The sequence below is a fragment of the Danio rerio genome, chromosome 6, assembly GCF_049306965.1.
Source record: "Danio rerio strain Tuebingen ecotype United States chromosome 6, GRCz12tu, whole genome shotgun sequence".
Taxonomy (NCBI): domain Eukaryota; kingdom Metazoa; phylum Chordata; class Actinopteri; order Cypriniformes; family Danionidae; genus Danio; species Danio rerio.
In genome coordinates this window covers 37385077-37961792 of record NC_133181.1, presented here as the reverse complement: position 1 = coordinate 37961792, position 576716 = coordinate 37385077, and the positions used below count along the sequence as shown (strand labels likewise).

Genomic DNA, 576716 nt, shown 5'->3' with positions numbered 1-576716 from the left:
AAAGATTATTCTGATTATTATAATCTTGTTGCAATTTATTGCACTTGATATTGTACGCATGTCATATGTATAAATATATGTTACAGTATGTGTGGAGCTCACATGTATTATAAAGCATAGTCTGTGAAACTTTACAATAACTGTCAACCCAGGCTCAACCGGTTACAATCCCCTATATACATTTCTGAAGAGTGGCAAATACATCCCAGGAGTTTTTGTTTTTTCAGGAATCTGCAAGGGGCACTGGTTGTGCTTTTTCAGATGTCAAATTTCTTTTGCGAGTGCCATTTGCACCTGCTTTTTTCACGTTAATTCACTAGAGGCCGCTGTCAACTGACTGACTGACTGACTGACTGACTGACTAAATTTGACCACGTTTTCAGATTTGACCACATTCTCACCCTTTTATTTACTTGTTTATTTTATTTTTGCCTTTTGTTTTAGTCTTAGCTGATTTCTGAAACCTTTCTACACCTGACACGAACTCCGTCTTCACAGTCGGTCTTTCTGCATATCAAGTACACCAATATATGTGTTGAGCGACTGGACAAATTAATAAAAGCTGAAAAGCCGTCCATACGAAGGTAAGCATTCAGCTGGTAAGCAAGAAAAGGAATGGCATCATGCCACCCCATAGTATTCGTTTTAAAGACATAATGCAGCTATACGTTCTTCTGGCTACTTCATACACAATCTCTAGAAATGTATATAGGGCTATGTTTTCAGAATGAGCCTATGTTGATAACAGTACATGCATAATGACAAATTAATATGTAAAGGTTACTTTTTTATGAATTAATGATGAGTTAATGCATGTACTAACTATAAACTAATTTTAACTACAACATGAGTCATATGACTTCATGTGTGAATAATGGCTTCCTTATTTGTTAAATAATGTGTTAATTAACACTTCAGATTTAGCTAAATCTGAATACTTGACTTGAAGGGGACTCAGTCTTAACTTAACGACCTGTGTTTAAAAGTGACAGTTGTGCACGTCTGTCTAGTGCATATTTAAGTGTTAAATAATGGAATAAACATGAACTAACAAATATATGCAACATAGGTTTATTCTGAAAACATAGCCATATACATTTCTGAAGATCGCGAATTGTGTAGCCAGAAGTATGTATTTAAAACATCTTTATGTTATGTATGTTATGTATGTTGGCGGACCTGGGACACAGAGAGTAGTTGACCATGACTATGGGATTCGAGTCTGGCAAAGGATAGTTCCAGCAAACGTGTAAGACAAAAACAGAAGCCAAAAAATAAAATAAACCAGTAAGTAACAGGATGAGAATGTGGTAAAATGTGGAAATGTGGGCTTTTCTCTTCCTGCATTGCTTTTTTAAAACTGTTGGTTGGGTTTAGGAAAGTGTATGAGCAGGTCAATCTGTGCTTTTGAAGACACTATGGGTTGGGTTTGGGGAAGGAGGACAGTGGGTCAGTCGATTGGTCAGTCAGTCAGTCAGTATATAGCGGTGTTATTTCGGAATGACCCTGGGTTGATTAATTATTGTTCCCCTTCGGTTGGGGAACTTCAGTGCCATGAATGGGAGGATTCGGATCAGAAGCCGCTTATCTGGAGAGTATTGAACGGGCCAATGAATGAAATTAATTGGCAGCGTAAGCTTGCGCAGGTGTGCGACATCTGCAATTATCTCAGCATATAAGCACACCTGAAGCCAGCAGACGCCATCCTTTTCGCTTCAGATCCTTTCTGAGTGAGTCGATGAGGGTTCTTCTTGCTGATCAGCACTTCAGAGCGAACGAGTGTGTCTCCCGTTCCAGAGTGGGTCTTCGCGGTGGCAGACGGTCGAGCTGGGTTACTCCCTTGCCTGCGGTTCTTTGGGTCCGGTCCTCCAGAGTGGTGCGTATAGTTGCAACTTTCCTAAAAGAGCAACACAGTCGTGCAGCACGTCCTTTTCAGGATGGCGCTCCGACTGTGCGTTTCTGGATGCGGGGGTTTCCTGTCTCCGGATGATGGACACGATCACTGCATTGCATGTTTGGGGGTCCAGCATGTTAATGCGGTGCTCGCGGGCGGTTCATGTCGTCATTGCGATGCCATGACCGTTGCACAGCTAAGATCGCGGCTAACTTTCGCAAGAGAGCGAGCCACCCCAGTTGCCTCCTGCTCTAAAAAAGCAGCGGGCGCTCGGGCAGATCTGAGGGTTTCAGCGGGAGCTAATCCGCCGCCCACGGGCTCGCGGACCTCTCGCTCCTCACGGCGCTCCATCCAAGCTTCGGGTGGTGAGAGTGATCCGTCTAACCAGATGGTAGCTCTCACACTCGCTGACACCGGAGATCAGATGTCCTCCGCGGCATCGGAGGGTGGGCTTTCACTGTCCGACGAAGATCCGGACCCGCTCGCCCCCTCCGGGCAGGTGAGCGCCGTCAAATCGGATCCTGAAGCGGACATGTTAGCCGTGCTTTCCCGGGCTGCTTCGGCCGTGGGGTTGGAGATGGTTTATCCCCCAGCTCCGCGGCCGGACCGACTAGATGGGTGCTACGTAGAGGACCAGAAGGCGAAGCCTTCGAAGCCTCTCGTCCCCTTCTTCCCGGAAGTGCACAGTAGGCTCACGCAGTCCTGGAGGGCACCTTTCTCTGCCCGTGCTGCGAGTGCCTCCGCCCTCACCGCCCTTGACGGCGGAGCTGCCAGGGGGTATGAGGCGATCCCGTCAGTGGAGCGCGCTATCGCGGTCAATCTTTGTCCGCGCGGCGCCTCTACGTGGCGGGGTTTGCCCCGCCTCCCGTCCAAAGCCTGTAGGTTGTCTGCCTCCCTCGGAGCCAGAGCTTATAAGGCTGCGGGCCAGGCTGCTTCTGCTTTGCACGCGATGGCCACCTACCAGCGCTACCAAGCGCAGGCGCTGGCCGAGCTGCACGAGGGCGGGTCCAACCCAAGCTTATTACATGAGCTGCGCACCGCGACCGACTATGCTCTTCGGACTACTAAGTCCGCCGCGTGTGCGCTGGGGAGGACGATGTCCACACTTGTGGTTCAGGAACGCCACCTCTGGCTAAACCTGGCCGATATGCGCGACGTTGACAAAGTTCGCTTTCTTGACTCGCCCATATCCCAGGCTGGCCTGTTCGGCGACACCGTCGGTGAATTCACCCAGGAATTCAAGGCGGTGAAAGAGCAGTCGGATGCGATGGGCAATGTCATCTATCGGCGTGGCCGTAAGCCCGCTCCGCCCGCCGAGCCATCCACCTCCGCTGTTCCTCGCCGAGGGCGCCCGCCAACGAGTGCTGCCCCGCCCCCGCCTGCGCATCCGGCCAAGCGGGCGCGGCGTTCACCTCGAAAGCAGGCAGCCCCTCCTGCCCAGGGCGCCGTTAAGTCCGGTAAACGGACCGCGAAGCGTCCCTGAGACAGGCCATCCGGAGAAGAGGAAACTTGCTCTTTCCCCGCTGGAGGGCGGGGCCCCGATAACAACGGTACTTTTCAGTGCCACCAAAACATCAGTAAAAGAGCACTTTTTCCCTTCCCCGGATGTGACTGCACGAGTTCTGCCAGTCCGGGACGCGCTGCCTTCCGGCTCGCAGACTCTACGTGCTTCGCCAGTGGCTCACGAGCGCTGGGGGGACGGTCTCCCTTTCCTCAGCCCTCCAGCCCCCTCTCCGGAGTCAGGGTGCGGAGCCAGAGCGAATCGCTCTCCTCCAGCTCTTCCGCGGGACCCTCGTGCTTCCAGGATCAGCACACCCACTCCGCGCTGCCCCACCGCTGGTACGTCAGCGATTGTAGTGATGACTCCATTAGCGAGGGCTCTGCCTGCCTGGTTAGCGCGGGCCAGCCCCTCGCGGTGGCTCATACGCACAATCAGACTCGGTTACGCGATTCAGTTCGCGAAACGGCCCCCCAAGTTTACGGGCGTGTATTTCTCCAGGGTCAACCCCCTGTCCGCCCCTGTCTTGCGAGAGGAGATTGCTGCCCTCCTGGCGAAGGGTGCAATCGAGCCGGTTCCTCCAGCCGAGATGGAGAGTGGGTTTTACAGCCCATACTTCATCGTACCCAAAAAGAGCGGTGGGTCACGGCCAATCCTAGATCTGCGCGTTTTGAACCGCTGTCTGCACAAGCTGCCGTTCAGAATGCTCACGCAGAGGCGCATTCTCCAATGCGTTCGTCCTCGGGATTGGTTTGCAGCCATAGACCTGAAGGACGCGTATTTCCATGTCTCCATTCTTCCACGCCACCGCCAATTTCTGCGGTTTGCGTTCGAGGGTCGAGCGTGGCAGTACAAGGTCCTCCCCTTCGGGCTCTCTCTGTCTCCGCGGGTCTTCACCAAACTCGCGGAGGGTGCCCTAGCGCCCCTTCGGCTCGCGGGCATTCGCATACTCAATTATCTCGACGACTGGCTGATTTTAGCCCACTCGCGGGAGCAATTGATTATGCACAGGGACAAGGTGCTTCGGCATCTCCGCCTACTGGGGCTTCAGGTCAACCGAGAAAAGAGCAAACTCGCCCCCGTGCAGAGGATTTCTTTTCTCGGGATGGAGCTGGACTCGATCACCATGGTAGCGCACCTCTCCGAGGAACGCGCTCGCCTGTTGCTGAACTGTCTGAGGGAGCTCGACAGCAAACTAGTGGTCCCACTGAAGTTCTTTCAGAGGCTCCTGGGGCATATGGCATCCGCAGCCGCCGTCACGCCGCTCGGGTTGCTCCATATGAGACCACTTCAGCACTGGCTTCACGATCGGGTCCCCAGACGCGCATGGCACGCGGGCACACACCGGGTCTCGGTTACTGCGCTGTGTCGCCGCGCCCTCAGCCCTTGGAACGACCCCTCGTTCCTACAGGCCGGTGTGCCTCTAGGACAGGCGTCCAGCCATGTTGTTGTTTCAACAGACGCTTCCAACACGGGTTGGGGGGCCGTGTGTCGCGGGCATGCGGCTGCGGGCCTCTGGAAGGGTGCCCAGCTGCATTGGCATATCAATCGCCTAGAGCTGTTGGCAGTGTTCCTCGCTCTCCACCGCTTTTTACCGGTGCTGGAGCGGCAACACGTGCTGGTCAGGACGGACAGTATGGCGGCGGCGGCGTATATCAACCGCATGGGGGGTATGCGCTCTCGCCGCATGTCTCAGCTCGCCCGCCGTCTGCTCCTCTGGAGTCACCCGCGGCTGAAATCGCTGCGCGCCATTCACGTCCCAGGCACGTTCAATCGTGCAGCCGATGCGCTCTCACGACAGCTGTTACGCCCTGGAGAATGGAGACTCCACCCCGAGTCTGTTCAGCTGATATGGGCGCGATGCGGGGAGGCCCAGATCGATCTGTTTGCTTCCCCCGAGAACGCTCACTGCCAGTTGTTTTTTTCCCTGACCGAGGGCTCTCTCGGCACGGATGCACTGGCCCACAGCTGGCCTCGGGGCATGCGCAAGTATGCGTTTCCCCCAGTGAGCCTGCTCGCGCAGTTTCTGTGCAAGGTCAGGGAGGACGAGGAACAGGTTCTGCTAGTTGCGCCCCTTTGGCCCAACCGGACCTGGATATCAGAGCTCTCACTCCTCGCGACGGCCCTCCCCTGGCGGATCCCTTTGAGAGAGGACCTACTCTCTCAGGGACAGGGCACCATCTGGCACCCTCGCCCCGATCTTTGGAACCTCCACGTGTGGTCCCTAGACGCGAGGAAGACTTAGGTAACCTACCGACTGCGGTGGTTAATACCATCACTCAGGCTAGAGCCCCCTCCACGAGGCGCGCCTACGCCCTGAAGTGGAGTCTATTCACTGAATGGTGCGTCTCTCGCAGAGAAGACCCCCGAAATTGCCAGATTAGTGTTGTGCTCTCTTTCCTTCAAGAGAAGTTGGACAGCAGGCTGTCGCCCTCCACTCTCAAGGTTTACGTGGCCGCCATCTCCGCTTATCATAGCGCGGTAGCTGGCGGCACCGTGGGAAAGCATAACCTGGTCATCCAGTTCCTTAGGGGTGCTAGGCGAATTAATCCATCTCGCCCCCCTCTCATGCCCTCTTGGGATCTCGCCCTCGTTCTCACGAGTCTGCGATCCGATCCCTTTGAGCCACTCGAATCAGTATCTCTAAGATTTCTGTCCCTGAAGACAGCTCTGCTGGTTGCGTTGGCCTCCATCAAGAGGGTCGGGGACCTGGAGGCATTTTCGGTCAGTGACTCGTGCCTGGAATTCGGGCCGGATTACTCTCACGTCATCCTGAGACCCCGCCCCGGTTATGTGCCCAAGGTTCCTACCACCCCCTTTAGAGATCAGGTAGTGAACCTGCAAGCGCTGCCCCCGGAGGAGGCAGACCCAGCCCTTTCTTTAATTTGTCCAGTTCGCGCTCTGCGCATTTATGTGGACCGTACTCAGAATTTTAGATCATCTGAGCAGCTCTTTGTCTGTTATGGCGGTCGGCAGCAGGGAAGTGCCGTATCAAAACAAAGATTATCCCACTGGATTGTGGATGCCATTTCACTCGCTTATTCGAGTCGAGGTCAGCCGTGTCCCCCGGGAGTTCGTGCACACTCCACTCGGAGCGTTGCATCCTCTTGGGCGCGTGCACGCGGCGCCTCTCTAACAGACATCTGTAGAGCTGCGGGCTGGGCGACACCCAACACATTTGCAAGGTTTTACAATCTGCGAGTGGAGCCGGTTTCCTCAAGGGTATTAGGTAACCCTTTGGTGATTGAGGAGACAACTCGGTAGGGTGTTGAAACACGCTTGCGGCGCCATTCTCCCTAACACGGAGGTACGTGCGCCTTTTTTATCTGTCAGTAAAGTTCCCCGTCAGGTGAGCCCTGCAGATTCCTCCGTGGCCCCCAGCACTGACTCAGCGGAGGAGTCACTTGCTGGCCCACTACGTTGTAGGTCTGCCCACTGGTCAGCCCGCGTTTTGGGTATAGGTGCCTGCTATGCGTGATCCCCACTAGGCGATCCCATATGCTTATTCCGCCACGGTTAAGTCCCCCCCCTGGGCGGACCCGTGTCTTCCCTCTCCGCTAACCACTCTTTTGCTATGCGTACTCCCCCTTTTTAGGGCTAGTCCATAGGTAAATTCTGCCATCTATCCCCCCCCTTGGGTAACGGATGGCCTCCGCAGCGTCCTCCCTATCGGGATTGCACGCTTCCCAACGTACTGTCGTATTTCCTAGAATTATCTAGATGCTCACGACTTCCCAAAAAATATATCTAAATCCGTAAAACTTCTGTTGAAGTAGGATAAATTAGGGCCAGGGACACGTTGGAGGACCGCGCCCCCCATGATGTGGGTGCGTCACGCTTGCTTGACTATCTCCTCATCGGGGGTGTTGGTAAGGTGCAGTCATTATGGCGCTTTCCATATTCTCCCATTCATGGCACTGAAGTTCCCCAACCGAAGGGGAACGTTCGAGGTTACAGAAGTAACCCTTCGTTCCCCGAGGAGGGGAACGGAAGTGCCATATTCCGTCGCCATAATGACTGTCCCTTAGCTGTTTGAAAGTCTCTTCAGCTTAAAAGGATGGCGTCTGCTGGCTTCAGGTGTGCTTATATGCTGAGATAATTGCAGATGTCGCACACCTGCGCAAGCTTACGCTGCCAATTAATTTCATTCATTGGCCCGTTCAATACTCTCCAGATAAGCGGCTTCTGATCCGAATCCTCCCATTCATGGCACTTCTGTTCCCCTCCTCGGGGAACGAAGGGTTACTTCTGTAACCTCGAACGTTAGTTCTTGATTAGTGCATGCCTCAAATCATTGGTTCAAAATAAAATATTGTTTAGTTTGAATTTTAGCACATTATTATTCATTAAGTATTGACATTGTAAAATGTTACAGCACAGTTTAAAACATTTTTACAAAATGTATTTTTATTAGCAAAATATTAACAAAGATAATAAGACATCTGTTGTTGCTGTCTAACATTGTAATGGTAATATTCCAGGAGAAGATAGTTTTTACAGAGATGGGTTGCGGCTGGAAGGGCATCCGCTGCGTAAAAACGTGCTGGATAAGTTGGCGGTTCATTCTGCTGTGGCAACCCCAGATTAATAAAGGGACTAAGCAGAAAAGAAAATGAATATACTCCTTTTATAACATCCTCCACCTTTATTTATGTCTAGGCAAAACTCAAATATCAACAAGTATGAAGCCTCACGTTGAGTAGTGCATGAATAGAGAAAGGACAGTTTTTAAGATTTTTTTTCTTTTCGCCATCACCACTCGTAAATGCTGTTTGAATGTACATGTACAAGGTTATAGAAACGTAAGTTGTTTGCCATGTATTGGTGTCCCATTGGCTGAAACAGTACTTATTCATTTTGCTGTGTATAATTACAATAAAAAGGGAATCGTATTTGTGTTTTTTATAGGAACTGTCTAGTGACAGTTATACATTTTTGTGTACAGTGTAAAATATTTTTGGTAGAAAGGTAGAAAGCTGGAGAGCAACGTATTTTGGTCAAAAAGCCACATGTGGCTCATGAGCCTTAGATTCCCTATCACTGATTAAGAGGTTTTTGCTTCTAAACTCTTCATATAAAGAGAGTCATTTTGTTTTGTTGTGACATACTAGGCATTTCATATGATGTTTTTATACAGTAAGTAGGGAAAACACACACTGTAAAAAAAAAAAATGTAATTTTATGCTATTTTTTTTCCAGCAGCTGGGGTGCCAAAGCAAAAGTAAAATAACTGTTGTTAAGTCACAGAAATCTACTGTAAAAAAACAGACAGCAAATGAAATAAATTACCGGAAATTTAAATTTAAGTAAATTTCTGTAATTTACTGTGTGTTATTTTACGATAAATATCTGTAATTTAATGGCTGTTATTTAACTTTTTTTAGGCGACCCACTTGCCGGAAATAAAACATAAAATAATGGATTTTTTTACAGTGCAATAAACTATGTTTTTAAAAGATTTGTTGTTTTATTTGCAGCATATTAAAACCAATAATAAGAGATCCACGTGTAGCTTTACACTGTCATGTTATTATTCAAAGTGAAAATATTGACGTATTTTACAGTGCGCACTAAAAAGTGATTATGTCATAGGGATGCCCACTTATGATGGGAATTTGCTATGGTATTCCATGATGATCTTATCTGACTGCACAAGTGCTTGACAAAACAAAGACTGCTAATTTTTTAGTCCATTGCACTCTGTCGCCAGATGTTAACAGTTTTTATCATGATTAAAAAAGGTCCCAGGTTCTGTCCTGATCATACGTGTCTAATGCACACAAAGTCTTCGCCTACCAACTGTTCATTGTTTATCTAATCTGTAAACTGCCTCCAGCTACATTTGCATTATTCAACACTGCAGACTTGTAATAATCTATTGCGCACTAAATATATCTTGATACAAAGAGTGGCATCACTTTAGCGTGATGCTTCTATTCTCACTCTTTGTTTATATTTTGTAAAAATAGATTGTATGGGGATGTTATGCAAGTCAAACACAGACCATATGGTAAACATATTAAATATGCTTCATAGCTTATTTTATTGATGGCTCATTAATTTTGTGCTCAACAATTTGCTATTTTTTATATTAAGATGACGGTAATGGGATTTTTAAGTCAGATGGTTGGGTCGAGAAGCAGAAGAGAGACATTTACAGAGTGTGTCTGTTCAAACACAATTATGTAATTTAATAAAACACAAAATGAGGATAAAATGGAAGCAAATGATTTATGCATATTTATAGAGATTCAACAAAACTTTACACTCTCAGAAAAAGCAGGTACATGTTGGTGCAAATTATGTTCTTGAGGAACAGTTTTGTACCTTTGTAAAAGTTGTATCTTATTTGGTACAGAAAAGACCTCTTATGGAACTGTCCTGTACCTTTTATCATAACTGAAATGAAGGTACACAATTGCTCTCATTTAAAAGGTACAAAAGTGTTGAACAACTTGAACAACTCCTTCTTTATCACAACATCTATGAAAATAAATATTAATGAAGAGGCTAAATGATTTTATGAATAATTAAAAGTTAAAAGTAAACAAAACAACTGGTAAAACAAAACTATAGATATTGTAAACTAAACATTTGAGGAATTTTAAATAAATGTTTGTAAGACATTTTGACTCTGCTATGGTACAAAGGGTCTTGTTACCTATATGGATCAGATTTGAACCAGTGATGAAGGTACACTATTGTATCTGCAGGTTTTAAAACCAAAGGCGCAATTTAGTTTCCCATGGTACAAATCATGTACTTAAAGGTACAAACTGCAATGATACAAGTGTGTTTCTTTTTCTTAAGCTATACATTTCTGTCCCATAAAAAGGTACTGCCCCAGTGACAAGGGTTTGTACTTTCTTTGGAAAACATTGTAGCATTTTTTTCTGAGAGTGTAGAATAAATCTTAGACAAATATAATAATAATAATTGTTATAATATAATAATTGTTGGTCATATTGAATTTTCACTACAATGCTCAAGCCACTTTTGGCTTGGATTGATTTTTGCTTTCCCCCACTCCTTTTTTCTATTGCTTTTTTATCTTTGCAAAGAATGTTCTAGCAAACCATGAAATCGGAAGTTTATTTATCTGTCTGCAGACAAGACAATACTGTGACAATATTTTTCATTATCATTCCTCGGAAATAATATTTTGCTATACTAAACTTCAGTGAAATTGTGGAATGTAAAAATACACACACAATCAAAAAGACATTCATCTGAAATCCATATTTCTACTGATTTAATATATTAAATTTAAGGAAATGACAAAGAAAAGCAGGTTTTGATACTGTTAAAAAAATAATTTGCTAATGTATTGTTAATGCATGTAACATTTTAAGAGACTACTAAGTTTTGCTATTATTACTTTACTTTGACATTTTAACAACACGTTCATATCTGTAAATGTATGTGATAAAGTTGGATCCATCCAGATTATGATTACGTCAGTAAATAGTCATACTTAGTATAGCCTACAGTATATGTTAGTAAATTGACTCTCCAAGATGAAGCTAAATATTTATTCATGTTAAAACTAAAGCCTAAAATCCAATAAAGCATGTCAACTTATCCGATACTAAACAGATGTCAGCTTTACTTACAATAAAAGTAGTTAAAAAGCCTATGTTTTCATCGTAATAACTGGTTCAGGTTTCTGTTGCTAGGCATAGATACAGATCTAAAGTGCCGTGGACTGATGTTTCAGTTCTCTGGCAAGTCCAAAATTTCCTCTCTTGTGTTGATTATCTCCAGAGCTCTCACAGCTCTCCCATTGTAATTGCAAGCCAAGACTTGATTGGTTCTCGTGTTTTTGGCTTCAGGCCAACAGACTTTCTCCATATATTAAGAGGCGAGCAGGACGACGGCTTCTAAAAGAGAGAAGAGACAACAACTAATGGTAGTGGACTAACTCAAGTGAACAACTCAGAAAATGTGTAAGGGATTAGCTGCCCTGCCCCAGACATGTCTGGAGAGGTAAGATCTGTACAACATTTTAGCATGAATTACTAGTTAGACTTCATCCCATGCTGTGTCAGCTAAGTCAATTACTTTTAAAAACTGACAGCCTCCACTGGGATTCAGCTCTCATGTTTTGCAATAACTGTGTATTCTGGAACAGCTGGGAATGCTCAAAACACACTCTGGTGAATTTTAAACATGTTATTTATTATTTGAGTTTCTTGGGTATCTTCTAGCTATGTTTTGAATTTATTGAACATTATTGTGTTTGTATGAGTGAGCGAGTATTGATCCTATTCATGATTTGATTTATTATTTTGGTTTAAAGTTGTGTTTTGGCTATTTTATTTCTAGCCATATTGTATTGGAGATCTGTAAGTTATTAACAATTGATAATTGTACATAGAGCAAAGTTTGATCAAATATCTTGGATTTTTCTTGCAATTTCTTAATTTTTTTTTAATTGTTTTGTTCTTATGATGTCTTAATTTTCTGAAACTAATTGAAAAACATTGATCAAAACATTGGATTTTATTTATCTTTTGTTTCCACTTACATTTTATGCAGCATCAACCCTATTCTCATTTTACCTCAACAAACACGAACATTCCCAAGTGTTAACTTTGCTTAATCTCTGTTCAAAACAAGATATAAGAATTCATGAGAGCATAAAATAAGTTTAGCAATGAGAGCATTTATTGTGAATATTGAGTCATATTCTGATTTGTGCTATTGGCTCATTCATTGTGTCAACAAATGTTTATCACTGTTCTTGGCTTTGGGCTTAAACCTGGCCCGTGGCCTGGATCACTCATGAAAAGTCTATTTGTACATCAGATAGACAGCTTTAAGATGGCAAACATGATGTGCTTTATAATGTTGCATTGTATAACTAAACCATAAAATCATAATTTTAATATGTGAAGCTGAGAAATGTGCACTGACGTCAGTATTTTTGTTCAGCAATAAATCTGCCTGTGGAAGCAAGATTCACAAAACCTTAACAAATCACCAAGACTGCCTGACGTCACTGCATTTGCAATCATCTAGGAGGAATATGTGTATTTGTCACAAAACCGTTTTATAAAAAGAAATTGCATCTGTTCTTGTAGTAAAATGGTGCACTGTAAAAAAAAAGAAAAAAAAACGATTAATTACTTTACCTAGAAAGTGAGTAAACGTGTTGACTTAAAAGCAATGAGTTGATTTTACTTTCAAAAGTCAGTAAACCCATTGACTTAACTTAATTATGCACATAGTTAATAATTTTAAGATGAGTTTATACTCTCTTTTTAGTTTACTCTCTTTTTAAGTACAGTTTGCTCTTATTTAAGTAAAAGCAACTAATTATTTTTTATAGTGTGTATTATATTTTGAAACAAGGTTAAACTAGGAACTACCAATTAACTTTGTTGTATTTTCAACATGCATGAAATTTATGATCAAAATAAAAAGTTTTATTTAATAACATGAACCTGAAATGAGAAAATCCAGTAATCAGCTAAATAATGTTACACTTTAACAAATGACTGCTTCAACCAATATTTGGGTGGAAAATCGACAACCCTAACAGCTGTATTATAATTAAACTTTCAATAATTAATACATATACTCCATTGAACATATTTGGGAGGAAAATCAACGAATCCAACAGCTGTAATAAACATTAAATTTACAATAAATAATACATTTAATCCATATAACATATAAGGGTGGAAAATCAACTAATCCAACAGCTGTATTAAATTTAAAATTTGCAATAATTATTGCATTTAATCTATCGAACATTTTTTGGGTGGAAAACCGACAAACCCAACAGCTGTATTATAATTAAAAAGTACAGTAATTAGTACATTTAATCCATTGAACATATATGGGTGGGAAATCAACAAACCCAACAGCTGTATTAAAATTTGCAATAATTAATACATTTTATCTATTGGTTGGATTTGTTTATATCTAACACAAATTTGTATTGCAAAAACCAAAAAAAAAACAAGGAAAGCATGATTTAAATGCATCAACAAAGACATATTACTCACTATGGTTAGCTAATGTTATCAAATAAAACCTTATTATGAAGAAAAAACCAACACAGTTCTGAATATGTTTGATCTGAACATCTAAAACATATGCTGTTTCATCATTTGTCTAACTGTTGTAATTACTGTTCTGATGACAGCTACAACTAAGTCAATAGCATTAAAAGCATACCAGCCATGCCGTACAATAAAGCTTCATCAAGTAGATTCACTGCAAGCTTTAATAAAGCAAAACATAATTTGTTAAGTTTTTTGTACATCTAGGAAACTTTCTTACAATTAATACAGAGTGCTAATGGACATCTGTATGTATTTGTGTTTGTGTTGTCTTCAGGGCTAAAGAGATCAAGACTAAATTGGGAACTCTGCTTCAGAAGCCAGAGAATTCCATCGACCTTATTATCCCCTACCAGGAAAAGCCTGAGAAGAAACCAGAGAAGCTTCAGAAGTGAGTTCCTCTTGGCTCCCTTCACTTTCCCTACGCCTCTCCTCATTTTTCCCTCTCCTTTCTTCCTCTTTTGTTTTGTTTTTTTTCTTCGTTACTGATGAGGACTTCAAATCTGCACGTGTTTCCTCACATGCATCACTTACTCATTTAAACCAAAAAGTCTGTGTACACTAAGGGCCTCTTCTGACTGAAGTCATCATTCAGGTTTTTTCTTTCTCTCAAAATAGAGCCGAACGGAACTTTCTGCTTTCACTTAACCGTGGAAATCATCTCAGGGTGATTGTTTGATGTTTTCAACCAATCATTCTGAGATGACTTCCACCTGTAAGAGCTCTATTTTGAAGTATATTTTAAGGGTTTCAAAATGTTTAACCACTACTGCACAAAGGTTTTTCCCATGCTGAAAAGTCTTGATTTCTATGAGCATCATATATATATATATATATATATATATATATATATATATATATATATATATATATATATATATATATATATATATATATATTATATATATATATATATATATATATATATATATATATATATATATATGTATGTATGTATGTATGTATGTATGTATGTATGTATGTATGTATAAATGTTAGAGATGTGATTTAATTATCTCAAGTTACATTTTAGAAAGCTTGCATTTACTGTACTGACTAAATTTTGAGGTTGTAACTTAGTAAAGAAACAATAAATTAGCTCCCTACTCTTTGTATTTTAAGGCCCATTGTGAATTGTCCATGAAGCATATATCAATTTAACAACCTATTCATCTATTCACATCCATAATTAGACAGATTATCAGATTCTCCAAAGGTTGAGGTGTGGAGGAAAAGGCTGAACAGTAGAGAACATGTAATGGCGTCAGAAAAACAAAACACGGTACATCCTGTAATGGAAAAGGGTCTGTTTGTAATGTAAATTGTGTCCAAATTGAGCGTAAAAACATTTGCAGACCACTTCAGCTCCCTTTTTGCTTACGTAACGCCTTATGCAAGTCTTGTTAATAGCACTGTTTTTGTCAGGCAGAAAAACACAACAAAAGATTAAAGATTCTAATCACAGGATAAGACATTGTGTATAGAAACTGTAACTGTAAGGGATTTGTAAGTTGTATAAGACAAAAGACTTTATTATTATTACTTTTATTATTATTATTATTACTATTATTATTATTATTATTATTATTATTATTATTATTATTGTTGTTGTTGTTGTTGTTGTTGTTGTTATTATTATTATTTATGAGCCACCAACTACTCTGGCAATTGTTTTACCCAGCAATAAAAGTACAAACCTTGGTGCTGGGAAATACCCATACACTAATCTAAAGTAGAAAAAAAGTCTTGTCTATATTTATATTTACATTCAAATAGTTTTGTCTAAAATGATATGTTGTGTATTCACCTTATTCTACATATACGAGTTGGCGCAGCCATTTGAATGTTTTTGGCTCGAGACTTCCAGTTTCATTCAATTCTAATTATTTATTTCTTAGCAACATATTTTAATTACTGTGTCAAAACTAGCAGACCTTTTTGCTAAAAGTTTTAATCAGATGTGTTATCATGATTGGATGTGTGTTGCATTTTACGGGTAGCTTTGCATAAACAAAGTATAAAAATAAGACCCATTGAATATTATTTAAGACGTGCAAGGCAATATTTTAGTGAATTTAAGACATTTTCAGGCCTAAAATTTAGTTTTTGGAATTTAAGACATTTTAAGATTTTTAAGGCCCCGTGGACACCCTGATAAAAGTCAAAGTGATAATAAACTCAATCGAAGTGAAATAAACTCGATAACACTATATAATGTAATGAAATTAACAATCCACAAAAATTGTAACAATTATGTCAAGGTTTTTGTGTTTCTAATGCAATAAAATTATTTAATAATGAGCATACATATAAACAAGAATTTAGTATAACTGCATTGTACTAAAACAATATTAGTATTTGTGTGTTGAGATTTAGGCATGCTGCCAATGCCATTGCACCTTACAGTACTTCAAATGTAAGCATGGTAAACACAATAAGATTTTTGTTCATATCAACAAATATACACAAACATGATATCTGTGTGTATCTGTGCACATGCACAGTTTGGTTTGGTCACACAGGTTCTTGAATTAACTTTGTGACATCCTGCTTAAAGCAATACTTTTTAGTCATCCAGTTTTTACTCATTCTCCACTAGTCCACTTGTTTTTTTTTTTTGTTTTTTTTTTTTTGAGTTTCGTTTTGTTTTCTTGAACACAAAGGAAGATATACTGAAGAGTGCTTGACAAAGTAGCCATTGCCATTTCCATAGTATTTTTGTTTCTACTATTGATTCCAATGGCTGTTTTTTTTTTTTTTTTTTCAAAAATTGTTATAAAGAGTTCAGATGCAAAAACCTCTGAAAGTGCCCTCTGAAGTTTCCGTCAAAAATTTATATTTTTCTCAATCTCCTTTGTTTATGTTGAGATATTTCAATTTAAAGACCAAAAAATCACTTATTCTTTGCTTATTACTTAATACTTATTCTTATTACTTATTCTCACTGAAATCACTGAACATACACACAGGAACCTGAGAAAAATACTCATTTTAGAGAACAATTTCAGACTTCAGAAATTTAGAAATTTTTGCATCTAAACTCTTCTTTTTTTTTTTTTTTTGCTCAAAAGAAGAAATAACTCAAAAGGTTTAAAACCACTTGAGTGTGATTAAATATTTAGCAAAATTTTAACTGTGGATGAGTTATCCCTTTGATTTCTTTATGCTTCAAATCTCTGTAAACACGACTCAATGGCACTGTGAAGTTCAGAAATCACATAAACAGCATGTTGGCCATACTTTATAGACAGTGGAAGTCAGATTTATTAGCCCCCCTTTGAATTTTTTTCTTTTTAAAATAATTTTTGATGTTTAACAGAGCAAGGAAATGTTCACAGCATGTCTGATCATATGTTTTCTTCTGGGAAAAGTCTTATTTGTTTTATTTTGCTAGAATAAAAGCAGTTTTAAATTTTTAATTTTAGTTTTGTCAATAGTCTACAGAACAAACTATTCATTCATTCATTTATTTTCTTTTTGGCTTAGTCCTCTTATTAATCTGGGGTCGCCACAGCGGAATAAACTGCCAACTATCTAGCGCGTTTTTACACAACGGATGCCCTTCCAGCCACAACCCATCTCTGGGAAACATCCACAAACACTCATTCACACTCATACAGTAAGGACAATTTAGCTTACACAATTCACCTGTACCACATGTCTTTGGACTGTGGGGGAAACCGGAGCACCCGGAGGAAACCCGCAGGCGAACGCAGGTAGAACATGCAAACTCCACACAGAAACACCAGCTGACCCAGCCGAGGCTTAAACCAGTAACCTTCTTGCTGTGAGGCGACAGCACTACCTACTGCGCCACTGCGTCGCCAGAACAAACTATTATGTTTAGAAATGTGTTGAAAAAAGATCTCCTCTCTATTAAACAGAAATTGAGGGAAAAAAATAAACAAGGGGGGCTAATAATTCTGACTTCAACTGCACTAAAGATAAAAATGTAACTAAATAAAAAAATCTGCCTGTTTTGTTCAGGGCCACACCTGAAGAAGCAGCCCAATGGCGCGAGTCCCTTGATAAGGTCCTCTCCAACAGCTGTAAGTACATGTTTACCTTCATAGCCATTTGGCTGCATCTTAACCAATCATTAGAAGGTTTGGTTTATCAAATGTCTCTGTAAAGCACATTTTAAAATCTTGTTTATGTCTTTCTGGATTTCTATGGAGCTGCACTGATGCACTTGATTCGGAATGCGTAAACAACTTGTGCTTGAAGGGGCACATTAACCTTTAATGACAACAACGTTCTAACAGTAGTTTATATAGTCTATAAAAAGAAGAATCCTTTCTGAGTTACAAACACACTTCTTCTGAATGAGGACATAGCACACTTTGAGTGTTTGTGCCTATATCTTGCTACAGAGGGGAAGAAAAGTAGCTCCATTAAAAAAAAAAAAACGTTTTGAAACAACTTAAAAGAGTTTTTGGAATTTGTGATAGCTTTTTTGTTGTTGTTGTTGTTGTTGTTGTTGTTGTTGTTGTTGTTGTTGTTTTTCTCTAAGTATAATTTAACTTTTGGTTTTTGGTTTCTATTTGATCTGAATGAAAAAAAAATATGTATTGTGGTCAAGAAAACATATACATTGACACAAAGTAAAAATATTGGTTAACAGAGGCACTATAAATAGTATATATTTTTTACTTTAGTACAAAGTAGACAACTATTTTTTTAACCTTAGATGAAAGTATAATCTTGAATAATAATCTAATAATAATCTAAAATATAAAAAAAAACCTCTAAAAAATTATTGTAACTTGTTAATTAATTTACAATTTATTAATTGTTGTATTTAATAAATTATCCCCAAATATTGACTTGGTTGAAAAATGTTTTTAATGTTTTTTATTATAATATTTATTCTGCCCAAGAACAAAAATTACAGTGACTCAAAGGTGAAATATTGTTTTTATAGACAATGAATTAAGTGAATTACTTTGGTCTGACTCAAAATCAAAATCCAAGCAAAGCTGTACATTGGACTAAACCATAATAAATATGGAGCAAAGCAGCACAATACGACTAAAATTACAGTCAGTTAGTTTTCATCTATTTGAGTACATTTTAGTTTTGTCTTCTTTTATCAGCAATATAGCACTTTTCATTCATTGGTTGAGCAGACAGAGGACACGTGTTCTTGTTAGTCACATGACTGATGCAGAAAAGAAGTTTCTGTTTGCTTCAAGCCATAGGCAACAAACATTTTGATATTTTCATTGACAAATAAACACTTTTGATTGATTCTCAGACATTGACCCTTGTGGACAGTTGGTTAAATCTTCAATGATTAAGGCTGACAAAATAATCTACACTTCAGAAGTTTGGAGGTCATCATCTAATTAGTTGAAGTCTACATTATTTCTAGGAAACAAATCTGTCGTGTTGATGAACAGTCTGTTTGGAAGCAAACACGACCTGATGTCAATCCCTCTTGTGGAAAAGCAAAGCTGTCATGTTTACAACTCTAACAATGAGCCCTTATCAGTATAAAATAAATACATTTTCACACTATAAACTATTTAAAATGTGTCCAAAACATTTGCTTAAGGCACAAATTGTAAACAACAATGTGAATTTGTTATTGGTGAGAATTGTGTTACCTGTTCATGTCTCTAAATATAATGCTGAAAAAAAAATGACTGTAAAAAAATACAGGTTCTCTAACATGAAAGAATTGTTTTTGCCAATTTAAATGGATTGAAGATAAATCAAGCTGTCCCCAAAAATCTTAAGAATTCTCTTGTTTCATCTTATTTTAAATAAGTATTTTCAACAAAGCATCAAATGTGATTTGTAGAGTAGAGTTGTCAGTATTATGCCGATTGCCAATGAAAACTGCAATAAGAGTCCAGAACTTCTGAAGTCAGTCAATAAGATGTAGTCATCTTTATTTTTCACCTTCTTGTTGTAAGTAAACATAGGTAGTGAATCTGTGAAAAAAAAGATAATAAGAATGATGAAACGTGTTACATAATGTTATGCATTTGATTCTGTATAGTGCCATTGTAAAGTACAATCTCTGTCAGCAATAAATTATCATTTAATTACGTCAGATCTTTACAAACACAAGCAAACCTGTGACTGAACAAAAAGCCAAAAAGACCATTTGTTCATAAAGAAGGATTGCATAAAGTAATGATGGTGTTCCAAACAGTTATTCATTCAATTATTTGTTTCAAAGCCTGTTTGTTATGCATAATTGTAACAATTTTCCTCAGGGGGGAGGGGGGGTCTCCAAATATATCTTGGATTAAAATTTAAGAGCATTTCTTTTGTCTGTTTGGTACAATCAATTTCATACAAACAATAAGAAGTCTTAAAATAAATCTGCATTGAATAGTGCATAATTACATTGATTAATTCACAGGGCTGAATCAGGTGGCACTTGAATGCCACTTGCTGTTATACAACAGGAGCTGGAGAGGGACTGCATTAAGGACTGTGCGCCTCAGGCGTGCAGGGCTGTAATGTTTGGATAAGGATTTTAAGAGCCGGTGGGACGTGGGCTTCCGGTGGCAGCCCGTCACCAACACATTAGTACACGAAGAACACACAAAGCTGTTCTCACTCCCTAATAGCTTTTCCACATTTTTATTTTATTCCGTAGATGGTCTGGCCACCTTCAAGAGCTTCCTCAGATCTGAGTTCAGTGAGGAGAACATAGAGTTCTGGGAGGCCTGTGAGGACTTCAAGAAGACCAAGAACCCTCTGAAAATGGCCACCAAAGCTAAAAAGATTTATGAGGACTTCATACAGACCGGTGGGCCCAAAGAGGTCTGTTTGTTTTGTTATTGATTTTTGTGTGTGTGTGCGTGTGTGTTCTAATCACACTCAGATTTCCATCAAAGATTTCCAGAAATCACATTGTTTCATAGGCAGACGGAAACAGAACTCTGCCAGACAGTTTACTCGTGTATTGTGAAAATATATTTCATATCAGTTGTTGAGATCACTGTATAAACACTGCGGCTCATGCTCTCACCCCCTAAAAGTCCCAAAGGAGCTACAAAAACTTGATGTGATGGAGTTTCGGCATTTTTTTAAAGGGAAATGAACTACAGTATGATTAAAAATATATTGACCTCCAAGACATCAAAAAAGGTTTTAAGGTTACATTACCATAGATTTGCATTCATACGGTTAAGTAGTCAACATTTCTAAACATTAAAAAAGCATATTCAGAATGTTAGAAAAACATTCATGAATATAATTTGCTTAAATGCTTACTAAATATTTTTGATAGCTGTAATTTTACATCTGAAATTTATCTTAAAATATATCTTACTGACCGTACATTTGACATGTCTGCATCTTGAGTTGGATATAACTTAATGAAAATGTTGTTTTTTACTATAATAGCAGTCAGGTCACTTTTCTATCATTTTTCTAACAGCCAGAAGGTTGTGGGTTATAACCTTGTTCCGATTTAAAACCCACACTGTCAGTTTTACTAAACAACTGGAAAAATTATTTAGTAAACAGTCACGTTATTGAAAAAGATTTGTGTCAGGATGTGCTTGGAAGTGCTTGTTATGTAATGGATCTGTATGCGAGTGTTTTAATAAACATTGTGCAAGAGCTATTTATTTCTTAGTGACCATAATGATTTCTAAAATCAATAAAATGCACTTAACGTTTTATACTTTGCTTGTCTCTTTCAAACCACTAGATTTTCCTCGTGGGCAGATAAACACTTTAATCATTTTAAATATGACAACTCTTTGATGAATCACTTTTTTAAATATTTCTGTACTAATTAAAAATATACACTACCGTTCAAAAGTTTTGGGTCAATAGGATTTTTTAAATATTTTAAAATAAGCTTATCATGCTCATTAAGACCGCATTGATATAATCAAAACCACAGTAGAAATCGTAAAATTGTGAAATATTATTGCACTATAAAATAACTGTTCAAAAGTGGTTTATAATTTAGTTTAATAATTTATTACAGAGATTTTAATTATGAAATTTTGGTGTCATTACTCCAGTCTTCAGAGTGATGATCCTTAATATTAATTATTACTATTATTTTACTTTTTTATTATTAACATTATTATTATTAATTGTAATAGTAATAAAAGCAATAATGACTGAAGTAATAATTTGTAGTTATTATTTAATTATTTATTACATATTATTTATTACACAATTACATATTATTTACAATGTTAATACATTTTTTACAATTTATTTACATTAAATAAATGCCGCCTTGAACAGAATAATTTTCTTTAAAAAATATGAAAAAATGACCTCATATATATATATATATATATATATATATATATATATATATATATATATATATATGCAATATATCTGCAATAGTTATATCACAGGGTCTGCAATGTCAAATCAGGATTATAGTTGAGCAGGTGTGAAAACACATGATTAATAAATGAGTAATTGCAACGTTTAACAAAGTCACACAAAATTTTCGTTTGCATGTGTTTTAAGGCCTTTCAAGCCAGTTTAAAGCATTCAAGACATAGGAAATTAAAATTTTGTAACTTCAAGAAAGATGTATTTATGTGCAGATTACACAGTGTTATTTTACATTCAATTATTTAATTTTTCTCCCTGAATACTGTTAAACTCCCAGAAAAAACACAAGGCTTTTATTTTATTTGTAACTTTGCTTTACTGTATTTATTGTTGCTTGTGATTTGGTTTATTATACTTTATGCAGATGCGCTCTTCTACAAAATCACCTTATCATCATCCAAAATAGTCCTAAAGTTCTTCATTGTTTCCATATAAAGCTATTCTTTTCAGAAGTTAAAGTTTTACTCTATATGATAAAATGTATCGCAGAAAAATTAAACATTGCAATGTAAGTTTTTTCCAATATTGTGCACCCCCAATATATATATATATATATATATACACACACATTGTGTGTGTGTGGGTGTGTGGGAATCCCACACAGGGAATCAATCCAATTGGCCATTTGCCTGTGCTTGCATTAGTTTTCTATTCTAGTCTTCACATTACAGCCCCCCTAGAGTTCTCACACACTGTCAAAATTGACATAACTCATTTACATTTGTCCAGTTTTCTGCACATTGTGCAAGACAGATTTTCACACATCTTATTATGATCACCAATTTCCTTCCTTTAGGTGAATATCGACCACTTCACCAAAGACGTGACTCTGAGAAACCTGGTGGATCTTTCTTCCTCCACCTTTGAGCTGGCACAGAGCCGCATCTACACCCTGATGGAAAAGGACTCGTTTGGCCGATTCCTGCGCTCTGACCAGTACCAGGAGCTGCTCAAGTAAACCCACTCGACCAGCAGCAGAAAGACTTCACACATTTAACTCATTAAAAAAAAAAAAGAAAAATACTTTGAGCATGCACTTTTTGATGTACAAGCTGATTAACAATACCGCATCTGTTTATTTGGCACAACTGAAAATGCAATGCAAGCTCACAGTAATTTGTAACTTTTTGATTTAGGGGCTAATTTGTATTCATTTGTACAATCTCATTCATACATTTTAGTATGATCTGTTCATTCCACCATGAGGGTTATGTTTAGAGCGAGGTTTTGGTTTGCCTTCCTTTAGAAATGTTACTTATTACTATGAATGAAATTGTATGAATTTAGCCACTTTTCTGACAATACATAAAATAGTTATGACTCCTCGTGAGATCGAAAAGAAAAACAAAACATAATGTTTCAGCATCTTCCCTCAGCTGAATGAAATGGCCCACTGCTGACAAGAACATCTTGCCACAAACTGTTAAATGAATGTAATTCCTGCCCAGTGCTCTGAATGTCAAGAACTTCAGTAAAAGAAGAAAAAGATTGGGGTTTAAGGGTTATAATACACACTGATGAAATGTAATCTGTCATTAGCAAGCAACTAATTTGTATGATTTAAAGTTTTTTGAGCGCCTCAAAATCTTGACATTCTCTATTAATTCTGTACATTGTCCTGAAAATTGGAGTCACACTCTTTTCTGACCCCTGTAGACTAAATAAAGACCAAAACTGGTCCCTACTTGTAATTTATGGCTTTTCAGATTAAGAGCAGAGGTGGTTTTGTGTAATTTTTCTTTAATGAGGACGCGCTGACCTAAGCGTCTAAGCATCATGTTTATCAAAAGGAAGAGGCTGGGAAATGGAAATGGGTGGGAATGAGTGTGGGCTGTTTTTTTTTTTTTTTTTTTTCTTGGAAACGTCTGTGTTAATATAAAAAATGCCCAAATGGTGTACCGAAAGACGATTTGGGGAAACAACCCACTTAGTATTGAAAGCGTCACTATAAGTCAATGCTTACAAAAAAGCGTGACATGTTAAGATGCGCTCCAGTCTCTGGGAACTTGTTGTTTGGGTTACCGCTATTGAAAGTCGCTAAGATGGGAATATCAAGTAGGAGGGAAACTATATAAAGCACTGGGCACATCGTTTTTTATTCTAAAGGCAATGTTTATTCCCATGCCACTTTAAATCCAAAACACATTTCGATTAAGTCATGGAAACCCAAAACATTTGAGCGAGCATTTATCACGATACATTATATACAGTATAAACACATTGTAAGACATATAAACTATTATTCTAAACAAGAGTGATTACTGCAAAATGTTATTACTTTAGATTAAGTGGCCTTAACTATTGGGTACTTGCATCAAAAAATAAATACAATGTACTTACCGTGTGCATAATGTATTGCAGAACACTTCTGGTGGGATATGGGTATAGGAACATGTTTGGTGGTATCGGTAGGTTTAAGGCTGGTTTGAGGTCATTAAAGCTAATAAAAAAGGTAATCACTGAAATTAATTACAGATGTAATTACATGCACATTTATAATCAATCATAAATACAATGTAAGAACATGTAATTTTACAGTAAGTACATTGTAACAACTAATTAATCTCAGTTTAAGTATACATATCAGTTAAGGCCACTTAACATAAAGTGGGACCATGCTATTGATGTTGTCATACAGTATATTATTTGCTCTTAGAATCATAAGTTGTTAGAAGTTTGCGAGTTATTGCAATATGAGCTGCATATGTAACCCACGAGTGTGATGTTCAGTGTCAATTTGCATGTTTTTAAACTTAAAGTGTGTTGCACAGACACTTATACTCTTGCATGTGTCTTTATCATATTGTGTTTAGCCATATCACTAAGTCTAATAACATTCATTCATACATGAGCAGTGAAAGGTGCTTCTGGAGGTCCTTACTGATGTCCCGCAAAACAAAATGTTAGTTCTCTGCAGGACAGGATTAGTTTAATGTGGTTATTAATTACTGGGAATCACCAACATGAATAAAATGAATTACTTTGATGGGAACCTTAAGAGCAGAAGTAGAAACTCTGTTGAGTAAAATTTGTTTATATAAAGTTAAATTAATTTAGAAAAAAATAATCATTCAAATATATTATAAAATAACATTTGTGAGATGCAAATATCATATAAAATGTATTCAGGGTGGGGATTTGGTAAAATTGTCAGTAAGGACTGACAGAGTACCTCACTTATATAAAAAATCTGCATCAAGTTATATATGCATGTATGTTTGCAGTTGATTATATAAAATCCATAACCACATTGAAGTTCTGAAGATTATTTATTTATGCTACTCAGATGTACATATAAGCCATTTTCAGCATTTGTTTTTAATTTATTCTTGCTTGTCTGATTGTTTCATATTCAATTTAAAAAATACCAAGATAAGAGTTTGTGTCTTTTCTGTTCTTTCGAAAAAAAAAGGAGAGTCTGAACAAAAGTCCTTCATACTCTTTAAAGTTATTTTTTTAATAATGTAATTTAGTTATTACATTCCATTTACATGACAGCATAAAAAGCGTGATGAGCTTATTATGTTATATTATATTATTCATTCATTCATTGTTCATTTTCTTTTCTACCTTGTCTTTTTGCAAATCTGGCATCGCCACAGCGGAATGAACCACCAACTTATCCAGCATATTTTTTTTTTCTCGAGAAAGTCTTATTTGTTTTATTTCGACTCAAATAAACGCACTTTTTAATTTTAAATTTTAAATGTTTTTTTTTTTTTTTTAAACATTTTAAGGTCATTTATCAATTATTAGCACCTTTAAGCTATGCATTATTTCATTAGTCTAACGAATACTGGTTATACAATAACTTGCTTAATTACCCTAACCTGTCTAGTTAACCTAATTAACCTAGTTAAGCCTTAAAATGTCACTTTCAGCTGAATAGAAATGTCTTGAAAAAATTACTAGTCAAATATTATTTAATGTCATCATGGCAAATAAAACAAATCAGTTAAAAGAAATGAGTTGTTAGAGCTGTTATGTTTAGAAATGTGTTGAAAAAATATCTCAGTTTAACAGAAATTGGGAAAAGAAATAAACAGAGGGCTAATAACTATATATTATATTATAGCATATATAATCATTATTACATTATATTATATTATATTATATTATATTATATTATATTATATTATATTATATTATATTATATTATATCTTGTATATGTGCTATACAGGATATCTTATAACATATAGAATTATACAGTGAGTTGATGAATAAAATATGCAGTAAACAATATCCATATAAATGTTTAGTCGATCATATAATCACATTATAATTGAAAAAAATGTATCAGTCTTTTACCCTCACCACCTATTAACAACTAAAATTGTTATCTGTTTATTGTCTGAACCAACCAAAAAATCCTCTCTAATACAGTATGTATACGAACAAAAACGAATTACTAATTGTCTTTACCATAAAAAGCTAAATTAAAACGCATAAATATTTAGGGAGCTTTTAAAAAAATTTTGTGTTCCTCCTCTATAATTTTCTGTATCATCCTTGAAGAAACCACTTTGGTAAGCATGAAATTTCAGTAACTTTTAAATCCCCAGACAATATTGTTAAAATGCCAAATCTGAATAAAAAAGCAACTACTTCCTGTGAGGCATGATCTCTCAAAGCTTTCATTTCACCACTCGATCACAGAGTGTTTTATTCACAAAACCATGATAAGACAAAGAGCATTGTTGAGAAGAGGATAAAGATACATGTAGAAACGACAGAGAGAGAGAGAGGGTGAAAAGAGAGTGAGGTGGAAAACTGAGACAAAGCAGATGTGTGATGAGAGGCAGCCAAAATAAACAATGTCATATGCAAACATGTTCGCATTCATTACCACTCTCATTCCTAGAAACAGTTGTATTTTTTTTTTTGACTAAGGGTTAAAGCCGACATGCATTGGCTGGAATGTAAATACCATTTCTGCGTCCCATCACAAGGCACCCTTTTCCTAAATGCCAAAGAAAAGAGCATCTCCATTTCACTTTGTCCAGACTATAGGTCAAGATCACCAAAACTGTTCTTTATTCAATTGTTTTTATTTGTACTGCTCTTTTCAAAGTACAACAGCAAGAAATATTTTCATTTAATTTAAACAGCGCACATCAATTTAAGCTGCCCTTAAAATACAATTACAAAGGTTATTTAATTAAATTTAAATTAAGGTAAAAAAGTACACTGGCCTGAAATAGTATTGAGACATTCTTGGACAGTTAAAAAATATTCACACTTAAATTGCTGGAATGTATGTTGGTATTATTAGTTACAAAATGTCAAACCAGCTGGCAACTGCAATGTGCAAACAAGTAATTAAGGAGCTTTTTTTGGAACTTACAATACTTTCTGCTACAGCTTGTCACAAACGTTTTGGATCAGTATTAAAGTATTTTGTTCAACAATTTAGCGTTTATTTAAAACAATTTAAAACATTACTATGATTTCATTTAAAAATATTCATGGTACAATATAATGTAATTAGGTGATAGCAAATCTATTTGACACTTCAATGTTACATAGTCCTTTTGAAATTTTCACATTAAGTAAATAAAATTAATGAAGCAGTTTTAATTATGACCAGTATTGAAAAAAAGTTGTTTCTGACTGTTCATTGATTTATTCTGTAAGGTTCAGCCAGTTAGTCCAATTATAGTATAGTGTCTACTGGTGGATAAAGGTTCACTGCATGTTCGGCCTTTCCATATTTTATATTTTTCTTGTTTATTTGGATTCCTATTACATCCTGAGTCTTTTGCCGGCCGAGTATATATTGTCTTAAGCACTAGCATGTCAGTCTTGGTCATTAAACAGAGGTGATTAACCACAACCACAAAAAGCAGAACTCTACTTACTAAGTTTAGAATATTTGTCTTGTGGTCCTCATAGATCTGGAATCTACTAAATTAAACAAAGCTATTTAATCATACCATAATCATTACTTAAACTATTAGTAACTTTGAGTAATCACCATATGATTTAAATAGTATTATAAGTTTAAAGGTGAAGGCCTACCCACTTTTAGATTGATTTCAACATTACTTTGTTGTTCTAAACAGAAAACCCATTATCGCCCTTTTACAATCTAAGTATACTTGATTTAATGCCAATGTGTTAGTCAGAGCTCTAAGAACATCGTATAGCGTGCTACGTTGCTTCGTCTAATGTTTTAGTCCATTTCTAACCTGTACAGTGGCTTGTGTTGTTATGGATTTAACGTAATCTACGAGAGATAATAACACAAACTCTGTTTGAACAATTCAAAACATAATAATTTATTAGTCAATGTAAATGTAAATGTGTATTATGCCAATTCATTCAGTCAATTCATAAACGATCAATACAAGAAATCAAATCATCAAAGATAAATCCAAGATTAAAAGATGAATACCTGACTTCAAAATATACATAACATGGAACATGAAGTTCCACGAAATGGGCTGATCTGGGTAACAGAATCGAACGTTTAGAAACGTTCCCTTAAGTAGTAAATCCAAGAATCTTTTCGGGGAAAGGGGTGTGTTAAATAACAAAAGGCATTTACATTCAGTGGAAGAGATTTTGCCTATAGGAAAGGCACAGCCTTCGCAGAGTTTCAAAAGATACCTGAGGTTATATATTTATTGTTTTGGTTATGTCTATTTCTGAGGTAATGAGATTATTGTACCAGTCGCACTGAGATATTTCAAATGTGTCAAACATGATAGATAAAGTCACTTGGGTTGATTTAGAACATTCAGACTTTGAAATGACAATTCTGTGTGAATAGAGTGAAAAGGGGCTGAGTAACCAAGGTGGGTTTTGGGAGATGTTTCAAATGTAAATGGAGGAAACGAGGGGAGCTGGTTTTCCGGCATTCCCACCTGGTGGGTTGTGAAGCCGATTGTCTCTGTGTTTTTAGCTCATGGTTGAATTGTCAAAGACATCAAAGTATCTGTGGTATCTCAAGTCTTACAATTTTTTTGTTCATTCATTTATTCATTCATTCATTTTAAAGGGCACCTATTTGCAGTGGTGCAAAGTAACTAATTACAAATACTCAAATTACTGTCATTGAGTAGGTTTTCTCAGGAATTGTAATTTACTATTGTAATTTATTTTGTTATTTTTTTTTTAAATGTGTACTTTTACTTTCCCTTGAGTACATTGTACTTGAGTACAATAAATAGTGCTGTATCTGTACTTTTCTCCACTACTTTCCATCAATCTGCCGTCACTACTTTATTTTTCCCGTCCATGGATATTAGAAAAGCCAGTCTTGTAATTCCTGTCCAATGAAATCACACATAGAAGGTAAATCACATCATAATGAACTACCTTAAGACATGACGATTCATATTGCAGCAAACTGTTTGGAAGCATTAAAAGTGTCCAAGATGAAGTCTAAAATCTTTACACACGCTGATCCAAAGTCTGTTTAGATGCATGTCACTGATAAGAAGATGACGGATGTTTACTGTATTTACTTAAACACCCAGCAGGCACAAGACATCAACATGACATCAGGGCTGCGTTTCCCGATAACGATTGATCTTAGCACTTAAGAGCGTTTTCTACGAGTCATTTTGCGAACGTTCGTTATTGTTTCACGTGCGTTTCCCAAAAATGCACTTAACACAATTGCACGTAGCCCAGCTTTAAGTGCAACTTAGGAGTCGCTATCCGTTTGTTAAGTGCTGAAATGTCACGCTATAGAATGGCTCGTTATTGTTGCACATGTTATAGCAATCCATATAATTCTTCTTCTACTTGTGTGAATGTATATTCAACTCGAATAACATAAAAAAAATATTTTTGAGCCAGTTTAAAAACATAAATTAACTGGAAATGTCGTACTGTAAAACCACTGTCTTGCTCCAATCTCGCATAAAACTAATTCTAACAGTCCTTGCCGAAAATGACATCAGCATCATTTTCGATATTTATATGAAACCTTAATTAAGTAGAATTATTTATCAATTTCTTTATCAAAAATTGCTTATCTCACATCAAAATAAATAAATAAGTAAATAAATAAATAAATAAATAAGCTCTTACATTTATTTTTGAAAAGTTTAGCCTAATTATCCCCACCTGATGTGCATTTGCTAATAGGACAAAAATATAAATAAGCACATACCTAGGGGTGGAGACACTAGCAAAATGGCTGAAACCAAAAAACAAAGAAAAGTCATTTTTCAAAAAGATGTGTCATCTTTAAATCACATTAAATATTTTCTGTTAAATACAACATATGTAGCCTACTACCCTCGAAATGTCCATATACAACAGTGTAATTTTTTTTTTCATTCTAACATTTATTATGTAATTTTTATTTTTTTCTTTATTCATTATTATTTGTATATTGAATTGTGTAATGTGTAGAAAATATAAATGAATAGAGATATACGTACAAATAAAATGAATAATGACTTTGAAGAGAAGTAAATTGTAGGTGCAATTTGCCGGTTGTCCAGCAGGTGCCCTCATAACTCTGTCTCCTTACGATGCACTTAAGGCTTTACGATTACTCCAGAGCACTCGTAGATCCACTAAGATTTTCAAGTGCTACTTAAGTTACGATGCTTTTGGGAAACAGACCGTAATATTAAGATCAGTCGTACGATCATTTCTACGAACTTCTTAGGCTTACGATGCTTTTGGGAAACGCAGCCCAGACTGATGTTGTATCCCAACGTCATGGGGACGTTGCATTTTGTTTGGAAATAAAAATCAGGTTGACATCAGATCCCAACGTCAGGCCAACATCAATGTCCAACGTCCAACCTAAAATCAATCAAATATCAACGTTTAATGAAAACCCAGGCTCATTCTGAAAAGCAGTCCCGTGGACATATCTGGAGACTGCAAAATATGTCCCGGGAGGTACATATTTTTGCAGTTTTTGTTTTTACGAATCTGCGTGAGGCCGCTGTGCGCGCTTTTTTGCATCTCAAACGTCTCTCGCGTGCCCCGTTTGCGCCTGTGCTGTACTCACGTAAACCCACCAGAGGCCGCTGTCAAACGACCTTCCGTCTGTCTGTCTGTCTGTCTGAATGATAGAATGACTGACTGTGCAATCGGCCAATTGGCTGACCCACCCTCTTCCTTCCCTAAACCCAACCAATGACGATTTACAAAAGCCGTACAAAAACAGTAAAGCCCTCGTCTCATTTTTACCTCGTTTTCGGATTTTGACCACATTCTCACCATGTTATGAACTTGTTGGCTTTATTATTTGGATATTGTTTTTGTTTTCTTACCTGATTTCTGGAACCACTCTTCCCCGGACGTAAACGACGAGCTAACTAGACCCATCAGAATATTTATTATACCTTTTTGAATCTGGAAAATTTGAGCTTTCATGACATTGTCAGAGCCGTTGAGATCACTGATGCGTAAAGCATATCTTGTTAAGTCTCACCTAAGATAAACAGCACAATGACAGACAAAAATGAAGCAGATCTGTCACTACAGTAAGATCTTTCCCAATGGTTATTTAATATAATTGTTGTGAAGTTAATTCAAGCCTTTCTGCAATGATGAGTCACACACAATGTTGTTATTAAGTTAACGTGCATGTGTATACACACTTGTGCATTTAGCTTTGCACTGTTTTTGCATGGCAAACGTGACAGGATAAACTTTAGTAGTAAATGTACAAAATAAACCTGATTTAATGTCCACAAACCAGGAATGAAGCATCTTCTTTCATAATTGTGCTGACATGCGGCTGTGGTGATGAGTTACGTTGCAATTTTACTGTCTTTATTACAAACACGGGCCGTTTTAAACTTTCTAAACGTTTTAAACTTGTAAAACTCATTCTTGTGGTGCTGCTGATCACAGAGAGCTGAACATGTCTTTTAATCCCATTTGCTTTTTGCACGTCCTGTCTTGTGTACATGATTATACATCTTACTATGGGGTTAATATGCCACTGACAATCAATTTGGTGGGCGGGGAAACCACACTCCTACGTCACGTTGTGGTGGGCCTCAAAATAGGAAAAATTTGGATCCCATTTTAACGTCAGAAAAATTAAAAAGCGAGACTTATTGCGTTCTTCTCATTTCAATATGACTGTGGACACCCTATACCCTCAAACAGTTCTGTCCAAAATGCTTCCAAAAGAAGATTTTTATCAAAGGTGCCCTTTCAGAATTCTTTAATTAATAGAAGGCTCCAAAAATGTGTTTGAAATATACTTTTTGATCAACTGTGTAAAATATTTTTATTACAAAATATAGTTATTACCATTAATTACTTAAAAACATTTTACATAACGCCTCAAACTACTTTCTGTGCCTACTACATATCAACTCTATTCACAAACAGCCTGACAGTTCAGGTGGCAGATTTTCTTTTTATGGAGCTGCTCATTAGACACAATCCCGCTGCTGTTGCTTCAGTGCTCAAACTATGTACGACAATCACGTTTCACACAAGGGCCAGGCAATATACAACCTTATTCAGGTGTTGCTGCCAGCTGTACGACAGCTATAACAAGGTCTGTGTGTGTCAGTGTGTGTGCGTGTGTGTTTGCAGGTGTTTGTCTGTGCGTGTGTGTATCGACTAGAATGCTAATCATGCCTTATGGCACAGTAATACTCTGTCTGTTATTTGCATATTGCGCACAAATGGAAATGAATATGGCCTAAATGCACAAAAACAAAAGCAGAAAGCAGATAGCAGATAATGGCTGAGCAATGCTCAGATGGAAGGCAAGATAATGCTCTGTAAATACTCACTTCATGGGGTCATTTGTGCTTTAAAACCAGACGGCTCTCATTAAAGGCCCAGCTGTGAATTTGCCTTGTTTTTAAAGGCTACCAACATTTACGAAAGAGAATGTCATGTCTTGGAAAGCTAAATGCTGGACTTGAAAGTTTGAATCTAAAGTGTCAAATGTACAGTGGCAGAGAGGGTTTATACGTATTGCAAGTTAAAGTTGGAATTAAACAGAAGTTTCATTGTCCTTTTTTCCATATTGTGGGAAAACACAACATATTCACAAAACAACATATTCATGTTCATATTCATATTCACAAACACAACATATTCAAGAAACAGTCTTGAACTGAGACAAAAAAGTAACGTAATGCATGATTTTGTCCTTGGGCAAATGATTAGATTGAAGGAGGAAGACCGGCGAAGTTTCGAATCTGCGACCCACTGTGCCACCATGCTGCCCCTACAATAATATAATATAATATAATATAATATAATATAATATAATATAATATAATATAATATAATATAATATAATATAATATAATATAAATTATCTATAGGAAAGTAGAAGATAATATTTTACTAGGAAATCCCACTAGAAAACCTGTAGTGTTGGCAGGTATAAAGGTGGAAAATGCCTGAACTGAAACATATTATTTTCCTTAAGTAGACTTATTTTGAAACACGTACAGTGGGCGCATTACCTGCAATCACGATAAAGAGTCATTTATTAAATGCTTTCAGCATTGTAGCTGACAGATACAGCTTAGCTGGCAATATACAGTATATTGTTCGTTCACTAAAAGCAAAGAAATGTTCAGTGCTGCAGTATATGCTGCATTTACACAGGAAAAATAAAGAAAAATAAACAAAAGCATTTAGGATTGCAAGGATAGCATCCAAATGTCATATAGATTGGAATTTGTTGCAGGTGTAAACAAAAATCTGCATGAGATGTTTGTCTGTCTGTCTGTCTGTCTGTCTGTCACACATAAAAACCATTAAATTCCAATCTCCTCAGTTAGGTAGCTAACATGCACAGGAATCATCACAGGGATTGACCTCTACTGTCAGGTCCCAGGTTGTGAATTTGTTGCTAAGTATTTTTCAGAGCTGTGTTTCCAACTGTCAATTCATAAGGACCATAGAAATGTTTGTTTTCTTGAGCTTTTTATAGTAAATAATAATAATAAAAAGATTGGAGCATTTGGATTCTCTGTGTTGCAGACTATATGTTTGTTCTTTTAATTATTTTAAACTTTTTTTATTGTGAATTGAGGTATGTGCCTGTTTTAAAACAACACTGTTGCCAGTTACTCACTGTAACCAAACCATTACATCAAGTAGCTTGCAACAGTGTTGCCAGTATTCTACTGTAAAAAGCCTGTTAAGAGCTAATAGTGTGGTTCATTCCACCATGGCGACCTCGGATTAATAAAGGGACTAAGCCGAAATGAAAACGAATGAATAATATGATTTAAATAGGGTGACATTGTGGCTCAGTGGTCAGCACTGTCACCTCACAGCAAGAAGGTTTCTGGTTTGAGTCTCACCTGGGTCAGTTGGCATTTATGTGTGGAGTTTGCATGTTCTCCCTGCATTTGTGTGGGTTTCCTCCGGGTGCTTCAGTTTCCCCCACAGTCCAAAGAAATACAGTACAGGTGAATTGGGTAGGCTAAATTGTCTTTAGTGTATGAGTGTGAATGAGTGTGTATGGATGTTTCCCAGAGATGGGTTGCAGCTGGAAGAGCATACGCTACGTAAAACATATGCTGAATAAGTTGGCGGTTCATTCCGCTGTGGCAACCCCAGATTAATAGAGGGACTAAGCCAAAAAAGAAAATGAATAATTGAAATAAATTTAAACAACCATTACACAACTCATTGAGATGCGTTTTAGGATTGCCTACCGTGATCCACTCAGAACTCAATGAATCACCACAGAGAGTGTGTGATAAAACCAAACTGAAGGTGTTTACTCAGATTTTGAGTTGAAATACGACTCACTTAATTCGCCCCGTAGTGTCATTTGTTACTTGGGATTCTTGTGATGCCGTATTGTTCTGCAGTTCAAGCAAGTTCACTTCAGCTCGGTGTGTATGTGTGTGCCATTTCAAAAGCTGCCCTCTCCAATAACAATGATCAAACCGGCACTGCAGCACCTGAAGCGCCAGAGCTGAGTATAATCACATCAAGCCCTGTGCTGAGCCGTAATGAGCAGCCTGCTGTCCTCCAGCAAGATCCTGCCACCAAAGAGAACACAGAACAGACAGAAACAGATAAAGCGGTCAAGAAAAACAGCCTGTTCTCTGCTCAACAGACACGTTTGCTGCTTACAAAACTGTGGCAGGCCATTTTAACATTTAATCTGTATACTGTACTAGTGCTCTATTTCCATGCTACTTTGTAGGTAACCTATATTTTTCATACCAGTGCTTATTTATTACCTACTAGTGCTTGTTCTTTAGACCAGGGGTTCCCAAACTTTTCAGCCTGCGACCCCCAAAATGACGATGCTAGTGACTCGTGACCCCCAATATTCTCTGAGGTGGTGGTTAGAATCACAGAAACCTTGTATGCAATGATGCACACACACACACCAATAGACCTAAGTCTATTTTTTTTATGTATGTCAGTGCTGTAAATGGGCTAGAAAGTTTAACCTGATGTTACAAAATAAATCTGCTGCATCTGACAGTATTGCTGTGTCTTTAGTATAATGTAATTACCCGAGAAGTCGCAATCCAATAGAACTAGTAACTATAAGCTACTATAGTAACTATATAGTTTATAGTAACTAAAACGACTATTTTTTCTCATCAGTAGGTTATTGATAAAATACAGTAAGTCTTAAGGTTTAATAAAAATTAATTGATTTTTGAAAATCACCAGGCGCCCTCGGGGGGTCCCAACCCCCATTTTGAGAACCTCTGCTTTAGACAGTAGTATTTATTATTTTATTTATTAAGTACTAGTGCCTATTAAGGTGCAATAGGTAATTGTCTTCAAAATCATTTTATGTTGTGCTGGTTGAAAATCTTTTCACAGTCCAATAGTAATGATTACAGTAAATGATCTATATGTGTTTATATGTATTTTTTTATTCTGGCATAAAACAAAAAAAATTTTCATCCAATTAAATAGTGTCGAACCGACATCTCCCATAATTCCGATAAGCAGCTTAGACTGTCTGTCAGCAAATGTAGATTCGGACTTCTGCACATCTGTTCACGCAGATCCGCCATTCACGCGTGCCCGTCTGCATAAGCGGTCGAGCGGTCACAAGACAGACTGGGAGAAATCAAATGCTGAATTGAAACTTAAATACCTAAATCAATATTGGAGTTACTTTAGCACGCTGGGAGAAGGACGACACCATGGCTGAAGTATTACGGTTAGACAGGTAATGTTCGGTTTTAAAACTATTTTAGTCAGGCTAAGCTTATGTTAGATTGTGTTCTGTTATGAATGACTTATATGCACAGACGTGTTGTTCAACCACTGAAATCAAGTGAAAGATTGATGTGATTATTTTCAGTTTCATAAGGCATCGATAAAGTAGATTTATATTTAGTTTAACAACAAAACATCAGTAAATAGCGCTATTCCGCTTAACCTGCTTTATTGAGCTGAAGTTGCTTTTATATTCACATTGGGCCATTTTTGAACAATGACAGCCTTCTTGTACTGTTTACCATGCTACTCTGAAGATTCGCTCTGAAATAGCATGTAAGTGTGGCTTAGTAATAAAGGTAATTCCTGCATGGCGCTGGCACAAACTAACTGGCGAATGACATGAACTAGTGGGTTGTCTATCTGCTGTTGTGATGTGGTGCGCACGCTCACGATTTCAGGGGGTGTGGCTTTGAATCACAGTCCCTCCCCGCCGTCCAAAGATAATATGCTAAGCGGTTAGAATTTTGGCAGATCACCTACTGCACTTTTAAGTATACTAGCATTTATTATCAAATAGACACATATTTACTTTTGTATATGATATCAGCACTGTTTCATTGGGGACAAGGATCTACTGGATTGCTTAAATTTTATATATTGACTACTATGACGAGTAAGTTTCATTATGTACTAGTATTTGTGTTTTCACTAAATAGTAGTTATACTCTTATTTTTATGGTCATCAGCTGAAGTGACTCACTAGAGTACACTGTAAAAAATGCTGCCTTTCACATAAGCACTTCATGTTGTTCCAACACAAATCGATTAAGTTAACTTAATTTTTTTTTTGATTTAAGTGGATTGAACATAAAAACAAGTTGTTCCAAAAAAATCAAGATGTGTGTTGATTCTGCATATTTTGAATAAGTAGTCTGAACAAGCAGCACACATACTTTTAAAGTGGACTATACCCTAGTACACATTAGAGCTATGTACACTCCACTAGCCATTCACCCAGACTGCACATCCCATCATGTTTCATGCAAATCAACCACCCACAGCTGATATCAATCAGAACTCTGATCATCACACACAGCTGTTAATCATTCACACTGTTTACTAGGTATGTCCAGTTTTTTTTTTTTTTTTGCCCTCGAGTTCGAATAAGAATCATTTGATTTTGAGTATCTACCAATACTGAAAACCGATTGGAAATTTCTATAATACATTTAAAAAAAGAATAGAAAAGACTGAAGTAACAGATCAAGGAAGTTTCTTATGTTTTATTTAATTTGCCTTATTTTAACATTCAAAAACTTGAACAATCAAGTAATAAATAACATAAATCCTCACTTTTGGACTTTAATGCGATAGTAAACATAAAAAAAATAAAATAAAAACTAATAGCACCTCAACTTCAAATACCAGACAACCCAAATATTACATATCTTATAGTTTGTTATAGCAATGTTGCCGTCATCAACTTCATAATAGCTCTAGACCGCAGACATACTTGCGGTTTACTTTTTGCCGGCATTTAACCAATAGCATCTCTGCAGCAAAATGATGTCATGCCACACGCGTTGCATGTGTAAAGTCAAAAAAGAAGTCCAACTCTGTGTCACCACATAACTTTAAATGTGTTAAAAAGTAATGAGAATCGGGCCCAATTTCCGAGGATGTGATCGGATCTGGACATCCAGGTTATGCTGATTATTTAAGCACTTTCACACACACTCTGCGGTCTTGTTTCATTATAATTGTAAAGGATTAGATCATTGTTTTATCTGGGTGGATTGCTAGTCCACTACAGAGCCCCAGCAAGAAGCGTGACAGGAGACAGATGACGACTCTTTAATGTTTTTTCTTTTCAGAATGTGGCACATTACATCCTCCAGTATTTTAGTTTTCAAATGAACAAAGGTGGTAATATGTATGGTTTAATCTGGAGTCAACAAATAAAATATCAGAATCTGTCTGTATACAGTGACACAAATATTCATCTCAGCATACATCTTAAATTAACATGAATATAAAATATAACATCACATTTTATAAGCTCCAATATGACCTAATAATATCAGTTGGCCATGCCACAGCAGCATTACTATAACATAATAAATGTAAAATGATAAAAGGAATATAAATCAACTTACACTCAATGTTTTTTTTTTTCTTTGTTTTGGGGATTTTTGATTGTTTGCTGCCTGCCCCTTAACCTTTTGAATATTTTACGGATTACTTTTGTGGATTATCCCTTTATATTTTTGTTTGCTGGTATTTTGACCCCAACCTGTTTAACTATTCTTCCAATGAATAACTGCATAACCTCAACTTTGATACCATGAATTCATCATTATTGTTGTTATACTATACTGTTTCCTATTAAATATTTTAAACAGTGTGAATATATTCTGCCTCTAATGACAAATATGTTTTTTTTGTGTGTGTGTTTTTTTTCTATATATATACATTTTTTTAATACAAACAAACATTGCATTTTCCCTTTGGACAAGTCATCAGAGGGGGAAAGCCTTGCCCATAAGTGACAATATGTCACCCTTATTAGCATAGAAAGTCACAATGCACTTTTCACCCCATACACTTTCATTCATATGCATGAGAATACAGCAGACCAGAAACGCAAGCTCGTACAACAAGTTTCGCATGTCGCTGGGTAGCAAAGTTTTGTTTTTCAAAGAGATAATCTTCTGTTTTGAATCTGTTGCTGTGGTTTCACTCTCACTCATTGCTAGAGCTAATTTGAATTAATGCGACAGTCACCAAAATAACACAATTTGGATCAAAGCCTAATGGCCAGTTTTCAAGGGTAATAAAACATTATTTGTGGGCTATTTTGAGCTAAAACTTCACATACACACTCTTGGAACATCAGTGACCTATTTTACATCTTGCAAAATAGGTACATAATAGGTTCCTTTTAAACATTAAATGTTAGTTATTAGACACTATAATGCTTTAATGAGGTACTTGTGCACATTTATTAGATATTACTTTATGAAAATTTTACTATTAAGTTTTTTTGTATTATTTTACTGATTTTTTTTTTTCATTTCAGTCATACGATGGGACAATCATAAAAGTGAACTATAAACTAATATGTATTAAATATATCTGACATATATACTATCTAATAATGAAAAGAAGAACCTGGTATTAAGTAAATGTTGACTGGTAAGGCAATTCATTATTTTTTATTTTAAACAATAACAATATATATTTCAATATCAGTTGTTAATGCTTCCACATTTAAAAGAGTATCCCAAGAATGATTGAAGCCACAAAAGTGAAAGAGTTCATTCAATAGTATAACCTATTTTCGGTGGCATCTCTAATATCAACACACTTCTAGATTCTCGTTGATGCATATTTCTGCTATAATTGTATTGCGATTTGAAATAATGTCAGTTCTATACTTACTAGTAATATTGTAAAAGGCACTAGTCATTCTTGGAATAATTATTAACTAGAAATTAATAAATTTATATTGTTTGAAAAATATTCACTATAGTGTAAAAAAATATTCTCCACTAAAATACTAAAGTACATTTTTTCTCATTGACAGATTCTTTTAGAAGCCTAGACTTCACCAAAAAATATATTAGTTCATATTATTTAATGCATTTTCTAACATGAGCAAACAATGTTGTTTCTTGTTAGTTCATGTTAACTCACAGTGCATTAACTTTAACTAACGTTAAAGGTAATATGTAGCCTAGACTGCAGCCAAAATTAATTAATTTACCATGTAACAGACAAACGCATCATATTGTAATGGTAACAGAGTTTATACATTTTTAAAGTAATGCATTACAGTTTTAGTTACTGTCAAAAACAACCCAGGCTCATTCTGAAAATGTACGTCTATATACATTTCTGGAGACCGTCAAATACATCCCGAGAGCTATGTTTTTCATATTCAGGTCAAAAGTAATGCCATTTGAGTACACATTTACTAGTAACTCGTTATAGACCAACACTGCTAGTAACAATAGAATAGCTATAATAAAAAGGAATAGACTAGTCACTAATTAAGAACTCATATATTTTAAAAAGTACTAGTATACGAATAAGTAGAACTAGTATCTACTTAATTGTTACTAGCATCTGATGAATGAGTAGTTGTATATAAAATAATAAGAACTAAAATGCATTGAATAAGCACTTGCAAACCCAACAATTAAAAGCACTAGTAGATGATGAATTAGCACTCATGATTAATGGAAAGATAAAAATAAAACATGCAAAGACAATAGTATGTTTAATAGATAAGATGTAAAAATGGCTTGCCATACTCTAACTGCAAGCGAAGGCTAAACATGTATTGTCAGACTAGGACTCACGCATTTACTTTGGGAATGAAAAACAGTTATGTAGATGCTGATTAGGATGTTTTTAACACGGTAGGGGCTGAATAACTGAGTGAAATGTTTCCCCCTTATTTATGAAACGACACTGTGATGATGATAACTGTGATGATAATAACAGAGCACATAATATCCTTCACTCAAAGTCATGAGCAGCATCTCAGTTTCATTTGCTCTTTTTTGTGTGTGTGCTGACGTTAATTGAACAGAAAGCATTGGCCCCTCAGGGTAAAAAGGCCCTTTTGAATCTGTTTTCTTTCCAAAACAGAGATGCAGTCATCATCACCACAGCCTTTTCCTAAACAACAGCTCGTTGCTATGAGCAGCAAACAAAGATGTATGTGGTGGTCATTATATACACTGACAAATTGACTTTAGTGGGTGATCTATAATAATTCTAATATATTCTCAAAACAGTAATTTGTACACATCATAGCAGTTTCTCATTCCTTCCAACAAATTGTAAATGCTTTTGGACATGCATCAATTGCTTTCATACAATTCTCTGCTGTTTTATAGCATTATCGTTTGCTTGTGTAATGTCAGTCAAAATTAACTAAACTTGTAAATGCTTACAGTTTTTCTTGTTTGCTTTGACCTGGTTAAAGAAACTAGGTTCCACTTCATTTTCATTTTCACTATCCCAGCAGAGCAAAAGACCGGTCTTGCAAATGTGTAAACGCTTTCTCATTGGGTTGACACATTTTCCCCACCATTTTTCAAAACAGTTAACACAGATGTCATTCAAGCAGTCCAAACTCCATTGTTTTAGTTATGGTAACCAAACAGAAACCATCTATTTCTAACCATTAGAAACTACCAACATCAATATGAATTCAATGAAGCACCGGTTTGACACTCCTTCACACAAATCTTCAATAAGCAATCAGTCTGCAAACCTTATAAAATGGTAGAAGGTCTGTGTTGCTCTGTGCCAGCATGGATGAAGGAGGTCTATGTCCTTTACTCCTAATAAATTTGACTGTATATTGGTTTACATGTGTTTTCTTTAATATTTACAGTATTTTATTACTTTTGTCTGTTTTTACAGTATTTCAGTTTTCAATTGTCATGAATTCAATATAAATGTAATCAAAACATTTCTTATTCTGGATTCAATTCTTTGCAAAACGGCAAATTTGACAGCACAAATAGAAAGACAACAAATGGCATTGGCAATAGGCTACAATGACAAGCAATGGTGGTGCACTGACTTCTGTATTTTGTATTTTTTTGTCCGTTGTGTAATGATTAATTGAAAGAGCTCATATACCTGTTTGCAAGTTGTGTAGTTTGAAGGTAAAACTAGCTTTTGTTGCATATTGTAAAGGTTTTGACACGATATGTGCCTTTTGCAAGCAAAATGTGTCATTTTGACCATGAGTGCTGCTGTTTAGGCCTGTGTGTTAACTGTTTTGAAAATGTGGAGTTTCAGTTGACAACTGCATCCAAGCAATCGAGAAAAACTGTAATAGTCATTCCATTCCAATTTTGTATTAAAAAGTACAGAGTAAACTGTCATAATGAAAACATGACAAAGCCATTTGACAATCTTGTTCATAAACAATAGTGTCAGGACTTTTCATCTTGATGACACTGACACTTTCATTGACATCCATACTTGCTTTTGAGGAATGAGCTATGCATTGTGAGCAAGTGACACGCTTTAGCAGGTTATCGTCAAGGTTTTGCAGTTTGTACTAATTGTTTTGAGAAATGCATTAACTGTTGTGCAAATGTAAATAGTGTTGTGAGAAATGCACCAAAGCAACTGAGAAAAACTGTAAATTCACTCACTTTGCTTTTGCTTTGTCCCTGATTCATCAGCCGTCGCTACATTCATTCATTTTTTTTTTGCCTTAGTCGGTTTATTAATCAGGGGTCACCACAGCAGAATCAATACCAACTTATCCAGCATATGTTTCACGTAGCGGATGCCCTTCCTGTCACAACCAAACACTGGGTAACAGTCGCCACATTATAATAAAGTTATTCAAAGTAAAATAAAATAATAGAGTAGAATAGAATAGAATAGAATAGAATAGAATAGAATAGAATAGAATGGAAGGTAGACTAGAAAATCTTACTAGAAAACCTGTAGTGTTGGCAGGTATGAAGGATGAAAATGCCTGAACTGAAACATATTATTTTCCTTAAGTAGACTTATTTTGAAACACGTACAGTGGGCGCATTACCTGCAATCACGATAAAGAGTCATTTATTAAATGCTTTCAGCATTGTAGCTGGCAGATACAGCTTAGCTGGCAATATACAGTGTATTGTTCGTTCACTAAAAGCAAAGAAATGTTCAGTGCTGCAGTATATGCTGCATTTACACAGGAAAAATAAAGCAAAATAAACAAAATCATTTCAGATAAATTGGGATATTTAGGATAAAACTGCATGAGATTGTTTGCTTGTTTGTTTGTTTACATTCTGAGCTTTACATGTAAATGTCATATAGATTAGAATTTGTTGCAGTTGTAAACAAAAATCTGAATGAGAGGTGTTTTTTTTTTGTTTGTTTGTTTGTTTGTTTGTTTTCATTCCAAGGTATACGTTTAAATGTCATATAGTCAAATTATCATATGTGTTGATTAAAACTTTTGTTTTTTTAATGCAGCTAAAGTGTTTGGAATAAATTGATTAATGATATATTATTTACTTCATGCTATACAACTGTGTAAGTATTTACATGTTTCACTAACAAAATCAAGTACTTGCATTCGATAACAAATTTAGTCATTAATCATTTATAAACTACTACTTCACTACTATAAATTGTCCCATTTTTTAAATAAACTTTTTTGATCATTTCTCTTTAGTCATGGTTTCAATCATCATAAACTTTGGGAAAAACTTTTCTTTTGTGCCCCCTGGCTCTATATGAAATGCACAGCAATACATCATAATAATCATTTCACTCATTACTCCATTTGTGTTTATGTTTTGCTTTGAGTGTATAATATGGCTTTGAAGTGTCACATCATTTGTTTACATCCCAAGATTTTCTCTGTTTCCTACTTCAAACGGGAAGCACAAAAGAGATCAGAACTAAATGTTCCCATCCTGAAGAACCCACTCCATCTCAGCCCACTTTGATTACTCAGAAAAAAAGGAAAAACCCTCTGCGTTGTTTTTAAAATATGAGATGAGACAGTAAATTCATCTTCTTCTTTTTTCTGCGTTTTTTATGCATCAGTTTTGAGATTTTAGGCTTTTAAGTGTTTTTAATGTATAGACAAAATACTAAGTGTTTTATTTTATCAGTCTGTGTCTGTAGATTTAATTTGTAATGCATATTTTTAACATTTTCTTAAAATTATTTTTTATCTCATGCACATAAATCTCCACTTTAGCAACTCTCACATAAAACCAAACTTTTCAGTTTTATTTATATCTATGAATTTGTAAGGATTTTTTTTTATGTTATTCAACACATAATTCTGAAAATAAAAATATGGCTGTTGCTGTATATTTCTAAATCATGGAGTGATAAAGTAATTCCTAAAATTACCCCTGTACATTTTTTTATCTAATGTGTTAACAATTAAATAAACAAATAAAACCTGGCTTCATCCAATGTTAAAATGTTTGCACTGTAAATGTACTGGAAGCAAATGTGTGCATTTTTACCGAAATAATGCCTCATTTGCATATTTAAGCATCATTTTAAAATTATTGTAAAACAACAACTTTTATATATGCCATTTTTATGTAAAACAGGCAACTGGTGTAGTTGCAAGCTAACTATTAGTTAAACAGTTTAACCCAAGTGACCATCATACACTGTATTGCTTATTCTTACACAGTCTAATTCATTAAATCCAAAAACAGAATCAAATGTTCTCTCACGTCAGCATCTAAACAACAGTCCTGATTGAAACCATGTGTTTGCGTGTGTCTTGGGTCACGTTGACTCCGCCAAGGTAATCTTTTCTTTTTCTGTTGAGAGTCTAAAAACCACATCTTTATCTTCTTTTGAGGAAGGTGAAATATTGAACCGTTTGTTTCTGGTTTAGCCACGAAAAGGTTGCGTGGTAAATGCGTCAATATCGATAGTTAATAAGTAATCTTACCCAAAGGGTCTTCCACATAGACATTGTGCTTTTGGGAATATGGGAACAACACCCCAGAGAGACCTTATAGTTTTCTGGAATATTTGAACTTCCTGTGCTCTTTCACTCAATGTCCTAAACATCTACAACTGCAATCCTCCTTTACGTCACAATCATATTACATGGAGGCTTATTATCGTGTTAGGACAGATGAGGGTTATTGACATGGAGCTTTCTTTCTTTCTTTTCTTTCTATTTTGTGAAATAAATGTTACTAATTACATACAGAAACAAACAAATGATATGTAGTTGTTTAAATGAATATTATGGTAATTGACAGAAAATAAAATTAAATAAAACTAATTTCAGTCAAAAATATAAAACGTGTGTTTTATAAAGTCCTCTAATTTTTTATTATTTGAAAGTTTAGATACATATACAAAAATACTAAATAATATATGATAGAGATAATATACTATGTATAGTATTAAAATTGATTTTAGAGCTTAAATTATATATTTAAAGGCCCAAAATAAGGCTTTAAAAAAATAAATATATATTTATTGAATACGGACTATTGACTGAACTTTCAGTTTGCTTTTATGTTTTTTTTTTTTTTTTAACATTGTCATAAATTATTTATTTTGTAACTATTTATGCATTTAGCTATATATATGTGTGTATTTGTTTATGTAGGTATTCAAAACAAACTATACTTTTAAGCTTAACATTTGAACAGTTGTTTTTCTTTCGTTAAATAAATAACAAAAAAAATAGCAAATGTAAACAAAGCAGTGTGTGGCTGTGGCATTTCTCTATGTTTTAAAGTAGCAATTAAACATTTTTTCTATACATAAATCCTACATTTTGAAGAACGTTTTAAAAAAATGACTGCATCATAGACAGACAGACAGACAGACAGACAGACAGACAGACAGAGAGACAGACAGAGAGACAGATAGATAGATAGATAGATAGATAGATAGATAGATAGATAGATAGATAGATAGATAGATAGATAGATGATAGATAGATAGATAGATAGATAGATAGATAGATAGATAGATAGATAGATAGATAGATAGATAGATAGATAGATAGATGATAGATAGATAGATAGATAGATAGATAGATAGATAGATAGATAGATAGATAGATAGATAGATAGATAGATAGATAGATAGATAGATAGATAGATAGATAGATAGATAGATAGATAGATAGATAGATAGATAGATTATCCCAGAGACCAGTTAAATAGTATGTGTGATTTTATTCACAAATATGACAAAAATAAATATGGAAATAGTAAACAAATATGTAAACAACTCACATGTTTGGCCATTTATTTGAACCGGAGCATCTGTAGTTTGATATGTTAAATCTGCCAACACACAGTTTCATTATACAGGTACAGCACGATTTGTGAATTACTGCTAGTGACAGGTTGTATACATTGCACATGCACATTTATCACATTCACTTGTCATTTGGTGGATTATGATGGATGGCCAACAGAAAAACAAAACGCAAGTTCACATTTTGAGTAGAAAGAATGTGTACTTCACCTTTAGAATAAAAGAGACAGTCAACCAAAAATGAAAATACTGTCATCATCTTCCACATAGTTTCTCTCTTCTATAGAACACAAAATAAGACATTTTGAAGAATGTTGAAAACTATAGTTGTCATTGACTTCTGACTTCCTAGCATTCCTCAAAAAAGTTGTTTTGCCTTCAACAGAAGAAAGAAACTCTTTATGAAGTTGTAAACTCACTTGAGGTTGAGAGAATGGTGAGTAAATTTTCATTTTTGGGTGATCGATCACCTTAGAAGAGCTTATACAAACACATATAAATATATATATGCATTACATAACGTTACAAGAGTAAAGAGGATACAGTTGATTATTGTTAATGATGTTCCTATTCTCATCATAGCATCGAACAAAGCTGTAACAGTCATTTAGTTGTAAACTACGTCAGGCGTTGTTTTCCCAAAACCAGTTCAATGCAGCTTGACTGGGTAGATGCGGGTTATGTTGCTGGTGAAAACATCGCTTCCACAAATCCCGTATAGAAGATGACGTCTTACTCAAGAGGCGATTTGATACACATTTTTTAATAGCTTTGGGGATTTGAAAGGGTTTAAAAAGCAAATGTTTTACGATCATGATGGCTGAAACATCAAATGAAGTCTAATTGGCTCTGGCACACAAATCCTCTTATGTAGTCTTAAGACGAGACACTGCAGCTATTGGGCTTTTTGGCTTTTCATGAAGTTTTTCTTCATTCTAATGTAAAAAAAAACACCAAAAATGGATGAGACAAAGGGATATTTCACCCCAAACAGAAAGATCTGTCATCATTTTCTAAGCCTGCACTTGTCACAAACCTGTTTAAGTTTCTTTTTGTGCTTTTGTAAGTTATGTTGAAAAATGTTGAAAACCTGTAACTATTGACTTTTGGTATTTATATATAAACAGTCACCAGTTTCTACCTTTTTTCAAAAAAACTGCAGAAAAAAAGAAACTCTTTAAGGTTTGCAACCTCTTAAAGGTGAATAAATTTAAAGCAGGAGTTCCATAAGCTTTTTGGTTTGTTTTTTGACACACTTTATAATTGCGTGTCTGTAGATTTCAATTACAAAATGCTTTTTAAAAGCCATCTTTACAACATTCTCTCACACTAAGCCATAAATTTCCATTTACTTCAATCTTTAAAGTTTTATGCAGGACTATGTTCTGAAGTTTTTTGGATTTGTATACCGTACATAAAATGACTCATCATATCCGTTTAATTCCACAAAAAATAATTTGATTTAATCAATTAATATATTTTTGGCAGCTTGCAATATTTTTGTAATTATAGAATGATAAAAAATGTAAGTAAAAACCTAATCTAAAGTCAAAGATCATCCAACTTTCCAAATTTTGTCCTCGCATCCAAAATACGTACTTCCTCGTTCAAACATAATTTAAAACAAAAAAAAGGTCAACTTTATCAACTGGATAAGTATAATGACAACTATTAATTGTAGCTAATTCAACTGCAGTGTTTCGCATTAAACGTCATTCATTTTACACAGCCCGATGAGTGGTGGTCACAATACGCCACAGTTCATAGTGTACTTTTGTTCATGTAGGAGCAGACGGCTCTGTTTAGGCATAACTAGGCAAACACTGACTGTAGTCAGAAATCTGTCGCTTTACTTTCTTCTCTAAACCACAGGGTTTGTTGTCCATCGCAGGTTGAGACAGTTCCAGGAACAATCTGGATCTCAGGAATCGCCGATACGAGTCTTTTTCCATAAGAGTGAAGATTTTACTCTGAGCTTCGTCAAAACATGAAACATCACACATTTCCAGGTTCTTTCTGGTCTGCTCCCTGGTGACTGAATCCAGATTGACCTGTGAATTTAATGGAGCTTTATGAGTATATTTGATGTATACTGTGTGTGTGATAGAGTTTTATGGTGGTCAAAAGCTCTCACCTCACGGGGGGAATCGGCCTCAATGTATCGCTCAAATATATTTCTGGCTTTCAGGTTCATCTTGTCTGCTGGCGTCTGCTTGAAATCCTCACAGGCTACCCAGAATTCAATGTTCTCTTGACTGTATTCGGACTGTAGGAAGGATGCGAAAGCCTTGCGACCGTCTGGAAGAAAAGGATTTCAGGTGAGACTCAATGTATACACAACTGATCAAAATAAATTACGAGCAATATTAAACAATTTGTTTAATATTTATGACTTCAAACATAACAGGATTTAATATAAAAATGACTAAATGTTATTTTAATATAGTATTTTACTGTCCTTTTAACTACTGCCATGCTTTTAGTACTTATATATTACTTATATTCTGTTTGTTTTGTTGTGTTTGAGAAATACAAATATAACATTTGTATATTTTAGTCTTTATGTTTGAGTATTCTTTTTATGTATAAATTAATAAATTATAATATAATATAATATAATATAATATAATATAATATAATATAATATAATATAATATAATATAATATAACATAATATAATAAAATATATTTTATCATAATATATTTTAATATAATATAATATAATATAATATAATATAATATAATATAATATAATATAATATAATATAATATAATATAATATAATATAATGTTTAAATATATTTTAACATTGAAATCTGAATCTAAACTCATTACTATTAAAAATTTAATAAATAGTAAAAAATAATATTAAATTACACTTAAATATTTATATATTTATTATTTAATAAGTATAATTTTGACTATCTGGAAAAAAAACAATTTCAGTGAGACTAAATATAAATATAAAAAACAAAAATTATATATTTTTAACATAATATAATATAAAATAAATCTAATAAAACTCAAATTTACAGTATGAAGCAGTATTTTAGAATGAATTGCCATTTTATTGAGTTATTTTGTGTCATTTTATTAAATATAATCTAATTCAATTCATTATAATATAACGTAAGATTGGCTTTTGTTTTATACACTGAAATCTCCCTCTAAACTGACTCCAGCTCTAGTGAGCGGACGCTGTGGGCTTTCAGGAATGAGAAGTTCAGCTCTTTGAGTCTAAAGAGACTCTCTAAAGACTGTCCCGCTGGTCGATGACCCCTGCAGGCCCCCAGAGCACAGTGTTAGGGCTCTTAGGGGGCCACCAGCGCAGTCTGAGGACACGTAGCACAGTCTCTGGAGCGTGAGAAGGACATAGTCATGTCCTGCCAGAGTCTCCTTCTACTGACACATTAATGATGTCAAGGACTCTTTGACTGAGAAGACAAGGCCCAATAAACAAGGGTCAATGTTGGAGACTCATGGCTTCTTTATTTATTTAATAGATGGTTCCTAGCTAATGTGTGCTGCCTTCATCAGCTGCTTTTATTGCAGAAGCATATGATTTTGAGGCTTACCGTCGTTTTTGATCAGGTTGGTAAATGATGTTTTCCATTTCTCAGTTTCGGCAGGAGTGATTCTGAAATGAGAGAGACGATTGGTGAAATGGTTTTGTAAATATATTACATTACATTTATAAAAGTATAAGCTGCTATCATTAAAATCTGCATTCATTTTAAATATAACATATTTATGTAGAAATATAATATTAATTTTTTTTTAAATATTTAAAATTATATAAAAGCATGAAAAATAATAAAATGATTTTATATTATGACACACTGATTTAATCGTGCATGCTTATTTAAAACCATTTGATAAAAACAAAATCATATTTGATAAAAATAAAATAAAATGAAATAAGCCATGGTAAATCACACTTCTATATTTATTAATAACAATTAAAAATAAAATACTGAATAAAGCACATAAAAATAAAATAAAATAAAATAAAATAAAATAAAATAAAATAAAATAAAATAAAATAAAATAAAATAAAATAAAATTATTCTGGACCAGTCTTACCTGTTGACCACAGTGTCCTTCACCTTCTCCTTGTCTTTCTCCTTCTCTTTTTCCTTCAGAGTCTTTTGCTCTTGGGGTGGATCTGGCTTTTGAAGCAGGAAGCCAATCTTATGTTTTATATCTTTGGCACTGTTGAAAAAAATTAAATATGAATTTAAATTAACTTATAGATTTAGACGCTCAATTTATGCAAGCATAACCTGGTTATGATTAACTTTTTATTTTAACTTAATTTTTCTCTTAAAATCTGCTTGGAATTTATCACAAACTTAAAAGCAACATCACTCAGAAAAAAACAATGAAATCTGATATCCAAAACAGCAAACTTTGCTCTTTCCCCAGAGTGTAAATCAAGTCTTAAACATTGAACTAATCATGAAAATATCTCCAAAGGTTTCCACTGAGGTATAGTTACCTTTTCAAGCATGTTGCAGGAAGAGCAGCAAGCCCTTTACACATGTTGCTGATGCGTAATAAAAATCCAAAGCAAGAGAAAAGAAGTCTGAGTGTCACAATGTAGATCCTCACAATCTCAATGCAGTCTCCTCCTTCCAGCTGACCTTTTATACAGCACCAGCCCACACAATACAGAAGAGAGCCAATCACAGCTCAGACTCGACAGAGGAGCCAGCCATTCACCGCAAAGGCTCAAACCCAGACAAGGCAAAACCAAGGTGATTTCCAAAAGTTGATTTAAGGAAAGAAGTTGAATGTTGAAAATTTTTTGTTGTTGTTGGTGCACCTAAATTGATTTACAGAGTGTAATAAACATGGTAGAATTATGTGTTGTACTTTCCCCTCAACGTTTTATTAACAATTAAATAAATAAATAAATAAGCAATAAAAAATGTAATAAATATTAAAATCTATAAAATATTAAAAATAACTAAAACAACACAAGATAAATAAATAAATTAATTAATAACCAATACAAAATTTGAATAAACAATAAAATGGTACAAGATAGATAAATAAATACAAATAAGGAATAAATAAATAAACAAACAAGCAAACAAACAAACAAACAAATAAATGAATGAATGAATGAATGAATGAATGAATGAATGAATGAATGAATGAATGAATGAATGAATGAATGAATGAATAAATAAATAAATAAATAAATAAATAAATAAATAAATAAATAAATAAATAAATAAATACAAAATTTGACTAATTTTAGAATAATATATGAGGGTGGCCTGCTTCCATAAACCAAAGCACTTAGAGATTTAAAGTGATTTAGATATGTGTAGCCATAAATATGCTAAGCATAATATGTAGAATGTATTATCATTATGTTATATTTAGCCAATTCATAAAAAAATAAATCATTATAAATTAAGTTTAAATATAGAGATAGAAAGATAAACAAAACAATTAATATACCACTAATTATAATATTAATATTATTACTACTAATACTACTACTACTTCTAATAAAATTATACATCAAAATAAGCTATGAAATAATGTATATTATATAGATATAAATGTAGTACAGCCTCAAATACTTCAGGTATGTTTTATTTTTCACAAAGTAATGAAAAATTAAAGCAGTAATTAAATTCTGGTATTTAAATACCAGAATTTAATAATTTAGTAATTAAATGGAGGTATTTTTGTTTTATATCAAAACCCAAATAACACAGAAAAACTCATAATAAAGGTTTCATTTTCCCCACATCTAATAGAGAAAATAATGTAGGAATAATTTAAAAACAGTAATTAAATGGGGGGAAAATAAAGAAAGAAAGATTGTGAGGGATAAAAAAAGTATCGAAATAGAAAAAAAATAGAGCTTAGTAAAGAGTCTATGTGTGATTTAATAAAAAAGGGTCAAACAAAAAAAGGGGCAAAACAGTGTATTTATAAATTTACTAAACCACATATGCCATAGCTAAGGTTTAATTTTTTTTTTTTTTACTATACTAATAAAAGATCACTTCTTATTACACATACCCTCAGTTACTTTCCATTGTATTTCAGTTCAACTTGCATTTTCATTTCCATCAGAAATGTCATAATATTGTCATTATTCACCAGAGCAGCCTGAACAAACAATCACAGCCCGTAATTTCCTTAGCATCTGTCTCTGTCTCCGACTGACCTTCATCGCACACACAAAGACCTTCAGGTCACAGAAACAACATACTTTAAGCTGTCAAATATGTGTGCTTTCATTTGTTTGTACCCGCAGCGCCCTGCAGAAACAAATCTGTGTGCAAGAAATAAATAATTCACATTAGTATCAGTACAAATGAGAAAAAAGCTTTGCTCGAGGCAACTGATCGTTTCATTCCATCCGTCTCATAAATCTCAATAAAGACATACTTCCTTTATATCAAAGCCCTATTAATATTTGTACCGATCAGCTAAGTCATGACACAAATCTCCTCAGTGGAAAAAAATATTAAAATAAATGAATTTACTACAGTCTGAAGGGAAAAGGCAAAAGGCCAATTTTGTAATGATCTGGAGACAGGAACAGAGTCATAATGCCCGGCTGTAATGTAATAGCTGTCATTATCCTGATTTACATATCAGATCATGTCAGCTCTATATTTAACGGAGTATAAGATCGTAAATTACGCTCTCAGAAAAGGAAATCCGCTTCATGCTGAATTTATGTGAGCCCCGAAGTCCTAACAGCAATCGTTTATTTAAAGAAAGACTTGCTAGCTGGAATCTACTTGTATTACAAACATTACTCAAGCATGATGAGTGTAAGCATTGTGTGTTATTAAACATACACTACCTGACAAAAGTCTTGTCATTGATCTTAGTTGTAAAGGCAGCAAATAATAACTTGACTTGTAGTCGATCATATGGAAAAGTGGCAGAAGGTGGATTTTTCCGATGAATCATCTGTTGAACTGCATCATCACAAATACTGCAGAAGACCTATTGGAATCCACATGGACCCAAGATTCTCACAGAAACTTGGTGAAGGAAAAATCATGGTTTGGGGTTGCACTCAGTTTGAGAGTGTGCGAAATATGTGCAGAGTAGATGTCAACATCGACAGCCTGACGTATCAAGACATTTGTGCTACCCATTACATTACAAACCACAGGACAGGGCAAATTCTTCAGCAGGATAGCGCTCCTTCTCATACTTCAGCCTCCACATCAAAGTTTCTGAAAGCAAAAAAAGTCAAGGTGCTCCAGGATTGGCCATGTCTGGGGTAAGGATGAAGGAAGAGGCATTAAAGATTAATCCAAAGAATCTTGATGAACTCTGGGAGTCCTGCAAGATCGCTTTCTTTGTCATTCCAGATGACTTTATTTTTAAGTTATTTGAGTCATTGCAGAGATGTAAAGATGCTGTTGCCCAAGCTCATGGGAGTCAAACAGTATTAATTCTTTTTCCACTGGACCATGATTTTATATTCTATACTCTACATAATATATAAATAATTTAAAAAATCCAGGCATGACCATATTTTATTTTGGTAAAATAAACATAATCTAGAGGCCTTTGCCTTTCATTTAAACACCTACTGATACTAAATGGTCAGCTAAGTCACGTTATTATTTGTTGTTCCTAAAACTTCCTAAAAACAAAGGCGACAAGGCTTTGGTCACGTAGTGTATACGTGACTGGGTCTACAAAAAATCACTCATAACCACTCATTTTTTTGGATATTGAGATTTATGCGAAAGTTGAATAAATAAGCTTTCCATCAATTTATGGTTTGTTGGGACAGGACAATATTTAAGAAATTCATTGATGTAAGGTTTCATTTGGCTTCATTGGTTTCATTTTTTAAATCTAAATACTGAGAAATTGCATTTAAAGATGTCTAAATTAAAGTATGTTCTCAGCAATGCACATTACTTGTCAGAAATTTGGTTCATACATATTTATGGCAATAGATTTTCAAAATTACTTGATGGAACATAACCTTTACTTAGTATTTGACAGATTTTTGGCTTAAAAGAGTCATTTTGACCAATACACTGTTTATTTTTTTATTTTTTGCCAAAAATATACCCGAGCAACACAAGCCTCGTTTTGTTGTCCAGCGTCACTTATCAAATAATGTGGAGAGGTCAAAATGAGCTGGATTGCATCAGCTAGTAATTAAGTGACAGTTGTTTTACTGAGTGTACATGTTTGTACAGTACACACAGTCTGATTTTGCTTGTGGTCATGTAAACTAGTTTACCTGTTTTATTATCCCTATTTCAGCTGGAATGTATAGACCTTAAAGGCATTGACCATTCAAAAATGACCTCAAAGTATGACGAGCTAAAGGTCACAGGTGTTATTTTTCAGTTTTTTTACTCCCAAAGTGCAAGTAGGCCTTAACTTGTATTTCATGAATCACTAAGTAATGGGACTCCAGCTAAAATCTTCTTTAATGTTTTACTGAAGAAAATGTATCTACATCTTGGATGTCCTAAGGGTGAGTAAAGTAACTTTAAACCCGCATTTAACGAAGTGACAGAAACGTGCAGTTTCACAGTAAATAAAGTGTACTATAAATAAAGCACTGCTTACACAGAAGCAGTGGTGTCAAATAAAAAACGACAATTCCTCACATTACTGTAAGCAGTTTTTTTTTTTTTTTTTTGAGGAATTGTACTTTTCTAAGAAGTTAAAAAGATGTGTACTTTTACTTGAATACATTTTTAGTGCTGTATCAGAACTTTTACTGCCTTATTTTTTTTCTTCAATCTTTAGCCATTATTTTATGAGTTTATTAATTTTAATTGTATAGTGCATGAATGGGAAAACATTTCACTTGGAACCTGGAAAAACACTTTTTAAAAAAACTGTATAAAATAGGGTAAAGTAGAAGGGCAGATCTTTTTACTCATACTTTGTGTACTCATACTTTGAGTAGAATTTAAAATAGACATACAGTTTATTTTTATTCAGATAGATATTCAATAAAAATACAGTAACACTTTACAATAAGATTGTATTATTTAATGTAAGTTAATGCATTTACTAAGACAAACAAACATTGAACAGTGCACCTGTTGGAGTATTTGTTCATGTTAGTTAACATTAATTATTAAAAATACAGTTTCTTGTTAATTCCTGTTAACTTATGATGTCAACAAGCATGATTTTGGATGTTAATAAATGTTGAACTATGATTAATTAATGTTGTTCAAGTATAGCTCATTATTAGTTTATGTTTGAAATAACATTAACTAACATTAACTAAACCTTACCGTAATTGTGACCAAATACACAGACACTCTTACTCTACTTACAGTATGCTACATTTTTGGCAAGTAATGCTTTTACTTTTACTTTAGTATAATTTTTCACTCTTTCCACCACATTATTTTCAGTTCAAACAATATTCTGTTAGTTCAGGTCAACAAATTAGCATAATCAATCATGTTTTTTGTTTGTGTCTGTAGAAACAATCTATTTCTTCAGATTTCTAGATTCTAGATCGCAGATCATTACTCTTTACAACATACTGTTATAATTATCTGACATTTTTCGATTTCACTGATTTGCAAGATGGTAAGACGCTCTAAAGCAACTGAAACCATCTAACAGCAGGTTGTCCAGATGAACAATGAAGACCCTTTCAGCCATATAGCAATAGAAGTCATTCCAAATACGTGGTCACTAGAATATTGCATCATTACCCTGTCATTAACCCATTCAAGGATCCCTAAAAGGCTGTTCATCCATGAAAGACACATGTATGAGATGACGTAGAGAACCTCAACGGTCAATTGGTTCAACAGTGCAGCTGGAATTGATCACCAATTCAGCTCTGTACAAGGAAAGGGTCTCTGCATAAGGTATCTCAAACTGAAAGCCTCATCGAGCAACTAAACCTAGAATGCAAATAACAGGGGCTTGGGATGGTTTGACCGCATCTAAACAACATTCGATTCGATAAAAAGATGTTCAGGAGGGTCTGCCCTTAATAAGTGTAAAATAGTTAGTACTGTATCTTAATAAAAAAATAATTAATAATTATAAATAAGAGCTGCTTTAAATGTAAATTTGACCACCCCTATAATGGTTCATACCACTGTTTATGCATGATAGCACCAAGCAGGCTATGTGGGAAAATAAGAAGCGACCTGAAGTTGTTAGATCTAACCCAATGGTAGATACTGTAAGATTCTGTAAGACACTTTTTTACTTTTTTATAAGAAATATTTGTTAAGTATATTTGTATTTGCATATAAACTGAAGTAAAATTAGACTCATAATGTGTATTTTAATAGAACATGAAAGTAACAGTAAAGCACAATCTTTGAGTTTATCCATTTTTTGGTTAAAAGGGATGCAAAAGTGTTACTGGTTGGCAACATTTGCTGTTTCGTATTCAAATTAGGTAGAATAATCTTATTGTCTGTTCATTCATTGATTTTCTTTTGGCTTAGTCCCTTATTTATCCAACTCAGGTTCATTCTGAAAACGTAGCCCTATATACATTTCTGGAGAGCACCAAATAGGTCCCAGGAGAACGTTTTTTGAAGGTTTTATTTTCGCAAATCTGCCAGAGGCTGCTGTGAACACTTTTTAAGATCTCAAACTTCTCTTGCAAGTGTTATTTAATGCTTTATCTTTTCACAAAAACCTACCAGAGGACGCTTTTGACTGACTGACTAAATGACTGATTGACCAATTGATCTATACCCCCACTCAACACCGTCCCTAAACCCAACCGATAGTGTTTTAAAAAGCACTGATTTACAACACCCACCCACTTCCATAAACCCAGCCCACAGTGTTTTGAAAAGCAATCCAGACAAAGAAAAGCCCCTTGATTTTTACCACATTTTGAGATTTTACCAAATTCTCACCCTGTTATTTACTTGTTTATTTAATTTTTTGCTTTTGTTTTTGTCTTAGCTGATGTCTAGAACTTTTCTTCGCCTGACTCAAACCCCGCTGTCCCGGTCAACTCCTCTCTGTGTCTCAAGTCTGCCGACATATGTGGTAGGCCAATGGGCAAACTGGTAACAGCAGGAAAGCCTTTCATACAAAGGTAAGCTGGTAAGCACGAAAAAGAATGGCATCAAACCACAACATAGCATTTGTTTTAAAGACAAAATGCAGCCATACGTACTTCTGGCTGCATAATTCGCCATCTCCGGAAATGGATGACAGGCTAAGTTTTCAGAATGAGCCCATGACGCATTTATCAGGGGTCACCAAAGCGGATATGTTTTACGCAGTGGATGTCCTTCCAGCTGCAACCCAATACTGGGAATTGGTCAAAATCATCTCATTATTATCCTTTAAAATACTAAAAACTGAAATAGGCTTGATTAATGAATTAGATGTATTTGATTGTCGATGTATAATTCCAACACAATCTCACAGAAACTCTGAACTTTTGATTTAGTGGTAATTTGTATGAATCTCGTATAATTTACCACGCCTCCTTTTTAAAATTGTACATTTTTGTATGACTGAACTTGTACAAATTCGTATGAATTAGTCACTAAACTGACAAAATGTAATTTAGCTATGTTTCACACACTGACTTAATCTCTCAAGGAATTCAAAGAACTAAACAGACTTAGAATAACAGACTATTTTTGCTGGTCTAAAGTTAACTTAATTTGATTCCCAATTTGAAACATTATATTCATCAACAGTAAATCATATACAATAAATTATCAACCACAACTCATGATAGGGTATCTAAGTCAGTAATTGTGAGTTTTTATTTTTGTCACCGGACTGTTGTTTTCGATTGTAATGATTAGATTTCATGCATCTGTAGCTGCACGAGGGAGTCTGTAAGGTTCCCGCTGACACTATGAAAAACTCATGCTTTATTTAACATCATAACTCGCATAACAAATTGAATATTCTGAGCCAGACACACCACTGATTACGCCACAATGTGGGTAATAACCTGATTAACTAATAAAGTCTTGTTTATATTAGTTTGTAAGTAAACCAGGGCAGCGGGTGATTTTAATTAGCTGATTTCTTAGAATTACAGGCGAACTGGAGTTCATGTAAGTTTCATTTTATCATACCCCTTAAATACAACAGTATATTTCATCATACTCCTCACATACATTATATTTCATCATACTTCTCACATACAAAAGAACACTACAAGACCCTGAAGCCAAAACCACAGTTCTTTTTCATGCAGCTGGCAATTTTTGAAATGGGTTTCTTGGCTTTCCACAGCATGATTTTTGACAATTTTGATGTATTTCAGATTGTGTCTGTAGATTTCAAACTTTTGTTTTTCTCCTGCACTCAGCCGGAAATCTCCATTTAAACAATACTTGCATGCACTACATACAGAAAATATTACAGTTATTTTCATATATTTGTTTTTACAAAGGAATTTGTTCAAACATAATTTGACTGATTGTATTTTATACTATATATTACTCTACACAAATTTTTAAAAATATTCTTCTTCTTCTTCTTGTTTATTATTACACTGTAAAACCCAAAAAGTTCTCAAACCGTTTGAGGAAACTAACTGCAACTCAGCATTTAATTTCTAAAACTAATCCTAATGAGTACTGTGAACTTAATCCATTTGAGTAAACGAAGCAATTTGAGCACAGTAAAACCAACTGAGTACTGTAGAACTCAGCATTTTAAGGCAACTCAAACTGTTTGAGGAAACCGATTGCAACATTTAGCCAATTGAGCTAAACACTAATCCATATGTGTACTGTGAACTTACTCCATTTAAGTTGAAGTAATAAGTTATTCTTTTTAATTTATTACCTTCTATACTGAGTTCAAAACTCTTTTCAAATGAGTAGAATTAACTTTCAGTAAATGTTGAGTCAACTACACTCATTTCATTTGATAAAATTGACTGTTGGGTTTTACAGTCTATTATTATTATTATTATTATTATTATTATTATTACTGTTTATTATTAGTAGTAGTACTATTTGCATTATTATTTGCATTTAGTGTTGTGGTAACACATTAAAAGTAACGTGAGTTACGTAATGATATTACTTTTCTGTAACAAGTAAAGCCTCATTCACATTTCGAGCGTCTGGCAGTGACAAAGCGTCAAGTGACCGTTCACTTCAAAGAAAGAGTAAGCAACTTCCGGTGTCCTCCATCTACACGAGTGACAGCACCTGTTGGCAACCATGTGGTCGTGTTGAACGATGTGATAAAGTTGAGAATCCCTTATGAGTAAGTCATGATGAATATTGACTGTCACTCAAGAAAGTCGCTCTTCATTTGCATAAAGTTGAAGGATTGTTTGTTTGGTCGCCAATGGTCATTGTCGCTCGCGTAGACGGAGGTTGCTCACTCTCCATAGAAATGAATGGCTGCTTGTCACTTTGCCGCTGTTAGTCATTCGTAGTGTGAATGAGGCTTTAAGCATCATGAGTAAAGTAACGCATTACTTTTAAAAACGAAGTAATAATATTTGAGCTTAAAAAAAAATTAGTTTTTGTTTAACTAATAAGCTCATAAAAAATAAATAGCTGAATTAAAATGACATAACAATGTGAACATAGTCACATTGAATCCCACACTCAATGAGAGAATGCAGGAACAGACAGAAACCAAGATGGCAAGACCTTACATTTCTGTGATGAAAGTATTCTCATTCTTCTAAACGGTTCAGAGGAAGGGAAAAGGGGCTTGTCTCAATGGACAGTGATTTTACTTCACTAATAGTACAAAAAGTAAAAAAGTAGCAAACACTTTACACTTTTATTGATCTGTCTATATGGCATGTATAGCTTGAGGGTTGGGACGTTCTCAGAAGATAACATTATCCTACATTTTTATTATTTTTTAATGTTTTTTTAAGGTAACTGAACTGTAGGCTATTTAACCTATTGTTCAATGCGGAAGTGCACTCGTTTTTTCTTTTTTTTTTATTGTTTGCTTTAGTTTTAACTTACGATTCAACTACCTATGGGAAAAGTGACTAGGAATAATAAACTGCAGTAAACAGTCAAAGTTCCTGCTCTACAAACATGTCTTTGCATGATTATACAGACAAAACAATCATATAATAAGAAAGTATCAGTTCACAATATCAAGCAGTAGAACAAGCTGTTTTAACATTTGAAATTTAATGGAAATGAATGAGACCCAAAGTCCTGAGCCAAAAAGATTCAAATGGCTGTGCCCGCTTGTATACCTGAAGAATAAGGTGCACAATACAATGCATTGTTAAATGCAGAGTTTCTTTATTTTAAAATCCTACAAGTTCTGAAACAGATCAGAACTCAACCAGGTAAAAAAAAAAAAAAAAAAACAACAACTCAAAAGTAACCTAAAGCATTAATTATCATAAAAAGTAGCACAACTACTTTTGGGGGGAGTAATTCAATAATGTAATGCATTATTTTCAAAATTAACTTTCCCCAACACTGATTGTATGTTTTTTTTTTTTTGTTTGTTTGTTTTGTTTTTTTGTTGTAATATTATTGTTTGCATTATTTTCTGAATTATGAAGTTATAAAAAATCCCTATGCCCTCCATAAAAAAATTTTGATTCAAAAAGTAATAGTAATAATAATAAACTTTTGAAGTTCACTTTGTCCATTCTTGATTTTTTTTTTTTTTTTGCTAGAAATATCAGCAAATTATCTCTAATAAATTCAATAATAACTCGTTTGTGCAATGATCAATTCTTCATACAATCAATAAACAGGTGATAACTATTACTTCATCTTTACCCTATTCACCTGGGCTGCCCTAAAATAAATAAATTATTTTTTTTTAAATTTAATCAATAAATACATACAATACATAAATAAATCTCCCCACTTTAAGCTGCTGTTGTGTTGACACAAACACACAAAATACTGAAGTCAGATCCCTGGAGATAAATAAGTACAAACCCATGACAACAGAGTCAGAAAATTGCTAAGTAATTCTATCAGTTCTGGTTCATTTAACTCCACCATATGAAGTGTGTATAAATGATAGCAAATAGTTTAATCCAGGCACAGGGAAAATGAGATAAGTAAGCTAATATGAGGTCATGTTAAGAGTAAAAGTCATCTCCTCGTGGTATTAGCTCACCCTTTTCTTCTTATCATGAGTTATCCCTGCTCTCAGCTGTGGACCTGTGACTTAAAGCATGCGGGCCTTTCTGCTCCATTAGCTTTTAACTAGATATTGGAAAGCTCGGAGGGTTTTTTGCTGATTACACATTCAAAGCAGATTACTGAAGATAAATGATTACTTGGTTGCAAGATTAATATGTAAACAGAAACAGATACTGTTTTCATGGACTATCAACATAACTTCTATAGTTGTGTATAAGGGTGAATTCTGGTAAAGTGGACCATTTTTGTACATTTTGTCATTTTTACCTTCTTTTCTTTCCTGTTCTTTTCTTTTCTTTCTTTTTATGCATTATTCATCTTGAGATCTTGCACTCCAGACAAATTTTAATCTTCAAATGTTTCAAATTTAGCACTAGTAGAAGCACTAGTAGGGGAACATTGAATAATAATACACAATGTGAAAAATAAAAAATAAATGATTAACTATATTTATATATCCATAACACATATTGTTGTATTGTTTTTACCAACAATAAAACTAAAAATACTGTAGGAAAAAAAAGAGGAAAGAGAATAAAATAGAATGCACTATAGGTGAATCGGGTAAGCTAAAATGTCTGTAGTGTATGTGTATAAACGGGAGTGTATGTTTGTTTCCCAGTGATGAGTTGCAGCTGGAAGGGCATCCACTGCATAAAACATATGGTGGTTGGCGGTTCATTCTGCTGTGGTGACCCCAGATTAATAAAGACACTAAGTTGAAAAGAAAATGCATGACTGAATGAATGTTTTTCTTTTAATTATAAACAATTTAATTATGAATATGGTTAATAATGTTAATAAACTACATAACAACAACAATTTGAATATTATTATGATTATGATTATGATTATTATTATTATTATTATCATTATTATCATTATTATTATTATTATTATTGTTATTTTTATTTCACACACACAATAAAACTCATTTTAAATATTGAATATACATTTTAAATGTAACACCAATAGCAATAAAAATATGATTATTGTAGTTATTATTATTATTATTATTATTATTATTATAACAATATTAATAATGTTATTTTTAAGTAATGAAACAGATTGAACCTCAGAATGAAAAAAAAAATCCTCAATGCCCCAAAATTTTTGAATTAAAAAAGTAATTATATTAAATAATAATTTCATATTAAATATACATTTTAAATATAATAGTAACAATACAATTATTACTATTATGATTATGATTATGATTATTATTATTATTATTATTATTATTATTGTTATTATTATTATTATTATTATAACAATAATAGTAATGCTATTGTTACTGTTATTGTTGTTGTAATTATTGCTATGATTATTTTACACATTATGCATTAATTATGCACCTGACCATCTGCCTAAATCTGCTAAAATACAAAATGAATTGGTGTGCTTTTAATTGCCATGTTGGAAAATAGTAAATGTGTCCTTCTCCTGACTGTCTCTTTAGCATACATGTGCAGATGTTTAGAAGCTGGACCTGTGCCTAGTACAGAATGTGCAAGAGCAAAACTACAAAATAGGGCAATTTTTGAAAATTGGTGACTGATGGTAACATTCACGCCTCAGAATGAAAGTACAGGCTGATTACATGCAAACAGCCCTTTTCCTTTTTGAGATGTTGTTTCCCATTGATTTTGTGTGTGTGTGTGTGTGTGTGTGTGTGTGTGTGTGTGTGTGTGTGTGTGTGTGTGTGTGTGTGTGTGTGTGTTTTCCTGCAGTTAATTTGTCCAGGTTTTGCCAGGTTTTACTACATCTATGATCGTTTCCTCATTTTCTATCCCATGTTCAGTACAAGTTGAGCTCTATCAATGGCCTTTGTGGTATTTCACAATAATGATTACACAAAAACACAAACAAACAAACAAACAACAGACACATTGTTTGTGATATTAAGTCTAAGATGTAATCATAATCCAGATGAATCGGTGGATAAAATCAAGTCAGTGATGTTTTTTTTTTTAATGTAAACTTAAGGCAGAAATGTAACGCTTATAATGGCATAATTATGATCCATTTCTGTGATTTCGACACAACAAAAAAATGCAAAATTCGTAAATAGAAAAGTTTGGCAACGTTTTTTTTTTTTACTCTAAAAACTATTCAATACATTGTTGCGTGGCTATCGCTTTTAAAACAATGATTTTTTTTTTTATCTTTATATAGTGAGATAATTCATTTCTTTTGTAACTGCCCCCTTATAATTTATGCCCTATTTACAGCTATAATTAAGATGAGATTTTGTCAATGCATGCATAAGTAGTGGACAATAAATACAGGTGTGCATGATCTGAAATGCTTTAAGCTTGTCCACTTTGAACAATTTCTAGAGGTAGTCAAAAGAATATTTTTCTGATAATGATGACTTCGAATGATTTTTGTTTATGAAAATCATTTTTCCAGTCCAGGCTAGTGTCTATAAAGTGTCTACAACTGTTACAGTATTATCAAGTTTAATACAAGCTAAGCTCAACCAAAAGTCTTCATGGTATGCAGTAATGCTGATTAAAACCTGAATAAATAAGTGTCACATTCTCTGTCTTTTTATTTGAAAAGTTGTAACCAAAACCAACGTGAATGAATCAATAAAATCAAGTGAATGTTGGATGTTAATGTTATTGTGAAATTAAAAACATTTATGCAGAGCAAATATATTTATTTGCATGCTAAGATGTTTAAATATTCCTATATTGATATTGGTGAAAGATTGTATGTAAATCTATTGTTTAATTAAAATGTTGGTAATTTATATTTATTTCACAACACATGTAAATAATAAATGTGCTGCAAAAAAAAATAATTGCAAAAAATTAATAGAAAAAACACTTTGATACTTATAGAAAACATATTTATTGATGAAGCTGATGACCTCTGCTTCCCAACATTTTTCTAAATATCTTCCCCTCTGTTTAACAAAAGAAAGAAACTCAAATAGCTATGGAACAAGTGGAGGATAAGTAAATGATGACAGAATTTAAATTTTTGGGTGAACTATTCCTGTAATACCAGCTGAAAACTGAGCCTAACATTATAAAAAAGGACAATCCATAATAATTAAGGTAAAAAAAAATTAACATCCACCCATTTTACATTTTTCGAGATATGCACATCAGCATCTGCGTCAGCACCGACATCAGCCGCTGAACCATACATGTGCGCTTGACACAGAAGTATAACTCAGTCTTCAGCGTCGTCCAAACAACCATGAAACACCATCACAATAACAGACATAAAATTAAAGAAATGGAATAAACATTATTTATCAACATTAGATGAAACAAAAATCTAATGTAACTGATGAGAGAAAAAAAATTGTAATGTCAACAAAACAAGCATAAAATGTTAAGTGGCTAGATTCTGAGAAAGTCGATTTACAGTTATTTACTTATCCAGCACATTTTTACGCATTGGGTGCCCTTCCAGCCGCAACACATCACTGGGAAACATCCATTCACACTCATTCACACACATACACTACAGACAATTTAGCTTACCCAATTCACCTGTAGCGCATGTCTTTGGACTGTAGGGGAAACCGGAGCACGCGGAGGAATGCGACGCGTTCACAGGGAAAACATGCAAACTCCACACAGAAATGCCAATTGACCCAGCCGAGGCTCAAACCAGCAACCTTCTTGCTGTGAGACAACAGCACTACCTACTGCGCCACCACGTATATATATATATATATATGTATATATATATATATATATATATATATATACATATATATATATATATATATATATATATATATATATATATATATATATATATATATATATACTTAAATGGTTTGTTGCAATCTGTTTCCTCAAATGGTTTGAGATATCTTAACTTAACCTAGTAACATTTAAGTTGAAAAAATCTATAATTGAATTATATATATATATATATATATATATATATATATATATATATATATATATATATATATATATATATATATTTTTTTTTTTTTTTTTTTTTTTTTTTTTTTAAACTAAGAAATCCTAATCAGGTTACAGATTTTTACTGTAGCCTTTACAGTTTTTTACCATTGAAATCACAACTGTTTTTTACAGTGTGGATATTAGGAATTGCTAATTAAGATAATCAACACAATGCCGCAAGTGCTAGCAACTCATACAGAACCCATATGATCCACTTACAATAAGTAGGAAACCACTGAGGCCTTATTGTGTGTGCTGTTTACACTCGATTTGAATTGCGGTAGGTTCAGGTCACATCAAGCGGTTTGGCTGGAATTCAACCTGTGGCTCATTTCACACGAAGGAACTAGACTGCTTCAAGCTCAATATGTTACACGTCACCTCACAAACCTTTTTGGAGTTCATACTTCAGTTGATGCATGCCGGGCGTATTGATCAAAGAACCAAGCTCCAGATGAGAAACAATCTTGCGAGGTGAGATCACCACTCTTGGCTCCACGGCGTTTAATGTCGCTCTATATCTCACTCTATCAAATCAAGGATAGAAAAACAGAATGGGTCACCGCAGTGTAATGTCACCTCAAATCAGTTCCAGCTGCCTCGTTTACACAGGAAATAAGAGTCATGGTGGCCTCGGCTTGTCTGGGTCATTCCTCACTATAAAACATTCATAAATTGAGGAAACAGGGTTGTGGTTCATCGGGGTAAATGGGTGCAACCACAATGTATGTTTTTGCTCGTATAGTAACTATTACAGATTTCCAGGGACATTTTCTTTTGCATTTACAAGAGCCATTTTCATAGCTAACTTATTAAAGGGTCATAAACCCTAAAACACATCTTTTGAGATGTTGACAGTTATGTATATGTCCCACGTTGCTAAAAAAACTATTAGGACAGATAAATTTCACAAAAAAAAGTGAAATTTGGTTGTTTGTGTTTTATTTCAAGCAAATTTATTCTTCCGGTTTGAAAAATCTGAAGCTGCGTCACGGCCATTCAACTGTCTGTACTGGCCGGTACAACATGATGTCTGCGTTTTCATCATTAATTCATGAGAAAGACTTGGTTCGAACCAATAAGCATGTTCTATTGTGAAAGTTGTACAGTAACATCATTAATATGCATGATATAGCTTCAAAGACTCCTTTTAGACGCCACGTTGTATAGCCAACGATAATTAAATCAAGAGCAGAAAGAATGGTATACTTGAGTCGTCAGGGTTGCATTTATAAATGTGCTGCAACAACAGTTTTGTTTCCATTTCCCTGCAATATTATTAACTGAAAGATCCGCTGTAAATGCTGCAAACATGTGAACACCATAATCCAACTATTATTGTCATGTAGGACTTTTGCTGCATTTGTGACAAGTCTACACACACGGCTGTTAGACTCTGTTCTTTGCACCTACCGAGTCTCTGCATCTACGGAGAAATGCGGAGGGTTTTTTCTCCCATTCAGCATGGGTTATCAAATACCATTAAAACTATACTCTTCCAGCATTACCTCGCATCCAGTATCTTGTTTGTCATGGGAAGCATGCATGAAATATTCCTGAATAAAAGTGAAAGTGCCAAACTGCAGTTAAAGTCAACAAATTAAAAATGAAACACCCAAAAATTACATGAAACTTCGAAGGAAATGTGGATGGCGTGGTGATGCCAAGGACGTTAATTGAATTATGTGCCATAACATGTAAAACTGTATCATGAAAGAAACATTCACAATGCAACTTATGTAAAAACTTATATTATTGTCTTATTCAGATTAAGGCAAATCATTTGATTAATGATGCCCATGTAAATGTAGTCACTGTCTATCTCCCCTGCCTCTGTGTTTGTGTTGCCGCTTTGAAAATCTGGCACGTGCACGTACTGAAACTCCCCTTTTCGTGGAAACCCTTCCCTCTTTCGCCAATTAACACTCCCACCTAAAAAAAAAAAAACTGGACTCACCACTTTCCTGACTACAGGTGTGAAAACACCCTGATGACACAGGGTGGTTTCGTGGCCATTTAAAGACACAGTATGTATTTTTTTGCCACTAGAGGGCACATATTCACAACAAACAAAAGCATATGATGATAACTTTGTGAATCGTGGGAGTCGTAGTCTTCCCTACATTCTATGGGGTTTCAGCAGAAATAATGTTTATGGAAGGATGGATCATATGACACAGAGTAAATGTTATTGCATACTAAATCTGAATTTTTTGTTTGTAATTTTTACATGTTTAAAATAAATTCAACCTCATGTTTTGTGAATTGTATTGTGTGAATCATATAATCACACTACCCCCGAAACCGGGTTAGATTTTTTCTGTTTTTCGCAAACGAAAAAAGTCCTTTGAGAGGTGTTTTGACAGTTTAGAGCCACCATACACACGAAAGATAAAATACAAATTGCTGTCACTTGAGGCGGAGATGACTTCATGATAAACACAGTGTATATTATAAGAATTTGGCGAACATTTGACAAAATGTTTGCTAGATTGTGTGACTGGCGCACATCTCCCCTGCTGCTGTTTGGGGTGTGTGTTTGTGTGTGTGTCCATTTATTTGATATACTGCCCATAGGCATTATAAACGTCTCATTATCCGCTTCGATCCATCGCTCCAATATGTCAACTCAGCCGCCATCTATTATAATGTCTGTAGACTGCTAGTCTTTGTTTTAGGTTTGTTTGCATGTGAATGTGTGAAGTATCACAAGCAATGTATCAAAACTCCACTTATTTGCTGAAATAAATTTTGCATTTGGGAATAATCCAGCGCAGCTCTTTGAAAATGAGCTGAACTCTCCTTCTAGTATTAGATGAACACAATATGCATATTTCTCTCTTTTTTCTTCTTTGGGGATGAGAGGAGAACGTTCGAGGTTACAGAAGTAACCCTTCGTTCCCCGAGGAGGGGAACGGAAGTGCCATGAATGGGAGGATTCGGATCAGAAGCCGCTTATCTGGAGAGTATTGAACGGGCCAATGAATGAAATTAATTGGCAGCGTAAGCTTGCGCAGGTGTGCGACATCTGCAATCATCTCAGCATATAAGCACACCTGAAGCCAGCAGACGCCATCCTTTTAAGCTGAAGAGACTTTCAAACAGCTAAGGGACAGTCATTATGGCGACGGAATATGGCACTTCCGTTCCCCTCCTCGGGGAACGAAGGGTTACTTCTGTAACCTCGAACGTTCCCCTTCGGTTGGGGAACTTCAGTGCCATGAATGGGAGAATATGGAAAGCGCCATAATGACTGCACCTTACCAACACCCCCGATGAGGAGATAGTCAAGCAAGCGTGACGCACCCACATCATGGGGGGCGCGGTCCTCCAACGTGTCCCTGGCCCTAATTTATCCTACTTCAACAGAAGTTTTACGGATTTAGATATATTTTTTTGGGAAGTCGTGAGCATCTAGATAATTCTAGGAAATACGACAGTACGTTGGGAAGCGTGCAATCCCGATAGGGAGGACGCTGCGGAGGCCATCCGTTACCCTAGGGGGGGATAGATGGCAGAATTTACCTATGGACTAGCCCTAAAAAGGGGGAGTACGCATAGCAAAGAGTGGTTAGCGGAGAGGGAAGACACGGGTCCGCCCAGGGGGGGGACTTAACCGTGGCGGAATAAGCATATGGGATCGCCTAGTGGGGATCACGCATAGCAGGCACCTATACCCAAAACGCGGGCTGACCAGCGGGCAGACCTACAACGTAGTGGGCCAGCAAGTGACTCCTCCGCTGAGTCAGTGCTGGGGGCCACGGAGGAATCTGCAGGGCTCACCTGACGGGGAACTTTACTGACAGATAAAAAAGGCGCACGTACCTCCGTGTTAGGGAGAATGGCGCAGCAAGCGTGTTTCAACACCCTACCGAGTTGTCTCCTCAATCACCAAAGGGTTACCTAATACCCTTGAGGAAACCGGCTCCACTCGCAGATTGTAAAACCTTGCAAATGTGTTGGGTGTCGCCCAGCCCGCAGCTCTACAGATGTCTGTTAGAGAGGCGCCGCGTGCACGCGCCCAAGAGGATACAACGCTCCGAGTGGAGTGTGCACGTACTCCCGGGGGACACGGCTGACCTCGACTCGAATAAGCGAGTGAAATGGCATCCACAATCCAGTGGGATAATCTTTGTTTCGATACGGCACTTCCCTGCTGCCGACCGCCATAACAGACAAAGAGCTGCTCAGATGATCTAAAATTCTAAGTACGGTCCACATAATGCGCAGAGCGCGAACTGGACAAAAGTAAAGAAAGGGCTGGGTCTGCCTCCTCCGGGGGCAGCGCTTGCAGGTTCACTACCTGATCTCTAAAGGGGGTGGTAGGAACCTTGGGCACATAACCGGGGCGGGGTCTCAGGATAACGTGAGAGTAATCCGGCCCGAATTCCAGGCACGAGTCACTGACCGAAAATGCCTCCAGGTCCCCGACCCTCTTGATGGAGGCCAACGCAACCAGCAGAGCTGTCTTCAGGGACAGAAATCTTAGAGATACTGATTCGAGTGGCTCAAAGGGATCGGAGACTCGTGAGAACGAGGGCGAGATCCCAAGAGGGCATGAGAGGGGGGCGAGATGGATTAATTCGCCTAGCACCCCTAAGGAACTGGATGACCAGGTTATGCTTTCCCACGGTGCCGCCAGCTACCGCGCTATGATAAGCGGAGATGGCGGCCACGTAACCTTGAGAGTGGAGGGCGACAGCCTGCTGTCCAACTTCTCTTGAAGGAAAGAGAGCACAACACTAATCTGGCAATTTCGGGGGTCTTCTCTGCGAGAGACGCACTATTCAGTGAATAGACTCCACTTCAGGGCGTAGGCGCGCCTCGTGGAGGGGGCTCTAGCCTGAGTGATGGTATTAACCACCGCAGTCGGTAGGTTACCTAAGTCTTCCTCTGGTCTAGGGACCACACGTGGAGGTTCCAAAGATCGGGGCGAGGGTGCCAGATGGTGCCCTGTCCCTGAGAGAGTAGGTCCTCTCTCAAAGGGATCCGCCAGGGGAGGGCCGTCGCGAGGAGTGAGAGCTCTGATATCCAGGTCCGGTTGGGCCAAAGGGGCGCAACTAGCAGAACCTGTTCCTCGTCCTCCCTGACCTTGCACAGAAACTGCGCGAGCAGGCTCACTGGGGGAAACGCATACTTGCGCATGCCCCGAGGCCAGCTGTGGGCCAGTGCATCCGTGCCGAGAGAGCCCTCGGTCAGGGAAAAAAACAACTGGCAGTGAGCGTTCTCGGGGGAAGCAAACAGATCGATCTGGGCCTCCCCGAATCGCGCCCATATCAGCTGAACAGACTCGGGGTGGAGTCTCCATTCTCCAGGGCGTAACAGCTGTCGTGAGAGCGCATCGGCTGCACGATTGAGCGTGCCTGGGACGTGAATGGCGCGCAGCGATTTCAGCCGCGGGTGACTCCAGAGGAGCAGACGGCGGGCGAGCTGAGACATGCGGCGAGAGCGCATACCCCCCATGCGGTTGATATACGCCGCCGCCGTACTGTCCGTCCTGACCAGCACGTGTTGCCGCTCCAGCACCGGTAAAAAGCGGTGGAGAGCGAGGAACACTGCCAACAGCTCTAGGCGATTGATATGCCAATGCAGCTGGGCACCCTTCCAGAGGCCCGCAGCCGCATGCCCGCGACACACGGCCCCCCAACCCGTGTTGGAAGCGTCTGTTGAAACAACAACATGGCTGGACGCCTGTCCTAGAGGCACACCGGCCTGTAGGAACGAGGGGTCGTTCCAAGGGCTGAGGGCGCGGCGACACAGCGCAGTAACCGAGACCCGGTGTGTGCCCGCGTGCCATGCGCGTCTGGGGACCCGATCGTGAAGCCAGTGCTGAAGTGGTCTCATATGGAGCAACCAGAGCGGCGTGACGGCGGCTGCGGATGCCATATGCCCCAGGAGCCTCTGAAAGAACTTCAGTGGGACCACTAGTTTGCTGTCGAGCTCCCTCAGACAGTTCAGCAACAGGCGAGCGCGTTCCTCGGAGAGGTGCGCTACCATGGTGATCGAGTCCAGCTCCATCCAGAGAAAAGAAATCCTCTGCACGGGGGCGAGTTTGCTCTTTTCTCGGTTGACCTGAAGCCCCAGTAGGCGGAGATGCCGAAGCACCTCGTCCCTGTGCATAATCAATTGCTCCCGCGAGTGGGCTAAAATCAGCCAGTCGTCGAGATAACTGAGTATGCGAATGCCCGCGAGCCGAAGGGGCGCTAGGGCACCCTCCGCGAGTTTGGTGAAGACCCGCGGAGACAGAGAGAGCCCGAAGGGGAGGACCTTGTACTGCCACGCTCGACCCTCGAACGCAAACCGCAGAAATTGGCGGTGGCGTGGAAGAATGGAGACATGGAAATACGCGTCCTTCAGGTCTATGGCTGCAAACCAATCCCGAGGACGAACGCATTGGAGAATGCGCCTCTGCGTGAGCATTCTGAACGGCAGCTTGTGCAGACAGCGGTTCAAAACGCGCAGATCTAGGATTGGCCGTGACCCACCGCTCTTTTTGGGTACGATGAAGTATGGGCTGTAAAACCCACTCTCCATCTCGGCTGGAGGAACCGGCTCGATTGCACCCTTCGCCAGGTGGGCAGCAATCTCCTCTCGCAAGACAGGGGCGGACAGGGGGTTGACCCTGGAGAAATACACGCCCGTAAACTTGGGGGGCCGTTTCGCGAACTGAATCGCGTAACCGAGTCTGATTGTGCGTATGAGCCACCGCGAGGGGCTGGCCCGCGCTAACCAGTCAGGCAGAGCCCTCGCTAATGGAGTCATCGCTACAATCGCTGACGTACCAGCGGTGGGGCAGCGCGGAGTGGGTGTGCTGATCCGGGAAGCACGAGGGTCCCGCGGAAAAGCTGGAGGAGAGCGATTCGCTCTGGCTCCGCACCCTGACTCCGGAGAGGGGGCTGGAGGGCTGAGGGAAGGGAGACCGTCCCCCCAGCGCTCGTGAGCCACTGGCGAAGCACGTAGAGTCTGCGAGCCGGAAGGCAGCGCGTCCCGGACTGGCAGAACTCGTGCAGTCACATCCGGGGAAGGGAAAAAGTGCTCTTTTACTGATGTTTTGGTGGAACTGAAAAGTACCGTTATTATCGGGGCCCCGCCCTCCAGCGGGGAAAGAGCAAGTTTCCTCTTCTCCAGATGGCCTGTCTCAGGGACGCTTCGCGGTCCGTTTACCGGACTTAACGGCGCCCTGGGCAGGAGGGGCTGCCTGCTTTCGAGGTGAACGCCGCGCCCGCTTGGCCGGAGGCGCAGGCGGGGGCGGGGCAGCACTCGTTGGCGGGCGCCCTCGGCGAGGAACAGCGGAGGTGGATGGCTCGGCGGGCGGAGCGGGCTTACGGCCACGCCGATAGATGACATTGCCCATCGCATCCGACTGCTCTTTCACCGCCTTGAATTCCTGGGTGAATTCACCGACGGTGTCGCCGAACAGGCCAGCCTGGGATATGGGCGAGTCAAGAAAGCGAACTTTGTCAACGTCGCGCATATCGGCCAGGTTTAGCCAGAGGTGGCGTTCCTGAACCACAAGTGTGGACATCGTCCTCCCCAGCGCACACGCGGCGGACTTAGTAGTCCGAAGAGCATAGTCGGTCGCGGTGCGCAGCTCATGTAATAAGCTTGGGTTGGACCCGCCCTCGTGCAGCTCGGCCAGCGCCTGCGCTTGGTAGCGCTGGTAGGTGGCCATCGCGTGCAAAGCAGAAGCAGCCTGGCCCGCAGCCTTATAAGCTCTGGCTCCGAGGGAGGCAGACAACCTACAGGCTTTGGACGGGAGGCGGGGCAAACCCCGCCACGTAGAGGCGCCGCGCGGACAAAGATTGACCGCGATAGCGCGCTCCACTGACGGGATCGCCTCATACCCCCTGGCAGCTCCGCCGTCAAGGGCGGTGAGGGCGGAGGCACTCGCAGCACGGGCAGAGAAAGGTGCCCTCCAGGACTGCGTGAGCCTACTGTGCACTTCCGGGAAGAAGGGGACGAGAGGCTTCGAAGGCTTCGCCTTCTGGTCCTCTACGTAGCACCCATCTAGTCGGTCCGGCCGCGGAGCTGGGGGATAAACCATCTCCAACCCCACGGCCGAAGCAGCCCGGGAAAGCACGGCTAACATGTCCGCTTCAGGATCCGATTTGACAGCGCTCACCTGCCCGGAGGGGGCGAGCGGGTCCGGATCTTCGTCGGACAGTGAAAGCCCACCCTCCGATGCCGCGGAGGACATCTGATCTCCGGTGTCAGCGAGTGTGAGAGCTACCATCTGGTTAGACGGATCACTCTCACCACCCGAAGCTTGGATGGAGCGCCGTGAGGAGCGAGAGGTCCGCGAGCCCGTGGGCGGCGGATTAGCTCCCGCTGAAACCCTCAGATCTGCCCGAGCGCCCGCTGCTTTTTTAGAACAGGAGGCAACTGGGGTGGCTCGCTCTCTTGCGAAAGTTAGCCGCGATCTTAGCTGTGCAACGGTCATGGCATCGCAATGACGACATGAACCGCCCGCGAGCACCGCATTAACATGCTGGACCCCCAAACATGCAATGCAGTGATCGTGTCCATCATCCGGAGACAGGAAACCCCCGCATCCAGAAACGCACAGTCGGAGCGCCATCCTGAAAAGGACGTGCTGCACGACTGTGTTGCTCTTTTAGGAAAGTTGCAACTATACGCACCGCTCTGGAGGACCGGACCCAAAGAACCGCAGGCAAGGGAGTAACCCAGCTCGACCGTCTGCCACCGCGAAGACCCACTCTGGACCGGGAGACACACTCGTTCGCTCTGAAGTGCTGATCAGCAAGAGGAACCCTCATCGACTCACTCAGAAAGGATCTGAAGCGAAAAGGATGGCGTCTGCTGGCTTCAGGTGTGCTTATATGCTGAGATGATTGCAGATGTCGCACACCTGCGCAAGCTTACGCTGCCAATTAATTTCATTCATTGGCCCGTTCAATACTCTCCAGATAAGCGGCTTCTGATCCGAATCCTCCCATTCATGGCACTGAAGTTCCCCAACCGAAGGGGAACAAAGTATCACCGCTTGAATTGACTCTAAAATGTTCTGTTTTTATTATGGAATGGATTATTTATTACACATCGGATTCAGTGTGCAAGGTTTGTGTACTTGACTATTGTATTGAACTTTATGAATTCGAAAAAAAAAAATGCTTATGAAAATTCAGTGTGCAAAGACCATAGATCTGAACACTAAGTGAAGTAAAAAAAAAAGACAGCTGGAACAGTTACTGATGAGAGATGGTGACATGAAATCCATTGAGCTTTTAATATGCCAAAGTCGCCTGCTTAAAGATCTTCCACTCATGATCCATGGATAAATCTGCCCTGTTTATTAATACTATAATACATATATATATGGTCTATTAGTATATGTTAATTAATGTATTTACTAACAATACCTAAGTATGAATAGACTTGTAGAAGATTTATAAATCATAGTTCATGATATAATACATTATTAAAATCCAAAGTTGACCAAATTTTATTTTACTTAAATATTTTTAACTAATATTAACAGAGATTAATAAATACTCTAACAAATGTTTTACTAATTGTTTCTTCGTGTTAGTAAATACATTAACTAACATTAACTATTGGACCATTATTTTAGTGTAGTCAAAAAACACAGCATATTAAACCATCTTTGATTTTCTATATTTCCATGTATTCTACAAATCTGGAAATAAAGGGTGCGTGTGTGTGACATCTTTAGCATGGTGACACAGGACATAATTCATGTCCCTAGTTCCAATTTCTCTGTATTTGAAAATGTTTTTAACATTTGGAAAATGTAAGAAGCTAAAATGATAAGAAAACTGATCTTGTGTTTTTTATATTCCAATAAAAAAATCTTACATAATGCGCTTTTAGCTCTATATAGTATGTGTTGTGGGTGCTGCTGGCTAAAATAGAAATGAGAGATGATGTTGATACTCCGAAATTCAGTTCAATGTAATCCACAAAACATATTGTATGAGAGCTTAGAACAAACAACGAACTCCTAATATTACTGTTATGAAGAAGCAACACAGGATGACCGGCCACTGAACAGAACCCAATGGGGAACTTACACTGATAATGATTAACTAAATACAGACCGGTAATATTGATATAATGAACTAATGATGGCGGGAAACAGAACAAAGGGAAAGTAGGACAAACTAAAAGCAACGAAAAACAAGAACAAAGTCCATAACTGTGACAATGTGTGTCAGACAATTCAATAACCAATAACTTCAGAATAGTAACAGCCCTTACAAAAATTTACCATGGTTTACCATAAATAAATTAAACAAATAAGCAAAAATTAACTACACAGTGGCTCAGTGGTTAGCACTGTTTCACAGCTAGAAGGTCGTTTGTTTGAGTCCTGGCTGGCATTACTGTGTAGAGTTTGCATGTTCTCCCTGTGTTTGTGTGGTTTTCCTCCAGGTGCTCTGGTTTGCACTATGTGAATTGGATGAACTAAATTGGCTGTAGTCTATAGTCTGTATAGATATTTCCTAGTAATGGGTTGCAGCTGGTAGATCATCTGCTGTGTAAAACATATGCCATATAAGTTGGCAGTTCATTCCGCTGTGGCGACCTCTGATGAATAAACGGACTAAGCCAAAGGAAATAATAATAATAATAATAACAATAATTCCTTACATTTATATAGCGCTTTTCTGGGCACTCAAAGCGCTTTACACAATGGGAGGGAATCTCCTCATCCACCACCAGTGTGCAGCATCCACCTGGATGACGCGACGGCAGCCATTTTGTGCCAGACTGCACACCACACACCAGCTAATTGGTGGAGAGGAGAGAGAGTGATGAAGCCAATTATGATATGGGGATGGTTAGGAGGCCATGATAGACAGAGATTTGGCCAGGATGCCGGGGTTAAACCCCTACTCTTTTTCGAAGGACATCCTGGGATTTTAAACGACCACAGAGAGTCAGGACCTCGGTTTAACGTCTCATCCGAAAGACGGCATGAAACAAAAATTTAATTCAATTCAATTCAATTCAGCTTTATTTGTATAGCGCTTTTACAATGTAGATTGTGTCAAAGCAGCTTCACATAAATGGTCATAGTAACTGGAACAGTGTGGTTCAGGTTTTAGTGTTTAAGTTCAGTTCAGTTCAGTTTAGCTCTGTTCAGTGTGATTTAATCATTACTGAGAGTTCAAACACTGAAGAGCAAATTCATCGATACGTAGCTCTACCAATCCTGAACCATGCGAGGCAGTGGCGACAGCGGAGAGGGAAAAAAAACTTCACCTGATGGGAGTGAAGAAAAAAAACCTTGAGAGAACCAGACTCAGTTGGGCACGACCATTTTAATTTCTCCGCTGGCCAAAATTTACACTTTTACACTTTTATTACACTTTTATTTTACTTTTATGTAACTCCTTATGTACTGTATAGCTTGATAGTTCAATATTTACACAAACCGTGTTTCCACCCTCAACTAATTCATAGCCTTCTTTGTTATGCTAGAGTTAGTCCATCAGCACATTTCTGCTTGAATGAGAGAGCGGTTCTATTTGAGGTCTTATCAGCCTCAGATAAACTGAGGGAGAGAGAGAAAAACACTCTAGCAACGTCTGACTGAACATGTTCAATAAAATACTGCAGTGAGCAGACAACATAATAACAGTCTTTCATTTGTCAGAGATTTCATTGACAAGAGTAGAAATGTGTTTGTCGGAAGTGGATAAGTACTGTATGTTCTGCTTTCTCTGATTTTCCTCTATTTACGCTGTGTCACTTTTTTTTGGTTGCTCTGTACTAGGTTAGACAGTTTTGTTCCAAAAGCACTTTTAGAATAATACTGAATCCGGTGTTTCTTATCAGATTTGAATGGTATATTCAGCAAAGATATCATTATGTTTTTATACTGTGAGCTCAGGTGTGTGTAATGAGAAAACAGCAATGGCTCATTGCTTTTATGAAAGGAAAAAAACTACAGTCCAACATGTTTGAAGCATTTTATTATGTCATTAGCAGGAATAGTAAAAGAAAAACAAAAGCCGTCATCATTTTTGAAACACATTTGACAGACTGTCTCTAGTTAAACTCTTTTTAAAGAACAATTAAATATCTTGGCCACTTTTTAGCAATAATAAAAATAAATGAGGACTGAATCTGTCAAGCTCCAGAATAACAGATGTTAAGTGCCATAAAAATGTCTCGTAATAATTGTGCAAGTCTTCTGAAGTCATAGCTATAATTATATTATAGAGAATTAGCAATCTCCCATTCATTAACAAAGTGTTAACACTTTTGATGATCCCCTTTAGCCATTTAGCTGCCCGTGAGTAGCTTTTCAAATACATGTTAATTAGCACTCACAATATTATTAGTATACTGTATGCAAATGCTTCATTTGAAACGACTATGGAGCTGTTTTCATCAGGAACCAACATGAATATTCAGTGATGTGATTCACAGTCAGCTGAGATGTTTATTATTTAATTAACATGCACTCAAATGCATCTCATGTGAGCACTTGGGTTTAAATTCCATCAATACACTTCAATTCTGTTTCACCACACTCTACATCATTTCCACAGGAGTATTCGGTGTGACGCACCAGCAAGCCTACTAAATGAACCAACCCATGTCACGTGACTTATGGGTGAGCAGGAAAGCAAACTACTGAGTGTTTTACTACTTCACAGTGAATCATTTGGGAAATGCCTTTATCTAAAGCAACATACAAATGAGACTAATGGAAATGGTCATTATTAGAAAGCAAGATGTTTTGTTTATATATACACAAAGCGTGCAGTATAAATGTGTAGACCTCCTTTGAAAATGAATATAAATTTCAAAAAAACTTCAACTAGACTTCAATTAGAATTTTTATGGTTATCTTGATTTTATTCTCTTTTTTTAACTCTTTATTTTTATTTTCATTGAAAAAACTTTCATACAGTACCGCCTAAATACTTACAAGAAAGAGATAGACCATACTTCAAAGTTCTCTTGGAAGTACTCACAGACAATTTAGCTTACTACAAAATGGAGCTCAAAACCCTACCTCCCACTCACCATTCTAACACTGATCAAAATATTTATGGAAGGTTTATGAAAAATTAAATAAAAGGCATACATGAATAACATTTACAATCATGATAAGGAACTAGCTCAGACAAACATTGAAACCAAAATAGATATTATAAAATCGTTATTAGATAATTATAAAACAAATAATTAAATAAATGTAATTAATTAATTAACATACAATTGTCTTGTAAAAATCTATCAATTCCATCTATCAGCAAAAATAACATGAATGGTTTCCAAACCTTGTTAAAAATGGACAATTTTTGTCATTTAGTGTGGATCTCAGTTCTTCTAAGTGTAACATACATCCAAGTTCTCTAGCCCACATTTCAATACTAGGGTCAAGTTGCAGATTTGTTGAATAGATGTTTTCTTTTATTAAAAATTATTTCTCCATAACAAATTCATTGCGGGGTAAAAAATTTTTACACTGCAATTTTGTTAGATTAGTTCTATCTGTGGCTTTGCTGCTGCTAATCTAACATATATGAGCATTATCACAGGAGTAGCAGTGCGATATGGCTGTATATCAGCACTGGTGAGAAACGTGCGAGAGCATGCAACAATTGACCAAGGACGTGTCTAAAGTCGGTACTGAAGCGAATGTCATAGCAGCGTCAGCCAATGAAATTAGTCCGCAATCATCTACTGCCATAGGGCTACTGCCTGAGGTGTGGTATTTGCATTAAGCTATCTAATTGGCTGACGCTTACATTGGCGTTTAAAAGTTGAGAAATCCCCAACTTCTGCAGCTTGCAACGTCACTAAAGCAGCGCTGACAGACCCATAATTCAGTTCGGCAATGTATGACGTCACCCATTCAAAGTGAACTGGAAGCATTGACACTGATGCCCTGTGTGAATGGGACGTTAGTGTCAAACCAGTGACAATATACTGCCTTATCGCACTTCTTCATATTGCGTTTATTTATATTACATATTCATATTAAATAATTATATTATTACATATTCATATTGCGTTCATATAACAATTCAAAGGCATAAATGTGTATATAAAAAAGAAAATCAAACATGAAGAGTCTAAAACTTCTTTTGTATGAAGAACTACTTTCTTCCGCCATTCATTCACATCTGCAGCTGACGTCAGAACAGCAGAGACCGTTGCCAGTTCACAAACATCACTTTAGAGCAAGTATTTGAATAATTCTCTAATGTATTGTCTAAAGTGATGACAAAACATGTAATTTGGCTCACATTTTAAGATTATAAGGCTGAACAACATGAAATGCCATCAATCTAGAGACCCAGTATTTCTCTGTTGTAACGAGGATATCACAATAATTAAAAAAAAAGCCAAAGCAACACAATCACTACCAGATTACTGTTGTGTTTGTGATAAGGAAAAACGCTATATACACGCAGTTATTTCCTCTGTCTTTCTGTTTACTGAACTAGTCTGGAGTAGTCTGGAACTAGTCTAGTAACGAAAACAGAATACTCATAAGAAACAAACAGTAGGCAAACCAAAAAGTCTCAGGGTTAGACAAAAACAAATAGGGTTAAACAAATAGTGGACAACACAAAATACATACAATTCTGATATATGAGTCCCATCTCACACTCAATACACTTAAATTAATATAGTATAAATACAGCACTGCAATATAAAAAAAGAGATCGACTTAGAATGTCACTCACCAATTTTATATAGTTTTAATCAGCTGTAGGTTGGAAATACACCAATCTTTTCTTCTCTAATGCTGCGTTCACACCAGACACGGAATGCGCAAACAAATCGCGATATTCGCGCGTAAATAGCTGCGTAAACATTTGAGTTTACTCGCTTCATTCGCGTGTCAAACCCCGCTTCCTTCACGCGTCAAATTCACTTCAGAACAGACGCGGATTCGCGTGATGGGCAGGGCTTCTGTCTGCCCCGTGACTCTAGCTTCATAGTTGAAAAAACAGCGTCGATACGTTTAGGGCCGTGTCTGAGTCCACTACATCCTTTCAGAGGTGAATTATTATTCACTCTCTGTCGCCATCTTGTGGATGGACAACGTCAACCATCTTTGCTCTTCTCAGTATGACAGGCTGATGGATGTCGATGCGCTGTATCTCAAAAATTATAAATATTTAAAATAGCCACTATCCTGATAAATAAACTGCATAAATGCAATCTAAACATTCTCACACCTACACTCTCACCGAAAAAAATCCTCAAAAGTACATTATGTTTTCCAACAGCTGAAATATTTGTCAAACTGTAGCAAGTTTATTGATTTGCTGTCACTCAATGTGGGCAGAATAATACAGTGAAGAGGCTCTATGAGTGCTGTTATTGTCGAATATTGCACGTCTATTAGCCTATCAGGTCTAAGAATCAGACAGAATTGATGTACAATATATATATATGTATGTAAGTATATGTATATATAATAATATATATTATATAAATATATAGTAATGAGTAAATGACCTCCTTTATTCTTTGTTATGTGTCTGTTACATTAGCTTGTGTCTTCCTGAAAATTACATGGGTTGTAAGCTTGTTTTTGTGTGTGTATACATAAGGTAGCCTATATATAAACTCATGGACTGTTGACAGCTTGTGGTGGATTTGTGTGCTTTCTAAAACTTGCTTAACTGGATAATAAAGCACATTATTCAAAATTTCTTTGATTCCACAAACACTTCTTCTATTCCAAGTACAGGAAAGTTTGTAATAAAATGACCATTTATTTCTCAACGCACTGCTACTTTAAGACTGACACATCTTTAGCATACAACTGATAAAAAGAAACATCCCATCCGAGTCTAAAGTTCAATGGCTGGTTATCTGTTGTATTTCAAAGAGCGATGCCGTAACTCTAGACAGATGACAAACGTATAATAAAACAGGTGCCACTATATGCTGCCCCTCTATCTCACCAAGGACCATCACATTTATGAGCAGCATTTACAACCCTGCTGAATGGAAAATGGATTGCAGTATGAAGGGTGACAGAAAGGTGACCTCTACTTTCATTGTTTTTGACACATTGATTTGATACTGAGTTAAATTCTGTTACTGTAAGTTCCTGCTGTGAAGGGATTGTGTGTGTGACACATTTAAATAATGGCAAACAAACAAACCCCTTTGTCCCCGACTGTCTAAGAGAGTATGAAAGTGTTTGACCCGATGCGAAAGAGAGCATGTGTGAGGAATTAATGTGGCTGTGTCTGTTAGCGCTAACATAAATAAACGCGGTGCTACGTGCCAGGCAGCACTAAGAGAGGTGGATATTTGGCCAGATGGTGTTTTGAGACCCATTGCTTCTTTCATCACAGACCTGGATTGTTTATGTGTGTGTGTTTCTGTGTGTGTGCTTGAAACCATGCGTTACTGGTGTAATGAAAGAGTGAAAGGACTTTTCTCTTACATCAGAATATCTTCAATGCTCTTACTTCAGTACACAATACATTTCAATTCAGCTGAATCCAGCACAGTGCTGAGAACGAATGAGGTTATGACAGATCCAGTCTTCATCATGGATTGTTGCTGATTAGGTCCATTGACTGAGTGGACTTTAACCTGGGTGTTATGAAATCAAGATGCGAAGCTTCTCAGTACCAAATTACCTCATCAAGATTTTGCGCTGAATAAATCGACATCTGATTTAACAGTATAGAACTACTAGAATGGCCATTACAGTCATTCTGTTCATATTTGTCAAATCATATTTAAATTTGAAGCGTCAACTGTAATTTTAGAACACTGAAATAGTGAAAGCATGTTTTTTTTAAGTCTAAATGCCAACAAATATGTATATAATATTTATAAAATAAAAAAAATGAAAATATTTGGAGATAATATTATACATCAGGAAACAAATTAAAATTCATTTCAAATATGTATTAGTTCACATAAGAACCACAGAATCAGAGTGCAGCTTAGGTATACATTTGAAGTAACAATAGTCTGTTATTATCTTTGATATAATAGCTATAAAAACGTCACCAATATGCATTTTTAGATTTGTGTATGAAAGAAATTGCATAAACTTAAATAATAAAAAGTCGTGGTGCATAGTATTATTTGTTTATTAATTTTCTTTTGGCTTAGTCCCTTTATTCATCAGGGGTCGCCGAAACAGAATGAACCAACAACCTATTCAGCATTTGTATTGGGCAATGGATGCCCTTCCAGCCGCAACCCAGTACTGGGAAACATCCATACACACTCACACACATACACTACAGCCAACTCACCTATAGCGCATGTCTTTGAACTCTGGGGGAAACCGTAGCACCCAGATGAAACCCATGTCAATACGGGGTGAGCATGCAAACTCCACACAGAAATGCCAACTGACCCAGTCGGGACTCGATCCAGTGACCTGCTTGCTGTGAGGTGACAGTGCTCACCACTGAGCCACAGTGTCGCCCCATAGTAGTATGGTATGGTATGGTATATTTGTAAATAAAATATGTTATTGAATACCATGTAGTGTGCATGTAATAATATAATATGTCACAATTTTTGTTTGTATATTTTAGATTTTTATGTTTGTATTCATAAAGTTTAAAAATACTCACCACACACACAAATATATTATGTAAATATTAACTTTTGTTTCAAATGTAAATTGTTTTTCAACAACAAGATGGATCTGTCCATTTCTAGGTTACAGAGGTGTGGGTTCTTCTATTGGTTTGCAGTGATCAGATGTGCTGTGTGCTGTGATTTAGTGCATCATCTTTCAGGCTCCTGACAGTCGCTTTCCTTCTGTTTCATTGTATTGCAGTCTTTTCAGGGAATGGCTTGTCTGTGCTATTAGCCTGAGTGAATTGAAATTGCAGCAAATGCATCAGATAGTGAATGATATTGGGACCAGAATGACCTCTTTTCTACTTTGTTATATGTGTCTGTTATTATAGCTGGTGTCTTCCTGAAAATTCTATGCGAGATACAAATAATAAGCTTGAGTGTGTGTTTGTGCTTGTGTGTGTGTGTGTGTGCACGTGTGTGTGTATGTGTGCGTGTGTGTGTATGTGTGTGTGAGTGTGTGTGTGTGTGTGTGTGTGTGTGTGTGTGTTTGTGTGTGTGTGTGTTTTCACGAATCTAAACATGCATGTGCTTATTTACATAATGCATAGAATATACAGAGTAATTTTTTGACTATACATTTGTATAATGCCAAGTTCAAAGCTGCTCCAAATTGAGAAGGCCCATATTTTAGATTTGTTTTTTAATACAAACAATTTTTACTTGTATAAAATGCTTTTTCACATTTACTGTAAGTGTTTTTTTCTTTGCTGCCTATATTAATTACAATAAATATTGTAATTATATATATAGTTAAAGTCAGAATTATTAGCCCCCTTTGAATTTCTTTGCTTTTTTTAAATATTTCCCAAATGACGTTCAACAGAGCAAGGACATTTTCACAGTATGTCTGATAATATTTTTTTCTTCTGGAGAAAGTCTTATTTGTTTTATTTCGGCTAGAATAAAAGCAGTTTCAACTGTACTTACTTCAACTGTATATATATATATAAAACCCAAAATCAGAAATAGTTGGGACAGTATGGAAAATGCAAGTAAAAAGAAAGTAGTGATTTTTAAATTGGCAACGCAAGGGAGCAGTAGGTAGTGCTGTCGCCTCACAGCAAGCAGGTTGCTGGGTCACAGGTTCAAGCCTCTGCTGGGTCAGTTGGCATTTCTGTGTGGAGTTTGCATGTTCTCCCTGCATTCGCGTGGGTTTCCTTCGGGTGCTCCAGTTTCCCCCACAGTCCAAAGACATGCAGTACAGGTGAATTGGGTAGGCTAAATTGTCCGTAGTGTGTGTGTGTGTGTGTGTGTGTGTGTGTGTGTGTGTGTGTATGTGTGTGTGTGTGTGTTTCCCAGAGACGGGTTGCGGCTGGAAGGGCATCCGCTGCGTAAAAATGTGCTGGATAAGTTGGCGGTTCATTCCGCTGTGGCGACCCCGGATTAATAAAGGGACTAAAGGCTGATTTATACTTCTGCGTCAAACGCCGGCGTATGCTACAGCGCTGATGCATAGCCCTTCGCCGTGGCCGTCGGCGTCACTAACGTGCACCTCTCAAAAAATGTAACTACCATAGACTGTAAAATATATGGACGTAGTATCCGTGACGTCACCCATAGGTTTCTGAAGAGCGCAAAAGAAGCCACAAGTAGGCGCGGCCAACCGTCGCCATTTTGGTCACGCGTCATCACACCCACGGCGGGATACCAAACAAGGGCAAAGAGGCGGAGAGTGAGCGGAGCTACAGACACCTGCTCGTTTGTATTCTGACCACTTGTGCTTGGTTGTACACTATATCAATAAAGTGTTTAGACTTTTAAAAACACGGCTGTAATACATTGAGCCACTAAACATTGTTCTTATGACGTTTTTCAACAGGAGGAAAACGCGAATTACTTCCAAACACTTCAGATATAGTCTGTGTTAGTAAATGTAAGACTATTGATGAAATCCAGCATAACACTGTATGACAACGCTTCAGATGACTGTTCTAGAGCCTACAGCTAATCAATCTGACAGATTCTGGAGTGCATTACAGCTCTAAATATAAATATAAACGATAAATGATCTTAAATAAAACAAATACATGTACAGAGATGGTATATAAGTATATAACTTTACTCACATGGGAAACGGAGGCCACGTGAATGGTTTGTGAGCACAATTAAGTGCCCTCAGCATGCCATGCCATCTAATAATTGTGGGAAACAAGTCCAAAAGGCAGTTGACTGTGTAAAGCCACATAAAACAACACAGAAATACGATAAATATGCCGAGTTCAGTGGCTAATCTGCAGGATTCAGCTGAGGTGACGTGACGGCGACCAGCGAGACCTAGCTGTCAATCAAGTGGCCACGCCCTTAATTATGCAAACTTAATATAACTTAATATAAAAGAAACGGATGAGTTATAAAAAAAATTCACCCCCTAACAGTTGTCATGAAGGGTGATATTACCTGTATTAACCAAAATCATTTTTTGTACCAGGCTGTAAACACCTTTTTTTCTGCTGTAAAGTTGGCCATTCTAACAGTGGGCTCAATTGAAATTTGCTCTGTTTTGGAGCCAGGAGCGGCCAGGACTAGCGGAATTTCGCATGAATTGCAGTTTTAGTTACTTCCGTATTGGTACAGGGAGAGCGGGAGGTTGCCGCTTGGTAACTACACGTCGCAACGACGCGTAGCGCAAGCTCTGTGATTGGTCGGCTTGGTAGCGATGAAGAGTCTGGGCGGGACCGAGCACCGCGTGAATGGCGCGAGCGATTGTTTACAAGTGTGGAGTCCCGAGAAGGAGCTCTGGATGGAAAGTTTTGTTTTGTGTTTACCTCATAGTTAAAGTTGTTGCACGTCCGCCGGTTCCTGCCTCAAAATGAACGAGTTTGAGTCACTTGTACAACCAGGAAGTGTTCAGGAAAAGCAAAACAGAAGCGAAGAAACTCGACACAGAGGAACATTTACACCTCACTGCCAACTAGCGTTCCGGAAGTGTTAATGCAGACCAACAGAGACAGCGCGCAGAAGTATAAATGCACAGCTGCGCACGTTGCCTGCGCCGTGAGTTACGCCGGTCACTTGAAGCAGAAGTATAAACCAGGCTTAAGCCGACAAGAAAATGAATGAATGAATGGATTTCTAGATTTACTTTGACCTGTATTTCAATACAGACACTATGCAAATGCAAAACTACTAAATATTTCATGTTTTGTCTGGTCAACTTAATTTCATTAGTAAATATGCATTATTTCCTGCCATTCAGACATGCAACACACAAGTTTGGACAGGAGCAATTTGACTGCATCCAAGAAAGGTCTAGTCCTTTTGCCTACAAATACGTGAGAAAATTATTGGAATGTTTAAAAATAATGTTTCTTAAAGAAAGAGAGGAAGACTTTTTGATGTTTCACCTTCATCAGTACATAGCATAATTAAAAGATTCAAGGAATCTAGAGACATTTTAGTGCGCAAAGAACAAGGCCACAGGCCTAAGATGAACAAGCATGATCCCACAGGCAGCACTGCATCAAGAATCCTCATTCATATAAGTGATATCCCCACATGGGCTCAGAACTACTTTGGCAAATTTTTGTCATAAGTACCACAGAACATCCACAAAGGCCTCTTAAAATTGTACTGTGTCAAAAGGAATGTTAACAGGGTCCAGAAGCACTGTTAATACATAGCGATTTTGGAGCACAATATGCTGCCTTCTTTTTCAGGGACGCCTATGCATTTTTCAATGCAAAACTACATTCTGCACACATTACCAAGTCTAGGTTTCAGAAGAAGAGGATACAGGTACTTGACTGGCCTGTCTTCAATACATAATGTGTGGTGCATTTTGAAGCGCAAATTACAAACTGGCAAATGCTTTACTGTTCCATTTTTTTATGTCACAAAAATCAAAATTGGAATATGTGTTTATTTTTGAAAATTTGTAAAAAAAAGATGCTCTTTCATTGTTTGCGGTGAAATACAAGTCAAAGTAACATTTGACTTTAACAAAGCAAAAAATTTAAAGAGCTTTATCCAATATTCTGATTTTTATGCTATAAATCTCTGCAGATTAGTGTATGTATACTTAATAAAACAATGATTGAATAAAATAAATTAAATAGTTTTTATATTTGAACATCACATTTTACAATCTTTTTATATATTCAAAACATGCAATTTTTAATCTATCAACTGAGAAAATATAATAATAGTGGTTAATTTTTCTGCTGTTATCTTATTGGTCATTTTACTCTCCAACCATGCAAAAAAAAAAAACAATTTGATCCAGTTATATAAGAGAAGTGCTGCAGCTACTGTACGTGTCTCATGTTGCATATAGAAGAAAAGTATTTGGCAGTGGTTTACTGACCCGCAGCCGGGGTCTGTAGGGGATCTGCTGTCCTAAAGTTTTGGCTGTGGGAGAGAGACTAGAAAACTCTGGACACAAGGAGGAGTGTTGGAACATGTTCACTTACATCGTGAAACCCAAGGATGACGTCACTGCCACTATCATGTTGGAAATGTCAAAAACACATCCGTTGCCTCGGGTCATCAGCCTGGGTATTTTAGGCTATCAAGGTTGTACAGCAAAGATGTTACATGTGTTGCGTAAAAAAAGTGAGAGTCTGACTGCTGTCAAGATATATATATATTTACCTGAAATATTTACCTGAAAGCCTTAATTCAAAGACTTAAGAGTAAAAAAGTAATAATAATAGTAATAAATATTATAAAAAGTCAACCAAATATTATTTGAATGAAAAAAAAAATGTAAAGATGAATGAATATTGGCACAAAACAAACGAAAGAAAGAATGAAAGAAAGAAAGAAAGAAAGAAAGAACAAAAACTGTATTTAAAATGATGAAAAAACAGCAACCAAGCAAACGAATATACAAACAAAGAAAAAAAATATAAAATTCTAATTAAAATTCTTTGAAAAAATTAACAAACGTAATTGAAAGAATGGATAAGAAAAGAAATAAAATAAATGATTGTATGTTAACTAAGTCTTTTTTTTTAAACAACCAAATCATTAAATGAACAAATGTATAAATAAATTAGCTTATTCAATTCAATTCCACATGTCTTTGGACTTGTGGGGCAAACCGGAGCACCTGGAGGAAACCAACACGAACAGGGGGAGAACATGCAAATTTTACACTGAAATGTCACCTGACCCAGCCAGGCCTCAAACCAGCAACCATCTTGCTGTGAGGTGATCGTGCTACCCATTGCACCACCATGACACCTAAGTAACTGTTTGAATAAATAATATATAGTTTTGTTTAGGTTAGAAATTATATGTTGCGTTTATATTTGGAATCAATCAATAAATAACATTCTAAAACAAAAATTAGGTTTTTGTTTATATGTAAAAATAAATAATATTAATAATAATAATAATAAATGCACACAAAGGCTTACACACACACACAAACACACACACATACACACACACACACACACAAACATGCACACCACAATCTGATAAATTAGGTAAATGGGGAGAACTTGGATTAAAATGACTACCAAGACTCTTTTGTTGTTTTGGCACCACTGGTTTTCATGTAAATAAAGGAGGTTTACAGTTTAATATTACGTTTCTTTATAACAATAGAAGCATCAAAATGTTGTTTTATTCATTTTCTTTTTGGCTTAATACCTTTTTTCATCTGGGGTCACCGCTGCATAATGAACCCCCAACTTATCAGCATGTTATACGCAGCGGATGTCCTTTCAGCTGGAACCCATCACTGGCAAACATCCATACACATTCATTCACACATACACAACTGACAATTCAGCTTACCCAATTCACCTGTACCGCATGTCTTTGGACTGGGGGAAACCGGAGCACACCCACGCGATCACGGGGAGAACATGCAAACTCCACACAGAAATGCTAACTGACCCAGCCGATGCTCGAACCATCAACCTTGCTGTGAGGCAAACGTGCTACTCACTGCACCACCGTGATGCCAAAATATTAATATCTTGAGGAGACTGTGATTGGATCACTTTTGTAATCATAAACAATTGTTTGCAATAATGTACACTTCATGCATTTAAATTTGCAACCTCTGCTGAATTTTCGGTCTTTCAATTCAATAATTGCACTTATTTGTTTTATTCAACAAGTTTAGTTTGTACTCTAAGAACTTTGTTTTGCCACCTACATGCTCCATTCACTTATCTGGTTATAGTACTGTATTACATTTTTCATATGTAGTTTAGCAGAGCCTTCTAGAACGATCAAAATATGAATGCATTTCAACAGAAATGCAATAGTGACACTCAGTGGTCAAAAAAGGCAAATAAAGACCTTCTGTGTTCACAACCCAAATCCTTTAGTAAATCTTGAAGACGTTTGTCATTGCCTTCAAAAAGCATCTGATAAAGCATGTTATTTCCTTCAATGCTTCTCTGCTCCAATAATTCTAAGCCATCAGCTATAGTGGTTAAAAAAAAGCAATGACATTTTACATCAAGGACGACGTGTCAAAATTTTATGTCTGAATATGGTTTACGGGCAAAATTAGCCTTGATGTGTTCAAACGTAGATTAATGTATGTTTTTGTGGTTTTTGACAGCCTTGTTATAGAATAATAGTAAGAAACCTTGTTCAACCACCTTGACTTTTGTCACTTCACGCACGCATAATGATGGAGTGTGGAAACTTTAATAACTCGACCTTAATCTATTATCAGCGATGAGTTGCATCACATATTTTGACGTAACCTTGCAGACTGATTTAATTACTCACAATCTACACAAATTATAATGCCAACAGAAAACAGTTTTACTTTGATCCTTTAATCCAACATTACTGCCAGATGGTACAGAAAGGCAGACAGACAGATTTACTTTTATTCTTTTAGATCTTTTTAAAATATAAATTTTCAGTGTCTGAAGTGTAGACTAGTTGTATTAACAGGGCTGAACTTAGGGGGCCTAAGCAATTTCAGGTATGGGACCCTAGCAATTTTGAAAAATAAGCTGCATGCAAATAAGTAGGGGATTTAAAGTGTTTCTCAACCACGTTCCTTGTGGATCACCAACACTGCATGTTTTGGATGTCTCCTTTGTCTGTCACACCTTACAGATCTTTCAGTCTCTGCTAAACTGCTAAACAACTGCATGTTCTAGAAAGCCCAGTAAGAGCTTGATTAGCTAGCTCAGGTGTGTCTGATTAGTGTTGAAGGATTGTTCCATTATTTATGGGGGCCCCTTGTCGTGAAAAAAGATAATAACATTTAAATCTTAACAGTCATATACAGATTTTACAATACAAAAATTTATAAAAGAGCTATGATTAATATAGGCTTCTTGGTATTAGTTAGGGGCCCCCAATTCCCCAGGGCCCTAAGCGACTGCTTGCTTTTCTTATTGGTTAAGTACTCCTCTGAAAATCAATAACATTTCAATTAAATAAATGTGAGATTTAGCCTAAGATGTGAGAAGAAGCCTCTCTTAGTTGACGTGTTATATAAAAAGTAAAAATAATAGTTTTACAAATTAGAATTTAAATGTTATACAAAATATGCATTTTAAACATGTTTTTATTAGAATTTAAATATTAAAAACATTAATAATCATTAATAAACGATACCATATAGACCTGCTGTATATCATATTTGTACAAATGACAGAAAAACGCCATTACCCAATAGCTATTTAGAAGTGCAGAGATGAGATCTATGGTTAGAAAAGTGAAGCTACAGTAAATGGATAATCTTTATATGTTAAAATAATTATAATTATACCTATCACCAAATATTCAAAATAGCTGTGGGTTTGTTAAGTTCATACTTTAAATCTGTTTTTTTTATTATTATTATTATTATTATTATTATAGTGTGATAATTAGACAATTGTTTTTGAAAAGTTTGAAAACAACATTTTTGAATGATACTTATTTTCTTGTTTAAATTGATAGTTTGAAAAATGAAAATTTTGTCATCACCGTGTACTCATGCTTCTCTATTTCTAAACCTGTTTGTTATTTCTTCAAAATATCTTGTTTTGTTTTCAACAGAAACAAGTTATTCATAAAAGTTAAGAACCACTTGAGTGTGAGTAATATTAAAGTCTTGCAGGTATAATTTATTTCAATATCAGCAGGGTTTTTAAGACTATCTTTTATTCTGAATTCAGTGATGAATGCAGCTCTCTTTTAGTGTTTGTTCAAAACCAGTAATTGTTCTACACATAACAATGTTACATTATCCTTGAAAAAAAACAACCTTCTGGAAAGACAACTGGCATAGACAAATAAGTATATCCTCAAGTATGTTCATTTCATGTGCTGTTTCTGTGCCCTATATTTCTGGGGAATATTGTTATTTCAGCTTAAACAGTTTATCAGTCTGTTGATGTAGAAATTCATGCTCAGATTTTAAGGATTTAAACAACCAATTTATTTCACTGCTGGCCCCCTGTTCTCCTCTGGACACCCACTGAGTGGACACACAGTCTTAAATATGCAACATCTAAACTGTTAATTTAATTACTTTAGGTGTACAATATTGTTTACTTGTTAAAAACTATACATAAAATACTGAAGTATATTCATCAAAACACAGTTTACAACTCATTGTGTTTAATAATAACATATAAAATAGTTAATAACATAAATAATCTAAACTGCTAAATAAAAGGCTGGGAAATAAAAGGATAGCAGAATAAGCCTAATTTAACAAGAAAACATTTTTACGCACACTATTTTTACATGTTATCAGAAAAGTGGCAAATTTGTAAAGCCCAACCCTACCTTACCTTTCACTGTGGATAAGCAAATTGTACTACAATGTATAGTTTCATGTAGTACATGCTTTTATGACTTCAAGGCTGGATTAATGTAATGCTCTGTTTGCTGGCTGCCCAGCATCCTCTATTAACAAACTTCAGCTAGTATAAAATGCAGCTGCCAGAGTTCTTAACAGGTCTAAAAAATATGATCATATAATACAAATTTAAAATATTGCTTCTTATCTATAAAGCTTTAAATAATCTAGCTCCTGTTTATCTAACCAACCTTCTGTCTCCACTGCGCTCTTTAAGATCTCAAAACTCAAGGCTTCTGGTAGTACCTAGAATAGCAAAGTCGAGTAAAGGAGGTCGAGCCTTCTCTTTTATGGCTCCCAAACTCTGGAATAGCCTTTCTGATAATGTTCGAGGCTCAGACACACTCTTCCAATTGAAAACTAGATTAAAGATGCTTTTTTAGTAAAGCATACACTCAGTGCATCACTTAGTGGTATGATACGTGAATGTACTCCACACAAGTTTCTACATCTTATTTATATACATTATAAACAGCAGCTAGGCTAATTATTCTCTTTATGCTCTATTTCCACCTGGGGATACTGCAGCTCTGCACAAGACGTTTGGCCAGTGGAGATATGGTCCTGCACAACTAAGCCTGGTTTCTCTCAAGGTTTTTTTTAATTCTTCACTTTCGCCAACTGGTGAAGTCTGTTCCTCGCTGCTGTGGCCACTAGCTTGCATAGTTCAGGATCTGTAAAGCTGCACATCAATGGATTTGCTCTCCAGTGTTTGGACTCTCAGTAGTGATTAATAAACCACACTGAACTGAACTAAACTGAACTGTACTTAAACTCTGAAATCGGAACTACACTGTTTCAATTTGATTCACTATGATTTTTTATGTAAAGCTGCTTTGACACATTCTACATTGTAAAAGCGCGATACAAATTAAGGTGAATTTAATTGAATTTAATACAAATTAATACAAATTAGTCACTATGTCAACAAGTTCCGAACTGCTGTGAGATTGGGTTTCGATAATTCAACACTAAAAACTGATGTATATATATATATAAATGAGCAATGTCACACAAGTAGCAGTGTGATATGACTGTGTATAGCACTGGTGGGAGGCATGCGTTGACACGAGGCCACAAGTCGAGTGCCTTAGTGTCCCACCAGTGACAATAAACACCCATATTGCACTGCTACAAGTGTGATATTGTGTATTTACAACAGTTCAACGGCAATAATCATGTATATAAAAAAGAAAATCAAACACGGACAGTCTAAAAATTCTTTTGTATGAGGAACTACTTTCTTCTGCCATTCATTCACATATGCAGCTGATTTCAAAACAGCAGAAACAGTTGCCAGTTCAGAAACGAGCTACTATTTGAATAATTCTCTAGCGTATTGTCTAAAGTGATGAAAAAACAGGTCATTTTGCTCACATTTTAGGATTATAAGACTGAACGGCACGAAATACCATCAGTCTAGAGACATTCCCCAGTATATTTCTGTAGCAATCAGGATATTGCATTAATTAATCTCAAAAAAGTCAAAGCAAAACAAACACTATTAGGTAAGCTTATTAGGTAGTCTCTGTGGCCATCTTGCGGCGGAATGTCAACCGTCTTTGCTCGGCTCAGTGACAGACTGCTGGATTTGCTGTATCTCTGAAATTATAAATATTTAAAAATAGGCACTATCCTTATAAATAAACTGCACAATTGCAATCTAAACAACTACTATCTCCTCTTAGACAGCCTCAAAAGTACATTATGTCGTCCAACAGCAGCAACCTTTGTCAAACTGTAGTGAGTTTATTGATCTGCTGTTCCAAAAGTGGGTGAGATTCGAGAACCAGGCATATAGTGTGTGTATATATATATATATATATATATATATATTTATATATATATATATATATATATATATATATATATATATATATATATATATATATACATATATATGTATATATATATATATATATATATATATATATATATATATATATATATATATATATATATATATATATATATATATTTTTTTTTTTTTTTTTTTTTTTTTTTTTTTTTTTAATATTATGTTTTGTTGATATGCCAACTAAAGTTGTTTTGTTATGCTAACATGTGGAATAACTTAAATCATGTTTCTTACAACTATAACAACACATTAGTTTGTACCCCTATATTTCTCTGTCTTAGTTAAGAGATTGATGATTTATGAGTTTCAAAAAAGATATTTTGAATGTTTGAATACCGGTAAATATCCATAAGAAAAACAGCTGCAATAGAAGTCAATGGTTACTGGTTTTCAGCATTCTTCCAAAAATTTTCTTTTGTGTTCAACAAAATAAAGCATCTCACATAGGTTTGTGACTAATAAAGAGCGAGTAAATGATGCGATAATTTTGGATGAACTATCCTTTTAAACACATTTTTGCTTTAGGTTTGCCTTCAGCAAAAGTCACCCTGCTGTGTTTCTGCCTCAAGCTTCCCTCAGTCAGTGCTCTGAATCATCCTCAAAAGGTTCAGGAGTCACTAAAAGTCCAGGCTCAAGCAAAACCTCCAAAATCGTTCATATCTGATATCACTTTGACTGAAGTTTGCCAAAGCGTTCTGCAGAAGGAGATATATCTTAGCACCTTTCCAACACTTCAAAAGAAAAAGACAGCAAAGACTGCATCAGCTTAAATAAAGCACAAAAAGCAATAAAAAGAGATTATTCTTTTTATCTGCTTAAAAAACAAAACTGTATAAAAAGTTATCCTTTGTCTCCCCCATAATCTACACAATTCTTCTTTCACCCCTTCTATTGACTGCACAATATCAGCCTAATTTTGACTCATTTCATTTGACACTTAAGGGGCAAAAAGGGGTCTTTTGTCTCATATAATCAGGACTGGGATGCTACACAATGTTCAAACAAAAAATAGCGTGCCACATCTGTTATGCTGACCAGGTTTCAAATATAGCAAAAACAACAGAGAGTAGATAGTATTTGGTGCTTCTATGTGTAATAATGCTATAAAGGAAAGCTATGCATGTTTTTGATTCATGGGCATTTTTCATTAATTTAGATGTTCAGATTGCATTATGGTAGCTTGATCTCTGCTACATCAACTTTTTGATGCAACCCAGGCTCATTCTGATTAGTACTACTATATACATTTCTGGAGAGAGCGAAATACGTCCCAGCAGCAACATTTTTTGCAGTTTTTGTTTTCGTAAATCCACCGAGGTCACTGTGTACGCTTTTTCAGATCTCAAATTTCTCTCACGAGTGCCAATCATATACCTGCTGTTCTTGTGTTAATTCACCAGAGCACACTGTCGACTGACTGACTTACTAACTAACCAATCGACCGATACCCCCACCCTACCCCTTCCCTAAACCCAACCAATATTGTTTTAAAAAGCACTGAAATTGATTAACTTTATTTTTGTCCAGTCTGCTTTCTAGAACCGTTCTTCACTGGACTCGAACCTCATTGTCGTAGTCAACTTCGCTTTGCGTCTGCTGATGTACATGTCGAACCACTGGACAAACTAGTAACAGTCGGAAAGCTGTGAGTTAAGCGGTCATCTGGTAAGCAAGAAAAGGAAAGACGTCATACCATGTCGTATAGTGTTCCTTTAAAGATTAAATGCAGCCTTATACTGTATGTATTTCTGGCTACATAATTTGTGACCTCCATCAGTGTTTATAGGGTGATGGTTTCAAAATGAGCCTATGTTGAAAATTTTACTGAGAGATTTTTTTAGGTTTAGTAGTCTAGAGAAAGATTGTTTGTTTGCTTTTGTTTAAAATAAGTAATTTCATCTGTAGTCTAATCCTGCTAATCAATTTAGCTTTTAATAGATGTCAAATTGATGTCTTGGCTTAAACAACATTTAGGTTGTGACATCTAACAGCCATCTTACAAAAAAAGTGGCCATCAAGCAGACAGATTAGATAGACTTCAAATGTGTAGTTATTTATTTATATTCGATAGTCTTTTTTTTTTTTTTGGATTATTGATAGATTGTTTATTAGATTTACTGACAGTAACTCTGTACAATAAGGTTGCATTAAGATAGTTAATATGTTTAATAACATGAACAAACAATGAACAATACATTTAGTACCTTATTTATTCATCTTTGTTAACTGTATATTGTGTGAACAATGTTAGTTAACGTATGCTCACAGTGCATTAATGTAAACAACCAAGTATGGTTTTAATTAATCATAACTAGGATGAACTCCGATTAATAAATGCTGTACAAGTATTGTTTATTATTATTTTATGTAAGTAAATAAATTAACTAACAACAAATTGAACATTATTGAAGAGTTTGACCAATAAGATATCTATCAAACACACACACACACACACACACACACAATGTTTACTACACTGTGAAAAATGCTGGGTTCAAGAACATTTTTTTTTTTTGGGACAGCATGAATAAATTTTAGGACACATTTAAGTAGATTGAAGCTGACACAATAAGGTTGCCCCCCAAAAACTTGAGAATTTAGGGAAGTTTAGGGTTTAGGGAAGGAAGAGGGTCAGTTAACTTTCGGACATCGTCAGTTAACTTTCGGACATCGCCAGTTAACTTTCGGACATCGTCAGACATTCAGTATGTCAGTTAGTCAAATGACAGCGGTGGATTTATGCAACAGAACAGCAGGCGTGAATGACAATCACAAGGGAAATCTGAGATCTGAAAAAGCAAACACAGTGGCCTCTGGTAAATTTTGTAAAAACTGCCAAAAAATGTAGCTCCTGGGACGTATTTAGTGCTCCCCAGAAATGTATATGGCGGTACTTTTTCAGAATGAAAAAAACACTGTTTAGTCTGGCATTGCATAAATTACTTACCCAATTATTACACCCACTTCTCACACACATCAATATTTCACACAAAATCTCCTTGTTTGTCCTCTGGAGAGCCATAAACATTTTTAAACCCAAGAAGTAACACCTGTGCTCACTAATTAGCACATCCTACATCAAATCAGCCCATTAAGGCTTGTTTTACATCCCAAAACAGCCAAGGAGAGGGTGAAAGACGAAGCAATGCACGCTTTTCTAATGCATGCTGTTTACTCTAGCAGTCTTATTTGCAAGCCACTTAGAACCTTTTTATACACGACTGTACCTTACAATACAAATATTTGTATTTCCACTGGGAGATATTGAAAAAGATGTTGTGGCAGAATACTATGTCCCAGTGCTTCTCCAATTGTTAGGCTCCTTTTGTAAATCAACAGAGCTGCAGATAATGCTGTTCAATCAGTAAATGCATGAGTGTTCTGTCTCCTCCAATCAAACATTTCAATAAATGAAAAACGTCTAACCTTTAATAATATAAGGATGTTTATAGTTTGAGCGAACTGAAGGTTACATTTTTGAATCACAAATAAGAAAAACGCTCATTAGAAGTGTTTGTGGATTGTGTGATGTGCATAACATTCTTTTAACATGGTAATAAATGTAGGAAATATCCAGCAGGATGTGTTTGGTATCAAAATAATAAATAAATAAATATTTGGCCTAAAGCACTACAAAAAGTTCCTTAAAGCTTTCTTGTCTCAGATTTAGAGAGTGGGAAACATCTGGAAACTTCCGGCAACATGCAATGCTTATATTGGCTGAGATTTCAGGAAAGCAAGTCATGAAGAGTTGAGCAATTATATTACAATACTTCCCAAATAACAGTTATCAGATTAAAAGTAAATTAAAGAACATAACAAGTAATCTTTATAATAACAATGATTACGCCTACCTATGCTATGCATAATATTGATATGTTGTTTCCATATGCTACGTTTAAATGTTTAAATGTCATTTTATTTTATTTGTGTTCGTTCTATTGCGATTGCTTTTCTATCCTCTCTCGCAATTTTTTAATTGGTGTATCTGTATGACTTTCATGCGTTTCTCTGTTAGTTGTCCATTCTTGGTGTGTGAATATTTCTAGACCTTCCTTAATGTCCTGGTTTGTCTTGTGAAAGCTTGTGGAGTAGTTTATTATGTTTTTTTTAAACAAAATGATGTGACATTGATCTATCAAACATGAAACTAATGCTTAGAATATTAAAAGAGATGTAACTTTGATGTATTACAAAAAGAAAACAGATTAATTCAAATACTAAACGTATAATATATTCTGATCTATACTGTCAGGTTGGACCCCTTTTGCCTTCAGAACTGCCTTAATCATTTGTGGCATAGATTCAACAAGGTACTGAAACGATTCCGCTGAGATTTTGATCCATATTGTTGACATAAAAGCATCACACAGTTGCTGCAGATTTGTCGGCTGCACATCCATGCAAATCTCCTGTTTTCACCACATACCAAAGGTGCTCTATTTGCGTACAGGCCATTTTAGTACAGTGAACTCCTTGTCATGTTTAAAAAACCAGTCTGAGATGATCCACACTTTATTACATGGCGTGTTATCCTGCTAGAAGTAGCTATCAGAAGATGGCTACACTGTGATCATAAAGGGATAGACATGGTCAGCTCAATTTGTACTAATGGGCTCAAAGTGTGCCAAGAAAATATCCCCCACACCATTACACCACCAGCAGCAGCCTGAACTATTGATACAAGGCAGGATGGATCCATGCATTCATATTGCTGATGCCAAATTCTGACCCTACCATCCGAATGTTGCAGCAGAAATCAAGACTTATTAGACCAGACAACATTTTCCAATCTTCTATTGTTCAACTTTGGTAAGCCTGTGCAAATTATGCCTGTTTCCAGTTCTTAGGTGACAGAAGTGGCAGCCGGTGTGTCTACTGCTGTAGCCCATCTGCCTCAAGGTTGGATGTGTTGTGTGTTCAAAGATGCTCTTCTGCATACATCCAGGGCCGGCGCTTCCATAGAGGCGACCTAGGGCGGCAGAATAGAGAGGGCGGCGTCCCTAAAACTACCCTTGCCACCCGCGCCCTCATCCGCGTCTAGGGTGGCAGAATCGAGAGAGCGGAGTCCCCGAAACTATCCTCGCCACCCACGCCCACAATTATAACTGCGTCTAGGGTGGCAGAATATAGAGAGCGGCGTCCCCGAAACTACCCTCGCCACCCGCGCTTCAGTTATATCCGCGTCTAGCGAGGCAGAATAGAGAGGGTGGTGTCCCCTAAACTACCCTCGCCACCCGCGCCTCAGTTATAGCCGCGTCTAGGGCAGCAGAATAGACCCGCCACCCCCCTGCCCCCACCCCCCGGTTTCACTTTAGGTTTGAGGGCGGCGTGACCGTCCTTTGCCTAGAGCGGCAGTTCAGCTTGCTCCGGCCCTGCATACATCGGTTGTAACAAGCGGTTATTTGAGTTACAGTTGCCTTTCTATATATAGCCATTGTTCTTTTAATTTGATTTACAAAAAAAAAAAATAATTACATACATATATTTAGTGTATTTGTATTTAAAAAAAAAAATTTAAACAACAAAAAAATCCAATTAGTATCATGATTATTTTACCATAAAAAACTGTGAAAAACACTCAAATAAGAACAGATGAAAGCAGAATGAAACAGTTGGCCAATCTGAATAAAGAGCAGACTTTATCTATCATCAGCTTTCAGACTTTTCAAGGTCACTGGATTGGCTTCATAAAATGGATTACTATTGGATCCGAGTTGGAACATTACCATTATATACAGTTTCTTTTGCCATGTCTCCCCATCTGTTAGCAGTTGTTCAGTGTTTAGAGCTGACAATGCCAGAGGGGCACATAATGCATGGTTACCATCTGAAGGGCAACTCCTGTTACAATCCACTTATGAGTTTGAGAACCACAAGAGACTCCAGTACTTCCACTTTGCTTTAATAGCTAAATTTACACTGCATCAGTAGTATGTTAGTAAGAGCATATTCAAAGTTCTTTTCAAAACTTTGGGGTTAATTTGTCTTGTAGAGGACGCTTCTGTAATAGTTAGTGTTTGGAGATTTATAGTCTAATCAATTTATATTTATATTACTATAATATTTGCTGGCAGTATTATTCCATTTTTATGCTTTAAAATTATATCTTGCAAAATAATAATAATAATAACAACAACATTGAAACCATTCATCCAATCATTTTTCTTCGGCTTATTCCCTTTATTTATTACAGGTCACCACAGCGAAATGAACCGCCAACTTATCCAGCATATGTTTTCATTTTTTTTTTTTTTTTGCAGCAGATGCCCTTCCAGCTGCAACCTAATTCTGGGAAACATTCATTCACACTCATCCACATACGTGACCTATTTAGTTTATTTAATTCACCTATAGCGCATGTCTTTGGACTGTGGGGGAAACCGGAGCACCCGGAGAAAACCCACGTGAGCACAGGGAGAACATGTAAATTCCACACAGAAATGCTTACTGTCACATCCGAGACTTGAACCAGCGACCTTCTTGCTGTGAGGTGACAGTGCTAACCACTGAGCTACAGTGTCGCCCTAATAATTCATAATGCAATTCATAATGTATAATTGTAATTTTATGTATAGGTCTACAGAAATGTCCAGTAGTAGTGGTTCTTGTGTAAATATATGAAGATTTCAGATGCAAAAACCACAAAAAGTGCCATCTAAAATTTTCTTCTAAAATGACAATTTTTCTGAGACTCCTTTTATTTATGTTCACTTATTTCACATTAAAGGCAATGAAAATAACATATTAATCAATATAAAAGGGAAACTCAATTTATCCATAGGAGCTTGGGAAAAATGCTAATTTTAGGAGATAAGACAATATATAATGACAAGAAAACAGAAAGGCCATGTTATGGGTAAAACACAAAAATGGCTTAACTTGTAATGTATTCTGATTATGAAATAGCATAGTGTTTCACATATAAAACTTATTAGTTTCAATAAGCTTACTGGCATCCCTTTGTATAAAGAAATACATAAAAATATAGCAAAAGAATTTCAAAGAATTACAGGTGCAAGAATTGGGCTGTCCATGTATTTACAAACTTGACTTGTTTACACTTGACCACTTGTTTGTAGTCATGTTGCATTTCCAGTTAAACACTTAAGTGTTTAAGTAGGCGTCAAGAGTGTTTATAGAAGTTTTTAACACATAATGGGAGACAGTAGAGTGTTATAAAAGTGCTCACATGGCTTTATTTTGATTTTCAATACTTTTAAAATATTTTAAAATAAACTGTTGAAATGTTTACAATTTAATGATTGCAGTGCTTCTAACCAACATGGAAAGCATCCATATATTGATAAAAGTCAGTTGTAACTAATTTACACAATACATATTTTCATCTTTGGAGAAAAAAAAAACAGCATTTTTCGTTCATTAATTAATTAATTAATTAATTAATTCATTCATTCATTCATTCATTTTCTTTTCAGCTTAGTCTCTTTATCAATCTGGGGTCACCACAGTGGAAGGAACCGGCAACTTATTCACCATATGTTTTACACAGAGGATGCCCTTCCGGCTGCAACCTATCACTGGGAAACATCCATACACACTCATTCACACACAAACACTATGGCCAATCTAGCTTATTCACCCGTCTTTTGACTGGTGGGGGAAATCGGAGTACCCGAAGGAAATCCACATGAACATGGGGAGAACATGCAAACTCCATACAGAAATGCCAACTGACCCAGCCAAGGCTCGAACCTTCTTGCTGTGAGGTGATCTGGCTACCCATTGCACCATCATGATGCCCGTAGCATATTTTGTTTTGATACCAAGTTATTTGTAATTTCAGATTTAGCATAGTGGAAAGTTTTGCCTGACATGATCTTCTCAAGGAAAAGTTTAATTAATATGTATTAATATGTATTGTAATCTATAGTGTTAAAATATGTAACCTAGCAATACGTGAAAGAACACTCTGTTACATTTTTAAACTAAAGAGCCTTTTGTTCAATGTAAATGTTCAATGGGCTTTATGCACAGATAGAGTGTTTCAGCCAATGATGAACTTCCGGTAAAAAGCTTGAAAGCTTTATGTGACTATTATCAATTTCATAAGGTTTCTTTTACAGCATAAATGCTGTAATGTAATTCAAATATAATCAGTTAAATAGACTTAAGCATCCATTTTGGTTGTTAACCGTTAAAAGATATGAAAGGCTGTTTAAACGCAGGTGTTGTCATTAGCAGCAGGCTAGCACAGAAAACCCATTGAAAATACAGGAGTAAAATAAATTTTCATATTTTAAAGACATGCTGTAGAAAAATAGGAAAAATTTAATGCAGTGTTTCTTGTTAGGTCTGATACCCACTTTATCCACTTAAGATCACAGTGTTTTAAAGACATCAGACCTTAAACGCAGCGATTTTGTATAGGATGACAATTAACCAGAAGCCCTGAGGCTGGCTTTCTGAAATTAAAAGTCTGTGTGCATATTCCCCATTGGATGAGAAAGATTCTTTATGGAACCATAAGCACCAATACAGGACCTTTATTTTAAAGAGCAAAATGTATTTAGTTATTTTAAAATATAATTAATTAATTAATTTATATGGTATCAAAGCACTCAAACAAAATGTATATATTTGAATAATGGTTAGCCTGTATGAACAGATTAAAATGAAAAGTTTTAGTTTGACCATAATATAGCCTAACATAAACTGAAAATATTTAAGTTGAGGAAACAATAAAAGTTTGAAACAAGCCATAATTAAACTGAAAATGAATTGTTTTTTCTTTCATTTATATTTTATTATAAAGACCTCAAAACATACAAAATACTGTAAACACAGAACACAAAAGGAAATTAAACATAAATTGAAATAGCAATGATCAGAGTAACAATGATTTATATAGTATGTAGCATTCATAGTCATAATGTTGATATTACATTATAATAATAATTATAGCAACAAATTAATAGTGATGATAAAGGTAATATTATGTGATGAAAATATTGATGCCAATAATAATACAGGCAATAATAATAATAATAATAATAATAATAACAATAATAATAATAATAATAATAATAATAATAGTAATAATAATAATAATAATAATAATAATAATAATAATAATAATAATAATAATAATAATATTAATTTAACAGTACTGAGTTGCAGCTGGAAGGGCGTCCGCTGTGTAAAACATAAGCAGGATAATTTGGCGGTTCATTCCACTTTAGCAACCCCTCATGAATAAAGAGACTAAGCCAAATAAAAAATGAATAATAATAATAATAATAATAATAATAATAATAATAATAATAATAATAATAATAATAATAATAATTATATGACACCTAGCCATCAACAATCAGTGAACATTTTTTTCCTTCTCCCTTCTTCCCTTTCGCGATGTTTATTAATTCCCTTCAGAGAAAGCTTAATTTATGCAACTTTTAAATTACCTTTAAGAAGCAACATGTGGTAAAAAGTATAAAATGAACTGCCAACTTGCCTCAGCTTGTATCCACATAGAACCGCTCTCTGCCACTAGGTGTCATTCTCCGCTCTTCCTGCACGCCACTGTTGGGTGTTGAACGTTCGCGAGGTGTCTTTCTCCTCCTCCAAACCTGTGATGAAGCCGTGTTCCAATGAAAGCAGGTGGAATTCCCCCTTTCAGCCAATGGCGCTCTGCCCTCGCAACAATCCTTTCGAAAAAGGATGTGTGGGCTAGGTTATGGCGCTGGCGTGAAGTTGTTGGAAACGGACAAGCCCAGGAAGCAGGATTCTGGCACTGCCACACCAGCTAAAGCTTAGGGCTGCCCTCTTGAATGGGAAAGAGTGGGCAGATCGTTCACATTTGATCAAACGCAACACCTAGTGGAATTCACTTCGGCGACGTCGGGTTGAAAATAGTGATTTCTACAAAAGTTGCTCTGTCAAAAGCAAGCACGCCTGGGAAACCAAGAGTTACCTCGGGCTAAAACAAGACATGGACCGCAAGAGTTAGACTGAGTTCTGGCTCCCCCCGAGCTGTTTGTGTTTTTTAACCGAGGAGAAAGACCTAAAACAGACACCATGCCTGCAAAAACAAAGTACAATTTAGTCGATGATGGACACGATTTACGGATTCCTTTACATAACGAGGAAGCCTTCCAGCATGGCATTAATTTTGAAGCAAAGGTAACGTGAATTTATTTTTCACCACTGTTTATTTACATTCTGCTGCATGCGCTGTTTTAGTACCAGGACACATTTAAAGTTGTTTTGCTATTGTTTCTTACTTGTTTACAATCCGTACTGTCTGTTTGAAACACCTTAAGCTTCACTAAGCCAAAGTTGTCGACAGGAGATTAATGCATACCGTTTGCTTTGATTTCCAGTATATTGGTAGTCTGGATGTGGCTCGACCGAATAGCCGTGTGGAGATTGTTGCGGCCATGAGGCGAATAAGGGTGAGTTGTAATGTCACCGGTTTACTTTAACGCTTTCCCAAAGGAGACAAAGATGATAAACGTCAGTATTTGTATGTATAGAAGTGGCTTTTTTTGGTTCTAAAGCGTTGTGACTCATGCCTGTGTTCCGCACGGGTGGTCTTCATGCCTCGAGCAACAATCAAAATACAAAAGCAGAACAGATCAATGAGCAAATTGCTTACAAAATAAAAAGGTGGGATACTGATAGCCCTGTCAGAGGTGCTTTGATACACATACAGCAGTTCTGTAAGTTACTTCGCCTTTAGCTACCGCAGTGTTTGTGGATTTTCATGTGTGTAAACAGAGAAGAGCCCTTTGAAGTGGGGGTCTTCTGCGTAAAGCACTTAAAGGGCCAGTTTTGGCGCCCACCAACCATGCCTGGTGAAAATGCTCTGGTTTTCTATGTGGCTAAACCCCATCATAGGCTGTTTTTGCTGTCATTTTGTTGTGTCATTGCGTTTAAACACAACTGTTGAAAGTCGTTATTAATCTTGTAGTAACAATATAATAACTGGTTCATCTAGCTGTGTTCTAAATTACAGGATCCCTATGGTTTTTACAGTTTTCCACATTGAGCAGGGGGTATTTGTAAAGCCAAATGCTTCAATTTAAACACATTTTTATTATTAATCTGTATATATTTTTGATTGTCCGGCAACTGCATCAGAAGCTAAAAGATTGTGTTCCATGCATCAAATTTAGTAAATAAACTGTCTGTTTTAAAATTTTGGATAACTTTTGTGAAAGTAAAATATCAAATTATTGGAAAAGTAATGTTTCACTGTAATTCAGTGTACATTTACATACAAACTTACACATTATATGCATTTTAAAGCTGTTTATTCTTTAAAGCTTATAATCCCCTGTTGATGTTTGAGGTTGCAATGTTTTTTATACATATTTTTGGGTCCCACTCTATATTGAGGGTCCTTAACTACTATGCACTTACATTGGAAAATAAGTACAATATATTTGTTGTGTTCATATGGTATTTCAGAACACTTCTCGTGCTCTTGAAGTTAGGGACAGGTTTGGCGGTACGGGTATAAGTTAAAGGTTGAGTTTAGGTCAACATGGTTAACAGAAATTAATTACAAGTGTAATTACATGCAGGCACTTATTCAATAATAAGTACAATGTAAAAACATGTATTTACACAATAAGTAATTGTAACAAATTATTATCAAGTACATAATAATGTGACCCCTTTTTCTGTCCATTTTTACTTAATGGTATAATGTGGTCTGAAGTATAATAAACCATATTTTTAAAAAATGGGATAAGCATAGCATGGAATTACTAACCTGCTATTCCCTTTCGTTGGTAGTTTTACAATTCTCTGAGTTTGAAGTTCAGGTTACCCTGTTGTTGTTAGCTGTATTAATGGTAGGTTCTCAACATTTAGTGCCTTATTACTGGAAGGGAGTTTTTTATTTTTTACCTGTTGTAGATATCTACTTCCTTTTTTCTAAAATGTTTTGCAATTTAGGTTTATGACATTTACAGTACAACTTAATTAAGGGAAGTGTGTTGTAAGATGTTAAAAGGCTTTTTTCCCCTCAACATCCTGTTTTCCAGCCTGGCAGCAGACACCAGGTGCAAACGATCCTATTAACCTTTTCAATTTACTGGACCCCTGCAATTATCTCCTGGCTTAACGGGCAACCATGTATCTAGCCATGCAGAGAAATACAGCCTGTTAAAACTTTTTACAGAAATGTTACAAAAAACTAACCATCGTGTAGTGGTTCAAACAGTGGAAGCATTGTTTGAGCTTGGACCTGACTGCCCTACAAAGACAAATTACAGTAACTATGACAACGCAGAAACTGAGACTTTATTTTTTGATTGACTTCATATCAGTTTTCACACTTTTTAAAACAATATGAATGTCACCACTTAAAAGTTAAGACATCAAGCTTTTTTGCTTGTTAAAAATGACCAAATTAGCAGATGTTTGTAGCTACTACACTGAATTGTGCTCTGCAGAATATTGTGAGTTATGACTTTCTGAACCATGTATTTAAACCTTATGTACTGTTGGGGATGTTTTTATCCCCGCTGGGTTGATTTTTGATTATTAATTTGGCCATAACTTTTTTTTGCTGTGTTTCAGCTAGCAGAATGACACATATTTCAAGAAAAGGCTTTGAATTAAAAACAAAATGACCACCCTTTTGTTTTGTTGGGGATGCAAACATAAACTAAATTAAACTGCTGTAATTAATTTTTTTTTGCATAAATCTGTTTATCTACCTCACAAACCCCACAAAATTGCGTATTTTCAATTTAAAAAGTAATTGTTGACTAGATTTATAAAAAATCTTTTATCGAAGTCTTGGACATGTGAAACAACATTGCCCTTGTTGCATTGTTTTTGATTAATTTTCATTTTGTTCTTCCTAATTTACTGCTGGTGGCTTTTTTGCCCCATTGACTTCCATTATAACCACATTTTTTTTTATTACAAAACCATGACACCATATAATCATGCATTTTTGATTGTTGGTGGTTTTGTTGAAAGGGTTACATTTTGTAATGTTTACTGTTGGTCATCATCAGCATTAACCTTTTAGATAGGCCTGTGCAATAAAAGGTTAGTTTCTGAATACTCTTTATATGGAGTATAAAGTGTGTCTGTGAGTGTGTGAGAGTGACCTTTATGCACTGACCTTGATGTGTCTGAGAAAATCAAAATCAGGACTGAGGATGATTAACAGATTTATCCCAAAAAAAAAGCATGAATTTGAAGGAAAAATTTTGACAAAATGCTGAAATGTATTTTTGCGGGCAGTTTGTCAAGCGGCTTCTCTGTATTGTTACTGTCAATTGTTTATTTGCCTGCTGTTCATTGCTATTGTGCACATTTTTTTTACAACATCATGACACACAATAATACGCTCCAACATAAAACATTTCCGTTAGTCCAAATAATCACTCAACAGCTTCAGAATGCTGATTTGTCATTTCCAAAATGATGATTTTGATGTGAAAGCTCAATGCAAAGAGTGCAGTGCATGATGATTCAAAATATAATTCTAATTTCAGTGCTTTTTTTGTTCGCTTTGTAAGATTGTACGATGTGGTGTCTATAAATGAAAGCAGAACCTTTTCAATGGCTGTCTGAAGTCATTTCTTTTTAATCTGCCTTTGATCTTAATTGCCATCACCCAGATAAAGGAATGTGGGATGAAGAGATCCGGTGATTTGTGACTACATTGGGTTTAACTTGAATCAGATAATGTAGAAGTGGAAATATTGAGGTGGGATCAGGTGTTTCGGATGCTTTGGTCAATGGTTATGTAAAAAAAAAACAAAAAAAAACACAGGCTCTCTAGTTGGCAGGAAGGGGTGATTAAGAGTCCATAGGGGAATTAAAAGCTTGAAGTCTACAATCACTGGCAATTTTCACCACACCCAGATCCCATTTAATGAGCTAGAGCCTGAAATGTTTGTAGCCTATTGCCATGTTTTATTTGGTACAAAGAATAGGGTTGGGTGATTATTCAAAGGTGACTTTCATGCGCATTTTGTCCAGTTAAGTCAGTTCTGTTAAATCTCATACGCACTATGGCTGCATGATTAATTGAACATAAGATTGCAGTTCAGCAAAAGTTGTAATTGTTGTGCATTTTTGGGCTCTGTGATCACCAGTAAATCTGCTCCAAAAGCCCCCAAAAATTTAGGCAACTATTTGCAATAGCCTTTTAAGTATTTCAAACACATTTTATTTTAGTTTGTCCTTACTTAATAGACTTTGAATGTTCTCAACTTGCACTTTTAAGGAACATCAACTCAATTTTATTAGTTTTAAACTTGTAGTTTTAAGTTTTTCAAACCTGTTTTTTTAAGTAAAAATGTACTTATTTTTTGTAATTGTCCACAAAGTATTTTAAGTAACTAATATTCAGTGAAATTTGTGCTTTTAAGTAATGCTAACATAATTTCATTATTTTTCTACCTATATATTTTTTTCCAACTAGTATCAAAGAATAAATACAAAAACAGTCAAATGCATTTATTCAATTGAAAAACTTTTTTTTTACAGTATTACAGAATTAATTTAACAGTACATTTCTTATTGCGAGTACTTTTATAGATTTTTAACCTGACAATCACACAACTAAAAATCATCTTACTGAATGATGTATTGCAATCATCCGACTGAAGTTATGAGGTGAGTTATTAAATGTGGTATTTATTAAATGTTTTAAAACTTATTGTGGTATTCACATGTTTTACATGTAGCAACAACACAGAACCATAAATCATTAAAAGGCAACACAAACAGTTAAAAAAAATCACAGAATGATTATCTTTAATTACAGCAACACGCCAAACACTTTCAGCTGATTTTTTTTGGAGTAGCTTTTAAGAAACTGGCTTTGTTTAGTGAACACTGCTTCATCTGAAAGAGATTTAAAATTGATTAGAGACAGCTTTTACTGACAAAATATGCATTTTTTTTTTTCAATTCATTGTGTAGTCCTACTACACACAAAGCTGAAGTTGGATATTGAAACAGTGATACATGTGTGCCCTATAACATCTTGGGGTATTATAAAAATGTTTATTATGATGTCCCACATTCTACAAAAACAAAACAAAAGTAAAGTCATCCAGAAGTTTATCAAGAAGAATTCTTGAATATAAGATGCAGCTTATTAATTTGTTTACCAGTGTAGATAAATGATACCATTCAAAAAGATACTTTCCTATTAATGTGTACAATTTTGTCACTAGTACTTTCATACAAAACATTATATAAACAGGGTTCTTATAATTAGTCAATTAATAAATGAAGAAATCAATAAATTATTAATTGTTTACTTAAATAATGTATCAAAAATCACACTACGTGGATAGTCAGATATCTTCTGCAGTAGTGATTGGTTCGAAATGTTTTGGGAAAAAGTATTTATGGACAAAGCTCAATTTTCACAGCTAAAGTTTGTGCATTACTTTGAACTTTTGAACAAATAGAAAAGGAACAGCAATGTCATTTTTTAATTGGCACATGTTATATCTAGTTTTCTGGTCTTGCTTTCAAGCACAAAAAATATGCAAATTGTTCATCCTAAGATTTTCAACATATTAGAAAAGTGGACTCTTTAAAAATAAAGTACTTTGATATTATTATTTTTATTGGACGCCTTACCACATGGGATTAATTGCAAATTAAGTGTAGATGCAGCTAAGGAAACCCTACAGTTGTTGTCAAACTTGCTTGAATCTGTCTGATTAATGAGAAATGGTAAATTAAATGTAATTCAATGTACAAGCAACACATTTTATGAAGTGAATCTATTAGAAAACTAGTAAAGTAACTGCCATTTTGAAAAATTTACACTACCAAGTTGTACAATTAGCCATTTAAGACTTATCAGCTCATATTTATTGCAAGTTATCATGAAACTGTTGCTAAAGCAATGTAAATAAATAATCAGACCCATCCCAGCTTACATGAATGCATCCCAGCCCTTTCCACTGAGTGAAACGATACAGTTTGGTATGCTTTTATAGTGACTTCCACTGTCAAAAGGTATCAGTAAGCGAACCATACCATAACATTTTTTGGGTACCCTTTCGAAAGGATACCTAGCACAGCAAAACGGTAGCAAAAGGTGGAGCAAGACACGCAGCTGAACACTATTGGTTTACAGAGATACGTCACTAGCTTTTGCACAAGCCAGCTGAATGAAAATAAAGGAAACTCCCTTTTTAAATACACAGCCGAGACATTACACCATAATAATATATACATATAATAACAAGCCATCGTATACCCAAGCTTAAACAAACCTTGTCGTCGTATTGATGTACAGCCTCGATGTAAATTTCCTCGACTGAGATAGACATCGACTGAAACTTTCTTTTGTACACCACGCCATTGGTACCCTTTTAGCAGTGAAAACACTAGCCTGATCAAGGTGACATGTACCGACCCGTACCATACCATACTGTAGCACTCAGTGGGAACGGGCCTTAAGTAGAATCCTGCACACCCGTGTGAGTATTGCAAGACCAACACAACGAGTAAAGATTTGATGGATGAATATGGGCGTGGGTGATGAGGTCCTCATGTATGTGATCGTGTGATCAGGACTCCCGCAAAATGAAAATATCTTAAAATGAATAAAAAAACAAGTACTCTGTTATCTACCGCACAAAAGCAACAAGAATGACTAAAAGAAAATAAAAATAATTTACAGGCACAAAGTTGGAATAAAATTTTCATGTGGTTTATGTGTGGAATATAAAGGCTGTTCTTCTAAAGGCTGCTGATTTCTAATTTCTAAAAAGACTCATCATTTGTGTGTCCCTGTTTATTATTCCACTTAATCCAACTCAAATAAAACAGAATTGTTTATTTTTCGCTTCTTTATTTATATTTAAAAGGTAAAGTGAAACAACAGAGTATTAGGAAGAAGCAGTGAAAATAAAATTACTTAGCTTATATGTTTACCTGTGGGCTTTTTGGGCGGGAGTGGGAGAAAATCATATATATTTTTGCACGAGCGGGACAGAATCTTGTGGGAGAGGGCCTGAAAAATTCCTCCTATGCGTTCAGATGTCCTGCCAGTAGTGGACACTTGTGTAGCAATGTAATTATTGATGTGTATCCGAGTGAATGAGATGGAGGAAAGTTAGCGATTGAAGGGCATAATAAATTGGACTGGAATGCAGCATTAGTTTCATGGTATACTTCTGGTTTCTATACTTTCTATTTTCCCCTTACATTATCTTTTTAGTTTGCTGTTTCTTATTTGTTGTATTATTATTATACTTGAGTTTAAAGATAAATGGCTTAATCTACTTAAGCCACAAGCCTGTCCTGACATTTTAAGCCTTTTCATTGTGAAGTATGGAAATTCATTAGAGCAGCAGTATTGGTTTGTTTAATGCTGAAGTGCCTTCATTGATGACTAGATCATATAGGCCTACTTGAATGTTAACTTTACAAGCAGACACTTTGTATGAAAGAAACTGATTGTGGCGTATCTTTGTGGAGATGGTTATCATTGAGAGCAGTTGTTGTTGTTGTTGTCAGATTTGTAAATTTACAGTCTTCCAGTAAAAGCTTTTAGAATTGCTTGTGTAGCTTGTGTGCACACTTAGCTAATATATCTCAAATTTATTGCATTATATATTGTTAACTTTAAGATGGTCCGACATCAATCTTTGGCAAAATGATGACTTGCACTTTAAAATGGCACCTTAATTAACTGGCTTATTAAGTGATGTTGTGAGTAAATTCATTCATATTGAAATCCATCCTCTGAAACTGTGAAAATGAAAATGTTGACCTAATTTACAGTAGTAAATTTTATTCTTTAAGCTTTTCTTCAGGTAAAGTTAAGATTAGAGGAACTAACTGTGATTCAGTGTCTGGTGGATACCAGACCCAGCTGGAAGTTGTCTGCAAAATAAATAACCTTCTAGTCTACAGGACTGTACCTACTTTTCTTCCTCATTGTGAATCATATTATTACTTCCTTTGTTTCAGTATGCATGTGTGCTGAATATATACAGTGTTTTTACACCGAATCAGCTTGAAGGTTAATTATATTTTCATTTTAATGAATTGAGGAAAATTATTCATCGCAAATTCTATCATTCATCAAAGTCAAACCATCACAGAAAATCTAGTTATTTCCAAAAACAGGTACATTTTAATGGTTTCTAGTGTGTTTAGGACACATCTAATAAGTATTTAATGGTAATCATGCCCACAATAAAAGGAAACAAATTTGTTGCAGAGACTCAACAGAGTTTATATTAAGACAGTTCCTATTGTGACCATTAAATTGCTAATTATGTGATGCTTTCGTTTGTTTATTTATTTAAGTAGTGAACTTCTTAAATCCCAAATTCATTATTTTTGCCAAAATGTATCATTTTGTGTATTTAGCAGAATAAAAAGTTAGCCATGTTGGTTTGGAAGAATTAGCGGCTGAGTAAATGGGGGCTTTAACACTGGAGAAACATTTTCATAGATCCTAGAGCTACTAACATAAGTATCTTTTTTTGTGTGCATTTGCACTGCTAAAACCAGGCACAATAGGAACTACATCAGTGCAAGTGCGTTTCTCAGGTGAATGTTTGGCATGCTGGACATTTCACTAATACAGTAAAGCCCTTAAACTATTGGTGGGATGGTTTAAAAATAGTTAGTTCAGTTTACATCAGTTCTCTGATCATGGTGGTTTGATAAAGATTACATTGCTAAAAAAGCAATATTGTAACTCTTAAATGCGATTTAGAATTACCTTGTATAAGCATACAATACATAGACTTATAATCTACCATTTATTTACCATGTAATAAAAAACTAAAAGAACAAGGCAGTTTGATCTTAGTAAGAGATGCATTATTTTGATAAATGATATAACCTATATGAAATTGTAACACAGCAAGGGGAAATGTTGTAATTTAGGCATCTGCCATTTAAAAAAAAAAAAAAATCTGAATGTGTGCTTTTATTTTGGGGTGTACTCACACTAGACTATTCGAACCATGCCTGGGCGCATTTGAACCCCATTTCCCTGTTCTGAGTCAGAGTGCTCAGTTAATTTCAGCGGCTCTAGCTCAGTTGGAAGAGGTGGAAGAGGTAGCAGTTGGTATAGCCGGCTCATTCTAAAGACGTCCACTATATACATTTCTGGAATTCGTGTGAAGTATGTGTGGCTGCATTTCATCTTTAAAACAAACACTATGGGGCCATATGAGGCCTTTCTCGCTTACCAGCTGACCGCTTACCTCAATGTGGAAGACTTTTCCACTGTTACCAGTTTGTCCAGTAGCTCAACATGTATGTTGGTGGACTTAAGATGCAGAGCGGAGTTGACTGCGACAATGGGGTCTGGTAAAGAATGGTTCTAGAAAGCAGTTAAGACAAAAACAAAAGATAAAAAAATTTAAAATAAACAAGTAAAATAACAGGGTGAGAATGTGGTAAAATCTGAAAACGTGGTACAAATCAGGCAGCCATAAGGGCTTTTTTTTCTGGATTGCCTTTCAAAATACTGTGCTTGGGTTTAGGGAAGTGGGTGGACGGATCAATCTGTGCTTTTTAAAACACTATTTGTTGGGTTTAGGAAAGGGGTAGTGTGGGGGGATCGGTCAGTAGGTCAGTCACTCAATCAGTCAGTTGACAGAATCCTCTGGTGGATTTACGCAAGAACAGCAGGAGCTAATTTTACTAAAGAGAAAATTTGAGATCTGAAAAAGTAAACACAGCGACTTTGGCGGATTTGCGAAAACAAAAGTTGCAAAAAAACATACCTCCTGGCACATATTTTGCTCTCTCCAGAAATGTATATAGGGGTACATTATCAGAATGAGCCTGGGTTGTCCAGAGCACGGTTCAGTTTGGCTTGGGCACTTTACACCAGTAGTCCTAGTGCAAAGTGCGCCTGAAGACACAACTTAAGATTTAAGATTTAGGGGATCCCCTTTTCATATGGATTTATTAATCATTCTTACTTTTCAATGAAAGTGAACTAGTTTAATAAAGATGCAAACCCCTCAGCAAAGGATCTGACTGTGTCACTGCATCCCAAACAACTTAAAATAATACAAAGGAAAAAATGCAGTTTTAGTGCGTGTCAAAGAGGAGAGGCGAGGTGACAATCACTCCTGGACATGCTTTAAAGCAACCGTGCCTGCCTAGTGCGAGTACACCCTTAGAGTAGACTCTGATTAGCTGTCTGTTAAATATAAGTATTTGCTGCAACATATAGGCTTAATGCATGTACCATACATTCAGAAATGTTGCAACACGAGAACATGCAACAACTCCGCATTCATGAGCTTAGCGAGAAATGCACACGAGTATTGAGTTTCTGCTGCATTTTGCACTGGAAACTTTAAACTGATAAAACCTGAAGCATGTGATTAGACAGTATTGTGAGCTGTGAGTTAGCTGCTGTAAACTCTAGGTATATCTTTGGGTTATCCACCCATTTTAGTCAGATACATACACTCCAAACTTTCACTTCCCTCACAGATGTATTAAAAAATTGCATGTGAACCACAGTACACACACATGCCAAACCATGACAAGAGAATGGAATGGTTTATTTTTTTATTTTTTATTTTATTTTTTTTTACAAAAAAAAAACTGGGACAAACTGTCCCATTCTTAGAAAGAACTTTACAATTTTTGCATATCTCTTTTAAAAACTAGTAATATGCAGTTAATAGGCTCAGTATGTTAATTGCAGCATTAAATGAGATAAAAAGTGGATGGAAATGAGGTGCTTCTTTTACTGGTTAAGCTCTTCTGGTTTTACAAGATAAGAGTTAGGAAGAGGGCTGACGGCAACATTTTGGACATTGTCAATGGAAAGATGTTTTTTCTGTTTTTCTTTAGTTATCTGAGATGAAAGCTGAAAGGTCATGAATAGTATTCCAATGACCCTCATTGATTTTTCTTTTCTGTTCCTCTCCATTAAACACCTTTGTAAGGAAAAGTTGGAGTTCAGTTTTTAAATGTGCCTCTGGTTAATGTTTAACTTTTTTTGTTTGAGTTTCTAGTGACTTCTTTCTGTATAATGTTCGCTATTTGAGACTTATTGGAAGAGGAGAAAACTGTTGAGATGATTCTTTGGAATGGAGGTTTCGTGGTTAAAAATCGGAAATTATATTTTAATTAAATATCGCAAGGTCAAAAAGTCAGTAACATCATGCATTTAAAAAATGTCAAACATTTCATGTTGACTCAGAATATTAATTTATTTCTTTAGCCATTTATTTGTGTTTTTCTTTTAATTAAAGAGAATAATGGATGTTTGAAATAGACATTTTATTTCATGCTGACTTAAATCATTCATTTATTTACTTTTTTAGCTGACTCAAGTTATTTATTTTTCTTTAGCCACATATTTGCTTATTTTTCTATTAGTTAAAAAGAAAATTATCTATTTCAAACATTTCAATTTAACTTATTTATGATTTTTTTGTCTTTTAAAAATATTTCTCAAATGATGTTTAACAGAGCAGTATTTTCACAGTAAGTCTGATAATATTTTTTTCTTCTGGAGATAGTCTTATTTTTTATTTTGGCTAGAATAAAAGCAGTTTTAATTTTTAAACACCATTTTAAGGTCAGAATTATTAGCCCCTTTAAGCTATATTTTTTTCGATAGTTTACAGAACAAACCATTGTTATACAATAGCTTGCCTAATTAACCTAACTAACTTATCATGTCACTTTAAGCTGTATAGAAGTGTCTTAAAATATCTTGTAAAATATTATTTACTGTCTTTGCAGATACAAGATAAAATAAATCCGTTATTGGGAATGACTTATTAAAACTAACATTTACTAATGTGTTGGAAAAATTGCTCCATTAAACAGAAATTGGGGAAAAAATTAAATGGAGGGGCTAATAATTCAGGGAGCTAATAATTCTGACTTCAACTGCATGTGCCTATTTTTTCTTTCAGTTAAAGACAAGAAAATAGATGTCCATTTAATGCTCACTTAAATTAGATATTTATTTAATTTGCCACATATTTGCCTATTTATTTCTTTCAGTTAAAGACAAAAATGAATGTCTAATGTTCACTTTTGTGTTGTTGAGTTGTTCTGGATGACATTTGACTCTGTCCTACAAGATCCAACATAAAAAAAAATAAAAAAAACGTATTGGCCAGGATCCATTCTGTTGACATGCCTCATTTTGTCTTCAAGTGCCTCTTTGGATTTCGAAAAGCTCTCTATGCCCTCAAGAACTGAACATCCTCTGTGTAACATTGACTAGCATCCGAACAACAAAGCCATGGGATACTCGAGCCCGTCCCCTTCTTAACCATAGTAACGGAGAACAGTAAATTGACTCATAACTCTCTTCCTTTCTCCTTGGAGTGTCTTTGCCTTGCGATCTGTAAGACAGCTTGCTTTTTTCACCATCAACCACACAACCTGATTTCATCTTGAAAACATGTTTGTTTTTCATTTATGTTTTTAACTACGCCTCCTTTTTAGAAACCTCTCTTTGTAACAAATGAATATTCTGGCCTAATTTGATCCTCCTTTTTAATTAACGTCTTCAGTGGCCCAGAGGTATAACTCATTCCTTGTGATTTTCTTTTTTTTTTTTCTCTGAGGGTAAAAAAGTCATTAAGAATCTCTGAGATAAATCCAGCAACCAGATCCTGTTGCATATTGAATTTTTTTTTTCTTCCAAGGACACCGTGATTAATTATGTCCTTGATGTTAAGAATTCGCTTGATAAATTAAAAAGGTTCAAGAAAACACCTCCACTTGATGCAGTTTATTTAGGTTTAATGGCCCCAGTGTAAAGCCCGCTGTAATCCATCAGTAAACTCCACATTTATTGATCTGTGGCTTTTTTCCTTTCTCTCTCTTTTTTTTTTTTTTTACACCAGGCTCATTTTTGCAAAAAAATTGTCTTCAACATAAAATATGCACAGTGACTATTCTTCTTTTGGAGTGGTTCAGTCGCTGTGAATGTCTTTAGACTGTGATTTAGAGCTGCGATACAACGGTCTCTTTTCTCTTTATAGCTCTCTTTCTAGTGTTGTGTTTAACCCACTTCAAACCCTGAGGTGATTGACTGCCTTGCTGTGTTTATAGCTCGGGTATGGTCTTTGATTTCTGATAAAAGATGCATCACCTCCTCGTAATGTTAAAGCTAGCATTTTAAGCTGAAGAGGAAATAAATCAGAAGCTGCATTTCCATAATTGTGTGATTTCAGTGTGAAATGAACATGTTGCTGGCCAATTTAGTGTTTATTATACTCATTTTGAATACTTTCAACATCGTAACAGCTTTGTTAATTTGAAATAAATTAGAATATCTCATTTTAATGTGATTTATTGATTTATTTAGTAACATTTATTTGAAATTAGTTTAGTCTTTATTTAGTATCATTGTAGAAAATAATGCATTGTATATTATTATCACTGTAAAAATGCATTGTTACCTTTAATAGTTTGAATTGTTTATACATATATATATATATATATATATATATATATATATATATATATATATATATATATATATATATATATATATATATATATATATATTTATATATATATATAGACAGACATCCGGCTACTTTGACGCTCTCGCCGCTTTCGGTGTGAACTTACAGTTAGTATGTAGCCACAGATTCGGGTGACATTTCAGCTGATCCAGGCATCTCTATCTTGCGTGTGCTTGGTTGTGAGATGTAGTTTGCGGACTGAGACAAACTTGTCAGTGATTCTTCCTATTTTAAAGGCATGCAGCGGAAAACCCCCCTGTCGCTGATCCATCTTGCACTGTAAACACAGCAGCAACGAATCGCTAGCCCAGCTAGTCATGCAGTATAAAACATCTGTAACGCAACTACTTTGAAGAGTCTGAACTCGGCATTAGTCTATTTTTACAGGTGTAAACCGGGCAAGAGATCTTTTTTTCTTGTGCTTAATTTCAGTTGCCTATCCATTCATTATGTTAATTTGTTGTCCACTTCTAATTTTCTATAGTTATCTGTGAATGCTACTGGAGTCTGTTTGCTGCTGTTAAATTTGGTTTTCTGCTGTCTAGAATTTTAAATATTCCATATCTCGTGTTTGTGTCCAAATCATTCTGCCAAGCAGTCTTGCCTTGTGAATTGAGCAAATGGACAACTGTGGCATGACGCACTCATGCCAGCAAACGGTCAGTGGGCCAGTGGTTACAAATCAATGCTCACAGTGACGTGTATTTTTCAGCCCCTTAAAGCTAAAATAGAAAGCTAGAAAATAGCAGCTTTCAAAGACCTTGGCTTTACATGCCTGTTTTGACCTCTTTTGTAGTGGAAAAAACTTGCATTTAATCAGGTCGCACAATTAAAAGGCAAATTAATTGACTTGCTTTATTTGATAGATGTTAATTCATTAAACATCATCAGGAATTTGCCAAATATGTGTGGATTTTTGCCAAGTCTTCAATTGTATCATTACACTTTCTTCTCCATTAAGTGCTGAAATGCTGCCATTAAATGTGAGGAAACCCGTCTTTATGCTGCCACAGTAATGAGCCAGTCGTGAATATGTGAACATAATCATAACTGCCTTCTGTCTACAGTCTGGCATGTCAAATGTCAAATTTATTCTGTCTCTGGGGATGTAAAGTGTTTGCATGTTTTTAAATGCATCTCTTGGAGCATTTTTGCATTTACATTGCTCTGTTTTAAAGGTGACATCAGATTCCCATTTTACACAAGTTGATTTGTTTCTTTAGGTTCTTAATAAAAAGAGTAAACTTAGCAATTTTGTCAATGGTAGTGTAAATAAACATCTCTTTTACCCTGTCAAAATACCTCCGTCTAGATTGAGCCATTTTGCTTTATATCTCTTTAAATGCTAATTAATTGCTGCTCCTTCCCCTCTCTTTCAGGTTGCAGGATCATGGCTGTGTTTTAACCTAATGATCTGTTCTTGAGGTGCAGCTATAACTGTCTGTATGACTGACTTGGAGTATTTAAATCTGTTTTCACATTATGATGACAAAATGTATCTATCACATATACTGTATCATTGCTTGACATTGTAGCAAGCCATTATCAATGTAAAATGTATTCAAACGAACACCTATATAAAAGTGACACTGGTGCATTTTACCCATGCATTCACATGGGGCTTCAGCATCAATGCTTGATGGAGGGAGTGTCTGAATTGGGGCTGACATGAAAATCATAGCAGTGTCAGCCAACGAAGTAAGTCCGCAATCTGCTACTGTCTAAGCTGGGGTATTTGCATAAAGCAATCTGATTGGCTGATGCTTCCATTGGCGCTTGAAAAGATGAGAAATTCTCAACTTCTGTAGCAAGCAACGGCACTAAAGCAGTGCCAACCGACCCACAATTCAGTTCAGCTGCAGAAACGATTGATGTCACCCTTTTAAAGTGAATAGGGCATAACAAATTCTCAGCTGTAGTTTCTGAGCCGATTAGTGCACTAACAACAGCATACTTCGCATATGAAGGATGGTGATCTGATTCTAAACTGAAGCTGAAGCTGCCGTCCGCTGACTGTAACCAAACAAAACAAGCACAAATTATATACAAAATGACTTATTTCTTTCAGAAAAATATGAGGTACAGTTTTGAGTTGTTACGATACTGAAATAACCACGATACTGGACTGTAACCACAGAAACCGGGAAACTGGAGCGTTTCAAAGTCACATCGATCAGCTGGTTTGTCTATAAGCTGACACACAAGCTTTCTGCTGATAAATCGCAGCTTTTAAATGCTCCAGTGTGCCTGTATGTTTTTGATAACGTCTAAGGAAGCAACGTGCTCGCTCATTCCACATGCTTTTAGAATGCTTTTCGATAGGTGAACGTCCCCAAATAGGTTATTCTTTACTATTATTAGCATCCTGCATCTTGGCTCTCGATTATTCTCCTAACATACTTCTTCATATCTGATTTGCAGACAGTATCATGACCTCATCAGCATCAAAAATCGCTTTACCTTCAGGCAGAGTGGCACAATAAGTACCTACTAGCTAGACTTTTCCCTCTGTTTATTGCATTTCTCACTATCTGTCATGGCGACCTGACATTTTGCATTCATGTTCTCCTTGTGCTTGGTTTTATATGAGATTCTGAAGCTTTTAAATGCATAATGGTTTAACTGAGGCAATTGATTTGATGGTTTTTCATCATCTGAATAACGATCTCCAATATGGTTAATGCTGGGTAGTTGTGAAGTTATGCAGTGCTGGGAATTATACACAGTTTATGCTGGGGTACAGTTATGGAGTGAAGCTGTAGGTTTGTTTTGCTTGATTCCACCTTGAAAGGGCTGGCCAACATCTGATATTTTACTAAATCATCCTCTTTTTTTCAAAGAAACCCGCATTGAGATGTTTTTATATTGAGAACAAATATTACAAATATCTTAAATGTATTTCGTTTATAAGGTTTAAATGTGTATTTTATCAATTTATTTATGTTTGTATATATTTTGATCTGTGTGTGATCTTTCATTTATTTTATTATGTTATTTTTATTTTATTTTTCTAAATAATGCTATGTGAGCAATTCCAAGCAAATGTTCTGTAAAAATACAGAAACATATCTCTGTCAATTTTTACAAACAATTATATTTGATTTACCAAAGTTTTTACCAAAGAGTGGCAGTTACACATCAGTCATATACTATCCATAATGAATCTTTTCCCTCATAAATGCAAAAAATCTGTAATTTTTGTTCTAAAGAGAACCAACTCTTATCCTTTTGATTCTCAATGAATTTTTTGGTTTTTGCAGTTTAATTCAGGTTTTTGCAGCTTAATTCAAGAAGAGAATTCAGTTTAAATAATTCTCTTTTTAGGTTCATTTAGTTTTTAATTTCTACAAAGTATGTTGTACACAGTAAACTCACAGACTTTTTAGGTCATATGTTTATTTTCCTAATTTAAAATACAAAAAAAACCTGCAGACTGTTATTTTTGCTGTTCCCATAACTGGTTAGTTGTTTTGGTAAATATAAACAGATGTTTTATTCATTTATTTATTTTCTTTTCAGCTTATTCCTTTGCCTAACCTGGTGTCTCCACAGCAGAATGAACTGCTATCTTTCCAGAATATGTTTTACACTGCAGATGATCTTCCAGCTGCAACCCATCACTGGGAAACATCCATACACACTTATTCACACACATACACTACGGACAATTTAGCCTACCCAATTCACCTGTACCAGATGTATTTGGACTCGTGGGGGAAACCGGAGCACCCGGAGGAAATCCACGTGAACACGGGAAGAACATGCAAACTTTACACAAAAACGCTAGCTGACCCAGCCCGGGCTCACACCAGCGACCTACTTGCTGTGAGGCAAATGTGCCACAGATGTTTCAATATAATGTTAACATACGTTCTATGTGAATTTTTTTTTTTAAGTTTTTACTGCAAATGTCACATCCATAATGCTGGAATTGCTCACATTTCTTGTTTTTTTTGTTGTTTTTGTTTAATTCATATACTCTAAATTAGAATGTTTATGTTGTCTCACTCATGAGCATGAAAGAAGGCAGGCAGCTCCTAATTTTTTATTCACTAGAGTATATGCTGCTGAATTGTAAAATGAGCAGAAATAAATTATAAATTTTTTTCATGATTTATGTATTAGTGAATATGATTTATAAATGGTATTTTAGTTGTTGGAATGATATGTGAAATTATTTTGCAGAGTTATTGGATAAGTCCAGTCCCACTAACATTAAGAACTGGGTTCATTTAGTTTTATTTGTGAGTTTTATTTATTTATTTATTTATTTATTTATTTATTTATTTTTGGAGCGGCTTGGGAATCCCCAATACATTGAATTCAAATAATTCTCTTCTTAGATTGTTAAAAAATGGCTTGTCTGATTACCTTAACTTGCTCAGTTAACCTAACTAATCTAGTTAAAGTGCACTTTAAGCTGAATACTAGTATCTTGAAAAATATCTAGTAAAATATTATTTACTGTCATCATAGCAAAGATAAAAGAAATCAGTTATTAGAAAAGAGTTATTAAAATTATGTAATAAACAATTATAACAATTATGTAATAAAATAAATTAATTAAAAAATATTAAAGAATTACAATTGAACATGTGGGCTAACTATTACTTTAATTGTATATACACAAAATATATTAATAATTTCTAGAAGAGAACGTTTTATATTTTCTGAAAAAGGTTGAACTTTCCCTTTTAAAAAGTCACATTAATGCAACACATCACTTTGATAACGCAGTAATGATAAACTTTGAATTCCATTGAAGCCAGAACAGTAGGATGAACACCCTTTGTGTTTCAGCAGGTAATGACATAGGCAGATGCTCAGTGATTTATCACATACTAGTGGCATGAAAGAGTAACCACCCTCCATTCCTGCTGCCCAGCCCCCGAACCATATGCTCACACAGCATTGGTGGACTGCTGGAGTACATGAGCCATGGCAGGAAAGCTTGACGGGAGAAAGGAAGTTAAAGAACAATGCGACTGCCTGCCCTGAGATGAGGGATGGTGTGTACATGCACATATAACAGTGGCCTGGGATGGTTATCAGCGGTTTGGCCCAAACAGCAGGTCTGTCAGGAAGGAAGGAAGGGGATCCATGGTTGGTCCACGCTTTGCTTGTATGGATACAACAATAATAGCAACATTTACGGTATCGAAAGACCGCACCTGTGTTAATACCAGGCATTAGGAAGTTTGAATGGTATACCTGACATTATTTTGTTGAATGTTACCATGCATATATTGAGCAATATCCCTTATTCGTCGCTATTTACACCCGGTGTAAAGATGCATTTTGGTAAATCATACTTGGCTTTTAAATCTGCATCTTTTGCCCACTTTTCACAATTTTCAGATGAGGGACTGTCAATGTACTTGTGAATGTAGGCCATTTCTGATCTTTTGATGTAATAAAAACAAAAAAGCAAAAATACTGTAAATGGTAAATCAGTGAATATAATTAGATGAGTAAAGTATAAAAGGATGAAATAGTCAAATAATAGTTCCTAATACAGCATTTATTTTACCATCATGCGTTATTGTCTACATTTAAACAGATATCGTAGAATATTTAGAATACCATTTGACAAATATCTTCGAATAGGGCTGCCTAATGATTAATGTAATGGAAAAAATGGACATTGCTGTTTTTATCAGGGTTGATTATTAAACACTCCCTTGCCTGAACTTTCTACGTGTGAGACAGAAAAAATGAAAGCACATCAGTAGAAAGGAAAAATCAGATGCTCAATACATAATCTTGAAAATAATGACATATTACAAAATTAACAAACGTATGACAGAGTTTTGTGATGCAACAATTACAGTGAAACAATAATTAAATCCTTATTTTCCACAGAGCGAAACAAATCATCCACCCGTATAGTTAAGTAGTGGAGGGGCACAAACAAAAATATCATTCATATATTTTTCTTGGAAAAAATATATTTTTAAAACTAATTTCGTTTGCTATAATTTTTTATCTTAATTTTAATCTTTTGTTGGTCAGTTATCTATAAACAAGAATAATGAATAATATTTGAGGTAAAGTGCTTTAAAAAAAGTCCACTATATGCACCAAAATACAAATTGCCGTGAGATTGTGTTGGCTTGCAATAAACTAATCATCTAGCCTAAATTAAAGTGAAAGATTCACAGTTTCAGAGAAGCCTATATTAAACTGTTTTTACTGATAATGACAAATTTGAATAAGCAGAAAATGCTTTTGCAATGTACTCGTAATACTGAATGCATTAACAGATTTCCTCAGAAGAACAAACTCTGTTGTAAGGATAAAAGAACTCAGAAACTCGGTGTGAGAATGGTGGTTTGGGCCAGTCTGTCAGATAAAATTGACACCTATCAAGGAAATTGTGCAGAAATCGTGACAAATTGATGTGGTCTGACTGGTGCTTAATATCAGCAACTTTCATTTCTGATCTAAAAGCCACAAAATATACCAAACACTGTGAGTTCAGAAACCGTTTACACCTGCTTGTAGTGTTGTTCACAAGTGAATGGATCAGCAAAAACACATCATAATACGCAGGGCCTCATATAACCTCTCTTTTTCTCTTTTACCTGTGCTGTATCCATAACCTGCATTCCAGGAATATCTAAAGGCTGCATCTTTTTTTCTCTAGTTTTGTGCTGAGGCTCTACCAAGAACAGTGCTCACTGAAGTTGAAACAATTTGCCCTCTCAGAGTAATTGGTTGAAATGAGGGATTACTGCCCTGCCAGAACTTATAGCATGTCATCTGGAAAGGTAGACAGGCTCGCTGACCCCTTAGGGCATGTGTCTGCATTTAAGCATCTCAGTGGGCAGGGAAATTAAAGGCACCTCTGCCAGTTCAGGAAATAACACGACCTATACATTTTAATGATGGGAAGCTCCCCAACTCTGTGAAACTCTCAGGCACAGTGGTTAGCCAGTAATTGGTTTCATTTGCATAGCTTTAAATATAAATCAGAAAAAAATATGTAACCATGAAAGTGATATAATCATTTGGTTTAATCGTATAATTCCAATTTATTTTCATTTCCTTTAGTGAAACCTAAAAAGGGGGTTTTAGGCAGTCTTAGGAAGCTGCTCATCTTTGTAGGATGAAAGTAGCATTAATAAATATAATTCATTAAAAGATTCAGCATTTCAGTTTGGGATTTGTAAGATTACATTTCAAAGTCTGTTTTGCTCACAAGGCTGCATTTATTTGATTAGAGTAATATAATAAAATAATGATAAAATAAAAACGTGGAATTGATGAATAAATAGTATATGATAATAAATAAAAATAAATATAAATGATAAATGCTAATTTTTGAGGAAAAAAACTTATTAGGTAAAAGAAGCGAGAATAAGAAAGTTGGTGAGATGGAATTGGTGTTATTTAATTGTAATTATTATTTATTTCATGGGCACCTATGATTAAAATCAACTTTTGTAAGCTGTTTGGACCAGCCTGATCTCACGAGAAAATGTAAGTATTTTACGTTTTGTCAGTTTAGTGGCTAATTCGTACAAATTTGTACGAATTCAATCGTATGAAATTGTATGATTAAAAAAAAAAAAAAAAGAGGCGTGGCAACCAACCCCACCCCTAACCCCAACCGTCGTTGGGTCTTGAGCAAATCGTACTAAATTGTACTAATTAAATCGGACAAATTCATACAAATTAGCCAGTAAATCAAAAAGTTACAAATTTCCGTGAGATTGCGTTGGTTTGGACAGAATTGTGGGTGGGTATAGTGTGTTCACTGTCATATTGGACTGATATAAACCCAACAAATCTCTTTTAAATTTTCCTGACATTAAAATAGAATCCAAATCCAAGTGATTTTGAGGCTTACAGCAATTTGACATAGGACTGCAGTTTTCCCCGCCCACCAAATTGATTGACAAACACTATATTTCTATAATAACATGTATACACACGTCCACAGCAGTTTTTTTTTTTTTTGCAAATAAACTGGGATTAAAATAGTTGTTAAAACTCTCTGTAATTTTTATACATTTACATTTACATTTACATTTTATACATGCATCATTTTAAACTTTTTTTTTTTTTAAACAGAGCATGTTTGTAATAAAGACAGTAAAATCGCTCTGTAATTCTTAGCTGATATGATCACCACGGCCAAATGCTGTCAGTAAATGCTAATATTTGTGTGTGACTCATCATTTCAGAAAGGCTTGAATAAACTCCACCACAAATATATGAAATAAACTTATTTGCTATTTTTGACTAATGAGCTGTATTTCAGCTTCTTCCAAATCTGTGTCTGTCACTGTGCTGTTATCTTACGTAATGCATGATGAGAAGCAGAAACGCAAGTGGGATTTGTGGGAGGGAAGAAGGGCTCATTTGCAATGTATTCAGACACCAAAATGGACAGATTCTGGAGGCTAATAAATAATCTGTAAAATATGTGTCCTTTAATTTATAAAATTTTAATTTATCTTTTGTCAATTTTGATTAGTTATATTAAGTTTATCATTGCTTATTGCTTAAAAACTTCTTTAGGAAAATTTTACTGACCTCAATATGTACTGTATGTGCATTTTGTGTTAGCTTCCCGACTTAACTAAACCCAGTGAAGTAGTTTTATGACAGCATTGCAAACACAGCTTAAAAAGTAGTCTGTTCCCAACACAAAAAGGTATTGTCTTCATAAGACTTGACTTATGACTTTGGGAATAAAGATTACTTGGATGCTTTTATAGCAGCTTGGCAGTGAAATTCCATCTTTTGTTAAAAAAATATAAGCTTGGACATTCTGCCAGTTACCTCAGTTTCTTTTTGAAAGAAGAACAAATATATTTGAAATGAGGATGATTTCTCTTTTGCAAACTAATCCTTAAGTTATTTAACTGATCTACAATTAAGTAATGTTTTATTGACAAACAATAAATACATTAATTGCTGTATAGAGTACATGAATCTTTGTTAATGTTAATGAAAATACATTGTTCATTGTTATTGTTCACAGTGTTAACAAGCACAACTTTGCATTTTAATAATGCATTAATAAATGTTGACGTATGATTAATAAATGTTGTACAAGTATTGTTTATTCTTAGTTCATGTTAGTAAATTAACTGATGTAAATAAGAGTGACTAATAATTTAATCTGAATGGGGCTCATACCTGCCATTGCTGAGATTTTTGTGCTTCCAGCATGACTCCTTTATATTCCCAACATAAGCGTGCAGAGAAGGTCGTTTTTGCTGGCAGTGTAAGTAAACAAGCACGAGCTGCATAGGTTTTTTTTTTTTTTTTTTTGTTATGGCCATGGCAGATGCAGACCTGCACACAGATTTTGATGTCGCTCAAACAATAATTGATTATATGCACCACTGAAACTCTCTAAGCCACAATAACTTTCAGTGTTTTGTCCTGCTGAAAACACAGTTATTGCAATGACAAGGCATGCCTCTACAGTAAAACCTCAGTTGCAATTTTCACTGAAAATTACTGTTTAACTGTGAGAAAAAAAAAGATTTAGTTGCACTGGTGAGACTGACATAATAATTATGTAAACAGGTTTAAAAAGAAGAATGTAAAATAAACTGCAATTACCAAATGCACATGCAACTATTTTATGTTGTAGTGTCATATAGGCATAGTCCGGTTTAAGATTCTGACGTTATGATTACCTTGGATAAAATATCCCAGCAGTTTCACAGAACAGCGGTATTGTGATCACTGCTGTAAAAATGTTTCTGTCTTTAATTGTCTGGGTAAAAAAAACCTATTTTTCCCCACATTAAACACAATAGATCTTATTTTAATAAACATTTGACATATTTTAGAACAGTACACCTGTCAGACTTATTAAATTACTCGTTACATTAAACTTTACTATTTTAGATATACTTTTCTTTGGATAGCCACTTCACTGTTCAACTCTATAGCTTGGATGCTGGTTTATAAGCAATTTGTTTTTCAGGTATTTGCTGAATCATGGGCTGATCAGTAGGTTTTGATATGAAGATACTGTGGCTCTTTTAAACAGCCTTTAAAAATACATAAAAAATACTTTTTGTGGGTTTTAAAACCTTTACTTTTCCAAACCGTGGTGTACCTTGAAAACGACTATTATCACATGCCTAGTGTTATATAGTTTATAACTAGACATTTGTTTTTTGATCAAAAGAGAATAATAACAGAGAAAAGGCTTTACTACACCACTAGGCCCACACGAAATCTGCGCGCACAGACTTATGCAGATTTTCTGCTGATTTTTAGGCTATCATTGATTCTGTTTATTTACTTGTGTAAATACATATTTATTCAGTTTTTAAGTTTTAGTAATATTATTGACTAATATGAAAATGTTAATATAATTTATTCACAGTACAGTTTGTAAAACAATATTTTCTGTGTTTTAGTAGCTATATTGGAGACTTGCTTTGTTTACCAAATAAAGTAGATCTAAATGGATTTGCAATGTATAAACGTTAAATAGAAGTTAAAAAGGTATTACTTTTTAGGTCATATATTAAGGTTTTAGTTATGATACGCCCAATATCATTCTGCATAAATTCGCTGATTTTTTAAACAAAATTCTGTGCAGAAATAGCAAAAAGATGTCCGCAGATTCCATCTGGCCCTAGTAATTACTTTATATAGCTTATTTTACATTGTTCGGAGATATAAAACCAAGATGTTTCGGTTCAATACCGCCTTCAGTGCATGACACAATCTTCTCACTCCACCCTCTTATTCCACACTCAATCACATTACGTCATTAGTTAGACGAGTTAGGCTGCAGTAAATGCCTAGCAATCAGACTAAAGCTGCGGTCATGCTAGAGTTTGAGAAAAATTCTGTTGTACGGCGCTGCGAAAGGGGTGGGATTAAACAAGATGATTAGACATTTAAAAAGGTGAGCGATTGCTCCATATTTAAAATTTCTGTACAGAGAGGTTATGTTTTGATTCTCGATTGGTCACACACAGTCAAGTGATGCAATTTTGCAGATCAGAGTTCATTATTAAAACAAAAACTGTAACACTCATTTAAAGGGATAGTTCAACAAAAATAGAAAAAGATTTACTCACTTTCAAGTGGTTCCAAAGTTTAGTGACCTTGCCGTAAGGTGATCGTGCTACCCACTGTGCCACCACGTCGCCTCCATTTTTAACATTTTTCAAAATATCTTTCATTGTGTTAAACAGAAAAGAGAAAGTCAAACATGTATGTGACAAGTGAAGAGAGAGTAAACCATTACAACGTTTTCTTTTTTAGGTGAACGATCCTTTTGGTAGGTACACTATAATTTTTGGGGTTGAAACTAGTCTGTAACATTTGACACTGCTCCATTAAAAATAGTATTAATAGTCCTAAACATCTTAGGAATCGTACCTTATAAGCCTATTGTTTAACATTGATCCTAAGTTAATTGAGGAGAAAGGCAGTGTGACCTGTGGCTTTCAACATCGCCATGATTTATACCTCTATATTATACCACTGACGTGTGCTTTGTGCACTTAAAATTATTTACCCTTTCTTCATGCTTGATTTGAAATGATGATAAAATCACTGAAGCACATCTTAAGCCACACTGATGTTGATTATAAACTGTTATGCTTGTTTCAAATTAAAATGGCTGGAAGGTCTTTGACTAGATTTCAAGGTGTGCAGTTAATTTTGATAAAATGGAAATGATTTTTGGGTTGGAGTACAGACATTTTTTGAGTTGTTAAATAATTTTTCTTCCTCTTGTGGTGGACTAAGTATTGCTTAGGAAACTCTGCTTTCTGGCTTGCAAGTAAGCTGGACAACTAAGCTTGTAAGGATCTGAAAAAAAAGAAGCAGAGATCTGACTATGAAATCCCTGAAATCTCCTTGCTGTGATTTCAGCTACTGCTTCCGCTGTCTTTGAACTTGCCTTCAGTTGAGATTTAGCTGCATAGTTATTTTATTACAATCTTATTACATTCATTTTGTCTCTCAGAACTACACTGCATATCTTTTACCCAATTAAATAACTTTTATATGAGTTTTGTACTTCTGCACTTTTGATAAGGCTATAGATGTAATTAAACCCAGCCATTGTTTTGCTTGTCAATCTCTCTCTCCCTTTGTTCTTTGTAATGGTGCAGTGTATTTGAAAGGAGTTTGAAAAAAGAAACCTGCTTTTAAACTTGGGCTGCTTTTACTGCATTTAATCATATACATTGGTCACATTTTATTTTGATGGTCTACATGCCAACTAATTTTCATTAATTATAAGTAGACTGTTAGGTTGCGGTTAGGGTTAAGTGTAAGTTGACACTTGCAAAGTTTCTTCTAGCCAGTTAAAAGTCTGTTGGAGGAGCAGTATCAACAGATATTAAGCAGTCTACTAATACACAAATGGACCATCAAAATAAAGTGTTACCATCCACTACACATCCTCTAACATGAAATATTTTTTCTAACCACTTTTATGAGGATTTTAGCATACAGATAGCAAATATGCTATTGCCAATGATGTGTTTCAGCCTTGGATAATTTATTGAGGATGCAAACTAAGGCTGCAGAATATATTGTTTCAACATTGATCTCACAATATGTGAAAAACATCCAGGATCTGCAAAGTTAAATAGGGATTATTGTTGACCAGGAGATACAGTTCAGAACATGATATTTGTGGAGTCACTGAAGATTTTTACCATAAATAACGGAACAAAAGTTTAGAGTTTGCATGTGTTTTGAGGCCTGTGACCGTATAAGCATATTGAGAGAGTTTAAAGCAATCAGACAGTAAGGAATTGTACCATTTCTAAGTTTGTAAACATGATTTTATTTAATTATTTGTACAAAGACTATGCAGTGCTATTTTACATTGAATTCACTTTCTGTACCTGAATTCTTACCAAATTAAGCTATTTAAGCCACCTGGTAAAATTGTATGCATATCACAATATATATTGCAGAAAAATAAAACATCGCAATGTTAGATTTTTACAATATTGTGCAGCCCTAACTCATACTTTGCTTGAATTATAACTAATTCTAGCTAAATTACTGTGATTACCGGCCAATCACATTCATTCATTCGTTTTCTTTTCGGCTTAGTCCTTTTATTAATCTGGGGTCGCCACAGCGGAATTAACTGCCAGCTTTTCCATATGTTTTACGCAGCGGATGCCCTTCCAGCTGCAACCCATCACTGGGAAATACCCGTACACTCTCATTCACACACATACACTATATGGACAATTTTAGCTTACCCAATCCACCTACCACGTCTTTGGACTTGTGGGAGTAACTGGAGCACCCGAAGGAAACCCAGTTTGAGATGATTTGAGCAAGTAACATCAGGTGTAATTCTGCTGTAAACAGCCATCACAAATATAGATTTTGTTGATTTAACGTGTATTTTGTGAAATGTGCTGCGCATGTTTGTAGTGAGGCAATGTACATGTAAACGACTAAATATATGTGTTCAAGAACGTGCTCAACAGTGCTCCCAATTTTTTTTTACATTTCAGTACCAATTGGTACCGAACTTGAAACTTTTGGCATTTCTACACTGCTAACTCTTAACAGAGTTAAAATCAACTCTAAATGAGTAAAAATATTGTCCCAATATTTCCAGAGTTAAAATAACACGAGTATTACTAGTAATAAGAGTATTACTTGTACAACACTAAAAATGAGTTATATATATATATATATATATATATATATATATATATATATATATATATATATATATATATATATATATATATATATATATATGTGTGTGTGTGTGTGTGTGTGTGTGTGTGTGTGTGTGTGTGTATATATATATATATATATATATATATATATATATATATATATACACTGTATCAAGTTAAAAACAAACTCTGGTCTACACTACTGCAAGTTGTTAATTTATTGAGAGTGTAAAGAGTGAAAAGTCAACACTTTAACAGAGAAAATTGAACTGAATTTTTTACCTCTATACCTAGTAAACATTACGATACTCCTGGTAGTTAAAATAACTTATTTAAGACAATTCAAAAGTCAAAAGTGTCCATCTCTCTCTCTCTCTCTCTCTCTCTCTCTCTACTCTATCTTTCTAAAAACAGCATTACTCTGCAAATCAGTGGCTCAAGTCTCTATTCCAAACCCTTAACAATTTGGAATTCACAGTGGAGGGTACTGTAGATCGGTAGTTATTCCTTACATAAATCATTGGTTTGCCAGCAGTTTGCAGTACATCTATTGTCCATTAATAAAACCTCCTCTAAAGATTTCTCTGTGCCATGATATTGTTTGTCTGCAGGGTTCAGAAGGTATTGAAATCTAGATGATTATAATAGGAAATGGGGAGTAACCATGGAAACCTCACAAAAAAAAGTCTGTATAATAACAGTAGGAGTTATGGAGAACTGTGCGCGAAAGCCCGAGCCTCTTTTGATTTACTCTCAAGGCTGAGGCACATCATGCCTCTCGAGTCGAGCGTTTATTCAGTAAATCTGTATGGTTTCCTTTGAAAGGGCCTTTATTCAGCCGTACATGAAATACTCTGACATTCCAGTGTCACGGCGGAGTCTCTTGATCTTGAGTTGCGTTTTGCATTATTAGGTTTCCAATTAAAGCTCTTTACGTGTTGCACGGTTTAGTATCCATTTCTTGGAAACTTAACATGTTGATTTTTGCTTATTTGATATGGAGGCTTCACTTATTATTTTTTTTTAATAATCAACTGTTTCATAGGGAACTGAGCTAAATGCTAAGCCTTACAGAAAATGTGCTTGTATTTAACATTGAGATAGCCGTGGCTCTTAACACTGGCTCTGTGTCAAGAGAGCTGCTTCATCCGTTTGCAGCAGGGTAAATTCTGCCTGCCGACTTCTTTGATACATTTCATACTCGCAACGTCTGGGCTTTGAAAAGCGCTTCAATTACATGGCTTCCATTCAAAGGCTTGCATATCTTCATGCTTCGTCTGTTGTGCGGTGTCAGGGCTGTGTGGAGGGGAGAGGGAGGATTGAGGGAGAGCTGGATGACTGTGGAACATCTCTGTCATCCGGTGGCATCTCAGAGGAGTTTATGGCTTCTGGGAGTTTGCCAGTAAACGATTGTCATTTTAAAATCAATACAGCAATGTCTGTTTAAGTATGGAAGGCCATTTTCAACTACAGGATAAAAATTCTGATGTTGTCCTCTCAAAATTCAGAGGAGAGGAGTGTGAATTGTTCTCAATTTTGAGTTATTTATTTATGTCAGAATTCTGAGATTATTATTAAGTCTGAATTGCAAGAGAGACTGCAAGAATTTTACCTATAATTTTAGTAGGGCTGTATGATATGAGCAAAAGAAACCCATCACGGTTTTCTTTAACAATACTGGGATTTTGATTAGGTATGCACAATGTATCGGCGGCCATATCGTTATAGGCCAATAAATGCTATTTTTAATGTTATCATTATCGTTCTGATATCAAAATTAGGCCGATATTTTAGCCAATATTACAGAATTGCCTGCCTCGCAAATGCGTCTGTTCAGACTCATTTAGACTTGTGCAGTGCAGCTTTCCTTACGTTGTTTATTCCTTCAAAGTCCATACTTTCTTTGTGTGGTATTGCTGTGCGTTAATAACTCAGTAAGTAGTAACCATGTTCCTTATTATTGTAGATATGTTTGATAGAGTGTCCTTGTGTATTTTGGTTTAAATCACCTCAGGAAAAATAGTATATGTGTAAAAATAACAGCAGCGATGCACACATGCTGAACAACTCGTTGGGTTGTTTGTAATCTAATATAATTATTTGTTCCTATCATCGCATTGTTAGCCATGTGTTGTTGATGTAAGATGGTTTTCAGTTTGATGAGCATATTTAAAATGATTATAACAATGGCTAATACCACGAACACACAGAGAGCCGACAGAGCCTTCACAGCACCCTAAACAGCAGCAGGGAAGTATGCCAGTCACTGAATCTAGCACAGAGTTTCTTTCCCGTCCACTAAATTCTGTCTTTATATTATGCTCTGTGTTTGTGATACAGTCATCAGTGCTCTATGCTCAGATCAAAATCTGACTTCAAGGACAAATATGACTCTGCTTCGCATGCACGTGCGTCACACAGCACCTGCAGTTAACTCACATCGGTTTATCATAAACCTTTCATCTTTCCTGCAATTGACAGCAAAAACAAACATAGAAGCGTTGTGTGATTGACAAGCAGCACCATCATTTGTTCAAAAGAATCTACAATGCCAAATGGGATAAATGTATGCAGTATTTTTTGAAGTAAAACATACCACCTGTATTTAGCTTGTAAGGTGGCTCTGTACTTTCAAAACACCTCTCAAAACATTTTTTCGGACATTTCATATTTGTAGATATGTACATTACTGTAACACATTTTATTCTACATTTGATCAGTTTAAGTTCTTTTATCTTTTCATTTTCCATACTGCGGGAAAATCATGCTGTAAGGTAATTTAGAAATCACGCCTGACCAAATGGCGATTTTGATACGATTTCAATGAATCGTATTGACAATTGTTTCTCATATTTTGGTATTTATATGTCAGAATGTGGAGAATCATATCTCAAAATCTTAACAATTCAAAGATTTTATCTGACTTCTTTTTCACACATTTTAACATTAAAAAAAAGCAAAATGGAAACTTGCACCTTACGAATTGTGATATATAATTTAGCTGAAGTGTGAAATTTCATTGTGTCTGAAAAAAAAAACCACAAGAGTAATGTGCAAGTCAAAATATAAAACTGAATCTATCTAATACATGAAAGCAAAAAAATGGAGTTATATTCATTCATTCATTCATTTTCTTTTTGGCTTATTCCCTTTATTAATTTGGGGTTGTCACAGCAGAATGAACCACCAACTTATCCAGCATATGTAACCCATCACTGGGAAATATCCATACCCATTCTCGCACATACACTACGGACAGTTTAATCTTCACCTGTACCACTTGTCTTTGGACTTGTGGGGAAAACCGGAGCACCCGGTTGCCAACTGACCCAGCCAGGGCTTGAACCAGGGACCTTCTTGCTGTGAGGCGAACGTACCCACTGCCCAAAATAAGCTGTAGTAGTTTTTTTGTTTTCTTAAAGTGAGATGTACACACAGATTATACTATTGTCTCTATTCAATGTATAATAAACGTTATGGCATTTTCTAACTAATTTAATTTAATTATTATTTTATGATATAATTTATACCTTAAGTTCGTAAGTTAACCTTAATTTTATGCGCGTGTACCTGTGTGTGTACCACACCACCATCAGTGTGCAGCATTCACTTGGATGATGCGATGGCATCCACAGGACAACGGCGCTAATGCGCTTACCACACACCAGCTATAGGTGAAGTGGAGAGACAGTGATGGAGCCAATTCAGTGGATGGGGATGATTGGGAGCCCATGATTGGTATGGGGGTACATTTGGCCAGGACACCAGGGTTACACCCCTACTCTTTACGAGAAGTGCCATGGGATTTTTTTAATGACCTCAGAGAGTCTGGACCTCGGTCTCATCTGAAAGACAGCGCCCACTGACATTATAGTGTCCCCTTCACTTTTACTGGGGCATTAGGACTCACACTGACCACAGATTGAGTGCCCCCTTCTGGCCTCACTAACACCACTTCTAACAGCAACCCAGTTTCCCCATGTGGTCACCCATTCAGACACTGACCAGGCTCAGCCCTGCATGAAAGAAATATTAAACAAAATGTTCAAAAATAGCAAAAATTAAGAGAAACAAAAATATATACAATTTAGTTAAAATGTTGTTTGCATGAATTTAATTGTTTCATCTTTACATTTCTAAAGATGTTCTGTGACTACAATATTATTTTAATAAATATGTTTGTTTGATAAATCTGTATTGTTCAAATGCACCAATATATATTACCCATAATCACTGAGAAATGGATGAAAATATTCATTTTTAAAATGGAGTGTACTCGTATGCTGAACATATTTATTTATATATGTATGGTTAGTTATTTAAGTTAATAAAATGTGTGTATATCCATAAGCTAAGAAAGTGTGATACCTTAAACAAATTATAGAATATGTTGGGTCTCAATTTTGTAAGACTTTTGTAGAGGTATATTTAATATTCACTTTTATTATCAATTGAAAGTCCTCTTAACACAGCTTTCATAGAACAAAAGTCCTAAAGTCTAAGTCATCTCAAGAGAATTAATTGGAAAAAAGGATATGAGAGAATCTTAAAAACACTTTTTTTTTTTACTATTTGAGTAAGTCTTAGCATTATTTATGTTTCAACTATTTTTTATTTCCTTTTCTTTTTATTATAAACAGTAGTTTAAGTTAATATTTGCTTATTATTATTATTATTATTATTATTAATATTATTAGTATTATTTACTTTGATATTTATTTACCTTTTTTCCTGTACATTTTATTATTACTTACACTACAGTATTTGTATTGGCAACAAAGTAATATTTTCCTGATATTTTATACTGATAATTTATAAGATGGCAGTTTTTGATGTTTCTTTTTCTAGATGTGTCTATATATAAAGTAATCATTTTTGTATTGTATTGCTTTTTTTCCCCCTCCTATTCTTTTTTTTTTTTTTTTTTTTTTTTGCATTTATATGAACAGCTGTAACTGACTGAAGATTGAGTGATGGAAAGCTGGACTCCTCCTCAATTAAAAAACAATTATCTTGGCGAGGATTCTGATGAGGTTTTCTCTCCGCTATTATTGGCCTGCTATTACACAACCAAGCCTTTTAATTGAGTTAAATGTGAAAATGAAGTGCACCAAGATAGAGAGATTAAACTGTTGGGGATAAATATTCTTTAACATTTTTTTACACACTAGCTGGGCACCATTCTTCTTTTTTTTTAATTGTTCAGATGTTTTTTTTTTTTTTTGAGACTATAATTTATAAATGGAGCATACACTGACTGTAGTAATCACATCGTGTCACCCAGTTGCACCCACCAAAGTTATAAAGTTATGCTGCACATTTCTATATGCAAAGGATATTTGAATGATTCTGTAGATTGCTGTGTGTATATGTGGCCAAACCACGTGATAATAGCACCTGAATGATTAATCCTGTTTATATTTCTTAGAAGTAAAACCATTTATTAGACAGATGTCTGTTGCTGACTCTTTACTAAATTTTTTAACAAGGCTCTTTATCAAAATTCCCTCTCCATCTGTTCTGTTAGACGCTATTTAAAGTCTGCTCACATACATAGCCAGTAATGATTGAGCTCAAATAATGAAATCAAAGTCACTTTAAAATATTTTCAACAACAAAAAAAAAAAAAACTAGACTGTTATATCAGTGTCTGGGGAATTGTCCCCAGACATTGATATATCAGTCTAGTTTTTTTATTTTTATTTTTATTTATTTATTTATTTATTTTTTTTTTCAAAGAAAAGTCCCTTCTGATATTTTAGACTTTTTAGATATTTTTAATTTGGTTGTTAATGTTAGTAATAATGGAGAATATAACAAGTAATGTATTAAAAAACTGGATTTGAAAATATAATGGAATTTTTTTGTTCAATCTACAATGGACTTAAAAAGGTTGCAAAAAACAATCAAAGGAAATCAAAGGGTGTGTCAACACATGTGCAAAAAACTAGGCACAGGTAAGAACTGTCACAATGACTACATTTACATGGACATCAATAATTAAATTTTAATGCGATTAAGACAATACTCTGATTAAAAGTCGATTTTGTAAAAAGTGATTTTTGATTAATTTTATCAGATTATGGTCATAATCGAAGAAAAATCAAATTAAGACATGTGGAGTATGCCGATTTTAGTCGCATTTTTAAATTGCATAACAGACACCTTAATATAACTATTAACGTCATGTTGGGCTTTTCAATGCAGAGGGGGGGTTTCCCCATACAGCATGTGGTATCAAATTCCTTTTAAAACAACACTCTTCCAGCAGTTCATACTCACAGCCAATATCTTGTTTGTCTTGGGGGCATGCATAAAATATCCCTGAATGAAAAGTGGCAAACTGCAGTTAAACTGGAAAAACTAAAAATGAAACATGATGCAATGACATTAATTGAATTATATGCTTTGACATGCAAAACGGGATCATAAAAGGAACATTAAAAAACAACTCATGTAAACACCTTAATCATATTATTCTCCTATTTAGATCAAGTCAAATAAGTTGATTACTGATGTCCGTGTAAACCTAGTCATTGAGATGGTTCACTACACATTGGTACATCATCAAGGACGTCACGAGGACGTCCTCATTGTGCATCATCAAATCTGTAATTTAAAACAGCAGAACTAAAAAGTAATTAATTTAGGTACTTATTTCATCTTCATTTACAAGTAGCAGGGTATTTACAGCTACTGTATATTTCTGTCCAGTCAAATCCTGTCCCTTTGTGCCCCTTGCGGCATTTTCTCAAACTGCTGTTACACATAAACACATTTTAGTAATCCCTCTGTCCCATGTCAGCATCAAACGCAGCGGTAGTGGTCATTTTAAAGTGTCACTCACTGTAAGTAGTTAAAAGTACATTGCAGCTAAGTAATTTGATTGTCTCATATACAAGCAACATTTTATTCCATTAAACAATTATAAAATGATTCCTAGATATTTCCTAACCTATCTAGCAATGTTCATGTTAAAAGTAAGTAAATAACTGATTGTTTTTTGAAAGTCGTCTCTCGTTTGTCATTACATTTGATGATTTGGATCACATGATTCATATTTCATGCTTACAAACATCTATTAAGGGCACATAATGCATATCGATGTGACTTATTTTTTATGGTCCATTGTTGAACTTTTCAGGGCACGAATGTGTCAGTGCATTGGAAAAATATATGAGTGCCCTGACTACTAAACAAGTTTGTACACAAACTACTGCATTTCATTGTCTAACAACTTGTTACTGTTTGATCAGTTGGATTTTAGTGGCCAAACCAAAGGCTTTTATCCTGCCTTTATTGTGTTTCCTTCGAGAAGCTTTCGCCAAATCTGTTTTTAAGACTGATAAGCTTGTGAGTGACTTGAGTAATAAAAGCGTCAGTTTCTCTGAACCCAGAGGGATAGAGAATGCTGCGGTCATCATTTTCTTTTCCACAGCAGATCCCTGTGGTTTTGGTGGTTTTGAGTGTTGGATTTGATTTCACAGCAGAAATGTGGAGCTGTATGAACTTTATGAATTGCAGTAAGCAGATTGCCAATAGCCATACAGACCCCAAGTTAATAATGGCAGTGTGTGTGAAGACACTCACATACTTTGTGCTGGAGCACAGTTTCATTTATCAGACCCCTTAGTTTTTCGCTATTCCGCTATGGCTGAATCCAATACAAAATCAAGAAAAAGTCGCACATTTTTGCAATCCTGCCAAATTAAAACTTAATTAAACGCAAAATAATTGCAAATAAATGTAAATTATCTCATAAAACATCAAATTCCAAACCATGTAATCAAATTAGATTTTGTTTCAATTTGCAATCAAATGTTTTACATGACTTATAGACGTTGCATACGCAGCACCTGTGATGTATTTGAGTTTCTCAAAGTGACCAAAATAAAGAATCTTTATTTTTCTCTAAAACATTTTCCACTTACGGATAAAGGAGGCCACTGTGCTCATTGGAACTTTCAGAGCAGTCTTGTGCCTGGAGACAATCCTGTCTATGAGGTCTACTGGCAACTCCTTTGTCTTAATGCTTGGTTTATGCTTTGACATGCACTGTCAACCCTCGGACCTTATATAGACAGGTGTATGCCTTTTCAAATCATGTCCAATCAACTGAGTTTACCACAGGTGAACTCCAATTAAGCTGTTGAAACATCTCAAGAATGATCTGTGGAAACAGAATGTACCTGAGCTCAATTTAGAGCTTCATGGCAAAGTCTGTGAATACTTAAGTACATGTGATTTTTCAGGTTTGTTCATTTTTTAAATAAATTTGCAACAATTCAAAAAAACGAAAAAATCTTTTTTCACATTGTCATTATGGGCTATTTTGTGTAGAATTTTGAAAAAATAAATGAATTTAATCCATTCTGGAAAAAGGCTGTAACATAAAAAAAATGTGGAAAAATGAAAAAGTGAAGCGCTATGAATACTTTCCGGATGCACTGTACACTATGGCCAATTTAGCTTATTCAATTCACCTATAGTGCATGTCTTTGGACTGTGGGGGAAACCAGAGCAGCCAGATGAATTGCATGCGACCATAGGCTGGAACCAGCGACCTTCTTACTGGGGAGCAATCATGCTAACCACTGTTCCACCGTGACGTCACATTTGTTATATCACAATAATAATAATAATAATAATAATAATAATAATAATAATAATAATAATAATAATAATAATAAATATTATTATTATTATTATTATTATATTTTTTGTTGTTTTAAAATAATAATTATAATGAAGTAATAATAATTATGTTGCTGTTGTTACTTGTTTAGATATGGTAATACTACTACTTAATAATATAATAATAATAATAATAATAATAATAATAATAATAATAATAATAATAATACTTGCTATTTGTTTTGATGTGATTGAGCAATATTGTAGCATTAAAACAGGAAGACCATAACGTTTAGAAATCTCACAGCATGTCACTAGATAATGGCATATGCAATATAAAGCTGAAAGTGGCCACTTTACAGAAGTGGTCTCATCTGCTTTATTACATTGCAATTTTCAGATGCATAACAAAAGAACCTTATGTGTTCTGTCTCACAAATAACCCTTCATCTCCCTTACAGTGGAAATTGAAGGCACTATATATTCATAGCAGCTCCAATTGAGAACTCGTTGAGCTGAGAGAACATCAGGACAGATTACGACGGTCGTTCGGTTTACAGTGTATGGATGGCAGATGTGAGCGCAAGGTCAGGGCGAAAAATTTAAGATTTTATAACTTTTAGGGGGTGGGGTATTTACGAGATTATGACTGAAGGAAGATGTGTGTTTGTCCTGGTCAAAATCTGCTGTTCATTACAGAGAAGATCCCTCTGGCTCACAAGCAGCTTTTAATTGGCTTTGCAATGAAGGGCTGTTATGCTGATCCCAGGTCCATTAAAACAATGAAGGGTTGGGCTTTGTTTCTAAAGGAATTTTCATCCACATGAGTCTCTCATATAACACCAGAAAACTATGAATATGTCTGGCTAGTTCTGAGTATGACAAGCAGACAAAAGTTGCACACTTTGCTGTGTTACAAAAGTTGTCACATTGCTTTTGAATCTATAAAATATTTTTTTATTATATATATATATATATATATATATATATATATATATAAATATATATATATATATATATATATATATATAGGGGTGTCAAAATTATGTTTCTTCGGTGCACCGCCATGCAGACGTGGACAATTCGGTTTCAGTTCAGTAATAGATCATAACTGGTTATTATTTACTGACATCATTTGTCTCATATGCTCTATATTGTGGTTGCATACTATGGTGAGGGGGGCGAGCACGTGTAATTAAAATACTCCAACTACTTAAAAACAGAAAACAGAAACTGCACAATTCACTGCGTGTGAGTTTGCTGGACAGTCTTTCACTGATACTGAAGGTACAGCAAAGCCACTGCTGTGGAGAAAAAGTAAACTCAATTTCTGTATCTTTTACTTTCTCACACACTGTGGACTGTACTAGCTTAAGGTAATTAATCTCCTCTTGGCTGTTAAAGCAATACTTCTGGATCTAGACGAACACGTGTATGCTGAGCGAGTTTTCTCCGCGTCTGTCATGGATCAGCTGTGATCGCTGCTGCCGTTTATCAGCGTCACTCATTGGTAAACAGTGCCAGAAAGTTACAGCCAATCGCAGCCGTTTTGTTCAGCGTGTGACCAATTATAGGGGTGTAAGAACTCGCTAGACAGTGCTCACAAAGTGAGCAGGATAATATTTACATTTGTTTATTTGCTATAAATGATTATGTTGTTCTGTGTTCTGTGTAGTTAAGTTTTTAAAGGTGCAGTTCATGTATCTGACTGCTTGTTTTAATGGACAAAATTGTATTGCAAATAATATATAAATATATTTATACATTTTAAGACAAGAATTCCTGTGCTGTGAAGTACAATATAAAACTGTTCATGGAAAGCATCGTCATTGCACCGCAATGCACAGAGATGAATTGAACCAGAGTGATGGCATGATAATGGTGACCGAACCAAACTGTGAAACCAGTGTAGGTTCACACCTCTTATAAATAATTGGTTCAATTGGTTTCCATGTAAATCGAGATATCCGAGAAATCTGTTCAGTTTGTTTTATTTATTTATTTATCTGTTTGTTTGTTTATTTGTTTATTTAATGTATTCATTTTTTGTTTATTTGTTTTTATTTGTTTATTTCTCTATTTGTTTTTATTTATGATTTAATTTATTGTTTGTTTATTTATTTGTTTGTTTTTTTGTTCGTTATTTTTTAATTTTTTTGTTCATTTGTTTTTAAAAATTAATTAATTTATTGTTTGTTTATTTATTGACGTTCATGTTTAATTTGTAACTGTTTAACTTCATATCTGTTTAAGCCTGTTTAAGCTTATTTAAGGTGTAGTCAATATTTGATGTGCTTTATGTTTTCACCAATGTTTTATTTAAATAATTTAGATTAATCTAAATAATAGGCTTGAATCAAACTTGTTCATCATTAAAAGTTTGTTTTCCTTCATAATTGTTGAATAAAAACTTGGATGGACAAAATTCTTTGTTTAATTAAAAACCCTCTAATTTATGTTTTAAAAATGAATGAAAGTCATGAGTAATTGATAACAGAAGTAAATGTTTGGGTTGAACCAACATTTCAATTAAAATATGTCTGTTTTTATTTGAGTTTTTATCTAAATTTAAAATAAAACCCCTAACAAAGGAATTGGTTGTATTAAAGTGATCTGGGCACTACAACTGTACAAACTACTTACATTATTAAATTCTTAACATATTAAATGATTTGTCCATTTTGTTTACAAGGATTATATATCTATCTGTATTTTTTAAAAATAAATTGACAAAAACTCATGTTATGCATTCTTGCCGGCTTTGTTTTCCACTGTTTAGTGTTTATTGGCCTTGCTTCTTTGTTTCAAGATGCATCATTAAAATCTTCTTCATATTCAGAGTTATGAAGTTGTGGGGAACTTGACTCAGTCATACCTCATTGTACAGTCATTTCAGTTTACTGTGGTCTTTTATATCTATCTATCTATTTTTTTTTTTTTTTTTAGCAGAAATAGTGATTCATAGAACTGCAGCTAAATATCATGTCTGCATACCTGTCAGAGACTGTTGCACTAATTTTCCTTGGAAATGAAATACTGCTGAGCTTCTTCCTCTTATTCTGCTTTTAACTACATATATTAAATGTTTTTTCCGTTCTATGGATCCCTTGAGAGACTTGCCCTTTGTTTTCAGTAATGACAGCAAACAATGTTAGTGATTTATATGTTATAATTAAAAGACTGAGAGGTTAAGTGTTATAATTCACTTCTCGTTTACAGCATGCCACCCTTTGATTTATTTTCTATAAAGCAAAAGTGTCCTTGAATCACTGCATTCAGTTTAGTTGGTTTGCACATGATGCTTCTATGTGGTAATTGATTTGTTTAGGTACGGATAGAACACTCATGGAGCCAGAATATTTGTGTGCATGACAAAGTAAAACACTGGCAGTTAATGTTTACTTTCAGCCCATTTTATTATAAGATGTGTTTACATTCAATAATAACATTCCCATCTCACAGATACACACTGATCTTTGTTTTTCTCAGTTTTCCACCATTTACCACAATTATGCTAAAAATAAATGCTAACACAAGCATCATTCAGAGGTATAGAAAACAATGATTTGATGACGTTGTTTAACATTTTTCTAGAATTTTTGACATTTGAAATATGCCTCAAGATACATAAAATAAATTATACTGACCAAGCCATCTACTCAGTTATTCAATGACTAGTTGACCATGCTGACCCATTTCTAGTTTCAAATATATTATTCATACATATTTGCACTACAGGGCTGAATGCTTGTTTCTGATCAAAGGACTTTATTTAGACAAATGTCATAACATCTGAATAATGGCTTAAGTTGAAGCAACTATAGCATAAATGGAATAATTGACTCCAGTCAAAAAAACAAACACCTCAGACCTCAGGCTACATTGCGTGCACTTCATGAGTTACTACGTCAGTTTTATTTATTTATTTTATTTTATTTTATTTATTTTTTTTGCTAAAACATTTGCCATTCTGCTCTTAGGGTTATTTTTTTCTGATATAAAACGAACTACTAGTGATATTGAAGCTTTTGGCCAACAAGTCTACTATCTATACACTGTCTATATTTCATCAGAAATAAAATGCCATTGATATTTTTAGCCTTTGTTTTCTAGTCACAGTGAAGTGTTCACACTACTGAGTTGCAAATACTGAAACCAACAAGGTATTAAGAGTTAATTATGTGTCTTCATTTTGGTCATCCAAAACTCTTTTGGCTGGAAACTGGAAAAAAAAAAGAAGAAAGAAGCAAGCAAGCAGGCAGTGGGCAGGTATTGCTCCCAGCACCCAGGGAGCAATTAGGGGTTAGGTGCCTTGCTCCGGGGCTCCTCGGCTAGGTATTGAAGAAGGAGAGAGAGTGGTTCATTCACTTTTCCCACCTTTAGTTCCTGCCGGATTTATGTCCAATTCATTAATCTTAGATGGATGGATGGATGGATAGATAGATAGAAAGATAGGGCTGAATAATATATCATCTGAGCATCGATATTGCTATGTGTGTCAGTTGTAGTCACATCACAGGATTAGATTATTTAATAAAGATTGAAAGGTACATATTTTTAATATGCTATTTGAATATTTTTGGCTCGAGACTTCCGGTCTCATTCACTTCCATTTCTTTTTAAACATTAAAAACAGCTTGTTTTGCTGTTTGATGTTGCAAACTGATATTTTCTTATTATATTATTCTTCTTGGTCTGTATAGTAATGCAAACATTTGTTTGTTGGGCAAGTAGTTTGACTTTTTGCTGCCATTTATTATTCCAAATCATTTCTCTCCCATAGGCAACTGAATCGGAAGTTCTAAAACAATCGCGAAAACAGGCACACTTCCGCATTTTAGAATAAGGTCAATTCAAAAACAGTAGAAAACTACTGCGAAGTACTTGAAAAACTGCTGCTTCTGCTGAGATTGTGTGCATTTTTCAATTGACACTTTACTATCCCATTAGGCTCTGGGAAATGATTAATGAATGAAAGTGACACAATTATGTCATGTAATAATAACAGCATGCTGACACGGCAGACTGTAGTCCATGTTAATATTCATGTTAATCTTAATTATACCGTGTAGTACCAACACAGACACATCTATTGTGCTGTATGTTTAAGCATCTCACTGCAGCAACATTGGCTTGACCAGTGGCAGACGATGTGTGGTGGTATTGAGGAAAACCATTTGAATATTATTTGCATCATTTCGTTTGCATTTCTCCTTTTCAGCCTCATGTTGAAGTTCAGCATTGTCAATTCCGGAAGGCTTGCACGAGTAGGATTTTAATGCATAAAACCCCGCTGGATTTTTGCATGTTATTTCAGTAAACCTAATAGCAAGGCCAAATTGATTTCTTTGATTACATTTGGCACTTAGCTCTAAGGCAGCATTTTCAATCGTAGTTGTTTTGGATTACCTCTCAAATAACATTTGCTTAGCGTGATGAAATGGCCAAGATGAAACGAGAGGGAGGCAGTTCTTCACCCAGCACTGGTTTGAAAAATGGTCTTAGGTTTGTAGGTCAGCTTGCCTTCGCTTCTGTAATGAAACAAGGTTTTACCTGTAAGTTACAGCTGTGATGTGAAGCCGTGTGTGTGTGTGTGTGTGTGTGTGTGTGTGTGTGTGTGTGTGTGTGTGTGTGTGTGTGTGTGTCAGCATCATCTTTGCACATCTCTGACGGTGTTGAGAGAGAGGGAAAAGTATGAATGTAAAGAAGCTGTGTTCCCTAGTGGGTTTTCATACCACGAGGCTCTTCACAGTCAGTCTAATTATAATGTTCAGTGTTATTGTGCCCTTCCCCCACTTTTCAGGGGAAAAACAATTCACTGTTTTCTTGTTTTCAATTCAGATTTTTTTTTTCTTTTTATGTTGGGATCGGAGTAACTGTAAAATAGTAATATAACTGTAATAGGTAGTGTAGCGAATTAGCTCAAAGTGAATTGAAGATTAATTTAAATGGGGCTTCAAAAGAATTGACTCGTTAAATCCGAAGAAACAAATTGTTCAGCAATCGTTCAAATGGACAGTTGACTATGACTATTGCTATCAAAAAAACATTTATGTTTAAGCAGGGTAACAAGATCGAAGTTTAAGACTTTAGATTCATAAATAAGCACAGGCATATAATTGTAATGGGTAGTTTTTATTTTTTGTAAGAGAAAAGAAACAGAGCAACAAGAATAACACTTCTGAAGACAGCGAGAGCCTTAATTGCGGTGAGCTGACAAGTGCTGACAGTTGTTACGACACTTTAAAATGAGTACAAAGACATGTTTAGCAATCATGACTTGCTTGAAACAGTGCAAACACAACAAGCTTTATTCATGACATGTGATCTTAAAGTCTGCATGTACCAGAAGCTGCGACCGTTTTTTTTTTTTTTTTTTTTTTTTTTGTATTGTGATGCAGTTACTAGAGAAAAGGAATATTAATAGATAAAAAGTGGGCGTGGCTTGTGTTTTATTTTATGAGCTGATTGGATGTAATGAAGTAGGCATTTGATTCAGAAAGATTGAGAAAAGGGTTTCGGGAGACTTATTTCCACCTAACAGACACCTCCTCCTCACCATTTCTGTTTGTTGTCATAGTGCTGTCAAAACTGACAGTTGGAGAGGCGTGGTTAAGCATGTTGGCTACGCCCAATACCTCAGACAGATGTAATCTGAGAATTTAAAGGAAAACAAACAGGAAGTGCAGTTTTCAGATTTATATTTTAGATTACATGTACATATTGACATGCACAGATGAATTCACCATGAAACTTGTAATGTGAGCCAACAAAATCAATATGGTTAGTTTGGATTTTGTGTGTACTTTAAGCCCAGCTCACACTTTAATTTCAGACATGATTTTGTTGTCGACAAATTTAGCAAATTCTGAAATATTCCTGAAATCCTAAGCTAAAATCTCTGGACCTCGATCATTGGTTTAATATATTCTCTAACAGCCACTTAATGACAGTTGTGATCAAATTTTCCTGCCAATAAAGTTCTGGCAGTTTCAGAAGATTTCAGACACTTTCCTGCAGTGTGACAATCTGGTTCTTGTCAATCCAAGAACCAATACAGTAGGTGCGCCGAATCAGATGACGCAATCCACTTCAAGACACCACTGAGAAATGTCAAAACCCTGTGCACAGTGAAAAAAAAATGCACAGTGCGAGTTGGGCTTTAGAAGGTATGAAGTTAACTTGTCAAGTTAAAATGTATTATTTAAAGTGAAATGTAGTGTGTACTCTATTGTTTTAAATGACCTTGCTATGACAAGGCATACATTAGTTAAGGAGTTAGTTGTTTCAGAAAAGATAAATATATGAACTTTATTGCTTTACTTTGAAAATATGTACATTATATTTGTTCTAAATTTGCACGGTGGTGTAGTGGGTATTTCTGTCGCCTCACAGCAAGAAGGTCATTGGTTCAAGCTCCGGATAAGTCAGTTGACATTTCTGTGTGGAATTTGCAAGTTCTCCCCTTGTTCGTGTGGGTTTTCTCCGGCTTCTCCAGTTTCCCCCTTAAGTCTAAAACTTTCGCTATAGGTGAATTAAAGTGTCCATCCATAGTGTATGTGTGTATGTCTGGCCCTCCAGGTTGGAGGTTGAGCGCTGGCTTCACGACCCGCCTCGTAGAAATTAGATGTTATGAAGCACCAACGTGGTGTGGCTAAATATCTACTTTGATATAAACAGCCCTGGGAGTATGTAAGTATACTTGTTCTATATTTACTTAGATTTTTATGTTTATGTTTATACTTTAAACTTTAAACTATATTGTTCAAATTAACAGTGGTCTTTTTTTAATAAAAAGCAGCTCTTTAATGTCATCCAGCAGTCACACTACAGTTTATTTTAATCAAAGCAAGCCTGCCACGTGTGAACACACCCATATAGACTGCTGGATTCTTTTGATTTGGGCCACCTACCAATTATTCTTAATTTCCTAGCAACCACCCAGATCCACTCCGTTACCACGACACGTCATTAATGCCATCAAGGGGTAGCAGCAAATTTTTTGTGCCTTAAAAGAAGAAGATTGAGTAACTTTTATTCTGAACAACTTCAGTGCATCACTTTCTGCTTTTCATTTTGCTTAGACATCATTGTCTTTTGATTTCAGTGGTAATAAAATCACTTCCTTTATGACTATTTTTTAAAGCCATGATACTTGGTTTACCCTACACAGATGGAATAAACTAATTTGGATTCCTATTTCTCACTGGAGGTTGATGTCAGACTAAAGGTTGGTTATTCTGGAATAATATTTCATGATGATTTGCCAGTCATTTTATCAGAGCTCAATCCATTCATCAATTTATTTCCACCAATTTGACTGTCCTTCTGGACGTCCTGTGGGTATCTTTATTGGTTGCCATGGGAACACCATCCTTGATAGTATCTTCCGTAGCCATGGACACTAAACAAATCTAAATGTTGTTTCCGAGTGTGTCCGTTTCTTTTGGATGTCTGGAGAAAAGGCCTGTTGCCAAAATCTGTTTTTCCTCAGACGAGTCAGTGGATGTCGTATATCATCTGGATATTGATTTTAGATTAGATTTATGACAGATCTTCAGTTTTTTCCCTCTCTGTTGCCTGCATAAACTTTCGAACCAAATGCGCTTTTCTCCTGTATGATTTGTCTGTTCCGAGACCTTTTTCTGCTCTCTTGAGTCTGGACTTTTTGATAAGCCGCAGACATACTCATCCAGATCCAGCATGTCTGATGATTAATGTTGACACGTTGTCTGTCCCATTGTGTTGCTGGAGGACTGTAGATACGAACTGCCCTGTGACTCACTGGAATCTCTCTAGAATGCAAAACTATATCAAAAGAGGTGTGGTGAAAGCCATGAGACGGAACTCTGTGACTTCTGTTCGCCTGGAAAGTACAGAGTGCATTGATTTTTGCTCTTTGCTTCCAGGAACTGTCAGATTGCCCTGCTGAAAATGCTGAAATTCAGCCTACTCTCTCAATAAGTCTTTATCTCACATAATAGCTTTCTTAAGACATATATTACATTTCTGATGTTATTAAAATGATTTTATAAAAGGTCTGAATGTAAAAGATATTTCATAGTATAATTCTCAACCTTGTATAATGTAATGTATGATATGAACAGACTTTTTTCAGTTTATCTATATAATGTTTAATCTTTTTTTTAACTTATGATTGATTAAAAGACAGTAAGAATATTTTACTGAACTTGCTTGCTTCGTTACGACAGACAACACAGAAACTGGAAGGATTCATTAGGCCAGTTCAAACTCTAGCAAAATAGGTTATAAATCTTTTAACATAAAAGTTGAATCTTGTATCAGGGCTGGCTTATATTGCAAAAAACTTATCATGATATCATGTTTAATATCATTCGATATTGATAATCATTTAAAACATGAAATTTTACGAATACATTTAAGATTATTAATTTTTTTATTTAACTTAATTTACCAACATTACTGAGGCAAATAGTTTTAATAGTCACAAACAAATATATTTAAACAAAACATCTGATATAATAACATAAACAAAACTGTTAAAGAGACTCTTTAACAAGATAATATAATGTTACAAAGTGTGTGCAATGGTAAAGTGTATATGCTGAACAATCCAAGTTAACTTTAAGGTGCGAATAATAATGATACAGTAAACCTCAAACTGTGAACCACACAAATTATGGTAATCAAATCTGAGCTTATAAGTTAAGGAACCAACATTGTTATTCAGTTACATTCTGCAACATTACGAATTGTGAAGTTGAATGACTACATTACCTCTATGCACAAGAAAAGAAACCAAAAAGCCACTCTGGCGACATCATTCATTCATTCATTCATTTTCTTGTCGACATCCTTACATCTTTTTTTATTTACAATCTCCTCATTGCTGCTAGTCACGGCATTCATTTTCGCATGTGTTGTTACTCTTACCTGAAGTGACAAGCGCGTGTGCATCGATTCCTTGACCATAAAATTTGCTCTCGCTCTCCCCTGTCGTCTCTCGTAACTAGGTGACCATTTTCTCAGAGGATGACAAGCGGACAAATCATTACTGCAGCTCCGATACAAGTTTATGTAGAAAAGGAAAAATCACTGCAGTGTTTGGTTGTGCTGTGTTTGTCTGAGGTAGTTGATCTGCTGTTACTACTGAAATGTGTATATACTATACAAAGTGTGAAGCAGATTGGTTCGTTCTACTTATATGAATCGATGTGCGCTCTGGACATTTGTGCGGTTCACATGCGCGCTGCTTGTACAACAAGTGCACGTCGCTCCCATATGCACATCGTGCAGGTCATGCGACTTTATAGGAACATACAAATTTACACCCTAAGCTTATTGGCATTGCTTCCAAGGTGTGCGCTCAACAGCCACATTTTAATAAAATTATATCGCTTCTTACTGAAACTTCATACCAAATCTTTTTTTTAATTGATACTGACAATAGTGTTCGGTCAATAAATATTGATACTGATTTTATCACTGAGCCCTATCTTGTTTAATGAATCATATGATTGTCCATGAATGTTGTGATAAACAGTAATAATGCCATTTTAAGACCAATTGTGCCACTGATAAATGATAAATACACTTTCAAAAGGTGGAAATGTTTTTGTTTTTTTTCATAAGTTAGATCTAGATTAGATAGATTAGGTTAGATCTAGATTAACACTGAATGAAAAACATTCACTATAGACAACAAATGCAATCACAAACGTAAAACAAAATGCTACATTTTAGAGAGCATTTTTCAAAAGCTGATGTCTAATGGGGTGTTCATGCCTGACACGACTTGTGCAAATAAATCACGCTATTCACGTGTAAATAGACGCATGAACATTTTGAGTTTACTCAGTGACTCTAGTTTCGTTGCTAAATGGCCAACATTTTTATTGAGAGTGTAGGTGTGCTTTATTTACTACGGAAAGGCTGAAAAACAGCAAAGATTCAGGCACCATGCCTGAGTCCACTACATCCTTTTAGAGGTGCACCCAGCTCTGTGACTTCCTAGACTTCTCGAAAAACTGTACTTGGATGATGGAGGCTTTCAGCGGTGCTTCGGACTGAGCTGAGCCCAGTTTCATGAGCAGTTGTCCAGTGTCGGCAGCAGGGTTTCCCCTTGGTACACCAACAACAGATGCTACAGTACATTGTAATCACATTATAAGTAAGCTTGTGATTGTTTAATGCAGTGCTATTTGCATCAGTACATTGACTTAACTTGTAATTACTCATTCTTGACCCTTCACCCACATCTTGTTTGAACACACCATAAGTCTTAAAATTCATTCATTCATTTTCTTTTCAGCTTAGTCCCTTTATTAATCTGGGGTCGCCACAGCGGAATGAACTGCCAACTTATCCAGCACATGTTTTACGCAGCGGATGCCCTTCCAGCTGCAACATCCATACACACTAATACACTACGGACAATTTAGCCTACCCAATTCACCTGTACCGCATGTCTTTGGACTGTGGGGGAAATCAGAGAACCCGGAGGAAACCCACGCAAACACAGGGAGAACATCCAAACTCCACACAAATGCACCAACTGACCCAGCCGAGGCTCAAACAAGCGACCTTCTTGCTGTGAGGTTACAGCACTACCTACTGTGTCACTGCATCCCTACAGTCTTAAAACTGGTGAATATGACTACTGAAATATTCCACTGGAAAAACTTCCACACACATTTATATGTAAATGGTAAATGAGAAGTAATCATCTGATGGAATCATTTTTTCCATGTTATTTTAAAGGTGACCTATTATGCAAAACATTTAAACAGTTGTGGCAACAGTCTGTGTGTATAACCACCCTCTAATGTTAAAAAGTAAATCATTAGTTTTTTTTTTTTTTTTTTTTATGAAAAAGTAATTGATCACAATTAGGGCGGCACGGTGGCACAGTGGGTAACGCTGTCACCTCACAGCAAGAAGGTTGCTGGATCGAGCCTCGGCTGGGTCAATTGGCATTTCTGTGTGGAGTTTGTTCTCCCCGTGTTCGTGTGGGTTTCCTCCGGGTGCTTTGGTTTCCCTCACCAGTCCATAAAACATGCACTATAGGTGAATTGGGTTAGCTAAATTGTCTGTTGTGTATGTGTGTTAATGAGAGTATATGGGTGTTTCCCAGTGATGTGTTGCACCTGGATGGGCATCCACTGCGTAAAACATATGCTGGTTCATTCCGCTGTGCCGACCCCTAATTAATAAAGGGACTAAGCCGAAAATAAAATAAATGAATGATCACACTTGATTCAAAATTCTTTTAAAAATACTTTGATTGACATTCTTCCTATGTATGTCATTAAAGTGGGACTAATGACTGTCTGCCCACTAGTGACAATCTCTCCCTCATTAGCATATGACTTTAGTCTTGTTTTTGAATCTGCCACTATGCTGACACATTTGACGCATTTGAAGCTGTTTTGAAAAGAAACACAATCTCATTTGATTTTAACGTAGCAGTCATCAAACGGCACAATTAGGAGCAACGTCCAAATTCAAAGGCTTATGAAACATTATTTGGGGGTTATTTTCAGCTGAAATGTCACATACACATTCTAGGGACATCCGAGACTTATCTTGTAAAAAGGGGCAAAATAGGTCACCTTTAATGGGAAAATTGTTTGATGTGAAAAGTTCTGAATATAAAAGCAAGTTTCAATATGGAGTAACTGCCATCTTGTGCTGTAAAGTTAAAGATAATCTGTTTTTATTATTAGTATGTTAACACAATGACCACACACAGCAAAAATGACTGAGGTTATGTCTCTGAGTGAGAATAGTAAGTGCCAGCCTATTGAGAGCACACACTATCAAATCATTATGTACTTAAATGGAGTTATAAACTTTTATTTCTCACCTCTGAGGATTTATCCATCGGCTGAGCAACTGCCATTAAGAAAGTCAATGAAGAACTTTCTCAATTTTTTGTTCTGTGCACAACGCAAACAGCCAGCTAATCGATTATGAAATCCATTATCGATTTGGCTCATGATCACATTTCATTGATTAAGCCTTATGCAGCCTTATTGTCATTCTCATCCCAATGCTTGATCAGACTTTCAAGTTTCCAGTGCATGTAATCCGGTCTGGAAACAAGAAAATTAAAGTGCTGCCCATGGTGGAAGATGTCATTATGATGGATCACTCAACCTCTCAAGGCGGTTTGATACTCATCTCTTAATCTCACATGTTATGATGTTATGAATGTCTTAGGTTTAGCAGTATACCAGAAGCCCATCATTGCTCCAGCCTGTGTACGTACATGTAACTGTCACCAGTCAGCCTGCATTTTTGATTTGTAGATTTCTGGCATACAGCAATGAAACCCGCTGAATCTCACTGATCCCAGGAGGGTTACTGAAATCCTAATCTGGCTTCAACAGCGTGTGAATGTCACTTTGTTGAAGGATGCCATTTTTCAAAGGCGAGCAACATAGGGTATTGCAAACGCCGGTGAAATGAGCAAAACGAGCCTGACATTTTTAAAGGTGTGTTGTAGATCAAATGAATGGCTTCTGCTCTGTTAGTTGGGCATTATTTTCACCACCACGCTGTTGAGGAATTATGTCCTTGCGGGCTATGAAGTTTATAATGGGTAATTATGGTCTTCTAATTTTTATACTGCAGTAGAGTCAACAAGACTTTATTAAGGAATTGGTTGATCGAATATGTCATATTAATCTAATTTATTTTCCATTGGACTGTAACATTATATGTTAATTAAGTTTCTCTATTTTCCATAGGTTCCATAGTGGGACCATGATCTCTGCTGTCGACTTTTGATGTCAAAAATTCAACTCTACAGTTTAACAAAGTGACTTTTAATTGACATTTTTTGTAGTTTGATATAATATAGTGTATAAGAAATAAAATATAGGAAGATGTACTGGTGGTTTATTACAAAGTTTTGTACCATAATATACAACACCAATCCAGGCAATATGTCACTTTAAACTGTTAAAATGTTATTAAAAGTCACTTTTTACACATTTTCAATGTTAAATGTTGTTGGAAGAACGATAAGGGTCCCATAATGCAATTAAAAAAGCATAGACAATTTGGGGGAAAATAACAACATAAATCACAAAATACGAAAAACTGCAAATTTACAGACATTTTTTTTACAGTGTGCAACAGCAATAATCTGTGTTCAGTGCAGGAATCACAGCCATAGTTTAGCCCATTATGTATGCAATAGATTGTTTTCCCAGTTTGCCGTGTAAAACATTCAGGTTTGGCTCAGGATATATCTGAAAGCATAGGTAGTTTTCTGGCTGGTTGTTTGAACTCTGCTTTGACCTTGCAGTTTTAGCTCAGAGAGGAATTCAAGATAAGCTCAATGCTCCTCTTTGTTTGTCTTTTGAGTATGCAGAGCTCAACTTCGTTCGGATTTCAAGCTTAGCCAGGCCTGCAATTCACATCTTGATTCCTGAGCAAATCAAATGTTGCTGTTCTCATATATCTTTGATTATTATTTAATATGCAAAATACTTTTTATGATAACATTGCAGATTTAAACCCTCCAGTCCTGTTTCTTTTTAAGAAGAGTTGAATTACTTTTGTGAAAAGGTTTTATCTTTGGGTTTAATCTTTAATTCATTGGTCTCTTACAGGCAGCAGTGTCTGTATCTTTTTTGACCCCAGTGTGTCAATACTAGATGAAATTCCACTCAGCACCTGCTGAGAGACTAGAAATGGGGACCAGGTGGATGAAAGAACTCAATTAAAAAGAGGCAAACAGGAAGGCATTACTGCAGAGAATGGTTGGAAATGGAAAATTGTGGTAAACGTGTGCTGTCACCTGGTTACTATGTGCTTGAAAAAATTTGTTTTTAGTTTTTTTTTTTTTCAAATGTTTTTATGGATTTAGAGAGTTGAATACACTTATGGAATTTTTATTGACGTCATATAAAAAAGTCATAGTATAAGCAAACAATGAAGGTTTCTAAGGTTATTGACCTTCCCTCCTTCTTTATTGAGTTTCTAATAAAAGCATTGCATCAATTTAACATCCCTGGAACTTTTTTATTCTGCAAAACATTCTTCATGGTAGAGAAGATCATTAAAAGCTTCTATATTAGAACTGTTTACTGAACTGTTTTTAATTATCATTATTAAGAGTGAGGGAAAGAAAACCACTTAAATCAAACCTGCCCTCAGCATCTACTTGTTTATTTATAATGTTTTCCCTTTTTCTTGTATCGTGTTTTTATAATAAAATTTTAATATTTATTATGATTACACACTATTTTGAATTAATTTAATGTATGAATTATCTTGTCACTGATAGTTGTATTTATTGTACATTTTAAATTATTTTATTTAATCAGCACTCTGGATGTCACAGTGATTAAGACTGTGACAATATGATTTACAGTATTGGAGCTCTTAGGCAGGTATTAGCATAAATGCTGGCAGAGAACTTTGATTTATTTCATACTACTGGTTGCAGTGATTCTTCTATTTTCCAATCTTATTTGCATCCTTAAAAAACATCACTTATGGTTCTCTTTTCAACATATTATGGTTTGGGACGTACTAACTTTGTTTTTGAATACTGTTTAAGGATATATATTTTGTGAATTGGGAAGCAGCTATAGTCAAACTCTCAAATGCACAGTCAACAATATACTCACCATTTACTCACCGGTCACTTGTTGTAAACCTGTTTAAGTTCTTTTGTTTGTTAAAGAAAAAAGAAGATATTTTGAAGAAAGCTGTAAACCTGTAACCATTGACTCTTGTGGTAGAAAAAAAACAATGAAAGTCAAAGGTTACAGGATTTTAGCTTTCTTATAATTTGTGCAACAGAAAAGAAACAAACACAATCAGGTTTAGAACAAGTGAAGGGTGAGGAATGATGACAGAAATTTCAGTTTTAGGTGAACTATCCCTTTAAGTGCTATTTTAAATGTTTTTCAAGGGTCATTAGCCTCTTAACTGGATAAAAATTCCAGATTTTGGGGTGAGAGTTAAGGAGTTAAAGACATTTGTGTTTCAGAGATATTCTTGGCAGATTATGACAAGTTTGAATAAACTCATACTACATTTGTAATGCCTATTGACTGCAGAAAACTCTCTGGGATTCTCTGAAAATTCTAATTCCGTCAGAAACAAGTATTGCAGAGATCTGTGCCCTTATTTAGTTTTCACATACTTTTAATTTAACTTAACAAAAGCTAGTTATGCTGCTTATCAAATTTTTATATGAAATGAGCTGAAATTAGCTTTTTTTCTGTAATTCTGTATTTTTTTATACAAATTGTTTTATTTTTAATCCACTTAACTAAAGTAACTTGATGGTTTTGTTTTGAGACAGCATGATAATGAAAGAATTGTGTAGGTGTCACTACCTGGGTGATGAATATTCTAGGTATACTTTGCATGATTTCATTAAGAGGTCAAAATGTTGACAAAAAATGTAATTTTAGGTGTTTTAAAAAAGACTTGTTAGAGATTAATCTTGACTTAGTTTGTAGAATTAGAAGAGTTTAAAGTGAGGTTTTGAGGTTATGGCTTTGCAAAAAAGTAGCACTTTGGGCGTTGACAGCCTTATTAACAACGCTTGTTGCTTTGCTCAGTGAGCCAGATCAGTCTCAGTCAACACCATTATTAAAGCAGTTGTTAAGTTTGAACTGTAATAAATGAGAAAAAAATCCAGTTGTCCAGAAGTGATTGAGAGTAATTGGCTTAACAACAGTAAGCTGTGTTCCAGGCAAGAGTCATTTACAAGCTAATTCAAATGAAAATGTTTTTATATAATTAGTGCAAAGTACTTTTTTTCTCAAGGCTTCCAAATGCCTAAGATAAGTTGAAATAATACAATTATTATTTATAATTAATTATATTAATAAATTAATAACAACACAATTATGTTACACCAACTAATAATATACACAACTAATAATTGTTTGTTTATTTATTTGTTGTTTATTTATTGACTTTGGAGTGTACAGCTATCAGAAGCAGTTTATGTATAAATATTATTTCATTCATTCATTTATTCATTTATTCATTTTCTTTTAGGCTTAGTTCCTTTATTAATCTGGGGTCACCACAGCGGAATGAATCGCAAACTTATCCAGCATATGTTTTATGCAGCGGATGCCCTTCCAGCTGCAACCCAACCCTGGGAAACACCCACACACACTTGCACACACTCCCATACACTACAGCCAATTTAGCTTATTCAATTCCCCTGTACCACATGTCTTTGGACTGTGGGGGAAACCGGAGCACCCGGAGGAAACCCACGCGAACACAGGGAGAACATGCCAACTTACCCAGCCGGGGCTTGAACCAGCAACCTTCTTGCTGTGAGGCCATTGTGCTACCTACTGCGCTAATGTGCTGCCCCTAAATATTTAGTATTAATTATAACTATTTTATGGTTAATTTTAAATGTAATGCATAATTATATTGTTAGTTTTACACACATTTGTTCATCTTTGTGGTCCATAGTTTGGGCCGGCCACTCAGATTTATCAAACAGCCCACAAATAAACTGTAATATCCACTTTTTCTTTCATATGCATTTCTAAAAGCTGCAAGACACATAAAAGTCAGTATTTCTCCTCATTATCTAACATTAGCTTGTGAACATGAGAGATGCAGAGTAGCCCTCATTTTCTGACAGTGTAAAATATTTTGCCAGGTATACAGGCTTGACTTACGTGTAGTAAAACTTAAAATGAAATGTACAATTAAAGTCTTATTAAGAATCATTAGCCCTCCTAAATTAGTAGCACCCCAGTATATATAATCTTTTCCCCAATTTTGCCTAATAATTGTGAATTTAACTGTATGTCATCATTTAAATCTCACCATCAAGGGATTCCAACTCTTTTTGAGTTCACGAATGATATTTTGAAACCTGAGAAAATAAGTCAGTGGTGACCAGTTTCCAACATTCTTCAAAATATCTTCTTTTGTGTTCAATATGAAAAAAGTCATACAGGTTTGCAACTAGTAAATGGTGACACAACAGTTGAACTGCAACAATTTGAACCACCTTAATCTACCTTGATACAATATTGCAGTGTATCCATATGAACTTGCATGCCGTTCATGCGTAGGAATGATAAATGAGGACACGCTGCTCTTCATTCTGTCCCTGCGGAGACTCTTGTTTACTTGTGTAAGAGTGTTTGCTCACAGTTGTTTGTACCGGCAGCTACATCCATACATCTCTAAGCAGTCTAATGCCTCTCTGAATAGCAAAAAAAAAAATCTAAAAGTTAACTTTTTGGGAGCTGTAGAGAAACCCATTTACTGGAGAACTTCCATTTTACCCGGATGCACTTCAAGGGCTTTGCTGTTCTATTTCCGATTTCCACAAAGTTGATAAGCTCTCTGCTCGTTTAAAAGCTCCAATCTTGCATTTCGGGTTGTCGAAACGTTAATGGCATTTGAGCTGGTTCTCTGCAAGGCCCTGAATGCCAATAAAACGGGGGTGAAGTTATTGACGTTTGCAGAGGACGGAGCGTGTGATTTCGGTTTAAACGGGTGTCGGATTGAATTTAATTAATAGAAGTATCCTTGGGTGTCCTGGAAGGGTGGAGAAATAATTGCTACATATTGATATTTCCTCCTATACTGATCTCTATCTTTTCTCTCGTTTTTACAGTATGAATTTAAGGTGAAGAATATCAAAAAGAAGAAAGTCAACATCATTGTGTCTGTGGATGGAGTAAAAGTAGCCCTGCGGAAAAAGAAAAAGGTAAGCTTCTGTTTGTTCATTTTTGTTTGCTGTTAATTCCTGTTGTTTTAATTAGAGTGTTTTGTTCATTTGGAAATTAAAGCCATGTAATGTTATTTGAAGAGTTCAGATGCAAAAACCTTTAAGTGCAGTCTATAATTTCCATGAAAAATTAAGTTTTTTTTTCTCAGCCTGCTTTGTTTATGTTGAGTTATTTCACTTAAAAAGAAAAAGGACTTATTCTTTGCTATAAAAAAACATGCACACAGATGCCTGATAAAAATGCAAATTTTTTATAAAAATTTCGGACTGCATTGAGATACACACACTACATATATATTAAGTTCAGTTCAGTTCAGTTTATCTCAGTTCAGTGTGATTTAAAATCATTACTGAGAGTTCAAACACTGAAGAGCAAATTCATCGATGCGAAGCTCTACCAATCCTGAACCATGCGAGCCAGTGGCGACAGCGGAGAGGGAAAAAACTTCACCTGATGGGAGTGAAGAAAAAAAGCCTTGAGAGAACCAGACTCAGTTGGGCACGACCATTTTAATTTCTCCGCGGGCCAAAAGTCTTGTGCAGAGCTTCAGTCACCGCGGTGGAGGCTGGAAGATGGCCTCAGCGAAGACTTGTCTGTCCCTGGAGCGTCGCTGGAATCAGACTCATGTTCTCCACTCCCCACGACCATCAGCGCAGCAGCAGCTCAGGATATGGCCTGGTCCCGGATATGGAAACCTTGGGATCATCTCGTCGCTGGTCTTGGATCCAATCAGTGACTGCATAATCTGAGGACCTCGAGATTAGTATCCCCAGGTGAAAATAGAGAATAAAGAGAATAATTAGCGTAGCTGCTGTTCATAGTGTATATAAGCAAGATGCAGAAGCCTGTGTGGAACCCACTAGGTGATGCATTGAGTGTATGCTTTACTAAACAGATAGGTCTTTAATCTAGTTTTGAACTGGGAGAGTGTGTCTGAGCCTCGGACGTTATCAGGAAGGCTATTCCAGAGTGTAGGAGCCATGAAAGAGAAGGCTCGACCTCCTTTACTTGATTTTGCTATTCTAGGTACTACCAGAGTTTTGAGATCTTAAAGAGCGAGTTGGATTGTAGCAAGACAGAAGGTTGGTTAGATAAACAGGAGCTAGATTATTTAGAGCTTTATAGGTGAGAAGTAATATTTTAAATTCAATACGAAACTTAACAGGCAGCCGGTGTAAGGAGGATAAAATAGGGGTGATATGATCATATTTTCTAGACCTGGTCAGAACTCTGGCTGCTGCATTTTGTACTAATTGAGGTTTGTTAATAGAAGATGCTGTTCACAACAACGAATAACAACTCAATTTAAACCCGCACAAAATAAATGGTAAATAATTGTAATTTGTATGATATTAATCCTTCGAATCGCGTTTAATGGAGAGATAAAGTTTTTTTATACTTTTTCAGTTAGTCACAAACAATTAAATAACACAGAAGTACTAAGATAACAGTTTTTTTTTTTTTTTTGTTTAGATAAAAACACAGATGCTCATGATAAGATTTAAATCACCTTTAATAGAACTTGACGATGGTGAATGTTGTAGCTATTATATTGTGTAACCAATGGGTGGCGACAAAAGACATCAAAATTATTTCACTGAATACGTTTTCAAAAATGATATACCTATATAGAAACATGAGGTTTATTAGTCAATTGTTGAATCATTTGAAATGATATGTTGAATCATATTTGAAAATAAATATGATATGTTGTACAAGATGTTAGATTTCTATATTTAGCATTATCAGAAACAATAGCAAATACTAAAACAGTATTTTCCTTTTTTCAGCTGGTTCTTTCTTGATTTTTGTTTTTATTAAAATTATATTTTCTAAGTTATGTTTGTTAAAACATTGTTGTATGGTTTTTGCAGTAATATATTTTATATATGGAAAGCAAATGATATTTGTCTCCCCCCTTTTTTTCTGATTTGAAAAATGTTCAGATCTGTGACTTAACTGTAGTGTGATCTGAACTGTGAGATTTGTGATCCATTACACCACACACATATTTACCATATTAGGTAACCTACTATAGGTGTGCAATCTGATACAAAGATAATGACACAATTCATAAAAATAAAGCTTCTTTATTTATAAGACAAGATCTAAAACAGATTCATGGTAGAGATTAAGCCATAGAAAGGTTATATAACTCGCTAAATGACGAAAAACTAGTTTTTTTGCGATTTAGCGATGAGAGTTACACAACCTTCCTTACTTACACATTTATTTTTCTATACTAACTTTCAAATATTTTTTCATTAATTAATTTTATGTGTTATTTTTTAATAATTACTGTATTTTTTTTTTTTTTTTAAGTAAAAATTACCTGGATCAGCAACACAAACTATTTGGAATGTAGACCCATAAATTGTGTCTGTGTGTGTGTGAGTGTGAGTGCGTGCGTGCGTGCGTGGAATGCTTAAAAATAATAATTATTATGTTACTTTTATGTACTATTATATAATTTTAAATACACAAAGCCTCATGAAATGCAGCATGAACTCAACATTTTCTTATTTTAGGCATCAGTGAGTTTTTAACGATCTTTAATTGGCTTTAATGAATGAATATTCTCTGCTATAAATTGTCGAGCTGTAAATTGAATCACTGTAAGTGTTTATTTCCAGTATGAATATATTTTGTAACATCCCTAGAGGAAACTTGAATCGGTGTCAGGTTGCTATGGGTGAACAGCATCAATTCTGCCTCATTTTTAGTAACAATAGCTGCAGGTTATTATTTTGTTGGGGGTGATGGTAGCCAGCATTAAGCTTAAAGTCTGTGGGTAACATGGGGTTTTAACATGGTGTTTTTGAGTTCAATTGAGAATAAATCCATGTTCACCCTTTGGCAAGACACCTTTCCTTACACTGTTTTCCAGGATGCTTTTGTCCTTTAGCAAGATGCTTGCCTCAAAGTTAATGGGTACAGTCAGTCACTGCAATTTCTGCATCTTAAGTTACCCTGTGATGTTCATTTAAACTTAAATTATTGATTTACACAGGTGCTTTATCTCTTGGTTTAATTTGGAGCTGGAACTTAAATGAGAAAATTGATAGAGCGCGCTTCTGCCTGGGATATATTATCATATATTAAAGCCTGGCTTGTCGTGAACTGAAATGATCACTTTCATTTCCTGCAGAAAAAAGAATGGACCTGGGATGAAAGCAAGATGATGGTGATGCAAGACCCAATATACAGGTGAAGAGCTTCATGTAATATCTCTTTATTTTAAGTGAAAGAGTTATGGCTGTGTTTTTTGAGAGTGAATGAGTAATGCTGTGTGTCAGTGCTGGATGGGATATGTTTGGTGGACAAGGAGAGTAAAACAATTGGCTTGTTTGCCCCTAAACTGTGTACCTGAATATATCATCTTCACAATTATGATAGCTGCGTTTGGACGATCAGTCAGTGAAAAATGAAGATTGACTGTCCTTTTATTGGCTGTTGTGACTCTTAAGTCGTCTTGTATACTCAAGTTACAGTATGTCTGAATGAATGGTAAACTGAAGCAATTCTCTTTTAGCTTTGAAAGAGACCTATTATGCTATATCACATTTATAAAAGGTTTAAACACACTTTTGTGGAAACAATCTGCGAATATGACCAGCTTCTATTTCTAAAAATGTATTAAATTTTTTTGATATAATCACACCTTATAAAATTATCTGTTAAAATACTTTACAGTGGGAAAGTCCCACCCATTGGTGACAATGGCTGTTTCTCAATTCCAAGTAGGCAAAGAATTAAATGGACTCATTGCATTGTTGTGGAAACCTAGTTTCCAAGTTACCTTGGAAGAACAAACTGGGGAGACCGCAAGAACATAGAACGCGTCCTCTGAGTTTCAATATTCGATGTTGCGTTCTTCCCTGGTCCTTCCTTATGGTGTCATGAAATTCACCTGTTTTTAATGGAAAATTATTGAAACATTACAACATTCATACAACAATTTATCGTTTTCCCCATTTCACAATATATACTATGCATAAAGACCTTAAAAATATGTTGCATAATACAAATAAAACAGATTTTAATATGAATTTCATCAAAGGTTAACTTTTACAGTCTCATTTAGGCAAACTCCTGAGATAAATAAGTTATATATCTGAACTTTAATAATAAATCTATATAAAATGCTGCACTTCCCACCTCCTTTATTCAGTCTCAGCCAACAGCCGATGTCTCCCTCAATAGCATTGGATGCTTGTTTTTGAATCTTCCCATATGCTGACACATAGACATTTGAAGCTTCCTCTTTTGAAAAGAGTGTTGGGAGCACTATCTTATTTGAATTTAAAGCTACAGTCACCAAAAAGCCACAATTACGATCCAAGCCTAAAAGGGGTCAATTTCAAAGAGTTAAAACATTATTTGCTGGGTATTTTGAGCTGAAACTTCACATACATGCTCTAACGCCCTATTCACACGGGGCTTCAGCGTCAACGCTTGACAGAGGGCGTGTCTGAAGTTGGAGCTGAAACGATCGTCATAGAAGCGTCAGCCAATGAAATTCAGTCAGCAATAGGCCACTGTCTGAGCTGGTGTATTTGCATACAGCGATCTGATTGGCTGACGCTTCCGTCGGCGCTTGAAAAGTTGAGCTGGTCCCAACTTCTGCAGCGAGGAACGCTTCTGAAGCGGCGCCGACGGATCCACAATGCAGTTCGGCAACGCCTGACGTCACCCATTCAAAGTGAATGGGAAGCGTTGACGCTGACGCCCCGTGTGAATAGGGCGTAAGGACATTATAGACTTATTTTACATCAAAAGGGGCAAAATATGTCCCCTTTAATGATAATAAGTTAGAAATGTGCAATGTGACTTAAGCAGTGCTAACTTGAACCATGCATCCTTGCCTATTCTATGACCATTTACAACAGTATTTTCTTTAATGTCATAGCCTGACAGAGTTTACTGTCTTGAATCTAGACAGAATGAAGAAAATATCCCATCAAGCTGCTTGAGTTAACAACTCTTTTTGCCATTCTCTTTCTTGACTAACATCTGTGTAAATATAATTGTTTTAACACTACAGGTAAAACAGAAAACCTATTTCCCTGCTGTGTTAATGTAGACAGATTTGAGTTTTCTTTTCAGTATCTAACTCTCCACTGAAATCCAGCTGGATTGCAGAAACCCCAGTCAAATTGCATCTTGTTATCTCTATTATTTCTCCACTTGACATGAGACCTGCCACAGGTTTGCAGTTTTTTACTTAGTACTATTGGCATAACTTTGCTGCTTTTTGACTTGTTCACACTACAGGAACAGCTAAGAATTTTAACATTTTTTTCACCGCACAGAACATTTTGGCATAGATCTGATTACCTCAGATTTGATTTGTTCTTCTTGTTTTGTATTTCCACTGCAGTTTAGTACCGCTATTCTACTGACTAAGATGCTGCCATTTTACATGTCTTTTTCTTGTGGTGGTATAAAAATGTTTAGTCGTGTGTGACCGTGATGCTGGTAGTGACGATTCTCCCTGAACAATCAATAATTAGTAGCGTATGTATAGAAAGTTTTGACAATGGTATAGCTTGTTTAGAACTTCACCCATGGTGGTACTGAAAACAAATTTTCAAGTACCCAAAAGGCACCCAAAAAGAAGCTGTACTGAATTGAATAAAGCTTCTACTCAATAGGGTTATTAGCTTTGACACAAGGAAGTTGTGGCTGGGACAATAAATTGATGCGTTGCAAAACAAGAAATGTTTCTGCTCACCGCTTTCTGAAATTTTCGAAAAGCATTGCAAGTATCTCTTTCACCGATTCTGAGGTTTTCAAACAGCCACACGCTGCCAACGCTGCCAAATGCCACTTGAATGTAAAACAGTCATAAATAAAGTTAATGATTTGTTAATGAAAATGTCTTTAGTGAAATACAAGAGTGTTCATTGTTTACATAAATGCAGTGAAATAAAAGCAAGTTCTTTTCTTAGCCTCAATAATATGCAGCACTACAGATTATCATTAGGTAAATCACTCCTCCGTTTGTTGTGCCATTCAAAACTTTTTTGAGTTTGTTGAAGGCAGTGCTTGATTAGATTTATTGGTCAACTTGTGACTCTTCAGAGTTCATTGTTGACTGTATGAATGCAGTTAGGAAATTGAGAAAAGGGAGTGACAGTAAGTTCTTAAGACTGAGTTCTTGTAACTACCACCCGTGAAAGCTGCCACACATGCTTATACATTGTGCTACACTTCAGATCAAGCTAAAAAAGTCAAAGACGTGCATGGTTAGATCGACATGAGTTATGTAATTCTGCTTCATAAAATCGAGCAAACCCTCCAGTCACTAAACAGAACAATTGAATAAACGAGAGAGAGATTTAATTGCACTCCATTTCATTTAAGTAATTAGACAGTGGGAGGCTCAATTAACACTGAGACTAGTCTTTTGATTATGCAGATTAGGGCATCCAGTGTTTCTTTTTTTTTTCGATTGAGAAATCAATGTACATTGCACAATCTACTCTTTGAATTGCAGCATATTAAATGCAGCTTGATAATAATATATTCTGAAGCATTTCAAGGAGAATAGAAGTGATTTTTTTTAGTGTTCTGTGTGTTTGTCTACTGTGTCTGTCAAACCCTGGATAATGAGATGTTGTGGTTAGAGTTCAAATCTCAGGATTAACCGAAAAATAAAGGCAGTGGTCTGAACCCTTGTGGTGACTGTCATACAGCTGAGACTGTAGACAAGGTCATTCTTACCTCCCAGTCGTTTGAAACACAGCCGCCGACTGTGTTCCTCTCTAAGCTTTTCTAAGGAGGATGCAGGACCCAATTTACCACTCGCTGACAGACTTAATGAAAAATGAGAGTACTAGCGCACTATGTCATCAGTATTAATCTTCTCTTGCACTTATGGCTGGTACTAAGCATCAGGGTGATCCAGAGCTGGCAGGGAACAACTGCATTGTCACTAAAACTACTAGCAATGGAAAACGCAGGACTGTCTTTTGAGACTTAAAGTAAAAAGGATGACAGGCACCATGTTATAAAGCTCTAAATGGCTTCATGGCCATGACCTGATGGCTGCGATGCAGTGTTTGCTTGTGTCCACAATCCCACAGCCACCTGGAATACTGGTATTTTATCTCGGATTCAGTTGATCTCTGAGGCTCAAGGGCATTCAGTGAACCACGGTCAGTTTGTGTGTCTGGAAAAAAAGCACATACAGAGTTGTGAGAGCAGTTGGCGAAATAATGTTTTGTTTTCCTTTATAGCTGCTTGTTAATGATCAAAGCTACAGTGCTCAGCATATATAAGTACACCCCTCAAAAATCTATCTTTTAAATTCATATTTTTAATAGGAAGCCATACAATATTATATTTGTGCATATACACTCGATTAGTCAGTGCTGAAGCCAAATCTGGAGCTTATTTAGCAAAATACTTTAACTTCTGATAACGGTCTGAAAACTAGTACACCAAAATTTATGTAATAGAAAAATATTAAATAAAAATTCTAATAAAGAGAAAAAATAGAGAGAAGTTAGTTTAACATTTTTTAGGTTAGAATTTTTATTTTAAATTTAGTTGTAAATTTTAAATGCATTGTTTTGCAATTTTTTGCCTGATTTTAATTGTATTATCTTTTCATTTCTAAATATGTTTGGTGACTAAATAGTAAATCTGTTATGTTTTAATTGCACTAAAATACATTGCCTTTATTCACTAAGAAATGTATAAAACTATTCTTTTTTAGGATGTTTTGGGGTGTACTTAATTATGCTGAGCACTGTATTAATATAACACTATATGACTATATAACTTTTTTGCATTTTATTACATTTTTTGCAGTTTAAGGTTTTTATGTTTAAACAGAAAATGCTTTACTGCTAAATACTAAAGCATTTAAACACTTGTGGACACAAAATTATTTATATTTAGTGTGTTTATTATGAAATTGGCATTTTATGTTTTAACAAACACATGTAGATTGCTGAGTAAAAGGCTAAGTTCACACTGCAGGCAAATGTTTTGTGAAAAAAAAATGCACACATCATTGTGATGTTTTATGAATGAATTTCGGGTGGAGGAGCACAATCAGTCTTTGATGAGGCTAATTCATCCCAGACAATCATTTGTTTATCCCATCAGCTTAAGACCAAACCCCTATAAATAGTCCAACACGTCATACCTCTGTTTTCTCTTGACTTCAGCATCCCTCCAGCACACCAAGTCCACACTATTAAACCTGATAACTATTTAAATCTGAGGGGGGAGCGTTCTGAAGCTGGAGTAGATACTGCACTCAGACCCTATCTCTCTCTGTCCTGATAAGGGGGAATAACAGTTAGGGTGTCTTCCCAAGTCAAATATCTGTGAGTGTGAACTCGTGAACTGTGCTGCAAACATCATCTACTCCTTAACAGCATAGTAGAATAGCACAGAGGGCAATTACTTTACCACTGAAAGTTGATTGTTCATTTTGAAAAATATTTGAAGGCAAATCTGGTGCTTGTTAACCAAACTGTTTAACGATTGTGGCACAAGTTGATCGCTAAGCTGAAGAGTTTCAGGAGGTGATCCATGCGGATGCGTTCGCAAAGGAGGCAGTCTGTCATTTTAAAGATGAACTTTCTTTCAGAGAAAAAAATGGGCAGGTGCTCAAGCACTCAAACCCCCCCGCACACGCCTGTTGTTTATAACAACGTAAAATTAAATAACTTTGCAAGCAGAGATAAACCAACTCCGCCTTCACAGTTCAGTCTGCAGTTGCTCATTAACCCTTGATGAGTTTACTACACCGGTGGACAGAAAGACGCACACTGTTGTTTATGAAATTCATGAAATACACCACAGTTGTCTCTGAAAAGGCCAATAATCGTTATTCATAATCTGACAATGTGCTTACTTTATACAGTATGTACATTGTGTGCATAATTAGACATTTTGTGCGTTCCATAACTGTACTTTTGTGCATACGGGTCAATAAAGGACCATGATCTGCAGTGATCAGACTGCAAATCTAATATTGACCCTATTAATGACATCAATGTGAACAGCTATGCAAAAATAAAAACATTTATCTGAGCACTAAGCCTCGCAGTGTGAACATAGCCTAAGTGTTTACATAGTATACAATGCACATTTAGGAATCATGTCAATTACTAAGCTAAGATATTTATTAATTGTCATCTGTTTATGCAGAGGTTGATGTTAATTATTGGCTGTGTTTTCTTTGACTTTATGGGCTCTATTTTTAAAGTCTGAAGCGCATTGCAGAAAAGCATTAAGTGCGTGTCCGAATCCACTTTTGCTATTTAAAGGACAGAAAAATTAGATCTGTGACACGGCACATGGTGTAACAGGGCTGTGCTTATTCCCTTAATGAGTAATGGGTGTTTTTTGATCATACAGTAACTCATTTATATTCACGACCCTTCCAAATATGGTCAATATGGAATTTCTGAATCTAGGCATATTTTATTGGAAATAAATGAGCATGTAAAATCATTTCAGAAGATTTGTTTTAACTCGGCTAAACCACAAACCTACTGTCACCTTTAAAATTGTGATTTTTTATACATGTATTTTCATATGTAATTGTCTTATAAGTGCATTTCCTTATTCTGATTTTATTATTCTCATTATTATTATTATTATTATTATTATTATTATCATTCATCTTCTTTTCGGCTTAGCCCCTTTATTAATCCGGGGTCACCACAGCGGAATGAACCGTCAACTTATCCAGCACATTTTTGCACAGCGGATGCCCTTCCAGCTGCAACCCATTTCTGGGAAACATTCACACACACTCATTCACACTTTGACAATTTGGCATACCCAATTCACCTGTACCGCATATCTTTGGACTGTGGGGTAAACTGGAGCACCTGAAGGAAACCCACGTGAATGCAGGGAGAACATGCAAACTCCACACAGAAACGCCAACCTTCTTGCTGTGAGGCGACAGCACTACCTGCGCCACTGCGTCACCGGCTATTATTATTATTATTTATATGCGATTTATTACATTGGAATTTTGGTCCCGCACTTACAATCTCAGTTTCAAAATGTTACTTTTTTTTTGCAGTCATTTATTTTGATGCTCAAATCCAACCACAAGTACATCTGTTTGTAATCACTGAACGTTGTTGTACTGAATGAATATTACAATTCAGCCTTGAATATTAAGCCATGCAATAATTCTGTTCATCAACACTTCATCTTTCCTGGACCACAGTGCTGGGATTGCTCCAAAGCAGTAGCCAACATCTAAATCAGCACAGTTCCCCTGATTGCTTTACAATATCAAAAGCTTTCTCCATCATCCTTGCTCAAGGGTATACATGTAAGCACGTGTGCGCTTGTTCGTGTTTGTTTGTGCGTTGAGGAGACTCTAGCCATTAGTGGTGTTTTATGAATACACTCCCATTAGTCCAGGAGAATCCTGAGAATACATGACTCCATGATTAAATTAACCCCAACATGATGGATACCTCAGATATGTACTGGTGTCTTCATGTTTATGCAACTTTTTCACAATTGGCAGGCATGTGATCTCATACTGCAGATTGCAGTCATACAGTGTAAAACTTTGGGCCTTATTATACAGCCGGCGCAGTGTGGTGCCAGGCACGACACAAGTGTTTTATGGCTAGTTTTAGCCCGGCGCAGGTATCATTTTAACGTTTTGCACCATTTTGTTTAAATAGAAAATGCATTTGCAAGTATTTCTGTATCCATGTGTGTGCTGTTCTGAGAAGTAATTGAATTAAGGCGCATTTAAGGCTATTTTGAGCTATTTGAAGTAGACCGCGCCATTAACCAACTAAAAGCTTTTCTATAGTCAATGGCGCAATGGTTTTTATTTGTTATTTAAAGAGCATGTCAGTGTTATGACATGTAAATAGCGAATGTTGCATGGTGTGATACAACTGATTTAAAAAGGGGTGGTGCAGAATGTATTTTTAAGGCTTGGTTGTGTTTATAAGATGCAAAGCAATGTGTGCTCATGCTTCACTTGTAGAAAATCACGTTGTTTGTTCATATATCTTACTTTGATTATATACAGTTACTCAGCTAACATGAGAACTACTGTCATATTTCCTAGTTTCTTTTAAAATTAATTTGTAAGCGCTTCTCTCTTTGTGTCATGTCCTTTGAAAGCCAAAATACAGAAACAGAATAAGCTCTGTGGAAATAGCGTTTGGACGGCATTTCAGATTTCTCTGATTTAACATGACAGCACATCTGGCCTCGCCCCTTCGCTGCACAGGGTGTATGCGTGTGGTGAATGTGTGTACCACAGACACTTAAAGTAGCAAAGGTGAATTCAGACATGCCTTTAGTGCTTTTGCACCATCTGCTTTAGACTTTGCACATAGATCATTAAAATAGAGCCTATAGTCTGTTGGTTCACATTTCCTTCAGTAAAATCTACAATAACCAATTACATGTTCGTAACCATGCCTAATGATTGAAGACTTTATTGGTTAGTTTTGTAGTTTGTAGTGGAACATTTTCAAAGTTAACTTGAGCTGCTACTTGAAAATGTTGATTAAATATTCTTTGACTTTGTGTACACTATAAAACCCAACAGTCAACTTTATCAAATGAAATGAGTGTAGTTAACTCAAAATGTACTGAAAGTTAATTCTACTCATTTGAAAAGAGTTGCAAGTTCACATGTTCAAATGAAGCAATTTCACAATATTTAGAGAGATGAGTTTTTAACTCAAAAGGTTTCTTGCAGTCGGTTTCCTTAAACTGTTTGAGTTGCCTTACCTTATTGAGTTTTACAGTACTCAGTTGGTTTGAGTTCTCTTTATTTATTGGGTTTTACTGTGCTCAAATTGTCTCATTTACTCAAATGGATTAGGTTCCTGGTACTTATTTGGATTAATTTTTGAACTAAAATAATTTGTTGCAATCGGTTTCCTCAAATGTTTTGTGGTTTTGGGTTTTACAGTGTGGGGTTATTGTGGATTAACACTGTACAATAACACTCCAACATATTTAACATTAATTAATTCAGCTAAATTCACAATGAAAACTACAAAAAAACATTTATCTCTAATAACTTACACTGTAAAAAATGGCCGTGATTTCAACGATCCGTAACCTGGTTAACGGTATGTTTCCTTAATATATACGGCGAATAACCGTAAATTGACTTTCCCAGAATTCCCTGCATGGCACATAACTTTTTTGCATTTTGTTGACATTAATATGGATCTTTTTAGTTGTTTCCCCATCAGTTATGTACATTATAGATTTATGATACATCTAATGTTGATAAACAATGTTTATTTCATGACTTTAATTTTATGTGTGTTACCATACTGGTGTTTAGTAGCTGTGTGAATGACACTGAGCACCTTCTATATGCTGATACTCTTTTCTGCTTGTGGGAAAAGTTGATTGTGATGAGCATTGGCTCATTATGTAATTTCCTCATCACCACCTGCATGTGGGTGTGCTAACGTGTCTAAATGTGTAACAAAAGATGTGTAGATGTTGGTCATTCAAAATACAGACATTTTACCACTATAAATTAATAAAATACGGTAGTATTTGTAGTATTTGTACACAGTACAAGTATTTGTGCTTTTAACGGTAAAGTACTGGCAACCACAGCTGCTGTTTTTTTACCGTAAATTTTGCGGATTTATTTTTTACACTGTAATTAACTACTAATAAAGCATTAAAACTGTAGCCTGAATCTGATTACAAATCACTGTCCTTTTTAATGGAGTTAATTACTAAATATATTTAATAATAAAATTCAGTTGTATTTTTTTTTAAACTAATGTTAACATGGTAACTAATCATTTAATTTTTTTTCACTATTGTGTTTAATCCAATAACTATATTAATTAATGGGTCTTTAATGTAAAACTATTGTACTTTATAATCATTTTGCAATTTAATTTGGTTGAAACATTTATTTACTCTGAACATGTATACAGAATAAAAGCAAAACACTTAGTATTTTTTGTTATTATACCTGTAAAAGCACAATTTTTTGCAGCTTAGGTGTGATAATACAGTTTACCGTGATAGCATAGCTAATGAAATACTTCTGTCATTGCAAGAGGAGGAATACATAACAGTATATACTAAGCGAAAAGCTCGCAATCTCAAGATAATAAATAATAAGGGCTGGGTTTTGTGTCTACAGGCTGTGATCAATGTGTTTATAAGTCTCCTGCCTTGAAACGTTCACTTAATCCATATACATATAGTGTGTGCGGCTGATCGCTCTCTGAAGAGGAGACAAGCATTTGAATCAGGCCACACATCTTAATTGTAAATAAGCCTTTGAATCTGGCTCATCTGAACTACATTCGCTGTTTGAATAACAAACACTGCAAGCCTGCACGGACTGTGGAATGGCAGGTTTATAATTCCTGGTGTATTGGAGAGTTGGATTAATATGCATCTTTCAGTTTATCTCTTGCAGCAAACAGAACTTTATTTGTTGTATGTATTCCTTGGGAGTGTTTGTTGTGAGACGAGAATTTCATATATTGCTTTGTGTATAATTTAGCCAGCCCTCAGTATAATTTAGGTCTCAAATCACAACAAGCATAAACCATTGTTTGCTTACTGCTCGTCTGTTTGAAATGCGTGTTATATTTGGTTGTAATTTAATAAATGTGAAAAATGTCATCCTAACATATTTTACATCCGCTCTTATATAAACTTTGTTGATGTTATTATATTCATTGCTTATTGATGTTAGTTCACAGTGTGTTTGCCGATGTTAATAAAATCAGTGCAGTGTTTTGCTATGTATTATACCTTGCAGAATTGTAGATTTATAGGATAAAATGGGTTAGATGTGTTTTTTTTTTAAGCACAGGCTCATTCGAAGTGCATTCTTCAGCCTATGCTTAAAAAAAAAAGCCTCATTGGATAAATCCAGCACAACAATGCATATCTTAATATCAATTTCATTTTTTTGTTTACTCAACTTCTGTGAAGCAGTTCTGTTGACTTGAAAGAAGTTGTTAGTTATACAGTAAATGTTTAGTTGAGTCCACTATGACTGTTAAGATTTTTTTCTGTAACATTTTTTTTATTTGTGCCAATTTCAAACAATTGCCAGTAAACTTAAATATCAAAAGTTGATTGAACAAGTTAAAGGAAAATAGTCGCATAAACCTTGAAACTGCAATAACTGTAAAAAAAAATGTAAACACGGAGACAATACCAACTAAGTATTTATTCCAAAGACCAATTTTAGAACAGTGTTTTTTTAAAGGCCTGTTTAATGCAAATACATAAAATAACCATCATCATGACAATATACAAATTATAGTTCTCCCATTGTTTATTTCCTTTTGTCTCAAATTCACATAAGATACTTTTTTCTTTGAAGTCTTGTAGGTGTTTCTACACCTGTGGAATAATCCAATATTTCTAGCGCTCACTTTGACAAACAGCTGAGGAACATCCCGCACAGTCCCGACTCCCGAGCACACACACTCGGCCACAAATCCTGCGTCTGCTTTCACAGCTCACTGAGGCCTGCATCGGGCTGATTCTTTAAAAGAGCCGTTTCAGTATGCAGACCACCAAAGTAGCTTATTCCTCAGATTCACTCACTGTAGCGTTGGCTAAAATGAAGCATGAAAATTCAAAAGAGCTCGGTCTAAATGCCATCTCATGCCTTCATAATACCTGCTTTATTAGCTTCTCATTCTCATGCTGAAGCCGTGGACTATAATTGGGTGAGTGTTGGAGAAAATCTTATCATGTAGGCCATATTTCTACTGCCTGAATGTTTTACTCTTATAAAGGAGAGATTGTTTCTTTTTCTTAATTTAATGAGTCTTACTATAGTGGTGCTGTTTCACTTTATTGTTTGCTTAATTTAATGCCACCCACGCATTAACCTGATTGGAGGTCAGATACAGAAGGTCGTTTACACTTGATTTTGATATGGATCCCAAATGCATTTGCTTGTGATCATTTTTTTGAGGAGTAATTGGCTGCTGAGCTAGTGATTATGTCTGAAATTCAGAGTGGTTTTGAATTAATGCATTAAAGTTAAAGTGATGCACTCAAAAATGACTTTTGCTGCTTGTTCAAGCTACTTATTTTAAATGAATTGAAACAACACGATTCTTTTTTTTGGGGGGGGACAACTTAAATTTTTATGTTCAATCCACTTAAATTTTTAAAAACGATTAGGTTAATTTAATTAATTTGTGTTGGGACAACATGTAATTGTGTGGAACCCAGCATTTTTAGTGTTTTTCTGATACAGTACATTTCGTATGTGTATATGTGACCTTGGACCAAAAAAAAAAAAAACAGAAATAAATTGAGATTTATACAACATCTAAAAGCTTAATAAATAAGCTTTCTATTGGTGTGTGATGTAGGACAGGATAAAAAAATTGGCTGAGATGCAACTAATAGAAATTCTGGAATCTGAGGGTTTGAAATAAGACTGCAGAATGTATCATTTCTGTTTTGATGTGACAATATGTGTATCCGCAATAGTCACATCACAGGATATGAATTGTTGAGTTTATGGCTTATATTTGATAGAGATTATAGTTGATCAGCACAACAGTTGAGAAAACATAAGATTTTTGATGAGTTTTTGCAAAGTTTAACCATAACAGAGTAAAACTTTATCACTGGCAAGTGTTTTAAAGGCATTTCAAGAGAGTTTAAAGCATTCAAGCACAAAAAAAAATCATTTGTAACTTTTATGAAGAATATTTTGCTGAATTAATATAATGAAGACAATAAAGTGTTATTTTACATTTTACATTTCTGCACCTGAAAACTGTTTTGACTACGGAAAAGCATAAAGCACGGTTTATTTAACTTATTTTTGCTAGCAGTTTGTTTAATATTTTTTTATACATGAGTCACACCCTTACAAAATCAGCCCAGTCAATCTAAATAAATAATCTGTTGAAATTGTATTCATATAACAATATACACTCACCAGCCACTTTATTAGGTACACCTTACTGTTACTGGGTTTGACCCACTTTCGCCTTCAGAACTGCCTTAATCCTTCATGGCATAGATTCAAGAAGGTACTGCAAATATTCCTCAGAGATTTTGGTCCATATTGACATGATAGCATCACGCAGTTGCTGCAGACTTGTCAGCTGCACATCTATGATGCAAATCTCCCATTACACCTCATTCCAAATGTGCTATATTGTGTTAAGGTTTTGTGACTATGGAGGCCGTTGTCATGTCCAAGAAACCAGTCTGGGATGATACACGTTTTGTGATAATGCCTGTAGAGTATGTGCGAATTGTAGCCTCAGTTTCCTGTTCTTAGCTGAAAGGAGTGGCACCGGTTGTGGTCTTGTGCTGCTGCAGCCCCTCCGCCTCAAGATTCGACATGTGACTTACTGTTTCCTTTCTATCAGCTGGAACCAGTCCGGCTATTCTCCTCTGACCTCTGGCATCAACAAGACATAGAACTGCCGCTCATTGGATATTTTCTTTTTTCAGACCATTCCCTGTAAAGCCTAGAGATGGTTGTGCAGGAAAATCACAGTAGATCAGCAGTTTCTGAAATGCTCAGACCAGCCCTTTTGGCACCAACAACCATGTCATTTTCAAAGTCACTTAAATCACCTTTCCCCATTCTGATGCTCTGTTTGTACTGCAGCAGATCTTCTTGACCATCGCTGTTTCTCAATTCCAAGATTCCGCATTCTTGTGAAGACTGGTCCTGCTCAGTAGATGCGAGAACAGAACGCATCCTGTAAGAAATGAGATGCTGCAATCTTCCTGAAGGTCACTTGACCTTCGTGCTTTTTTAAAATATAAAATATATACAATGCATAAAAACCTTACAAATACACTTTGCACTATATAAAAAAAAACAAACAAACAGATTTTGATATGAATTTCAGCAAATAATCTCCCTTAATGTTTATTCCTTTATTAAAATTTTCTTGGTAGTGTTTATATTCACTGTTTTATTTTGGGAATCTCCTAAGGTAAATAAGTTATATTTCTGAACTTTAATAATAAACCTGTATAAAATGCTGCGCTTCCCACCTCCAGTCGCAATGACTTCTGGGACTCACTGTATACAGCGAGTTTGGTGCTTAAGTCTGCATTCCTGCTCCTTCGATATCCACAACACATCCAGGAACTTTCACACGTTAGAAATTAGAAATTTTCGTTTACGAGAAGTTGGCCAGGATATCGCAGAAAATCAAAATATCGCAATTGTTTTCAATATCATGCAGCCCTAAAAAAAATTTAAATAAAAAATCTAAACTTGAGAAGATTTGAAATTTGTTCAAATGAAGTATTTAAAGCTGCATTTTACTTATGAAAAAATTAAGTTTTGATATATGCAGTAGTAACTTTACAAAAATAATATGCAACAATTATGCAATGAAGGACATTTGTTAAAGGGCTCTTGTAAAGTGTGAATCTCCAGGGGAAGGGTGTGAAGACCAAGTTATGGGTGGTGGATTTTAGCATAAGTGCAGTAATTAAGCAATAGTTAGTGTCACTCTTTTGTGTGTACTAGTGCATTTTATGTTATTTGCCATTCAGAGCACATGGCATTACTGTGAAATGTTGCTTTAAGCACACCCTGATAAGTTGAATTATCCAAATTGTTTCCTGCACTGTACAGCCTTTAAAAGCTTTGATCACTGACACTGAAGTTTAAGTCAATGCAAATGTAGAACTTCAGTTCAAAGAGAGACAACGTTTTCTGCTATTTGCTTTTTTCTACATTACTGAAATAGTTTTTTTCCAGTTTTTTAAATTAATTTCTTGTGTTTTCTACTTTACTATTTACCGTTCAAAAGTTTAAGGTCAATGCAAGTTTTATTTCCTTTTAAGAACTAAAATGTATTCAGTTGATGTTCAAGACAATATAAACATTTATAATATTAATTTAGAGAGAGACTATATAAAGTTAAGGACAGAAATTAATTTTTCTCCAAAGTGATGTTTAAACAGTTACACACAATCCAGACACAATTCTTGGAGCACTTTACCATAAGATTGTATTAGTTAATGCATTTACTAACACAAACAAACAATGAACAACACATGTATTACAGTGTTTATTCATGTCAGTTAATGAAAATACAGTTGATCATTGTTAGTTAGTTAACTCACAGTGCATTATTAGCATGAATTTGAATGTAAATAATGCATTTGTATACATGCTGAACTTTTCAATTGTATTTTTAATATGTTTATTTTATTAATACTGTACATGCTGTACAAGTATTGTTCATTATTAGTTAATGCTAGTAAATACATTAAGTCATTACAAGTCATTGGCCAGTAATGATTTGTTTTGTAGAAAATAATAATAAAAAAAATATTCTAATAATATTGACCTTAGCAGCTTTTAATTTATATGTATGCACTATAAATAATGCTATACTGCGATTGGGGTTGCAACAATTAACAGATTTCACTGTTAATCGCGCTTTAATTCATCATGGTTAATTAATTGTAAAGGCTTTTCAATACTTCGTTTCTGTACAAAACTAAACAGCAGCAAATAAACAAAGTTATGCCGACTTTGTCCTGGTTTAAAATTTAAAACTTTACACCAAGGCTAGTATGCTGGATTAATTATGGCTGCGGCTATTAACTAAGGGCCGTTCACGTCATGTTGTTTGCGTGCACAAGTTTGTTTTTTTTCTTTGCCATTCACACAAAGAATGGCATTAAAAATTGTGCGAGCGCAAGGCGAGTCACGTGACAAGAACAAACTGATTAGCTTCATGCTTTGTACAGTTCTACATACATTTCTACAAAAAAAAAATACTGAATGAAAATTACAAACAAAAGTTTATAAAAACAGTGGATCAAAAGTGCATTTAAGACAGAGGTTCAGGGGCCTTTGACTACATTTGTTCTCTTTAAAAGGGAAATACTTAGCTAATATGATGTTAGATTTACTTTAGACATTTATTCTTATTTTTATTAATTTATTAATTGTTCTGTCATTCATTTTCAGTGTAAAATTATTACTTATGTTAATATGTCAACAGCTTTTTTCATTTATTTTAAGTCCAAAGAGAATAATTAATAAGAGAAAGAGAACTGTTGTTTTGTGCTGTATTATTTAGTTACTGAGCAGCAATAAATAACACTTTAAATTTATAGAGTTTTCATGTGATTTTCTAAAATATTAATGTTTTGAAATTAATGAATGCATAATAATCGTGATAACCGTAAAACTGTGATTATTACTCACTATAATCGTACAACAAAAATCTATAATCGTTTCATTCCTAACTGTGATTTTTGTTTGGTATAATACAATGCAGTTTGCTAAGTGACTTATTTCTTTAATAACGTCCTTCGAACTTGAACAATTGCTGATTTATGCATTTTATTTCACACTCTGTTGGCGACTTGTCATGTTGAGAGCTCTTTCAAGAAATCTGCTTTGTGTTTTTTCTGTTGTATAAGTTGTACAGATGTACATGTCCACTCACAGTAAGTGTACATAAAGTACAGAGCGTTTTCAGCCTGGCAGGAGCTTTGTGTTTAAGGCCTGTACAGCGATGCATAACCCAGCATGAGCTGTTGAAGAGTCAGCGGTGTCACATTTCCCAAAAGCTTTCTTTTATTTAGTTCACTTTCCCCAGATTCTTCTTCTAAATCCTGCTACCCTTTATCAGTTAAGTGCACAGGAAAGATCGCAAGCCCCTCTGGGAAATCTTTTCCTTACTGACTCAAGAGTCTAGTCGTCGACATCTTATTAAACTTCTGACTTGTTTCCATCTACATGTTGATCGTTTAATCATTTCCTTCAGTGATTCCATGCCTCTTCACAAACTTTTGCTTAATAGGAACATTTTTTCTTCAACTTTAGTTGCTTTTTAATTACTTGCATGCTTTTCATATGGGATAATGGTTATTTGTTGCAGTAATGACGTGCGTTCAGGTTTATTAAAAGTTTTGAGTGGATTGCAAATTTAGTAGTTCATTAAAAGACACATATCACATTGCACTTTTATTGCAGTCAATTACAATGTTTTTTCCATGTTGAACACAAAGATTTATTAATGACTTATTAATTAAACTGTTTTTTATTCAATTTTTGTTTGCTTTAAAGGTGCCCTATAATAAAAATATAAGGCATAAGATATGTTGAATTACATCTTTTATTAATTTATCGTGTTTATTGTGAAATTTGATGCGTATATGTCTTAACTAGCTGAATTGTGTTAGATCACTCAGCTCAACTGTCATCAGTTCATGCAAAGGTTGATATTAATTTCTGACTGTGTTTTCTTTGACTATATCTTCAAAATGCAACCTGATACATCTGTCACTCTATTTTTTTAAGCTCAATTATAATTTAGTCTTTATCCACAACAAATCTGGTGAGCAAAATAGGTTGGCGTTACCTTTATTGGGTTTATAGTTGACCTTCAAGCGACACATCAGAGCAAAACTCATTTATATTCATGACACGAGCCATATATGGTCAATTATGGACCTTCTGATTCCATGGGTTTTTTAATGAGTAATAAATTAGTTTATAAAACCATTCTGTTTATAAACCAATTCTGGAGATTTCTAGAGAAGCAATAAACCTACTATTTAAATATCAGAGAACAATATGACATATTAATCCAATGCAGTACACCTTTATTTTTTTCAAAAAAAATATTTTTAATTGGTCTTAAAATTACCTTTGGATACAGTAATGTATAATCAAAATAACGTTACTTTCCTCTTCAAAAGCATCTCTTCTCTTCATTGATAACAACTCAAATTAAATCCATCAATAGCAACCGTAAGCATCCAATTATCAAATCAATTCTCAAATCAAGTCCAACTCTACAATTGCTTTTTTTTGCAGGCTGTTTCAATTGGATACTAATAACAATAGAGTGCAAAAGTCAATTTCCTGCTAAATACTCAACCTCATCAAAAGTAAGACTGTGAATATTTGCAAAAAAATGTCAGCCTGTCTGTAATTGTGCATATAAAAGCATGCATATAAAGAACCACAAAGATAAGTATGTGTTTCATCAAAAACACTGAATGAACTCATTGTAAATGTAGGTTTGGATTTGAAATGTCTGTTACTCGATGACCTTGCTGCTTTCTAAAACTCCAAACTCAATCAGCAGACATTTTCATCAGCAGATTGGATGAGGGAAAGCCAACTGGAAAACTGCTGACACACTGGCTGATTGGAATTGATACTGGATAGCATATTTTGTGCCATGCAATGCTTCGCTTCGCCAGTGACCTGGTGTTAGCACTGTAACATATTGGCAAAAGTTAATGCAAATAAAAATTCAGTTTCATCTAAAGCTAGACACTGCAGGCAAGATCTGTTTTTCATGCACCTCTCAGTTTTGAGATTCAGAGCTTTTTGGGGGGCTTTTTCCAAATTATGCAATAGAAAAGATTACATTCAGATTACACAGTGAAGTGTTTCTTTTGTGTCTGTAGATTTCAATTACTGAACATAATTTTAAAGGTTGCTTTCTCAAAATAGGTTTTTTTATTCTCCTGGACCGAGGCACCGATCTCCACTTCAGCAGCACTTACAGTTAATTCTAGACAATTTAGTTATTTTTGTCTGTCTCTTCATAGTATTTTTGAATTATGGAGGGATAAAAAAAAGAATTACAAAATCTCCTAAAACCTTTGACTTAACTTACATTCCCGAAAAAAAGCCTCAATTCTCGCCTTATAACAAACCACTCACCATGACTTTTTCCCCAGTAAACTCTTTAAGTGCCCCTATTATATATTAAATAGGGTCATATTTTGGTTTTAAGGGTCTCCAACAGCAGGCTGATATGCATGGAAGGTCAAAAAACACTTTCATTGTCTTATAATATGCGTTTATTTTTACCTAATCATCCCAGCGACTCCCATATGATTCGTTCAGCGATTCATTTGTACCAAAAGCCCTCCTTAGCGCGAAGCTAATCTTCGCTGATTGGACCGATGAAAGCCTGTTGCAATTAGTCGACAGTGTTCAGCACTAGAAATGCCCACCACGGCTTATCAGCAATATTGAAGTAGTCAGAGTGCATAGTGTATGTGTGAGCATACCTGCCGACACTCCTGTTTTTTTTTTGGGAGTTTACCATATTTCAGACCCATCTCCAGCCACCCACCCATTTTGTTATTTATCCCGGAAAAATCTTGTAATCTCAACAACCGTAATCTATTGAACACATCACCATTTTTCTTAGAAAACATGTCTAAAGCAACCCAGGCTCATTCTGAAAACATAGTCCCGTGGACATTTCTGGAGATTGCAAATTATGTAGCAGGAGGTACGTATGGCTGAATTTATTTTTTAAGTAAACGATACAGGGTGGTGTGACGCGACTGACCGATTACCTCCGTGCGGCTTTCCAGTTTATACAGTTAGCTTGTCGTGTACGCCGGCGGACTTGAGATACAGAGAGAAGCTGACCACGACAACGATGACCGTATTCGAGTTCAGGGAAGAGGGGTTAAAGAAATCAGGTAAGACAAAATGGAATGCAAAAAATAAAGTGAACTAATTCATAACAAGGTGAGAATGTGGTAAAATCCGAAAACGTGGTAAAAATCAGACGAGAGCTTTTCTTTTTCTGGACGGCTTTTGTAAATTGTTAGTTAAGTTTAGGGAAGTAAGCGGGTGGGCGGGTCAATCCGTAAAACTCATAGGGTTTAGGGAAGGAGGAGGAGGGTGGGTCGGCCGATTGGCCAGTCGCCCAGTCAATCATTCAGCCAGTCAGACAGATGGTCGTTTGACAGTGGCCTCTGGTGGGGTTAAGCAAGAACAGCGCGGGTGTGAACGCCACTCGTGAGAGACGTTCGAGATGTGAAAAAGTGCACACAGCGGCCTCTCGCGGATTTGCAAAAACAAAAACTGCAAAAATACATACCTCCCGGGACGTATTTCACGGTCTCCAGAAACGTCCATGGGACTACATTTTCAGAATGAACCTGGGTTGGTCTAAAGGTGCTGTTGACTTGAAATTTTCAGCAGATGTTCATAGTGACCAAATAAATCCATATATGCAAAGAAAACTAATTTAATTAGTTTACAGTATAAATTAAATTATGTGTAATAAAATAATGTGAGACAGTGAAAAAGTATTGAACACATGAAAGGGAGGTGTAAAAAGGCAGTGTAAGCCCAGACAGCTGTCTCTAAAATCTCTAAAATAGTCAATAAATATCCCTCAAATTGGGAAGTATGATTTCCATGTATGTTTTTTATTATTTCTTTCACAAAGTGATGGCCGTTATGTTATAAAATACACTAAATAACATGAACTAATGGAACGACAGTGTAAAGCAGTGGTTCTCAAAGTGGGGGTCGGGACCCCCCCAATGGGTCGCGGGACAATGAAGGGGGGTCGCCTGATGATTTCCAAATATCTATAAATTTTTATTAAACCTTAAGAATTATCATATTTTATCCATAACCTACTAAAAAGAAAAAAAAATAGTTGTTTATAGTTACTATATAGTTACTATAGTAGCTCATAGTTACTAGTTCTATTGGATTGCAACCCCTGGGGTAATCATTATATATAAGACTTAGCAATAGCGTCAGATGCAGCAGATTGATTTTATAATACCAGGTTAAACTTTCCGTCACATTTACAGCACTTGCATGCATAAATAAACGAAGAATAGACTTGGGTCTATTGGTGTGTGTGCGCATTTGCATGCAAGTTTTCTGTATTTATAACCACCTCAGGGGATATTGGGGGTCGCGAGTCGCTGGCATTGTTATTTTGGGGTTCACTGGCTGAAAAGTTTGGGAACCCCTGGTGTAAAGTATTAGCAGTGTACAGCATGCAAAAGAGCAAATTAAATTCAATAATGTCTCAGGTGTATGTACATGTAAACCAAAGCAATTTAGAAAACATCATAAAAAACTGTTAGCAGTGTAATTAATTAGTTAATGTAATTAATCAAATATGGAAGTTCAGTGATGCATAGTATTTCCACCCCCCATTCACCTGCGGTTCTTTTTTGCCATAAGATCACACATAATTTTTGTTCATTTATTTTGCCATACTTTGCTATTTAAAAATCTCACAGTCTAATTGTCTGAGAAGAGTCCTGATGGGCTGTTGTTGTTGTGTGTGTTTCTTGTGGAAAGTCGCAGATGAATGCCATCAATTTATGTGGCAGACGGCGCTGTATCTGCACTCCCATTTGCTTAAAACCTCACCGCACAGCACATTCAGCTTGTAGCACTGCATCCCATATTCATGAATACATAAAAGGTCCACCACATTGGTCTTTTAAATGAGCCACCGGAGGCTGTGAGGTGTGTGGCTAATGAAATGTGCCCATCACATCCTCTGTTTGTGTGTGATTACCGTCAGGCTGCTCTGAATGGCTGTTGATAAAGAAGAAAATGGTGAAGGTTTTGCCCTCAGGAAGGCTTATTGCATTGACGGAGAGTTGATGCTATTGTTTTTATTTTTTTAGGTGTTAAAATCTATTCTTGGAGACTTAGAAAGTCATAAAATATAAAGTTTCTTTGGTCGAAAGCGTCCTGGAGAACCCTACAGGAAATTCATATTATATGTAAGACCAGGCTAACCTGATAGATGTACATAAAAATGTTCTAATATTACACATAGTTTGATCTTTAGCCAACCTTCTAGAAGTTAGAGCAGAGTGCCTTAGATTAAGTTGAAACATAGTAACTTAAGTAATTTCAACTTAAAATATCAAGTTCAATCTCATGATATTTTGTTGTTTTGAAATATAGTTAATGTATTTTTATTAATTTAAAGTAGCATGAAATCATGCTCCCATGACTTATTTGTTGATTAATTAATGTATTCCTTCATTAGTTAATTCATTCGTTTTTACAGTTATTTATCACAGTTTTTAAAGTAGTCACTTCAATTTTAGAAATTAGACTGCCTGTCTTTCTATCCATTCATCCATCCACCCATCTATTATGGATTCGAAACTGAAATATTTTAGTTAAATTCAAGAATAATCATGAAATGATATTTATCATTTAAAATTATTTAAAAATTGTGGGGTTTTTTTTTTTTTTTGGCAGTTTTTGAAAATTGAAAATTAAAGGGCTTTTTGTGTTTGTTTAACCTTCTCACACCTACGATCACACTGGTGTGATCAGCCTTGGCCTCTTCTCTTAAACAATGCTAACTGCTAAATTCATATCTGACTGTGCGCGCCGAGGCACAGAAAGAGGTGCGTAACTTTCACAATTTAACTGTGCTTTCAACCAAATTACATTTATTTGGGATTTCAGACATTCAAATACACATAACTACATGCAAACATAGCATTTAAGGTTTATAAAATAAACGCAGATGTCTATGGAGACAGCAAAATTTGTTCTTTTTTTAATATAACTTGACAATATATACAGACAGATACACACTGTTAATGTTAATAGAATATTTTTCTGTTACTCTCCCAGATAAACAGTTGCTTACCTTCATGTATTTCGGCAGAAAATTATGAATAAATATGATGTAAATCTAGCAGCTTGCTGCGGTTGTTGCTAGAAGGGATACAGCTGTGATCAAACCTTAACGAGAAGTATTAATATTATTATTTTTTAAATATCGCATTCATTGTATTTAATTAGCATCTACCCCTTCCTCAAACCCAACCCTTACTGTAATGTAACAATATTATTTGTTGTACTGTTTTGTTGTCACAAAAAACATGAAGTCTAGATATGAAACAGATGAGGATACAATTTTATTAGATTATGCTATATTGACGTGAGTATACTCAGCTGTATCCCATTTAGCTAATAAAATAAAATGAATGCTTAATTTAATAAATAAATATTTGTCGTTATCTCTTGATCGCAGTTACAAGTTCGCCATTACCTGTCATATAACAAATAATATGATCATTATTAAGCTGTTTTAAAGACAAACTATATGTTCTATCACATATTTAAGAGTCAGAAAATATGAAATTTCACAATATAATTAGAACATTTGTCAATATTTACAGAAAAAGAAAGCAAAATATGATATATACATAGATCATTGGGGCTGGTAGGTCACATGATAAACTTGACACGTCACCATAGGAACTTTAAAACGTAATGGATTTTAAGTAATAGTCCAAAAAAAAAAAAAACGCACGTTGAACGGTCTGATGGAGTATTTGAAAACCATGCATAAAAGGATTAAATAATAGTTTATCTTGCTATTTGCTAATGCCATAATTTAATTATAGCTGCCACAAAATATAGGTTTAAAGTTTTGGTTTTCTTAATTTTTTAAATTTTTTTATGGTCAAATATAACAGTCGTGACTTGACAAGATACAAAAGTGTTCATTGTTCTGCACTTTTTATATCACTTTGGTATGTTTTCTTTATTGATCATATGAATTTCTTTATATAATAAGATTTGCATCGTTTTGCCTTTTTAAATCTAGAATCTCACATAAATTGTTGATTAATGTATCATATATTTACATGTAATTTTTTAAATTTTACTTTTTCTAATGTTACTACTAAACTACTATAGTGTTAGTTATTTTAGACCCTCCATGTATTCTCCCCTACCTCAGGAATCTCTTTGTGTCAAAAGCCTCTCTGTGTTTTCCTTTGTTTCCACCGAAAAAGGTTGAAGCGGGTGACAGCGTTTGTCTGAGGAAGGAGACAGTTGTGTGAGCTTGCAGGTTTGCAGGAGCAGAGCGAGGTCTCATTAGACGCTCAGAGGAATAGACGGATGGCTCTTAATTATTGACCCGCTTGGCAGCTTCACGACACTGAGATTGAGATTCCTCTCGCCTTCCGCTCTCTTTACTGCCCCGTCACCACATAGCAGACACATCCATTCACAGGCCGTCAGAGTCGCTGAAAGAAATACAAAAGTCATTACTGTACAAACTCTAATGATACTCGTAAAGAATGGACATTTAAAGGTGATGGGTGTTTGCCCTGCACTAAATTTTTCTGTTATCTGATTTTGCTTTAATTATCATCCTATAATTATCCCTCTTAAGTCATTTTAGGTATATTGGTAACACTTTAAAATAATGGTCCATTAGTTAATGTATTTACTAACATGAACAAACTATTAGTAATACATTTTTAACGATATTTATTCATCTTTATTAATGTCTTTATTAAAGTTAAATAACGTTAATGCATGTTAGTTTACATTAACTAATGGTGCGATTAACTAATGTTAACAAGAACAACTTTGCATTTTAATGATGCATTAGTAATTGTTAAAATATGATTAATAAATATTTGACAAGATTATTGATACTTAGTAATGTAAGTAAATACACTAACTAACTTGAGCTAACGGACCGTTATTCTAAAGTGTTACTGGTATTTTTACTATTTTTTTTTTCAGACAAACACAATCAGAATGAAATCAAACCAATAACTGGATCATTCCAATTTGATCTCATCTAGAAAAATATTATCATCATGGTCCAGTTTAAATTATGTTTAAAAAGATAGATAGATATATTTTTACTTTTGTTCATAGTTTTACTCAGCTGAGTTCCCCATTTGGCAAACCTCTACAGAGTTCCTCTGAGCCTCCAGCACCGTTCAGTCAGCCCACATTCTAGGGTTTGCTATGTGCAATCGCCATTGGCGATCCCAAATTATATTTAAAAATATAGAATATAGATATATATTTTCACTTTTGTTCATAGTGTTCATTGTTCATAATGTTGAAATTATTGTTTGTATAACAAATTATGTCCAAAAAGGACTATGAACTTAAAGAAAAGAAAAAAAAAACGTGAAATATTTACATTTCATTAGTTTATTGTTTCCTTATTAAAACTTAAATACTTAAATAATACAGTGCGTAAATATACACATCTGTTGCTTTCTCGAAATTGAGACTCCAGAAAGGAGTCAAATATATTATGTTGTATGGCTGCACAATTTGCGGATGTTTTAAAGGTCCCATGAAATTAAAATAATTTTTTTTTAGTTGTTAGTTTCAGTCAGTTAGTTGTAAGGATGTCTATTGGCTAGTATGCTCCAAAACAGTGACAAAATTTGCATCCAAAAGCATGTGGTTTGTCACTTCTGCCTAAATCGATCAACTTTTCTTTTTTTTGTCACATCATACTTCAGTTTCTCATCAAATCTAGACCAATCAAATGCTCTCTAGTTATCAGACATGTCCAGCCCCCTTTAAGATGCTTATGATTTGCTTTATTTGATGCACTTGAGCTCAACCACTCTAAGGGCACACTCACACTATGCTATCCGAACCGTGCCCAGGCCCGTTTCCTGGCTTTGGTGTGGTACGCTTGTATGTGAGTGCAAAACGCGCCAAAGCCCGAAACTAAAACCGAGACATGACTTTTATGGGACTGTTTCATATGGATTTATTAATCATTCTTACTGTTCAATGAATGCAAACTGCCGTAGTTTATTAAAGACGCAGACACCTCACTGCACGACAGCTGCACGCCTTCAGCAAACATCCTCATTCTTGCAGCACGAGGGCTTTATGATTTTTTGTGAGCGCCAAAAGTGCCGGGTCTGTTCGGCGAAATATCTGACTGTGCGTCACCACATCCCTAAGGAATGTTTGGCGAAATATTTGACTTCATGTCACTGCATATCAAACGACTGAAACAATATAACAAAAAAAAATCTCCACTGTGCTGAGCGAGAGCGCTTACTGAACAGCGCAGCATCGATGACGTAAACGCCCCCAGGCCCGATTGTAATGTGCGTGCGGGCCGTCGCGGGACGAGGAGAGGGGACAAGCGTGCTTTGGCCCGGTTCGAGGCAACTGTACATAGTGTGAGTACGGCCTAAATGTTATTGGCTGGCTGTTTTTTTAAGGGGAGGGGCTACTCTTTTCCATTCTCTTTTTTTTCAGTTGGGATTCTAAAATTAAATAAAAAAGCACATTTTAAAGTTCTTTACAGGACCTTTAATGTCTCTGACCTGACTAACTAAATGATCTAACAGCATCTTAAAACCAATTTTCATATTCAGTTTATTAGGTAGAATTAAAGACTAGTCTGACATGTTCAAAAGTGCAGTATTAACTGAAGTTTATAGGTTTAACTCATCTGGTCTTGCTGAAATGGCTGATTTGTTGACAGCAGATTCAAACTCATGTCATCCGTTGCATTGAAGCACATGCTGCACACGTCTCTGACCTGTCCTGATGTTTTATCATGGCCATCTGCTCTCGCTATTCTCTCCTAGTTTCACATGTGCGTCTTTGTGTTCTGGTGGCATTTGAGTTCTGTTGGATCAAAACACTTTTTATTTACAATATTCAATAGGTAAAGGCTGTGGTAATGACTGAAACAGAGTGAATGGAGAAACTGTGCAGCAAAATGAACTCTTTTTTTCAGTGTTTTAGTTAGAGGTATTGCAGAGAGAGAACAGGAAATGTTGACAAGAATAGGGGGAATCAGGAAATGACGCAAATCAAACCTGAACTCCAGTTTCCTCTGTGGGGATATATCAGAATTTGGTCTGATCTTTAAAATGGATAGTTTACCAAGGTCATTCCAAACCTAAATAAGATGGGTTGAAAAATGGTGTTGATCAGACGAAACATTGACCTTTTATTTTAATTTAATTTTGTTTTGTTTTATTAAAAATTTTATTTATTTATTATTTTTAAAATGCTATTTTATTTTAAAAAATATATATATATTTTTATTTTGCTTTATTTAATTTTTTTGTTTGTTTTATTTTATTTTGTTGTATTTTATTTAATGTTATTATTTTTTATTATCTTATTTTATTTTTTATTATTATTATAATTTTTTAATTTTATTTAGCCTTTGGAACTATTTAAAAGTTGCATTATGATTCTTTTCTTTTTTGGTGAACTGTCCCTTTAAGATTTTTAAGTCAGTGAGTTTAAAGCTGTGTGCTGGAAAGGCTTGTGCTGTTGTTATGCTTTGCTAATGAAAAGTTTAAATGGCTGTGTCAGCTCAAGACCTCTTTCCCTCCTTCACTGTCAAGAACGTATTTCTCCCTTTCATTGTTTTACTTTCTGCCATGTTTCTGCAGGAACTGCCAAGTCAGAAAAATTTAGTCTTGTCTTAAATTCTCTACTGTTTGACTCTTCTAAAAATCAGTGTTTGAAAATCAAAGATTGTGACAATTTTGCCAGTTGTTGATTGATGAGCTAAACTTTTTAAAATAATGCTTCCAAAAGAGTATTTGCATAGAACATTAGCTCTTAAACCTCTTAAAATCTTTTTGTTGCCGGTAGTAAAATTGTGTTAATTACTGGATCTTTTCAATGTAAAGAAATGAAAAAGTATCCAAAAATATCCATATGAAGTTGAAGACAAATTGATTAGTTTTTTTTTTTTTTTTTCAAATATGTCCCTGATGTTTAAAAGAGAATTTTACTGTATTTTCTATATTAATTTTTGGGAGAAAGTCTCATTTCATTTAGTTTGGCTCAAATAAAAGTTATTTTAAAATATATATATATTAAACCATTTTTTAGGGTCAAAATGATTAGCCTCTTTAAGAAATGTTTCTTTTTTGATTGTCCAATTGCCTAATTAACCTAACTTGTCTAGTTAGCCGAATAACCTACTTAGGGTGTACTTAAAGAAGGCAAGGTTGTCTCCCCTCTCCCCCTTGATCCGCACTCACTTTGCATTTTTTTGCCTTACGAGTCTGAGCACGCTTACATAATCGATGATGCGACTGTCCAGTTTAACAAAATGTCCATACAATGGAAATTACTTTAATTATATTGTTTTGTATTATTTTAAGTAGTTTGATATGCAGTGACACACAATCAAATATTTTGCTGAACAGATTTACCAGATTTGACACTCATAAATCATCATAAAAGTCTTCGTGCCTCTCATATTAAGAGGTTTGCTGAAGGTGGCAGCTGTCATGCAGAGAATGATTTGCATTGTTAATAAACTATGATAGTTCGCGTTCCCTGAAGAGTAAGAATGATTTATAAATCAGTCTAAAATCGTCCTTTAAAGTGACATCGGATGTTCATTTTCGTGCTCAGGCACGCTTTGCACTCACACTACAAGTGTACCGTGCCAAAGCCCATCTCCAGACCACCTCTTCCAACTGGCCCATGCAGGGCCGGCCAACTAAACCGCATCTGGGCCCGATTCATAGCACTCACACTTGTCAAACGAACTGAGAAATGGGGGTCAAATGTGTCTGGCACGATTTAAATAGAGAAGTGTAAGTACACCCTCAGGCATTTAAACTGTACTTTATGCTGGATACTGGTATCTTTCAAAATAACTATTACTGTCATCATGGCAAAGACAAGCTAAATCAGACATGTTTAATATGTCTAAAAATGTTAAACAAAGCACTTGGGAAATATTTTTAAAGTATTAAAATTTGACAAAATGGCTAATCATTTTTACTTTAACTGTATGCCAAAGTTTTTTTTTATGTAACATTTGATGCCAATAATAAAACAAAAATTACTAATCTGTGTTATTTAGTAATGAATAGTTCTGTACTTCAAAATGGTGTCTAATTTTTGATTGAAATTGACAATAAGTGCATTCCAAAGATTTGCATGTACAACAAAGAGATATGCTGATGTTAAACACATTCATCTTTTTCCACTTCTACATTTCTTGCAGTTTTCTTCCTGTCACTGTCATTTTATCTGCTCATTCATCTTTTTCATCTACAAAATGTATAAGAGAGCTCTGCTACTGGTCTGGTGGGACCCGACAGTTTAGGATTTTATTTAAAGTCATGCTGTTAGGTTCAAGTTTGTTTCAAGGAAAGTAGAAAAAAAATATTATTTTATGTACACTGAATTTAAAAGTGCTCAAAAAATGCTTCTGAAATATAATGGTGATATTGTGAATCATTATAAAAATGTAAATAACTTAAAAGTGTGATCACCAAGCTGAATTTTCATCATGATTGCCCCAGTGTTCAGTGTCACAAGACTCTTCAGAAATCATTTTAATGTGCTGATTCGCTGACTGACCTAACATAAAGCACAGCCATAAAGTATTCATACTTTCCTGCAGTATGTCGAAACAGATGGATTATGACACTTTTGTGATACAGCTGGACTAATTCATTTCAGAAGGATTTATGATCTATATTCACACCACATAGTTGATTAATACATCATTTAAGAGAATACTGCTTTTTAAAACTTCTAATCTATAATGCAAAAGTACAGTTTTATATTCATAAGCTACTTTTGTGTAATCAGAAGAATTAGGAATTACACCCAACATGCACTTTGTATTTGCGTGGACATGGTGATGTTTCACTTAAAGATAATACCAAGAGCATATCTTCATGTTAACAAGAGAAAAGCAATAAATCCATTCGTTTGTGCTTTGGGTTGTTTAAAGTGTGCCAATTATACAGTTTTAGATAAAATCTTTCTTGTCATGCGTTCTGTAATAAAGCTGTTTATTAATGAAAAGTGTCTCCCAAATGAACTGATCATGAATAGGGTGAAATGGGGCATTAGTAATTCCACTTTATTTCATTCTATTACTCATTTCTTGCACAAACCTACTTCATTTTGTGATAAATTAGCATAATGCCAATGTATTGTCTACTTTGGTTGCCCAAGAATAATCTGTTTTAACCAAGTGGCAACCTCCCGGTTTCCCTATGAAGTCAAGAAGTCAATACTGAAGTGACTGAAACTGCAGTTCATTGACGTCATTTAAGGCTGCCTTAAAATATATATTACCCTTCAAAAAATAATAAGAATTTTTTTTAAATTACATATATATATAAAACTGTGAGGGGTAATTTTTTTCATAACATTTAATTTATTCATTCATTCATTCATTTTCTTGTCGGCTTAGTCCCTTTATTAATTCGAGGTCGCCACAGCGAAATGAACCGCCAACTTATCCAGCAATTTTTTAAGCAGCGGATGCCCTTCCAGCCACAACCCATCTCTGGGAATAATCCACACACACACACACACACACACACACAAACACACAAACACACACACACACTCATACACTCATACACTACGCACAATTTAGCCTACCCAATTCACCTGTACCGCATGTTTTTGGACTGTGGGGGAAACCGAAGCACCCGGTGGAAACCCAGGCGAATGCAGGGAGAACATGCAAACTCCACACAGAAACACCGAGGTTTGAACCAGCGACCTTCTTGCTGTGAGGCGACAGCACTACCTACTGCATCACTGCATCACCTCGTTTAATTTATGTTAAGCCTTAAAATTCTGCATACTAAAGGGCTTTGCCACTTGATTAACTGGTATCTGCTGCTTGCTGGCATGTCACCTCAGCTGCTGAACTTGGCATATCTGTCATATTTGGTTTAATATGGCAAACAATTTGGCATTAATATGGCATATTGACCAGTTATTGTGCTCACAGACCATTCAAGTCTGGCCTCCATTTTTCCATTGATGGACATACATACTGTATGTACATTTATTTATGCGTTTAGTTTTTTTTTTTATTTATCATTTTATTTTAAACTTTAATGTATTTCAGTATCTGACAGATTGATTAACTGAAGGCTGGGACTGAACAATATATTGTTTGAGCATCAATATCACAATCTCTGTATCTGTAAAAGTCACAGCGCAGGATTAGATTATTTATTAAAGATTAAAAGATAAAAATATTATTACATAGTATTATTTTTAATTATTTATACAGGTGGCACAGTAGCTCAGTGGTTAGCATTGTCACCTCACAGCAATAAGGTTGCTGGTTTGAGTCCCGGTGCATGTTGCATGGTCCCCCTGTGTTTACGTGGGTTTCCTCTGGGTGCTTCGGTCCAAAACATGTGATATTGGTGAATTGAATAAACTAAATTGGATGTAGTGAATATGAGCGTGTATAGGTGTTTCCCAGTACTAGGTTGAAGCTGGAAGGGCATCTGCCGTGTAACATATATGTTGGATAAGTTCACTCCGCTGAGGCGACCCCTGATAAATAAAGGGACTAAGCCGAAGGAAAATGAATGAATGAATTGTTTATACATGATGACCATGTTATTTTACATTTGATTCAATTTCTGAATGCTGAAACCAACACTATTTATTTATTTTTGATTGTGATTCATTATAGTTTGCACAGCATGGAAAAATACTTACTCATCTCTGTCAATCTAAATTAATGTATTCTTTCCAAATAGAAATGTTAAATCTTGTGATATGATATTCATATCGCAAAATATATAGCTGTTAAACAATGTCTGATTTTTCCTATATAATATTGTAGTCTATAAAATGTAAAACATCATATAATGAATGCTGAATTTCATAAATAGCCAATTAGGTATGGAATGATAATCGGTTTCAAGGTATACCATGGTTTTGAAAAGTCAAGATTTTAAAATTCTTAAAATTTTCTCTCATACCGTTCCTATGGTATATATAAGATTTGATTTATTTATTTTTTTACAACTACTTAGTTTAGTTTTAGCCTTTTAACTGCACATCGTGAAGTGATGCACAGACACAAATTTAGTTTTATTTACTTGTTATTTTTATTAATTAAACCAAGAATATAAAGTATTTTTAGAAACATAAGAACATTTGCACACATGTTTTACTGTATTTTGATTTACAGCAAATTAAAAATACTGTATTTTAATGGTGCCAAGAAGATATTTACCACAATGCAACTTTAGACTAAAGTGACATTCTGCATAACTGTCCTACAGTAAAATGCTGTTCATTCAGTTAAATACAGTGTAATTTACAGAAATTCTTAACAGTTTAACTTAAACATAAAAGGAAACACACATCAAAAGCTAATGGTCAGCCTACGATTTAGCAAACGTCAAAAAAAACTAATCGCTTATTAACCAACATGCAAGCATGCTTTTGACCTGAACAGTTCAATGACTTAATGTATATCCAAAAAATGCCTTTTCAAGTTCAAGAAAGCTGGGTTGTTGAAACTGATGAAGACAACTGAAGTCTGACTGACATGTTTACTGTTTACCAAAATATTTGAAATGTTTCTTAAAATAAAATATATTGTGTTTAATGGGGGGGGAAATGTTTTTTACCCAGACAAGTAAAAAAGAACATATTTTAGAGCGGTAATCACAACACCGTGAAATCATGATATTTTTATCCAAGGTTATCATACCGTCAAAACTCATAGCATTTACTAGCACATACTATATTTGAAGTATTTTGAAGTAATTGCCATTTCCCTTGGCCATCCTGTGTGTCGAAGGAGACCTTTGATGCTGAAATTCAGATGTGGTAATTGTCATTTGGTTTTAGACTCTTGTTGTAAATATCAGACCAATCAAAGCCGGGGAAGCTCTCAATGTGTTTACAGAGACTGCATTCTCTGCAAGCAAAAAAGCAACGAGAAATGTGAAAACTCAAATGGAGCCTGTAGACTTATTGCAGGTTAACAAAATAATATTAGAAACCTCTAAAAAAGCATTGCCGGGGCAATTTAATATCAGCATGTGGTCAAAGGAGAACTTTGCCTGTTGTTGTCAAAATGAAACGAAGCACTTCACACATTGTTCAGCACTTAACGTTTCTGTACCTCTAGAGAAAATGCAAATAGTGTATGAACATTAGAGTGACAGCCAATAACTAGAAGAAACTTTGCAAAGGCTTTTAGCAACCCAGTTGTTTCTTATATAACCACTGCTGGTGGTAACTGTGTAAATGTGCAGTTTAAAATCGCATGAAAGCCCAATCAAAACACATTAATCATCTTCACTAAAATTTGCTGGTTAAACTTGACAACGTGCCCGTGAAATCCCCTGACTCATTGGATGAGGCAGCTGACATCAGGGAAATATTTATTTTTATCTGGAAGCCGTGAAGCCGGTAAATGAGTACCACTGGTCCTCTTGAATGGGAGCATTTCTTTTTAAAACATTTCGAGCTTTTTTGAGGACAACGGACAGACGAAGTGTCGCATGCTCAATCATCCCCATGCAGAAAAACACTTGAGTTTGACTATAATTTAAGTGATTGCCATGATTTTGCTCTCCAAATGCCTGCTAAACACGGAGCGGCATCCCCCTAGGAGGCATTTGACAGCTTCTGTGAGTGTGTTTGATTGCGAGCTGAAGAGACTGAATCATGTGTGTATGGGGACTCTCTGAGGATGATGGGATTGAGGCCATGTCAGCTCTGAAGGTGCGAGAATGCCTGCTGTTGCCCCGATTCAGAGGAGCAGTGGTGACATTTGCGAGTCTTTATTGTCACCCAGGGCACAAACTTGGCACCAGGAGCAGAGAGAACTGGCCTGATGTTATTAACAGGAATATAATAAGAGGCATCAATAATTCATTTCTCTCATTTGTAGTAAAGTGCAGAGGAAGTCATGGATCATATATACGTTTCTCATGACTGCGCTTGCCTGTGTGGAAACATATTGGGAAATTCACCAGAGGCGCAGGTGGAGTTATAATAATGCTATAGAGCCAATGTATGTGACTTGAATGCATGCCAATGAAAGGACATTTTAACATACCATGCGACTTATCATACTAAAAAACTATAGTATATCCTGTCCACCTACATCAGATTAGTTCAGATGTTCACTGGCTGTACAGTGCTTGTGTGTTGTACTGGTGACTCTAATGGCATTATGTTGTATTGCCCATGGTGAACTTGCTTCCTTATGACGCACAAAAGTATATTTGAAGCTTTGTATGATAACAGCTTAACCACTGAAGTCACGTGGAATATGTTGAAAGGGTTTTTGGTTCCTTTTGTTGACTTTAAACATTTTGCTGTTTATAGAGGATCAGAGAGTTCTTGGATTTAATATAAAATATCTTAATTTGACGGCAAAGATAAAAAAAATTAATAACAGAATTTTCATTTCTTTTTTGTTAACTTATCATTAAATCTCCAATAATTCAGTTAAAAAAAATAAACAAACCAAATGAATGAACTAAATAAATCACAAACCAAAAATACTGTCAATTAACATAGGTGCTTGTAAGGGTTTGTTTTTGTTAAATCTAAAATATTATATTAATATTTTATATTATTTTTATTTATATTATATTAATATAAAAAGTCTAGTCAATCTATTGAATGTAAATTGTTCACTCACACACCTTTCTTCAGCTTGTTCCCTTACTTTATCTTTTATTATCTTCTTTTATGCCACTCATTGAAACTTCTGAAATGGAATATTTATTTATTTATTTATTTATTTTAGCTTTAATTAAAATTGGGGAAATGAGCAGCTTTTTGCATAATGGGAGAAGGAAATAGATTAGACATGGGCAAACTTGATCTTGAAGGGGAGTCTCCTGCATAGTTTTGCTCCAACCCTAATCAAACACACCTGCCTGTTGCCTCCTAGTGATCTTGAAGTCGCTGATTAGTTTGTTTAGGTGTGTTTGATTTAGTGTTGAAGCAAACCCTGCAGGGACCCCGACCCTTGAGGATATAGTTTGCCCATCCTAGACCTTAAACAATTGTTTCTAAAAATGAAGAAAAGTTTTTCAAAGTTATTGTACGTACAGTCCAAAATGACAAATATGGGCAAAAAATTAGACCAATCAAACTGTCGGGTTATTTATTTTTATTTTAAGTCCAAATTGAACTCCCTATTTTACCCCAAATGTTAAAATGCCAGTCACCCAGGGCCTTACTACTGAAGATCATACAATACACAAGACGTGTCATTCGTATAGTTTTGAATGGGCAAAAGTGTAACGGTCAATGTGTAAAAAAAAATCAGCAATTGCTATAGACAGATTTTCTGCAGATTTTGTGTGATTCAAATATTTAGAAATTAAACTAAACCTGCTGATCGACTTGCATGGTTTTCGAAGGGTTTTGGTTATTTCAAGCCTGGTTTCCAGTTATTTTCAGCCTGATCTTAGCTGGTCAGGCTGAAAAATGGCCATCTTTTCTTTTTTTTTTTTTTTAATATGCAAAAATTTAAGATTTTTTTACATTTTATGTTAAGGTAACTTGGTGGACAAGTCAGAGTCAAAAATTACCATCTAACACCAGCTTGACCAGTCTGGTTCCAGCTGGACATATCTGGTTTTGGCTGGGCTTTTTAGCTTGGATAGGCTGGTCAAGCTGGTTTTGACCAGCTAAGACCAAGCTGGAAATGGCCGAAAATCAGACAGAAAATTGCCAAAACCCCTCGAAAACCAGGCTGGTTCACCAGCTAACCAGCTTAGGCTGGCTTAAGCTATTTTTTTAGCAGGGAAGAGAAAGTTGTTTATAAGTTTTATTGGGGATTCCTAATATGAAATTCAATCGGAAGCTTTGCAAACAATTTTGGAGAATTTGATGTTTCACTATTCCATCATAATGCCTGAGCACACTGCCCTAGTCAAAGATGTCCGCCAAGTGAAATGACTTGCCTTAACAGGACTTTGTTACTCTGTCAGCATTAAAAAAAACACAGTGCCTTCTTTCACTAAAGACAACAGAAAATCACGAGAAACACGAGGCAAACAGAAAACACAGAAACGCCAACTGACCCGCGGGGCTTGAACCAGCGACCTTGAACTGCGCCACCGTGCTGCCGTGTACGGTAAAATCATTTTTCTTATTATGTGCAATAAAGCCCCCAATGTTTTTTTTTTTTTTTAGATTGTCTACAGAACAAACCATTGTAATTAGTTAAGCATTTAAATTGCATTTTAAGCTGAATACTAGTTCAGTGTCTTGAAAAATATCTAGTAAAGTATTATGTACTGTCATCATGGCAACGATAAAAGCATTCAGTTATTAGAAATTAGATATTAAAAATAATATGTTTAGAAATGTGTTGAAAAAATAACAAATTTGGGGGAAAACATATACAGGGGGGCTAAAAGTTCAGGAGGGCTAATAATTCTGACTTCAACTGTACTCAGCAGTTATTTATTCAACTCCTGGTTTTGCTTTCAGACTTGATAAATTAAAGTGTCGTGGGGAAAGGATCTTAAACAGTACGTGTCATCTGTGCAAATCGCTGATGCGGCATGCCTCCCTAACGTGTCAACACCGAAGAGGAGAATTCAATTAATGAGTTTCTCTTCTCCCATTTGTCCAAGACTGTGTGTACAAATTTACTCATGGACGGACTGGAGGGTTTAGATGCTTTGAATGATTGTTGTCTTGTACATCTTTTCTACAGCCTTTATTTAATCCCTTAGGACTCACTGCAATCTCGTTTCGGCAAGTTCTGACATGTAACTTGCTGAATTTTTTTTAGTAGCATGAGATTTGGATCCATATCCAGTATGCAATGGTCCAAATAAAGATTGTAGTGAGAGGAAATAAATAATTTCTAAGCTAATGCACCAGGACATTTGTGAGCTTTAGAAAGAAATTTCCTCAAAGTCAGGCTTTTATCACAAGGTCAATTTGCTTTTGCTCTTTAGTGGTGAGATCAATATAGTATCTGTTTGGTAATGTCTCTGTTAATTGGCGGTTTGTGATGTATTGCTGGTATGTTATTTACAGAAAATTCCCTGCGGCTGGCCTTGCATTGTATATAAAATAGCATGTTGTGTTTGTGGCAAAAAAAAAAAAAAAAAATAAATAAAATATATATATAAATATATATATATATATATATATATATATATATATATATATATATATAATTATTTATTTTAGATCACATACTTTTAAGATAATTGAACGTATAAACTTTATGTGATTGATGTTTTTTAGTTAAATGTAAATCTAACAAATAAGAATAGGATGTATGTATGATATCAACACATCCAATGTGTTTATAAATGCTTCTTATTAGGGCTGAAGAACATATAATTTAAGCATCAATATCACAATGAATGTGTTCATCCACAAAAGTCACATCGCAGAATTAGGTCATTTAATAAACATTTGAAGACAACATTATTATTATTTTTAAATAATTTATACAATGATGACCATGGTATTATTTTATGTTTGATTGTTCAATTTCTGTACCTGAATACTGTTAAACTCCTCTGAAAACCATAAAGCACTGTTTGTTTCACTTTTATTTTCGTATTTATATTTCTGTCATAAACACTCTCGGGATTAAGTATGGTAATGAATATTTATATGGCATTGTTGATGTATTTGGTCTTGGCAGTATAGATCTGCCACGCTCCTGCTTCTGCTGCTTTGATTATTATGGTAGAGCAAGTACCGAGACCTGCCAGTATATACATGGATATGCCGTCTGAGAATACAACATGCTGCTGCTGCAAACATAATGTATATGTAACCCTCATAGCAGATCTAACACAGGTGGAGCTAGGGTAGAGGAGGATCTCAGAAAATGCACTAACAGCGTAAAACAACGCGAAAGATTTTAACTGATAAGAACAAGCTCATTGGCTGCCCGGGTGGCAGCAACCAATTTCCTTCACCGTACACCATGTAGTTAATGACACACCATGTAGTTAATGCACATCATGACAAAAGTTTAACATGCTTGTGGTTTATTATATTTTATGCAAATGCACTACAGAGAAAAAAAAAATATCACCCCAGTCTATCTAATTTAATGAAGTCTGTCCAAATAAAGCTATTCTAATAGGGGTGTCACGATTTCAATTTTAATCGAAATCGATCGAAATTTATGCTCAATCGAATCAAAAAATAGAATCGTCAGCTTGGCTTGCCAAGCGGGAAAAAACAGGCTTGTTGAAGTGCTTGTTGAACTGTAGATACAGGAGACCCGTCGACAGAGCTTAAATCCTCTCCTCTTTCAATGAAGTCGCCGGTGTGTAAGCATTTTGGATTTCCAGTGAGTTATGTAGACAACGTTCGTGTTGTCGACAAAAAAAAACAGTTTTGCCAGCTCTGCTATGTACGTGTTAGGGTTCGTCCGATAGACAACACCGCATCGCGATCCTCCGCCCGCCCCCGTTGCAAATCCACTCGCGAAAAGTTCACACTCAGGCCCTGTTTACACTGTCTTTGTTTTTAAATGGCATTTTAGAACGACAACGATTTGACATCCACAGTGGCGTGTAGCATTTCTGAGCAGCCCTTCTTCCTCTCTACCTCTGACACACACAGACGCACACACACAGCCATGGGCTCGAGACAGCGGGTTCAGGCAGTCAGAGGATCAGTAGACTGCTTCAATCTTTCACTCACTTGTACTTAGTCATTTTAGCGAACACCTCAGATACTGTTGGCTGGTTCCTGTTGGTTGTGCGTCTTCCTTACCGACGCCATTATAACGACACAGATCACTGCCTATTCACGAGTCCCGCAGAAAAAGTGATTGACAGGTGGTAATTATGTGTGTATCTTGCCTTTATTCATTTACTGTATGATTTGTTTATGGGTAAAACAAAGACCACGCAGGTCAGGTAGTTTAAACGGTAGGCTACAAATAATTAATTGGTCATTAATTAATTAATTATTCATAATCGAAAATCGAATCGAATCGTGCCTTTAGAATCGAAAATGTAAACGAATCGAGGATTTGGAGGATCGTGACACCCTTATATTCTAATCATCTGTTGAAATCCTATTCATATCACAACCTATAGCAGCAAAACAAAATATTGCAATGTCAGTTTTGTTCAATATTGTGCAGCCTTACTTATTAATTCATCTATTGTGTGGAATACATTTAATGACACATGTCATTGTGATTATACTTTTTTGAGTGCAGGATCATCTTTTATAAATACAATTTTTAAAAGCACAGTGGTTTCTGCCACTAGAGGGTATTCATTCACAACAAACAAAAACATATTTGGTTGACCCAGTAGCTATGTTTCTGTTCAAAGATGTGAATAAAATGAATGCACAAAACTGGAACATCACATAAAAAACGTGCAAATAAAGCCGTGTTTCCATCCAACGAGTCAAAGAGAACAAAATTGTCACTCTCTGATTAACTGGCGGCAAATAGTAAAAATGGATTTTGTTACGGTAGGAGAAGTTGGTGAATCTTTTCTTTATTTAATAAATGACTTGTGCCTCAGAATACGATGCTGACACACAATAAAATGGTGGCGTTTGACGCCATGAGAGATACTCTTGGCAGTTCTAGAAGTAATTATTATTATAATTACACGAATACTGAAATGATAAAGGTATCTTTGAATGGCCAGAAAAAAAAAAGAATTTACATGTTTTACAGTGTGCTCAGCCTGCTGGTGGAGCACACATTTTTATCATCACACGATCTTGTGTAACGAAATCACATGACCCTTTTTAATGCACATTACTGGAAACTGTTCAGTGAAAATGTGTCCATCGTAGTTAATGCACATCTTTTCTTATTAAATAAAAAGTTTATCCTACTCAGCTGTTTTTTATGCACATTTTCAAAATGTATGCGCATCTTGGTGTTTCCGTTAACCGTTTTTTTTTTTTTTTATTGCGCAAATCAAAAATGTGCATTAAAATAGGTGGATGGAAACATAGCTAGTGACTGTGGACTAGGCTTGGGCGGTATCCAAATTTGGATACTGTCAAACCGCCTCCATATTTTACCCCGGTATCCGGTATTACTGGCGTAATAAAAAAAAAAATTATGACGTAAGGCTCAGACAGCGTCACCAAACTGTTGGTTTGAGCCTAAACCATTCAGAAACTGAATACCTTATATGCGACCTTAGGCTCGTGGTCAGAGAGAGAGAGAGAGAGAGAGACAGAGAGACAAGTGACGCACATCAGTACTGCAGCGGGAATGCAGAGAGCTGTAATCGAGCCATAAAAATTATACCCGATGGGTCCCGAGTCCGACAGGTACATTTTGAATGACAGCTTTATAAAGCCCGAACCCGTTTACAGCCCGACATTATTCAAATGTGCTCATGCACACAGCTCTAATGCATTTTTTCAAAAATGAGTCATTTATATGTTTTAACATCATTTATTTGTAACAAACGTAGACTATAGGCCACTTGGAAGTTGGAACAAAGAAATAAAATAAGTCCTCTGTAACATCGTAACATCTCAGCATTCTAACACTTAGCCTTTAAATTGGCCAACACACCAATGAAATGAAATCTTGCTTAACAAATCAAATTAAAATAAACTCTAAATGATGACGGGTATTTTGGCAATAACGAAATTAAGATAAAGGCTCTGCAAGATTTGTTTCGCCACTTCTCTTCACAATCTGGCATTAAGGTGAAGCTGAATATTAAAAGAATAATGCCACCATTAGCCTGTATACTCTGTCTACATTATGATTATATGGTTTAATTAATATTTATTTATAATTTAAAAATTAAATTCTCTCTACTCACCAAGATTAGGCTACATGTGTTTATTGTGGAGGAACATTAATAAATCCACTGGCTTTAGCGCAGTCTTGCGCTCATGGTGCGTCCAGCAAAACTGAACACCCTTTCCTGCGGCTACAGGCCGAGATGCAGAGTTCTGATCCGGCTGATTTTGCAAGTTTTGGGTAAGATTGTTTGTTCATCTTCTACCAGTCAGGAACATCCGTTTAATTTTCCATGACAGTAGTTTCAGTGTAGCGAGTGGCCTCGTCTTTTTACCTGTCAGCTTGCGGTTTAGGGCTCTACCGTAATACGCAGTGTATGAGCGACCGCCAAAATACCTGGCTGGAATGACCACTCCTTCTGAACTAGTGACTGGCTTGACTGCTGTCAAAATTCGCCTTTTTTACTACTGCGTCATCATTTGTTTCACCTTTGCAGGGATGGATTTTAATGCAGGGATTTGGATTTTTTCCCGTCTCACCGGGTTTGGGCAAAATCTTTAGCTCTAATGCAGACCTCTCGTTCATAGAAGAAATACTGCCAAACTGCAGGTCACTTTGGAGAGCGATTTGTCACATCACCTCTCCCCCTCTCCCTCTCTCCCCCTCCCAGATATCGTTTTAATTAACAATTTTTTTTACATATTGTGCATTTAATTTGTTTATAAACAAAACAAAACAAATAACCACTTCTGTTTGACCTGAGGACCTTCTGTGTTATTGCGTTCTGTCTGCAGAACTATGTACACAAGTGGCTGGTAAATGTTTTTGGTCGCTCTGTCACACATCTGTGATTTTTATCACCTTTGTAAGAACTGTTTTTAAGATGGAGTGTCAGGATTGAAACTAAATACTTAAAACTTTTCTCTTCTGTTTAGCTGTCCAGCTGTTGGAAAATTATACCTTGAGACTGCATTTTAATCTAACAAACAGTTGTAAAGAAACACGTATATAACATTGAATTAAACACTCAACACCAGCCATTTTATTTCAGTACACAAGGATAGTGCCAGGTTGAACCCTTTTTGCAATCAGATCTAGCTTATTTTTTTTCTTGGCATCAACAAGATGTACTTAACAATTACTGGAAACATTCATCAGAGATTTTGTTTCATTTTGGTATCACACAGTTCTGCTGCAGATTTGTTTGCGCCACAACCATGCTAAAAATCTCTCATACTAGCACACCCCAGAGGTGCTCTATTGGATTGGGATCTGGTGGTTGTGTAGGCCATTTGAGTTTAGTGAACTCACTGTCATGTTCAAGAAAACAGTTAGAGTTTATTTGAGCTTTGTGATGTGGCTTGTTATCCTGCTGAAAAAAGCCATCACTAGATGGACACACTGCAATCAAAAAGGCTTCGGAGATGGTCAGCAACAATACTCAAATTGTCCCCTATTGTTCAGTTTTGGTGTGCCTGTGTGAACCAGCCGTAATAGGCTGACCTGAGTGGCAAGAGTGTGGTCTTTAGGTTTGGATGTCTTGATTGTAACAAACGGTTATTTGAGTAACTGTTGTCAGCCCAAACCAGTTGGTATCATCAAGGCATTTTCACTCACACAGCTGCCACTCACTGGATGTTTCTCTTTTTCTTATCACTCTCTGTAACCTTATAGATGTTTGCTCATTCCTTGTTAAATGACAATCTTTTCAGTTGAAGTGATAGAGAGCGTTTTTTAGGTAGAAGGGGTAAGATATAACAAAGAATATCAAATACACAAGACATGTCACTCATATATTTTTGAAAGGGGAAAATGTAACGTCAATATGGGTATGAAGCCCCTCCTACTAGTACAGGAGCCAATCATTGATCAATATAGACTGACGTTTCTCCCGGGGAAGTGCTAGGACCAGATTTGTGCTTTTTACAACAGTTTGGGGGTCAACAAACGCACTGAAATCTCAGTGAATACTTGTTTCACAGACATAAGAATTATCTCCTAATAAAGCTTGAAATTTCTGCTTTTAAATGAACCAAGATTTTGTTTGATTCGGATATTTAGAAATAAAGCTTAAAAGACAGATTTTGATTAAGTTTATTGGTGATTCCAAATTAGTAATGTAATCGGAAGCTTGGCTAACAGTTTTGGAAAATATGATGTTTCCATATTTAGACAGAATGTCCGAGCATACTGCCAGAGAGGCATTTCAAAGATGGCTGCCGAGTGTGCGGATGTGTTGGGGATGAAATATAGGCTAAATTGTAATTATACTCTTCAAAAGGAGCAGAATAGTTGCATTTAGAGTTGTATTTTGTGGTGTTGACGTATATGAAAACAAGGAAAGTAATTAATATCAATCTCTGCACAAACGGATGAGTTTTTAAAGTTTATTGGCCTTTATTTATTCAAGAAAAATCAGAGCAAAAGCTAAGGGATATGACACGATGCATAAACGCACATTAACACTTATATTCAACGGTTACAAACTTATATACAATATTTGCGTTGCGTTTGTGTTTAAGAGTGTTTAACTGTAACAAAACATACAGTTAAACACTCTTTAGGAGGCGTTGAATAAATGTATTATTATCTTTTCTTAATTTTGTGTTCTGACAACAGGATGAGATGCTCAAAGCTCAAAATTACCTGAGAGCTATTAAAATTTGGTCTCATTTTCAAAATAAAAGTCCCACATACTGTACATAGTAAGAATAAAACAAGCCTAGAAAAACAAAAAAAAAAGAATCTCAGTAGGCAATGCTGTTGACCAATCAAACGTTGCCTGGGAAATGCATATTAATTATCCCGTGTGTAGGGTCCAGCCTGTTGGTCCAATGACGGTGTCCACTATAATGGTTCACTGCATGTTCGGTCTTTCCAGTGCACAATGTTGATTTATATTAAACTTAACTCATATCTGACTCCAATTTTAGTATGAGGTGGTTTAGAATATTAATATATTTATCCTCGTTTTATCTGACTCCAATTATAAAACATTGAGAAGATTATTTTGTTTCCTTTCACTTTATTTTAGATTATGATTGAATATTCTCTTCGGTTCATCTTTTTATGTTATTCTCGTTCATTGGGATTCCTATAACATCCTGAATCTTGTATCGGCCGAGTATACAATTTCTTAAGCACAAGCATGTCAGTCTTGGTCACTAAACAGTGGCGATTGACCGCTGTCCTAAAACGGCAGAACCCTACTTACTCAGATTAAGGTATTTTTTATGCAGTCCCCATAGATCTGCTACCTCCTAAATCAAACAGAGCTATTTAGTCATATAATGATCATTACTATAGAATTAAGCAGACCAGTCCTACTTAAACTATTAGTAACTTTGAATAATCACTATAATATCTAAATAGTATTATAAGTTTAACAGGTGAAGGACTATCCCCTTAGATATCCTTTTACAGTCTAAGTATACATTAATTAATGCCAATGTGTTAGTCGGAGCTCTAGAGACATCGTATAGCGTGCCGCAATGCTCCGTCTAGTCCGCTACTAACCTGTACAGGGGCTTGTGGTGTTATGAAATTACCCCAATCTACTAGAGATAATAACACGAACTCTGTTTGAATAATTCAAAACATAACAATTTATTAGTCAGGTAAATGTGTATTACGCCAATTCATTCAGTTAATTCATAAACGATCAATACAAGACGAAACAAAGTTATCAAAGATAAATCCAAGATTAAATAATGCATTCCTGACTTCAAAATATACATAACATGGAGCATATGCTCTATGTTACGGGCTGATCTGGGTAAGCAGAATCGCGCCGAGCATTTCTCAAACCTTACCTTAAGTAATCCAAGAATCCCCTCAAAGAAAGGGGTGTGTGCATAACAAAAGGCATTTGTATTTAGTGCTGCCTGTGGGAAAGTTACACCCTTCACAGTGGTTCAAAAGATGCCTGAAGTTATATGTTTACTGTTTTGATTATGTCTATTTATGAGAGAATAAGACCATTGTACCAGTCGCACTGAGACATTTCAAATGATATCAAACATGATAGATAAAGTCTCTTTGGTTAATCTAGAACATTCAAACATTGAAATGACCATATGTGTAAGTTGGGGTGATTGAAGTCGAGTTTCAGCAGATTCAGATGTAAATGTAGCAGGAGCTGGTTTTTCCCGCATTCCCACCTGCTGGGTTGTGGAGTCAATTGTCTCTGTTTCCAGCTCATGTTTTGAATTGTCAAAGACATCAAAATATTTGTAATATCTCAATTCTTACACGTGTAAATTATCAGAGATTGTGTTTTGCTTTCATTAGCCTGTTTTTTACACTGGATTTACACTGAGAACAAGGAAACAATAGTATTTGAGGCTCACAGTAGGTAATTTTAATGTACTCAACTCTTATTATTCAACTATGCCTATATACAGATTTTTATTCTGTGGCAGCTGTAATTAGTTTTCTTTCTCAGCCTGATGCTCAGTTTAAACTTGGTCATTTTTTGACCACAAGTTGCTACCATGTGATTGTCTTATTAAATATTCATGATAAGCAGTTGAACAATTGTACCTAATAAACTGGCCAGTGAGTCAAACTGGGATGTTTTGACTGTATATCGATTCCATGTGGATGGAGAGTCTGAGGGTTCTGTGGGGAGAAATCCATAATGTCATGATTTAAATGCCATTTAGTAATTTCTGCATCTTTCTCAGATTTCACTCTCTGACAAACCATCTGACGTTATTTTGTTATTTTGGAGGTGTTTTTGGTCTGTCAGGCTTTAGTGAATAGCAAAATAAAAAAGTACAGCACCAATTCATCATGCACCAAACCAGCTTGTCTTTTCTTGCTGAATGTGTCATGTTGTCTAGCAATCTAGCTATTTGTCTATCATTTCTTTAGCTATTTTACTTTTTTGTAGAGGAGTGTGAAAGACATTGCAATCGACATCAATGTGTTTTATTCATCTGCAGTGAGGCATTCTAAGATTTAGTGCAGGATTTTCCTCAATGCCTTGTGACAGCTGTATTGCCCTCCACTCTCTTGAAAAGGAAATTGATCCGGATTTGCAGGTTCATTATTTATCTTTTGGTTTATGTAGTGTTTTACACTCCGCATTGCTGTTTGTTCATGAGTTGTATTTGCTCTGTGGTAAATGTTCTCACAGAGTGTCACTATAGAACTTAATATTATTGTGACTCATATAGATGCCACTTTGCTTGCTACACTACAAACACTATTCTTGTTTTGACACCCTACCAAAATATACAGCCAAAGGTCATTTTTAAATGTCCTTTTTACACAATGTTAATGGATTCTTGGTAAAAGGGTGCACTGTGGTTGTTTGAACCAATATATAACAAAACATAAAGGAATAAAAGCTTTTAGCTGTGTGGGAAATGTTACTGTTAATACTTTCTTTAATAAAACCCTTTTCTAATTCATTTATTTATTTATGTTCGTAAAGTTCCACTGAATCTATCATAATTTTGTCTGGACAAACATTTGGCTAGTTAGACTAATGGTGCTTTCACACCTGCTTTATTTAGTTCGATTGAATCGCACTAGTTTGTTTTCTCTTTTGGTGCGGTTCGTTTGGGCAGTTGAGAATGCAGCAATACTCGAGTGCGCACCAAAAGTGGACCAAATAAGCGTACCGAGACCTGCTTGAAGAGGTGGTCTTGGTACGCTTTCAAACGAACCCTGGAGCGGTTTGTTTGTGGTGAGAATATAATTCGTACTAAAACAGGTCGAACCGCAAAAAGTACTGCGCCTTTTGGACTAATCCAGCTGCCGTAGGCCCATGCGCTGTGCATTATGGGATATGGAAGAAAAATTTTTGTTGACAGCGTTTTAACAACAGAGAGAGAGAGAAAGAGGGGAAAACATTACCTGATCGATCGTTGGTAATATTTCTGCAAGATGACCATGTTGCAGTTTAGCTAAATTAATTCACGCCTCCTCCTGAAGTGACGATCGATGCATTAAAACACTGTTTTCCAGCCGCAGCCGCGCTTCATTCTGGAAATGTATAGTTTGTCTAAAGCAAGCATACAATCAGCCAGCACAGTCGTCCCTCCAGAGTAAAAACGACATTTGTGTCTGCCGGTTTAGTTTACTTGCGGAAGTTCATTGGCATTTTCCCGCTACTGAATTCTAACTAATCAATAAGCAGTTTAGGAAATATGTTCAGCAACATCTGGCCAATGAGAGATGTGGATTTTGTCAGATGACTGCAATTTGGTTCGTTTAACTGGTTCAAACCAAAGCCAGCAGTGTGGTGTGAAAACGACCCAAAGACAGCAGAAAATGCAACAATGTATCATTTATTGCCTTTGCTCTGGACCAAATGAAGCGAACTACAGATGTGAAAGCACCCTAATTGCCCTAAAGAAGGTGAACTATTAACCTTTTTCAAATGTGGTTTAAAACATACAGTACCTGCCAACACTCCTGTTTTTCTCCTGGGAGTCTCCTGAATTTCAGACCCATCTCCCGTCACCCTTCCGTTTTGTTATTTTTCCCAGAAAACTCCCATAATTTCAACCATTCCCCAAACCCCCACCTCTCGGTCCTCAGCATTTTGGTATGGTCTATGAAACCCCCAGGTCGCCAACATTGGTGTAGTATCCCATCACAGCGGAGGCCCGAAACACGCTTTATAGTAGTTAACTTACTAACACCACAGTACCCGGTTCTCAACAGTGTTGTTTAGACACCTCACCCCCGAACCTAAACCCCCGGTCTCCCGGATTTTCAGGGACAAATGTTGGCAGGTATGGTTTAAATGTGTTTAGATAAATAAGGAAACAATATAGACTAAAAAGATAATAGTATACTTGTACTCGTTTTACTGTATATGCTGCCTATATATTTTTCAGTAGAAAATTTATTGAAATATTTTGTTTTGGTTAAAATACTTGATATTTAGAGTTTTATATATACTACAGTTCTGTCTGGTTCTTGAATCTGATTGGCTGATAGCCGTGCAATACTCTGCAAATAACCGTATTCGTACCGCATATTCACCCTTGTGTATTACTTAAGAAAGTGACAGCTGATATTCCGTCACAAGGTATCGACAGAGACCGCATAATAAGTTCATAGGTAAGAAAAACTCTTTTGTATTTTGTAGTGCTGTATTTATGCCACAGAAGCTGGTAGTGTTTGCTTTGCTTTAGCTTTGTCGGGGTTAATTTTTGTGATCTTACGATTACAACAGAGAAATACTAGGTAATCTGTGTGGATTGATGGCATTTTATGCCATTCAGTCTTATAGTCTTAAAATATGAGCAAAATTACCTGTTTTGTCATCACTTTAGACATTAAGCTAGAAAATCATTCAAATACTTGCTCTAAAGTGACATCTGTGAACTGGCAACGGTTTCTGCTGTTCTGACGTCAGCTGCAGATGTAACTGAATGGCGGAAGAAAGTAATTCCTCATTTTTAAATACACAATTATGCCATCGAACTGTTATATAGACGCAATATCACACTCGTAGCAGTGTGATGTGGCTGTATATTTTCACTGGTGTGACGCTAAGGTGACATCGCACTGCTACGAGTGTGATATTGCGTTTATACAATATTTCAATGGCATAATGGTGTATATTAAAAGAAAATCAAACATGGAAAGTCATAAAATTCTTTTGTATGAGGAACTACTTTCTTCCACCATTCCCTAACATCTACAGCTGACTATTACTAACATTTTAAGATTATAAGGCTGAAGGGCATGACATGCCATCAGTCTAGAGACATTTCCAAGTATTTCTCAGTTGCAATCGGGATATTAGAAAAATTAACCCTGAAAAAGCCAAAGCAACGCAAAAACCAAAACAGGAGACTAGTTAGAAACAAACAGATAACCAGATAACCAACCAAATAAGTTATACTCAGGGTTACACAAAGAGTGGCCAACACAAAATACATACATTGCTGATATACGAGTCCCATCTCAGACTTAACACACTACAACTACTGTGGTATAAATACAGCACTACAACATACAAGAGAGAGAGATTAAATGTCACTTACCAGATTTCTAATGTTTTGATCAGCTGTAGTCTGAAGTTCTTCTCTTCCGAGGGCTTATTATGCAGTCTCTGTCACCATCTGTGGCGAAACGTCAACCGTCTTTGCTCTGCTCAGTATGACAGGCTGATGGCCGCAAATGTGGTGAATCTTCGAAATTATAAATAATTATAATAGGCACTATCCTTATAAATAAGCTGCATAGTTGCAATGTAAACAACTACATTTTCACCTGATAAAACATCAAAAGTACATTATGTTACATAACTGTAGTGAGTTTATTAATCTGCTGTCACTCTGTGCGGGTGGAGTAATAAACAAGGGTAAGGAGGCTGTACGAGTGCTGTTATATTGGGAGTATTGCACGGCTATCAGCCAATCTCAAATATAGATTTACATTTAGTCATTTAGCAGATGCTTTTATCCAAAGTGACTTACAAATGAGGACAAGGAAGCAATTTACACAACTATAAGAGCAAAATTATTATTAGTATTATTAAACAAAATAAAATTATGAGGTCATTATTATACAAAATAAAATTATGAGGTCTTATGAAAGGGACAATGCCAGAAACTGATCATTACTTACAGCATCATTTATTGTATTTATTTATTTTTATTCATTTATAGGATATTCTATGTATCGCATGACTCCCAAGATTTGAAGATCTTCAGTTACATAGCGAGAGATGGCCAGAGCAATGTGTTTCGGTGCAACGTCTTCAAATCGAAGAAAAAGGTAAGCATCTCTTGAGTGTGTTTTTTAGCCAGCACATCGAGTGCTGATGGTTTTTCTATGACAAAAGAATGTCGTCATCGATGCTCTAAGAAAATGAAGGCTACTGACAGTTCCTTCGCTCCTCGCGTGCTTCTTTCATTTTACTTCAGGGCAGAGAGTTGAGAAAACCCATCAGAAAAAGGGAACAGCAGCCCTCGGCCATGAAACTGAAGTGCACTTTTCAGAATAGCTATATTTTTCTTCTCAGTCGGTCTAGCATGCAGAGAAGCGCAGTGATTCAGCTGCAGCACATGTAGATGATACACTGACATCGTGTGCTTTTAGTTCTTGAAGCTGTCGAATTCTGATCCCTTTCAAGCCGCTGCATTGGATTTAAATCAAAGGCGCATTTAAAAGCTAAGTAACTGTATAAAAACGCCCACCACCTCTGTAAAGGATTTGACGTGAATCAGTTTTTTACTGCTTGACTGGTTTAAATATTTATTTTTAATATTGCCAATTAATCTCTGATGTCTAAATAAAAGAGAAAACAAGTATTTTCTTTTCTCTTCAGTAAAGAAAAAAGCTGGAGCCTACACAGTCTATAAATATAGAGGATTTCATTCTCGGCTCTTGTTGTCACAATGACACATCACATCATCACACGAGTTTGTATACACAAGAAACTGGGGCTTCGAGAACAGACTGTACTAGAATTGTATGGGGAAAAAAAAAACTTGAATAAAAGTGTGCGTATACATCTAACAGCCAAATACGGTATGACTGTATGCAAGACATAACATCATCTGCAGTAGTTTGAGTAGCAGTTTGACAGAAATTCACTGTTAAAAATTTTATGTACTAGTGAATTAAAAATAATAATACAATCAGTGTAAACATTATTGGTGATCTAAACTCAAGGGACTTGTTTATTAAAAAAAAAAATTAAGATGCCTGTATAGATGAACAGAGACAAAATACATCATCAGGATAGCACATTATAGTGTATTAGTTAGTTTAGTTTTATGTTGTTGTATCAGTAATGGAAATATTTTAATGCATTTTCTTTTCTTTTTTTGTTCATTTCCTAATTTAAGAAATAATAATTTAATGTTTATATGTTAATAGCCCTGTAAAGTGATCTTTCCCTGTTTTTTTCTGGACACTTTTAATAGTTTAAAATAACAAATTTGTTTGTAAATAAATAAAATGTATAGAATGTGGAATTATGAAACCTGTTCATTTAAGCAACATAGTTCAAGTTTGGGATGTTTAGAAACCATACTAAATATGTTCCATTTCAATCCTGTAAATCCTTAAAAAAATGAAGAACAATTGAGGAATTATTGTATATTTGCAGTTTAATATTCAAATGCATTAGTTCACATGTACTGAACCCCTTTTAATTTAAGCTATGTCCACACAAAATCCTGTGACATTTTTCATTATACAGCTAATATCTTTTAAAGTGCCTTTAAAAAAATCATGACACACTACCCCTTTGAAATAATTGCTTTATTTGTCACAGAACCTGAAATCAAATCACATTCCAAATAACTTTTACAGCATTTGAAATATTATTGGAGCCTTCTCCTAACCTGTGCCTTTCTACAACTTTATCCCTAAGGTCTTTTGAAAGAAGAATGCAATGTGAGTAAAGGTTGATTTTCACAGGCTTATGATGATTTTCTATAGGCGCTGTATATGATCAGATTATCCTTATGATTTTTTTTATTATTCACCATACAGGGCTCGAAATTGCGACCATTTTGGTCGCATATGCGCCCGAAAATTAATCGATGCGACCTCATAATATATTTGGGCGCATTAGTGCGACCTGTTTTGATTTTTTTCTAAAACGTGCTGAATCGCTCTTCCCTGCCGCTATATTGGTTCATATTAGCTGTCAATCACTTAAGGCTTTCCACTGTTAGATGACAGGGAGGGAGCTTTTATGTCCAGGGGAAATGCAAACGGCTAAAGTGTGAAAACTTAAAGCACACAGCTTTGCAAAGTGAAAACCCCACCTAAGGGGGTTCTTGGAGAAGGCGCCCGAATCTCCATGCGTTGCATTCACTGGGTGTTCAGCGCAAATGTCCGCTAAAAGTCAAATGTAATACTGTATCATCGCCAAAGAAGCTCGCCTTTACGAAGTTTACACTGAAACTGCGTCTCATAACAAACAGCGGTATTGCACCGGTGCTTAACCTGCTCATAAATTGGGTCGGCTGACTCGCCTGCTTTTCCACAAACACAGAAAAATGAAAATCAGCTCAGACGGAACATTTAAATTGACACAAACTGAAACCAAAACTTTTAAAGAGTGATAGAAGTGAGACTTTACTTACTTTCTTTTGTCTATTCTTTCTTGAGGTGTATATATATATATTTTTTTTTTAATTTAGTTACTGATGACTGTTTTGCAGCTTTCAGCCTTGAATTTAATATTTTATTATAATCTTTTGTTTGTTTTGCAGCAGAAATATTATTTATTAAACTGACATGCATATATATGCTGTTTAGCAGTACAAAATAAATATTTCTTACTGCAATGCTTCATTTTTGTTTGATGCAAACTATACATTTATTTTTCATAAAGTAACAGACTTTTTATAGCAGATAACTTACATTTAAGCACATTCAAGGCAGCATGATGATGAGAAATGTAATTCATTGTTACTATTATTGTCATTTTCATCATCATTAATATTCTAGAATTATTAGACATACACATTTTGGAATTATTGCACACAAATATCAATGTCATCTCAGCATTAGTTATAGTTGTTTCTGGTTTTTGTTAGTCCTAATTGATGTTGTTTTAAAATACCATAAGTCTCTTAAAATACAATTTGCAGCGGTGCTCAGTCATTTTTGGTGGGTGCTCCTAAATTTTTTCTGGTGCTCCTAAATTTTTGAAGTTGGGAGCACCGGTGCTACCAAGTAAAAAAGTTAATTTCGAGCCCTGCCATAGATAAAATTATAATTCATCGTTTCATTTCCAAATCCAAAGTTGGTGCTTAGTAACAGTAACACAACAGTACACTACACCAATACACTTCATTGACATCGGCTTTTTTTGGAAGGACATTATATAGTTCATAAATGCAAGTTAACTATGTTTATATACAATAGAATGTCCATCCTTTACACAACTCCTTAAGTTTTCTGATTTTGATAGTAAATTAATGTAAAGCTGTGTTGAAACAATAATTATTCTAAAAAGAGCTATACAAATAAACTTAAATTGAATTAAAAATCAACATTAAATATCACATATAATTATATATATATATATATATATATATATATATATATATATATATATATATATATATATATATATATATATATATATATATATATATATATATATATATATATATATATATATATATATATATATATATTAAAAGATTCAAAGTAAAATTGCACATATAGAAAGGAAGCAGTAAAAGATAGACCTAAATGCAAATTGGCATCACTTTTTATTCACTGAAACTAAAATGTGCATTGTTTATTTTTTAAGTCTGAGCAGGTTTTTCACATCAAAAAGCGGCAAGAGACATCACAGACACTAACTAATGTGAATACAACTTTCTAGTCATCTTCAAACAACTTTGTTTTGTTTTTTTTCTCGGTCTCCTTTGAATGTGAAATTGCATACAGCATACAGAATGAGCACACTGTAATGAGATACTAAAACAAAGTAGCACTGAAATCATTTCCTATGAAATCTTGACATACAGAATGCACTCTTAGTCAATATTACCCACATCTCATCATAAATGTTGGAATTTCCCATTGACTATTGGTTAAATCATGACAAAAGAATTATTCTTATTTAACAAAGATTGTTAAGGGGAAAAAAGTCACTCATTTGAGTTGAAAGCCTGTCTGGCATATTTGTCTTCAGCATCTCTGTTCATTATAAAGCCGCTCTGAGTTATTTCACATCAGTTGCTCAAGTGTGCATTCAATACATTGAGAATAGATTTACGTTGATCTTTTTACTTTTATTGTCTCTACACTTAAACAGTTTAGTCCGTATAATATTGTCTTTCCTTTTTTCGCCATCACTAGTATTGCTGTTAACAGATTGTCACCACTTTCTTGAATAGGCAGTTTTTGTTTTGCTCTAGAATCTTCTTGGGTTGGCAGATTGATCCATTGTTTAAGTCTTTAAGGAGTTTTCACACCAAGAATGATAATATAACAATAACTACACTGTAAAACATGCTGGGTTCTACACAATTCCTTCATGTTGTTTTAGTACGAATCAATTAACTTAATTTATTTTGCAGATTTAACTGGATTGAACGTAAACATTTCATTTGAACCCAATAAAACCTTAAAAGTTGTGTGGATTCAGCTCATTTTAAATAGACAGTAAATAGACTGTATGAGAGTATAGTGGCCCCTTCACTATACTGGGGCATTAGGACTCACACAGACCACAGTTTGAGCACCCCCTGCTGGTCTCACTAACAGCACTTCTAACAGCAACCTAGTTTTCCCATGTGGTCTCTCATCCAGGTACTGACCAGGCTCAACTCTGCTTAGCTACAGTAAGCAACCATATGCAGGGTGATATGGCTGGTGAAACTAAAAGATTAGTTAGATTTTTTAGGGTCCTCTTAAATATATATATATATATATATATATATATATATATATATATAAATATATATATATATATATATATATATATATATATATATATATATATATATATATATATATATATATATATATATATATATGTGTGTAGAAGAAAAAAAACTATATAGAAAGAGAATGTTTTGAGTTTCAATGCTAGGACCCCATACCTGGATTTTCTTAGGGTCTCCAAATCCCTAAATCTGCCCCTGATTGGTAGTCAAATGTTTTTATCATTTGATGTCTGGAAAAAAAGTGATCCCATCTCTATAGTAGTCAACATCTGAAGTAGGGCTGTACAATATATCATTTCAGCATGGATATCACATTATCCGCATCCACAATACTTACGTCGCAGGAAGTGCAGTGTTGAGTTCAAATGTTAGGATTATAGTTTACCAGGAGCCACAGTTCAACAATGAGAGTTTAATTTATTAAGGCACATGAATGTATACTCTTTGTAACTAATAAAGATGTATTTACTGAATTATTTATACAATGAAGATGTTATTTTACATTTGATTATTCAATTTCTGCAACTGAATATTGTGATGTTAAATATTTCACTTTTATCTTCTCAATAACAGTCAAATATAATCCCTATAATCTTCCAGAATAATCCCAATCAGTCTAAATTAATGAATTCTTTCTCAATGGAGCTATTCAAGCTGGTGAAGTTGGATTCATACTGCAATAAACAGTTGAAGTCAGAATTATTAGCCCCCCTGTTTATTTTTTCACCAATTTCTGTTTAACAGGGAGTAATTTTTTTATCACATTTCTAAACAAAATAGTTTTAATGACTCATATCTAATAACTGATTTATTTTATCTTTGCCATGATGACAGTAAATAATATTTGACTAGACAGTTTTCAAGACACTTCTATGCAGCTTAAAGTGACATTTAAAGTCTTAAATAGGTTAATTAGGTTAACTAGGCAGGTTAGGGTATAGACAAGTTATTGTATAGCAATAGTTTGTTCTGTAGACTATCGAAAAAAAATATAGCTTAAAGGGGCTAATAATTTTGACCTTGAAATTAGTTTTAAAAATAACTGGTTTTGTTTTAGCCAAAACAAATAAGACTTTCTCCAGAAGAAAAAAAAATATTATCAGACATACAGTGAAAATTGCCTTGCTCTGCTAACCATGATTTGGAAAATATTTAAAAAAAGAAAAATAAATTCCTAGGGGGGCTAATAATTTTGAATTCAACTGTATATCGGAGTAAAATAAAATATTGTAATGTCAAAATTTTCCAATATCATGCAGCCCTAATTTGAAGTGGATCAAAACCTTTTATTAAAGTTCTCCTAAAGCTACTGAACAACACATATCTTAGGACTATTTTCAAAAACCTTTTTTATCCTCTTCAATTCTCTATTCTCAAGTTCTCTACTCTATATATAAGACATATCGTTTTTCTATTCTTATTATTAAACTAAAATTAGATTACAAAATTTTATTATTAAGTATTAATTATAAATTATTTAATTTAATTAGTGTAATTTTTTCCCTCCGAAATTCTTTTATATTATAATTATTTCCTTGCATTTGGGGGAAACCATTATATGTGAAATCACTTAATACACACGTATTTAGAGCATCTCTAAAATATTTTAATTGTATGTTTGGCAGCATTCCTGCTTTTTGCATTTGCTGGCAATCAACACAGCGTGAATTAAAAGTGTGGGAAGGGAATCAAAAGATGTCATGATTAATCAAATTAGCAGGTATGAGTCATATCACAAAATCTCTCTTTTGTTTGAGTCTCTTTGTTTGGTTCTCAGACTCTACTTCAGAGCTTTTTACCCTGATTATGACCTTTCACAGTCATCTTCAAAACAACTTGGTTTCTTTCCTCACTCTTCTGATGTGAAATTGTTGTGAAATTGAAAATGTTTATAAGCTCAGTTTTTGTTAGACTTTAGCTTTAACTTTCAGTCTGTAAAAAATTATCTCCATCCATCCAGTCATTCAATCGTTTGCTTTCAATTTTAAAAGATTGCTATGAACCAGTTGATTTCACAAAATTAAACCTGAAAAAAAAGGAGTGTCAGTGCAACTTTCAATTAGAATTAAATTTGATGTTCTATAAACAGCTCTCATATTTAGTAAACTGGCATGGATTAAATCCTGATCTCGGGGCACAATTGTAATGTGTAAAAAAATATATACATAGTTTACTTGGAAATAAAACATATGATTTTGTGTGACAAATATTTTGATTTGTATTTTTAAAGATATTTAAATGTAACCGCTCATATAAAATTTAAAGAATTGTCTCATAATTCCAAAAGCAATTACTTTCAATTGTTAGCAGAATATGCATAACTCATTCATCAGTCAAAGCACACTGATATTTAGAGGTGTGAACCTACACTGGTCTCATGGTTCAGTTCTGTTACAACTATAATGCCATCGATTCGGTTCAATTCGATATCTCTCTGCATCATGGTACATTGACGATGGTTTCCATACACAAGTTTATATTTTACTTCACAGCACAAGAATTCTTGCATTAAAAAGTATCATTTATAAATACACTTTCTGGATATTTGTAAAAACGATTAAACAATTAATTTCCTTTAATACAAGCAGTCGGATATATGATCTGTGCCCTTAATTTTACCTGCTCAAAGAAAACACTCCTATTAATTGCATCAAACGAAACTCAAGTGCATGCACAGAACAACATGAGCATTTATAGCAAATAAACAAATGTAAATATTTTTCCACTTGCCTTTTGAGAGTTGTCAAGCAAGTTGTTAAATGCCTATAATTTGATGCCTTATATGATGCCTACGCCATCTACAGAAAAGGCTGTGATTGGCTCTAATGCTCTGCCGCTGTTCACCGATGACTTGGTTGGCTTACACAGAATATGCATACGCAGAAATACACAGCTTTTCGCAGATTGTTAGCCCATCGAGTTTTTTTATGTACTTGTTTAAATGTGTGTAAATTTATATTTTAAATTCATTTGAGTAATAATATTAATATGAAAGTGTTTATTTGATTTATTTACAATACAGTTTGTATTGTAATATTTTTTGTCTTTTAGTATTTATATTATATGATAGATATATTATTGTAAAACATTAAATAAAAGTTAAAAGATTTTTTTTTTTCATATATTAAGTTTTAAGTTACGATACTCCCAAAATAATAAAAATAAATCCGCAAAAGATTTCTACAAAATTTTCAGCAGAAATAGCAAAAAATGCCTGCAGATTAGTGTCACCTTTAAGTGACGCTGATAAACAACAACGGCGATCACAGCTGATCCGGGATAGACGTGGTGGAGAAAACTCACTATGCAGAGACACTCATGTCTGGATCCACATATATTGCTGTAACAGACAAGAGGAGAGAAAACGCCACACCAGCAGGTCAAAGGTTAAAAGGTCAAAGATTTTACAGCTTTCATTTATCCACAGCAGTGAAATAGAGGCTTCTGCTGTAACTTTAGTGTCAGTGAAAGACTGTCCAGCAAACTCACACGCAATGAATTGTGCAGAGTTTTTTTTAAGTAGTTGGAGTGTTTTAATTACTCTTGCTCGCCTCCCTCACCATAGTAAGCTACGATAATATATCACATATAAGATAAATAACATCAATACGCAATCTATTTATCTTTATCGGATCTATTACTGAATACGATGACGAATTGTCTGCATCTGCATCACAGTGCACCGAAGAAACAATTCATTTTGACACCCCTATTGATACTTCAGGCATACATTGATTGATTAATTGATTGATTGATTGATTGATTGATTGATTGATTCATTCATTCATTAAAATAGCAAAAGTAGTATTCATTATCAAGAAAACCTCATCCATTTGCTGCAATTGAATTTACACATCCAGTCATTTCTTTTTCTGGAGTGTTTTGTCAAATAATACTAGTAGAGTACTTAAAAAATCTTAATGAAGTTAAGTTTTTACTTTTGGCTCAGTTATTTTGTTATTTTTTTATTAAAATATGAACTACGAATTCAGTCCATTAACGAAACTAAACTCTTCCTCATTTCTCTTTAGAGCCAAGCCATGCGGATAGTGCGGACGGTGGGTCAAGCCTTTGAGGTCTGTCATAAACTTAGCCTTCAGCACACACAGCAAAACGCAGACGGCCAAGAAGACGGCGATGCTGACAAGACATGCACAGACTCTGGAGTAGCAGGTATGATACTATATCCTCTGTTCTTTCCACTTCAATGTTATCCAGTGTCTATTACAAGCGTCGTCTTCTTTCAAATCCGTTTTTATACTTCAAACTCCTCCTAATTGATTGTCTATTTGAGCCCCTTGAACCTGGTGTTACAAGATTAAAGTGAGTGATGTTACTTGCCGCTGATCTCTGACACACTTTGATTTAGCAAAGGTAAAAATCCATGCTGTTGTTCTAGGTATCTGGTGCAAGTGAGTTAAAGGAAGTATCTGTGGCAGGGCTTTGATAGGCAGCAGGGAACAGCAACCTCTGATTGCTTGTGCCCGAAGGTGCAGCTCTGGCGGTGCTCGGGCCTTGAGTTCTGGCTGATCATCCTCCCACAGCTCCCTCTGGACAGGTTTTTCCTTTTAAATGCAGATGAGTTTCCATTCACCCACACACTGCTTCTAATCCGTGCAGGATTCCCTGTAGCACCAACACACTGCAGTGTCACGTGGATTGTACTCAAGGTTTAACAATTCCACTGTCATGGTGTTAGGACAGAGAGACCTTAATAATCACTTTTTCCACACAGGAGGAATAGCAAATAGTTCCCAAAACTGGCATAGTTCATTGTCTTATGTAACTTGTATGAGTGTACACTAGGGATGCTCAAAATAACCGATTAACCGTTAACCGAAAGGGTGCATTTGTAAACGATTAATAGTATCAGTTAAACAATTAAAAATATAACTTAGTATTTTTTTTTATTTTTTGCTACATAAGGCGCTGTTCTCAGTGAACGTGATTTTTGCGTTCAGAAGGGCATCTTTTGAATGGCTTATTAATGGTGTGTTTTGCGTTTTTGCTGTTGTGCGCTGTGTGTTCGCTGTTGAAATAAAAGTCAACCCTGAGCAAAAAAAGCATGTTACGTCAGTTGTATCTTTTAAATTTTTTAATCAAATGAAAGCAGAGGCAGTTTCAGGTGAGGTGACAGCAGTGTTTGTGTTGTCAAGATGACTACGGAGAACTTTTAATGATGGAGGAGAGACTTGTTTCAAGTTATCCAGAGCTGTATTATTTGCAAATTTTGAATATCACAATAGTATTAAATATTACAATCATAACAACATCAACAGCAGCACTCATGCACAATCCACCAGCTGATTCAGTCGTTTCCTAGTGATATTAAAAAAAGAGCACCGCGCTTCTTTAATAACCATCAAAAAAATTGCAGCTTTTGTGATTTAAAAATCGCACCTCTTCAAATCGCGATTTTGGTTTAAAATTGATTAATCGTACAGCCTTACTTTGTATGTAGTTTTTATGGCTTGGGATTTTTTTGTAATAAACAACCTTTCTACATTTTCTAGCCTTCAAATAATGTTTCCCCTTTCCCATCTCACCCACCAAAAATAAATACAGTTAAAGTCAGAATTATTAGCCCTCTTTTTTTGTTTTTGTTTTTCAAATGATGTCTAACAGAGCCAGGACATTTTCACAGTATGTCTGATAATATTTTTTTCTTCTGAAGAGAGTCTTATTTGTCTTATTTGGTTAGAATAAAAAGCAGTTTTGAATTTTTTAAAAACCATTTTAAGGTCAAAATTATTAGCTTCTTTAAGCTAAATATATATTTTTTGATAGTCTACAGAACTAACCATCGTTATACAATAACTTGCCTAATTACTCTAACCTGTTTAGTTAACCTAATTACCTTAATTAAGCCTTTAATTGTCACTTCATGCTGTATAGAAGTGTCTTGAAAAATATCTAGTAAAATATTATTTACTGTCATCATGCCAAAGATGAAATAAATCAGTTATTAGAAATTAGTTATTTGCTATTATGTTTAGAAATGTGTTGAAAAACTCATTTTTCATTAAATTAAAAAAAAAACAGGGGCTAATAATTCTGTCTTTATTGCATCTTTACATAAGGCTATAAAGAGCATTCTTTATAGTTTTAAAAGTTCTTTACAGACTTGTGAAATGCTCTTTAAGAGTGAGTGAAACATGGAGAGAGGCAGAGAGAGAAACAGAGAGTAAAAAGAGAGAACTGAGAACAAATTAGCTAAAATTTTCAAAATACTTTCTATTGTTGTCAGCGTTCAGCTTTTTATTATTGCTTGTCATCACTTGTTTATCTTCACTGTCATCAGTTTAATAATATGATTGAAATGGTAATTGAATTGGCTCCACAAATGGGAGAGATCATGCATGCATCTCCACTTCACTTAAGACGGAGCTTCCTCAATATCAACAACCACACTATTCGTCCCTTTAAACTATCTGCAACATTTTGTTCAGTGTTATTACAGGTTAAGCAAGTGTGGAGTAAACACATTGTTCTTTGCGGTTCAAACATTTATCGTGATTCATTTAACATCCAAACCGATTTCAATAGTCATGCATTGAATCAATTTTTAAGCAGCTTACTTACACATTTATAATGCGAATGCACATTCCAGTAGTGTTTTTGCTGAGATAGTTGTCATTTTCAAGATACTCAATTGAGATGATTTTAGTTTTGTTACATATACAATATTTTTCCTGCTGGGTGTAGTTGTCATACACTGTGGTCAGCAAACTGTGCTCAGTTGGTACAATGGGACCCAAAGTGTGCCAAGAAAATAAGCCTCACACCATTACCTCACACTGTTAATCCACAAGCAGCCTATTAATACAAGGCAGGATGAATACATGCTTTCACGCTGTTTATGCAGAATTTTGACCCTACCATTATAATGTCTCAGCAAGAATTAAGGAATCACAACCTTTTCCAGATGGCTTATGTTCAATAGTGGCATCAGTTTGCTGTTGTTACCTGACAGGAGTGGTGCTGGTGTGCTCTTCTTTAAATCTGTGGCTTTGGATGTAATTATTAGATATTTAAGTATGTCAGTAATTGAATTAAGTAATAACAACAAATAAATGTCTTTTTTTTTACATTAGACAGATGGAGAAAATAAGGGGTTTTGAGCTGATCTACTGAAATAAAATAAATAAGAAGATTCGTATCAACTCAGGGCATGTTCATCATTTAGACTGGGTGTGATCTTGTTTTGTTTACTGTCTAGATTTATTTTTATTTTTACTGTTTTTGTGGAAATGCCAGTGAAGTTCTGTGAAGGACGGTGTCCCAATACATGTTGTTCAGTGTGGGGTAAATGACTCTGACCTCCAGTCTTTCCTATTTTAACTCTTGTGTTATGTACAGTAACACAATACACAGTTTATGATCTAGGTCAAATTGTCACCCTAAAATAGCCATAATTCAGTCATCTAAATTGTATTTGAATGTAATGGTAGCACAGTTATATGGCACATTTATATTTGACTTCAGCATGTTTATTAGATCATGCTAACAGTATGTATATTGATCTATCTATCTATCTATCTATCTATCTGTCTGTCTGTCTGTCTGTCTGTCTGTCTGTCTGTCTGTCTGTCCGTCCGTCCGTCCGTCCGTCCGTCCGTCCGTCCGTCCGTCCGTCCGTCCGTCCGTCCGTCCGTCCGTCCGTCCGTCCGTCCGTCCGTCCGTCCGTCCGTCCGTCCGTCCGTCCGTCCGTCCGTCCGTCCGTCCGTCCGTCCGTCCGTCCGTCCGTCCGTCCGTCCGTCCGTCCGTCCGTCCGTCCGTCCGTCCGTCCGTCCGTGTGTGTGTGTGTGTGTGTGTCCGTCCGTCCGTCCGTCCGTCCGTGTGTGTGTGTGTGTGTGTGTGTGTGTGTGTATATACATATATATATATATCAATCTGTCGATCCGTCTATCTGTTTACCTGTCTATCTGTTTATTTATCTGTCTGTCTGTCTGTTTATCTATCTGTCTGTCTATATGTCTATATATTTGTCTGTCTGTCTATCTGTCTGTCGGTCCATCCATGTCTGTCTATATGTCTATCCATCTATCTATCTATCTATCTATCTATCTATCTATCTATCTATCTATCTATCTATCTATCTATCTATCTATCTATCTATCTATCTATCTATCTATCTATCTATCTATCTATCTATCTATCTATCTATCTATGTATGTCTGGTTGCCTGGCTCTGTCTGTCTGTCTGTCTGTCTGTCTGTCTGTCTGTCTGTCTGTCTGTCTGTCTGTCTGTCTGTTTGTCTGTCTATATGTCTATCTGTCTATTTACTGTATCTGTCTGTCTGTCTGTCTGTCTGTCTTTCTGTTTGTCTATGTATGTATGTATGTATGTATGTATGTACAGGTATGTCTGTCTGTCTGTCTGTCTGTCTGTCTGTCTATCTATGTCTGTCTGTCTGTCTGTCTATGTGTCTATTCATCTGTCACTTTATCACTCCTTGTTATTTAAAAACATCTCTTATTAGTCATATTAATTTTTTAATCATTTACTTGATCTAGATACATTGTGATTCGTTTAAAGACTATAAATATGCCATTTAGTCCCTTGACAATGTCATAAATTCAATTTGTAAAATATATTTATACAAGAATGTTGTTCAGGATGGTTTTAGATGTAGTATAGCATGTCGCGCCACAGGACATGGCTGTCACAGCTTGACGTGACATGTCAAGCACCCATATCCAGAAATACAGATCTGCAGTACAGACCAAGAGAAGGTGTGGTTGGAACATTCATGGGGCCCCATACAGTATCAGTAACACCATCCGTCCCACAGGGGATCCACTCTTTACATGGGAAACATCATTAGGTTGTCAGAAACTGCATGGATGAAGGCATTTTGAGAAAGAAATAACAGTTTTCACTTCTGGAAAATCACTCTGTAGTTCTCATGTTCCAAAAACGAAAAGAAAATCTATGTCATAAGCTACGGCTGGATGATTTTATTGCTTGATTTTTATTTTTAAGTATTGTTTCAGGTTTTTTAATGTTAAACAAAGATTCAATTTATTAATATTAGTTAATAATGTTAATTTAATATTTTAATATTGGTAATAATTTCTAGTCTTGAGTTTGCGTTACAATCTGTATACAATTGGGTTGAATGATGTTTCTGTTTTGTTTTTTGCTGGTTTCCAGTATACTGCTATTTTTTTAATCGCTGAAACAGATAGCAATTCATTTTGTTTGCTTTTTGTTGGGAAAAAAGCAAATATCTAAAATGCTAAATATCTCAAAATCATTTTGTACAAACATTATCGATTTCAAAGTGGCGGTTGTGCAAAAAAGTCAAACTTGAACTGAACAATCAAGTTCATGTTTACATAGAAAAAGAAAAAATGGCGCTGTAAAGGGGTGTTTAAAAAGGTTATTTTCTTCGTTATATAGGATTTGTTTAAAATGTTATTTAGTTTAACATTGTTTTACATTGTTGATCCTTTAGACGTGGAAAATGGCGTATTTACTTTATAATCACAAATCGAAATTACCATAATGGATCTGGGGTCCGTTCTTCGTACGTGGATTTCTCAGTTAGCTGGATTTGGATATTGACGATTTGACACGATCCAGGATCGTTTCGTTCTTCAAAGCTGATCCGAGAGTTGTTGTCATGGCAACAGTTCTGCTAGGTCAAACCTGATCGGGAGCAGGTTCAATTCATATAAACAGGATTAGATCGGCTCAGTTTAAGCAAAGATAATACAGAAAGTATGTTCTGAATTCTGATATTTTCTTACAGTAGTAGTTATATACACTTGGGAAAATAATACATAATTTTTTAATATATATATATATATATATATATATATATATATATATATATATATATATATATATATAAAGTTATAGTCATTAATAAAATAAATAAAGTTATACATATTAATAAAACGTATGCAATCTGCACCCTCGAAATGAAAGTACAAAGACTGCCATCTGGTGCAAAGAGAAAACTTATTGAAATGAACTTTTTAGATCGCTTTAGAACAAATTGTGTATAATAGAAATGCACAATATGTGACCTTTTTTTAAAGCAATAATACATTTATGCAGTCATAAACATGTTTTGATAGTTAATATGCCAGTGATTTGATGCTTCACAAAAGTTGCAGACACCTTTACCAATATGAAAATGCTTTTGTAAACAACCAGTTATTCTTTATACACCGATTAAAAAACGGCTACTATAATAAAGCAAATCTTTTCTAAATGTAGAACTAAATATATTGATTTGCATTGAAATACATGATGAATACTCTTGTCTTGACAAATGAAAGTGTAAAGCCTGCAGCTCACAACAAATGTGGAAAGTTCTTGCGTGTCAAATTTAACAAACCGTTTACTGCTAATTTGATGTAATTTTGCTCACATGGATAATTGAATGTTAATCAGATGATGTCATTACGCTGCTGTGCCGTCAGCCAATCGCTGCATTGCTGATCATGATTTCGAGGATCGATAGATCTGTCCTTCACAACACACGCAGCGATCTCAGATCAGTTCGTCCAGACATTCTAATCTGATTCGCGAACTTGTTTGAAGAACCAAGTTAGCGAGAGATCAGTTATCAAGATTAAAAGATCCAGGATCTGCCAAATAATCTTAGATCATTTAAGCGAGGTACGAAGAACGGAACCCTGGACTAAGTAAAAGACAAATAAGAGATGAATTACAAAAAAGATGTACACAAATTGGATATATAGACTGAATCATTACAAAGTGTCACTTTTATTTAATATAAAATTTTGGAGTTTGAAGTGTTAAGTTTCTGTTTATGCATTTTTTAGGCCATCAATTTGATTTAGATCATAAACTGACTAGATCATAAACTGGCTAGATCATAAACTGAGTATGACTGAGTTATTTATGAGTTTATTTATTTATTTTGTTTAATTATTCATTGATTTATTCCCCTCCAGTGAACATCATCTTAATGGCCGATGCCATATTTGCATTTCAAGCCATCATTGGCTGATTTATTGATTCATCCAAATTGTCCCTAGTCTACAGGCTGTATTGACAAATTACACTCACCGACCACTTTATTAGGTATACCTGTCTAACTGCTCGTTAAAGCAAATTTCTAATCAGACAATCACATTGCAGCAACTCGAGGCATTTAGATATGTAGACATGGTCATGACAATCTGCTCAAGTTCAAACTAAGCATCAGAATGGGAAAGAAAGGTGATTTAAGTTACTTTAAAAGTGGCATAGTTTCTGGTGCCAGACGGGCTGGCCTGAGTATTTCAGAAACTAGATTTTCACACAACCATATCAAGAGAGTGGCAGTTCTGTGGGTGCAAATGCCTTGTTGGTGCCAGAGGTCAGAAGAGAATTGCCTGGCTGGTTCAAGCTGATAGAAAGGCAACAGTAACTCAAATAACCACTCGTTACAACCGAAGTATGCAGAAGAGCATCTCTGAACGCACAGCACGTCAAACCTTGAAGACCACACCGGGTGCCACTCCTGTCAACTAAGAACAGGAAACTGAGGTTACAATTCGCACAAACTCGCCAAAATTGGACAATAGAAGATTGGGAAAAAATCTTTTCCAATGATGAGTCTGATGAGTCTCGATTTGTGCTGTGACATTCGGATGGTAGGATCAGAATTGGCGCCAACAACATGAAAGCATGGATCCATCCTGCCTTATCAACGCTTTAGGCTGGTGGCAATTGCGTAATGTTATGATCTCAATAAGGACCAAAATCTCTGAGGAATATTTCCAGCACCTTGTTGAATCTATGCCACGAAGGATTAAGGCAGTTCTGAAAGCATTAGGGGGTCAACCCGGTACTAGTAAGGTGTACCTTATAAAGTGGCTGGTGAGTGTGTAATTTGTGGGATGGCCTTGAAGCTTCATTGGGGAAAATTGGTTAATACCGATGTCATATTTTGGCTAAAAATTACAGTTTCACTATAAAAACTCTATTTTTTGAAAGTGAACATGTAGGATTAGGACATTTATGTATGTACATTTATTGTTAATGATCACAAACAACTGGCAGCGCGGTGGCGCAATGGGTAGCTCAATCGCCTCACAGCAAGAAGGTAGCTGGTTCTTGCCCAGGCTGGCTCAGTTTGCATGTTTGCATGTTCTCCCCATGTTCGCATGGGTTTCCTCCAGGTGCTCCTGTTTCCCCCACAGTCTAAAGACATGTGGTACAGGTGAATTGGGTAGTAGTGTATAGTTATAATAATAATAATAATACTTTTTATTTTTAGGCGCCTTTCAAAGCACTCAAGGACACCTTACAGCAGCAGATCACAAGCACATGATAAAATTAGAAGCAGTAAAAATGACAATCAGTATAAAATTACACCAGCAAATCATTAAAAGCTATCCTAAACAAAAACGTTTTTATCTGAGATTTAAAATTGTAAAGAGAGGCAAATGTGCAAAGGCAGAGAATTCTATAACTTTGGTGCTGTACAACTAAAAGCCCTGCCACCAAATGACTTCATCTTAAAGTGTGGGACAGATAACAGTTCAGCAGAAGATGATGTCAGTGAGCGTGAAGGAGTGTTACAATGAAGAAGATCAGAAAGATAGTGGGGGGCCAGGTTATGAAGGGCTTTGTATGTTAAGAGGAGGATTTTGTATTGTATATGATAGTGAACAGGAAGCCAGTGCAGGTAAAAGAGAATTGGAGTAATGTGATCAGAAGTACGCGAGCAGGTAACTATCCTAGCCGCTGAATTCTGAATCAACTGTAGTCCATGAAGTTGTTTATCAGGAATGCCAGAGAGAAGCGAGTTACAGTAATCAATCCATATGTAATAGCAATAGTAGTGTATGTAAGTGTGTGCAAGAGTGGATGGGTGTTTCCCAGTGTTGGGTTGTGGCTGGAAGGGCATCCGCTGTGTTAAACATGTCCTGTATAACTTGGCAGTTCATTCCGCTTTGGCAACCCCAGATTAATAAAGGGACTAAGCCAAAAAAAATGAATGAATGAATGAATGAATGAATGAATGAGTGGATGACAAACAACAACTGAAGTCATACCTTGTCATTATAAATCAGGGGTCACCAACCCTGTTCCTGGAGAGCTACCTTCCTGCACATTTCAGTTGCAACCCTGATCAAACACACCTGTTTGTAATTATCAAGTGCTGCTTTAGGTACTATTAATTGGTTCAGGTGTGTTTGATCAGGGTTAGGACTGAATTCTGCAGGAAGGTAGCTCTCCAGGAACAGGGTTGGTGACCCCTGTTATAAATGGACCTCTAAAAAATTATTTGTATATTTTGCCTGATAACTTTTATTTATATTTTCCTGTCAGGTAATTTCATGAAACTTTTCTGGAAAACAAGTTTATTTGTTTTACATTTGAATTACTGACCCCAAATAAGTGAAAAGCTGAATATTTATGTATTTTATGTGTGTTTATTTATGAAGATGCTGCTATTTGAATGATGTTACTATTTATTTTAACTTACTAGTTAAATATTTTTATAAAAAATCAAAAAAAGTATGTTTTATCCATCAAGCAATCTTAAATAAAATCTAAGTATTTGTTTTTACCAAATCATCCTGCTCCCTTCATAAACATCACAAGTTAATTAAGTTAACGATGGCCGATTAATTTTCAGCAAACATCTGCTTTAATCCCTGTATCAGTCTTTTCCAGCTCCAAAAATAAATATATTTAGCATGATGAACTGTTTTTCTCTAAAGGGCGGGAGCTCACGGGGGCCGAAAAGCCTGCTGCAGATGAGACTGACATTGATGCAGAGGAGCTTCCCCTCCCCGACAGCACAATGGACGAGTTCAGCCGCGGAGTCACTGACCTGGATGCGGCCAAGAAAGACGAAGACGTCAGCAAGGACAAAAAGGTATCCAGCTGCAGCTCGCTTGCCCACTTAATTATTCGATCAATAATTAACCACAGTCTTCTACAATACCCATCTCTCAAAGTAGTTTGCTAAAGTGTTGTGTATTAGCAGTTACTAGCATCCCTTGCACAGAATCTTCCAATTAACCCTAGTAATCGAGGGAAGGTTATTCAGCGCATATTCATTGTTTTTTGCAGATTAGGTTTGTTTTATGCTCAAGGCTGCATTCAGCCTGTGGTCCAAATGCAGCTATAAGCCCATTAGCATAATCTTGTAGTGTGAAAACCGCTGTGCTGCAAAGGATTATGTAATGATAGTGTGACCCTGACTAGCTGAGACATTCTTCAAGACAATCATTATGGTAATGACAGTTTAGTGTTAAAGAGAGAAACGTAACAAACAAGGTACTGGAGGATTGCTGCATCGGGATCGTCTCCATTGATGTGTTTCACCATCTGGATCATTGAAATGACAAGCAGTCTAATAGAGTTGAGGATTTGAGGGAGTCTAAAAATAGCACTCGTCACATTGAATGCAGGCTCTCTGTTGGCCATATTGGCTATTTGTTGTACCTCGGCGTAGCTGTTTATCTTTTTGCTCAGGCATAATTTTGTGGGAGTTTTTTTTACATCAGTGTCTGTGGCGGTTGGAGTCATGTCTGAGGCTGATAAGACACTCTTCTCCTCAGGAAATTACAATGTCAGAAATGTTTGGGTTGTCTCAGATGATCGCTCCATGATTTATAAGCCAGACCGAAAGTTTTACTTACTGTGCAAGAGAAAGCTCCCACGCCATCCACCAAAGAGGTGCACTGTGTTCTGATTTTAAGATGGTTTCAAATAGTTTGGCACAAGTAGGAATGTTATCCAATGAGGTTTTGGGGTTGGCTAGGCTGTGAGGATCAGGGTGGTTAATAAATTATTTTGAATATTTGAGCATGACTTTAAAAGGGATAGTTCACCCAAAACTGAACATTTATTATTTACTTGCCCTCAAGTGGTTCCAAACCTTTTTGAGTTTCGTTATTCAGTTGAAATCTGAAAACCTGTAACCATTGACTTTCATAATAGAAAAAAAACAATACTATGGAAGTCAATGGTTCTAGGTTTCCAGCTTTTAAATAATGAGTGTAAAAGAAATTTAATGACTGTTTTAAATAATGGTTTCATTGTTGGTTTACAAATAAAAAAAAAAACAAACAAACGTAATCCTGTTGCATTACTACACTTCGTTTTGGTTTTATTGGAAAAAAAAAAACAAAACAAAAAAACAAGAAAATATGTTAAATGAGAATCTTAAAAGAATTATAGATTTTTTTATAGTATATGTATTAATTCCGATACTTTTAACATAAACCAACAAATCTACCATTTGGTTGAGGCTGATACTTTAGAAATGATGGGATGTGTTGAAAAAAATGCATTGAATGTGTTAACTACCGCCATTAGGAGTTAAGAAATGTGATCCAAACATTTTTTTCTTGGTGGGAAAGTTAAAGGGTGATTTTTTTCTTTCTTTCTTTCTTTCTTTCTTTCTTTCTTTCTTTCTTTCTTTCTTTCTTTCTTTCTTTCTTTCTTTCTTTTTTTCTTTCTTTCTTTCTTTCTTTCTTAAATGTTTTATTTTATATTGATCTAGAAAAGACATTTTGATATCATTAATGAACTAAAATGGAACATTAATTATTACATTTACTTCATTATACTTCATTTCATTTTCATATACAGTATTAATTAATTCATTTTCTTTTCTTTTTTACGTCCCTTTATTAATCAGGGGTTGCCACAGCGGAATGTACCGACAACTTATCCAGCTTATGTTTTACGCAGTGGGTGCTCTTTCAGCTGCAACCCATCACTGGGAAACATCCATACACACTCATTCACACTCATACAATATGAACAATTTAGCCAACCCAAGACACCTATACTGCATGTCTTTGGACTATTTTTGGAAAACGGAGCACCCGGAAAAATCCCGTGCAAACTCAGGAAAAACATGCAAACTTTACACAGAAACACCAACTGACCCAGCCGAGGCTCGAACCAGCGACCTTCTTGCTGTGAGATGACAGTACTACCTACTGTGCCACCGTGTTGCCTTTATTATATTAAATACTATATATTCAAATTTTACACTGAAATGTACCATCTAAATAGCTTGAAATGGTGCATTGTGTTGTGTATTTATTTCAGTTAAATAGCTGCAAAAAATGCTACAATTAATGCATATCTGCCCATTATAAAATCAAAATCCACTTAAGATCACTAACAATTATTAGTTATTGCAAGAGGCGGAAGATGGTTTAAAGTGTGTTTTGAGCAAACTAACTTTTTCTTGCTTTACTGTTTTATGTTGTGCAAGATTAATGCCAAATGGAGAAACCATAGAGATACGAAGTGTTGCAGAAGTTAGAAATACATTCTCTGCTTGCAGGGCATCAGTTACACCTGTCAGCAAAGCAAGTTAACGCATAAAGTTTTACCAGTCCATACATGATTCATAATGGCTCACTTACCTGACGTAGCACAATTGTGCAAGCGAAACATGCTGGTGTTTTCAAGAACCATTACCTACAGAACCTATTTCAAACAGACTTGAGAAAAAGTGCTAGTGCGGAAGCTCCCTTATAATGCAATATTGTATATGTAATGTGTCTTTTCCTCTTGGCCTTGGGCTTAATTGTATTTGAAAATTAGACCATTGTGGTTTTGTTTCCTTACTATTATTCATTAGTTTTTATTAGCATTCATTCATTCAGTTTATTTTTTCAGCTTAGTCCCTTTATTAATTAGAGGTCGCCACAGTGGAATGAACTGCCAACTTATCCAGCATATGTTTTACTCAGTGGATGCCAGTGATGGGTTGCAGCTGGAAACATCCATACACTCCCAATTACACACAAACACTACGGACAACTTAGCCTGCCCAATTCACCTGTAGCGCATGTTAGGCTTGTGGGGGAAACTGGAGCACCTGAAGGAAACCTACGCGAACACGAGGAGAGCATGCGAACTCCACACAAAAATGCTAACTGACCCAGCCAAGTGCTATTTATCGACACTATTTATTAGCAAATAAGTTATATTAATTAGTCTTTTAATCTATCATCTAATGATTCTAGTTCTGAATACGCTTGATGCAAGGTTTTGGGGTACAAACTATTATTACATTGAATTACATTTCAGCAGGTGTCCCTGCGAATCATGATGCAGATTTACGATTGCTTTTTGCTCAGATAATATAAAATGAAACCGTTTATCTGCCATAAAAAAGTCATCTGCCAGAATTGTAATATTTTACAATGCATTTGACTACCTTGAATTTACGAGATCGGGAGTGAAATATACTATATGAGACCAACTGATAAAAAATATATCGACAAAAGACTTTTACTGTAGAATATATTATAATATGGATTCATAACATTGGTGACTTTGTTTATCAGCCATATTGTTAAAAGTTGTCCAGAATTTTGAAGCGACTGCTTATATACTGATTCATTTTACTGGATATTTATCAAAGGTGTAGATTACTTGTTGAATGAAACCCACTGATATTTAATATTCTTTCATTGAGTCTTTGACAGCTTGCATGCAGTACTTTACTGCAGGTTCATGAATAGGACAATTTGTGAATGCCAGTAAATTCACTTTCCAAACACCAACTGTGACAACATAACAGAATATAGTCTTTTAAATGTCTGTTGCTTTGTAAAAGAAGTGTCATTTTACAAGTGAATCATACACATGTGCATTTGGCACTTCTAGAAAAGCTATTTAAATTTCCAGTTTCCGCAAATGTCTTCATACATAAAGCCTTTGAGAGCAGGCTGTCACACTCCTACATAAACAGATCATTTCAGATTCCTGTACACTGCAGATACTCATGCCTTCCTCGAGGACTTGTGGAGCGGATATGGACTGTCTGTGTAGGAGTTCATGCTGTTTTTAGGGCTGGTACAAGTGTCAAAACTGTTCAGCAAGCCTACAGTCAGTTGTTCTGGTGAAGCGTTGAGATTCTTCGTGTCGTCTGGTGACTGCATTGTATGTGCCTGTTCTGTCTTCCAGTATAAACATGAGCCTTAAGCTAATTATTAAGGTAAACAATGTTTTCAAAACATTTGAATGAGTGTGCTGTCCTTAATGCTTTCCTTTGAAATAGTACAGAACCTCAGGATCCAGAAAAATAAAGCAAGCAGAAATGAGCAAGCAAACTCCCAATAAGGGCTGCGTAATTAATCGGAAAAAGATCACAATCTCGATTCGACCCACGACACAATCTTATTATATTTTCAAAGTCAGGAGAGAAGCAATAAGTCGCACAAGTCTTCACATTGTTTTATACACATTGCTCATGCTACGTGGACACCTCTAAATGGTGTTGAAAGAGTCACATACTGTATTTATAAGGTATAATTCTTGTGTAATAATGTGTTTGCGACAGCAAAATCACTTGAGCTGACCTTGAGCTGTTTTTTTTTTTTTATCTCTGTGAGGATCCGCGCACCTTAGAATGATATCTACTTTAGAGAACAGAGCCTGCATAGGCTGTCAATAATAACGTTGTAAATAACATTCAGTTTGTCGCACAGAGTGATCGTTTGGAAGTCGCACGGAAAGTATGATGTGCATGTATGTTTTTTTTATTGTTTTTTTAAGTGACGTCAGCCATGACGAGTCACTCAGCAGTAAAAGTGAAACGAAAAGCGCACACATAATTTAAATGTTCATACAACATTTTAGAGTTATGATTACGACAAGCATTTGATTTGTTTTTTTTTTTCTTTCATAGCAAACAGAAAGTGTTGTGCATGAGAATACGCGTGTAACAGTATCAACTACTCTAGCCTATAATGTTGAATCTGATGAGGGGATCTGAAAATGATAAATGTCTCATTTTACCAGTAAAAAAATGGTCTAATATAGTTGTCAATGACAGACTGCAAGCATACTGTCACAATGTCTCCAACATAATAATTCAACTTTAGAATTATGAGTAGTTGCATTGCGATGTCGTCACTTTACTGTGAGTTAACAAACAGGACAGATTTAAAGTCTATTAAAGTCCCCCATTCCACATCAAGACAAAAGTTAGCATTTAAACCAACAGTAGACATAAACATAGGCCTAATATTATTATTGTTGTTTTACCATATATGTTTGAGAATAACAATAATAATAGCCAACTCGTATTACCCTTTTTTACATCTACAGAATCTTGAGAAAATCAGGATCTTTATTTTAAGCAAAATAAATCATAATTCTTATTTTAGCCAGAATCGTGCAGCCCTACTCCTAATATTTAAGGTTTGAAAATATATGAAATTTTATATTGATCTATTGCCATTTTCTGTAAATTAGTTGATTAAATAATTATGACGTTTCTATATTACCAGTAGTTTATAACTTTTTTTATTATTATTTGCGACTTGAAGATTACTTATGTTTATTCATTCATTCATTCATTCATTTTCTTTTCGGCTTAGTCCCTTTGTTAATCTGGGGTCGCCACAGCAGAATGAACCGCCAACTTATCCAGCATATGTTTTACGCAGCGGATGCCCTTCCAGCTGCAACCCATCACTGGGAAACATCCATACACTCTCATTCACAGACATACACTACGGACAATTTAGCTTATCCAATTCACCTATACCACATGTTTTTGGACAGTTTTGGAAACCAGCTCGAATCAGTGTTCTTCTTGCTGTGAGGCGATTGTGCTACCCACTGCGCCACCGTGCTGCCCTAGATTACTTATAATTAAATCTTTTTCCATTATTTTTTTTTTTATCATATTACAGTATTTTAAATGTTTTTTTTTTCATTGCACAAATCTATTTATTTTCATAACTTGAAATATTTTATCCTTTAAATATAGAATAACTAGTTTTCGTGACATCAAAACAACATTTTTATAGGTTCATTTTTGCTGTGTTTTTGTGTGGGTTAATTTAATATGCAAATTAGAACAAATTACAATGTTTGTTGTGTTTCCTTTCCTGCAGGCAGTTAATTAGAACAACAAGTCTTTGTTTCACCCCAACATATTGTTTATAGGACATTTCCAGATGCTCTCTAATAAAAAGACAATTTCTAGAGTTTCTACACCTGTTTATATGGCATTGCTTTCTGAGCTTTGGTAATGAATGCCCAAGAGATTCTTAGTGTGCACAAGTAGTTGCATCCCACTTTATATGAGACCACAGTGTGCTTTTGGAGGATTGCTGGACAAAACGGTTGCTGAATAACTAATGAAAGCAATTAGTGGCCCTCTTCGACAATTCTGATCTTTACCCAGTGTCAGAAACTCTGTGGCAGCCAAGCACTGTGGGAATTTCACATTTCAAATACAGAGAAATGAGGCGACTGTGCAGCTCTGATCTTATCTTCTATCTGTGTCCAGCAAACAGCCAGGCTCCTGCCAGGAATTTTTTTCCCCTTTTAGTTACAGGACACATACATTTCCTGAATTTAAGAAAGATAACTCAAAAACCAGCCAGACCCCAGAGGAGGTGGACATCACAGACTGAATTTGTGTGCGTTTACACTACAAGATTTTTAAAAATGTTTTGCAAAGAAAACTATTTTTTCTCACCAAGACTGCTTTTATTTGATCAAAAATGCATTAAATCTGTAAAGGTGTGAAATATTAGTGCACTTTAAAATAACTCTTTTCTTCCTGAATCTAGTTTAAGATTTATTCCTGTCATTTTCTGCATCATTACTCCAGTCTTAAGTGTCAAATGAACCTTCAGAAATCATTCTAATGTAATGATCTGCTGCTCAGGAGACATTTATTCTCTGCTGGGCTGTTCATTTTTTAATAAAGCACATTTTTTTTAACTTTCTATTCTTCCTAGAAGCTTAAATAGTAAAATGTGTCACAGTTTCCGCAATTCTATGAAGCAGGAAAAAGGTGTACCCATTGGTACCCAATTATTAATGATGATTCTTATTATCATCAATATTTAATCATAATAAAACAGCAAATTAGAATATTATGATGATTTCTGAAAGATCATGTGTCACTGGTGACGATATTAAAGAATGTAAAACCACGTTCAAGAAAAAAAAAGTTGTTTAATACTGTAATATGTCACAATTTCACAGTTTCAGTGTATTTTCGATCATAGAAATATAGCCTTGGTGAGCAAAACATACTTTTTAAAAAGCATCTTAAACATCTTGCTGATCCCAAACTTGAAAAAAGACCAGGGGCCTCATGTATCAACCCTGCTCACGCACAAAAACTTTGCGTACGCCAGATTTCACGCTAACGTTTACATTTACGATGAAATGAACATGAAAATGTGCGTTGGTCTACGCCAACTTTATGCCTGGCGTATGTTCATTTCTTGTGTGTGTCTGTTTTATTTCCATTGGCGACTCCTAGAGGCAGTTGTGTTAATTGCACACTACAAAGTATCTTTTAGCCGTGTAATGGCAGCTGTCTGAGACAGGTTCATCTGCATGTCTTGCAGGTATGTAAGGTTTCCATACCATGCAGTTGACCAGCCAAACATTAAAGCGCAATTTGCCGCAGTCGCCGGTATGCCCAATGAATCGGAGCGATCGACGTGTGTCAAAACATGTTGCCATGCGTTTCCGAGCTACGACACTCACGCTGTTAAAGATACCATAAAATTTTACAGCTTTACATCGCGCTATTTCTTTTTTAAACCACTCAGTGCAATGTTCAGACCCCACTGTGTTAACCGCGTCAGCTAAACTCTCTCGCTCTATTTTTTATTTTTTTGTTCTTTTTTTATTAATCCTGGAGAACAAACTTTCAAATAACACAGTTTGTTTCCGGTCTACCTCCGAAAGCAGCACCTCAAAAACACATTCTGTTCAAAGTTTTTCTTTTTGTTTGCTTTTGCCATTGCTTTTTCATTGTTTTTTGCCAAAGTATAGTAATTAGCATATTCATACGGGGGAGGGGGCAGGGAAAGGATTTGCGCTTGTGCACATGGCAGGGAGGGGATTTGCGTTCGTGCACGTGCGCTCACTTTCACGTTCATTCGGATGTACAAAGAGAATGGGTGTTATTTGGCTTGCGCAGTGTTTCATAGATCTGAATTTTTAACTGCGTACGCACATTTACAGCTTTTTGCGTATGCAATATTTTAGTATGATTTCAACGCAAGTCTTTGTATATGAGGCCTCAAGATTGTAGCTGACTTTTTTTCTCCCCATTTTGGAGAAATGGTGTCTTTCCAGATCAGACTGTTACATGTGAAAAGCATTTGAAGCAAGGATTTTTTCAGGGGGGTGATGGTACAGAAGCGAGCTCTCAAGAGCCCTCAGGCCTCAAATGCTAGATGGGACCCGAAAGCCAGAATGGGTTTTCAAAGCAATGTCAGTTTCTCTGGATAATTCATGATTAAATGAGTTCAGCCTTTTGGCCTAATGCTCAATTTCAGAAAATCCTCCCCTGCGCATTGCTGTTTGCACCAGCCTGGTGTGGTGAAACTCTTTAGAGGTGCCAGAGGGCTGTTTGGTGTGCTTCATGGGATTTTAAAGATTTGTGGTTTTGATTTTAGTCTTGGATTACCGTTCGATTTCATTTAACAATGTAATTAAAATATTTGCTTTGTTTAATGGTTCAGATTTTTTAGTCTCTCTTTATCAGTCTGGCTCAGTTATGTGTGATTAGCACAAATTGTGTTGGTGTGTGTCGGTTTTAGATTGTTGTTTTGTGTTTATTAATCCCCCCCCCCCTTTTTTTTACTATTCTTATTCAGTTAACTGAATAATAAAAAATGTATTTCTGATTGATTGATTGATTGATTGATTGATTGATTGATTGATTGATTGATTGATTGATTGATTGATTGATTGATTGATTGATTGATTGATTGATTGATTGATTGATTGATTGATCGATAGACATCCTTTTTATTTACAATCTCCTCACTGCTGCTAGCCACCGCACTTATTTTCACGTTTGTTGTTATTCTGACATGAAGTGACAAGTGCATGCACATGGATTCCTTGACCATGTAATAATGGGTTTTAACCACTGCGGTTCGAACTGTAGTTCTGCCGAGTGACTAAAAAGCTATCAGCATGATGGTAAAAAACAGTACATTTCTAGTCAAGCCATTCTTCTGCAATCTCATACCAAAAATGGAAATAAGGGCAGTATTAATAGCTATAAATGTGGGAGAGCGTTGATATTATGTGATTGTATTGTATTGCAATATGGAACAATTAAGTGTTGATGTTAATTCAAAAATAAATCACAAATACTTGAAAACGAGATGATTTAATGACAATAATTCTCTATGGGTACAACTGAATAAATTACAAAATGAGTGTATAAAATGATAAAATATAAACTGATAAAACATATGATATAAATTGTACCCAGCTTAAATGTAAAATCAAAGTTACCTGAGGTAGAAGGGAAGACAAAGGGGGAGGGAGAGAGACAAGGAGAGCTGGCCCAGAAGTTATCCTTATTGCAGAGGAGTCAAAAAAGATGGAAAAAGAAGAGCAGAGCAGGAAAAGACAGAGACGGAAAAGAGAGGGCAGGAAAAGACACAGAGCAGAGTTTTACACCTATTTTGTATCTTTCTTGACCATGTGACTAAAGCCCAAATTGGTGAGACATTCAAACTGACCAATCAACATGTGACCACATCATAAAACCCCCAAAGTCCACACAACAGGCTCTGATCTTATCAGTTTCTGCCTTTGGAGTCAGCATGGACCTTCTTGAGTCAAAAAGACATGTTTTGTCATATAAACAAATGCATATGATAATTTAGCCTCTTACAACCATATACAATTGACTTTGCACTCATGCTCCCCTGGCTTGTCCCATAATCAAGCGTTTTCTCAGAGGATGACAAATGAACAATTCATTGTTGCAGTTCTGATGCGTTTATAGAAAGAAGTAAAAGCCGTTGCAGTGTTTGGGTGCGGTAGTTATGTGTCTGAGGTAATTAGTCTGCTGTTTTAACTGAAATGTGTATATTTCATACAACTTGTGAAGCACATTGATTAGTTCTACCTACATGAATTGCCAAGCCCTCGCAGTATTCGGAAAAGTTCAGATGCTTTCAACTCTGCGCGGCTGGAAAATGCACATGGTTCATGTGCACGCAACTTACTTAACATGTGCGTGTCGCTCCCATATGTGCGTCGTGTAAGTTGTGCGCCTCCATTGGAAATGACAGACGTACACCATAAGCTTATTGCCACTGCTTTCAAGGCGCGTGCTAAGCAGTCACATTTTAATAAAACTATAGTGTTTTATAATGAAACTACATACCAAATATTTTTTTATCGATATTGACAATGGTGTTCTGTCAATAATTATTAAAACCGATTTTATCGCCTAGCCCTAATTTTACATATTAATTTTGTTTTGACAAATTCATGGCAGCCAGTCTTCCTCTCTCTTCACATTCAACAAAAATAGCTTTTAAAGTAATCTGTTTTGTTGTGGTGCAGTTTCCATACATCGTGTTCAGTCTGCATTAATTACATTCATTAATTAACATCTGTTTTCTTCATTTTTTTTTGTCCCTGCAAGCAAAATCATTTCATTGTAGTAGAGAGGAAGCATAAAACAATACACTAGCACTGCAGAGGCTCTTGAAACACAAAGCTTTTTTCATTTTAGCTTGGTTGTATCACCTTGATGTTTGCCTTGCATGATCTTTGCAGCGATCAGCTCTTCTTGCCTAGAAAAGTTCGATTCTTTGTAGTCTACTGAGTGTTCCGTGCAACACAAATATTATTGACTAATATGCACTCTGCAGAATAGCTGAGCAGTTTACTTGTAAAATGTTGATATTTCATCTAGTGTCCTAGCATACCAATGAATTACAATGTCACGGATGAATCACAAAAGGTTGTTTTTCTTTTGAACCTTTACCAAAGAATGAAATTGAAAAGCAGAGATGGACAGATAAACACTTTGTTACAGGCATTTTAGTATTTATGCAGGCTTTGCACTTTCTACACCAAAGATGACATCAAATCATTCGAGCCGTATAACAATAGATGCCTAAAAATGGCGAACTGCGAATGGATATCAACACAGTTACTTCTGCTGTGCTCAGATGTGTAGACTAAATCCTGATAAGGCTTTGGCATTTCGCTCTCTGTGATCTTTCAGACATTATAACAAAGCCTTTTTGTCTTTGTAAAATCATTCAGGCGTAAATTTAGATCACATTTTGAGAGGATGCGCCATAATTCAATGCATGATTAGTTCATTCACTTCCATCCAAATGTTAATGTGTGACAGTGGCATTTAACATTAGTTTGAATGCGTGGAAGACAATAAAAGTCAACAGCTTTATGTTGATGCTTAATCATCTTTAGTGTTCATTAGTTAGCTGTTTAACGGCTCAGACCTTTTTGATTCTCCTTCACACTGTGTCTGACAAGCGTTAACAGCTCTGGGTAGTTAATGGTGGTCTACAAGGTGCCACCAAAGTGAAAAGGGATTTTTTTTTACTTGCCGTAAAAGCTGATATTTGACATTGTTTGATGTTTCTGGTTATTGTACTACATCAATCCTGGAATGACAATGGAGGAAATCCACATGGTCTGTGTTTTAATAGAGACACTGGTTTTGTCTGATCGTTTTGAAGCTGTATTGTTGTCTAGGGTGTGCCGTTGCCCTCAGGCAACTTTCAGTGTCATAACTCTAACAGTGCTCACTGTTTTCTCATCATTTTTTCCAGACACTGTTGTTTGAAATCCATCATGTTAGGGAGTAAGGTAACAGTGTTCACTTACATGCTCAGCGTTTTCGTTTTTAAGATCTTTGAGCGATGTATTTCAGTCCCCAATGCCATGTTCCTGTCCTCAGGGCTGCTTGACTTTGAAAACCTCAGGGGCCGCAAAGCCCTTAAGAACCTTTTTAGCTTGAAAAGCCCTTCAGCTTGATGTTTCGTATTCATGAAGCCAGTAGACGACATGTGGATGGCGGTAGGACGCTTTAAAGCAGCTTTATTCATGAACTTGAGATATCAAAATTCCCTTGATCTGTTGACATATAAGAGGTCTTTGTACTATAAAAAAAAATCCTGTAACTTTCAGAGCTCAAAACATTCTCTCTAATCTAAAAAAAGCTTATATTGAAGACTGTCAGCTAAAACGACAGGTTGTGGAATGTGCAATTTAATTATGTAATAGTAAAACTCCGCCTCTACAGAATAATGCTTCTACACCTGCTTCAACAGACTGCATTTTTAGCTCCGTCCATTTATTTACTTATGAAGTAGCTAATAAAACAAGTCGCATATCTACACAAAAGCTAGAAAACACTTTAAAGACAACAAAAGACATTATGAAAAGGAGGATGAACCTTATTTTTAATGAGTAGGATATTTACTAGAGCATTAACATTCAAGTTTTTCATCAGCTATGTCTATATGTTCAAACAGGACGCTCAGATGATGGGGATCAAAACAGTAAAGGAAATAGCCTACAACTTTTTTTTTTTTAATTCCAATAAGTCTTGATAATCTTATAAGTTAACCTCAAAGAACAGTACAAGATTTTGTTTTCAGTCAATAACCCTCATTATTTATTTATTTATTATATTATAATTTGGTTGCTTTCATTGGTCAATTAGATATTTATTATCATAGAAATTAACTAATAAAGTGGCTGGTTTGTGTTTGTATCCCATTTGAATCACTCGTCTGCAACAGTCTGCAATTTTTTAGTCTTTGGTTTGGTTTAATTTAGTTTTAGGTTTGGTTTAGTTTAGTTTAGTTGTAGTTTAGTCTAGTTTTGGTTTTTATTTAGTTAAGTTTAGTTTAGTTTAGTTTGCTTTGCTTTGCTTTGCTTTGGTTTAGTTGAGTTTAGTTTAGATTAGATTAGATTAGTTTAATTTAGTTTAGTTTCAGTTAAGTTTTGATTTTATTTAGTTTTGTTCTATACTAAACAGAAATAGAGCTATTCAAACTGTTGTACATGCCACACATGTATTATTTTACAACCATATAAAAATAAAAGAGAAAAAGAGATGCTTATTTCTGTGTTGTTGTCAATATTGTGAATAATGGCAGGTCCCAGCGAATGACAGAGAAAGACACAATCATTTTATTCTAACATATTGTAGTTAGTATAATAAATTGTTTAAACATGATAATTCTAAAATCAGGGCTACTCTATTAATATGGGGGGATGGGGGGGTCATAGTCATGATAATTCTGGCCAATATTGTAATCAGGATTATTTAAAATAATCATGAATGGGCCATTCGGCCAAAATTCACTACAAATGTCACAATTCTAAATAGCAGCAAAATCCTCACCATTTGCGTGAAAAATGTTTTATGATTTGATGATGAGCCTTATTTGTCACAACACCGTTACATGAAGCAAAATTTGACCCCTCTGACCATAAACAAACATCCCACATTTCAGGGGAAGACAGGTCAGTCAAGTGGTAGCATAGAAAAGTACTGATTAAATTGGGCTTTTGCCGAGGGACAAATGAGAACAGCTGAAAAGGGGGAGGGATATGATGTAATAGTCATTTTATCCTAATCATTGCTGTGTGTGTGTGTGTGTGTATGCGCGTGCGTGCGTGCGTGCGTGCGTGTTTTGTTCGAATAAGTTTAAAAAATTGCACATCTCTAGCTAAATTAAGTATGTGTTTCCAGAAATAGACAGCATGTGCCATTCTACATATTTTATTTATAATATAAAAACGTTTTTGCGTTTACCATTGAAAGTAACTTTTGCAAATTTCAAACATGTTTACATTTCATACAGTACTTCTCAATGCCATTACTAAAAGCTTCTTGTCTACACAACCAAAAAGTACAAAAACTAATTTGTGTGTACCATTACTATATACATTCTGTCTATTCCATCTATACATCTCTAACAGAGTCAAGGATGTCTCAGAAAAGGAAAAAAAAGAGTCAATAAACAGGATTCAGCAATCTGCCTAGAAGAAAGCCCTGAGCGGAAAAGAAATGAGGGCATTTGTGTGGCTGCTAGCAAATCTCAGTCAGTCCAGCCGTGAGCCAAACGCTGCTCTTTCACCCTCAGTGCCTCAGTTCTGTCCACAAGTGTTTAACCAACACCTCACATATACACATCCCTCAACATATTGCACAGGACAGCCAATATGTCTAGACTACAGACATGAGTTACAACATTTCGCTCCCAAGCTTGTTGTATTTCACATGCTGCTCAGTGTGTTGTTTCATGTCTGACTGGAATATCAAACATGCAAAAAAAATCCTGATTTACATTCACCCCTTTAAGTTTGGTTCTTGCATAATGAATACACAGCACTCCTGCATTGTTTTGCCAATTATCAAAAAGACCAGCATAGTAATGGTGTGCTTGAGAAAGGCTTGCATTGTAATACTCAGCATATTTTCTTTTTTTTTCATGCTAGATATGCTGATGTTCTCAGGCAGTGCTGGATTAGTTTGTTTCATCTAATCTGCTTTTAAATGCATTGCTTTCAAGTACGAAACATGCATCGCAGACCATCAGAGACCTCGGAACTTTTTTATCTTATTTTTGTGTGCTAGATAAGAAGTTGTTTTTTTTATGCTTGGAAGGATACGTGTAGGAATCAAGATTCATCCGAGTTGATGCTCAGGATGACAGTCAGCTTATCTGCTTTGTGCAGTCGATACACACTTTGAAACGAACTTTCCTGTGATGTGTTTTGACTAGTGGGCGTTTTAATAATCTTATCCTCAGATGAACCTCCTAATATGTATTTTTTGGCTATCGGATACATATTCATTGCTAATGAAACATCCCTACATTCTTCCCCGTTAATTAGTAGCAACATTAAAAAGTGAGCCATCAATTCAACATTTATATTTCCAAAGAGTTATGTTTGGTTCTTAGTCTCTCTTTTTTATGTGCATCTGATTGACAGGTTAACCTCTTTAACTGTTTATTTGATATTGCATGTTTAAAACAATGATGTCCTATATATGATCTAATATTTGTTAAAAAAGATTAAAACCAAATATTTTCTTTAACATCTGTTCAAAATATTAAGAAATTAATTCAAATTTAATATAAAGTGAAGTGGTATCACTTGTGGCCTAGTGGCCTTTGCTGGTACAGCAGCTCACAGAGACCTGTTTTTAGTAATATAAGTACAACATTTGCAATAAAAATCATTAGCTTGGAGCAGTGTCTTGATTTGATCTGGATTGGGTGTGGTAAATCAAATTTTAATATAGTAACATTTTTATAAAATAAAAAATTGAAGAGTTCAGATGCAAAAGCTGTTAATTGCCACTTCCACCAAAGATGAGCTAATGACATTAAGTGAATGCTTTAGGCACGTAGTACAAGTTTAACAAATATTTTGCTTCAAATCATCCAAATCCCAGCATCAGCACATTCAAAAACAACAGTTCGTTTGCAAAAGCCTCTAAACGCCAGCAAAAGCTGCTATTTTCTGAGAACCAATCAGAAGGTGCGAATCAAATCATATGTTTTCAATTTTACGGCTCGCTGATATGCCGGCTTTTATGAAGAGACTATTTTATTCCGCTTCCGAATGTCAGTGAATGGCAAATGAAAATGTCCATACCACAAAACTCTTTGCATTATAAGAAAAAGGAAAACATACTGAACAGTCGAGAGTGTAGCATGCATTCATAACGTATTTTTGTTGTTTTGATGTTTTGCAATGTTTTTACACTACTTTATTTCAATCTAACAAGCTTACAGTTTAAAATCTCTGCAATGTTTACATTGCTTTATTTACATTACATCTAAATCCCAAATATCAGAAATGACCACAGATTGTTAAGATTTAATTAATGTCAGTTTTAAGGTTGTTGATTAATGCTCGTACTTGACAGATTTTATTCATTCATTTTCCTTCTGCTTAGTCTCTGGTTTATCAGAGTAACCCTGATACACAGCAGAATGAACCACCACTTACTTGACAGATTTATGTATTTTTAATTTTATGTGGTTTGTGTAATGTGTTTTTTGTTTGGTAATTTAAAGTTTAGTGATTTTATTAGTAATCAAATAATTAAACTGTCCTGTCACAATACTGTAGGCGGATTTTAAAAGTTTTTGCAAAAAACCCACAAGTGGATTTAGCTGGTTTTGGCGCAAAAGAAAATCTACCTTTTTAAAAAGCAAAGAATTGTCTAAAGTGACATTTTTGAAAAAAGTGATTTTATTTACTAGCTAATAAACAACCTATTTATTATCTATAAAATGAAACTTCTGAACCTAATCAGAGGAGCCTGATAGACAATGCTCATTTACAAAAAAAAAGAGCTCTGATGGATTTTGTGGTTTTTGCATCTGAAGTTTTCATTTGTACTTTATTACAATAAACTTAAACAGCTAAACATAGCCTACATAAATGAAGAGTTAATCTCCTATTAAAGCAATGGTATTGTAAAGGATGATAATTAAAATATATTAGCAAAAATAACTATAAGCAAAAGAGAGCAGGCGAAAAACATTCCATGTTCGATAATGAAAGGATGATGGTAACATTAGGCCCATTAATGTTAACGTTAGGCCTAGTAATAATCTTTTCAAAAAATTGTTAAAGTAAAAGCAGCAACCGATGCTCCTTACAAAACAATCTGGAGCTTTTGAAAGCAGCAGGACCGTGGGTGCACAAACATCATTTTTTTCCCTGTCGGTTACAAAGAGAACAAATTGCACCAGTTGTGTTTTCTGACACAGTTGCTTAATGCAAGAAAACGGGACTGTGCATGCTTTTAGAAAACTTGGTTTATATAACCTTTATAAAGAGTGTTAGTGAGCAAAGCTAAAGAAAACTTTAAAACCCCAAACTAATATTGAATCTGTGACAAAGTCTACACTTGTGGGCTGAAATGTCTAGGTAGAAAGTTGTTGTCCAGAAGTAGCTGTAAATTTGGAAAAAAAACTTCATGCAGGTTGTCAGAAGTCTGGCAGTACTACACAAAGCCTGAATGACATTGTGTACAAATCTTTAAAAAGCCAAGAGTTTCTTACATGGAGTTTTATATACTGTACTTGTCCTCAATGCACAACCCATGTGAACTTTCCTAAAAAACTTGGGGGGAAAAAAAGAAAAACATCACACCAGTAAAAAAAAAAAAAAAATGGATTCACATGGGAACAGAAGAGATATAATTAGAGCAAAGGCTCCCCTAGCTCTAGACGATCCAAGTCAACTGCTGTGGCATTTCAGAAAATAAGACCTTTATGTAAGCTGTAGCACCTATATTATTATACAGTAAGGTTATTTAATAATCATTCTCTTTTATTAAATTCTCAGCAGATGCTGTAAAATAATGAAATATAATAAGGTAATATGTTTTAATAATAGCTGTGTACACTATAAATCGCAATAGTATTTTGTCACTGAAAGATTCTGCTTCTTAAGCACAAAGTATACCTTTATTTACAGATTTTTGTATGAACACGGCCTTTCAAAATGAAGTCCATATGTGGGCATGCACACACACACACAAACACAAACACACACATGTGTATTAAAAAAGATCCATCTCTGTCCAAAATATGCACTTTTTTATCCAAAAGTTGCAGATATGTTTGAATCACTCCTTCAGAATGGGCATTTGTTGTTTTCATCCTCTTTCCTTTTCTGACTGCAAACCTGTGGCCATTCTTGATGCCTTGTGCAAAATGCAAACATGTAGAAACTTGGCAGTTTCATAAAGTATTGGTTACTAAATATGCACAATTTAATATGTGACTAAGCCTTAAGGTCAAAACATTTGTTTTTCTTTTTTTCTGTTTTTGATTTAATTAATTATTAAGTACTGACCTTCTTCGGTATTTGTCATTTAAAGAAATTTGGTTACAGCAAAAAACTTATCTGGAAGAAATAAGAAATTTGATCACACATGTGTTTTTGTAATGGCATTTGTTTTCTGTTAAACTTGAGACAAACTTGACAAACTGAAAGTTAAAATCATTTCATTATTTTGTTGCGTTAAATCTAATCAAATGGAAGCATTGATTACTCAACGTTTACTTGTTTCAAACTTGTTTCATGAGTTTCTTTCTTCTGTTAAACACAAAGGAAGATTTTTTGAAAAATGTAACCATTGACAGTATCAGTATCTGTTTTTCCTACTATGGGAGTCAAGGCTTAGATAATGTTTTTTTTTTTTTTTATATCTTTTTTTGTGTTTAAAAGAATAAAGAAACTCATAAATGTTCGGATGCACTTGAGGAAGTAAACAGTGAGTACATTTTCATTCTTGCATAAACTGTCCCTTAAAAATGAGTCTATTTACTGATTCAAATAAACTTTTAGCAAGTCTCCAGTTGATTGAAATTATCTGTTAAAAGCAAGTATCAACTATGCAGTTAACGATTCACTCATTCAAATAATTTTTTACAAGCGAGTCCCCAGTTAGCAGACTCACTAATTAAAATAATCTGAAAAGATTGAGTCTCCAGTTAAAAATTCAGTGATCCAAGTTGTTAAAGAGCCCCTATTTTGCATTATTCATTCATTCATTCATTTTCTTTTTAGCTTAGTCCACTTATTAATCAGGGGTCACTACAGCGGAATGAACCGCCAAATTATTTAGCATATGTTTTACGCAGCGGATGCCCTACAAGCTGCAACCCATCACTGGGAAAAACACTCATTTACACTACGGAGAATTTAGCTTACCCAATTCGCCTAAAGCGCATGTCTTTGGACTGAATGCTACCCCCTGCACCACCACATTGCCCATTTTGCATTTTAAAGGTCATATTTTGGTTTTGGGGTCTCCAACATCAGGCTGATAGGCATGCAAGGTCAAAAACACATCAATGTCTCATAATATGCCAATTATTTTACCTAATTATACCAACAACGCCCATATGATTCGTTCAGCGTCTCATGTGTTCCCAAACCCCTCCTTAGTGTAAAGCTAATCTGCTCTGATTGGTCCAATGACCCAGTCTGTTGTGATTGGTCGACTGGGTTTAGCCCATAACAGAGAGAAATGCCCATTATGAAGTAGCACACAGAGTGTGTGATAACCCAATGCAGGAATGCAATAAAGCAGTGTAGTTAAACACCAGTATATTACTCTAATCTTAAATCTAACCCCAAGTAAAAACAGCGACACACATTCAGAATTAATCCACGCAGTGGCAAAAATTTGACTATTTTGAAAATTGACCGCACCAAGTGTGGTAGGAATAGCTGATGTTGGCCATAGCAAAGGCAAGCGGCACAGGATTGCGAGTTCAGAAATGCATTTAAATCAGTAAAGGAAAAAGCATGCAACACTTTTCCAATGTGGTTTTGGATGCAATATATGAAAAATATATGAAAATATATGAAAAATATATATAACTCTCAGGTTAATACAGACTTAACCTGAGAGACACAGTTCATGCACTAATCTATAATATATATGTGATTATAAGACATGCGGAGCGATTTCAAGTTACAACACACAAATAATCATTTTGCAAACTACACAAAACGAGGCAACAATTTTAATCACACTTACATGTTATGATCCAGAGGAAGAAGAAACTGGTCCATATACAGTACTGTAATGCTGTGTTCACACCAGACGCGGTATGCACGGATAAATCTCGCTATTCACGTGTTGACAAATGAATATTTTGAGTTTACTCGCTTCTTTCATGTGTCAAATCAGAGTCATTCGCGCATAAAATTCACTTCACAATAGACGTGGATTCACATGATGGGTTGGGCTTCTGTCTGCCCTGTGACTCTAGCTACTTGAAAAACAATGTTGATTCGTTTTGGAGCCATGCCTGAGTCCACTATATCCATTCTGAGGTGCACCAAGCTCTGTGAGCTCATTAACTCTTCCAGAAACTATAACTGGATGATGGAGGCTTTCAGCGGTGCTTCAGACTGAGCCGAGCCCAATTTGATAAACTGTTGTCCAGTGTCGGCAGTAGGATTTCCACCATGCCGTTTTATTCCACCTCATTTGCGTGTATCGCGCTGCAGGATTTCTATACCCGTCTTTGCATTGACTTACTATGTAAACCACTCACGCTTGACACTCCTTCCACGTCTGGTGTGAATGCAGCATAACAGTTACTGACAAAGTCCATGTCAAAGTGTGACAAAGTCTCATACATAATAGTCTCTGCTGCTCTTTACTTTAATAACAAATGGCCAACAAATCCCATGTTGTAGCATAGGTTTCAAAAATCTGACAAATGACAGGAGCGAACACAGCACACGGTTGACTATACTGTGGGATTGTTGTGAAAATGAACTTTATTCCCCGTAGCCAAATCTCCATCTGTCAGTGATCACATGTCATGATCAGTCCTGTGATCACCCACGCTTCGCTAGTGTCTGAAGGCAAGGTCGTGTTCACATTTCATATTTGGTGATTAGCACATCATATTTGGTGATGTATCGTATTGACGTTGATGTGTTTAAGCAAAAGATCTGAAGCCAACTTAATTCATTTATTCGACTCTGAGTCAACTATTTCGTTAAAGAATCAATAGTTTTAAACACGGTGCACCTTTAGATTTAAACCGGATATAAGCTGGATGTTTTTATTCACTTAGTGCTGTGTTACACTGCATGCAAGGTCATTTTCAAAAACCTATAATAGGGGCTCATTAAGTTAGACTGTATCTTTACTTAAAAAGTCACTGGATCTGGGGGTAGTTGTGGTGGTAGTAGTAGTTCAGTGTACAATATGTTTTGATGATATATGACAAGCTTTTCAAAAAATTAAATGTATTCTTTTTGTAATAAATAAGTACATCAAAAATCTTCTGGAATTTAACGCAAGTAAAATTAAGAGGGAGTAGTTTTCACGGAAGTAACATTTTATTGGCCTATCTGTACTTTTCACTCAACTTCTTGATTTCTGTACTTCATCCACCTCTGCAGAGGAAACATGTGCTGCAGTTTTAGCTCAGTCCCCTGTGAAACGGTCTCTAGAGAGTCAAGTTTGTGGAGCATGACAGACAGTTCCACTAAGTCCTTATTTGACCCATACCAAAAAAGCTCAGGTGTTCACGGATCCTGAGGAAACTTGTCACTAATGCATCAGGCTTTTAGTAGCTGCTGTTAATTACGCATCCATCACATAATCACAGATAAAACTAATTAGGTTTTTCTGCCGCGGTTAATTGAAAGCTCTCAAATGAATGGGGCTTCCCTTGATACCTTTTAACAGATGTGTTTTCTTCAGCCGTTTACCAAAGTCTGCTCTGCGCGGTGTTTTCTGTTACGCAGCAAAAAAAGAACGCAGATTCAAGAGCAGATGATAGTGTAATTATTCCCCGTGGAGTGATGGAAATATTCCAGAAACCATCATAGATAAACTATATTTGCATTTCCTGAAGGAAATACTGGTGCTTGCAAAGCAGCAAAAGCACATTCTCTGCGAAAATGAAATGTCAGATTAGAACAGTCATAAAATTTGTTGCTGTTATAATGGCTCATGTCTGTCAGCTGAGTATGATAGTCAACTCACAACATCGTCCCTGTGAAACCTTTGCTATGTAAATGTGTTTAGAAGACAGATCTCAGTTTGGTATGAAAATAAATGTAATAAAGACCAGCTGTATTACATTGTTTGATTAGATTTTGAATAGCAAATGTTGTATTTTATAATTTATCTTATTTAAACCAAAGTAAACCATTTTGTGGAAAAAAAAAACTCTCTTTTTTATTTGCATAATTGTAAGTATAAGTACAAAAAAAGCTAATTTAATATTGCCTAATCAAATGAAATCTCTTTCAGTGAATGCCAAGATTTTTTTAGACACACACACACACTTGAACTCTTGATGTGATTAAGAGCACATTCCTGCTTTTCATTTATTCATCTGTAATATGCCAAATTACATGACTGCTTCTGTTTTTTATCTAATTTCTTTTTTCATGACTGAATTTCCCAATTTCATCCACACTTTACACCTTATTACAGAAATCATATAGAGGCCCTATACATGTTCATAGTTTATTTCCCATGCCATGTCTCAAACATTATTGGAAGCCTTTTTTATTGATTGAGCTGTGCAATCTGTTCATCAATGAATTATTGAGAAATCAAGCATAATGTTTCAGTCCACACACTCAATAGTGTCACACTCCGTTTTCATCCATGATTTGTGTGGTGTGAAGTGAATGTTTTCATATATATATATATATATATATATATATATATATATATATATATATATGTAACATGAACAGTATAATTCACATAATTTATTCCCCGGACACACTATCTAGATGTTTCAGCCTTTTGTTGTTTTTTTTGTTTGTTTGTTTTTTACCAAAAGGGCCCGTTTTGATTTCTCTGCAATGGCAAAAATATGAGTACACGAATAACAAATAAGGTGTTTATTTGCACTTTAAACCCTTTCCACTTTAATTAAAATCATAAAATTATCAAATTGCAATGTGTGAAAACTATGGAGTTTAAACTGCGCCAAAACAATCTGAATTTGAATTGTCTTCATTTGAGTTATTAACAATTGTAATTTAATAAAACTAAAATATTATAGGCCATCAAACATACATGCCATAAAAATACATAAAAGTCTGACTTTAAAAGTTTAGTTGTCTTAAATTTCAGATGTTCAATATTCCAGTTATGAAATGTAAGTTAAGAAATTCCAAACAATTTTTATTGGCATATATTATATATTATTTATGAAATACAATTATTAATAAATCAAGTTTTTCATAGACTTCAGGTTCCGTTCAAGTCACAAGTCCAAATATTGTAAAAAGAAAAACATTACAAAATTGTTCAAGTATGTAATGAACAAAGATCAACATTTGTTAAATCGAAGTTAATGCACAGTATCTTGTGTTATTTTTACTCTGACATTTCTGTGTGATGCCTACAATACTACAATAGTGTCATCATGTGTCTCTGGCTTTTATTAACACTCCATTTTCACACTTTGTACTGTAAAATCATTGCATTTTCGTTTGAGTGCAAGTCCAGTTCAGTTTGAAAAAACTGAAAAAGCAAAAGCCTGCTGGTTGCCGATCACAGATATCTTTAAAATGACAGTTTTTCGTATTTTGTGATTCAGGTTTTTTGTTTTTCACTTATTCTTATTAATCATTAGAATTGTATTATGGGAATCTTTTTTTTTTTCAATAACTTTATACCTTGAAAAGATTACAAAGTGAGTTTTATGGAAATTTGTAATAGTTTGAAGTGTTATATTGTTTGGGTTAGTGTTGGTTATTATGCTGCTAAAACCTGGTAATAAGCTGCCAGTACATTTTCTTTTACAAACTTAGTTCTCTATATATTATCTCAATATCAATGTCTCAAACAACTAACATTTCAATAAAAGTCATTATTAAAACCGCAGAGTTGAATTTTCAACATCAAAAGTTGACGGAGCAGAGATCAACATCTAGTAATACAATTTACAACCGTAAATAAACAGAAAACAAAACATTTTTTACAGTGCATGTTTGTTGTAAAAAAGCAACCGATTCTGATTTTTGGTCAGAAGATCATTGTATCTACTCTGAATGTACTGTAGTATCTGTCTGCGGTCTCTCTGAATGAGGTAGATTCACTGGGTGAGCAGGTGTTGTTTACAACATGTCTCTCTGCAGCACTGCCCGAATAAACAGCTGTCAGTAGGCAAATATACACATACACATACACACACACACACACACACACGCACGCACACACACACACACACACACACACACACACACGCACACAGAAGAAAATTCTCATCAACCAACACAAACCACTGCTCTGCCAAAGAGTGAGAAATGAAAACTGAGAAGTCGAGGAGAATATCTTTTCCAATATAGTTCATGCAATATGGTTTGACATCAATTCAATCTTAAGTAAAAGTCCCCTTTGCTGAGTGCATCGTTTGAATGGATATGAAAAAATGAGTCATTTTTGCCATATGATCGTGAATTTTTTAAAGATGAACTCGCTCTGCCAATAGAGTCACTCAAAGAGAAATAACAGACCTTATTCATTAATATGGTGTCATACTATATGGGTAAAAGTTCTCACGTCACACTGTAAAATTGCAGGGTCCCACACAATTCATTCATGTTGTCCCAACATAAATTCATTATTATTTAATTAATATTTAATTGATAGTTAATTAAGTTAACATAAAATCTTTAGTAGATTGAACATAAAGCAATTGAGTTGTGCCAAAAATATCAAAATAATTGTATTGTTTAAGTTTATTTTATGTGAGTAGTTTGAACAAGCAGAAAAAATATTCTCAGAGATTAAGATTCTCAAAACCACTTAATAAATGATGAAATGCATTCATGCCCACCATGACAAACATGACATTGGATGCGAGGAACTGCTGGAAGATTGTAGTTTTAATGGAATTTTTGATATCGCGTGCCAAATGGGAGAAAAAAACCCTCCACATTTCTCGGTAGATGATGAGATTCGGTAGGTGCAAAGGATAGCGTGAAAGAGCTGTGTATAGACCTGTCACAAAATACAGTGAGAATCATACGCGGCAAAAATCCTACACAATGGTAATAGTTTAATTAAGATGTTTACATTCGAGGAGCAGCATTTACAGCGGATCTTTCTGTCCATAATATTGTAGTGATAATAACGCACTGTAAACTTAGTAACTAAATCATTTTGACTAAGGTATGTCTTTAAAAACTGAAAGAGTGCTGCTGACGATACTAACTAACTTCTGCCATCTGAATAAACATAAACAAAGAACACTGATCACACGCTTACCAAATCCATAGAGACAGGACAATCAGCACGAACTGAACTGCGTCTTTTTTTAAAGAAGACGGGTCTCGGGTAAAAAATGTTGCTTGCAAACATTTTTTCGTCATGTGTTATATGAGCACTGTAATCCACACGTTTGTGGACACGCAAGCTGTGCTCTCATCGCAAGGAAATTGGAAACAAAACCATACGTCACATTTATAAACACATATTTATAAACACAACACTGACGACCCATGTCTCCGAACTCTTCTACTACTTGTTTGACTTACGGTTGGTAACATAACTTGGGGTCTCTCTGCCATTTGAACACTGTAAATGTAAAAACAGTCTTCAAAGCTACAGTATTTTTTAGATTAGATTAGATTCAACTTTATTGTCATTACACATGTACAAGTACAATGCAACGAAATGCAGTTTAGATCTAGCCAGCAGTGCAATAGCAGTAAGTGCAGGATACAGGTATATCCTGTACTTGCTGCTATGGCACTGCTGGTTAGACCTAAACTGCATTTCGTTTCAGTTTAAGTCATTTATATACACATCTATATCGTGCATATAAATGAAGTTGCACCTCATTCACAATAAAACCAAGTTTTTTATAAATTAATGCTGACAACTCAAAGATTGTACTCGCGTTGTACCGGCCGGTACAGACATCCAATCTCCATGCTGGAATTTACACAATAATCTCATTGCTGTGACGTAGCTTCAAAACATTTTTCAAACCAGAAGAACGAATTTGCTCAGATAACGCAAAAACAACCAATTGTTTTTTGTATTTTTTTTTATAAAAATAGTGTCCTAATAATGTTTTAGCAACATGGGACATATATATGACTGTCGACATCTAAAAAAAATTGTGCTTCGGTGTTACGTGACCCTTTAAAGACTAGATGCAGTTTCAAAGCATATTCCAGCACAGAATGTATTTTCATTGTCATTATAATTTGTCTGTTTGTTTTTTATTTTATTTTATTTTTTTATAAGGAATACTTTTGTTAGACTATTACTACATCTGTAATAATATGATGTGCCACCATTCAAACGTTTAGGATCTGTAGTATTTCTAAATAACTTAGCTAATAATAAAAAAAATAATTTCTGCCATTGTCTCTACACATGAACCTAAATAAGAAATCATTTTATCCTACAAAAAGATACTTGAAACCATAGATGTTCATGTTTGATTATTTTTTTCGCTCAGGTTTGGACCGTCTAGCCTTTAGTTTAGTGATTCAGCAGCAGATGATGCTAGGTTATTTCAAAGGGATCTTCGCAGTACATCAATCTCAGCCAAAATCAGTCTCATCTCCGGCTGCTTCTGTTCCCTCTTTTAGTATGTGGGAGGTCAATATCTGACAGCTGGCCTTACCATATTTTTTTCTATGCTGGCCATGGTATAAATAAGTTGGCAGTGTAGGGTAAAAACTAACAATTTGTCACAGTCGACTGCCTCCCAGCCCTCTTGAGCTCTGTTTGTTTGCACAGCTCCTCTCACTGCAAACGGCATCGTAATTAATATCTGAGTCTCAGCAGGGGGGAGAGAAGAGACGTGTTTGACCACAGAGCTGGTCAGAGTGATGCGTGTTTCCCAATAGAAACATGCAGTTGTTAATAACTTTGGCTGGAGCACGGGGGGCTGAGTTGGAGTTTGTTGCAGATGTTCTAATGATTGCTAAACTTAAAACACAGGCCTTATGAATTCTTTATTTTTTAAATTGTGCACATTTTATTACTTTCTAAACGATTTGTTTCAGTATTAAATGTAAATTTATTGTTAATTAATTTTTTTTATGGTTAAAATGCAATGTTTTCTCATTGCATTTTAAAATGAATACTTTAATTTTGACACTTAAACACGGTAGTTGTACCCGAGGTCTGAAAGACTTTTATTTATGTTGTCCACATGCTGCCGTTTATTATATATAATATTCAACAAACCACCAGCACCCCAACTTGTGAGAGCCTTGAAAAATATGAAATAGATGAATTGCAGATCTTGATCAGGCCTGCTGTTGTTTGTGTTTCTCCAGCCCTCGGAGGAGCCCGTGATCCTGCTGGCATCCCCTAAATTGCTACTACCGTCAGGCAGTGATCTCCCGTCCAGCACACCGCTGTCTGTGCACCACCAGCTCCAGCTTCTCCAGCAGCAGCTCACCCAGCAGCAGCAGCAGACACAGGTGGCCGTGGCCCAGGTGAGACCCACTTACTGTACACCACACTGCCAATGGAGTGTTTTTGAACGATTTAATGTGCTGCTGTCTACTGCTGCAGTGTTTTTTTTAGATTTTTAGTGTATTCTAAAATATTAATACAATGGTTTAAAAATATATATTTTCTGCTTGCGTATGTTCTATAAGACTAGGTTAATTTTTTTGCATAATTTTAGCATCTTTTCTCCAGTCTTCATTGTCATATAGTCCTTCAGATTTCATCAACATGCATATTTGGTGTTGCACACTCATTTTCTATTATCATGTTGAAACCAGTTGTGCAGCGTAATATATTTGTGAAAGCCATGTTTCAGTTTTTGTTTGTTTGTTTGTTTGTTCTTTCAGGATTATATACACATACTAGGTCTATAATAGACGTATATAAATAATGTATTTTATCCTAAACTAAATCTTGGTAAACCTAGGCACAAACAAATAATACAAGATCAGTATATGGAAATGGTTATACTGTCAACCTTAGACACCCATGTTTCCTCATTCTTGTGTAAATTCTGAATGTAAAACCCAGCAGACAAAAGGCCAATAAGAGCACAAAGCAGACTGTTGCGTGACTCTTGGGGCATGCCCTCAGGTCAGGTCAGGTTTTACATGATTCCGGACCTGACAAGCAGCCGCATCATCAGACCACTAGCCAAAATGCAGACTTTGCATTGGGATCATTCATATGCATGCCCCAGGTTGTGTTTGAACAGCCAAATGTTGTTCTAGTGAGTCAGTAATTATAGTTTTCCTCCCCTAGTTATATATAAGTGTAATTTGAAGTTACTTTTATTTAATTTTTTTTACATTTTAGGGACATTGGGAGACACTGACTGCATCTTCTTTAACATTATAGCTTAAAAATAACAACGCACATCTATAATTTAATTTAGCCTTTATCCACAACAGATGTTGTGAGTAAAAAGTTTAATGTTACTGTAATGGATTTATATTAGAGAGCTGACTCGCTCCATCTAGGTAAAACAAACCTCTTCCCATTAAAAAAAAGTAACTAGTCATCTACTTTGTTTATTAAAAAGTTTTTTGACAAATCAAGTATGATTATATTATTCGTGTTCTTTATCATGCTGTGTGTGAGAGCTACACATATATTCACGACCAATCCAAATATGGTCAATTATGGACCTTTTGATTATAGGGGTATTTCAAGGAGTAATAAATAAGCATTAAAAAAAATTAACTTGCCTATAGCCATAAGGTAAGCTATAAGCCATATACCTGCAATGTAGATATCAGAGAACAATTCAACTTATTGAAGCAATGCAGTATAAAATGAAAGCTTTAAATTAAAGTCTTTGCATTAAGTGTATTTCCTCTCACTTTTAAACTCATATAAAATATAGACGATGGATGGATGATGGATGAGGTTTTGAACAGTAGACTGTATATTTATTTGGATAGATGTTATTTACTTTTGAATGTATTCTGTTTTTGGTGTGTTGAAAGGTTAAAACAGAGAACCCAGCTCTGCTAATTTGCCTCTATAATTACATATATTGTTCTACCGAGGATGGATTTATTAATGTGCATTGTGCATTATGCAAATTATATCTTATTATGGGTCAGCTGAGTCTAAGTGATTGTTTTTTCTGTCAATTGGTTGAACACAAAAAACAACTGTTCTGCAGGAATCCGCTTAAGTTCCTCCAGAAATTTATGAGCATGATAAAAGGACCTACACTGATGCATTTTGTCAGACCTCAGCAAGATTCTTTTTAAATAACTGAGCTGTTTTATCTGACTGTTTGATGTTCTTGTGATATGAATTTAATTAACAGAAGTCTTAAATGATGAACAGTATGTATGCTTTCAGCCGTCTCGAAGCTAATCTGTGGAAAAAGTCTATTTCTTGTCCAAGTAACACTTAATTAAATAAGCTGTTTGCACTGTTTTACGGTGTTTAAATGCAGTGTGAACCATGGCTAAAAAGCCGATCATTAGTGCTAGTTTTTAAAGGGATAGTTCACCCAAAAATAAAAAAGATCTGTTAATTCATTCCCCCACAGGTCATCTAAGTAGTAGGTGCCTTTCTTTCTTCAGTAGAACATTTAAAGAAGAATTTTGATTAAACCCAATTCTTTTAATGTTAGTCAATTGTGACTGCCTTTCAAGATAAAAAAAATAAGCACATAAATGAGTCCAAATCAATAGCCATATGGCTAAAACCATGCCAACAGATTTTTTTAATAAGTGTTTCTTGGACAAGAAATAGACTTTTTCTACAGCTTAGCTCAGAAATGGATGAAACATACATGCTGTATGGGTGGAAAACACACTTAATTTTTCCTTTTGAAAACAAAATACCACAAATAACTAATTGCAATGAAGTAAGTTTTATTTACAAAAGATAGTGATAAGTGCAAAATATGTAGATATATTGAACAATAAATATTTTTTAAACATGTTGAAAATCACAGACAACAAATGGGACACAAAATGTTTATACGGGTAGAGGGGAGAATTGGAGAGATGAGATGCAGGTGGCATCCAAACAATAGAAATAAATTAACTAAAACCTATTCCATTGGCCCAACTTCTTCCCTAACTATCCAAAAAGAAAAACATTAAAAGAAAACCTAATTACTACCTTAGCTACTCTATGATAGCAGAAAAACAAAAGTACAGCGGGTGGAGCTCAGCTGTTATCAAGTGTGTCTGACAAAAGTGATATTCAAAGCCTACATGTGCACAATGTATGTTGCACAACATTCTCCCAGTTTCACTCTCCAACCTCAGATGAGCGTAAAACTGATGGTAGACAAATGGAAAACAGACAACAAAAGGCATATATTAAAATGTAACACAATGGAACACACAACACAGAAATTCAAAGTGTCCCGGGCCTCGTGAGTAGCATCCTGTACTACTTTTATGCCACTGTGGCAGCAGCTGGATTGGAGACAATAACATGACGTCAAAGGGGACATGGCAAACAGCTGGGCAGTGTGAGCCAATAGGAACCAACTAGAAATGAAAGTGGGAGAAGAGAGAGAGAGAGACTGGCGAAATCATGATCACCAAACAACACAGGGACATAACAATTTATTTGTCAGTCTAATATACTGTAAAGATGTGTTTCCTGTGTTGCAATAAATTAGTGTCAGTAAATTTCAATTACAATACATATATTATCAAAATGGGTGACGCAGTGGCGCAGTAGGTAGTTTTGTCAACCCACAGCAAGAAGGTCGCTGGCTCAAGCCTCGGCTGGGTCAGTTGGCGTTTCTGTGTGAAGTTTGCATGTTCTCCCTGCATTTGCGTAGGCACCCTCTGGGTGCTCCGGTTTCCCCCAAAATCCAAAGACATGCGGTACCAGTGAATTGGGTAGGCTAAATTGTTCTTAGTGTATGAGTGTGTGTGTGTAAATGAGTGTGGTGGATGTTTCCCAGAGATGGGTTGCAGCTGGAAGGGCATCCACTGCAAAAAAACGTGCTGGATAAGTTGGCGGTTCATTCCGCTGTGGCGACCCCGGATAAAGGGACTAAGCCGAAAATAAAATAAATGAATGAATGAATATTATCAAAATGAGTTGTTTTTTTCTCCTGCAATAGGCCATAAATCTCCACATTAGCAGAATTTACAATACATACAAGATATCTCACAGGTTTATTAATATCTGTACTCTGAAGTTTTTAAACCAAGAATTATGTGAAGAAAAATGAATCAAACCTGCAATTGAACCTCTTTTTTTATCGAAAAAAAATTATATACAAATGTATATGTTAAAGCATATTACAACACACAATAAAAAAATAAAATTTTTTTAAAACAAAACATTAAATCTGTGGCAATTTCCTATTCATTCCTTTAAAAACTTTACATGCTTTGTCTGTTAAAATCCTGTGCAGCTCTCCCCACATGTTCTCATTTTTATAATATACTGTACACACCGTTTTTCAACATATCCTTCCATTTCCATCCTGAAAATTCCTCATACCTCTATCACCATTTTCTCTTTTTTACCACAATTCTCCTTTCCCACATTGCATTTTTTTCATCTGTATTATACATAGGTTAGCAATTTTCTTTTTCTTTTTTTTCTTATTCCATCCCAACATCACTACTCTGATCCACTCTGTTTCATTTTCATCCCATTCTCCAATTAATCCTTTACTTACATTTTTACAATCTTTAAAAAAAAATAACTTTCCAATTCTTGACAATATTAGACATGTGTAAAAATGTTCTTCTTTTTGACAAACTGTACCTTACACATTCCACTTTGTTCCATCCCTATCTTGTTTAAAATTACATTTGAAAAGATTACTTTGTGCCTTATTAAAAACTCTAGACATTCGATTTTTGTTTCTACATACTTTCCTTTCATGTTTTACCATATTTAATTTGCTTTTACCTCTTTTTGAACCTCTTTTCTATGAATAATCTGAATTTTGTTAAATGAAACTGCAAATTGGCACATATTTAATTAAAAAGTGTCACATTTTCATATTCAGACATAACATCTTAGAACAATTGTAATATAATAACATTTTGCAATTCTTAATGTAATCATTCAACTAGGTTAATGTTGTGATGAGTTATTTTTTCACCCTATTCACCTGCAGTGTCTCAAGTGCATAAATCAGCTTGTAGTCTCGTAGTCTCCAGTATTTTCATTCTTTCCAGCAATAGAATGGTTTATTTATTTCATCCTCTGAGAGCCTGCGGTTTGTGCTTGTTTAACCACAGCTCAACACCAAGTGTTTGGCAACAGGAGAAAGCAGTTGTTTATCATAAAAATAATGCTCAGCCGGAGGGTACACTCACTTAAGTTTTTTTCCCCGCACATATAAAACCCTTCTCGCAGGTCTGTGAATTGGGATAGAGGAGGTGGAATTTTGTTTCACGCTCCTTTGACCCACATCTTTGTTGAACAAGCAGGTCTCCGTGTCGCTTTGAGCTGTTTTGAGTCAGGGATGTCCGTCCTGTCAGAACTGTGATAAGCAAAGCCGTTCCGAAACAGAGCCTGATTTGCAACACAACACACTGAAAGAGAAGTAAGCTGTGGTTTTACTCTGATGTCTTCAGTCGCTGAAGAAGAGACACTTTGAAGAGCACTATCAAAGCTACACACGCGAGTCAATCGTCACTTATTCATTTATTTCTTCATTTTTTGTCCTTAGGGAAAATGATCAGCAGATGAAACGATGTATTTGTTTTTTGAAGTCAGAATTAGTTGTTTGAGTGGCTATATATGGAGAGAGGTTTTGTTTGTTTTAATTAAATGCCGGTGGATGAGTTGAGCTGAGTTACATTTCAGGCTAAATGTAGTTTTTCCCACTTCTATTTTTATTGGGCTGTTTTGTTTTCAGCTTTTGCATTGGTTTGTTTGTTTTTGTTTATATTTTTGTTTAGCCTTTGCATAGTCTTTTTTTGTTGCTGTTTATCTTTTGCTTTTTGTTTAGTTAGTTTTAGCTTGTTGCTGTTGTTGTTTTGCTTTAAATGTTTAGTCTGTTTTGTGATGTGTTGTTTGATTTAAAAAAAAACTTTGCCCCTTTTGTTTTTTTCATTTAGTTTTTGTTTTTCTGTTTATTGTTCAATTTTATTTTGAGTTCTTTCATGTTATTTTGTTTTGTTTGGTTGTATTTTTACTTTGTGTTTTTAGTTTGTTTTCGTTTTGATCTTCTATTTAGTTTTATTGACTTTGTTTTGCAGTTTTAATTTGATTTGGTTTTTCAGTCGGATAAAGTCAGGTATATCATTCCATTTTCCTAATGCAACTCCTTTCATGTCCAGAGAAGGATTCAAATATTCAAAACATTATTTTACATTGCATTACAGTTCTTCATTTCATTTTCCATTCAGAATAATAAGAGTCATGTATAACAGAGGTTGTATTGAAAGTTTGCACATACGTCCACACCAATTCCACATTTTTTTTTTTCAGCTTTACCATCGGTTAGTTTGTTTTTGTATTTTATTTTTGTTGTTATTTTTTGTTTTGCCATTGCATAGTCTTTTTGTTGTTATTTTTATGTGTAGCTTTGGCTTTTTGCTTGTTTGTTTTTAGGTTGTTGTTGTTGGTTTTTTTTGTTTGTTTGTTTTTTTGCTTTCAATTTCTAATCAGTTTTTTTGTTGTCTTGCTTGCTTTTTGTGTTGTTTGGTTTCAATAATTTTTTATGCTTTGTTTTTTTGTGTGTTTTTTTCCATTTTTTTTTTTTTTTTCTGTTGTTAATTTTTCTTTTGGCTTTTCTCGTTTTATTTTGTTTAGTTTTGTTGTGTTTTTAGTTTGTCTTTGTTTTTAGTTTTGATTAGGTTTTATTGACTTGATATTTAGATATTTCATTTCATTTCCCCAGTGCTCCTTTCATGTCCAGTTTGACAGATAGCAGGTGCTTTAAGACTGATTGAAATATATTTGAAATCTGTTATTTTGTTTAGTTTTGTTGTATTTTTAATTTGTGTTTTTATCTTGTGTTTGTTTTTGGTTTTTGTTTAGTTTATTGACTTTATTTTGCAGTTTTAATTAGATGTTGTTTTCAGTTTTTGTCATACAATCAGATATGTTATTCAGTTCATTTTTATTTCTATAGCACTTTTACAATGTAGATTGTGTCAAAGCAGCTTAAAATAAAAGTTCTAGTAAAGTGAAACTGTCAGTCCAGTTTTCAGAGTTGAAGTCCAGTTTGGTTCAGTTCAGTGTGGTTTAAATTTCATCGCTGAAAGTTCAAACACTACAGAGCAAATCCTTCAATGCGCAACTCCAAATTCAGATATTCTAAACTTAGGTTTGACACACTGCAGGTGCTTTGAGACCGATTGAAATGTATTTAAAATCTGTCAGTGATTGATTTCTAGTACTGCATGCAGAATCTGATGGTATTTCGGCAAAGGCTTTAGCCAGATTTTTTTCATTTTCTATTTAGAACAATGAGAGTCATGTATAACAGAGGTTGTATGAAAAGTTTGCACATACATTCAGGCCAATTCTACTTTTTTTTTTTTTTTTTTTTTTTAGCTTTTGCATCGCTTAGTTTGTTTTTCAAATTTTTTTTCTTCTTGCTTTATGTTTAGCTTTTGCTTTTTGTGTTGTTTTTTGTTGTTGTTTTACTTTTATTGTCTGTTTTGCTGTTTGCTTTTGTATTTTTTGGTTTCAATTAAATTTTGTGCTTTTTATTTTCTTTTTCTATTTGTTTTTTTTTTTTTCTGAGTGTTCGTTTTTGATTTGAGTTCTGTATTATTTTATTTAGTTTTGTTGTATTTTTAGTTTGTCTTTGTTTTTAGTTTTTATTTTACTTTATACCATGGTCTGTTGAAATTCTTGATTCTGATTGGCTGGAGGGTGTGCAATATTTTAGTTGAAACCACAGGTAGTTCCAGTCAGTTTTGACCACAGTTCGAAATAAATGCACTTCACTCAAACTTGTAGTTACCATGGTAACTGGCATGCCCTGCATATGAAACAGATGAGAGCTGTTAATGGGAGAGGGGAAATCCGCAAAATTTGAAAAATACTCATCAATTATGCCACAAAATCTTTTTGAAAACAATTTTAAAGTCAAATTGGCAGTTTATGTATAAGGATAGCCTTAAAAATGCCTTTAAAAATGTTAAAGGCATTTTTAACATTTGAGTTATTCTACTAAAACCAAACAGAACAAAATGTGAAGGTTTAAAGTTGATATGAAATAAAACAAACTATCTTAAATTTTATCAGCCAGTGCATAAAGTAACATATTTTTAAAGCATATTTAATTGATATGGTACTTTTAATATGAAATGTAAATCGCAGAAGTTCTGCTATAGGTAGCTCAGCTTTCGCAGCTTTAAAGGTAATGTTAAGAGAAGGCCAATATAAAGTACATATATTCTCCCTCATTAGAGAGGAGGTAGAAAGTAGACCAAAAAAACATGTGACTGGAAACACACTTCACATGTTATTAAGAATGTCTTATTTGTCCACCTGTGATCGCTTTTATGAAATCGCATCTTATTATTAATTTCAGCAGGTATAAACAAGATGCACATGTGCGCGCTCTCACTCTCTCCACCTGTCTGCCTGTCAGCCCGTCACATCGGATTTAGTGGAGGGACTAGAAAATCTAACATGTCAAAACGGACAAAATTCAGACAAATATTGCACTGCAAAGAGCAAAACTATTTTAAACTTGTGCTTACCTTGGCAAATGACCATGGAATAAGCCAGAAAATCAACGGCTTGCCGTGCATTCAAATATTTTAATGCCGCTGCACATCGTGTGGTCTTTCGCCTCCATATCGTGCAATAAAATCCTTTAACGCACGCTAAGCCATTGATTATTCCTTACTTATTTTGCCGTTTTAGTTTGATTTTGTTTTCAGTTTTTGTCAAACAGTCAGATATCTCATTTTATTGCAGCTCCTTTGTCAAATGCAGCTTCTTTCATGTCCAGAAAATTATTAAGATTTCCAAACCATCAGTTTGCAGACATTATAAGTGCTTTGAGACCAATTGAAATGTATTTTGAATATGTCAGTGATTGAATTCCAGTATTCCATTAATCCAGAATTCCAGAAATCTGCATGCAGATTCAGATGGGTTTTCTGTAAAGCTGAAGCCTTATTACAATTTTCTAAATGTTTTTCCATTTAGAAAAATAAGAGTCATGCATAAAAGAGATTCTATGGAAAGTGTACACACATCCACGCCAAACAAAACAGAGAAAATGGCCTCTTCGAGCGCTTCGTATTTCAGCACTGTTTTGTTCCGCATATTTCTTTCATGCCCTCTTGCAGCTTTTATTGGGGAGGAAAATCAGTGCTGAAGTATTTGATGCATTTTCTGTGTGCAGTTTGAGGGCAGCAACAAAGGAACAAACAGGCAAATGAAAACCTTGTAATGACTGCAGTGCAGCGGAAGAAAAAAATTACCTTTGTGATTTGAAATTGCTGTGGTCATGAAAGTCTCCACTTTAAATATGTGTGGTTAAATGGCTTGTTAGAACATGAATCACTCAAATTACCTTCTTTTATTCCAGCGAAGTGAATCATTTGGTGACATACTAGTCTTATTAAATCTGTTGTCTGGAGAAAGCACAGGGAAAGGTTTAGAAAACAGTGGTAATGTGAGGCTCAGGGGTGTTTTTACATTAGACAAGTGTGTGCGCAATTTGAGCGTCCAAGTTTAATCTCTTCCCATCTTGAAAATACAAAAAGCTAGAAGGTTTACACATTTGAGTGGGTTTTATTGTTTGCTTTACTTTTATTGTGTTTTGTTTTATTATGTTGCATTTTGAAGTGTTTATATGTTTGTTTGTTTCTTTGTTGTTTTTATAATTTATGTTTAGTTTCTTGTGATTTGTTTTGGCTTTTGTTGTTATTTGTATTTTTAGTTTCTTGTGATCAAGGTTATAATAGTTTCGGATTTTTCATTAGTTTTATTTTTTATTTCATTTTGATTTTTATTTCAATTTTAGTTTTAGTTTAGTTAGTTTTAGTTTAATTAGTTTTAGAGGCAGTTTTTATTTTGTTTCTAAATTTTGAAATTGCTTGGTTTTAGTTTTATTTTTTATAAATTAGCATATTTGTTAGGTGTAAGATTCAAAATCATCAGAATATTGTATGATAATTCAACCAAAGAAATATTTTTAAAATCTGTATTCAGAGGACATGTGAACACTACTATCTACCCATCCTCAAATTCAGATACAGCAGCCCACAAGATAGCAGGCTTAAGTACCATTCAATATGTGTGCAAGGCTGCTTCTGGGGTTAGATACACAGTAGTGATGGAAAGTTCAGATATTTTCCGTGAACCGGATACTAATACTAAGAACTAATACGGAAAAGAAAACCCATTATTGGACACAAATGTGTTAAATTGATACTTTTAAGTGTTTGCTCGGTCGTATTTAATGTGTCACCATGCTGCTGTCATGTCCACTCATTGTTTTTGTCACTAGAGCAACAGCAAGAACTGACTAGAGGAGGACCGGCTTGATCTGGTCAATGGTAGCAGGATTCCGAGGTGCCAAACAGCTCAAACACCCAGCGTAAAACTGGCATTGTGAAGTAAACAGATTTACTTCTAAAAGTCTTATGTATTAAATACATTTACAAAGACTAAAATGAAGGGTGTTTTTGCTATAATTTTAGTAAGATTTAGTTAGTTTAGTATGTACACAAGGCAGTTTTAGTTAGTTCTAGTTTTTTTAACAACTCTTTTTTTATCAATTTAGTTAACAATTTTTTTTTTCAATTCTAGTTTTTGTTTTTTCGTTCGTTTTCGTTACCTACAATAACCTTGCTTGTGATTTGTTTTTGCTTTTGCATTTTAGTTTAATTGTAGTTTGTGTGTTGTGTGTTTTATTTATTTTTTATTTGTATAATTTTGTGTTTGGGTATGTTTTGTTTTAAGCATTTTGTTGATGTTTTGTGTTGATGTTTTGAGTTTTACTTTCTGTTATATATGTATGTATGTATGTATGTATATATATATATATATATATATGTATGTATGTATGTATGTATGTATATATATATATATATATATATATATATATATATATATATATATATATATATATATATATATATATATATATATATATACTATTAGACAACAATAGTTTATGACAATATGTTTTGGTGCAATATATCGTACAACATAAAAAAGATATCGTGACAGGCCTAAAAACCTAAAAACTAGAACATAAGAGTTTGAGAGGTTCACCAAATGAACATCTGTTACCAGAAAAAAAAAAAAAAAAACTACTTCAATTTTACCTAAGAGACTGCTTTCATTATGTCAGTCAACATTAAAAAAAACATTCCTGCCTATGTAGTGACAATTCATGTCCTTGATTTAGCAAAAAGAAAAGTTCATTTTGCTGTTTTTATTCTCTCTAAACCTCTGACTTACCACAGCACTAAAATATTTCTCCCGTTACACACTCGAATATTATTGTAAATAATTCATGTGTTACAGCAAGATATATTATTTAATTTTCCAGTTGTAATTGTGCAGCAAAGATTTTAATTGCTTAATTAGCCGATAAGAAAATGAAACCTAAAAACTGATTGGATTGAACGTAAAGTAATACCTCATTGTTACTTTCTTCTTCAAAGTGCAGTTTATATTAGTCCCATCAAGGAAAATTATGTGCATCAAACCATTTTTGGCTTTGATATTTACTCTGGCTTGCCCCGGCTGATGAATATGCCTCGCTCAGAGTGAGATATAAAACTATGACAATGTGAAATATGAGGCTTGTGTACATTTACATCCTATATCCTTTTGAAAACAACATCTTTTGTCATGCTAGGCAGCTCTTTTCCCAAAGACAATCACTCTTTGTCAAAACACACACACACACACACTTATATTTAAGCATACGTTCAAGAAAAAAATGGCAAGCAGCTCAACCTGAACTAAGCTTTCAGTCCACATTTACAGTATGGTAATTTTTTTCCCCTCAATTTTTGCACTTCTCCCTGCAGGCCTGATCTTGACGGCTCATTGGCTTCGTCTAGAGATTGTATTGTTCTTAAGGGCACGAGTGTAAGCTGGGTCATAAATCACGACTGCTGAGGTTTTAGGAGGATACAGACAGTTAGATGGAGCTCAGGTTAAACCAGTGGCTGAAATGGATCCGTCTTTAGGACTTATGAAGGACATTGAAGTGCATCACAATCATTTTGGAAGTCTTTACAGCTGGCCGTTTATTATTAGCAGGTCGTAGCCAGCAGTGTTTGATAACAAAACGTGTGTGGCCGACTGTTATGTGGCTGCTTTTAGTGTTTATATGATTGGACGATAGTTTGTTAAAATGTAAATAGATAAATAATTAGATGATTATTTTATCTAGTTGGATTTAATTCAATTTATGTATTTATTTGTTGAACAATTCATGCATTTATTCCAATAATTTTCCTTGATAGCATTCATAGCCTTAATTTGGTGTCAAATTATTATTATAGTTGTTGTTGTTGTTGTTGTTGTTGTTGTTGTTGTTGCTCTTGTCGTCAACATCATGGTCATTATTGTTGTTAATAATAATAATAATAATAGGGTTAAGTATGTATGCTAAGTAAGTCTTAAGTGTGTTATTGTTATGAAAGTGTTATTATCATAAAATTGTTAGTTTAGTGTTATTTCAGTTGTATTTTTAATAAAATTTTTGTTGTTAGTTGTTTTTTAAATGATTATTATGTCATGGTTCTGCTTTAAATAAAAAATATTTAACTGAAGGAAACCAGAAAGTCGCTGATTTGAGCCTCAGCTGGGTCAGTTGGCATTTCTGTGTGAAGTTTGCATGTTCTCCCCGTGTTGGCGTGGGTTTCCTCTGGGTGCACTGGTTTCTACCACAGTCCAAAGACATGCGGTACAGGTGAATTGGGTAAGCTAAACTGTCCATAGTGTATGTGTTTTAATATAAGTGTATGTGTGTTTTCCAGTGATGGGTTGCTGCTGGAAGGGCATCCGCTGCATAAAACATGCTAGATAAGTTGGCGGTTCATTCCACTTTGGCGACCCCAGATTAATGAAGGGACTGAGCCGAAAAGAAAATTAATGAATAAATGAATTAATAAATAAATAATAATAATAATAATAATAATAATAATAATAGGGCTAAGTATGAAGTCTTAGTGTGTTATTGTTATGAAAGTGTTATTATTATAAAATTATTTTAATATCATTACTGTTATATTTAATTCAAATATTAAAATATCTTATTTTAATATATTCACAAATATAGTTTTATTCTTTTTTGTATTAATTTATTAATTGTTATTAATACTTTTGCTATGAAAATGTTATTATTAAATTTTAATTTAGTGTGATTTCAGTCGTATTTTTAATTACATTTCTGTTTTTTGTTGTTTTCTTAAATTATTATTGTGTTATGGCTCTGCTTTAAATATAAAATATTTAACTGGATCTAAATATGATTTAATATGAATTATTGAACCTAGACTCATTAGTCTTAATCTATAATTTACATTAATAACATTCATAGCTTTAATTTGGAGTCAAATTATTATTATTTTTATGATTACTAGTAGTAGTAGTAGTAGTAGTAGTAGTAGTAGTAGTAGTAGTAGTAGTAGTAGTAGTAGTAGTAGTAATAATAATAATAATAATAATAGGGCTAAGTATTTATGCTATTTATAAGTCATAGTGTGTTACTGTTATGAAAGTGTTATTATTATTAAATTATTTTAGCATCATTACTCTTATATTTTAATTGGAAATATTAAAATATCTTATTTTATTTTATTTAAAAATTTTGTTTTATTTTTCATTCTTGTATTAATTTATTAATTGTTATTATTATTTCTGTTATGAAAGTTATTATAGCTTTATTATAAAATAAAGTATATATTATATAGTAACTTTAGTTATTATAAAATTGTTAGTGTCGTTTCAGTTGTATTTTTAATTAAAAAAATTATTCTATTTTTATTATTATTGTGTTATGACTCTGATTTAAATATAAATCACTGAACTGGATCTTACTATGATTTAATATGAATTATTGAACCTAGACTCATGAATCTAAGTCAGTGGTCTCAAACTCAAGTCCTGGAGGGCTGCAGCTCTGCATAGTTTAGCTCTAACCAACTCCAACTCACACCTGCTAAATAGTGTCTAGTTGTCTTGAACACTTTGACCAGTTGGATCAGTTGAGTTTGATTAGCGTTGGCGCAAAACTGTGTAGAGCTGAGGTCCTCTCGGAATCAAGTTTGAGACCTATGATCTAAATTAACAAGATTTTCTTCTTTTTTCCAGTTAATGTCTAACTGTCAAAGTTATAATTGTTGATGCTTTGTTTTTAGTTTAGTTAAGTAAAATAACCCTGATGAAAGCCCTCAGAGAGTAAAGCTGGTATTGTTTTTCAGATCTGCAATTCAGAGCAGTGTACGGTGTCATCATTAAAGTGGATTTGAGAAGAGATTTGGAAAGAACAGTTATTTGTCCTTCTGCTATTGCTCTTCAGCTCGTTTCATCATTACTCTTAAAACACAGCTGACGTCAGAAACTAAAAGGCTTTCATTCATGATGTGGTGTTAAAGAAGCTTTTTGGATAAAAGTGCTCTTTAATTTGTATGAATGTCAGCAACCCACACAGTAAATGAGATAACCTTCAGAGTAACACGCTTCGCTATCAATTTTTCATATTAAATATAACCACGTCCAACAAAGTCTGAATGCATTTATATTTAATAAATGCATGCAGGTTGCTCAATGGAATGCTTGTCAGATCTTTTAGAGACGTTTGACCTTGAATATATAAATACATTCAAACAAGGCTTTGAAATTCTCCAAATAAATATGAGAATTCTTTTCATTGTTGTACTTGTGAAACGCAGAGAGAGTCTGGTGTGTATTCTGCCATGCTCTTCTGTTGAATCAAGTTTAATTGAAGACTTGTTTTTGGAGTAATGTATGAAATGATAGCTTAAAAGTTTAGGCAAATGAAAGATTTCTTTTCATTTTTTGTTTAAATAAAAGTGGTGCTTAATAGGCACAGTTCACCCAAAAATGAAAATGTATTCACCATTCATGCACCTTGAAGTGGGTTCACCTTAACCTTTATGACTTTCCTCTTATTTGGATGTGGATTTTTTGAGGGTTTTTGCAACAAGATCCACTTTTCAATTTTGAAGAATGTTAGAATCCTTAGTAGGGGAAAAAGTCAATAGCTTTTTCGTGCAGCTAATTTTATGATGTTACAGCTGTTACAGCAACAAAAATGAGGGTCAGATGCAACCATCACAGGCAAAATAACATTTGTTTTAACATGACAATAAGATAAATAATATAAAATTAATGAAAAGTCAGCGCCAAATGGGACAATCAACGAGGCTCAACCAAGCTTCATGCTAAGGCGATCACTCAGAACCAGTTCCCCCATGAGGAGCGCACCAAACTGTTTATATCCACATTCTAACGAACGTCACCTGTGTTCCAATCACATCACCTCCAACCTGCAACTAAAACACACGTCACACACACTCACAGCCTATAGACTGCGACACCACATGCACTCACGGCCCATAGGGTGGGATGCCGCACACATACACTTGCAGCCCATAGGCTGGGACTTTACACAAACCCCCTTCAAAATAAATCCATTTAGAATAATTTAATACAAACAAAGATTAAAAAGCAGCTATGATTTTTTTATAAAGCTTTCACAATGAAGATTAATCCCACAAACTATTTTACCTCACCTGTTTACCCCTCTTTTTTCTCTAGTAATCTGGATCCTGAAAGCAAATTAATGTAATGTGTGTATTTATATAGAGCATTTAATGTGTACAGTATGGCCATACACCCAAAGTGCTTCACAATCATTAGGGGGTGGGGTTGGTCTCTCAACACCATCACTAATGTGCAGCATTGACTTGGATGATGCGACAGCAACCACAGGACAACGGCGCCAGAGCACTCACCACACACCAGCTATTGGTGGAGTCAAGAGATAGTGATAGAGCCAATTCAGTGGACGGGGATGATTGGAAGTTGGGAATTTGTGGGAATTAGTGGGAATTTGGCCAGGAGACCGGGGTTACATCCTTACTCTTTACGAGAAGTGCCATAGGAATTTCAATGACCACAGAGAGTCAGGATCTCAGTTTAACTTGAGTATTTACTACACTCAGGCAACTCAGGGCCGGCCCGTGGCATAGGAACCATAGGCAAATGCTAAGGGCGCTGTATGTCCAGGGGGGCACCAGAAATGAGCGCGGTTAAGCTGGTTTTGTTTTCGATATTCCTGACACACATTCAGGTATAGCGATAATAACTCAAAAACCTCTTACCCTAAAAAGATCTAAAGTGTGTTTCCTACAAAAAGACAAAGCTGGTTATGTTTTACAGCTGCCTTTCTTTTTTTCACTCGACATTACGAGCACTGCTCCGTTTAAGCCCTCGCAATATGTGTTTAGCCGGGAGAGCTTGCGCTGAGAGGAGCTCTCAGTAAGGGACCGTCGGAAAAGTGCTTCTTTTTTTTCCGTTTTTCTGCTCCGCTTAGCTCTCCCTGTTGCGAGGGATTGTGTGTGTGTGTGTGTGTGTGTGTGTGTGTGTGTGTGTGTGTGTGTGTGTGTGTGTGTGTGTGTGTGTGTGTGTGTGTGTGTGTGTGTGTGTGTGTGTGTGTGTGTGTGTTTGTTTAGTGCTGTCTATGGCCCCGTTTACACTAGTGCGTTTTAGTTTTAAAACGGCGTTTTAGAATGAAAACGATCCGCGTCCACACTCGCGTTTCACCCAGCGTTTCTGAACTGCTCTCCGTCTACACCAAAACGCTGAAAACGCACATCACGTGACCACACACACACTCTCAGGCAAGCGCTGTAGCCAATCTACCCAGATGAGAGCTCTGCTAGTCGGACTTCTCATCAAGCATCTCCCGCTGGATCTAACCTCACTATATTTATTAAACGGAATATTTCTTTCATCTTGTTGTCTTTATTTAACGACATATTCATTGGACATTGGAATCTATTACTTGTTCTCAGGTAACGTGTTTTGGCTGAGCGCAAAGATAAGTTAATGATTAATGTAAGCACGTACATTCTGTATATTGACTGATCGCTTGCCTTTATTTCCTATAATGTATAAACTTATTGTATGTTACACTTTTATAATGGCCATTATCGATTAAAACTGATATTCAGCAAAGAGAGGGTGTGTTTCGTATTTTCACTGAAATTGAAAGGAGGCAGTTGTTGTAGGCTCCGTTTTGTTATAAATATGCACACAGTGAAGATGACGCTCATGCAGCACGACGCCTCAACATTTTTGCTGTCTGTTTAGTTGTTAATATTAAAATGAAAATAGGCAGTTCCTTATATCATGTTTACATTTTATTGTTGAGAAAGTAAAACAACGTAGCCAGGGTGATGTGAATGAAGTTATAAAGTACACTGTTCCCTTTGAAGATTTACCCGTGTCCTCGGTATAGTCTGTTTTCCATATCAAACTGAGAAGAAGAGACTGCAGCCATGATCAAACTTGCGAAGTTTTAACTTACACGGAGAAGATGCAGGACTGAACTGTGCGTGTTAGGCTACTTAATATTCAGGAAAAGCCCCAATCAGAGAGGCGAATGTCTGCAGCCCCGCCTCCGTTTTCAAATGTCTCCGTTTTCCATCATCCACACTGAGACGGAGCAGCTGCGTTTCAGAATGAAAACGGCCTCTCCAGCGTTTTCGAAACGCTCCGTTTTCGGCGCTCGAGAACTCCGGCGTAGTGTGGACGGATGGCGTAACCGTAGCAAAACTTATGCGTTTTTAAACTAAAACGCATTAGTGTAAACGGGGCCTATGTTTGTGTATGTGTTTGAATGAGAGACAGTGTGGTGCTGTGTGTCTGTGTGTTTATACAGACAGCTTCATAACTTCCCCCTTAAAATATAACACTGTTTATGGAAAGCATCCTCAATGCACCGAGATTTCGAATTGAACCGAATCGAAGGAATGATAATCGTAACCGAACCGTGAGACCAGTATAGGTTCACACCTCTAATATATATTGCTTAGCAACAGTGAGTAACCGGTCTTGGCCTGCTGGGTGATATGGCATGTGATGAGTAAGTTAAGGTGAAAAAGATAGTGAGTAAAACAGGGAGTCAAAAGTATTTGAATTATTTAGCACCAGACAGCGAAGAATGGGACAATGCATCAGCAATCACATCATCAGCTCCTTTGATATATTTAATGTTCAAATTATAAGGTTACAAAAAAGAACCCACCTCATCAAACAAGGATTTGGACTCTGCAGTGAATGCAAGAAGGTCAGCGGATTATGATTGGAAATACCACCACCTCTGCTCCTCCTCCCAGATAAACATCAAAATACTGCAGCGCCCAAATCAAGGCTAAAGCTTCTTGTTCGATTACAGAGTACTTTTCAAGAAAAGAAACAAACAGGGTGGTCTATTTCTTTTTTATGACTCTGCAGTAAAACTGCACCAGCTCCTATCTTACTCGCATCAACCTGGATTTTAAAAGGCTGATCAAATTTAGGTGACATAAAAACCGGAGCTGTCACCAATAACATCTTCACCTTGTCAAAAGCTTTTTGACAGCAAGAAGTCCACTCAAACTTTGTAGAACACTTCAACAGTGAAACCACTATAGAAAAAATGAGGGCAAAAACTTCTATGATGGCCAATTAGACCCAAAAAAAACACATTGACACCATTTTCATCGATGGAGAAGAGAAATATTGCATTAAAATGCTTATTGGAAACACCAAGATGCACATCAAATTACACACATTTGGCAAATTAATTTTAGCATGCACATCACAGATCATGTGATAACAAATAAATGAGTGTGATAGGATGGCATTAATGGAAAAAACTAGCAGATTGACCACATTGCACAACATCTGAAATGTTTCATTTATTATAAAATCCCTTAGCCAAAATCCATCATCACACTGGTTTGCTATTATTACCTCACAAGCCACTGCACGATCATTGCGCTTCATTTTTGTCTTTTGGTGTCTCCAGTTTTGCGCATGAGATAGATTTGCATCTTTGCATAGAAACATAGCTAATGGCTACCTGTTTACCTCAAAATTCCTTCATTTGTGTTTAACTGATGAAAAAAAAAAAACCTCAAACATATTTAGGACAATGAAGTATTCATGTATTGGGTGGTCTCTTTAACTTTGCATGACGTTTTTTTGGCTTTAAGTTTTACTGAATTTAAAAATAAAACAGAAACTTTTGTCTTCTCTGTAATAAATATGGACCAAACTCTGTTGTATGTGTGTGCGCTGGATGGACTGAACTGAAGGGAAACGTCTGCTGTGTGCTCTTCAGGTTCATCTGCTGAAGGATCAACTCTCTGCTGAAGCGGCAGCGAGGATTGAAGCCCAGGCTCGAGTTCACCAGCTGCTGTTGCAGAATAAAGATCTCCTCCAGCACATTTCCCTGCTGGTCAAACAGATCCAGGAGCTGGAGCTCAAGCTGGCTGGACAAGGCTCTAGTGAGTATTATTTTCTCTGTTCTGCAGTGTTAGCTGTAAAAGCATGCATTGTTTTTGTGTTTGGAAGAAACATTGCTGGTTGTGCCGGTCTTTTTAACACTTAATAACAAAAGTTCAATGTAAAGTAGAATAAATTTTGTAAAGATTTAAAGAGAATTAAATGCAGGCATATGAAATTGTTTTGGTTTGTTTTTAATCTACTGATGACTTTACGCTGTACAATATGTACATGAATATATACATTGGACAACAGGGTAATACAGTAAAATTATTTACAAAGTTTGGGGATGTTTTTATTATTATTTTTTTATTATTATTTGTTGTTGTTTTTGTGTTATTGCTGTTCTTTACATAGTTTTTTTATTTTCTATTCTATTTAATTGATTTATTAATATTATTATTACTCGTTTATTAGTTCAGTGGTTAATTGTTAATATTTCCTTTTATTATTATTATTATTATTATTATTATTATTATTATTATTATTAGTTGTTGTTGCTGTTGCTGTTGTTGTTGTTGTTGTTGTTGTTTTATTGCTGTTATTTGCATTGTATTTTATTTCATTGATTTATTATTATTATTATTATTATTATTACTTATTTATTAGTTCAGTGATAGATTGTTAATATTGTTTATTATAATTATTATTATTAGTAGTAGTAGTAGTAGTAGTAGTAATATCATCATTGACAAGAATTATCATCATTGAGCAGAATGTGAATAAGGCTGGTAACCTTCACTAAGAGCACTATATGTTATCAATAAAGGGGTTATAAAAAAGACATTTTACAGTCCTCTTTTTACAGGGCTGGCATTAGTGTAGTAGTTGTGACGGTCAGCGATGAGGAGCTCTTCATCATGCTGGCTAATGTGAAAAAAGCACATATCCAGGTGCTGCTGATCTGAATGAGAGCATGCTCCAATAAACTGCTTTAAAATCAGCCTGAAATTTACCCCCTCAAGCACAATGATGATGGGAGAAGCTGAAATGGAAAATGAAATGATATGTGATGGAGAGAGAGAGAAAGAGAGAGAGAGAGAGAGAGAGAGAGAGAAATACATGGAACAGATGGGAGGGTCTTAGTGAAAACACTAGAGTAAAGAAAAGCTGCTGAAACACATCAAATGCCTTTAGAAAGGCCAACTGAAAATGTGCTGCACTGTTATTAACCTGCAGGAAAGCAAGAAAAGAAACATTTGGAAGACTTGTATCATTTTTGTAGTTGAGAACATACCATGGTAACACTTTAGTTGTCACAATTACCACAATTATTTAACTACTGGTTTATTTCCTGCCTATTATTAAGATTTGACCTGTTTTTAAGTTCTCATGATCTTATTCTGCATCACTACTACCTTACTGACTATTAATAAGCAGCTAATTAATAGTTTATTTAACAAACAGCCTTAGTTAATGTTTTAATAGCGTGAATTGTGCATTAAAATATTGTACTAAATGCAGTTTTTATTGAGTGTACTAGATTTAAAATGTTCTGTACATGTGTACAGATCAGATTTAACATTTCTTGTGAACCCTTTTCAATCTTTATCTTAATCTCTTCCTCTCTCTGTGCTTTTCAACAGTGGGCTCTCAGGACAGTCTCCTGGAGATCACCTTTCGTGCCAACGTGCCCCCAGTCTTATGTGACCCCAGCACCCCTCGACCAGAGGACTCCATCCTGCCTCCGCTGAACGATGGGACACAGCTCTCCCTGCCGCTCTGCAGTCCTATAGGTAGGGACCAGGGTTTGATCAAATTTGAGTGTTTTCGCTTTCTGCCTGGACCGCCACACCAACAGGAGGAGGACAGTCCCGACACGCCGTCTCAGGACGTCTCGTCCTCCTCCCGAGACGAGCTTCTAGGCAGTCTGGAGCTGCTCCGGTTCCGTGAGTCTGGCATTGCATCCGAATACGAGTCCAACACAGATGAGAGCGATGAAAGTTGGGGCCTGCAGGATGAGAGCAGCCTGCGCCTGCTCAATGTGCTCAACAAACACATCCCGTCTGACTGCCTGGATGACGAAATTGCTGTTTAATGTGATTTTGTGCTCACGGCTTGGAAAAACTCTGCTCGACGCTCTGCTTAAATGGTTTGAGTCAGTCAGTGTTAATATTGTCTGTTTGTGCTGCTCATTCTGGGAGACTGAGGTGACTTTACTACCTTGGTGGTAGTTTTGTTTGTTATGTTTTAAGTCATATGTTGAAGACCAGAAGGTCTAAAAGTGTAGCCAATGCTGTTGGAAACACTTTACTTTAGGAAGGCACATCAGAGTTTTTCTTATGGGACGTTCACACATTCAGCGATTTGTTATGATGAAGGTTGCCAGGTCAAAGTGTTGTTGGTTATAATGGGGTCCCTATTTCCAAAGTCTATTTCCAAAGGCAAATCATTTCACTTCACGGCCATATTTGAAATGCCTCTCAGGCGTTCGAGTGCAGCTCCTACCTGTTTAAATGGGAAACTTCACATTCTTCAAAACTGTTTGACAAGTTTATGATTAAGTTAATTATTTGCTGTCATCAATGAAATTTAAAAACAGCTGTCTCATTTCAGAAATAAGCATTTTATCAGGTAGCCCAAGCTAATGTGCATGTGTACCCGAAGGAAATGAGATCGCAACACCAAGCTACTTTATGGCTGTTTCTGGAGCATGCGATTTGACGTCATTTCATCAATCTATCAATAACTTGCATGTTACACTTACGTGTTACCTCTGAAGAGTTATCAGTCTATATCGATCGTTGATTGGCTTCTTAATTAGAAGGCTGGGCTACCTTCACTAAAGCGCCCATATTGACCATTACATTTTCCCCTCATTGAAAACTACAAATAGGAGTGACAAGTCTAGAGAGTGAACCTGCAGTCATTGGTGGACTGTTCATTTTGGGATCACAAATGAGACATGCTCAACACAGGCTTACTGGGAAAATTTCCCCTGGTATACATTTTTGAGAACCAAGAAATATTTACTTGCATGGACATATAGCTGCGTTTTATGTGTAAAACAAATGCTATGAGTACCACTGACTGCTTACTTCGGATGTGCATATGGATAGCTTTTCTGGTGTGTCTTTCCTTTAAAAAAACGGTTCCAGAAGCCAGGAAAACAAAAACAGCGTGCGGTCGTGGTAGAAGCACATGGCCACAATGGCTTTTTTCCTATAGTTTGATTTTGAAAATACTATCGGTTGTGTTTAGTGAGGGATGTGTGGGTGTGTTGATATCAAACTGATATGTTATGCATGATGACAAGCCGACTGGCTCCTCTCATGGACGCACACAAGGAGGTTAATATTTACAGAAACGTATACAGTGACCCCTGGTGGATTTACAATAATTTAAGATATGCCGCTAATGAGATAATGTGCTCCAGGGACATATTTGAGATTTAAAAATGTACAAAAATGTACAAGGCGCCCTCTAGTTGATTTGTAAAAATGTAGTCAACGTAGTCTAGGGTACATATTTGTCAGTTCTCAAAAATGTAGTCTTTGGTATTGTAGCATTTCCAATGAGCCTGAGGTTGGAAATACTGATGGATGTTGCCACTAAATAATTACAGTGCATTCTTGTAGTAAGTATGTTGTATGCGTGTCAATATAAAATAATCATTCCGTTCACAAATTATCAATAAATCATTTTAGCATTATTAAAATCAATTTTTAATATTTAAACAAATTCATTTCTCATAAACTTAAAAAATAATATGACTGTATAACTAGATACTGTAACTATAACTAGCTACCGTACTTAAATATTTGCATTTAGTATAATATATAATTCTTTCCTGAGTGATGGGTTGCTGCTGAGAAAACATCCACTGCGTAAAACATGCTGGGTAATTTGGCGGTTCATTCCACTGTGGCGACCCCTGATTAATGAAGGGACTAAGCTTAAAAGAAAGTTAATGATTGAATAATATATAATTCATGGATTTAATGTAAAATTAAACTATATCTAATTAACAGGTGATATTTAGGTGTTTTAAAAATTAAATGTGTACAAACGTATGTGTATTAGCTAAATATATTATTCATTATATATTATATATTTATTTAATAAATCAGTTTTGAGCGTTTTTACTCAAAAATCATTTTAATATGATAATATATCTTTTGACCAATTATTATTGGTGCACAATCATTAATAATGGCTCTTAATATTATCATAGTTGACATTTGTTCTGAAATGTTTAGTTTATATTTTTGTGGAATTTTTGTGGAAGCACTACATTCTACTTTTAGGGATTATTTGATCACAAGAACGTTCAAAATAACACCATCTATATATCACAAAAATATATAAAAAATATATCAAAAAATTTTTTGAATACTTTAAAGGATATATAAGCAAGTTTAACAGTATAATATCCCTAATCAAAACTACTAAATGTTAAATGGATCACAGAATCAAATGTACACCATCATCTTCCCTCTCATTGGTAGTTGCACCTTTAAATCCCTACTTATTTGCAAGTGACCCGAGATTTGCATCCAACTTTCTGTTCCCACCATTGGCTTTGTCATTGAGAATCGCTGTTTGTGTCAACTCCTGTTTAGATTTCACAGATCATTTACAATAAGGTAATTGTTTTTACCTGCAAGAGATACAGGACATCAATATGTCATGTAACACTGAGCTAACTTGATACACTTGACCTCTAATATTATATCTGTGATATCAGTTGTACAGTTGCTGGTTTGTTTCTGAGCAGTATTAGATCTTTACTTTATACACTGATCTGCTCAACCACTTAGATACCTCTTCACAAGGAGACCTCAGAATGCAGACAATTACCCAACTACATCTGTTTTAGCATGCACGACAGAACAGACTCTTAATTGAATGACTGTGGACGCTAAGCTAATTATACCCTAAGGGTAACGAGGCGGCTAAACCGGTCAGATCTTTACCAACAGGAACCCCAATTAGCGTGTCAGAGTTTTCACGACCCACGTCCTTTATTCAATATTTTCATACTCAGAAGAGCTTGTTGTCTGAACGCTTCACATATGAACTTTTTGTATATGTTTTGCTTTCTTGCGTTGGGTCTCTTCTGTGCTTATCAAACGTGAAATTTCAGTGTCTTAACTGTATCTCTCTGATAAAGTATTTACCTCTTTAACCTCTCTGTTTTTTTTCTCCCTCTCGCTTTCTCTGTTTCTCTCTCTTTGCCAAGTGTCATTTAGAGCCAGACAAGTGCACGCAATTACTCTGGTAATAACAGAGTGGTAAGCAAGTCTTCCCACACATGCAGGACAACCAAAGCACTTTCTGTTGTTGGTTTAGTCTTAAAAGGATAGTTTAACCACAATGAGAATTTGCTATCAATTCACCGGTCAGGCCTTCCAAAATGTAGGTGACTCTTTTTTCACAGGATGAACATTAAAACTGATTTTTTTAATTGTGTGTCTGACGAGCAAGGTGGTGAAGGCAATGACGCAGCGTGTTGCTGTTTGCATAGTTGAGTTGGAAAATAACCAAAAAATGCAGTCAAAGGGTCAGGAGTGATGATTATATTTAGGTCTTGTGTAAGAAGTTTAAAATATTAGACCAATTTACCTTATTCTCCGCCGACGCGCGGGCGCTGCCATTTGAATCTTTTTGTCTCGCAACTTCCGGTCACATTCACTTCCATTCATTTTTTGATGTTAAAAACTGCTTATTACGCTGCTTGATGTTGCAATTTGATATTTTCTATTATATTATTCTACCTGGTCTGTATAGTCAAGCAAACATTTGTTTGTAGAGCAAGTAGTTTGACCATTTTCTGCCGTTTATTATTCCTAGTCATTTCTCCCATAAGCGACTGAATCGGAAGTTCTAAGACAATCGCGAAAACAGGCGCACTTCTGCATTTTAGAATAAGGTCAATAGTTTGCTAAATTTGAACAGTACCAAAACGTGTGGGAAATCACCGGTGACTGCCGATATCTGTTACAGGTATTGCTTCTGTCTGGAAATATTTCAGAAAGTTTAGGATTAGTGAAATGGATACTGTGTAGTACGTCTGGCACAAATAGACAAAGAGTGAACTAAATTGGGAATGTCCTTTCATTGGTCCTCAGAAACCTCAATACATAGATCTTGCTCCCACGTTTGTTTAAGTAATACCCATGACTTCTGACGATACATCAAAATGACTGTTCAGTGCCAGAAGACTTCAGCCTTAAGTTTTTTAGTCTAGATTGGGGTGTCAAACTCAGTTCCTGGAGAGCTGCAGCCTTGCACATTTTAGTTCCAACCCTGCTTTCAAACACCTACCTATAGGTTTTAAACAAGCATGAAGGACTCAGTAAGTTTGATCAGATATGTTTAATTATGGGTAAACATGGCTGCATCCTCCAGGAGTTTGACACCTGTGGTGTAGATTATAGATAGTAATGTTGGAAATACATATATTTTTTTTGCAAGGACTGATAGTTTCTTTTCAAAACACCTAATTGTATTGTCTTTAGTCAGCTAAAGCTGCATAACATTATAATATAAAAACGTAAATTGCGATATGTATTTTTTGTTTGTTTGTTTGTTTGTTTGTTTGTTTTGGGCAGTGTATTTTGTGAAGTGAATATAATTTCATAAGATGACTTTAACTCTATTTGAAAATAGAAAAAAAAATACTTTGATTGGGATAATTTTGTAGGGGAGTGTATTGCATAAAATGTAAACAAAAGTGTAGATGAGTACACCTGATCAAAGATAGAAAAACTCAATTAGGCAATGTTTTAGTTATTTGTTTGTTTATTTATTTGTGGATTTTAACAGTATTAAGGTATAGAAATTATTATTTTAAAAAATATGTAAAACTGGGCTGCATGGTGGGTAGCACGTTCGCCTCACAGCAAGAAGGTCACTGGTTCGAGCCTCAGCTGGGTCAGTTGGCGTTTCTGTGTGGAGTTTGCATGTTCTCCCCGTCTTGGCGTGGGTTTCTTTCGGGTGCTCTGGTTTTCTTCTACAAGTCCTAAAACATGTGGTATAGGTGAATTGGGTAGCCTAAATTGTCTGTAGTGTGTGTGAATGAGTGTATGGATGTTTCCCAAGGATGGGTTGCAGCTGGAAGGGCATCCGCTGTGTAAAACATATGTTGGATAAGTTGGCGGTTCATTCTGCTCTGGCAACCCTAGATTAATAAAAGGACTAAGCCGAAAAGAAAATGAATGAATAAGTAAAACGGTCTAGTTTTTGTTATATAAATAATTACATACAATTGATCTTTGTTTAAGCTATACAAACCTTATACAGGGTTTCCGCAGGGTCTTAAAAAGCCTTAAAATGTCTTAAATCTCAAAAGCTAAATTTTAGGCCTTAAAAAGTCTTCAATCTACTGAAATATTGTGTTGTAGGTCTTAAATCTTTTTTAACAGGTCTTAATTTTTCTTTGTTCATGTATAGCTACCCAATCTGGTCATTAAAACTCATAAAATCACCAACAATCCCAATCTCAAGAACTTTTAAAATAGCATTTAATTATCTTCCTCACATTAATTTGTTAAAAATTCTCCATTTATGTAATGCTGAAGATACTGACCTAACCTATATTTTTTATAAGTAAATTATTATTATCGTGTTTTTAAATGTATTCATTTATAATTATTTTTGATAGGGAAAGTGAAAATATTTTCCAGCTGGCATATTCTAATAAAACTCTTAGCATTTAGCCCTGTATAAGTCTCAAATTTCATTCATAATGGTCTTAAAAATGTCTTAGATTATACTTGGTGAAACTTGCAGAAGTCCTGTTATATTTTATTGTGTCCAAATAGTAAATTTAGTTCTAGTGATGTGACTAATGCAGCTTCGCGCATTGCAAAATTGATGCAGAAAGTATATATTATGCAGCCTTACTGTGTTGTTTTGACTTTAGGCCATTGTAGCTGTTGACATTACTGTTATGAATCACCAAGGATCACAGTTTCTGCTATAAAATTATATTTATTATTCTGCTGATGACAAAAGTTCACCTACATAGTGGATGGCCCAGTAAAGGGGGCAACATACTGTAACAATAAGTTACAATTTTTAGGTAAAACGTCTCTTTATTTTTCTGCACGTATACAGTAATAACTTTTAATAACTTTTATCTTTACACACACACACACACAATTAGTATTTGCAATTTTTAAATCTCCTTCAGGCTTGAAAAAACATCTTCCCCCGGATTCTTCGCTGTGTCTCTAATGAGGGATTCATGACCAGTCGTGTTGTCTGGTAGCAGGTCTGCAGGCCAAGACCAGCTGTGAGCTGAACTCTAAATCTTCCACAGGGAAACCTGTCATTGTCTGAACACAACAAGACCACTGTTTTTTTTTTTCTCTCTCTTTTTTTCATCTTCTTTTTCCTGATCTTTCCTCCTTCAAGGACACAGAACTTCTACTGTAGTGGCATTTGCTAAGATGCAGGCATCACTGTAACTATTGCTCATACTTAAAGTTAGGGATTTAAGCAAGAGAAAATGATTATTATTAGTGTTTAAATCATCCCACACAGTTTTTGCTGTGGGCATGATTGATATCTTAAATAATAAGGGCTGTTGAGTAGACTTGTGCTGTTAATATTATCACCAGTTAAACATTATTATTGCAAGTTGATAGACACTAGATGATAAAAGCTGTAGACTTGAAGTAATAAATGGTGCTGGGTTCATACAGTATGTGATGCAATCGCATCTTTATAATTATGTTTTTGTTTGTTTTTGAGCTTTTTGTTTGTTTCTGATTACAGACAGTTCAAGTAGTCATCTCTCTGTTCAAGTAGAGAGATAAAATGTGAATAATTGTACAGTTAAAATGTAAATTCATGTTGGAGTAAGTACATCAGTGGAAAAGCCGATTGTAGTTTGATTAATGTCATGTTCACACAGCACGATTTTAACCCAATTATAGCATGATTTACTTGACTTAGCATGTAATTGTGATTCTTTCATGATTCACAGTACATGGAATTTCCGGAATATCGTTGAAATTGAATAGGACTGTGACAGAATTCAGTGACAGAATATCATGGATTTTTGTTTATTACTTTAAATATTAGTTAACATTAATCAAGATGTATTTTTCTATACCATGTCATGTTTTTGATCGCATTGCTTCCCACAATTTGCCCCTAAACTGTTTTTCTTTGCGATAGACTAGGTGCTCTTGTTTCTTTTAATGTCCTGTAATTAAATTTAAGACTAGATTTTCCATTGTTACTCTCATAATGGTGATTGGGCGACACAGTGGCGCAGTAGGTAGTGCTGTCGCCTTACAGCAAGAAGGTCGCTGGGTTGCAGGTTCGAGCCTTGGCTGGGTCAGTTGGCATTTCTGTGTGGAGTTTGCATGTTCTCCCTGCGTTCGCGTAGGTTTCCTCTGGGTGCTCCGGTTTCCCCCACAGTCCAAAGACATGTGGTATAGGTGAATTGGGTAGGCTAAATTGTCCATAGTGTATGAGTGTGTGTGTGTGAATCAGTGTATGTGGATATTTCCCAGAGATGGGTTGCGGCTGGAAGGATATCCGCTGCGTAAAAAACTTGCTGGATAAGTTAGCGGTTCATTCCCCTGTGGCGACCGCGGATTAATAACGGGGCTAAGCCGAAAAAGAAAATGAATAAATGAACAATGGTGATTAAAATTTAAAAATAAAAATAAAAATTCATTACAGCCCAATGAAATTAAGCTTCACTTCTTTGCAACACTCCCCCAAACAAAACAAGTATGTGTTTGTTTGTTTTTTATTTTTTATCATGGATTCCATTAAACTTTTGTTTTTTTGTTTTTTGCAATATTTTAATCTAAATGTTTTAACTTGGAGGACAGCATAGGGGCTCAGTAGTTAGCACTGTCGACCCACAGCAAGAAGGTTGCTGGTTATAGTCCTAGCTGGTCTAGTAGGCAATTTTGTGTGGAGTTTGCATGTTCTCCCCCTGTTCTTGTGGGTTTCATCCGTTTGCTCCGGTTTTCCCAACAGTCCAATAGATGAACTGAATGAACAAAATTGGTAGTAGTGTATGAATGTGTGCGTGAATGAGAGCGTGTATGGGTGTTCCAAAGTACTGGGTTGTGATTGGAAGGGCATCCACTGTGTACAATATATGCTAGATTACTTGGCAGTTCATTCCACTATGGCGACCCCTGATAATCATGGACTAAGCCGAAGAAAAATGAATGAATGAATGTTATAAATTGATTTTATAGGGAATTAGCAGATATCTATGACTATGTATGCCGTGTTCTTCCAGTCATTTAGTCCATTTAAACCTCGGGCTCCCTTTCAGATCTGCCACCATCCAATCAGCAAACAGAGTTATACATCCAAGACCCATGCTACATTTCTACAAATACCTGTCACAACATAGAGCAAAAAATAATTGTTGCTACTTCAATTTCATTATGACTTCAAAGTGAATTGTAAGTGCACTCACAGTGACAGCAGGCCATTTGGATTGAAATGTAATTCAGTTTGACTCGCCCACAACACACTGGCAAGTTTAGTTTAGTTTAAACATGCATACTCTACTGAAATATTCTGTCACACTAATGCCTGAGAAAGCGCTTCTAATTATTTTGATTATGCCATTGATCTTGTCCTTGAAATCCTGGCTGTTTGCTTTTGAATAAGAAAAAAAATGGCAATACTTATTCCACACAAAACATTCTTTGGTGTGACGAATAATAAACCACCAGTTGTGCCTGCTGGTTTTCAAAGTATATGACTCATTCAAAGCTCATTTAAAACTAGAGCTTTATAGTGCCGCTGCGTGACTCTGTTCATTCAGTGAATGTACAGTTACATGCATCAAATTGAATTACAAGATCAAGGTGTTCTTTTTCAAAAAAACTCCATCACTTCAGCAGACATTTCTAAGTGGAGAATTGTTTAAATAACCCTCATACATTTATCATAAATATTACAGTCGATTGACTTTCCTGGTTAAGTTGAGGTTCAGTCCTGCAATTCCAAGAATGGCTGGAACGCTTCAGATGCCATATGCAAGCACATCTGTTTCAAGAAATGGGAATAAGCACTAAAACGTGTAAAGCTCGCAAAACCAGCAAGCGCAGAGAACACCATCTGAATCGCTGTGTAATTTAAAGGATGTTCTGGAGCGTCGCTGTCTCATCTGTGCTCGCTCAGGGAAACGAGCGGCTGTCGGATTGCTCCTTCTCCCTGCGGCGTAATTGAAATTGCATAACAATATCACATCTCATTTTAGTACAGCTGCCGCTTCTGAGGGAAGCTGTTGGAAAGTCAGCCACCTCTGAATTGGAAGCTCAAGCCCAGGCTGCCCTGCTCGCTTTAGAGAGGGGCTTTGGAGAACATTCATTCATTCTCCCCAAGTTGCCAAGGTACTTTAGTTTGAAGTGTGCAGCTCAATCCATTGTAGAGACCGTAAACCCTCATTCCTTTCAAGATTACGGAATTAGAGAGTGAGACCTACAAGGATGCTCAGGGAGAGGAATTTGTTAAGTTCAGGGCTCTGGAATTGACCTGTTTTGATTGTCGCCGCACTTGACTGGAAAAAAATCCTTCATGTTATGAAGTGAACTTCAATTTCTCAATTGATTTGAACTTCTTTGTGTCCCAGAAGGGTGGCACACCATGAAATTAAAACTGCCCTTAAAAAAATAATAAAAAAAACTAATTAACCAGGCATATTTCATAAAATGCTCGGTTACGCACTGTTAGTTCAATCAGGTTTCAATGATTTCTTCAAAGACATGAGCCTCGATCAAGTGGATAAGCTGTCATTAATTTACAGCACAGTCCACGTGTTATAAATCCCTTCAATTTCTCAGGGAATGAAATTGCAGATAGTTGCATTGCATGCATGTTCCTGCTAGACATTGATGTGGTGGAGCCTTTGATTAATTATTGATCTGAGATTTCAAGTCAAACAAAAATGGGGGCATTGTCTCTCGTTATGTTCTGTGTTTTTTTCCTTTCCAGGAGTGTGGAACTCTGCCATGAAAACACCCCCACATCTATATTTTATGTGTTCAGTGCTGCATTTTTTTTTGCTCTCAGTTTAATTGTAAGACTGTTCTGACATAGTTTTAGATTTATCATGTTTCAACTTTTTGCCAATGCATTTTTTAAAGTGCTGGTTTCGATTCCAGCATGCTGCTTAGCATACAAACATAGGGCTTCCAAAGTAAGACCTCACTTTCTCCATAAAGAAAATACATTTTTAACAGTAACTGATAAAGCTTTAAATTCATTTAACATTCTTATGTCTGCATTAAAGAGATTAAACATTTCAAATGAAACATTTCTCAAAATTTATATCACTTTGAGCTTCTTTTCTTGAACTCGGAAGAATATATTTTAAAGAAAGCTGAAAACCTGTAATCATAGTAGGAAAAAGAAATACAATGGATGTCAATGGGTTGCAGGTTTCCATCTTTCTTTCTTCTTTTTTGTTCAATTGAAGAAATAAACTCTAACAGTTATGGAACCACTCTAGGGTGAGAAAATGGTTCACCCACATTTTTATGTTTGGGTTAACTATTCCTTTAATTCTAATTTTTTGTAAAACAATAATGTTTAGCAGTGTAATTTGTGCAGAAATCACCCAAAAATCCCACCAATCATATTTACAATGAGCAAAGTGCACTATAACTGTGTTTACACTGCAGATCTTAATGGTCAAATCCGATTTTGTGACTGTATCTAATTTATTTGCTGACCTACTTACATCATCTTTTAAAAGTGACTCGTATCCGACTGCCTGCATTTACACAGCACACGGCAAAGGCACAATGACCAGGAAAAAAAGAGCAGGCACCAACTGTTAGCTGATAATAAAAGAGCGCCCTTTTCTCCATTCCTCTATTTGGTCTGTTTGCAAAGTTTAGTTTTTTTTTTGTTTTTTTTTTGACAAGCTTTTACTATAGTTTATGACAGAAAAGTTCTAATTTGGCCAACTTATTTTAATAGGCCTTTTTAAACCAGTAGGCATCTTAATGTGGTGTCCATGGTGTAATTTATGCAATAATTTCATATTAGTTTATAATGGTTACGTGGCGGATGTTGCTCTCTCTCTCTCACTCACTCTCGTTAAGATGCTTAAATACTTGTGCTACATGACAATATAAACGCTTTTTTAGTTCTTGTGTATGAGATTTAAGGTTTGCAACTGCTAAAGTCTGTTCTAAAATGAAGTATCAGAGTTGAGGTCATTCACTACAGTTTTTAATGACTCACGACTCGCATTGACAAGTGAAAATCTGATCTACCCGCCTACACTGCAGACACGAGGGCACAGATCCGATTCATATCAGATAAATTTGCACATATGAACAAGGCCTGAATCTGATTTGAGTAAATCGGAATCCATATGATTTTTTTCCTGCTTACACATACATGGGCCATATACAGTCTGTGCCACATAACAGAAAAAAATTGATTCACTTGAACCATGCAGTGTAAAGAGATGATTCCAGTCCTTGATACTGATTGGTTGAGTTTGAAGCTGTTGCAAAATATCCTTTAATCATGTACCTGTAACTGTTGCTTGGCAACCATTCCACAATCAGTACTGAGCCATTTTTTGTTTAGTGAAACCTTGCTAAATGAATGAAATAAATTTTTTTTACCATGTATACAGTATTACTCTGCGCACTCCCAAGAAACACAGTAATGATTTAATCGTGTGCAACATCACTGTCAGATTCAATATAGTTATTTTTCGTTTAGGGTAGGGGTCACCTATCTTGGTCCTGGAGGGCCGGTGTCCCTGCAGGGTTTAGCTCCAACTTGCCCCAACACACCTGCCTGGGTGTTTCAAGTATACCTACTAAGACCTTGATTAGCTTGTTCAGGTGTATTTGATTAGGGTTGGAGCTAAAATCTGCAGGACACCGGCCCTCCAGGAACCACTGGTTTAGGGCTTTTACAGCATCTTCTTTTAGTTTCAGTCTTTCTCAAAATCGAGTGTTGAATTGTGCCTTGTTTATTAAGTAATCTGCGATTAAAAAATAAAAAAAAACTAACAAAGGAACAAGTTCTTGATGACCTAAAGGTCAGTAATTTCATTAAATATGGTCCATTTACTCTTTCCTAATTTCGAAATCAGAAGGAAGTGCAAGTCTATTTGTCTACAACTTGGCACTGCACAGCATCTTGTTGGCTTCAGAGTATCTTTACCTTTCGGCAGGCACGTGCACACATAGGGCTCAACCTGTGCATGGCACATGCCCTTTTTAGTCTTTGATATAAAGTGCCCTTCAAAAATTATTAAAAGTGCCCCCGCGATGCGACACACCCTCCGTCCCGCCCCTCAGTAGCGACAACACAGCTGATCAGAATCTCAGTACTCGACAACGACAACAACGTTGTTTACTGTACCTTCTGCAGTATTAACCGTTGGGCAGTGGTTAAAACAGCTGAGCTAAAACGGCAGTAGCTATGTTTCCATCCAAAAATACGAATAAACTTTATGGGCAAAACTGGAATATCCCATAAAAGACGTGCAAATAAAGCAGCGTTTATCCAACGAGTCAAAGCGTACAAAATCGTCACTTCCTGGTTAACTGGTGCCAAATATTAAACTAATTAAATTGAAAACTGAATTTACTGCGATAAGAGAAGCTGTGTCAATCTTCATCTAATAAATGACTTTCGACTCAGAAGGCAATCCTGAAACGCAGTGAACGCACAGTGGCGTTTGAAGGTGTCAGACGCGGAGCACAGACGCTCTTGATTCTGGAAGACATTAATAATATAATACGCTAATACTTAAACAGTACCGCGTTTGAGAATGACCAAAACAACAGATGGTTTACAGTTTGGTCAGCTTGCTGGTTTGTCCATTCACACACATTTTCATCATCACATGATCTCTTATCACAAAATCACATGACTTTTTTTATTGCGCATACTGAAATTTGTGCGTTAAAAGTGTTTGTATTGTTGTTTTTATGCTCATTTTCAAAATTTATGCGCATCAGGATGTTTCCATCAACCGTTTTTTTATGCACATATGCAAAATGCTCATAAAAATAGGTGGTTGGAAACATAGCTACTGATGTAAATGTGAAAACTTATTTTTGCCACACTATTACTGTCACAATCACCAGCAATCACTACTCAATAGACCGCTGAATCTCTCTCACAATAACTCATGGACTACAATTGCGCCATTTCTGGACTACATATTCATACATGCTCTTCGCCCAGACACACATGCTTCCTCATCTAGACTGATTAAACTCACACCACCTGAGGATTGTCAGAGACTGATTGCACACACTATTCAAGCTATACACTCACTCATTCACTTTGCCGAGACTTGTTAACTGTAATAGTAACACTACAACGCGTTTTCCTTGTCTTGTTTCTCCGTGTTTTGACCTTAGCTTAGTTTATCCTTTTGTTCTTGCCTTCTGACCTCTTGCCTGTTATTCAAATATGATTCTGGACTGACTCTATATACCTGTTTGCACCTGTATTGACCATTGCTTGCCTGACCACTGATTAAACCTGCATTTGGATCCAAACTCCAGTTGTGTCACTCCCCGGGTTACAATTACACACAGCACAATTGGCTTCAATAAGGTTTTCAGTTCTGAAACAGAATGATCTCTTTTGTCTATTTAGATCTCTTACTTTAATAATTAACATGGTCTTGTACCTTTTCTTTTTAGTTTTTATGAACTTTATTGCTTCATGTCAATATTTTAAAATCTGTGATTCTCCTCATGATTAAATTTCTTGCTTTTCAATGTTTCAAAACAAGACTATTTATCATCCAAATGGGAGAAATGGATAGGGAAATTCAGTGCTGCTGAAAAATGGACCTGACCATCAATGACTTTTTGTGCTGTTTTTGTTGCGCTTTTTATTAATATATCTCCTTTCTGCCCTCATATGCGCTACAGTATATCTCCAGTACCAAGGTGAGGAGTCAGCCAGCAGTGCTGCTCAGCAGAGATAAAGATAATGGATAGTCTTAACAGTGCAGTTTACTTGTGGTGGACTCCTCTGCCCCTTTCATTTAGGAGTCCAGAGATTGATGCTTTTATTGTGGGCCGCTGTGCCACTGTAGTGCTCCACCTCATTTGGGCTAATGATGGAGTTGATAACAGGGCAGTGCAACTCACTCCTGCTTGACCCTTTCATCGTGTTCTCCAGGATTAACTTTTTTTTTGTACCTTCCCCCTGCCCTAGTATTTAAAGATTCATGCTAGAAAGAGGGTTGAAATGAAATATTGATGTTTGACCCATCTCCTGCTGACCTAAACATCTGCTCGGTCAACCGAGCTGAAGATAATGGGTTAAACTGCTTTATTTATTCATTATTGGTCTATGGTTTGTCCAAGTTTCGGAGATGGTGGTCTTTTGGCTTGGAGTTTAAATATATTTGCTGGTTGTTCTCTTATGAAAATTAACCCTGGTTTATATTAGTCAAACTAAGGTAATCACAAAATCATCATAATTTTTCTATGCTAACCTATAGATGGTACAGTATTTGTAGTAAAAATTGTATTGGTGATACTATGGTAATTAGGCATGTAGCGATTCATTGTGAGCGGGTTGAACATTTATTCAATCATGTGATGATTCAAACTGGCAGAAATGTATGAATGAATAAATCACGATACATGCTTTGAATAGAGTGGGCGCTGTGTTTACAGGCACATTCTCACTTTACCCGCACATCAGCAAGAGGTGGGGTGGCAGAGTGAAATGACAGCAGTGAAATGCGCCATACAAAACACAAACTCTGTGCAAATACTGCATTTACTTGCACTATAACAGAAGAACGACCAAGATGCACATAAACCATCAGCACAATGAAAACTATTGTCACAGATGTCTATACGCAAAAAAACCTATTAATATACCGAACCACGCAGACCAGATGATTTGTAGCTCTGCTTTCTCTGACGAGTGCTACAGAGACCACACGGTGCATCAGGGTTTTCATAGCGAAAGTGTGAAAATGTTTTTCAGACTGAAAGGAAAAGCTGTTCTGATACAGAAGCAGGTATTAGATTAGTTTACCCCCTTCAATTTAGTTTATGCATCTCTTCTTAAGTGTATCACACTGACACTTATACTAATTAATTATACACGTAATATTAATTATTCACCTTCATAATCATGTTCAACTCCTGTCTCTCTAATCTACTATATAATTAGTCATTTTATATTCAGTATTTGATGCCCGTGGCCAGTCCCCTGGCTCAGAAGAAGGTTTATTGACCACCTCTGTACACACTGCTCTCTGGTTTAGGAAAGGCTTTCCTCTCCACCCCAGCCATCTCTGTCCCCAGTAAAAGACTTTTTTTTTTTCAGCAAGACTTTAGCCTATGCCAGTAAACAGCTGATATTTCTTTTTTTTTAATGTAAAATCTCAGCACAGTCACAGTTTTAGTTTGTTTATATTAATCTTCTTTAGTTTTATTTATATATATATATATATATATATATATATATATATATATATATTTTTTTTTTTTTTTTTTTTTTTTAATAGCAATTTAGTTATGGCAGAAAGTATATTATTTAGTAAAAAATATGCAGCATTTAACAAAAAAAATGAAAGGGCTCTTCACCTTAAATTAGTTTCAAATCATTTCGTTTAAAAAAACTTGACTAAATCGTGTTGTGAGATTAGTATCATGAATCTTATCATACCGTCAGTCAGGTGAATTGTTAAATCCCTAATGGTAATCAATGTGCTAAAAACAAATGACTTAAGTTTTACTAGACTTAAAAAAGGGATAATTTTCAAAAGGGGTTGTTTTTCATTTTTTGCTAAATGATGTAGTGCATCATGAAATATAAAAACTGTTTACTTTTTTATTTAATTATCTGTATGATTTATAAATACAGGGGTTCTGAGAGATGAAAAAGTCTTCATCATAGAAACATGAACCTAGAAATATGTATTCTGGCCTGGATATGTAATGTAAATTAAAAATTAAACAAACTAATACATACAATAATATAATTTTAATATATATTTTATGCTGTTTATAGGTTTTTATTGGTCTATAGGTGATGTTTCATTTATATATTATATTGCATTATATTATATTATATTATATTATATTGTATTATATTATATTATATTATATTATATTATATTATATTGGATTATATCATATTATATTATATTATATTATATTATATTATATTATATTATATTGGATTATATTATATTTTATTATATTATATTATATTATATTATATTGGATTATATTATATTATATTATATGTTTATATCATATTATGGTGGCAAACAATTGATATGGGCTGAATTAAAAAAAAAAATGAAGTTGAACTTTACTTCTTTAAATTTAGCCCATATAAGTTGTTTCCAACTATTACTCTAAAAAAACAACCAATTTTTAGTGCAGTCTATGTTGTAAATGCATTACTTTTTTTTTACTCAAAAAATCTTATGCACTACACCACTAAAAATATGGATATTCATTGATCAAAAGAGTATGAACCCTTTACTATGCAGCGTGTGCCAGAGCAGTCGTAGTGCAGAGGTTTCCTGCTAAGACTCATCAGGAGTTCATCAAATAGCCCAGAATAGCAGCGTGCCTAAGACCCTCTTCACATTCACTGCAGCGTCAGACTCTCGCTGAGGTCTTTAAAACTGCTCTTGAGCTGAGCTGAATGATGAAGACCAGCCCAAACAACAATCACTGCATCACAGTCTAAATCTAATCTTGATGATTTGCTTTACATGATTCCCCAAACTGTCATCCTCGCGTCTTACAGAAACTTGAAAAAACTTTGCAACGTATTTGCTTTTTCTGCAGATGAATTATAGACTTACATGTAAGGCATGTTCACAGCAAAAACTAGAGCTATAAAGATAAATGGAAAGAAAATATTTGTAATATTACAGTGCTCAGCATAATTTATACAGCCCATTTTAAAAATGAATATTTTTTATCCATTTCTCAGTGAATATAGGCACTGTATTTTGGTGCGTTTAAACAAAACGGATTTATTAAACAGATATATTTATTAAAATAATATTTTAGTCAACAAACATATTCAGAAATTGAAAGAGGATACAAATAAATTCAAGCTAAAATTTTACAAGCTACAAAATTGTTTAATTTTTTTTTTTTTTTTTTGCTCTTTTTGATTTCTCCTCATTTTGAAATTTGAATTAAAATTTTCTATAACATAAATTTGGGTATTCTAGTTTTTGGACCGTTATCGTAAGTTATTTTGTTAAATAAGCTCCAGATTTGGCTTCAGTACTGACTAATATAATGCATATGCACAAATATAATATTGTATGGCTTCCTATTAAAATATGAATTTAATAGATAGATGTGAGGCGTGTACTCAAATATTGCTGTATATACAAATATACACCAGCTAAAGAGAATGCTCTGTTTGTTCTAAGCATGCTGAAGTCATCTGCTGTTTTAAAGCTTGAGCTACTTTAAGCAGGAAGGAATCTGATTGGTTGATTTTCTAGGGAAAAGAAAATCAGAAATTGATTCTTGTGATATACTTTTTTTTGGCATTTTAATTTTATTTAACTGAAATGAGTGAGTGAGTGAGTGAGTGAGTGAGTGAGTGAGTGAGTGAGTGAGTGAGTGAGTGAGTGAGTGAGTGAGTGAGTGAGTGAGTGAGTGAGTGAGAGAGAGAGAGAGAGAGAGACCTGGGCTGCATGATATTGGAAAACTGACATTGTGATATTTAGTTTTTCTGCAATTTGTATATTGCGATTTGATTATAATTTCAAGAGACTTGAGTAACTCCGACAAGAAAATGAATGAACGAATGTTTAGAAATGTGTTGAAAAATCTTCTCACCATTAAATGTATATTGGGGGGAAAATAAACAGGGGGGCTAATGATTCTGACTTCAACTTTGTATAATTATATATATATATATATATATATATATATATATATATATATATATATATATATATATATATATATATATATATATATATTTATATTTATATATATTGTTTTGCGTTATTTATTTTTCAGACTGGATTCATTAATACACATCAGAATCAGTAAGCAAGGTTTCTGTTTCATAGTGTATTTTTAGGATAACAAATACAAAAAGATTCATAAGAGAATTTCAGACTCTGGGCCTTATCATACACCCAGCGCAATGTGGTGCAAGGCGCGGCGCAATAGTCTTTTGAGAAACTATATTAGATTTTTCATTAGACCAAAACAAACCCGGTCTAAACTCCGGCGCAGAGTTGCGCCTCGCTTACGCACTGCTTAATACGCACAAGAGAGCAATAGGCAAATATCTTTACATATGAAAAAATTTAAATATTAAGGATATATATAGGATATAATAAAAATAGATATAGAATATAAATATAAAGGATTAAAATATTATAAAACATATTATTTTCTAGCCTACATATGAAAAACCACTGCTTTCATGTCTTCTTCATCTCAGGAGGCTTTTTCAGTTCATTCATAACAATTTGCTTTTGTATAATGTTATTATTATCAGCAGTATTGTTTATTATATCCATATTTATATTTGTTTTATTAAAAACAAGCTTAGATTTGCCCACCTGTCAGGTTTTAGACCATATGGGGCACAGCATATGTTTTAGGATATAACTCAGGTTTTTGAGCACATTTTGTTATTATTATTCATTTATTCGTTTGCTGGAAATTTTAACTGAATTTAGAAATAGTTTTGAAACGAATATTTGCGCTTAACAAACAAAATCATTTATTTATAGACTAATTAATGTCTGTGCGTAAAAGTTTCCCTATCCACGAGAGCGAAAGTGAAAGTAGATCCATTATCTCTCATTCTTACACAGTAGATGCTCTGTTTAACAGTTTTCTGTTAAAAAACTGTTAACTGTTTGCTTGTGAAATGCTCATTTTTTCCACTTAGACTTACTTTGTAAATAGCGAATGCACTCTTGGCGCGACGCAGCTGGCTCTTAAAGGGAATGGGAGATGAGACTCTAATTGGTTTATTCTCAAAACACACCTATAACTCATTAAGAAAATAAACTCAACCCTTTTAGACCATGCGCCATGGCGCAAAGCGGATTTTCCAGTCCTTAAATGAGCAAAAATGCATTCTGAAAGCGATTGCGCCCTGCGTTTTGTGCTCTGCGCCTGGACCGTCAAAATAGAGCCCTCTGTGTGCAAAGACTCTTAGAGAGATTTTTAGATTTGCTAAAATTATTAATTATTATATTAATGGTGTATTACTGGATTGTCACCTAGTGGAATTTAAGCATTTGTGCTGGTAAATTACTTACAGGTCGTGCAAATTATGCGTTATGCAAAACACATTTGCCACAAATGTGCAGAACTTGCCTCAGTCACATTTTTTAAGTAAAAAAAAAATTAAAAACGGTGAAATATATCCCACGGGTATAGTAGAGAGAGTGGTATGATACACATGTTCCTTTTGTGTTTGGTTTGAACACAGAGGGCAAAAAAATAATAGTCTTGGTTTGAAGGCATGAAACTTTTCACCAGTCTACTTTTATGTGTTGTTCAAAACTCATTATAACAGCATGCTGTGCTTGTTTAAGCGTCATATAGAATGATGACGCATGTTTTAAAGATCAACCGTGTGAATAATTTAAGCAGGTCTTTGGGAAATCCATCATGAATGGTAAGTTGTGGGTTTTTATTTTTTATTTCTGTTCCTCTTTCTGATTACCATGATGAGCAACATGCTGTTTTTTTGGCGTGCAGATTGCCGCCATTCATCTGTTTGCATTGCCTGCAGAGCCAAGACATCGTCAGGCATCAAAATAACTTCCTTTGTCAAATATTTGTGCCTCTCTGGTCTCGGATGTGGCCCGTGTTTGTTGTCAGAGAGAGAAACTGTCACCGCCTAATGAGAAATCGTACTGCTCCATAAGCAAGTGTTGGAAACTGTTGGAGTTTAACAAGCTGGAAATAACTATGCCACATCAAATGCCATCAGGAGTTGCTTGAAATCACATTTAATTAGAGTCAGCCTAATATTGAGCTTTTATTGTAAACAGCTTTGAAAGAATGCCTAAATTGCAGTTGAGTTTTAAACAGAACAGAATGTCAGAGTTACTTTTGTTGGTGAATTGGTGTTTCTATCTTTCTGTCTTTATCAATGTCGATCTTCCTTTCCTTGGTGACTTTCAAGGTAAACTTTTCTTTTTTTCCCCATGTCGTGATTTGTCAGTCAGTCGGATTTTAGATAAAATGCATGTTTGAAGTATTTCTATACATTTTGGGGGGAATATATCTGTGTGGATAAATTTTGCTCTCTTTGTCATTGAAATGCTACCCATGAAATAATGGTTTTGAGGTAAGAAATTTGAGCTGTTGTGAACTTTTTTCCCTTATAGACTTTTATTATTATTATTATTTTTAATGGGTGTCATTGTGATGGTGTTTGCTTGTTGTTTGCATGAATTTGTGTCCATTATATATATATAAATATATTTGGAAATTTGAATATGTTATTTTATTTATATTCCACTGCATGATAGGTTGGATATATTGCCTCAATTTTTTATTTTAGTGACTTGTAAAACTCTTTAATGTATTTATTATTTTTATTTATCAGGATCTTTTGGGTGTATATAAGTTGTGCATGTTTTACGTTTATATTACCATTCAGTGCTTCCCACAGATTTGAAATATACTTGCGTTGAATTGAAACACTATTTACCCACATCACATAGATAGTTAACTATATGCGACAAACAAAACATCAAAAAAAAAAAAAAAGACTTAAAGACTGAAATAAAACAGAAATAATTGTATGCTATTCAGGAGCCATTTGCACCCACTGATGATGCACCCCCTTTTCAAGCTCAAAGCAAACTGGAATGCATTTTAAATATGCAAACACCTTAGAATTATATAGTTCTATCTGACATCTTTTTTATCATTATTTTTTTTTTTAAATAAGGCAAATGTGTTGATTAGCCAACCATTACTAATGGTGTACATACTGTATTTTGCAGCCAGTTTAAGTGCCATTTTGGCTTCTCCAAGCATAAAGTAAAGTTTCTCTGAGTCGTTTAGGTTAACGCATCTATAATTTACTTTTTCTCTCAGTATCGCAGCTGTGTGTGCGCAGACAGCTGTGAAACCAGCCAGAAAGTAGTCTTTAATAAAAGAGTAATGCAAAACCACATACAAGCTTTAGCAAGCAAAAGCGAAAGTTGAATTCCAGACATTTTAGGAGATTTAGAAACCCAAACGAAGTTCCAAAACTGTGCGTCTCTGTGGGTCTAAAGAGCACATGATAATGTCTGCACGATTGTTGACAAGTTTTGCAGGCACAGAACGAAACTGCTAAACGAGAGAAGATTTTCTACTACTTAATCGATCGCGGATGTTTGTTTATATTGAGCGTATACAAAAAAAGTCTAAAAGGATGTTAATAATATAAATAAAATGCATCACTAATATACTTGGGTGGCCGTGAATATACCAGGGCGGCCCACCTACGTAGGTAAAGTATATGTGTGGGAAGCTCTGCCATTGTTGTTAACAGGTGCTCATTTATCATACTTTTTAAGTCATATTTAGCCAATCAAAGTGAGTTTGAATTATTCATCATATATTAAATAATGCCTTGTTTTATTGTAAATGTTTTATTTTGAATTTACTTATATTAAATACTAGATAAATTGATATTGATGCTATCTTAGAAGACATTAACCATTACAAGATTTGACAAATGTGAAACAAATTAGTTGAACACGCACTTGGTCTCATTTAGAAAACATGTGTATACAAAGATCTTCATTTTCACAAAGAAATTATGACAAAAACTTAAATCAATGTGCCTGCAGTAGAAATGCAAAATAATCCCTCATTATTTGTTTTCCAATTAAAATATCTTTAAATCAGCGTAAGTTCAATGGAGATGTAATATACAGAGTCTTGTTTTCTGGGAAAAATGAATTAATCTTAAAACACATTGTCTGTTAATAAAAATAATCATGTTAGTTTTTCTGAGACTATTGGCAAATATATATAGTTTTTTTTTCAGAATCACAGAAAATACTACTGTTAATTCTAGTTATTCAACCATTAAGCTGTACAAATCATTTATATAAAACAATTCAGTCTTTAGTCAAATTAGTATATTCAAACTGTCTGTAATACAATTCCTTGCTACATTTATGCAGTAAATGTGTGTATTTATGCAAATGATTAACCTTGAGCACTCAATTCTTTAATATGAGAATATTAGATGAGCTTAAAAACATAATTATAATGTTGTGTATCAGGAAAAGAGTTTTTTTAATGAGAGATTTGTCCATGCCTTTGAAATAATCCACATAATTAGTGAATGAGACCAAGTGTTCTTCTACTTGTAAATGCTCAAGCATTAAATCCTATACAAAAGCTATTTGCTTTTAAAGGAACTTCTCTTATTTTGAAAGCAGCCTCATTTTACAGATGTCCTAGACCTAGAGTTAAAGAGTTGAGTTGTACCATTTTTGAATCCACACAGCCGATTTTAGAGTCAGGAGAGAACACCTTTGGCTTACAGTAGCTCAACATAGATTTTCATCATTATTCCTAGTCATATCAGCCTAGAAAAATTGCAACTTTTCATCTTCTGTCGAACTTAGTACACAATGTAACTACAGAAGGGTCGAGCTTTAAATAGGAAAATGATTAAATTAATTTGGTCTTTTTCAAGTTGCAAATGTTTTTTGATTCCATAGATGTATACACTAGATATCACATACAGACCCTGAGCATATGTTAATACCGCTTCCACATTTGTACAGTGCTCCCAGGCCAAATGTCATTCAATCGCACTAGTCAAGATTAAAGCCAATGTGAAGATCTTTTAGTGCTGCGTACAGGTGTAGTTAAGAGCAAACAAAGAAAGCAAATCATAAAAGCAGAACTTTTCATAGTTACGAATTTTTGTGCTCAACAAGTAATGTTATTGATGAAAATGCAGTCACTTACTTTACTGACCATAAGGCAAAGTAGAACCAACTTACACTAAATACTAGGCTTATGCTAGTTTTGTTGAACAAAATAATCAAACAATGTAAATGAAATAAGACATTAAGATGCTGCGCTGCTAGAAACTTGTATTATTGTCAGCTAGCTGAAGTAACGGCTAGTTTCGAAGTAACTTATTAGGGTGCCTGATAACATACCAGTGTCTGCGTCTCAATGTGCATTTTCTACCCTTATTTATTGAATATTACAAATGTTAAATACCATTTAGATAAACACTGTGGATATTCACATTGAGATGCAGGCTATCTCCATTATGATTCGTTCATAATGGAGATTCATTCACAAACGAATCACTCCCTTCGTTAGCATTAGAAGTGAAAGCAGGAGAGGGGGTGTGTTTCTGGACATGGATTAGAACAAATTTAATAGGGAGGAAGGATAATACATACATACATGCACACAACACATGCTCTTTGTCAGTAATGCCCATGCGGTCACTGATCCATCCATGTAGAAAAGTGATACTGACCACTGGGAAAACTCCCAATCATAGATATATACAAAATTGTGGCCTAGGATGGAGGAAAGGTGTCCAGTCCTCCACAGCATCTTAGTCCCACATTAATTTTAAGGCAGCTCTATTGATGCATTCCTTCCAATAGACATAGACAACATCTAATGTAAATATCTATGATATGATTCAATGATCTATGCTAAGCCTGCTAAAAGTACTCCCGCCAGGCCAAAAAATCATCTAAATGGATTCAAAAATGGTAAACCTCTCGGTAAAGTGTTTTAAAATTATTTTCAAAATATAGTGTTCCTTTAAATGCTTTTGTGATATAATTGTTTTAATGAAAATACATGCACATCTCTTTGTCTGAAATGCTTTTTGTTCTTTTCTTTCTTCCTTTATTTTAGTGGACCAAAGCATGTTTGAGAACTGCAACGCTGCAGATCAGCCGAAGAGTTTTCGTCCATCAGACTCTTCAGCTTTGTCTGGATCAAAGACAGGAGGCAGTCAACACCTCAAAAATGCCTTCAACTTGGGCAAAGCCATGGGTGCGAAGGTGAACGACCTTCTCCGCCGGAAAGATCCCAGCAGCCTCGGAGACATTGGGGTGACGGAGGTGAATAAGAACGTGGAGCCGGTGTGGGCCAGCCTGGTTGACATGAGCCACGGCACAGCCAGAAACAGGTACAGACTTTCACAGCGCCAGTGACCTCAAAACGCTCATTATACTCTATTGACTTCACGCTAAGAGTAAAATTGCTAGGAAGTTGTCAGTTGTGCTATACTTGGTCTTGACATGTGAGGCCTGCAGTGCTTTTACAGAGACTAATTTAAGGCTTTACTGCGTCATAGCCCGGCCTGATAGACCCTCTTCAGTGTCCTGACTGATAAATGTCAGATGAACAGGAAAGAAAAGAAAATGTTCCCCTAAACATAGCGCTGCTTGATGAAGGCATCTTAAGGAGGAAAAATAACTACATAAGAAATGTGCAAGGATATCGTCCTTCTATTTAAAGTCTTTCTTTTTAGTTTGGCTGGAATAAGAATAATATTTAATAAATGTAAAATCTGCAGTAGGAGATCAGTATGGGCCGATAACCACACTTCATCATTTGATCGGTACTCGCCAATCTGGCCGATCTCATAACCCGATCGCAGGTGTTTGTTTGAGTTTACAAGCAAAGGAAGACGCACGTGCACTCTCCTATACATAGCCTACAGCATCCACAATACGTACGGAGGTGAATGATGCATGGGGGTGTGAGCGATCGATGCGCTCGCATCACAACAGCTAAAATATATACAGATGTGGTGCGACCTGTCTATACAGTCTATTGGCATGACTCATGTGAGTGATGGCCTTGTTGTAAGTGCAGCCAATGCATATCCAGTGTTTTGAGATGTTGTGACATGAGTGGACCAATCGCCCCTATCTAGTGTCTCATCCAACCCTCCTCCCGGAAGCTCCGCAAGTCTCCCGCATATTCATACCTGTTCCGTGATCCCCAAAAATTTGTTTAAATACTCGGAAATCATGGCCACCAGAATGAATGAGCAAAAGAACAGATTGCGAGAGGCACACTGATGGTCTAAGCATTACGTTTCTTAGGGTAAATGAATAGTGCAGCCCAGAATTTCTTAATTTGAATTTTGATTTTCATAACTTAAATATTGAACATATGAAATTTTAGACAACTACATTTTTTAAGGCTGTATTTTTAAACTTCAGATTTTTTGTGTTCTGAATTCATAGACTGCAGATATACAGTTTGTAAAAATACAGTTTCAAGTGTTCATCAAATTCAATATCCTAAAATTCAAAACCAGAAATTCAGATTGTGAAATTCTGATTCCGCAGAAACTAGGTCAGGGGTGATCAATAGGCAAGAGTAGATGATGTTAAAAGGTTTAATATTCAAGTTATGAAAATTTAAATTAAGAAATTAAAGTTTAAAATAAGAAATTCAAATTCAAAACAATTTTTAACGGCATATAAAAATTCAGATTTATTAAAATACAATTATCAATTATTCAAATGAACACAATTCAAATTCAGATTGTTTTGGCATATTATTAGCTCCATAATGATGAGCAAAATATTTGAATGATCTTGTATTTATTTAGTCTTTTTTGCATATAACAGCTGAAAGATCTGTGTTTTTGACAATATTTTAAGTACACTAAAAGCTGGCTGAAATTTTTTAGATAATAATACTTTAAAATAAATATTTTTAACATGAATATTTAATAATAAAACTTCTTGTAACATATGTATTGCAATAAACAGTAGTTTATGGGCCCATTTCCTTTTAGTAAAGAAGTGATGGATTTATAGGTGTGAATTTGAACTTCTTATACATCAAACATGCGCTCCAAACTTTTACTTGACTGGGACATGTTGAATTTTTCTTTCATCATTTGCACTTTTTGTTTTCAAATTGCATTGTTTGTCATTTTTCTTAACAATTTTTATATCTGTGTTATTTTATTTTCTGTGGCGTTTCATTCTGCTGTGGCGACCCCTGATAAATAAGCTTAAGTAAAATGAGTGTATGAATTATTTTCTGAATAGCTGCTTCTGGCCATGACATGTTCACATCTAAATGGTTATAAGAGACATGTTTAAGGTATTCTATGCAGCATCCTTGATTTATTCTCTTAGGTAAGGCAAGATATTTTCTTCAGGTTCATACTTAGAGGGAGAATGTGCTTTATGCATTATTAAGTATGAAGCATTAGAATCAGTTCTCGATATTGTTCGATCATTAGTGACTGCAAAAATCCAGATTGTAGCATCCCTAATCTGCAGAGGTCCGTATTATTAGCCCCCTTTTTCAAACCACTGTTGTCCAATGACTTGTCTAATTAACCTAACTTGTCTAGTTAAATTAATTAATATAGTTAAGCCTTTAAATGGCACTTTTGCCGGAATACTAATATCTTGGACAGTAACTAAAACATCATGTAAATAATAAAAAGAATTGGTCCCACTTTATATTAAGTAGCCTTAACTAATATGTTCTAAGTTACCAGTTATAATGTACTTGGTGTGTAAAATATGTTTTTACATTATACTTATGCTTGATTAAATATCTGCATGTAATTTCATCTGTAATTAATTTCAGTAAATATGTTTATAATTACACTGTTGACCATCCCTTACACCTTAACCCACACTTAAACCTAGCCATACCACCTAACCTGCTCCTAAAAGACATGGGGAGAACATGCGTACTTCACACAGAAATGCCAACTGACCCACCTGGGCTCGAACCAACGACCTTCTTGCTGTGAGGCGATGGTGCTACCCATTGCACCACTGTGACACCATAATTAGGTACATTCTGTTCATATTTTGATTTAAGGACATAGGCCACTTAATATAATGTGGGACAAAAAAATTATATAATTGTTCTTAATGACTCACAGAAGTGAGAGAGTGTAAATAAATGATGACAAAAATGTTTTGATCAGTTATTCAGGTTTCAGTTCATTTTATTTAGTTCTACAAAGTTTACCCTAACGTTTTAGTCAGCTTGACTGATATAAATTGAGATAGAAAACCTTTCAGAATAATATTCAATGTTTTTACTCTGTGTTTGTGTATGTGTGTGTACAGGGATGTGGTTTACAAGGACACAAAGTTATATAATGACTTGGGTATGACCTAGTTGTACTCTGTTAAGCTAGTGTACAGAGTCACACCTCGTGCCATATTATAAGTGTTTATTACAGTATAACGAGCCTGTGTGCATGCATCAATACTGTTTTTACTGATAGTCCATTTATACACATATCATCAATAGAGTAATAAATGACTTTGAATGTGGCAAATGACCAATGCCATTTTTCTGTGGCAGTTCACATCTCTTTTACAAGTGAAAACAGGAGAATTGTGTTTGAACTCAGTTGTGATGGAGTTACAGCAGAGAGTTGACAGACGTCTCTCTGAGATGAAACAGGGCTTTTCATGTGGCCGTTCACAGCAACTGCATCCGCCATCATTATGATCATCTGCCTTCAAGAAACTGAGCGTGTCTGTCTCTGTCAGTCCATGTGCTTGTGTTGCGTCATTCAAACTTTGACTTGAGACGACGGCTTGGTTTAATTGCTTGGAATCTTACCAGTTGCGTAACATCTCGTTTACACAATTATTTCCAGCATTTTTATTAGGCTGTATGGAAAAGAGTTGAGTTTTTTATGTAATTGGTAGTGCATTGTAAGATAGTCATAGTAAAATGTTGTTATAACTCATAATTGGAATAGTACATGTAAAAAAAAATTATATATATATATATATATATATATATATATATATATATATATATATATATTTTTTTTTTTTTTTTTTTTTTTTTTTTTTTTTTTTACTCTGTCCCTTAATTATCTAAGTGCACACACAGTTAATTTCTATATTTTAGCACTTGAGTGTATATTCGCTATTTGCCTCCTCAGTGGTAAGTCACTTTGGACAAAAACATCTGCTAAACTCATGAATTCATTTTTCTTCAACTTAGTCCCTTTATTCATCAGGGGTCGCCAGCATCTGCTAAAGTGTAAAATGTAAATGAAAGGTTACCTAATATTACCCAAATATGAATAAGCAGCTTGTTGAGGAGAGGCGTGTTATTTTATTTTTCTAATATGTTTAAAATGATAATAGAATATCATATAGACTTTATAACTCTCATCAGCTTTCATATCTTCAGCAGAGCAAGTGCAAATTCCTCTATCATAAAATAATAAATGAAACGAGGCATTTACAAGAAACCAACTTCTTATCTTCTAGAGTGAGGTTATTAAAGCACAGAGATGTGACATTATTAAGGGAATTGTGCTGTCGGCTTAGGAGATTTATTAAAAATTTATTAAAATTATTACACGTGCAAGAATTTTGTTGTTAATTGAGTGTGAGCATCTCATGTGACTTGAAAAGTCATGGTGAATTTGATGTCATTTGACCACCATCCAAATTAATGGTTGAGATACAGCGGCTCTTCATTTCCATTTGTTTCTGTAATATTTAATCTACTTAAGATGAGTAAGCTCTTTATTAACAGTACTGTTTAAATATTAATATTGTTTTTTTTATTCATGGATTTTCTAAATTACAGTTTTACAAGAAAGATGGAAATTTCAGTCATTAATTAAAAAAAAAGTTTCATGATTGAAATGTTCAAATTCTGACTTCTGAGATAGCAGATATGGGCTGGTTCAAATTTGGGTTTAAGTGTTTTTTTGTTTTGTTTTGTTTCTTAATGACTGTAACATATTATATAATTTAACATATATTATATAATTAATCATGTTTTTGATAGATTTTTGACATATTTTCTATGTATAATGAGTCTATGCTATAGTGGTCTATGCTATTATAAGAGCAAAAACAATCATGTCTCTTTTTGTTTTCTTGTTTAATTATGTTAACTATGTAAACATTTTAATGTCACGTGCCATATCACCCTCCAGCCCAAGATCAGTTACTCACTGAGTCAATTGTGCTTGGTCAGGTTGCGTTTGGAAGTGGTGTTTGTGAGGCAAGCAGGGGGTGCTCAACCTGCAGCCTGTGTGAGCCCTAATGCCCCAGTGTAGTGAAAGGAATACTGTCAATGAGTGCCGTCTTTCAGATGAGACGTTCAACAGAGGTCCTGACTCATTAAAAATCCCATGGCACTTCTTGTAAAAGAGTAGGGGTGTAACCTCAGTGTCCTGCCAAATCCCATCATGGCCTCCCAATCATCCCCATCCACCAAACTAGCTCTATCACTTTCTCTCCACTACACCAATAGCTGGTGTATGGTGAGCGCATTGGCGCTGTTGTCCTGTGGCTGCTGTCACATCATCCAAGTCGATGCTCCACGATGATGGTGGTGTGGAGAGTTTCGGTGTATGGCCATACACAATAAATGTGCTAGATAAAAACACACATTACATTAATGACTATTAGTTCAGTCTTTGTTATCACATTATTCTAAGATGCTGATTTTGTGCTCAAGTAGAAATAATTTTTTTTTAAAAGAATGGAAAAGTGAAAGGAGTGCATGCAAATTTTGTTAATGCAACTTGTGTGGCAATGTAAACTACTTTTCTGTCAAATTTTTAAATCCTAAATAATTATTAACACGGTAAGTGCAAATATGAGGAACATTTGTATTTTATGTATAACAACGAAAATACAATTATCAATATTTATTTTACGTATTTTTTTAGTCTTATCATATTTTTGCCTTTTTTAATTTATTTAATGTATTAAAAAGGTAATAAACATGCATGTTTGGTTATTATAAATGAATTGACAAAATGCAGCGTTATTATTTTGAATATTATTTTTATCCTTCTCAAATTTCAACAATAGCACTGCTGTCCTGTTAACGTTCCTCCTCACCCCACAGGCTCAATATATGCTTTTAAATGTACCTAAATAAACCCTCTCTAATCTCCCTCAAAGGCCTGCACTCACATTACATTCGGGCCTGAGCATGCTTACGTCATCGATGATGCACTGTTCAGTAAGCGCTTTCATTCAGCACAGTGGACATTTCTTTAGTTACATCATTTTAGTCGTTTGAGAAGCAGTGACACAGTCAAATATTTCACCAGATCAGCCACTTTTGACGGTCATAAACAATCATAAAGTCCTCGTGCTGCAGGAATTAGGAGGTTTGCTAAGGGTGTAGCTGTCATGCAGTAAGGGGTTTGCGTCTTTAATAAACTACGACAGTTTGCGTTCATTGAACTGTAAGAATGATTAATTAATCCATATAAAACAGTCCCGTAAAAGTCACACCTCGTCTCGTCTTCAGTTTCGGGCTTAGGCGCACTTCGCACTCACACTACAAGTGTACCGCACCAAAGCCCAAGTGAACCGCGCTCTGGCAAACCTCTTCCAACCTGGCCAGGGCCGGCCAAGTGAACCTTGCCTGAGCCCAATTTAGGGCACTCCTATTGCTTTGGATAGCATTCTGGGAGTACGTCCTTAAGTGAACTATCCTCCTAAAGGTCTGAAATATGACAATGAGAATCTGTAAAGAAAAATATAAACTTCATTATTTTGGCCCACGTTTGAGTGAGAGAACTGAAAAATTAATGTATGAGCTCTCACAATGCTTTTTTCTCTCCACCACAGTCACGTTTCCCTGGACTCTTTCCCTCGTCTGGATCCTCCTCCACCCACTGGCAAGAAGCGTCTTCCACGTGCCCTGAAGACCACCCAGGACATGATGATCTCCTCCGACCCTGTCGTGGCCTCCCCAGAATCCTCCTTCGTCTCTTCGCCTGACAAAACCTCCAAAGAGAAAGCCGAGTTCCAGCCTGAAGAGTCCAACATCGAGAAACCTCCAGAAGCAGACGTCGACAGTCAGATGGAGAAGAAGCCCAGCGTAGAACTGAATAGCAAGCCCACATCTGCGGTGATGGATGAGAGAAATTCAGAGGATGTGGATCAGTCGCAGATGCTTCTCTCAGTTCCAGATCTCATTCACAAAGACAATCTGGACCCAAAGAAACTGGCCAATTCAGAAACCAGAATGGCTTCCACTCCGTGTCCAGGGAAAGGCGGCTGCCGGATCAGCGTCACTGAAGGGGAATTAATGGAGAATGGCACTGTGGATTATCGAACCCTCAACCTGGACAACGAAGAACCACATCCTGACCTGCTGTCATTTGAATAAGGTTTTCCAGGAATCCCACCATTTAAACTGCTTTCATTTTAGCATTTCAGATTTTGCCTTTATAGCAAAGTATCGCTGATTGTACTTAGTCATTTCATAGATATAATTATTCAAATGATAAAAATCACTATTGTTTTTTAATCATAGTAACATAATATCTTTCAAAAGATTGTATTTTAAAGTATTTGTGGACCTGTACTCTAAAAAACACAAGTTAACAGAAACCAAAGTCAATACACTGCAAGATGGTTTTAGCTTAGTATTTGTTGACTTTTTTTCCAGTAGAATTTTCCAGATGAATTTTTTTGAGATGCAACACTGCATACGCTCTTATGACTTGTTCTCATGATTTGTTTAATAGTAATGCTGTAATAAGAGATTATTAATGTTACAAAAGATTTCTCTCATATAAAAGCTCGTACACACTGGGATGCTTTTCATTTGCGTTTATCGTCAGCGGTTTTTAAGACGTTTTTCCGGATTCAAACCAAAGTGATTTTCACTAGTGTCGAGCAGAAGAGTATGCAAAATCCCTCCTTGACGTTAGACGGCGCTACACAACTTTAAGCTTCTGACACCCGCTTGTAACACAGAAGAAGAAGACAAAGTTGACATGCTTGTTGTTATGGATGGTTCATGTAGTAGCTCTAGCGATGAAGAAATGATTGTTGTTCACCTGAGCATTAAGCAGCTCCACACTCATATCGCCTCTGGGCATCCTCTTCAATGTGTGCTCACATTGACAGTTTTGCACTTGAGCGCCTCAAAGTGCTGTTTACTGTAACTTCAGCAGCTCCGTGCCTGTGAACAAAAATCCCAACCAGATAGGTGGAGAAAGTTTTAACGTGTCAAAACAAAAAACAAAAAACTAGCATGAGGCGTTTTTTTTTTTTTTAAATGACGCCTTTACCTCTGGCATTTTGCGCATAAGTGTGCATGATCACATTGACGCCCTTTATTTAGTCACTAGGCGTTAAACGTCGACGAAAAACTTGAGCAAAAACGTCTCTGTGTGCACGGGCCTTAACTATTGATTGTTTTTGACTTTACTAGTCATCAAATAACCCAGAAACAATCACTGTTTTTACAAAAAGTGTAAGTCTTTTAAGCCTTGACAATAGTAAACCATTTTTACTGAGCATCAAATCACCCTGATTATCGTGATTTCTGAAGTATCTTCTTATTTAAGATTGAAATATTCTTGTAGTAAGGTTTTAAATAATGTTTTTGATTATTCTTGATATCAAAAAGTAAATATTTCACAATAAGACATTTGATCAAATAATGGCTTCTTAAATTTTTAAAACTCCAAACCTTTTTTTTAACAAGTCCTAATTATGCAGTGTTGCGCATTTTGTATATAAAAAGTATGAACATTTATCTTATTTGAAATATCTGTTTTGGTATTTTGCTGGAAAATTAGACAAGAAAACCTAAAGGCATAGTTCACCTAAAAAATGCTGTTAATTTACTTAGTGTCAGATCATCCAAGATCTTGGTGACTTTTTTCTTAATAGAACATTCATAGAACAGATTTCGTGATCCTTGGTAATTCATAAAATACAATTGCCATTCATTCATTTTTCTTCGGCTTTGTCACTTATTCATCAGCATGCCATTCCAACCGCAACCCAGTATTGGGAAACACCCATACACTCGCATTCACACATGTGCTCATTTACTAAGGCTAATTTAGTTAATCAAATTCACCTATAGTACATGTCTTTGGACTGTGGGGGAAGCCGAAGCACCCGGAGGAAACCCATGCCAACACGGGGAGAACATGCAAACTTACACAATTGCCACATTAAAAGTAAAAAAACATAATTAGGCAAAAGAACATGAATGTGGCTCAGGATGCTACATTGCAATCTTCTGAAGCAAAACTTGCATAGTGCCAGTAGCCATTGACTAAAAATATTCTTTAATATTCCTCAAAAAAGAATTTAATTGTCGGCACTGATGACCATCTGGGTGGTGCACCAACATTTGACGGCATTCCACTTCAAGCATATAGAGTTTGATCTCTTCTCTTCTCTTTTGAGGTCTATTAGAAAGGGCTCATCCCTATGCCATAGTCTCTTCAAAGAGTTTACCTCTAGGGTGAAAGCATTGAGTAGTTAGTACATAGAGATGAGCCCTTCCAAATGGGACACAGTGTGTGACTTACCTGCACAAAAGATCCTAGTAGGCTCAGAAGGCTGTTATCATCCAGCCACATGGTTAATGAGCTATACTAATAGAGAAGACTCCAGATCCAGATGTGTTTTTACATTAATGTGACGGTTGGGTTTAGGGTTGGGGTAGACGTTAATAAAGTACAATTAATGGGAAATTTAAGAAATAATATAAACAATTCTCGTTAACTTCCGGCCGCACCCGTATGTGATCTATAGCTGATTAACCATGTGGATGGATGATAACAGCCTTCTAAGCTTACTATTAGGTGCAGAAGGCCCCTACTGGCCAATATCTTTCAGCTGATAACTACTGACAGCGCCCGTTGAATCAAGTGATAACATTCGAATCGGCTGTTTGAAAACCTTTATTACAAAAACCCTTCAAAGTGGTCAGTTTTGAGTACCTCAATTTGGAACTACACTTCAGTATGCAGCCATGATTGTTTTCATTTCAAAAAGGCAAAAAGGGCCATGTCATCTTTGATCTGAAAAATACATAAATAAACAAGTCATCAAGTAAATAAATCAACAGCAAATTTCCATTTTTGGGTGAACTTTCCCTTTGAAGGTAGACTCTCTATAAGCTTGCAGTGTTACTACAATACCTCCAAAGCTGTCTTAGCAGTGTCATAAGTGGGCAGCATTTCATGTCTTACGCTTGTCTTTTCTTTGATACATATCAATTTTAACATCAGGACTTTTATATTTCACTACATGTGTTGTTTTATGAGCTTATGCTGAATGGAATAATCAGTATGAGCAAGTCCACCAGTATATACTGCTTCCATTTTTGTTTTTACCCTAAGTGATCTCTACATTAATTTTCACCAAAAAACAAACAAACAAAAAAAAACGTTTTGAATCTTTTGTAAGTGCTAACGGTCAAGGTGATGATGGTTAGAGGAATGTCTGTAATGAGGCTCAGTCAACATGAAAGTATGCAGAAGACTCCAGAAATGCTATAACTCAACACTAATCTCCATCCTTGTCCTCTTGTTTGTGTAGACAGTCCGACTCCCATGACACTCTCTCAGACCTGCTCTTTATCCAACACAATGGCTCCTCTGGAAAGATTTTGGGATGTTCGGTTGCATTTAATGGCGCTACTTACGCTCCCATTATTTATATATTTCCATGCTGCATTTGATGTACTGAGATGTCATTTGGAACTTATACAGCCCCTCATATTAAGACTTGTATAGCTCAATATGATGTAAATAATGTCTTAAATGTGTATTAGAATACCTTTGATTTACATTTACTTTAAAACTTCACATTCATTCTGGATTATGGGAGCTGCCGTTACAATGTGCAGTGCTTGATGGTAAACAGTTGCATCTGTATAATGCTGCATCGAGTGGCTTTTGGCTGTAAGTTTCACTCAAAGGGCAACAAGAGCTGAAAATGTAAGTCTTAAATACCATTGATTTTTTTCCCCACATGGAGTCTAAACACCCCTAGATATTGAGTGAAATCTGCACTGTGAAACTGCAGAGACAACAAATGCTAACCGCTAAACAACTTGTCAACATCTGTGTGTTGCTGCATCAGCCATAACTGGAGAAAACTCTACACTAAAAAGGGCTGTATGTGAGTTTTTCAATCTTTTAAATCATAGAAATACCATAATATGTTTGCAGATACTTAAGAAACATGCTATGCTAACATGCTTGTTTACCTGGTAAACAGTGCTAAAGTCAGTTATTCTCCTTTGTAAGTGTCAGAACGTCTGTCTTTGTTTTGGTCTGTGTACTGTATCTTCGCCCACTACCACTTTACCCAGTTATATTTCAGCAACTGCATTTCATTCATGAAGGTTTTCTCAATATACTGTACAGCTGAAAACGGAGGACAGCAGCCTCCAAAATGAAATGCAGATTCATAGTTGTAAAAATCCACATGAGGTGTTTTTTACTTTGTTGCATTGTTGCAAATGTAAACATTAGCTGATTATCTTAAAGCAGGGGTGTCCAAACTCAGTCCTGGAGGGCCGGTGTCCTGGAGAGTCTATCTCCAACCTGCTTCAACACACCTGCCAGGAAGCTTCTAGTATATCTAATAAGAGCTTGATCATCTGCTTTAGGTGTGTTTGGTTGGAGCTAAACTCTCAAGGACACTGGAAAATGATCAAAACATTTTTTTTAGCAAGATGCTAATGGTCTAATCCAATTCAATGGCTTATGCTAACCTAAGCTAAAACCTGGAGATCGGCTGAATGGAGTAAAAAATGTAAAACTCAGCTGTTTAAATTTAGAAGTGTTGTGAGATGAGTCAAAATAATACATATTGGAGTGTTTCTTTGAGCCATACAAGTCTTAATAGCTTGGGTTGCTTTTAAAGGTGAAGTATGTAGATTCTACACTAATAGTGGCAAAAATAAAGCCTATTTTCATCATTTCCAAACACCTATTACACTCACCTTTTGCAAAAGACATACATTTGTAAGATTATTCTTGTGTGTTTAATATTTTAAAGTTTTTTTTAGGCTAACGTTGCAAAAGTCTCGATTAAAGTCCCCAGGAAATCAAAACTAACCATGTTGTTTTTGTTAGCTCATATTGTCAGTCTTGTGGTGAACAGATTATCTGTGCATGTCTTTTTAAAAAAAAAGGTTTGCCCTTCTAATCTTTCGTTGATTGATTTTTTTTTTCAGTTAAATTGTCAGATTACGTATATCTTAGGAATTGAACATGGCTAACATGTTTAACAGACAACAGAAATGGTGAGCAGGAGGTGTCTGTTAGGTTTAATTACTCTCCTCAAACCCTTTTCTCTATCTTTCTGAATGAAATGCCTACTTTACATCATCCAATCAGCTCTCAATAGAAAAAAACAAGCCACACCCACTGTTTTCTTATTTAATATTTTGTTTCTCTAGGAACTGCGTCACAATATGAAAAAAAAATTATAGACGCTGCTCCCAGTTCATGGGGACTAGCAGCCCATTTACACAGGCTGTCTGCGTCAACGTTTTTCATTCACTTTGAGTGGGTGACGTCAAGTGTTGCTGAACTGAATTGTGGGATCCGTCAGCGCCGCTCGCTGCAGAAGTTGGGGACTTTTTTTTAACTTTTCAAGTGCCAATGGAAGCATCAGCCAATCAGATGGCTCTATGCAAATACCCCAACTCAGGCAATAGCGGATTGCAGACTTATTTCATTGGCTGCTTTGACGATTGCATCAGACCCAATTTCAGACACACTCTCCATCAAGCGTTTACGGTAAAGCCCAGTGTGAATTTGGCGTAAAACCAAAAAATTCCAAATTGATCCATTTTTTTTTAAATCACAGATTGTCTTAATCCTTGTTTTACTGTGATGGCTCTTCTACTTAAGGTAGACTTTTACATTTTTCAACTTCTGTTAGAAAATCTTTTTATTTTGACTCAACCCACCTGCTGCTGGAGCTACACCCCAAACTTTTGCTATTGGTTGAGCTGCAAGTGATTGACGGATTTTACATACTTCACCTTTAAAGCTCCAGGTCTTGGGATACAATAGTCAACATGCATTGTTAAAGATGGCCGAATGAAAGTTTGAGTTTGTCTTGTGTGTATTACCATTGAAACACTATTACTATTTATGCGCTTTAAGAATGTCTTTTTGTACCATATTTTAGTTACACTACTACTGTAATGTCACGTGTGCAATGATACGTAACTCATAATAGTGTCAACACTAAAATGAGAGTACAAAGTGGAGCAAGAGCTGAATTATTATGGACCACTGATACTATATTACTGCATGTGAGTCTGATATGAAGTATTTCACGCCATTCTGTGTGAATCAGTGGAAGAAACTGATATTTATCTTTAGCTTTTTAATTGAGATGATTTGTGATGGAGAACTTGACGGGAATGTTGTTGGTAATGTTTCTTTGTGATGCTTTATGTGTTTCATTTCAGTCAAAGTGGTCTTATTGTCACATTTGTTTGGATGAAGAAAATCAATTGAAGAAAAAAAGCATGTTATATGAAGGTTTTATGAGTGCACTGAAATGTATTTGGAGAAGTTGGCTATATTAAAGTGATTTCACATTATGCAAACTGTTGATTAACTTGATTTTTTGGGAATATGGTTTTATGCTACTTGTTTTTCATACAAGGTTGTTTGCAGGAATGAACTTACAGTGTCTGTGTCATTGAAATTAACTATCAAAACGTTCGCCCAAATATAAAAATGGGTTGTACATCTTTTTGGTGTCAGACCATTTGAGACAATTTTTTCTTGTTCAGCATATTATTTTAGCTGAAACAGTGATTCATAAAATGCAGTAGAAATTAGTAACTGACCATACAGCCAACTACGTCAAAGTAAAGAAAGAAATTTTTAAATACACATATACGTACACTGTTAACAGTTTCCTGTAGAAACTACAATAACTTACTGTAAATAAATTACAGCAAAATACTGTATTTACATTCACAGCACTATTTATCATTTATCTTGCTTTATGTGTATTTTCAGTATTGTACATCTTTGTAAAATATACAGTAATTTTCACAATGCAGCTTTAAATACACTAACATACTGCATAACTGTCTTACAGTAAAATACAGTTCATTTAACAGTTCAATACTGTCATTCACAAAAATTGTTGACAACGTAAGTCATGTACATGCACTCTGTATTCCAAATTAAAATATCATGTAAACTTAAGAGCTGCTTTATTCACTTACCTCAGTTTTACCTTCAAACTAGTATTATCCTCTTTTTTTAAATTGAAGAAGCAGAAGCGTAGACTACAGTTCAGACCATTTACTGTTAATTTTGTCCACTTACCACAACTTTTAAGAAAGATTTAGTAAACTACATCTTTAAAAAAAAAAAAAAAAAGTCAGGCTTTATACAATTCAAGCTATTAACAACCAATTAAGATTTTAGGGAATGGATAGGATTAAGGATGTGGAGGAAGATCATACTTTATAAGTGCTAATAAACAATAAATATCTTAGTAATAGGCAGGTTTTAATCCAGTATAAATGGTGTGAATTGTTGCTTAACCTAAACGGTTTACTGTTAAACTATCAAGTAAGAATTCAAAACGTTTTTATAGGTTTTTTAAAGGGTTCTCTTCAATTGACCTCAAAATAGACTGAGTTATTGTGCTATATAGCATTTTATCTTCCCTTTCCACCTTTGTAAAAAAATGCAGGTGTAAAAAGAACTAAGCCATATTATAAAAAATGCTGGTTCCACACAATTGATTTGTGTTGGGACAACATGAAGGAATCTATTATTTTTTTACAAAATTAAGTGGATTGAACATGAAACAATAAAATTGTCCCCATTAAAAAACTCAAGAATTGTGTTGTTTCAGCTTATTTTAAACAAGAAGTTTGAATAAACAGCAAATGTTTCGAGTGCAATAGGAATACAGTTATACTGAATTTGGGGCACTGGGTGGGGTCTTTATCCCGTCCACTGTCTGTTGTGGTCATATCCTGTGTTTTACAGTTTCTTTTCCTAAAACATGACCTTGTGTCCTATTGGTCACTGCCTGACAGACATCCTGTTTAGACTGGCTCCTGGAAGCATGAAAGAGGTTGTAGTAAGGGGAGAATAATGGTTGATAATGAAGTCAGGTTTGGAAGTATATTGTCATTCTTTTGTCGCTTCAAACACCTCTCACTTTTTGATTTTGCAATTTTTTTCTAGTGTTTTACACCAAGTTGTACTTGTGAATCAGTATATTATTAAATAAATGTGATTCAGGCTAAGGGAAAACTATTGCTTTTGACTCATTTGATTGTATGTTGTGTATTTGTACAGTGCATTTTATTCCTTAAATGTATGCCGACTCCCCGCACTCCCCGTATGGAATTTGCCAAAGGCATCGGTAGGACTCTCAGACCTGATCTGAAAATCTGGACTCTCAGATCTGAAAATGGCTGTACACCATCGCTTCCCATCCAACCTGATAGAGCTTAAGAGGTACTGCAAAGAGGAACAGGCAAAAAAATCCCAAAGACAGGTGCCCTAAGCATGTGGCATCATATTCAAAAAGACTTGAGGCTGTACTGTAGTTACTGCCAACGGTGCATCAACGGAATATTGAGCAAAGGCTGTGAATACTCATGTACATGTGATTTGTCAGGTTTACAGTGACATAAAGACGTGGAAAAAGTCAAGCGCTATGAATTCTTTCCGGATGCACTCTACACTGTTTGTGAAAGGTCAAATAAAATGAGGAATTAAAACGCTTACATGGTCGCACAAGAAGGGGGACAGAGATCAAAACTGAGAGTATGAATAACAGTTCAATGTAAACAGGTTGAATGGATGCAGAGGAGATAGACACAACTAGGAAGGAAACCACACTAGGAAGAAGGACGCAGACACTGTAGATAAACTGGACCAGACAAGGTAAGTATAACAGATAGTTAATAGAGTCACTGACTGTATGAGTTTGTCCATCTCGAGTGCAACATGGCCAGAGACTGAGTGAGGTTGAGTGCAAGGATTTATGGGGCTGGAGTGATGACAGAAGATGGCGTGTGGGAGTGATTAAAACTCAGATCATGGAGATTGGGCTGATAGGGTGACTGTGAACGGGATGAATCATGTGACTGGGAGTAGGGAGAACCTGGCCTGGCTGTGACACGGAGGTCAGATCGTAAGATTCATTTACTTCACCATAATTCACTTATTCATTTCCCCTTATTCATCAGGGGTTGCCAAAACGGAATGAATGGCCAACTTATCCAGCATATGTTTTACACAGCGAATGCCCTTCCAGCTGAAACCCCAACACTGGGAAACACCCATACACTTGCATTTACAATCATACTCTATGGACAATTTAGCTTATTCAATTCACCTGTACCGCATGTCTTTTGGACTGTGGTAAATTAGACCACCTGGAGGAAACCCACGCCAAAACGAGGAGACCATGCAAACTCCACACAGAAATGCCAACTGACCCATAATAATAGCACAAAGGCTAGAAACTTTAAACACAGTTTATAGGATGAACATCTGTATAAATAATTATCCTGTAACAAAGTTTACAACATGTACAGCACTTGTGCTAAGTATTTAGTTTATTTTGTTTCTGCTTTATTTTAATACAATTTCAGCACAGCCTTGATATAAAAGATGCCTTTCACAAACTAAAAAGAGAAAAAAATTGTACTGACACCAAACCATTAGTTATTTTGGACAATGTAACTACAGAGAATTGCTGACATTGAGAGTTTGGATGAAATGAGACATATTTCAGATTGGACGGATCTGCTGTTATCAGGCTTCTCGGGGAAGCGGGGATACTTTAATTTAGTGGAGGATTTCTTTCAGGATGTGAAGAATGTATTGTCAGAATTCATTTGCTGTCCTTGTACATCTCGCTGGGATCTGAAGCTTCTGTGATCTGTGTTCACCCTTGAATATTTAACTTGCTGTATCCCAAATTATTCTGCTCTGAAGAAGACTAAAAGTGTCCCTTATACAATGTTTACTATTGTTCCAGTATAACTTTGAAAGTATGTTTTTAACACATTAGTTACTATTTAAACTGCAATCAACAGAAGTAAACTGCTTGGTTTCACTTTCACTATTACAGTTTACAAAAATAAAAATGTGTTAATTTCTTGATCAAAATGAACATTTAATTCATAAGATCATCAGGAGCAATGGATATTCATTTTGTTTTGCATGTTACTGTTTTTTTAATTTTTTTTTTTTTTTTAGTTTTTACTTGTATTTATTGATTAAAATGGACCACATTATTAGCTAAAAATGTCTCTAGTGTCCTACTTAATAAAATCCTGCATGGTCTGAGAGTGAGGAAAATATAATTAAATATCATTTCAAGAGTTCACACTTGCGTCACAGTGGCACAGTGGGTAGCACAATCGCCTCACAGCAGGAAGGCCACTGGTTTAAGCCCCAGCTGGGTTTGTTGGCATTTCTGTGTGGAGTTTGCATGATCTCCCTGTGTTTGTGTGGATTTCCTCCGGGTGCTCCGGTTTCCCCCACAGTCCAAAGACATGTGCTATAGGTGAGTTGAATAAGCTAAATTGTCCGTAATGTATGTGTGTAAAAGAGAGTATATGGGTGTTTCCCAGTGATGGGTTGCAGCTAGAAGGGCATCCACTGCGTAAAACATATGCTGGATAAGTTGGTGTTTAATTCTTCTATGACGCCCCTAATTAAAAAAGGGTCTAATCCGAAAAGAAAATGAATGAGTGTATTCAAACTTAGCTGATGATTGCTCATGAAGCATGTTTGACATGCTGTTCCAGGAGAGAGCTCATAAGATCCTCGAGCCCGGGGCTCCCTCCCGTTTGCGGGGCGAGAAAGGAGCTTGAGCACAGGTAGGTCTCGAAAACTCCCCTGCTTGTTTAAGGCTAATGGAAATTAGGGATTGTTGATTAAGAGTTCATCGATTGTGCAAGTTTGGTCAATTCACCTACAACGCATGTCCTTGGACTGTGGGGGAAACGGGACAAGCCAGGGTAACTTATGCTAACACGGAGAGAACATGTAAACTCTGCATAGAAACATCTACTGGCCAAGAAAAGACTTGGACTAGTGACATTCTTGCTGTGAGGCAGCCATGCTAACAACGGGGCCGCCGTGTTGCCCTGTCAAGAAAAATGAAGGAGGAGTAAGGGTGGAAAAGGGAATTCTTCAAGACAAAGATGACTGAGGTAAGAACCTCTGGTTATTTATAGTAAGTTAGGAATCATCAGATTATATTGACCTATTGTCTTTTTCTGCAAATAAATTATCTAAATTATTTGATAACCTTTTTATCAGTAGTTTATACACTGTAAAATGTGGTTTGTTACTTTACTTTTTAAATTTTTTTTCTTAAAACTGCAGTTGCCTTAAAAACACCAATTTGATTTTACTTTGAAAATGTTAGTAAATCTGTTTACTTAATGATTATAAGGCGACAAGTTTAGTTTTTAACTCTTTACAGTGTAAATCACTTTTACAGTGTAAATAAAGCATAAATTTGACAATTTATTTAAAAAATTGTACATTTTACTTAAAACACATAACGGCAAATCCAATAAAAAGCAGTTTCTTAATTTTGAGCTCCAGATCTGTATATCATCTTATCAGAACTCTTAATAAACATTTCGATAAACGACCACTATTTTAATCCCAGAGTAAAAGTTTTATATTTCCTGTTGTTATTGTAAGAGGGATGAATCACACAAATAAAGAGATGCAGTTTAGCCACTTAGCAGGGTTCCGGAACAGAAGAGGAAATACGACAGCTGCCATATTGGCTAAAAAAGAACTGATTATTTACAGAAAAAGATTTTCAAAAGCCAATCTCTTTATGGAGCAGGAAATGCTCCATCACACACACAGAGCCTTTGGCAGTTCTGCAGGCATTGTTCAAAATGTTCATGCTTACCTCTGAATCAAGTGCTTCCTGTTGCACATTTTTACCACACTCACTTTTGGCAATGCAGAGAACTGAAATGTCATCTAATAAAGATGTCACATTCATAAACATCTTTCATCTCGATGAAGTTTCTATGAACACAAATCATATGCAGTTCGCTCCGAAGAAAATATGTTGGTCTGAAGAGAAAGAGAGAGCTGATAAAGAAAATCTCCTAAAACAATGGTCTCTATGCTAATATGAGGGTTCTGAATTTACATGACAATTAACATCTTAATGAAGTGGCCTAACACCCTCATGTAGACCTACTTTGACAAGCATAACTGCCTAATTGCCTAAGTGTATAATTTGTTCCTAATAGTGCTGAATATTAATTCAAAGGGAAACAGATGACCTGCTATAATTTATACAGATGAATGCATGGATGAAGAAATGATTATCGTTAACACCATATTTCAGTTGCAAGAGTTTAACCTTTCTGACTCTTCGTCTGTTATGTCTTGTTTAAAAATGTACATTTATTTCAACCAACATCTTTTTTCCCCAAGTAGGTTTTGTGGACTGGCATAAACCTGGAACTCATTCATCAAATATGGATATGCACAGATCTGATCTTGTGCTATAATCCACGCCAATGTTCAGATTTATTAACTTTTTTAACGAGCCTCTTTTACAGGTTTTTGCAATTGATCTTCTATGCAGTGGGTAACACAGCTCTAAGGGAAGTGAGATATCCAGCTTATCCAGGCTTAAATCTAAAAGTGCACCATGTTTAAAACTATTGATTTATCTAAAAGAGTCAACTCAGAGTGGTTCAAATTAATTATCTTTGTAACGAGTCTTTAGCTGTGTCGGCGTGACATCGATATAGAACTCAAGCACCACCCATTTGTTGCACGCGCAGACCCCCATCCTCGCCCACAAACAAAAAAATAAAAATAAAAACACTGTAGCAGATCCTGGTTGAATCATGTCACACAGCTCTGAAGAGTGAGGGTAAGCTAGTGTTATTTTCTCTACTCAACGTTGAGGCTGTGAAGAGTCAGTTGTTTATTTTTACAAAAATACTTCAGCATTATAGCCCCGGCCTTGTGCTGTGTTCCCTTTATTTTTCTGACAAGTGCTTCGGCAATCCACACGGGGATTTGTAGGCCATTTGTTAAAGGAAGGATCAGAAAAGACTATTGATGGGACTTTGTCAGAGCTTGACAGGAACTTTACAGAACACAGTTCATGGATCAGTTTCCTCCTTCAGTTCTCAAGTGTAAGTAAGTGTGATTAAAATAGTTTCCTTCTTGTTTTCTCTAGCCTGCAAATGCGGGTTGCTATGTTTAAAGATATAAATTTGCTTGTGAGCTCTTAATCCACTGCTGTTTGTCGTTGCTATGGCCACCATCAGCTTTTCCTACACACGTGCGGTGTTCAGGTTTCAAAATAGTTCAGCTTTTGCCACTGTGTAGATTAATACTGAATGTGTGTCGTGGTTAGGAATATTGCATCATGCTGGTGTTTAACTGCACTGCTTTAATGCACTCCTACATTGGGTTCACACATACACTCTGCACTCTGACTACTTCAAAATTGTTGATAAGTCGTGGTAGGCATATCTCTCTGTCTCACGCTGAATGCAGTCGACCAATCGCAATAGACTGGGTCATCGGACCAGTCAGAGTTTTGGGAACAAATGAATCGCTAAACGAATCATATGGTAGTCGTTGGGATAATTATGTAAAAAATAAATGCATATTATAAGACAATGAAAGTGTTCTTTGAAAGTGTTAAGTGACCTTGCGTGCATGTCAGCCTGTTGTTGGAGACCCCAAAACAAAAATATGATCTCTTATATTGCATAATAGGGGCTCTTTACAGTATTGGATACTCAATATCATTTGTGATTCATTGGTTTTACCTCTGGAACAGGATCATATGTTTTTTGTGTATTTCACTCCCATCAGAAAGATACTATGTTGTTTGTAAAATATAAAAAAACAATAACAAACAAATGCTAAAGGTGCCATACAATGCAAATCTGAATATATTATAGCTGAATAATAAGAGTTCAATTAAATATATTGAATCAGGCACATTAGTTAATAAGTGTACAACAGATGTTGTTCTTACACATTCTCTTTAGATGAAATTATTAGCAAGCATGGTATTAGCATTTGAAGGCCATTTTTTATCAAGTTTCTCATTCATAACTGTATTTTCCACCTCATAAATACATAACACCAAATATCTTTCAGTGTGAGATGCAGAAAAGTTCAAGACTTGATTATTGTAATGCAGTTCTGGCTGGATGCCCCAGAGTCTCCATAAATAAGCTTGTTTAAAATGCAGCACCAGAGATCAAGCAAATTCAGGAAATATGATAATATCACGCCCTAAATCTCACACACTAACTCTGAACAACCTTAATATAGTCTAGACTGTAGACTCATCTGTTTAGTCTGGAATACACTGTGTCTATATTCAAATTAACTTCAATTGACTATGAGGATTGGGCAAAAATACATAATGCAAAAAATACCAAATACCTTAATTTTAGGTGTATCAAAATAAACTTCAAAATCTAGCCGTCACAACATGTATCAAAATAAAATACTTTAATTTGTATTTTTAAAACACTACAAAATACTTTTACAAAGGAGCATGACATTTCTTTGCAAATCTTCCATCAATTAGACCTATTTGATCAATGCTTTCCCCATTAAATTGACTTAGTGAAGTAAACAATGTTTGATTGCAAATTGTTGAGAGGTTTTCTGTCCCTAAGCTGCAATCTCAAGGTAGCGGACCAATGACGGTATAAAATAGTGTCACACCCCTGTTCAGTTCATTGTTCACTTCCATCTCCGCCCACTCATTCTCAGACCAATAAGGATTGCCTCAAAGGCTTTATTAATGGCACCTGTGCCCACAGTTTGCCCTTTCTGGCTGCACACTACTGAGCTGTGCAGAGGGCTGTATCTGGTTCCTTTTGATGTTTCCCTGTGTGGCCGTATCTGACCATAAACCACACACATATACATATACACATACACACACCTTTCCTTCTGAGGACAAAATTTTGTTAACTGTTAATTAATACAACTAAATGGAGTGACTTGATTGGGCCTCTGTTTTTACAGACAGCACCACTGGCTTCAGCTAGCTACCTAAACATTGACTCCTACCTAGTAAAATTGTCATCATATCTGTACAATGATTATTCAACCTCTTAATATTTTTGAAAGGGTGTTAAATAAAGAGTAATTTAAGTAATTTTGCTCAGATTTGTTTTTTATTTATTTATTTATTTTTATTTTTGCTTTTTCTTCTATGTAAAAACTGTATTAGGAGTTTTTGATTATTAAATATTTGTGTTTCGTATGTCATGACATCTTAAGTCTTACATCTTCGTTAACTATACAGTGAACCTACTGATCATATACTGCCATTTAAAACAGCCAATGAAGGATTGTAAGATCACTGTGGGTCTTTTTGTGTGTTGTTCATTTTAGCAAACATTTGGCATCAGCAATCCATTCAAAACTGGTATTTGTGCAGCATACTTTTTCTCCTAAGTTTTTTTTTTTTCAGTTGGTCTTTAAACGTAAGTCAACAATATCCAAAGCACCAATCGAGGAGTATTTATATGATGTCTTGATGTAGATTTCTTACAAAGTATTTTACAGTGTTTTAAAAATACAATACCCTGTTGACTACTATGAGTATGTTGTTTAAGGGTAACCATTGAGTTTACCATTAAAACACTAAAAGAGTCCACTCAAGACAGAATCATTTTTCCGATAGAGACTTTCGAGTGGTTTCTGCAGAAGAAGGGCAGTGTCAGAGGGTGTCAGATGGGAAAATGGCAGATGTTTACTTTCAGAAATGTAAACTAAAAAAAATTTAGAGGTCGAACAAAATCAGAGGCCTGCAATGATGTTAAGCATGGTTATGGAAAGCATTCTAAATAAAAAGCTACATTCTTTCATTGTCTTGCACTGAGATAAATTAGTATTTGGTTACTATTATAATGGCTTTACAAAAAAACATGCTAGTTCGAACTGGGTTTACTTTGGAACAATTATTAAACATAAAGTCATAATTAGTAATAAACACCAGATAGCAGTTTGAATAGATTAAATGAGCAGACAAACTTTCGAATAGTAGCTAGCTAACAAACAAATTGATGGGGTAGTTCACACATCCTACTAATAAATACTCAAACTTTAAACTAACTTTACTCAAAATTTTAATCTGAATGACATATATTATGTATCAAAAGATCAGTCCCAAGACGTGACTCAGCTTATATTTTTTATTGCTTTGGATGTTGCGTGACAAGTCCACTAGAGGGCGCTGTATACATTTTTGCAAATACGAATAACCGTAAAAGAAAAGTACACCGCGACCACGTAGTTTTATTTTACTACGTTACTTCTATATCTCTTTTGTGGAATTGTTTCACCAATCTTGAATTTTGGCTCTGCAAAGAACAACACCGTAGAGTGAGCTACTAAGCAAACTGACCATGACAGAAAAGATGTCAATGGAGACAGGTGACGCACACATATTAAATTACAACCCTGATGAAAAATCCAGCTTAAACCAGCCTAGGCTGGTTGGCTGGTTTTAGCTGGTTAACCAGCCTGGTTTTAGAGGGATTTTGGTCTTTTCCTGGCTGGTTTCCAGCCATTTGCAGCCTGGTCTTAGCTAGCTATAGTCAGGCTTTGAGATGACCAGCTAAAACCTGCTTGACCAGCCTAGGCTGGTTTAAGCTGGGTTATTCAGTAGGGAAATTAACGTGTATATATATCGTTAGGTTGTTGTGGTATCTAATGTTGTTCGAAGAACTGCATGAAAACTATATAACTATTGTCGACCATATGTCCCTGTAAATATCTTTAGCGTGGACAATAGTTGTCGGCGTCATGCTAACGTTAACTTAAATCGTAAGTTACGTTATCGTTTATTTGAAGAAACTGTTCTGTAGACGTAAGTTAGGTAAGTTTTTGCAGTTTCAATTCTAAAGGCTGAAGCAAATATTTCTAATAAACCCGTTTTGGTTGTTTAACAGATCATATTAATTTTTAAACATAGCCAAAAGCACTACCTACTCACAGGGTCCAATTAACGTTATGTGCCAAATACAGTAATGCTAAGACTGCACTGCAGTAAGTTATCTTAATAGTCGCTAATTCATAACAGTCAGCCTCTCATAACTAAATCATAAAGTAATAGCAAATAACTTTAATCTCTGTAAGTAAAGCACTACAATAGCATAACTGATGCTTTGTGACTCATTAAATATTTTTCTCAAAAGTTAACCAGGAAACTAATGAACACAGAAACTTGTTTAAAGTCTTTTTCATTTCTCTATGAAAAAAATAGTGCCCTCAGACATGAGAAATGAATAATGAATTTGTTCATGTAAATGTCTCTCTAGTCTCCTGCTTGCCTCTCCTTGTCCAAACAAACTGCTCCTTTAAAAGCAAACTGTAGAGAATGAACAAGGAAAATTGGAAGAATAATTAAAATAAAGTCTTCTACTGCTAAATTCTGCCATTGTCTGGTACTGAGATGAACATAATCCACATACTCGAAGCATATTGCAACCTTTCATTTAAACCTGAACATACATTACACCATTTTGAGGAATGTAAACAAAAGCAATGGTCCCAACGTATTTCCTTTACTTGTACTCTGTCTATAGCTTCCGAGAATCCCTAAAGAATTACATATTGATAAATAATTTTATGATGGCTGTTTTAACTTGTTACAGTCAGGAAATAGTTTAATAACAAGCAGGAAATATTCATGGGCCAATTACATGACCACATTGAAATTGTCTATACAACATATATATGTCAAAGGTCGACCTCATTTCCAAATAAAACAGCTTTGAAGCATCTGAAAAAAACAATTGCAAATTTAAAACATTCACTAAATGAGGATACAAAGTAATAATTAAAAAACAGCAGGCATCTGTTTGAATTTCTGAAGAGGAGCTCAAACAGCACAGTGAGTTACCAAATAATATAACATTTTTAAATATAGCCAAAAGCACTACTCAACAGGGTTTGTATCTTCTCAACGGGCTCCAAACATGCTGGAAAACACACAAATAGTGAATACAACTGCCAAGTAAATCCTAAAATACAGATGACAGAACAGCAGTCAATTAGACACTGATTTATATCTGTCATATTTGATAACTTCATACCAGATAGAAGCTCTTTATATCAGATAACTTCAAGTAATGTTCAGTTCAAGTCTATTCCAGAATATTTTCAAAAAATGCTTCATGATAAACGTGGAGTGCAGAGAGAGAATTGAGCATGGTGGGCAGAACGGGGGAAAAAAAGGGGGACGAACAACTTAGTTGGCGCACAAAATTAGAGTAAAAACTATCAGACACAAAACCTGAGACACATAATTTTATAGTTATCAGTTAAAATACAAATAAATAAACAGTAAGTAATTTAATGCCCGGCTACATGTGTGTTATTTGCAATTTCTATAACTTGTTATATCATTATAAAGATAATGCCTCAGTCACACTAGAGTTTAAGCTTGTGAAATTTTGTCATACGGATCTGTGAAAAGGGGCTGGATTAAACAAAATTTTAAAAAAAGCGAGCGATTGGGCCATATTTAACATTTCTGTCCAGAGAGTTCATGTTTTGATCCATGATTGGTCTCACTCAAGTGATGTCTTAGTGCTGCCTAAACTAAAGATATATTCTATTCTATTCTATTCTATTCTATTCTATTCTATTCTATTCTATTCTATTCTATTCTATTCTATTCTATTCTATTCTATTCTAATCTATTATATTATATTATATTATATTATATTATATTAAGGCAACGCGGTGGTGCAGTGGGTAGAACAATTGCCTCACAGCAGGAAGGTCACTGGTTCGAGCCCCGGCTGGGTCAGTTGGCATTTCTGTGTGGAGTTTCCTCCAGGTTGTCTGGTTTCCCCCACAAAGACATATGGTAAAGGTGAATTGGGTTTGCTAAAGTTGACCGTAGTGCATGAGTGTGTGTGTGAATGAGTGTGTATGGATGTTTCCCAGTGATGGGTTGTGGCTGGAAAGGCATCCGCTGTATAAAAAACATATGCTGGATAAGTTGGGGGTTCATTCCACTATAGATGGAATACACAGATATCAACTTAATCTAAAAGAAACAATTAAAATGATTTGTGTCCCTGGCCCACGAGTCACTTTTTGACAATATTTGAACAGAATACAACAATTTGAAAGCTGAGTGTTGAGAAAAATCTATATTAATAATTTACTTTGTCCAGTTTAAGTTCTTTAATTTATATTAATAATCTGTAAGTAAGCTTTGATGTATATACAGTAAGACATTTACAAAATATCTTCATGGAAAATGAATATATAAATACATAAAGGGCACAAATACACACACTGATGCAGTTCATAAATCGCTTAGTCAGACAGGCAATGGTCAAACAGGAGCAAATGGATATATGGCGGTAATCCAAAATCACAGTTGGGGTCACAGGTGAAAGGTCAGTGCAGGAGACAAACAGCATAAACAATAACATGGATCAAAACCCACAGAAAAAACAAGGCAAGAAACACGTAGAAATCATACAGGAAACAAGACTCGGCAACGTGTGTGTGTGTGTGTTTTAGAGGTGAATTTTACCAGTGGTCCGTTCATCTTACCTCGATTAAAAGATCTAAGATGATTTGGCAGATCCTGGATCTGTTAATCTTGATAATTGATCTCTGGCTAATTTGGTTCTTCAAACAAGTTCATGAATCAGATTAAAATGTCTGGATGAACTGATCTGAGATCACTGTGTGTGTTGTGAAGGACATCTATGGATCCTCGAAATCATGATCAGCAATGCAACGATTGGCTGACAGCGCAGTTTTCAACTTTGTTGTGGGCTTTGTTTTTTCAACTTTGTTGTGGGCAATAATTTGTGTCTTTGAACCACCAGGTGACTGTCTTTTTACTTTTATTTTGGAGTGCAAATTGCATAAGTTTTTTTAATATATATTTTAAAGATTTATATGTATATGTATTATAGTATTATATATATATATATATATATATATATATATATATATATATATATATATATATATATATATATATATATATATATATATATATATATATATACACACACACACATGCACACACTATTTTCCCAAGTGTCAATAACTGCTACTGTAAGAAAATATCCGCAATCGTTACATACTTTCAGTATTACCTTTGCTTGAACTGACCCAATCTAATCCTGTTTATATGAAATGAGCCTGCTCCCAAGCAGGTTTGAGCTACCAGAACTGTTGCTATGACAACCACTCTTGGATGAGTTTTAAAGAATTAAATTATCCTGGATCATGTCAAATCATCAATAACCCAATCCAGCTAACTGAGTAATCCACGTATGAAGAATGGACCCCAGCTGTGTTTGTGTGTGTGTGTGTGTGTGTGTGTGTGTGTGTGTGTGTGTGTGTGTGTGTGTGTGTGTGTGTGTGTGTGTGTGTGTGTGTGTGTGTGTGTGTGTGTGTGTGTGTGTGTAATCAGGGGTGATCCAGAACTGGTGTGTGTTTGAGGTGCATGATGGGAGTTGTAGTTAATATATGGCAGAATTGTAGTCCGGGTGATAATGGATGTATTTCAGCGATCTGCAAAGAGATCTCTGGTGATTGTGACGCATTCTAAAGCACTTACAGCATTTATAATATAAGTAAATATTATTTTTTCTATTTAATATTAAAGGCAGCATTTGATAAAGGTGATTTCATTTCTAGAGTTCAATACAATGAACGCAAGACATTAAAAGCCTAACATTTAGATTTTGGAATTTTACACTTTTTTTTATAACCTTGAAAAAACCCTATTAGAAACATATAAATCTTATTGTATTTAAATTGTAAATTGTACTTTTAAATTGTAATCACATGTAATTAATTGTAATTCATGAGTTAATAACTGAAGTGTTTTCTATAGAGGGAAAAAACATTTATTTTTTTCAAGTTCCTCCAACTCTATTGTAATGTATTGGCTGTACTCATTTCCCCAGACGTCCTACAGCATCTTCAACCTGCATGAGTCTTTATTCAAAAATAACACTCAGCTAGAAGTCCAGCAAGCATCCAGGAGGGTTTTTACAGTAAAATGTGGAAAAATAATCAAGTTACCCGTAGGGTGCTAAATAAAGATGACATGCTGCGTATTCACAAATCTGTCTCCTGTTTACATTCCAGCTCCCGTTCTTCTGTTTGCCCAGAGAAGAGCCAGAAAGCTGTTTGTGTGGAGAGACTCTGCAGGCTCTGCAGCGCTGGAGAACAGAGATGGGTTTGTTATTGTGTTACTGTGGTGACAGAAGGTCAGCTCTCTGTCTTTTGCAGACATACTTGAGAAAAAAATCCCAGGCAAATGCAGCATTTCTGAAATACAACAATTACAAAAAAAGCAATGTAAAAATAGCTGCAATGTTATTTTTTATGATTTGAATTGTCCAGCAACAATTGCTTAATTCCTGTGATTGAGGATGAAAGGACAAATTTATGAATATTATTACAGTAAATATGGATTAAATTTTAATTCAAGATTAAAAAAAATCAAGATAAAAGAAATAAATATCTATAGGGTTGCAAAGTAGTGAAGAATTTCTGGTGAATTTCTGAAAACTTTCTTCAAACTTACCTTAAATTTACAGGAATTTATGGCAAATTAAGAAAATTTGTGCGACTTGATATAAATTGTATGATTTTTCATGCTATCGATAAAATATATGTAGTCAAGTTATATAAAACCTACTTGAATGGATGTATTGACTGGACTCAAATGCAGAAATGTGGCTTACCTATTAAGTATTGAATGTGTTTTGGTGTTATTTTCAATGTCTTTTCTGTTAATTTCCATGTTTGCACATTGGATTCTCACATGGAAAGGTTTGAGCTTTGAAAATTTCAGGAAGTTTGCAACTCTAACTAAAGTGATTCATAAATCTAGTCTACATTACATTCAGAATTTTCTTTGGTGCAGGGTGTCCGTGGGGTAAAAAGGATTATAAGTTGATAATTATGAAAAAGTAAGTCCTTAAAAGGTAACAAAGTCTTAATCGGGTTTTTTTACAAGGTCTTAAATTTTGTTCAATTATTTTCCAAAATTTTTGACTCCAAAAAGATGATGACAGAGAGCGAATAATAAGCCCTTAGAGAAAAAAAAACTACAGTGATAAAAACATTATGAAATCGGTGAGTGACATTCTAAATCGATCTCTCTCTCTCTCTTTTATGTTGTAGTGCTGTATTTTTACCATATTAATTGTAGTGTATTGAGTGTGAGATGGGACTCGCATATCAGCATCATGTATGTATTTTGTGTTGGCCACTCTTTGTATAACCCTGAGTTACTTTTTGGTTGGCCATCTGTTTGTTTCTAATGCGCCTCCTGTTTTTGTTACCACAGACAGTTCAGTAAAAAGAAAGATAGAAGAAATGCCTGCATGTTTAGCATTTTTCCTTTTCGCAAACACAACAGTAATCTTGTAGTGTTTGCAATGCTTGGCTTTTTTGGGGTTAATTATTGCAATATCCCCATTGCAAAAGAGAATCATTCAAACACCAGCTCTAAAGTAACGTTGGTGAAGTAGAAATGGTTTTTGCTGTTCTGACGTCAGCTGCAGATGTATATGAATGGCAGAGGAAAGTAGTTCCACAAAAGATTTGTTAGACTCTCAGTGTTTAATTTTCTTCTTTAAATACACAGTTATGCTGTCGAACTGTTTTATAAATGCAATATCACAGTAGCAGTGCGATATGGCTGCATATTGTCACTGGTGGGACACTACAATGCACGCCTCCCAGGCTCCCACCAGTGCCAATATACACCCATATCGCACAGTATATATATATATAGCTTCAGTTTTTATTTTAGTTTAATAAATTATAGATTGGGCGAGGCAGTGTCGCAGTAGGTAGTGCTGTCGCCTCACAGCAAGAAAGTCGCTGGTTCGAACCTTGGCTCAGTTGGTGTTTCTGTGTGGAGTTTGCATGTTCTCCCGGCCTTCGCGTGGGTTTCCTACTGGGTGCTCCAGTTTCCCCCCACAGTCCAAAGACATGTGGTAAGAGGTGAATTGGGTAGGCTAAATTGTCCGTAGTGTATGTGTGGATGTTTCCCAGAGATGGGTTGCGGCTGGAAAGGCATCCTCTGCGTAAAAACTTGCTGGATGAGTTGGCGGTTCATTCCTCTGTGGTGACCCCAGATTAATAAAGGGACTAAGCTGACAAGAAAATGAATGAATGAAATTATAGATTTAGGCATAAATTTTTATATTTCAAACAAATTGTAAAATTAATTTTAGATATAAATATGATAAAATAATATCATTCCAAAGTAACAGTGAACAGACTTTTCATTTCTTTAAAGTTTTGTATAGCACTTTAGTAGCTTTTGTGGATGAAACTCAACTAATTGAATCATTGAATTAAATTCAGCTCAATGAATCAATAATCCAGTTGGAGCATTTAACAGCTCACTGAAGAGGAACAGGAGTGAGTAATGACTTAAAAGTGTTCTGTTTCTCACAGAAAGGTATTAAACATCTCAAATGTTTAGTGTCAAATAGATGTTTTATGATATGTCTGTGTCCTTTTTGGAGATTGAAATCTTGTAGTTCTCATTCACTGTATTATGTATTTGAGCTCCACTGCAGAATGAAAGCCACGCAGCATCAACATGAGTCAGTAAATGATGGCATATGACCTACATAATTAATCAGTTAAAGATTGTGATCTTTATTCAAAGACTAAAGAGATCTTAATTACAATTGATCCTAATTTGCATGTTTATTAAACCTTTGACTGCGTTTGACCCAGAGATAGCAGTTGTCATGTATATTAATGGAATGCCTTCAGTGTTTAGTGTTTTCAATCAGTATTATGATATCAGTGTTAAAAAAAAACGTTAAACTTGTCACATAAGTACTCGGCATATAGATCAGATATAAACAATTTTATTTATGATAAAGATTAAAAATGACAATTGTAAACTTGATGTTTAAAATAAAGCTTGCCATTACATTGTTGCAACAACCATTAAAAATGTATTTATCACACAATTCAAGATATTGAGCAAAAGTCCCGATTCATCTAATATAAGGAAATGTGAAGTTTTGACTGAGTTTAAGCATAAATTCTAAATAAGCTTTTTTTTAAATCTGAATTTAAATGATATATTATTGATATCCACCTAAGGGCAGCACGGTGTCTCAGTGGTTATCACTGTCGCTAACCACTGTCCCCTCACAGCAAGAAAGTCACTGGTTCGAGTCCTGGCTGAGTCAATTGGCGTCGGAGTTTGCATGTTCTCCTTGGGTTTCCTCCGGGTAATCCGTTTTCCCCCACAGTCAAATCACATGTGGTATAGGTGAATTGGTTAAACTAAGGCCCCGTTTACACCAATACATTTTAATTTTAAAACAGCGTTTTAGAATGAAAATGATACACAATGGCGTTAGGCAGCTCTAAGGTCAAAACCTGGAAGCCATAGTGTGCATAAATGAGAGCGTTTATGGATGTTTCCCAGTACTGGGTTGCAGCTGGAAGGGCATCTACTGCGTGTAACATATGCTGGAATAGTTGGCGGTAGAGTTCTGTGTGGGACTGTTTTTATAGTCCCGCTCTCATCAGGTTTTTATCCGCACCAACCTCGCTGTATATTCAGCGTTTGTTCACCTGCTGCCCGCTTAGAATAATTTTCTACCAGACCCGATCGTCCCCGCTACATTACAATCTGGTTTTCAAAATCTCACCTTAAAATTGGGTATTACCAAAAAGAGAGAGATAACAGATAAAACTGTTTGTTGTGCAAAGGCTAAGTCAGTTTTTTTTGCCCCTTTGTCATGCGTGCCATATTAAACATGAGGTTCCAGTCTTGTAACTGCTAAAGGGTAAAACTTTAAGCTATTATGACGTCGCGCAGAGGGTAATTTTTTTTCCATTTGCATCTATAATGCAAGGAAAAGACTCCCATACATCAGACTTGACGGATGTGCATTTTCTAACAGTAAACTGACTGTTTTCTAATACGAGCTGAACGTCCTTCGAGGACAGCACATCTTCACTTTTCTCTGCCATTATGCAGATGATGTGCGCACAAACTGTGCGAAAAAAAAAAAGCACTGGTCATTCGTTTATCATGTGTTACAGTTACTTGCTGTGCAGGTGCTTAATAATAATGAGGAAATCACAGATATGCTGTTCCGAAATAACGTCAGGAACACTACATTGTTAGACCGCTGTTTTCAGTACGCTGTTTTGTTTGTCCATATTATTGTCCATTTATATTACTTACATTCAGTGTTGGGTGTAATTAGTTACAAAGTACTGTAATTAAATGACTTAAAAAGTAAAGTAAGAGATTTAATTACAATTACGTATAATGGACTTGCCTTAAATACTGAACATAAATTCAACAATTCTGTATAAATCAGCTCAGAGAAGCAGAGAAACTGTTACAACATGCTTAAGAAAAAATAAACTGAGTCAGAAATGAATGACGATACTATTTCTTATGCACATGTCATTCATTATTTTAACATGTTTCATGTTTTGATACATGTATTAATCAAAGTGTTTTTAATAAAGCTATAAAGCTAAAAGGCCCTGTTTGAGTCAAATTTAAGGAAGTAAGGGATTCATTTCTATTGACTGTATTCAGAATTATCAGGATTTGAAGTATGGTGTCGCGTAATTGCATTCCCTGTTGAGTAATTAAATTACTTTTCAGACAAAGGTATTAAAATACAATGTTAATAATGTAATTGGTAATTCATTACTTTGTTTAAAGTATCTTACTCAACACTGCCTATACAGTACAATTATATTCAACATGTCCATAATTTTGTGCTGAGTATTTTGGGTTATTTATGATCTGCTAAATGTCATTTGTTAATAAGTAGCCTTTAATTATCAGATAGTTGAACTTTGAGGAGAATAACGACCCATCATTGTACTGTTTTTCAATCATTTCACTGATTGTTCAAAGTTTAAGGGAAGCTACTCTTATAATTTATTCAAAACATTAGATCATACCTGTTAACATTGGGATGTGAAAATAAGGGATATGCCCACCGTAATAAGGGATTTTTTTCCGTTTGATTACATAAAATAACAGGTGTCACTTTAAAAATGCACAGATCTAACAATATAATAAAGGCATTAGACTGCTTTCCTAACTTTTTATGCTCATTTAAGACGAAATTAGTTGTGTTTGAAAAAAAGAAAACCGAAGATTGACATCTTTAGATATTATTAATATTATTAATTGTGTATAAGTCTGTTTAAACACGCACCCAAAAGCCAGACTTTCGCTCCGCTTTAAATCACGTGTACAGAGTGCGTTTGGGAAACATAGTCTATTAATTACTATGGAGGGCGTCAGCTGACAGTCATGCACAGTTATATGACTGTTTTGAGGATTGCATAGGAGGGGTGACGGCACCTGTTATGAAAAAGAAGGCAATCGCGCCGTTTTTATATTTTTTTCAAAGTCTTCTCGTGCCTAAACAAAGCGAAAGCACAGAACAGACTTGCATTTAAGAGCAAGGGGCACCACTGGTGGTTCGGCGGTATGGGTTGCGTATAAGGAGGCTCGGCTCTTTAATGTTTCTCGCCACCCTTCAGAGAAACACTGAAAATACGGGAGAAATACGGGAAAATACCTTAATGGGATGAAAGCGGTACAGAACTGTAAAATAAGGGAGAATCCTGGTAAAACGGGAGGGTTGACAGGTATGCATTAAATTCAGCAAAACATGTAATGTAATCTTTAAAAAACAATTGCCAGAACCTCCAGTATATCACTTGTTATTTTTTTTAATTGTCTACTCAAAAATGCTTGGTTTCAATAAATTTGTGTTGCGACAACATGAAGGAATTAATCTTATCTGTGCTGCCAAATGTAAGTTGACATAAAACAATTAAGCTGTCCCCCAAAACTCAAGAATTTAGTAAAAAAAAAGAATTTAAAAAAGTAGATTGAACAAACAGCAAACATCATTTGTTTTTTTGTGTATTCAGAATCAGAATTGTGTTCTCTATTTTATTTAACACAACAACAACAAAATAGTTCTTTGTTTATCCACAATCATGCAGCTCTACACTGAATGACAATATTGATTAGGGTATCTCTTTAAACCTAAAGTGCATCATACACATCACTTACTAGACCTTCTTACCAAAGCTGGCAAGAATGTCAGGAAAACTAGGACCTGATGGACAGATCTGGAGACAGTGACACAGATAACAATCCGCCATCACTGAACGCAGTATACCCCTCCTGGTCATATAGACACGGCCATCTTTCCCCATGGCCTGAAATCACAACATTCATTGATGATGGGGTCTCACACAGATTCCCATCAGTGATATCCTGACCTCCGAGTGCTAAGACAAACACAATGAGCCGGCGTGAGTCAGCTTCTGCCCACAGAGTTATCATTTATCTGTCTTATTGATCGTCACAGCGAGGCACACGTGTGCGTTTGCTCCTTTCAGATAAGAAGCCGATTTCTGTGAAGAGCTTTTGGCCCAGTGGGCTCCTGTTTTTATCTTGTGGCCAGTGTAATGTTCCCATGGGATTGTATTTTACATCTGAGCGAGAAGGTCAGAGAGGATGTGGAAGAAAGTGTCTATTTTTAACCTATTTGAGATCAGCGGCACAATGAAAATATAGCTCGCATTAGCAGGGAATGGCTGGAGCGAGTAAATCCGCTCTTAGACCTGTGCTCTCTGAAGTGCCAGCAGCTTACGATCACATCCACTGTAACCAAAGCCAATGTTTTACATTTCTGCTGTTCAGCTAAGTGTGGAAAGGTGTGAAGACCCAATATTTTATTTAGGATTGGGTCCAGTTCGAAGATTTTAAGAGCCATAGGTAGGCAGTCCAAAAAAATTTAAAATAATAATTCTACTAAATAGTTTATTTAGTACACTTTTCTATAAATGGACACTTTTTTGCAACCTTGATTAGTTCAGTTATTTCATTTCATTGTCCTTCCTCTTAATCCATCATTTCACTGATTAATCCCAGGTCGCCACAGAAGAATGAACTGCACTTGATTTGTGTGTTTAATTTATGTGTGGTATACTAAATCAATAGATTACTAATTTAATGTCAGTTTTCAATTTTGTGATGAATTACTAAATTGGTATCTGCCACATAAAGCCAATGTTATCTCATTGCAATTCGAAAGTTTTTGATTTAGTGGCTTATTCGTATGAATTTGTACAATTTAGAGCGAGTTTCATTGCCATTGAAGGTTGCAACACAGGCTCATTATGATTACATACATTTCTGGAGAGAGCAAAATGCGTCCCAGGAGCTACATTTTTTGCAGATTTTGTTTTCCTTTTTTGCAGTTTTAGTTGTTGCCACCAGAGGCAGCTGTGTACGCTTTTTCAGATCTCAAATTTCCCTTGTGAGGCCATTCATGCCTGCTGTTCTCATGTAGATCCACTAGAGGGCATTGTCGACTGACTGACCAACCGACCAACCCCACCCCCCAGCCTCCCCCTTCCCTAAACCCAGCTAATAGTGTTATAAAAATCACAGATTGACCCGCCTACCATTTCCCTATACCCATCCGCAGTGTTTTTAAAAGAAATCCAGAAAAATAAAAGCACCTTCATTTTTACCATGTTTTCAAATTTAAACCACATTCTAGCCATTTTATTTACTTGTTTATTTATTTTTTGGCTTCTGTTTTTGTCTTACCTGTCTTCTGGACCTGTTCTTTACTGGATTAGTCAACTCCTCTCTGCCTCCCAAATCCTCTGACGTACATGGCGAGCTAACTGGACAAACTGGTAACAGCGAAAAAAAACGACCATACGCAGGCAAGCTGTCAGCTGGTAAGTGAGAAAAAGGAACCCTACATAGCTCTGGCTACATAATTTGCGACCTCCAGAAATGTATATAGGGATGTTTTTGGAATGAGCCTATGTTTGAGGGTCAGGTTTAGGGGTGGGCTTTTGTGCCATGCCTGCTTTTAAAAATCTTACATTTTTGTCCAACTGAATTAGCCACTAAACTGACAAAACAAATGAGTTGTGTTTCCTCATGAGATCAGGCTACATAAAACATATGCCAGAGTAATTGGTGGTTCATTCCACTGTGGCAATCCCTTAAAAATCAGCAAAAAAGCTGAATAAAAGTGAGTGAATTGCGTAATAAAGAAAGTCAATGTGTTAAATGCAAAAAGCATTAAAAGCTGAAATATGTTGAACACCATAGAAATGAATGAGACTGGAAGTCTTGAAAAAGTTACAATAACCTCTCCGCTCATATTATATAAAAAAAAAATAAGGTGAATAGGCCATGGTAATGCTTTTTAGTGAGTGAAATCAGGGATTTTAGTTCAGGGAATTTGACATTTGACTTAAAGGGCACCAATGATGAAAACCTTTTGGAAGTGGCTTGGTCAGAACTGTGTGATGTGTAGTGTGTCCAGTCATACTGGGGTAATATAAAGACAATAGGTCTTTTTTTATTGCCTGGTGTTAAAATAGGATCCAAATCCCTCCCATTTCGAGGTCCTCTGCAACATGATGCAGGAGTGTTGTTTCCCCGCCCACTAATTTATTTGACAGTTGCTTATTAACATGTCTTCGTAGTAACGCATATAATCAAATCTACAAGATAGGATGTGCACAATGCAACCATGTTTAAAATGCAGGGTTGCATTTTAAGCAACTAGCATGAAATGTGATTAAGAACAATTTTAAAACAGTGCATGTTTGTAATGAACTACAGCAGGGGTGTCAAACTCAATTCCTGGAGGGCCGAAGCCCTGCACAGTTTAGTTCCAACCGTGCTCCAACACACTTACCTGTAGGTTTCAAACAAGCCTGAAGGACTCAATTAGTTTGATCAAGTGTGTTTAATTAGGGTTGGAACTAAACTGTGCAGAGCTGCGGCCCTTTTGGAACTGAGTTTGACACCTGTGAACTACAGCAATTTTTAAGTCTTTTTCACCACAGCTGCATGTCAGTACAATGGATATTAATGTGTATTCTGTCATATTTATTATGCAAAAACAGTCCAAAGTTAAACGTGCGCTGTGTGTGTGCGTGAACTTTGTAACAACATTGTGTGTGACGTATCGAAAAGCTTAAATTAAATCCACAACAAATACGTCAAATAATCATTGGGAAAGTTGTTACTGTAGTATTTCTCACAAACGTTACAAATCTGCTTCTTTCATGTCTGTCACTGTGCTGTTTATCTGACGCAGCCGGAGACTGAGGCACACTCTGACAGGCATGTGGGAACGGTGGGCGGGGAGAACCAACATTAAAGGCACATGCCACAAAAAAACAGCTGCAAGATACTCAGAGCAGAAAATGCCAATGTTCTGAAAGATATAATAAATAATCTGATTGGTGTTTTAAACTGAAACTTTACAGACATTCTGGAGACACAAAAGACTTATCTTAAATCTTAAAAAATGAGGTAAAATAGGTATCCTTTAAAGTTTTTTTTAGTTTGGTCATTTCATTGTTGTATCAATTGTTAAATGCTGCATAGTGTTTCATTTGGGTGGCAATTTAATATTTTAATTCTCTTTCTATATAGGGAGTTACAATATTTAAACTAAAAGAAATTTCAGAAAGTTTGAACCGAAGACAATGCCATTTCAACATTTAGTTTTTCAGCTCTTGTTGTCTGTTTTTGGTCAGATTGGGACAGTAAATATCCTCTCTTGTTGGCTGCTTTCCAAAGACCCCCACAGGGTCCTGCGGATTTCTATAGCTCCACATCCCTGCCGGGTTTAAAGCTTCAGCAATTTACTGCAGTCTAATTAAAGGGGCCCTGTATGGGGCTTTCATTGAGGTAAGCAGTTTCCCAACAGTGTCAGCTGAATGAATTATAAAAGAACGCCTATCATAATGAGGGGGTATTAATTAGTACAGGATTCTCTGGGAAAAAACAGTAAAGTTCCCATTCAAGCAAAGTGAAAGATTTGTGGTCTTGAAAGTAAATGTAAACCTGCGCTACAACCTTTCCGTCCTGCATTTGCAGGAGATCCATGCATGACTGCACAATCTTGTTTCAGAATATGTATGGCAGAGGAGGTTCAGGATCAGTGCCTTCTGGAAAGCTGAGCATTTATCTCTGTGCTGACGATATACACATGCATCTATAAAACACCTGTGGCTAAATAAGCATGAGTTCTGCACTGTGACCAGTTTTGGTTAAGTTACTTTTTAAAAAGTTATTAATAAATACTTTTGTATTTAAATGATTAAAAAATTAAAATGAAAACATTTTATAAACAATTTAATTCTTAAATTCATGAAATTCAGGTCGCTGGTTCGAGTCCTGGCTGCTCCAGTTGGCATTTCTATGTGGAGTTTGGATGTTCTCCCCGTGTTCACGTGGGTTTCCTCCGGTGCTCCAGTTTCCCCCACAGTCTAAAGACATGCGCTATTAAAAGACTGAGGTAACACGCTTTTTCCGCTCAAGGCTCGAGCACACAGCGCGCAACGGCAAAACTTGAGGCGCGCATAAGCAGAGCATTTATTCTGATAAATAAGGGACTTAGCCGAAGGAAAATTAATGAATGAATTCATAAAATTCCTGAATTTAAAACAGTCTTACTACAGTGTAACTGCAGTGGTACAAATTGAATGTCATTAAATTTAATTATGACGCTTTATTCAATATTTGACAAAGTACTAACTCATTTAATGATATACCTTAATGAAAATTTTAAATATAAAAAACTGAATAAAAGTGATTAGAAAAATGTTCATGACACAATTACAGTAGCCTCATGACAGTCATCATTATGACCAATTTATAACAAGTTATGTTGTCTTGGTAATGTCAAGTTGTCATGACAAAGTCAGATTATGATGAATTTTCAAGTTTTGTCAAGTTGTCATAAAGTCATCTCAAACAACAGCTACGTTTCCATCCACCTATTTTTATGTGCATTTTGGATATGCATTTTGATGGAAGCGCCGAGATGTGCATACATTTTGAAAATGTGCAGAAAAAACGTGTGCATAACTGAGTAGGATAAACTTATTTTCCATAAGAAAAGATGTGCATAAACTATGATGGAAACACTTTTATCGAACAAATTCCAGTATGCACATTAAAAAAAGTCATGTGATTTTGTTATAAGAGATCACGTAATGATAAAAATGTGTGTGAATGGACAAACCAGCAGGCTGAGCACATTGTAAAACATCTGAAATGTTGTTTTGGTAATTCTAAAATGCCTAACCATCTCAGTATTTGTGTTATTATATTATTAATTACCTTTAGAATTGTCAAGAGCATCTATGCTCCATGTCTGATGCCTTCAAATGCCACAACGCTTCCATTGCGTGTCGGCATCGTCTTCTGATGTGCAAGTCATTTATTAAATAAGGAAAAAATTGATGCAACTTCTCCCTTCGCAGCAAATTCCATTTTTACTTTTGACATTTGGCGCCAGTTAATCAGGATGTGACGATTTAGTTCTCTCTGACTACATGGATGGAAACGCTGCTTTAGTCGCACATATTTTATGTTAATTATTTTTTTATTTACATTTTTTTTTAGTTAAACATGGCTTTTGTCCTCTTTGCATTTAAAACGACAACTGCACTTATGACACTTAATGACGGTTATCAAGCAAGCAGAAAATCTCATTCATATTCATGCCACGATTACAGCCTTTTGAAGTGTTACCAAATAACTTAATTCTCTAAATTCGAGTCAATAAAGGCCTTTAAGCATTATTATAAATATGTAATAGCCTGGGTCAGTTGGCATTTGTGTGTGGAGTTTGCATGTTCTCCCCGTGTTCGCATGGGTTTCCTCCGGGTGCTCCCCCACAAGTCCGAAGTCATGCGCTATAAATGAATTGGGTAAGCTAAATCGTCCATAGTGTATGTGTGTGAATGAGAGTGTATGGTGATGGGTTGGAGCTGGAAGGGCATCCGCTGCGTAAAACATGCTGGATAAGTTGGCGGTTCCCTGATTAAAGGGACAAAGCCGAAAAGAAAATGAGTGAATGAATAAAAAGGTAATACTAAAAAGAAGAGTCTAAGCAATAGCACCATTTCTTAGAATTTTATCATTGTTGTTATTTCTAACTCAATTGTTTCTTGAATATGTGCAACTCGTCTTGATACATTTAAGCTTTATTTAGTTGAAAAATATAATTATTCTTCAAAATACAAATAAAAAAAATTGCTCTGCTGCTTTCTGATTTATACAGAACTACAGTAAGCACAGTGTTTAACGCAGGTAAATTATAAGTATTTGTAATGAAATTATCTAAACATTAAGAGTAATCCCTTTTTCAGCAGGCAAGTCATTTGATTACTTTATAACTAATTATACCTGACTGAGCCACAAACACTCCAAGATGCAGCTCAGGAATTAAAGCCTGTTTGCCTGTTTACACACACAGCAGGAGACAGCTGTGTTGGAATTGGCTGTATTTTTTAATGGATTTTGTGTTATTTTGAGAGAAAGACTATCCAATTTTAAAGAATCATACCGTAGAGCTCAATCCTGCTCCTGGAGTCTAAGCCCACACATTTTAGTGGTGTTTGCCAAGGCAAGCACAGATATTTGTACAGTTTGTGCATATGGTTATGGATTTCAATAAACCCCCATCCTTGTGTGTTATCTTCAGCACACTCATACTGCAGCACCTTTGCTAGACATGAGTGATACTTCAAATTATTCTAGGGGAGAGGCGGACTGTTTGTTTTACAACGATTAAACTTCTCTTGTTGACTTATGTTGAAGGAGAGTTCTGAGTCATACAGAGACTAGATTATGATTGAAAACACCAGACATATGCTTATTAGAGGGTGTAAGAAGATATTTAATGTGTGTTTAGGTTGCTATAATCAAGACTAAGCTTTTTTTTTTTTTAAATTAGCATTTTTGTGTTTATGAATTCATTCTAAAATGAATAGACATCCAAATTTTCACACTGAGGGACTCAAATGCAACTATTACAACAGGTTCAAATGTTTACTGATGATCCAGAGGGAAAAACAATGCACTAAGAGCCAGGGGGTGAAAACTTTTGAACGGATTGAAGATGAATAATTGTTTTTCTTAGTTCACCTAAAAATCATTTATTTTCATTTATTACTGATCTTCAGAAGCTACAGTGCATTAAAAATTGAAATAGTTGTCACCCCCAGGCTCTTTAAGCATCAAGGAGTTTTTGATTCTGTAATAGTTGCATATGAGTTCAATTGTCCTTAGTGTGAAAACAAAATGGATCTGAAAAAGCTGTCATTTTTGCAAAGGGTCTAAATACACAAAACTGTTTATGAGAATAAGAAAAGGAATTTGTGGGACGAGAAGGATATTCTATGGTTGTTAAAGTAACTCTCGGGGAACGGAAATGCTAGAAGGGGATTTAATCCACATATGGGGATTTCGTTCAGAAAGCCAATCGTCTGAAAGATTATTTAACGGGCCAATGAAACGCCAAATGAATTGCACTTGATGCTTGTTGCAATCAATTTAGCATAAAAGCACAGCGAAAGCAAGGTGAGGCAACCTTTTTAAAGGGCCACAACACCCCCCACTTTCGGTTAAAGTCTACTTTAAGATTTTTTCAAAAGATGCATGATTAATGGGCGTGGAGCTCCGCGAGCATCGGGCAGGAGTGGGCGTGGCCAGCAGGGGAGAACGTGAGCGAACGAAGCTAGCTCACAAAATGAGACAAACCGTGAGGAGACGCATGAGTTTATAGTTTACAAAGTTAAAATGCAAAGAAATGAACAGTGATTTAATGCCCTGCTACATTTGTTATTCGTAATTTCATATACACATAACCACAATTTATATCATTGTAAAGATAAGTGTGTTCATGTAAACCCTATAAATGAGGACTTCTCCCTCAATCCCCGTATCCAGCAGGTCTCCTGACCTGTCTATTTTAACCGTTAGCCCTGCTGGTAATCTGGAGGATTTAGGCAAACACAGCAGCACAGTGATGTGTCTGAATGTGAACGAACTCCTGATAAAAGACAGCGTCCGCCATTCTCTAATTCTCGTGTTGCTCTCCCGACAAAAATGCTAGCAGCACACACAGCTTTGCTGTATGATCGGCCCTGACAAGATCGCGGGGGAAAACATGCAACAAACCCCGTGGATCATGGAAACAAACGCATGTGAGCCTTCATGAATGGCTAAATACTGTGTGCCCGTGCCGTGGGTCCATGACGTGTCTCACAGCTCGGGCTTGACTCTGGCAGGTCTCATGAATAATTAAGCAGCCGGCTCTTCTCATAGGATAAGAAACTCCGCTATGAATAATAATGAGAAACCGACGCGTCATCATTGCACTTGCAGTACTGCGCTACGTCGCCGATTTTGATCCCGCCCCAAAAATCATTTTAAACCCGGAAGCTAAAATTTGCTGACAAAAGCTCAAAATTATCCAGTTTTCCCCACAATTAAAGCTGACAGGTGCTAACATTGTCTTAACTGATGCTCAACACACACAAATCTGTTAATTAAAAAAAAAAGTTCTCCAGGGTGTCCTGAACCTTTAAGCTAAAGAGACCTAAAGAGGAACAATCATTATGGCAATGGAATATAGCATTTCCGCTCCCCGAGGGTTACTTTTGTAACCAGGCCGTTCCCCTTCGGATGGGGAACTTCAATGCTATTGGTTGATTTAATCCACGTATAAGGAAAATGTCTGGAAATTGCCGTAATGACTGCACCTTAACTACGTCTCTGATGAGAGGATAGCCAGGCATAGCGTGAGCGCACCTGCATCTTAGAGGCGTCTTCCAACGTTTTCCCTGGCCCTTACTTATCCCTTTTAAAGAAGATTTAAAGAAGACATGGGTCTGCCTGTGAGGGACGACTGCACCGTGGCCAAATAAGCATATGGGATCGCCTCGTGGGTATCACGCATAGCAGGCAACTATACCCAAAAATGTGGGCTGACCAGAGGGCAGACCTACAACTTAATGGGCCAGCGAGTGACTCCTCCGATGAGTCAGTGCTGGGGGCCTCGGAGAATTCTGCTGGGCTCACCTAAGCGGGGAACTTTACTGACAGAGTGAATAAGCGCACATATCTCCGTGTTAGGGAGAATGGCACAGCAAGCGTGTTTCAACACCTTAACCGAGTTGTTTCCTCAATCACCAAGGGTTTCCTAATACCCTTGAGGAAACCTGCTCCACTCGCGAATTGTAAAACCTTGCAAATGTATTAGGTGTCGCCCAGCCCGCAGCTCTACAGATGACTGTTAAAGAGGCGCCGCATGTACGCGCCCTAGAGGATGCGATGCTCCGAGTGGAGTGCGCATGCAATCCTGGGAGACACAGCTCGACCTGGCTCTGGTAAGCGAGGGAGATGGCATTCACTATTCAGTAGACACTTCCCTGCTGCCGACCACCATAACAGACGAAGAACTGCTCAGATGATCTAAAGCTCTGAGTGCGGTCCAGATAAAGCGCGAACTGGAAAAAGTATTGAAAGGGTTGGGTCTGCCTCCTACGGGCGCAGCACTTGCAGGCTCACTACCTGGTCTTTAAACCGTGTGGTAGGAACCTAGGAACTACTTGGGCCTACTCAGGATAACGTAAGCTGGCCCGAAATCCAGGCAGGAGTCACTGACCAAAAATGCCTTCAGGTCCCCGACCCTCTTAATCAATGCCAACGCGACCAGCAGAGCTTTTTCCAGGGACAGAAATCTTAAAGATAATGAGTCAAGTGGTTTGAAGAGATCTGAACGCAGGCTGGTGAGAACGAGGGCGAGATCCCAAGAGGGTATAAGAGGGGGGCAGAGTGGATTAATTCGCCTAGTGCCTCTGAGGAACCGGATGATGAGGTTATGCCTTCCCACGGTGCTGCCAGCCACTGCGTTATGATGAGTGGAGATGGCAGCCACGTAAACCTTGAGTGTGGAGGGCGACAGCCTCCTCTCCAGCTTCTCTTGAAAGAAATAAAGCACAACGATGATCTGGCAGTTTCGGGGGTCTTCTCTGCGAGAGACACACCATTTAGTAAACAGACTCCACTTCAGGGCGTAGGCGCGCCTCGTGGAGGGCCTCTAGCCTGAGTGATGGTATTAATCACCGCAGTCTTAAGTCTACCTCACGTCTAAGAACCACACGTGGAGGTTCCGAAGATCGGGGCAAAAGTGCCAGATGGAGCCCTGTCCCTGAAAGAGTAGGTCCTCACTCAAAGGGATCTGCCAGGGGAGGGCCGTTGCGAGGAGGGAGAGCTCTGACATCCTGGTCTGATTGGGCCAGGGAAGCGCAACTAGCAAGACCTGCTCCTCGTCCTCCCTGACCTTGCAGGGTAACTGCGCGAGCAGGCTCACTGGGGGAAACGCATATTTGTGCATGCACCGAGGCTAGCTGTGGGCCAGTGCATCCGTGCCGAAAAACTGACGTAAAGGCAACCGTGAGAGCGCGTCGGCTGCACTGTTGAGCATGTGAATGGCGCGCAGCGATTTCAGCCACTTATGACTCCAGACGAACAGACAGCGGGCGAGCTGAGACATGCCCATCATCCGGGGACAGGAAACCACCGCATTCAGAAATGTACGGTCAGAGCGCCATCCTGAAAAGGACGTACTGCACGACTGTGTTGCTCTTTTAGTGAAATTTGCAACTTTCTATGCACTGCTCTGGAGGACCGGACCCAAAGAACGCCAGGCAAGGGAGAAGCCCAGCTTGACCGTCTGCCACCGCATGTACACACACTGTACCGGGAGACCGCTCTCGTTCACTCGAAATCGCTGGATATCAGCAGGAGGAACCCTCATCGAGTCTCTCAGAAGACTGTAGAAATCTCTGAAGCGAAAAGATTGCCTTACTTTGCTTTCGCTGTGCTTTTATGCTAAATTGATTGCAACAAGCATCAGGTGCGCAAGCTGACGCTACCAATTCATTGGCCCGTTTACATACTCTTTCAGACGATTAGCTTTCTGAACAAAATCCCCATATGTGGATTAAATCCACTTATAGCATTGAAGTCCGAAGGGGAACAGCAGATACTCTAAAAATGCTGGATTTCACACAATTGATTTGTGTTGTGACAATATAAAGCAATTAAGTTAAAGTTTTTACAATTTAAGTGGATTAAACATAAAACAATTGAGTTGTCTCAAAAAACCTTCAAGAATTATGTTGTTTCGGCTCATTTTAAATAAATAGCCTGATCAAACAGCAAACATCTTTTTATGCATGTACGGGGAAAAAAAACAGCTGTGAATCAATACTGTATATGTAAACTTTTGAACAGGGTAATTTTATAAATTCAACTCCTATTTTCTCTTAGTTTATTTGTCTATATGTAAACAACTTTAAATGCCAAATACAGTGCTCAGCATAATGGAGTACAGTATCCATTTCTCAGTGAATATAGTCAATGTATTTTGGTGCATTCAAACAAAAGAGATTTATTAAACAGATATATTTATTAAAATAATATTTTAGTCCCCAAACATGTTCAGAAATTGAAGATAATACTATTAATTTCAAACTACAATTACAATATACAAAATTTAACTAAATTTTTGAATTTTTTTTATCATTATTATTATTATTATTATTATTATTTTGCTTCTGTTTATTTTTTCTAATTTTTAAAAAAATATATTAGTATTTAATATTTTTCTATAACATACTCTTTCTATATACATTTGGGTATACTAGGTTTTGGACCGTTATTGTAAGTTATATTGTTAGATAAGCTCCAGATTAGACTTCAGTACTGACTAATCTAAAGTATATGCACAAGTATAATATTGTATAGCTTCCTATTTAAAATATGAATTTAAAAGATTTTTTTAGTACTTGTATATGCTGACACTGTATCTTGTTCACATCAGCAAATAAAAAATAACATGCATTTCATAAAATTAAAAAAATGTAGTAGTTAATCTGTTTAAATTCAGCACATTGTTTGCAAGCTAATGACTTTTTTTCCCAGTGTATGATTCTCATTTTGGCAAAGTAATATTTTGCAGATTCTGTAAGTTGTATGTAAATGTTTGATTTCAACTGTATAAACTAGCATAATGGAAAAACATTTCTGGAAGCAAAAAAACATACCCCATTAGGCTTTAATATAATTTTATTACAGCTATGATGTCCATTAATTCATCAATGCAACTTACCATTCACGTTACATTTACATTTTGAGATTCAGACACTTTTAGTGCAACTGCAATGAATTTTCAGTCTGAAAGGCAGTGCTGCCATCTAGTGTCTAGTAGTAGTGTTCACTTGCATTATAAGATTTGATGATGTATTAGTTTCCACATTTTATTAAATGCACTGCACGTATAGCACTGTTTATTCTATACTCTTTATTTTTCATGCATACAGATTAAAAAAATATAATGCTTAAACAAATCAGTAGTATTTCTGAAACATCCTAAAAAACACACAAGGTCATGAGACAGACAAGAACACTTTATTCTGACAAACATGAATATTATGCAATCCATCCAGAGCTCTTAAGTCACAGTCTCTCATGAAGCATAGTCAGTCATTTGATTACATTGTCCAAAATGACATCAACATCTTTCTAACACTCTTAACTAATACATAAAACACTCAACCTCACACTAAATGCTGGATTTCAGGTCGTTGTTATATTTTGTACATGTTCAAATTCAAGTTTAGCCTTGTTTTTGACTGCCACATGTTATGTGGACTCTAAGGCAGAGCTTTGTATAGAATTTTTTAAAGAATGAAGTTAAGTTTTACCCAATCGCTGCCTCAGGCATAATTAGACTGAAACCAATAGGGCAATACAAAAACTCGTGATTGGTATAATATGAAGTAAAATAATAGTAAATATAGGCCAAAAACAAACCTCCAATGTAGAATTCATAAAGCCATTTATAAATTCAAATATAGGTTAACGCTATCATTATTAAACCCAAAAAAGCACCTTCATCTGCAATTGAATCTGCAATCACTAATTCATTTATATTAAAGAGCATCATGTAATATTTCATTTTTAATGGTTTGGAATTTTTTTTTGAAAATGATATAGATGACAATTTTTGCCACTGCATTCATTTTGGCTTTATCTTAGAAGTCTGACTTTTTTTGTCCTTCTCAGAATTGTATGATATGAACGTGCATTTTATAAATAAGACAAAGCTTGAGAGATGTAGACATACATGCATACATACTTATACATAAAATTCATTTAAAAATTTAATTAAAAAGAACCTATGCAGTATATACAGATTTTTTGAAAGTTTAAAGCAATGTGTTTGCTACTTTTTCTACTACTTAAAATCCCTGTCCATTGAGACTATAATTCCCTTTTCCTTAACTTGCGTAACATTTTCAAAAAATTGTTTTGTATTATGTAACTTGTGTTACTTGTAATGCGTTACCCCCAACACTGCTTGTAACAACAACAACAATGGTCATTTGAGAAAAATTCAATTGCCAGAAGTAAACCTGCGACTTTGACTTATCTTCTAACAATTTTGACTTCATCCTCATATTTCTGAGGTATAAAGTTAGAAAGTCTAGTTCTGAGTAAGGAAAAACATAACTGCATGTTTATATCTCACAATTCTGACTTCACAACATGCAACTGCAAGTTTTTACCTCACAAATCTGAGAACAGATAAGTCAAAATACTGAGTATGTGATCAAGCAATCCTGAAAACAAAACTGTACTTTGTTTTTACATTCTTTATTCAGTGGCAGCATAGAATGTCAATACATTAAGCACAAAAGGAAAGCTTCATAAATAGAATTTGCATATAAAACATTTAGTAATATTTTATTAGTATTCACATCATTCTCCTTACTCTTTTCACACAAATAAACCCTGCACATTTTCCACTGTAATGCACTTGTGTACCACAAATACACTGTAAACGCCATGTCTGCAGAACTTATGATCATATTACCACACAGATTGCATTTGTGTTTGTCATAACTTCACTAGAATCAGCAGATCACAGATCAAACTCACTTCTGATGACTATTTCATCAGCTTTTAAAATTAATCCAAAGCATCATATAAACTTCTGATCTAACAAACAAAACCCTTCCATAATACATCTTTGAGACTTCCTTAAAGCCACGCACTGAGTCTCTGAACTTTAACCCTAGATTATCAATATCAATACATGATTCGTGTCAAGTTCACATTTCCTCATAAAACAACTGCACTCAGGTCAGGTGACTTCTTGCACTTTTCCTGTAAAGATCTTGTGCATGCTGTGAGATATGCAATATCTTATTACTTTATTGCAATATTGAAACCAATAAAATTGCAGATTCAGCAAATACATTTTTAAAAAGGGTTACAAAGCATATTGTCAACATAAATATGAAGGTAAAAGAGAAGGACGCTATTTCTGTATTTATTTCATTCTACATACCAACTCAAAACTTTCTTTCTCTCTCTCTCTCTCTCTCCATTCAAGCTGCCATTTAGTTCTCCAACCTTTCTTGGGTTATTAAGACCCAAAGAGCATTTCACTCCCATGTCTATCAGTGGTTCCACCCTGCAGGGTTTTCTCTTGGGAGACTCATTACTCACTATACAAACACAAAGGCCAGCCAAACCCCAGCACTGTGCTTCTATGTTCATATAATCTCAAGCAACCAACTGTAGCACATTAAAAAGTTTGCAAGGCAACGTTCAACATAAACATTTATATATGGCTTCCCTGAAGTTGTGGGTATTTCTGCAGGGTTGCTGGTGAGGGCGAAAAAGGGCAGGCTTTGAAACAATTTTGGCACTTTTATCACAGTCTAGTGTTTACAGACGGTAACGTTATTAAAGCATACACTAAAAATTAAGGCAGCATGAAATGTTTACACAAACCCATGTCAGGTTTAATGAAATACTTACGGGAAGAAATCTTTGTGCTTTCTCATTGTTAGGGGACTCAAGGCTCTATTTAAAGACCTTTGATGACTTTGATTGAGGACTTCGCTGTCTATTTCGAACTTTATTCAAATTGAGATAAATTAATCGGCTGGATTTAAGTTTGGATGGCTCATCATAAGCACAAGATGCACTTGAATTCACTATTGCTGTTCTCACATCTATATACGTCTTCTAGAATTCTGAAATGAATCTTTTTGTCATTCATTCAAGAAGACCTCACACCAACAAACAAAAAAATAAATAACTAGATTGTCTTTAAATCTAGGACTCAAAAATGTCCCTTTCACATAAATGTTTTAATGCACTGTGAACTATTTTCTAAAGCTACCGTTTATACATAATATAAAAATCTAATCTGGGTAACACTTTGTTTTAATGGTCCATTTGAGTATTAGTAGACTGTCTACTTAATATCTATTGATACTGCTCTTTCAACAGACTTTTAACTGACTATAAGAAACTTTGCAAGTACATGTCAACTTACACTAACCCTAACAGTCTGCTTATGGCTCATTTTTCACTGATATGTACGGTACGGGACGAGTCACCTTTAACAGGCTTGCATTTACACTGCCCTTTTGGTTGGCGTGCTGTACTACAGAGAGTTTCAGACGACATCATTTTTACTTGTTTGTCCCTTTCTGAAGGGATCGGATATCAGGTGCGCTTCAATAATCATGCACACCAAAATAATAAGAGCTCAAGAAGTTTGTTATTCGAAGTTCATTATTCGTTAATCTAAAAAGAATTAGTCGGTATATAGATGCAATGTAACTTAAATTCAACAAATCGATCATCAAAAAAAGTGTAACCCAAACCTGTTTCATTATTTTAGATTCATCAAAATATCAATTCTGTAATGTAATATAGTATATAGCAATATAATATAGTTTTTTAGTAAATAAACGGTTCTTTTCCAACATCCTAAAAGCCATTTATTTGCTCACTGTACGTGTTCGCGGACTCAAACAGGATATAAACAACAAGGAAATAGAGTGCTGTAGCCTTGACGTCATAGTCTGAATACTTATTTGCCAATGGTTTCCTCAATTTTCCTATGGGTTATGTGTTTTTTTCTCTGAGCCAAACAAAAAATGTCTGTTGTAATCAGAACTTGATCATACTTAAATGTTTTGCAATGTAAATTACACTGCCTAACAGTATATAGGTATTTATCATAAACATACATTTTAAAAACATTACATTTGTATTTTTTGAATCCATGAATTGTACATTATAGAGCAAGTATTAGTCTACAGCATACATTATTTTACTTGTACATTAAAAGAAAAAGGAAAAAAATTTAAAATATTGAGAAAATCAGTGGTGAATTAGTTTCCTAAGTCACAACTGGATGACTGTAGCGCATTTCAATACAATCTCACATTTTAATTAATGAATCTTTCTAATCAAGAGTGTCATTTTGTAGTGACAACAATACAGATTCATATAGGGAGGATGCTAAAAGATCTCCTGCTCATCTCCATAATTCTCTTTTTAACATTAAAGTCAAAGTGACAGAGAATTATATAAAAGTGTATGAAATCTAGATCATCACCCTTTTTCAGTAAATTACCCAAAAGACATTTTCTTAGAACGTGCATATATCAGTTCGACCAATGTGCTCTTTTACTACAACATCCTAAAAACATTCCCATCACCAACAAAAAAACAACTAATAGCCACAAGGAAATATAATCCACTCTCCATCTAGAAAAGTAAATGAATAGTATTTTGTGTTCGACTTTTTGTTTAACATCTGCCTGCAATACAACCCGTTCTTCAATATTACAGCCCTGGAAGTGAATTATGTTTCTAGACAGCAGGACAAAGAAAAGTATGCCATTTGGACTGTATAGAATGAATAAAAAAAAAACAATTTTACCCGGAAGACTGACAAACTATGAGACGATGTTGATGAAGTAATAAATGTGAATGCTCATACAAACGACGGCTATGTGCAAGTACTATCAAAGACTCCACATGTCATGCAATCACAGACAAACTCAATGCAAAAAACTAATATTATCACGACAACGGAAAAGCCTTTAAATAATGTTACGACTCCAAAATCACTCACTATTTATTGTATAGATTGTGAAATCCACTCAGATAGCTGATATATTTGACTATAATATGTTTGTAGAAAACGTCTGAGCATTAAAGGGATAGTTCACCCAAAAATGAAAAGTGTTAAGTTACTAATCATTAACTTTGTGGCTCTTCAGTAGGACATCAAATATTTTGGCTGAAACCCTCTGATAACACAATTTATAAAAAGAAATGTTTCAGCGATTATATTTTGCTTTATAAGAGCTCAATGTCCACTACCTGACAAAAGTCTTGTTGTTGATCTCAGTTGTTAGAGCAGTGCTTAATTTCTAAATTGCGAGGTGCCAGGACAGATTGGGGTAACGGATCCGGCATGTTACCCGAGAATGGAGAGGTGTTGGGAAGGGTCATTGATTTTTTTTACCCTCAAAGTGGAAAACATTGGAAAACATTGGCATGCATTTTAAATTCGAATGAATCATCTTAAACTCAGCCAAAAAACTTCTACAATGTTTGGCTAAAGAAAAAGCTTGAATACTCAGATTTTCAATTTTGGCTGAACTTTCCCTTCAGCAAGAGGCCAACAAGAAGAAAAAGCCTTTCTGAATTAATATTAAATGTGTGCTACACATTTGTGTTACCATATATTAAATATGAAAGTAACACAGGTGAAGTAAACAGCATTATTTATCAGCGTGTAGGCAGTCCAGCTTAAGGAAGATACAGAGTAGATTATTTGCTCCTGAATCTTCACAGACGTGTGCTATAAATGAGTAATGCTGCTCACCACAACATCTCATGCATTTTATCACTTGAGTATCTCCAGAGGACAAGTTATACTTTGGAATTCAAGTTTGAAATTGTAAAACGATGTTATTTTCAATTTAGGTTTTGACAAACATTTTAGATGAGACACGGATTGTGGCTTTTGTGTTCGACGTGGAGTCTCGTTCCCCTGAATATGCAATGAAAAGTCACTTAAGGATGATCTATATAGCATAAGGCTACCCGCTCGCTCATATTTGTGCTCTCTCTGTAGACGCTGATGGATTTGTGTCTTTTTAAAAATAAGGTTATAAAACAGCTTTCATGGTCAAGTCGAACATAAACGTTAACCACGCCACAGTGCATGTAGGCCAGTGTATTTCGCCAGTAGTTTATAAATATGTGCATAATTACTGGAAATACCAACATACCACCACTAAAACTAACAACGGAAAAATAGAACGGAAGAAAACAGCCCACGTAAACTGCAAATTGTGGAATTGTAGACATTCAAAGAGCATGTAAACCTAATCTCTAAAGTGTTTTTAGAAGGCAGTGTGTAAACCAAAGCAGCGCATCAATGCTACTGCAGAAAGAGAAAAGAAAATGGAAGCATAAATAGTGAATATCTGGCAACCAGCTATCACAAAGTAAATGTAAGTGTCTTATAATGGTGCGATCCTTTAATATAAAAGTAGAAAGCAGGCACTAAATCTTTTCTCCTTGTTACTCTCATGTGTCTTATTTTCACAATAATCTTAATCTTTGTGACGTAAATATTAAAGGTTGCGCATCAGCTATACAATACACACAAAGTGAACTTAACATGATTGTAAAGTAAATGACACTTTTTGAATGGAGGTGTGTGTGTGTGTGTGTGTGTGTGCAGCCTTACTGCACAGTTTGGTATAAGTAACCTCTCTTATAGGCACTCAGTGGGTAAAATGTAGCGACCACAAACTTGCCATCAAAAGTACGGCCTGTCAGTAATCTCTGGGCTTCTTTGGAGTCTCCAGCATTTGCATACTCCACAAACACCTGTCAAAACAAGACGAACAATTAGTATTTCAAACTAGATGGCATAGTACTTAGCACAATGTTCAAAGTGATCATTTAAAGGGCACCTATGATGAAAATCATCTTTTGTAAGCTAATAGGACAGAACTTTGTGTAGGTATAGTAGTGTGTCCACAGTCATACTGGTGTGATAGAAAAACCAAGTCACATTTGTTTTATTTCCTGATGTTAAAATAGGATCCAAATCCCTCCCATTTTGAGACCCACCGCAATGTGATGTAGGAGTGCAGTTTCCCTGCCCACCGGTTTGATTGACAGACGCATATTAATATGTCTCTGTAGTAACGCGTATAATCTTATCAACAGGACAGGACGTGCGCAAAGCAACAGGGATTAAAATAAATCTGTTTAGCTCTCTGTGATAAGCAGCACCTCAAGAATGAGTTTTACAAGTTTAAAATGTTTTAAAACAGTGCATGTTTGTAATAAAGACAGTAAAGTTGCTACGTAATTCCTCACCACAGCCGTATAGTATCAGTATAATTAGAAAACAAGACACTTCAATACCCGTTTGTGGAGTTAAATCAGGTTTATTTTGTACACTAACATAACGGGTATCCATACAGCAGTGGATATTAACTTGTATCCTGTAACATTTGCCGTGCGAAAACGGTGCACAGCTAAAGGTGTGTGTGTGTGTGTGTGTGTGTGTGTGTTTGTTTGTGTGTGTGTGTGTGTGTGTGTGTTTGTGAACTATATAATGGCATTGTGTGTGACTGATTGTTGCAGAAAGGCTTGAATTAACTCAACAACAAATATCTAAAATAACATTTGGAAAAGTTTTTACTGTTGCAAGTAGTAGTCAGTAGTAAAACCTATCTATATTGTCTTTAGCAAAAATATGAAAATACTACTTTTTAACAACCTACACAAGCTTTCTTGTTTGAGATTTCAAAGTCTTTTTTTTTTTTTTGGACTCCCGTCACAACCAAAAACTAAATTACAAAGTAAAAAAAATACAAATTCTTCACTTTATTCTTCTTCTAAAAGCATTATTCAAAACATGTATCACTTTCCAGTTGCAATCTTCTCAGTTTTTTATTTAAATAATTTTTGATGAAACTGCAAAGTAATATCATTGTAAAGTATTGCTGTGATTATAAAGCTGGCTTGTAATGCAAATAGATTTGTACGTTTACTACCTTTTTGTCTTTCTTTCTTTGTCGTTATTTGCTAGTAGTGGGTAACAAATTGAAAGTTTCACACATTCCCAAAATAAAATTATTACTTTTTTATATTATAGACCTAGTATTATAAAATATAATTTGAAAGTATTGGTATTAATACTATGAATGTTATTATTTTAACTGTCGAGAGATGCTTTTGAGTTGTCAATTTTTATACTGTAGAGGGTGTTATGTTTTATTGTGTGATATAATGTAATAAATTAGGAATATATTAGGTAATGGATGATTCTTGTATCAGTACACACAAAAATGCTTTGTTGATTAAACCCAAACTTGGGTCAAATTTGAACAAACTCAACCATTAAATAACAAAATTATTTTTAAAATACTTTTTAATTGACCAAGCGGTTAAATCTGTTTCTTATTTAACCCACATTTGGCTTAACAACCCAGCATTTTTAGAGAGCATGAGCTGACATTTTATTAAATGACTCCAATTATCATCAGTTATTGTCATTACAGTTATAAAATGTTCATTCAGTGTGACTAAAATATACTAAATAATACACTTTCATTGAATAAAAATAAAACATTAACTACAACTTGACTAAAAAACAATAGTATACTTGGGGGAAAAAAAGGTGACAATGAATACTACTGTACTCTTCTATATTACAAAATCACCGGGTAACGGAAAAAAAATTACATTCCCTACTAAAATGAATTGTCACTCACCTGTCCCTTGCCAGGGTTCTCTTTTGGGATCAGTAGGGATACAACCGTGCCATACTTCTGACATTCTTCTTTCATGTCCTCTATTATATCTAAGACATACATATAACGTAGAGATCTGCTAAATAAAGACAATAACAAAGAATATACGTCGATTTCTGAACCAATGAATCAGAGACCGACCTTCATACTCATCTTCATTATATAGATGGCTGTCGTCAATTACGTTTAGTAGTCTCAGGACAGGTGTGGGCAGAAGGACCAGATCTTCAATATGAGGTGCTGAAACCCAAAGCAGTTCTTCATACAGTGTCACAGCACACACTGAACAATGCAGACAATAGTTTAGATGCTGAGTGATACAAACCAAAGGGAATGCTGAAGAAAGGGCTCATTAATGCAGCCTTGGCTGTGCTTCTGAGTTTAGGGTCATTGTGAAGCATACTGGGGATGGTAAGACACATCATTATAGTCCTATCTAAAGAAAACGCAACAATAATAGTTGAGAAACTGACCAAAAAATTATCTTATTTTTGAGATCTGTTCAACCACTGTGTATTATTTTAGGCCTATCACAAATAGATATTAAGCCCAGTAGGTTTTTGTAAATCCCTGTCTTAATGAGTGATTTTTCAAATCATTCATTCAAATTATTCTTCCAAAATGGCCGATTCATTTAGAAACTAAGCAAGAGACTTTAAAGCAAGTCTTAATGAATTATTGAAATTTTGTTGCTTTCAATTTGTTCAAAAATTATTTTGAAACACAATATAGCGTTGCTTTGTTCGGAGCTATTTATATTATTGACAAAAATATAGTACAGAATATCATATAGTACATAAAATAAAAATAAAGTACATTAAAAGAGTATTGCAGCTCACTCAGTGTTAACTTCACATTCATTCATGTGATGAAATTCAGGAAAATTGCACTCTTGATTGAGTAATTAATTGTATCATATCTTAAAAATATCAATATATATATATATATATATATATATATATATATATATATATATATATATATATATATATATATATAAATATATATATATATATATATATTTTTTTTTTTTTAACAATGTATGAAAGAAATATGTATTCAATTTTACATATTCAAAATCTAATATTTAAAATTAAAAAATTACAGTTCATACAAAAATATTATGCAGCAGCTACTTATAAACATCCAACATCTTAGAAGCATCAAAACAGAAAGATCATGTGACACTGAGGCTACGTCTACACTAATCCAGATAAATTTGATAAAAAGCATTTTCGTCTAAAAACCCTTCATGTCCACACTATCGGTGAAACGCTTTCATGTACTGCGTATGCGCACAGACATAAGAGGTTTTTCATATCCACATGCCGTTTATTTACTTTCCATCTCTTTGAAACATCACAAATGTTGCAACTGTCCGCTACTAACCAAGCTCCTAGTGAACAATCTGTGTCCTTTATAGAGAAGTAATGCAAAGCATGTGTAAACTGCCATCAATCTTTAAATAAGCTGTCAAAACATTGGCATTTTCAAATAGATATATTTTCATTTCCTAAAAACGCTGTCTCATTGTGGACAATGCGGAAACAGAGAGAGAAAATATGCGTTTTAAAAGAAAACGCTTTGCTGTGGACATGGCATGAAACCAAAGTAATGACTGCTAAAATAAGTCAGCTTTGACATCCTAGGAATAAATTAAACATTTTAATATAATACACATTTATATATATATATATATATATATATATATATATATATATATATATATATATATATATATATATATATATATATATATATATATATATATTTTTTTTTTTTTTTTTTTTTTTTTTGTAAAAATATAATACACCAAACAGTTATTTTTAATTACTTTCCACAACATTACTGTTTTTACTAAAACAATGAAAACCCTTGTGTATAGGAGTCTTATTTCAGCCTGAAATCTGACTCACTTTTCAGTTGATCTGTTGAAGAAAAAAGTGTGCTGAGATTTGCAAACTCCTTTTACTTCCTACCTTTTGATCAGATCCCTCAAATGAAAGACAGGAATAGCCGGGTAAACCAAAGCATTGCTTGAAAAGATATGGTCTACGATTGTTGAACTGTTATCCTGTAGACACAACAGAAAGCAAGAACAACAGTTCAAGTAATAGCTATTAAGTCATTTCAAATAGTTATTGCAAAAAATGACTTTATCATCTGACCTTCCATTCCTGAGACTTGACAGTTTCTTTGAGTTTCATTCCTGAGTACATCTCCAGCAGGACGATGCCCAGACTCCACAGATCCACAGCGGTTGTGCAGCCAGAGTCACTCTCCACACCTGCCTGTGCCAGTGAGTTCTGCAGCTCAGCTTCAGGAGCCCGGTATCCATCTGTCTGGATATATTTCACATCCTGTGATGAGACAGACAAGAACCACAAACCTATAATACTAGAGGCACATTGATAATACGCTGCCATTCAAATGTGTAAGGCCACACATTTTAATTAATGTTTTATTTAGCAATTCTATTTCAAATAGCAAACATTTGATTTATTCAATTAATTATATTTTGTTCAATAATTTATTCTGGAAAAAAATGTTTTTGAAAGTATAAAAAAATATATTTCATGTATTTGTTGAAGTTATAGATGATATAATTTTAATATAGAATATTGAACAGTAAAAAAATATATATGTTATGTTCCACGTTAATTGTATGAGTATTTATTTTTTTCACCCTCCTCTCTCCACTTTTAGGTTGTTTATTGGTTCAGGTGCCAGTTCCACCAATCCCCGGACAGCCTCTCTTTAAATGAGAATTTAAAGATTGTTTTGTCATTTTTAGTCTGTGATTTATTACCTCAACTTTTCTGATGTAATTCAAGTTTTCTTGTTGAACTTTGTTGCCTTTAAGTAAATGCTTTGGTTGTTGTGATACTAAACTGAGCAATAGAATATCTTTGTTAGGTTTGCTTTAGTTTAGCTTGTTTATGTTAGATTAGCTTGAATGTTTTTCCATCTGTGTAATTTTGAGATTTGTAGTTTAATTCGTTTAGATCGAGTGTCGTGTGCACTGAAGATATCGGGTTTTATTTCATAATTTATTTTTGTCGCCAAGTTTAGATGTTAGATATAAGGATTGTTTTGTTAATTTCTTTGATTTGGATTACACTTATTGTCTTTGTTTATAAAATAATTTTGTAAATGTTTTTTTTCTTGTTTTATTGTCATATATTTTGCTTAATCCACTGAGAAGAAACTGCTTTAACTTAGAACCGATTCCTGCCTCATCTTTGATCTGTCACACACATTACATCTCACCTAAATGTTAAAGCATCCTTTTTAAATATTATAAACCCGTAACAATTTTTAAAATGTACTTAATATTAAACAATTGCAAACTATTATTTTGTCAAAATATTAATTAAATGAATCAATTATGTACTTGCATAAATGCCATAGATTGTTTAAATAATTTATTATAATAGAATAATAGAATAGAATATTATTATGTATGAAAATTTTAGCTGAAAATTTATTATGCTGAAAATTGAGATTTGACATCCTAAAACATTTTAAACTATTAGATGAAATAATTATTCAATTTGTTTTATTATATTTACACAGCACTACCGTGCATCAGATCAACAAAAAGTCTTTGTAAGCATAACATACTATTTTCAAAATGACCCCAAACATTGAAATGGCAGTGCTTGTTTGTTCGTTCATTGAATGATTTTGACAGCAAATGCTAATGTGTCTGCAGCAGCTTGTTTCAACTTGTCACCTGATGCCCTTCTTTAAAGCTAAGGCCGAAGTCGATGAGTTTAAAGCACTCATCATCAGCGCTCCAGAGGACGTTGCGGGGCTTGAGGTCTGCATGGACGAAACCTTCTCTGTGCAGGAAGGTCAGAGACTCCAGAACGTCCCGGGCGCAGTGCTGAATCAACCACATGGAGTGTCCCTGATTACTGGCCCGGACCAGCAGCTCAGACACGCTCACATCCAGCAGCTCCAACAACAGGCAATGAGTAGCCACACCAAAGGGGTTATGATTGGTAAACATCCCATACAGCGTCACTAGAGACACAACAAAGAACATTTGGATCTTCTGGACTCATTTACAGTATTCATAGTATATGTATAGTTCGTATAGTTAGATTAACACTCTGGTATGTTAGTTATTTATAGGTTTAAAATAGCTCTTACATCAAGTGTTGTGTTCAAAATTATGATTGTTTAGTTATGTAGCATTGTGACCCTTCAAGACACATTTCATTCCACTGTATGTCCACACATGTAGTGAAATGACAATAAAGATTAACTTGACTCAGCCGTTTTAATGGAGAAGTTTTCCTCTTGCGAACTATTAAACATATTGTAAATGTGGGTCACCCCTTCATAAGCATTTTTCATGCATTTATGCAAGTATACCTTTTTTTGTTTTGTACATAGGAATGTGTCACTTTTACTACTTTTTTTCCCTGGACAAAAAATTGTGTCATTTTATTATGACTCACAAAATATGTGTTAAAAAAATTTGCTTTAAAATCACTTTCACACACAATTTAGCTTAACCTATTTAATATAACCAGGTACACTTTTTTTTATAAACACAGGTTAGACAGAGTATGTTAATTGTTCAACATAAAAATACATGTTTTATATAAATTTACCATAATACCTCAACTACAACACTAGACCAGATATGGCCAAACTAGGGCCTGTGGGCCAAAGTTAGCCCTTGGCAACCTCTGATTTGGCCCACCATCCTATCTAAGAACAGAGGGAGAATGATAGGGATGGTTTTGAGACTGTCAATTCAAATTGAATATAACCCTTGTTTGTTTGCTTTATTGTTAAAAGCTACCTGAAATTAAAGGTTTCAATTAAATGTTGTAAATTAATCAGATTATCTTTGGTGAGTAAATCAAGTCAAAAGCCGATTCTGCTGTTAAAAATGTGATTGTTTTATTGCAAGTAGTTGTAATTTAACGTTATACTGCATTAGTTAATGCAATTTAAAGTAATGTTTTAGGAAATTACACATGGCAAATTTAATATACTTTGGTATATTTACCTTGGTATAAGTTGCCCACGGCCCTTGATACTAAAAAATGTGGGCACCCCTGCATAAGACACATTCAATATGCGTTCTATGTAATCAAAAAACTTTTTTATATACATATATTTTAACAATAATTTGCAGTCAGTACTACAGTTTATCTTTCAGAGCTGTTTAAATCGATGGCTCTCAATTATTTTGACTACAAAATCGCCTTCTGTCCTAGAAAATATTAGGTCCCCATGTAATAAACTTATTCTTTAATATTTAGATTACGCTGTTAAAAACAAACAACTTGCAGAATCTCCTGGAAGTTGAACATTAGTAGAGTAGTCCCTTCCCCCTGCTTCAAACATACGTGTCTTAGCTTAATTTACCGATATTCTTATGTCCCTGAATCTTCTCCAGCACCGAGCTCTCCTTGAGGTACCCGTAATCTCCACCTTGCGGGTCCACCTGAAACTCCTTTACAGCAGAAGTGGCCCTTCCGGAGCTCACACGGTAGACCGAGGCCGAGACGCCCTGACCCAACCGAGCCTGCACGTTCCAGATCTTCCCGTAGATCTCAAATAACGCCGGGCTCGTCTTCTGCTCCGCGGCCGCTGAAGTCACCGCCATCGCAGGTGAGCTGACATTTGGACTGGACATTTTTGCACTAGAGCCAGAAACGCAAGCCATAAGCAATATCAACGATAATCAGAGTTAAATTGTGTCAGGTTTATAAGTGGTGTGTGCTCCATCCGTAACCCTTTGCAGAAACTTTATTTAGTTGAAATGATCTTTGCATAGTGGTTTTCTGCAAGCCAGAGTTTACAGCTAACGACCACCAACTGCTGACGAACGAAGGTTTAAATGGCATATTTTAACGCGAACAAACTAATTTTTGAGCTCTACCTCAGCATAGTCGGATCTTAAAGATCCGAAAAGCTGATGTGCGTTTATAAAACACACAGCAGATCCATTTACCCCAGCTCAGGAGGACCGAGTTCGGACATTTTTGCCACTGTTTTGGTGGCCATGATACCGGAAGTGACGAGAAAGCAAAAGTAGAGTTTCCTACAATCTTGCTAATCAATATTATTTGTAATTGTTATATTTACAAATATAAGCTCACCAGCATTTGCATTTTTTAACATGCTTCCACTTCAGTAAATATAAAAACACTGTTTTTTTGTATTTTCTTTTATTTTTCAATATAAATATAATATTTTGTACACTATTTATCATTGCTGCTATGGATGTTTTTAAAATTTATTAAATTCATTTCTTAATTAAAATTGTTAATACTGAAATTAATTACAGTATTAATTAAAATTGTTAATTAATACTGCCTAAGTTGGCATTAAGGGCAGTAATTTAGTATGATTAAATTTGACTCTACAGGAAGATAAATTGTATTGGTTGGTTTTATCATAAAGTATATATATATATATATATATATATATATATATATATATATATATATATATATATATATATATATATATATATATATATATATATATATATATATTTCTCCCCCCATGTCTAGTTCAGCAAGTCCCGCCCTTCTCCTCTACAACATTGGTTAGGACTATATGAATGGCATTTCGATTGTTTAATCACAAACTACGACAACGAATTAAGCACTTGTCCTACTGTAATATGGGCGGGCAAAATATCGCGTTTGATTTGACTGTGAGGTGGTGTTTCCGTGTGTGTCCTGCCACGTCAGACTGACGGATACCGAAGGAGGATCCCTGGCAGCGAAGGCGGTGCTCGTAGAGATGTAGCCGTGTCTCTAGTCCTGCTACTGAACCGAAAGGGAAGTACTGAGTGACCAGCAGCCGCTCCGAAGGTAATAGTATTCTGATATTGTTTAATAAGCATTCATTAAACATTTCGTAAGTTGATTATTTATTGACGGGAAGTTGAACAGTTGTCAAGCTGGCACGGCGGGCGACTGTGACGATATCCACGCAACTCTTATCAAGGACTAACGTTACCAGTGTATCGATTTTAGGGCAGAGAAAGGTCATTTTTAGGAACTGTTACATCTTAATGCTATATATTTCGTTTTACGAAAGGCTGTGGCAAATATTGAACCTTTGTTGCTAATAAATAAGTTATTTTCATTCATTTAAATTAAACAAGCTGGCACAAGGTGAATTGTATTAAACAGTAACGTAATAGTCATTTATGAAGCAGGTGTGATCCTTAATCTGAAATAGATAATGGTTTTAATGTTTTATCAAACTTAATAGCCCTTCAAATGACCAGAATTGATGTATGTTGTTTTCATGCCAAACAAAAATGATGTTATGCTGACCTTAAGACTTGGACTACCCTGAGTTTATATGACTGAGCACGTACACACAGTGTAGTTATCAATTTATGGATGGGATAAGATGGGTGGATCTGCCGGGAGTTCCAGAGACTCTTAGATAATCAGTGTCACTTCACTTCTTCCTCTGTCCCATCACAGACTCGTCCAGACTTGACAGACCATGGACATCCACAAACTGGCTGAGAGACTCGCTAAAGCCGGACAGTCTCATGTCATCCAGTTTTGGGACCAGCTCAGCCCTGAGGAACAAGGTGAGATGAGTCTCGACCTGGAGAGCATGAACTTCCTGGAGATTAATAACTTCTTTAAGTCGGCCATGAAGACGTCTGGGCAGAGCTCACAGGAGAAGGTGGACACCAGGATGGAGCCAGTGCCCAGAGATGTTTTAGGGAGCGTGACACGTGATCGTGAATGTCTCAAAGAATGGGAAAAAGAGGGTGAGTTCAGATATTTTCATGTTTTATGGAACTTAAGCTTAATCACTTCTTAGTGCCATCCATACTTTAAGGAAAACCTAAGATGTTTTGCTGGTTAAAGTTGGTTTATCTCTCAGCCACTATATGGCCAGATGATCAGTCAGATTACAAATGGAGAGCAAACTACCAGCTTTAACATCTAACTTTCTGTTGACATTGACTGAATCATAGCAAGTTCAGTTTCATTTGTGTTAAAGTGATTATTGTTAGTCTTTGTTGAACAGAAACTAATGTTACTAAGAAATATTTCTCAGGAAAATACAATGAATGTTGCAATACCCTCCCCACCCTGATGGACTCCACAGAACCAGATTTAAGAAATCATGACCCCCTGAAAGATAAGAAATCAACCCTAAAAAGAAACTCTGAAATAACAATAGGTCATTAGAAAAACAGCAGGTTTCAGTGTTGAAGAAACTATGGTTTGTCCCAGTGGTCCATTTTTTTGGGGAGTGGGATAATGCTCCAAAAAGGATTGAACACATCTGGTTCTGGTTAGATTTGACGTACTTGCTTAGCTGAAGTCATGCTGAGATCATTCAGCATCACATCATCTATAGTTAGGCCATGTTTCAATGCTAGGGCACTATAAAATCCATTTATTTGTTTCCACAAATGCAGTACTATGGAGTTCCAAATTATTATTGTCATTTTTGTTTAAAGCAATTGCGTACTTCATTTTAATAATAAATAAAAGTTTTGTAATCAGAAAATTATATAAAATTATAAAACTTGGACATTTATACAAGTACTAATATAATTACATTTTTTTGTATATAATTGTATTTGTATCTTTAAAAAAAGTAAAAATAAATTCTTCATTTTGGAGTTATCCTGTTAGGTACATTATTCTATACATTAGCAATATGTCTCTTTTACTATCACAATTTCTTAATCCAAATAAATAAATAAAAGTGCTCATGAAATATGTTAGCAGCTCTAGAGATGAAGTTCAAGTGTTCATGTCCTCAAATAGCAAACAACAGATGCAGAAAACACAAGTGAAGGAAACAAAACCCAGACAATGATTCAGAACGACATCCATATGTCCTTACTAAGTAGTCTTTTTCTAGTTTAATATTAATAGACACTTAGCCATATTGTTTGACTAGGAGCTACTTTTTATTTATTATTCCAATGTTTGCCAAATTTTGAGACATGCAGCATTAATATTTAATCAGTTATTTTTAAAGCAGGTTTCAATTTCAATTTTAGTGAGTTCTAAGCTGCTTATGGGTAAAGGATCATGAAGCATTACAGTAATTTATGTAAGATAAAACAGGCCTCATTAAGTCAAAGATGATAACCCCTGTTATCTGCAAATAATGAAACACAAACTGTTGCTTAAGCCAGACATTTTATACCTACAAGACACAGTGCTTTCCTGTTCACACTTGAGATATTGTAGTTTGTACAAAGCCATTATTCAAGTAATAGCTCACCCAAAAACTTTAATTTACTTTTTTTTATCAATGTTTCCATCATTTCATCATTATTGTATTCATCATTTACTCATCCACCACTTGTTCCAAAACCTGATTGAGATTCTTTCTTCTCTTAAACACAAATGAAGGTATGCCGTAGAATCCTGCTAAGAAAAAAAAAACAGCTGTTGGTTTGCATAGTATTTTTTGTTTCTACTTCCTACTATTGATGCCAAAGCCTGCTTTTTTCCCCCCAGCATTCTTCAGAATACCTTGTTTTGTGTTCAACAGAAGAAAGAAAGTCATAAAAGATTAAAACAACTAAAGTGGGATCAAATGGTTTAGTTCCTTTTAGGCGAACCCTATCCCTTTAAAGTAGCATATTTTACATCTACAAATGGAAATGCTGTTGTACTGTATGACAACATTGATGTACACATATTATGTCCATATGTTCATGGATGATATTAACACACATTCGCTAAAGTGACCTAATCTTTCCATCCACACAGGCTTGCGCTGTATAGCGGAGAACAAAGTAGCAGTTCTTCTCTTGGCTGGAGGTCAAGGGACACGGTTGGGGGTATCATTTCCAAAAGGCATGTATGATGTGGGCCTGCCTTCCCACAAAACCCTCTTTCAGATCCAAGCAGAGCGCATCCGAAAACTGGAACAACTTGCAGAAAAGCAGCACTCAAGGAAATGTTGCATTCCTTGGTAAGGTGATCATTAAGCTCAATTCAGGCATATTCAATTACAATAGGAGTAGTAGATAATAAAAAAGCACATTTTCAGCTTCGCACTAAAGCAGTTTGAGTCAATGATTGTTCAATTTAATTACTTGGATTACCAAACTTGTCCTGATCTTGAGGAAGTTTCTTTCACTGACCGTAATGCTAGTAACCTCCCTGCTATGAATGTCAAAAGATGGTTTAGTCCGTGTGTAATCGTGTTGACACAGCACCTGCATGTCGTCCTGGGGAACTAGGTCAGACCTCAGGAGAAAATAAGTTTCCGAGCCATTCTCTATCCAGCTGAATTGACCATTGACGCAATACATACAATGCATTTCCTAATTACAGCTCTAATCTCATTAGAGCAACAGAATGATAGTTTAAAAACTGGTCGTAAGATTTACTTTTTTAAAAATTATAATATTTAGTGTGGTTTGAATAAGTAGTCTCCAAAATAGACAATGACAACAAAACCTGGTGAAATCATGACCTAATGAATTAAAAGAATGATCACAGACCATAAATATGTACATAAAAAATATAAAACATATCAAAAATTTGTAATGTAATATAAGAAAAATATAAGATAAGAATAATATAAGAAAATTAATATAAGAAAAATATGTACATATCAAATAAGCAATGCTATTTTTAACTATCAAAGAATTATAAAGAAACTGAATACCACTGGGCATAAATGATTGCAAAATGTAATACTCATTTATGCATCAGTTCAAGAAACAAAGAACTTCATATAGAGCAAATTACATTTTTAAAACAATATTATTTGTATTTTCTATTTCCAAATAAAGCACACATTTGTGCATCTTTGAACAACACTTTTGAGTTTCATCCACGAATGAATCTGTTTTTACCAAGTCAAGGAGTTAATTACAAATTTATAAAGACATAATCAGAAATTGCTTACTGAGAAGTAGTTTTTTACTGTCATGTTACTTATGGTGTTAGTTGTGGTGCTTCACTTTCATTCAGAATGTGTGGCCTCATATGATAAGGCATCCATCAAATGTGCTCCTGTACTGCAACAGTAGTTCACCAACTTTATGAATACTCAGAATTCAATCATACTACTTGCCTCACAAATTGCTTTTTTTGCCTCCTATAGAGAAATGGAAACAAATATATTCCATCACAGGGAGACACTTGAATCATTTAAAAAAAAAAGGTTGTTTTGAACAAATCATCTGGATGTTAGATTCAGTGAATCACTTAGTAGGATGGGGCCTTGCCTCACCTACTGGTAGTTTTAGTGTCATATCTATGTATGCATGACAGGACTAAATCAGTCAAGATATCAACACTAAAGAACATTAAACACTGTTTATTGTTTTTTTCTAATCCCTAAAATATGAAGATATTATTTTATTGTTAAAGCCCTGTCTGTTGAAAACAAAGGAGATATTTTTAAGAATGCTGGACCCCATTAGCCATTGACTTCCATATTAGGTAAGGGCATACTTTGGAAGTCAATGAGCAAAGGTATCAGTTCACATTCTTCAAGATGCTTTCCCTTAGTTTAGAACAATTTAAGGTTGAGTAAGTTGAGTAATTATGCTCTTAGGTAAAATTCTGTAAACGTCTAGCCTTGCAATTGTTCAATGTTCAATGTTTTGTTTCACCAGGTACATTATGACAAGTGGCAGAACAATGGACATGACCAAAGATTTTTTCATTCAGCACAAATACTTCGGATTAAAGGAAGAGAATGTGGTTTTCTTTCAGCAAGGCATGCTTCCAGCCATGGACTTTAATGGCAAAATCATTCTGGAGGGCAAATGCAAACTAGCCATGGCACCAGGTAAGTTTTTAAAGCGAGGTTCCAATTTATTTTTGTATAGTGAACTTTACATTTTTTTGTTAAAAAAACTCATGTGAGGTACAATCCTCAACCACAGACCTCATTTAATAATAAAAAAAAAAATAATAATAATTAATAATAATTAATTAATTAATTAAATACTGAGAATGTTCTGCACTTATATTCTATCATAGTATGTTTTCCGTGATTTTTTATGTTCAGATGGTAATGGGGGTCTATACAGAGCTCTCGGGACACAAAATATTGTGAAAGACATGGAGACTAGAGGAATCTCCTACATACACGTCTACTGTGTGGACAACATTCTTGTGAAAGTGGCCGACCCTGCTTTCATTGGCTTCTGTACACTTAAAGGAGCAGATTGTGGTGCAAAGGTAATTTCTAAACATTTCAGCCGCGCCCTGGCTAGTTTTTCCTCTTTTGTGCATAATGAAGAAAGGATTGTACATAGCAGGTTCTTTCAGAAATGTATACACAAATGCACAACCTTAAGGCTTCATTATTATTAACTTGTGTTGTGTATATATTTAGATTTTTGTTTTAGTTTATTTGTTGCTGATTTATTATGGACTTTTTGAACGCCATGATGGGGGAAATGTGTTTTGATAGTCCACTAGATGGAGCAACTGTTCAAAATTAAAATAAAAAATAGATTTACAGCATTCAAAAGTATGGGGTCAGTACGTTTTAGTTAGTTAGTTAGGTAATTTTTTATAATTGTGACTTTTATTCAACAAGGATATAAAATTGATCATGAAATGTGACAGTAAATACATTTATAATGTTACAAAACTGAAACAGTCAATCCCTAAAGCACCCTGAAGCAACAATAAGTGCATGGGAAAATCACCATGTGAAAATGTGCAAAAGGGAAACAACAATCCTACACACTATCAATAATAGCTTTTTCAATATGTTATTATATAAGACATCTCAGTCCAATGACGTTTATCACTTTAAAAACCAAACTGTCATATATAACAAAAATGTTCATACAGCAAAGTGTTGGTACTATGTGGAATAGTGTTTCCCTTTTGCACATTTTCACATGGTGATTTTTCCCATGCACCTATTGTTTTCTTCAGGTGTGCTCAGTTTGCTTTACGAACATAGTTTTAAAAATTAAAAAATGCTGGACTTTTGAACATACGACAAGAAAAGTTTGTCTTATTAAAAAAAATCTGTTTTAGCATTAAAAAATAGAAATCAGTTTAGTAATAAATTGTTAAGAATGGTGGCACGGTGGCTCAGTGGCACGTCACAGCAAAAAGGTCGCTGGTTTGAGTTTGGGCCAGTTGGCATTTTTTTTGTGTGTGTGGAGTTTGCATGGGTTTCCTTCAGATGCTTTGGTTTCCTCCCCAGTCCAAAGACATGCGCTATAGGTGAATTGAATAAACTAAATTGTCCATAGTGTATGAGTGCATGTGTGAATGAGAGAGTGGGTGTTAGTTGGTGGTTCATTCCACTGTGGCAGCCCTTGATAAATAAGCCTAAGTAATAAGACTAAGCCAAAATAAAATGAATTAGTGAATGTAATTTAAGAAGAATTAGTTCAATTTCATGTGACACTGAACACGTCAGTGTCATTCATCTTTTGTCATTCCAAAAAATGTGATTTAAAATGTGATTTTTATATCTATGTCACCAAATGACAGCTTTTTGATCAAATAAATTACCAGAAACCTAATCAAACCTTACCTTTTTACTGTATGTGAAGCAGTAAGAGGAAGGGAATTAAGGAATTTTAATTATTTCTTTTTTTTAGACTCCTCCCAAGTAGTCAACTACCCACTTCTAACTCTTCAACTAGTTATTTAATGATGCTTGCGTTAGAAATGTTTTTTTTTTTCTTTTCTTACGTGACTCTCCACTTAGCCACACATCCTCGTTCCTCAGGATGTTGCTTCAGGTAACATCTTCACATGTTCTTCTGCAGTCTGCATACACAACAGCAAGCAGGGAAAAATACTTTTATAAGGAACGGTGGTAATTCTGGACATTTTAACTGGTCTCCAGTCAGGAGCTAAATTGCCTTTTAAAACTCTTATATAACCAGTCTTGTGATTCAGGAAGCCAATTAATTTAGCCATTATTTTCAGCAAAACCTCACAGTCTGTGACGCTGTGGTTATTATGATGCAATGGAAAACAAATTACTAGCCAATATCTGTTTGTGCACATCCAATTTATATTATCATTAATATGTTTTAATGATGATTCAGCATAGATATCCAACATCTAATTGTAAATGTGTATCTGTGACTATTATTAGAAATGATTCACAAGAGGTGATGTGTGTTTCACAGGAGGAAACGTTAACATAACTCTCCATGTTTTTCTTGACTGACCAGATAGTGATGTGCTCACCATAGTGTTTGATGGAATCTGGAAGTGCTTGTTTTATTATGTCTGAACACATTCTTCCGCCATTAGAGTAATTATTCTGCTCTAATTCTTTCTTTATGAATTGGGGTAGTTTAATCCAATGTTATTTGGAAGTGAGAAATTGGTTTCACCTTAAAAGTGTCTTTTGATTTGGCCTGAAACCATTAGAGTGCAAAGCATTTGTGAAAGTATTCGCACGTGATTTTTGGTTCAGATGTAAATACTGAACAGCTGCTTTTGAATACTGAGGTTTCTGAAGCTGCTAGCAATTAAATGGTTCCTTCGTGACAGGGGGATGATGGTAAGAAAAATCGGACCCACCCACCCTTTATAATTTGTGAAGCATGCATTTAAAGTGGCTTTAGCTCGAAGACATTCCCCCATCCCTATCCCTCCACCCAATGCTAACCCTTCATCAACCAAGGAGTTTATAATTTGTTTCTCAGATGAATGGAAAGGGTTTTCTGCATTTGCCTCGGCTGTAATTTAGCACAGACCTCAGGCAAACACAGACACAAAACTGTGTGAGCCATTCAAACATAGCAGGACAGTTTTATTTAGCACAAAAATGACAAATTCAGAATTTCTTTCATGTATTTATTTATTTCTTAACATGTATTGATTTTTAAATGATTAAAATACACCTTTCAGAAACTGTGTTAGGCTTGGTTTTATTACTTGACAAGTTATTATTACAAATTGTTATCTGTTGATGTAGGATATAATCTTTATGACAGGTGAGAAATGCAAACAAAATCTATTGTAATTATTAACAAGAGTTTACATGGCTTGTTACAGTATTTTAGATTCTCTCATTTGTATTTAAATGTTATAATGAGGGTAATAATAATGAAAAATAGTCAGTATTAACTCTGTACTGTGTGGTATAAAATAAAGCTAAAGCTTTTGGCAAAAACCTATATCACAATTGAATTCAAAATATTAAAGTGAATGCATAGAAGGTTGGTTTTTGGACAGTAAGGTGTAAGTGTGCGTGTGTGCGTGCAAGTGCGTGTGTGGCTGCAACAGTACTATATTATTTCAAATGTATTTTTCTTATTATTTTTTTATCCCTGTAATGGCAAAAGCTAAATTTTTGGTTATTTTTTTAATTTAGCCTTGAGTGTCACACTGTAAAAAAAATAAATTTCTTCATACTGTCCCAACACAAATCCATTAAGTTAATTTAATCATTTTTACAAATTTAAGTGAATTGAATCTAGAACAATTAAAGGGCACATATTTTACCCCTTTTTCAAGATTTAAGATAAGCCTTTTGTGTCTCCAGAATGTGTCTGTAAAGTTTCAGCTCAAAACACCCATCTCATTGTTTATTATACCTTTCAGAATGTTAGCATTTCTGCTCTGAACACAATGTAGCTGTTTTTGTGGCCTGTGCCTTTTACCATTTACCATTTCCACATCCCTGTCAAAGTGTGCCTCAATCTCTGCCTCTGCTGTGTCAGATAAACAGCATAAAAGACATGAAGGAAGCAGATCTCGTAACATTTGTGAGAAATGCTACAATAAGAACTTTCCCAATGATTATTTGATGTATTTGTTGTGGAGTTAATTTAAGCCTTTATGCAACGAGTCGCACAAAATGTTGTTACAAAGTTCACGCACACACACAGTGTGCGTTTAACCTTGAACTGTTTTTGCACGAAAAATGTGACCGGATACAAATTAATATCCACTACTGTATGGAAATCCATTATGTTAATGTACAAAATAAAGATGCGGCTGTGGTTGATAAAGACGGTAAAACCGCTTTAGTTGATTACAAACATGCACTCTTTTAAAAACATTTTTAAATGGTAAAACTCATTCTTGATCACATTTGATGATGATTGATGATCACAGAGAGTTGAACAGATCTTTTAATCTCAGTTTGTTTTGTGCACGTCCCGTCTTGTTGATATTATATGCGTTACTACAGAGATGTGTAAATACCCGGCTGTCAATCAAATCGGTGGGTGGAAAAAACTCGCTCCTACATTACATTGCATTAGGCCTCAGAATAGATGGAATTTGGATCTTATTTTAACATCAGGATTTTTTTTATTTTTAAAAAGAGGCTTTTTTTCTTTTATTTACCCAAATATGACTCTGAACACACTATACCTACACACAGTTCGGTCCAAACTGCTTCAAAAAGATGATTTTTATCATAGGTTCCCTTTAAGTTGTCACAAAAAAAAGCTTAGGATATGTGTTTTAACTCATTTTAAATAAGTAGTGTTTAAAACAAACAGCAAATGTCTTTTTTTTTTGAGTGCATGATTCTTCAAAAATAAATCTGTGCCACAATAAAATTGTGCTGTTTAATATTTTTGTGCTAAGCTTTTTATTTTGCAATATTGCATATTCACAAGTGGTCAGGACATTGAGACTTCAAAAAAGCATACATTTTGCTGAATTAATAGATGCATTTGCTTGTGATTGGCAGGTTGTGGAGAAGACCAATCCCACAGAAGCAGTGGGTGTGGTCTGTAAGGTGGACGGCCGTTATCAAGTTGTAGAGTATAGTGAGATTACCCTGGCAACGGCGGAGAAGAGAAGCACTGACGGTCGACTGATGTTCAATGCCGGCAACATTGCCAATCACTTCTTCACCCTCACTTTCCTCAGAGAGATTGTGAGGTTAGTCAGTGCTCAGAGAAATGATTAATTCATATTTTTTTATTCATTTTTAAAGTCAGTTTTTGATTGTTTATCTATGAATCAAAGCATTTGGAGCTGGTTGAGGATATTTAGTTGCTAGGCAATGATCTCGGAAACACATTAAACAGTGCAGCTATTTCTATGAGCTATTTCCAATGAGGTTTGCCATCTTGTAAATACTAGACAGGATGGAGCTGACTTTAATGCGCACTGAGAATGAGGTAAATTCAGGAGAGGAACATCTGCAGTTTTTGAGCGTCTGGTATTTTAAACTCAGATGACTTTGCCAGACGTGTTCTCTTATTGTCATTTTTATGACATTTTAACTGAAAGAACATGCTTGGCTTTTTCTGTTCTGTTACTGTCTGTCTTTATATACCTCTATATCTTTCTTTTAGGACTCACGAGCCGCAGTTGCAACACCATGTGGCACAGAAGAAAATCCCCTACGTGAACACTGAAGGACAGCTAATCAAACCTGACAAACCCAATGGGATTAAAATGGAAAAGTTTGTCTTCGACATATTCCAGTTTGCCAAGTTAGTGTCAAGAGTTTTATTATTTTTCTTCCATTCCTGTTTTCAGTGTGTGTGTGTGTGCGATTTGAATTGAGGATTCTCGTTTACACCTCTTCCAGTAAAGCGAAACGCCTAATAGGGGTTTTACACAGTATTCACAGTGAAGACAGGGCGTTGTACTAATGTCACGCATAATTTGTATTGTTTTTCTCTTTGAACAAAAAAAGAACCAAAAAAAAAATTTTCTACTCTAGCTTACAATTTTATTAGTAATAAATTATTATTGCTTAAAGATTTAGATAGTTTAAAAAATCTTGTAAAGACTAAAATAGATCAAATTTATACCACATTTTCAGCATGCTAAAGAAATGTAATGACTTAGTGAAGTTGCTTTAAATTGATTTCATTACATAACATATCATGCAATACCATCTTTTTATTTAATTAATTATTTATTTGTTTGTTTGTTTGTTTGTTTGTTTATTATAATTTTTATGTATTTTTGTTTTGATCCAAAATCCAAAACTGGTACTAAGATTTAAGATCAGAGTCCAAAACCTAGTACACCCAAATAAATATGTTGTGAGGAAAACTTTTTTAAAATTAATTAATAAACAGAAAAAATCAAGAGAAACATAAAAAAATATCTAAAACTTAGTTGAAATTTTGTAGTTTGTATTTTTGTTGCAGCAATTTGTTTAAACATAAATGTATTTTCTTTCTATTACTATAGATCAGTGGTTCTCAAACTTTTTTTTTACCAAGTACCACCTCAGAAAAAAATGTCTCTCCAAGTACCACCATAATGACTGGTATTGAAATACATAGTAGGCCTAATTACATGCCTACAGCTCTGCACAGTTCACAAACATGACAGATTAATTCTTCTTATTATGAATATTTATAATTGTCAGCCACTTTAAACATAATAAATAGTTATACAATAACACACTTGCAGGTAAAAAAAAGGTAAATAAAGCGTCATTGTTTGAATTTAAATGTAATTTTAAAAGTTAATAAAAAATGGCACTGTCCTTAAAAAGTTAAAATAAAACTACTGTACTTAAATGGAAAGTATTATCATAAATAATAATACTGGCCAGCTCAGATGGGTCTCACGTGGGCCAGCAAAGATGGGTCGCACATTGGCAATGTAAAAATAAGAATATTTGAATAACTCAATTTCGACGAAAATGTCAGATGGAACCTTAAAATTCTAAGGTGACAATACATTGTCTATATTCGCTGAGAAATGAATAAAAATATTCATATTTCAAATACTTATTTAATCTGAATGAATGTATCAATGAGAGTGAGCCAGAGCTTTTAAAGTAGTTAAAGAATAGAACTAGATTAAACTATGAATTAAACTAATTACCTCAGTGATGCTAAAGTAATTCCGGTAACTAGTATTGCAGATTCTTCATGTTTTAGAATCTGCTGTTTGAAAAACAAAAGTCATTTATAGAAGTGTCTGTGTGTCTGTGTTTGGTAGAAAATTTGTGGTTTATGAAGTTCTGAGAGAAGACGAGTTTTCTCCACTGAAGAATGCAGACAGTCAGGATGGGAAGGACAATCCCACTACAGCCCGTCATGCTCTCATGTCTCTGCATCACCGCTGGATCCTAAATGCTGGAGGACATTTTGTAGATGAGAACGGGACCCACATACCTGCTATACCCAGGTGAGACTTTATTTTCTCACCATGTTGATTTTACAATCCCACACAGTATGGTGTCATTTCTTTTCCTTAACACACAAACTAAAAATGTATTAAATATTGTCACTGATGTATAAATTTACCTTTTGGTTAGTTTTTTTAATACTTTAATTTCATATATTTGTTTTTAGACTGTTTTTTTTTTTGTTTTAGTTTTTATGTGTTTTACTACACACATTTTTTGAAAAAACATGAAGATGAGCACATTCTAACCGAATAATCTTTTTTTTTTGGCTGAAAATGTTTTAGCCAAGAGTGTGTGCGCTCTTTATTTGTTGCTTACATTCCCACCTGAGTTGATTTTCACTCCCCTTTACCTTCAGTTTAAGTGTAACCACACAATATGTCCTGTGTAACATTTCTAGAGCTGGACCAGCAGGGACAGTGACTCCTGAAGTCAGCCAGAAGTAACTATTCTTACTGTCGTACATATAGTGCATGGTGATGGGGCTTCGCTCTTATTAGATCCCGTCTGTTAGAGCTCAGTGGGGGAAGAAGGTGTCCAATCCCAGACATGACATAGCAGTGGTAAAAAAAAAACTGGCATTTCTTAACCGGCTCCGACCCAAGAAAGCAGCTACTAACGGGCAGAATAATGTGCATGCTGGGAAATGGGCATCAGGCATGCTGAACTGAACAAGGCTGCTCCTCAGTATAACAAATAATCTGGTTTAGGTGCTTACAATCAAGTTTTGCTTTACTTAAAGTGGCAGAACATCATACTTTGTTCATGAAATGTTTAATACTGTACAAGTGATTGTGGTGGTCTGATTCTGTTTCTAATGGGTAAATCATATGTATATTATGATTATTGAAGAAAATCCTTTGTGAATCTAACCTTTTCAAGATTTTAGTAATGTTGTGTAAAATCTTTTCATTGTTTAATGTATATAAAATGATTAATGCTTGGTCTGCATGGCCATTCAAACACAATTCTAACCTTTTTTGCCATCACAGTCTGAAGGATGGAACAGATCTGCCAATCAAATGTGAGATCTCTCCTCTTGTGTCCTATGGTGGTGAGGTAGGAGTCATCTAAAGGCAAAACCAGAAGGATTTATTTTGTGTTCACATTTGGTAGGTTTGATTCAGTGAAAACTCTGGTGGAGTTATCTGTTAGCGTGGTTCATTTGAATAACTGTGAATACTATCATCAGTCGTGCACCAAACCAGTGTAAACTGTGTTGTGATTTTTGACTCGAGCATTAAAGCTACACTGACCAAATAAATGTAAATGAACCAAAAACATTTACACATTTTTTTTAATAAGTCGTGTCAAGTTGGTTTGGATGAACTTCTCATTCTTTTGAATGTCTAGTAAAATGTACTACATGTTCTTTTTACGTGTAGTCAAATTTGCTTAAATTATGTAAAGGTTTGTTGAACTTCTGCTTTAAAATTTCTTTGCAGTACTCTGGTATTATTTTAAAAAGTATTGATAAATCAGTGTAAAACACAACTGGAAAACAGTCAAAAATTGTAAATCTCAGTGTCAGAAAGCTAAGTAGTTTGATTTTTGTATTTTTAAACAACAAACACATTTGAGTAAAATGTACTTTAAAACTAAAAGCTTCATATTTGAACCGAGGCTTAATGAACCTATTTTTATTCTTTGTCTGAATAAATGAATACTACAGTGACCGAGAGAGCTTAACATGCTGTAATAAAAAAAAAAAAAAACAGCAAAGCTTAAGCTTCAGCTCAATCACACTGCTTATAGCCGCCTGCTGTGCTGTTTTAGATGCTGGATGATTTATTTCCTCATGCTGCCAACAATTATTTGACCGCTCTCACAAATTACCTGTTTTTGTTCGGTGTCTTTGACTTTAAAACCAAGATTTTCCCATATTACCGACGTGCTATTCTTTTTTTTTTATATTAATTCGTCTATTAATGCTTTTAAAGCAGCAGACACCGCCATCCCACTCGTTTGTGCTTCCTTGTTTGTTTGTTTGTTTGTTTGTTTTATATTGTGGGCATTCTGCATAGATAGTTTTGCTGCCCTATTCTGATTGGGCAAAACGAAAGTGTGTTCACTCAGTTGGTTAGTAAGGCTCTCACATACAGATGACAGTCATGCATTTTCTCTGGGTGGGGGAAATGAAATAATATATATTAATTTAGCTAATCGCAACGTTTAAAAATGTGATTACGTTTGGATTAATTGTACAGCCCTAATGGAAATGTTTCAAAGGGACTCTAAAAAGTGAAAGACCCGGTTATTTATGTTATGTTTACTTAGGCTGATAAAATAAAAAGACAACGAAGTCAGGGTGTTAAAATAAACAAACAAAAGTGTTCAAAAACCTTTCAATTTGCGTTTTTGGGTCCCCTTCACACACTTCCGTTGTGTTTCGTGATTTTTGCAAGTGTTGTAATAAAATGCAGCACATTTTCGTAAATTGTTTGCGTTGTGAGAAAATGCAGATTGTTTATTTTTGTGTATGCGTTGTGAGGATTTGCGGCATGTGTGCTCTCAAACGGATGAAGATCTTTATTTCTTAATTCGCAGGCACTTTTTGTAATTGCTTGTGTTTACTTAAATTGCAACATGTTAAGCTCTTTCGGCCACCACTAATATAGACACTTGTAGACTAGATATATGTTACACTTTTTTTTTTTAATAGTATTTACTTAGTTACTTAATATTTTTTAATAAGTACTATCATATATGCCATAAAATCCATTATTTATTTAGTTTTGTATTTGTAGCTTGTATTTTAAACATGACCGAATAAACCTGATCTAAATGTGCCGTTTTCTTCAGACTAAATTAACCAAAATAACAAATCTACAAGTGTGAACACACGCTTAATAGTTGAGGTGCAAGAAATAAAATGCATACCTTATAGTGCTAGTTCCTAACTGTAATAGTAACCAGTATCTCTTTTGATTCCTAGGGTTTGGAGCATCTTGTGAATGAAAAAGTCTTCCAGCCGACTCTGATCATCAATGAGAGCGGCGTCCACGAGCTTGTGAAGAATGGCCTGTGAAGCTGGAGCTACTGCACTTGAAACCAAAAAAATGAAGACTCTTGATCTCTTTATCATCTCCATTTTTCAACTAGGGTGAAGGAAAGCATGAAATTCTAGTGCAATAAAATGAAGGAAGGAGGGGGCCAGAAGGCTAAACACAATCAAACCGTTTTATGATCAAACTATTTATTTTGTGAAGACTTATTTTTATATCAATATCTAGTGCTTTTTTTTCTACAACCGGTACTTGGGTATTAATTTATGAATAGATGTACAGCATCGCATCAAATCAAACTCAATGATATGAACTGTAGATAGCTTTAATGGACACCGTTAAGACTTTAGGCATTATTACTTAATCATTTCCATTCTTAAAACATATTGATAACTGTAAAAACTACTGTAAGAAAATGTTTGGTCTTTTCTGTGCATGTCTGTTTTTGACAGGTATGTTTCTCGAGCAGAGTAAGTGAGCAAAAGTATGGCATTACTTCAGACTTTCCAGCACAGGATTTATGGGAGAGGATCTGATTGGTTGGAATCTGTTGCCGGCACACTCTCTGCAGTCTTTTCCGGTTAGCTTTCCTCTGTACCACATTTGTTAGTTCATTTATGTACATCCATGTATAAAATAATTGATCTTGAAAATGAAAGATTCCTCGTTGTTTACTTTCATTTCTGTGTAATCATTGCTTTTCCCAGTAACTATTTCTAGGAATTTCTTGAATTGCATTTGCACAAGATGGGAGGAAATCAGAGAGCTTTATTGCATATAATTTGGAAACTGGAAATGATCACATTGCTGCAATTTTCCCATTGACTTTTAAGCAGAGATAAATACTTCCTTGATTTAAGCATGTGATTAGTGTAAACAGTTATATTTCAAATGTCTGTTGAGTGTGGTTTGTTTCCTCTTATTTGATTACACTGAAAACCTTTTCTCAGAATTCTTGGATTTGCATTGCCTTAAATTGGCAACGAAAAAATCATCTCCAGCCAATTATTTGGTTCTCTAGGAATTCAGAAAGGTTTTAATTGTATTACAGAACAAAAGCTCATAAGAGAAATGTTTTCTTCGTTAAAACAGCTTGAAACATATCTGATTATATTAATGGCATGGTTGAACCTGGGCTGTAAATAAACTAAATAAACTACAGCTATGGAATGAAATTAAAAATACCACAAAATTCTCTCAGTTTCTCTGGGTTTACTGGATTTATTAAGTGTATGGGTTTGAGTAAAAATATATATATTTTTTTCAATAGAAGTAATAAAATGTTAAGCTTAAAGGGATTGTTCACCAAAAATGAAAATTGTCATCGTTTACTCAGTCTCAACACGTTCCAAGAGTTTCTTTCTTCTGATGAGCGCAAAGAAAGACATACTGACGGATGTTGGAAAAAACAGCCATTGACCCCCATAGTATTTTTTTTTTTACAATTGATATAATTTTTTTTTTTTTGTATTGAATTGTTAAAATAACTTTTATATATTTTAGATTGAAAAAATCATTATTTCCAACATTCTTCAGAATAACTTCTAGAATAGTGTTGTGTTTGTGAAATGTATAAAAGTTTACAACCCCTTAAGAATGCATAAATGGTGATCTTTTTAAGGTGAGCTATGCTATCCCTTTAAATACATAACAAAACTCATAAACCCAGAGAAACTTGTCAAAAGTTCTTTGCATTTTTTCCCTAACTACCCTAACCTGACTAGTTAACCTAGTTAGGCCTTTAAATGTCACTTTAAGCTGTATAGAAGTTACTTGAAATCTATCTAGTCAAATATATATATGGGGGGGGGGCTAATAATTCTGACTTCAACTGTGTGTTCAATCCACTTAAGTTTGTAAAAACGATTAAGTTAACTTAATCGATTTGGGTTGTGACAACATGAAGGAATGGTGTGGAACTCACGATTTTCTTTACAGTATTTGAAATGAAATATGGGATCCATGACCTTTGAAGAATGGCATTGCATCCTCTTGCATTTGTGCACGTGAGGAAGATTCATAAACCTATAGACAGAATAATGTTTTGTGAATAATGAAGAGTAACACGTGGGCCATTCTTTAACTTTTTCACTGGCTTGATATTTTTTATTGGTAATCCAACGAGACACAGAAATGTGTTTCTTTAGATCAGTTTTGAATTCTTTTCACATTTTCTCCTATAACAATAGTCCTGTATCGGTTTTCCATCTATAAATTTTAATTGAATATCCTGTCCCTAGCCAGACCTAATGGTGAAAAAAAATGTTGGGGCTGCTTTTCTCATTATGTTGCTGAATGACTTTCCTCTGTAGAGGAGGAGGAGGGATTTAAAGGGGAAGGCGAACTAAATTAAAGGATTCACCAGGAAATAATAACTATTCTTTTTTTTTTGGAAATATACAGAAAAAAAGTTTGGCTTCTCTGCAATTTTCTATTGTAGTTTAAAATAAACATAAAAAGGCAACTGCTCAACATAAAAGATTACACGTTTTATATTAATTTGCAGACAACACAGTGTGTTATATTTTAGCCATTGTGTTAACTTAAGAAGAGTTAAAAAATCAATATTTGGTGAAATAATCCCAGGATTCCATTAAAACAAAAAAAAAAAGTTGTAAATGACAATATTTCCTTTATTTAAAAGAAATTTTATCAGACAATTTTCTTCAAACACTGCACAGTAAAACCAGAACATGAGAAAAACTGAAAACACATTTTCAACTGGTCTCATTATTTTGTTTATTTTCTTATGGCAGCTTAACAAAGCTCTTGGGAAAAAATAAAACACCACCTAAAAGAAAATTAATATTGACTCCATGTATTTGCCATTATGTACGTGTTTTGAGTAAAATGTTACTTCTGTTTTAATCTAGTACTGATGACCAGTCTTCATTTAGTCAATATAAAATATTCCATGATTTTACAATTTAAATGTTGGAGAAAAAAAGCTAATAAATGCTGTATACCACCACAGTTATTATTGTTAATTTTCTCTATTAGTGCTAACAACCAATTATCTAATCATCTCAGACCCTACACTACAGGTTAAAAGTTTGGGGTCAGTGTTTTTTTTTTTTTTTTTTTTTTAAGAAAATTATTCTGTTCATCATGGCGGCATTCATTAAATGTAAAAAAAAAAAGTGAAATATGTAAAAAAAAACTTAAATACACAATTTCTTATTGAATGTAGTTTCAAATGAAATGATTACTCTAGTCTTGTTTTTATTGCAATTACCATTAATAATAATAATATGAATTAATATTAGAGTGGTTTCTGAAGGATCATGTGACTGAACACTGAAGCTGAAATCCATCTTTTAAATTACTGGAATAAATTGTTAAATTAAATTCGAAACGACTTTTGAACAGTTACTATACAGTGCAATAACATTTCGGAATTTTACAATTTTTACTGTGTTTATGATTAAATAAATGCAGCCTTGGTGAGCAAAATAAGCTTATTTTAAAACATTTAAAAGTACTACTGATCCCAAACTTTTGACCGGTAGTGTACATGCATGTATAAGCCTACAATTTAATAATAAAAACTAATTTGATACATATATACTTCTAAAAATATACAAAATTAGTTTTTATCATTAGGAAGGTAAATGCAAAGATGGAATAAATAAAAAATGCACTATTCACTACAGCAACAAGAGCTATTGAATGGCAGCGAAATATTTGATCATATGCACATGTCCACAACGTTCAGAAAGACTTTGCTACTATCAAACGTTTTTATTATTATTTTTATTATTATTATTTTTATTATTATTATTATTATTATTATAAAACTTACCTACTCTTATTTCTGTCGAGAGATTTCGCTTCTTCGTAAATGCTGCTGGATAATAAGAAAACAGAAAATGAATATTCAAGAAAATCTCTGATTGGTCACCAGAGTCTGTCTTAATTGAAACCTGCTGTATGGCACGAAGAATTTTGGGACTTTGGCATTTTTCCAGATTCCAAGAATCCACAGAATGTTAGATTCTCTCTCTCTCTCTCTCTCTCTCTCTCTCTCTCTCTCTCTCTGTCTCTGTCTTTTTCTCTCTCCGTTTTTTCTTCATCCAGCGGTGTCTTACATCAGCTTACAGTGCCTGAATGTGCGACTTAAAGGAGAACTTCGGATAGAGAGATAGGTTTGTTTTTAACGTCCTAGTCACACATTCATAACTTGGAATTAAGAGAACTCTGGACAAATGGTTTGAAAAAAACAGCGCAAGCAGTAAGTTTGCATTCAATCAAATTTCAGTGCTTTTCTTTGTTTTCGTTTGTTGGTTAATGTAAGGAAATCTTGGTTACCGTCCTCTATTTGATTTAGGAGTGCGTGTTTATGATTGACTGTGATAGTTTTAAGGTGATTTCGTGAGTTTCGCTGTCTTTTGTGTTAAAGTTGAATTGGACAGCTTCTGTTTGCATGGCAGACTAAAATAGCGGATAGCAGAGCGACTTGATTTTGGTCAACTTTTGCAAGCCAGCTGTTTTGAATATAGTTTTTAACAGACTAGTCATACGAGTTAGGAACTTGTTAAGTTTCACATCAGTGTACTTAAAGTTATTGATCTTGTTTGGATATTAACGTACAATGTAGTTTTCCTTGCTTCCACTCAGGACTGACAGGAGGACAATTTGCCGTTTTTATATTTCAAAAAAGTTGCTCCGTTTAATAGCCCATAGTTCAGACTCAGAAATAATCATTACCATTTAACAATGCAATATTTGGATTTATAAAAACGATGTAACTGTGTAGTTAGCATGAGGATGCTATTTAGATGAAGGATTGCGCACAATAAGTTAAATAATTTGATAATCACACATTCTTAAAAAAAATTAATAAAAATAGCTGTTTTTAATAATTAGACATATTCTGATATCTGTGTGAAAATAAAGTGTACAAATTCACAGAAAGTACTAAATGTAAGCTACGTGTATGATTTAATGTTTCTATTAACTTTTGTATGAAAAACATTTTTTACATCATCGTATCTCATCAGGAAAACCACCATATTACCGTTAAATATACTGGCATAATGTTACGATTAAAATAATAAAATATTGATGTAAATAGTTTTTATTTTGTTTTCATACAAAATCCATTCAACTTGATTTTTGATGTAGCCTATGGCTCTTTGGTGTGATGACAGACTTTGCATCCTCTATCCTCTAAAATTCACAGGAATTAAGAGATTGCTGTGCAAATCAGCCTGATTTGTGTTGGACGGGTTCATGACCTCAATACCTGCATTAAACATTCAGCCCTGACCTGTTCAATAACTCAACATATAATTCATCTTAACTGCACATGGTCACTTATATACCTCCCTTACAAGTGTTCATGTAACAGAAGCAGCTTTATTTGTTGCCAAGAAACTGAATTTTATTTTACCAGATGTATTTATGTTTTTAGTAAAGGATTTAAGTATTTTATTATGATGCATTGGAAAGCTTAATTTGTATTTATTTATCATGGTCTTGTACTAATGGCATTTTTAATTTGATAATTTTACTGGAGGACAGTAACATCACTAACTTCTCAATTTTAGATTTAGATGCAAGTACTTAAACCAAGATGAACAAGAACAAGATAAACTATTAAAAATGTGCTTATTTTTTTTTAAATAGATCAAAATTAAGTCAAATGAAACTTAAAACGGGATAAAATATCTGTCATGAAGAAATGATTGCTTTTACATTTTAAGTTCACATAATTTTATATTATTTGTAATGTATATTGTAAATAATTTCATTTATTTATAAATATATAGTTAATTAATTATAATTTTAACTTACCAAATGTTATTTTTAAGCATTTAATTTTCAAAAAAATACTTAAAATCTTACATTTACATGTAAAGTGAAGTTAGTAATCTTGTTTAGATACTCAATATGTGTGGAGTCAAATGCAAAAAAACGGTTTTCGAGCGTTAAAGCAATAAACTAAAACACAAATGTATTTCACCTGTACTTTTAGATTATTCAATTCTTTTGTTTTAGCAAAAAAAAAAAAATCCAAGTAAAAAAAAGACTATTGTTTATTAAAATAATTGTATAATTTCTACCGTGATGCTAAAAGATAATTTAGCAGCTATATTAATAGTTTATAAACCAAAAGTCATTGTCAGTCATATTTAGAATAAGAGTCATTTGATAACATTTTAATAGACTCAAAGAGTCAGTGCAGCCTAAAAATGCTAATGAAATGATTTTTTAGCTTTCTCCATTATAGGTTTTAACTAGGTTTTACCAATTTGACAGCAAAAAAATCCAATTACTCAATATATAATGCAATTCAGTATGATCACCTTTTCTGTTTAATACTGAAAAATAAGTTTATTTTTCATAAAAGCTATTTCCAACAATCACATGTGCACTTTGCTTTCATTAAATATGCATTCAATGTCTTAAAAACTTGTCTGTGAAATAATTTTAGTGCAGACAACATAAAATAATATGTTATGTTACAAATTTGATTCAACGATGATACTAAATTTAATTTGTTTAAATTCTCCCCATATAAATTGTTTGCAACAGTTTTGCAGAAATCATTTTCAGTGCAGTGATTGTGGCAAAGTAATATGTTCACTTATTAGTGTGTAAAAGTTTGTTTGGAAACATATGTTTCCTTAATGTTTTGCTCTGAGTCTTGTATGATTCAGGCAACACTTCATAAACTGCTTTTAGAAAAGGAAATGGAAAATGATTTTTCCACTGGCAAAGTTGTTAGGTGTAATTGAAGTCAGAAAGCTCCTGGGAGCGTATATGATACATTCCAGTGTGTTTCGTGCAGGTGCACAGATGCAGTGCCTCAGAAAATGACTTCATGGCACAGTGGAAGAAAATGTTTCGTCATGGAATCATCAATGCAAATAAATAGCTTTTTTTTCAGGTGTGAATCTCATTTAGCAGTGAGTAATAATTTCAGTCACTTTTTAAAATGTTTTCAGAAGAATAGGCGAAAATATTTGTTCATCACAAAAGCTCCTGATTCTGTAACATGTGTCACTGCACTTGCATCTGTTTTGCCTATCAGCTGGCTCTAATTTTACTGGAACTGCCATTTGATTTGGATTTATGCATTTCCATGAAAGTTAAAATATCTGCAATGCTGTGACCATTGCTTTAGGGAGGAATGAAAGAAAGAGGTTTCCAATGAAAAACACATGTTCTCTTCATACCTAAATTTACAGGCGTGTGAATATCAGCCTGGCGAATAAAATCCATTCACTTCAGCCGTGTTCAGTTTTTCAGATAAAATGTGCTGTTGTAGTCACAAATGTATTGTTAAAATATGCTCAAATGTTTAGAGTATTGATGTCATGGTTTCTTGTTGGAATATTATCATGCTATATATATATATATATATATATATATATATATGTGTGTGTGTCTGTGTGTCTGTGTGTCTGTGTGTCTGTGTGTGTGTGTGTGTGTGTGTGTGTCTGTGTGTATATTTATTTATTTATTTTCTTTTTGGCCTGGTCCCTTTATTAATTTGGGGTCATGCAAACTCCACACTGAAACGGCAACTGACCCAGCTAAGGCTCGAACCAGCAACCTTCTTGCTTTGAGTGTGAGGTGAAAGCACTACCTATTGCACCACTGCGTCGCCATATATATATATATATATATATATATATATATATATATATGGCGACGCGGTGGTGCAATAGGTATTGCTTAATAATGCAACTTGGAAAAAAGGTGTTACTTTAACAGATGTCACAGCAGAAAGTACAATTTTGTTTGTTTTGCATAAATGTTTAAATGGAACAGTTAAATCAGAATCAGAATAAGTTTTATGCGCCAAGTGTGCACACACACATAAGGAATTTTTGTGGTTTTTCAGGAGCTCAGTGTACATACATACACACAGACATGTCAACACAAGAACACAGAAGACATTAAAATAACTGGAAAATAAAGTTTAAAAAAACTAAGCAAGAATAACCTTTTTTTTGGCATAAACCGTATGTATTTTGTATAAATAGAGCAATTGAACACAATTGTGTGGCTCTTGGTCAACTATTAATCAGAACGAACATTGCATATCTTGCAATGTGACTATTGCAGATGCACACATGTGCAGCAGTTGAAGTTAGAATTCTTAGCCCCCCTTTGAATTTTTTTCTTTTTAATATATTTTCCAAATGATGTTTAACAGAGCAAGGAAATTTTCACAGTATGTCTAATAATATTTTTTTCTTCTGCAGAAAGTCTTATTTGCTTTATTTCAGCTAAAATAAAAGCAGTTTAAAATTTTTTAAACACCATTTTAAGAACAAAATTATTAGCCCCTTTTAAGCTATATATTTTTTCGATAGTCTACAGAACAAACCATCGTTATACAATAACTTGCCTAATTACCCTAACCTAGTTAACCTAATTAATCTACTTAAATGTCTTTAAATGTCACTTTAAGCTGTATAGAAGTGTCTTGAAAAATAACTAGTCAAATATTATTTACTGTCATCATGGCAAAGATAAAATAAATCAGTTATTAGAAATGACGTATTGAAACTATTGTGTTTAGAAATGTGTTGAACAAAATCTTCTCTAATTTTAATAAAAAAATAATTCTGACCTCAACTGTATATATTAAGTTTATATATATATATATATATATATATATATATATATATATATATATATATATATATATATATATATATATATATATATATATATACAATATGTGCATTGTTGACTATTTTAACTGTACAAATAAGAAATAAAATATTTCTATACAATTATTTACAGTTATGGGGCTTTATCTGTTACAAAAACCATAAACCTTAAGGCCCCTGTAAATGTATTACCATAATGAAATGGGTAGATGTTTTAGTGCATAAAGATCTATATCACCTGCCTGAGGGGAGATGTGTGAAAAGTTTGTGGAAGTGAAACAATCACAAATTGAGGCCTTTAGATAACTTAGGGCCTTAAATCTATATGAAGCTATAATTAGCTTCTCTGCTGTTTTAACAAGAGTTAGGAATTGTTTACTCCCAAAACAAAGTCTATGTATAGAGTTTTAATTCAATTGCAATGTGTTTAATTGTGATTTGTTGTTAAAAATTGTTACTCATACCATTTTCCTGAATGTTTATAATGCTATGATTAGCTTTTAAAAATATTAGGAGTATTCACAGGTATAATAACATTCAAAAATTTTTATTTTTTTTGTAAGTGCATAAATGTTCAAATTGAACTGGAGTTTCAAACTAATCAATTTGCAAAAGGATTATAATGTATAGGCATGGGCTGGTGTAAGATTCTGACGGTATGATAATCTTGGATAAAAATTTCACGTGTTGTGATTACTGCTCTAAAATATGTTCTATTTTTAAATGTAAGGGTAAAAAACCACAACTTTTTCCCCAGTGAACACAATATATATTTTTTTTATAAAATATTTTGTAACAGTAAACATGTCAGGCTAAATAATTAAACTAAATCATTGACTTTTGCTGTTTTGATTAGTTTCACAAACACTGATTTCTTTATATCGTTGGATGTCTTTCTCTCTTTTTGGATATAAAGTAAAGCTTCTGCACTGTACAGCTCTATAGCATGCTTGGATGTTGATTTATAAGCGATTAATTTTTCAGATGTTTGCTGAATCATGGCCTGACCAATAGCTTTTGATGTAAATATACTGTTGCCCTAAAAAACTAAATAGTCTTAAAAACACATTAAAAAACATAAATATACCATAGGAAAGGCATAACAGAAAATTTTGGGTGTTTTAAAACCTTGACTTTTCCAAACCGCAGTAAAACTTGAAATCAGTTATAGTGCCATGCCAAATGTTTGTTAAAGAAGTTAATGTAAGTTTAGTCAATTCAGAGCTTTAAGAAAGGTAAAACCCTGAATTATAATTTTAACAAATGGTGCCGTGTGATTTATTGTGTATTGTAAACTAGATGACTATAAAAAAATCATAACTTTTCAGTCGATATCTCAGGCATGTCTTAAGCCAGATTAACCTATGAAAATGTTTCTGTTTGAAAATAAAAAGTGTATTAAGTCTTAAGCCATTTGGTGCTCTGGTGAACACCACTGCAAATACAGCAATATGGATATTCTTAAAACACTTTATAAAACTTTAATAAATAAATAATTATTATCTGCATATTAAAGTTCCCTAATCCTGAAGTGGAACAAATGCTTGAATTGAAATACGTGATTACCACTTCCATCATATATTGAAAGTGATTAAACTCTTAGCCATTTGCAATGAAGGGAGGCTCTGAAGTGAAACCCAGAGTGCAAATACTGTAGTTGTCTTGAAAGGTAATTTTGAAGAGCGCTTCACTGTCATTTTCTGGCTGTTTGGTTGGTTAAGTGACGATCCCAGATCTTGGAAAGCTCTCACTTGCATCACCACAAATTGAAACCAGATTTTGACACTGATGTGTGCTGATATTTAATTGAGGCCTTTAGATAATTTATGGCCTCACATCTATATGAAGCTATAATTAGCTTCTCTGCTGTTTTCTATAACGGGAGACTAGTTAGAGTTAGGAAGTGTTGTAGTGCAAAACAAAGCTCATGTGGAGCGTTTTAAATCAAGTCTTGTACATTTTATTGTGAATTGTTGTTAACAATTGCTGTAATATAATCATACCAGTTTTTAAAGACATAATGGCATTTTGACAGTTTTGTGTGCTAATATTTATGTATTTCAGATTATTTAAGTTATTAGTCCATAAATCTGTATGGAACTATCATTAGCTTTTCAGCTTTATTCTATAAATGGAGACTTATAAAAATAAAGTGTTGTGTCTAAAACACCAGCTTATGTATTCATCCATATATATAAACAAACCTGCTTTTACTGTAAATTGTATTGATGTATTGTTAACAGTGTTGGGCACGTTCCTTTAAGAGTAATTAGTTACTAGTTACTTCTCACAAATATTAACTGACTCACATAATTATAAAAGTACACATTTCCAGGGAAAATACCTATTGTGTTACTTTTAAAAAAATCTAATTCTTTGTAAAGGTGCAGTCTCTAAAATTTCTAAAACATTTTTTTAATTTATTAGACAGTTAGATTCCTCATCCTTTTTTAAAATAAAGCAGAGCTGGGAATCAGATCTCAATCATGTTTTCACAGACGAGGAATGGTCCAAGGCTCTGTCTCGTGTACAAACCTCTTATATTTGTGCTCGTCATTCCCTTATACAATTCAAATTATTGCATAGAGTATATGGGACTAAGGCAAAAATATCTAAAATTAACCCTGGTTTTGATCCAGTTTGTGATCGGTGTCGACAAGCTCCAGTCCCTCTTCTTCATACTTTCTGGCTTTGTCCAGCGCTAAGCACTTTTTGGGCATCAATTTTTAAATTAATTTCTGAATGCTTTCTTTTAGATATTGAGCCATGCCCCCTAGTAGCGCTATTTGGACTTAAGCCTACAAATGTTTCTTTGTCATCTACACAATCAAATGCACTTGCCTTTTGTTTAATAATTGCTAAAAGGCTCATAACACTAAACTGGAAAAATCCTTCCCCACCCAGTTACATACATTGGATGCATGATCTGATGCAGTTTATGCAAATAGAAAAGATTAGATATACAGTTTGCGGTAATACTGAAAAATTTGACACTTTCTGGCAACCCTTCCTCTTACACTTAAAAAAAAATAATAATAATAATAAATAAACATGTAAATATGTTTGTGTATATGTATGCAAGTATATAGCTGACTTATTTTCCCTGCCCCTGGCATAGTTTTTTATTATTATTATTATTATTTTTAATTATTATTATTTTTTAAATATATATTATTATTTTATTTTCTACTGTTGTACCCTTTGAGTATTTGTATTTATTTATTCTCTGTACTGTTGTTGTTGTTGTTGTTGTTTTGTTGTTTTTCCTTAATGCATGAATATGTAATTATATTGTTTTCTTCAGAGAGAAAGAAAACGTGAGCAAAATTGTATTCTACCACCACATTGGAGCAGTTAATGTCTAATGATTCTGTGTATCTGATGCTGTGGCTCTCTGACTAACATATTTCAATAAAACAGAGTTAAACTAAAAAAATCTAATTTGCCAAATGACTAAAACAAATATAAAACATTGTACACTAATCTACATGATTTTAATGTTGTTGTGGGACAATGCATGAGACAACCATCAAATTCAACATATCATAATAAATATCAATACTATCAGGGCTGCAAGATATTGGAAAAATCTGGCATTGTGATATTTTGTTTTGCTGCGATATATATTGCGATATGAATATAATTTCAACAAATGACTTCTATTTGTAAAGAATTCCTTCATTCAGATTATCTGGGATGGTAAAATCTTTTTCCATGCAGTGCATCTGCATAAATTATAACAAATTAAAAACAAAAATAAATAAATAAACACTGCTTTATGGTTTTCTGGGAAGTCTAAAAGTATTCAATTACAGAAGTAAAACAATCAAATGTAAAATAACATGGTCATCATTGCATGAATAATAAAAAAAATAATGTTAATAATATCTTTCTGTTGTACGACATAATACATAATCTAATCCTGCGATCTTACTGTTGTGGAAACACACATCACGATATCGATGCACAAACAATATATTGTACAGCCCTAATTACTATAGTTGTACAGTAAAACACAATAGATGGTTTAGAACTTTAAAGGGCACCTATGGTAAAAAATCTACTTTTCAAGCTGTTTGGACAGATCTGTGTGTTGGTATAGTGTACAGACCGTCATACTGGGGTGATATGAACACACGCAGTCCTTTTTTTTTCAATTTAACTACAAAAAAAGGGTCGGCCAATTGGAGCTGTTTTCAAATCGATCGCACCATTACGTAGGTGTGCGATCCCCCCCGCCCACCGAATTGATTGACAGCTGCGCGCATTAACATGTACCGGTAGTCGCGTGTATATGTCAACAAGACCAGACAGACATACGCAAAGCAACCGGGAATAAAAGCTCTGTTCTGTTCGCTAGGATCAGCAATCATTATCAAATGTGATTAAGAGTAAGTTTCACATGTTTAAAGTGTTTTAAAACAGAGTATGTGTGTAATTAATTACAGCGTTTTACTTCAGCTTTACTTTATCAGCACAGCCGCGTGTCAGAACAATTATAAAAGAAGACGCTTCAATCCCGGTTTGTGGAAGTTAAATCAGATTTATTTTGTACATTAGCATAACAGATATCCACACAGTAGTTGAGCTTAGCCTTAACTAAGCTAAGTGCGCTCTGTCTGTCTGCCTGCCCGTGTGTGTGTGTCATCTGCGGTGTGTGTGTGTGTGTGCGCGCGCGCGCACGTTAACTTTGTAACGATATTGTGTGTGACTCATCAATGCAACTTCACAATACTGATTAGTAAAGGTTAGTTCTTACTGTAGTATCTCACAAACGCTACGTGAGACCTTCTTCCTTTAACAGACCTTCGTCTGTCTGTTGTCTGACGCAGCTGAGGGAGGAGGCATGTAGAAGCAGTAGGCGGGAAAAACTCGTCTTAAAGGCGCAGTACGACAAAACCACCCCCTGCTGGAAATCAGTATAAAACAGCATCTTGTAAAAGGTATAATGAAAAATCTGATGGGTATTTTTATCTGAAACTTTATACACATTCTAGAGACGCAAAAGACTTATATTAAATCTGAAAAAAGGGGTAACCTAGGTGCCCTTTAAGGATAAAGTAGTGCTTAGATTTCCAGTTTGCAAAAGCTACTGTTGAGCTTGTTGGTTTTGCCATCGTTCTGACTCCTGGTCGTTGGTGTGTGACTGACTGTGCATGCCCATGTGTGTGAAAACCAACACTACTCTGCCTCTGATTGGAAAACAATAAAAATGTACTCTATCTATGCCAGTCATCATGTTCTCAGTTACACCACGCTCACAAACACACCAATCATCATCACTGGTTGGTAATGTGTCCCGCCTCAGCCCCAGACACACACTCACCCCTGAGAAAGAAAGGTCCTATGGTTGAGTGAGACGCTGCTTGCATGAAAACCGATTCAGTCCTCTCAATTAGAACAGGAATGTGATTCTTCTCAGGTCCCGTTCTTCACAGGAATCTCAGGCCCCGTTTACACTAATACGTTTTCATTTTAAAACGCGTAAGTTTTGCTAAGGTTATGCCATGTGTTAGTGAGGTTCATCTTTATCAAAGCAGAAGACCTGATTGATGGTTTGTGCCTTCATTGCTCATCATTGTGAACAAGAAGGAGCATTAACTGCTTCACTCCGGACGTCATTCGGGTATAATGATATTGTGGTGTTCTATAATGTTGATATTGTGTAGTCCTATAATGTGCGCGTATGACGAATTGCTTTGAATGCGTGCTCGGCTGTGCACTTTTTCTCCGCTCACATTTGCTTGTCACGACCACGTGTGCTCTATGTACATTACAAATAAAGCCAGGATGCACTTTTGTTTTTATTCTTTGCAAGTCATGTCCTGATGTCTTTGTTTATTTAGTGCTACAGCTTAGCACCTGAAATGTAATGCCTGAAATTGTCATTAAATTGTTTAGATGATAGTACCAATTTAAAAATATATTTTATAATTAATTAAACCTATTCAAATCCGGGACTACGCTGAAGGAAAAAGTGAAAGTGTTTAACTCTTTTTAGCAATGCATGATAAAATTTTCAGGGTGGAATGTTAAAGCACATTTGGCTCCTCAATTTAACTAGATTTAATATTTTTACAGTTCAAATTGTTGACTGACTGGTAGTTTATTTATCGAGTGGAATAAAGAGTCACTAAATTACAGAGAAAATGAGTTAGTAGCGTCATCCAGCAGCAGTGTGTGGATCTGTCCCGTCATTGCGGTACAATTATCTATTAAAACCTATTAGTTTATCGGTAAAACCTATTAAACTCTCGTCTTCCTTCTTTTTTGTCCTCGGCTGATCACATGCCTGATAGTAATGAGCATTTTGTTGTCAGTAACGGCAATGGCGTTGTAACGGAAAAACAGTAACTCATTTGAGTATTACTGAAAAAAGTATCTGCATTAGCAACGCCGGATATTTTGTAGTGCTATTATTCCCATCACTAATTGTTAATGTATTATAGTTTAATACACATTTTCACAGGGAGGCTTATAATTTTGTTAAGCGTACACTCAAAATGACATTTGCTGTTTGTTCAAATTATATATTTAAATTGAGCTGAAACAGCACAATTCTTACATTTTTGAGGGGGACAATTTAAATGTTTTATGTTCAATTCAATCAAGTTTGTAGAAACTACTAAGTTAAGTTAATTACTTCAGATTGTCCCAACACAAATCAATTGTCTGGAACCCAGCTTTTTTTTTACAGTGTACATAAACTGTTCTTTTGTAAATTGCTGTTTAAAATAACTTGTTTTTATAGCATAATGTAAATTCCACATAATCCAATATACTGTAATATTAAATATATTTACTTGCCAGTCTATCAAATAATCAGATTTTGACACTAATAATTAGATCTTCTGACAAAATCTGTATAGGCTAGTTTAAGTTAAGAGTAACATTTTATGAGCAAAGCTTTTACTGACATTTAATTGTATTCTGACTATTAATCTAAGTGCTTTTATTGTACTTTATTGTTATTCATTTGTTGAAAATTTTTATTTAAAATCTTCTGTCTTGTAGATATGTGCATAATTTTCTCTTTTTTAAGACCTATCGACCTGAATAAAAAAAAATTATATGAAGAGTTTAGATGCAAAAACCTCTAAAATCCATCTGATATTTTCTTCTAAAATGAGCCTTTTTCTCTGACTCCTGTGTGCAGGCTCAGTAATTTTACTTTTATAGTGACGAATAAGTTATTTACATTGCCTTTAAAGTGAAAGAACTGAACAAAAACATTGGAGGCTGACAAAAATATTCATTTTAGGAGAACATTTCAGATGGCCTATAAAGGTTTTTGCATCCAAACTCTTCATATAGGCCTACAAAAAATCTAATAATGTGACAAAAGCTTTGCATAAAATGTACTGTTTACTTTTTAGTGCTGTGGTTTTCACAGCTCATTAGGAAAACACTAACCTGTTAAAGCCACCTAATATAACTGTACATGCATGCTTGTGTAGATAACTTTCTGTGAGCCTCACTATGCATTTAATTTGAAAGAGCACACTGTGTCCTCATTGCAAAATCACTGACACTATTTTTGACTTTCATTTCCTCTTTCCTGATACGGGCCTCATGCTGTTTATGAGGTAACCAGGCTCTGCTCGAGGCCTCTTTTTGCTTTAAAAGTGATTTTCACCTATTGCATGTGAGTCGTGTTGACTGAGGGGACAAGAAGGCTTAGTAGTGTAGTGTGTAATTGGCCAGGTTGCACTGAAGAGCCAGTATTTTCGTCTAGAATCAAGTCAATCGTACTGTATTTACATTAAGAGATCTCTAAAGGGCCACGGATCTATCTGCACCACTGGCTCGACAGTATGTGTTGTGAGGTGAGGTGTTTAAAAAGTTCCTCCAAGTCACTGATGGTTTCTCTTTATTACATTTGAAGAAACGAAGTGATTTTCTGGCATTACATTTTTGTGATAGTGTTATCGAGTCTGTTTATGATTTAATCTCACCAAATATAAGTGATTTCTCACTACAGAAGTTTTGTTGAACCGCTGTACATGAAACACATTTTTCCCTGTTCTAAATGTCAGTCAAGGGTGTAAATTCCACTGAGCACAGGGTGGTCATATCCAGCTCTCTTTTTAAAATCGCTTTTATGTCCACCTCACTTTTCATGATTTAGTTTTACTGCATGCAGTCATCATCATGGATGCAACTGACACACTGCATGTTGAGGTACACATCCACGTCCAGTTACTTTGTGTGGAATGCATGCTCTAAAAAGGATTGAAAGTTAAATTAGTGAGTTCTCAAGAGCATATATTGTGGTTGAAAGCTAAACAGCAAATGACTTTAATGTCAGCATGGATAAAATAGAAGAGCTGTGAATTGCTTCAGTCTATTATCTCTGGTCAGAATAATCTTTAAATAAAGAGGTTTTTTTACATGAAAGACAATTCAATTAATGATCATTTTCAAGTTTTCAAAAATTATTTCCATATTTGATATTTCAAAATCATGATTTATGTAATTCAAAAAGATTATTTTATTTAATAATTTTTGTAAACATTTGTAGGTTGGTTTGAAATTAAGGTTTGTTTAAATAGCTTATTTCCTGGATTTTGTAAGTAAATGCAAGAAATGGGAATTAGATCGAAAACAAATCAATCTGTTTCTTTATTTATTTATAATATATCTCACTAAACTACTACTCAAAAGTGTTAAAATGATTTCTAAAAGTTTGTGTCATTCTAGAGACATGAATACAAATTCAGGACTAAAATTACATTTTAAAACATAGTAAGATCTTTTTTTTAATTGTAATACTGTTAATATGATAAAAATTCAGTGGCTTTGGTGCATTTCTCACAACACTACTTACATTTGCACAACAGTTAATGCATTTCTCTAAACAATTAGTACAAACTGCAAAACCTAGTTGATAACCTGCAAAATCGTGTCAGTCGCTCAAAATGGATAGTTCATCCCTTAAAATCAAGTATTGATGTAAATGAAAGTGTGTGTCACCAACATGAAAAGTCCTGACACCATTGTTTATGAACAAGATAGTCAAATGGCTTTGTCATGTTTTCATTATAACAGTTTACTCAGTTTACTCAGCTTTTGGTGACAACTCAAGACGGCACTATACACCATTTGCACAGCCATTTGAAAACTCCAGTAAAGTTAGACAATACTGCATTTAGTGAGGTATCTGGATATAAGAAACTGGATATGTATGTTTCACATTTTTACTGCATTTGCTCTTTTTTTTTGCTCTTTACAATTCAAATTTAGTCACAGCATTGTGCAAAATAATAAATACACCCTTATTTACAACAAACATAAACTTCCTTTGGGAAGAGCTGTGCACAACTGTAAACAATATTGCAGTACATATTGGAACTGAACCTACAACATACACAGGTCAGTAAATCATTCATGAAATTGTTCAATTTAGAAGACATTTTTAGGGGAATAAAAATATTTAAAATTGTTTGTAAAATCAGCTTGACAGATTTTGCTCGTAATGACTCAAGTAATGAAAGGAGGACTATTAGTTTTAAGTGGAATGACTATTCAGCATTCACAAGTTTAGTTAATTTTGACTGACAAGACATAAGCAAATGATAATGCTATTCAACAACAGCAGAGAATTGTATGCAAGCAATTGATGCATGTCCAAAAGCATTTGCAATTTGTTGAAAGGAATGAGAAACTGCTATGGTATCCACAAATTACTAATTGTTATGAGAGACGCATTAACTGTTGTGCAAATGTAAATAGTGTTGTGAGAAATACACAAAAGCGACTGAGAAAAATTGCATTATATTTTTTTTTTTTCTTTTTTTTCTAAATGTAATTAATTCCTTTGAGCAAAGCAGAATCTTTCTGATGTGCTGATTCGAAGAGACTATTGCTGAAAATGTTTGTTCTGCCATTTTTGTGATAACCGCATCGATTTATTTATTGTTTTTATGTTTTCTTAGATGGAAATATAACAAATTAAAGAACAAGATTTTTTTGTAAATGAATAACATACAAATATATGCATAGATAACTAGAAATGCAGGAGACATTTTAGCTTGTTTTTACACACAGATTTACACAAACAAAAGTTTGCATTAGATGTTGGACAGTGGGTAAAATTCGATTTTAACCAAATGAGAGGGAAACCTGTTTTTTCAGCAGGGTGAATTAGTGGAATAGATGATTAAAGAGCCCATATTATAGGTTTTTGAAAATTCCCCTCCATGTAGTGTGTAACACAGCTCTAAGTGAAGTGAAGTATCCAGCTAAGGCTTAAATCTGTAAGAATACAGTGTTAAAAACGGTTGATTCATCTATAAAAGAGTCGACTCATAGTGCTTCAAATGAGTCGCCTTGATACCGAGTCATTAGGTGTTTCGCCATGACGTACGAACGAAACCAAGTTATTCACGTGCACGCGCAAACCCGGGAGATTTCAAACCTCTGAGGCCCCGCCCTCTGACGCAGAAACCCAGACACACACACACACACACACCCACAAACACACGCACACAAACATGCCGGTCAATTGAAGTCACACTGCAGATGGATATTATCGAGGGTCTACCCAAAGATGAAACCTCAGCATTATAACCAAGCAGATGGAAACTACTGGAAACTTCTGGAAACTACATGCTACAAAGAATACTTCATCTGCGTTTGTTAAAGGAAGGATCAGTAAAGAGTAACTTACTGATGGACGTCAGGATGGGTTTCTTCCTCCATTTCTCAAGTGTAAGTACGTGCGATTAAAGTTGTTGCCTCGTTTACTCTAGCTTGCAAATGTATTTAGTTGTGATTTGTTACTTGTAACCGTGTGTACTGTATCAGGTCAACTCGCTATATTCTCTTATCGCGTGCAAAGTCACGTTAAAAACACGACGCGTGCTGCTTTGTTTACGGAGCTCCATGGTAGAGGTCTGCATAAATTTCCGAATAAATCGCGGGAGCGGTCGGTAACGGGTTTAATTTGGGACGGGAGCGGGCTGTCTAGCAATATCACGAATATTGCTATGCGAATGAGAAAGAGAGAGAGAGCTTTGCTTGTGTGTCTGCTTGGTGCTTTTGTGTGTGTGTGTTAGTGAGCACGCGCGCATATGAGAGAGAGAGAGAGAGAGAGAGAACTTTGTCTGTGTGTGTGTGCTTGGTGCTGTGTGTGTGTTTATACAGACAGCTTGGCTGTCTGGACTGTATAGCTGGGTGATTTTTGGTTTTGTTCTCCCCCGCTCTTTAGCAGGATCGGGCGCGGCGGGCAGAAAACGGGGCGGGGCGGGCACCGGGACAACAAATTCTTCATATGAGCGGGAGCGGTCGGGTTCAGGCTAAACCTGGCGGGTGCGGGCGGAAGCGGGAGCGTTGTCATCCGGAGGTGTGTGTGTGTTTTTGTCTGTGTGTGGCAGCTAAAGTCCACGCCTACACTATCGAGCGTGTATGAACTGTGATTACTTTCTATATTGCTGATTAGCTATTGGGCATTTCACTCTCTGACTGAAGGCAGTCGACCAATCGCGACAGACTGTCATTGGTCCAATCAGCGCAGATTAGCTTCGCGCTAAGGTGGGGTTTGGGAACAAATGAATCACTGAACGATTCATACAGGAGTCGCTGGGATAATTAGGTAAAAATAAATGCAGATTATAAGACCATGAAAGTGTTTTTTGACCTTGCATGCATATTAGACTGTTGTTGGAGACCTTTACAACCAAGATATGACCCTATTTCATGTATAATATGGGCTTTTTAATTGATTATTTAATGAAACATGCTAAATGTGGCCTCTTTTTGTCTCACGTATCACACAAGTATTTCTGTGATCATGCACTGTTTGATCATGCATTTGTTAAAACAAGTCCTAATTCTGCACTACTAAATAATGTATTTTGCGTAGCAGAACACACCTTTACTTTGAGCTTGCTTTTCTTTTCTTTCTTTTTTCGGCTCCGGGTTTGGATGACATTTCAATTTATTAAAAGATTAAAAATAAAAATAACAAAAAATAGCAATGACACTTTTTTGGGCTTTACATCCAACATGAGCAATTTGAAGAGATATGTGGAATCAGTGTAGGAATACGTTACATCATTCTAGTTTACCCAATAGCCTGAGTCTGGCGTAGTTCACCCAACATAAACAGAGTGTGGTGTTGCTGGGTATGTTTCTAATATTTTCTGTTTTTATTCATACTGTTGTTTTGTATTTATTATTGCTGTCAGCTATATGTCATGTATGAGTTATACAGAGCTAATCTTTTAATGAAATGTGGAAGTTATTTTTTTTTCTCACCGTTGTAAAGTGTATGGCCTTTAATAGGGTTTGTGCATTGTGCAATGCTTGCTATTTAAATTTTCATGCTCATTCTCATGCTTATGTTTACAGTAAATATAATGTACAGTAAGAGCAGCGTTTGTTGACCCCTCTAGGAAACGCGGGGCCCTAGGCGACCGCCTATATTGCCTGCAAAGGATGGGCTGGCACTGTAAACAGCCAACAGTTTTTGTGCAGAATAAAATGTCAATAATCAGGCATATTACATATGAACAAATCTCTTAGCGAAACCTGTAAAATACAGACATAAATAAAATTCCAAAGTTTGTCATAAGTGCCTCTGAGGTTAAGATTATTGGCTCAATGCTGAAGAAAAACCCATTTGAACTAGCAAGCCTTTATGAATATATATTGTAACTGAAATCGAGTGACACAAAATAATAAAGTAAACAAAAAGAAATTGTATTTTGGAGGTTTTCTTTATTAGGAAAAGACAAAAACACTATAGAAAGCCAAAATATCAAATATGACTGGCATGAAAGTACTGTTTATGCCAGTCTCGGTTTGAAAAATATTCATATTGTGAAATATTTGGTCACTTTGTTGCCTCAAGTGATAGAATCATGACACTGACAGCTTTATAATGCAGCATACAACACACACGACTGCGTTTAGAGACGAATCTCCTATTACTGGCCACGTCTCCTTCAATTATTCTCATCTGGCTCTTTGCAGAATCAGTCAGTGTGAAGCGCATGAAACGTGACACGAGGAATGGCCTCTTTGGGCTGTTGCCAGTTTAGACAGCACTGGTCCTTTAATTGTATGCTATGCAGTGAATGTGTGTGTGTGTGTGTGTGTGTGTGTGTGTGTGTGTGTGTGTGTGTGTGTGTGTGTGGTGTGTGGTGTGTGGTGTGTGTGTGTGTGTGTGTGTGTGTGTGTGTGTGTGTGTGTGTGTGTGTGTGTGTGTAGCACATATGAGGGTTTTAGAAGCCGCTCTCCAGTATTTCCATATGTTTGCTTCAGTTTCACTGTGGCTGAGATCATCTGCTCTGTTCACACTCTGCCTGAAGTGTGTTTTAGCATGAAGCCCATAAAATGAGGAGGCTGTAAGTCACCGCATGTTTCTGTGCAGGGCAGCAGTAGTGGAGGACATTTTAAAAAAACTGTGAGTAGTGAACTCCAAACAAAAAATTAATAAATCACTGACGAAGACAAAATGAAAAGTGATGGGATTTTCAGTGTATGCTTAATGTGGCTAAAAACGTGAACTATACTCACTATTTTTCATATTTCTTTGAGTAAGTGAAATATAACTTGTGTATAATTGATTTAGTTGTTGTTAAAGGTTACTGGTGAACAGTGGTGTAAAGTAACAAATTACAAACATTCAAACTGTAATTGAGTACATTTTTTCATGAATTATTATTTACTAAGTTGTGTTAAAAATGTGTACTTTTTCTTTCCCTTGAGTACATTTTTAGTGCTGTATCAGTACTTTTACTCCACTACTCTGCAGTCACTACTTGTCTTATCTCTGGGGATTTGCTAAAGTGGAATAACCAGGCCTGTAAATATTGTCCAATCAAATCGCACATAGTAACTAAATCTTATCATACTAAACAACTTCAAGACATGTGCGCTTTATAAATGTAGCAAACTGCTTGGAAGCATTAAAAGTGTCCAAGAAGATGTCCAAAATCTTTACAATCAAAGACAGAGAGACTGTTTAGATGCACGTCATTGATGAGAAGATGACTGATGCCTATAGTGAATGAAATCATCAAACGCCTTAAACAATAACTTAATGCACTACAGAATGTTACGTTTACACATCCCTGCACAAATTGATTGTAAACGCATTAGACTTTCACAGCGTAACGCTAACTACTTACTACTTTTGAGTGCTTTTAAAGGGGCTACTTTTTACTCATACTTAATATTCACAACAGAAACTTTTACTACTTGTGCCATGGTTTCGGGCAAGTATTGATAATTTTACTTCAGTATGATTTTTCAGTACTTTTTCCACCACTACTGGTGAATAAAATGAATAGTAGGCTAATTGTAAAATTTAAACCGAAACAATATTTCCTCTATTCTTCTAATATGTTTACTTGAATGTATGTTTACTAAAATGTTATAAAAACATTAAATGCTTAAGAAAATTAAAGGTTATAAAATTTTTGTGAAACGTGATAAATACAAATTTGTGGTGCTTAATAATTCATTATTATTAATTTATTTAAAAATGTATTTATTCCAAATATTAAAGTTACATTTCAAATATATGTTTAAATATATTACATATTCGTAAAATACTTGTTAGTCAGATAAAAACAAAATAATACTATACTTATATAATAATAATAAAATAAAAATAATGGAGTTATTTCTTTAATGTCAAATATTTCTTAAAAGAATAATTAAATCAATCAAATATTACATTTCTGGGAAATAAATTGTTAGTTAGATGGTTTATGTCTGAAAACAAATGTAGATGTATATTTAGATTCTTACTTTTTAATATTATTTATTTATTTATCTATTAGGGAAAAAATCCAATGAATATATTTTGCAGTATTACTATTTTATCCAAGGGCCATACTGTGGCTCAGTGGTTAGCACTGTCACCTCACAGCAAGAAGGTCGCTAGTTCGAGTCCCGGCTGGGTCAGTTGGCATTTTTGTGTTGAGTTTGCATGTTCTCTCCGTGTTCGCGTGTGTTTCCTCCAGGTGCTCTGGTGTCTCCCACAAGTCCAAAGACGTGCTGTAAGTGAATTGAGTAGGCTAAATTGACTGTAGTTTATGTGTGTGATTGAGTGTGTATGGGTGCAGCTGTAAGGACATCCGCTGCGTAAAACATATGATGGACAAGTTGTCAATTCATTCCGCTGTGGTGACCCCAGATTAATAAAGGGACTAAGCCAAAAAAGAAATCAAATGAAAGAATGTTAAATATTTAATCACAAATGTAATTAAATCAATCCAATATTACATTTCTATAAAATGTTAGTCAGATCTTTTTATATTCGAAAAGAAATGTGGATATTTATTTATTTAATTATTTATTATTTGCGAAAAATCCAGTGAATATATTTTATAGTATTATTATTGTTTTATCCAGCTCAATCAATATATGACATAAAGAGAATTTGTAAGTATAACATTTTTTATACTGTTATATTTACTACATATTTAAATGCTGTATTTTGGATGAAAATGACACTTTCCTGTTAATGTACCAGCTTACTATAGTGAAATATTTCAGTTCAGTTTTAAATGCAACAAAGATTATTATGTAACAGTTTTTCTATATGTTAACGTTTCACATTTAATTTCATGTATTTGCCACCCCTTTGTAACTGTTTGTAAAATATCTGAAAACTGTGCAGCATTTTTTATGGCAATTTGATTCAAAACTTGTAATTTAGCACCGTTATTCTCAAACACACTCTAAACATATTCATAATTTTTATATTTTGTGATTTATGTTTTTATTTTTTTCCTGTTTATTTATGCTTTTGAATTGCATTAGGGGACCTTTATCTTTCTTCCAACAACTTTTAACGTTTAAAAGTTGGAAAAAGTGAGTTTTATTTACATTTTTAATAGTTTAAAGTGATATATTGTCTGGGCTGGTGTTGTTTATTACGCTACACAAACTTTGATAATTTACTGCCACTACATTTTCTTTTATTTTATAGACTTAATCTTTCTATATTATTTCTTTTACAATACATTATATTATTTCAAACTACTAAGAGTGGAATATTCAACATCAAAATTCAGCAGAGCAGAGATCAAGACAATTCACAACCATTAATAAAAGGGAAACACAACATATGCAAACTCTTTTCACAAGACTGCTATGACGTGTTTAACGGTCATCATAATCTTAAACCCTTGATTTTAGTTTTTAATATTTAGATTTTTTTTTAAATATACAAACTTTTATATGCATTTATTTATGTATTATATCATCTGTGCGTCAAATTACAAAAACAAAAATCTGCTTATGTGAGGTGTTTGTAGTGCAGTGTCTATGGGGCTGAGAGTAAATTTGACATTATTCTCTCCTCTGGCTGCCGTCATCAGTCTCACACTATTTTTTTTTCCTTTTTCTAAAAGCCTTCATGACACTATTGTGTCGTTTTTCTTTTATTATTTCGGCAAATTGTAAAAAAGTATTTGTTGTATTCTCCCATTCATTGTGCTCGAAGTTTACTTAACTCTGACGCCTTCTGCTGCTGAGTAATATGAAATATGAAAAGGATCTATAAGCAGATATTTTTTACAGGATTCAACCAAACAACACAGTTTAATAATAAACGCCTACAGCAATATGATCTACAGTGGATCTGATAAAGATGTGTGTGGGATTGACAGTTAACGAAGCGTTAAAAGGGTTTAGATCTAGGGAATGTGACTGTGGTAAATGCTGGCAGTAAAGCCCTGAGTGAAGAGTATGGTTTCCCCACTGCGCTGTAACCCCCGGTATGCAGTGCAGCGAGTGATTGAGGGTCCTGTAACTCAGGTCAGGACTGTTCTTTCCTGTGTGTGGTGTCCTCTCTGACTGAGGGTTCACACAGAGGTTTGCAGAGTCACGCATGTTAACCAAACAGACAGAGCACATTTATAAGGGCCACTTTAGAAATGGAAGAGCTGAGGTGTTCCTCATTATAAAAACACTTACTGAGCTCTTAAATCCTGCAAAAGCACTGCAGGGTTTTTCATTGATTATTAAACAGGTACTTTTTGCCTGTTTGTCTGTTTTGTTGTCGTAGTTTCTTGTTTTGGTTTGTGTTTTACTTTTGTTTGTTTTCAAAAAATGTTTTAGAAATTTTGTCATGTATTAACGTTAAAAATCTTAATTTATATATTAATTTGTTTGTGGTTTTTAATTGTATAATTATTATGAAATAAAATGTGTTTGCCATGAAAATAGCCTTTGATTCTGACATGGCATTATATATCATATGACGACATGACATGACATGATATTATATGGTATGATTTCAGATGTTTTATCTAACTTGTTTTGTGTTTTTCGTTTAATTTTTCTTTATTTTTTGTATTTTTGTTTCGTCTAGCTTTTAGTTTTGTTTTATGCTTTCTGTTTGATTTGTATTTTGTTTGGTTTTAGATTTATTATTTCTTGTTTATATTAGTTTTGCTTTGTTTTTGTTTCTTCTTTTGTTGTTTTAACTTATTGTATGAATTTGTGTTGTACTTTTTATCTGATTTGTTTTTGTTTTCACTTGATTGTAGCTTTGTCTGGATTTTGTGGTTTTGGTTTTCTGAGGTCTAGCTCTTGGTTATGTATACATTTTAGTTTTGTTTAATGCTTTCTTATTGGTTAGTTTTGTTTATTTTAGATATTTGGTTTCCTTTGTGGTTTCTGTTTCGTTTTATTATTATTATTTTTTGTATTACCTTTGCTTTGTTTTCGTTTCTTGTTTTGTTTGATTGTTTTGATTTGTGCTTTACCTTTTTCTTGATTTCAGAGGTTTTTGCCTGATTTGGTTTGTACTTTTTTTGATTGTATTTATTTCCTATATTTTGAGGTTTTGGTTTTGTTTGGTCCTGTTCTTGGTTTTGTATACTATGTTTTGTTTAATGCTTTCTGTTTGTGTTTTGTTTATTTTATATTTTCTCTTTGTGTATATTAGTTTTGCTTTGTTTTTGTTTCTTTTTGTTTGATTGTTTTAATCTGTGTTTTACTTTTTTGCTCGATGGCAGACGTTTTTGTCTGATATGGTTTGTGTTTTGTTATTTGATTGTAGGTTTTGTCTGTTTTTTGTGGTTTTGGTTATGTTTGGTCTAGCTCTTGGTTTTGTATACATTTTTGTTGTGTTTTATTGTTTCCTTTGTGGGTTCCATTTTATTTTAGATATCTTTTTTCTTGCTTGTATTAGTTTTGCTTTGTTTTTGTTTCTTCTTTTTGTTTGATTGTTACTTTTTGTTTGATTGCAGAGGTTTTTGTTTGATTTGATTTGTACTTTTTGATTGTATTTATTTTCTGTATTTTGTGGTTTTGGTTTTGTTTGTTCTAGCTCTTGGTTTTTTATATATATTTTGTTTAATGCTTTCTGTTTGTTTCGTTTTATTTTGTAATTTTTGTGTCCTTTGTGGATTCTGTTGTTTTATATTTTGTATTAATTATGCTTTGTTTTTTGTTTCTTCTTTTGTTTGATTGTTTTAACATGTGCTTTAGGTTTTAATTGATTTCAGAGGTTTTTTTTCTGATTTGGTTTGTGTAGTTTTTATTTAATCGTAGTTTTTGTCTATATTTTGTGGTTTTGTTTGGTCTAGCTCTTGGTTTTTTTAAGCATTTTTGGTTTGTTTAATGCTTTCTGTTCGTGTTTTATTTTATATTTTTTGTTTCCTTTGTGGTTTTTTATTTTGTTTCATTTTAGATTTTTTGATTTCAGAGGTTTTTGTCTGATTTTGTTCTTATTTGATTGTAGCTTTTTTGTATTTTGTGGTTTTGTTTTTGTTTGGTCAAGCTCTTGGTTTTGTATATATTTTTGTTTTGTTTAATGCTTTCTGTTTGTGTTTTGTTTTAATTTAGATTTTCTGTTTGCTTTGTGGTTTATATTTTGTTTTGTTTAGTTTTTATTCACAGATTGTTTTTTCTTACAGTGGCATTTAATGCAGCTCAGGCAATATTAATAAATTAATGCGTGCCTGGTTTATAAAGAACCATGAAATTCCTTCCTCCTTGAAGCAGAGACAAACCAAGCTGACAGTCAGCCTTTGGACAGCGTCAGGCTCTTGTTGAGCATTTGAATGGCTTGTTTAGTGTGTCACCACTCGGGCTTACCATGAGTTTCCCTAATTCTGCATGTAGAATCGGTGTTGGTTGTCGGTAAAAGAGAGCACTCTGATTGGCTGTTCAGCTACAAAAAGCAAAGAAAGTAAATAAATGAATGAACTGACAAACTTAGCAACCAATACATGTCAAGAGGGAACACAAAGAAGCTGGCTGTCATTTTGTCACATTTCTTAACTTTTTGCAAACAATATGGATTATGAGATTATTAGACATATTTGCACAAGTGAGTCCCTGTGTGGCAAGGAAGTACTGTGAAAATGGTCCATAAACGCTGCCTTGCTTACAGTTTGAATGTGTGCAGCATCAGTCCTGGATTACTTTTATGAAATGGCAATCCAAATACTCCCACCCACAAATGTAAAAAAAAAAGCCTCTCAAGCAGACGCAGAATGTAAATAAACAGAATGTAGGCCCAGAGGCGGCCAGACGCAGCCATCACGAGTTGACAACACAGTTGAGTCGCTTGTCATGGCAATTAGTTCTGACGATGGCTTGGTGTATCCCAGGCTTTATGCATTGGATCCACACTGCAATTCAGATGAAGTGTGGATGCTGCTATTCATATGTTAAACATTATCATGTCCTTAGGGAGTTCCTCTGATTAGTGTGCTTCATTACTGTAGTAAATTGCCAAAGGATGTGTTGTATGATCAGCCAATGAGGCCTTAGACGGTCTTTTAAAACCTCTTTGAAACGCTCCACCATAAATGAGGCAGAAGAGGCAGATCGCACATGTTCGTATACAAGGAAGTCCTACTCCAGTCCTGCAAGGAGAGTTTTTTTTTGGCTGACGATGAAGACTTTTCTTGGCTTCTTAAAGCATCCAGCAGAGACCCAAAGTCACTTTGTTCCAGCGTTAAACACCATAGAGCGAACTTATATAAGTTTGACAAATGTGCATGCTGTTGTTTCAATTCTAAAATATATGTTTCCTTCAAATTGACTTAGGGAAATAGTTAGATAAGAAAGACATATGTGCAGTTTCGTGGTTTTGCTAAATTGTTCGTGTGTTATACTAAACAAATGTGCTCTTTTCTATTCTGTCACAATGTCAAAACAGTGCATAAACCAACTTATTTAATGCTTTTTTTTTCTAATTGTATGGAAAAGAACTTTTTGAAAAGAAAGGCAAATGGGTTTCATAGGATCTGCATAATTTCTTTACTTTGATTTGTCTTTCATGTTACATAAGACATCATGAATCATGTGTTGAGACGTTCCAAGAGTCATGGCAGTAATAGTCAAAACCAATGACTAATCCTGCGTTTGTTTGTAGTCCAGAATGTACATCTCATTTTCTCCATCATAATTAAAGCTCATTTTGCTGTAGTCCACAGCATTGGCCTTGATGGGACACCCTTAATCTCGTAAGACTGATGTTGCAGATTAAAACTAAATTTGCTTTAAAAGACTTAGTTCACCCAAAAATGTTAATTATGTTATTTTTGCATATTTTTTGTTATCTTTGCATTTATTAAATTGTTTAGCTCAATACTTTATTTTTTGTTTGACACTACATTATACACTATATGAATCCTTAGTTCAGTTTCAAAACATATAATTTATATGTAAATGAAGATATTTTAGCTCTCTCATCCTCCATAGACGACAAATTTTCCAACTCCTTCATTGTCCAGAAAACAAACTACAATCATAGCTATGTTTTCATCCAAAGATGCGAATTAAATGTATGTGCAAAACAGGAACATCACATAAAATGCATGCAAATAAAGCAACATTTCCATAATTCCTGATTAACTGGTGCCAAATATGAACAGTTGACCTGCGCCTCAGAAGACAAATGCCGACACACTGTGAACAGACAGTCATTAATAATATAATAATACTAATACTTAAATGGTTAAGGCGTTTTAGAATGACCAAAACAACATTTTAGGGGCCTCATGTATCAACTCTGCGTATGCACAAAAACTTAGCATACGTCAGGTTTCACGCTCACGTTTGGATTTACTAACAATGAAATAAACGTGTGAATGTGCATTGGTCCACGCCAACTTCATGTCTGCCATACGTGCATTTCTTGTGTGTGTTTGTTTTATTTCCATTGGTAACTCTTAGAGGCAATTATGTTAAATTGTACACTACAAAGTATCTTTGAGCTTTGCAACGTGCCTTTACTGACAAAGTCTCTGACAAATACTGTGCTACCAAGACCATTACTAGTTTTAATATGCACGGTAAAAAATGTTTGGTTCCACACATGATTAAATTATGTTTTTACAAATTTAAGTGGATTGAATATAAAACAATTTAGTTGTCCCCTAAAAACCTCAACAAATACGTTATTTCAGCTCATTTTAAATACATTTGAATAAAGAGCAAACATCATTTTGAGCGTGTCTACATTTTCGACAGATTAATAAACAACCGATTAAATCCTTTAACAGTAGTTTGTTAAAAACCTGTACATGATAAACTTGTCAATAGTGTATAAAATATTTGAAACCCCTGTTCTAATATAACAGGCTCCTAATCATGTGTGTTAAGCTTTTATATTGTCAACAGTTATTTAAAACATTCATGTTGTGTAATATTTATCCAGTACTCAAGGGGTTAAAGGGGAAGTGCTGTTTTGACTGAACTGGTCATTAATCCTGGCACCTCCACACTTTCTGAGGTAACGTCTGACCCATAGTCAGACCGTCCACTTCCCCTGGTCAGTGTTGTTCTTGTGATTTTAAGAAATATACTCTATGCAAGTAGACAAACAAAGGCTTGAATGATCAGCCAATTCAAATGCTCCATTTCTGTAAACATATAGCAAGATCTTTGGCAGAGCAAAAACTCAAGAGAGCAATAACATTACATTCAGACATCTCTGTCATTCAGCCAAATGGGCTAATATTTAGGCTAACAGTTATAAACATGTTTGTGGCCAATTTTTTATACAGAGATGTAATTTTGGAAAGCAACTGTGCATGTGCTTGTAGCTAGAAGTCTTTGTGTTTACATCATGTTTGTATATGTTTTACCAGTAAACTAATACTTTTATTATTTTTGTTAACATATATATATATACACATTCATGATACATTCACTAAATGCAAGAATATAGTGTTGAGTAAGATACTCAGTGCCACGAAATGTTAGATTATAGCTGAATGCTACAAAAGGAAGTTATGCTAAGCTAACAAAAGCTAGCCTTGTCTGTGTGACAGCCTGTTTACTGACAACAGATTATTATAGATTACAGATTATACTCAAAGTTAAACTCAAGTAAAAGTACTGTTATTTGCACAAACATGTAGTGCAAGTAGAGTAACAGTATCTGTTGTAAATATTACTCAAAGTATGAGTAAAAATGAGCCCTTTTAACAGTACTCAAGAGAAGTAACTATTACTCTGTTAAAAGCTGATGTGTTTACATGTCATTTGTATGTGTGTGTGTGTGTAAATGTAACATTCTGTAGGGCATTTAGTTATACTTTACGGCCATTTCGGTCATATACAGTAAACATCCGTCATCTTCTCATCAGTGACATGCATCTAAACCACAGAGGCCAGTTCCAGTTACTGGAGGCCTGCAGCTCTGCACAGTTTAGTTCCAACCCTTCAACACACTTACCTTTACGTTTCAAACAAGCCTGAAGGACCCAATTATTGTGATCAGGTGTGTTTAATTAAGGTTGAAACTAAACTGTGCAGAGCTGCAGCCCTCCAGGAACTGCAATTGACACCTATTATATAAACAGTCTCTCTGTCACTGTGTGTAAAGATTATTGACATTTTCTTGGACACTTTCAATGCTTCCAAGCAGTTTGCTGCATTTATAAATCGCCCATGTCTTAAGATCATGATGTGATTTAACTTCTTTGTGTTGACAGGAATCACAGGACTGATTATTCTAATCCCTATAGACAAGAAAAAGTAAAGTAGTGACGCAAGTAAAAGTAAAAGTAAAAGTACACATTTTTAAACCTACTTAGTAAATTTCAATTCCTGAGGAAGAACTACTCAATTACAGTAATTTGAGTATTTGTAATTTGTTATTTTACACCACTGAATTTACCCTATACATTCAATTATTTGCAAATACAGTATGTAAAGTATTTATGCATAATCTCATGAGAACTTTTTGAGGTATCATTGTGGGATGGTGTGCGGTGGAGGATGAGTTAGTGCTTATGAAAATTAATACCTTAAATAAGTATACTAGGATGTTTCAGACACACAATTGCAAGTTAATGAAAATGTGTTTCAGTTTAGGGTTATATTTGTTCATTGGTTTTGTTGTATTCAAAAATAAGTATATATGTTTATGGTAAACAGAAACGCATTTTAATCTAACTTCTTTCATGCAAGTCCATATGAATCTGTTTATTTTTTCCCTAAAATTCTGCACTTTTAGTCATCTGTTTTCCGCACTGTAAAAACGTATATGATCAGTTAGTCCTGACAGCATTTGTTTTTAGTTCATTGTGACTTATTAAACAAAGTTATTCGTGTTCTACCTTAATTTTATAAGTTAGGCACTCTGTTTTAAGTCAGTTTAATATAAAGTAAGTTTAATGGACTCAATTGATCCAGTTTTTTAAAATTTAAGGCAACCAGGATTTTTTCTACATTTTAATTTTACTAGCCAAACAGCTAGATTAGCTATACTGTATAAATAGCTAATCTAATTTATAAAAATGTATCAATTAAATTAATCAATAAAATATGAATTCAAAATATATACTCTCTGTATAAGTCCACTTGTCTCAAACTCCTTTATTCCACTATTTTTACATTGTCTTTATGTACTGTTTTAAATACACTGTACTTTAGCAATACTGCAGAATATTTGCATATACGTCTTAAATGTAATGCAGTAAAAATCAAGTATTTGCACAATCTTTTACTCTTTTTTTTTTATAGCACTATTTAACTAAAGCACTATAAGCTGAACAAATGTGAATGTTAAGATGTGCTAGCTAGATTTTTGCACTCACACACAAGTGTACCGCGCCAAAGCCCAAGTAAACCGCGCTCAGGCCCACCTCTTCCAACCGGGCCAGGGCCGGCCAAGTGAATCATGCTTGAGCCCGATTTAGCGCACTCACACTTCTCAAACGATCTGGGAAACGGGCCAGGGCACGGTACGAATGGCATAGTGTGAGTAGGCCCTTATTGGTATGTTTGTGTTTGCTGACAACTGCATGTACAAAGCAGACTTTCATAAAAGACTCTGTTGATGGTCAGTACTTAGTAAACCCAGAGAGAGTGTATTTTCTCTTTGAACTTGGAGTCTTTGTACAATTTTTTTCAACTGCAGCCGCAAGGCCTTATGAAGTTTTACCAGCAGTTGTTTCTGTTCTCACGTCACTATAATGAATATATGGAAATTCCATTATGCTCTGCAGGCAGTTATTGCCTCTTTATTGACCAAATTAAAAACCATCGCCTCAAAGTAGCAAAAAATAACTAATGTTTTCCTGTTAAGCTTGGCTTGGTGCATTTCTTCTGTATTGGCAGAATCAAAATTGAATATACAAATTATGGCCAGTTATTTCAATGCAATTGTCATGATTGCACATATTTGTATATACTCGTTCATTCATTCATTTTCTTTTCTTTTAATCCGTGGTCGCCACAGTGGAATGAACCGCCAACTTATCCAGCAGGTTTTAACACAGCGGATGACCTTCCAGCCGCAACCCATCTCTGGGAAACATCCACACACACTCATTTACACTCTTACACTATGAACAATTTAGCTTACCCAATTTACCTGAACTGCATGTCTTTAGACTGTGGGGGGAACCGGAGCACCCGGAGGAAACCCACGGGAACGCAGGGAGAACATGCAAACTCCACACAGAAACGCCAACTGACCTAGCCAAGGCTCGAACCAGCAACCTTCTTGCTGTGAGGCGACAGCACTACCTACTGCGCCAATGCGTCACCCTTTGTATATAATGTAATATGAAATTATTAGTTTTGTATTTTAATTAAAGGCATGTTTAAGGTCAGAGTGCTACATCTAAAATGCATTTGCATGTACTTAAAAAGCTGGCTTTTTCCAAATTGTTTCACTTAGCTCTTTTTCTTTGGAACATAAAGTATTTTGAACAGTGTTAAAGGGTTAATAGGGTCAAAAAACTGATAATTAACCCATTACTTTAATCCTCATTATTTTATGCATGCAGCTTTGGAACATAAAAAATAAATACAGAATTATCCTATTAAACCACAGCTGAAAATTTCTCAAAGGTTGTTCGGGTACAGTTTATCCGGGTTTCATTGAAGACGAATCATGTTAGAGCAGCAGTTCCTGGATGTCTGTGGTAAAATGAAGTCATGAGTTTTCTCTAACTGAGTGTCTCATTCTCCAGGAATGAACGTCCCGTCTCCGACTGAGATGAAGCAGCTTTGGAAGATGCACTTTCCACTGCTGATCCTCCTTTACCTATCAGGAGCTGTCCAGTCTCAAGTAAACCCAGGTAGATGTTTTTTTTTAAATGCATGATTAAATTAATCAAGCTGTAATGAAAATACAAAGCTATCAGCCCTGTCGTCATTTACCTGATAAATATGTTTAAATGATTAACAGTTTTGAACAGTTGGTGATATTTTCATCCACTCTGGGGTGACTTTGAGTCTTAATTTGGTCACAACTTTCTCTGTGCCTCAGCAAATGGACTTTGAAATGTTTTTGCCCCATTGACTTTTATTATAATCAAATTTTTGATTGTAAATCCTTGACACTGGGTGAAAATATGAGAGAGACCTTTGCACACTTACCTTGATATACAGGTAAATGGGAAAATAAAAAAATAAGCAGCTCAGCTCTCAGACCATAGTAAACATAGTAGGTGTATTTATACACACATATAATGTGTTTATGCACACTATTTGTTTTACTACATAGAACTCCATTTAAAAAGTTTTACCTCTTCCCAACAGGAAAAATCAGCAACAATCAAGAATGCATGATTATTGGTGTCAAGGCTTTGCAATCAAAAAATGTCATTATAAGTGATAGGGGCAATGAGGCAAAAATAGCCCCGAACATAAAGAAAGGGTAGTCGATTTGAACAGTACACAAGGGTAATAAACAATCATGAAAGTTTACTGTTTGAGAGTTTGCTCATAATTTATGAAGTCAGATGCGATTGGAGTAACTTTGGTCAGAATAAGATTGCAATGTACTTTTTCTGCTTATAAATAAACTAGAGATACAAAATGATTTACGAGTAAATGTGCATTAGGTGCATTTATTTTTTTAATCTTAAAAGGATAGTTCATTAAAAAATCTTAATAACGTTATAATTGACCCACCTGTTTTATTCTTTTGTTGAATAAAACAAAAAGATATATTGAAGAATGTTGAATTGTATTTGTTTGTAATTTCAATGGCGGCTTTTCCCAACATTATTCAAAATATTTAGCTTTGTGTTCGACAGAATAAGGGAGTAGATAAAAGTTTAGAGCCACTTGAGTGTCCGTAAATAGTGAGGAAATGTTCATTTATGGGTGAACTATCTCGTTAATGTGTTTTGAAAATCAATCTCAGTTGGAGCTACAAGGGCATTGATCATCAAAAGGTGGATATCCTGTATGTGTTTGGTCAGTTATTAGAATAGGCAGATTTGAGGCAACTGAGATGTGCTTTTGCATGAACTTACAGGTTATAAAGTTTATGTGGGCGCTCATTTTTTCCTGTCCTTAAACACGTTTGGCCCAAATCTCATGTTTTAAAAGATGAAGTGCTATGCAAAGGCTATTTCCTGGCTATGGCTACAAATGCAAGACTGGGACTCTCTTTCCACTCTTTAAATTCATAAAAAATTACCATTTACAGATACACTTTTAAAAAGAAAGGTGCCATTGAAGAAAAAAAATGTTATAGTGTGAGGAGCATATAAATATTTTTAAAGAGCGTTGTTGCACCATAAAGTACTTTTTTTGGCATAAAAAGGTTGCATTAATTTTAAACGTTCTTTATAGAGCTATCAATGCCAATATACCCCTTATTTTTTAGAGGTTATAGTGTTCCTCGAGTAATGAAAAACTGTACATATTCAGACAGATTTTTCAGATATTCCTTTTTTTACCCTTGAAATGCAAACAAGCTAAGCTATAATGGTTTGCTAACTGTTTGAAACACTTTTTATTGTTTCAATGTTTTTAAGAATCCACAGACAGAAATAAAGAGTGACCAATAGCATTAATCAGAAGAATAATGGTAACACTTTACAATTTACAAGGTTTACAAGACTTTACTTAACACTTGGTGTTATTAGTAAACATTAGTAATTGGATTAGTTAAAATTAATTAAAAATGAACAAAGCATCTGTTAAGCATGACTTTATCTTTGTTAATGTTTACTTACACAGAACACTAATGTGATTATTAATGGATTATATAACATGACCTAACAACGAGCACCACATTTATTCAGCAATATTAAATCTTTGTTCATGTAAACTTGATTTTGATGAAAAATGACTATTAAAAAACTATGTAAATTTGGTTATAAAAAAAATTAAGTTGGGGCAACTAGAAAAATGTACTTATAAAAACTAGGAAAATTAAGTTGGAGTGACAGCATGCAATATAAAAATTAAGTTAGGGTAACTAGAAAAAATATGCTGTGGCAACTAGAAAATGAAGTCATAAGAAATAGAATAATTAAGTTGTGGCAACTAGAAAATGAAATTATTAGAAAGATAATAATTAAGTTGTGGCAACAAGACAATGAAGTTATAAGAAATAGAAATAAATAAGTTGGGGTAACTAGACAATGAAGCTAGAAGAAATGGAAAAATTAAGTTGGGGTAACTAGAAATATTTAGTTGGGCTATTTTAAGAAATATTAAGTACAGTAGCTAGCAATATTAAGTCAGGCAATTAGAATTTCTTAAAATATTAACTTAATTAAATAGTAACATTGCTTTGACATCACTGATTTGCACCTACACTTGCCTTATAAATAATGAATTCAACTGCTAAATGAACTAAATAAACTATAGCTTTTTTGCATTCATTCCATTACTTTCCTGTTAAAAACTGACACTGCTTTGAAAAAAAAAGTGTTGTGTATATCAGGGAAGTTTTAAAAAAGACAAATAAACACATTCCTATGAGTAAAAATATAAGTGTGTATATAGTTCATAAATTAGAGTTAGACCCATTCATAATAATAGTTACACAGTATCATTTAGTTCTTTTACATGAAAAACAGTTAAATACAAAATTATTAGTTAATTTGCTGTATTTTTACTATGTTTACAGTACATACATAACATCTCTCTCTCTCTCTCTCTTTACAATATTTAGTTTATTGAGCAACTTAACTGCTTAACTGAGATAGATTAGATTAATTATTGATCAACAGTGACTTGGATTATTGAACCAATTAAATTGGTATGATTAATAATTTAACAATGATAGACCTTAGCTGTTTGTAATTTGTATTATTATTTTACTGTTAAACCCCTCTTGAGAGAACTTTTCAAAACTTCATTTTAAATGGAGTCTTTTAATTGTAGATGCCTTTTACATTTTAGGATGGTGGGCTCTCGTATAAATTGATTATTTTCAGAGGTGTGTGGTGACAACGATTTAAACTATTTAAATGATAGAAATGGATCTAAATGATTGAAAGCTTCTGGTATAAATGCTAAAAAATGGTGACTTGACTTAAGTTCTGTGCAGCTTTTAGGTTTGTTGATATTCTCTGTAATGTTACAAATAACTATTCAACATCATAATAATTGAACAGCTACAGTAATGTGGACATTGCTGACACATTTGCTCTGAGTTGAGGCTCAAAAACTGTGTTTGACAATTTATGAGACAAATCTCTATGGAAATCGGTTACTGTGGAACCACTAACATCATGTGGTCACAATCTCTGATTTTATAAGGTCGGATTGCTGCAAGTTGCATTGTTGTTTTTGACTAGGCCTGAAACTAGCAGTCTTGTAGTTGTGATCAATGTAAGATTGAGGTCTGGAAGACTCCCAGATTCCTTTCTGGTTCTCATGGCTTCTTTTTCTTTTTATCTGTGTCTTTCAACTAGTTTTTTCTCTCTAGCATGGGTGGTTTGTGGGGAGGAAAGTGTGATGTCAATGTGAGGTTCAATTATATTTTACAAGGAAACCAGAAGCCAGCTCATGGTGAGCAGCCGTACAGTAGAGACTAAAGCTAAACTCTGGAAAGCAGCTAATACCAGCATGGCTAGAGGCCGTTTCTGCTGGGATCCCCCAGGATGAAAACCACACTGCGCTCTTGTAGTCTACTGAGCTGAGTTCCTCTATGAAGCAGAGGAGTTTGATTAGCCAAGGTGACATTGCTTTCCTTCCATTGATCATGTGTTCATCACATGAACAAATCCATGCCTCAGCCTTACAATAAGATGAGACACCAGACAAAAACACTTGTATCTCTTGCACCTATTAGTTTTGAGATGTTGTGCTTTTTGGCCTTCGGAGAGAATTATCATTCAAATGCATAAGGCATACACTCAAAAAAATTATTTTTTTCTAAAACATTTAGCAGTGTGCATAGATATACATGTAATAACCAATACACAGGTTGTTAAATACTAATATTAATAATCATGCCAACAACAACAACAGTAGTGACAATAGAAAGAAAAAACTGAAAAATAAATGAAAAAGACACACTGAAACAGATAAAAATAATAAATTAATATATTCACATACACACACACATAAAACAAATTTCCAAACTAAAAAAGCAATAAATCTGAATTAGCAATAAAGCCATATCTGTATTTTAGGTTACATAAGGGCAAAATTGAGCCAGTTAAAAATAAATAAATAAAAAATAGTTATAGACAAACAGGGCCGACGTGGTGGCGCTGTAGGTAGTGCTGTTGCCTCACAGCAAGAAGGTCGCTGGGTTGCTGGTTCCAACCTCGGCTCAGTTGGCGTTTCTGTGTAAAGTTTGCATGTTCTCCCTGCGTTTGCTTGGGTTTCCTCCGAGTGCTTCCGTTTCCCCCATAGTCCAAAGACATGCGGTACAGGTGAACTGGGTAGGCTAAATTGTTCGTAGTGGGTGTGTATATGTGGAAGTTTCACAGAGGTCACAGAGGGTGCTGGAAGAGCATTGGTTCGTGGGAGGAGGGGGATCGATAAAAATGAGGTGCCAGATCAGATTTCAGAGGTTCCCGACTTGGCTTGTTCCGGAACAAATTAAGCCCTGGTTTTATTCATATAAGGTTTTTGGAGAGAGATTTGTTCAGACATTTGCCTGAAAAATGCAACATTTTTTGCCAACAAAAAGTTATGAAAATTCATTTATTTTCTGGTGGTTCACAAAAAGAACCAATACATTTAAACCTGACATTATTTGATGTTTTGATTGTATGCAAATTTAAGCAAATTAGCATGTTTAATAAAGTGAGACTTCATTTGCATATTTAAACTAGATTTTAGAAAAAGTGTAGTGCAAAAAAAGTTTTCAGCTCTAAATACAATCAATCAACTGTGTAAGCATGTGCAATTATTAATTTAACCCGTTCACCCACAGTGTTGATATGACAGACTTGAAGTTCATTGAGTTTGCATTTGCAGTGATGAAAAGAGTTTCCCAAAATCCAGAGAGGGGTCTGGATGCAGACCTGGTGCAGTGCAATCTGAGCTGCATCCTATGCATTTTAATCCGCTCCCCTAACCCCACCCCTAACCCTACCCCTCACAGTGACATCACTAGCTCTATTGAGTGCATCATGTCTGACATTGCGTACCTGAGATAAGCAGTCTCAGCTTGCATTAATAAGGCTGCATCCAGATACTGTTGAAAATCCCCTAAGTGAAAACCCTTGTGTCTAATATGTAAAAAAAATAATAAATAAATAAACCTGACTTTATTAAATGTTTTGAATGTATGCAAATGTATGTACATTGGCACAATATTCACTGAAGACACACCTCATTTTGCATATTTAAAGATCCTGTAAAGTGCTTTGAAATGTGCATCTTTTATTCGATGTTTGACGTAATCTCAACTGAAACATAAAGAGGGGACATACAGTAGCCCCTCCTCTTAAAAAAAACAACCAATAGCATTTAGTTTTATCACAGTTCTGCCAGTGAGAGTGGTTGAGCTCAAGCACATCAGATGAAAAGCAAATGTGAAGCGTTTTGAAAGGGGCAGGGCATGTCAAATATTAGAGAGCATTTGATTGGTCAAGATTTGTTGAAAAACTGAAGTATGATTAAAACATTGATCCATTTAGGCCAGGGGTGTCCAAACTCTGTCCTGGAGGGCGGGTGTCCTGCATAGTTTAGCTCCAACTTCCTTCAACACACCTCTCTAAATGTTTTTTGTTTATCTAGAAAGAGCTTGATTAGCTGGTTCAGGTGTGTTTAATTGGGGTTGGAACTAAAATATGCAGGACACCAGCCCTCCAGGACGGAGTTTGGACACCCCTGATTTAGGGGGGCAAACAGCTAGCTTTAGATATTATCAATGGTATGTCTTCTAAATGCAAATATTGTCACTGAGTTGTTGCACACTAGATTATAGATATCCTTAAAACTAACTCACTGATAATTACATCTAAAAAACTTGATTTTAATTTTACTGGACCTTTAAACAACATTTTAGAAAAATTGTAATGCAAAAAAAAAAATGTTTGCAGCTTCTAATATAATAGATCAAGTGTGGAAGCATACAATAATAATAATCTTCCACCTTCGCTGCCCTGCTTTAAACATTCCAATGCATTACATTGGAATTTGTATAGTTTAACATTGAGGATCATACTTATGCAACGAGGCCATGAGGAAAGCATTTTGGTTTCTTTTATAGCTATGCTCTAATATATTGCAGAGGAGGAGACCAGTCCATCTATATTGTTTAATTGTCGCTTTGCTTTGTTGAACTACAAAGAGATATTTGGCCTGGTTCAAAGTAAACACGGAATATGTAAAATGCTTTGTTAAACTTCGCTTTGTGTGGTTGATGTGAGGGGAGGCTAAATTGTTGAAAAGCCTTAAGATGGCTTGTGGTACAAGCAAAAATAACACAATTACACTCAGCTGTTCTGTTGCCGCCTGAATGTTCTGGATTGTTACTTTCCGGTTTGAAAGTGTCACAGAGAAGTGGGTGAAACAGTTATAAGGGTCCCACACGATGCATTTTTACCCCAAAATCAAAAGAAATAAATATAAGAAATTATAGAATCAATTATTAAAAGAATTTGACTGGTCACATTATTACATGTCATTTTAATTAAATAAAAAAAACTATAGAATATTTAAGTTTTGTTTATTTAATCACCCTATGGGACATTAATCTATGGTTTGACGACTTTTTATGTTGAAAATGTAATTCTGCCATTTACCACAGTAAATTTTTTTTTTGGGTGTGTAGTAGTGAAATCCTATATTTTGTATAGCTCTTCAAGTAAAAGAGGGAAATTCATTTTTAAAAAAAAGAAAAAAGTTAGACAATGAAAAACAATATATCTAAAAGACCAACTATCTTTCCAGACTGCAAAAAAAATGTCAATCAGCTACTAAGAGAAAATTTGTTGCTTGGATTTGTTTTTTAATGTCTAAAAAGTAGACAATTGCAGCAACAAAGTCACTCAACCAAACAAAAGATTTAAACCATAATAGATTTCCATGTGGGCGGAACTGTAGCTCAGTGGTTAGCACTGTCACCTCACAGCAATAAGGTCCCTGTGACTCAAACCAGCAACCTTCTTGCTGTGAGGCGACAGCACTACCTACTGCGCCCCTGCGTCACCATTATTGAAACATATTATATAAATATAATATATATATATAATATTAAATAGATTATACATTGATTTTAAACTGCACAACACCGTCTTGAGATATCTGAAACTCATTTATGCATTTATGAAAGCTTCTCAAAACTATATGGAGGCATTTTTTCAATTTCTAATTCATATTACAAAATATATAACAATAGTAGTATCATTTACCCTATAACTTTTCCTGTGTATATTTCATTCTAACATTGCTATTTTTACAAAATTACAAAACGCAAAAAAAAATGTTTACCCTCATAGCCATGATGTCAAACTAATTGGATGGATACCAGTGTCCGCTATTTTTTCTTGTGCCTTTTAATATGGGTGTCTCAGTTGCCCAGCAACTTTCTGCTAACAAAAACACAACTTGCTGATAGCAGAAACACAACTTAGACATGTCTTACAAACTTTTAAAACGGACAGAGTGAGGTACATACCTTTGGGAGCATTCTAGTAATTCATACACAGTTGTAGGTTATATTTAAAAAATGATAACATTTCTGAAGGTACTGTGTAAGGGTATTGTATATAATGGCAGACATTCAAAAGCTTCATTCTAAATTCTCATTAGAAGCTATGAATGTAAATATCATTTGCTATGCTAGGGTAGGCAGGGTAGGGCAGGGGCAAGACAAGTTTATTTATGTATTACATTCATACTCAATAGTAATTCAAAGTGCTTTACATAAACAAGTATAAAAGAGACAAGTATAAGAAGATCAAAACAACAAAGAATAAAAATAGATTCAAATGTGTTAAAACACGTTTTAAAAGAATGAAAGTGAAGAAAGACTTGATAGTTCCATTGAATTCGATTCACCTTTATTTCTGTAGCGCTTTAACAATGTAGCTTGTATCAAACCAACTTCACATAGAAGATCATAGTGCGATCTGTCAGACAATGCACAGTGCTCATTCAGAGAAGGCACAGCTAAACAGATGTGTTTTAAGTCTTGATTTGAATGCAACTAATGATGGAGCATATCTGATCATTTCTGGAAGCTGATTCCAGCAGCGGGGGAACTCAATAGCTGATGGCCGATTTACATTGCTTTGAATGAACTCTTGGAATTTCTAATTTCCTGATCCTAAAGATCTGAGTGATCTGTTAGGTTTGTATTCAGTGAGCATATCTGTAATGTATTGCCAGTATTCTAGTAGTTCCAGAATTCTGATAGTTCCAGTGTTAATGACGTAGTGGAAATGATCATATGTTTTTGGGGTGTTTTGCTTTCTTTGCTATGCTTCAATGCATTACAACGCTTTGAAACACTGCCTTAGCAATACATCACGATGTCCTATAATTGTTGCTGAGTATTATTACTTCTCATCATACTTAAAAAAAATCTCCAGTTTGGTGGTTAGAAAGAAAAGAATACCGTGCTAAAGGAGTGGTGAAATTAATCGGGACTGAGTCCATCACTCAAACCTCGCTGAACTGCGTGTGAGCTCTGTTTGAGGATGTGACCTCGCCTCGAGTTTATTATTGAATGTAGCAGGAGCGCAAGCACGATTGTTTACAATGGATTCAACAATCAGACTGGAGTCTGTGGCTTGTACATACCAGACGTTTTGACAACAGGAAAGTATATTGAAACAGCTTCTATTTCTTTCTTTTTCCCGCTTTTTTTGCACCAGAGTCTCTGCGTGTTTTATAGATATTTGTTTCTGGAGGCCAAAAGTCACTGCAGCGATCTTTCTCACCATCATGATTTAATCATTTCAGATTTTAACTTGTTGACCTTGGTGTTATTAGCGACAGAAGGTAATGACAGTGTTTGTAAATTGTTGCTTTCCACAAAGGTGGTGAATTTCTGTTTTTTCCAAGGAAGAGAGATGCTGTAACCTCTTTAAATATCAGTTTTGCTCCTTCATATTTCCGCTGGAAAAAGGCAATGTTTTTTTTTTTTCTACTTCTGGAAAAGTGTGTTAGCTATGAGATCTACTCTGCCAACTTTCCTCTGTTTAAAATTCCCAAAGACTGTAGTTATACCATCCTACTCTCTGCGTTTTTCCACTTTGAGTAATAGACTCTTACTTTTTCTGCTGTAAATAAAAAAGAATGAAAAGAAAAATGAAAATTCAGGCACCTTTTCTGGATGTTGATTAAAAGTGTGTGAATGTTTGTTACATGTGTGTTTATGTGCAAGGTTTTGGACGGTTTGACAGAACATTGTGGAACAAATGTACTATAGACAAGGATTAAGGATGGAAAAAGTTTGTTGGTAAAAGGAGGAAATAAGTGCCACTCGGACCAATAAATTACTATACAAGGCCGAAGTGGCCCATAAGAGAGAGAGAGAGAGAGAGAGAGAGGAAAGACCAAAAGCCACAGTTTCTACACACAACATGAGTATTTTTCCACCTTTCTGAAGTGAGGGATATTTTTAGACTCAGTAACTGGATGTTTACTCAATCAGACTGTAACCGTCTACTCTTGGAGAGCAGAAAAACCGAAAGTAAATACACATTTTACTCTTTACTATAAAAAAAAATGCTGGGTTCCACACAATAATTTCATGTTGTCCCAACACAAATCTATGAGGGTAGTCTAAAGGTTTTATCAAATTTAAGTGGATTGAACATTACTCAATTAAAGGTGCAGTAGGTGACATTTTTTTTGTTGTGCTGGTTGAAAGTATCTTCACATTCCAATAGTATTGATTAAAGTAAATGATCTAAATTAGTTTATATGTATATTTATATTCTGGGTAAGGCATAAGACAGAAAAAAAAGTTCATCCAATTAAAAATTTGCAGGCCGATAATTTCCATAATTCTGATAAGTAGCCCAAACTGTCTGTCAACAAGTGTAGATTTGTACATCTGTGCATCCCTTTTTACTTAGATAGATCCGCCATTTGCGCGTGCAAATCTTTTATAGGCTACATATTAGACACTGTCAAATCGCTTCCAATTTTGTTTTATTTAAGCGTTATTCAAATGGTTATCACAAAATCAGTCTATTGGTTTCATCACTGTTTCTATACTTTTTTTACGCTGTTGTAAGTTTAGGATCAGATATCTGGCTGTGTTTTCTTAATCTGTCCTTGTGAAAGCTTTTTTTTTCTTTCCAAAAGCACAGTTGGCTGTGTGTCTACAGCTGAACAGTGCTGTGTTTTCACTGGATGTTTGATGTATGTGGCGCTCTTGTGTCAATTGTCTGACACTGCTTTGCTGCATTCACAAAGCTATGAAAACTCTGCCTTGAAAGATGAAAGCATATACACTTTCTGTCTGTATGTGTGAATATTTAATCTGCTTTTTTGTTTGCTTAAAATCATATTACAAAAAATAACTAAATTATCAGGTGTAAAAAAATGCAGGTATTGCAAAAAAGACGTATTAAAATATTCTAGACATGCCATTTTACACTAAAACATTTTTTTTTTTTTGTATTCACAATTATAATATATTGTGATAAAACACTATGCCTCAACCAAAAGGGTTGCACTTCTGTTTTCTAGTTATTTCTCTCATCAGTCACTCTGAAATTTCAGATAGTAATCTAACATGTTGCAAAAGTGGTTTTAATAGCAGTCATGTCTATGTATGATAACTCTGCTTTTTCTGCTCTTATTTGTAATGTAGAAATGAGCACTTTCTATACACTTTCTGTCTTAATGCAAATGTTTGAGCTGAAATTATACAATTTAAGAGCAAAAAAAGGAGCTAATGCATACAATACACTATTTATGTAATAATGTATATGTATACTAATACAGTGCTCAGCATATATGAGTACACTCCTCACAAATCTCTCTTTTAAATTCATATTTTAATAGGAAGCTATACAGAATTGTATTTGTGCATATACTTTAGATTAGTCAGTACTAAAGTTAAATCTGGTGCTTATCGTACAAAATCTACGATAACGGTGAAAAAACTAGTACTCCCAAATTTATATATATTATAGAAAAATATTAAATACAAATATTTAAATATTTTTAGCAATGTTTAGCTTGAATTCAATTGTATTCTCTTTCAATTTCTAAATATTTTTGGTGACTAAAATATGATTTGAATAAATATATCTGTTTAATAAACCTGAATGATGTTTAACAGAGCAAGGCAATTTTCACAGTGTGTCTGATAATATCTTTTCTTCTGGAGAAAGTCTTATTTGTTTGATTTCAGCTAGAATAAAAGCAGTTTTTAATTTAAAAAAAAAACATTTAGGGACAAAATTATGAGCCCATTTAAGCTATATTTTTTCAGTAGTCTACAGAACAAACTATCATTTTACAATAACTTGCCTAATTACCCTAACCTGCCCAGTTAACCCAATTAACCTATTTAAGCCTTTAAATGTCACTTTAAGCTGTATAGAAGTGTTTTGAAAAATATCTAGTCAAATATTATTTACTGTCATCATGGCAAAGATAAATTTATCAGTGATTAGAAATGAGTTATTTAAACTATTATGTTCAGAAATGTTTTGGAAAAATTTCTCTCCGTTAAACAGAAATTGGGGGAAAAATAAACAGGACGGCTAATTATTCAGGGAGCAAATAATTCTGACTTTAAGTGTCTGTGTGTGTGTGTTTGTGTTTGTGTTTGTGTGTGTGTGTGTGTGTGTGTGTGTGTGTGTGTGTGTGTGTGTGTGTGTGTGTGTGTGTACACGCGCACACACACACACACACACACACATATGTGTGTGTATAATAGCAGAAAAGTAGACAAAATGTCTGTACATTCCCAATTTTATTTATTATATATCATACATTCATAAGTAAATGATAAATTAAAGCAACTTCTCTTTTAAATAAAAAATTTGATAGAGCTGAATATATTTTAATTTATTCACAAGTTTATCAAATATGTTTACTTGCTATATATAAATTATTTTAAATAAATAAAATATTATCTTAATAAACATAAATGTTTGTTTGTTATGAATGTGAATAAACATCGGAGTATCTCAAATACTGATTTACTTACTAAACACATACAATGCTCAACATATTTGAGTACACTCCATGTTGAAAATAAATATTTTTTTCCATTTCTCAGTGAATATAGGCAATGTATTTTGGTGCAATTTAACAAAACAGATTTATTAAACAGATATATTTATTAATATAACATTTTAGTCACCAAACATATTTAGAAATTGAAAGATAATACAATTACATTCAGCCAAAATATTGCAAAAAATTACAACCTACAAAATTTTCAATATGTTTAATTCTCTTCATTTTTTTTCTTCCTTTTTTAAATTTGTATTTAATATTTTTCTAACACAAATTTGGGTGTATAGTTTTCAGACCGTTATTGTAAGTTATTTTGGTATATAGATTTGATTTCAGTATTGACTAATCTAATGTATATGCACAAATATAAGATTATATGAATTTAAAAAGATAGACTTTTGAGGGATGTACTTACATATGCTAAGCACTGTATGTGTAATATGTACAAAATAAAATATTTTTATCACAAACATCCGTATTTGACATTTTGTCCGGTCTTAGCTATAAAAGTAAATGTGATTTAGAGAGAGAGAGAGAGAGAGAGAGAAAGTGATGGGGGAGGTTGATGTCGTTCTCTTACATCTGGAAGAGCTTTTTGTTGGGGGATTCGGCTCGTTTTGGATTATATCAGCTTGTCATTGCCAAAACCAAGCCTCTGAGGTTTCCCCCATCTTGACTTTTAAGCAAACATTTGGAGGAGAGACAGAAAAAAAAAAATTGAAAAGAGAGACAAAAAGTCCTTCACCACTATCCTTGCTATTGCTGGCAGGATCACAAAGGCTATTTTGTTGAAATGGAGGGGCCACTTGGAATAGGAGTGTCCTTGTACACTTTTTTCTGTTTTAATGTCCGGATCTTCATGTGGATACTCAAAGTAAGAGAGAGATATTAAGAGAGATTAGGAGGGTTTATATAAATATTTTCTGTTGCTCTGACAGTATCAGGTGATCGTGCAATCAAAATATTAAATAGTGTTGTAAAATACACTGTTCAAATGGATATAATTCTAGCATTTATGAGCCGATGTTGGTGGTCCAAAAACCTTCTTCTGTTTAACAATTCTTCTTCAAGACTCTACTCTTCTCAGAAAGCAAATCTGAATAATTTTTTTTTTTTTGTCTATTTAAAATAAAAACCTGCTTTTTAAAATTCAATTACATTTATTTTTTATTTCAGTTAATTGTTATTTTTTATAGTGCTATAACAATGTAGATTGTGTCGAAGTAGATTAACATAGAAGTTCTAGTAAATTGAAGCTGTGTCAGTGCAATTTTCAGTTCAGTTGCAATTTTCAGAAGTTGCAGGTGTTCAAGTTGGCCCACTGGATCAATATGAAGACTTGTCTGTCACTGGGGTCTTTCAGGAATCAGTCTCATGCTCTCCACTTCTTCATGACTGACACAGCATTTGCTCAGGATATGGCCTGGTCCAGGATTATGGATACCTCTAGAAGTGCTCTGTGGTTGGCATCATCTCTTCACAGGTCTTGGATTACATCAAATCTCTACAGCAGAGACGCCCAAAGGCTGGCCCATTGTACCCATTGATTTGGCCCACCATCCCATCTAAGAAGAGAGTGAGAAGGATAGAGAGAGTTGAAGCGAATGCCTTTAAAAGAGATCGTCAATTATAATTTGATGTAATCTTTTTTGCTTGTTTTATTGCTGAGCTACAAAAAAATGAAACGAAATGTTTTGATTAAATTCATGTATTTAAATAGTTGGATTAAATGAATCTGATTTTTAAAAATGTCACTCGACATATAGAGGACTATGAAAAAGACATCAGTGAGCAAACAAGGCAAAACTAGTGTAACTCCATTCTTTTAAAAATTAGATTAATTAGACTTTTGTTTTTACTGTAATAAGTTCATTATAAAATAAAATAAAAATTATGCTGTATTAGTTAATAAAAAGCATTATTTTCTAGTTATTTTTAAATATCTTTGGCCCTCTAGCTTAATAAAGCACTATAGATGAAAATAGTAGTTATATAAACAAACATGTAATGCACATTAGTATTTCTAACAATAATGTCTGGTGTATGATGACAAGAGTAGTATGTCATACAGATATTTTTTGTTTTCTTAAAAATATTATAACAAAAAAAAAATAATCAGTTGTAGATAAGAAATGCAGCTGAGAAAAATGTATTTCAATATTCTAGACATTTTACAATAAATAAAACACTTTATGGCGAAGTAGTGGCGCAGTAGGTAGTGCTGTCGCCTCACAGCAAGAAGGTCGCTGGGTCACTGGTTCGAGCCTCGGCTCAGTTGGAGTTTCTGTGTGGAGTTTGCATGTTCTCCCTGCGTTCGTGTGGGTTTCCTTCGGGTGCTCCAGTTTCCCCCACAGTCCAAAGACATGCGGTACAGGTGAATTGGGTTGGCTAAATTGTCCGTAGTGTATGAGAGTGTGTGTGGATGTTTCCCAGAGATGGGTTGCGACTGGAAGGGCATCTGCTGCGTAAAAACTTGCTGGATAAGTTGGCGGTTCATTCTGCTGGGGCGACCCCGGATTAATAAAGGGAGGGACTAAGCCGACAAGTGAATAAATGAAAGAAAAACACTTACATTTTTTTTTTTACTGTTATTTGTAATGTAGAAATGTGCACTTTTTGTAAAGCTGCTTTGTTATTCACATTAGTGCTATAGAAAAAATGCAAATATATATGGTCCAGAGGTGCGAATCCAAATGCAGTTTATTTATCAAGGTTGTACAGGCAAAACAGGAACAAAACAATATCATAAGGGTAATTCAAAAATCATGGTCAATATAAAGGCGAGAGGTCCGACTAGGCGGCAATGGGTCAAGACGAGGAACAAGGCAAGGATCAACACACAGTAAAACAAACAAGGAAGAAACACTTTCAAATGTTCGTGATAGAAACTAGACACAGCAAATGTGTGAATAAAGGTGAGGTGTATTTATAGTCCTTGTAATCAGTATAGATGAGCAGCAGCTGTGTCTGTGTGTGAGTGTCCGGTCCGGATTATTGTCAACTGCTCTAGAAGTTGATGAGCGCAGGGAGTTCTGGGAGTTGTAGTTCATTCAGCAGCAATCTCCAAAGAGAAAACCCTGCTGGCGATTGTAACAAACTACAGGAAGTAATCGCCAGCAGAGACAACAACACTGGCAATAACAACAGAAGGGGAAGCCTCTGAATCGCATAAGAAATCTTTCTGAGCTTTCATAATTGCAAGATGAACATGATTTTACATTTATATTTGAAAGTTATTTAAAGTCTATTTATTGATGTGTATAAAAAGTGTACCAATTGTTTTAATTTGTTTATTTATATATATTTTTATTATTTTATTTTTTATTATTATTACTACTATAGTACTATTGTTGTTGTTGTTGTGATAATAATAATAATTATTATTGTTGTTATGATTGTTATGGGTGTTTCCCAATGATGGGTTGCAGCTGGAAGGGCATGCGCAGCGTAGAACATGTACTGGAGAAGTTGACGGTTCATTGCGCTGTGCCGACCCCAGGTTAAAAAAGGGACTAAGCCAAAAAGAAAATGAATGAAAACAATGAATGAATGATTGTTATTTTTGTTATTGCTATTATTACATCTTAAATAGCAGTAGTCCCATAAACACTACTCTTTTTTTTTTTTTTTCTCCAGGTGTGTGTCGGTCCCCATTAGGCATGTCCAGGGGGCAGATTTTAGATGAAGATATATCAGCTTCAAGTCAGTGGTCAGAATCCACCGCAGCAAAATATGGCAGGTATGAAAACACACACAACACCCACACACATACATATGAGTTATAGTGCAGGTTATCTTGGTTGGAGCAATTTAAAGCACATCTGGTGAAATGTGGGTGGCCTTTTCAGCTTCACTAAAGTGATGTAATTATGCTTCCTCCATATATCACATCTTCACTGATTGCAAGTGTTCACATTTCCCTGCGACCAAAAATGAACTGTTTTAGACTGAATTATGATGCAGAAAACTCAGTTGTAAAATGAAGCAGTTTATTTATTTATTTATTTGTTTGTTTGTTTGTTTGTTTGTTTGTTTGTTTGATGTTTATTAATTTATTTATTTATTTATTTATTTTTGTTTGTTTGTTTGTTTGTTTGTTTGTTTGTTTGTTTTAAATATTTTGATAATTTTTTTTTTTTAATTTATTTGACCTAGACTGGACTGTGAGGAGGGCGATGGAGCTTGGTGTCCTGAGATCCCAGCAGAACCAGAGAACATGAAGGAGTTCCTTCAGATCGACCTGCGCTCTCTGCATTTCATCACTCTGGTGGGCACTCAGGGGCGACACGCAGGCGGCATCGGCAATGAATTCGCCCAGACGTACAAGATTAAATACAGCCGTGACGGAAGTCGCTGGATCTCCTGGAGGAACCGACAGGGCAAAGAGGTGCATGATTAAAAAAAAACACCATTATAAACTATTCAACGTCTCACTGCATATGTGGCATCCTATTCAACTTCTTACACATTATTGTTGAATGGAAACTTCACAAAACAAATAGAGATTGGCTGTTAATTTACTCATTATTTAAGATTTAAGTGACTTTTTGTTTTCAGTTGAACATTAGAGAAGCTTTTCAGCAGAAACTGTGGTCCTTGGTGATTCATAAAATGCTAATTGATGGCTATTGGCAATAGGAGAGTTAAAAACAGACTAAATTAAATTAATTTATGTGACTCCTGATGATACTCTGAGGTCATATGAAGTGAAATGATCAGGTTGTTCTAGAAACAAAACATTAATTATGATTTTATTACTTTTCAAGCCTTAGCAATGGTCCTGAAAGTCTTCATGACAGTTTGGAGCTTTCTACATCTTACATTAATTACTTTAATTAGGTTACATTAATTTCGAAAATGTAATAACATGTATGAAAATAATATAGAGATATGTTACCTTTTTGGGTGATGTCATTTAAGAATAATGTTTTTTTATTGTTTAATATAATATTTATTTATTTTAGTTTATTTAAAAATATATAAAAATAGACTTTTTATAATATTTGTATGTTTATTGCAGTTTTACAATACACAATATTATTGCAGTATTAAGTATTACAAAGGAATACAAAATATCACTAACCCTTTAGAAGTATTATTATATTATAATATATTATATTATATTATATTATATTATATTATATTATATTATATTATTTTATATTATATTATATTATATTATATTATATTATATTATATTATATATAAAATGGTTTTTACATCAAATCAAAATCTTGGCAGTCTCAACATTCAAATGTTTTTGAATTGGAATGTCTTTGTTTTTTTTTGTTAGTTTTTCCTGTGCCTCTGTAAACAGAGTCCTTAAAGAAATGGTTTACTGGATCTGGTGTGGCGATCTGAACCAAACACTTCTGCAATTAATTGGAGCACCGGCTGTGAGCCAGAGCCCATAACATCTGCTCCTGACCTTACTGGCCCTTTTGTTTCTGAATGACTTGCTTAGAAGAGACCAAAAAGAGCTAGAGTTAAAGAGGACCATTCATTCATTCATTTTCCTTTGGCTTTGTCCCTTAATTCATCAGGGGTTGCCACAGCGGAATGAACCGCCAATCTATCCAGCATATGTTTTACGCAGTGGATGTCCTTCCAGCTGCAACCCATCCCTAGGAAACACTCATTCACACACATACACTATGGCCTATTTAATTAATCAAATTCACTTACATTGCATGTCTTTGAACTTGTGGGGGAACACCTGGAGGAAACCCATGCCAACACAAAGAAAACATGCAAACTCCACACAGAAACGCCAACTGACCCAGCCGGGGCTCGTACCAGTGACCTTCTTGCTGTAAGGTGACAGCGCTACCCACTGTGCCAACGTGTCACTTAAAGAAGACCAATGCTTGTTGTGTCCACATACTTTTGGCCATACAGTAGTCAACATTTGAAGTGTATCAAAACCTTTCATCGAAGCTGTCCTAAAACTATTGAACACCCATTCTTATCTTAGGACAATTTTGAAAAATGTTTTTGATCCACTTAACTGTCAGAGTCTAAATGCATTTTTAATGCTTTGTGCAGGTGATTGAGGGAAACAGAAATGCCTATGACATCGTGTTGAAGGACCTGGAGCCGCCCATCATTGCCCGTTTCGTCCGATTCATGCCCGTCATTGATCACTCTATGAATGTGTGTATGCGTGTGGAACTGTACGGCTGTGAGTGGCTGGGTAAGTCTGATTACTAGTTTTAAGAGATAGTTCACCAAAAAATGACTTTTACTTACTTTCTTAAACCTTTATGAGTTTTTATTGGAGAAAAAAGAAGATATTTTGAAGAAAGTTGAAAACCTGTTGACATCCATAGAAAAAACAAATACTGTGGAAGGCAATAGTTACAGGTTCCCAACATTTTTCAAAATGTTTTCTTTTGTGTTTACCAGAAGAAAGAAACTCATGAAGGTGTGAAACAAGTAAAGGATAAGTAAATGATGACAGAATTTACATTTTTGGGTGAACAATTCCTTTAAATACTTCAAATCATTTTGTTTAGTCAACGGGTTCATTAAAAACCAGAGGTGCAAACAGTACCTTAAAACCAAACATAAGTAAAACTATTTTGAGTGTCTGATTTTAACAGTACATAAAGTGATCTTTCACCTAAAAAAAAAAAATTGTTCCTCACTATTTACTCCCCCTCAACTAGTTCCAAACCTTTATGAGTTTCTATTGAACACAAAAAAAAGATATTTTGAATAAAGTTGAAAATATGTAACCATTGACTTCTTTTGTAGTTGGAAAAACAAATAATATGGAAGTCGATGGTTACAGGTTTACAGCTTTCTTTACAAAAGAAAAACAGCCAATTTGTTAGAAGAGCAATAACATGTTTTTTTTCTCAAAATTTAAATAAAATTAAGTAGCTCAACAGCATTTTAATCATCTACAGATACTACAGATAAGTCTCAGTTAAGCTAAACTGCTAAAAAAAAAAGGTCTGTTCAGTGTAAAAGGATGAATAAAACAGTCCTGAAACAGTGAGCTTGTACTGAACGTTCTGTTTTCAGCCTCATTACTGACTCTGTACTGTGTCCTAGTCGCAAATGTAAAACACCTGCCAATCAGAAACCACCCATTAACACACTCACAAAATTTCCCTCTTGACAATTTGAGTGAGTAAAGGTAAACACACACAAAAAAGAACCTTCAATGTTGTGTAATCTGGAAGATTACCATTTAGTAATATTGGCAAAAATGTTGGATACCTTGCAAAATAATTTTATTTCTCATCTTTTAAAGGATACTTCAAGCCAGGATGAAATAAATAATGTACAGTGTTTATTTTGCTAGTGCACATAGTGAAGGTGAACAATTAATCCACTGAAACAAAGAATGAGTTTGAGTCTCCTGTTTAATAGTTGGAAAAATAGGTTTACCTGGTTTACCTGGATTTTAAATACAGTAACATTACTCAAATACTTCACAACACTTAAAGAAAATTAATACTCAAAGGAGTAGTTTACTAAGAAGAAATAAGCATTTACTCACCCACATGTTGTTTCAAATTTTTATGATTCATGATTTTTTATGATTTTTCTGAAAAGTCGTTTTTATTATTAGATTTACTTTAGTTTTGACAGTCACTTGCTTAGTTTCTAAATGACTCGGTTGAATGAATACCACAGTAGATATCGAAAATAATATAGTACGTTTTGAACCATACTGTAGTAAATACTTGAATTAATCTATTGTGGTAATTCTATATTTGTAATGGTAATACAGCAGCTAATATAAGGAAATTGCCTAATACAGTACTGCACTGTTTACTGTAGTAAAAACTAAGGTGTAACAAAGTGCTTATTACAGTTTATCAAAATTGTTAATACTACAGTAAGCTTTAGCAGTGTTTCTCAAACTTTTTTAACCAAGTACCACTTCAGAAAAAAAAAAGTGACCAGTATTGAAATATTGTAGCATAGTTGGCCTAATTAAGCAGCGACAGCTCTGCATTGCTCAACAATTAGCCAGATTATTTCCTATTATTAATTATATGTATTATTGTTGCCATTTTAAACATTAGAAATAGTTAGGTAAAATAAAATGTCAATGTGCTTTTAAAAGTTAATTAATGGCATTGTTCACAGAAAACTGCTGTACTTATATTAATGCATAGTAGCCTATTCTCCAAAACCTGGAAATGTTGCTTGGACCATGTATATATAAGATATTTGTATATCTTTCAAATCAAAACAATGTATTGTAATGTGTATTTTATACGTATCTTGTATTTTAATATGATTTGGAATTACATATTTAAATTAGAAATTACATCTGTTTACTGCTTGTCATTTTCAGTACGCCTACTGTATGTGTCAGAAAAGCAAATTGCATTGCATAAATACAGTGCTTGACTAATTCATACGTGCGGCATTTCCATGATTTGGTGCTAATGAGATCACATCTTTAGTTAACCGTAAAGGTTGCGTTAACCGTGCATCGACCACTGTTTTCAAGCAAACTCGGGTACGGTTCGCGGTACCTCATCGTGTGTGCACACAGAAACTTAAATTTAACAATTTGTATTTTTAACAATTTAAAAATTTAACAATTATTAATCATATTAAAAGTAAATTGTCTTTGTTATTGTACTGTATGAATTGTTCATATTTAGCAAAAATATTTAGCTAAAATGAGCTGTAACAAGGCAGATAAGGGTTTTAGCGATTTAATAATCTTAATGTTAATACACTTTTTTTAATGGACCTTTTTCATTCCACAAGAGGTTTAAAAAAGATTCTTTAGATTATTAAAATGTTCTTCATGCTATGAAAAACCTTTTAACAAAATGTTTTTGAGGAACAAATAGCGACTATTGCATCACCATCTGTGGCATCACTGTGAAAACCCCTGTTTTATTTTCCTGGCATGTGTTTCCAGGACAATATTTTCATTTTGGCTATATTTAATTACATATTGAGTCCTCACAACCCCTGCAATCTCTCTCTCTCTCTCTCTCTCTCTTTCAGAAACATTACAGTAATGTTTTAATTGCTGTTATGGACATTGTAAATGCAGATGAGATTGTTATCATTTTTGTATTGACAACTCACTTATTGGGATGAATCTGCATTTTGTCACAGTACAGCACCCTCCTCTAACATTTTTAAAAATAAAAGACTGTTCTCCTGTTTCTAGATGGACTGGTTTCATATAATTCCCCACTCGGCCAGCAGATGAGTCTGAATGGACAACATATTTATCTTAATGACTCTGTGTATGATGGAGCCATGAGTTACAGGTCAGTACCTTTTTATACACTTGAGAACAAAAACATTACCAATCAAAAAGTTTGAGATGAGAACTTTTTTTAAAAATAAAGTTTCGAAGAAGTCTTGCCCAATAAAATAAGTCTTATTACCAATAAAATGGTAATATTGTGAAATAGTATTAACATTTTTAAAACATATTTACTTTTTCAATTATCATGTTTTATGATGTCATTAATTCCCGTTTTTCACATTTTACTCTGGTCTTCTTTGTCGCACAGAGAAAATATTTTAATATGCTGATTTGCTATTTTATTATGATGAATTATTATTTGTACTCATTCAATAATAATGAGCCTTATATTTATCAATGATGACATTTTTTCCTGCTCCATAGTTTTGTTTAAATCGTAAAAATATTACTTTTTTTTATATTATTGGATGAAAAGTATTTAAAATAACAGCATTTATTTTAAATAAACCCAATTTTATTTTCAAAAATTTTTTTTTACATTTATAATTGTCTTTATTTTAATCTTTTACTCTTAAACAATTTCATGTTTCCTTGACAAATAAAAGCTCAGATAAACTGAAATGGTACTTTTGAATGTATTACAATTTACTCACAAATATGAAGCACAACATATTTTATCACTGATGATGATGATGATGATGATGATGATGATGATGGTGATGATGGTGATGATGATGATGATGATGATGATGATGATGACGATTCATATTCATGGTTTGAACAGACCGGATGCATGCATTGTACATGGAAATTCTGATCCAAGATCAGTTACAGCACAATATAGCCACTGTGTGTTATTGTCCTGTTGCTATGAAGACAGGCTTCAGGATGGATGAGAGTCACAGTGGTTTCACAATGTTCAAGGAGAACTTGAGTCACTGCTGCCTGAACAATACCTTCCATGACACAGTGCAAAGCGTGTTTACCTTCTTGTGTGTGTGAGTGTGTGTGTGAAAGAGCTTGCAGAAAACCGCAGAGTTGAAATCCACTCATTCATACTAGTCATTAAACTAGCACAATAGAGACGTGTGTGTCATCATAGCTGTAAAAAAAAAAAGACAAAGGCTTATATAATAGCGCCATCTAGTGGTGATGTGGCAGAACATTAAAGGAAAAGCCAATGACTCACAAAATTACAAATACCTAAGGCAACAATACACTCTGACTAATAGATAATAATACATAATTACTTTATTTTACTTATTTTATTTTAACCTATAGGTTATATTAAACTAATCAAATTCTAAAATAACAGCATGCATTATTAAAATACAGATTGATATACCATTGTAATGTTTTGGATAGTAACAATAACAATAAATTAATAATAACAATAGTATTTCCTGTGCTTAGTAAAGCTGTGGCAGTAATACTTGAAAATAAAAAGGATTATAACGTCAATATGACTGCATGTGACATCCTGTGCCTGCAGGGACCTTTTGGTGCTCTCTGAAATTTTCTTCTAAAATGAGCAGATTTATTAGGCTCAGGAATACAAAATGTATCGCAAAGAACGTGCTGTTTTCATTGCTTTTTACGTGAATTAACTGAACATAAACATACAGGGTCCCACACAATTTATTCATGTTGTCCTAACACAAATTGATTAAGTTAGCTTAACAAATTTAAGTGGATTGAACATAACGCTGCCTAAAATTATCCCAAAAAATCTCCAGAATTGTTGTTTTCAGTTGTTTCTGCTCATTTTTAAATAAGGAGTTTAAACAAGCAACATTCTTTGAGAGTCTGAGAAAATGAAAAGTCAATGACGATCACACAATTTCAAATGCTCAAGGCAATAATATACTCTGACGAACTGATAATAAAGCATAATTACTCATTTCTGATAATGAATTTAATTTGTATTACTCTATTTTATTATTATAACCTAAAGACTATATTAAACTCATTAAATACAAAAGAAATAGCAGCATGCATTATTAAAATAGATTAATTTGCCATTGGAATGAAAACTTGCAAATTTTAGAAGAAAAATTCTGACGGCTTTTGCATCTCAATATACAAGGAACACATTCATTCTGTCTTTATTTTGCCCTGCAGTATGACAGAAGGACTTGGACAACTGACGGATGGCATGTGCGGCCTGGATGACTTCACTCTCAGTCACGTCTACAACGTTTGGCCTGGTTATGACTACGTCGGCTGGACCAATGAGAGCTTTCCCAACGGTTATGTTGAGATCATGTTTGAGTTTGACCGCACCCGCAACTTCACCACCATGAAGGTACAAATGTCTGTCGTCGTACAACCACTTCTCTCCACTCCAGTCACATAAACTTCCCAGGAAATCAAGCGTAAGAGGGTGTTGCTAAATGTCCAGTCAGTGTAATTGCTGAAACCTAACACAATTAGGGCTTAGACTTTGGAAATTGGGAGGATTAAAGTATTTGTAAGAGGTTTAAACAAGCTCTACTTAAACTACACCCATCTCTTTTAATCCCAAATTGATTCAGGTGCACTGCAACAACATGTTCTCCCGAAGAGTGAAGACCTTTCAGAAGGTGGTGTGTTATTTCCGCTCAGAGCTGGATTGGGAGGCGACGCCTGTATCATTCAGCCCGGTGATGGATGATGTGAACCCCAGTGCTCGATTCGTCACCGTCTCGCTCTATAACCACATGGCCAGTGCTATTAAGTGCCAGTACTACTTTTCTGACATCTGGATGATGTTCAGTGAAATCACCTTTCAGTCAGGTTAGTAAATCTGCTTGTTAAGATGGGATATATGGAATACTGTTTCCAGGTCCAAGCCTTTATTTACTTCAGTTGAGAACTCAATTACAGTACTAGTACTCAATTACAGCTGTGTAATGACCATTCTTTAGTGAAGTCACACATTAAGCCTCCTATTGTCTTTGTGGAGAGGTAAGCGTGATCGAACACCCAATAAGGAGGGAGAGCATGCTAGGAGCCAGGCGGCTAATCAGCGGGTCCCTTCTTAAGGAGAACGGGAGGAGCAGTCGGGAGAGGAGAGAGCACACACACACACAGACACAGCCTGCAAGTGGTGTGCATAAATATAATAAAGTGTATTGCTTACCTGATATCGCCGACCCTGTCTTTTTCTTCCCACACAATGCAGATGTTACTGTAGGTCAGAATCCACTCATCATCCATAAAACACTGAAAACGTGTTTGATTTAATAAATGAGATGTGAATTTATTAAACAAACTACTGAAAAAGCCAACAACCACGATAGTCCATGTATAATTCTTACACTGGTAAAAATGTATTCAATTCATCAGCTCATCAAATGCCTCACCTCATCTCATCACACACCAAACCTCATATTTGCATGTTGTCTACACTCTGTTTGTTAAATTACGAGGATTTGTGAGTGGACAGAACTCAGCATTGAACAATAAAATCATACATTTTGAGTGGTGAGCATTCTAACTCAATCACCTCTGATTGTCTATTTCGTTCAATAGATAAACAGATATACCCGTCATTGGCTGCATTGCTCAATGCTGCAATAACACATTGTAAATAGACAACTTTAATGCTCACCAGTTTTAAAACAAAAACAAGGGAGTATGCCAAAATTGGTTTTGGCAGAAGCAAATAATTGGCAGCACACCATGTAAAATGGTTTAATAAGCATCAAGTGAATATGTCAACCATGTTCTTTTTATAATAACAGCAAAGATTTAAGATATTAATGACATTTTTGACATTGTGATTTCAGATACAGCCATGTACAACACAACTCTGACTCCCCCCAGGACCGACCCTCCTCTCACCAACCAGCCAGGTCAGATTTCCCCTCATTCGCTAATAGATTAGCTGATTCTGTGTTGAAATCAGCTAAACTTCAGTCTTTCTTTCTGGAGAGTCATTTCATCAACAGGTTGTCTTCCTCTTTATCCCCTTCTTAGGGGATGACCCTACACACAAAGTAGATGACAGCAATACCCGGATCCTAATTGGCTGCCTTGTTGCAATCATTTTTATTTTAGTGGCAATTATTGTTATTATACTATGGCGACAAGTCTGGCAAAAGATGCTCGAGAAGGTGAGCCGATTTTGAGAGATAATCACTATAGATTATAATCATGTAGATTTATTATGACAGACAGAAGTTTGCAAATTGTGATGAAGGGTGTTGTACATTCTTGTTTAATTTGGTTTGATTAAAATTGATTTGAATTTGTTTGAACACAGCAATCTGAAGCCTGTGGTGCACTGAAAAAACTGACTAAAGAAGACTAATGAAAAGAGTTCAGATAAACTCTGGTGCAAGTTGACAGAAATATAAATACAGCACATGTCAAACTAAAAACAGGACAATATATAATAGGAAAAGTACAGAATTCACTTACATATCTGGGTTTTTTCTTTTCGTTTATTATGATAATTGGTCTTCACTATTCAGTGCAGGCACTGGAAATGGGTCTGACTGAGGAATTTCTGAAGCTGTTTTGACTCCTTTACATGTTTTACATGCATTTTATAAACTACAACAGGGGTCACCAACATGGTAATTAATAATAATAATAAAATAATAATAATTATTTTAATAACTCATTTCTAATAACTGATTTATTTTAGCTTTGCCATGATGACAGTCAATAATATTAGACTAGATATTTTTCAAGACACTTTTATACAGCTTAAAGTGACATTTAAAGGCTTAACTAGGTTAATTAGGCATGTTAGAGTAATTAGGCAAGTTATTGTATAACGATGGTTTGTTCTGTAGACTATCGAAAAAATATAGCTTTAAGGGGATAATAATATTGACCTTAAAATGGTTCATAAATAATTAAAAACTGCTTTTATTCTGAAATAAAACAAATAAGACTTTCTCCAGAAGAAAAAATATTATCAGACACGCTGTGAAACTTTCCTTGCTCTGTTAAAGATCATTTGGGAACTATTTAAAAATGAAAAATGAATTCAAATAGTGGCTAATAATTCTGACTTCAACTTTATATATATTTAGATGTGATTGACATCTTAATTATTGCACGGTATTAGAATAAATGAGTCATGAAGACAATTTTTATATTTCAATATCAATTCAGTGTATATTGCTGTAGGTCCTGTATTTCACTCTGGTCACCACCGAGTCAGAACATTTACAGTCAGGAATAAATAATTTTATTTAGAAATTAATACTTTTATTTGGTAAAAGTAAACACACTTCAAAGATGCATTATTGCTTAGATTGTTTGTTTTGTTTCTAGTCCAAATATCAAAACATTCTTACATTTTAAGAAGAATTTAATAGACACTTTCTAGTCTTTTTTTCAGGAATAATATGTCAATATTACAGTAAGTATTTTCCTTAAAACAAGCAAAATAATCTGCCAATGGGCTAAGAAATACAATCCTGTTTCAAAGAGAAAATTTTACTAATGCCATTGGCAGAATATTTAGCTTGTTTTAAGGAAAATTTTACTTATTTACAAATTATTATTTTAGAAAACAAGACAATATTTTTGCTTGCCTATTAAACGTTTCTTGATTAAAGAATTTTAGATAATTGGACTAAACAAGACACCATTCTAAAAAAAATTGAAAAATATTTTACAATTCTACTATTTGTATCAAATAAATGTGGTCGTGGTTAGCATAAAAGCTACAAAATCTGTTAGCTTTCAAAAAACTTTAAAAACTTAACTGAGTGTTAAAACTTTTGAGTGTATTTATCCAATTATGATCAAATATGTGTACAATTATGACTCACATTTTCCTTACATTAATTCTGCACCAGATTTTAAAGGGGTAGCTCATCCAAAAATGAAAATTATTTTATCATTTACTCATCCTCCACTTGTTTCAAACCTGTTTGAGAGCACACAAAGGGAGATATGCTGAAGAATGTCAAGGAAAGACAATAATATTTTAGTATCATAGTATTTTTGTTCCTACTATGGATGCCAAAGGCTGCTTTTTTCAAAATTTCTTTGGAACATCTTGATTTCTTTTCAACAGATGAAAGAAATTCATTAACGTTTACAACCGCTTAACTGTGAGTAAATGAGGAAGTTAAATTTTTTTGGAAGAACTACACTTTATAATTAATTGAAAATTAATAATTATGGCAATTATTATTGCAATTATTATTGCAGTCCCTGATAGATGCAATTGTGTAGTATTTATATGCAATTTTGAGTGTCTTATGACTATAAAGAAAATACCTTAACTTAATAAGATATTAATGAAAAAAAATGCAGATCAAATTGGGAGCTTATATTTTGGCCCTTTCGGCTTTCTTCACTAAACATCCTTCATTCCAGGTGTCTCGGAGGATGCTGGACGATGAACTAACTGCTAGTCTGTCAATACAGAGTGAGACCTTCACCTATAACAACAACAACAGCCCGTCCTCAGTGCCCAGTGAGCAGGAGTCCAGCTCCACCTACGAGCGTATATTCCCTCTGGGCCCCGACTACCAAGAGCCCTCACGGCTGGTTCGTAAACTGCCTGAGTTTTCCCAAACATCCGAGGATACCGGTGAGTACCGCAAAAACAGATCAATTCGGATTGCTCAAAACATTTGTAGAAACTTATTTTATTGGAGTACACTAAAAATGTTTTAAGTTTGTAGAACTTTTTTTTTTTATTGTGTGCTGAAAATTGTGCCCAACAAATCTTTCTCTCACAATGTTAAGGTTTTTTTTTTATAAATATTTGTGTGACATTAACTAATGTAGTTTCATTTACAGAAAATATATAATGCAGGGGTGTCCAAACTCGGTCATGGAGGGTCAGTGTCCTGCAGATTTTAGCTCCAACTTGCCTCAACACACCTGCAAGGATGTTTTTAGAAAGCCTAGTAAGAGCTTCATTAGCTAGCCCAGGTGTGTCTGATTGGGGTTGGAACTAAACTTTGCAGGACACCGGCCGGACCAGGTTTCGACATGTCTGGTTTAAAGGATGCTATATGGCATATGAATATGTATATACATATATACACATACATATATATATATATATATATATATATATATATATATATATATATATATATATATATATATATATATATATATATATATATATATATATATATATGTGTGTATATTTCTTGCAGCATCAACAATTACAGCTTCCAAGACCCCTTCAGTCAATGTCCAAGAGGGCGTCCCACATTACGCAGAGGCAGACATTGTTAACCTGCAGGGCGTCACAGGGGGAAACACATACGCTGTACCTGCTCTTACTATGGACCTACTGTCAGGGAAAGACGTCGCTGTGGAGGAGTTTTCTCGCAAACTGCTTACCTTTAAAGAAAAGTTGGGAGAAGGGCAGTTCGGAGAGGTCAGTTCTTTGGATTTTAAAAAGAATTAAAAAAAAAAAATTCAATGCTTTCTTTTCAGTTTAGCAATTTATTTAGGTGATGTTCAAACCAAACCAAAAAAAAAAAAAACTTAAGCCGTTGCTCCTTCAGTCTCACATGGTCCTTTACAAATCATTATGATATGCTGAATTTATGATTTAAAAAGTTTTTTTTTCTTCCATATAACAATGTTAAAACTGTCAGTGGTACACTGTTTTTAGATTTCTGTTTTGTGTTATTCAAATTTTAGAAGAACATGATTTCTTTGAAATGAAAATACAAAAATAAAGTTCTTCATTTTAACCATTGATCACTTTAAGCTGTCATACCATGATGAGTTTAATTTTTTTTTTTAATTCACACTTTTCAGTGTGTTCAGTGTTTTAAAGTGATTATTTTTACCTTTGTGTTTTGAACATGGATCCATAATGGATAAATATTTTTATGTAAATTTTACATTGATGTGCTTTTTAGCATCAGCCCTATTGATAACTACAAAAAAATAATTCATTTAGTTTTTTATTTTTATTTTAACCTTTATATCACAATTTGTTTACATAATGCTAATAAAGTTATTTTTAATGAAAAAAGTTATTTTACATAAACTAAAGGCATATTAAGGACTTTAGATAAATGACCTAAAGGTATTTACAGTATCCCACATATACAGTGAATCCAAAAATGTGTTTTTCCACATTTTATTTTACAGCCTTATTACGAAATGGATTAAATTCATTTATTTCCTCAACATTCTACACACAATACACCATAATGACAATGTGAAAAAAAGATTCTTTGAAATTGTTGCAAATTTATTAAAAATAAAAAAGCTGAAAAATCACATAGACAGAAGTATTCACAGCCTTTGCCGTGAAGCTCTAAATTGAGCTCAGGTACATTCTGTTTCTACTGATCATTTTTGAGATGTTTCAGCAGCTTAATTGGAGTTCACCTGTTTATTCAGTCGATTGAGAAGTTGAACTGTTGGACATGATTTAAAAAGGCATACACCTGTCTATATAAGGTCCCAGGGTTGACAGTGCATGTCAAAGCACAAACCAAGCATGAAGACAAAGAAATTGTCTGTACACCTCCGAGACAGGATTTTCTCAAGGCACAAGGCTGGTGAACATTACAAAAAAATGTCTGTTGCTCTGAAAGTTTTAATGAGCACAGTGGCCATCATCCGTGAGTGGAAGGTGTTTAGAACCACCAGGACTCTCCCTAGAGCTGAACGGCCATCTAAGCTGAGTGATCGGGGTAGAAGGGCCTTAGTCAGGGAGGTGATCAATAACGAGATGGTCACTCTGAGCTCTAGTGTTCTTCTGTGCGAGAGGAGAACCTTACAGAAGGACCAACTGTACAGCAATCCACCAATCAGTCCAGTATGGTAGAGTGGCCAGACTGAAGCCACTCCCCACCTGGAATTTGCCAAAAGGCATCCGAAGGACTCTCGGACCATAAGAAACAAACTTCTCTCGTTTGATGAGACTAAAATTGAAGTCTTTGGAGTGAATGCCAGGCATTACATTTGTGTTGTTTTTCAGCAGCAGGAACTGGAAGACTAGTCAGGATAGAATGCAGCAATGTACAGAGACATCCTGAATGAAAACCTTCTTCAGAGTGCTCTTGACCAGACTGGGGTGACTATTCATCTTCCAGCAGGACAATAACCCAAAGTGCACCGCCAAAAAATCAATGGAGTGGTTTCACAACAACTTGTTGAATGTCCTTGAGTGGCCAAGCCAGAGCCCAGACCTAAATCCTATTGAACAGAGATCTGAAAATGGCTGTACACCATCACTTCCCATCCAACCTGATAGAGCTTGAGAGGCACTACAAAGAGGAATGAACAAACATTGCCAAAGACAGGTGTGCCAAGCTTGTGGCATCATATTCAAAATAACTTGAGGCTGTAATTGCTGCCAAAGGTACATCAACAAACTATTGAGCAAAGGCTGTAAATACGTACATGTGATTTTTCAGTTTTTTTTATTTCTAATAAATTTGCAACAATTTCCAAAAACTCTTTTTTCACATTGCCATTATTATTGTGGTATTGTGTGTAGAAGGTTAAGGAAATCAATTAATTAAATTCATTTAGGAAAAAGGCTGTAACATAAAAAAAAAAAACGTGGAAAGCACTGTGGACAAAATATTTTAATTCATTTTGACCTTCTGATTTCAAAAGTTTAAGATTGGAAAGTTTGTTTATTTGCTCCACAAACCAAACCTGAAACAATGTGCCAAAATAATACCCCTTTTCAGTTTTATAAAGCATAAAAAATGTTGAAGCATCGCCAATAAACTGGAAGCCTGTTAACAAAGATTGCAAAATTTGTTTTCTTATAGCACTGTGCCAAAATATTGGGACAGTTTAATTGGGACTGTTTTGTTCTCAGTGTAATTATTTTGTAACGAGTGTATAATAGATCAATGAAAGCAACATATTAAAGAATAGATTAATATTCCTTACGTTCCTTTTAACACATTAAAATGATAAAAGCAAATATAATTAATGCACAAGGGTGCATGAATGATATATGCATTTTCTAAGTGGCTGGTTTTGTGTGTTTCCAGGTGCATTTATGTGAAGCAGAAGGCATGCAAGACTTCATGGATAAGGACTTCTCCTTCGATGTCACTGAAAACCAAACAGTGCTTGTAGCTGTTAAAATGCTTCGAGCAGATGCAAATAAAAATGCCAGGTTTGCAAGACCAAAATTTCACAGTCATACCTTCTATAAATAAAAGCAAAACACTGACACTGCAATCTTATGAAAATGAAACGCATGCAAAAAAAAGCCAAAATGCACAAGCTGTCACAGCGCTTGCACAAATTTGAATATTATAATCAAAAAGAAAATACATGGCACAAAAAAACATCACATTCCTGTCATTTACTTTAAAATATCTATCCTTATTTTTATAACAAAAATTGATCTAAGTGAAGTTTATTTCTAAACTAATTTTGAGAGGATCACATGCTTATGATTGCTTGCAGCCGGTCCAGCATTATTCAATTTATGATTCACCAATCAGACGATACCTAAGCCACTATAAATACCCTAAGTTCTATATCACAGCCATCTTCTTTTGAAGAATCCCCCCTTCCACCCCTACTCCTCCTCCTTTCCTAGATGGTTGGCACGGTGCCCCAGTGGTTAGCACTGTTGCCTCACAGCAAAAACATCGCTGGTTCTAGTCTTAATCAAGCCAGCCGACGTTTCTGTGCGGCGTTAACGCGTTCTCCCCGTACTCACATAGGTTTCCCCCGGGTTTCCCGGATTCCTCCCACGGCCTATAAACATGCAACTTAAGTTACTTGAATAATCCAAATTGACACTATAGACATGCTCCTGGTAAATAGTTATCTCTTAAGAGCAATCACTATCTGTTCCTTAGTTACTATAGCAGGGGAGTTCTCGAGATCTACCTGAGCTCAAACTTCCCTCTTGCCTTGCAAATGGTAGGGAGCCCCGGGCTCGAGGATCTTACAAGCTCAGGGCTCTCTCCCTTGACAGCATGCCAAACAAGCTTTTGAAATATAAAAAGAATTTTACAGAATAAAACATACTGAAATATAACTTCACTATTCATTTTCTATTTATTTTTTAATTGCTTTGTGACATCCAAAATAAAGCCAAAATGTGAAAAACTGTTCCCTTTTATACTTTGCAGGAATGATTTCTTAAAGGAGATAAAAATCATGTCCCGTTTGAAAGACCCAAACATCATCAGGCTGCTGGCGGTGTGCATGAGCTCTGATCCTCTGTGTATGATCACCGAGTACATGGAGAACGGAGATCTTAATCAGTTCCTGTCCCGCCATGAGCCCGAGGGCATGATCGCTCTACTCAGCAATGCCCCAACAGTCAGGTACATGAGATGAAAACATTTAAGAAGAGAATAGCTGTAGTCATTGCTGATAGTGTCATAAAATGAAATAAAAAACTGCATAATTTCAAAGCCTAAACTTCAGTCATATTCCTCAGTTTTGTAAATTCCCTGCCGATATGTATTCCAAAATGGCACTGCCTGTCTGTGTGTATTTTGTCAAGACCAGGAATAACCCCAAAAATTTGATACAAGTTTTTTTAAGGCAATGTTAGGGACATCTTAGTACTGTAATGTATACATAAATAAAGTAATAAGGAGGAACAAAACATTAGATACTCAAAAAAGCTTTGACCACAGACATGCTTGTGATGCTATTGTCACATACCAGTGCTTTTCTGTTTGCTGGTTGTTTAGCTAACGTTTAATAAAATGTGACACAGTGATTCTTCCTTGATTAAATCATAAATTAAAAAGACAGTGCAGTTTACCTCAAACATTTTTAAACCTGATAGACGTGTTCAGTGTAATGGGGCGTCACACAGTTTTGACTCCCCTTATTTGAACTCTTTCAGCTACAGCAACCTGCACCACATGGCCAGCCAGATCGCCTCAGGCATGAAGTACCTGTCTTCACTCAACTTCGTACATCGAGACTTGGCCACCCGTAACTGCCTAGTGGGAAAGAACTTTACCATCAAGATTGCAGACTTTGGGATGAGCAGAAACCTGTATAGCGGAGACTATTATCGTATCCAAGGCAGAGCGGTGCTGCCCATCCGCTGGATGTCCTGGGAAAGCATTCTTTTGGTTAGACATGCACAACAGTCACATAATTTGGCTTCAAATAAATCTCAACTCGCCTTTTTTTGAAACATGCTGTAGGTTTATACACTTGTTAAGGTGTACGTTTGGAATACTCTTTCTGGGACTAACCTGCTACTCATTTCTATTGAGAAAACTTAATTCAAATTTATGACCAGTGTTTAGTCATATCACATATAAAAGGATTACTTTGGCTTTAAGTTTTTATATATTTATGAAAGGAAATGTAAAAATATCTTCATCAATATTCTAATGTTTTTTTGGCATAAAATAAAAATCTATAATTCTGAGTAAAAATACACTGTAAAAAATGTTAAGCCAGTACAACAAAAACAAAACATAATTCTTATTTCTTTTGGCTTTTTCTTGTTTATTTAACTTTTAAAAACATCAGCTGCACTGACTTACGATTATTGTCAGTAATACAAAAAAAAAAACATGTAGTTGGACTAACATAAGAATATTAGTTTTCTGGGTAGGTTTTTTTTTTCTGGGGAAGTTGTGCCAACTGAACATTTTTTGTCTTCAGAACTGGAATGCACGAAGTTGAGTAAAAAAAACATAATCCTTATTTTATTTTTTTCCTCATATTCAACTTTTTTTCACTTTTAATTGATAGGACAATAGAGAGTGTGGACCGGAAAGCATGGCAAGAGGGGAAGGATCGGCAAAGGGTCTTGAGGCGGGATTCAAACTTGGGTCGCCATAAACACCAGAGTGCCATGTGTCTACACCATTGGCGCCAACGTGAACTCAACTTTTGAAAACATCAGTTGCACGTACTGGCCTAAAATGTCTGAAGTTGAGTGAACAAAAAAAATCTTGTTCACTCAACAAGAATCACCACCCCGTCCAGACTTTTAGGATAAAAAAATCTTTTGGAAATTGGTACTTAGAAATAATACATTAACTGGACAAACAAACATAGTTCAATTTTAAAAAAAATGAAAACATACAAATGTTACCAAAACATTTATTAGACACAGAATTAGAAACAAGACTAAAGATAAAAAAAAATAACGGTGAACAAGACAATTTGGAAATTGGTACTTAGAAATAATACATTATCAGAACAAACATAGTTCAATTTTAAAAAAATTAAAACATACAAATGTTACCAAAACATTTATTAGACACAGAATTAGAAACAAGACTAAAGATAAAAAAAAATAACGGTGAACAAGACAATTAAGTTTTTCCAGTTAAACTGTTTGTTTGTTCTGATAATGTATTATTTCTTAGTATCAATTTCCCAAAGAGTTTTTTGTTCACTCAACTTCAGATATTTGTTAATCAACTACTTCAGTCAATGGTGTAGTGGTTAATGTGTCGACACATGGCACTCTGGTGTTCATGGTGACCCGAGTTTGATTCCCACCTCAAGGTCCTAAGCCAATCCTTCCCCTCTCCCCATGCTTTCTTGTCTATACTCTCTACTGTCCTGTCAATTGACTCTTCGCTAAGCCCCGCCCTCCTTAGTTACTGTTGTTAAGCCTGTCAAGCTTATATATAATTAGTCGTTTTTGGCAAACAGCTGAGATATCTGACAAAAAAGGACGGCAGTATACATTACAGGGGAATATTCACCACATAATAGGCAACCGAATAGAAAATAATTTAATCAAAATTGAAGCTAAAGCCTAGCCGCCTCAAATGCTGACCATTCAACAGCTTAGCTCATGCTCAGCATGAGTGGTGACGTTTAAAAATAATCTTATAATAACAAATTAAACTGTGATTTCTCTATTTTTAGCCAAAAAGCCTGATAGACTAATTGTTGTGCAATTAAATATAGTGTTACTAACCGACAGGGAAACACGCATGAACAATGCTTTTACATAATTCATTCATAGAAAGAACAGCCAGAAAGTAAAAAATGATGGATTTATGTCAAATGTTAGCATCATTGACCCATAACAATGTTTTTTTGCTTTTTATTTAGTTTCTATTCTAATTTGCAGTTAAGTGGAAAAGATAAATAATTTGAAATGCAAATCAAAGTATAAACAGTAGAAGTGAACAAATAGATAATCCCAACCAGCAAATATTAATCTGACACCAAATAAAAAAGCAGACACTAACTCGGTGTAACATCAACACCAATGACTAAATCTCTAAAGGACGGACGAAAACATCGGTGAATTGTAGCTCTGTCATGGACATAAGATTTATAAATGAGTGAAAAACAGCTGCGGGTGAAGTATATTGATCACAAGTGCTCAGTTTATGATCTCTGTTTTGTTCTGTTGATATGTAATCCAAATAATCAGAGCTTGAAACAGATTTGTGCTGCTTTTACGACTCCTCACACAGCTTGATCCACACTGGCATTTCTCCCTTTGGGTTTTAGGTTTTGAAAAAGAAAAAAATTACACCACCCCGTCCAGACTTAGGATACCAGGTATCAGATTTTGCACAATACATGTGCATAACGCTTTGGCTTGTTTCCCTCACTCGAAAGCTTGACAGACCGCCTGCGCTTACGGTTGCTAAGCCACGATTGGTGTGTGGTGGTTTTCGTGCATGGCTTAGCGAAGGGTCAATTAAGGGTGAAAAAAATAGTTTTTTTCTTGAGAAGTTGAGAACATGAGAAAAAATAAAAGGAAATAAGGATTTTTTTTTTTTTTTTCACTGAACAGTTTTGCAGTTAAAAAAAAATATTCAGTTGGCACAACTTAAAAAGATTTGTAACAGGGTAGTAACAAAACCTCTCCAGAAAACTAATACTCTTATGTTAACCCAACTACATGTTTTTGTATTACTGACAAATAAGTAGGTCAGTGCAGCTGAAGTTTTCAAACGTTGAGTGAACAAGAAAAAGCCAAAAGAAATAAGAATTATGTGATTTTTTTGTGGTACTGACTTAACATTTTTACAGTGTGTTTTTGCCTATTCCCAGAAATATACCTGTGCATCAAAATACTGGTTTTGTGTTCTAGGGTCACACTTGTTCGCTTTTTTCATCTGATTTTGACCCCAAAACTGTGAAAGATAATGTCAGACTTACCAAGCAGATTATCATCTAATCTAACATTGTTTTACAGGGGAAATTCACCACATCCAGTGACGTGTGGGCTTTTGGTGTGACGCTTTGGGAGATGCTTACCTTCTGCAAAGAGCAGCCTTATTCACAGCTCTCAGACGAGCAGGTCATTGAAAACACAGGGGAGTTCTTTCGGGATCAGAGGAGACAGGTACATGGATGATTCTCTGCTTTTCTGAAGGCAACCGATGGACGCTTTTCACATTTGGTGGAAGTAGCCACAGCTGGGTAAACTTAGTCGAGTCAATCACTAATCAAATACCTATTCCTCAATGACAGTGTTTTGGCTGTATGATATGATGACCAGAGAGGTTTGAAGTCTGTGTTTACACTGATGAAACAATACATTGATTAGCAAAAACAAAAGAAAACAAAACCCATTAATATTTATTAATAATACATAAATATGGCTGGGCATCACGATGGCGCTGTGAGTAGCGATGTCGCCTCATAGCAAGAAGGTCGTTAGTTCGAGCCTCGGTGGAGTCAGTTGGTATTTCTGTGTGAAGTTTGCATGTTCTCCCCGTGTTAGTGTGGGATACAGGGTTCATACAGTCATGAAAAACCTGGAAAAGTCATGGAGTTTTGACATGGCATTTTCCAGGCCTGGAAACGTTTTGGAAAAACCCACAAAGTTTTGGAAAAGCCAAGGACATTTGTTTAACAAATATCTGTATACTTGAATTAGGGCTGCACAATATTGGAAAAATCTGACATTACCATATTTTGTATTTCTGTGATTATATATTGCTATGTGAATACAATTTCACCAGATGATTTAGGTTTTTTGGGGTTGAAGGGGGTTGTAGGTGAGTGAATCTCATATAATAAATAACAAATAAATTACAAGCACAGATAAATAAAATATAGCAAAGACAAAAGTGAATAATAGTTTTCAGGTGTTCACTATTTAGGTACAGATATTGAATAATCAACACTGCATTTTCTTTATTGTATATAATTTAATCTTTATTAAAGCTACAAAACATTTCTTGTTTACGGATGTTTTAAACTTTGAAATATTGAAATGTTCACACAGTCACAGGCCTAAAGGGACAGCTTACTCAAAGATTAAAATGTACTCACTATTTACTCACACTTCACTTGTTTCAATAGTAAAAGAGTTATTAAATTGTCTTCATTTTGTGTTCATTTAAAAAAGAATGTTTGAAACAAGTGAAGGGTGTAATAAAAATGGCAAGTATTTTTTTGGGTGATGTCTTTAAAACTGCATGGACATGATAAACTTTTATTCTATTATGATTAAACTCTATATTAAACAATAATTACAACTTAACATTGCATTTCCTGCGATGTGACTATTGCGGATGCACACATTGCAATATCGATATCGATGAATCGATATATTGTGCAGCCCTGACTTGAATGTAGGTTAGTTGTCTTTACTTCTTTTCTGTCTTTGGCCAAAAACATGCTCTCACATTATTAGTGCTGTTTAAGCATTATCAAAATCAGTTTTACATAGATATAAAAACTAATTTAAGCAAAGTAGAGTGTTTTGTGTTCTATGATATGCTGTAATAAATTTAAACGTGCACTGTTTTTCTTATTATTTATTTATCATGTATATGTAGACATTACATAAATCAATAGGTCATGAAAATTTACTTAAAAAGTTCTGGAAAAGTCTTGGAAAAGTCATGGAATTTTAGTAGTCAAAATGTGTATGAACTCTGGGGTTTCCTCTGGGTGCTCTGGTTTCCCCCACAGTTCAAAGACATGCGCTACAGGTGAACTAAATAAGCTAAATTGTCCGTAGTGAATGAGTGTGTATGGATGTTTCCCATTGATGTGTTGCAGCTGGAAGGGCATCTGCTGCGTAAAACATATGCTGTATAATTTAGCTTTGGCGCTGTGGCGACCCCTGATTAGTAAAGGGACTAAGCCATAAAGAAAATTATTAAAGCTCTAAATTTTTTAATAAAATGTCTTAATTTTTTAGTATTTTGTATTGAGTTTTGTACACATTTTATTTGTCATTTATATGCATTTTATATATTAAATATATACTATTTATTAAATATATATTAAATATATACTATTAAATATTTAGCTATGAACTTCTGTAGAAAAACAGAAATCATATTACCTTGTAAAACACAGAACCATGAAAACTCAAGCATGACTGTGTACCACATGTAATAACACTGAGTGTATTGTCATTGTCAGATATACCTGCCGCAGCCACCGATGTGTCCTGACCCCGTCTACAAGCTCATGTTGAGCTGCTGGCACAGGAACACCAAAGAGCGTCCATCCTTCCAGGAGATTCATCACACGCTACTGGAGTGCAAGCCCTAGTGTCCACATGCATGCCAACTTTGGTACTGACTAAAGACTTTTCAGTGCGCCCACAGGACTCCAGTCATCACGCACTTATATATTCCCATATATAGGAAGTCACATCAGAAGCTCATTATTATTTTTTTTCCTGTAGCAATCTTCACTGTGAGTGTGCAAAAGCAAACTGATATATATATATATATATATATATATATTTTGTGATGAAATATTTTTTCACTATAACCCCCTAAAACCAAGAGCTTTCGATTGGCATACAATACCAGGGCAGCACTAGGCCAAAAAAAAAATGTAGCACAGAAATTTAGGCACCTTCAACACTGAAGAATTAGATGTTTTAAATAAATCTTCTCTAATTAAAATATCTATTTTTGATAGATAGAAAACAAGGTGTAAAACGCCTCTTGTAATTTCCCGTTTAATGTTGTTTTCAGTATTTAGAGGCCGAAGACAGCTTGAATGTATATAAGAATCAATAATTGACATTCAGATTTTATCCTGATGTCTCTTGACATTTATGTATATGTTCATCTCGTTTATTTTAAATGCTTAAATATTTTGATATTATTATTTTCTCTCTCTTTGTTGTGACAGCAAAAGATCACTTTCAACCAGGTGGATATAAAGGGAGTCAAATAAATTTGAGTCAAGTTCTAATAAAATTGTAAATGTAAAATTTATATTAGTATTATCCTGCAACTACCTATATATAGTGTTTATATTTAAGTGTACTTCATTATTCACCTTTTAAAGCGTTATAATGTCTAAAGTCTGTTGTAGCGGTGAACATAGTGTTTATTTAAATCCATTTCATTTTATTTACGCAAGTTTTGCATCATGAAACAAACATTTGAATAGCTCTAATTATTTTGCAGGAACAATTACAAGTTACAATATTTGCATGAAGCTGGATGAATATATAGTAACATTACTTATTACTAATTATTACTTATTTCATTACACTTGTCCTGTCTTCATCTAATCTTAATGTAGGGGCAGTGAATATGCTTATTATTACCTGTTTAATTGTGTTTATCTGTAAAAAAGAAGATGAAGATGATGATGAAAATAAGCTTATTTTAAAGCTTATCGTCATTCTTGTATGTCGGACTATATTCTAGGTCAGTGTTTCTCAATTATGTTCCTGGAGGACCACCAGTTCTGCACATTTTTCATGTGTCCTTAACCAAGCACACCTGATTCAGATCATCAGTTCATTAGCAGAGACTGAAAGACCTGTAATGGGTGTAACAGGCAAAGGAGACATCCAAATGCCTCCAGGAGCGTGGTTGGGAAACACTGTTCTAGGTGGTGCTGAATTGCTAAAATGTTGGATAAATACTGGATTTGTTTTGAATAGATGCACTATGATGGTTTACAGTAAGTTATGATGTGTTTTTGCATGTGCTGCAACAGGACACTCGGATATCTGTTTAGTGATTAACCTGTATAATTGTAAATCAAGTTTTGTAAGATTGTAAATCATGGTCATTGTATATATAACCATGATATTGAAAATCTTTGCACCTTTGGGTTGTTTGAAATATCTGGTAGTCTATAAGAAGCATTTAGGTTGTGGGTTTAAAAGTGGCTTTACTTAATGTATATACATACCTGACATGACTGAAGAAGTTGCATTATAGATATTGTTTTTTTTTTCTGCACTATTGTAGTTTTCTCAACACGTTTATACAACTTTTATTCTTCATGCCATGTCATACACAAAGCAGCAATAGGCATTTTTAGTGTGGGCTATAGGGATTTTAGATTGTTTACAAAAACCTTGAAATATTCAGCATTCCACTACATAATTGTTGTTTTTCGACAGTGTCTAAACTGACAATTATGGTGAATGAAACCTGCAAAAACAATAGATAAATAAACATATATAAATAAATAAATCCATAAATTCCTGCATAAATACAACAATAAATAAGTAAATATGCAAATAAATGAATAAATGTATATATTAAATCCTCAAATTCCTGCATAAATAAATATATATATAATTAATAGTGTGGGCGGGTATATAATTAAAGAAATTTCACGAATATTGGGGCAATACAGTAAACTGCTGAAACTTTCAATGCTAAACTGAAAGTTGATCCCCCTTTTCAAATGTTTATTCAATCTTGAACGTAATTTCGCATTCCCTTTACTCAGGTCAACATGTTAATGAGAGTATGTCTGTTAATCGTCAGAAGCCAGTCAAAAAAATCGAATGCAAATTTTTTTTTACTATCAAACCAGTGCTTAATTTGTGAATCACGAGGTCCCGGAACAGATCGCGGTAACGGATCCAGCATACTACCCGAGGATGTACAGGTGTCACGCATAAAAGTATAGGGGCGGGGGTTGGTTGTCGCGGATGAAAGTAAAGAGGGTTGAGTATTCGCAGAACAAAGTGAAAATGAACAGCGGATAAGGAGGGCGGATGAGTAGGGGGACCGGTAAAATGAGGTGCCTGATCAGATTTCAGAGTGTGTTCCGGCACAAATTAAGCCCTGGATCAACCAATCATGGCATAAAGGCCGCCTTTTGATGACTGAACAGACATGGTCACAATCACAAGCAATCTAATCCATCTATATTGCTGGTAAACACGCAGATTACTTAAGAAATACAAATCCACTGTTACATGGACAACATATCCAGTCATGCACCACACACACACACACCTGTTCCAGATCATGATTAATTACACTCACAAAGTTGCTCAAAGACTGATTACAAGGACTATTTAAACAGCACTCACATCAGCGTTCACATCAGCACTGTCATACTCTATTGTGAACATTACGACGCATTTTCCTTGCCCTGCCTTTGACCCTTACCTTGTTTGTTTGTTTACATTGCCTGCTGCCTGCCTGTACTGACCATTCGCCTGATATTTGACTACGACTCTGGATTGGCTGCATACATCTGTTTGCCCCTATGTTGATCTTATTATATATTAACCTATGTTGATCTTAACCTACATTTGGATCCGCACCTCCTTTGTTAGCATCCACTACACATTACAACACCCTCTCATTAGCATGTTTAACTGAGGAAAAGCAAATACGAAACTACGTTCAAGAATGAATAAACATTTAAATGGGGGTAAACTTTTAGTTTAGCATTTTCTTTTTGCCCCAATATTTATGTAATTTCTTTAATAATTTACCTGTCTGCACTATCAATTATTTATATATTTATGCAGGAATTTGTGGATTATATATACACATTTAATTATTTATGTGCATTTTATTTATGTATTTTGTTATTTATGCAGGAATTTATGGATTTATTTACTCATTTATTTATATATTTGTGTGTTCATTTATTTATTGTTTTTGCAGGTTTTATCCTTCATAGACAATGTCTTATTACAATGAAAAGGAAAAACTGGAGTTTGTTTTTTATTCATAGCAAAATATCCTGCATTTTAATGTTTTTGTGAAGCTCATATCCTTTTTAATTCAAGCTTTGTGCTGTTTTCTTTTAATAGCAGTCATTATTAACACTAATAGCTTTTGTATATGTTAGGAAACTGTACATAAGATAATAAATTGATGAATATTCAAATGTTGTCAAGCCGTTTTATGATACAGTAATAAAATGTGCATTTGGATGAAAGCATACATGAATTAAACATTTGTGTGTAACTTAGAATATTGTTCATTGCAAGTGTTGGTTATTCTTATTAATTGTTGTTAAATATCCTACATTTTGAATCTCCTGTCATTTCTAAGTCAATAGCTCTCCTATTTTCACTAATACCCTTTTCTATTGTATAGGATTATGTAGCTACATCAGATAATAAATTGATTATCTTTAAGCATGTTGTCTAGCCATTTTGTAAGGAAAGATTTGCACTTTGTACTTCATGATAGTAAAATGTCTATAACAGAAAGGTAAACACAACATTTGTGTGAGTTAAAAATAAGAACATTGTCAGTCTCTTTATTCTATAGTTTTTGATTTGTTTCAGTACGAATTCATAACTTGATTATTTCATGACTGATTATTTCATAACTGATTATTGTTATAATTGAATTTTGAGCAAAACGTCCTGCATTTTGTCCTTTGTGTAATGCTTATTTCGTTTTTGGGTCATTCCTACTATTCGGAGCCATTTTAGTCCCCAAGGCATTATATGGTACAGAATATGCAATTAAAAAAATTCCTTAAAGCTTGTCTTATTATCCCATTTACACAATAGGACAAATCAATTAAAAATTTTAATTAACTCTAACTTCAGTGCAAGTCTAGCAGAATTGCATGTCCCAGGTCATGTATTATGTTCAGTTACAAATATAACTTTGAAAAATGTATTAAATACTAGACTTTTCAATGATCTTGTATTGTCATATATACATCTCACCAAACGCTATTTAAAAAAAAATTATTAAATAATAATGTAGCGCCACCTAGGTGTATTAAGTTTAAGATAGCGCTCCAGGTTCAATACACTAAACGCCTACAGATATGTTGAAGTAGGCCCCTCTGATATATTTCAATGACGTAATGTAAATAAGGCAGATGAGAATATAAATATTTGCTGTGTTTGAATAAATTACCAGAAATAAACTCTGTGAATAATAAAACTCTTAGATAAATCAGAAAATATAAATAATTTAATTAGAATAGAAATGTAAATATTGGGAAAAACCCCAGATGTAAAACAAAATACAAAATATAGAATTTATGCACAGCTAAAAGACAGTAAAATGACCCAAAGTCAAACCCAGCAATTTACAGTACAATGAAGAATATTAATTAAACCAATATAGAAAAATACCACCTTTCTACACTCTAACAATTAAACTTATAAATCAACAAGTGACTAAGAGTGACTGAATATGTTTCTCTTTGAAAGTGGCTACAATTGTGTCACTAAATTACACACTGAATTAACCCTATATAAACTATTAGTATAAATCTATACTGTAAAACACGCAGCAGTATTCTATGCTCACTGCATCTCCATAAACAACTCAATACTCTGTGGGCCCACACACTCACACATTCATACACCCCCCGTTGCAGGCCTGTATCGCTGCTAGTGTACGTTGTGGCCGGGAAAATGAAAATGGCCTCTTCACTCTCCTGAGCACAAATAAAATTAAACAAGATACCTCAGATGAAGATGACCTTGATCCAGATGACAGCAAACCAGATGCCAGCGATCCAGATGACAGCGATCCAGTTGACAGCGATCCAGATGACAGCGATCCAGTTGACAGCGATCCAGTTGACAGCGATCCAGTTGACAGCGATCCAGATGACAGAGATCCAGTTGACAGCGATCCAGATGACAGCAATATATGACAGTTCTCCAAACTGACAACACTTGTGAACAAGGGCCAACGAGCCGCGATCGATCGGCGAACTTCTGCCGCGGGTCTTTCAAATCCTCACTTTCACTTTTTCTCCCCAGCTGATGAGAGGCAAATCTCATGTAGTATTCAGGCTATTTGTGGTGCTATTTGCTCCTCTTTGACTCTTTCAACGTTGTTTCATGCTAATCTAACAGTCTCTCTTTTTTCTCCTCCTTATTTTCGGTTTAACCGTCTCTGTCTCAGTTCAGCTTTAGTCCTCTGTAACTGTCAGTTGACAATCTAGGCATTTAAAAAATGCTCACTCACTCTAAACTGACTAATAACTGACACTGGAAACTTATATGATGAAAACACACCGCGAACTTAAAACAAACACAAAACAAACTCAAAGTAATCAAACACGTGTTGTTCACACGCAATATATATTCACTTGTTTTTATACTCCGTGAATGTTACGCAATCAAAACAGCCGCGACGCGAGTCTCCCCTTCAGTTTCCCAAAACTGCCGGCTGTGTCTCCTCTCTCCGCTCTCTGTTCCCAACCGCCAATCACATTTCACACTCCACACCAGAGGGCGGGACTACACGCATATAAACCAATCATGTAGGAACACCTACCAAACTTGTTAACCCCATGTATTTCAGTGAAGGTTGATCAAACTTGCTATCTTATCATATTCTCAGAGATAGACGCTCATATATTACACATCAACATTAGGATGTATATTCACAAATGAATGCAAAACACATTTTAGATTTAATTCTGTTCTAGAACCAATATGAATAAATAACTAAATAAATAAATAAATAACCTTAAGATTACTTTAAAACTTAAAAACTTGTAGAACTTCATTCTACTGGGTTACATGCTCCCCCTTCTAAACATCTCATGTCCTCATGAGATTACCTCATTAAACTTCAATAGTGATCTCAGGCTCAGCACAATTGCTTACTTGAACACAATGAGTACACCGTGCCATAGGGTGGCACCACACTGTATTACAAAACTTTGGTGAACTATCCCCACCTTGTACTTTTACAACCATTCCTCTGTGAACTAAGGTTAAAGACTTGTTAGTGGGTCTCCCCAGACAATCATAGCTCAATCGGTCTATAGGTCTTGTGTTTCTCTTAGGTCGCACATGAACATGCTCTACTACCTCTCTAGTAGTATTGGCTGTTCCAGGATCTCCCCCTTCTAGAGCAGGATCTTCAAGCTCCTCAGGAGTCTGCTCCAATACTGCTTCGTGGCCCTGGTCAGTGACTGATGTGTCATCCATCTCTGCAGCGGGTGTTTCCAATTCATCCTTATTGTAAACTGCTCCCTCATTTATTGAAGATTCCTCCTGTGTTACATACTTTTGAGTTTCATCGACCCTATTCGGGTAGTAATACCACAAGTCATCCTCTTCACTGTCTGAGTCATTTCTCAATCCACTTCCTGTCATGTTCTGATTTATTTCCTTTAATCCTCTTCCATATTTTCTCCCCACAGATTCTGTCCTGATCTTTGTTGGAGCAGCTGTATTTTGAATTTTTCCTGAATCAGACAATCTCACATCATCCCCAACAGGTAAGAGATGGTCTCTGTGAAGAGTCCTCACACTTCCCATCCCAGATTCAGGTTTTAAACGATATACAGGTAAGTTATTCAGCTTTTCAACTATCAGGTAAGGAACAGAATTCCACTTGTCACCAAGTTTGTTCTTTCCAGTCATACCCAGATTTCTTGTCAGCACACGATCTCCTACAGCCAGTGTCTGATGTTTTATGTGCTTGTCATACAATCGTTTGTTTCTCTTTTGACTTTTCTGTGCAGTTTCAGTTGCCAACTGATATGCTTGTTGTAACTCTGACTTCATTCTTTCTACATATTGTCGATGGCTACCAGCTCCTTTTCCATCAGGTGAAGTTCCAAAACACACATCCACTGGCAGACGAGCCTCTCTTCCAAATAGAAGATAGTACGGGGAATATCCAGTTGCATCATTCTTAGTACAGTTGTAAGCGTGCACTAATCGGTTGATGTGCTGACTCCATCTGTGTTTCTCCGTAGGATTCAGAGTACCGAGCATGGACAGCAGTGTTCGGTTGAATCTTTCTGGCTGAGGATCTCCTTGTGGATGATAGGGTGACGTTCTGGATTTTCTTATACCAAGCATGTTAAGCATTTCTTTTATGAGACCACTCTCAAAGTCTCTTCCCTGATCTGAGTGGATTCGGGTGGGTAAGCCATAGTGAACAAAAAATTTGTCGCACAGTACTTTGGCCACAGTTAGTGCTTTCTGATCTTTGGTTACAAATGCTTGTGCATAGCGAGTGAAGTGGTCGGTTACAACCAGAACATTGCTTAGACCTCTGGAGTCAGGCTCAATAGATAAAAAGTCAATACATACTAAGTCAAATGGCCCATTGCTGGTTAGGTGGTTCAGTGGAGCAGCCTTCTTAGGTACTGTTTTTCTTGTTACACATCGCCCACAATTCTTAACATACTGCTCCACATAGCTAGACATTCGGGGCCAATAGAATCGATCTCTCAGTAGTTCAGTTGTTCTCTCCACCCCCAAATGACCAGAGTCATCATGCAAGGAGCGCAGTACATGGGACCAATACCTTGAGGGTAAGACAAGCTGTATATTTTCCTTTCTGCAGGAACTGTTGGTGACTCTGTACAGAAGTTTATTCTCAATTTTCAACTTGGGTCCCTGCCGCCGTAACAGAGCAATTGAATCATCTGAACTCCTAGTATCAGTAAGTATTTGTCCAGACTCCAATTCTCGCTTCACTATACCAATTACAGGATCTTCATCTTGAGCCTTACTTAACTCCTCATGGCTCAACTGTTCCATAGGACTGAAACTCAATGAAGTGGGACAAGCAAATGCTTCTGGGATACTGTGAGGAGAGACACATAGATGATCCACTAGCCTGGAGGATGACTCATCACTTTCATTAATTCTTGCCAGCTGGCAAATAGCTTTTACTCCTGACTTTGAAATTTCCTTCCATTCTGTTGAGATAGCTGATTCAAAGGGGTAGCGTGACAATACATCAGCATCCGTGTTGTGACTCCCAGGCTTGTATTGTAAGCTAAAGTTGTATGTGGCTAAAGCAGCTAACCATCGGTGACCTGTTGCACTCAACTTGGCGCTGGACAGCACATAGGTAAGTGGATTGTTGTCTGTTTTCACCACAAACTGAGCACCATAAAGATAATCATGGAACTTGTCCACAACTGCCCATTTAAGCGCCAAGAACTCAAGCTGATGAATGGGGTAACGCTGCTCAGATGCACTCAGCTTTCGGCTTGCATAGGCTACTGGCCTAAGTCCACCAGGATGCTCCTGATTCAAAACAGCTCCCAGACAATTAAGGCTAGCATCCACATGAAGAACATAGGATTTGTTAGGGTCGGCGAAAGCAAGTACTGGGGCATGTGTGAGAAAATAAATGATCTTGTGAAATGCTGCTGTACAGTTATCATCCCAACGCTCTCCAAAAGGCTCAGACGTTTTGTGATATTTTCTGACATCTGCGGTCTTTTTGTTTTGGCCAGATGTTGGTGGGTACCCTTTAGTGAGTTCTGTTAATGGCCTTACAATGGCTGAGTAGTCTTTTATGAATCGTCGGTAAAATCCACAGAAACCAAGAAAGGATCTCAGTGATTTCAGATCAGTGGGCATTTTCCAGCGGGTTACCGCCTCAACTTTAGCTGGGTCTGGTGATACTCCAGCAGCTGACACAATGTGCCCCACATAACGTACTTGGGACTGACAAAACTGGCATTTATCAATTGAAACTTTGAGGCCACACTCTCTGAGTCGATCTAAAACTTTTAATAGTCTCTCTTCATGTTCTTCAAGAGTGCGCCCAAACACAATGATATCATCCAGATAGACTATTACTTGAAGGAGATGCATGTCACCAACAGCTTTTTCCATTAGCCGTTGAAATGTGGCTGGAGCTCCAGTAATCCCTTGAGGCATACGTTCAAACTGGAAAAATCCTAAAGGACAGATAAATGCTGTCTTTTCTTTGTCCTCCTCAGCCATAGCTATTTGATAATATCCACTGCGAAGATCTAGCACAGAAAACCACTTACTGCCAGCCAAACAGTCCAGAGCATCATCAATCCTGGGAGTAGTGTACTGATCGGGGATGGTGCGAGCATTTAGAGTTCTGTAGTCAATGCACATCCTAACTGCTCCACTCTTTTTCCTTGCAATTACAATGGGCGATGCATACTGGCTTCTTGATTCTGTAATTATTCCAGCCTCTAAAAGTTCTTTGATATGGCGTCGCACATCCTCGATGTCTGCAGGAGCGATGCGTCTGGAGCGCTCTCTGAAAGGTTTGGTGTCTGTCAGTCTAATGTTATGTTCAACTCCTTGGGCTAATCCCACATCCCACTCATTGGTAGAAAAGACATCACTTCTGACTGCCAACTTCTGACGGAGTCTCATTTCCCATAACTCAGGAATGGATGAGTCTTCAAATTTAAACAGGCTTGGGTCAATTACTTGAGAGCTTTTTTCCCCAGAACCAACAGTAAGTGTGTCAGTAAGGTACACATTGGCCATTATTGTACCCGATGGAATTGAAATGTCCTTTGAGGTTTCATTATGGACTAACACTTGCACACTGTTATCTTGAATGGTGGAAAAGGGAAGCACAAATGGAGTTATGAATGTACCAGCTGGAAGATTGTCCTCTTCAGGTGAGTCTACCACAAAAATTTCTTTTCTCAAGGGTTTTTCAGTCTCTATTTTACAGACAGCCAGTACTTCTCCTCTAGATGGAACTACACACTTTTCAGGTCCCATCCACCGTACTTTCCCCTCAGGCTGGTCGATTAAGGTATTTTTACATGTCTGCTGATTGAGATGGATTTCAGGAAGGTTAGTATGAATTCTTAAAGCTTGTGCAGTGCTGGATGATTTTACATCATGACTGAGAGTAGCAAGGCGCTGGAAGAAACTGGCGTTTGTTCCAATAATGACTGGTAACTGGGAGGGCCCTTGAGGTTCAGGACATACGAGAGCCAAGATGGACAGCGGCTCCTTTACTCCACTGACTGAGAACGGGAAAGTGACATCCACTACTATATATCCCTTATAAGGATAACTGGACGAACTGAGGCCCCATATGGATAATCCAGTCAAGGGGTGAATCGGTACATAATCTAAATTCTTAGAGTACCAACTCTCAAACACTATTGTCACTTGTGATCCACTGTCTAACAGGGCTTGACATAAATGTCCATTAATTGTCACTTCTACTGTTGATGCTGGTCCAACTAGGCCTTTTGGAATACTGCTGGCTTTGTTTATGTCTGTCTGACTCTTGTTAGAGAAACAAACTTGGTTCTGGGTTTTTCTGCTTTCATTAGCCTCGGACTTAAAACTCTTAGCTTGCCGCAAAGAACGAATTAGCTTCTGGATTACTTGGTCTGAATTTTGTGGGGCTTGACATTTTGTCGCAATATGACCGTCTTGTCCACATTTGTAACAGAAATAATCATCTTTTGTTCTGGTTGACTTTCGGCTAAATGATGATGAAGTGGACTGTGATGGTTTTGGCCGTTGTTCTGTAACCTCTAGTGAGCCCTGAGAAGGACTGACACTCATAACTGCCAACTGTTGTTGTAAGTACTGAACTTGTTTCTTTAACTCTTGAACTTCTACATCTTCTGTTTTTTCCATCTGGTTAGGTTTCTCTCTGGATTTAACCACCAAAGAAGAAGTAGAAACAGTTTTGGGCATGACTCCACATAAGTGTGCACGCAGCTCTTGAATCTCTCCTTTGAGTTCTTGAATGACAGATGTGCTTGTGGTTTCATCACAATACTGTATGGATTTGGCTTTAGCTGACATTCTGTGGCGAGAAGCTTCACTCTCTTCTGCCTCACGTATTTCCTTCAGCAGACTCAGGAAAGAAGGTGGGCATGCTGTACGATCTCGAAGCCTCAACTGTAGCAACATGAGATCAGAATTCACTGCCCCTCGAATGAGTTGTTCTACTCGCACTTTATCGGCCATTCTGAAAGACAGGCCATTTCTTTCCACCACTTTTTTTAGAGCTTTGTCAATTCTCCTCAGAAACTCTGATAATGCCTCCCCTGCATTTTGACGCATAAGTCGAAACTTAAAATACAGATCCTCACCAGACTCTGAAGATCCAAAGGAACTCTCTAATGCTTCCACATACTCTAAAGCACCTGCTTCTGGATTTGAGAAACGAACAGCTCTCACTATTTCCATTGCTGGTCCTTTAAGGCTTTCCATGATTCTGCGTCGTTTTTCTTTTTCAGTACAGTCACACTCAGTTATCATGAGCCTTGCTTGATCTATCCAGTTATCCATGTTTTCCTCTCCAATTGGGGTTGGAACAATGGCTGAAAATGTCCGAAGTCGTCGGTATGCATTTCCATCACTTGTTGGCTTTATGGTCTTTTCCAGTACTTCACCCATTGCACGTATAATTGATTCAGGAGAACTATCACCAGCACTGTGGGGTGTAATTAAAGCTTTTACGTCACTAAAAGTTTTCCCTTCCTCCATCAGGAACTTTGTCAGCTTTTCAGAGAATCCTTCAGCATCTGTATTAGAGGCACTTTCACTTGGTTGAATCACGATAACTGACCAGGGCTCACTCTTTTCCCCCCTTGTCACTTCAGGAGGAATACGGGTGGAGTCAGTGGCTTGTCGGCACTCACATAGAACCATCATAGACTGGGCAGTAGGTCCTTCTCTTGTGTCCCTCACTCGAACCCTTCCCAGAGCTTTGACAGTTTCCATTACATCTTCAATCTCTGCCACTTCTGTGTAAACAGGTACATTTAACAGGATTAAAGCATGAGTAGAATCAATACTGGCTGCTTCACACCATTTTGTTAACTCTGCTTGAAGACTGGGGTCGTTTCTCAAAGCCATAGCGACAGTTTATGAACTTTTGAATAGAAGACAATAGGTGCTTGGATTCAGATAATTTAACTTGTCTCTTCTTTCTTTATGAACTTATCATTGATGTATCAGAGGGAGATCCCGGACGAGCCCCCACTTTATGTAGCGCCACCTAGGTGTATTAAGTTTAAGATAGCGCTCCAGGTTCAATACACTAAACGCCTACAGATATGTTGAAGTAGGCCCCTCTGATATATTTCAATGACGTAATGTAAATAAGGCAGATGAGAATATAAATATTTGCTGTGTTTGAATAAATTACCAGAAATAAACTCTGTGAATAATAAAACTCTTAGATAAATCAGAAAATATAAATAATTTAATTAGAATAGAAATGTAAATATTGGGAAAAACCCCAGATGTAAAACAAAATACAAAATATAGAATTTATGCACAGCTAAAAGACAGTAAAATGACCCAAAGTCAAACCCAGCAATTTACAGTACAATGAAGAATATTAATTAAACCAATATAGAAAAATACCACCTTTCTACACTCTAACAATTAAACTTATAAATCAACAAGTGACTAAGAGTGACTGAATATGTTTCTCTTTGAAAGTGGCTACAATTGTGTCACTAAATTACACACTGAATTAACCCTATATAAACTATTAGTATAAATCTATACTGTAAAACACGCAGCAGTATTCTATGCTCACTGCATCTCCATAAACAACTCAATACTCTGTGGGCCCACACACTCACACATTCATACACCCCCCGTTGCAGGCCTGTATCGCTGCTAGTGTACGTTGTGGCCGGGAAAATGAAAATGGCCTCTTCACTCTCCTGAGCACAAATAAAATTAAACAAGATACCTCAGATGAAGATGACCTTGATCCAGATGACAGCAAACCAGATGCCAGCGATCCAGATGACAGCGATCCAGTTGACAGCGATCCAGATGACAGCGATCCAGTTGACAGCGATCCAGTTGACAGCGATCCAGTTGACAGCGATCCAGATGACAGAGATCCAGTTGACAGCGATCCAGATGACAGCAATATATGACAGTTCTCCAAACTGACAACACTTGTGAACAAGGGCCAACGAGCCGCGATCGATCGGCGAACTTCTGCCGCGGGTCTTTCAAATCCTCACTTTCACTTTTTCTCCCCAGCTGATGAGAGGCAAATCTCATGTAGTATTCAGGCTATTTGTGGTGCTATTTGCTCCTCTTTGACTCTTTCAACGTTGTTTCATGCTAATCTAACAGTCTCTCTTTTTTCTCCTCCTTATTTTCGGTTTAACCGTCTCTGTCTCAGTTCAGCTTTAGTCCTCTGTAACTGTCAGTTGACAATCTAGGCATTTAAAAAATGCTCACTCACTCTAAACTGACTAATAACTGACACTGGAAACTTATATGATGAAAACACACCGCGAACTTAAAACAAACACAAAACAAACTCAAAGTAATCAAACACGTGTTGTTCACACGCAATATATATTCACTTGTTTTTATACTCCGTGAATGTTACGCAATCAAAACAGCCGCGACGCGAGTCTCCCCTTCAGTTTCCCAAAACTGCCGGCTGTGTCTCCTCTCTCCGCTCTCTGTTCCCAACCGCCAATCACATTTCACACTCCACACCAGAGGGCGGGACTACACGCATATAAACCAATCATGTAGGAACACCTACCAAACTTGTTAACCCCATGTATTTCAGTGAAGGTTGATCAAACTTGCTATCTTATCATATTCTCAGAGATAGACGCTCATATATTACACATCAACATTAGGATGTATATTCACAAATGAATGCAAAACACATTTTAGATTTAATTCTGTTCTAGAACCAATATGAATAAATAACTAAATAAATAAATAAATAACCTTAAGATTACTTTAAAACTTAAAAACTTGTAGAACTTCATTCTACTGGGTTACAATAAAATCTCTCAGTAAATGTTTGTCCCTGAAATTAATGTACCAGGGGTGTTTTTAGTGATTTGGGCACCCCAAGCAGTTCCAGCCATGGGGTCCAACCGTCCTAAAACGCACCCTTTGTAGTTTTATTAATTTTTATTTATTTTGCAGATTTGATTCTTATATCACTGAATTTCATTTTGCATGTTTTATCTTAATTAAATCTCTACATTTGAAGTTATTTGTTTTCTTAAAAAGAATTCAGAACTGATAAAAATAATAATAATAAATCTAGAATAAATAGTTTTTAAAACTGAATCTTCATCTGACTGGAGGTGTAAGACAAATTTGCATAGATGTGATGATAATTATGTTAAAATGTAATTTATTAAATTCTCACCATACTAAATATGTTGAAACCAATGTTGTGTATCATTTGTTCTGGGTATTTATTGGGGGCCTCCAAATTTCCTAAGGCACTATGCAGCTGCTTACTTCACTTGTTGGTGAAATCCTACCCTGTCTTTTACTTTAATTGTAAGCCCCATAAAAATGCCCCTGATTGCTCCTTTAGTCAGAGTTAGGAAGAGCTCTAGTCTAGGCAGAGTCAGTCTCACTCAAAAGATAAGAAAATGCCCTGTAACAGGTGGGACATTTACATGAGAAACTTCTGTAAAAAAAAACAAAAAAAAAAAAAACATCCTGAGCTGGACCAATATGTTTTTCTTATAGTCTTATAAGTACTGCTTCAACTGAAATTAGAAAATCTTGGAAAATGTCTTTTTTTCAGAGACAGTTAATCCTGAAATGGCACCGAACAGTAGGAATGACCTTTTTTTCATTAGTTTTAACAGTCTAAACATGCGTGTAGATCTTTTAGGAAACTACACGTTTTTGAATGAATGAATAAATCGTGTTGCCTCTTTATTTTATAGTTAAACGGACCACATATTTTCACGTTATTAAAATGTATATTTTGGTTTAAACGCTTACCTTTGGCATTACAAGCATTACTTGTTAAAGACATTTCATTAGGTTTGCCTGGTCTGACAGGGGCTGAGTCTTGATTGGTCAAAGTGAATGTCCCGTCACAGAAAAGAAGAAGCTGATTGGCCAGCAGAAGTGTGACCTCCAATCACACCATGGCGGCGGTGCAAAATCCTTCGTCTGTACACAGGCAAACAACGTTAGAAGCGGTTGTGCACTGTAAGTACAGTGTGTGTCATCACAGCTCGCTACTGAATGAACATAAAGACAGAATGAAGAAAGTAGTTTTGGTAACCGGTGCAAACAGGTAACAAAACTGTGTGTGTATATATATATAAACATGTTCTCTTTATAGCTTCACATCTTGGCTGAAATTTAGCTATAGATTAACTTACTTCACCTTCACTGTTCCTATTGCTGTTATAGTGCTGTTACTGTAAAGCTATGTTTATTAAATTATTAAATAACCAAAACGAATATTAAAAAATAGGAATAGTTCGTTTCCTTCATATTATTCAGCAGCAGGTTTCTTGTTTTTTCTCTTTAGTTTCACATCACTGTTGTATAGTTATAGTTAATTGCTTTAAACTGCATTCTTTTGTTTTTATAGTCATTTTAAGTTTACATAATTATTTAAAGTTTTGCTTTTATTTAAACAACCTGAAGAAAAATAAGTAGGTTTAGGATACAGTTGTTGTAGTTGTATTATTCTGCATTTATTTGTTATATGTTGCAGAATATGTCTGTTTTTCTGTATGCGTAATAACCCTGTTTGGTTGTCTGTGTTCAGTGGCATTGGTCTTGCACTGTGTGAGCGTCTCCTGAATGAGGATGCCCAGATCGAGCTCTGTCTGGCCTGCAGGAACATGCAAAGAGCTGAAGCTGCCCGAAAGGCTCTACTCGTATCTCATCCACAGGCTCGGGTTTCTCTGTTGCACTTAGATGTGGGCAACATGCACTCTGTGGTCAAGGGTGCAGAGGAGTTCAAGAAGAAGTAAGACACCCTGGTCCCTCTTTTCCATTCGTCATACCATTCTTTTTCATTTTGATGGAGTGTAATGTTTATTTGTGTGCTGTAGTGTAACCATCATACTGCATTCAAATCTGCTTAGTGTTTCTGCATTCAGACTCTAAAGAATCGTTGATTGATAAAAAGTCATAACTAAAAGTGATAGTTCACCATAAAATATATTTATTCACCCTTAAGTGGTTCCAAACTTTTTAGGAATTTCTTTTTTTTTTTTAAACATGAAAGATGATATTTTCAAGAAAGTTGTAACCAGTGACTTTCATAGTAGGAAAAATAAATGCTATGGAAGGTATAATATTAGCAGAGCTAGGCGATTTGACCTAAAATCTAAATCTTAATTAATGGAACATTTAAACTCGATTACTATTATTGAACGATTATTTGATTTATTTATTTTTGCCCTCATAGTTCTCTGACAGGTTTAATGAAGTAATATGCTCACATATTACAAGTGAGAGACTTCTGCATGGCTGCATTACTTGATTTTAAAATAGTTGAAGGAAACACACACTGTCTACTACCTATGATTCTTTATTGAACATCAACGTTGAACAACTGAAATTAAAACACACATTGCCTTAAACGAACTTGCACTTTTGGAAACAATATAAATTATTTTCAATGTTTTTCATATTTAAAGTAGAAGGTATGGGGTACCTAGTATAGTAGGGTATGAGATGGGGCTCCGCCAGACCATGCTCATGCCTTCGATGCAGAAGTATCAACCAGCCAGACCGGGGTGATCAAAAAAATTGACCAGAAAATTAGATCAATTGTAGGTTCTGAATGTCGATTTAGATTACCTTTCGAGTAATCTGCCAGCCCTTAATATTAGGTTTGTAACAAGTAAAGGGTGAGTAAATGATGACAGAATTTTTTTCAGTTTTGGATGAACTATGCTTTTGATATATCTTTTTTGGTCCAGTTCTCAAAGGATAACCTAGAGATGTTGCTTGGGCCGCACTGTTTATGGCACAGCCATAAAAATAAATGGGGCCAAATAATTCTGACTGTGTATACATATATGACATAGTTATATATATTAGAAATCTAAACATGAACCACGAAACCTTAAGGATTAAGTTGCATAGGTGTGGGTTAATTTTTTAAATGGCAAAAAAAAAAATTGTATATTAAGTAAAGAGCCAAGTTAAAAAGTTGTCCTATGATAAATACATTAAAAATCAATTGTTGTTTATTGCATTTAAACTACTTTAAACATTATAAAAGTTTTTTTTTTCAAATAGTTGTATGCCAAATGTTCTATCCTAACAAAATACATAAATGCAAAACTTCTTTTTTCAGCTTTCAGGGGACGTTATCTTTTGTGAAATCTCAATTTTAAAAACTTGACACTTATGAATTGTTTTTTTTTGGTCCAGGGGTCAAGTATTTTAAATTGCATGTTTTGGCTAATTGCCTGGCTCGCACCTGAGTTAAATCAACCTCCCCATGCCGCCGAGTTTGAACATTGGACTCGACTGTTTGACACACGCATCTATTTACCATGAATTTAAAGTAAATAATGAATTATTTAAAATAAATGAGAAGAGAATCATTTTCTGCAGATATTAGATAAATAAGTCTTTGCTTGCTGTGCATCAGTTATGCATGTCAGAAAACAAGTGAATAAACACATGAATAGACTGCTTAACAAACTCATACATGATTGATAGTGGCTCATTTTCATGATTTGCTGCATATGAACCAATCCGGAGTTCGTGTGAATCTGCAGACCAAACCACTGTTTTCAGGTGGACTCAGATACGATTCGTGGGTGCGACTGCAAGTTTACATTCTTTTACCAAACCACAAGCTTGGCAGTAGGAAGTGCCTCTGTTTTTGCCCTGGGACGTTTTAATCACAACCTAATAAAATAAATACACATAGTACAAGTACAAGTACACAAAAACCCTACACTATCGCCAAATCTAGTTTACATTTGTTCACTGTGTACTTGTTATGTGCACCCGTATATGATGAATCTGAGAAGCAACTGTTCATTAATGGAATGTGAACAGTGCTTCAGGTGGAGTGATTCACAGGCAAACCAGTTGGACTAGTGCTGTTATAACTTATAAAATATTGCTTTTATTTGTAGAATGTAACCATGTTTTTTAACTATAGTATTATACTTCCATATCTAGTCTGGTATATATAATTTTATATATTAAATCAAAAATCTATAAATTTCATGTTTCAAATGAAGCACATAAATTATAATCAATGTATAATATTTATTAAAATAAAAATAACCATTATACAGTTGAAGTCAGAATGATCAGCCTCTCTGTATCTTTTTTTCCCTCAATTTCTGTCAATGGAAAGAATATTTTTTTCAACACATTTATAATGCCATGATGAAAGTACATAATATTTTACTTGATATTTTTCAAGTTAGCCTACTAGTATTCAGCTTAAAGTAACATTTATAGGTTTAACTAGGTTAATAGGCTAGGTTAGGGCAGTTCATTATAAAGCGATGTTTTTTTTTTCTGTAGTCTATCAAAAATCTATATTACTTAAGGGGGCTAATAATATTGATCTTAAAATGTTTTTTTTTTTTTTTTTTTTAATAAAACTGCTTTTATTCCAGCCAAAATTAAACAAATACGACTTTCTCCAGAAGAAAAAAATATTAAAGTAAATTCTGTGAAAAATACTTCTTCTACAAGTGATGTCACTGGGGGTTGGTGTTTGGTTGGGGTAGGTGTACACAGAAATTTCATTCAATATTGAATCTCTGAGCTTATTAATAATAATAAGAATAATATGTTTCCTAAAGCTTATAACACTTTTTTTTTTTCTCTGTTCTTTCCTAATTGTTTGTTATTGTATTTTCTCTTCAATGCAGTGATGTTATTTTTCTTGTATTTTACAAAAATAACAAAAGAGTAGGTGTACACATTAAAACAGCTCATAGGAGTAGGAGCTGGAGCTCAAGCCCCCCCCTCATCGGAGGTGAGCTCCACCCATGTGGCTCTGCAGCGAGCACCTTCTCCAAAAAGAAAAAAGAAATCACAGGAGGGCTAATTATTTTGACTTCAACTGTAGATGTAGTCATTATTTTCTCTTGTAAACTATATGTAAACAATTGAACAGGGTTGATGGGACTATACGTACTATATATTACGACTAAAGCACATTTGAATTACTTCTTTGATTATTCGTTTTTCTCATTAACAGGTTTAACAGATTGGACTATCTGTATCTCAATGCTGGAATCATGCCTAATCCCACGGTGGATCACGTAGCCTTTTATCGGGGCCTGTTTTCTAGGTAAAGTATTCACACTATATAAACTACCATTAAATAGTTTATATGTTCAACATATTTGTTTCTTTTGGAAAGAATGAATTAAATTGGATATAAATTGACAGTAAATACAATTATAATGGTACTTTTTTTAAATATACACCATTCTTCTTTTCTGAATAGTTCAGTTAGGCTTATAAAAGATAAAAATATATATAGTTTCAACAAATTTTTAAACAATAGTTTTAATAACCAATTTTTAATAATGTTTTTCTTTGCCATGATGACAGTGCATAGTATTTTTCTACCTATTTTGCAAAAGACTATATTCAGTTTGAAGTTTGATTTAAAGGGTTAGCTAGGTTATTGTGTTAATTAGGTAAGTGTGGTTTGTTCTGCAGCCAATTTAAATAAATAATTTAATTAATTAATTAACTAATAACAGGGCTAATACTGACTTTTAGAAAACATAAAAAAAATAATAATAATAAAATCTACTTTTATTCCAGTGAAACTAAAAAAAAATAAGATTTTAAAAATTGTGTTGTTTGATCTGCAGCTAAGTGAAAAAAAAAATAACAGGGTTAATATTGACTTTTATAAAACATTTTAAAAATTAAAAACTACATTTATTCCAGTCAAACTAAAAGAAGTATGATTTTGAAAATTGTGTGGTTTGTTCTGCAGCCAATTAAAAAAATAAATAAACAAATAATGGGGCTAATATTGACTTTTTAAAAATATTGAAATATTAAAAACTTATTTTATTCCAGCCCAACTAAAAGAAATAAGACTTTGAAAATTCCCTTGCTAAGTAAAAATCTCTTGAGGAAATATTTAGAAAAAATAAAATAAATTTTAGAGAGCTAATAATTTTTACCTTCAAGTGTATTTGTCTTTGTTGATAATTCTCTATTATATGTGCTTTTGATCACCAGAAATGCGATTAAAATGTTGACCACGGGGGAGGGTATTCTGACCCAGGAAGATAAGGTCACACCCATTGGTTTGCAGGAGGTGTTTGCTACTAATCTTTTTGGTCATTTCCTTCTGGTAAGTGGATGGTTTTGGCACAATGAACGTGTTTCGATGACCAAGCATAAAGATAAACAAAAATATAATACCAAAACCAGTGTGACTTCCACTGCATCATAATTTGGCTGCGCTGGAACATCACATATTTATAGTACTTTCCATGCAGCACTATCAAACAATTCATCTGCCTCACAATGGTCTCTCCCAGGGAATTATTTCATTTCTAAATGCCACAGGATTCCTTCTGCTGTTGTTAGTAACCTGTTCTCTGGCAGCTGCCCTGATCAATAATTCATCTGAAGGACTCTAGTGCTAAAGATGTGTTGTGTCCTCAAATTGCAGCCCTCATGAAGTGTTTCTATTTGTTAATTGAAGAGCTCATTCATTTGCATTATGAGGCATCTGGCCTTCAGTATAGGTAGTTAAGGCAGTGCTGTTCTCTCTATGTGTTACCCTATGTAGTGGAGTTATTGTGGCTCAAGTGGCATAGGCATTAAAGTTTCAGTAGGTATGACACTCCATGTCCTCGAAGGCTAGGCGAGACGTATCGATTTACTGCTGCGACAGCACCGGGTGTCTGAGGGGGAGCAAGTGAGACTTGTGTTTCTAGTCAAATTGCCCTCTGCTTCTCCCTCACATGGACACTAAATGATTCTGTTTTGTTATTATAAATATTAATATTATTCAGAATACATGTAACTATAGATGAGTTAAGTTTGTAAACAAACGTTATTGTTGGGTTGACCAAGTCTAATGAATTAGCATGTCGCTAGCAAAAATTAACATCATACTATCATTGTGATAGCATTTTACCATTGCATTAGCATGTTTTACCATACATTTGGATATTACTAACAAGCTTTTATCATAAATTAGCTTGTTGCTCGCCTGTTTGTAACATGAATTAGCATGCTGATAATGCAAATAAGCATGTTACATAATTGCACGTTGGAATTTTGCTAGCTTATTTCTAACACAAATAAGAACTTATTTCTAGCATAAATTAGCATGTTGTTAGCTTGTTTTTATCATGATCAAAGTTTTTGCTAGCATGTGAATTAGCATGCTGTTGGCAAGAATTACTATGCTGCTGGGATATTTTCAACAGAAATTAGCATGTTTAAACAAAACATTAACAAATTATTGTCAACAGAGCATACAGTGTTTTTGTCATTTTGTTTAACACTTTTTATGATGTAAAAATAAAATAATAACTCATACATTTTTGATATTTTGACAGGTGAAAGAACTGGAGCCTTTATTGTGCCAGACAGAGCACAATTCTTTAGTCATCTGGACGTCCTCCAGTAATGCCCAGCGATCCTCCTTTAATCTCGAAGATGTGCAGCATAAGAACGGCCCTTTGCCCTACAGCTCGTCGAAATATGCTTCAGACCTGCTTAGCTTAGCCTTGAACCGCCACTACAACAGCCAGGTACACTCCAAAAATGTACACTGCTTGTTCAGACTACTCATTTAAAAGAATAATTTGTTTAGAGATCTATTTGGGGATAACTTAATTGTTTTATGTTCAAAACAAGTTAACATAATCGATTTGTATTGGGACAACATGTAGGAATTGTGTGGAACCCAGCATTTTTTACAGTTCTGTAAAATTAAGACCATTTCTCAATAACTAGTCGTAAAAATAAAAATAAACAGTTGAAGTCAGAATTATTAGCCCCCCTCAGTTATTAGCCCACCTGTCAATTTTTTCCCCAATTTCTGTTTAACGGAGAGAAAAAACACATTTCTAAACATAATAGTTTTAATAACTCATTTCTAATAAGTGATTAATTTTATCTTTGCCATTATGACAGTAAATAATATTTTAATAAATTTTAAATAAATTTTAATAAATATTTTTAAAGGCACTTCTATACAGCTTAAAGTGACATTTAAAGGCTTATCTAGGTTAATTAGGTTAACTAGGCAGGTTAGGGTAATTAGGCAAGTTATTGTATAATGATGGTTTGTTCTGTAGACTATCGAAAAATTTATATTTATATATAGCTTAAAGGGTCTAATAATTTTGTCCTTAATTTTATTATTTTATTTTATTAAAAACTGTTTTTATTCTAGCTGAAATAAAACAAATAAAACTTTCTCCAGAAGAAAAAATATTATCAGACATACTGTGAAAATTTCCTTGCCCTGTTAAACATTGTTTGGAAAATATTTTTAAAAAGAGGGGGCCAATAATTCTGACTTCAACTGTATATTGTTGAAATCACTTTGATAACAATAATGACAAACATAATCCAGCTTGCTTTAACCTGCACTCTAAGAAAAATGTTTTTTTTTACCAATTTCTTTGGTTAAATGGTGTTCATGTCATCACTAAGCGAATGTTGAAATTTTACGTTAATGATGATCTATAGCAGGGGTGCTCAACCCTGCTCCTGGAGATCGACCTTCCTAAAGAGTTCAGCTCCAACCCTGATCAAACACACCTGAATCAATTAATTAGGACCTGAACAGCAGTTGATAAATACAGGCGAGTGTGTTTAATATGGGTTGCAACTGAAATCTGCAGGAAGGTCGATCTCCAGGAACGGGGTTGTTCACCCCTGATCTATAACAAGTGTGTAGATTCGCTCTTGACATTGGTGGAGACATACATCCCTAGGGCGCATGCCTTGAACAGTACAAAATTCTGTTTCGCACTTTTAAAAACATGATTAAAGTACTTAATCATTAAAAAACACTTAATAATACATATAACAATCCTGTCCCATACTGATAAAGTCAATTTACAGGATTTTTCTGTACTTGGGCTTTGAGGAGGTATGCGTGTAGAGAAATTTAGAGAGGTGTGTGACACAATTGAATGGTTTCATCCTGATTATTGTTTTTCATAATCATGGAGGCCAAAATCAAATCAGAATTTAAATTTATTGCACTGCCTTAGTTAATAGTATTACGGTGAACTAGTAGCGAACTTGACTAAGTGCACGTGTAGGTTTTAACGGAGCATTACTTGAAGTCGATTAAATTTGTATTAGTAGGGACATTTCAGTAATTGGTGGATATTGGTGAGGACATGTCCTCTCTTTCTATGCCAATTCTACCCTCTTTGATCTATAGCAGGGGTGCCCAAACTCGGTTCTGGAGAACCAGTGTCCTGCATATTTTAGTTCCAACCCCAATTAAACACACCTGAACCAGCCAGTCGAGCTCTATCTAGATATACTAAAACTTTCAGGCAAGTGTGTTGAAGGAAGTTGGAGCTAAACTATGCAGGACACCAGCCCTCCAGGACCGAGTTTAGACACCCCTGATCTATAGAAAAAAGGTCAACAATGAGGTTATGGTGGCATCTAAAGTATTAAAGACCTCAAGCATTAAATCCAGCATATGACAACTGTAGTGTTGAATAGAATAAACAGAATCGTTTCAGCATCGATATCGCAATGTGTGTATCCACAGTAGTCACATCGATATGCAATGTTTTTTTTTCCTCAAAAGGGTTTTTATTGAACATGTTAGATATGAAAAGTGTACAAATAGCTTTACAATTTTTTTTTTTAAACACAACAAACAAAACCTGTCACACACATATACATTTAGGTTCTATAAAAATAAATGAATAATATTAAAATAATATACTAATAAATAATAATATTAAGTAAAGCATATTTTACTCATATCTATAAAAAGGAAAGAAAAGAAAATGAAAAAGATATTAATAAAAATAAGAAGGAAAGGTTCTACTCTTCTAAAATAACTGAAGGGGCCATCTACTTTATGTGATCTAAAACAGGTTGCCAAATGGGAAAAAACATATCAGTGCAACCTCTTATAGCAGGGGTCAACAATCTAGGTCCTGGAGGGCCGGTGTCCCTGCAGGGTTTAGCTTCAACTTGACTCAACACACCTGCCTGGATGTTTCAAGTATACCTAGTAAGACCTTAATTAGCTTGTTCAGGTGTGTTCGATTAGGGTTGGAGCTAAAATCTGCAGGACACCGGCCCTCCAGGTACAAGTTTGGTGACCACTGTCTTATAGTGTATCCTATATTTTTTCTAAGGTCAGGTTGTGTAGAAGTTCTGTAAGCCATTGATTAAAGGTTGGAGGATTTTTTTTTTTTTGCTTCAAGCGTGGCAAAGACAATCACATTTATCTTACTTTTATTAAAACGTAAGGACTTTGGTGTGATCCAAATATTGAAATGATGGCCTCAGGTTCTGTATAGGTATTTAATGTGTCAGAGAAGGCGACGCAGTGGTGCAGTGGGTAGTGCTGTCACCGCACAGCAAGAAGGTCGCTGGTTCGAACCTCGGCTCGGCATCAGTTGGCATTTCTTTTTGCATTTTCTCCCTGCCTTCACCTAGGTTTCCTCCAGGTGCTCCGGTTTCCCCCACAGTCTAAAGACATGTGGTACAGTTGAATTGGGTAGGCTAAATTGTCCGTAGTGTGTGAGTGTGTGTATAAATGAGTGTGTGGATGTTTCCCAGAGATGGGTTGTGGCTGGAAGGGCATACGCTGCATAAAAAACATGCTGGATAAGTTGGCAGTTCATTCCGCTGAGGCGACCCCAGATTAATAAAGGGACTAAGCCGACAAGAAAATGAATGAATGAATAAATCTGGATTATAGTTGAATAGGAGCTACAGAATTGTATTTAATCGCTGGAATTAATTTGATTAAAGCAACAACAACAACAAAATTATTACTTAGAATTTTTGTCTTTGTTTCTAGTCCTTGATCTAATTTTTTAGATATTTAGACTAGAAATTAGACGAAGAAAAGCATTTTTTTGTATTGTGACTCCACAGAAAACCATCAAATAGTGCTATTTAACTATCTTGTGAAACTAGTCATTTCGTAATATATATATATATATATATATATATTTTTTTTTTTTATTATATATATATATATATATATATATATATATATATATATATATATATATATATATATATATATATATATATATAATCGTTATTAAAGTTACAAAATTTTCTTGTGGCCGGATGTTTTAAACGCTGAAATATTGAAATGTTTACATGCTTTAAAGGGATAGCTTACTCAAAGACTAAAATGTTCTCACTATTTACTCACACGTCACTTGTTTCAATATACTAAAGGAGTTATTGTTGTACAATCCATTTATTACTTTTTTCAATTTACATATCACAACAGATTACACAGTTACAGAATAATAATCAAAGACACAGCAAACTTTTTATACAAAATAAAATAAATAAATCAACAAGAAAAAAAGGATATGTTTAAATTAGGTAAAGTATGTTTTCTGAGTCTGTTTAGACCATGATACTCCCCTACTCCCTCTAAGCTTGTTCTTGTTGTAGCAGACTGTCAACATTTACATTATACTTCAGAAAGTTATTAAAAGGTCTCCAGATATTTTCAAACACATTTTGTTTCTTTTTGACATTGTATGTGATCTTTTCCATTCACATATGTGATGCCATTTCTTTAATCCACTTTCCTATTCTGGGTTCATTTATATTTTCCCAATTAAGAGCAATAATACGTTAAGCTTGTAAAATACACGTCAATGAATCTGACCTCTTTGCTTTGTAAGTGAGGGCTGACAGGATTATATTGCAATATTTAGCGCAGAAAAATAAAATATCGCAATTTCATATATTTTTAATAGCGTGCAGCCCTAAACAGTATCATCTGCTGGTGTGGACACTAACATAGTTATCATTCTTGATGTGATCTGGCCTTTAGTGATGAATTCTGGTGATCTGTCTGCAGGGTATGTTCTCATCAGTGATCTGCCCTGGTCTGGTCATGACTAACCTCACCTATGGCATTCTGCCTTCATTGTTCTGGACTATCATCATGCCAATATTGTTTCTTGTAGGTCCCATATTTACTTTGCTTTTTATGATATAATATGAAACAAATGTAACATTGTGTGAATGTTAACACACCACATGTTTTTAATGTTCTGTCTCATTAGATAAGGATATTCACCAATTCTTTTACCCTCTCACCTTACAATGGAGCGGAGGCTTTGGTATGTACCTGCACCACCCCAAATGTTTGTCATATGTCTCTTCGAAGTTTAATCCTAAAAAACGCACATTATATTGCATAATTTTATAAAGCTACTGAGTAGGGATGTTCAGCATTGACCAAATTATTTTATCAGTATTTTCTGGAATTTATTTTCAATAACAAGCATGAAACCATTAGTTGGTGGCAGAAAGTCGTTTATTCAGATGATTAATTCAAAAAGGCTGATTCATTTAGAAACAAAGCAAGTGACTCCCTGCATACCAATATGCATAAAATACAATATACACTCACCGGCCACTTTATTAGGTGCACCTGTTCAACTACTACTCGTTAGCACAAATTTCTTATCAGCCAATCACATGGCAGCAACTCAACGCATTTAGACATGGTCAAGACGATCTGCTGCAGTTCACACTGAGCATCAGAATGGGGAAAAAAAGGGGATTTAAGTGACTTTGAACGTGGCATGGTTGTTAGTGCCAGATGGGCGTGTCTAAGTATTTCAGAAACTGCTGTTCTACTGGGATTATCGTGCACAACTTTATCTAGTGTTTACAGAGCATAGTCTGAAAAACAGAAAATGTCCAGTGAGTGGCAGTTCAGTGGGTGCAAATGCCTAGTTGATGCCAGATGGCCAGAAAAGAATAGCCAGACTGGTTTAAGCTAATAAAAGGGCAACAAAAATGTTGCCTAGTCTGATGAGTCTCGATTTCTCCTGGGACATTCGGATGGTAGGTTCTGAATTTGGCATCGACAACATGAAAGCATGAATCCATCCTGGCTTTATTGACGGTTCAGGCTGGTGGTGGTGGGGTAATTGTATGGGGGATATTTTCTTGGCACACTTTGGGCCCATTAGTACCAATTGAGCATTGTGTCAACGCCACAGCCTACCTGAGTAATGTTGGTGACCATGTCCATCCCCTCATGACCACAGTGTACCCATCTTTTGATGGTTACTTCCAGCAAGATAACGCGCCATGTCATAAAGCGCAAATCATCTTAGACTGGTTTCTTGAACATGTCAATGAGTTCACTGTACTTAAATGGCCTCCACAGTAACCAGATCTCAATCCAGTAGAGCACCTTTGGGATGTGGTGGAACGGGAGATTCTCATCATTGATGTGCAGCTGACAAATCTGCAGCCATTGCGTGATGCTATCATGTCAATATGGACCAAAATCTCTGAGGAATGTTTCCAGTACCTTGTTGAATCTTTGCCATGAAGGATTAAGCAAAATAGGCCCAACATGGTACTAGTAAGGTGTACCTAATAAAGTGGCCAGAGAGTGTATATGTTTTTATTTTTATAATTCTTTAATTTAAAAAAACAATATTGATTCAGAAAAAAAAAAAACTATTCCAATTGAAGTCAGTGCCAGTGAAAGACTGGTTTTTCTTAATGTGCAGCAAATCTTTTCAAAGGTCACAAAATTAGTAAAAAAATTCCCAAATGTGAATTAGAAGAGTTTTCATCAAACTGTTGGAGTGGTTAATTGTAGTATTGGTAACCTAGTAAAGGACAGTAAACAAGGCAAGTATTAGCGTAATGTTTGCTATATTATAAATTACAGAAAATGGCAAAATAATTTCCATCTCCCACATCCCAAACCACTTCGTGAACTTTTTTTTTGCGAATTGAGTTATATTTAAATTTAAACATTCTTCAAAACATTTGGGATAATATAACTATAAAATAAATAACACTGTTCACGTGGTTTTGGATATTTTAAGTGAAGTTTATTTATAAACTAATTTCGAGAGAATCATGTGCTTATGATTGACCATAGCTGGTCTCGCATTAGCTATCATATGATTTACCAATCAGACAAATCCAAACGCACCAAGATTTTCTTACCCTAGTCATCTTCTCTATGAAGAACCCCCTCCATCCACCCCTACTCCTCCTCCACTTTCCTAGATTAATCCAGGACAGGGTGACACGGTGGCTCAGTGATTAGCACTGTCGCCTCACAGCAAGACAGTCACTGTTTTGAGTTCTGGCTGGGCCAGTTGGCATTGTGTGGAGTGTACCTGTTCTTCTTTTGCTCGCGTGGGTTTCCCCCCGGTACTCTGGTTTCCTCTCACAGTCCAAAGACATTCGGTATAAGTGAACTGAATAAACCAAATTGGCACAGTATGTAAGAGTTTTAGTACTGGGCTATCACCACGTAGCCATATGCTGAAAATAGGAAAAGGCCAAGCGAACTAATTTGGAGGAGTTCTCGAAACCTAAGTGCTCAGACTCCCCTCTCTCAAAGATCTTCTGATCTCAGGGCTCTCTCCCAGCATAGCATGCCAAACACACTTTATTATCAATCATCAGCTAAGTGTGAACTCTTGAATGAAAACATTTTACACACTGTGTCTAACTATATCATGGCATAAATAAAAAACAATAAAACCTGTATGGATTTTTTTTATTGAATTAGAGTTCTACTAATCACACAATACTGCTAAATTGTATGACTGGAAGTTCTGTTTCATAGTACATAGTGCAAATAAATCAAGGTGCCGCTTTGACTCTTAGTGTAAAGCTTATTGTTGCACTTAAGTTAAAGAACTTGTTTCATTGACAATTGTTTGGGCCTCAGCTTTCTTCCAGTCTCGACTTTCATCTATTGTTTTTTATTACACAGTATTGGCTGTTCAAGCAGAAACCTGAGTCTCTGGACCCGATGGCCAAATACCATAGTTTGACCTCTGGGCTCGGAAACAATTACACCCGACCAAGCAAGGTCAGAACTGACAATCAGGTTCTTTTGTTTTTTAGTTTAGTTTTTTTCTTCATTTTGTTGTCAGAATTTTAGTTCTTTACTTAATCTGAGTATATAACACTGAAAAAATATTCAAAGATGATTTTTTTTAAGTTAAGTGGTTGTAAATTGAGCTGAATTTAAACAAACAAATTAAGTTGAACATTACTAAATTTAATTTGTTTGTTTTTTATTTAACACATATAAATTGAAAAATTGACTGAATGTTTATCTGCTTGTTCATACTCTTTAAATACTCTAATGTTAACTGTTTTTTTTTCAGATGGATCTTGATGAAAACATGTCAGAGGCCTTCTATGTGAAGCTGTTAGAGCTGGAAGATACAGTGCGGAAGAAGCTAAGAGCAGAGAATCCTGATTTCAAAGAAAGAAATGGAATGTGAAAAATGGAGAAAACTTTACAAACCACACTTCCATCTTTAAAAATGATCTAGGTCATTTATAAACTGCTCATGGAGATTTTTCGAAATATTAGGTTTGGTTGGTTTGAATGTCTTAAAAATAGATAAAGATCCCAAAAAAAAAACATTTCAGTTAATTTACTTAACCCTCTGGCCAATTTAAGATGCTTGGGGCTATTTTTGTAATCATCATAATTACTGTGAAAAGTCAGAGTGTCTGACTGTGCTAGAAATGGGACAACAGGTCTGTCATGTATTTTATCTTTATATATCTTTGTCCATTATTATGGGACCACTGAAAGGGACCTCTTCTAAAATGCTTTGATTTATAATATATAATAATTAGCACAGGTTGTGATGGGACATTGAATGCAATATGTGTGCATTTCCTGATTAATAAGTTGCTTGGTGTATTATGTTTGTATTGCTGTATACGTGTTTGATTTGTCATTTTTAGCTCAACCTTGACCTTGTCTTCTCTACAAAAAAAAAAAGTTTATCCTCATTCAGCTGATAAGTAAAACTTTCTTAACACAATAGGCACATATAAGCTACATTGTTTATGGGTGTTCATATTCAAATTACAACAAAGTGCAGTTGTAACACATTTATTAAACTGCATTAAAGCTCTTACAGATCCGAAACAAAGAACTGTGTTAGTATTTTAATGTTCCGTAAATGAATTCTGAGTTGGAGGATTGCAGGTATTGATGGTTTGCAGTGATGATGGCGAAGCTTGATATATTTACCTGTTAACAACAACAAAAACGTTTATGCTATAATAACCAACTTAGTTTTCTGTTTTGCCATACATTTTAACCTGACGATATTTGTTCTAATCTTACCTGTGTCTTGAAGCGGAGTTCTCTGCGTTCCCTATGAATAACTGGAGTTTGTGATGTTTTCTTCAATTTTCATAGTGTTAATCCACAATATATGACGAGGCGATGTAACTGTGCCTCGGCTGATCCATTAAACGTCGAGTGTGTGTCGGATAACTTGTCTCCAGATCTTCAGGATCCGCGAAGATTTGTTGCAGAGGGACTTGAGAGACGCTGCTCGTGTCGCACTCTGGGTCTTCAGAGGAGCCGCTGAGTTTCGGGTTGCAGAAAGCCCAGACCATGCCGCAAAAGTACACGAAAAACGCTGACATCACCAAAAACATCAGCGCATACGACTCAATCATCGCCTCAGTCACCGCATTCGGCATCTCTGTTAAAATAGGCTTAAGGTTTCTGCAAATAAATGACCGTAAATCAGTCTTCCTCAGCCGGGTGTAACCAGCGCGCTTGGGTATCACCACTGCCTTGATTTGATACAGGCTATACGTGGAGAACTAAACTGCTTTGTCAACATTCAGTAATAAATATAAATCTATAAGAGAAAACCATTTTAACTAAATAACAATAGGCTATATTTCTTTGATTCGTTTTACGACGGAAAACGACCGTTTTAATAAATATACATGTTTTTTGAATTTCATCCAAAGGTGAGGCTACCTAAAAGTTCACCCAAAAATGAAAATATTTTATCCATTCAATATTTACCCATTCTTGACATGTTCCAAAGCAGAGCTGTTTTGTTATGTTGAACACAAAATAAGATATTGCATTTATTAATATTATAATAGTCTACAGATAAATTGTTGTTATGTACTCTAACCTACCTAGTTAACCTATTTATGCCTTTAAATATCACTTTAAGCTGTATAGAAGAGTCTTGAAAATAAAATATTATTTACTGTCATCATGGCAAAGATAATATAAATCAGTTTTTAGAAATGGGTTAGGTCTATTAAAACTATTATGATTAGAAATATGTTGAAAAAATCTCTTCGTTTAACAGAAATTGGGGGGAAAATTAACAGGGGGCTAATTCAGGGTGTAAATGACTGGAATAAAAAAAAAAGATTTATTGTTTTTGATGGCATAGCAGTATAGGACAAATGAGGTCATGAAGGGGACAAATTCTGGAACTTAGTCAGTGAGGGGTGGGTCTTCTGAACCACCCGAACCCCCTGACTACGAGCCTGGCTTGGAGATACTGGTGGAGGGCGTCACATGGGCTGGTTGAGCATGGTTTGCCCTGGCTGCTTTTCAAGCTTCAACCATGTTTATATAGGCCTAGTGCAGGGTGTCCAAACTTTTCCTAATGACAGGCCAAAAACTAAACTTGATTGAGGGTGGTGGGCCGGAAGTAAATATACCAAGCTGTAAAGTTGTCAATATCATTTCCTAATTTATTATTGTAATTCATTATCTAATTTATTATATAATTTATTTAATGCTATAAATTATTACATTTAAAGGGACTAAGCCAAAAAGTAAAATGAATAAATGAATTATTACATTTAAAATACTTGTAATATAATATTAATTATACAGTTTTGTACATTTTATAATCAACATCTTGCAATAAAAAAACATGAACAATCATATTTATATAACTAAAAAAAAATACACTTTTCCTTGATTCACTTGCTGATGTCAATGTCTGCTGATGTCAATGTCTGCTATTTATCAACTGACTGTTTTTATTTATTTATTTTAGATCTGATTCATTCACATAATTTAATTAAAACCTTTAATTCCAGTTTGCTTTTTTTGGTATAGCTCTACGGTAAAAAACAAAACAAAAGTTATGTTAAATTAGAAATGACCATCTTTGTTAAAGGCATTACCCCAAAATTCCCCATAATTTTCCCTCTCTTCTCAGATGCTATAGAGGGACAAATGAAAAGTTACTGTGGGCCAACTTTGGCCCATGAGCCCTAGTTTGGGCATCTCTGGCTTAGTGTTTATGTGTGTGTGTGTTGGGGCTGCATGATATTGGAAAAAAATTTACATTGTGATATTTTGTTTCTCTGCTTATTTTTTCTCCAATTTCTGTTTTACAGAGGGATTTTTTTCAACACGTTTCTAATCGTAATAGTTTTAATACGTCATTTCTAATAACTGATTTATTTGAACTTTGCCATCATGACAGCAAATAATATTTGACTAGATATTATTCAAGACACTTTTATACATCTTAAAGTGCCATTTAAAGGCTTAACTTAATTAGGTTAACTAGGCAGGTTAGGGTAATTAGGCAAGTTGTTGTATAATGATGGTTCGTTCTGTATACTAGAAAAAATAAAGTTTAAAGGGGCTAATAATTTTGACCTTAAAATTTTTAAGTTAGGTTTAAGTTTTTTTTTTTAATGAAAAACTGCTTTTATTCTAGCCAAAATAACACAAAACTTGTAAATATGATTAATTAAACTACGAACACTGAATGCTTGGAATCAAATGTAAGTTCACATACCCTGCCGTACAGGTGCAGTTCACTGTCAAAATGCAGTTGTTTTGCTTGTTAATGATTACCCAGGCCTTGTACAGTTTCGTCTTCTTTTCTTGCCTTTGGCTAGGCAGAACCTTTAGGACTACAAAGTTTTGCATCTGGTAATCATGGAACATTAATTCTTGCACATGACCACACAGAACAAAATTGTTGGCACCCAAAGACTTACCTTTAACTTCTCTCTTTTAGAAACACTTGGAGATTCAATGAGGATAGATGTATATTTCGGGCAGGGTGCTTGGCCATTTTGTCTTATCTTATTTCCATTGAGGGTGCTATCGCAAATTGATCTGTCAGCGGTTCACTTTAACGTTAATTTAGCAGAATATCTTTGCTTATCACTGGGTGACAAGTTGTTATAATACATTAAAAGCATTATGTAAATAATATAATATGTAATCAATATAACTTATCTTTAAAACAACAACAAACTCAGAACTGCATTGGATGTCACTCTATCGCTGCATGCTAGCACTCCGATTTTTTTCTGCAACCTCGATGCGCGCGCATCCTGAATGTTTACACACCGGTAATTTGTCTATACATGCTGTGGAGAACAATCTTCTGATGTCATCTTATAATGCTAGACAGAGCACTTGGCATTATTAGGCCTATTGTAAATTATATTTATTTTTAATTTATTTTTCTACTTTATAACAAACAATGGAATTTATTTTAAATCTCCACGATAAACAAGTTAGCTCATGCAATTAATAACATAATGCAAAAGTAGTCAGAATTCATTGCCTAAAACAAGCCACTTTTATCATGCAATTTGTAATCAGCAACAATGTTCGTAAAATATAATTACAGTCATCATCCTCATCGTCATCTACACAGCACTAATGTTTGCTGATTCCTTTTAAATTTCTCATTTTCTCCATAACTAAAATGGGCTTTTCAGATTATTGTGTAAATTTGCTGTATGAATGATCATATTTAAAAGATAAACAGGTCTAAATAAAAAAGTTTTTCAAATCATGTTAACATTTTCATATGTACCTTTTTTTAAATGATTCACAAGACTAAAATAATGCACTTTATACCCTTATTTTGCACCTATTTTAAAAATAATAAAGTGTGGATTATTAGACACAACTATAACAGCTTTAATTATAAAATGGAAGAGTTGGTTTGTCAGTGTGTGCACTGCATATTTTGGTAGATGTTGTGGAACAAGGGTAAAATCACTCAAAGTGATGTCATTTGTAAACAAACACTGCATATGTTAATGACTGTTGACTGATTGCTTTAATGTTACTGCTGCAGCCCAAAGCTATTTGGGGGCTGTTTAGAAAACTTGTTTTTTAGTGAAGGGGTCATATGACATCTCTCAGGGGTTACTGGAAGATGCGTGTAAAATTTATGAATAGCAGCGTGTTGTTGACAGACACAGTTCTGCAACAGAGTCAACTCAGCTAAATCAGCTTTCTAAAACAAGTTTAAGTATATTTTAAAGGAATGGAAAATCTTTTTTGGGTTAAAAGGATTCTAACCACAAAAATAAAATAAATTAAATAAATTACACTAAAATAATTAAGAGTGTTTATATTGAATACAAATTACAATATTTTGAAGAATGGTGAAAATGGCGATCATTTATTATAAAAGTCAATCCAACATATATATTTTTTTATATTTTAGTCGTCTTTTGTCTTCAAATAAAATTCTCACGTGGGTTTTCACTTGTTTAACGCATGATTCAACACCATAGTCCTACATAACAAAAGGCCTTTTTGAAAAATATATTAAAATTATCAAACTGCAAATAAATACATTTTTTTCTGGGGTTTTAGTTCAATTACAATACAGAGGTCGGATATTTCATTTGGCGATCATCAATGTTTTTGTTCTGGGTTAAGTTATTTGACTACAAGTCCCATACTGCTTTGCGGTCAGAGTCCCGGATGAATTCACGCCGGAAGAGAAGCGCAAGTCTTTTCCAGCCATCTTGTGGCATCTAGCAGCGAAGTGCTCGCTCAAGCCCCGTAGAATCGGAGGAGAATCCTGCTGAAAGGGGGCCATCATGCCCGGACATCTGCAAGAAGGTTTCGGCTGTGTCGTAACCAATCGGTTCGACCAGCTATTTGATGACGAAGAGGATCCGTTCGAGGTGTTAAAGCAGGCAGAAAAGAAGAAGAAGGACGCGACCGTCCCTGGTGCCGCCAAGACCGCCGCGCAGGCTGCTAAGCAGCCCAAAAAGGAGTCGCAGAAGGAGAGGAGAAACCCGCTTCCCGATAAAAAGGAAGAAACACAAGCCCCCGTTCCTCTCAAGAAAGATGGTAAATTTCTCATGCTTCAAACTCGTTATTTAGCCACACTTTTCCTCAGTGTTCAGTGTGCAAAACGCGCCGCTAAGCCCATGAGGTCACGCACATCACTATTGTTTATGAACTGCCTGACACCTCGAAAACTTCCAGCTTTATCAGCATACATCTTCTTTAGCTTCATGTGTTGATATAAAAGCCACAGACTTAGGATAACCTGTTGCTGCTTTATTCGTTTGTAGATCAAGTAGTGTAGGCCTAACACTACTGATAACCATCAGTTTGTTTATTAAAATGTCACATGTATTCACCCGTTTAACTACGCATACTCTAGTGAAAACCTCTTCTAATTCAGATTTATAACGTTAAACTGTCTAGGGTCGAACAGCTCTTTATAATCGCATGGCTTTCGAGCAGTGCTCGTGTAGTGCAGCTCCAACCTCGTGTTTGAGGCAACAGTGCCCGTCCTCTCGCACACGACACTCCCATTGAAAACCCTCCTACTGTTATTTATTGGGTTTTTAACTTCAGTGTGTGCTTTAAACGCGTTTCAGGGTGGTAGTAGTATTGAAGGAAGGCTTGTCGAAGTATTTTCGGGTGTCAGTGGCCCTGTTTGACTGATCTGGATGAGAGGAGGCAGCGGGATCGTGAACAGGTGCGCGCAGGCGGGACTGCGGGCGGGCGCGTGATCAGCTGTTGGGCTGCGCGCGAGAGCGTCTATTTCGGTAGGTGGAGGGTGGGATCAGTCAATCACAAGAGGCGCAGACCATTATTATCGATGCACAACGTGGAGTTTATATCGTGAAAGGGGGGTTATTGAAAGATAAATATTTTCTTTGCACAATTAAGAGAAAAATAAGCAGTTAAGCTGAATAAGTAAAAAGATGATAATCTGTATTTATGTACTGCTTCCCTTTAAAGGCATTTTAGTGTCTGTTTTTAAAATGATAGTTCATCAGACCTTTAATTTGGTCATATAACAAAAGTACAAAATATGTTTCATCTCGTTCATCTTTTACGAATCATAAAAGTGATTGCAGCCGCCACAGTAAGAAATGAGCAAGGCTAATTTGAGAATTAAAAAGAGCAAGCACGACCAGGCTCAATTAGGTTTGGTGACAAAAGCTAGGTGAAGTTTCGAGCATGCAGCCTCTTGATCGGGCAATTAAAAGCTTTTATTTCCACTTCTTGCAATAAAACATCTGATTATTAATGACAAAAAAGAAAACACTAAATGTCTGGGTTTAAATAAATAAAACAATAATTATAGTATCCGTATTTTGTAAACTTTAAAGAAAAAGCACAAATGTTTGTGTCTTTGTTTACAATTTTTCGTTATCATGTGTAAATCAAATTTCCCATCTAAAATAACATTTTCTTTATGTAGATGTTTATAAGTAAATTACTTATGACCTCCAAGTTTTGTGCACATAACTAGTGGAACCCAAATGTTGAAAAGCACGCAGTGCAACCAAGATTCTTGACATTTTTTTGAGGAGTTGTGACAGACTTGCTTTTTTGACACAATTTAAGTACATTTAAAAATTATTTACATTAAAATCCAAAGTGTAGTTTGACAGAAATGTTTTCTTGTCATTCTTGTCATTTCATTTTTGTCCAGTGTCTGTGCAGTTTCTCTCCACAAGTTATTAGCAATAACATTTTAAACACATTGACTAGTCTCAGATATCTTTAAGTATAGCTAAAAACTTGCTCATCATGTTGTCCAGTTGTTGTTGTTGTTGTTGTATAATTTAATAGTTTATTTTTCTTCTAACTTTGTATTTTTAAACCACCACCCAGGGTTTGTATTGTCACCTTATGGACATTCTAATTAGTGCATTAGTTCAAAGAATATACCGATATGTAATCTGATTCTGATGATGAAAGTTGTCACATGGACCCTTGCGCATACTGAATGTATAGATCGGGCTTATGTTTAAAAAAGAAAATTTCAGCATAGGGAAAGTCTCTTTCGATATTGTGTTCTCTGATACTCATTGGTGTTTGTTTGAATTTTTTGTTTCTGTTTTGAAGGCATGAGGAAGATGGGCCGCCGGCCTGAGCAGCAGGGTCAACAAGGATCCCAGCAGCAGCAGCAGCAACAGCAGGTGCCTCAGCAGCAGGCAGGACAGGGGGAGGGTCGTCCACCAGCAGACAGGCGGCCTGACAGGAGGCCACCACGTGAACGACGCTTTGACAAACCCGCTGATGAAAAACCTGCTGAGGGTGGAGAATTCTCAGTTGAGAAGTGAGTCAATTGACCTTGTTTTGTGTGTGCTAATACATGGTTGATCCTCAATGAAGTTTTGTATTCACACATTTATTTGCGCCAGCAAAAATCTATTTGTATGGGTTTTAAAGTACTTTTTCATATTTTAGGTTTTTTTTTTTTTAATTAGCATGAGTTTCTAAAGGTTAGTGGTTCAATTGATCACATTTTAATTCGAATCACATTAGTTTTAAAGCATGAATCAATTTTTCAGGTCAAATATAATTTGCTTCCATTAAACAAAGATAGAATAAACAAATTAAGTATTATTTAATTTATTTTCTGTAGTAAGAGCAGTCAAACAAACAAAAGCAATATTGTAGAAATTAAAAAGTCTGATAAGTGGTTTCCTATATTGTTGAGTCATTAATAGTAACGACACTGGTAGTAACAGGTTTATTCAGGTCTAAAGCACAGAGGTTGTTTTAATGTTACTCATTAGATTTTTTTTCCAGCTGTTTGTTTCATTTGCAACAACCAGTTGTGAATTTGAATACATGTGTTGTGAAATAATTAAAGTTTTTATAATCTGTTCTGTTCAGTTTTGTCACTTTCATGTGGCTTTCTCATGCCACATGGCCTACATACTGTCAGTTTTGTTCTTAGCCTCGTTTTCATCATCTTTATATTTAACATGAAAGTCAAAAAGATTTTTTTATGATGAATGTAATGCTTCAGTGCAGCTCTTTCGGAAATTTCTAGCCTTAAAAATAAAAAGCCCAATTAGCCCGGGTGTCATGTGAGTCTTGAAACAACAGTCATGGTTTGTATGGATCATGAATCCAGCACGGTGTATTTTACGCCCACCTAAAGCATGATCTTGATGTGACTTGTCTAATTTTTGGCACTTACACACAACCACACACACACACGTATGCTCACATTTGGTTGCCTCCCACATTTAGTTGTCCATTGCTCACACTTTAACATTTGCTCAACTATTTGCTATAAATTTTTTCCACTAATTTGTAGGAAAAGGTCTGGTATCATTTGATTAAGCACAGCATGTTAGCATTCTTGCTTTGTTTTTTCTCCTGCATAAGCAGAAATTTTAAATTAAGATTCAGTTTGAGGTCATTAAACAATGAGATCCTCATCTAACAGCTCAATTGTCTCTCCTCATCAGGACTATGGGTGACAGGCCATTCCGGGGTCGTGGAGGTCCCCGAGGGGGGCGCGGAGGGCGAGGCAGAGGTGTTGGCAGGACTGACGGCTTTGACTCGCGCGGCAAACGAGAGTTTGACAGACACAGCGGCAGCGACCGATCGTAAGTCATTTGCATCCATATGTTGACCCCAATGATAACTCAGCCTGTGTGTGTATGTGACATGTCAAAGCTAAGTGTTATTTTTTGTTTCAGCAGCCTGAAAGCAGAGGAGAAACGTGGAGGCAGTGGATCTCATAACTGGGGCACTGTTAAGGATGAGTTGAGGTCAGTGGAGCGATGGGCTTATGTTGACGATCCTAAATCGCAGATGAGATGGATTCGAAGTGGTCAGTGATGCCATTCTGGTTAGTTTTGTGAAATTGGATGCATTTCTGTTCTCTTTTGCAGTGAGCTTGACCAATCAAACGTCACCGAGGACACCCCTGAAGGAGAAGAACACCCACCTGCTGACTCGGAGAACAAGTGTGTACACTTCAGCTTAAAATTAGCACAGCACTGCTGAGTCATTGCTTGCCATTTGCTGCCGTCACTGTTAGCATTTGTTGCGACTTAAAATTTGCAACAAAAACAGTGTGTGCAATATTAGCATTAGAGCTGCACAATAAGCTCAACATAAGTAGTATAGTTTCATCATCAATATGGCAATGTCGAGTTGACATTATAATAAAAGCACCACACTTTAGAACATGGTTTGCAAAGTTTATCACTAATAGAGTGAAAAAGTTCAATTTGGATGTGCCTTTAAGACCCATAAGAAACCAACTTTAAATCTTTAGCGAAGATTAATTATATTCATTTAAACAATAAAGACTGTATGGTTTTAATTTATATATGACTATTGAATTCTGTATCTCAGTACTGTTAAATTTTACAGAAAACCAAAAAGGTTTTTTGTGTTGTATTGTATTCATCTATGCTCATAATTTAACTACGTTTTCTGCAGATTGTCCACTAAATCCTAATCCATCTAAAAAAGAATTATTTCCGAATAGTTACAAGTGAAATATCGTAGGTATGTCAGGTTTTTCCCAATATCGTGCAGCCCTAATTACAATTGATTTGGTAACAAAGGCACTATTAAAATCATACAATTGTTGTTATTAATTTAATTGGTTCACTGGGAGATTTGGGACTTGATTGGAAGATTCAGTTTAGCTCAATTTTGTTGTACTGTTCTCACAGGGAGAATGAGGTTGAAGAAGCAAAAGAAGAAGGCCCTAAGGAGATGTCTCTGGATGAATGGAAGGCCCAGCAGGATAAAGAGAGAGCCAAAGTGGAATTCAACATTCGTAAGGCAAATGAGGGAGCTGACTGGAAGAAAGGATACGTTCTGCACAAGTCCAAGGCTGAAGATGTAAGTAACATGACAGCTCTTAATCATTAAACATGCAAATATTGCTTGAAATTTGCTCTGTTTTTGTTTTGTGCAGAATGAGTTTTTGCAGCTACTTCACATGTAGTTTGCCTGGATGTGTGGTTGAAATATTAACTCGCTGTCCATCAAACGTTTGATTAGATTAAAGCTGTTTGCCCTGAGAGAATGGTTTTATTCCATTGACAACTTTTGGAAAGATTTTTAACCAATACCATTTGAATTTATTTCTGAAGTTTATATAAGAAGATTAATCTTCTTATCTAGTTCTTATTTTGGTATAATTCAACCAGAGAGTCACCATAATGAAAGCCATTGATCCCGGTATGACTGTAAAAAGCAACGATTGATGTTTGAATGCATATTCATTGTTTAAAAATACACTGAGGCCTTGGGAAAGCTTTAAGAGCTTTATTTGTCTTTCCTTTTGTTTCTTTTATTTTGTTCTTTCTTATGAGAAGTAAAGTGGCAAATGTGTGTCTGGAAATGAACATTGTTGTATTTATGTATTGCAGGCCTCTGCTGATGATGCTGCTGGTGACCATCACTTCCGCAAACCTGCTAATGACATCACGTCCCAGCTGGAGATTAACTTTGGAGATCTGGGCCGCCCGGGACGTGGTCGTGGAGGTCCACGAGGTGGCAGAGGTGGCCGTGGGGCGGCTGCTGCTACCAGACCACCTCGTGAACGCAGGCCAGACAAGGTACATGCTTTTTGTGTATTTTAGAATCTGCAGGCATGCATCTTTCGTGTGTATGTCAATTAAATCTGTTGGGAAAAAAAACTCTTGACATGGTTTCTGAAATAATGGTTAATATCTGAATTTAAGACGATTGACTTCTCATTGCTCCTGTATCTATTTATTTAATTTAAAGGTCGGAGGAGTGTCTGTCCCTAACGTGGACGACCCAGAGGCTTTCCCAGCCCTGGCTTAAGCTGCACAGACAGCTCTTGGCTCACCCAGGAGGATCACTCCTCCATGGGTCCTTGTCTAAAAGGCTTGCATGCTAACGGATTCTTCAGCAGATGAAATGATGGAAGACTGTCATCCATGCCATTCACCCTTGAGGACTGAATTTTACCTGTTTTAGAAAAAAAGAAGGAAAATTAAAAAAACAAAAACAAACAAAAAAAAAAACAACGGACGGACTTCTTGCTGTTATGAAGCAAATTATTGGTCGAGGTTTTGTATTTAGACAAGGTAGCAGGGATGTTTTCATACAGTGTTTCTTTTATTGTTTCTTTCTTTTGTTTTTCTTTTCAGAAATGATGCATTGTTCATGGATACGTTTTGTACTGCTGCTTGAAAATATGCATTTCCAAAAATGGGTGTCAAGAGCGCACCAGTTTATCTTAAGGTGTCCCGTAGCTTGCTTGCTTTTTACACACAAATGCCTTGAAACAGGGGCCGCCCTTTTCAGGGATGTGATCTACCGGTTAGTCTTTTAATTTTTAAAGGTTACTGCGTTTCTAAGGGAATTATAGAGCATTTTAGTTCTGGTATTAAACACCTCCCTTCCCTGAAAGCAAGGCTTTAGAACCGTAAAATCATTTTGATTAAATGTACAATTTCTGATTCAGACCTTAAAGCTGGGATGTAATTCAAATGATTTTTTTATTGAATGACCACTGTAAGCTTCAAATAATGTCTTTGATGCCATTGCCTCTGGTAACTCAGGATAGTATCGTACTTGTTACGCAAAGTTCTGGTGTAAATACAACAAGCAAGTTTACACACCGCACTCCTGTTTACTGATTAATGTAAGCCAGGTTATGGATAAATCCTGTTAGAAATGATGTTTTCTTTCTGCCCCATTGCTTTTACAACAGCTCTACTGCATACTTGATCTGAAAGAAACCCCTTCCTGTTCAGCGTGGAACAGCTGAGTGCTATGATAATGTGTGAATTCTTACCCTGCTATTAGACCTCTGTCAATAATTAAAAGATGGTCGATTCATACAGAGTTGTCGTGTGGACTTTAATTTCAAACATGGAACTGCCTCGAACCTGTTCTCGTCTCAGTTGGGTTTGTGTTTTTATATAGAGACTTCATTTCAGAGAGCTGTTTATTGTTTGAGTAGTTTTTTTTTTTTCCAAAAAAAATCAAATTAGTTGAAATAAAACATTTTCACTATTTGATCAATAAAATAGTTAAATGAACTATTAAAATATGGGGAGATTAACATAAAATAAATGGTAATACAGTAGAGTTATTTTTCATAGTTTTGGATTTAAACGGAGTCGGTGACGTTCGTTTTTCTCAGTTGCTTTGGTACATTACTCAATTGAAATTTGCAAAACCAAGTGCATCTCTCAAAGCAACACACAAAATATCATGGATTACCTGCAAAACTATTGCTCCATCTCAAAACTGAATTTCACTGAATGTACTAGTCCTTGTCATTGTGTATAGATAAGACAGTCAAATTACTTAAGTAGATATAACTGTACTCTGGAGGAGTTTTCTGATGTAAAATATGGCAATGTTTTTTTTTTTTTTTTTTTTTGCTGTTTGTACTGTAACCTTTTGGCAGATCATGTCATTGAGACACTGAAAGGAAAAGAGCACTGAATAGCAAAAAGAAAAAGTAGAAATGTGAACCTAGGACAATATCCTTTGAGATGTACCTTCATTGGAGAAAGTCAAGATTCGTCTGGGAGAAATGTTCCAAATGTAGACAGATTTAGTAAGGAAAAGTAACGAAAATGTAGAGAAAAATACATTATGACAATAGTCAACAATTTTGCAAGTAAACCCATGAAAATACGATTAAATGTGTTAAATGAATTATCATAATTGGCAGTACTTTTGTATGGATGTACAAAAACATTTTCAACTTGTTTAAAGGAATAAGAAACTGCTAATTTGATGTGCACAAGTGACACGACGATTTGAAGATTGAACAGGTTGTTTTATGTCAATTCTGATGTGAGAAATGTACCAAAGCGATTGAAAAAATAACTAATATTAGCTGATGTACAATTTTCATATATACATTATCTAGTTATTTCTGTTTGACGATACTTGACTATTCCAGAGGATATCATGCTTTAAAAAAAAATAAAAAATTTTTTTGGGAGAGATCGTCAGTGAACGGTAAGCGTTTCTTTTTTCAACTTCACCCACCGCACTGGCGCACTCGTGAACTGAACTCTTGCGAGACCACGTCATCGACTGAAATGATTCACCTGGGGGAAAATGGTGTCTGAGTTGGAGTGCAGGTTCGACGATAGCGGGAAAGGTAAGTTCTTGATTCTAGAAAGTTCTCAAATTCGCTTGTGGAGTACTCCACAAGCGAATTTGAGAACTTTCTAGAATCAAGAACTTACCTTTAATAAAAAACACACTACGTAGTGTTTTAATTTTTTTTTATTTCGGAGCTGTTAGAACATGCGTTTTCATTTGATTATTTAATCCAGACAGTCTTGAAAATTAAACCCTTTATGTAGGCCTACTTGTTTAACTCGGCTTTCCTCAGTGATTATCTGTTTAGTTTGTTATATTATCAAGGGCAGCTTAAACTACTTAAAAGTGTCAGCAACATACAAAAGTACTCTTTAATGCACACGTGCCCAAACTTTTTCTAACAAAGGGCCAAAGCACAAATAAGCAGTGTGCTTTAAGTAAATGTCAAGCTATATTACCTTAAAGTTGCCATGTTTACGTTCCTAATTTATAAATAAAATAAACATTACTTGAAATTATATTAACCAATGCAGTTTTACTTTTTAAATTATAACTTATTGCTATCAAAACATGAACAGTTGAGTTCAATGCCGAATACAATAGTCAAGCAGAATCTGTCTTTGCCTTGATTTCTCACCTTGCCTTGATGACTCACCAAAATCTCTGCATTCTCCTCTATCCATCAGGTGATAGTTTCAACATTTAAACTAAATCTGGTTAATTCACACCATTTAATTGAAGCATTTAGTTTCAGTTAACTTAAACAATAAAACAAACAAAAGGTTAATTAGATTGGAAATTACAATCTCTAAACCAGGGGTGACCAACCCTGTTCCTGGAGATCGACCTTCCTGCAGATTTCAGTTGCAACTCATATTAAACACACCTGCCTGTAATTATCAAGTGCTGTTCAGGTCCTAATTAATTGATTCAGGTGTTTTTGAGCTGAACTCTTTAGGAAGGTCGATCTCCAGGAACAGGGTTGAGCACCCCTGCTTTAAACCATCCCTATCATTCTTCCTCTCTTCTCAGATGGAATGGTGGGCCAAATCAGAGGTTAGCATAAGGCTATTACATTTCTAAATAGTTTTGTTTAGCCGATTAAACCTAAACAAACTAATGAAGATTTGTGCTTCAGCAAAGATTGCAAACAAATGTATTTTTAGTCAATGCAAATGCAATAAATCCTGAAGAAATTATAACTATTGTGAGTTCCTGTTAACAAATGTAATGTTAAAGAGTGGAATCTTGAAGTAACCAGACACTCATTTAATCAATCCTGACATTGTCATTTCTGCGTATTCTAGCTTTAATTTTACTAGTTTAATCAAGTTTAAATTTGTGGCACATAAGGCGGTATCAGTATATGTGTGTGCTATTATGACCATTACATTTCCATTTAAATTGTAGGAATCTAGTTTATTAAATTTAGTTTAATACTAACAATTGTGTAATAGTCCAATCTATAGGTTATCTATATCCAAAACCATATTGGCATCTCCATTCACCATCTTAGAAGCAGTAAACTACACAATTTTCTTCAAAAATATTTATTCTTCATTTGGACTTGATCCCTGCCTTTAAATGTTAGCCAGCAGTTTAAAACTTTATTGAGCTGTGATATTGAAGCTTTTGTTTCTTGATTTCTGTGTTGTGAAACAGTTGAAACATTGCAGTGTTAAAGTGAATGGTTAGTGTTGGAAAGAATCTGAGTGTTTAATGGAAAGAATTAACGTCTGTAAAATATGTTACATACTCTTGATTGGGCGGTTATGGGTGTTAGATCATCGGCATTTCAGAGATAAGAGGTTGAAGGCCATGTGTGCTAAAAGGTCATGAAGTCAAACTTGCTTTTGTTTCAAACTTCTGCCAGTCTGTTGCAGCCTTCTAATATAATAAGATAATTCAGTTTTCAGTGGGCCACATTGAAGGTTCATTCCATACAGAAGAGCTCAAAAGCTCAAAATGTCCATTAGATTGAAAAAATATTGTGGGTATTAGTGGATACTTTCCGTTTTCAGGTTTGCTTGCATAGATTTGATTTGTGTCATGTTTGATTTGTGATGCAAAATGATGATTGATGGAAAAAAAGTGCAAAAGTGTGACTATTTCAATGGCAATTGTCACTGAAAATGGTTGTGTGGGCACCAGTGAAAACATATTTGTGTGAACCAACAAGTGACTAGGCATGGGACGATAACCTGTTTCAAGTATACTGTGGTTTGTAAAACCGCAAAAATTTTCTGTTATACCATTCCTACCATATATGTAAGATAATTTTAACTTTTTTTTTTTTTTTTTTTTTTAAACAGCAGTATCTCTAGCAAATTTATCCAAATATACCTTTTTCAAGTTGTAAAGAAATCAGTGGTTTTTAAAACTGAAGAACACAGCAGAAGTCAATGATTTATTTTTATTATTTAGGCGGACAAAACATTTTAATTGTTTCACAAAATACAATTTATTGTGTTCAAAGGGGGAAAAGTTTTTTTTTTTTCCCCAGGCATGTAAAAAGAACGTATTTTAGCACAGTAATCATAATACCTTAAAATAGGGCTGGCCGAATAATCAAAGTATTCGAAATTGACATTGAAAACCTTTCCGATTGTAAAGTCGTGACGTATGGAATACTGTTTCTGGGTCCAAGCTGTTACTCCTTTGGTCACCTTTTAGACCTATCACACAAGTGAATTTTATATAATATCAGGGTGTATACATCGGTCTCTGGACTTGCTGCATCACAAATACCAAAATTTTAACAATTAAAAAAAAAAATTATCACTTTCTGGCCATCGGATATTAGGCATGGATATATATAGCGATTGGTAATTTTCGAAAGCATTACATCGCTTTGGAAACATTTGTTATGACCATTGAATGAGTCTTCTTATAAAGTTTTATAGAGCGCTTGTACCCGAAAGCCGCTTACCAAACAAGGACAAAGAGGCAGAGTGTGAGCACCTGAAGGAAACCCATGCGAACGCAGGGAGAACATGCAAACTCCACACAGAAACGCCAACTGACCCAGCTGAGGCTCGAACCAGTGACCTCCTTGCTGTGAGGTGACAGCACTGCGCCACTAAGTCGCCTGATAACTTCATTCATACTTTCCATTTTCATGCACTATTGATTACACTTTTTATTGCAATGAAGTAGGATTAACTTAATCAAAAAAGTATACACTCTCTGCCTTGAAAGCTGTGCTTGAACACCTCAAAAAGACTAGAGAAAACAGCTAACTAGCATGGGCATTCTGTGCCAGCATGGAAGAAGTAATCTGTTTTTATCAGGAGGTATCATCTTAAAAACGCTTGGTTGTTTATTCCAACATTGGGTCAAATAAGGACAATTCTAACCATTGGGTTAAAAAGTGTAATTTAAATATAACTGAAAAATCCATTGATAGATTTGTCCACATTTGACCCAACATCAGATGAATAAAGCTCAGCATAAACACCAAATTATAAACTGAAACTAGAACTACAGTAATAAAAACAGTAAACAATGCAATATTTTCAGCATTTTCTTTATTGCAGGTGGCTCATGTTAAAAATATACAGTTGAAGTCAGAATTATATCCCCCACCTCTTTGAATTTTTTTTCTTTTTAAAATATTTCCCAAATGATGTTTAACAGAGCAAGGACATTTTCACAGTATGTATAAAAGCAGAATAGAATAAAAAGCAGCAGCATAGAATAAAAGCAGTTTTTAATTTTTTAAGAACCATTTTAAGGTCAAAATTATTAGCCCCTTTAAGCTATATTTTTTTGATAGTCTACAGAACAAACCATCGTTATACAATAACTTGCCTAATTACCCTAACCTGCTTTAGTTAACCTAGTTAAGCCTTTAAATGTCACTTTAAACTGTATAGAAGTTTCTTGAAAAATATCTAGTCAAATATTATTTACTGTCATCATGGGAATCATAAGATAAAATAAATCACTTATTAGAAATGAGTTAATAAAACTATTATGTTTAGAAATGTGTTGGAAAAAGTCTGCTCTCCGTTAAACAGAAATTGGGGGTGGTTGGGGGGGTGGGGGGGCTAATAATTCTGACTTCAACTGTATGTTCAGTTGAGAAAATCATAAGATAAGAGACCCATCATGAATTATATGCACACTTTCATCACTTATGATTGTATTCATGTGCACCGACCAAGAAACTATGATCTTGACGAGAGTTTGTTGATTCATTGACAGCTTCAATGTCGTTTTAACATGCTGAACATGCTTCCAATGTGAGCAAATACTCGCCAGATAGATGCTTACCAATGGCTTACCTTGGCCACAAACAATCATTTTGGTGTGTCAAGACCCTAAAATGTACACTTAGAGCCCTGCCAAGAAACTCCTTCAACACCTCAGAGCTCTCACTCTGGGTTAAGATCTACTAACAGCTAACCACAGCAATCCAATAAATTCCTGATGAACCAAAACCAGATTTCCTTCTTCAAAACCCCATTTTGTTCACCTATAGATCACAATAAGAAAGACTATTGGAACTTCTGCTTCATGCTGACTTTACATCATGTTCCCTCCTTGCAGTCAACAGCATTCTGCTCTGCTTCCACTTGGATTATCCATTTCACTCTGATATAAAAGAACAGTATGAAAAAAGATAAGTCGCTTGTCCTCTTTCAGGCATGGCTGGGATTAAAAGCAAGATGCTTTTTTTGCAAATATGTCTTTGTAATGATGTTTGTGATCTCCATCATTACATTTCAGCACCCATATTACAGTTAAATTCAGGTCAAATCTTAATGCCCATGGAGGATCATGTGCAATCAAGGAATTCACTGCAGTCTATTTTCACCACGTCCAGTGTCAGCTTCCCTCCAGTCGAAACCAGGGGCTCCAAGAAAGGGCTGCGAATGCTTGGGAAGAATTCAAATTCATCCAAACCCATCTCTTTTTCCTCGTCCTCCTCCTCCTCTCCTCCACTTATTGCTCCGTGTGTGGAGATGTAGTCCTCGGAGATGTCCGTATTCCTGGTGATCTGCGTGGCATCAGAGGAGTCTGACTCTTGAGAGAAGCTTTTGATGTAGGTGCAGGTGAAGCTGGGGTGATAGGGCACTTCCTCCACTTCCACATTTTCAGGCTCCTCGCTCATGCTGGAGTCATATTGTTGAAGATAGAATAGAATTTCCTAGAGGAACAAATGATTATCGTACTGATTTACACCATTCTGGACAACAATTGTAATTCGGTATGTTAGGGCTGTGTGATATGACGAAAAATAGGTGTATTGTTTCATATAATGCTCCATGGTTTAGTTGGTGGTGTCACAAAATTCACTGTTAATGGTAATCAAGGCTAATGAGAGACTCTTGGGACAATAGACAGGATTGTCAATCCATTTTTCAATATGCGTGCAAATGCCATCTCAATGAGGAGCACGACTGACAAAAAAACAGTGTTTGAGTGAGCAAAAGGAAGGTGAAAACATACACAGTACGAGAATGTGACAGTCTTGTGTCACTTGGCTCACGAGGGATTTGTGTTGCTAGCTCAGGTGATGTGATTCATGACGCACAAATGTTTAAAAAGAGCTCCCGTTTCCTCAAATGCATATCTGTTCTCCTCTCAGAGAAGCAAACTGCCATGTGGTTCATATGGTTATTAATTTTTGTCATTTCGCTCAGCCCTAATATAAAATAATACAGTACTGTAAATAGAAAACGGTACATGCTAACACAATTTATTAGAGGTACAGTGCACTAAAACCAAATAATTTGTCATCGTTTACTCAGCCTTAACTTGTTCTTTCTTCATTTCAACAAAGAAAGATTTTGAAGCTAGCTAAACATCTATAACTAGGCCCACACGGAATCTGCGCGCACATAATTCTGCACATTTTTAGCTCATCATTGATTCTGTTTATTTACTTTTGTAAATGTGTGTACATTTATATTTATTCAGTTTTTAAATTAATTACAGTAATATTATTGACTAATATGAAAATATTCATATGATTTATTTACAGTACAGTTTGTAAAGTAGTATTTTCTAATTTTTAGTAGAGATATTATGAGAGACTTGCTTTGCTTACCAAATAAAGTAGATCTAATTGGATTTGCATTGTAAACATTAAATATCAGTTAAAAAGATATTACTTTTTGTTTCATATATTAAGGTTTTTTTAGTATGATATTCCCAAAAAAAAATCCGCAGATTTTTAACACAATTCTGTGCAGAAATAGCAAAAAAATCCCCCAGATTCCGTCTGGCCCTACCTATATCCATTGACTTCCATAGTATTTTTTTTCCTACTGTGGAAGTCGATTTTCAGCTTTTCAGCTTTCTTACACGTCTTCCTTTATGTTCATGAGGATGAGTAAATAGTGTCAATTTCAAATTTTGGGTGAACTTGTTCTTTAATCTTTGTGCCAGCCCAAACTCAAATGACTTACCACTGTGGAACGTAACCATAAAATTAAAAAAATAAGTTTTCTTATAACTCAGCATTGTTTTCACAATGTGCAAGCGATGTCAGTTTGAAGTGCGTTTGAAAATTGAACATTTCCACTTAAGTTACAATCACAATTATATCATTTTCAACATGTGAGTTAACAAAACATTCAACATAAACCTAAAAAGAAACCTAAAAAGGATTGACATTTTAAAAGCTCAAGGTTTTGAATGTTTGAAAATGCAAAATTTAAGACATAAATATTTGTAGCGTTAGTTTGTTAGTAAAAGTTGTGTTAATTTGCTTCTTGTACATCATTAAAAGTGCAGTATCAGTGGCGCCCTCAGAAGATTTTCTTAGGGGCGGCCAGAAGAGGCCACACCAAATCTTGGGGTGGCACACAAAAAATAATGAATTCAGTTTATTGTTATATTTTTGTTTCTGGTAAATGAAATAATGTGGTTTTAATTCATTTAATGAATTACTCTTGAAATATTGCAATGTATTCCTTGAAACAATTCAGCAAGTTCATGTGCAAACCAAATAAAAATCAAATTTAGTTTAATTTTTTTCATATGTATAAATAACTTTTTAGTTACTTTTTGAGCCACTTTATTAATGCAGCTTCTTCTATTGATGTACTTATTGAAGGTGTGTGCCTGCTGTCAATGACGATCGGGGAGGGGGAGGGGCAGTGAATCAGCAACATCAGTGGCACCAGTGCTTAATTTGTGAATTGACCCTTCGCTAAGCCACACCCCAAAACCTCCACCCACCAATCGTGGCTTAGCAACTGTAGCTAGGCGCAGGGGCTCTTTCAAGCGAGTGCATATGGATTGTGCAAATCTGATACCCGTTATCCTTAAAGTTTGGACGTGATGGGTGGAATTTTTGTCCCTTTTCAAAACCAAAAAACCAAGAGGAGAAACGCCAGTGTGGATCAAGCTTTGTGAGGGGTGCTAAAGGAGCGAAGTAAGTTCATTTTGTTTTGATATTCCTGGCACATTCAGTAATAGACCGACAGCAATAACTCGCACCTCTTACCCTAAACATATCTGAACTGTGTTTCCTACAAAATACAAAGCAGGTTATGTTTTACAGCTGTCTTTTTTTTTCCCCGCTCTATATTATGAGCACAGCTCCATTTAAGCCTTCGCCATAGTAACGTTAGTCATACTAATAGTGGATAGGTCATAATGACATGAGTTATTGATCTGGAAAATACAAATCTGTGAATCTGTTGCTAACTTTACTGAGCTTCATATTTCCATCTGTTTCAAGCTACGAATATTTGAAAGTTCAAATCAACAGAACAAAACAGAGATATGATCACAAACTGAGCACTTGCGATCAATATACTTTACCTGCAGATGTTTTTCAGTAATTTATAAAGAGTACACAAACATACTGACAGTTATATATAGGTAACTTACTGTACATTGTAATGGGTCAATGATGATAATATTGGGCACAAATCCATCAGTTTCCCCTTTCTGGCTGCTCTTTCTATGAGTGAATTATGTAAAAGCACTGTCCATGGATGTTTCCTCGTCGGTTAGTAACACTATATTTCATTGCACAGCAACAGTCTATCAGGCTTTTTGGCTAAAAATAGAGAAATCACAGTTTATTTTGTTAATATTAGATTATTTTTAAATGTCACCTCTTCTGCTGAGCATGAGCTAAGCTGTTGAATGGTCAGCGTATGAGGCGGCTAGGCTAAGCTAGCTTCAATTTTGATTGAATTATTCTCTATTCGGTTGCCTATTATGTGGTGAATATACCCCTGTTATGCATACTGCAGTCCTTTTTTGTCTGGCTTTCTCCAATATCTCACCTGTTCGCCAAAAATGATTAATTATATCCCTGGCAATGTCTGACACCGGCGCATAAACATTGTAAAAGCCATGCCAGGCACGAAAGCTTGACAGACATAGCAACAGTAACTAAGGAGGGCGGGGCTTAGTGAAGGGTCAATTGCGAAGGGTTAAAAAAAAAAAAAAAAAAAATATATATATATATATATATATATATATATATATTTTTTTTTTTTTTTAAATAACTGTCATTTAAATTAGACTAAAAGAAAATCATATACATGGTGAGCAAATCAGCAAAATTTTCACTTTTGGATATATTGATTCGAAAGCCGCATTCAGATTAGATAATTTTGGCATGATTTGCTGGACGTGGCTGTCATGGGGTTTCGTAACCAGGAAATTCTGCTCATGCAGATTGTCAGTTCACAACACTAATCTGCAACACTTCATCATTTCACTTAATAAATTTACCTAATAGGAGCACATCATTTCTTTCCTACACAGCTTTTAAACTGGCCAAACTAGAGACTGCTGCTTTGGGGAGCAACTGTGTGGTTGCCTGTTTTATGTGTCATCACTGGACTAAAATGACAGAATAAAACTTTAAATATTGGTAACCAGTAGCCGAGGTTTTTCTGCAGCCTGGTGAGTGAGTACTGGACTGAATTATCATGCAAACGGATACATTTACATGAGTGTATCTTTGAACTGGCTGTCTACGGCTTTGTTTAAAGCTGTTGTGGTGAAACCGCTCTGGTAGCTCCGAAAATCACTTCATGATGGCGCAGAATGAATCTACAGTTTTCATTCAGGAAAGACCAATTTATGGAGGAAACTGCCGTTTGTGGGAAACACTTGGTAGACAGTTTCAAAGCCATTGGTAATGTATGCGGTATTTTGATGATAGAATTTGCGTCATAGACATTACGGTGATTGATTGTGAAACAGTGTGCAGTGCGTAGTCTGATATATTTGTTACCCACAACATGTCAAGATTTACTCTAAGCAAAATTACATAACCTGAAACATTGACTGCTGTAACCGACAGTTAAAATCATATAATTTAACCCTAACCCTATTTTTAAAATATTTTTAAGTTGGTAAAGACACAATCAGTCTTACTTTCTGTTCTCAAATGAGACATTTTAATGACGTTATGGTTACAATTTTAATGAACTTTTAATTTTTGGTGAAAAATTCAAACCTAGATGTTATGTTTTTTAAAGGTTCCTAGTTTTGCATTTACTGTACATTTTGATGTTGCAGACCTTTAACCCGTATACAAACAGCTACATATAACATGATAGATAATATACAAAAAATCTTAATGGGTCACTTGAAAACATGCCTATATTGTCCATAAGTGCTTTGTACTGTATGTAGCATGTGTAATGTAGCCATCTCCATACATTTACCTTGTCATAAGTCTTTGCACATTTGCTGTTTGCTGGATCTGGAATAACTCTAGGCAGCAGACACTGGAAACAACTTAGGAATCTATCAAGCACAACAGACATTTTATGTTGTAAATAACATAAACAGCATTTCTACAAAAGATTTTAAGCATCGACTATGTCTTACCTTCTCTGAACAGAGGAGAACTGACAGATGCAGATGAGGAAAAGACAGAAAAAGAGTACTGCTCCACCAGCCAAGATCACAAGGGAAAGTAGTCTCTCTGCTGAAAAGACAGATTTACCCGAAAGTGTTTTTTAAAGAAATGGAAAATTGCCAGCATAAACTACTTTGTAGTGCAATATAATTTACACACTTAATTTAAATAAATTGTAACTAATGTCACAGATCTATCCAATATTTACTAATATTTCTAATATTAACATTTTCTTACATTGTGTGTAAAGTGACAGGTATAGTGAACATGTATGTAAATATTTCTAGTTCTAGTAGTTTAACAGTTAATAGATGTCAACATATACTGTTATCTACATACTTGTAATTATTTTTGTTTACTAGTTAATAATGTATTTGAACAATGTACTTATTTGTAATTCTAATAGTTTATGTATGTGAACGTGTATAATTGTAGTTTTAATAGTTTACTAGTAAATCTATGTGAATATTTACATTTGTAATTCCAATAGATAATTAGTTAAACATATATGTGCTTATTTGTAGTTTAAATAGTTAATATATTAACATATATACATATTTGTAATTCTGTGGTTGCTTGAGATATAATTATAGTAATAGTTTATTCACCTGTTATTTGTTTTAAACCTTTATGAGATTCTTTTTTTATTGATTAAACAATAAAGAAGATATTTTGAAGAAAGCTGAGAACCTGTAACCATTGACTTCTATAAAAGGAAAAACGACTACAAAATCAATCGTTACAGGTCTCCTACAATTTTAAAAATATACTTTTTTTTTTTGTTCAACAGGTTTGAAATAAGTGAAGTAAATAAACGATGACAGATGTTTTGTAAAATCCAAATATGATCTTGTATGTTTAAAATGCGGTTTGCATATATTGCCATATAGTATGTTGGATTTCTATATGGGAAACCTGGTACAGGTTTACTACAGCTCTGCATATTTTTTTTGTACCATTTGGCCATATGTGTCCTGTAAAGGACATCATGGGAGATTCTGCCATGATTCTAATTCAACAAAGAGTTTAAAACCATGTGGGACAAGACTTGTATGCAAATGTGAAGATTACAGTTAAAAAAAAAAAACCTTCACACTTCCATACAATCTGGTGGAAATCTTTTTTTTAAAGTGAAGTTAACTTCAAGCTCAGGTAACACTATATAGGGAACATGCTAATCTGAACACTGTTCCTTCTCTGTGCAAAACTAGCTAACTTCTAACGTGCAAAATATGGACATAGAATGACATGTCATTGGAATGTCAGGACTAGGTTTGAGGATCTAAACACAAATACATACTATCTGTTGGTGTGCAGAATGGGAGATCACTTCCTCTGGGTCCCTCTCCAGCATCTGTCCAGGCCGTGACCCACAGATTGTAGCACTGCCCAGGTGACAAACCACTGATGATATACTCTGTCAATGGATAGTCCACACCTATAAAGTCAAGCACTACATCAGAAAGTTCCTCTTCACTCACTTTATTTATCACTAATATTGCTGAACATATGTAATCGGCCTAAAGAAATGAGTTCTTATTTAACCATGAAATATTTTGTTTAGTTTTTTTAAATATGTGCCCATGTATTCTTTAATCAAAACAACTTCACATCCCTCAAGTTGCTTCCCAGCAATCATTTTTGTTTGTTTTTATTAGATGTCTAATAGATGTATAATAGATGTCTAAACATAGTCGTCTTGGCTAAAGCAAGGATATATTTGGGCTGTCAGTGAAAATCTAGTTGACATCTAAAAATTGACCTAAACTAAACTAGTCATCTAATAAACAAATGAATGACTACACATAAAAGTCTGTCTAATCTGTTTATTTGATGACTAGTCTAGTTTTGAGCTATTCTTAGTCTATTAGATTTTCACTCACAGCTATAGGGTTGCCACCCGTACCTTAAAATACGGAATCGTCCCGTATTTGAGATTGAAATTGCGCATCCCGTTTTGAATCAATACGGCAGGGGTTTTGTCCCATATTTTTATCATTTTTAAGGTAGCTTTTCATGCAAATCATCCCACATGCATTTACTAAAGATGCCTCATTTCCTACTTTTGATTGGGTTATACTTGGTATCATCGTTAGTTTGATTGGTCTATGTCCAGTGAGGAGGGCGGGTCTTCTAAGCAGAGTCTGTCAAGTCTTGACAGAGTAATGGCAGATGCTTCTCCAGATAACCCTCTGCATCTTAAAATTTCAGAGTTTAAACGCAAGCGACTGCAAAAATACTGGAGAGAGTGGGAGGAAACGAATACCTGGCTGCAGAGAGTTAGAAATTATTATTAAGCCAACTTCACAATTTGTCAGGCAGCGTTCTATGTGGCTCATGGTGGTCTGTGTGTCTGTGCCTCTGGAGAGCAGCATTCCCACAATGACAGAGCTCGCAAAAATCAAAGCAGTCAGACAGTTCTTTGTACCCCAAGTCTCTCCCGAAGCAGACATAGTAATGACAGTGACCCAGTCTGTGAAAATCTAGCTGGAGTCTTTTTTTTTTTTTTTTTTTTTTTGTAATTTACTGTTTTCTACATGAAATAAAGAACAGTCTGTAAAAATAATAATATATGTATTTAACATTTAAAGCAATGTCAACAACTGAAATAACAGGGAAATGAATGGCTACAATCAAACTTTATCTCAGAATTAGATTTGGCCTGGTTTTCACAAACTGGGACACAAATTGTAATTTGTAAAAATTCTGTAAATATAATGTTAGTGGATTATATTCCAATGTAAAATTATGATTTGTTTGTTAAGGTTAAGACAGGCACATAAGCTTTAATTTATTACATAAAACATTACATTTAATACATCAATAAACAATATATATAGTTATACAATATAATCTAATTATAAAAAATAAACTAGTAAATTGCTAGTTTCCATATTTTTTAATTAGAAATAGGCTATATGAAAACTTTTCTACATTGTAAATAAATTCCTGGTTGCCTTAATTTTTTAAGCTGAATCATATTAATCATGAGTTCATTGAACTTATATTATGTTAAACTGACTTAAACAGCTTGCATAACTTATAAAATTAAGATAGAACATGATTAACTTAGTTCAGTTACCTATGCTGTCAGGACTAATTGATCATATCATTTTTTATAGTAAAACTAATGTTTGTATTTAGTTTATGTATGTGCTGTTTCCATGTTTGGATAGTTGTTACTGTAAATAATGACATTTATTTTAGCCAAAATCTGTTATCAATACCACCCTTTAAAATTAGGTTTATTAGCGTGTTCTCCTCACCTCTAGGTTATAGCAGCTGAGTTAACGCCGGTACCACACTATTAAACATAACATCAGCTATATCAGTGCTGCAGAAATGTAAAAGAGAAAGACTGACTGCATCTGCATAAACATATTTCAATAAAAGACTCAATTAAAAGTTTATTTTAATGTTCAAGTGTTCATACTTTCCTAAAAAACATATTTTAAGTTGCCATTTACCACCACTTACATGTTATTGGGCCTGTGATCACTGTGGTCTAGGCCCCCAAGGGACATGGCCCCTGCTGCAGTGTGTGTCCCTTATTTTTTTGTATGAAAAGTGGTAACCCTACTCGCAGCCCAAATTTAGCCTTGTTTTAGCCAAGCTGTCTACGTTTAGATGTCTAGACGTTTATTATACACAAGATTGTTTGCTGGGTTCTTTCCTTTGTATCTGAAAAGGTGTAAACCAAAAAGAAACTGTGACCTCACCTAACCAATAGAACCATGTTTCTCAGGAAGTTCCAGTTCGGTATCAGATGTATTGTATATTCTAGTCTCTGCAGGAGTGTCATCATATCCTTTTTTTGCAACTATTATTTAGTACTGCCTCACATACAGATTCTCTTTGTTAAGATTCTTGCAGGACGATGTGTTAACATTGCTGCCTGCTAAAGAACTGGACTGCACTAATCTTCAATAAAGTCTTCTCCGTGTAAGAGCTTTGGTTATCTTGCTAACACCAAGCCATGCAACGATGGAAAAGTCAAGTATAAGTGAAAATCGAACACTTCAGTTTATCATTACGGTATGCATTTATCCACCAGCTACTACTTTTTACTGCAAGATTACTTGTCTTACTGTAATGGTGTATTTCCCCCTTCGACTTGTCCATCAAGTAGACTGTGTATTTTTTTAAACAGCCTCCTCTCTTTTCTTGAGGAATTTTAGACCATTTTACTATTAAACTCTCAGTCTTCTTCTTCACTTGTTGAGGAACCGGACCCTGTTCTGGAGCTGTAAATGAAAGGAAACAGAACAGCAATTTTTAAAAAATATGTTTTTGAGAAATCTTTATTTGCATCCAGCATTCCATGAAGAACCTTTAAAACTTTAAAAAATATGTTTTTAATAGAAAATATAACTTTGACTACTACAATGTTCTTTATATGAATTTATTATTTAAATATTTACTGTAAGAACTGTTTACTGAAAGGTACTTTGAATTAGTTATTTCTGTGGCATTACTGTGAAAACCTATAATTGTTATAGAGTATACTGAATATACCAAAAAATAAACACATAATACATTAAATAAAAATGCATTTGAATATTTAGTGTGTATTTATGTAGCGCATTTAATGCATTCTTGCTGAGTAAAAGTTTCCAAAAAATTAAATAAATTAAATAAATCCTAATGATCGCAAACATTTGAATAAAAGTGTGCTGTTATACTGATTTAATCATTGATAGAGATATATACATTGCAGAATAAGCATTAAGGCTCGAACCTGACTGCCATGTGGAGAGGTCTTTATTAGATGCCACAGGACCATTTGAGGTCAGAGCTGTAACAGCACCCTGAAAGCATTCTTGAGGCCGTAGACCTGGAGAGACACAGTAATGAAAGGTTCAACAGCGGAGAAACTTTTCATCATAGCCTAAAGACCACCAAACTACTATTGACTGGTCTTTAAATTGATAGTTCACCCAGAAATGTACAATTCTGTCATGATTTACTCACTCTCTGGTTAATTTCTTTGTTCTGCAGAACATAAACATTCTAGTAAAGCTACAATCAAAATACTCCAAACACTTTCTTTTGTGTTCAGCAGATCAAAGAAATGCATACAGGTTTTCAACAACCTGAGAGTGAGTAAATTATAACTTCATTTTCATTTGTGAAAACAAACCATCCAATCAAACTTGCCGGTAATATTGGCTTTCGTGTCCACCACCCTAATCCACTGAATCTCTTCAATGTCTCCAACAGGATACCAATGCACCACATACTCTGTTATATTGCCTGCAATGGCAAGCCTCGGCCAGGAGAGGGCAATGCTATGATTGCTCAATGACTTATGGGACAGGAAACCTGAAACAAGATCTGTAAAAAGAAAACCTGGCTTAAACACATGCATTAAATAAAACCGCAGTAATATGGTTAGCACATTGCCTTTCTTACAAAAAAAAAAGAAGGCTTACGTGGAGTTTGAAGCTTAATGAAATTTTCAGGAGATTGACCCATTGAGTTCACTGCGGAGACTGAAACAGAGCAGTCAGAGCAGCATATGCTCTCATTTATTCGGCGTGGAACTACAATGATTTCTCTTGAGTTCCCCTTCTTCACAGTTATATTATACTGATGAATTTTCCCCTTGGCATCTGACACACTTAATTCCTAAAACACAAAGAAAATGTAAATAAGCCATTTTTTATCATGCGATGCAATATTTTAAACTTTTTAATATTTGAGTTAGTCTGGCACATATGCGACTGGAGTTCTCAAATCCATCATTTCTTTTAAGCCACTACTCATTTTTTGTAAACTGAAACTGACTGTCGACTAACATTTGGTTTCACACTAACAGTGAGTTTGGGAAGATGCAATTCACACTAAGCAAGTTGTCGCTTAGTGGTGGCTTGACCTTTAAAAGCCCATGTGAAAGTAAAGTAGAGGGGGAGGGGATTGTTTACCAAACTGTCCATAGCCTACCACTAAGTAAACCATTAAAATTAAAAATAAATGCATGATTCTGGTTAGTAAACGGTTACGTGCCTTCCAAAATATGCGGAAACACTTTTCACTTTGTGAAGGTTTCAGTTCTCGGAGGTACCAGAAGTCAAGGACCTTGTCAGGAGCTAAAGAGAAAGAAACAAAATCAGTTATGTTACCATCTTGTGTAGTTTAGGTACTTATATGTCTATACACCTCACACCCTTAAAATAAAAACTTTTATAGTTCCATAAATAATCTTTTTAAGGTAATTTCTGGTTAACGGGTTCTTCAGATTCTTTACACTAAGAGTGGAGTGGCTATTTAAATTGTTATTTTACTGTGCAGTAAATAGTGCACAGTTCTTCTGTCTATGACATTGTCATGTTAACAATGCCGGAACATAGCACTGCACAAGGTTATTAATTTGTTTGACCAGTGGGTCCCATGGGGCCTGTAACATCCATCCTAGATTTTTATGGAAAACCTTCTAGTTTGAGATGAAAAAACTTAGCTACGGGAGCATGAGAAAGACATCTAAAAGTCTTTTTGAAGTTCTGCCTGACCCTGTGTGCACTTTTCCATGAGTTTGAGCAATTTGCCCCTCTGAGCAATTAAGGCCTAAGAATAAGTATTAAGTATAATAAGTAATAAGTATTTTTTTTTTTTTATCTTTGAATATACATGTCTATCCCACTTAATGTTTTACCATCCCAAGGATCAGGGATGCAAACTAAAGGTTTTTTACCTTTCGTTTGAATCCCTGATCTTTGGATGTCTATTGCACAAAAGTTTTTCTGTTGAAAAAAAGCTGTAGTTGTGCTTTCAGTTGTGCTTTCAGCTGTGGCTTATGAAATACAGACAAGTACAGTGTATTGAGTTGCCATTTTTGCTGTTCTCACCCAAAAAAATACACAGCTTATGTTCTGCCCATTTATCCAGTCTGAAACAGGCTCTAGACTATCATAACATTCTTTAGAAAATAATGGTAATTTTAAGAACTGTTCAATACTAATGTGACTTTCTAAATAAAATATATTTATACCTTCATTTGAGTTGCATTGTGGTGTGTTTCTCTAAAATAATCTCCGCAAAATCTTAAGTCATTAAAGGTTTGTACTTACCATAATCACTTCACAATTACGTCAAGAAACATAAAAAAAAAAATCAAAGGTCTGTTTGATCTGTAACCATTCAAGTTTGCTTCTTCTTTATTGCCCCCATTATTTGAAGACTTGCTGACAAAGAACTGTCACTATCTGATATCAGAACAGTCAACATATCTAACACCATCATACTTCTGAGGTACATTTCCAGGACGCACATAGCTACCTATATTCATTTGATCCAACTTACGGTTTCTAAAGACGGTGAAAATAAGTGGCTCATTGTAATTACGCAAATTGAGATCTGATGCTGGACTTTATGAGAAATCATATTTTATTATTTACCTTCTTCTTTGGTTTCTGCTTCCTTTGCTTGACTCCAGTAACTCCACAGACCCATGGTTTGGTTTATTTTCCTCCTGATCTGAAACGTGTATTTTGTATATGGCTCCAGCAAGGATATGTTTAAACTTTTCTTACCATTGATCTGTGGAAACATTATATGATGTATTATCTCACTTGTTCTGATTTCTTAACATTACAAAAAAGTCAATCAAGAGTGTTTGAAAGCTTTTTTGTAAATTTTACGTAGTGATTGTTTTGAAAGGAAAAGTTTTGTCATTATTTTCTCGCTCCATCCAATATTGCTTTCAAACAATAGAATATATTTAAAATATCAAAGGTTAAATTACAGCATCAACACACTGTCATTGCTTATTCCACCATACTTCAGGGTGATTGGTTAATGAAAGTTCAAAGGTGTCTAATTAATAAACTTATTATATAACTTCTATCATAATGCCTTAATTACATATGCTGTAGTAGTCTCTGGCAGATTTAGACATGGGCAATATGGGCAATCACCCATGGGTGCGTTTACTAAAATCATTGTTAGCCATGATTGTTAGCCATGATCATTGATAGCCATAACATCTTCATGTTGACAATTGTGTTGCCTTTGTAGTGCACTTTGAAACTACGATTTTGGCAAAGACTCATCACTACACTCTTCTTTTCCCAAATGATGCATCATACTATGATAGTTCAATCATAAGTTACGTCATTCTTTTGAAAACGCCTCCCAGGATGGCATCTTGCTAGGTGACACCATACCACCACCCCACCTCCCCCACCCCTGTTCTTCACTTCTGTCAGCAACACACAAATACACACACACAACCCACTCCTGATCTTTACTTTCGTCCACAAAAGGGCAGCATGACCACCTTGAGGGTGGCACAATCGTCATTTGCTTAGAACGCCAGTTAAGCTTGAGATACTTGTTGTCAGCACTTGCCTGCAACTGTATCAACAAAATAGTTTTACATCAGAAGTTTTGTGAAGTTGCATATACTGAGTTTATTGATATCTCAATTTCTTTTTTTTAATCATCTCTAATGCATTAGTCTACATAGTTTACCCAAGTCGATGTTATTTTTGGAATTGGCAATGGAGGTTAATGCTGAGATGTGTAAGAAATTAATACAGTTGAGGTGTGGTAACCATTGTATAAATGGAATAATCAACTCTTCTTAAATCATTATAAAAAATGCACATTGGTGGTGTAGCATTGATTGTATCCTTCTCACACACAGTGATGTGCAGTATTTTCTAATATATTATTTTAAGTAAGTTAAAACTTGGCATTTAAGGATGAGTCACATGTGGTTTAATATCACTGATGCACAACGGAACCCCCCCCTCTCCCACACACACACACATACTTGTATACATGGGTTACAGAGGCACCCCATAGGCATAATGTATTTTACTGTAAAAAATAATAATTATGAAAAGCAATATTTGAAAATCAAAAGTATTATAAAGTATTTTTAAGTGTTTTGAATTGCAGACACACCTTGTACAGATGTAAATAGACAACTTTGCATAGCTATAAACTTCACTTACATGTACAAACAAACAAACAAAAACTAAAAAATTTGGATGGAAATGAGAGAATGAAGACAAATGGTTGAACATGTTTAAATTTTACAATCTCCAAGCATGTTTCGTCATTTTAAGGAAACAATTATTCTTCCCATGCTGGATGTACTGTTTTAAATCTTTTCATTGATAAAGACACAACAGGACGTACGTTGTGGGGAGAGCAACAGCAATCAGCGGTTTAATTTCCTAACAAGAAAAAAAAAACCTTTCTTGACATTTTCTTTTCCAGTTTTGAGTCATCAAGGAGGGCTTGAGGTTTGACGACCAAATTAATCTGTGAGGTTTTGTGGGTTTTTTCTGTCATCATGAAATGACTTTTTGCAACTCTGCATTTTTCTTTATCAGCTTTACCAAAACTGACAGGTCTGCAGAATCAAAGATGTGGCTTGTGTCTGAATACCACTTGGGTATGATTGTAATCGGATATACAGAACAAGAAATTCAAAACATTTTAGAAGTTTTACCTGAACTTTCTTCCAGATGCCTTTTGGCGATTTGTATTGGACTTCCACTAAGTTCATGCTGTGGTTGTCTGTGTGTAGGTGGCACCATCGGGAGGAGCAGTCCACATGCTTGATTTTCGGTAATGATGGTTGTACTGTACATAAACGGAAAAGCAATAAATCTGTCAGTATCCTTTACAGCTGAAATGCAGATCAATATTTATCAAAGTCGAGATTGTATCTTCTTTTGCAGTTATCTGTAATAAATAATATCGTCAACTAGTGGGTTGGTGTAAAAAAAGCAATTTCTGTACAACTGACCCAATTTTGATTCTCTGGAATTCCCCAAACCACATTTAAAAATGCCACAACAGGCAATAAAAGCTTTAAGCATCGTTTATCCAAGTTTCTCTAAAAAAAAAATAAAAAATCGCCTGCATGTACTTATTTTTTTAAGTACATGGACACCGACAAAATCCATATTTAGTGTTGTTTCTTGTGAATTTCACAATTAATGAATTAGAGAATCACAGAAACCCTGAGAATACAAGTAGTTTTATGCCCTTTAATGCAGAGGTTCTCAGCCAGTTGGCTAAAACCCATGAGGAGATTTCAGCTACATTTTCAAAAAGAAATCAAGATTACATACAAACACATAAGCTGAATTAGTAGCACTTACAGTAATTTACATAATGAATTAACTAACAATAATAATAAATATATATATACATATATATATATATATATATATATATATATATATATATATATATATATATATATATGTATATATATATATATATATATATATATATATATATATATATATGTATATATATATATATATATATATATATATATATATATATGTATATATGTATATATATATATATATATATATATATATATGTATATATGTATATATATATATATATATATATATATATATGTATATATGTATATATATATATATATATATATATATATATATATATATATATATGTATGTGTGTATATATATATATATATATATATATATATATATATATATATATATATATATATATATATGTTATTCAGTTTTAAATTTAACTAGTTTTAAATGATACAATTAACAATAACTACTAATATTAATATTTTTAGTTCAAAATATAACAGGCTAATATAAAGTAAAATATAATAACTGAAATAACATCTGAAACCATATTGTTACTGCTAAAAACAGCTATAAATTTAAACCCCTCAAATGCTTTATTTCATTTCACACCATAAACCTCAAATATCTAAACATATTTATTTATTTTTTACTTTATGGAAATATCTAACAAAATGTGTCTCCTTTCTTCTCCTTTTGTTCCAGGCAGAAAAAGTGCTTGTCCTGTATTTATGTAAGCCATAAATGGTTATATAGAAAACTCAGTAGCTTAATTGATCCTAAACACTAAACAATCAATTTCTTCTGGTGTTTTAGTTACTTTTTTATTTACTTGCCTATATTGCTGAGGGTAAATGTGTGAGGACCTGAGGTATTTGAGCCCAGGCTATTAGAGACATTGAGTGACACAGTTAGTTGCGACATTAGGCTTTTGATAGGGAATGTGGCCCAACAAAATCCTGAAGAGTTCATAACACTCTCATAGCCATGGTGTGGATCACCTTGAACCCTGAAAAGCACAAAGAAACAGAATTAATCATGCTTTTACTTTTGTTACTGCTTTAGTTTGTGTCATAAGATCATATGATAAAGTATAAAGATCCTCTTGTAAAGCTGATTTGTCTAGTTTTACTAACCGTAATTGACATGTGGTCACAATTTTGGTATCCCTTCCTGTTGTCCAAGTGCAACTAACATTGCCAAATTCCGTTTTTCGTATACAGGTGAGATTTTGCGGAAAGTTTGGAGGGTCTGAAAAAGAAGCATGTAACAGAATGACATGTCAACATGAGATTTCATTTCAAAATTATACGAAACATAGTCCAGTTAATTTCAATACAGGGTCACACTTTATTTTGATGGTCCGTTTGTTGAATTTAAGTTATATTGCATCAACCTACCATTCATTCTCATTAGATTATAAGTAGACTGTTGGGTTGGGGTTAGGGTTAGTGTGAGTTGACATGTACCTGCAAAGTTTCTTATAGACAGCTTATTGTCTGTTGAAGGAGCAGTATCAACAGATATTAAGCAGACAGTCTACTAATACTCAAATGGACCATCAAAATAAAGTGTTACCCAATACAGTAATTAGTTTAAACTTTTCAAAAGCATTTGTTTTTCTCTCTGTTTGTAATCTGTCAATACAAACAGTAAAAATAACTTCATTTTGCATCTCTAAATAATATATTTCAAGCAATTCTAACCACAACTGTGGAACATTTAAAGATTTTCTTTACTTTTTTAAAGACTATGATAAAAGAATAAAAAATATATATTACATTCACTAAGCACAGTTTCTAACAGTTTTAATGTTTTGGAGTTATGAATGATGTAAATCATATGTACATTCACTATATAAATTCAATGACCCAGACATTGCATGTATGTGAGAACCCTAAAATCAGCATTAAAAGTTAAAGGCTTACATCCTGGAGTGATGTCAATTCCGCAAGGCTCTGGGTTGTCATTACACTTGCAGGTAAAGATGCTCAACGTTGTTAAATTCCTAATATACACAAACACCTCTCTTGACCTGGGAGATAGCTCATACTTGATTGGCTCATTATTCCGAAACAATTGTTTAGTGCATGGCTTGTTGAAGATGCAGGAGACGGTGAAGTTGGAACCTAAGAGAACTTCTTTGCCTGTGCTTGACCTTACGGTGCATACAGTTCCTGCAAGATGCATAAATAAAGAATATGACGTATCAAAAAGTTGCAAAGTGTATAAGAAAATGTTTGACAACCATATCCCTGAAGTGTTCACAACGGCAATCAACGTGATTATCAATATCAGTTCTGTAAAGGATTGCATTTTGCCTTCCACAATCCTAAAATTGTTCACATCTTTATTTGTCAATAGTCTCATATATACAGTTGAAGTCAGAATTATTAGCCCCCTTTGAATTTTGTTTAAATGATGTTTAACAGAGCAAGGAAATTTTCACAGTATGTCTGATAATATTTTTTCTTCTAGAGAAAGTCTTATTTGTTTTATTTCGGCAAGAATAAAAGCAGTTTTTACATTTTTTTATAACCATTTTAAAGTCAGAGTTATTAGCCCCTTTAAGCTATATATTTTTTCGATAGTCTACAGAACAAACCATCGTTATACAATAACTTGCCTAATGACCCTATCCTGCCTAGTTAACTTAATTAATCTAGCTAAGCCTTTAAATGTCACTTTAAGCTGTATAGAAGTGTCTAGAAAAATATCTAGTAAAATAATTTTTACTGTCATCATGACAAAGATAAAAAAAAATCACTTATTATAGATGAATTATTAAAACTATTATGTTTAGAAATGTGTTGAAAAAATCTTCTCTCTGTTAAACAGAAATTGGGGAAAAAAGAAACGGGGGGTCTAATAATTCAGGGGGCCTAATAATTCTGACTAAAAAAAGGTTAAAATACATGCAATATGATGTTAAATATTTTGTCTTTTTATTGATGTAATGTAATCTCCTGTTTTGGTGTTAACTATACACTCAAATTTGCAAGTTTTAGCAAAATGCATATAGAAAATGCCATATAAATGGGTTCTCCAAGAAGTATGTAAAACAAATGAAACAAATGGATAATCTAAAGATATTTTTGGAATACTATTTAAAATAGGTTCCATTTATGAATTTATAAAATCAATCTATAAATAAACAATTTACAATTTTAAATAAACTTACATCACCATAGATTTTCTTCAGAAATCAATATATTTTTGGTTCTTAAAAGTATCTCTTAAGAAAAATGTTTAGAAGAATACCAAAAAATGTATAATATATAAAGAAAGTTTGTGAACTGTAAAAAAAAAAATAAATAAATAAAAAACATGAAATGGAAGGTTCTGTTAATTTTTTAGGACCTTCATGGAACAACAGATGAATACAGTATACAATAGATAGAAAATACAGTAAAGAACCTTTAGGTTTAACATTAGCTGTTTTAAACAACTGATCAACATGGAATTCTGACAGTCATTGTGTTTAACAACATTTTAGTAGAAATGAGGTAAATCACATTTTATGGTGTCTTTTATTCATAAATAGAATAAAAAAATTAAGCACTTTGGCTGAGTCTAAAAAGATCAATATATGATTTATTGCATTCAAATGGTCAAGCATTTTCTCATTTATATATTTTTGGATGCAAGTTTAATATTTTATTCTACAATTTTTTTAAATAATGGGCACATAAAATATCCTCCAACATAAATGATCCATGAGATAAGCAGAAAACAATGAAAACCATTTACAAAATCTGTAAGCATATGACAGCTTGCATTGTTTACAGTTTTACATTTTAACCTTTTTAATATTTTTTGATTACAATAAAATGACTTAGTACTAAGGTTGCCTATAATACCTGTAAAAATATATTTCAAGCTATGCCTGCTAATAATCATGTAAAATATTTAAAGATGGTCCATTTTTGTTAATCATGATCATGTATGAAATGTGATTAAATGTTAAGCATAGACATATATTGCCTGACATTAGTGAAAAACATTGCAAAAGCTGGGGATATGTGAGGTTTGTATATGAAAAAGACATATGCTACATACAACCTGGAGAAATGGCTGCTGTTAATTCTGCTCTTAATTACAAGATTAAATTAGCCTATATTAAAATATATATTCACGTAAAACACGTGTGTTTTAATTTAAAATAGTATTCAGCAATAGCAGCTGCAGTTTTATTGTACTGTACTCAATTTTGTTGATCAAATAAATACATGTCTTAGTGACCAGACGGGACTTCGCTCCAAAACATTTAGACTAAACCTTTTCATAACAGGCTATTTAAACAAACAGTATCTACACATTTTCGTAGCAAAATAAAATAAGAACAACTGTCATATACCTCCATGAGCATCTGCAGCCAGGATGAAGCCCAACACGACGAGAATCGACCACGTACATTCAGAAGACATTGAGCTCAAGCCAAGGATCACGCAAACACTCTCAAGAGCCTCTGTGGACAAACATTCACGAGCTTTTAAACGTCGCCCTTCACTTTTACTTCCTTATTGACAAATTCAACTCTCTTGAATCCTTAACACAGATGAAAAAAAGTATACAATGTTTTAAATAGGCTAAATGAAGTCATGGACTGTAAACAGTAACTACACTCTAGTGTAATGCCACAGCGTTTGTCGCGTCGTCTGACTATCGCGTGAATTGAAACCGGAGGACCATGCTTTTATATTAAACTACTAGGTGGTACTGTATATATCATAGCTGTCCACTTACCCCTGCCCACGGGACAGACGTGTTCGGTTTGGTCATTTGTGCTGCTGTTGGGTTTAAGTGTGGCAGTGGGGCAGTGAAGCGCATCTCCTCCTCCTGAAGAACTGAGGGCGCGAGTGTCTGTGTGATTGACTTGAGTTCTGATGACTAATGAGCGCACGTCACAGCATCTCTAACCTTCTGCACTCTGAGCACTGCTGGACACTATTAGTCAGGACTGTTTTTAATCACCGTGTAAACAAAACGGTCGCTAATGTTGCGCAGTGCGTTTAAGATGTATCGGTGGTTAAGCTCAGACACTTTATGACGTGATTATCTAAATAAGGATACCATTAACAGCACTGGACCACAAAAGCAGTCATAAGTGTTTGTTTGTTTTCTGTTTTTATGCATCATCAGAAAAATGGACAATATTTGGCAAAAATAGGCTACAACTATTTAAAAGATACCTATCTGAAAATTGAGCGTTAAATAAAATTGAAAAATTGGAATAATCTCCTTCAAAGTACAAATTAGGTTATTTGTGATGCATATTACTACTCATAAAAGTTTGGATATTTTTATGCTGGGAATTATCAAAATATCTTCATGGATATAATTCATCTTTACTTATATATTTTAATGCTTTTTGTCAATACTTTGTCAAAGAAAATCTATAATTCAATGGAAATTTACTGTTGGCTTAAGGTTTTGTGGTCCTGGGTAATTTAGATATACTTTACATTTATTTATGCTGATATTATTACATTATTATTATTGAACTGTAAAACACAACAGTCAGCTGTATCAAATGAAATGATTGTAGTTAACTCAAAATTAACTGAAAGTTTTGAAGTTAAAGAGTTAAATATATACCTCATTACTTCAACTCAAATGGAGTAAGTTCACAGTACTCCTATAGATTAGTTTAACTCGAAACCGATTGCAAACTATTTGAGTTTCCTTAACTTACTGGGTTTTTGAGTACTCTGTTGGTTTGAGTTTTCTTCATTTATTGGGTTTCACTGTGCTCAAATTGCTTCATTTACTCAAAGGGATTAAGTTCACATGACTCATTAGGAATATTTTTTGAACTTAAATGCTTTGTTGCAATTGATTTCCTCAAATGGTTTGAGTTACCGTAACTTTTTGGTTTTTACAGTGTATTACTGATAAATAAGCAATTTGGCATGTTAGAACAAGAAATGACAACATTTACTGAATTTTCCCCTTTTGTTCAAGTGTGCTAGTTTGCATTAGAAATAGATACACAGTTCCTGAAGATGTGCATTTAAATAAAAAAAATATATATATATGTAAGTTACTTTTATCTAAAGTAAGAACAAATTAACATATTGTGCATGATATTTTTGTATTCAAAAGCTTCATCAATACAACAGATTAATATTACATCTTATCATCGTTTATATTAATTTATTAAATATACTTTTGCCTTAATAGTTAACTGTTATATTTGAAATCTGAGAATGAAATTCAAATATATTGTTCTTAGATGATTAAAGTAAATAAAATCAAATTCCTGTTTTAAATATCTTGAGTAGAATATCAACAAATCGATGTAACAACATAATATTATGATATTTTGTAATAATGATAATAGTTGTTGATCATAACAATACTATTTTGGCCAGTGCATACTTTAAATATTTCAAAATAAGTAACCATACACACATTTTATTACATTTTAAATTATTAGAAACTTAATGCTGACAAATGAGTAAAACCGGATAGAGAGACACTGTAAAACCCGAAAAGTTAACTTATTTGAGGAAATAAAACAATTTTAGCACAGTAAAACCTAATTAATGAACAGAACTCAAACCAACCAAGTACTGTAAAACCCTATAAGTTAAGTCAACTCAAACCGTTTTATTAAACCGATGGCTAGTTTAAAACCAATTTCAGTTAAACACTAATCTATACGAGTACTGTGAACTTATTCCATTTAAGTTGAAGTAATGAGGTATTTAATTAACTCATTACCTTCAACACTGAGTTCAATACTCTTTTCAAATGAGTAGAATTAACTTTCAGTAAATTTTGAGTTAACTACACTCAGTTCATTTGATTAAGTTGACTTGGGTTTTACAGTGCAGCATAAAATGCTACATTACAAATGCTTCCACATTCTTGTTCTTAATATAGTTAAAGTTGGTACATACAAGTTTGGAATAATCTGTTGATAAAATGAATGCCATTTAAATAGTTTATTCTGTAATTCATTGTAAAAGTGTATCGTAGGTTTTTTTTCCACATAAAACATTTAATTAGCAGCACACATTCTAGAGTATAGAAATGAAATGAAATGCTTCACACATTCTAATTAAGCTCTACACTTTAATTGTTTCAATGCATGAAAACGTCAGTAGCCTACGACCAATATTAGAAAGACAAAAAAGAAAATATATAGATGCTAAAGAACACCTTTTTTTATGATCCAGACGTTTCTTGCATGATACCCCTTGTTTTCTCAATCTCACGTGCAACATTTTTGCACCACACTCAACATGAGCTTACATTACATGATTAATCATAATCATAAAGAGCCAGAACAGGTGCTTTTGTAAGGTCAGACTGCCCACCCACCCTTAAAGTTCGTACACATCATCTCGAAACAGTCACAATAACAGCGTGGAGCATTTATGCTGTGGTCTTGACAGAAACGTGAATTCATGACGACTTCTCACGTGTAAAATGTATACTGCTTTCTAAAAGATGACACTAAAACTTTCTCAGGAAGTTTAAAAAAACAGCTCTGCGGTGCAGGTGTTTCTGCAAAGCATGATGGTGTGTAACGGGGAACCAGAATGAACCTCAAGAAAGCCACTGGGTAATAGTGCAAATAACATGTCAGGTTAACAAGATTGTACGTGTCAAACACTCCTTCACAGTTTTTAAATACATTCATCTGACTGAGATAATGAAGCACTTGCGTTTGTACTACAAGAACATCGTATTTCATTCATTAATCCTTTATATCAGTGTTTCCTAACTCTGTTCCTGAAGGCACATCAGTACACATTTTTAACCTCTTCCTAGTTGAACACACCTGTATCAACTCATCAGAACAATAGAAGAGTTTCCAAAACCTCAAATGAATGGGTCAGATAGGGGAGACATCCAAAGTGTGTACTGTTGGTGTGCCTCCTGGAACAGGGTTGGGAAACACTGCTTTATGATGCTGTAAGTCAGTTTGATCTGAAGAAAAAATGTAGTTGTCTGAAATAGAATCTTAAAATCTTGTTTTCACGGTCATAAACATGCCTGCAAAGCTTTGACTATCTGAGGTGACCCACAGCTTTATGGTTGATAGCAGCTGCATAGCCGAAATAAAGGTGCGTTCACACAATATTTTTAACTTAACTTTGAACTCTTGTATGTGTTTTGGCCGCTCATTTACACAACATGGCTTGAAATGCAAACTTTTGACAAACAGGTCGATGTGTACGTTTCTGAAAAGTATATGCTGTTATTGTCTTTACCATAAAGTATGATTTTGTGAAACCTGTGACATCAGGCGAGTACCAAAACAACGATGGCAGACAACTGTATCATATGTACACATGGCATACATATGATACATTGCCATATATGCGTAAAAAAAATGTTAAGCAGATTTTACACACACACACCACTTGGCACTGTCCTGGACAAATCTCATAAAATAAATCATTGAACAAAACAACAATGACAACATAGTTTAGCGGGTGACAACAGAAAATGGAGAAAAAAGTAAGGTAAGGTAAAATTAGGTACATTAAGTCTCTGAAGAATCCAAAGAGGTTGAGTGGTTGGTCTGTTCATACAGATAGTTAAGAAATAAACCCCAAACACTGAAAACATTTTCAATAGAATGTGTCCTCAGAAATCTCAGTTTTTCAATCTGTTTTACCAACATCATGTCCGCAATCCACATTTGAAATGCAGGAGGTAGAGACAACTTCCAATGGCGGAGCACAAGCCTTTTAAGCCACAATCGTACTTAAAGACAAAGACTGCTGGAGTCCATTTGGGAGATGAGAAATTTAAGCTGTTTTTAATAGGAATTAGCACGATTGCCTCACAGCAAGAAGCTCGCTGGTTCGAGCACCAACTGGGTTAGTTGGCATATCTTTGTGGAGGTTGCATGTTCTCCCTATGTTCATGTGGGTTTCCTCCGGGAGATCCGGTTTCCCCCACAGTCCAAAGACATGTGGTATAGGTGAATCGAATAAGCTTAATTATCCGTAGTGTAAAAGTGTGTGGGTGTTTCCCAGTTATGGGTTGCAGCTGGAAAGGCATCCGCTGCGTAAAACAAATGCTGGATAAGTTAGTGATTCATTCCGCTGTGGTGATCCCTGATTAATAAATGGACTAAGACAAAAAGAAAATGAATGAATGAATCTAAAGCATGCACAAAACTTCCAAAATGCAAAGAAACAATTGCTTTGTTTTCGTTGGCCACATCATTGTTGTGTAAATGTAAGGGTGAAGCAAAACTGGGAATACACAGAATGTTTGGTAAAGTCGGTAAGCTAGTTTTTGCAGTGTGGGATGTCTGCACTTGACCTCAAAAAAATAATGATTCGCCATCCTTCCTAAAATGACTTAATGGCTAAGCACTAGTTGCTATGCAGCATGAATATAGCAGCCAATCACAACAAAGTAAGAATGACCATCCAATAATATTTCCATATGGACGCAGTGAAGACGAGACCTGCGCAATTTAGTGAAATAGAGAACTTCTGAGTGAAGTCACTGTGTGCGAAAGCGATTTACTGTAAGAAAGATTAAATGTTAATGAACAAAATTCTTAACCCTCTACCCCATGGTGTTGCCATATGGCAACATGATATTTATGTTAATTTCCCTGCCATTGTTTCTTTAAGACCAACGTTAATTTTTATTATTTTATTTATTTATTTATTTTTTTGAAAGAAGACCTACTTTACAAAAATATCTGAGACATCACCTCCAGTAAGTTACAATAACAAATTCACAACTAAACAAGTTTTTATTAAAGTAGTTTTTTGTAAATTGAACAACTGTTTGTGTTCAATATTATTGCAATGGGTTAGCTAGCTAGCAAGGTCAGCTGGGATTTTTTTTTTAAAGTTGTAACAATAGCAACATGAATGCTAGTAATGTTGATTAGTCATATGTTAATGGCATTTGAATTATGGATACAATTTTAATTGCAATACTTTTGATTACATATGAAAGTGAGGATGAGATTTTTAGCGATCATGAGAATGATGCAGACTGGACATTTGATAAGAGCAGTGATTAAGACAGTTCAGGTAAGTTAGCTCAGAGGCAGATATGGCAGTGTATACAATGTATATATATATATATGATATAGTTAGGTAGTAGCTAGATTATTCTTATGCATCTGGGTATAATATGGTAAGTATTTGTAATAGTATTTACTGGAGGAAATATTTATACCTACTGTATGTTGTAAAAAAATGATTTTGCAAAATTATGTTTGTTTTCAGTAATATTCAGCAAAGAGAATGGAATACATAACAGCATCTGTTGTTGGATAGTATGTATAAGGTGTCATTTATAATTTCTGTGTTGAATCTAATAATAAAGCAACAGCAATTAAATAATTTCAAACAACAAATTTATTCAATATAAGGAAAGTTTTAAATTTGAAATTTCTCAATTAGATAAACTATTGGACGTTGTTTCCATATGGCAACATATAAAGTACCTTAAAAAGAAAAAAAACCTCCACAAAGCAAACTCCATAAAGACATGAATAAATTAGTTTGGCGTGGATGACTGGCCTGCACACAGTCCTGACCTCATCCAATAAGTCACCTTTGGGATGAATTAAAAAGATGACAGTTAAGCCAGAATCACAGCCTGATCTCACAACAGCAATGTTTAAAAGAAGAACAGTGTTTAAAAGAATGGTCAAAAAATTCCATAAACACGCTTCCTAAACCTTGTGGAAATCCTACACGAAAAATCTGATGCTGTTATAGCTACAATGAGTGGACCAATTCAACTAATTATTATTTACTAACTAGTGCAGAGATTCAAAATAATACTTACATTTTATTTAAATGCCCCAAATCTTGACTCCAACTTGAAAAGGATTGCAATGTTGACTGTATTTGTGTTTGTTAGTTTTGTCAGCATCAGCTATTCTGCATATTGTTGGGATCAACATAAATGAACCATTAAAAAAATCATTCATTAACATGCTTAACAATGTTCTTTACTGGAAAAAAACCAAGCCAGTTTAACTACTTTTTTAGTTAGTTCCACAGTTTCTCTTTTATTCAGTTTCTCTCTTGAAATCCAGCTGAATTTTAAGCTTTTCAAAACTGAATCCAGCTTTAAAAATATAATATTGGTTGGATTTGTGTATGTTAGTTAAAAAGACCCATTCGGAATTTTGTCTGCATTTGAAAATAAACCTCCATTTAATATTTTTAAGTCAAACATAAAATAAGGTTTAAACATTCACTCATTCTAAGCCTTCTAATTTAAGGCAAACTGTATTGTAAACAAAAACAAAAGTCACACGACATGCACTTAATACTAGTATTCCTGCAGATGACCACAAAAGTAATATAAAGGTGTGGTTCCTGCTCAGTGAACTTTGAAACACCTGCAGTTGTGGTATTAGTTCCTTTTCATATACCATGCTTTTCTCCAATAAACTATATTTAGTAGAGCAAAATGCAGTCAGGCAGTTCATTGCAAATTCAGAATGAACTGAAAGTAACATATTTACTTTAATTTTTTAAGTCACCATAAAAAAAAATCACTATCACCATAAATCACCGTCTCAGATGCAGAAAAGCTAATTCATTCCTTTTATAACTTCTAGGCTGGAGTTCTGTAATATTCTGTTCGCTGGTTGTAAATAAACTTGAGTTAATGCAAAATGCAGCTGCCAGAGTTTTTACCAAGTCTATAAAATATGATCATATCACCCCAATTTCATCCTCCTTACACTGGCTGCCTGTTAAGTTCCATATTGATTCTAAAATATTACTTCTTATCTATAAAGATTTAAATAATCTAGCTCCTGTTTATCTTACCAACCCTCTGTCTCGCAATCCAACCCGCACTTGAAAATCTCAAAACTCAAGGCTTCTAGTAGTACCTAGAATAGCAAAGTCATGAAGGTCGAGCCTTCTCATTTATGGCTTCTAAACTCTGGCTCAGACACACTCTCTCAGTTCAAAATTAGATTAAAGACCTATCTTTTTAGTAAAGCATACACTTAATGCATCAATAACGGTTTGATGCATGCGTAATAGTGTTCTACACACAGCTCAGTGGCCTTGACAACCACCTCTTAATGCAGGGGTTCCCAAAACTCTTCAGCCCGCGACCCCCAAAATAACAATGCCAGTGACTCGCGACCCCCAATATCCTCTGAAGTGGTTATAAATACAGAAACCTTGCATGCAATGACGCAGACACACCAATTAAATTTGTGTCAGTGCTTTAAATGTGCCAGAAAGTATTACCTGATGTTATAAAATCAAAATGCATCTGACGCTATTGCTGCCTTTAATATACTGTAATTACCCCAGGGGTCGCAATCCAATAGAACTAGTAACTATAAGCTACTATAGTAACTATATAGTAACTATAAACGACTATTTTTATTTTCAGTATAGTTATGGATAAAATATGTTAATTCTTATGGTTTAATAAAAATAAATAGATTTTTGGAAATCACCAGGCGACCCCCCCCCCCTTCATTGCCCCGCGACCCCTCGGGGGGTCCCGACCCCCACTTTGAGAACCACTGTCTTAATGCACCAGACATTTTGTTAGAAACACTCATCTGCTTTACATGTTTGTTTCTATGTCTGTTTATATAACTACTGTTTTCATTTATAACACTCCATTTTTGCCTCTCATTTAAAAACACTATAAACAGCAGCTATGCTATTTATTTTCTTTGTTCTCTGTTTCCACCTTGGGATACTCATTCCGAGGCCCCTAGAGATCATGCAGCGCTATTGATGCGATCCAAGACCTGTAAAGAAATGATGCCAAGGTATTCATAATCCTGGACCAGGCCGTATCCTGAGCTGATGCTGTGGCAGTCATGGAGGAGTGGAGAGCATAAGACTGTTCTCTGAAAGACCCCAGTGACAGACGAGTCTCCGCATTGATCCTGTGGGCCAGCCTGAACAACCAACGGTGACCTACTCACACCTGCAGCTTTTCCACGATGGTTGTCCAAGGTTCTCCAGCCTCCAGGCGCCTAGACTGCAGATCCACACAGGAAGTTTGGCCAGAGGAGAAATGGTGGTACCCATCAGAGCCTGGTTTCTCTTGAGGTTTTTTTTTCCCTTCACTTTCATCTAGGGGGAAGTTTGTTCCTCGCCACTGTCATCACTGGCATGCTTGGTTTGGGACTTGTTGTGCTGCGCATCTATAGATTTACTCTTTAGTGTTTGGATTTTCAGCAGTGAAATTTACACAACGCCAAGCTGAACTAAACTAAACTTCAACTCTGAAAACTGAAGTTTACTAGAACTTTTTATGTTAAGCTGCTTTAACACAATCAATGTTCTAAAAGCACTATTGAAATAAACATTAATTGAATTGAATAAAATTGTGGACACTATAAATTCACTTCAGGGATTACATTTGGCCTGATGACCTTCAGTCAAACTTCTTTTTGTGAAAAAAGTACACTTAAAAAGTAATGTTGAAATTATTTAGCTAAAAATATTATACTTAAGTGCAAACCAAATGAAAGTTGCAATTAAATGAAAATGTATTGTAGTTTCAAATGATGTTTTTAACTGAATAAGGTAAACTTAAGTGTACTTCTCTGACCCACTTGTGTACAATTTAAGTATATAAATCTAATTTGATATTATGACAGTGCACTTTTAATTTGCTTTAATTTAATTTAAGGGTTGGCACGGTGGTTCAGTGGTTGGCACTGTCACCTCACAGTAAGAAAGTCGCTGATTGGAGTCCCAGCTGGGCCAGTTGGTGTTTCTATGTGTTTAAAAATAAAAACATTTTGGAGCCTCTTGAGGATAAGAAATCAAATGGTGTGTTAAGAAACAAAACTATGGATGTATGCTCTTTTATGTGGTCTTTTATTATATTAATTTCTGCAAGTACAGTTTTGCAGAATGTAAGCTCAGTTGTCTATATGTTACGTCCAAACTGTATCAGAGAAAAAGTAGTGTAAAAAAACTGATCAACACAAAACAAACTATTCTCAATGCGGAAGCCACAGTTATTTATGTGCGTCTGAGTAAAGCCACACATTCATTTAAAAGTACAGACAATAATCATTTTGAAAGTTCATAATAATAATAAAAATATAATGCTCTCTGTACAAGATTGTGTCATATATAGTGGTTGACCAATATCGACTTTTTCCAGTTTCAGAAGTAAATTCAAGAGTTATTTCATCACACAAACAAATGGTGCAAGGAGACACTTTCCATCAACATCACAACAATGAAAAGAAATACCAGGTATGTTTAAGCACAGAGTCCTTTTTATAGTTTATTCTGTAGTGGGGTCATGGCTTGTGTTTGGTTTCTTTAGCCGTCTCTGGTCTGTGTTGTTCATATTTAATTTGAATCACACCAGTGAGATCATTTTAAAGCAACCGTGTTTCCAGAGTTCTCAGTCCACAGCATTCAGACTAAAACCACATTGACAGAGCAACTGCACCTGGATTTTTATCTGATCAAATGTGCTAAGTGTAAACACACCCATAATGTTTGCGATCATGTCAGAAGTGAATTGTCGTTTTAGGCGGACTTGGCTCTCTTCTTATGATTCATGCTTAAAATCTTTCACATTATAGCAAGCAATGCTCTACTGCTTAAAAATGTTTTAGCAATTTGTCATTTTTAAATTTAGTTAAAATGTCTATAACGTATTGCAGAAAATGACTGTAGTTCAGTGTTTTCAGAACTTAAATGTTAAAAAAAACATGTATTATGCATATTCCCCCCAAATATTTATGGTTTGATTTGATTACATTTAATATTAAAATGTACAATAAAAAATATTTTGCTGCTTGATCAACCTGCTTATAAAAAACAAGCTGAAACAGCACTATTCTTAAGATTTTTTGGGGGTGCAGCTTAATTGTTTTATGCTCAGTCCACTTAAATTTGTTAACCTTAATCAATTTGTGTTGGGACAACATGAATGAATTGTGTGGAGCTCTCCACTGTAATGACATTTCTGCAATAATAACACCAGGGCTTATTTTGTGCCGGAGCAAGCCGGATCTAGATTTGGCACCTCTGAAATCTGAACCGTCACCTCATTTTACTGATCCCCCTCCTCACACACATCCCTTATACCAGGGGTGTCCAAACTCGGTCCTGGAGGGCCAATGTCCTGCATATTTTAATTCCAACCCCAAACAAACACACCTGAACCAGCTAATCAAGCTCTTTCTAGTTGTACTAGAAACTTCCAAGGAGGTGTGTTGAAGAAAGTTGGAGCTAAACTTTGCAGGACACCAGCCCTCCATGACCGAGTTTGGACACCCCTGCCCTATACTATCACATGAGGCTTCAGAAATCACTCCAATATTAATTATCATTGTTATTATTATTATTATTAATGGTAATAGTAATAAAAGCAATAATGACTGAAGTAATAATTTCATTTGAAACTACATACAATGAGAAAGCAGTTACTTAACATTTTTATAAATATTTAACAATTTAACAATTTTTATAAATGCCATCTTGATAAACAGAATAATTTCCATAAAAAAAAATAAAAAATAATAACTGACCCCAAACTTTTGACCGGTACTCTATTAATGAAATTCAGGCAATATGTTAAACCTTTAACCTGCGAAATAAAATCAAAAACAGTGGCACGTGATTAAAAATACCCTAATCCTGCAGGTTAACTGTAGATGTGGCAACCCTGGGGCTGATTTTGCTTTTAAAAAGACACCAATATTCAACCACTGCATTCATGTGCATGAATATGCTTTGCTATTTAATATTTGCTGAGTGCTGATGTTCAGTTCAAAGAACCTTTAACCTTCTTCTGCAACTGAAAAATTATGGCAAAGGCCTTGTGGTGAGTATGGGCTAGAATTAAAGAGGCAACTCTCTCGGTCATTGCGTAGTACAGTTTGACCAACGAAAGAGCTGTGACCTAAATCTCCTGTTCCCATAATCCTGTCATTCTCATCCACTCCTCCATCTTTATCAGAGGTTGCCTGGCGGGGAACGAGGAGGTCTTCAAGATTGCCCAAAGATCCCAGTGCTCCATCCATGGCTATGAAGCTATTAAGACGTCCATGTACGACTGGAATACTGGGTAAATCCCAAGTGAAGTCATGATGTGGAGACATCAAGAAAGGGAACTGGTCTTCTTCTTTCAGCTCCTCCTCTGTAGTCTCGGTGATATCTTCGTTTCTCTGTGAAGCGGTCAATAGTTGAGGCTTATAAGGAGAATCGATTAAGAGTGGATCTGTTGGGGGTGTTTCTGTGACATGAAGAACAGTTGGATAAGAGTCTTTCCTCTCCCATGACACACTAAGTTCTTCAATGGGAGTTAAAGGAGGATCGTTGTCTCCAGGAAGAGGCTGCCAGGGGCCATAGCTGTCGTCCTACGAGCCAAAAAAATAATAATAGCATTAGTAAATATTGTAATTCAGTATCAAGACACTCACCAGCTACTTTATTACAGTTCTGTAATATATCCTTACTATATACATGCAGGTTATCTGTTTATACAGGCCTGTAGCCAGAGGGGTTCGGGTGGTCCGAAAGACCCACCCCCTTTCAGAAAAAGGTCCAGAATTTGTCTCATACATGGGCTCATTTATCCTATTTCGACTGCTATTCCATAAAAAATTGTAAAAAATAACCCATCGAAAAAGACTTTAAGATCAAACAGAATCCTCAGTTGGCTGTTGGTACAGAATTTGGAACTCTGAAGTTTCACTAAATTCGGCATTCCAAATTATGACTGAGGAAAGCTGAATGAGGCCAGTTATTAATATTGAAACTTTAACAGATTCTTATTTTTGTACTTTCAAAACAAGTATTCTTTTCATATTTCTTTATTCTAAATCTTTAGGAAATGCTTTTGGTACATCAAAAAGTGTGAGACGATGACCATTCGACAAGTTAATCCAGCAAAAAAAGTGTTTAAAATTCCATTTATTTTCAGTATTTAAACCTCATAAATAGATAGAAAATGGGGTGAATAGCTGCAAAACAGGCCGCTTTTTGAGAAAAAGAGAACCACCGCTTTCACCAGTCTGGCTACAGGACAGTTATATGTAATAACTTTAACTGTTAAAATCTATTAGTTACTAGTTAATAATTATTAGTTCACAATAAAGTTATGGTAACTAATTACCTTTACCATGTTAACCATGCTTACTGTATTGCAATAATTTACACCTTTTGTAAAGCTGCTTTGAAACAATAATTATTGTGAAAAGCATTATACAAATGAATTGAATTGAGTATGTACATGTTGTCAGAAATGGAGCTGCTTCTGCCTTCAAAACTGACTAAAATTTTTATTGCATAGAGCAAGTTGAAAACGTTTCATGATAATCAACTAGGCATTTTTCATTGCACACAACTGCTGTTTATATGCCAATTAATCGATGCTAGATGTGTCTCATTTCAGAGGCTGCATCCTTCTAAGCATGCATTGCAACACGACAAAGATTGTCTCATTTAAAAAAAAATTGCCGGTTCTGTCTGCTAGTTCATGCCTCTGAATAAACAAGTTTGAGCTACTTGTACATTAGCATTCAGAAAAAACAAAACACCCATGAAGAAACCCCGACACAGAAGAACATCAGAACCTACTGCCAGCTAGCAGCTTTCTGAAGTGTTATTGCAGAGTAACACAAACAGAATGCAGAAGTATAAATGCATGGCTACATGCAAGGCATGCACCATCATGGGTCACAGCGATCACTCGAGCAGAAGTACAAACCAGTTAAAGCAGATTTTTACTTCTGCATTCACTTTGAAGCCCCATCTGATTTCTAGTAAAGTTGGAGGACATATATTCTCCATTACATTAAAATTCTTATTTACATTAAAATATTTGTTTACAGAAGATGCAAGAAATGGACTCTTAATATTATGTTATACAATAAGATATTATGTACAGAATATACAAGATTTAGTTCTTTTTTTAGAAGAGATACTGCTTATTTTCTACTTTTAATTTGAAAAAAAGAATTACCAAATTTTTTATTTTTTTTTTCACAAAAGTACAAGTTATTTATTTTCACTTTTTATAAGAAAAAAGTGACTATTGGTTTCAGGCAATGTATGTTTTAGTTTCATTTGTTCATCATTGATATTCAATAAATAATCATAGATAGTACATAATGTGTGTGTTTCCTTCAATTATTTTAAAATCAAGTAATGCACCCTTTAACCAACCCTTCAAAAACCTCTCACTTGTAATTTGTGAGCATATTTACTGTACAAAACTTGTTCATGAACTATGAGGGCAAAAAAATCAAATAATCGTTCATTAATCGCAATCAAGTTAAAATGTTTAATTAAACACCATTTTGATTTTAGGATTCTTTGCAACCTCAAACATCCCAGGATTCATTGCTGATAACGGAAGGACATTTGGGTAAAAAATCCTCTGGATTACAGTTTTAAAGGTATGCTTTAGGATTCATTCTACTTGGATATCTAAAAACATGTTTAAAACAAAAATAGTATGAATTGTCTTACTAATGTATGTTTTATGTGTACATGTATGGATCAAAGGAAATGTATTTCCAGCTTTAGTAAACAATATTTTGCTCTCAGAACGCTTAAAATAAGTTTTAAAACCAGTTTCCGTCTTTCAGATAAGAAGTTAAACTGGGGTCTCTCTGTGGTCATTAAAAATCCCATGACACTTTTCGTAAAGAGTAGGGGTATAACCCCGATGTCCTGACCAAACTCCCTCAATCGGCCCTTACCCATCATGGCCTCCCATTCATCCCCGTCCACCAAATTGGCTCTATCACTATCTCTCCACTCCACTTATAGCTGGTGTGTGGTGAGCGCACTGGCGTTGTTGTCCTGTGGGTGTCATTGCATCATCCAAGTGGATGCTGCACACAGGTGGTGGTGTGGAGAGACCCACCTCATGATTGTGAAGCGCTTTGGGTGTATGGAAATACACAATAAATGTGCTATAGAAATTCACACATTACATTACTTTGAGGAAAAAATCATTACAAATTTTATTACTGCTTATTAAAGGCAACTGTTACAGTTGCTAGGTGACGAGATCTGTATTTTGTAGGCTTGATCGTCTCATTTCAAAACAGCCTGTGTGGACTTCGAAGGACTCTTGAAGTCTCCATCCTTCAATAGAAGCACCCTGTGAAACGAGTTACCGCTGTTGTCTCTTTTTCTCTGACCATAATATGTATACCCTGAAGTGTGTGAAAATCTCAGTAAATCAGCAGTTTCTAAAATAATCACACCAGGCCATCTGGCACCATCAACCATGCCAATTTCAAAGTCACCGAAATAAGCTTTCTTCCTCATTTTGATGCTTTGTTTAAACTTGAGCTGATTGTCCAGATAATGGATGGGGGATCAATCAGCTCCCAAGGCCATGGATCAGTAGGTTGTGTACATGAATTTGGACACTGAAAACGACAGCGATGACCTTGGATTATTACACAACGGGACACTAAGCATGACATTATAAACAACAATAGGACTAATATTTGTACTATATTGATTTTTAAATGCAGGCTAATAGCTAAATAATTTGATTGTTTGATATATGCGAGCAACATTTCAATCTTTAAACAATGTTTGCTAGATCGTTCTTCACTTGCCTAGATATGTTTGTTCATGTTACATACAAGTAAACAACGGTTTATGTTTTAGAAAAATGTCTCTTATGTGCCTGATTCATGTCTTGTGCTTCCAAACTTCCATTAAGGAGCATCGATGCTCCTTTTTTATCACGATGCATTGTGGGATGTTGCAGAGAGTGAATGTTTCAGTGTACTGGAAGATTTTTGTGATTGCGTCAGCACTTTATATGGCCGTCTCCCTGATTAAGGGAGCTAATTGAGATGCGCCATTTGTCTAAATGCCTAATTGCATTGAACAGATGTTATGTTGAACAGTAAAGCATATGTCACAGATAAACTTAAACTTATAAACTTATTATTTTTGGAATTTATAATTTTTATAATTGTTTTGCATAGTAATTGACAGCACAAAATCAAGTTGATTAGGGAAGGATTTTGTAGTTTCTGTATTTCACGGTCCTGCATTACATTAATATGACGTGTTCTTAAGCATTCATGTGAGTGTTTCCCTTCCACTAAATTACACCTCACATTTAAAAAAAAAAAGAGAGAAAACACATTTTTGTGTGTGCTATGGCAGTTTTAGATAGTGTGGTCTGCGTTTTCGAGCTTCTAAAAGGGTTAGTTTTACTTGATCAGTTGTTTTTAAACTTACAGTACATTTTTCCAAACCTGTATGAATTTCTCTATTATAATTATTATAGAGGAGAAATAAGAATTGAACATGTCATGTTTTTTCCTTGAAATAGTTTCTTTAAAGGAGCTGTTGACATGGTATTGAACGAGATTTTGCTAAAACTCCAAACAATACAAACATAAATACAAAACAAAACAATCTGAAAAATGTGCTATGTGTAATTCAGTTAAATGACACAAGGAGAAAGTACTTAATTACTAAAAAGCATTTAAATCTTTATGTAAAAGACTTTTTTAGACGCCTCTCATAAGGAGGATGAAGTCACATGCATTGCTCAGTTGTGAGATTTTTCACAGACTTCAACAGTGTGTAAAACTCTTAATGGTTCTGAGGGTCTCGTCTATCAAATCTGATCTTTATTTAGTATTCTCTATTGGATTCAAGTCAGGTGATTGACTGGACCATTCAACAGCTGGATTTTCTTTCCTTGAAGCCGTTTGTGTTTCCTTGGCTATGTTTTGGATCATTCTCTTGCTGAAATGTCCACCCTGGTTTCATCTTCATCATAATGTAGATCTTAGACTAAAGCCGTTAATATTAATTTACAGTGACGAAGGGCAAAGGGTTGCTAAATAACTACTGAGTGATTTCAGCTGCTTGCTGGGCTTTCACTGCCTTTCTACACCTCCCTTTCTTCATGTATTCAATACCCCGCATCATTTCATTTTATTACACATAATTAAATTTTTTAACTAATTAATTTTGTTTTCTTTGCATATGTGGAAATCTTTGGTTGTTACCAACATTCATTCATTCATTCATTCATTCATTTTCTTGTCGACTTAGTCCCTTTATTAATCCGGGGTCGCCACAGCGGAATGTACCGCCAACTTATCGAGCTAGTTTTTATGCAGCGGATGCCCTTCAAGCCACAACCCATCTCTGGGAAACATCCACACACATATTCACACACACTCTCATACACTACGGACAATTTAGCCTACCCAATTCACCTGTACCACATGTCTTTGGACTGTGGGGGAAACCGGAGCACCCGGAGGAAACCCACGCAAACGCAGGGAGAACATGCAAACTCCACACAGAAATGCCAACTGAGCCGAGGCTCAACCCAGCTTCTTCCTTCTTGCTGTGAGACGACAGCACTACCTACTGTGCCATTGCTTCGCCGTTGTTACCAACATCCAGTTAAAAAGTCAACAGCACCTTAAGAGATATGTTTTCTGAGAAAAATGGTGGTGTGTTCAATACTTATTTACCCCACTGTATATATGGTAACCAAAATTTGCTAAATCCAATTGTTTTTAAATAGGATGGACTAAAAAACCCATGAAAGGGACTGGTGAGGATTTTAAGAAATTGGTCAGCAGAAGAAATTTGGTCATTCTCAAGTGGTTCCAAGCCTTTGTATTTCTTTTTTCTGTTGCACACAAAATAACTGCTAAGCAGTAGCTATTAACTTCTATATAAAATAACAATACAGTGGAAGCCAATAGCTAAGTATTCTTTAGTATGATTCTGTCTGACTAAAATAGGTGAAGAGCAAGTGGAGGGTGAGTAAATGATAATAGAATTTTGATGTTGTATTTATTTTTCTAAAACGCTTTCTCCCATGCAAATCAATCTTAATATAAAACATGCATTAACACAGGGTGAAGCCTCTCTAAAATGTAAATTTTTTTTTTTTGTTTACTCAATTTTTGAGGGACATTATTGGTTCTTAAGCAGGGGAAGTCGGGTCTGAATGAGACTGTAGAATGACAGTTGTACTTGTATAATTGTTAACATTATTAAATAATCTAACTCTTAAATAAATACTAAAACGCATCAAATCAAAACTATAGCGGGACGATTTTTTTTTTAAAGACTGTAAAGGTGAACATCTTCACCTCTAGTTGCTGACAAAGGACATCCGTAACGGTGACATTTGAGCTACTGTGCGAGGGAAATTCTGCTGGAAATTTTCTCAGAAATATCAAATATTTAGTATTTTTAGAGTTCTATGCTCATCTGCCCCCTTTACAAATTAAATAACTCCTCGTGTTGCTTGTCCAGTTGATCTGTAAATACACCTTTCAATGTCAGCTAATCTTGGTTAATCTGGATGATACATTCAGAGTAGTAAAACTGGAGTTCTTGCATTAGAAAACAATGTGCTGACCTTTAAACTATGGTCAGGAGGTAACCCCCCCAGGCCTTGCTTTCTGAGCTACTAAGTAGAGATAAGTTTACATGGCCAAGGTGTACTTAAAACAATGTCTTTGCATTTCGTAAAATGTTTCCCACTGATCAAAATGTTGATAATGTTTACAAAGATCCACAAAAATTACTATATGCCAAAGTGCATAGGTTTTTCACATTGATTGTCAAGTATACTTGTACTTGAAGACATTTTTTAAGCCTGTCTTAAAATGTTCTTGTTTTGAGGTCTGCAAAATGCTGTTGTTGTGTAAAATCTTATCATAAATGCATAAAAAGTTTATTTATTTTGTTAAAAATGGTCTTGTTTAAATGTGCTTTGAAATTGTCTGTATAAATCGATCCTATGACTTTAAAGAAGATATCCAAACTCATAGCTCTGCATGTTGATCGCAAGATTTAACTTAAATGATTATTTATAAATAAACATTATTACCTTAAGTAGTTTTATAGCATTGCTGTTGTCGAATTTTGGTAAATTCTCGAAAATCCAAGAGACTCCTATGGACATGCACATTTTCATCATTCTGTAAAGACATTTTGTGAGAAAAAAGAAACAGTCATAAACAAGCATATTGCATGTTATTATTATATCATCCTTAATAAATTATGACGTTTTACATCACAACAATGTACTCAAACTTTCCAGTTAAACTCATACTGACTAACTTTATGAAACAGGCATGAGACAGATTGTGAAACTACATGCACAAATGAAAGTGTAAACACTTGGTAAAATCAAAACCCCCCAAGTTCAGTTCATCACCTTTGCCGCACACATTTCAGGTACATCAGGTTGGCCAAGATCACTATAGGAACAGCAGCTGCCAAACAAATCCCAGCTATCATTCCACCTGGAAAGCATACACATACACATTTTTTTAATTTTGCATGCGTGTTATTCATTGTCTTGAAAATGCACAGCAAAGCTAAACCTTACCCTGCACAAGTAATAATGCTGTAATGAGTAATGCTGTGGTCAAAATGTACCATGAACCTTACACTGAATGACAGTATGACTTTCTTCAGTGAAACATAATTTTTATATATATATATATATATATATATATATATATATATATATATATATATATATATATATATATATATATATATATATATATATACTTAATTGCTTAAAAATCTCTTTATGAGCTTTTAATGTGAAAGCTCCTACACACACATTTAATAATAAGGGTCCTAAATGATGGTTTTTACTGTGATACCAGATAAGAATCAATAAAAGCTTTGGTTATGTTGATAGTCCCTATTGCACATTTTGTTGACTAAATGTTGCATTGACACTACATGCCCATTAATTCTAATTATTTATATAGTATTAATAAACTGTTTGCTTATGACATCTGTTAATACTGCTCCTTTAACAGACAGTTTACTGACTATAAGAAACTTAGCAAGTGCATGTCAACCTACACTAACCCCAACCAGGGGCACTGCTAGGGGCTAGTTTTGGAGGCCCCCCGACTCTTCAATTTCATCTGCCAGACCCCAACCCTCACCCCAATCGAACATTATCTGTATTAAAGAATTAGTTGGCATGTAGATGTAATGTAATGTAACACAAATTCAACAAAATGTGTAGGGGACCACAAAATAAAGGGAAAACCCAAGCTTTTCCACTATTGCGTGCCCATCTGTTCCATTTTGAATGGAAATGGGTTAATTTTCCATTGTGGTGCTTATAACAGAACAATTCGAAATGTAATACATATGCGCTAGTTGTTGCCTTGGTAATGTAAGTGTACAGTAATATGGACGGCGATCAGATGTTTATTTTGTTGTATAGCAATCAATAAATAGCATGCTTTTACCTAGTTGTGGAGAAAGTGTCAGAGTGGTGATGTTATGCGCGCACACGCTTTACCAGTTCAGCACAGATGACTGGTTTATAATTATGCTGCGGCATTCTAGGCTACTGACTGGAATCATACATGAGTGTTCTTAAGATAGTGGAAATGGTTCAGCAAGATAGTTGATAGTTACTATTTTAGATCATCAGAGATACACTTAGTGAACAGTTCTTAAAACTTTTGTTGTTGTTGTTGTTGGAGTATAAATAACCATTTTCCCACTAAACTTTCATGAAATGGAAAGTTTTTTTGAATGTAATAGTTTATTAGTGGAACCTTTGGTAACACTTTACAATAAGGTTCCTTCAGTTAATGTAATGTAAGTAATAATGTATTACCAACATGAACAAACAATGAACAGTACATTTATTACAAAATGTATTAATCTTTGTTCGCATCAGTTAATCAAAAAATAAATTTGTTGATTGTTCACAGTTCCACAGTGGGTAGCTCTGTCGCCTCACAGCAAGAAGATTGTGGTTCGAGCCTTGGCTAGGTCAGTTGGCATTTCTGTGTGGAGTTTGCGTGTTCTCCCCGTGTTCACGTGGGTTTCCTCTGGGTGCTTCGGTTTCCCCCACAGTCCAAAGACATGCGGTACAGGGGAATTGGGTAAGCTAAGTTGTCCGTAGTATATGTGCGTGAATGAGTGTGTATGGATGTTTCCCAGTGATCGGTTGCCGCTGGAAGGGCATCCACTGCGTAAAACATGCACTGGATAAGTTGGTGGTTCATTCCGCTGTAGCGATCCCAGATTAATAAAGGAACTAAGCCGAAAAGAATATGAATGAATGAATGTTCACAGTTCTTGTTAACTCAGTGTATTAACTAATGTTAACAAGCAAAATTCAGGATTTTAAAAAGGTAGTAGTATATGTTGAACTATGATTAATAATTATGATTAATAAATGATGTACAAGTATTGTTCATTTTGAGTTCACTTCAGTCAATACTTGAGCTGGGCAAAGATTAATCGTGATTAAGCAGACAAAATAAAAAAATGTTTTGTGTGATACACACACATACGTAGAAACAAAACGAAACCCAAAAAATTGTTACATAGGTATTTAAATGTATATATAATTTGTATCATATACATACAGTTTATCAAGTCAGGTCAAGCTTTATAGTCATTCCACTACAAGTGTTGACATACAGAGAAACGAAATGTTGTGTCTCACAGGACAGCAGTGCTACATAAATGAATCATAAATACAAACACAAGACTGGACAGATATTTTTAAAAACTATGCATAACTAAAATATAGTTTAAGATACTTAACTATACAAGATGTAAGATGGAGTTTAGATAAAGTGTCAGGTGCATAAGAGAGAATAGAGTTGCTACAGGTGGTTTGTCAAACCCACTCACCTGAGTGATGCACAATTTTAAAATTGCACAATATTTATGCACAATATATAAAGAGTATTGTACATCTAAATATCAATAAACGTTTCTCAAATATATGCAAAACAGTTTTATTTGGAATCCAGTTAATTGTGAAGTATTTTTGCCTAGAACTAGTAAATATAAAGACTAATGGAAACTTATTATTATGTGTGACTGAACCATCAACATCAATAAAGAACTTACATTTTTAAAACTGCAGGTAATACAACTGCATTTTTTCCAGAGATCTTTGACCTATAATCTGGTTCGTACCTGTTGCCTTGTCTGTACCTGGTTGACCATTTGATTCTTTGCTGGGACAGCAACAGGTGGTCGGTTTTCCTTTGGGTCCTTCACCTGCTGAATTCCATGCAGAGACCAGGATATCAAAACATTCCTGTGGGCCTCGTAGCTCCCAAATCAAACGTCTAGGAAATTTGTAGGGCACCGTTTCTGAAAGCAGACAAAAACAAAAGCATCCTGGTTATTTATAAAGCAGAAAATAATGTTAAGCATGTATTGCCATCACTCACACTTTTAATTTTTGTGCAAGTGTTGTAAACTTCTAAGAGCCCCAAAAACCAGGGAGAATCTTTCGGTTGTCTTCAAAGCAGAATTCCTTTTAATAAGAAGAACTCAGCGTGGCTGTGGCATCATCGAAAGCAAACTCTAAACTGCACAGCAAACATTATACATTTTATACATGTAGGTGGGGACAGTCAAACAAAGCATGCAAATAAAGTCTGGTTGTCTGCAGAGTGTCATGCCTTCTCCAGGTCTGATCTCATCAGTATATAAGTACATCATTACAACAAAATGATGTTCGGGAGACAGAGAAGACAATAGATACAGCCATGCTGTGAAACCGATAATTGGCATGTCAATGAAATGATATAATTAAAAAGCAAAGAATATAACTTTTCAGTTATACGTAGATTATTGTTCATTTGGAATTAGATGATAGAAATTTATATTTCCACACAAGTTTCATGGTTAGGGGCCATTACACTATTTTAAAGGCTCATTTTTTGGTTTTGGATGTCGTTTACAATAGGTTTACGTCTATTCAAGGTATTGTTTAGTCTGCATTAATGCATTCAGTGTAAGACGCACGATTAACCATTAAATAAGCAGGATCTCAACACCCACGCAACAAATGATAAATAATGGGGATTTTCATATGTTTATTAATCCTTCAAATCACTGCATTCAAATCCATGTTTGAAAAAAAAAATCAAGAAAAGATTCAGTCTTTAGTCTTTTGAGGTAAGTTTTGTTGAGTCTTTAAAGCGTTATCAGCAACAGTAGTAGTAACAGGGAATTTTTCACAGCACTGAATATTTTATCATTTATTTTTATTCAGCTGATTATTTCTTTATTTTATTTTTAATAAAACCACAGGTTCTAAGTTATGTATGTTAAAACCAAAAGTGTCTTGCAGTACTGTTTTTGTAATAAATGGAAAGCAAATTACATTTGTCTCTTGCCCTTTTTGACTGATCCAAAAAATAGTCCGATCTGTGAATAAAAAAACATAATGTGATCTGAACCATGAGATTTGTCATCCGTTACACCACTAATTGCAAAGATTTTTTTTTTATACAGACTTCATCTTTGCATTTGTTTTATTAAGCTATATAGGATTTGTGCAATTAAGTTGTATTAATTTTCAAAATATTTTTGTTAGGCTACTGTTTTAATACAGTGGCAGATCATCTACAATATAACCTGTGAGGAAGTTCGTGGTTATACCTGTGGTTGAAAAGATCAGATTATTATGAGGGTTCTATGGTTAATTGTAATCTCAACTTTACCAGAATATTTCAGTGTCACCCTTTAAAAGATGAGGTCACTACATTTTTTATAATGACCTATGAACCACTGTCAAGTAGTTGATAGTTAATTTCTAAGACTTGATTTCTAAGAGATAAAACATATGTGTGAAATGTTTGCCTCTTTGATCATAATAATAAACTGATTAACAGGCTGCTTTCAATAACTTTTGCTCAGTAGCAAAATCTCCATTTAAAATAGTACCTTTAATGTAAAACAATTAAAAATTTAAATTGAAAATTAATAGAAATCGACTGGCACTTTTTATTATTGGGGGGGGGGGGGGGGGGGGTCTTGAGGAGGGGGTAATTGTTCATAATTATTTATATTATATTATAAGTTTTAGTTTAATCGTTAGATTTGTTGTATGACTTTGAGTCTGCATCACTCAGAAATGCATGCAAAGTTGATTTGCTTGGATCAACAAAGTAAACAATGTCTTCTGGACATGTTAAAGATGTCTATTCCAAACTTTTACAGCCCTTAGCTACAGTACATCTACATTATAAGCAGACATTGTTTGTGGGCTGCCACTGAAACCCATAGTCTGGAATTATGCAAATTACTTAAAACTGAAAATACTGACTACTCTTTTCATGCACTACAGAATCGCTCTCGCTTTTTTTAAAGAGACAATGACTATATTTATTGAACACTTTTATCTTTAAAATTTTGTAAACATTTACATTTTTTCCACGCAACATTACAGAAGACATCCCTAAAAACATCTCAGCATAAGTGTAATACGCTTCAATGATCTAAAAGAAAGTTATAATGTTCCTGTTCATCAGATATTTAACACTGTCAGAAAGCCATTATGTACTTTGTCTCTTCTGCATTTTTTGACAACACTGTTTACACCCCAGGATAGTAACAGACAAGTTTTAGTGACTGATGTCTGTTTAACAGCTCGGTTTCAGTAGCTTAAGTTTTAAGACAGAAACATTTGCACACAGCCACATGCTTTCCGCTGTTGCCTCTACTTCCTGTCATGCCTAAAGCCACATGTTAAGAATAGCTGCTGGTTTTCATTCGCACCAGCCTGAGCTGTCAGCTCTCAAAAAAGCACAAAAACTCTCCCACGTGACTACATCGATGGCCAGCGAGGCATACATACGCCCACTTACAAACCGCAATTTACTCTCTAATGATTTAGTGTCACCACAAGTATTTAATATAGTATGAATGTGATCTGCCATAGTCTTGAGCACATGCGTGAGGCCCATTAATGAACAGTTTTCAGTTTCAGTTCAGTCTGAAAATGTGGGCCAGTCCCTTTAAGAGTGATTATTTTTTTCCGTCTGCTATACATTTACTATCTCAACACTATCACACATAACAACAATCTCAAGAAAACTGCTGTAAATCAAGTTAAAGCTTTTTAAAAAGCTTTTTTTCCCTAAAAGAAGACTATTATCTTCACACAAACTTAAATGTTGAGAGTGGATTAGTGTGTTTTTTTTTTTTTTGTACGTTTTTAAATAAATTATTTTTATTTTGTGCAGGAATGCATTGAACTATTTAAGTTATCAAACCCATTTATATATTTTAGATTTATATATAATATATAATATATATAAATTATATATATATTATATATTATATATTTTAGAACACAAAAAATATTAAGCAGCACAACTCTTTTCAACATTGATAATAAAAACAATTCACTTAATTCTCCAACAATAGTTCTCACTATTTATTCTTTCTCTACACTCCCTGGCCACTTTATTAGGTACACCTTACTAGTACCGGGTTGGACACCCGTTTGCCTTTAGGACTGCCTTAATCCTTCATAAATTGAACAAAGTACTGAAAATATTCCTCAGAGATTTTGGTCCATATTGACATGAGAGCATCAGATTTGTCGGCAGCACATCCATGATGTGAATCTGTGTTCCACCACATCCCAAAAGTGCTCTATTGGATTTAAATCTGGGACTGTGGAGGTCATTTGAGTACAGTGAACTCATTGTCATGTTCAAGAAACCAGTTTGAGATGATTCACGTTTTATGACATGGCACATTATTCTGCTTTAAGTAGACTGTGGTGTTGGCGCGTTGACACAACGCTCAATTGGTTCTAACGGGTCGAAAGTGTCCTAAGAAATTTTGCCCCACACCATTATACCACCACCAGCCTGAACTGTTCATACAAGGCAGGATGGATCCATGCTTTCATGTTGTTGATGCCAAATTCTGACTCTGCCATCCAAATGTTGCAGCAGAAATTGAGACTCATCAGACCAGGCAAAGTTTTGCTCTTCCTTTGTCCAATTTTGGTGAGCCTGCGTGAATTGTAGCCTTAGTTTCCCGTTCTTAGCTGACAGGAGTGGCACCTGCTGTGGTCTTCTGCTGCTGTAGCTCATCCGCCTCACGGTTTGACGTGTTGTGTGTTTGGAGATGCTCTTATGCATACCTTGGTTGTAATGGTTATTTGAGTTACTGTTTATCTGCTGGAACCAGTCTGGCCATTCTCCTCTGACTTCTGGCATCAATACGGCATCTGTGGCCACAGAACTGCTGCTCACTGGAAATTCTTTCTTTTTCTGGCCATTCTCTGTAAACCCTAGGTGGGATGGTTGTGCGTGAAAATCCCACTAGATCATCAGTTTCTGAAATACTCCATATTTTTATATCTTTTTTTTTTCCAAGACCAATCACCTCAGCACTTGTACAGGTGTACCTAATAAAGTGGCCGATGGGTGTATATGTTCATCCTGCTTGATTGTCTGGTTTACAAAAAAGGAAACAATTTAGTCTGATTTTGATAAAAGTGTTTGCGTAATTAATATGTAAATGCAAATGGTTCTTTATTAGTGAATCATCATACTAGAGGGATTTCTGAAGGATTGTGTGAAATTTGAGACTAAAATAATAATAGCTACTGATTGACTTATCTTTATACCAGAACAAATAAAATAAATTAATAATAGTTTAAATTTAGAATGAATAAAATGTTTTTACTCATTTAAAGTAATCAGGTATTTTAAAATAGTATTTGACAACATTTCTCAGGCTCATTGCAAATGTGACTTAGCCTACATTTTTGCTCCGGGATTTTTTAGTAAACAATGAAGAGCACAGGTACATCGTTACTAACAAGAATTATTATATAGATATAGATTAGGAAAAGTACATTTTTATTTCATGATGACTTTAACTAGAACAGGTTATTCCAAACTTTTCAGCCTGCGACCCCCAAAATAACAATGCTACTGATTTGTGACCCCCACTATTTTTGGAGGTAGTTATAAACATGCAATCGTTGCACACATAATGATAGACCTATTAACACAAGCATACCCAGCAAACAATTTTGTGTTTAACAGATGTCTAATAGACATCTAAATGTAGACAGCTTTTCTAAAACAAGGCTAAACATGGGCTGTCATTGAAAATCTAATAACTGTCTTAGAAAAGCCAAAACTACTAGTCATCAAATAAACAGATTAAACAGACTTTATATGTGCAGTCATTCATTTCTGTTTATTTGATGGCTAGTCTAGTTTTGGCCTATTCTTAGATGTCCATTAGATTTTCACTGACAGCCCATATTTAGCCTTGTTTTAGCCAAGACGACTATGTTTAGACGTTTATTAGACATCTTTTAAAATAAAAAATGCCTGCTTTACTGACAACATAAGTTGAGTTGAGTCTAACAACCATAAACTTTTTTATAGTCATTTATTAATTAATTTAATCTTAACCTCGCATATTGAGACTGCTGGCAGTGCTGGACACAATGTTTACAGCACAAGTCTATTCTTGCTTTAATTTTGGAGACCACCACTCGGAGATCATCCTCCATGTTCAGTAGTGGTCTGTATTTATTTTGAATTTGATTGTGTCAGGGTGTCAGGAAGTTTGATCTGGTGCTATAGAATCAATCTGATGCAGCTGACAATATTGCTTTGTGCTTAGATGCTTTGTGTTGTTAATCTAAGGTAAATCCAATCCAAATCCAATGAAAAATAAATTGAAAGGCTGATGGCTTTATTTTCGTGTTGCTGTTTTTTATGTAACTACTATTTATATCTTATGGGTTATGGATAAAATATGCGAATTCTAATAGTTTAATGAAATTTATTCGACTTTTGGAAATCACCAAGTGAACCTCAGTCATTGGCCCCCGACTCCCACTTTGGGAAACACTGAACTAGAAGACCAGCTGAACTGGTGATTTTGTTTAGCACGGGTATTGTTTAGACCAGTGGTTCTCAAACTGTGGTGGACTTCCTTCTAGTGGTACACGGAGGAATGAAATATGTCATGTATAGCTACATATATTTCAAAATTTATCAAAAATTATGTATATAATATGCCATATATGACATATAGCCTATATTTCTGAGGTGATCTGCCTCGTTTTTTTAACTGTGCAGAGTTGTAGCTGCTGTACTAGGCCTACTACGCTACTATATTTCAATACTGGTCATTATGGTGGTACTTGGAGAGACTATTTTTTTCTGAGGTGGTACTTGATGAAAAAATGTTTGAGAACCGCTGGTTTAGACAACTGAAATGATCCACTACCAACCCAAAACACATAAAACTCACTCTTTTAAAAGTGATTACCAACTCATTTCCAAAACACCCAATTCAAAGGAGACGCTTTGCAGTAAGAATACATTAGTTTTAGACCATTAATGTAGACGTGAAGGGGAGTAGAGTTACTGGAAGAGGATGTGATCTCTTTCAGTAAATGGTGGAAAACCCTGCAGCAGAACTGTGGGTGTGACTGTGATGAGTCTCCAACCAGACACAGGTAGTGTCTTTCCACTGTGTTAAATGCATGAAGGTGCACTGCATCACTTGTGGGATGAGGTTAAAGACACCTGGGTTGTGGCCATTTTTTTCTTTGTTTTTGTTTTTTACTTTGAGAAGGTGTTAATGAACAAAAAAAAAATTCTGATTCTGTCTGCACAAACCATATGACTCCTCCTCTTGAGCACATATAGACACAAACCACAGCCGTCACACTCATAAACAAGTTTTTACTCACGGGTTTCAAGTGGCTTGTCTCTGTGCCTCTGGAAGTAAATGGTGTAGTTTGTGATAAATCCCCTTTGCTTTTCTTGGCTCAGTTCATCCCATTGAATTAAAATCTGCCCTTCTCCTACATTGGTTACTGATACATCTGGACCAGCTAGAGGCTCTGAGAAAGAAACAGAGGAGGATTAAGTTAGCCTTCAATCACTGAGCAGAAATTTGTTGAACAGTTAAGATATAACGCTTCTTAACTATATTATATGCTTCTGCATTTGAAGGGATAGAAACTGAACATTAAAACTGAGCATTCTGTCAGTCATTTAATCCCCTTTACTTGTTTCAAACCTGCTTGAGTTTCTTCTGTTGAACACAAAAGAAGTTTTTTTTCAAATGCTAAAAACCTGCAACCAATGACTTCCACAGTATTTTCTTTCTACTATAAACATTGATAATTACGGATTGTTTTTTCTTTTTGGGTGTTCAAGTGAAGAAAGAAATTCATTAACATTTGAAATCTGTTTCACTTTAACTGTCTGCATTGACAAACTGACCTTTTTTGACTAATTTGATCTCCGTCACTGCCCTCTAGTGGCAATTTAGAAAGAGAATAGAGCTATATAGAAATTGTTCCTTTTGTAAGCAACACCTAATGCGGTTAATATGTGATGTACCTCTTCTGTTTTTTTTATAATGTACTGATTTTATATTTTCACTTTTTACATAATAAAAAAGAGAGCAGAGATAACTGCAACATGTTTCATTTAAAGATTTATTAATGTCTAATATTTTGAAATCACCTAAAACTTCTTTGACTCATTGATAACTACAGTACTTTAGGATTTGAATTATTTTAAGAAATTAATGTTTTGTAACAATGTCACAAAAGATTTATATTTTTAATAAATCCTGTTTGTTAGCTTTCCATTCATTAAACAATCCTTAAAAATAATTTAAAAATCAGCTTTATCAGCACAGAAATAAATTATGTTTAAAATGTGTAGAAAGTAGAAAACAATTGAAAACAGAACTTATTAAAAAATATTGCTGTTATTTTATTTATATCAAATAGAGAAAATGATTGTCTTACTTGAAAATCTTACTTCAAAATCTTACTGGGCCCAAATGTTGGAATGATAGTGAATAATATATTATTATATACATTATTTAACCACTACTACTACTACTACTACTACTACTATTATTATTATTATTATTATTATATTCATACAGACATTTTTTGTAATACTGCTTCTAAACTTAACTCAAGAAAAAACACAAAATAAACCTAACTGATTTTTTATAAACACACACACACACACACACACACACACACACACACACACACACACACACACACACACACATACACACATTATATATATATATATATATATATATATATATATATATATATATATATATATATATATATATATATATATATATATATATATATATATATATATATATATATATATATATATAAATTTATTTATCAGTTACTGACATAGATTAGGTATATTCAAAGTAATGAGCTTTAAGTTATTAACAATATTACATTTTAATGTCAAAAGTTTTACAGGACATAATAATAATAATAATAATAATAATAATAATAATAATAATAATAATAATAATAATAATAATAAAAAGAAGAAGAATTAAAAAAAACTAATACATAAAATAAGTCATAATTCAATAAAACAACCAGAAATAAATATTAAAATGAAATAGTTCAAAGTCAAAAGCAGGAGAGAGAAACTACAGTACAAGTAAAGATGTACTTACGCTCTTGTTTTGCATAAACCTGGACCACGGCAGGGTGTGAAATGCCATTGGCTTCTTCAGCATACAAAGAAATAATATACAAGACACCAGCTTGCATACCTGCAAAAGAGTTTCAGAACAGTTCAAGGACATTAGTTTTACCCTCACATATTATTAAGACCACCAGTCATGTGTTTATAAAGCTGTTTCGTACCTTGTAGGGATGTAAAAGTGCAGTCTTTTCCAAATCGCTTCCATTCTAGGTGCTGTGGGTTAAATTGCCACTGTACAACAAAACCCAGAATGCCCTTTTGCTCATCCTCAGTGTAATGAGACACGTTCCAGGACAGAGTTAAGATGCCAGATGCTGCCGGAATTACATTTGTAATCACTGGAGCTGCTTTACCTGTAACACATACAGAAATACACATTGAGATACAGCTGTTATCTATTGTTATCTAAATAATAATTTATATTATTTATTAAATTACCCATTAAATTGTGTTTTTTTAACATCAACCCCATCCCTAATCCCAACCCTCACAGTCTTCCCCTGCTCACAATAATGTAAAAACAGTAATTATAATGATAATTATTTATATTAGTTATTATAGCTATTATTCAATCATTCATTTTATTTTCAGCTTAGTCCCTTTATTAATCTGGGTTCGCCACAGTGGAATGAACAGCCAAATTATCCAGCATATGTTTTACACAGTGGATGCCATTCCAGCTGCAACCCATCACTGGGAAACATACCCATAACCCATACACACTCATGCTAGGGACCATACTGCTTGGGGTCCAGCAATCTACCCCTGCTCACAATGATGTAGACATATTAATTATAACTATAATTATTCATATTATTTATTAAATTATTCATTACATGTATTTTTTATTTTTTAACATTTACCCTATAGCCCAACCCTAAATCCACCCCTCAGTAATGTAAAAATATGAATTATTGTTGTACAGTGTCACAAATGTTGCTGTACTGAGTGAGTATTTGCAGTTGTATTCCATCTAGACTTTATCAAGACTTACCTTTATCCACAAGTAACTACGCAGTGTGTTTCAAATGTTTTCAAATTTCTATTCAAAAGAGCTCAAACTAAAACTGAGCTACAAGTAACGCATACAGTTGAAGTCAAAATTCTCAGCTCCCCCTGAAATATTAGCCCTCCTGTTTATTTTTTCCCCAATTTCTATTTAATGGAGAACAGATTTTTTTTTCAACACATTTCTAAACATTACAGTTTTAATGAGTCATTTCTAATAACTGATTAAATTTATCTTTGCAATGATGACAGTACATAATATTTTACTAGATAATTTCAAGACACTTCTATGCAGCTTAAAGTGACATTTAAAGGCTTAACTAGGGTAACTGGGTTAACTAGGCAGGTTAGGGTAATTCGGCAATTATTGTATAACGATGGTTTGTTCTTTAGACAATCAAGTAAAAATACAACTTAAAGGGGCTAAAAAAATTTGACATTTAATTGGTTTAAAAAATAAATAAATAAAAATTGCTTTTATTCTGGCGGAAATAAAACAAATAAGACTTTCTCCAGAAGAAAAAATATTATCAGACATACTGAGAAAAATAAAATAAAAATTATATATATATATATATAYAYATATATATATATATATATATATATATATATATATATATATATATATATATATAATGAAAATAAAGCAAACAAAAACCTTTATTTTTATTAGTCATGAAAAAAAAATTGCTTGGTGTTTTAACTTAAGATTAGTATGACAAGCTCAGCTTATACAAGTACACCCCTCACAAATCTATCTTTTAAATTCATATTTATAATAGGAAGCTATAAACTGTTATATTTGTCCATATACATTAGATAACAGTCCAAAAACTAGTACACCTGAATTTATATATTATAGAAAAGTATTGAATACAAATTTAAAAAAGAGGAAAAATCAAGAAAAGCAATAGAAACATCTAGTTAAATTTTGTAAGTTGTAATTTTTATTTTTATACTTTGCTTGAATTTATTGTACTATCTTTCAATTTCTAACTATGTCTGCTGACTAACATATTATTATAATAAATATATGTTGAAAACCAAAATACATAACCTTTATTTAGAAATGGATCAAAATATTTATTTTCAAAATGGGGTGTTCTCAATTATGCTGAGCACTTTATAGGTAAAGCTTTTTTGAGTTCACTGAGTTTTTGTGTTTTGTATTATTAAAAGTAATATTCAATATATCTCTGTAGAAAGATCTTTTTGAGTTTTTGGCATTATTCATGATCTGGTGAAAGTAATTTGTTGATTCTAATAAGTTGCAGTATTCGGTAGATGAACAGTGAGGAGAATGATGCCACATCCTTAATCCCAGTTTTTCAACAAAATCTACACCCATGAATCAGACAAAGCATCATAAGGCGCAAAAGGTGGGTAGCATAATCACAATGATTAAGATTTGGAAACAGCAGCAACAAAAAGTCTGACCTGTGCGTTTGAAGTTGACTTGTGCAGGAGGGGAGGAGCCATATGACATCACAACACTGATGTTGACGTCTGCCACATTCAGCTGAAGAGTCTGTTGAGTGAGCTCAGGTGAGCAAATCACCTCCTGGATCTTGCCTTCTTGTTTATAGGACAACTTGTAATATAATAATTCTCCATTGTAATATTCTGGTCTATAGCTCTGGAAGATGGAATAAAATAGTCAGTTCATATAGGGGCAAATTCCTTTTTTCATTATCCACCTTTTTCTTATTTCATGACATTTTGCTTTGCTTAAATAATGGGAGTAACTTCTGTAAATTAAAAGCAAATAATACAAATCTGTGAAATGTTTTTAAAAACTGAGTTAATGTGGCACTATTCTCAACATGCATCCCAAATAAATTCTACTTTCAGCAGACCATGAATAATCACAAAACCTCAAACTATATTTACAGGAATAATACTGTAGGAAATACACAGTGGAAATTATCTTGAGAAACAAAACAGTGAGCTCCAACTCCAAAGGACTTTGGTCACAATATAGTTTGGCACCTTGAGTTAATGACATATTCTTCATACATAACAACTTATTTACTTTATGGGATGTTTTTTAATAAGTTGTTTACATTTTGAGACTTTTTTATTTAAAAAAAAACAAAAACAAATGTTACATACATACTGTTTGCTATGTGGAATGAACAAACTTTGAAGCTTCATATCTTAAAATGCTTTCAAAAGCACACAAAATGAAGTGCATGCAAAAAGTGTAAAAGGTGATTAAATCTTTAAACTCAAATTATTAATTACCCTCATGTCTTTCAAAACCCAGACCATTGTTCACATTAGAAGAATATAAATTAAATAGTTTTTTTTCTACATGAAATCTGAGAGCTCCGTCCTCATTAGGGAGGTGCACCTAGGGAGGTAAAACGTCGTTAGGCAACCAAGTGTGAGGCATGAACAGCAAAGAGCACCCTATACTGACACTGAAAGAAGAAACAGTTTGAGTTGTTTTTGCTTTGTCTACACACACAAGAGTTATTGTATCCTGTTAATATTCTGATTGAACCGCTGAAGGCATACGGTCTGTTTTGAGGATGTTTTTCTGAAGAGAGCTGGGACCATTGCTGTTTATCCGCTTGTTCCGCCGTACGTTGTGAGGTATGGAATACTGTTTGCGGGTCTAAGCTGCTACTCATTTGAATTGAAAAAAATACTTGTTCGACCACTTTTTAGTCATATCACACATTCAAATTAGTTTAAATATATAATCATGGTCTACACAACAGTCTCTGGACTGTGGTGGCATCACAGACATCTTTTTTTTTTTTTTTACAATTTATTACAATTTTTTTTCACTTTCTGGGCATCTGATATTAGGTATGGAATATATAAATATTGTGATTGTGATTTTCAAAAGTATTACATCGCTTTGTAAATGTTTATTATGACCATTTGTTGAGTCTCTCTATACAGTTTGATAGAGCACTTGGACCCGGAAGCAGCATTGCGTGAATTCACACTTGACAAGTGGACGGAGGACGAAGGAGCTCCCATATTTGATGTAAGATGTGTTGATTTGCATTCCAAAAACAAATGAAGGTCTCATGGGTTTGGAATGACATGAGGGTAATTAATAACATAATTTTCATTTTTGGTTGAACTAACCATTTTAAAATGTCATAAAAAATACACCTGAAAATTACGTAAATTACATGTTTTTTCTTAAAATATAGTGGGACACAAAAATGTCTAAAACCACAATGGAAACATGGGATTCAAAATCAAATATTAGCTCGAAATATATCAAATTCAGGATACTTTTTTTTTTTTTTTACATTTTAAACCAAGTAAATTTTCCATAGTAAACCAAATCAACTTTCAGTTAACTAATATAGAACTGTGTGCATAAATAATATAATGTAAATTGCGATTAATATCTTTGGGTTCAGTATTTTATGTGTAATGTCATTTATTTATAAACATTTAAGTAAATTAATACCTTGTCAGAGAGGATGTATTAAATTCATTTTAAAAATGCAGGCAAGACATAGTTAGACAGTTGTTAAAAATTTGAAGGATTATGTGACACTAAAGAATGAAGTAATGGTTTTATAACTTTAAAGCTTTAACAAATTGTATGTTGATATATCTAGAAGTGATTTTAAAATATAATAATGTTCAATGTATTTTCTGTATTAATCTAAAAAAATGACCAAATACTAATTAAATGTAACAAATGTATATGTGCGGTAGGTGGCGCTGTTACCTTCCACAAAACCGTGACATTCTGAGGTTCACGAGAGCTGCTTCTGTTAATCACAGCCCACACGTCAACTTTCTCTGAGGGTGCTGAAGCAAAACAACAAAACGACTGTCAGAAATTACGGTGAAACAGACGTTAAGGTGACTATATCATTTTAACTCTAGAGTAAGGCATCACCTATTCCAGGGCTGGTAATATTAAAGGGTTTACTCCACATGCTGCAGTTTGCTGAACTAACACACACTCTGAGCTCAAACTGATAGGAGATCAGTGGTTCTAAGGGTTCTTGCAAGAAAACACATCCAATCCGGACAACTGCTATATTTCCCAGCACCTGGAAGGAAAATATGATAGCAAAAGCTTTAAAATGGCTTTCACTATTGTTATATGTAAAGGATCAGAATCTGATTCTCACCCAGGCGTGGTTACCATGTGCTCTTCTGTACCTCAGACTTGGTTTGAAATGATCGTCAGAACCATTCCAGTAAATTGTTGGGAAACGAGAACCATTTTCAAGCAAAATTTGCATTATCTCTGGTGTGCTTGGAATCACTGAACAGAAACAATGGCGTAAAATTAAAATGAGTCTACATTCATATTCTCTATACTGTAGCTACAACTTTCACTTAAGATCAAAATGAGAAAGGGCTTCAGAGATGAGTAAATGTGTGCCTTACCAATGTCCCAAATCGAAAAGTTGAAAGTAGATAGTGATTGTCCTAATGCATTGTGCCCTATTACATGGACGTTGTATGTCATACTCTCATTGAACAATGATCGTTGAAGAGAGATATGACCTTTGTTGATCTCGTATGGGCCTAACAGAGATGTCCTGTTGCTTTATATTGGAAAAAAATGCAAGAAATAAAAAGATAAAGCAGAAAGGATGTTTTAAACTTGAGCTCTTGGTTTGAAATTTGAAATAATATGTACAAGGCCTCTTTGATAGAACTGTTCAAATAGGAATATCTTAATAAGACAACATAGCCTACTTACCGAAAAGTGACTCTGAAATTTGTGAACAGATATGTCTCAGTTGTGGCTGTCAGATAGCAGTTAACAAATTTTGAATGCTGGTGTGTGACGCAGCTTAATTTTGGTTTTCCTGGAGGGTCTAAAGCAGAAAATGAACTATCGCTGCATAATCATAATTTCACAGATATAAAAAAATTACTTAAAAAATTACTTAAACATTACTAACTTGAAATGGTTTGTTCAAATTCAGCCCATATAAATTGTTTGCAACAATTTTGCAGAACTCATTTTTTCAGTGTACATATTCGATTATTGATCTTTTTTTTTCACTTTTCTCCCATATTTACACTTAAAGATAATTTATTTATAATATTTCAACATTTTAGAATGTATTATATATAGCTGAAGTCAGAGTCATTACCCCCCCTTAATTAATTAATTAATTATTGTTTATTTTTCTCCCAATATCTGTTTAAGTGAGAGAAGATTATTTCTGAACACAATAGTTTTAATAAGTCATTTCTAATAACTGATTTATTTTTATCTTTGCCATAATGACAGTGAATAATATTTTGCTAGGTATCTTTTAAGACACTTTAATATAGCTTAAAATGACATTTGAAGGCTTAACTAGGTTAATTTGGTTATAGGCAGGTTATGGTAATAGGCATGTTATTGTATAATGATGTTTTTTCTGTAGATTATCGAGAAAAATATAGCTTAAAGGGGCTAATAATTTTGTCCCTGAAATGGTTAATAAAAAAATCAAAACTGCTTTTATTCTAGCCGAAATAAAACAAATAAGACTTTCTCTAGAAGATAAAAATATTATCAGACATACTGTGAAAATTGCTCTGTTAAACATCATTTGGGAAATATTTAACAAAGAGAAAAAAATTCAAAAGGGGGTTTAATAATTGTGATTTCATCTGTGTGTGTGTATATATATATATATATATATATATATATATATATATATATATATATATATATATATATATATATATATATATATATATATATAAATATTGACTTGAATGAAATCAGTTTAAATGTATACAAAATGTGCCATTGCATCTATTTGAAAAAAGAAAAATAGAGAAAGTAATAACTGTAAACAAATATAATATAATATAATATAATATAATATAATATAATATAATATAATATAATATAATATAATATAATATAGGTAGAAATATGTCAGAAATTGCTATTAACTTTCAAACAATTACAATGTATGCAATAATAAATGTGCCATTGCATCTACTGCAATAAAGAAAAATGGAAATATTAGTAGCTGTAAACAAAAAAAAAAAAAAAAAAAAAAAAAAAAAAAATATATATATATATATATATATATATATATAATATAATATAATATGTTAATTCAGAAACTGCTATTAACTTTCAAACAACTACAAAGATACAGAAAGTACATTGAAATGACACATTAAAATTTAACGTAATTCTGAAGAACAAAATGTTTATAATTGATTTGTAATATACATATATAATTTACATATAATCATTTTTATTTATGATCGGACATTTTCTGCAAGAACATTCTTCATTCATTTTACAGATATATATATACTATATATATATATATATTCTTCTTTTATATATATATATATACGTTAACTTTAACATAAACTGTAATGAAAAACTTTTTATAAAAAAAATATTTCTCCAGATGTTTTCTGTGTAGCAGAGCGTAATGTGAAAACAGATGAACAAATGTACTTACAGCCAGCCTTGAGATCTCGTCCGCAGACCAGGTGCCATGTATCTCCTTCCTTCACCTTGCAGCGTAGCCAAGAGCTGGGCTGATTGATGACTAAGTGCGTTGTTATTACAGAACAATTAACTGCTTCAAAAACAGTATGTCCATTGAAGTCTATGGCAAAGCGCCTTCCACAGCGTTCAGTGTATGTCTGGCAGCCGACAGTCAGATTGGTGCCCATCTGAATGACATCTGAGTCCACTGTCAACTTCCCAACACAACTGATTTTGTAGCAGCCTATAAACAGAGAAACACTATCTTTCGATGTTGTTCAAATGAATAACGCTCGCTAAAACTGTACTCACCACATAATTTGATGCAGAAAATGAGGAAGAAGACCAGCTTCCAGGCTCTGATGAAACAATCCATTTCATGCCTCACTTGTCCTTGGTCTCTATAAGTGAGTCAAATATCTTTTTTCTACCCTTCATGTCTTTTCTCCTCATTTCTTCAGCTGTCTTCTCAATAGCAGAACTTCGAATACAGTTTCCTTCCATCACCTCTTTTTAAAGATGTCACAAAAAGGGGTCACATATCTGTAAATATCTTAGGATAAAAAAAAAAACATCAAAGAACGAAGTCACCACAAAATGATAAGTTTGCGATCTTTGTAAAGAGTCAGCGCTATCATAAGCGATAGTCAATGATAGTCACAGCCTGATCTTTTTATGTCAACCTTGTTTTCTCAAGCTCTCTGTGCTCTTTCAAGGGGCAATGACCTAGATTTGTGGTATTTTTTTGCCTGTTTGAAACTCTGAATGTTTGCTTCAAAGGTAGGCATCCTACTTATTAACCACCGTTTTAGTCAACAACCAATCATGTAACGCTAAATCATACTGCTGTCTAAGTAAAATTTTTTTCAAATTTATGTCAGCTATTATGAGCCTTAACAGTTTGGGTTGATGTTTGTAGTAATAGTAGTTAGTAGTATACTGTAAAACCCAACAGTCAACTTTATCAAATAAAATTAGTGTAGTTGACTCCAAATTGAATTAAAGTTAATTGTACTCATTTGAAAAGAGTTTTGAACTCAGTGTTGAAGGTAATAAGTTAAATAAATACCTCATTACTTTAACTTAAGTGGAGTAAGTTCACAGTACTCATATAGATTAGTTTTTTTCAACTCAAATGGTTTGTAGCAATATGTTTCCTCAAACGGTTGAGTTGCCTTAACTTATTGGGCTTTACAGTACTCCAGATTGAGTTCCCTCAATTTATGGAATTTACTGTGCTCAAATTGCATTGTTTACTCAAATGGATTAAGTTCACAGTACTCATTAGGATTAGTTTTTTTAACTTAAATGGTCTGTTCCAATCGGTTTCCACAAATGGTTTGAGTTATCTTAACTTTTTGGGTTTTACAGTAATAAGGTTTAATAATAATAAGTAATATGTTTCTATTATATATCATAAGATATTAAAGTCATGATTCACCCTAAAATTGAAATTAACTCACTATTTACTGCCACTAAAGTGGTTCCAAATCCTTATGAGTTTCTTTCTTCTGTTGAACACAAAGGTGATATTTTGAAGAAAGCTGTAACGATTGACATAGTAGGCAAAACAAACATCATGGAAGTCAATGCTTGCAGGTTTCCCTCTTGTGTGTTCAACAGAAGAAAGAAGCTCATGGACGTTTAAAACAAAAAGGATTTAAGTGAACAATCCCATTAAACAGACTGCTACTTGACGTAGTTGCTGAGTTACTTAACAGATTAATTTTTGCAGTAAAAAAAAAGACAACTGCAGACAAATACCTTTCTCGATGCACCCTGAACAGTGATTTCTCTTCGGTTTGGTTTCCTCTTGTGTTGCCATCAGATATTGATCATTAGGACTGACTGGACTGATAGCTTTACAGCATAATGTCAGGTCATATTTGTAGAACAAGAGCAACACACATTAACCCATCAATCTTTTACACCCTTTTACACATAAACTAGCTGAAAAAGTAAACCAAAAGCAATAATACGAGTGGCTGGAACATCCAGACAAGAGCGAATTATGCTTGTTCTCCTCACATGTGCTAAGGATGTGACAACATCACCAGTGAACATTTTCCTGTCTGCACCAAATTTTTTGATCTCTTTTAGAGGCTTAGTTTCCATTTTAATCTTCAAAGTGCTCATGGGGAAAACCCACTGACATACCTAAACTGATGTGAGTTACACAGTAATTTGCAGAATGCTCTAAATAACGGTAGATTAGGCAGTGGTGTTTATAAAATACACTTAGAGCTTAATGAACTCCCGGCATTCTTTTACTGTAAAGGTGTTGAAATTCACAAAACAATCAGGCTAGTGGCAATTTCCACAATTACTGTATGTGAAACTTGCACGTATAAACCACAGGAAACCACACGTGTTAAATAAATATGAGAAAGAGTTTTCTGATCTGATTATTTTGTATTTAAACTATTCACATTTACATTTAGTCATTTAGCAGATGCTTTTGTCCAAAGTGACTTACAATTGAGGAGGCATTCAGCGATTGAACAAGAAGAGACAATACACACAAGCAGTGCTAATTATACAAAGAAGCTGTTAGTGCTCTGAGGAAAAGGTGCTAGATTAAGGGCGAGTGTTGTTGTTATTGTTTTTTTTCTAGAGAGTGTTTCTACAGGTGGTTTATGAAGCCTGTGTGAAGCACACCATAAATCCACAGTGTTTTTTTTTTTTTTTTGAGCTGATTGTAAGAAAGTGTCAGGTGAAAATGTGCAAAACTGGTGCTAGTTTCTGTTAAAAGTGTCAGAAAGATGAAAGGCTGTGTTTTCTAGGTGGTTTGTCAAACCCACTCACCAGTGTGAGGCACATTCAGTTTGGGGTTGTTATGTGGCGAGGTGGTGAAGAGAAGTGGGGGTCCTGGTTTTATTTGTAGGAGTTCAGGTGATTGTGGAAGATGTTTAGTCTCAATTATGTGAATCTGCAGTCTGTGGAAATAGGAAGATCATTCCACCCATGTGGAACATTAAATTAAAAGGTTTTGGCTTAGTGGCTTATTGTGTCTCTGGGATGAAACCACAAAGCTACGCTCACTCCCCGACCGGAGGCTCCTGGAAGGGATTTAGACCCTCATGAATAGTTGGAGGTAAGATCGATGCAGTGCCAGTGACTTTACTGTAAGCTTGAACTTGACAATCATTTGAACAGCTTACAGTTACAAAAAACTGCTGAATAAATGAGAGAAACCACTCACTCACTTATATTACAAAACTGCATGAACTTTGTCTGCTTTAATGCACTAGGACTAGGTCATTTTAATGTGTCCTTGTTACAGTATAATTCTATAAAATAAGTTAATTACTGAGTAATACTAATTAGGTACATGAACGTACTATATGGTTAGGGTTAGGTTGCAAGTTATATGCATATGCATAATTAATTTTAATAATTGCATGGATATCTAACAAAGACACCTTAAAATAAAGTGTTGCGGTACACTCTTAAATAACCTTTGGAACCTTTTTCTTCCACAAAAAGACATTGTTCTTTACATTATTTAAACATATTTTATGGATGGTTCTTAAGGATTGTTCACTGAAAGGCTCTTTGAGAAACCAAAATGTTTTTTTTTTTCTGTGGGATGATCACTGCAAAAATTGCAACATTTTTTGGAAAATACTGAACACAATTATATTAAAAACATCATTGAAAAAGGCTGCATGTTTAAATCAGTAGACCCCAAAATAAAAATGATATGATTATTTTCCCATCCACTTTGTTCCGAACCAGTTTGGGTTTCTTTTTTCAGTTGAACACAAAGAAGAAAAAATACCGAAGAATGTGGGGAAAAGGCAGTCATTGACTTCCATTATATTTTTTTCCCCTAATATGGATGTCAATGGCTACTTTTTCCACCAATACTTGTTAAACAAAAGGAAGAAATTCATAAAAGTTAACAGCCAAATGAGTGTGAGTAAACGGTGGACTTTTAGTTTAACTTATTAAATTATTTGAATGTATCATTTGTTCTATAAAAAATAAAAACACGCTTAAAAACACAAGAAAAGTGTTTTACATTTATCATTTGTGTGTGGTTTGACGTGTATATTGCTAATCATTTGATGCATTTTTTAGAGTTACTGTAAAACAGCAGACATTTCATTTTTTGCCTATTGTGTGTAGTGTTCTGTGTAGTTTAAAAAATGCAATAAATGCAGGAATAATCAGTTTAAAAAATGAATAACCTGTTTAGTGAATACAGAGATGTTTGATAAGTTATGCACAAAATCTTTTACAATAATTACTCATATCCTTCTTAACTTCAAAGCATTTGATTGCACAGTTGCTGACCGATGTATGACCTATTTTATCTTGATACTCATCTATCTCTGAACACCCCCGCTAGAAGACTACAGTAAGAATGATTTATAATATGTTTATACTTATAATATATCATATGTTTATTAAAAAATGTATGTTTTGTGAAATATTAAACAAGTAATAAAGTAGAAGTCTGTAAAGCAACTTAATGTGGCATCTGTTCTCATTTTGTAACATTTAAACATCAGGCGTGCACCATAATGTGGTCGTTTGACCTCAATTCATTAAAAAAACAGTCAGCGCATGCTGCTTTATCTCTTATTGCAACACTGATGTTAAATGGGACAAGGGGGAAAATATGATTTTTTTTTCCAGTTAGGCATGAGTTATTACACTGTAAAAAAAATTTGCACTATCTACTTTGAAATATGGTGGTAACAGTAACTTTTTTTTATTTTATGGCAAAATCTAAAGACTAAATGAAGATTGCTAAATTATTTAGCTTGATAGATACTGATTATAGTAATTTTAGCCTAGTGGAATGTGCTTTTTCAGTTTAATCTCTCTCTCTCTCTCTCTCTCTCTCTCTCTCTCTCTCTCTCTCTCTCTCTATATATATATATATATATATATATATATATATATATATATATCATCTTAACTCATTATCTGCATTAAATGGTTTTTGCAGAGATTAAAATGATCTTCTTTAAGACAGGACTTTTTGTCTGAAATTTGTACAAAATCTATACTAATATTAAAGAGAAACATAAGTTACATTTTTATGAATACCTCCCCATGTACAGTAGTGACTGATCCAGTAGACCTGTTGATGGAAGGTTTGCAAAGAAATGTCATGCTCCCTTGTAAAAGTATTTTGCATTATTTTCAAAATACAAAAATACAGTATTTTATTTTGAGATGTTATGTGGCTGTTGTATTTTGTAGTTTAATTTAAAATGGCGGAATTTGGTATTTTATTTAAAAATACATTTCAAATTTTTTTTGCCCATCCTGTATACATATATACGTATATATATATATAAATAAAAATTAAACTCTGCAGAAAAAAGTATATGAAACATTTTTACAAATAAAAAAAAGTTTTTCATTTTGTGTATGTCTCAGTGCATACACACAATTTTATTTCTTGTGAATATTCAGATTTTATACATTTGCTGTACATTTGGGGACATATAAGCTATATGTTGTGTGGGTCTCAGCCAGTTTTGTTATCCTAAATTTAGTCAAAGAAGACTACAGATATACTGTACACAAGGGTGGATTTAGCGAATTGGGGGACCGACCTAGGCCATGGAGCCCAAGTCCGAATGCAACCTTTCTACTTTTATTTAATTATTATTTCTTTGGTGTTTTTTTTCAAAAAAATTTTTTATTACTCAATCTGCTTTTCTATGTTTTAAATTAATACAGTATTTACATTTTAAATGATTTGTTCTCTTAAAATAAATTTACAACAATAAAAAACCCTATACATACAATTGAAGTCAGAATTATTAGCCCAGCCCAACCTAATTTAAGCTAATTCAACCTAATTCTAGCCCCCTTCGATTTTTTTTACTTCTTTTTTAAATATTTTCCAAATGATGTTTAACAGAGCATTTTCACAGTATGTCTGATAATATTTTTCATCTGGAGAAAGTCTTATTTGTTTTTTTTTTCGGGTAGAATAAAAGCAGTTTTAAATTTTTATGAACCATTTTAGGGACCAAATTATTAACCCCTTTAAGCTATATTTTTCTCGATAATCTACAGAACAAACCATCTTTATACAATAACTTGCCTAATTACCCTAACCTGCCAAGTTAACTTAATTAGCCTAGTTATGCCGTTAAATATCACTTTAAGCTGTATAGAAGTGTCTTGAAAAATATCTAGTCAAATATTATTTACAGTCATTATGGTAAAGATAAAATAAATTAGTTATTAGAAATTTACATTTAGTCATTTAGCAGACACTTTTATCCAAAGTGACTTACAAATGAGGACAAGGAAGCAATTTACACAACTATAAGAGCAACAATGAATAAGTACTGTAGGCAAGTTTCAGGTGTGTAAAGAAAAGCATTAGTAAAGAAAGTTTTTTTTTTTTTTTTTTTGAGTACAGTTAGTGGTATAGCCCAAGAGATGCAATTGCAGATTAGGAAGGAAAGTGGAGACTAAATAGTTGAGTTTTTAGTCGTTTCTTGAAGACAGCAAGTGACTCTGCCGTTCTGATGCAGTTAGGGAGTTCATTCCACCAACTGGGCAGATTGAATGCGAGAGTTCGGGAAAGTGATTTCTTCCCTCTTAGGGATGGAACCATGAGGCGACGTTCATTAACTGAACGCAAGTTTTTGGAGGGCACATAAATCTGCAGAAGTGAGAGCAGATAAGAAGGAGCAAAGCCAGAGGTCGCTTTGTAAGCAAACATCAGAGCTTTGAATTTGATGCGAGCAGCAACTGGCAGCCAGTGCAAAGGGGTGAGTAGCGGAGTGACATGTGCTCTTTTAGGTTCATTAAAGACCACTCATGCTGCTGCGTTCTGAAGCAGCTGAAGAGGTTTGATAGAGTTAGCTGGAAGCCCGGCTAGTAGAGAGTTGCAATAATCCAGTCTGGAGAGAACAAGAGCTTGAACAATAAGTTATTAAAATTATTATGTTTAGAAATGTGTTGAAAAAATCTTCTCTCTGTTAAACGGAAATTGGGGAAAAAAAAAACAAGCGGTCTAATAATTTCGGGGGGGGGGGGGGGGGGTCGGCTAATAATTCTGACTTCAACTATATATATTTGACTATTGTACTGTTCCTTGTGTGGGGTGGTGGATATTTTAATTTATACTATTACATAACACATAACATTACATTATTATAATGAGATTATATTTTAGTGTATATTAAATAACATTTAGTTATGTAAAATATATGTAAATGATGTTATATGTAGTTTATTCGTATAATTTACTTCTAGATATTTATCGGGGTCCCCCAGATTTCCTGGGGCCCTACGCGGCCGCTTACCTCGCTTATTGGACTGTACATACCTGAAAGGGGCTTTGACTATGTTGTCGTGTTGTACTTTACAGTCAGCTGCCGCCAGGTGGCGACAGAGAGCAACGTACTGTTGGATGTAAATGAGACGGCACGTCACCCCATACGTCTCTGTAAACATGGCGGAAGTTCAGAGGCGTCAACGTGGGGAGGAAGAAAGGCGCTGCGTTCGGAATGAAGCAATGTGAGGCGAGGAATGAAGCGGCAGGGATGGCGGACCAGACGCTAACGGTACTCCTTAAACTCTCAGCTGCGGGCTTTTACGGAATAAGCTCGTTCCTCATAGTTGTAGTCAACAAGAGCGTCCTGACCAATTACAGGTAAGAGGACTTTTGGCTAAAGTTAAATACTCGGTGTATTTCAGGAGCTGGACTGGCTTTACATCCAGAGTAACTTACTTGGAATAGTTGGCAACTTTAGTGATTACAGCAGTATCAGTGATGCAGAAAGACACATCCGGGTCTGAGTTTTTCCCAAACCAAAATATGAGATGTTATTAACGTAGATTGTTTTGAGAGATATATCGTGATAATATAATGTTTATTTTGTATACTTCAGTTATATCATTGTAATGCAACAATATTACCTGTAAGTTAGACTTTTGAGTGTCTTTTCTGTACTCTACTGTACCTGTATCTAACTGGCATGATGGTCAAAGAAGAAAAGGAGTTCAAAAACAGTTTTTTGTAATGTGTCTTCCGTTTTTTTTCTTTCAAGTAACGTAAGAAATATGAACTCTTAAAGATTTTTAAAACACTTAACGTTAGTAAAATGCAACTTAATGCAACAGTAGCTGATTCATAAACTGTTTTGTAAGAATGATTATCATTTGATTAAGGTGAAGTTGGTTTTCTATTCACACATTCGTCCAGTTACAACTTGTGACATGCCTCCCGATGTTGTTGGTTCTTTGAAAATTCGCTCTTAAATCAAAAAAATAAATATTACTTCAAAACAACCACAGCACTAGATATTTGACTGTGAACAATGTTATACTTTGATAGTCATTTGCTGCTAATATGATTTCACTATTTACATTTTGCTCAGAATACTGTTCTGAAGTTATATTATTAAGGAGAAATTCTGAATGTGTAAAATAGAAAACCAAATTTAGCTCAGTTATCATTTGATGTATTTAAAGACTACATTTAAGGATAGCGGTTGAACCAATGCCTTTGAGAAGAATGATTATCCTTTTGCTTTTTCTGTGAAGTTACAAGGAATAAGTAATATTTGAATATAAATGGTGTAATAGAAGAGCTTCACAATATGACATGGCAAGTGACAATTGATCTTTGCTGTAACTGAGCAATTCCTGCCTAATGGATGTGACATTTGCATTAAAAACGTAAACATAAATTCACAAAGAAAGTATCCGTTAACATTATATTGAAACATCAGTTTATATTTTCCAAAACTACTAACCACAGAGTTATGAAATCAGAAAAATATCAATCAAACATAAAAAAAAACAATCAAAACATTTTAAATTAGGAAACTAAACATACATTATCGATGTGACCAAAAAGTCTACAAGTTTACAGTATACGACATACTTTGTAGAAATTCTGTGAACTAAACTGCACAGCCCAAAAGAAAAGATGCTAATCAAAGGATAAATGTTGATAAGCTATATAATAAAATTGATTGAATTAATTTTGTTTGATGTTTTTGCATTTCTGAGGAAAATCTCGATTATGGATGTGACCTCTCTCTGTTATGGATGTGACAGATGTAAAATTGGCACTTGTGTGACTTGGCTAAATCAAATATAATTGTTCGAAAACATTGACAGAGACATTTTAGAGTATTTTTTACAGTACTGTAAAATACTTCCTTACACAAAAAAACCTAGAAAGGGTTTCTTTATTTTGATGAAAACGATATTTTTTTTCATGGCAAGGTTGACATTTGCATGGAATTGCTCAACTATCTTTAAATTAACTTATATCTTATAATTAAGGACAGGCAGAAACTGCATTTTTTGCTCTTTCTAGAATATTGTAAAAAAATCTGCGGATGTATGGGTCTATCGTAACTAAAAACGTATCGTGTATCGTAATATGTTAAAAAATTGTACATTTTTAATTTTTTAATGTTTACAATGCAAATCCTATTAGATCCATTTATTTGGTAAACAAAGCAAATCTCTCATATATTATATCTACCATATATCTACTAAAAGACAAAAATTATTGCTTTGCAAACTGTATTGCAAGTAAATCATATGAACGTTTTCTTATTAGTCAATAACATTACTGAAATTAATAAAAAAAACTGAATAAATATATATTTACACATTTATACTAAATAAATAGACTTAATGACGGGCTGAAAAACTGCAGATGTTTATGGATTCCGTGCGGGCTCACTTATAACAAACTAAACATGTTTAGTATTGACTAAAGTAAAACACTGATAAAAACCTACACTGCATAAGATGGAATATTTATAATATCAATGAATCAGAAGTAATAACAATGTAAATAATCATTGATACACAATTCTTTTCAAACAGGTTTCCTTCGTCAATATGTGTTGGCATTGGTCAGGTAGGTTTTCTTCTGTCAGAAATAAATATTCTTTTTTTTCTTTTCACATTACAGAGCAGAGCATAATATACACTGTTTAATTCCTCATATGCAGATGCTGGCTACAGTAGTTGTGTTAAGGGTAGGAAAAGCCCTCCGGGTGATTACCTTCCCCGAGTTTGATGGTAGCATACCTAGAAAGGTGAGAGGTGCTGGGTCATTGAATGCTGCGTGCTGTCACGTGTTTTCTCACAGGGAATTTTGTTAAATTTGGACAGCTATGCACAGCTTTTTTTGTTGACATGGGAAAATATACTTACATGTGACTGTAAAACAATTCTGCTTTATAAGTGTTGGAATGCCTGCTCAATTTTGATCTATCTTCAAATTTCAGACATTTCCGCTACCTCTTCTTTATGTTGGAAATCAAATAACAGGGCTCTTTGGAACTAAAAGACTCAAGTATGATACTTGTCAGTTAAAAAAATTCATGAGGCTTATTTAATGATATGATATCTAAATAATTTACTTTTCTTTCCTCTAGCCTGCCAATGTTTACAGTATTAAGGAGGTTTTCAATTCTCTTTACAATGCTGGCAGAGGGTTTCTTGTTAAAGTAAGTGAAAGTCTTGTTATTTGATTGATCATGTTTCTTTAAACTTGCATTTGTCAATGTTCATTATGAAGAAAAATATCAGCGACTATGTCTTTTATTACAGGAAGAAGTTCTCCAGGCCAGTTCAGCTGACAGTATTTACTATGATTCTTGGGGCCTTTGTAGCTGCAAGGTAAATGTTTCCAGTGAACCACTGTTGGAGCAGTAGAATTCAGCTTAGTATATTTTAGGGTTTCTGTGAGACTTACAAATGAGACTTAAATCAGATTTGAAAATCTTAAATTCGTAAACTCATGACATCATTAAGATAGGATCTATTTACTGGAGATTTAAAATAAATAAGTTATTTTACTCCAAGTAGCTGAACAGAAACAAACAAACAAAAACATTTAATTAGATGAAAAGGAAACTTTGCGGTTAATTTCCTTACCTTTAGGCTATCCATGATGTAGACATATTGTTTTGTTCTGTACTAGATTTAAGAAGGTTTGGGCTGAAACAGTGGAACTTGGTGATTTGGCCAATGTCTAATTGATACCCATTAAACCTTGACCATATATTGTGTATCTTATGTGGAATAACTAGTCTGTCAAGAAACATTATTTGCAATATATTGACTTTAATCAAGCGTGTTTGTAACTATCTAGTTGTATTTTATGATTTGGCCTGTTTATGTTTTCTAAGTTGAAAAAACTCAGTTGAGATTAATAAGATGACTCATTCATTATTATTTTTGTTTGCTGAATGAATGGAAAAGTAGTGGAGATCATTTTGAAGCAGTATTTTTTCTTTGTATTTACCTTATATATTTACATTCATAGAGCATACAGACATGGACATTTACCTAAAAAAAAAATTTTCACAGAAACCCTGTTTTTCACTCTGCTTTTTAAATGTGTGCCTATTATTTACTTCTTTACAGAGGACTCCTTGTTTGCAAAGACTGAATTGCAACACAGAAATGAACTTTACATCCCAATGTTACTTGCCAAGTCTGAAAACGCCAATCATGTCTGCACATATTTTTTTAACATTGTTTGATGACTCCTGTTTTCTATTTCAGTGCTGATTTGGCTTTTGATCTGCAAGGGTACGTGTTCATTTTAATGAACGATGTCTTAACTGCTGCCAATGGAGCTTTTGTGAAGCAGAAACTTGACTCTAAGGTAAGGAAAGCAACACATTCATGCTAGAGATTACTTCAAGACCGCGAAAGCTCTCTTAAGCAGCAGCTGTTCTCTGTAGTCTCTAATTGTGATGTGCTGTATTGCCATGTATGCAAAAGATGAAACGACTTCTCTTGCATTGCGATTTCTGAATTATCTAGTTTTAACCATATCATTTATGTTCTACTTTGTTTATTGTCCTTAAATAGTATGCTGTATGAATGTTTTTTTACTTTTGCGTTATTTTGATCATAGTTTTTTAAGACAGTCTATGCTGGCATCTGTTTTTAAGCTGGCATTCACCATATGACAAAGGAATTAGGATGCATTTTGTCCTTGTTTTTTAAGTATTAAGCCTATTTCTCTTGTTATCTTAAGTGTAATCCTATTTGCAACTGACCTGCAACACATTTATGTTAAGAATTGATTGTTGGTTTTGTTCTCATCATACAATTTTTTTTTTCTTTTTTACTTTTTTCTAATTTGAGCTGGAAGTTCATGTATGCATGCTCTAAATTTTCCTCTCTATTTCTGGATTAAGTTTATATGTATGTGCTTGAATTTAAAGAAACTGGGTATTGGCAACATGTGGTGTTTGTTGCATTACCCTGCTTATTAGGAAATCATGTGTGTTCTATTTGAAACATACAGATGAGGAAACGACAGTTATCAATGAAGAATGTGTAAAGCATAAACTTAGGTAGAGCACTGTCAATTTGAATAATGAAGTCAAAGTTTTACAACCGGTTAAAGCTTATGCTTCCTCCTGAAAAAAGACTTTTACCCTACGGCTATATGCCTAACATCTGTTTCTCTGTTACGTAGAGGGTGACGAGGAAACATGACGTGGCATTACTGTACCTGATTTGTCTGTCCTGTTTTTTTTTTTTTTTTTTTTCTTTCAATCTTGTAGGAGCTTGGAAAGTATGGCCTGCTCTACTACAACGCTTTATTTATGATACTTCCAACTCTGCTTTTAGCACACGTCACAGGAGACATGGATAAGGTAGGCATTTTAAAAAATTCTCCCAGTATGTGTGAAAGACAGCAGTGGTCTCGCCAAAAAAATCAAAGGGGAGCTGATAATTCTGACTTCAATTACATATAAAATGTGTGTTTGTGTTTACACAATACATATGTGTGTGTATATGTGTCCTTGAACTAGTTATGCACACACCAGATAATTCAGTAAAGCTCAGTTATATATAATAGTCTACATACCAGTCCTTAAATAACCCCAGGATTCCAGTCACTCCTAAGACCTCATCTCTCAACAAGGCTTCATACCGGTAGATGATCTGGCAACTATAAGCAAACCATCTGCTCAGCTGCAGTGAGCTCAAATTGCCAGTGAACACACACGCACACACGCACACACACACCCCATTAGCCGATTGGAACGACTGTCATAAATTCGCCAGAAATCATAGCAAGCTGACTGACATAAATTTCAGCTTGTCTGTTCCTGCCTGAGCGCTTCTCCCTTGAGAAAATCAGTGCAGTTCCTTAATCAAAACGCGTGCTACGTCCTGGATTTTCTGACCATGCAGTGTGAGCACAAGGCTCAGTTGTTGGGGAAGGTTAGGATGACAGGGCCCTGCTCCATGAATGCCTCATTTTATTTAGCTCAGTGTGTTCACAGGGAGGCCCTGGTTTATTTGGCAGGCACTGCTTCAGGAAGGAGAGTGGACAGGAGGCAGTGTGTCTCGCGCACAAAGCTGCCATTTATACCAGTCAGCATAACTAGCAGATTGAGTTTTGTAGCTTATAGTGTTGTTCTTTAGGTGTGTTCATCTTAGACGAGGTCTTTTTTTATTGATAGGCTGAGTGGAATTTAAAAAAAATACATTTTTGTGGTTTTTACTTTAATGACTTGGAAGAATGTGAATGATGTGGAATGTATGAAATGTTACCAGAGCTAAGACTTGAGCTAGATATTTTCTTACAAACAACTCCATAGCTCTAAAATGTAATGATTAACTAAGGTAATTGCTTTGTTTTTGTTTTTTCCTTTAGGCCTTTGATTATGATGGCTGGTCCGATGTTTTGTTTATAAGTCAATTCTTTCTCTCTTGTATAATGGGGTAAGTATAATATATTTTGTCAAATAAATACTGGTTGTGTCAAAGTTAATGTGTTGAAGTGGGGTTTAAATGTTAGTGGTTTGTAATTTTTAGTAGTTTGTGAAAATATTTTTCTTACAGATGTCAGTTAATGGCCATAAAGAGTGATCGAATTAGTCTTTTATTGTTTTATTGGGGAAGTACTTGAAGCTTTCCATTAGGCTATATACTTTACCTGGATGACTGACTAATTGTTAACAAGCTTATAAATGTTCATGATTTACATGTTTCTCTTGTGTAATGATACAAAGGAAAATGTATCATGGCGTTTATCATCATTCAGCTTTTTCTTTTTTTTTTTTTGCTTTTACAGTCTAGTTATTTAAATGGGATGTTAATCTGTGCATTTAGGAGTATTTGGTAACACTTTATAATAACTACACACTATGAATCATTACTACATTAATAAATGTTAGTACTGTAATGTGTATTTATATAGCGCATTTATTGTGTATGCTCATACACCCAAAGCGCTTTATAAGTTTATAGCTGCAGATACAAATTCTTTATTCCTAACTTGCAACCACATTTATAATGTGCTTAATAATTGCACTTTCATACTTTGTTAATTTATTTTTTATCACTAAATGAAGTATTGCGTTACTCAACTTCATGCAGTTTTTTGACCTAATCTAAAGTGAGGACTAATTATGCTTTCTAAATCCCTTATAAAGGACAATGAAAGGCTCAGTATCAAATGAACAATAAGCTTTGCAATCTAATCTAAAAAGTAAAATTACTGTGCAGTTTAAACATTGCTGAATGACAATAGTGTCAAAATATGACATCAAATTAGATAAAACAACAATATAACAGTTTAACTATATAATAAGATACAATGTTTAAACTGCAGAGTAATATTATTTTTATAAGGTTGCAAAGATTTGTTTTTCATTTGAAGTACAGTATCAGTTGTGTTTCTCTTAAAATGAATAATGTTGTTTATGTCCTTTTTTCCTCTTTAGAATTTAACTGAGCCTTCAATTGTCATTTTTAAGGGATTTATTAAGCATAAATATTCCTCACTTTAGATTAGGTCACAAAACTGGATGAAGTTTAGTTAATAAAGCATTGATTAGCATACAAATTAACTATTAGTATATGCTTGAATGATAAGAATTATAAATGCTAATTTAAATAGTTTGTTAATCAATTACTAACTCATTCTGATTGATCCTAAAAAACATCCAACTACTCTTAAATAACTGGTTTGTAAATAATGCAATAATTAATTTAGTAATGAAAAATAAATTATTAACAAGATATGAAAGTACAAGTATTTAGCACATTAAAAATGTGGTTATAGGTCTAGAATAGAGCATTTGTAGCTGCAGTTCTAAACTGTTTACTAACGTTTATTAATGTAGAGTTAATGCTTACCAAATAATGAATTTATTAATTGCTAATGCTTAAAAAATACTTCATAGTGTGTAGTTATTATAAAGTGTTACCGAGTATTCTTGTGTTGGCAGATTGTCCCACACAAATTAACTATGCAGACCAACAGAAGACTTGCAATTGTTCTGTTTGAGCCATGCTTCATACATTATGCCAGTAAACCATTTGACAACCTTAGCTTTTTTTATATTGTTGAGTATTTGCTTAAGATTAATTGTATATTTTGTTTTGTACGTTCACAGGTTTATTTTGATGTACTCCACTGTACTTTGCACACAGTATAATTCTGCGCTTACTACTACCATTGTCGGTTGCTTAAAAGTAAGTATCTCTTTGTCTTCAAGTATGTCTTTATCCTGTCTTTTGTTGTATTAATGAATCTTTTCTGTCTGCAGAATATATTAGTGACATATATTGGAATGGTGTTTGGAGGGGATTACATTTTCTCATGGACTAACTTTATTGGTCTAAACATCAGGTATGAATGGAGCTTTTCACAAAATGAAACCTAGGGTTGGGCATTATGGATATTTAAGCAATATCAATTTCATGGATTTCATTTTGTTGTTTTAAAAGTTGCAAAACCGTTTGGTTAAACAAGATCCCTTTGCAAATGCACTATGCATTGATAATAAGCAGTTTTATTAACAGTAAAAGCTTTTAACAAAACCGTCACCATAATCTCCTTTTTTGATGGCAGGAGTATATGTCTTCAAAATTACAACAAGAACATTTTAACTGAATTTGCAGAATTGTTTTAAAAAAAAAAATGTTTTATTTAATTAATTTTTTTATTTCTGCCTTTATTGAAAAATTACTATCCAATCAGATAACCTTGCTCTTCAAATGACTCCTAAGTGATTATGTGCTTCACTGTAGATGCTTCTAGACTTTCAATTGATCTGTCTGTCTGTTTTCATTAGATCGTCACCATCTTTATCTGTTTTTAAATCCAAGTTATATCTGAATACTTGTGTTGAGGGCGTATCTTGTATTTTTTTATCCCAATGTTGACTGGTGTACTTTAATCACTTGCTTCTCTGACACACATAGCCTACTTTAACGAGCAGTAAGCAGATCTAATTTCTAATTTAAATATGTCGATCTAAATAGTATATTTAAAATTAGGGGTGTAACGATACACAAAAGGCACGGTTCGGTTCATGGTTTTGGAGCCACGGTTCGGTACGGTTCGGTTTCTGTTTGCTGTGGGGTTAGGGTTGATGTCATGTGAACAGCAATGCTAAGGGACAGTTCACTTAATAACAAGAACATCTTACCTTTTTCTTTATTAACGTTGTCATCGTATTTTTAGTACAGTCAGGATACCCGAGTAAACAACTAGAATTAAATAAATACCTCCAATATAGACTAGTCAGAAAAAAACTATTCTCTTTAGTGCAGCCATCTTAACTTAGTAAACTAAAATTAAATAAATAACTGCAGTGTAGACTAGTGAAAGATCTTCTTCAAAAACACCATAATATCCACATTCTCCGATGAGAGGCTTGATCTCTGTGCAGACACAGACGCTCATTTTTGATTATCTATGGTTTCAGTTAGATAGATAGGTTTCCGTTTAAATTAATGAAAAATATACATATAATGTGTTTGTAAAGTGTTTTTTCATGACATATTCACCAGTAAAATACATTGCGGTTGTGTCTGAAACTAATGTTAGGGTTGTAGCCGGCTGTATGTTTGCCTCCCGATCTCTCTCTCTCTCTCTCTCTCTCTCTCTCTCTCTCTCTCTCTCTCTCCCGCTCCCTCTATGCCGGTCATTTATATAGGTCCGCCTTCATGACAGCTGATGCCTGTCATTTCTGTAGGCCCGCCTTTTTGACAGCTGATTGGTCAGGAGACCGATCTATCATCATTTGGGGACGCAGCGCGGGAATGTAAAAAGCATGTCAGGAAGAGCAAGAGAGAGAGCGCTTTTTTCTTTGATCTCGTTTTTCGTGTATTTTTCTGACATGATTATGATTTTCGTTGTTTTTTCTTAACTTTCGTTTGGGTAAAATAATTTTGCATTACTTTTGCCCACTTTAAGAAATTTTGTGAGGTTTGTACATTTTTATTTCAATTGATTTGTATATTATTTTTTTTTAGCTCCGACAATATAGCTGTATCTCCTCAAGTTCAGTCTTAGTGTAAGGTGGATAGGAAAAATGTCATACGATTTCCATTTTGCAAACACGTAGAAAATGTATTGTTAAAGACATCAGGTAAGAGGTAAAGGTCATCTTTGTTTATTTTATTCAGTATAGGGAAGAATGCGGCGCACGGCGCTGAAGACCTTTTTTTTCTTTTCATCAGTTTTAGCGAGGTAAGAGGGGTTATTTATGGATTAGAATTGTTTTATTATATTTATTTCTTTTGTTTGTCTTCACTATCACCCCCTTGCTCGAGTTTAACTAATTTTTGTTTGATACTTTTGTTTGAATTTGTTACTTTATTATATTATTTTTATTAGTGTAAATAATTCTCTTTTTTGTATATTTGGGCATTATTCTGGTTTTACTTTTGTACATTTAAATCACTTTTGTTGGCAGTTCTGTTGCTTACACCCTCACATTGTGAAATTACCACACTTTTTAAATGTTTTTCCTTACAAGTAAGTTTCGTGAAACAGTTGAGACAGACAGGCGTGTGCTTTGTCTACGACACGAATTCTATTCCTGTACTCAACTGGAAAACTGAGTTTCCACACAGATGAAAAATGTTTTCACACAGATGACTTAAATGTGTCTGAGGGATCTGCAATCTCAGTACTATGTAAAGCAGCCATCCTGCGTCCAGTAGTAACGAGTATGATGCTTACTCAAGTCACATGACATAACATGCACTAAAATACTAACTTTAGAATATAATATTTAGAACAAATCCTCATCATTACTAAAGCAATTTAATCAAATATGATATTAAAGATGTGTTTAAATTGGTTCAATTAGTTAGAGACAAGTGACGTCAACCTCAACAATGGGCAGCAGGGGGCGTGAGAGTACCGCGGTACGCCACGAGAGTTTCGCGATACGTATCGTGGCTGGTGTATCGCGATATTTCGGTTCGGTTTTAATATCGTTACACCCCTATTTAAAATACAAGTTAACTTTTTGATTTCATAGATATACAAATAAGTCATGTATACATGCAACCTATATTTCAAAATTTATCAGAGTTTTATATGAATTTTGACATACGGTATAACCTATATTTATGAGGTCCAAGAAACATTAGCGGGTTTTGCTACTTTATGATAATAATTTACATTTTAAGGACAGCAGTTTTCTATTAACTTTTTTAAGAACAGTGCCATTTTTTTAATAACTTTTAAAATTACAATTTAATTTAAACGTTGACGTTTTATTTATCTTTTTTTTTTTTACCTGTGTGTTATTGTTCAAACTATTTATTATGTTTAAAGTGGCTGACAATAATAAATATTCATAATAAAAAGAATTAAACTGCCACGTTCGTGATCTGTGCAGAGCTGTAGCCGCCTAATTAGGCCCACTATGTATTTCAATACCAGTCATTATGATGGTATCTGGAGAGACAATCTTTTTCTGAGGTGGTACTTGGTGAAAAAGGTTTGAGAAACACTGTTTTAGAATATGTAAGCTTTCAAAATGGGTCATCAGTTTTGATGGCATCACTTTACGCTTCATCTTATCATCAGAACTTCAGGCCAATCCAATTCTTTCTGGAATGGGGAAGCCTCTCTATACACGATAGCAATTTTAAGGAATTACTGATCTCATTAGCTCACGTTTACTATAGTATGTATGGTGATTGGCATATATAGTGTACTTTGGGGACAGGATGTGTAAATAAGCTTTCAGTTGGTTGAATGAAAACTGGCCCATGACACAACAGCATATTGTGGATTATGTGCAAAAGTCATTGCAGAGTGCAGACACCACAAATCTGAATCTTACAACTGTTTTCAACATGATGGAAAAGATTAAACATCCTCTGCATTATCAATAACACTGATATGAAGGAATACATAAGCAGATATTATAATTTCACACAGATTTAATGAAAATGAAAGTTTCCCTGTAACAACAGTTCCATGGTTAATATAAAAATTGAAATGATATTAGACATTTATAATGTAACTGTGGCTATGTAGCTGTGCCAGACTGTGACCAACAAAGTGCGATTGGGGAAAAAAGGAGAGAAGCCACCCAAGGGGCCCTATCATACATCCGGCGCAATGTGGCACAAGGCGCGGCGCAATAGTCTTTTGCTAGTTTCAGCTTGGTGCAAGAGTCGTTTCGAGGTGTTGCGCTGGGATTTTTAAATAGACCAAAACAAACCCGGTCTAAACTCCGGCGCAGAGTTGCGCCTCGCTTACACACTGCTTAAATACGCACAAGAGAGCAACAGGCAAATATCTTTACATATGAAAAAATTTAAATATTAAGGATATATATAGTATATAATAAGAATATATATAGGATATAAATATAAAGGATTAAAATATTACAAAACATATTTTCTAGCCTACATAATTATGAAAAATCACTGCTTTTATGTCTTCATCTCGGGAGGCTTTTTCAGTTCATTCATAAAAATTTGCTTTTGTATAATGTTATTATTATTAGCAGTATTTTTTATTATATCCATATTTATATTTGTTTTATTAAATACAAGCTTAGATTTGCCCACCTGTCAGGTTTTAGACCATACGGGGCACAGCATGTGTTTTAGGATATAACTCAGGTTTTTGAGCACATTTGTTATTATTATTCATTTATTCGTTTGCTGGAAATTAGAACTGAATTTAGAAATAGTTTTGAAATGAATATTTGCGCTTAACAAACGCAATTTATTATTTATAAAATAATTGATGTCTGTGCGTAAAGGTTTCCCTATCCAAAAGTGAAAGTAGATCCATTATCTCTCATTCTCACGCAGTAGATGCTCTGTTTAACAGTTTTCTGTTAAAAAAATGTTAACTGTTTGCTAGTGAAATGCTCAGTTTTTCCACTTAGACTTACTTTGCATCCTGTAAATAGCGAATGCGCTTATGGCGCGACGCAGCTGACTCTTAAAGGGAATGGGAGATGAGACTCTAATTGGTTTATTCTCAAAACACACCTATAACTCATTAAGAAAATAAACTCAACCCTTTTAGACCATGCGCCACGGCGCAAAGCGGATTTTCCTGTCCTTAAATTAGCAAAAATGCGTTCTGACACACCCTGAAAACGTTTGTGCCCTGCATTTTGCGCTCTGCGCATGGACCATCAAAATAGAGCCCAAGATGTTCTGCCCTCTTTGCTTTTGTTAGTTTTTTTTTTGTTTGTTTTTGAATATTACAAAACTTTATAATAATTTCAACAAGATCATAACAAAACATCACATTTTGATTAACCATTATCTATATATATATATATATATTTATTTATTTATTTATTTATTTATTTATTTATTTATTTATTTATTTATTTATTTATTTTATTTTATTTTATTTTATAAGTAATCTTCCAAAGCTAAAGAAACCCATTCTTGAGTTGTCTGAATGTAACATAACACTAGTGATTTGATCTGCTGTATTTGTCTTTTCAGTATTGCTGGCAGTCTGGTGTATTCCTACATTACCTTCACCGAGGAGCAGATCACCAAACAGAGCGAGAACACCAACAAACTAGAAGTCAAAGGAAAAGTGGCTGTATGACCAATGGATGGAGGCTCCATTGTGATGCACAAGACTGTATCTGTGAGTTTTTGTATTTCTTGCAAGAGCAAGCAAGCAGAAATCCCTCCCTGGATTTTTTTATTTCAATTTTAATGATATGAAGACAATATTGACTGTAAAAACTGCAGCAGGTACAAGCAGGACATTGACCAAGCTTCAAACATACTGGAATGTGCTTTTCCAGTGCAAATATTTACCTATTTCTCACTACTCTGAGGAAACGGTGTCTGCATTACAAATGAAGAGTTTGTGTCCCCTGATGAACTGCTTTCACTGGATTGTTGGACACAATTGTTGTTGTTGTTTATGTTGAAACACCTGTCGTGTTGCCTATTGAAGAGTACTTTTAAAGTTGTCTTTTTTTAGTTAGTAAAGTTATTTATTTTTTATGAAAGTTCATATTATTGTTAGGTATGTAAATTAGGTTTTATTTACTGGTAATGTTTAATCTACAGAAAGGGAGTTAACATTGTTTTAATGGTTAATATTAGGAGTGTGTAAAATAAGGTACGCATGTGAAACTTGAGTATTTTTAATAACAAGCTTTAAAGAAGAACAATATTTTAAGCATTCTCAGTGTTACGTTGTTCAACTGAAGAAATTTGTATAAATGCTTTTATACTTTTTTTTTGTATTCGAGATTGTAATGCAGTAACTATTTGTTTTATACTGATGGAATCATTGTTTATTATAAAGGCAAATGGTGTAGTGATTGCACTTTAACAGGTTTTGTCAGTGATTTCTAAGTGGAACATTTCAGTATTTTGTTAAACAAATTAAGAATGGAGTATGATATTGGTGTTTTTGACCAATACAAATGGCTCAGTATTGCTTGTGCTAGACATCCGAATGCATTCTGCAGTTACCGAATGTCTTGTTTTTCATGTTGCCACTTTTCTTGAACACCGTGTTTGTACATTTGCTTAGAGATTCCGATTTTATGGATGTGCTTTATTTCTCAGCACTGCCATGATCAAAGATACTGTTGCTTCAGATTGGTTTTTTAATGTTCAGCTTTCACTTTTTATGTTTTTGTTCAGTTTAGTGAAAGAAACGTGTCCGTCAAATTTGTTCACATTCTCGGTGACTGTATCAGCAAGAATTGGGAAATGTATAACATTTAAAATACCTCAGCACAAAGAGTCTGTACTTTGTTTCATTTTGTTTTGTTAACCAAAATATAATGCTTTGTTTTGTTTATTTGTTATTATTGTTTGCATTGTTTTGTTTCTCTGGAACTGTATTGTGTAGTACTTTCTCTACAGTTGTTTGAATAACATAAAAGCACATGGATTGTCTAACAAATTTGATTGGAACAATTGATTTGAGCAAGTTATCTGCCAAACAAAGCATTATTTTACATTTATACATTTGGATATGCTAACAAAAACCTCTATCTATTCCTGTCATCATTCCCTTCATTCTTGAAGGACATCTATCTTCCTACACAGTTATGGCCTGTTTCCACTGAGTAGTACGGTATGGATCATCTTTATCATGCTTGCGTTCCACTGCCAAAAGAGTGTCAATGGTACCCTGACATGGTGTACGACAGAAAGTTTCAGTCGATGTCATTCTCGCTTGAGGAAATGTCAAAGTAAAGCTGTACAGGTTGTTCACATATCATACAAGAGGCACTCTCAAAACAAATGCTGTGTACACCAATTCTTGCGTATAAATGTTTATTACTAACCTTTCTATGAATATTTGATTATAACTGCAGATCAATGATATGCAAAATAGCCTTCTGTAATGTCTGCAATTATACATTCATTCATTTTCTTATCAGCATAGTCCCTTTATTAATCCGGGGTCGAACC

General features: G+C 35.1%; 12 protein-coding genes and 2 long non-coding RNA genes across 38 annotated transcripts; 8 read left to right on the top strand and 6 right to left on the bottom strand.

Moving 5' to 3' along the window:
* The first annotated feature begins 11173 nt into the window (after window positions 1–11173).
* On the top strand, window positions 11174–25172 carry rgs5a (regulator of G protein signaling 5a). Its single transcript, NM_199962.2, is given in 5 exon segments — window positions 11174–11378; window positions 13740–13853; window positions 17450–17511; window positions 20079–20245; window positions 22596–25172. Coding segments are annotated over 5 exon segments (549 nt in total). The 5' UTR covers window positions 11174–11334; the 3' UTR covers window positions 22758–25172.
* A 20439-nt stretch (window positions 25173–45611) lies between these two features.
* On the bottom strand, window positions 45612–85282 carry rgs4 (regulator of G protein signaling 4). 3 transcript variants are annotated; one of them, XM_073953227.1, is made up of 7 exons: window positions 85113–85282; window positions 65149–65285; window positions 50215–50359; window positions 49800–49928; window positions 49292–49353; window positions 47851–48014; window positions 45612–47767 (listed from the first exon to the last, which is right to left on the bottom strand). In XM_073953227.1, the coding sequence occupies exons 1-7, from the start codon at window positions 85115–85117 to the stop codon at window positions 47519–47521; spliced, it is 891 nt and encodes a 296-aa protein (XP_073809328.1). In that variant the 5' UTR covers window positions 85118–85282; the 3' UTR covers window positions 45612–47518.
* A 17397-nt stretch (window positions 85283–102679) lies between these two features.
* nos1apa (nitric oxide synthase 1 (neuronal) adaptor protein a) lies at window positions 102680–277302 on the top strand. The gene is made up of 10 exons (XM_021477186.3): window positions 102680–103130; window positions 103331–103402; window positions 157355–157447; window positions 160618–160676; window positions 209149–209257; window positions 217941–218082; window positions 227608–227765; window positions 254498–254659; window positions 273454–273619; window positions 275204–277302. Exons 1-10 carry the CDS (start codon window positions 103026–103028, stop codon window positions 275653–275655), a joined length of 1518 nt encoding a protein of 505 aa, XP_021332861.1. The 5' UTR covers window positions 102680–103025; the 3' UTR covers window positions 275656–277302.
* On the bottom strand, window positions 159789–173774 carry LOC141386316 (uncharacterized). Of its 2 annotated transcripts, XR_012408059.1 has the most exons (5): window positions 173410–173774; window positions 164196–164643; window positions 163204–163298; window positions 161628–161813; window positions 159789–161379 (listed from the first exon to the last, which is right to left on the bottom strand). It is a non-coding gene; the product is annotated as an uncharacterized lncRNA (long non-coding RNA). The 2 variants fall into 2 exon arrangements; XR_012408058.1 differs by lacking the exon at window positions 163204–163298 and having other exon boundaries at window positions 173410–173759.
* Window positions 277303–293912: 16610 nt separating the features above from the next.
* Window positions 293913–312927, top strand: c6h1orf226 (chromosome 6 C1orf226 homolog). The gene is made up of 3 exons (XM_073954338.1): window positions 293913–295886; window positions 299447–299723; window positions 306166–312927. Exons 2-3 carry the CDS (start codon window positions 299458–299460, stop codon window positions 306707–306709), a joined length of 810 nt encoding a protein of 269 aa, XP_073810439.1. The 5' UTR covers window positions 293913–295886; window positions 299447–299457; the 3' UTR covers window positions 306710–312927.
* Window positions 312928–351361: 38434 nt separating this feature from the next.
* uhmk1 (U2AF homology motif (UHM) kinase 1) lies at window positions 351362–360024 on the bottom strand. The gene is made up of 8 exons (NM_001076659.2): window positions 359370–360024; window positions 357715–358007; window positions 356147–356338; window positions 355958–356052; window positions 354304–354380; window positions 354120–354218; window positions 353940–354028; window positions 351362–352038 (listed from the first exon to the last, which is right to left on the bottom strand). Exons 1-8 carry the CDS (start codon window positions 359638–359640, stop codon window positions 351892–351894), a joined length of 1263 nt encoding a protein of 420 aa, NP_001070127.2. The 5' UTR covers window positions 359641–360024; the 3' UTR covers window positions 351362–351891.
* A 671-nt stretch (window positions 360025–360695) lies between these two features.
* On the top strand, window positions 360696–376728 carry uap1 (UDP-N-acetylglucosamine pyrophosphorylase 1). Of its 2 annotated transcripts, NM_001365262.1 has the most exons (11): window positions 360696–360829; window positions 361457–361755; window positions 363731–363935; window positions 365596–365771; window positions 365994–366166; window positions 370626–370819; window positions 371239–371379; window positions 372854–373042; window positions 373444–373485; window positions 374036–374102; window positions 375979–376728. In NM_001365262.1, the coding sequence occupies exons 2-11, from the start codon at window positions 361479–361481 to the stop codon at window positions 376069–376071; spliced, it is 1557 nt and encodes a 518-aa protein (NP_001352191.1). In that variant the 5' UTR covers window positions 360696–360829; window positions 361457–361478; the 3' UTR covers window positions 376072–376728. The 2 variants fall into 2 exon arrangements, with proteins under 2 accessions (NP_001352191.1, NP_997786.2); NM_212621.2 differs by lacking the exon at window positions 373444–373485.
* A 3391-nt stretch (window positions 376729–380119) lies between these two features.
* ddr2a (discoidin domain receptor tyrosine kinase 2a) lies at window positions 380120–452906 on the top strand. Of its 16 annotated transcripts, none has more exons than XM_073905879.1 (17): window positions 380120–380193; window positions 410091–410198; window positions 426124–426226; window positions 426643–426874; window positions 428533–428680; window positions 431645–431747; window positions 433811–433994; window positions 434224–434464; window positions 435460–435525; window positions 435674–435786; window positions 438017–438233; window positions 438814–439040; window positions 441640–441767; window positions 442741–442938; window positions 443472–443706; window positions 446766–446915; window positions 448955–452737. In XM_073905879.1, the coding sequence occupies exons 2-17, from the start codon at window positions 410093–410095 to the stop codon at window positions 449084–449086; spliced, it is 2583 nt and encodes an 860-aa protein (XP_073761980.1). In that variant the 5' UTR covers window positions 380120–380193; window positions 410091–410092; the 3' UTR covers window positions 449087–452737. The 16 variants fall into 16 exon arrangements, with proteins under 16 accessions (XP_073761980.1, XP_005166321.1, XP_073761986.1 ...); XM_005166264.6 differs by having other exon boundaries at window positions 380120–380279; XM_073905885.1 differs by having other exon boundaries at window positions 438068–438233; window positions 448955–449945.
* Window positions 452907–464445: 11539 nt separating this feature from the next.
* On the top strand, window positions 464446–479370 carry hsd17b7 (hydroxysteroid (17-beta) dehydrogenase 7). The gene is given in 9 exon segments (NM_001077328.1): window positions 464446–464535; window positions 465019–465222; window positions 468445–468537; window positions 469452–469566; window positions 470789–470983; window positions 475282–475386; window positions 475490–475546; window positions 478189–478287; window positions 478589–479370. Coding segments are annotated over 9 exon segments (1023 nt in total). The 5' UTR covers window positions 464446–464500; the 3' UTR covers window positions 478709–479370.
* On the bottom strand, window positions 479267–479819 carry LOC101883640 (uncharacterized). Its single transcript, XR_661947.5, has 2 exons — window positions 479572–479819; window positions 479267–479475 (listed from the first exon to the last, which is right to left on the bottom strand). It is a non-coding gene; the product is annotated as an uncharacterized lncRNA (long non-coding RNA).
* A 4184-nt stretch (window positions 479820–484003) lies between these two features.
* serbp1a (SERPINE1 mRNA binding protein 1a) lies at window positions 484004–491108 on the top strand. Of its 2 annotated transcripts, none has more exons than XM_009302506.4 (8): window positions 484004–484350; window positions 486373–486586; window positions 487734–487874; window positions 487968–488039; window positions 488163–488237; window positions 488958–489129; window positions 489663–489851; window positions 490024–491108. In XM_009302506.4, exons 1-8 carry the CDS (start codon window positions 484095–484097, stop codon window positions 490081–490083), a joined length of 1179 nt encoding a protein of 392 aa, XP_009300781.1. In that variant the 5' UTR covers window positions 484004–484094; the 3' UTR covers window positions 490084–491108.
* A 3534-nt stretch (window positions 491109–494642) lies between these two features.
* Window positions 494643–517126, bottom strand: il12rb2 (interleukin 12 receptor, beta 2a). Of its 2 annotated transcripts, XM_021476742.3 has the most exons (16): window positions 517024–517126; window positions 516635–516745; window positions 514206–514454; window positions 513414–513528; window positions 513114–513286; window positions 511644–511777; window positions 509578–509719; window positions 508190–508272; window positions 507616–507811; window positions 507341–507517; window positions 506922–507017; window positions 506272–506427; window positions 503484–503621; window positions 502153–502252; window positions 501987–502068; window positions 494643–497488 (listed from the first exon to the last, which is right to left on the bottom strand). In XM_021476742.3, the coding sequence occupies exons 2-16, from the start codon at window positions 516702–516704 to the stop codon at window positions 497117–497119; spliced, it is 2283 nt and encodes a 760-aa protein (XP_021332417.2). In that variant the 5' UTR covers window positions 516705–516745; window positions 517024–517126; the 3' UTR covers window positions 494643–497116.
* Window positions 517127–526083: 8957 nt separating this feature from the next.
* Window positions 526084–567042, bottom strand: il23r (interleukin 23 receptor). 4 transcript variants are annotated; one of them, XM_073952427.1, is made up of 18 exons: window positions 561326–561643; window positions 556842–556972; window positions 555801–555896; window positions 554349–554589; window positions 554008–554280; window positions 552279–552396; window positions 551960–552120; window positions 551698–551834; window positions 551460–551616; window positions 551286–551368; window positions 549017–549215; window positions 546733–546924; window positions 546540–546638; window positions 544765–544917; window positions 538200–538379; window positions 535435–535522; window positions 535105–535195; window positions 526084–528607 (listed from the first exon to the last, which is right to left on the bottom strand). In XM_073952427.1, exons 4-18 carry the CDS (start codon window positions 554410–554412, stop codon window positions 528029–528031), a joined length of 2574 nt encoding a protein of 857 aa, XP_073808528.1. In that variant the 5' UTR covers window positions 554413–554589; window positions 555801–555896; window positions 556842–556972; window positions 561326–561643; the 3' UTR covers window positions 526084–528028.
* On the top strand, window positions 561436–576192 carry slc35d1a (solute carrier family 35 member D1a). The gene is given in 12 exon segments (NM_001003877.2): window positions 561436–561675; window positions 563874–563907; window positions 564002–564088; window positions 564281–564348; window positions 564431–564502; window positions 564606–564674; window positions 565566–565668; window positions 566582–566674; window positions 567685–567752; window positions 569432–569510; window positions 569585–569667; window positions 574767–576192. Coding segments are annotated over 12 exon segments (1011 nt in total). The 5' UTR covers window positions 561436–561529; the 3' UTR covers window positions 574876–576192.
* The last annotated feature ends 524 nt before the right edge of the window (window positions 576193–576716 follow it).

Excerpts from the sequence above, each read along its gene's own strand:
- rgs4 (XM_073953226.1), bottom strand. The coding sequence starts at position 84,532 with ATGTGGCTTTACACAGTCAACTGCCTTTTGGACTTGTTTCCCACAATT. Across the intron at positions 65,286-84,413 it reads ACGTGGCCTCCGTTTCCCAT|AGTGAGATATAGAGCGACAT; the intron begins GTGAGTAAAGTT and ends TTGATTTGATAG. Across the intron at positions 48,015-49,291 it reads CAACCTGATCAAAAACGACG|ACGGTCGCAAGGCTTTCGCA; the intron begins GTAAGCCTCAAA and ends CTTTTCTTCCAG.
- nos1apa (XM_021477186.3), top strand. The coding sequence starts at position 103,026 with ATGCCTGCAAAAACAAAGTACAATTTAGTCGATGATGGACACGATTTA. Across the intron at positions 103,131-103,330 it reads GCATTAATTTTGAAGCAAAG|TATATTGGTAGTCTGGATGT; the intron begins GTAACGTGAATT and ends TTTGATTTCCAG. Across the intron at positions 103,403-157,354 it reads CGGCCATGAGGCGAATAAGG|TATGAATTTAAGGTGAAGAA; the intron begins GTGAGTTGTAAT and ends TCGTTTTTACAG.
- c6h1orf226 (XM_073954338.1), top strand. The coding sequence starts at position 299,458 with ATGTTTGAGAACTGCAACGCTGCAGATCAGCCGAAGAGTTTTCGTCCA. Across the intron at positions 299,724-306,165 it reads CACGGCACAGCCAGAAACAG|TCACGTTTCCCTGGACTCTT; the intron begins GTACAGACTTTC and ends TCTCCACCACAG.
- uhmk1 (NM_001076659.2), bottom strand. The coding sequence starts at position 359,640 with ATGTCCAGTCCAAATGTCAGCTCACCTGCGATGGCGGTGACTTCAGCG. Across the intron at positions 358,008-359,369 it reads TCAGGGACATAAGAATATCG|TGACGCTGTATGGGATGTTT; the intron begins GTAAATTAAGCT and ends TTGTGTCTCTAG. Across the intron at positions 352,039-353,939 it reads AGAACCCTGGCAAGGGACAG|GTGTTTGTGGAGTATGCAAA; the intron begins GTGAGTGACAAT and ends TTGTTTTGACAG.
- uap1 (NM_001365262.1), top strand. The coding sequence starts at position 361,479 with ATGGACATCCACAAACTGGCTGAGAGACTCGCTAAAGCCGGACAGTCT. Across the intron at positions 363,936-365,595 it reads AGGAAATGTTGCATTCCTTG|GTACATTATGACAAGTGGCA; the intron begins GTAAGGTGATCA and ends TTGTTTCACCAG. Across the intron at positions 371,380-372,853 it reads GACATATTCCAGTTTGCCAA|AAAATTTGTGGTTTATGAAG; the intron begins GTTAGTGTCAAG and ends TGTGTTTGGTAG.
- ddr2a (XM_073905877.1), top strand. The coding sequence starts at position 410,093 with ATGAACGTCCCGTCTCCGACTGAGATGAAGCAGCTTTGGAAGATGCAC. Across the intron at positions 439,041-441,639 it reads GAGAAGGGCAGTTCGGAGAG|GTGCATTTATGTGAAGCAGA; the intron begins GTCAGTTCTTTG and ends GTGTGTTTCCAG. Across the intron at positions 442,939-443,471 it reads AGCAATGCCCCAACAGTCAG|CTACAGCAACCTGCACCACA; the intron begins GTACATGAGATG and ends GAACTCTTTCAG.
- serbp1a (XM_009302506.4), top strand. The coding sequence starts at position 484,095 with ATGCCCGGACATCTGCAAGAAGGTTTCGGCTGTGTCGTAACCAATCGG. Across the intron at positions 484,351-486,372 it reads CGTTCCTCTCAAGAAAGATG|GCATGAGGAAGATGGGCCGC; the intron begins GTAAATTTCTCA and ends TCTGTTTTGAAG. Across the intron at positions 488,040-488,162 it reads ACTGTTAAGGATGAGTTGAG|TGAGCTTGACCAATCAAACG; the intron begins GTCAGTGGAGCG and ends TCTCTTTTGCAG.
- il12rb2 (XM_021476742.3), bottom strand. The coding sequence starts at position 516,704 with ATGTCTTCTGAATGTACGTGGTCGATTCTCGTCGTGTTGGGCTTCATC. Across the intron at positions 511,778-513,113 it reads ATTTACCCTCAGCAATATAG|TACAACCATCATTACCGAAA; the intron begins GCAAGTAAATAA and ends GTTTATGTACAG. Across the intron at positions 502,069-502,152 it reads TTCTCCTCTGTTCAGAGAAG|ATTCCTAAGTTGTTTCCAGT; the intron begins GTAAGACATAGT and ends TGTGCTTGATAG.
- il23r (XM_073952428.1), bottom strand. The coding sequence starts at position 554,412 with ATGGATTGTTTCATCAGAGCCTGGAAGCTGGTCTTCTTCCTCATTTTC. Across the intron at positions 552,397-554,007 it reads ACGAGATCTCAAGGCTGGCT|ACCCTCCAGGAAAACCAAAA; the intron begins GTAAGTACATTT and ends TTTCTGCTTTAG. Across the intron at positions 546,639-546,732 it reads CACTTTTACATCCCTACAAG|GTATGCAAGCTGGTGTCTTG; the intron begins GTACGAAACAGC and ends ACTCTTTTGCAG.